Here is a 576716-nt window from a genome sequence, read left to right as displayed (position 1 = left end):
CAAACACCAAGGTCCCCAACAGCGACCCACAGACTGTCAGGCCCCTCCCCCTTCCTCTGCTGGCACCCTCTTGCCTTAGGAGGTCTTGTCATCCTATTTGGGCAGCGGTCTTGTCTTACTTCCCAGCCCCAGTACCGAGTTCACCACGTCATGTGGAGTGGACATCTGTTAAACGCTGACTGACCCATGGACCAGTAGTTACTGGAGGAGCAGAGTGTGGCACCCACCAGCGCATCCATCTGCCAGGGTGCAAATCCTTCCCCATCACTTAGTATCTGTGGGAACCCTGGGACTCTCCACACCTCCACTTCCTCATCTGTAAAATGGGAATAAGAGAGCACCTCCCTTGAAGGTCGCTGAGGGACAAAAGGAGTGGACAACAGATGCAGAGCACCAGAGATGGCATCTGGTGCAAAGATTCCCTAATAAATACAGGGATCATTTGGTACCCACACAAAGCTGGTGAAGAAGCGCACGAAGCTGGTGAAGAAGCGCATGAAGGAACCAGAACTGACAGTTCTGCCAGTCATGGGGCCTCTGTAACAATGCATCCAGTAGGTTGCACTGGACGTGTCCTCCAGTGTCCTCCCCAAACTTCCTAAGTTGATGTCCTAACCCCCAGGACCTCAGAACATGACCTGATTTAGAAATGCAGTCCTTGCAGACACAGTTAATTAGGGTGGGGTCATTAGGGCGGGCCTTAATCTGCTGTGACCAGTGTCCTTATAAAAAGAGGACATTTGAACACAGACACATATAGAAGGAAGACGACGAGACACAGGGGGAAGACGGTCAAGGAGAGAGGCCTGGAACTGACCCTCCCTCACAAGTCTCAGAAGAAATGACCCTGCAGATGCCGTGATCTCGGACTTCCAGGCTCCAGGACTGTTGTTGAGGTCTGTGGTCCTTTGCCAGGGCACTGCAGGAAACCCTTATAGCACTTACCTCTCTATTTGACCAATAGGGAAATCGAGGCATAAAATTAAATGACGTGCAAGGTTCCCGGGGCTCCCAGAGGGCAGGGCCAGGCTCTGGATCCTCCAGGTCGGGGGACTTGGCCCTGCCTGTCTCCATCTGGGAGAACTGCTAATGTCTGGAACAAGAAGCTGATCATCCAGGTGCCAGGCCCCCTCGGAGGGACCATCAGAAGGGGATGGAAGCTCTCCTCTTGGAAGCGAGAACAAGCCACGCGAGAAACACACAAACCATGATGAAACAGACACCGACAGCCAAAGTAAGCCCTTGCCTATAACACTCTCCTAGACAAGCTGCTAGATTGCTAAAAGCCAGAATCAGTGGCTGTCCCATGACATTTTATACTGAAATGGTCCCCGACTTTTGTTCCATGTTTAAAGGGCTCTTGCATTCGTGCTCCAATGGGCTCTTCACTCTGACACACTTAGAAGGCAGAGAGCGCTGCTAGCCCTTCGCCCAGCAGAATCCACAGGGGTTAAAGGCCCCAAGTTCACAGGGTCAGAGATGGCCAGGAACCTAGAGCATCTGAGCCGCAGGCTGAAAGGGGCCTGGACCCACCCGTGGGGCCCCAATGATAAGAGACTCAGACAGTCTGTGGTCCTTTCTCCCTCTCTCCTTGCACTTGATAAATATCTACCAAGCTCCTTCCCATGTCAAGTGCTGTGCTGGAGCTGGGGTTGTGGCAGAAAACAGAGAGGACCCGAAGGATTCTGTGTGTGGGTGGAAGGAAGCAGGGAGGAAAGAAAGGCTGGTGAGAAAGAAGGTGGGGTGGCGATGGGGGCGACACGGGGCACCTCACATGGAGTGGGGGTTGGGTTCTTGCACTTGCGCAACCACAGAGGGTGACATGAGTCCAGGTATGTTTCCATGGGCTGTTACCATGCCAACCTCCCTGCCCAGGGCGGTCTTTCAGGATGACTATGGAAGCAGCCTGAGGACCCTGCCTTCAGCAGCTCACCCTGCGGTTCACGGGCACTTGCTCCAGAGAAGCTGGGCCTGGCACCAAGGATAGTGCATCATCTGGGCCTTCAGCCCAGGTCCCAGGAGGACAGAGGAGGAAACACTACCTGAAGGAGGCCAAGGAGGAGGAGGAGGCAAGGCCGGAGTCATCGCTGGCCGCGTGACAGCATGGTTGTGAGCTGAATTGTGTCGCCTAAAAGTCAAGTTCAAGTCCGAACTGCCCCCCCACCCCCCGCCAGCACCTGTGACTGTGACCTCGTTTGGTAACAGGGTCTCTGCAGATGCCCTAATGACCTCCCTACTAAGGGTGAGGTCATCCTGGAACAGGCCGGGCCTCGCCCACCCCACCTGCCCTTGCAGACTGACCTCCGGCCTCTGAAACCAGGCAGAGGTTCTCAGCCCTTTGGCTGAGAGAACCACACCTGGGGACAGCCCTGCCCGGAAAGCCACCACAGTGCTCTCCGTCTCCCTCGGCCCATGGGCTGCTGTGATGGGGGAGCTGGTGATCACAGGCCCTGCCCACTCCAGGGCCTTGTCAGCCTGAGTTTGCATCAGCATCTCCCGCAGATCGGAGGAGATAAATCACAGTCACATTTAACCGACTCCAGGGCTTCCCAGGGAGAAGGCGATGGCACCCCACTCCAGTACTCTTGCCTAGGAAATCCCATGGACGGAGGAGCCTGCTAGGCTGCAGTCCATGGGGTCTCGAAGAGTCGGACACGACTGAGCGACTTCGCTTTCACTTTTCACTTTTCACTTTCCTGCATTGGAGAAGGAAATGGCAACCCACTCCAGTGTTCTTGCCTGGAGAATCCCAGGGACGGGGGAGCCTGGTGGGCTGCCGTCTATGGGGTCGCACAGAGTCAGACATGACTGAAGTGACTTAGCAGCAGCAGCAGCAGGGCTTCCCAGATGGCGCCCGTGGTAAAGAACCCGCCTGTCAGTGCAGGAAACGTAAGAGATGCAGGTTTGATCCGTAGGTCCGGAAGATCCCCTGAAGAAGGAACTGGCAACTGACTCCAGTATTCTTGCCTGGAGAATCCCATGAGCAGAGAGGCCTGGAAGCCTACAGTCCATGGGATTGCAAAGAGTCGGACACGACTGAAGCGACTTTGCACGCAGTGAAGCCTAAGCTCTTGGGACAAACAAAAAAACAAGAAAGAGGAAACCATGATGTAAGCAGTGTGAGTGATTCCATCCAATCTCCACTGGATGAGACAAGGCCATGAAGACGTGATGGTGAAGATGACGATGGTGACGGTGACAATGATGCGACAATCTAAATCCTACCGGGTACCAGGCTCTGTGCCAGGGCCTTCCCAGCACTTTCTCATTGCATCCTCACAATCACACTAGAAGCAGGTCTCAGTATCGTTCCCATTTCACAGTTGAGAACACTGAGTCACAGAAAGGCTTAGTAACCTGCTGGACTTTATCGCCACTGGTAAGAGAGAGAGCTGAACTGCTCTGTCCACTTGGGGTCCCACCTGCCACTTAAAGCACGAGCCTCGCACCCCAGTGCATGTGGTTCCCACGTTTAAGGATCAGCATTTTCTATTTCACAGGCCCCTGCTCCCTCTGCTACTCATCTGATAATGGGCCAGCTTCTCCCAATGCTAGAGGCAAAAATGGCTGGGGACCACGCTTGATGGGCAATTCAGGGAATTTTTGAGAGACTTTTGACTGGGCACCACAACCTCCAGCAAAGTCTTGAGAGCATGAGCCCCTCGAGAGATGTAGTTCTCCAGTTTCTTGAGATTTTTCAATGATAAGGCCTGAAACATCTAAAAAGTCACAGATGTGTGTCAACAAGGGGCTTATAACTGATGGCACCCAAACTACTGAATGCAGCCACTGACGCTGCACCAAACTGCTCAGGATCCAACTCCGGCCCCAGGGTCCCAAGGTAAGGACAGCATCTTGGAGTCACCGCCCTGATCTGGCCCGTGTCCCCTTGCTGGCCCTGATTCTTTGGAGACCCTCCTGGGTCTCAGTTTCTCCATCTAGTCAGTGGAATTGCACCTGGCTTGCAAGGCTGCTCTAAAGATTAAATGAGAGAATGTAAAACGTACAAAATATTTACTCATCACTAAAACATTTAGGTATTCAGCCTTTCCCTTAGATAAAAGAGAAAGTAGCAGGGCAGAGAGATTGGGAGAATAAAGGATGTAAACTAACAGCCTAAATTAAAGTCTTACATTTAGGAAAATTACAGAAAGGATTCTAAAGGAGAATTTTCATCTCTACACCATTTATTTTCTGAAATTACAACAAGGTGCCAACATCAAAGGTACACTGTTTTCCTTTTATCTGATGAACTTAATGGAGGAAGAACGAACAGGACACGCAGAGGTGACACTGGCAGGATGAAGTACGAAAAAGAGAAACTAAGCACAGACAAACTCATTACTAAAACCATCTAGGCAGGATACATGTCATGATCTTGAGGAAACTCAAGTTCCAGTTAATTTGAAATAGACTGTCCAGGCCAGAAGATAAATGTGATTTTTTTTTTCCCAATAAGCCATCTTCTTTGGGCAAAGGTGGCTTCCTGATTTTTCCTTAAATGCAAATCGAACCACTGGGATCTTGATCTCTTGGAGGGAGCTGACTTAACTCTCCCTTTACAGGCAAGCAGCCTCTTGCGGGAGAAACAGAGCACCCTGGACTCACATGCAGCGTGGATCAAATTCCAGTTCTGCCTCTTCTGAGCTGTGTGACAACAGGCCAGTGCACTGCCTCTCTGAGCCTCAGCCTCCTCTGTGGAGTGCGGACATTCATAGTACCTGCTTCACAGACTTATGAACATTAAATGATGCCTTTGAAAACACCGCAAGGTGCCAAGTACATGGCAGGAGTATTATTAAACACACATTTTGCTCTTCTAATCAGTTAGATGATAACATAAATGTCCAGCCTGCCCTTGGCTCCAGAGCTTAAGAAACTTAATCAGGGTCACACAGCTAGTAAACAGGAGAACTAGAAAGGGGCCCAACCCTGCATATTCTCTCCTGCACCAGCCTTGGGGGTCTCCTGTGTGCTGCTGCTGGGGCTGCGGCTACGGAACCCATCTGACCTGGACCTGCCCTCGACGGGCTCACAGTCTAAACAAGCAGAGATGAAGATGCATATACAGGACCACCAGGCTGGGAACCGTGGTCACCTTCGGAGCTGTGAGGGAGGTGGGAAAGGCTGACTGCTTTCCCAGGGAGAGGGTGGATTGGGGAGGCAGGAGCACAGGACAGTTACTTCACACTACACGTGGAAGAGAGCACCTGGGGCCTGGCACAGGCGGGGACCCATGAACTGTCGGATAAATGGACGTACAGGAGACAGATGATGAAGGATGAAAGGTAGCTGGTTGGCTCCCTGGAGAGTGTTGGATGCAGAGATAGAACAACGAGATGGTCCGGTGAATAAGATGATGGAGGGTGAGTAGAAGAGAGCATGGATGGGTGAACAAGAGATAGGGTGAGTGGATGGAAAGGTGGATGGGTGGCTGAGCAGGTGGACAGATGATGGGGAGGTTGCTGGACTGGTGAACGGGTGAGTGAAGTTGTATGGGTGGACCGGTGACACCAGGTGGGTAGATGGGTGGATGGAATGAAGGAGGGATAGATGGGGATGGTGGTTTGGAGGGGTGAATGAAGAGGAAGACTGGGGAATGAAGGAGTCCATGACTTGACTAAGTGGCTGGGCGAGAAAGTTAAGAGGAAAGTAGAAAATCACTCGCACCCTGGGTTGTGGTCACTTACCAGGCTACGGGGACCAGTGGGGGCCTTGCTGAGCGCTCTCTCCCCGGGCGCCTGGGCTCCCAGTTCCCCCCGCAGGCTCTCGTTGTGCTGGGTGAGCTCCTCCACCTGGGCCTGCAGACCGATCTCCGACAGCTTCAGCCCATAGATGCAGCAGCGCAGCTCTTCCAGCTGCTCGCGGAGCCGCCGCTCGGTGGCGCGCTGCTCCCGCAGCCGGCGGGCCGCCTGGTCCCGCTCGCGCTCGCCGCGCTCGGCCCTGGCCCGCAGCGCGCGCAGCTCCGCAGCCCCTTCGGGGGCGCCCCGGATGTCGCCCGGGCCGGAGAATCGGGGGCCGCCGGGGTTCGGGGTGTCCAGCTCGGCCAGCAGGAGGCCGGCGGCGCGACAGAGGCGCCGCACGTCCAGCTCCAGCCGCTGCACCTGCGCCCGCAGGATGCGCTCCTGCTCGCGCACCAGGCGCAGCTGGCGCCGCTGGATCCGCCTGCCGCGCTCCAGGGCCGAAGCCTGCCGCCCCAGCGCCGCGTCCTTGCGCCGCAGCCGCTCCCGCAGCCGCCGCAGCCGCCACCGCTGCCGCTGGGCCGCGCGCTCGTTCTCTCGAACCTACGGGTTGGCGGTGGAGGAGGGCGTCAGGAAGGCGGCCCGGGGTCTCACCGAGCCTGTCTTTATTTGAAACTTCGATATTTTGTTGTTCAGCGTGCCTTTTCTTTTCGCATTAGTTTTTGCATTAAAATATTGCTTCGAATATTATTTATCTCAATGACGGTTACTGGCGCCCTCTTAAATGTTGCCCAGGACGCAAGTGCCTTCCTTCAGGTCCCCTTGAGCTCCAAGGACAAGGACTCAGGGAAACTTAGTCAGGATGGGGACGGGCTGGTGCACACACAGTGGTTCCAACACGGAGTACCCCCACACCAGTTTGAAAAGAGCTGCCACCTGGAACCCCCTGAGTGTCGCTTCTTCCACGCCAGAACCTCCCAGACTTCTCCGTTGCTCAGTGCCTAAAAGGACCCTGCCTGGTCCAGTAAGGGTCAGCTGAAAACCGTGACTTCTGGCTGAGACAAGATCAACAGTGTCACAGCAGCCATTCCTTACTGTGAATACAACCCTGAGCTACTGAGAAATGACCTGCTGAATGTCAATCAGCTAAAAGTCACTGATCCACCACGTGTCTGTCTCAAGGATTTTTGTTTCTGCATGGCTCCCTGCCTATCCGAGAACACACCTCCCTGTTCTTAAATCTTGACCTCCCAGACCCATGGGCTGTACTCTGGACCAGGGTGACCCACTCACTGCAAAAAACAACAGGGTCCTGGCCTAATAGTCACAATTAATTTATGCACATGGGTAGACTTGCCTTCCTGTTAAGATCTGTTTCAACTGTTAGTGCCTGCACATATATTTCTTAAGAGCTTGCAGAAGACAAAACAAAGAAGAGCAAACGAGAAACAGGAAACCTGAGAACAGCTTGGCAGGCTTTACTTTCAGGGGAAATTAGGGCAGAAGAAACTGGAGTTAGATTCCCTGCGAGGGCTGCCTGATGGTGCGAATCCTGTAGTCAGTGATGCTCAGAGCCCAGAGCTCCGTTACCTAGAGGGGTCTACCTCGACCACCTTTGGGAGTGACCACAGGTCGCCACAGAAATGAGGCGTCTTTGTGTGCAAATAATTACAGCAAATATAGTCAACAGTGGGGCAAATTGTCATTTGGCAGATATCAGGTACACAGGGCAGAGTTCACACGCTCCTGCAAACTTGCTCTGAAATGCAGATAGCTCCAGGCAGAGGGGGAGGGTTAGCATCTGGGCTGGGCTGAAGCTGGGCCGAGTGGTCTCCGAGGGGGCCCTGAGCCAGCCCCCTCACCACCGTGAACGTCTGCCCTTCACCTGGAAACAGTGTTTTGTGACAGGACGTTCCCAGGAGCATCTTGGTGACAGGAGAACAGAATGCAAGGCGTGCGGCCACAGAGCTGCAGGTCCTGCAGTGTCTGGAGCTCACTCCCAGCATTTCTCTGGCTTGTCACCCTCACTTCTGTCTCCCCATCAGAGTATGAACCTCTGGTGATTGCAGAGCTTTGCATATGTTTTTCAAATTTATTTTACTTTTCTGGCCACACCACGAGGCATGAAGGAATCTTATTTCCCCGACTAGGGATTGAACTCATGCCCCCTGCAATGGAAGCACAGATTCTTAACCACTGGACCGCCAGGGAAGTCCCAGGACTGTGTATGCTTACCTGGGAAATCCTACATGTATATAAGGCTTTATTACAGGATTTTCTACAAAGAGATTACATGGTTGATGGCAGGAGCCCACACAACACCACTTTATCGCGGGTTAAAAAGTCCTGGATCTTGATGATGATGGCTTGTACCCAAGAGGATAGACTCAACTTTCTGCACCTAAATTTCAATGTAAAGGGAGAAAGCAGCACTTGCGTGTCTCCCTGGTATCTCAAAGGCTAACATCGATTTAATTGAACTTCTTATCTTCCCTGCTTCACCTCTATTTCCTTTAAAAGCTAATCGATCTGGTGTTTTTCAAACTTTTTGGACTGCCTCCCACAGTAAGAAACATCTTTTAAGAACGTGGCCCGTTACACACGTGGCAGGCGTTGACAACTGAAACAAGCTTCACAAAACAGCACTCCCCTTCACACACATGATGCCCTTTCATATTTCCTAGTCAATTCCATCTTTAAATGCTGGTTGCAACATACAGAACTGATTTCACAACCCACTGGCGGGAGTCAACCTGCAATTTGACAACTGCTGTGCTCGCCTGCGAGTAGCAATTTGCTAAAAGAGGATGCCTCTCAGGATCTCTGGGTCTCTGCCCACCAAGTCTCTGCTCTCCAGCCTTCGTTTTCTCTCCCCTGGAACACTTCAATAAAGACTAGTAATTACAAAAGCAACTAGTGCTATTTAAATGCCTACTGTTTTGAGTGTTTTACACATATTAACTGATGCTGAAGCTGAAGCTGAAGCTGAAGCTCCACTACTTTGACCACCTGATGTGAAGAACTGACTCACTAGAAAAGACCCTGATGCTGGGAAAGACTGAAGGCAGGAGGAGAAGGGGACGGCAGAGGATGAGATGGTTGGATGGCATCACTGACTCGATGGACATGACTTTGAGCAAGCTCCAGGAATTGGTGATGGACAGGGAAGCTGCAGTCCATAGGGTCGCAAAGAGTCGGATACAACTGAGCGACTGGACTGAACTGAGCTCTTTTAAAGTGTGTGTGTGCTTAGCTGCTTAGTTGTGAACGACTCTTTGTAACCCCATGGACTATAGTCCACCAGGCTCCTCTGACCATGGGATCCTCCAGGCAAGAATACTGGAGTGGGTTGCCATTTCCTACTCCAGGGGAATCTTCCCGACCCAAGGATTGAATCCGTGTCCTTTGTATCTCCTCCACTGTCAGGTGGATTCTTTACCACTGCACTACTGGGAAAGCCTAACTCCCTTAAACCAGACAACAAGTTAGGAAGGTTGGTGCTGTATCGTTCCCATTTCACAGATGAGGAAACTGAGGCCTAGAGAGGTTAAGTCACCTGGCCTACATCACAGAGCTTGTGAGTGGCAGACCAGGGTTTGGCGCCAGACATCTGCCTCCAGAGCCAACCTTCCCTTAACCACCCACTTCTCCAGTTATGCTCTAACTTGCCACCTCCCTACACCATCTCTCTTTCCCATTTGATTAGAGTGATATCCCCGAAACCCTGACTTGAGCCTCTCCTGCTCAAAGTCCTGCTCCTCCTTGGCTTCCAGACTTTGGTTCACGCCATGGTTCTGACAACTTGTCCTCCTTGGGACCCTCCTGTCTCAACTCCTGGTCCTGCTATGCTCTTCCGTACCTCCGTGCCTTGCCCAGGCTCTTACCCACCCTCGCATGCTGTTCCCCTAAGGCTCAACTCACAGGGCCCAGAAAGCACACTGTTGCCTGCACGTTTCCTCATGGCTCCATCACCCGGTTTTGGAGTTACTTGTTTCCCATCTGTGTCCCCGCCCACAAGCCAGCTCCTGAAGGCAGAGACCTGGCATCAGTCCTTCTCCTTGTCCTTAGACCAGAGCTGGCTCCCCTGATGTCAGGCACCAAGCCCACAGAAATGAACCTCTGGCCAGAGCTCCTAGTGGGTACACAGCTCCCACAGGCCACCCTGTGAGGGGACAGGGCAGGATGCGAGCCCCATTTTACAGATGGGACAGTTGAGGCCCAGGGAAGTCACGTGACCTTGCCCAGGTCCAGTGGCCCCTACCTGCACTGCTAGAATGAGGACCCCTCTCACTCCTCCTGTCTGGCTCTCCACACCCTCCCCATGGTCTATATTCAGGCGCAGCTGCTGCCACGAAAAAACCCATAGGGTGACTCTGCTGCGACAAGAAAAAAGTGCCAGAAAGAAGGAGGAGGGGCTGTGTACCTGGCTGGCCAGCTCCCCCTGCAGTGCGTCCAGCTGCTCCTGGGCCCGGAGAGAGGCGCTTCGCTCCTGGAACACGCGAGTGCTCAGCTGGTCCACCTTCTGGAGGAGGTTCCTCTCCGACAGCTCCAGTTCCTGAATCCTGTGCATCGAAGCAGCAAGGCGCTTACTCAGTGTTGAGTCCTGCCTTGGCCACAGGTGCGAGGCCTTGCAACAAGGCCACAGCAGCAGTGCCCAGAACCAAGGACGCCTCCGAGGCTAATTGAGCCCCTTTGTAACTAACTGTTGCCAAAAAGCCCCTTGATCATCACTAACAAGCTTCCTGACTCCCAGTTAGGCAAAGATGCCCACTCCAGTAAACACACTATCACGCCCCAACCAGTCACCTAACACCAGCCTTCCAGCAGCAATGGTCTTTGTCTTGAGGCTATAAACATTGGCCATTGACCCATGAAAACTGTCGACTCTCCCTGGCCCATCAGGATTTGTAGGCCCTCTGCACTCACAGTGATCACTTTATACCTGTTCTTTGTTCCTAATAAACTCACTCTTTTCTGCGGTACTCCGTGTCTGGAAATTCTTTTCCAACTTGTGCTCAGACTGCCCCAACATTCAGGATGCAGTAAGCGTGGCCTAAGGTTTTCACAGACACTGGGATCATCTTTTTTTTCCTTCTGTTTTTTGGTCAATTTGATATTCAGACAAAAAAAATGACATTTTATAAAACATTCATACGTATCTTTTTCAAGATAATCTAAAATAGTTTGGAGACATCTTTTGAATAACAAGGCACCAGGAACCTTAACAGTGTTCTCAACCCTTCAACCCTAAACCAGTAATTCCCAGTACAAGTCATACCAATGAAGGACTGAGCCCGAACCAAACATCTGCATTGTCTCAATTAATCCTCATGTGATCAGCCTGAAAGTAGGCTCCTTTTCTCCTATTTTGCACATGAGGAAACAGGATCAGAGAGGCCGGACAATTTGCCCAAGGCAATGGCACCCCACTCCAGTACTCTTGCCTGGAAAATCCCATGGACGGAGGAGCCTGGTAGGCTGCAGTCCATGGGGTCGCTAAGAGTCGGACACAACTGAGCGACTTCACTTTCACTTTTCACTTTCCTGCATTGGAGAAGGAAATGGCAACCCACTCCAGTGTTCTTGCCTGGAGAATCCCAAGGACGGGGGAGCCTAGTAGGCTGCCATCTATGGGGTCGCACAGAGTCAGACATGACTGAAACGACTTAGCAGCAGCAGCAGCAGCAGCACACAGCGTTATAGAGTCCAGGCTGCATGACTCCCAAAGTTAAAAAATCACTCAGTCATGTCCAACTCTTTGGGACCTCATGGAGTGTAGTCCACCAGGGTCCTCTTTCGGAATTCTCCAGGCAAGAATACTGGAGTGGTTGCCATTCCCTTCTCCAGGGCATCTTTCTGACCCAGGGATCAAACTTCAGTCTCCTGCATTATACAGGCAGATTCTTTACCATCTGAGCCATCAGGGAAGCCCATGACTCCCAAACTCAGGCTCTAATCCTGTGCTCTGATGCTTTCCACTTGAGCTACAGTCTTGAAAATCTCTTCTAAGGAAATGATTAAAATGCAGAAAAAGTTTTTTGTGATTACAAAAACTCTGAATTACTTACAGAAGTGAGAAGTTGGAAATGACCTGTGTAATAGTTAGGGATGGCTAAGCCTCTGGAAGTCTTTTTTATTATCCCGAGGAAGTGCTGAAGTTGCATCATATGCAAAGTAATACCCAGGCTGGAAGTGAGCTCTGACCTCAGCTCCATAGACAGAAGAAGCACGTGTGAATGGAGGGAAGCCAAAAGGGAAGATCTGCCTGCTGGTCCCATTGAGAGAGGAGGAGCTACAATGACTCACTTGTCTGTCTCCTGCCTGGTATCCAAGTCCCTTTCATGTGCCAGTCTTACTTCTGGACTAGATCACCATGAAACCTGTGGAAAGTACATCTGCGGCCTATGTGGACAAGCTCTACCCATCCTCATCCTTCACCCAGCTCCACACCACATGACCTGCACCTCCAGGACAGACTCTGCTTCCCCGGGAGAGGACCCAGATTTGCCTGCTGGCTTTCCCACTCACCAGTCATGAGGCCTTAATAGGGCTCATTCACTACTATGACCCCCAGGATCTTCATCTGTAAGAAGTAACTGCACTTTGCTCTGGGAGTTGTTGCGATGATTAAATAAAATGATGCACTGTTATTAATGATCAGGCCAAGAGCCCCCTCTCCTACTCTAGTTTTGAGGCCCTGGGGGAAGGTCTCTAAAGTGACAGAAGGGAGGATGCCGTCTTGTATAGATTAAAATCATGTTCCTTCTAAAATGAACCAGAGGAATAGCGCTCATGCTTAGTCACTCAGTCGTGTCTGACTCTGTGCAACCCCATGGACTGTAGCCCACCAGGCTCCTCTGTCCATGGGATTCTCCATGCAAGAACACTGGAGTGGGTTGCCAGGCCCTTCTCTAGGGGATCTTCCTGACCCAGGGATGGAACTAGCATCTCCTGCATTGGCAGGCAGATTCTTTACCACTGAGCCACCAGGAAAGGTTAATCAGTCAGAGAGTTGGGAGGAGTACCTTCTGATTGATTATAAAATGTGGTGATACCTGAATGAGAAAAGAGAAGCCTAAATTTTTTAGTTTTTGAGACCAACATGAACTATTAAATCTGAGACAATATTTAATCCTGGTATTATCCCATTACTTACATTAAGCAGAAAATGACTAATCTTATTGCATCAGGCTGAATGGCCTCCAAATATAACCAGCATCTATGAATATAACCTTAAGATGCCAAAGAGACTGTAGATGTGATTATGTTAGATATCTTGAGATGGAGAGATTATGCTGGATTATCTGGGTGGGACTAACTGCAATTATAATTGTCCTCATGAGAGAGGGGCAGAAGGTGAGACCACGTGACCACTGAAGCAAGATGCTACACTACTGGCTTGAAGATGGGCAGAGGCCAGAAGCCAAGGAATGCACCTATAAATGCTGGAAAAGGCGGACACAGACTTCCCGCTACCCCGTGACTGTTGGCCAGTGAGGCTACTTTAGAACTTCTTCCTCCAGAACTGAAAGACAATGAATGTGTGTTGTTTGAAGGCAGAACATTTGTACTTATTTGCTTTAGCAGCTGTAGGAAACATTTTTGTTGTTTAGTCACTCATTCATGTCCTACTCTTTGCAATCCCATGGACTGTATGTAGCCCAACAGGTGCCTCTGTCTATGGGATTTTCCAGGCAAGAATACTAGAGTGGGTAGCCATTTCCTTCTCCAGGGGATCTTCCCAACCCAGGGATTGAACCTGCATCTCCTGCATTGGCAGGCAGATTCTCTACCACTGCACCACCAGGGAACCCCCTAGGAAACATAGACACTTAACAAATAAGAACTAGACAATGAAAATACCTTTTTCATTGATTCAATTCAGTCACTCAGTCGAGTCCAACTCTGCGACCCCATGAATCGCAGCACACCAGGCCTCCCTGTCCATCACCAACTCCCGGAGTTGACTCAAACTCATGTCCACTGAGTCAGTGATGCCATCCAGCCATCTCATCCTCTGTCGTCCCCTTCTCCTCCTGCCCCCAATCCCTCCCAGCATCAGAGTCTTTTCCAATGAGTCAACTCTTCGCATGAAGTAGCCAAAGTATTGGAGTTTCAGCTTCAATATCAGTCCTTCCAATGAACACCCAGGACTGATCTCTTTTAGGATGGACTGGTTGGATGTCCTTGCAGTTCAAGGGACTCTCAAGAGTCTTCTCCAACACCACACTTCAAAAGCATCAATTCTTCGGCACTCAGCTTTCTTCACAGTCCAGCTCTCACACCCATACACGACCACTGGAAAAACCATAGCCTTGACTAGACGGACCTTTGTTGGCAAAGTAATGTCTCTGCTTTTGAATACGCTATCTAGGTTGGTCATAACTTTCCTTCCAAGGAGTAAGCGTCTTTTAACTGATTAGTGACAAATTAAAAATATATTATACTATGTAGAGCTGCAAAGAGTGCTATGAAACTGGGAGACTCTATCATGGAACTTCCACCAGGATAAATTGGTGCCTTGTTGCTGCAGGTACCACTGGGCAGGCTGCTTGGGTCCAGGTCCCAGCGACCCCACGTGATGGTCTGTGCGACTGGGGAGAAGTTATTAAATACTTAAGCCAGCACCTTGATTTCCCTACCTAGAAATTGAGGATACCAATATTACTTAGTTTTAAATATTTTTTAAGGATTAAGCCACTCTGCTTATTTAACTTATATGCAGAGTACATCATACAAAATGCCAAGCTGGATGAAGCACAAGCTGGAATCAAGATTGTTAGGAGAAATATCAATAACCTCAGTTATGCAGATGACACCACCCTTATGGCAGAAAGTGAAGAAGAACTAAAGAGCCTCTTGATGAAAGTGAAAGAGGAAAGTGAAAAAGTTGGCTTCAAATTCAACATTCAAAAAGTGAAGATCATGGCATCTGGTCCCATCACTTCATGGCAAATAGATGGGGAAACAATGGAAACGGTGACAGACTTTTTTTGGGGGGCTCCAAAACCATTGCAGATGGTGATTGCAGCCATGAAATTAAAACGCTTGCTCCTTGGAAGAAAAGCTATGACCGACCTAGACAGCATATTAAAAAGCACTGACATTACCTTGCAGACAAAGGTCCATCTAGTCAAAGCTATGGTTTTTCCAGTAGTCATGTATGGATGTGAGAGTTGGACTATAAAGAAAGCTGAGTGCTGAAGAATTGATGCTTTTGAACTGTGGTGTTGGAGAAGACTCTTGAGAGTCCCTTGGACTACAAGGAGATCCAACCAGTCCATCCTAAAGGAAATCAGTCCCAAATATTCATTGAAAGGACTGATGTTAAAGCTGAAACTCCAATAGTTTGGCCACCTGATGTGAAGAACTAACTCACTGGAAAAGACCCTGATGCTGGGAAAGACTGAAGGTAGGAGGAGAAGGGGATGACAGAGGATGAGATGGCTGAATGGCATCACAGATTCGACGGACATGAGTTTGAGTAAACTCTGGGAGTTGGTGATGGACAGGGAGGCCTGGCATGCTGCAGTCCATGGGATCACAAAGAGTTGGACACGACTGAGTAACTGAACTGAACGATTAACCCTGTTAATACTTGTCGAGCATGTAAATAGTGCCTTGTCCAGAGCAAGCACTCAACAAGTATTCAGTTATTATTAATTTTGTTGCATGTAGGTGGGAAGTGAATTTGTAACAATGATGGTGTTATGGGGAGTGGAGTTCTCTTTCTCAAATTTCTAACACTGTGGTTGCATTAGTTTTACCATAAATACTTTTAAATTTTAACTCTTTAATGGAAGTGATATCCAATATACACTATTGATCTTTTACTGTACCTTACCTGGAGGAAATCTATGGTGACATTAGCCTGAAGTCTATGTTCACAATTGTGCGTTCAGACCCTGGCTTCAGCTCTTAGTGACCCTGGGTAATGTATTCCATCCTCTGAGCCTGTTTCCCCATCTGGAAAAGGGGCCCATATCACTTTGTGTATCACAGGGTTCAAGTAACAGCTATCTTCACCCGTGTGTGGGAGGACCTGCACTGTGGCCCATGCCACAGGCTCTTGGTAAGCCTTTTTCTCTGAACCCTTACCACGAATCTTGCTTTCCCTTCCACCCTGCTTCTGTGGGACACAGCCCACATTTGGGGAAGGGAATGGCTACAGAGGACAAGAGAACTGAGGACCCAGCCCACATTTCCCCACAGGTGGGTACAGGATACAGCCTTCCCAGGATGGCCTCATCCCAGCCCCAGCCACAGAGGCCCTTCCCCTCCATCACTCATGGTGCCTCCAGGCTGTCTGTCTCTTCCTCACATGGAAGGGCCTCCTCTGGCAGGGGTTTCCCACCCATCTTCTCCGGGCCTCATGACCTCCTTCTCACTGCCAGGTATAACCAGTTGTGGGTTATCCTTTCCTCTCCAGCGCTGGGGCCCTGCCTCTTCCAGCCGTCAATCCCTAGAACTTGTGTCTGGGACTGTGTGTGTTAGTCGCTCAGTCATGTCCAATTGTTTATGACCCCATGGACTACAGCCTGCCAGGCGCCTCTGTCCATGGAATTTTCCAGGCAAAAATACTGGAGCGGGTAGCCATTCCCTCCTCCAGGAGATCTTCCTGACAACCCAGGGATCAAACCCAAGTCTCCTGCATTGCAGGCAGATTCTTGACTGTCTGAACCACCAGGGAAGCCCCTTTGGACCAAATATATCCCCTGAAATTCATATGTTGAAGTTAGCTAACCCCAGTACCTTAGAATGTGACTGTATTTGGAGACAGAGTTTTTTTTTTAAAGAGGTGATTTAGTTAAAATGAGGTCATTAGGATGAGCTTTGATCCCATATGACTGGTATCCTTATAAGAAGAGGAGACCGACATGCACAGAAGACACAGACAGAAGGCAGACAACGCCAAGCCGTGGAGCGCAGTCTCAGAGAAACCAGCCCTGCCCACACCTTAATCTTTGACTTCCAACCTCCAAGACTAGGTGTCAAACAAGAACATAGGCTTTGGATAAAGACCTGGATTCAAATGCCCCACCTCTGGACCATGTTGCTTCCATTAGAAAATAGAGCCTATGCCAGGAGGTTCAGCTATTTTCATGCTGTGCTGTGCTCAGCTGTGTCCAACTCTTTGGAACCCCATAGACTGTAGCCCAACAGGTTCTTCTGGCCATGGGATTTCAGCAGGCAACAATACTGGAGTGGGTTGCCATTTCCTCCTCCAAGAGACCTTCCTGATCCAGAGATCAAACCTACGTCTCTTGCGTCTCCTGCCCTGGCAGGCAGATTCTTTACCACTGAACCATGTGGGAAGCCAGGAGGCTCAGCAGTGAGAATCAAACAAACACAGGGAATCTGCTACCAAGATGACAGAAAAGATGAAAGGCCAGACAGAGCGGACAGGCAACCCAGAGGTTAGCCACCACTGGGGCCACTTCTGCCCCTGGGGCTGGAAGGACAGACAGAGAGAAGATGGAGACACCAGGGCCCAGGAGCAGGACCACAGAGGATGCCAAAGGCACGACTGAATGGCAACCACTGTGGGAGATGTCACCCAGAGCAGAAGAGAGGTGGGAGAATCCTGGCTTCTCCCTCCGCCTCCTTTCAGCACCTCCCATTGGCTGGATCCACATGAAAACCAATGAGCAAGGGAGCCTGGGAAACAGGCTCAGTGCCTGTGGTACAGAGCAGAGGATGGGAAAGACAGAGGAGCCAGAGGCTGCTGTGGGCAGACGATGGAACACTGACTGCTTTGCCTGCATCCTTAGCCATAGAATGGCTTCCCTGGTGGCTCAGAGGGTAAAGAATCTGCCTGCCAATGCAGGAGACCCAGGAAAAATCCCTCGGTTGGGAAGATCCCCAGAGAAGGGCATGGCAACCCACTCCCGTATTCTATCCTGCCTGGAGAATGCCGTGGGCAGAGGATCCTGGTGGGCTACAGCCCATGGAGTCACAAAGAGTCAGACATGACTGAGCGACTAACACTTCCCTTTCCTTCAGCCATAGAAACGATTCAATACACCCTTCTACCACGATGAGGAGGCCCCAGGATTTGTAACATACACAAAGAAGAGGTCCAAAGGGTATATTTACCTGCTCCTCAGCCCAGACTCCGACATCATGTGCTTGTCCACAGCTGCCAACAGCTTCTGCTCCGAGGATTCCAGCTGCTTCCTGAGTGTTCCCGTGTCCACGTCTGGACTTTCGGCTGCTCCTCCCAGAAAACATCCCTGCTCCTCACCACTCTCCTCTACATCCTGGAAGATCCAGGACGTGTCGATCTTCACATCAACGTTCATTATATCAAACCCATCACTGCTGGGGGCTCTGACAACATAACTGAAACTTTTTTCAGTCCATCCTTTAGCGTTTGGCTCCATCCCGTACATAGTTCATGGGCCAAGACTGAATAAAATTAAGTGAATCTGCAACACTGACTTTCTGGAGATTTCCAGGTGGCTGCGGTGGCTTCAGATTGTGCAAGAAAATATCCTTTGAGAAGGGCAAGAACAGGTGGATTATTTATGAGTGGGAGACTTGGGTTTCACCTGCACAAACATCATACAATATGAATGAAAGCCTTTCGTTTTACAAGCCAGCATGCCCACACTCACCCAAAGCAGAAAGGCCACTTGGAGTTACAAACTGAATAATGTGTACAAAGAGGTAAAATAACATTTCCAGGCAGGACCATGAGAGTGTTATAGATTCTCAAGAGTGAGGCTCAAGTTTTCACCCAGCAATAAATGATGCTCTAAACTTCCTTTCTGAGTCCAGCAAACATTTATCACTGGCTTGGAGTTGACTAGGTGGAGGGGAAGGGTAACTAGCACTGCACTGGGCCATCTCACCTTACTTAGTCCAGTTCTGATAACCTTGTGAGATGGGCATTTTCAGAACCATTTTATAGATGGCATGATGAAACAGAGGCTCTGGAAGGTAGAGGAGCTTATTCAGGCCCCACAGATGGGCAGTGGCAGAGTTAGGATTCAAATCTGAGCCTGGACCAAAGCTTGAGGGACTGGGCTTTGCTGGTGGATCAGTGGTAAAGAATCCAGCTTCCAACGCAGGAGACATGGGTTTGATCCTTGATCTGGGAGGATCCCACATGCCGCAGAGCAACTGAGCCCATGTGTCACAACTACTGAACCTGTGCATTAGAGCCCAGGAGCCGCAACTACTGAGCCCATGTGCTGTAGAGCCTGTGCCTGGCAACAAGAGAATCCACTGCAATGAGAAGCCCACGCACCACTAACTAGAGTGGCCCCTGCTCTCCACAACTAGAGAAAAGCCCGTGCAGCGATGAAGACCCAGAACAGCCAAATAAATATTTAAAAAAAAAAAAAGCTCAAGGGGTGAGGGATGAACCAAGACCCTGAACAGGAGGAAACACATCATGTCGAGTGTGGGGGAGCCTGAAGCTGGAGAGGTAGCCAGAGAATGACCCATCGCAGCTGGCGGAAGTGGGCAAAAGGCTCCTCCATGGAGAGGGAGCATCAGGACCAGAGCCCCAGGACAGAGTCAGGAAGATGAAGGTGATGGGAGCGATTGGGTTTGGCTGGCCCAGTAGACACAATCAAGGGGGAAATGAAGACCCAAGCAGGACAGATGACTTGGGGCCATATACTTGTGGGCCGTGGGTTCCAGGACGTGCACTGTGGCATCTCTGTGTGGCAAGTGGGGATCCCTGGAGTGTTTAGAGGCAAGGGGGCCTGGTGAGATCTTACTTTAAGAATTAGAGCACTGTGAAGGTGTAGGAGGTGAGAACAGAGGCAGCTGGCCATGGAAGAGGAGCCAGTGCCATAAACAGGCCCAGTGGTACAGAAATAAATAGAAATTTAAACTAAGTGGCTTAATTCTCTCTGAAATAATGGACGTCATTAAAGAGATGTGTGTGCATGCTAAGCCACTTCAGTCGTGTCTGACTCTGTGGGACCCTGTGGACTATAGCCCGCCAGGCTCCTCTGTCCAAGGAATCCTCCAGGCAATAAGACTGGAGTGGGTTGCCATGTCCTCCTCCAGGGGATCTTCCCAACCCAGGGATCAAACCCAAGTCTCATGTCTCCTGCATTGGCAGGTGAGTTCTTTACCACTAGTGCCGCCTGGGAAGCCCCATTAAAGACACAATGCGTGCTTAGCCCCTCAGTTGTGTCTGACTCTTTGTGATTCTTTGGACGACAGCCGGCCAGGCTCCTCTGTTCACAGGATTTTCCAGGCAAGGATACTGGAGTGAGCTCCCATTTCCTCCTGCAGGGTAGAGACAGATGTCTCTAAAAATGATGGACGAGACTTCCCCTGCCCTTTTCTGAGAGGATCTACTTTAGAAAACTTATAGTTCTTCATCTATTTGAAATACATGTAAATCCTTTTAAAAGCTAAATAAGCCTTTTGCCAGTTTTATGACCCAGGATATCTTTCTGAAGATCCTGGGAGACCTCTCTTTGGCATGCAAACATTCAAGGAAAATAGGACCTCATCTCCTAGTTCCCGTGGGAGGGTCGGAGCTTACATTAGTGGTCACCTGGCTCCAAGTTGCACAACCATCTCATTCTAAAGATATGAGAAACTCCATTTTCCTTTGTATAAAAAAATTAACATAGAGGGTCACCCCAATATCCAGATGGATTTAGGGTAACATACATGTAATAATTAATGTTGCCAAGTTCTTTTATTTGAGAACAAATTATTGCTTATCCTGAAGATCTATATCTTCAGGGCTGCATCTCCTTGGCTCATAAGATTATGAATTCTTTTCTGCCTTTGAAAATCTCTTAACAGATGGTCTGTGATGCACATCACATTCTGGTTTGGTGCTCATTTGATAACGATCGTTTTCTTTCTTATCTACCTCAGCAGAAAGGTAGTCTGGTGGAAGAAGATTGTGTTTTAAAATGTTTCCCAAACATGATGAGAAAAAATTTAAAATTAGCCCAACAAGGTCCTATTGTATAGCACAGGGAACTATATTCGACATCCTATAATAAATCATAATATAAAAGAAAAAATTTAAAATATTTTCCCCCAACAATGGCCACCGTGCAGGGTGGCTCAGGGGCTTGCAATAAACACGGGGATCTCAGAGGCAGCAGGGTGGGGTATTGGCCGCCAGGGGGCGCTGTGGGGGCCCTTAGATTTCTGGTGTTTCTCTGACGGAACTTTGGACAAATCATTTAACTTCTCATAAAAGGCAGGGGTGGGAGGTAAAAATAGCACCTACATCAAGAGCTCTTGATGCATAAATGGGTTGCTGTAGGCAAAGCACCCCTGTACAGAGCCCGGCACCCAGTGAACACAGCGGGCAGGCTGTCAGGTGGTGGACAGAGGCAGCACCTTGCAGTTACTGCCTGCCTGCCTGGGCTGTGTCCAACTCTGTCTCTTATGTGCCAAGTTCTTAGGCAATTAACTTTGCCTCTTGCAAAACGAGACGAACAGTAGTCTCCTCCCTGCTGCTGCATGAGTCACTTAGCTCTCAAGTGCCTGGTCCTGTGCCTGGCACAGTGAGTACCCAGAGACCCTAGCTGCCAGGAGCCTCCTCAAGCAGGAGGATTGATTGACAGCTGACTGAGGTAGGATGACCACCTAAAAAAAAAATCACAGTGCCAGGCCGGCAAGGAGGAGGGAGCAGGTAGCCGTTTCTTAGGGAAGCAGCTGGAGTAAAGATGCATCTTGTCTCCTCCCTCCAGGACAGGTAAAGGGCGTTTGATGCCCCAAACCTCTGCTTAAGAATGTGTCTTCAGACTCTTTCTGGGTAAATAACTAAGACTGTGGGGTCCATTTGGAATGAACCCTCTGTGTCTGAGGGAGAAGGGCAGGAAGGTGGATTATCACCTCTGTGGGCTTTTCAGAGCTGGAGACCTGGGGGGAGGAGACTGATGGCCACGGGGCAGCTGTTAGGACAGGGTCCTGCATCCTCAGCAGCCTGGGTGAGGCACCCCAAGGCTGAGAGTGGTCATGGGAAGGACACACAGCTTGACCTACAGCAGGGCACAGGGGTTCCCCCTTCAGACCAGACGGCAGCCCCAGAAAGGTTGAGGGGTAGGGGGAGGGTTGAGAGGGAGGTGAGAGGAGGCTGCTGCTGCTGCTGCTGCTAAGTCACTTTAGTCGTGTCTGACTCTGTGCGACCCCACAGACGGCAGCCCACCAGGCTCCCCCATCCCTGGGATTCTCCAGGCAAGAACACTGGAGTGGGTTGCCATGGCCTTCTCCAATGCATGAAAGTGAAAAGTGAAAGGGAAGTTGCTCAGTCGTGTTCGACTCTTCCCGACCCCATGGACTGCAGCCTATCAGGCTCCTCCGCCCATGGGATTTTCCAGGCAAGAGTACTGGAGTGGGGTGCCATTGCCTTGCTAGGGGTCTGGAAACCCACAGCTCTGCCCCTTGAGCTGGAATTGGGGGCACAGTTTGGGGTCTGTAGGAGTCCCCAGGAGAAGGCAATGGCACCCCACTCCAGTACTCTTGCCTGGAAAATCTTATGGACAGAGGAGCCTGGAAGGCTGCAGTCCATGGGGTCGCTGAGGGTCAGACAGGACTGAGCAACTTCGCTTTCACTTTTCACTTTCATGCATTGGAGAAGGAAATGGCAACCCACTCCAGTGTTCTTGCCTGGAAAATCCCAGGGACGGGGGAGCCTGGTGGGCTGCCGTCTGTGGGGTCACACAGAGTCGGACACGACTGAAGCGACTTAGCAGCAGCCGGAGTCCCCAAGGGTTCTTAGACAACTTCGGGGGAGAAGCACCCCAAACTGGCTGTCTGGTATGCCCAGTTTGGCAGGCATCTAGCAGGGTCTGGTTAAATGGAAGAGAAACAAACATACATTTTTGTACTGGAAACATCAGGCAGGATTTCTACTCATCACACACTGAATCTGGAAGGAGATGGGAGAGCAGACCGCCCAGATCCTGAGGCTCAACTGTGTACCTCAAGGATCAAGAAAGAGGGAGGCGGCTGATGGGAGGAGAGAGAATGCAACTGCCAGGAAGGCACCGAGTGAACGCTAAATCATGGAGTCCAGCTCCCCGGGTGACCAGGGCCTCTCAGCAGGGCCCACGCATACGCAGAGTGCCCCCGGGGCTATCCCCCTCCAGCGGCACCTCCCCCCACCCTACCTCCCGGCCCTCAGGGCCGTGGGCAACGAGTCAGTGCATCTGGAATATAGGACTCAGTCAGTGCAACTCAGAACATGCAGTGGAGGGAAGACCGCCCAGTGCACCCAGGACTTTCCTATTTTAGAACTGGAAAGTCCTGACCTGGGTACACCCAATGGCTAGTCACCTGCAGGGCTGATCCCTGGGCCCACATGGCTGCCAGAAGGTGGTGGCGGGGCACATTCTGTCATCTAAACTTCTTCACTGCTCTGCCCCTCACAAGTTTCCACTGCCGAGAACTGAGGGGAGTGGAGGGGGAGGAAGAAAAGGACAGGGGAGGAGAGGAGGAATAAAGTGTGAGTTGTGAGGGGAGGAGTGAAGTGTAAGGGTGTAAGGGGAGGGGTGAGGTGTGAGGAGAGGGGTGAGGTGTAAGGGTGTGAGGGGAGGGGTGAGGTATGAAAGGAGGGGTAAGGTGTGAAAGGAGGGGTGAGGTGGAAAGGTGTAAGAGGAGGGATGAGGCGTGAGGAAGGGGTGAGGTGTGAGGGTGTAAGAGGAGGGGTGAGGCCTGAGGAGAGAGGGGAGGATGAGGAGTGGGATGCTGGGCACTTAATCAGCATGGCATAGCGTGACATTCCTGTATCAGGAACTTGACCTGGGCTCTCTCTTTACCCTGAGTAGATCTGTTAGAAGGCAGGTGGTAAAGGGTGGACCCAAGCCTGCTCCTTTCTGAGTGAGACTGACTTGGGTTCAGTTGACTCTGTAGCTCTTCTGCCCTGGAAACCACACCTGCGCAGAAGATCAGCTGTCTTGCTAGGCGACAACAACACCAGTAGCCCTGAGCCCTGTGCCTCACCTGGGCTCGCGGGGAGCTGTGGATGGCCTCTGAGAACGAGTATGCACCTGGTGGGCCGCCGGAGCTCTGAGGCCTGCTGAGTACAGTGGCTCTTGTGACTGGGCCTGTCCCTGGCAGGAACCTTGGAGGCGATGCCTAGGACTGTCACAAGAAATGCTGGCTCTTGTTGAGTACTTTGGGCTTCTAAGCCTGGGCAGCTCCCATACCTGCCTGTGTAAGTCTCACTCCCTTGCACCTGAACTTTCTCCTGGGGGCCAAAGAGAATGGCCCCTGGTCCCCTGTGGGCCATGAGGTCTCCTTTGAGGATGACTCCCACAAAGGTGTGTTCAATGCTGTCTGCTACAGCTCCTGACAGTGTCTAAGAGTCTTTGGGCCTAACTGTCTAGTTGTACCCAAAGAAAACCTTTTGTGAAGTGCTGTGTGGGAATACCACCCCCATTCCACAGATAGAAAACATTAAGACTGAGGGGCAAGTATTTTGCCAAGTGTTCACTGCAGGGGAGTGGCAGGTCTGGGAGTGGACCCGGATGGGTCTGACATCAAAGCCACCATCGTTCGTATCCTCTTGTCTGAGTGGGAGAGCTGAGTAGACAGAAGTGTGGGGCAGGAGGACAGAAGACCCCACACTCCTGCAGCGGGGAGGCGATGGGTGCTCTGTGCTGCGGGTCCAGCTTCCCAGGGACCCTGCACACCTCCCAGACTTGCGCTGCTAAGTTAGCAAAGCAAGGCTTCTCTGTGCTTCTTTGGCTCCAGAGAAATCATGTGTGCTTTTTCATTTTTGTTCCTTGTGTGATTCTACATTCCCATTGCTACCTGGAGTGCTCAGATGCCTGCTTTTTCCAAGCAGAGACATCAGTTCATTTGCTTTTGGTCATCAGATGCTGGAAAGTCATGGGGCTGGTGTGGCGGTGCTTTGGGTTTAGATTTCAAAAGAGGAATGGTCGCTTCTCAGCTGTCTTGGGTGTCTGTTTGCTTAGAGCCCCCTAATCCTTTGGTTTTGTTTGAACATCCCTCTCTGTCTGGCTGGATGCCCCTTCTGTACTGAGATCCATGTTCTCCATCCTTGGGTCTGTCCTTCTGAGAACTTTCAGCTCTTTTCTTAGATTCTCCTCCCCTCCTTGATTCCTCCAGTGGCCTGAATTTTGGTCATTTAGGTTTTCTCCAAAGGTTATTCTCACTAGAAATTACAGATTGCTCTTGCAGTCCAACAAACACAGAGCAGTGAGTCTTTCCATCCTTGGGATAAAACCATCCTTGCCTTCAGGTGCTTCTTTCAATAAGACGCGGCTATCCTCTCCTTCACAGCCATTACCTTCTATTTCACTTGATTTATTTTGATTCCAAAAGTCTTTCTTCCAAAAGTTTGGGAGGGGGCAGTCATATAAGCGGGTGTCTTCTCCTGGAGATGCTCCCCCACCCACCCACTCACTGCAACAACATCCAAAAGGGACTTCTCTTCTCTGGGATTCCCTCCTAAACTTGACTCCCACCAGCTGGTGTCCTGCCCTCCTGAGCTGCCCCACTCCATCCGTTCTCCTGAGGGGCTTGATGCAGAGGTGGGTCTCCTGAGATCAGGAAGGGCTGCCTCCTTCTCTCCCGTTGTAAGAGAGCAGACTTGGTCTCAGACCACGGCAGAAGGAGCCTCAGTCCTCACAGGCTCTCCAGGGAATCACTTCATAACACAGCATTTCTTCCTTGCCAACACCTTGCAAATGACAACCCAGATGCGAGAAAGCCCAAGGGTGGTCTGAGTGGGGGCTCTATCCACCTCTCAGTCCTTGTTCCACCATGACCCCAGGTGCAGTCAGGCTCTGGGACTTTCACTGTGTCATACGCACAAGATTGATGGAGCCTGTGGCTTCCCCCTTGTAAATCTGAGGTCCTGGCATCCACTGTCCACAGTGGGTGAGGCTCCAGATGTCTCTCTCTGGCCTCCAGCTGCTGAATTCAGCTGCACATGGACCTGGAGGGCTTTGGTGACTGGGTCTTGACTTTGCGTTCAGATCACAGGGACATTTTTGAGTCATTCTGGCTGACAGACTCTGGGATACACAGGGCACAGCTCATGGAGACATATGTATACAGTCAGTGTCTAGCCGGGCACACACACCACGGCTGGGGAGGCATGCCGTGTGGGGACAAGGACACGGGTCTGTCCCCAGACAGTGCAGCGGCTCTCCAATCAACCAGTTTCTAGTAATTGCACTTAGTTTCCTGGTATTCGGGTCTCTGCCCTTCGGGCTCTTGAAGGTGCCATAGCGGGGACTCAGATGTGGCCCTGAGCTTGACAAATTCCCCTTGGTCCCTGCAGAGCTCCTACAGCCCGACCCAGCCAGGACCCAGCCGTAGATCCTAAATGCCTCCCCTCTGGACTGTCATCAAGTATCCACAAATTCTGGTTTCAGTCTCTGGGCTTGGAATAGCTTGTTTTGCTGTTGAATTTTGGTTTGAGTGGGGTCAGGGTTGCCATAGGACTCAGTTTATTCCATAAGCTTTTTTTCTATCCTGGAAAATTAAAAAATAATTGGAAATGACACAAGAACCTAGGGTTAGGATGGCTAGAGAAGTCCCTGCTTATCTGCCTTCGCCTGTCCCCACCACTGTCCTGAACCCTCCAGCCGAGCCCACTGAGGGACGTTCCCCGACAATCCAGGAAAAGAGGAAATGGGGTTCAGATGACCTGTTCTCCTGCACCCACCCCAACCTGCTATAGTGACCCCCACTCTTGTCTGATGAGACCTGGGGTCTTTCTTTTACTTGCCACACAAGCACTGAATGAACATCAACCACATGCCAAGTGCTGTCCTAGGACTGGGCAGAGGACCCGAGGAAAAGTCCTCAGGTGCAAGGGTTGGGCATCGGGCACAGACACAGTGTCTGAGCTCAGTCTGGGGGTCCAGGCAGCTGCTGGGCTATGGGCATCCCCGGAGCTCACAAGGCCCTCACATGAGCTGGACTCAGGGGGCAGAACTCTAGGTTCTAGGGGCCTTGGCAGTCCCCAGTCCATGGTGGGCACTCAGAACAGGGAGAAGGGGGGTAGGCCTGGGTGCCAAAGCAGGAACTCAGTGTGAGACAGGCAGGGTCCAACGATTAGAGAAGGACCAGCTGCTGGGATGGCATCAAAGCCAGATCTGGGGTCAAGGGCAGGGCAGGGGGAGAGGCCAGGGGCTTGGAATCTTTACACAGGTTTCCTGGGCATTTTGTATGCAGGCCATGGACTCCTGCAGACCCCTGACCCCAGAAGCCGACTCTGGTTAATTTTACTGCTCCACAGGAAATAGCCTATAGTGGACTGTATGGTGAATTTACTGGTTCACAGGCGACAGAGAGAACCAAAAACCAAAGCCAAAATAGAGAGGACCTTTGGACAAAACTGTAACCACCTTTTCAAGATGAAATAACAATAGGGTGACAACCAGGTCTCCACTGTCCAACCTTATTCACTGAGAACTCCCCAATCTCCCTCCCAGGGGTGGAACGTGCCAGCAGCCCCTGGATGCCTCTAGCCCAGTGGGCCTGACATTGAGCAATCTATCACAAGGCCACCTTCCACATTGCCTAAAGGAATGTTATGGTCAGAGTCGGGAGGAAATCTCCTTTTTAGAAAATATGAATGAAAATGAAAGGATACCAACCCGAGTTCTTGGCTCACTGAAGTCATCAAGGCCACAGAATGAATGCTAGTGAGAAAAACAAAAAAAGGAACAAAAACTATAAAATAAGACCAAAAGAAAATGAGGAGGGGGAAGAAAAGAAAGAAAGATGTAAGATATGTAGAATGGAATTCAATGACAGCATTTCACAAGAGCTAGGGCCCTGGGGTGGGTTTGGAAAGAGACACAGGAGGTCAGTGGGCTTCAGAAGCTGATTCCGCCTGAGAAACCCATTCTGTGGGATTCCTTGCCCAGGGTGGGTTACCCCACAGTCTGCAAACATCTGGCTAATACAGGCGGGGGAGGGGTCCACCATAGTGGAGGTGTTGGTCGCTCAGTCACGTCTGACTCTTGGTGACCCCGTGGACCGTGTGGCTTGCCAAGCTCCTCTGTCCATGGGGTTCTCCAGGCAAGAAGAAGGGCGTGGACTGACATTCCCAGACCAGGAATTTTTGGTGCTGGGGTGTGACTTTCTTGAAGAATGTGGCAGGATAGTATATATCCAGGAAGAACCCGCTGATGGTCATGGTTGATGGTCCCACCAAAGGCGGGGCATGACATGCATACAGAGATCAAGGAAGACTCCACCCAGGTCCCAGGTCACCCAGTCCCACCAGAAGACAAACAGAACCCCTCCCCCTCCCACATCCCTGCCAGGGCCCACTCTTCCAAGAGAGTCATTGTTTAAAATCTTTTATGCCTCTGGTTTTTCTGCTTTAAAAAGAAAAAAATATCAGGAAAAAAAAGTGGCCCTAAAGGAGTGAAAAATTGTACAGATCAGTTTGAAAATAGAGATCTTCCTTAGCTTATTTACAACTTGATTTATTCAAAAAGAATTGCTGGTGATTCTTTTTGGAGATTAGGTTATGAGAAACATGTCTGAATATTATCTGAGGTGTCTAAAAATAATTCATTGTTTTTTTTCCCAAAACCTCAAGGTAATAGCTCCCCTAAATTGTTACTGAAAAAATGAACATCCAGACAGCCAACAAATTTTAAACACATTTTAGGATCACTGGAAGTTAAAGCTAGAAGGAACATTTAGAATCACCTAGCTCTTGATTTTCTACATAGGGAAACTGAGACCTGAGAATGGCGAGGTCCTTGCCGAGACCACCCTGTGGCATGTGGTGGGGAAAGAGTTCCTGACAGCTGACCACGGTGGCTGGAGTTATTTTTCCACCAGCCCAGGCCAACAGTATCCTTTAAGTATCCTTGAGACCCCCTGGGCTGCTCCAGTCCATGGGGTCACAAAGAGTCCGACAGACTGAGCAGCTAATACTTTCACTTCAACTTATCCTTATGGCTTCCCAGGTGGCACTAGTGGAAAAGAATCTGCCTGCAATGCAGATTCTGGTTCAATCCCTGGGTTGGGAAGATACCCTGGAGATGGGAATGTCAGCCCACTCCAGTATTCTTGCCTGGAGAATGCCATGGACAGAGGAGCCTGGTGGGCTGCAGTCCATGGGGTCGCAAAGAGTCCGACACGACTGAGCGACTAACACTTTTGCTTTCACTGGCTGCTCAAAATAACCGCAGAATTGTGTGGGGGTGGGGGGAGTGGTGAGCAGCTGTCTGATGGGGATTCTGCTGCTGCTTAGTTGCTTCAGTCGTGTCCGACCCTGTGCAACCCCATGGACCGTAGCTGCCAGGCTCCTCTGTCCATGGGGATTCTCCTGGCAAGAATACCAGAGTGGGTTGCCACGCCCTCCTTCAGGGAATCTTCCTGGCTCAGGGATCAAACTCGAGTCTCCTGCATTGCAGGCAGATTCTTTACAGCTGAGCCACTAGGGAAGCCGGATGGGGACTCTAGGGGTCTACTTAAACCAAATTCCTAAGGGGTTTCCAGGGCACTCAGGAAAATGGGCCCAGAGCCTCCAGCCATTACCCTCTGCTGCCCCCGTGAGGACACTGCTGGTTGTGCAGGCTGGGAGGCCCTGGGGCTCCAGGTACAGTAGGGAAGACGCTAGGAAGGTGAGTTAATCTGTGTAAAAGCTGACTTTTAGGAAAGAAAACTGGTGTAGCATCTGAAGAGCTGCACTATCTCTTTGGGCCATTGTGTTTGACTCCCTCTAGAAAGAGTGGGCTGTCATCCCATTTGCAGACAACCGTGAATCTGCCCTCTGGTGGCTTTCGTGACTTTGGCCCTGCTCTGTCCATGGAATGAGTCAGACACCTGAAGCTCAGAAATATCCTTTCTCCATCTTCTTTTCCAGGGTGGCAGCACATCATCCTTAAAGCTTTTTTGACGCATGTTGTCCCCAACAGACACCACCCCCAAAGTTGGGGTCAGAGTCCATCACCTATTCCCAAACATGAGCTTACCTCTACAACATAAAATGTGCAATTGTGGATTTTCTGTGTGAGTGTGTTGTGTGTGTGTGTTAGTCCTTCAGTCACATCCAACTCTTCGTGACCCCATGGACTGTAGCCTGCCAGGCTCTCTGTCCATGGAATTTCCCAAGCAAGAATACTGGAGTGGGTAGCCAGTCCCTTCTCCAGGGGATCTTCCCGACAACCCAGGGATCAACCCAGGTCTCCCATATGGCAGGCAGATTCTTTACTGTCTAAGCCATCAGGGAAGTCTGGGTTTTCTACTCATCTATTACTCATCCTGCAAACATTTGATGATGCCCTACTTCATGGCAAGAACTGTCTTCGATAAAGAGATAAATAAAAGCTGGTCCCTGAACTCAAGGAAGTCCTGGCCACTGGGCAGACGAACAAGAAGTAGTAAGTGCCCTAACAAAGATGCCGCGTATATGGATTCATTTATCTGTCTGGACCAGCAGTATGTGGCGGGGGCGCTGGTAGGGTGACTGTGGAATCCCTGGAGACCCGGGTTATCCCTCCCCAGCTGTGGGATTGTGGACAGGTGTTTGAATCTTTCTCGGGCTCAGTGTCCTCACCCGTAAAGTGGGGACAACCATAGGGGCCAGTGGGACTGGGCATCAGCCTCACTTCCTGCTGGAAGGAAGAGACTTCCCTGAAGGGAAGAACACTCATTGGTTCTAGGCCTAAGTGTCATTTAAGGAGAATGAGTCCATGGAGAAAGTCACCTCACCCTTCCCAGTGAGGTAGTGTCAGAGGGGTTCAGACTTTCTTCCCTAGAAAAGTACTTATTTCTTGGACCGCCAGTACGGGGGACACGGGCAGAGAAGAGAGGGCTGAAGACAGAGCCTGTTCCTTAGGCTTCATGAAACTGACAGAAGAGAATACTCCACGTGAGCGGTTCATGGAAGACGCCAGGGGCTGGCACGAGCTCACACCACCTACCTTTTCCTCCAGTTCTTTTAGGTGTCGCTTCTGGATCTCCAGCTTATCCTCCAGTTCTCGCACTCTCTGCAACACATTAAGTTCTGTATCAGAAAAAGTAAATTTTCCAGGTTCAAATCTCACTCTTCATTGTTTGTCTAGTGTAGTGTGTTTAAGCAGCGACTCATTGGAAATGAGTCGGGAATGACTGAAGGCAAGAGGAGAAGAGGGCGGTAGAGGATGAGATGGTTAGATAGTATCACTGACTCCATGGACATGAGTTTGAGCAAACTCTGGGAGACAGTGGACGACGGGAAAGCCAGGCATGCTGCAGTCCATGGGGTCAAAGAGAGTCGGACACAACTTAGCAACTGAACAACAATAAGCTGCTTAACACACAAACAGTAAGTGGGCAACTCGACTCACTTTTATATGTTGAACAGCCTTGTCTCTCCACCCCCTGAATCAAGACTGAGGGCCTCTTCAGCACTCAGGAGGCTCCCTCAGGCCCCCACGTGACTCTATTCTGACCTCTCACTAAAGGTAGATTTTTGCCTGTTCTTGAAACTCATGGAAACAGATTGCACTCTTAAGGCAGGATCTTTTGAAAACATAAACATCAAGATCAGACCAAGACACGGAGGTGCCTTTTGGGCAGGTCAATAAAGCTCATGGATTTGAAGCAGCACCAAATGACATGTCTAAGATTTATTTAGCTGGAGCCTGGGAGCAGGGGCAGAGGAGATGAGTGTTGATGGGGGCACCCAGGTTCTTAGAAGGTTTAAGGATGACAAACTGTCCCTGTGAGCCTGGGCCATTCCTGGTTTTAGCACTGAACATCCAGAGTCATGAGAAACTCATCAGTCCTGGGCCAACAGGGAGAGATGGCCACCTGCCTGGCTCTGCACCCACCGAATGCTCCCTGGGGTGCACACCCACCGGTGCTTTATCAATCTGTTCCTTCCAGTTCCACGCAGCGTTTCACCAGGAGGCCTGGCAGGTACGACCTCTTCCAGTTTGTCATGTGTCCAATAGCGCTTCATCACCCGACAGGGTTGATACGCCGGGACAGCTACTAGCCTTACCAGTCCTGAATGCAGACGGACACCTCATTCCTTGGGAAAAGGCTGTCGGACTGATGGCCAGGCAATTTACATCAGCCCGAATTAAGCTTGTAGACCCATCCTCAGGCCTGGGGAAACTTTCTGTCCAGATTCCTAAATTCAGATCAGCATCACCTGGAGGCCCTGTGGATCCCAGAGGCCCTGCCCCAGAGTTGCTGACCCATCAGTTCCAGGGTGGGGCCTGAGCTGTGTTCCCCACAGATTCCCAGGTGATGGGGATGCTGCTGGTCTGGAGACCCTACTCTGAGAATCACCACTGTGGGCACATGTGCCCACTCAGCAGGTATGGCTCAATAGGCCCTGTGCCTACTCAGCAGGTATGGCTCAATAGGCCTAGGGCCTCAAGGGGTTTGTGGTCCATCAGGTTCAGACAATGGAACTACGCAAATACATGGATGATGCCCTGGATAAATACAGACATCACAGAGAAAGTCAAGTGGAGTAGGGAAAGGGAAGGGGTGTTATTTTATATGGGGGCTCAGGGAAGGGCAAGCTTGGCAGAGAGGTGAGGAGGGTAAGGAATTGAGGTGTGGGCTGGGGGGCCTGGAGGAGGCATAGAATCCAGCCCATGGTGGTTTTCCAGATGAGGAAAGGAGAAGGAATCCAGGCAGAAGGAATGAGATGTGTGTGCAGGGAGCTGGGGGTGCCAGGGGGCAGAGGGTCTGAATGTTCCAGTGAGAAGCTTTCTGGTGAGGAGCTTGAAGATTTAGGGGTGTCATGGGGAGTTTGTGAAGGGTTTTAAGTAGGGAAATGATGAGATTTTGATTTTGGAAAGATCACACTGGCAGCAAAATAGAGTGAATTGATAAAAAAAAGAAAGTGAAAGTCACTCAGTCATCTCTGACTCTTTGTGATCCCATGGACTGTACAGTCCATGGAATCCTCCAGGCCAGAATACTGGAGTGGGCAGCCTTTCCCTTCTCCAGGGGATCTTCCCAACCCAGGGATCAAAGCCAGGTGTCCTGCATTGCAGGCGGATTCTTTACCAGCTGAGCCACAAGGGAGGCCCGTTCAAAATGCTTAGAGTAAAGTTGGCAGAGTATGTGCTCCATAAAGGAGACCGGATATGTTTCTAACCTTCTTCCGCCTGAGGGAGACAGTGACCGCTCCTCAGAATCCCCTTGCAAGGCGGGGATCGTCTAAGAATGAGCACAAACTCAGCTAGACTCCGGTTTGGATCCCAGGCCCCAAATTTACCAGCTGGTGGACTTTGGGGTGTCATGTAATCAGTTAATCTCTCTGTGGAATCCCTCTTCTGTAATAACCGCACTGTGACCCTGTGACTCTGGGGGTGAAATGGGCACCCAGGGAACAGTGCCTTGGAAATCACAGTGCCACATGGAGGGGGGACAACCTCTTATAGTTTTCGAAGGGTTTGCAAAAATCTCCCAGGAACAACTTCTGGGCTTTGAAAATCAGTCTGAGTTCCTTTGTATCATTTTTTTAGATCCCACATACAAGTGATGTCATGTGGCATTTGTCTTTCTCTGAGTTACTTCAGACAGAGAGATATTACTTCTGTATAATAATCTCCAGGTCCATTCATGCTGCTGCAAATGGCATTATTTCATTCTTTTTAATGGCTGAGTATGAAACTCCAGTACTTTGGCCACCTCATGAGAAGAGTTGACTCATTGGAAAAGACTCTGATGCTGGGAGGGATTGGAGGCAGGAGGAGAAGGGGACGACAGAGGATGAGATGGCTGGATGGCATCACGGACTCGATGGAGTGAACTCCGGGAGTTGGTGATGGACAGGGAGGCCTGGCGTGCTGCAGTGCATGGGGTTGCAAAAAGTCGGACACAACTGAACAACTGAACTGAACTGAATTTGGTGAGCTGATCTGTAAAATAATGCCATTTGCAGCAGCATGGATGAACCTGGGGTCGCAAAGAGTCAGACACGACTGATCGAATGAACTGAACTGAACTGAATATTCCATTATATGTATGTACCACATCTTCTTTATCCATTCCTCTGTTGATGGACACTTAGGTTGCTGCCATGTCCTGGCTATTGTAAATAGTGCTGCCATGAACATTGGGGTGCATGTATCTTTTCAAAGTATGGTTTTCTATGGATACATGTCCAGAATCGGAATTGCTGGGTCATACGGTAATTCTATGTATAGTTTTTGAAGGAACTTCCATACTGTTGTTCATAGTGGCTGTACAATTTACATTCCCACCAACAATGGAGGAGGGTTCCCTTTTCTCCATCTCCTCCCCAGATTTATTGTTTATAGATTTTTTGACAATGGCCATTCTGACAAGTGTGAGGTGATACCTCATTGTAATTCTGATTTGCATGTGAGTCTGGGTGAACTCCGGGAGTTGGTGATGGACAGGGAGGCCTGGCATGCTGCGATTCATGGGGTCGCAAAGAGTCGGACACGACTGAGCGACTGAACTGAACTGAACTGAACTGAATAATTAGTGATGTTGAGCATCTTTTCATGTGCTCTTTGGCCATCTATATGTCTTCTTTGGAGAAATGTCTATTTAGATCATTTGTCCATTTTTTGAACTTACTTACAAAACAGAGACAGACTCATGGACTTTGAAAACAAACTTATGGTTACCAAAGGGAAAAGTTGGGGTGGGAGGGATAAATGAGGAGTTTGAGATTAACATATGCATATGAAATATATTATCAACAAAGACCTACTGTATAGCACAGGGAACTCTATTCGGCATTATGTAATAAATTATATAAGAAAAGAATCTGAAAAAAGTGTAAATATGTATATGTAAAACTGAATCACTTTGCTGTACTCCTGAAACTAATACAACAGTGTAAACCAACTATACCCCCAATATAAAGTAAAAGAAAAAAAAAAGATTAAGTGAAAAAATTATCTTTATCTAAAAAGAAATCAGCCTGAGAAGCTGACTCTCATTCTAGTCTTTCATGACTTTTTAAAAAAAATAACCAGGGTCAGCCTCTCACCTGGTTATGGGAGGCTGGAAGGGGCAGTGTTCAAAAGAGTCTTGCCATCACATCCCAGCTCTGCCACTTCCTGGCTATGTCTTTGGGCAAGTTGCTTACCCTCTTTGAGCCTCACTCATTTCACCTGTGAAACTGCATCAATGGCCCCCATTCAGAGGGTTGGTGTGACCCTCAATGAACCAACATTTATGGAGCCTCCTCTAAGTGCCAGCACTGGTCTGTCTCCCTGCTCTGGAATATAAGCCTCAAGAGGGCAAGCCCTGTGTCCCCAGCCCAGAGAACAGTGCCTGGCATGCAAATGTCAGAAAAGTTACAAATGGAAACAGTGTGACATGGAGCAGGAAAAGCTGGTGAGAAAAGCAGCTGATGCATTTGTAGAGGTGAGCACGGGGCCCAGGGGTGTCAGGATGTCAGGTTATGCAACCTAGGCTTCATCCTCTGGGAACTGGGGAGCCAGGGTGGGTCTTTGGGGAAGGGTGGTGCTACGCTGTGTTAGGAAGCCTTCTGGGGTGCAGTGGATAGATTGGCTGGGACAGAGGTTGTGCGGTTGGGGAGGGATAGGACAAAGCAAGCTGGCATGAGTGGATTAACTCCAATCTGCACTACAGCAGAACATGGTGTAAATGTGCCAAATGAGTCTGTTGGGAAAGGGGCCATGTGCTGATTGATTTTTTGCCCTCTACATCCACTTTTCCCCTTAGTTAACAGTGCTTGAAAAATAAAACGTCCATAGGAGTCACACTGGTGACGTCACTGCATCCCATGGGCTAGATGCAGGCAAGACAGACCGCTGCAGCCCATGGCAAACTCGGATGTGTCCTGGTCAAATCAGGCATCCGGTGCCCCAGGCTGGGTCAGATACGGCCGAGTGCTGCCAGAGGCCCTGACGGTGCTGTGCTGTGTTTTGTCGTGTGTTATATGTGCTATATTGTGTCGTGCTCTGAAAGTTGTGTGTTGTATGTGTTGTGTGTGCTGCAGCTCCAGGTGCTCAGCCAACACCTAGCAGGTGCCAGACATCAGACCGGCTCAGGGGCCACGCCCATCAGAGGCGGGTCCCTCAGGAGCCACGCCCATCAGAGCCGGCTAGCTCAGTAGCTGGCGAGCATATCACAGCAGCACAGGAGCCCAGGGGCTCCTGCAGGGGCTGCCCGGAGTCCCTTCGCCCAAATCAAGAATGGAATGAAGAGCTCGCGTTCATACCTCCAGTTACCCTTTCCCCTTTGGTCACGACCCTTTCACTCCTCAACCAAATGCAGTCAGCTGTGCCTGCCCCGCCCCCGCACCCCTTTTTCTGCACTCAATGGGAATCCTCGCTTCTTAGTCCTAACCGGGGCCTCTGCTGCCTCCGACAGAAGGCACTTCTCCACCGGCTCCTTCTTCCAATTCTCTGTCTCCCTCTCCTTCGGTGCCATCGATTCCCAATGGTTATCTAGATCCTTCCTCACTGGCAGGATTCCTTATGAGCTGTAGAGCCTTCAGGCACATGAGTTAACCTTCCTGAGTCTCAGCTTTCGCATCAGGGAAACGGAAGTAATCGTCCCACCCGCAGGAGTGCCATGGGGTAAGAGATTTAAAGCAGTGAGCCTCCAAGGTCTGCCAGACCCTGGGGCCGCCTCAGCTCCAGCAGCACGACGGGTCCTGGGAACCAGGCCCCCGTGTGCTCAGCAGCACAAGAGGCTCACACAGGACGTCGCACACACTTAGGAATACCAAAGTAAACCGGCCAGCCGGCGCCCCTGGTTACAAGAACCTGAGTTTAAACAGAAGACGGATGCTGGAGGAAGCGGGGACGCCTCGCTTTGGTTTGTGTTATCATTTAGCAGGGTGGGAACCTTGTTCAAATGTATGATTAGAAACAGTGGGCGGTATAGTGTGCCCGTGAGCAACCCCCCCTCCATCACTGAGGGTTCGCCGGGCTATGAGGGCGTCCACGGGAAGACACCCCCACTTCACGGAAACCTGCTTTACGGCCAGCTCTCCAGCGAATGGGCCCTCAGAGGTGTCAGTGTTCCGACAGCGGGCAGGAGGGGTGGAGAAGTGGAGACGATGGACAGTGGTGCCCGGCGGGGCGCCTGCTCCTACCTGCCAGGTCCTTGTCACTACCTGCTGGCCCCTCCCCCTACCTGCCTGCCCCTTCCCTCCCTGCTGGGTCCCTCCCCTTACATGCCCATCCCCACCCCTACCTACTGACCTTTCCCCCTACCTGCTGGCCCCTCCCCCTACCTGCCGGCCCGTCTCCCTACCAACTGGGCCTTCCCCTCCCTGCCGGCCCCTTCCCCTCCCTGCCTGTCTTTTGCCTTACCTGTCGGCCCCTCCCCCATCTGCTGGGCCCCTCCCCCTACCAGTCCTTCCCCCACTTGCCTGCCCCACCTCTACCAGCTAGGCCCCTCCCCCTGCCGGCCCCTCCCCTACCTGCTGGGCCTGCTGCAGCAGCTCCATGCGCTCCCGCAGGATCTGACTGTCGAACTCCCGGCTCTGCCGCAGGATCTGCCGGCGCAGCTTCTCCACGGCGGCCTGCAGGTCCTCCCGCTGGCCCTCGCTCAGCGCCTCGCTGGCCCTCCGCCCCGGCTCCTGTTGCAGCGCATCGTACAGCGTGGCCTCCAGCTCCTGGATTTTCTGAGCGACCCACATGACACAGACAGTGGGAGGTCACAAGGTGGGGGCGGCAGGAAACCCCAGGACACTGCAGCTGAGCGAGGCTGAGCTGGGGGATCTTGGGCGGGGTAGGGAGGCATGCAGCGGGCAGAGAAGAGCGGGGTGGGGTGAGGGAGCCCCTTCCAGTTCCTGCACACAGTTTTGAGAACATGTCTTACTCTATTCAATCAAGATGCTCTGCTCTCCACAGATAAAGAAAAAATAGTCATAATCCCTTCTTAAAATATCTGATTCAAAGAGATGTTTGATTGGACTCGTCTTTATTTTTATCCTTGGCTTCCAATTTACTGTCTCCAGCTTGGGAAACAAATCTCTTTTATCTGGAGTAGCGTGGGAAAATGTGTTCCAAATTGCAGGCACTTGGCATTCAGCTGGCTCATTAGAAAAGCGATTTCAACCCCAAGCAACTGGGGGCAATGTCCTCATTGCTCCCTCCTCCCCGCAAAAAGCAAGACTCCCTTGGTTAGCGAAGCACATAAGAGATTAGTAGCCAATGGAGGGGATCTTTGTGAAAGCTCGGAGTTTTCATCCTGAGAGGAAGTTATTTCTTTTCAACTTCACGGTGAGACACTTAAATACAGTTACCTTATAGGAATACCTAAGGATGAAAGAGAGAAAGCAGTATTTCCTTCTCTTTTCCCCTAAATCCCCACCTGAATCTCTTGCTAGGAGCAGCTCCTTCTTTTCCCAAGATGCTACCGGCCAACAACCAGTTTTAATGGAAACTGCCAGGAAGAGGCAGGAAGTGGTATGAAGCAGGGGGTCAACACAGGTAGCCCTCTGTGCCTGTGGCCATCTACTCCTGTAGCCTCCCCCGTTTCAGCACAGCTGTGCTAACTCTGCAAGGGAATTCCAGGCCCACCAGACCAATTTTAGCCAATAGGCATTGGCTTCCTCTCTCCCAATTCCAGCGATCACCCCAGGAAACTAGAAGGTGGGAATGTGTCCACTGACACAGCCAAGGGGTCCCCATGGAGTGGGAGCTTGCCTGTGCCTGCTGGCTGCCCTCCTTCAGCAGCCGAACTCCTAGGAGACCCCCAAGTGGCCAGTTTCCAGCCAGGATCTCACCATCCAATTCCAGAAGCTTCACTGTGGCCCTGTGCCATCTCACTCTGCACGATGACAAAGGAACACAGGTGTGCGTCTGGCACCTGCTCTCCTCGCTTCTGCCTGGGCACATGGCACTGCCACCCTCGGGAGCATTTTACTTCCCTGACTCTTCAGGTCAGCCTCACACTGATCACAGCTCCAACCTCAACATGTGCCTGAAATCCCACTCGAGGCTTTGGAATAGTCTTTTTCCTTTTTTTTTTTTTTTTTTGATGTGGATCATTTTTAAAGTCTTTATTAAGTTTATCATAATTTTGCCCCCATGGTTTTTCTGGTTTTCTGGCCTTGAGGCATATGGGATCTTAGCCCCCTGACCAGGGATAGAACCCACACCCCCTCCATTAAAAGGCGAAGTCTTAACCACTGGACCACCAGAGAAGCTCTTGGAATGTTCTTCAGGTAAGAATGTTGCTTCTACCCAGCAACAGGATCAGCCTGCCCAGGGGTCTCCTCTGCAGAACCAGGACTCGGGTTCTCAGGGTCCCCCAGGGCCTTTCTGCACACAGCACTTTGACAGCCAAGGGTGGACACCGAGTTTCCCAGAGTGTGCTGGGGAACACCAGCCTTGCAAGATGTCCCTTGAGAAGAGGGCCCAAGAACCTGTGAACTTGACATATGACTTCCTCTGTTCCTCTTGGAGTCTCAGCCCATCCTTAAGCATATTAAGGAGCCAGAGGTCAACAAAATTACTCTCCCTCTTTTTTTCTGGCCACAGGTTTTCTTGTTATCCCCTGAAATAGTATTCCTAGGAACTTACTGGGGAAGCCCAGGGGAGCACAGAGATGGTGTACAATGCAGCAAGAAAGGGTATTTACAAAAGGATGGAATCAAGATAGAATAGATAGATAGAATCAAGGAAAACCCAAAAAAGCGAAAGAGAGGGAGAAAAGAATGAACATGGTCTCATTTTTCAGTTGCTCTGACCACCATTACAACATTGTATGCCCAGAAATGACAATCGAGAGGAAAACACCTTGTCTTGATGAGGCTGAAACCTTCCCGACCTTCAGCATCTGCGGCTCCCTGCCCTGGGGGTTCAAGCCTCCGGAGCCTGGACATGAAGGGTCAAGGGTCAAGAGGAGGCTGACCAGCCTTCACGTCCAGAATGTCCTGCCTGTGCTAAGCCCAGCCTCCTGCTCTCTGTCTTTATGGAAGTGGGGATTGCAAGTTAATGTTTAGTTATTGATTCTGCATTTGTTAGGTGGAAACCCTCTTTGTCAAAAGATTTAGCTACAAATGATCTAGGCAAAGTCTTGCTCCAGATATTGCTATTCACTGCTTCTTCCTGAAAAAGCAGCCTTGAGCTCAGAGTTCTCTCTGATGTGGGGAACATCCGGGAAATGCCCCCTCAAAGCCATATGACCTATGAACCTGAGCGTGGTCCCTCCTCACACTCATCACCTGGAAGCCCACAACTGGTTCTGTGACCCAGGCTTGATGTTGCACAGAACCTCATGACAAATAATTCTTGTTCTGATGATCACCTGCCCTCCACTCACTGCTTTACCTCTGTGTTCTGTTTTTAAAAAGATAGTTTTGCCACGCCATGCAGCATGTGGGATCTTAGTTCCCCAATCAGGGATCGAAATCCATGCCCCTGCAGTGCAAGCGTGAGTCTTAACCACTGAATTGCCTGGCAAGTCCCACTTCTGTGTTTCTTTGTGACCGTCTCTTTTTGCTACTTATGGGAAAACTTGCTCTGGGCTTTAAGCATGTAAATAAATATTAATAAAAATATTAATAAGCAGAAAATTTCTTTTCCTTCATTTCAAATGGTTACTAGAACTGAGTGTGTGTGCTGAGTTGTTCAGTGGTGTCCAACTCTTTGCGACCCAGTGGACTGTAGCCTGCCAGGCTTCTCTGGCCATGGGGATTCTCCAGGCAAGAATACTGGAGTGGGTTGCCATGCCCTCCTCCAGGGGATCTTCCCAACCCAGGGATCGAACCCAGGTCTCCCACATTGCAGGCAGATTCTTTACTGTCTGAGCCGCCAGGGAAGCCCAGAACTGAATAAGTATGAATAAGTATGCCAAGAGAAAATGATCAAGTTAAGTAAATATTTTGGAAAAATCATGACTGACTTGGAAAAAGTGACCATTTATCTGTACAGTTGTTCAGGTTGAAACCGAAACGTGGAGGCAGCATTGGGATCTTGCCCACTCAGCACCGCACGGACCCCACATTCGCCATCAGCCCCCAAGGGAGAGCAGCCTGTAGTGCTAAGTCTAAAGAACCAGAACATCCAACCCACTTCCGGTCCTACCAGGTAAGCCTGGTCGAGGGCCTGCTTCCTGTAGTCCAGCTCCTCCTCCAGGTAGCCCTTCTGCCTGCTGAACAGATCCTGAAAAAGAGAAGGTGCCCAAGGTCAAGATCAGCACAAGGACCCATCACCAGGCAGCTCTTCAGAGCCAGCCTACTCACACTTGCTGGAGAGTGAGTCAGTTCCACTGAGGTGGGGACCCATCAGGTGCTCAGGTGAGAAGGGGTGTCAGGTCTGCCCTGGTCGCTCCTGTGTGAACCCCTAGCAGGAGCCTCCCAGGCCCAGGAACCTCCATCAAACCTCTCCCCACACCCCCAGCTTCCTTCCTCTTGGGTGCCTGGCCTGGTTCCCCAAGCCCAGGTTATAGGAATCCCTCTGAAGACCATCTCAGTAGTTCTCTGATGTGGCTCTTTCTCCCCCAACCAGCAGCATCACCCACCTCCTGGGTACTCTCCCTGCTGGACATGTCCTCCCCACCCTCCATCACTCAGTCCCCCCAAGCATGAGTTCTCCAGAACTGACTGGAGGGTTTCAGGGTTAGAGCTCAGCTGTTGCAGCCACTTGGTTTTGCAGAGGAGGAAACAGAGGGCCAGAGAGGACCAGTGCCTTGTTCTAGATCCCACGGTTCACCGGTGATGGAGGCGGACGAGACACCCAAGCCTGGGGATTCAGCCCAGGGCTCTTCCCATGCCACACGCAGCTTCCGGGCCTCAGGCTCTTCCTTATTCCCCTCACTTCTACTTGGGGAAATTGGTCTTTGAAAGCTCAAGAACTATCTCATCTGGGCAGCCTTCTCCAACATCCCCAGACTGGGTATGACAGATCCTGCTCTATGCCCAGGGGCCCTGGTGAATAGCCACCATCACTGTTAATCAGGTGCCCACAGGTGCCAAGCACTGTGTGATAATGGGCTATGTGTCCAGCATTGCTCATCCCTCCAGCTCATCGAGATGGAAATAGAAAACCCCATTAGCCATAAGAAAAAGGAGGTCCAATGTGTCTCTCCCAAACTCATGTCCAGGAAGGGGCAAGCGAAGACTGGAGCCCCTTCTTTGTGTCTCCAGAACCCCTGGTCCATTTGCTTCCATACCACTGATCTGCCTCTCCTTAGGTTCTCATGCTGCACTGTGGCTGTCCGCTCCCATGCACATGTCCCCATGGGCTTTCGGGCTAGACCCTCAAGGCAGGGACCCTGCTATTCATTACTGAACCCCTAAAACTGTCATAGTTTCCAGGATCACAGAGGCTCCAAAAATATGTATCAAGTGAATAACTGAGTGAATGGATGATGACCACACAGGATAGGGATGAGAGCAAAAGCAAAATTTAGAAATGCATGCATATCAATACAAAATACACATAAATCCTTCCCGGGAAATGACTTATCTGCGCTCTGTCAACCCCCTCTCTCCCAGGGTCGGGGCATGTCCTTTACCTTCTCCTTCTCCAAGTCTAGCATCTTCTGGGTCAGGGCCGCCTCCGTTCCCTCTATTTGCTTCAGCCACTGGAAAACAGCAGGGACAGAGGGCGCAGCTAGTGAGAACCAGTGCCCATCGTCGGGCCGCCCTCCTCGAGGAGGCTCCTGGCCCAGAGGGGTCCCCCCATATGTCCCATGGTGGTCCTTGAAATGGAATTTCATAGTCTGCACAGATGTTTCAGCTTCAACAGATGTTTGCTCAGGAATCATGGGTACACACGTGTGCATATGTACGTGAAGGTGGGTGTGAGGTGTGTGTCCAGGTCAGCCTGTATGTAGAGGAGGTGGTGGGTATGCACGATGGATCCGTGTGGAAGCCTGCAAGTGTGTGCCCTGAGAGCCCTCCAGGTGGGCAAGCAAGCCTCCCTGGGTTCTACCTTGCCGTGTACTGGCAGCTTCCCGCCTGGGACCTCACCCAGCCCCCTCATGACCACCCTGTGGAGAAGGCAGCGTCACTCCATGTTGCAGGTAAGGACACAGCAGCTGAATTAAGTCACTTGTCTAAGGTCACACAGGTGAGAAGTGGGGATTTTGTACCCTGCCCGCAGGTCTGCACCCCCACAGCTGCCCCCTGCAGCCACGTGGGGCATGTCTGAACAGCCAGGGGCACCATGGGGTGCAGGAATGAAGGGGGTTCTGACAAGCAGGCTGTGATGGCTTGAGAGAACCCGTGGGGGCACCTGCATGGGCTGGTAATGGGGGTGTGTCTGCCCCTCCTCAGGTCTGGGCTGGGGGTGAGCGGGCACAGGCAGCTGCCCCTTAAGTGTGGGCATGCAGGTGTCTCTTTACGAGGAGCGCACCTGAGAGCCAGAGGAGAGGTCCAGGTAACTGGGTGACACCCTGTGGAGAATGTTTTAGAGTGTCCAGGAGGGTCGGGTTTGACACCATGTATGAATATTCACCTCCTCGTTGCTAAAGCCCACAGACGAACTCCTTGCCATGGGGCCTGCCTGTTACTCGCCTGTGGACCGGCCCTGTCCCAACGCCTCAGACCCCTTGTCTCCTCGTTACTAAAGCCAACAGACAACCTCCCTGCCGTGGGGCCTGCCGGCCAAGCACCTGGGGACGGGCCCGTCCCGACACCCCAGACCCCTTGTCCTCCTCCTCCTCTGGACATGGCCGCCCCTCCTGGACTCTTGGGGCCCTCAGAGCCCCTGTCCTTGGTCATCCTCTCTCCTCGAGGATGACCTCCTCGAGGGGTCCTCCTTCTGGGGTTCTCACCTCCCTTATGGGTTCTCCCTCTTTGAAATGTCTCTGAAATGCCCCCTTTAGTCCAGACATGTCTCCCAGAGCCCAATGCCTCAAGCCCCAGAAACAGGGCTCACTGGCCCACTTCTATAGGGAAGGGCCCCATCTCACCTTGACCCCGGAAGGAAAAGCTGAAAGCAGCCATAGCTCCTCCCCCTTCACTTCCCGTTGTTGGTTCTACCTCCTCTTGGTTCAAAACCCCGCCCACCACTCTCCATTGCCACCGCCCAAGGCAGGACCCCCTCTCAGCCCCTAAGCTCGCGTCTTATCCCAAATCCCCTTCGGCCAGTGCCTTCCCTCAGAAACACTTAGCATCTACTTGTGGACCTTCCCTGCTCCCACTTAAAGCCCCCCAAGCTCCTGACAACGCTGGGGGAACAGCCCCGCTTTCCCTCACCTCAGGGCCTCTGCCCACCTCCTGTCTCTACCCGGAATGTCACCACTTCTCCCATCCCCAGCCTCCGCCCGGGGTCTTTATAGAGATAACACCTACTTAACCTGTGGACCTGTGTTAGGTGTCGCTTCCTCCAGGAAGGCTTCCCTGGTGGCTCATACGGTAATTTGCCCACAATGCGGGAGACCTGGGTTCGATCCCTGGGTCAGGAAGATCCCCTGGAGAAGGAAACAGCAACCCACTCCAGTGTTCTTGCCTGGAAAATTCCATGGACGGAGGAGCCTGGTGGGCTACGGTCCATGGGATCGCAAAGAGTCAGACACGACTGAGCGACTTCACTTTCTTTCTTTCTTTCCTCCAGGAAGCCTGCCCTGCTTCCTGAGTTTGTGGGGTCCGAGGGCTTCCACAGATTCCGGCACAGCACTCAGCTGACAGATTGCTGCTTCCCTTGTCCCACCACATGGGGTGTTCTCTGTTAAGTTTCCTCACCCAGCTCGGGGTCTGGCCTGAAGCAAGACCCTGACAGTCACTTCCTGAAGGAAGGGGGATACGGGGCTGAGGAGGTGTAGGGCGCATGCTGGCTCCATAGCAGGAACAAGCCTAGATAAAGCTGCACCCACAGAGCCTCCCCCTAGAGTTCACGTTTGCTGGGCCCCCAAGGGTGGCTACAGAGGCAGCCTCGGGAGCAGGTGCCCAACGCAGCATTTCCTTAGACTAGGCTGAGCGGGTGTGCAGTCTTAGAAACTGGGAAACATATTTTTTACAAGGAATGAAAAAGACTTTCTTTGTACTATCCTAAGGCAAGCAGTCATAAAATGAATAAACTAAAATGGAAAAAGAGTCCAGTTTAGAATCCTTACAACAAGCTGCTCTTTGCTTTTATAGAACATGATGTCTAGTTTTTTTCTTATTGCTAAGAAAAAAGATTTGCTATGCACATTATGCATTAAAAAAAAAACTAAAAAATTTTGCTTTGTATATTAGCTGTGCTGTACTTAGTCGTGTCCAACTCTTTCTGACCCCATGGACGTAGCCTGCCAGGTTCCTCTGTCCATGGGGATTTTCCAGGCAAGAATATCGGAGTAGCCATGCTCTCCTCCAGGGGATCTTCCTGACCCAGGGATGGAACCCAAATCTCTCACATTGTAGGCAGATTCTTTACGGTCTGAACCAACAGGGAAGCCCAAGAATACTGGAGTGGGTAGCCTATCTCTTCTCCTGGGGATCTCCCTGACCCAAGAATAAAACCAGGGTCTCCTGCATTGCAGGCAGATTCTTTCCCAGCTGAGCTACTAGGGAAGCCCAAGAATATTGGAGTGGGTAGCCTATCCCTTCTCCAGGGGATATCCCTGACCCAGGAATCAAACCAGGGTCTCCTGCATTGCAGGCGATTCTTTACCAGCTGAGCTACTAGGGAAGCCCAAGAATATTGGAGTGGGTAGCCTATCCCTTCTCCAGGGGATATCCCTGACCCAGGAATCAAACCAGGGTCTCCTGCATTGCAGGCGATTCTTTACCAGCTGAGCTACTAGGGAAGCCCACTCACAACAGGCACACACACAGAAAAACTTGACAGGTCCTTTCCAGCCACTGGGGGAGTAAAGTGAGGACAGAAAGTGCTGGCCCTGGGCACCTGGGCATGTGAGGACACGGACTTCATATCAGAATCCCACCAGATGTCTATGGGGCCTCGCTCTGGGAGGGAACTTGGATGTTCAGGGTTGTGCCATCCTCCAGGAGGAAGAGACATGGGGACAGGGCACCTGCTGCCCCCAAAACCCTGAAGGAGAAGTGAACAGGGCACGAGGAGAGGGCCTCTCATGGGAGGCATGGCCAGTGTACCCCTCACCCAGTGGGTACTTTGCCCACCAGTGCAGGACTCTGGTCCCAGAGCCCAGGGGTGGGGAACTTCCTCCTCTAGGACCCAACCCTCCTTTCAGAGAAGGGTCCCAAGGCCTTGACTCTGGGCCAACTACTAGAAAACTTTCCTGTGGCCTAAGCCACCTTCTCCAGTCGGTTGTTCCCAGTGAGAGCCTGGATTTTTAAAAAGCGTCCATCTTTCTGACGGATTTGACCTGTGTGAGAAGAGGAGTGATTTGTGATTGCTTGTATGCCGCGGACATCCCGTGTTCTCTGCTCAGCCTCTGTGTGGTGGTGGGCGGCAGGCAGCGAGGCAACACCCCTGATCTTGGACTCTGCTGACCAGAGGTGGGTCTGGCGGGTGCTGAGATGGGCCAGACCTTCCAGCAGGAGCAGGGCTTCCCCAGGTGGTGACGGGAGAAGGGCAAGCTGCCCGGGCAGGACCCCATTTGCACACCCAGGTGGCTCTGGTGTCCATCTGCCAATGCAGGGGACATAAGCGATATGGGTTTGATCCCTGTGTTGGGAAGATCCCCTGGAGGAGGAATGGCACCCTACTCCAGTACTGTTGCCTGGAGAATCCCATGGACAGAGGAGCCTGGTGCGCTACAGTCCATGGGGTCGCAAAGAGTCGGACACAACTGAAGTGACTTAGCACCTAGCACCAGCACCCCTAGGAATGCCTGGGGCCGTGCAAACTAGTTTGAGTGGCACTTCGCTCACAGGCTATGAAAGGGATTTCGTGCTGTTAGAGAGAAAACTGAAGTGAACCTCAGTTTGGTCAGATACCAGAATTGAATGGCAATTTTCAAAATGACGTATGACTTGGTTGAGGGGGCTGGCTGAGGATGTCACTGGGGCTCTGGGTCCCACTGCCAGCTTTCCTACAGCACCTGTCAGCTCCAGGGTGTCCAGCTTGTCCCCGTTTCAGCACTGAAATCCCACATCCCGGGCAAACAGGACACTTGGGCACCCTGGCTGACTTGTAGGTGCTTCCAGGGGTCCCACTGACCCATTTTTCCCCTGGCTGTGCGCTCTCAGCACCATTTCTCTCTGAGAGGGAGACACAGCACCTCCCAAGCACTGGGGCTTCAATCACAGACACGTAGCAGAGGAAATGAGAAATGTCCCTGAGAAAATGAGAGGACATCTGTCTCTAAGTCTAGTCTCCACGGACTGTCCCAAATGGGGAGCTGGGCCCCTCTCACTGGCACAGAGTCCAGTGCTGGTGCTTCTAAGCACCAGTCCTGAGTATTGTGCCAACCCTGGGCACCATCACTCCTGCCGCCACCCCTGTGGGATTTCAGGGGGAGCTGCTAGGCAAGGGCGGCTGGCACAGGTCTTTGCATTTAGGAAGCAGAGCATGGCGCTGGCCGTCCAACTTGGGACTCTATGATCAGCGACCAGCAGGGGCTGCTATAGGTGGGCAAGGAGTGGGCGACAGGGTCAAAGTAGATAGCAGCCGCTTGCCAGGCAGGCCCCGTGTTCTTGGTGTACAAGGGATCTATGCCGCTCACCCTGCACAACTGTCGAGGAGCCCCAAGGGTCAGAGGCAGGGCCAAGGCTGTGAGTCTATAAAGACCTCTGTTTGCTGCATGTGGGGAGGAGTTTATTGAGAAGGGTCCGGGTGGGAGAATTTGGTACCTGGCAGAGGCTGTTCTTGGCAGGGCTGGGGACTCCAGACAGCCTGCCACCCTCCAAGAGGCTTGAGGGGGTAGAAGAGAGGGAGACTCCCTCCCCAGGCCCACTGCTCCAGCCCCACCCTGGTCCCTGGTGTTGCCTGCTCTTTGCTCACCATCCTTATACATGGATCAGTCACCTCTCAGTACCCAGCCTGGTCCCAGGTGCTTGGCAGCGGTGCCTGGTCCCAGTTAAAAGTGCCGTGTCCTGGAGTCCTGATGTTCACCAGCAAGGCTCAGGGCTCAGAGAGATGGAGGGGCCGGCCTGCAGCAGTCCCTGCAGTTAGCGGGTGTGGAGCTGAGAGCCAGCCTGGGAGGGGCCCCTGGGGAACCAGAAGGGAGCCCTGGGCACATCCTCCAGGCAAGCTGGGTAGTGCATGTTGGAATGAACATGGTATAAACTGAAAGCGCTTGCCGACTTCTCTCCATGACCCCCAGGAGGCTACACTGTCACATTTGGCCCTCCTGCTGAGAGGATATTTTCGGAATGCACTCCATGTCCCTGTCACCTACCATCACCTGCATCTGAGGGGCCAACAGCCAGCCAGGTGTGAGTCCTCCTCACCCCCGCTCACCTGAGAATGCAGACTCAGCCGGGTGACTGAGACAGTGACGTGGGCATCGCCACTTACCAGCTGTGTGACCTCAGCAAGGCTTTGCCGTAAGTCTGTTGCCAACATTTAGGGCCCTGTGCACAGGGAAGGCTGGACAGGTTCTCAGGGGCAAAAAAAAAAAAAAAAAACTATTTACATTTTAAATGTCCTCCAAGATTCTGGAAGGAATCCTGATTAAAATCATTAAGACTTCATCATTATAAAAATAGCATTTTAAAATTTAACTCACGTTTACAAGAAAAAGATCCACAGACAAGACCACATTGAAAAGTTGGGATGTCTTAAAACACCCTAAATTAATGTAAAAGGCAAATCAGGAATGTATTTTTTTAATAAATATGGCAAAAGTTATTATCTTTAGCATGTAAACCTCACAGAGAAGTCAGTAAGAAAAACCATTATTATGACCAAATTCATATTAAATAAGTGAATAGATGAAGGCATGATTGAATGAAGCTATGAATGGATGATAAACAAACGGAATGGAACATAATTACAATTCTCAAGGAACGAGAAAATGGATAATACACAAAAAATTCATTATCACTAGCACTTGAACAAATGAAAATTAAAATAATGACGTCGTATGATCTTTGCCTATCCTATCAGCAGAATTCTTAGTGGCCACATATGCCTTGCTGAACAAGAAACCGGCAGTGGTAGCGTTCATGTAGAAGGCGACTTGGTACCATTTTTCTGGAAACGACTGAACAGTGTCAAAGCTCTTAAAAACCCTCTTACCCATTGGCCCAGTGATCGCACTTCTAGAATCTATCCTGTGGAAGTGTTTTAAAACATAGATAGAAACTTATGATTAAAGATGCTTGCTCATCGCTGCATGATGATATACAGAAATACTCTAATATGTTAACAGCGGAAGAATATTTAACTGAGGGCGTGGCTGTAGGTAGAATGATGCAGGGCCGTTCGATCTCATGGGGGAAAGCTTATGAAGCAGGATTAAAAGCTAAAGTCAAGTATGAACCCAAAGTTTGTTTGTTTGTTTGTTTAAAAAAAAGGGGGGCATGGGGGGAAAAAACTGGAAATAAAACCAACTGTCGCAGACGGGTTTCCTCGAGGGAAGTTTTGATTTTCTTTCTCCGTCTCTAAGCTTTCTACCGTAAGCATGAGTGACTTTCCCCTGGAAAACGAACAGGCGTGCACGTGCGCATGCAAACGCAGACAGGAAACCAGAACCATGCTTCCAGAACAAAGCGAGACGCCAATGTACAGTTTCTTGTATGGTGCCAGGAAGCTCGGACAAGGTGTATGGACAGAAATGCCGCTGGGCTCTACCTTTTCACACAGGGCAAGCACAGTTCCAGCCTGGATTATTGCAACCTGTTCTTCATTTCTCAAATTCTAAAACACAAAAATGGGCAAGGGCGTTTTACACTGCTCCCACATCCCGTGCAGACAGTCAGCCCTACGCGACTCTGAAAGTGGCCTCCCCAGGGTCAGCCCCAACTCACGGAAGTGACAGGTCTGAGGACCGGCCCTTCGGGGGTGGGGACACCTCACACAGCGTCCCCGAGCCTTTTAGAAACAGGGCCTCGCTCAAGCCCAGTCTTTTAAGAAGGCAAAAGTCTCACTTTGGGATTTCAGAGATCTTGAGTGCTTCCACTTTCTTTCCGGGCATTTATTTTTAGGCCTTTTTAACCCTCATTACTCACACCCTGTCAGGATGACCTAACTTCAGAACCCCACTTCTCACGGATGCGGACCCAGCCACCCACGCAGGAACACGGCCATACAAAAGCCTTACATTGTACTTAGTCGATCTCTTAAATCAGGAAGAAATTAAAACAAAAACGGAAACAAAAGCCACGACAGAGTACACCCGAATCAAAACAAGGACACGAAACCGGAAACCGATCGCTCATAGTTACCCCGTTATCGCCAAGGATATCTAATTTCTTCATAAGGTCAGAAATATTCACATCCTGGAAAAGATGTCCAACGTTCATTTTGTGTGAGCTACAAAGGCCATCCACACCAATCTCTGGGGCCACAGCCCTCACTCCTTGTAAGACACCATTCCCTTCCTTGTCTCTTAGGCCGGGCGGAGAGTTATTCTCGGTGGTCCCTTCAAGCAGAGAGGGCTGCTAACTGCCGTGTATTGGCTGAGTTTTACACCAGCGCAAACACTGCTTTCTAGAAATTCTCATGGGATCCTGTAAGTCGAAAGGACCTCTCTGTGCCCGCGGGCCTAGCAGGATTCCAGGGTCATGGGCAACGGTTGTGAGAACCACCACCAGCTCCCGTCTCTAGAACACTCAGCATGCTCTGAGCACTTCACTGAGTCTTCAGGTTCATTATCTAGTTTAAAAACCGTCACACCCCTTTCACGGTGTGGGTGTTGCCACTCAGATCTCCTAGATAAAGAGACTGACGGTCAGACAGGCTCTGGGCCAGAGCCAGGAAGTGGCCAAGGTGGGGTTTGCTTTCAAGGCTGTATCCCATGCCTCTGCTCTTTTTAACGTGAATACAAATTTAGTGACCCAGCTGGAGTAATAAACTCTGACTTTCAAAACAGAGTGGAGCGACAGGGGGGTATCTTATTAAAATCAATTCTAGTCCTGGCACAGGCACACAATCCCCTTTCCAGCTGAGCCTGGCATTCGGGCGAGCGGGCCATGGCCATAATAGAGTGGGGGCACCCCCCCGGGCACGCTACCTTAACTCCTTCCTGGCGACAGAACAGCTGGAGGGCGCTGCTGTTGTTCTCGGGAAAGGTGGTGATTTGGAGGTTAAATGCTGGCGACCTCCGCTCTCTCTCCTGGGGAAAAGATTTGGTTTAAAAACAGAACTTTATTGTATTATTTCACCACTTGTCATTTTCCCACGTTATTCAGCAAAAAACCAAGGAATTCCAGTTGGCAAAGGTGTTCCTAGTAAGCGCGCACTCAGGCTACGGTCTGGTCGATGGTAGAGATCCTGTCCTGTCTGCCCCGCAGCGGATCCCCTGCGGACACTGGGTTACTTCTTAACCTAGTCAGCTGGGAAGAAATGGTTAGCAGAGTGTCCCGAGTGGACCTGTTGATCAAAGCCCAAGAAGTCACACAATCATCATTAAACACTTGATGAAGAACAATCGTGGGAAATTTCAATAGAAGTCATTGTTAGCTCACTTCATCCTCACATAACCCCAGGAGGCAGCCGTGAATGCTTCCGTTTTGTGGACAGAGAGAAGGAGGCTGTGAGACAGGACCCCTCCGAGGTCCCATGCAATTGAGTGACAAGGCCAGACCCCAGACCCTGGCTTCGTATCTTTTTCAATACGATCTTCTGACTTTGTTCACAAATTTTTTTTCTGATCCGCACTAACCTTCCAATGACCCTTGCCTTAGATTGATAAGTCAAATCTCAACTACTAAAAAAGGAGAGCAAGCATTTCCCCAGAAGTAGTACATTAATCATAGGTAAAGTGACAGATTTTTAAAAAGGAACTGAGTTGCCCAATTACTTACAGAAATAAAGGACAGCAGCAAAACAGTACTCTGGTCTCAACTGCGTTTCCTACACAGAGCCGCCTTTAAACCCCGAGCAATGGATAGGTCAGCCAGCAGCCAAGACCTCACCAAATGATACCTTGAAATCAAACTGCTTTTATTTCCTCAAAATTACAGTCAGTAAGCCTGCTTTGGACCACGGCTGCAGAATCCAGCCACAGAACCAAAGAGTTACTTTTTAGCCGTTAACTAAGAAATGTAGCCAAGGCAGCACTAGATGGCAGGTCCCTAATCAGATCCTCTAAAGGAGAAGGGAAGGGCGGGGCCATTAATTCAATTAATTTCCACGAAGCCCCAATCTGGCTAACCTGGTTTGAAACAGTTTAGATAGAAAACCTTATTTCCCTCATTAGACTCGAACAACCACATTCACAATGTCTATAGATGTCTCTTCTACCTGTAATACTTACTTACAGGGGGTCTCCATAGAAAAGCTGACACAAGAAAGCTCATGTTTTATATGAATGAAAGTCAAAAAACTGATTTCTAATGGCTCCTCCAAAGGATGGTGGAAACACTTGAAAGTTCTAGTAGAGTGATCAATGCTTATGGAATTCTCATGAGAAATGGCGGGTAGCAAAGAGCCGTGAAAGGTTTTCTGACAGGGGTAGAAGTAGTCACCATAATCTTTCTTAACTTCTACTTCTGCTGCCTGAACGAAGGACTCAGTTTATGTTTAGACAAGAGCTGAATCACACGGCCACCCCTGGCTCTGAGACAGGCCACGGTCCATGCTAGCACAACAAAGTATAGGATGAGATGCCCCGGGGAAGTGAGGTGAAGTGAAAGTGGCTCAGTCGGGTCCGACTCTTTGTGGCTCCATGGACTTATTCCATGGACTATTCCATGGAATTCTCCAGGCCAGAATACTGGAGTGGGTAGCCTTTCCCTTCTCCAGGGGATCTTCCCAACCCAGGGATCGAACCCAGGTCTCCCGCATTGCAGGTGGATTCTTTACCAGCTGAGCCATAGGGAAGCCCTGTTCTAGAGAAAGCAGAATTTTAACTGAAGCTGAGAGGAGAAAACGAAATCTGAGAGACACCAACATAGCCAAGGAGCTCACTTTTACCGAGGATTCAGGACATGCAAAGGCTTCAGCTGAGGGAAAGGACAGCCGTATCACCACAGATGCTTAGAGAAAACCAGTCACAAACTCGGGCGATGTGTCACATGTAGATGCGTTTGAAATGGAAACGAACAAACGAAAAAGGATTATGAAGTCAGGTGGTAGCAAGGCAATACAGTAACATATCCGAGGCAGGGCTCCAGTTGGAAGCAATAAAACCATCCATGTCCTCAGCCTGGATCCAGCTCTGTGTATCTGGGATGTCACTGAAGGTTTGCAACAGGATTTCTACCTGTGGACAACAGTCAATCTCCCTTCACGCTAAGGGAATCATTCTGAGTTGCAGTTTGAGTTACAGACATATTTAGTCCAGTACTGCTCGCGTTTGCGTTCACTGCGTCAAGGAGTTGGAGTAATGTTACAAGCTTTCTCAACTACCTATTGCAAATACCTCCTCTTACCCTGTTTACTTACCTTGTGTTTACCTTGGCAAAGAGAAAACAGGCCAAACTAGCAGTAAACACATTATGAGGTCAGCCGCAGGCCAGGTCAGACCCCGCTCTTTCAAAAGGTGAGATTCATGCATGCAAGGTCACTTTAAAAAGGTGTGTTATCAATTGCAACAGTGCTTCTGTCCGCGTTTGCAGAAGGCATACCAGGTGACTATGCATGCAGGAAAGAAGTAGTTATGGAAATGAAACACAAATAAAAAAGGCAAAATATTGCAAAAACAAATTATTTTATTAAGTGCAAAAACAAGCCGTAGGCAATAAATAGATTAGCTCTGGTACATGTCCAAGGACTTCGGTGAGCATTCTCTTCAGAACATATTAAGGCAGTGAAATTATTCTCAATGTACAGATTTAAAAAAAAGAAAAGAAAAGAAAAAGAAAGAAAGAAAAGAAAACAAGTGTCACAGGTCCCCTTACACATGCTTGAAAAACATCTGGGACTTTACATGAATTTCAGTTTGGGCTCAAAGAGAATGTCTGCTCCGTTTGAGAGTTTACAACAGATAGAGTCTCTTACTTCGAGTTCTAGCACTCTGAATTCTAACAGCTCGTTCTGATCCTTTGCATCTTGCATTTCATTCTTCAGCTGGTTCTCTTCCATTTCCAGCCTGTAAATCTAGACCAGAGACACCTGGGGGTTAATGGCGGGAGAAGCACTGTTTCTCATCGGGGGCCGTGAGAACGTGTCCCGTATCACAGACCCCCGGGATGTTGGCCTGGGGACACAGGGGCCATTATCAGGGGTAGGGTGGGAAGGGGAGGGTCTCAGTGGGTGTGCACGGTGGGCCCTTTCTGCTCCAGGGGCTGGGATGGCCCAGATCAGAGGCTGTGCCTGCTTCGTCCCTGCAGCCCAAGCTTGGCCCTGTATGGGGGCCAGGTATTTGCTGAATACACAAATGGTGGAGAAACTAAGGCACAGAGCAGTTGAGTCCCTTCCTAGAGGTCAGTCCTGGGGAAGCAACAATGATCCCCAAGCCTGTCTGAATTCCTTCTATCCCGATCTCCCAGAGTTAGCCCACCCAGGCCTGGCTAGTTGCAGTAGGAAGGTGTCCTGGACTCCACAGAGGGCTCCTATGAATAGGAGATCTGAAAGTCTGGGAAGTCGGGCTGCCTGGGTCCCAAACCCACTGGGAGACTCTGGGCCAGCTATGTAGCTCCTTGGATGACATGGAGGCACACAGCAACCCCCACTTGGTGGCCTGCAGTGAGGACCAAGACAATACATGGAAATGAAGGTCCTGATGGTTCAGTTGGTAAAGAATCCGCCTGCAAAGCAGGAGACCCCAGTTTGATTCCTAGGTCGGGAAGATCGGCTGGAGAAGGGATAGGCTACCCACTCCAGTATTCTTGGGCTACCCGGATGGCTCAGATGGTGAACAATCCGCCCACAATGCGGGAGACCTGGGTTTGATCCCTGGGTTGGGACGATCCCCTGGAGAAGGGAAAGGCTACCCACTCCAATATTCTGGCCTGGAGAATTCCATGGGCTGTATGGTCATGGGGTTGCAAAGAGTCGGACACGACTGAGCGACTTTCACTTTCACTGGTGGGTCATGGTCACCTTTACTCCTGCCTCCCCACCTCTAATGGGGTGGTACTGCCCCCAGGGGGACATCTGGAAACAGCATAAGAGTTTTCCGGGCCTCTCAGAATTTAGCCAGAAGGACCAGGGATCCGAAATCTCTCCCAAAGCCTGGAGCCGCCCCACAGGAAGTGACCAGCTCTGTCCCAATGCCCCAGATGCTGTGGAGGGACATGGGACAATGAACGGCCACACGACAGGTCAGCACAGAGCTGGGACAGGACCCTGCCGCCCCCCAAGGAGGCAAGGCTGGGCTTGTCTGGTTGGGACATTTGAGGATGTTTAGAAGCTAAGGCCTAACACAGTCCACTTCCACCAGGACAGAAGGTGCAGAACAAGCAAATCTGCTGGGACAGAAAGCAGTTTTCCAGGGGCTGAGGGGTGAGAGACAGGGGTGACTAGAAAGGGGCAAGAGGGATCCTTAAGGGAGGCTGAAAATGTTCTAAAAATTGCATGGTGGGGCTGGGTGCACAACTCAGTAAATTTACTAAAAAAAAAAAAAAAAAAATCACTGAATTGTTCACAAATAAGAAAAAGATAAACCTGAGGTCTCGTCCCAAAGCATTAGATTTACCACTCAAGCCGACTCCCTACAAGTTCCATGACCACAAAGGGAAGGACAAGCTCGGCTCTGCCAGCACCACGGGCTCCAGTCGATGAACTGGACCATGACTGTCCGAGGATCTGCCCACCGACCCCTGCCTGGGGAGCAGGTGGTGGGGGTGGGGGGGTTGGGGAGTGGTCTGGAATCCAAGGCAACGGTAGAGGTGTTCTGGAAGCCCAGCATAAGGAGGACTGGCAGGCCTCACCACGTCTGCAAACCAGCTCTGCGGGCCCCGACCCAGAAGACAGAGACAGGACCGGTGGGTAGGAGCCCTCAGGACGGGCGTGGGTGAGACTCCGGTGGCCGGAGCAGGCCTCGGGCTCCATGATCGGCTGGGGCAGGGCTCAGGGTGTTGGTGTCACGTACCTTTTCCAGCAAGTCTTGGTTTGTTCTGATGAGTAGCTGCTTCTCTTCAACCCATTTGGAATCCTAAGGAAAAGTACTAAATATGTTCATACTCATTGAAGCAGACAGCTAAGTAACAAAGCATCAGTGGGAAAGGTGACTTCATATGAACCTTTCTATGAAAAGGCCAGAGAGAAGGAGAGCAGTTAGAATGATCTCATTGTCCCTCTAAACCAGGGGTCCCCAACCTCTGGGCCGGGGAACCAGACCTCTTGTCAGATCAGTGGAAGCTTTAGATTAGAAATCATTCAGTCCAGTCGCTCAGTCGTGTCTGACTCTTTGCAACCCCATGGCAGCACTCCAGGCTTCCCTGTCCATCACCAACTCCCAGAGCTTACTCAAACGTATGTCCATCGAGTCAGTGATGCCATCCAACCATCTCGTTCTCTGTCGTCCCCTTCTCCTCCCACCTTCAATCTTTCCTAGCATCAGGGTCTTTTCTAGTGAGTCAGACTAGAAATAGAGAGCACAATAAATATAAGGTGCTGAATCATCCTGAAACCAACCACCCCCCGCCCCGGTCAGGGTAAAAATTGTCTTCCATAAACTTGGTCCCTGGTGCCAAAAAGACTGGGGACCACTGCTCTAAACGTTTAATTCTGAAAAAGAGAATTGGCAGGTCTGCAGTGCATTCCTCCTCCACTCATGTTCCCTAAATTTCAGGGAGCTCATCTGTATCAAAGCTACTGGTTTTTCCAGTAGTCATGTATGGATGTGAGAGTTGGGCCATAAAGAAAGTCGAGCACCAAAGAACAGATGCTTTTGAACTCTGATGTTGGAGAAGACTCTTGAGAGTCCCTTGGACAGCAAGGAGATCCAACCAGTCCATCCTAAAGGAGATCAGTCCTGAATATTCATTGGAAGGACTGATGCCGAAGCTGAAGCTCCAATACTTTGGCCACCTGATGGGAAGAACCGACTCCTTAGGAAAGACCCTGATGCTGTGAAAGACTGAAGGCAGGAGGAGAAGGGGAAGACAGAGGATGAGATGGTTGGATGGCATCACTGACTCAATGGACATGAGTTTGAGCAAGTTCTAGGAGTTGGTGATGGACAGGGAGGCCTGGCGTGCTGCAGTCCATGGGGTTGCAAAAAGCTGGACACAACTGAGTGACTTAACTGAACATCTGTTATCACCGACAGAAAAGCACCTGGAGCACACCTGAGCTGGTCCTGGCAGCCCTTCCAGGGCTTGCTCTCTTAGGCTCGAGGGCAAGTGTCTGGGCCACGCCCCCATGGATGTGCCCGTTGACCTGGTGTCATCACAGTAACACACTTCTGCTCATCCGAGACCCTCTGCCTAACCACATCTTTGTCTGGACAAGTTCTGTCCAGGAACGTTCCATGAGCCGCGGGGCTAAGTCTGTCTTTATACCAGCATCTCCAGCACCTAACACGGTGCCCAGCACACAGCCGATGCTCAGTAAATGCCAGGGGATGGATGAAGGTATAAACGAGGGAACTTCCTCCCTCCCTTCCTTCTACCCAGCGCGTATCACCCTGTGTCTTCCCAGTATTGACACACGTGTAGGCCCATGAGGCTGAGTCCAGAGCTGGGTCCATTCATCTTTTTTCCTGTGGGAGGTTGTTGGCAGTGGCCCTCCCATGGCTCTGCCCCTTTGCAAGGTGACTCTGCAGCTCCTCCCAAGGAGCAAACTCACCACTGGGTGTGGCTGAAGCATTCTTTGGTGAACGGGATATTAACCAATGTGATGCAGGCAGAGGCATGGCCTATACTTGTGCTTTGGGGGCTTCCCTTTTTTCCTGCTCCAAGACCTTTACTTAAAGGAGCCAGCTTCCTTGAGGACGAGAGACCATGAGAGCCTGGCTAACAGCTGGCACTAATGCGCAGACAGGACACTGAGGTGATCTGGGGCCATCTATCCCCAATCAGCTGCAAAATGAAGCCTCTAGAGTGACCCCAGGGGAGACCAGCAGAAGAACCACCCAAACTGCTGATCCATAGAACTGTAAGCACACAAAATTTCTGTTATTTGTTAACAACTCAGTTTGGGGTGCTTTGTTAGGCGGAAATAGCCAACTGATACATGATCCCACACGCTGAGCACAGAGCCCAGCACAGGGCAAGGGCTCTGGTAAAGTGCTCACTGAATGAATGGCCATGTGCTTTGTCCCAGACTGGCCCCTTTATTTAGCAGGCACTGGGGGCAGAGCACACCCAAAAACAGGGCCTAGCACCTCAGATGGGAGGTTAACTTAATCATAGGCTGTGGTTGGACGGGTTGCAACCTGTGAGCTCAGCCTGAAAGAGGGAAGCTGAGGTCAATGGCAGGTGAGGACAGAAGTGTGAAAACAGCCTCATCTTCACCCTGGACTCCACCCAGGCTGCTGTTGAGTCTCCCTCCTCCCCCATTCCCTATGTGTTAAGTACTATTATTAGCCCCATTTTAAAGATGAGGAAACTGAGACATAAGCGATCACGTAATTTTCCCAGGGCTGTGCAACAGGTCAGGGGCAGGGCTGGCCTGTGGCTTGTTGGCTGTGGTGTATGTTCTGCACTGCTCCCCTGCCTCATGGAGAGTTTTGGACCGGCTCCCACGGCCACCTCTGCCATCACTGAGAGCTAGCTGCAAGTTCATTTGCACAACTGAATCCTCATAGGCAGTGTCAGCTTTTCTTCCAGATTCAAGTCAGAAAAGATTCTGCTGATCACTTTATGTTTGGAGTTGTCTCCTATTCTTGTACATTTGGCAAACAAACAAAGAAAAAGCCAAGTAGACTCTCAGAACATGATGGATTTTTAAAAAATTGGTAAAGAGGCAAATGAGCTGGGACAGTCTCGCCTGAACTCTGCTAACATTCTTTTTTTTTTCTCTCACATCTCCAGAGCAAATGATATAGATCAACAGACCATCCCCCTGGGCACCAAGACCCCAGCGACACCACCAAGGGGATAGAAATGCAAAGAGTTACAGGTCACATGACCGTTTCTGCTCACCTGGCCCTTCTCAACCAGTAACTTCTCCAGATCCTCGATTTTGGCCTGACACCTCAGCAGATCAGCTTGGAGCTGTTCCCGAGTCTGAAATGCAAAAGACCAGGAAGTGAGCAGGTCCCCCCGGATGATGACAGAGAAGGGGAAAGGACAAGGTGGCATCCGGTCCTGAGAAACGGGTCCTTTTTTTAGGAGCACATGTGCCGACTGGCCTGCCTGGTTCCTGTGTCACCCACGGGTGTGACACCTGGAAGAACCGCAAGGCCTTGACAGGCCATCAGCACCACCCCTGTTGAGAGACGAGCGCAGCCTGGAGAAGCGGCCAGCTTCTTCACGAGGGTGAGTGAGGGGCCAGCATGTCAGCTCCCAGCCCAGCTTCCTGATCCCGTGCTGTGGCTGTACCACCACCGCCAGCCGCACTTTCTCCCTTGCTCAGCCCATCTCCTGACAAAGGTATCACCGACAGCGAGGGCTGAAAACCAGATACCCCAAGGACCTGGCGGGTAGTATAAATAAGAGAGACTGACTGGGTGAAGGGTACTAGGGAGTGGTGGCGACTGTGGCAAACCAGGGGCACATGTCTCAACTCAGAGGGGACGCTGCCACTCAGCAGCTGCAGCCAAAGGTGACTACCTGGAATGGGAAGACTGGTGCTACCAGATGCTCTGAGCTCTCAAGAGAAGCCAGGAACCCGGATGTCTACGTGAAATCTCTCAACTTTTGAATGGTGCAAGGAGCTGAAGTTTTTTTAATAAGAAACCCATGCTTCAGTCCAAACCACCTCCAGCGTACACCTCCAGTGTACTTCCTCTGACCTACAGGTTACAGGCTGACACTATTGTAGCCGAGGAGCTTCCCTCCACAGCCTCATTTGCCACCCCTTACCTCATGGGGCTGTTGTGGGAATGAAACGGGTGTGTGCTGGGGTGAAGAGTCACCCCAGCAGGAGCCCTCCCAGGGGTCCCTCTTGCCTTCAGAGGGAAGGGCTGGCCGAGACTGGTCTGTGCGACTCCCGAAGATGGGCTAATGGCCAGTGAGTGGACGTTACTAGATGGTGGAGGTCAGCCCAGCCATGAGGGCTGGTATGGTCCAGACCTGGGTGGCCAGCAGGGACCAGAGAGAGCGCTGGGTGGGCTTTAACTGGGCAGCCCTGCCTGTGTGCCTTAGGAACATTCTTGGGGGTTTCTCAGCCGGGAAAGAGAGATGTCTGTTTCACAGTGAGTCTGATTTCATCACTGAGTCAAACTTCTGAAACCCTTCTTGCCAACGGAAGGGGCACAGGACACTGAGACAGCAGCATTTCTTCTGCAAATGTTGCTCCTGCACTGAGGACGGGCAGGTAGCTCCCGTTGGATTTGCCAAACGCTGGAACATCACCACAGCGGAGGCTGCCAGGCAACCCCCATCCCCTCTCAACAGAATCCGGCTGCTGGGAAGGGCATGCACAGGACATCCAGCCTCTGTCCGACCCCTCAACACCTTCCCGCTGGCACCTACCCGGGCCTCTCGCTCGGCATCCAGTGTCCCGCCCACCTGCTCCTGAAGCAAGGCATAGGCTCGCTGCAGGGCCTGGTACTCCCTGGTCAGCTGGCAGAATCTCAGGTCAGCCTCTTCTCGGGTTGTCGTCTTCACGTCATGGAAGAGAAAAGCATCAGGAAGCCCGTGACTTGACGTGAACGGCAGTGCCAGGGTCAAGTCAGGCAAAGACAACGTGCAGATGTCACGACCGCTGCCAGCTCTTACTTAACAGACTGGCCCGGGCCAGGACCTAACTGGAGGGCTCTGGAGAGAGTGCTGGGGAGAAGATCCCTTCTCTGCCATCTACCCTGGAGCTCCCTGAACCCCAGGAATCACTGAATCGTGTGCAGGGGAACAAGGGTGAGCCAGTCCCGACTGCATGGCGAGTGTCTAGGCTGTAAAAGGCACCCCTCCCACCCCTCAGGTCTCATTCTGGGGATTTCTCCCAAGGAGACAACCACCCAAAGAACATGGCTGCAGTTGTGAAAAACTGGAAGCCCCGTACGCCTCTCATCAGGAGCCCTTAGGCTGGACGCACGTGTGGATCTACGAGGGTCTGCTCGGGACGGAGGATGATGACTAACAGCATCTGGTGCTGAAAGAAGCCTGTTACACATTCTTGGTGAAAAAGGCAAATCAAAAAGCGTGTGTCCGACAAGATCGTATTTGACTGGGGTTTCCTGAATGAATCCCAGCGGGCAGGGTGGGAGGAAGGGGCTGCTCTTTGCTCCTGTGTAACTCAGGCTCTCTGGAGCAGGGGACAGGAAGGTGGATGTGCAGAGACGGAGGGTCAGGAAAGCGTGAGAGAGAGGAGTCGGCTTCCCTCTGCTCTTTTCTGTGCTGCTCGCATCCTCTCCTACAGTGACACACCATCTTTATATACACAGGTGTGTGTGTGTGTGTGTGTGTGTGTGTGTGTACAAGCCTGGGGGGAGGCGAGGGGCAGACTACCACACAGCAGTTTTAATGACAAAGGGCAAGCGGCACCGCCGTGGCTACAGGTCTCCGGTGTGAAATCTGTGCTGGGAAGGGAAAGGGCCCCTCCAGACTGCAGGCACCCCGCCATCGCCATTCTCAGAACCCGTCAAAGTGGGGACCACCCTCCCTGGCCACAGGCTGTGACCACACAGGTCCTGCGAGGTTCGTCTCACAGGGAGGGACCGAGGCTACAGAGCCCAGGTGAGGTGGGAGGCACCCCCTTACAAGCACCCGGGGGTGAGGCCCGCTTACGTCATCCAAGTCCTCCTCGGGTGTGGCCGGAGCCCTGTCCGTCCTGTCCGTGTTGCAGGACGTCTCCGACAGTGTTTCTGAGTCCACGGACTCCTCGTCAAATCCAAAAAATGTCTCCACAACATGCTTCTGTGAAAGGCAATTTGCAAAGCATGAGAGAGGGACTCAAGAGTCGCCTGGATACCCCCACCCCGTCATCCGCAGGGAGACACTGTGCATCAGGGCCACTGGGGCATCCCAGGAGTGGGGTGGGGGGGGCGTGACTGCTGAGGGGGAAAGAAGCAGCCAGAGGTGGTCAGAGGGTGGAGGGTGACCACAGAGGGTGCTGGCCCAACCCTGGCTCAGGCTCACGTGCTGATGACCTTTTGCAAGGAGCCACACAGCCTGTCTGAGAGCCAGCTCCCTTCTCCATCAGAGGGACACAGGACCCCCAGCTCACCCCTGAGCACAAAGTGAGGTCACCGAGCAAGGTGCCCAGCGTGGTAACACACGGTGAGTAGCATCCTTGCTATACTGAGTGGGGGAGGGGAGGGCAGGGGCAGGCCACGTGAGAGGCCGGGCTGTAGGTCAGACACGGAATGGTGAGAGGGCAGAGTGTCCACAGGTGGACCTGGGGTTCTGACTGGCTGGGCAAGTTGGGGAGCGGGGGGCCCAGGTCCCCACCAGACGTGCCCCAAGAGGCAATTTTAGTTTATTTTAACAAGCACAGTTACAAAATTGGAAGGAATGGCGTAATGGACCCATATACACCCAGTACTCAGATTCAGAGGCAGTTTTGAGGCTCTGTGTGCTGGGCTTCCAGCTACCCTGTCCAGCACTTCTCTCACCCCGAATATCACAAGAGATGGGCCTTCATTCACTCACTTATTCATTCATTCCTTAAGTGAACATCTGACTGAGCGCCTTCTATGGGTCAGACCCTGGGTGGGGCCTGGGGGGCCACAACCAATCAAAACCAGGTGTGGTCCCTGCCCCAAAGAGCTTCGGTCCCTTGGGACCACAGACACCAGCCCACAATCACCAGATCAACATCCCTTGTCCAAGAAACACTGGTCTCCCCCCCTCACCGCCCGCCTCAAATAGTCCGTGAGAAGGTTTTTGATTTTACAAATCAGGGATGCTCCTGACCATGAAGAAAGAACCATACCTAAATCCGGAGCCAAGCTCCAGGCTCCCACTCGTCAATCTGAACCAGGCTCTCGCAGGGGTCCCTCCCCACCCATCAACACACAGAGACGCTCCCCACATGCTCAGGCACCTCCCGCCGTCAGAGCCAGTGCTGGTGTACAAGCTCTTGGGTCCAGATGTCAGAAAAACGTGGCTGGTGCACTAACAGGATTACGAACCAATTCAGAACCAGGAAGTGAGGCGAAGGGAGCTCCTTTGTCACCCTGCACAGTTTAGCATCTCTCATGGGGCTTTGAGGGAGGCCCCCGGCCACGGCTGGCGCCCACGACGGCCTTGCAGTGACAACTATGTTTCTGCAAACTGCTTTCGCCTTATGCTTTTTGTTTATTTAACACAGGTGGGACACGTACTGCCCCCTGAACTCCCGGGTCACACGTCAGGCACCTCCTCGACAGTTCCAGGGAGGCTGGAGAACACTGACCTAACACTCCCGAACCTGCTGTTTCCATGTTCGGACTAACCTGTGTTCACCACTGGCAGCTCCACCTCTACAGTTCCTCAGGCCAAAAACCAACTCCTTTCTCCACTCCATGCTCCACGCCTCTGAGAGAAACCCTGCTGGCTCGATCTTCAACCCATGATCCAAGCCTCCACGAACCAGCACCTGCCTCCTGGTCCAAGCCACCATCACCTCTCACTACTGGCCTTCCGGCTTCTGCCTTTGTCCCATAACCTGGTGGCCAGAGTGACTATTTTGTAACAAGAATCCCGTTGTGTTTGTCCTTTGTTCAAAGCCCTGCACTACACTTAAGTGGAAGCCAACATCGACAGCGCGGTCCACAGGCCCTGCGCCTGCCCCCGCTCGCTCCGGCCTCATCCCCTCCTCACCACTGTGCTCCAGCCACACTGCCGAGCACACCTCCGCCCCTTCCACGTGCCTGCCGCAGGGCCTTTGCACTCCCAGATGCTGTCCCCCAGAACCCACGTGACCCTCTCCTTCCCTTCCCTCCAGTTTTTGCACAAACATAACTTATCAAAAGACTTCCCTGATCACCACATCAAAGTCTTAACTAGCCTTTCCCCACCCCCGCCTCTCTGTTCTTCTTCCTTTATTTTTCTCCATAATGCTCATCACTGCCTAACATAAGATACACTGTGCTGATGTCAAGGCCTGACACGCTCAAGAAATACTGGTTGCTCAATAAGTATTTGCAAAGAACTCAACGGTAAACAAACGTTCACCCACGAGTAGTTTTGGGTTTGCACGTGGTGTCCCTTCCTTCGCTCCTGCAGCCCGCATCGGTGGGCAGCCACCTGGCGGTTCACCCCAGGCGAGTCCACCAGGTAGAACATGAGTCCCTACTAGACTCCATCAACGTCAAATGCAATCCTCTCTGAGTGGAGGTTGGAGGAGACATTCCTATGCTCAAAGGCACACTTCCAGCCCCCGGGTTGAGAAATCCCCCTGAGTTTGTGTCAATGATGCTCCAGACGCCACACCTCCAGAGAGCTGTGGCCATGACCTTTGACGGCGGACACATTCATAGCACTCAGTTCCTCTGCACACATGCGGTTCACCCGAGCCCCAGGCTCCTTGTTTTTCTGGGCAGCCACTCAGCTGACCTCATTTCTTGTAAACACTGCTAATTGCAAGGCCTCCAAGGACAGGCCCGTTGTGCTGATCAGCAGTGAGCAGTGACGCAGCGAGGCCCCTGCCCGGCACAAGGATGCAGCCCCAGGAAACATTAAGCCTCACAGTCTCCACACAGCCAAGACACGAGGCCAGGCGGTGGTCACCCACTGCAGGCATTGCGCAGGCGGTGGTCACCCACTGCAGGCATTGCGGGCTGTTCTTGGCGGGGGGGGGGGTGTGATGACTCAGTGCTCCATTACCTAGGGTGACCTGCTTTTTGAAACTTTGTGGGACTGAGAGTTAAATACTCAATTGCGTGCATGCTAAGTCACTTCAGCTGTGTCAGATTCTTTGCAATCCTATGGATGGAAGCCCACCAGACTCCTTTGTCCATAGGGATTCTCCAGGCAAGAATACCGGAGTGGGTTGCCATGCCCTCTTCCAGCGGATCTTCCTGACCCAGTGATCGAACCCACGTCTCTTATGTCTTGTGCATTGGCAGGTGGGTTCTTTACCACTGGCGCCACCTGGGAATTACTGAGCCCTAAAACAGAGTACTGGGCTTCCCAGGTGGCTCAATGGTAAAGAATCCGCCTACAGTGCAAGAGAAGCAGGAGATGTGAGTTTGATCACTGGGCCAGGAAGATTCCTCTGGAGAAGAAAATGGCAATCCACCCCAGTATTCTCACCTGGAAAATTCCATGGACAGAGGAGCCTAGCAGGCTACAGTCCATGGGGTTGCAAAAGAGTCGGATATGATTTAGTGACTAAACAATGACAAATAACAACCAGGGTATTAACTACAGACGCTGCAGCTGTGCATTTAAAATTGACCTGCCTGGATCCCAGTGGAGCGCCTCGAAGTATCATGTGGCTCCAGAGACAGAACCTGAGGAAGTACGCTGGGAGGAAGGAAGGAAGAAACAGCTCCGAAGGCGGGCTCAAACACACAAGGACATTCAAAGTATAATACAGAGAATTGACTTATGGACACCAGAGGGGAAGGAGAGGGTGGCACAAATTGAGAAAGTAGCACTGACCAACATGCACTGTCCTGTGTAAAGTAGATATTTAGTGGGAAGTTGCTGTAAAAGGCAGGGAGACCAGCCTGACACTCTGTGATGACCTAGAGGGGAGGGCTGGGACGGGGGAGGGAGGCTCAAGAGGGAGGGGATATACATACACAATTAGGACTAATTCACGTTGTGGTATGGCAGAAACCAACAGAACATGGTAAAGCAACTTTCCTCTAATTAAAAAATTAAAATATATAATCCTATGACCACAAAGGAGACGATCCATGAATCCACAGCACACACAAATTCCAAGGCAGCAGGGAGGTGACCACGAGTCACCCCCACCGTGTGTGACATACGGGTTGGGTTGGTTTGTTTCCTGAGAGTTAGTTTTTTTAAATTGACTGTATTATATGGGAAGCCAAAATGCACCACATAAATTTATGGCTTTATTAATAAAAAAACAAGCTTTAAAAAAAAAAAAGACAACGTTTCAAGTGAAAATCTGGTGGCTGTCTTCTTTGGAGACCAAGCAACCCTGCCTTCCACTGCATGTTCATATACACGAAATTACATACAAGCCTCCAAGGAATGAAAGGAAAATCACCTGGAAATACTGTTTCTCAAATGCTCAGCTCATAATGGGGTTTTGAAAGAAAGTCAAGCACAATAGAAACTGTCGATTTTTTGGAACCTCCATCATTCAAAAATTCCCTGGGAAATTCCTAAGGAAAAAATAACTTCAGGAACATAAGATTTCCATCTTTGCTCACTCCAAATGCATCCTCTATGGAAAAGGGCCCACCTCTCCAGACTTCTATTTTCTTTGCCACCAAAGCCCTGTCTTGCTGACATCTTTCTATAAACCAACCCAAACGCTTGAAATGCAGTTTGGGCAACTATGAGTGGAAAATAAACATTTCTTCTCCACTGACATGCTGCATATACAGAGGTGCTCATTCTTAGCAGATCACGTGAACAGAGGGGAAAAAGGGAGGCACCCCGTCCCCCAAATAAACAACCTCTTGGCTGAGCCCAGCTTCTCACGGCCTCCTCTCTCCTCCATGTCATTCCCAATAATCCCGGGCACAGGAAGGAGCTTTCCAATCACAGCCGCTGATATTCACACGACTGCAACTGACCCAAAGCTGGCCGCTTACCTTCATGCTTGTAGGTCATCTCCTGGCAGCCAGAAAAGTACAGACACACCAGGGTGCAGAGACAGAGGAAAAAGGAGAAATACAGCACGAAAAGGACGTACTCCATGGTGGGGATGCGGGAGCAGGGAGGGGGCAGGGCAGAGAGTCTGGGGCCCGCTAGCCTGTGTATGTCAGGAGAGCTGGAAGCCACATCACTGCCAGCAGATTCCAGGCCTCTCTCGAGTCCTGGGAGGAAGCACCGATTCTTCTGCAGAGCGCTCTCGTTTCCTCTACCACACTAGGTCCACTGCCTTCCTTCTCGGCTGCACCGTTCTGAGAACAACCAGGATGCTCCAGAAGGTGTGCCTTTGTTAAAAGGGATGCCGGCTCTGGGGCAGATCGTGGGCCGAGAGGAGCCAGTTTCCAGGGGCCGGGCCTGGGTGAATCAGTCACAGCAGACAGCCTTCAGGCTGGCTGATTCTCTGGGGGCTTTCCTCCCAGCCCCAGGCTCCCCGAGTCGCCCTGTTGTCAGGGCCCCTGGGAACAGCCTTAGCAACCGTGATGCCGAGAGAACCTTCTTCAGGACCAGAGCACAAAACAGGGAGGTGCCTCCTGCCTCGTGTACTTAGGAAATTTCTCGGTTCATCCCCTCACCCTGTGCGTGCCCCAAGACTAGCTGAACTCATGGGTTCTTAGCAATTCTTCCATAAGCATTTGTTTTACCATTTATATGAACTGAAGCAAACCACCATCCGATAGAAAAATGGCAGCTAGAATGGCCCTCAGTTCCCACACCCATGTAGCACCTATGAGGGCACCTTCTTGCAGAAGCTTCTCTAGCCACAAGATCAAATGCAAAAACCCTCCTAGCGGGAAAAAAGGGTAGATTTCACCATTAAAAAGTAAACCTTTTTATTTGAAAGGTATTAAAGCAACCCTGGAGGAGGGCATGGCAACCCACTCCAGTATTCTTGCCTGGAGAATCCCCATGGACAGAGGAGCCTGGTGGGCTACAGTCCACAGGGTCGCAGAGTCAGACACGACTGAGCAACTAAGCACAAAGCAACATTAAGAGGCAAAGAATAATTCACAGAAGTGTGTGCTAAGATGCTTTAGTCATGTTCGACTCTTTGCAACCCCATGGACTACAGCCTGCCAGGTTCCTCTGTCCATGGGGTTCTCCAGGCAAGTATACTGGAGTGGGCTGCCATGCCCTCCTCCAGGGAATATTCCCAACCCAGGTACTGATCGAACCCAAGTCTCTTAGTTTCCTGCACTGATAGGCAGGTTGTTTACCACTAGTACCACTTTGGAAGCCCCAATTCACAAGAGAAAAAAATACGTATAGCCAAGTTCATATATATTTCAACTTCAATAATGTTTGATCCTTTCAAAGTAGCCATGATATGAGCTATGTAACCAGGTCACACTATGCAATTTAGTGCTAAGTCTTTAAGTTGTCTTTCCAAATGAGGTGCCTCCAGAGTTGGGACTGGGTCAGGAATGGACCTGTGACCAGGCTGAACCCAGGAGCACCGGTCCCGGGACTTTTGCTGGAACCACTGAGGAGAGAGATCCTCTGACCACAAAGGTTGGTTGTCAGGTATAATGCTAGCTGGAAGCTGCTAAAGCTGTTTGGGCCACCACATGGGAGAGTCTGCTTGAGAAAGAGGCCAGTCCAGAGGAAAGCACACTTGAAAGATGAAGATGGACAAGTCCCTGATAATTGCGCGTGAGCATCTGGATCCAGCTATACCTGAAACCGGACGTCTAGACTTCTTAGCTATATAAATTCATTTATTTGCTTAAACAACTTTGAATTTTTGGCACTAGCAATAGAAAAAAAATCTCAGCTAACAGGGAGGAGGGAGATAATCCTAGAAGTCAAGCCATCTACAAACTGTTGAGTTCTGCAACAAGCCTAAAGACTTGATTTCTCTCTAAGCTGCTCTGCACTTGGACCCTCAAGAAAAACCAAAGACAGCCTCTGCCTGGAAGAAGGATCCCTGGCAGAAGGATTCCTGGCTCTGTGGAAGCCATGACACATGTACAGTGGGCTGCCTCCTGGATCTACTTAGACCCACTTTGCCAGAAATTCCTCAAAAGTGAAAATTCCTCTGTACCCATCACCTGACGCTCTGTTATGCCCAGGGCAACAAGATGCACCAAGACAACGGTGAGAGGGATAGGGGGATGGAGGGGCTGAGAGCTGTTCTGCCTTGGCTGGACACGAGCTGCCACAAGGTCGGGACAAGAGGTGAGCAGGACCAGGTCCTGGAAGGCCCTGAGGGCCCAGCCAAAGAGCCCTAGACTCATCTCCTGAGAAAAGGAGAACCAGTGGAGGGTTTTTTAAGGAAGAAGGTGGCAGGGTAAGACCTCTGCCTTAAAAAGACAGTTCTGGTGGGAGGAAGATACTGGAAGCAGGGGAGCAGCCAGAGAGCTGTGGCAATGGTCCCAGAACAGAAGATGAGGACCCAAAGGAAGGAGGTGGACACAGATGAAGAAGCAAGGGCCTGGAAGGGAGGGTCTGGAATCAGGGAGCCTTTGCCTCAAGCCCCTCCACACTGGATCTAGGGTCCCCTTCTGACTCTAGGCAGGGGGCCAGGAGCTGCAGACCTGCCTTCTAGCGTGGTCCTCTCTGAAGACTGAGTCTCATCCCCAGGCTCACTCCTGGTGTTGGGGTGTCTTGTCCTGCTAGAATATGTTGCCTATGACCACCATTATTTCCTGTCTATCCCAAAGTCTTTGGAAGTGATCTGGATGTCCCCATGGGCATTGCTGTGCTAGATGAGGTACGCTGGGCAGGTGAAATGGCCAAGGCAGGCTCCTAGCTCTGCTCTCCCTCTCTCCATTGCCCAGCAACCTGCTATTTTCCCCCAGGTAGGGCAGTACAGACTGTGTGTGCGGCTGAGCCACTCAGCTGCCTGAGTGTGGCCCTGCACTTTCAAAACCGCGCCCGTGTTCCATCTCCAGTGCCCCAATCGTTTCCAGAGTCCTTTACCGAAGGGCCCACAAAGCCAGCAGGCGGCCCTTGGAGCAGCTCCCTGTGGGGCTTCACGTGCTTCTGATGTGAAGCTTAGCCACCTGCCTGGCCGTTGAAGAGGGAACAAGATGATGGGCTGCTGCCCAGGCTGGAAGGGCCAAGCCCTCATCCCTTCCAGGGACTGAAACATGGAGCGAAAGCCCTTGGCTGCCTGCTGCTCGGGGGGGAACCCTGGCAAGACTGCAAGGATGAACAGCCCCCTTAGTCCATGCGATCGAGCCCCACGGTGAGGGCCAGGCGCTGTGCTAGGGGCTGCTTATAACCCGGCAAACAAGGCAGGAGCCAGCCCTCCCCACGCTGAAAGGCTGAGGACGGAGCCGTGGGGGAAAGGCGGTCTGGGAACAAAGTCAAGTGGAAATGACCAGAGACGGGAAAAAGGGTTTCTTTGGCTACTTAAAAATGGAGAAAGTGTGCACGTGATGGAAAGCACTCAGGCGTGTGGCCAGGCTAAGGCATGGCACCCCGGCTTCTGTCCCAGGGCAGCTTCAGACACTGAGTTCTTCCTCCCACAAGGCTGTGGGCTTGGCCTCGGGGCACAAGGTCAAGTTTGGATAGGTTTCAGGTGTACTGTCAGAGTGAATGCAGGGGCTGCGAACCAGGAGTGACCTTCGAGAAGATCCCCAGGGTGACCTGCGTCCTGGTGACAGCAGAGGCCTGGTCCATTCGGGAGAGGGGACCACAGAGCTGACGCTTGGATCCCAGGAAGGGCCGACTCTCCAGTGGTGCTTTGATGTTTCCCAGCCTCCCTCAAAGGGTGGGGATGTCACCTTGCTGCTACCTGAGACTATTTCTCTCTCTTTAAAAATGCAGTAGTAGCAGTGTTAGTCACTCAGTCATGTCCAACTCTTTGTTATCCCGAGGACTGTAGCCTGCCAGGCTCCTCTGTCCATGGGATTCTCCAGGCAAGAGTGCTGGAGTGGGTTGCCATTTCCTTCTCCAGGGGATCTTCCTGACCCAGGGATTGAACCCAGGTCTCCTACATTGCAGGCAAATTCTTTACCATCTAAGCTATAGGGAAGCCACCTCTTTTAAAAATGGGGGCCATGAGTTAGAGGGGGATGGGGGGCAGGGTGAGGCAAGGCCTCACATCTAACCCCCCCATGCAGGGCCTGCATCTAACAGGCCCTCCAAAGGAAAGCTATCCATTTAAGATGAAGGGAGAAAGAAAAAGGATAATATAATTTACTGATTCCTGTCTACTCTTCAGGCCTGGAGCCAGATGCTTCAATTGATCCCATAGATATGATACGTGTTTTAAGAACCAGGAAACAGGTTCTCAGAGTTCAAGGCTTCACAGCTAGGAGCTGGCCTGACTTCCTGCTGCTCCAGGCCATGGTTTCTGAGCCTCGTCCAAGATCTCAGCTCTACTTTCAAGACAAGTGAGCAAACTGTACTCATTTTAGCCATTCTTCATGGGCCCAGCTCTCTCCTAAGACACATCTCTCCCTTGCTAGGCTGCACGTTCCAATGGCTGACCCACTACCTCCTGCCACTTCAGGGCAGGGGCTCTGTTTCCAGTTAGGTCCTGATCACACCTTCCACAGAGCAAGCCCTGAACCCTGGACAGGGCCCAAAGAACCACTTAAGGTCCTTCTCCTGTAACCCCCACCCAGGGCTGAAAAATCAACGGCAGGTCCCCAGGCAGGGACAGCCAATACCAGTCTTGTCCCCAGGAGCCCAGTGAGACAGGTCAGGAGCTGTTGAGGATATGCTGGCTGCCCTGGAAGATGACTGCTGTGTCCTCAGAGCATCTGCAGCAGCTGGGCTATGGTGTGGAAATGGAGCAGACCCTTGGCAGGGAACTACAGAGTCCAAAGAGGCTTGCAACAGCTGGAGAGCAGGGACGGAAAGTTCTGGAATCTTCGGTGCATTCACCGAGACACTCTGTCACATAAAGACCCGGACAAAGTGATAAAGTGCATGTATGCATGAGGGACAGAGTGCAAGGAAGATTATTTAAGGAGAGAAAAGAAAGTACTGATCCCCACGACATGTGGGAAAGAAGGAAGGGAAGCCGCCCAGGCCTGAGGGCCAAGCCCTGGGGACTAAAAACCTGCCCAGGTCCCGATGAATCCACTCATCCATCCGGCCCTGGACTAGCTAGGATTAAGCAGGAGCATAAGGGAAACAGCTGTACATTGAATCCTGAGAAAAAGGAAAATACTGGTGGGTCACAGTAAGTGGGAAAGACCCCAAGCCGGGTCAGGAAATTCCCCTAGAGGTTCCAAGACTCTGCCTTTAGTGGCGTCAAACTCTTGTAATTACAGTGACCAAACTTCCACATCCTGGAATGATCCAGTGTTAGGTAAATGCGTTTTTTCCAGTAAGAGCAATTTGTTTATTCAGTCAACAACTATTTAGGGACACCCACTCTGTGCCAGGCAATGACCAGGACATAGTGAGCAGGACACAGCTCCTGCCCACCTTGCCTGCAGTACATGCAAGCCTAGCCAATCCTAAGTCCAGGCTAGGCCTTTGTGAAGTTCTCTTCCCATAGACACATTCAGAAACAGGAAAAGGGAAACAATCTCTTATTCTGGATATTCTGACAACATTTGAAAAATATAGTCATGGCACAAAACTGGGTTTCCTGAAACCCTTTCTGGGGTGTATGAGGCCACAACACAGCCAGTTCATGCAACAAACTGAATTCCTTTCGATGGTTACTTTTTAAACATGTCTTGTGGTGAAAATGGCCATCGTGTACATTACTGACAACGGGGCAAAAGGACACAGCCCTTCTATACAGCAGACAGAAGGCTGAATGTTCTTGATCGAAGCCTTCACACCCTCTGACCCACATGTAGACTTCCGGGAATCTATCCATGGGAACGATCCAGACTATGGACACAGTTTTCTGGACAAAAGGAGTTCACTGTGGTTACAGTTACAGAAGCGGGGAGTCCAAGAAGACCGAAAGGGTGGTCACCCAATGAAACGTTCAACACTCAGGGAATCTAGCAGAACTGGCTGGTGAAGAGCAGTCTGCTAAGCACAGACACATTTACTGCAGTATTATTCACAACCATGAGGAGCTGGAAGCAGACACGCTTGGTGGACACAGAACGTTAGACAAATTTATGGCCCATCCACTCAACAGATTATGTAGTCTTGAAAATTCGTATTTATGATGACAGCATCATAACACGGAAAAATGCTTTATAGTATAATGGTAAGTAAAAACCCAGGGTGCAAAAATGTATTCTACAATTACAGCTACAGTATCTAAAAAATGTGAAGCTGAACAAGAATAGGGGGAAAGAGATTGCATTAAAATGCCAACATTGATTGCACCGCGGAGGCACTGCCATGATGGACCACTATGTTCCAGATAGTCTACAATGTGGCTATACTATGTCCATAATAAAAATAGGTATTTAAATATAACCAAGTTCTGCTGAACCGCTTCCCATTTCTGAGATTCTAATGTCAGTGCATAGAGACTTGTACCTCATTCAACTTGACTTGGTGGCATAAGCCTGGGCCTTGGAGCCCAGACTTGAATTTAAATGTCGGTCTGTTACTTTTCCTCTTTCACTCACTTATATATTTTATACCTATATACTTCCTGTAATTTTAAAATAGAAAAAATAACACCAACCTCACAGGGTTGCTATGATGATTAAATGAGATGCTATAAATAAACCTTTATCCGAATGTACAAATTTGGTTCAAGATATATTTTATGTGCCCAGAGTGTACTATAAACAATTTGCACCAACATTCACAATCCTGAGATTTTACATATAAGTGTTATGGGTTGAAATGAGCCCTCCAACCCAAAAAGGTTATATTAAGGCCCTAACCCCCCAGTACTTCAGAGTGTGACCTCACTTGGAAATAGAATCATTGCAATAATCAGTTAAAAGGAGGGCACACTGGATTGGGGTGTGATTAATGTCCTTATGAGAAGATGGCTATGCAAAAACAGAGACACACAGGGAAAACAGCACATGACAACAAAAGTAGAGACTGCAGCTGTGCAGCTTTAAGACAAGGGACAGAGAGGGGTGGACAGGGAGCCTGGCGTGCTGCAGTCCACGGGGTCGCAAAGAGTCAGACACAACTGAGTGACCGAACTGAACTAAAGACAAGGAAAGTCTTGTCAAATAATACCAGTTTTCCAGTAAATCACCAGAAGCAAAGAAGGATCTCCCTAAAGGCTGGGATCATGCTGCCAACACCTTGATTTTAGATCTAGACTCCAAAACCTTGAGCTAATACATTTCTGTGCTAAGACACCCAGTTTGTGGTACCTTGTTACAGAAGTCCTAGGACACTAATGCAGAGATTTCCACGTCTCTTGAATAACTGAATTATCTGACATCACCTGGCTCACTTTCTTACAGCAGCTGATATTCTGGACCCAGTTTTTCACAGTCCCCATCACTCCCTATTGTCCCACTGACACCAAAGCCATATATCCATGGTCATTCAGTAAGACATCTGCATGGCTGTTTTCTTTATAGATGAGAAATATTTCTATATAGCCATATCTCTACCAAAAGATAAACCAGGAGGGGCATCTGGTTTAATAAGAAGGTGACCAGGCCCACATCTTCATGGAAGTGAAAAATGTTTCCAGGTGTTAATGCAAACTAAGGCCTTTTAAAAAATAGCAATTTGCAGGACTTCTGTAGCAGTTCAAAGGTTAAGACTTCACCTTGCAATGCAGGAGTGTGGGTTCTATACCTACCTGGTCTGGGAACTAAGATACCACATGCCCCCTTGTCAAAAAAACAAAACATAAAACAGAAGCAATAGTGTAACAAATTCAATAAAGACTTAAGAAATGGTCCACATCAAAAAAATATTAAAAAAAAAAAAAATTTGTTCTTTTACTTTCCAGCTCGATCCCTGTGGGCATCTGAGTTTTCCAAGACTGCCTCTGCTCACCTCACTGGACATCTGGACAACGTCTCTATATAAAGGGCAAAACCACATTTTCCAGGAAGAATGCATTCTGCATCATTCCAAAAAAGCCTGAAGCCCCTGATTCTTCAAAACAGGATATATAGATGTTATAAACCAAGACCAGGTATCCTTTAAATCCTTCAAAAGGTCTAAGTATTTATGTTTTTAATTTTGGGCGCACATCCCCAGAGGCCTAAATACAGGATACGTCTGTAAATTTTCCATGAATAAATGACAGTAACCAGGTCCATGGCCTAGTTATTTATGTTGCTTTGAGAAGTAGTTATAACAGGTTTTTCTGCATCAAATATACAGAGATATGACGATGCCTGCCTTCAGGGCCCCTCTCTGGGTTGCTCGCTCCCCTCCTCCATCCCTGGACCACCGTCCTGCAGATCCTGGCATGGAGCCAGAGCAGGGCAGCTGTGCCACCGCTGGCTCACCTTGGGTGGCTTCAGGCCCTTCCCGCGATGTCTTCTGGACCGCAAGAGCCGTTCTCTCTCCTAGAAGGAAACACAACCATTTGCATCTTCAGCCAGTCTTCACATCACACCCAGCGACCCACTGGCTCCAAGAGGGCGTAACTCACAAAGTTGCTGCGCCTACCGGTCTGCACCGGGCCTGGGTAGGCCCAGGTTCTGAGCACCCAAGGCACGGCTGCTTCTCAGAACTGACAGCTACAGAGCCACACCGTGAACTGGACTTGGACCCTCCCAGAAAAACAATGCCAAGGTTGGCCAGTACTGTAAAACTCCACCCTGGCTGCCTTTGGGGCTGGAAGCTATAAAACTTGAAAGTGGTGAAAGTGAAAACGAGTCAAGTGGTGTTAACTAGTTACCTACTGTCAGTGACCCCAACAGAAAATAAACTTGTGGCTTCGATCTCACACAGAGCTGCGGCCAAAGCCCCATGGGGCCTCTTCCTGGCCAGATGACACACACCTCGTTTCCCTGATTCTCAGCTTCTTCCTTTGCTATAAATGCTAGAACCTGCCCTGCAAGAGATTCTCTGATTCTCAGCTTCTTCCTTTGCTATAAGTGGTAGAACCTGCCCTGCAAGAGACTGCGATTACCTGTGGCTTCTGTCAGTAGAAATGGCACCTACAGGGGTATTAGCAGGAGTAGCAGCATTCTGCCCCAGAAGAAAGCAGCAAATTCTCTCCTTCCTGATTATCTCCTTTCTGATAGGCTGCTCCTATCCTCTTTGGCTGTCAGGACACCCAGAGACAAATACGGTGCCTGGCAACAACCCTATGGTCCACCCATGTGTCCCTCCTGATCTTGACTGACGCTGCCATCTTCATTTTCTCTCGTCTTATCTGTTTATTATTCCTCTTTCAACCCTGTCATCGTTTTGCTGGGTGTGTTTTTTTCGCCTTATGTGGCATAAAGACTTTTATGTGCAATGAAGCAAAGAAGGTTGAAAGAATAAATGGAGGGGGGTGGAATAAAGGCAGGATGGAGAGAGGAAGGAATGGATGGGAGAGGGGGAGGATGGGAAGGCAGATGGAAGGAGGGGAGGGAGTATAGATGGGTGAGTGGAAGGAGGGAGCAGAGATGGAGAGATAGGCAAGCAAAGTGAATTGGACAACTTACAGTCAAAGCCTTTTCTAGAGCTTTGGTCACTGGCTTTTCTATTTTTTGAAGTAGTACTCTTTGCTTCTAAGATACAACTAAAGCTCACTACAAATGCTCCCTTCATGGTCCCTAAGCTCCTTCCACAGAGAGCAGCAGAAGTCTCTGGATGTCACACTCAGCCGCCTTAAGATATACTCACACTCCCCCCTCCTTGATCTTACAAACACACACACACGTCTTAGCAAGTCCTTCAAATTCCGGTCTGATTATAAGGTTCCGGTTTTCAAATTCACAGTCTGCAATAATAGGCTAAAAAAAAAACATCAGACTTCTCCAGGACAGATCGATCACACCCACTCTGTAAAGGCCAGAGACTCTTTTCAACAGAGGCTGTTGCTGCTTCTTAATGGCAGCAAACTCTGGATAAGAGCTGAGCAAAAAGAGTAACCATGGAAACCGCTCCCAGATACCGGGTGATGTCGTGTAAAGCAAGTGGAGGCTGCTTTCTGGAAGAATGGAGCAGGAAGGCCCCATCACCAGGAGGAGCTCCGTGAGACGCTCCCCCGCCCCCCTGCGCCCCACGTTGCCTGCACCCCTGATGCTATTCTGGAGGCCCATGTCTCCTGGCACCCCACGGAGGGCTTGGCACTGGTGCAGGCGCAGACATACCAGTGAGAGATCGTCAATGACGTGCTGCTGCTCCAGCACCTGCAGCCTCAGGAACTCGATCTCCTGCTCGTCCCGTGTCAGACTAAGGTCGTTCAAGGAAGTGTGCCTCTTCAGGGACGCCTGGGCGGACAGTTTCTCTTTCTGCAGCCAAGGAAAGAGAGGACACTACAGGGCTGCTCATCCACAACCCTTGTCAGGGACCCACCATGCGTCAGGGCATGGAGTGTGGGCTTGGGGATACAGGATGGAAAGATGGAGGGAGGGATGACTGCTCCCTGGTCCCCACGCTGGAGGAGCAGACAGCTGCAGACCAGGGCCAGGCTCGAGGCGGGGCCGACTGTGCCCACTGCTAACAGGAAGGACTAGCAGGCAACAGGGTGGGAGAGGTGGACGTCTGCCCTGAGCCTAGAAAGCTTGGGTGCTGGGGGAAGAGAGCACACCACGTGGTAACAATGCACATTCACACCTGGACGTTCCAGGGAACAGGGAGAAGGGTGTTCCATCTCCCGGAGCCTCAGTCTTCTCAGCTGTACAATAGGCATGCTTGAGGCTACTTTGGACAATAAAGCTCAGAGTATTCCCTGCAAGACACCACTCTGACCACAAAGACCAGTCATTCTTGCTGGAGCAAATGAAAGGCCCTGATTCAAAGCACTTGGAGCAAAACTGTAATTGTCAGCCTACTGAGCTGCCCCAATGTGCCAGGTCTTCTGTGAGAACCTTCTCTGTCATCACTCCATCCTGTCCCTGACCCTATAGCACTGATGTTTTCAATCCCATTTCATGGATGAGGAAGAGGGCTGGGCCCAAGGACCCCAGGTGGAGATGGCAGAGCAGAGGTGCAAACCCGCTGTCAGGCCACCTGGTACACGCTCCTTCGGACACAGATGCCCACAGCACTGTGAATTCTGGGGAACAGAGGCTAGAGGGATGGGGTGGGGTGGGGTGGGGGGTGGGTGGGAGATGGCCTAGGAGAACTTGGACTGCTCGGGTCAGGGGCTGGAGGAGCCCAGGTGGAGACAAGGGCTTCGGGTCCATGACTCACCATCTCCACGTTTTCCCGAGTGAGGTTCTTAATCTTCTCTTCCATCCTCTGGATGCTCTGTAGCAAGTCCTCATTCTTCTTGTTCATCCGCTTGTTCTTCTCCACCAGGGGCTTCAGCTGGACCTCCGTCTCGCGGGAGCGTTTCAGCTGCAATCAGACAGACACAGAGGGCAGCAGCTGTAAGACCCAGCTGTGGAGGCCAGCGGAGATGCCACCTGGCTGAAGCCGCCCCTGCGGGGACCACATCGCCTACGTGATGCAAACACCAGGAAGAGCCCCCAGATACCTGGCTTCCAGACACAGGCTCCCACCTGAGCCTCAGGAGGCCTCGGGCAAGGCAAGAGGAAGGGGTACAGCCCAACACAGAGACTCAGAGATCTGCCTCAGGTCACCCTGCTGGCAAGAGGCCTGAGCTGCATCCACACTTCCCTCATACTATACTACTAAGTCACTCCAGTCGTGTCCGACTCTTAGCGACCCCATGGACTGTAGCCTACCAGGCTCCTCCATCCATGGGATTTTCCAGGCAAGAGTACTGGAGTGGGGTGCCATTGCCTTCTCCGACACTTCCCTTACCTCCAGGCAAAACCCCCAGAGGTCAAGGTTCACATGCATAAAAGTCAGTCCAGCCATCTAGCTCCTCCTGGCCACCATTTCTCCCCAGGCACAGACTTGTGAAAGCTCAGCACTCTTCAGACAACAGAGGATCCCTGGGCCCGGCTCAGTGCTGCGGGTATGAGAAAGATGGGGTAGCACCCGGCCCTGAGCTGCTCCCCGAGTCCTCTGAGCATGGTCCCTGTGACTGGTGGGGTGTCCCTCCAACCTCGCATCTGGTCAGCATCTGGAGGGCCCCTCTTGGGCCCGGGTCCTGTCCTAGGGGCTGCGTCAAAGGGAAGACACAGTCACCTGGGGGTGACCGTCCAAGAGATGGGGGAAGAGAGCAAAGATGGTAGGAGAGGTAGGAACACAGTGAGACAGGTCCTCATGGATGTTCCAGACAGGGCAGGCACACTGTCAGGGGTCAGAAGGGGCAAGAACATGGCGCGTCCAAGGAGCTTCATGGACGGCAGTGGGAACACGCAATGTGGGGGATGGGAAGGGCTGGGCCTGGTGAGGCCTGATTTAGGGAGCTGAGAACTATATCATCGGTTTCCACCCCCAGCTCGCCAGCCCTCCCCGCCCACCCTCCTCTGGCCAAAGGCTTGGAGGCACAAGCATTCTGTGGTCGGGTCTGCCTTCTAGAACAATCCATCACTCTGACTGCTGTGTGCAGGCCAGTCCAGAGAGACAGAGACACGAGAAATGATGCTGGAGGGGGATACGGAGCAGGGACTGGGAGACTGCACAACTGGAAGCATCCTCTCTTCCTCCTTCTGCATACAGTGTCCTCGGCGACACACTAGCTGCAAGACCACAGCCAAACTTTCAGCCTCAGTTTTCTCATCTATAAGATGGGAATAACAGTAGCAAACTCCAGGAGACAGTGAAGGACAGGGAAGCCTGGTGTGCTGCAGTCCATGGGGTTGCAAAGAGCCCAGCACAGCTAAGTGACTGAACAACAATGGTAGTATCTGCCTCAGACACTTGTTGCGAGAATGTGCATGGGTATAGCTTCTGCAGGGTTATTTTAATGGATGAAAATTAGAAACAACTCAAATATTCATCCATATGATGCCAGCTGCAAGACCCACTGCATCCATCAGGTACTCAGGCATCCCCTGAGTGTCCAGGCATCCCCTCTCCTTTAACCCTCACCTCGATCCCAGGAGGGGCTCCTTCCCATCCCCATTTCACAAAGAACCTGGCCACAGAGAGGTGGGGCGATGTGCTCAAGGTCACACAGAAAGTGCCAGAACCAAGAACCAAACACAAGGGACTGACTGCAGACCTCTGCCTTGGGTCACCGGGATGTGAGAGTTAAGATGAAACACTGATGGTAGTCATGAGATGTAAAATGTACCTTGACTCATACATTGTACCGCTAGAAATCTATCCTGCAGAGAGAAAGGTTCCAGGGAGTAAGAACAAAAATGTATCTGCTGTGTGGCTTTGTGTACAATAGCAGAGAAACCTGAAATAGCCTAAATCTTTAACCAGTAGAGGAGTGGTCGAGTAAACCATGGTTTGGCCACACAGACAGAGTTCGACACAGTTGTTACAAAGACAAAGGGAGATCTTCAGGCATCGTTAGGAAATGGGGTAACTGATACATCAAGGGAAAAAAGCAAGTTGCAAAACAATACACAGGGAAACTATCCTGTGTGTAACCATAAAATAACAAAAAAGGCTCTTCCTGAGTGTAAAGACATTCACATAAACACGAAAAGCATGTCAGAACCACTTCAAACTGTTAACAGTAGTAATCTCATGATTTTAAGATCCCAGCACTGTTATTTACAGTATGGAAGCAACCTAGATGTCCTCTGACAGATGAATAAATAAAGAAGCTGTTAGTACACATATGTAAAATGGAATATTACTCAGTCATAAAAAGGAACGAGTTTGAGTCAGTTCTAGTGAGGTGGCTGAACCTAGAGCTTGTTATACAGAGCGAAGTTAAGTCAGAAAGAGAAAAATAAATATTGCATATTAATGAATATATGTTGATTCTAGAAAGATGGTACTGAGGAACCCATTTGTAGTGCAAAAATAGAGACGCTCGCATAGAGAACAGACTCGTGGAAATAGCGGGAGAAAGAGAGGGCGGGACGAGCCGAGAAGGTAGCACTGGCACATATACACTACTACCTGTAAATAGATTAAAAGAAGATTAAAAAGATAGCTAGCAGGAAGTTGCTATGTAACAGGGAGCTCAACCTGTTACTTTGTGACAACCTAGAAGGGTTGAATGCTGAGAGTGGGAAGGAGGTTAAAGGAGGGGACATATGCATACTTATGGCTGATTCACGCTGTGCATACTTATGGCTGATTCACGCTGTTGTACGGCAGAAACCAGCACAACACTGAAAAGCAATTATCCTCCAATTAAAAATAAATTTAAAAAAAATCCCAGTTGTGGCAAGCTTATCAATTCTTTCTTTAAATGCTTCAGGTCTGAATTGTTTCAAGCAATACATTTTTTCTAATCCATTTAGTAAACTATTTTGCCTCTCATGAGGGATTTTTTTTTAGCTCATGAATATTTACCCAATAAGTGGGGACATAATATGAGGTGGAGCATCTGATGAAAGCTATATGAAAATATGCCTTTAAAAATACTGGAAGGAAATGAAATCATTCTGATCCTGTTAAAACCATGAAGAAGTAACACTTAATAACACTTTTTATCTCCATGTGTTTCAAAAATACAGATACACTTACTTTTATAACAAAATTTCGAATAAAGAGAAATACTATGAGGCACTGTCAAGAAGTTTATATATTGACTACCACTCCATGAAAATTAGTTTAACTGTTTAATCCTGCATTTTCAAGAAGTTACTATTTTTACTTGAGATTTTTTTTTAACCAGAAGTTCACATTCACTACCTTTAAAAATAGAACTATGTGAACTTTTACGCAAAAGAAAGTAAACAGATAAGCAAAAAATAAAAATTGTCCATAATCACACCACCTAAAATAACTTCCACTATCCAGGATGATGATAATGTGTTTCTGTTCTGTAAACCGCTTTTATTGTTTAATTTATTGTGGACAAATTTCCATGGCAGTTAAATATGATCTAAAACACCATTCTTAATGACTGCATACAATTCACTGCATAAATGTTCCATAATTATTTTGATCAGTACTTGAGGATCGAACAAGTGGGGTTTGGTTTCGTTTGGGTTCAGTTTTGGTTGCTACTATATAGAGACATCACTGCAATGAACACCCTCTCCTCGGACCCCTCACTGAACTTCTCTGATTGTCAGCTCAGGATAAATTCCCGCAGAAACTAAGGGTACTAACAGGTCTCTTCAACAAGTGTGTGTTTGATTTTTAATCAGGAAGAAATCAGGGGAAAGTAGAGAAAACCAGACAGCCTGGGTATTAACTTCCTGTTTAGAGCCTGGATTGTGGCCCCAGGACTGCTTTCCCGAACCCCGCAGGCTCCATCTGCCTCTGAGGGGGTGGGGGGCTGATTACCAGTTCATTCCTCTCGTCTGCCAAGAGGGTATTTCTGTCTTCCAGCTTCCGTATCACCGAATTCAGTTCAGCAATTTTTAGCTGAAATCGCCGCACGTCTCGCTCATCCATATGTTGATCCTAAAATAGAATCAAGACACGAATGTACTTTGAAAAAGCTTAACTGAGTCAGAGTGCTTCATGGACCCTCTCGGAAAACTCTCAGGACAAAGGTGAGCTCCTCATTAGGGGGACTGTCAGCCGTGCTGGGGCTCCCCCAAGTCAAGCAACATGTGGAAAGGCCAGCTCCAAGGCGATAAGACCGCAAACCCTCTAGCAGCTCCGTAATTTGTGGGGACCTCCCATCTCAGCCCCTGCTCTCCGAGCATCTCTGATGAAGGCATGTTGCTGACGTGCCAGGACGCTCCTCAAGGGCAGGCACTGTGCCCACCTCGCTCACCACTGAGATGCAGGGACCTCACGTGGTGTCTGCACACAGCCTACCTGACAGACACTTCAGTATTTAGTGAATGAATGAATGAGTGAATGAATGAATGCCTGCAGCTTCGGCCTCCTCTTAACTACCAGCTGTGGCCCCAGGTGCCCTGTCTGTTGGCTGAGCTCCCTCTCCTGGGCAGGGGGCTCTGCCTTTAAATCCTGTATTGTCCTCACTGGGTCCCTTTCTGAGCTCTTACTGGATACTCGGCATTCAAGCTTTCATTTCTTTCTTTTCAGTTGAACTCTAAGACCACAAGAGGCAAAAGCAGCCTGCACTCCCTGTGCTGAGCACTGGGCCTGGCCGCAGTGAATGTCTACACATGTAGCGGGATGGGTAAGGGAGAGAAGGAAGGGTATACAGATGGATGGGAAGGAGAGATGGGGGAAGGCAGGCAGGCAAGTTCGCCAGAAGAATGAGCAGTGGGAGCAGTGACGGGTAGGCGGTCGGCTCGATGGCCCCAGTGCTTTGTGAGTCCCTCACCTGGACGCCCATGAGCTCGGCCATGTCCCCTATGCCGGGCGGGAGCTCTCTCTTTGGACTACCATGGTACCGCTCAGCCTCTCTGACCTGAACCAGCTGCTCATCCAAAGCCTCTTTCTGAAGCAGCAGCTTCTGGGTCTGCCCAGTCTGCACGCCGAGCTCCTTCTCCAAGGCCAGAATCACACGATCTTTCCCCTTGATCTCATCCATCTGAAAAGAAAAAGAACAAGCAGCTGACTGTAGGGGCTTGTGACCAAGGAGTGCTCTCCCTTGCTGGCCTCGGGCCCAGGGGAAGGTTCAGCAGCTCCGTGGATCCAGGGTGGCTGGACTCAGCAACACCGGGCAGAGAGACACCGTGGGGCACAGCCCAGGCCCTGCTCCCCTGTCAATCACCGGCCCCAGCACAGAGAAGCACAGAGCTGAGGGTTCAACCTATATCATCAACCAGACACTTACCCCGAAACTGACCTATGTTTCTTTCTCTCTTACCTTCATGACATAAAGTCAAATCCTGACCTTCCAGGGTCACCCAGCCACTCCCCACCCTGCCCCCTGCACCTCAGCTTGGTCGGAGTTGGTTGTCCTCCTGCCTCCCACTCCCATCTGGCTGTGTCTCCTGCTGCTGCTGCTGCTGCTGCTGCTGCTGCTGCTGCTGCTAAGTTGCTGCAGTCGTGTCCGACTCTGTGCGACCCTATGGACAGCAGCCCACCAGGCTCCTCTGTCCACGGGATTCTCAAGGCAAGAGTCCTGGAGTGGGCTGCAGCCTTTCAGCAAACAGCTCTCGCTAAGGTCTCCAACCCTCTCCTGGCCCCCAAACTCACCGGACAATTTTCTGTCCTCTCTCCTCACCCCATCTGACACGCTCACCCACCCCCTGCTTCATCAACTCCCCCAGCCTTCCTGCCCTCCATGGGACTGTCTCCATCTACTTTACAGACTTCTGGTCACCATGGAAGTCTGTAGTTTCCATGTAGTTTCCTCTTCCTATCTGTAGCCTCTTCCCGACCAGCCAAGTCCTCACGCATGACACTATCTCCCTGTATGCGGCTGGCGCTCCATCCTCCTCCCCCTGCTCTGACACCTCTAGGAGTCCCACAGTCAGAGAACTGACTGGCTGCTTCTGGGGGCCCCAGAGTGCCTCGGTCTCCCCATGTGCGTGCCTCAGCGTGAGCCCCAGCTCACTCAGCCTCGTCCCTCATTCCCTACAGGAAACCAAGCAGAACAAAGCTCATAGGAGGAAGCTTCTGCCATATACCATACACTTCAGTTGTTTCTGGCCACAAAAGCCAACAGCTGAGAAACTGCCCCAGGAAGGGCGCTGTGCTGGCGTGCCCCCTCCCCAAATCCATCCCCTTCTTACCACCTGGGAATGTGACTTCATTTGGAAATAGAGTCTTTGCAGATATAACTAGTTAAGGTGAGGTCACAGTGGAGTCGGGCGGCTCTAATGACTGGTGTCCTTATAAGAGGAAAGACACTCAAGCACAGGGAGGAGATGACCGCAGAGACTGGGGTGATGCAGCCACAAGCCAAGGAACACCTGGAGCCACCAGAAGCTGGAAGAATCAGGAAGCACCCTCCCCTAGAGCCTTCAGAGAACAAAGTCCTGCAACACCTTGACTTCAGACTTCTAGCCTCCAAAACTGTGAGTGAATACATTTCTGTTGCTTAAGCCACCCAGTTCGTGGTATTTTGTAACAGCAGTCCTAGGAAACTAATACAGGTGTTAAAAGAGAAAATTTCCCAGTACTACAGTTTCATTAATTGACAAAAATCATAATAGTTTCAACTACAGTGATTATCATCATGGAATTTAGGAATAAATTCTGAGATAAGGCACACAAAAAACTTCTGAAAAGAATACTAACGCTTTAGTAAGAATTGTTTCAACAAACTCTGGATAGAATCTTTATGACACGGTATTATTTAACACATACCTGTGCATGGCCACCATGAGCAAGCCCATATGTAAGGTGACATAACGTGGATATTGCCTGGATTACCCAACTCAAAGGTTAAAGCCATGTGCTATAAAACAGCTTGCCACAGAGGGAAAAGTACTAGGCATGGAGTAAGAAGGTATGAACTGGAGACTAAGCCCCCACTGGTGAACTGTGTGACCTCTAATAAGGCATTTGACCTCTCCAGGCTTCAGGCTCACTTGTAAAATGGGAATGTAAAAAGGGGAACTGTGAGGACAGAAGGGGACAGCAGACAGGCAGGCTGCTTAGGAGCAAGGCCACCGGATTGCTGGGTCCTGGCCCTAAGGCCACCACTCACTGGCTCCATTACCTTGGTTTGGTTACCTGATTTCTTCCTATGCCTCAGTTTTCTTCTCATCTGTGAAATGGGGATAATCATGGGGGATGTTGTGAGGGTGAAATGAATACATGGAAAGTGCCTAACACACGGTAGGCATAAAATAAACAACTCTAATTATAACTGTTGCAGGCACATTTTAGGTCTCTATAAGTAGGAGCTCCTGTCCTTCCTAGACTTTTATCTCCTTTGGTGTGCAAATATGAAGAACACAGCAGTGGTTTGAATTGTGGTCCCTAAAAAGGTATGTTCACATCCTGAATTCAGATACCTGTGAATAGAAACTTGTTTGGGAAAAGGGTCTTTACAGGTGTAATTAAGGACCTTAAGATGAGGAGATCATCCTGGATTAACTGGGTGGATCCTAAATCCAATGACAACCATCCCCACAGGACAAAGAGAAGATGCATAGGAAGAGGAAAAACATAGAGGGGAGCCCTGTAAGAGGCAGAGACTGGAGTGATGCAGGCACAAACCCAGGAACACTTGGAGGCCCCAGAAGCCGGAAGAGCAAGGAAGGGCCCTCCCTGAGAGCCTTCAGTGGGGCATGGCCCTACTGACACTTTGATTTTGGACTTCTGGCGTCCAGAGCAGCAAGGGAACAAACTTCAGTGTGTCTGTGGCCATTTGTTAAGGCAGCCCCAGAAAACAAATACAAATGCCCTTCTCATTAAGCACGCTCAATGGCACCCCACTGCAGTACTCTTGCCTGGAAAATCCCATGGATGGAGGAGCCTGATGGGCTGCAGTCCATGGGGTCGCTGAAGGTCGGACACAACTGAGCGACTTCACTGTCACTTTTCACTTTCATGCATTGGAGAAGGAAATGGCAACCCACTCCGGTGCTCTTGCCTGGAGAATCCCAGGGAAAGGGGAGCCTGGTGGGCTGCCGTCTATGGGGTCGCACAGAGTCCAACACGACTGAAGCGACTTAGCAGTTAGCAGAGGGTACACATTGAAGTTGATTGTAACCCGAATCAGAAGTTGAAACTCCTACCTCTGAATCAGCACCTTGAATCAAGACACAGATCGCTCAAGCAGAGAATACTGATTAAGAGCCCTGTCCTGAGGGCAGACAGAAGTAAGTTCAAATCCCCGCCCCCACCAGCTGTGTGACTCTGGGCAGGCTGGGTCACCTCTATTAGGCTCAGCCTCTGTGAGGTGGAGACAATGATAACACCCTGTTTAACTAGGGGGAGATTCAGATCAACTACAGGAAGAATTTATCACAGAACCTGGCATCTTACAAGCACACAATCAATGTTGGCGGCCATCATTAATCTACTTTAGCTCCTGGCTATCTTATTTAAACAGCAGACCATGAAAAACTGATAAAATATAACTGAGATTTACAAAGGAGGAAAATGGTACCCCTAAAGCTCCAGACTGAGGTTTCCAAGCAAAGTCCCAGAGTTCTGACAAGTTCTTTGAGTGGCCTTTCTTTGAAAAAAAAAAAAAGGCTTTTCCCCTTTCTTCTGCATCCCTCCCTGTCCCCCTAGACAATCTCCTGCAGCTCCCCACTTTGACTAAACCTGATCTGAAGGTGTGGGGAGCAGCTCCCCACTGTAAGGAAGAACTCTTAGTGACGCGGGAAACATTGTTGCCACTGCTGATTTCAACCCAGAAACTGTAAGAACAATATGAAAGGAGTTCATTAATTTAAACCACTTAGGCTTGTTTTCCTGAATTCCAAATACCTAATTGAGTGCCATCAACAGATGCTGGAAACACTGATGAGCAAAACAGATCAGAGTCCCTGCCCTCAGAGCTTTCATTCCAGAGGGGAGGGTAGCTGAAAGCAGAAGTCAATACTGGAGTAGACTAGAGCATGCTTAGTGCTAGGAGAAAAAAATAAAGCCAGGGGAATTAGTGGTGCGAGCTGTTACAAGTTAACAGGTAGGGTTCCAGTCTGTTCCCCTCATCATCCTGGCTGCACACTTCTGGCTTTGCTCTGGGGCCAGGAAGCACTCTCTTCCACCACCCCATTACACTAGTCCCTTCCACAAGAGGGCACAGCATCACAAGCAAGATGTCTCTGGAAATTCTCAGCTTAAAAGAGCATCCGTTTCCTACTTGATTCCAGTAAGTGAGAAAAGGGCTTAAACCCAATCACATGGAACAGGTTCCTAGAAAACAGCCTCCACTAGTGGAGAAGGCATCCAGGAATGGATGGACAATGTGAAATAGATTCTGGAGCCAATATTTTCTAGGTTGTCACATTTCCCCAGACAGAGTCCTGGGGTTCCAGAGGTTAGGAGACCTGCCAGCTCACACGGCTGTGAAGTCACTCTTTATTTGTTGACTCTGGTCTGGCTCCCAGCCTGATCTTAGTGATCCTTCCCCTTGCCCTGAGGACGGTGATGAAGTGTGAGCTTCTGACAGTGACCTTCTTGAGCTTCCCTGAACCCCATCACCTGAGTGTGCGGGACATTCCTGGATTGGTCCCTGCATCCATTTCCCCTTCTCTGACATTCTCACTATCACCACGAAAGGGGGTGGGGCGGCACCACTCCAAATTCCCAGGGCAGGCCCTGATTGGCTCACACCACCTGCATGGCCCCGCCCCTTAATAGTAATTGGTTCAGGGATGGATACATGACCCACTCAGAGCCAACAGCCTGAAGAGGGTGCTGCTAGGACCCTCCTATTTCTTCGTAGGAGTTAAAAAAGAGCTTCTCTCACTTTCTCTGGGCTGTTTCTTCTGAGGACGTTGAGTCTGACACAATGATGGCATCTCACCAGCACAGTGAGAGTCTAAAGTCTGAGAACGATAAAAGACGGGGCAGGGCCTAAGAAATCCAGGTCCTGGGTGACATCATTAGTCCCACTGGGGCTGTGCCAGAGGCTATTCCAGCTACTTTAGCCAAGAAAACTGGTTTGAGGTAGAGTTTCTGTCACTTGCAACCATAAGATTCTAACTGATGGGAAAAAATAACAGTTCTGGATGATGGCTGTCTTACTTACATGCTACTGTGAGCTCAGGACGACATTTGTACTTAAGAGACATGCTCTTTCTCAGTCTTTAAAAGACCCTCAGGAGTCCTACTTGCCTAATCTTACCGGTGGGAGCAAGCGGCTGTTGTAATCCAATTATAGCAGCATAAGCAATTTGTTTTATTTAAAAAAATAAAAAATAAAAAAATAAAAGACCCTCAATGTAGACATTATCCCACTTTACAGATAAGCTTGAGGCCCAGAACAGTGAATGTGCCCACACTCTAGGCAGCAGCAGATCCATGAATCAGACTCAAGCCAGCCTCTCTAGAGTCCTCCCTATGCTGTCTCTCTGCCCCAGAGGCACAGAATCTAGCCACTTCTCAGCAAGCACATCCAACAGCACACACGTCTCAGTAAACACCCCAGTTTAGCCAGCTCCCAACAAATTCATCGATTTGGGGATAATTTCATTAGTGCTTCTTCATTGCAAAGTCTGAGGAATCAAGCTGCTACCCCCAGACCCATTCTCTTCTCCTCCTCGGTACCTGTGGATGAATGGTGTCCCCATCTAATTTCACGTCTACCTGGGAAATCAGAATATGAACCTGTTAGAAATAGGATCTTTACAGATGTAACTAAGTTGTTAAGCTGAGATGAAGTCGTAACACATTGGGGCAGGCCTTCCCTGGTGGCTCAGAAGGTAAAGAATCTGCCTGCAATGCGGGTAGACCTGGGTTTGGGACGATCCCCTGGAGAAGGGAATGACATCCCACTCCAGTATTCTTGCCTGGGAAATCCCATGGACAGGGGAGCCTAGCAAGCTACAGTTCTTGGGGGTCGCAAAGGGTCAGACATGACTGAGCAACTAACACAACACAACTAGATCCACTAACTGGTGTCCTTATAGAAAGAGGACAAGACATAGGCATGTGGAAAAGGAAAGGCCACGTGGTGGCCAAGGCTGGAGTGATACAGCATGAGCGGAGGAAGGCCAAGGATTCCCAGAAACCACCTGAGGGTGGAAGATGACCACACCCTCCTTCATCTGTCCTCCTATTGCCAACCAGGGATAAAGATGTGATGGCTGGCACTCCGTGGCAGGAGGGGCCGTGAGGAACAGGGCCACCTCACAGAGCCCCTTCTGAGGGGAGAGCTGAGAGGCCCTGTGGCCTGCACTACTCTGTGAAGCCCTTTCCAGACTTTGCACATTAACAGAGAAATAAATTCCAGATTTTAAGCCCCTGTGTAACAGGGTTGTCAGACCTAATCCTAACTGATCTAAGGAATGAGTCCAATGGCCCCACACTGACCACAACTGCCTTTTTCTCCTCAATTGTTTCTTAAGAGGCATGTTAAATGTGTAAGCGGAAGCCTGGAAGCCTTCCTGCATTTCTAATCCAATTCAGCTGACAAACAAAATGCAGGCCACCTTCTGAACAGTTTGCCAAGAGGCCTGTTGGAGGAGGGACATTTATCAAGTGGGGGAATAGCGGGAGAAATGGACATTAATTCCTTTCACTCTATTCTCCTAAGTGGCCCCCACACACGGAGACAACCTGAACTGGGGATATTTCTACTTGGCACTGGAATGGAAACAGATACCAAGTCCTGGGGCTTCCCTGATGGCTCAGATGGTAAAGAATTTGCCTGCAATGTGGAAGACCCAGGTTCAATCCCTGGGTTGGGAAGGTCCCCTGGAGAAGGGAATGGCAACCCACTCCAGTAGTCTTGTCTAGAGAATCCCATGGGCAGAGGAGCCTGGAAGACTACGGTCTGTGGAGTCCCAAAGAATTGGACACAACTGAGTGACTAATACAAACACACACACACACACACACACACACACACACACACACACACCAAGTCCTTGGTACGTTTTAAATTAAGCTCAATCCATCTCTTGGGCAAATACATGTTTTCTCCCCATTCTATTTCCCTTAAATATACATTTCCTGGGGCTTCTCTGGAGACTCAGCCAGTAAAGAATCTGCCTGCAATGTGGGAGACCTGGGTTTGATCCCTGGGTTGGGAAGATCCCCTGGAGAAGGGTATGGCAATCTACTCCAGTATTCTTGCCTGGGGGGAGCCTGGCGGGCTATAGTCCATGGCGTTAGATGGGGAAAGTGTCAGATTTTATTTTTGGGGGCTCCAAAATCACTGCAGATGGTGACTGCAGCCATGAAATTAAAAGACATTTACTCCTTGGAAGGAAAGTTATGACCAACCTAGATAGCATATTCAAAAGCAGAGACATTACTTTGCCAACAAAGGTTCGTCTAGTCAAGGCTATGGTTTTTCCAGTGGTCATGTATGGATGTGAGAGTTGGACTGTGAAGAAGGCTGAGCGCCGAAGAATTGATGCTTTTGAAGTGTGGTGTTGGAGAAGACTCTTGAGAGTCCCTTGGACTGCAAGGAGATCCAACCAGTCCATTCTGAAGGAGATCAGTCCTGGGATTTCTTTGGAAGGAATAATGCTAAAGCTGAAACTCCAGTACTTTGGCCACCTCATGCGAAGAGTTGACTCATTGGAAAAGACTCTGATGCTGGGAGGGACTGGGGGCAGGAGGAGAAGGGGACGACAGAGGATGAGATGGCTGGATGGCATCACTGACTCAATGAACATGAGTCTGGGTGAACTCCAGGAGTTGGTGATGGACAGGGAGGCCTGACGTGCTGTGATTCATGGGGTTGCAAAGAGTTGGACTCGACTGAGCGACTGAACTGAACTGACCTAAGCGACTAACACTTTCACTTTTTTTATACATTTCCTATGGCAGAGGAACATATTTTATATGTCTCCTGTTACAGAAACTATAGGCTGTTGATAAAGACGGTTAACTTAATTCTCAGCACGCTGCATGCTGGAACAGATATGTGATCATTCCTCCTTCTGTAGATGAGGCACCAGAGATTTAGTGACTGGATGCAACCTGATTGGGGTCACAGCTGACAAGTAAAGGAGTCTGGATTCACACGCAGAAGAGACCTTCTCCAAAGCCTTCTCTTCCTATTAGGTGACAACACCGCCTCCATACACGGAGGGGAAAGGGGCTGCGGAACACCTCTAAAACCTCAGTCCTGGTATGTGCTTAGATTTTCTATACATTAGAAATTTAAAATCAGTGCGACTCTTCTGCCATTCCAGGTACTGGGTTGTTAAGATGTGAACTGATGCTCTGTCATTGGCTGGTGGCCAGTCTAGAGATGGTCCTTCCACCTCCAGTCCTTCAATTTCTTACGGTGTCTCCCACCGACAGGAGAGCCCTGTCGGAAGCCTCCATTCCGCACCCAGGATGGGAGGGGCTTTGCTGGAACCCTAGGGCCTAGAGCCAGGCCGGGAGCACAGTGGTCCCCTTTACTGCTCCAAGAGGGGAGGATGGGGCACGTGCTTGCAGAGAGGCCACACGCATGAGTCAGGGAAGGATGAGGCGCGTGTGCACAGAAGGACGGTTTGTCTGTGGGCAGGGAGGACAGGGTGCCCGTGTATAAAACAGAAAAGGTGCCTGTGTACAAGAGAGACAGGGTGCGCATGCATGGGGAGTGAGGAGGTGCGTGTACTGCAGGACCGGCGCGCACGCAAGGCGGGGCGGGGTGGCACACGTACCAGCCGGCGGATGTCGCGCTCGCACTCCCGCTTGATGCGGTGCACCTCGTCCTGGTGCGCCTGGTAGGCGGCGCGCAGGTCGGCCGCCTTGGTCTTGTCGGCCTGCATGCAGTTGCTGAGCGCCTCCTCCGCCTGCTTGCGCGCCGCCTTGAGCTCCAGGATCTCCTGCTGCAGGCGCAGGCGCTCGCCGTCAAAGGCCCTGCGCGCCTCGTCGCGCGCGTCGGCCAGCAGCGCCGTCTTGACCTTGTCAGCCGCGCCGTCGCGCAGCACGTTCAGCGTGGCCTGCAGCCGCTGCAGCTCGCCCTCCTTGATCTTGGCCGTGCGCGCTGCCTCCTGCTCATGCTGGCGGATGAGCACCTCGCGCAGTGCCTGCAGCTCCTTGGTCTTCTCCTCGTGCAGCTTGGCCCTGAGCTCCGAGATGTAGGCTGTGTGCCGTCGCTGCTCCTGCTCACGCTCCAGCTTGGCCTCCTGCAGCCGCTCACGCAGCTTACCCACCTGCGGCCAGAGCGGGGAGACTCGGTCAGGGTCAGGGCCAGGACTGGGGGCGCCGGCCAGGCTCACTGCCACCTTCCCAAGTCCCTTTTTGTATGACAGGCCCCTGAGACCCTCTTGGGCCCCCACCCTCCAGTTCCCCCTGCCGCCACCTCCCTCAGCCCCACCCAGACTCTTCCCTACTGTTTTTCTGAGATTTCCCCAGCCCTGGAAAACCATCTGAAGGTGTTGGAGGAGGGTCAGGCTCTGACATCACCTCCGATTTGGAGTTTTTCCAAGGAAGGACAATTTATCAGTCACAAAATATGCCCTGCAGTAATCATCTGTGTCATCGAAGTGTAGACCAGAAATACATTTCCAGTGCTCGTGCCCTGAGCTCTGGAGTTAGAGCAGACGGAGCGGGTGAAGGTAGAAAGGGGTGGGGGTGGGGGAAACAGAGGTGCCCTCACTCCCCTGCCAGGACTGGGGGGCTCCAGAGCCACAGCAGCATGAATCCCTCACCACCTCAGGAAGGGGGCAACTGTTTTGCCATGAGGCAGCCAAGGTTCGGACTTCCCAGGTGGCTCAGTGGTAAAGAATCTGCCTGCCGATCCAGGAGATGTGGGAAACGTGGGTTTGATCCCTGGATAAGAAAATCTCCTGTAGGAGGAAATGGCAACCCACTCCAGTATTCTTACCTGGGGAAATCCCATGGACAGAGGAGCCAGGCGGGCTATAGTCCATAGGGTGACAAAGAGTTGGATATGACTGAGCATGTATGCAACCAAGGCTCAGAGATGTCCCAGTGACCTGCCTGGGGTGAGGGGCTGCCAAGGGGCAGAGCCAGGCTTTACTCCCAGGTCCCTGGCCCCAGAGAAAGTGTTCTGCAGATGCCAGGCTGCCAGCCCCACCAGAATGTATTCATCTGTTCAGCAAACAAAACGTTATTTGTAAAATGTGCCAAGGGAGTGTTTTCTTCAAATACTCCAAAAGGCTTTATTCGATCTTTCCATTTCAAATATCACACAATTACATACATTACACAAGAATCCATTTGTTTTCTAAATGACATCCATCTCTGAAGAACCGAAACAAATGTGTCTCTCATGGACAGGCTGTTTCCATGGAAAATGGCATCATTTCCCCCGACCACACTGTTTATAGCACACCAACATGCTGAAGTTAATTTTAGGTGAGGAGTTTTACAATGTTACTTAGGGTGGACAAATCTTTACTTAAAACAGCAGGGAAAAGGCAAATCAAACCCACCAGGCAAAGACACAAGTCTCCTTACATCAAACACAAGCACGGAAATAAAACATGGACCCAGTCAGAAGGCCCATCTTGCCTGAGAGTTAGAATGGGCCTCTTCCTAAGGGACTAAGGGCCAGGATGCCAGAACTTTAAATACTGAACGTGATTTCCCAGGGAGGGACTAAGTGCTTCCAGCATGCTCCTTCCAAGGGAGCAACTCTGTCCTAACTTCCTGGGTTAACACTGACAGTGACCTGAAGTCAAAAGGATGGGATCTTGTCGGATTCTGAATCTGTGCCGTGAATGCATTTCCCTTGGCAAATTACCTAACCTCAAGATGGTTAATGGTTACGTGTCCACTGGGCAGGGCTGTGGTACCGGGTCATTCAGCCAAACACGAGTCTAGATGCTGCTGAGAAGGTATTTTTAATGATTAATATTTAAATCAGCAGCCCTGGAGTAAAGCAAATGAGCCTCTATACTGTGAGTGGGCCTCACTTAAGGCCTTAAATCAGTTGATGGCCTTAACAGAAAAGACTGAAATGCCCTAATGAGAAAGGAATTCTGCCTCATTACTGTGAGATCCATGCTCCCTGAAATTTCCAGCCTGCCTGCTCTGCAGATTTCAGATTTGTCAGCCTGCATGACCAGGTGAGTCACCTTCTTAAAAACAAAAAATCCCCCTCCATCTCTCTCTCCTATTGGTTCTTTTTCTGTCTGAAGAACCCTGATTATAAAACCTCCCTGATCCTTCTCTATGAAACAAGTCCATCAACAGCTGCCCCTTGAAGACTCTTGGGAGAGAGAAAGCTGAAAGTGAATGAGCAGATGAAGGGAAGTTTGGTCCCCCATAAGTAAAGGAAGGAGGGATGTGGACAGTGTGAACAGAGGTGTGTGCAGGGCAGTCTGAGGGTTGGGGAGGCCGGGCCTGTCCCTGGGAGGGGCAGAGGGGGCCAGCTGAAGCTAACAGTAACAGAGGTGCCAGGGATGCTCACAGTGGATGGGCCGGGGGAGAAGACCCTGCTGGTCCTACCAGCTCTACCTAGAAAAGCCCAGGGTCGAGCCCAGGCAAGGACCCAAGTGTAGCACAGTGAGGCGGGGGCTGCCCCGGTGTGCACAGGGCACCCCCTCCTTACTCTATCCCACTGAGCAGGTTGACAGAAGTCACGTGTCATCTCACTCGCCAGATGCCTCTAAGCCACCCCACCAAGTCCAGAGGGGCAGCAGGAGAGAGGGGACCTTACCAGCCTTGTCTCAGCACCTGGGCTCTAAATGCAACAAGAGCAAAATGAGCGAGACAGGGCATGCATCGAGGCAGGAGGGGCTGGCGGGAAGAACGCTGCCCACCCCACCCCCCAGTGGGCACAGTGAAGTCTGCCTCCGCTTGGCTGTCTCCCCCGCTCCTCAAACCATCCCTGCGACCACCCTGGCTCAAGCTGGCAGCTGCAATCCTCTAAGAGACCGGGGCAGTCACCTCACCAATCGCCCTGCCTCTGCCCCTGTGCACGCGTCCCTATGTCGCCCCCTGGTGGCCAGCACAGGCCTCAGCACTCACGTTAGATGATTTCCCTCCACTGCCCTCTGAATTCTTGGGGTGCGGGTTAACTGTTCTGAAACCGCTGTGTGTGCAGAGTGTTGAGTAACTAAGTGGGTGGTGGGGTCAGGCTGTCTCTTCTGGAGGGAGGACACCATAATCAAGGGAAGGAGGCCAGAGGATCCAAGTGGTACTGGATTAGGCTGGGGGCATCAGTAAGAACTCACCTTTAACTTAATACACATTTAGAGGTTACATTAAGAACTAGCTTGATATGTTTAGATACACAGTTAGTATATATGCATACACTTCCTTGCTCTTCTAGCTAAGCCCAGAAGTAATGGCATGCCAGCAGTGGTGAGCACCCCCAGTGCCCAGATCTTGGTTTTTCACGCCATTTTCCAATAAAAGTGACCAAAGGGCCTTGGTGAGTGGCTCTAGGAATGGGGCAGGGAACATCCAAGATGAACCAGGAGCACCTTACAGGACCAGAAAGTAGGGGTGTGCCGAGAAGAAATTAACAAAGAAAGGCCACAGAGGCGGGGGTGTCAAAGGGACACAGGAGCTGGCTGGAAGAGATCCAGTGGCCAGAGCTGGAACGGTTTGAGCAAAATAAGGTATCGGGTTAGCTAAAAAGTCCACTTGGTTTTAAGTGAAAATAAAAGACATTTTTCATTTTCACCAAGAACTTCATTGAACGATGTATTCATTAACCAAACGAACATTTTGGCCAGCCTAATAGTAGTGGATGACAACCCAAAGTATAAAATGAGAGTTCGTAGTGATATAAAGGACTGAATAGATAACATACAAAAAACACAAAAGTACACAAACAGAAACCCTCGAGAGCTCTGTAGCATGCAACACACAAGCCTGAGTCCTCCCCGGCCTGCAGGACTGACCCTGGCTTATGGCTCTCTGGTCCTCCTCCCTGACTGCCCAGCTCAGGCCACCTCCCTGCCTGCTGCACCTCGAACACACAGGCACTTTCCCACCTGCAGGCCTTCTCCTGAGCTGTTCCCTCTGCCTGGAGGGCTCCCGGCCAGGTCTGTGCAGGGCCTGCCCTCCACCTGCAGTGCCCCTGTGTTGCTGACCACCTCCCAGAAGAGCCACCCCTACTCCAATCCCACTCCACCTGCTTCTCCAGCCTTACTTTCTTGGCATTTTTCACTATGGAACAAATATCACATGTTCACCTCCTGGCCTTTGCTCCCCACCTCCCCCACTAGACACCAGCTCAGGGTGAGGGTCTCCAGGGCAGCGCAGTTTCTGGGACAGAGCATGGCACGCAGTAGATGCTCAATAACCAGCCGTGGACTGAGCGAAAGAAAGAATGAAAGGATGATGGGTCTGGTAGTTTGTAAATAATCAATGACAGCATCCACTCCCCAGGGGGTCCCGGCTCCTAGGCTCACTGGTCCTTCTGCCTGGTGCCTTCCCTCCATTCTCCAAGAGGGTCTGGAAGCCTTCCTCAACTGGGTCAGGGCCTCCTCTGGGTCCCTGGAATGTGATTCCCTCCATCACCGCACAGACCACACCCCAGTTCCAACCCTCTCAGCATACCTGAGCCAGCCCCTGAAGGGCAGGATGGGGCCTGACTTGCTTCTGTAGCTGGATTAGTCCCTGACCCGGGGTAGATCAAGACCACAGTGGGCTGCTCACTGCAAGAATCACCAGCTGTTGAGTGGTGGGCAGCACCTGTCTTGAGCCCATGTGCTGACCATTGCCCTCTCTGCCCCTACCCACCCCAGACTGTGGGCTTCAACAAGTCAGGGACTCTGCCCCCAGTGGCCTGGCACCCCAGGTGACACTGAGGAAGCCCCCAGTTGATGCTGGATACTTGGGATAGTGTGAATCCGGCTCCATTTCTCACCAGCTAGCAAAATCCTTCAGAGCTGGCTCCAGACCACCTCTGGAGAGATAAAGCAAAGCTTTCTCAGGCCCCTATGACCACTGCATGGTTTCCTAAAATCCCTGGTGCCACAAGCCAAGTACTGTCATCTGCCTAGCTCCCTGAGCATCTGAGCACACAGCCTGTCTGTGAATGGGGTCATTTCTGAGTTACCTCCAAATGCCCAGCCCAGGCCTGGGGCACAGGCCCAGGGGGGCTTGAAGAACCAACAGGTGTGTTCCCAACAACCCTTGATTCTATGGGCTCCTCTGCTGAAGTAACAACACTGTAAATGCAACATCAAAACTGGATATCACAAGATCATATAGAAGTAACAGTTACATGCAATTGTAAGGTTTATATGTATGTTTGTCATGATAGCTCAGTTGGTAAAGAATCCACCTACAATGCAGGAAACCCCAGTTCCATTCCTGGGTCTGGAAGATCCCCTGGAGAAGGGAAAGGCTACCCACTCCAGTATTGTGGCCTGGAGAATTCCATGGACTGTATAATCCATGTGGTCACAAAGAGTCGGACACAACTGAGTGACTTTCACAGGTGTCACACCAGCCAGTAAACACATTGCTGAATTCTCCAAGAACAGAAACCCTCTCCGCACACCCTTGGAAGGGCCACGAGGTGGCTGGATTGAGCACACGGCAGCCAGGGCATGTGGTGGCAGGAGGTGCTGGGACAGGGAGGCCCAGGCTGGGGTTCTCGTGGGCCAGGCTTCCAACCACCTGCCAACACCTACGACTGGACTGTCCTGCTGTGATGGGCTGAATCGTGTCCACCAAATTCCTGTGTGGTTGTTCTAACCAACCCCCACCACCCCCTACCAGAACCTCAGAATGTGACTGTATTTGAAGACAGTCTTAAAAGAGGTCACCAAGTTAAATGAGGTCATGAGGGCAGGGTCCTGATCCGATACAACTGGTGCCCTTATAAGAAGAGATTAGAACACAGACCCAAACAGAGAAGACCATCTGAGGACGCAGGAAGAAGACGGCTGTCTACAAGCCAAGGAGAGAGGCCCCAGGAAGAAACTGACTCTTCTGATCTCAGACTCCCAACCTCCAGGACTATGAGGAAATAAATCTCTGTGGTCGAAGCCTCTGAGTCTGTGGTATTTTATTTACGGAAACCCAGCCACTTCTTCTCCCCAATGCTCAGTCTGCTCACCTGTAGAGTGGGGAGAAGGGGGCTTCCCACGTGGCTCAGCAGTAAAGAACCTGCCTGCCAATTCAGGAGGTGTGGGTTTGATCCCTAAATCAGAAAGATCCCCTGGAGAAGGGAATGGCAACCCACTCCAGTATACTTGCCTGGGAAATCCCGTGGCCAGAGAAGCCTGACAGTCTATAGTCCATGAGTCACAAAAAATTAGACACGACTTAGCAACTGAAGGACAACAAAGTGGGGAGAGCCTCATCTAACCTCACAGGTCACTGCGAGGGTCAGGAGGCTCTCCACGGTACCTGGTGTGGCCTGCGTACCAGACACATAAGAAATGTCTGCCAGCCCCTGAGTAACTACAACATGACAGGCAGTGCCCAGGGCCCTGGATGTGACTCTTATTTATTCCTTAAACAACCCAGAGAGGCAGACACATCAGATGTGCCCATTTAACAGATGGGGAAACTGAGGCATAAGGCAGCTACCTGGCTTGCCCCAAGACCTCAAGGCGGGTTAGGTGGTGGAGGTGCAATGGAGACCTGGTCAAAGGACACTGGTCCCACAGACACAGCTGCTGTTGCTCCTTCCTAGCCAGCTGCTCAGGCCCAGCTGGGCAGCGGATAACCCCGGGGGATCCTGGCAGGCGAATCCTTCCTGGGCTGGGCAGGGTGTGGACAGGCTGCACGGCCAGAAGCTGTGCTGAAAGACTGTGGCTGCACTGCCGCTGGAAATCGTGAGAGTCTGGGCACGGGAAGGGGCATACGTGTCCCCAAGCTCTAGAAGCCCAGTCTTCATCGCCCCAGCTCAGGGACTCTGCCTCTGTTCTCCACGCAGCCGTCTTGAGCTGGGCTCAGAGCCAAGGACCAAGCCTCAGCCCCCTCCCCACCCGGAAGCTGGACCCTGCTCAGCACTGCAGCTACTGTCAGAGTCCCAGCTCTCAACCAGACACCTGCAGCTGTTCCCGGGGCAGGCCCTCCCCGCCCTCAGGTCTACGGGCAGGGCGGGAGGGGACCTGTGGGGCTGAGGCTACAACCTCCATGTCCCCAGCCAGACAAGGTCCTCAGATGGGTCCCCCAGGAACAAGCCCGAATCCCATCCTCTTTCTCTTCTCACACAAGTGGCGGCTCCTCTCTGGGCTGGCACAGCACCTCCCACCTTGCCTGCTTTTGCCCTCAAACCACCCGGGTCAGAACTACACCAGCATAAAGGACCATGGCTGTGCAAGGTGGGCTTTCTTTGTTTCCATCACCTGATATCTTTCAGTTCAGGTCAGTTCAGTCTCTCAGTTGTGTCCGACTCTTTGCGACATCATGGACTGCAGAATGCCAGGCTTCCCTGTCCATCACCAACTCATGTCCATGAGCTTACTCAAACTCATGTCCATCGAGTCGGTGATGCCATCAAACCATCTCATCCTCTGGCATCCCCTTTTCCTCCCACCTTCAATCTTTCCCAGCATCAGAGTCTTTTTCAATGAGTCAGTTCTTCCCATCGGGTGGCCAAAGTATTGGCGTTTCAGCTTCAGCATCAGTCCTTCCAATGAATAGTCAGGACTGATTTCCTTTAGGATGGACTGGTTGGATCTCCTTGCAGTCCAAGGGACTCTCAAGAGTCTTCTCCAACACCACAGTTCAAAAGCATCAATTCTTTGGGACTCAAGCTTTCTTTATATATCTTTGGTAGTGGTTTAATCGCTAAGTTGTGTCTGACTCTTGCAAACCCATGGACTGTGGTCCTCCAAGCTCTTCTGTTCATGGGATTCTCCAGGCAAGAATACTGGAGTAGATTGCCATGCCGTCCTCCAGGGGATCTTCCCGACCCAGGAATCGAACCTGGGTCTCTTGCACTACAGGCAAATTCTTTACTGACAGCTACCATGAAAGCCCACGATAACCTTAAGTCAGGCGGTCATTATGATACCATATTACAGATGAGAAAATGGAGGTTCAGAGACTTCAGGTCACTTGTTTAAGATTGTGAAATCAGTCAGGAGCCTAGGTGAGGTCTAAAGCCAGGTCTGCAAGATTAGAAAGCCTGGGCTCCTTCCACTGTCACTGGCTTCCCATCATGCCTGCCCTTTGACTGGCACCCAACTGGGTATTGTACTGACTGGCTCCAAAGCTCATACCTGCCTTACCAGAGCAAAGGCTCCCATCACAGAGCCAGGCTCCATACCGAGCCCTTCATGTATCTGTATTTACACCCTTATTCCTGACCGTTGGCCCATCAGGTGGCCTTATTATGATCCCATCCTGCAGGTGAGGGGGGTTATGGTATGGAGAGTGAAGTGACTGGCCTGAGATCAGAGCCAAAGGTAGGGGATGGGACAGGATTTGCACCCACGTGGCCTCTGTACCCATGTTATACCCATTTTATTGAGGGGCAAGTTGAGGCTTGGAGAGTGGAAGTGCCCACTCTCACCCCAGCCCCGGGACACACCCTTGCGGGGCAGTGTGTCCACCAGGAATTCACAGCCCACCCCTCACCTGAGCCGGGAGACCCGCGCCCTTCCCACCTTGCTCTTTTCCTGCTGGAACTCGATCTGAATGCTGGTCAGCTTGGCCCGCAGCTCCTCGTTGGCCATCTGCACCGGGTCCATCTCCATCTCGGGCTTCTCGCCCTTGCTCCGGCCTTTCTTAGACATGCTTCCTCTCAAGTTGAGACGCTGAGATCTTGCGTTCACTCCCGCCAGCCAGCAGGCACCACTCCCAGCTCCGCCGTGCTAACCAGTCTCGCAGGGCTCAGCTCCTCCTCCGTGTAAACCACCATCACTTGGGATCCTGGGAGAAGAAGGAGGCCAGGTCAGCAGAGGCGGTGGGGGTGGGGGTGGGGTAGTGTGCCTCTTGCCTGGGGCACTCTAACAGGAGTGCAGCCAGCATTCACCGAGGCCTCCCTCCCAGAGCTTGCACTGCTAACCCAAGGATGCCCTGCCATTCAAAACTGACCAAGCACTTCTCCAGCTGCATCTCCGGCTGCATCAGAATCACCTGGAAGCTTATTATGGTCCTGGGATCACCCCCTAGAAAGCCGATTTGCACGTCTCCCATGCTCCCAGCTGAGGTTCCCTGTGACCACTCCTCACTGAGTAACTCTGTCTGGTCCAGTCCTGGCCTCGTCAAGATGAGACTATGGCACCTAAGTGACTGTAAGCCTTGGTCTGCAAATGTCACTGAGCCTCAGTCACCGGATGCCGGTTCCTAAGGCAGGACCCTAGGGGGTCCCGTGGTTTCAAGGTACAGCCCACCTGGTACCACACTGTGCTCCGAGAGCACAAAGCCGGAGCAGGAATAAGGACCACACTCTGAAAACTGGGCTTTCAGACTCCTTTATGGAGTCTAACCTTTATGGTTAGCAGTTCCCTCCACACTCCCAGGACTAGCCCAGCACTAGTTGGCTAGAACAGCCAGCTCTGGGCCCAGCGGCAGTGCCCAAGCCAGCCTGGGGCAAGACAGTACAGGCTCCCAGCTCCCAGTGCTGTGCCCAGCCAACCCCAGGCTGCTCTGCGCTGTGAGCCTGACTCTGGGCCCTCTGCCCCTCGCTCTGCCTTGTTACTGCTTTCCGTGTGACAAACAGACATTCACTTACTTCCTGTCTATTTCCCCTACACCAGGATATGAGTTTCAAGTAAGCAGGGCCTACATCTGTTTGGTTCTCTCAGTGTTCTCCATGCTTAGTACAGAGCCCAGCATGCAGGAAGCACCCCATCAACACTTCCTGAGTGAATGAGAGAATGAATGAGTGACCACAGAAGACAGTTACAAGGTACCTATTATGTGCCGAACCCTGTGATGAGAGAAGGGAAGCATATCATCCTTGCAGGAGAGCCATGATAGAGATGAGACAAGTGAGTTGCAGACAAGCTAAGTAAGCTACCTAAGGCCACACAGCTAGTAAGTGGAAAAGAAAGTTTAGTCACTCAGTCGTGTCTGACTCTCTGCAACACCATGGACTATAGCCTACCAGGCCCCTCTGTCCATGGGATTTTCCAGGCAAGAGTACTGGAGCGGGTTGCCATTTCCTTCTCCAGGGGATCTTCCTGATCCAGGAATCAAACCCGGGTCTCCCACATTGTAGGCAGACGCGTTATTGTCTGAGCCACCAGGGAAGTCTTGGGAGAAAATGGAGAGAGGAAAACAAGAGAGCATTCCAGAGTGGTGGAAGACCAACCTTGGGAGGTCAGGGAGGAGACATGAAATCAGCAAGGAGAACAGTAAACGAGAAGTCTGCAGATTGAAGGAGAAAAATGGAGAACCAGGAAAGCTAAGGGAAGAAAGTGTTTCTAGAAGGAAGGACCCGACAGGGGCAGCTCCTGAGAGGTGAAGAGGAAGACTGGAAAGTGGCCATCGGATTCAGTAACATGGGGTCCGTGGCCTGGGCAGGGGCTGCTTGGTGGGGTGGGAGTTGGGAGGGGGCCAGGGGAAGTGTGGGATGGGGAGTTGTGGGGGGCTCTTGTCAATGCCAGTGGGTCTGGTGGGCTAGGGACGTGCGATGGCCATGAACTCCAGTCCAGCATGACCTGCTAGCCCTGGGGGCCCGGGATGTCCATCCAACTAGGAATCTGGGAAGGCAGTAATGGAGGCCAGTTACACTCTCTTGAACAGGAGACAGAGCTGTCTCTCAGCGTGCCATGGAGGTTTATTTGGGGTAATCAACCTCCACCATCCCCCCCACCCCAGATCGATTCCAGAAAGGTACATTCTGTCTTCAGAGAAGGATGAACTCCATTTGCTCCAACTGGACTTATCAGAGCACAAACCATAATTCATTCCTCTCTCCTCTGACCTGCCTCCTCCTGCAACCACAGCGCTTCTCAGAAATCGGCCTGGGCCTCTGCCGTGTGTCTCCCCTACAGCCCAAGGAGCAGGAAGCATCTTCCAGACCTGGGAAAGGGGAGGTTGCTCCCTCTGTTCCATCCTGTGGCCCCACAATGCCCCTTCTAGGAATGCACTTTAGCTAAGCAGAGATTCAGTCTCTGGACGAACACTCGGATGTTCTTCCCAGCGACGAAACGCTCAGCCACAACAGGCGGGTCAGGTAAATTACATCCAGGCGGTGAGAGCAAATCCCACAGGGAGAAAGGCCAGCATTGTAAAGAGAGGAAAAGGCAGTGTCAAAGGACAAATATGATTTGTGATTGCAGTTTTCTGAACTGTATTTGTTCATCTTTTGCATTTGATCACAACTGTGTGTTGAGCAGCTGCGCGGCGCCAGGCCCTGCGTTGTGGGGACACAGGGGTGAGGAGGAGGTAGGCTCACCTCCCAGGCGTCAGCTGGGACAGCCTAGTGACGATGCGCCAGCAGCTACTTTTTCTCTTTAATACCCTTCCGAGTAGATTGAATTTTCTATTACTGTTTTACAGAAAAAATGATGCCATTTTTCTTAAAGGAAGGTGAAGTGAAGTGAAAGTACCTCAGTTTTCACATCTGTTTAATGGGATCCACAGCACTCATTTCATAGGGACCAGAATTTGAAGTGCTGGCAAGGTGCCTGGCCCAGTGAAGATACTCACTAAACAAAACAAAGCTAAATCTATTAGGAGGAGCAATGCCAGCCTCCAGTTGTCTCCATGAAGGCCAAGGTGATCTGTGCTGAATCTGGGCACTGCTAGAAGCCTTGGTATCAAGGCACAGCCCACCTGGTACCACACTGTCACAGCTTGCCAGTGGCCTGACAAATGGGAAGGCCCCTTTCCTTCCCAGCAGCCCCTCCCATGATCACTGACGATGCTTGGGAAAAAGGAGGTTTCAGATGAGGCTCTGAGCCCAGGGAAGCAAAGCACATGCCCGAGGCAGCACAGCAGGCTGGACACAGGCAGCCAGACTGGACCACCACTCTGTGAGACCCTGGGACGGCAACCCAGCCATGGACAGCAGAGGGAACAGGAATGGAAACCCAAGAGTATCTGGGGGTCATGAGAACAGTGGCTATTAAGTCTCCGGGGCCAGTCCCAGACACCACCTTTTTATCAGACCCTGGACTGGCTGGACCCAAGGCCCCCTTGGTCAGGCTCTCATGACCCCAAGAGCAGAAGAGCCAAAGGGCAGAGACAGGAGGCCATGCCTGGGGATGACCCAGTTTCTTACCCCAACCATAGCACCCCTTGGAAAAGCGCATCATCTCATTAGAAGCTCAGCACACATCCCCCACTTTACAGATGAGAAAACTGAGGCCTCAAAAGGGAAAGTCACAGAGACTCTCCTGCTTAGAAGCCATCTAAGGTTCAGGCCGCCTCTGAAGAGAACCCTGACCCCTGAAGGAGCACAAGCCTTTCAGGGTCTGAGTCACGCCACAGCCCCACCCCACCACCTCTCCCATAGCCACCTCAAACTCCAGGCCCGATACACTCCCCAGAAGGCCATGGTGATGCAGTTCTCTGACAGAGAAAGCCAATTCCCCACCCCTTTTCACGGCCAGCTCCCATTATGCCTTCTTCAGGAAGCCTCCCGTATGCCCTCCACATTGGTCAGGTGCCTCCTCTGAGCCCCCCAACTACAGGCTGAGGGCTGTCCTGTGTGTTTGCTCATTTGTCAGCCCCCCCTGACAATCAACCGCTCAAGGACAGGACTTGACTTCCAGCTTTGTCTGCTTCACCCTGTGCTCAGCCCAAAGCCTGAGCTCAGTATTTCCAGGACAAATGGACTCCAATAAGCTAAGACCAAGCCTACTGCTCTCGACAGCCACCTTCAACATCTGCCAGGCCGGAGCCTTAATAAATGTTGAGATGAATGGGACGAAAGAGGGGAAGGTATCCAGGGTTCTGGGCCCAGTCAAACTTGGCCTTGTGTCAAGAACACACCCAAGGCCAGTCTGGCCCAAGGCTTAGAGTGCCACACAGTGTCACAATGATCAGCCCACAGACAATGACTTCTGCAAAGGCCTTGCCCACCCCCCACCTCCAGGAGCAACTCTGGGCATGCTTCCACCTGAGATGAGCCTGGTGCCCACTCTGTGCCACGGCTTTTCATTTAGAGCTCACGGTGGCCCGCAGAGCCCAGCACAGCCCAGTCCTCACAGAGGAGCCCAAGAGTCTCAGCCAGGAGATGTGATTCCTCGGCACCATGCTGGGAAGGACAGCGGACCTGAGAAGGTACATTCCAGAAATCACGCTAGCCGTGGGGGGCAAAGGAGGACCAGACAGGGTCCCGGCCATCACCGAAGTTTCTAGCCAGGGAGACAACCAGGGAATGAATGCATAAATAACCCTGGATTGTGACTGTGCTAAAATGAAAGAGGAAACAGGGTATTGGAACCTGTAACAAATATCACTCAAGTCATCAGTGGAGGAGACGAGGGGTGCAAATGTGTCAGACCTCCTGGGACCTGCAGATCACAGACCGGGCCAAGACCAGCTTTAGAATGTGCAGCCGAGTGCGAAATGGAAATGCAAGGGTCTGGGTTCAAAAGCTATTCAGACTTTCATGACCATGACACAGAGCATTAAACCAAGAGGTGGGCCCCCGACAGCCTCTATGACCTCGCTGTGCGCCGGTGACGCTGGCCCTGGAAGGAGTTTAAGCGTGATTCTGAGGGTGCTTGGTTGGGCAGCAGGTCCCAAGCAACGTGGGTCAGCTTCTGGCTGATGAGGACTAGAGTGGGCTGAACAGTGGCCCCCAAAAGATATGTTCACATCCTATTCCTGGCAGCTGGGAACACACCCTGGTTTAGAAAAAGGGTCTCTGCAGATGTAATCAAGTTGAAGATCCCAAGATGAGAGCATCCAAGATTAGGGTGACCTTGACCTTGGACTTCTGACCTCTCAAACGTGTAAGAAAACAAACTTCTGTTGTTTTAAGCCACTCCATTTGTGGGAATTCTGGCAGCCACTGGAAAGCAATACATTGGGAAGGAGGGGGAAAAGAGCTCAGGGCACATATTCAGCACTTTGTTTAATGACTTAAGATAACTTAGCTTCTTAGCGCTGAGCTCTGCCGCTTTCCCGGCTGCCTTTCACATCAGTCGTAAGCCAGCACACACCACCCCGCACGCAACTCCCCTGTCCTTCCCACCCTCATAGCCTACCATCTCATGATTTACACACAAGGCTAGCAAGCTGAGGGGTCTGTCCGCCCAGCCCAGAGCAGAAGGGAAACAAATTCGCTTCACTGTGCAGCAGAAACTAATACAACATTGTAAAGCAATCACATTCCAATAAAAAAAAAAAAATTAAAGAGCAAGGACATTAGAAGGGCAGAACACACTACACAACTGGCAGATGGTATTCTGCAAGAGGCAAACAGATAGGAAAATGAAAAGAGAGCAAAGGTTTTTCTAGAGAGCAAAGTTTTTAGGCCACACCCTTCCCCCACCCCCCACCCCCGCAAAAAATAGAGTAAATAATTCCTTTAACACTTAAAAAGCCTTCAAAGTAAAATATTAACACTCTGAGGACATCTCGTTCTCCAGTTATAGCAAATTAATAAGGTGCTCATGCGCACTGTCCACACTCTTTTCTTACTCAACACGGGTGTGAAACAGTCAGTGGAAGTTTCAAAAAATTTTAAGAAGTTATAAGTAAAGTCAACCGAGTCAGGGCTGTCCTGACACGTTTTCAGGGCTCAGGTGTGAAGGGCTGGAAGGGGCACCCAGAACGAGAAGCAGGGCTCAGTCACTCAGCCCAGCCCTGCCACCCACCTCTGTCATTTCCTAGGACTTTCCAGCCACACAGTGGAGCGGGCCACGCATCCAGTGTGTGGGGACTGGCATCACGGCTCCCTCCAGAGCAGACCGTCTGCAGCCAGGATTTCAGGGCCCCTGCTTCCCGTCACACACCCCAGGACCCTGGAGCTGGCGGGCCTCAGAAGTGATGGCAGAACAGCCACCGGCCCCAGCAATCTGGGAGCGCCTGGCCACCTGGGCCTATTCTACACCCTCTGGGTGGCGCTCAGCCTTCACCTTGGCCCCCAGGGCTCCTGACCCTCAAGTGTCCGACCACCAAGCCTTGTTTTCCCCCGTTCTCAGTGGCGTCCCCTCCTGCGATGGCTCTGGCCAGCCCTCACCCCTTCCTGCCTGACCGTGGCTTCCCCTGTCTCCTGGCCTGCACGCGGCCCCCCTCACCCAGGGGCAGTGGGGTGACCCTCCCCCGCCACTCCCTGCTGACCACCTGCAGGGGACAGGGCCCACAGGCACAGAGGGCAGCCCTCCACGCAGCCTGAGCCAGCGGAAGCCACCGTGGGCCACGCCTGCCGTCCCCTCCAGTCCTCAGCACACATTTCCCCCTGCCTGGCAGAGCCACCCCTGGCCACCTCCTAATTGTCCCAGGACTCGGCCTGGGCCAGGCCTCCTCCCTCTTTGGCCCCGCAGGGAAGGTGAGAGTGTCCTTGCAGCCCAAGCCTCATCAGGATGACTCTCAGTCACCACCTGAACTAGGAGGCCAGCGGGGTTGGGGATCACCACAGGAGAACAGACCCATTCTACAGATGAAGAACTGAGGCCCAGACAGGTCAGAGTCACTGGGAGTGGGGGCCCAGCGGGGAGAGGAGAACTCATCACTCCTCCGACCCCACCAGGAGGTCAGCAGAGCTTGCCGGGTGCTTCAGAGGCTGTGGGGTGGGTACCACCCACGTGGTCACCATGGGCGCACTGAGGTGCCCTCAGCTTCCACGGCCCCCACGGCTGGGGGCACCAGTGCTGTCATTCATCACAGCAGCTGGGCGCCCCACTCCCGGACTGGCTGACCCTTCACCTAGGACCCCCTCATTCCAGGGGTCACCAGAGCCAAGATTCCACCCCACCAAGACTCTCCCTACACCCAGGGCCACCCACTCCCCCCGAGCTGGGACTCTCGGCCCTTGCTACCAAGTCTCCCAGCTGTGAACCCTCCCACCACCGGGCCTGCATCAGGCTGACCTCCTTTGCTAGTCCAGGTTATACCTTTTGCATCCAAGGAACCTCTGAGGATCCCTCTAGCGACAGGCAGGGGTGGATTCTGTTGATGTTCTACATATATCACGCACACACACACACCCAGCTCACAATGCACACGTTGTCCTGAAACACACACCCAACACACAAGCCACACATTCATGCAAGGAAACACGCACACCGCATACACACACATACCACATATATACCACAATGCACACACTGTCCTGAAACACACGTGCAATGTACACGTCACACACGTACACCACAGAGGAGTGAGCACACACACACAAGCTAATGAGTGAATGCTTGTGCGTCTCCAGTGTTCATAGGTCGAAATCCTAATGTCTGATGTGATGGTGTATTAGGAAGGGGACCTTTGGGAAATAATTAGGTCACAAGAGTGGAGCCCTCACGAAGAGGACTAGCATCTTTATGAACAAATAAGGTAAACAAAGACCAGGCCCGTGGGCGGGGAGCCTGGGGCCTGTCATTCCTCTGCAGGAGCCCCCACACATGGCCTTCCAGCTTCTCTCCAAAGTCCTTCCAGGGACAGGAAGGCCCCCATGGGGTCGTCTTCTCCCCAGGACAACCTTACTTTAGAAATCACTTAATTTTTCAAGCTACAAACACACAAACCAAAAGGGCCCCCTTCTGCTGTGAGCGCCTCCAGCACCCTCAAGCCGCCTCAAAAGAGCCCACTCCCCCGGACACACAGAAGGCTCTTTAGACGCTGAAGATGCCCATCACACATCCACATCGTCCTGTCCTCCAGGTGATGAGGCATAAGAAGAGCGAGTGCTTACTGATGGAAGAGACAATCCTCAACCCACACCCCTCATCTGGCGCTATGGTCAGCCTTTCACAGGACAAACCCATCGAAGTCTCCCAATGATTATGCTGCAGGTGCTATTATTACCCCATCTTGTGGATCTCTCTTGAGAGGCCCTTGGACTGCAAGGAGATCCAACCAGTCCATCCTAAAGGAAATCAGTCCTGGGTGTTCATTGGAAGGACTGATGTTGAAGCTGAAACTCCAATACTTTGGCCACCTGATGCAAAGAGCTGACTCATTGGAAAAGACCCTGATGCTGGGAAAGATTGAAGGCAGGAGGAGAAGAGGATGACAGAAAATGAGATGGTTGGATGGCATCACCAACTCAATGGATATGAGTTTGGGCAGGCTCCAGGAGCTGGTGATGGACAGGGAGGCCTGGCATGCTGCAGTCCATGGGGTCGCAAACAGTTGGACACGACTGAGCAACTGAACTGAATTGAACTTGTGGATGGAAAAACTGAGCCCAAAGACCCAAAGACAATTAAGTAAGTTGCCAGCAGTCATCACAGTTAGAATAGAGGCAGGCAGATGTGGACGCCAGTCCCAGGTCAGTCCCTCTGGTCTGCAGTCCCTGACCTGGGTTCTTCTGGCCCCAGTTCCCCCATCTGTGAAGCGGAGCCATTCTTCCCACTGTTGAGAAGGTCCTAGACAGCAGGTGCTCAGTGAGTGGCATCTCTCTGTGGGGCTGGGGCCAACCAATGCCAGTTTCCTGTGGGTGTGTTTTTCCAAACATGTGGACATAGTGCTCTGTGTCCCCGAGCTGGGCACCACGGTCGGTGGGGTGGATAGAGCTCAGAGGAATGAGGGTGGAGGAGGGGGTGAAGGGAAGCCTGGGGCCTGGAGTCTGTCCCCATGGCAGGGCACCTAGCTGGCAAATGGGCTTCTTCAAGTGGAGAGAAAAGAATGGATGTTCCCTATGGACAAAGCCCAGCTCAGGGGGACACACACGGGCCCCTCCTCCCACCACTGACTTTGCTGCCCACCCTTCACAGGCAGCACCCAGACCCGTGGTGAAATCTGCCAGATTCCTTCTAGTGTTCTTGCTGTTCCCTGCACCGGCCACCTGCAGCCTGTGTTCAGTTGCTCGGTCATGTCCGATTCTCTGTGACCCCATGGATTGTAGCTCACCAGGCTCCTTGGTCCATGGAATTTTCCAGACAAGAATCCTGGAGAGGGTTGTCATTTCCTTCTGCAGGGGATCTTCCCGACCCAGGGATCGAACCTGGGTCTCTTATGATCTCCTGGCATTGGCAGGCAGATTCTTTACCATCGTGCCACCTGGAACCTGGTGGACTTCAAAGCAGCCTCTCCAGTCCCCCTACTCCAGTCATCCACCCAGGGCCAGAAGAGGAAGCCTCCCGAAACAAAATCAGCCTACTTTACACCTCTATCCAATACTTTGGCCACCTGATGCCAAAGAACTGAATCCTTGGAAAAGATTCTGATGTTGGGAAAGATTGAAGGCAGGAGGAGAAGGGAACGACAGAGGGTGAGATGGTTGGATGGTATCACTGACTTGATGAACATGAGTTTGAGCAGGCTCTGGGAGTTGGTGATGGACAGGGAACCCTAGCATGCTGCAGTTCATGGGATCGCAAAGAGTTGGACACGACTGAGTGACTGAACTAAACAGAACTTGGCCCCTCTACCCAGAAAATAATCAAAACAACAACATTAATTATAACAACATCATGTCAACCTGCTGTGGTCCCACTGCCTCAGAGGAAAGTCTGCACATAGTGAGGGATGCCTTGCGAGATTCCTGCCATCGGGCCCAATAGCTGCGTCTCCTTAGGTCTCCTCTGCGTCTGCTTGCCCGGCTGGATTCTCAACTCCTGTGAAACCATCTTATTTGCTTGACTCTCCAGTACCAAGCAACGTGCCTGCCCAGAGAGGTGTTTAGTGACATCAGGACCCCTTCTGGACGTGTGCTGAACTGTGAAAGCATTACATACATTCCTTTCACATCCAGCCCAGGAGTGGCTTCACAGGTACAAATTTAAGGCAGGACATACCCTTCAAGGGATGCAGGATTCCTGAGTGCTTGGTAAAAATAATCCCCAACCATGAAGCCAAGCAGCACTACGTAAGAACTGACTTCTGTGTGGACAGAGATGCGAGTGCCCGGGATAGCGGGTTGGCTCACTTGCCAGCTGAATCCACACCCCCCACCCCATACTCAGATATGGTTCCCAGCAAAATCACAAGCTCCCAGCATCAAGGACCTTGGTCTTGCCCTTGGGTAACCATGTTGGGTGCTGAGAGTGGCTTGGCAGGTTGAACACGTCACTCCCTCATTTGCTCAGCACAAGCTCTCGGTTTGCCTCCTACATTCAGGCACTGTGCTGGGCATGGGACCACGATACTGAGGATCTGCCCTCCCCTCCCTGCCCTTGGGATGCTGAAGGCCTCTCCAGCCCAAAGCTCCCTCCTGTCAGACCCCCTGATGCCTTCCATATCTCCATATGCAGAATAGGAGGAGACCTGTCCTTTGTACCTTAAAACGGTTGAAAGACGGTTAGAGGGAAACTTCTCCAAGGACCACCACTCTTCAATCCCTAGAAAAATGACAGGAGGTCGGAACGCCCCTCCCTTTTGGTGGCAGCATCACCTGCCACTGTCACTTGTCACTGTCACCCCGGTCACAGAGTCAGCATGATCACCTTAGAAGTCAGGGTCATGGGAATGGTTGCAGCCTTCACAGCAAAGGACACCAGCTTCGACAAGGATAGGAGGGCCTGGGAATCTTCGGACAGCCTCCGTCATCTGGTTCTAACATGTCCATCTTCATATGTCCCAAAGAAGTAAAGTGCAGCCAAGTTCAGGGAAGTTCAGCCTTTCTGAATGTGGGAGACTCTGGAACAGCAGGGCTCATGCTCAGGGACCCACAGAGGGCACATCTAGACTCGTGGGTGCCACCTCCCAAGTACCAGAGAAACTGAATAGTAAGGTAACACTGCAGCTGTTTGCCCCGTGGCCACTTTGGCAAAGTCTTGCCGAAGGAAAAGTGTGTGTGTGGGGGGGACCTCTGTAGGAGAAAGGAAGGGAGGAAAGATGGAAAATAAAAGTATGAGGGGGGAAGGGAAGGAAGGAAGGAAGAACACAGAAACAACGGAATCAGACTTCCAGTTTCTGGTCTGGTGTGTAAGAAACTTGGGAGTCATCACTCTCATTCATATAATAAAAATGCTGAACAAATGGAAAATCAGTCACTTTTCTTTTATCCATCAGAGAACTGAGATCATAGGGCAAATGGCTGTCGATAGGTAAACACAAAGAAAAACAACTTACCAAAACTGTAACCCAGGAACAGAGAACTTTGTGGGAACCAGTTCCGATTCCTTTTACCAAATACTTCCTGTCCAGCTTTCAACAACAACAACAAAACGACAAGGCATACTAAAAGGCAAAATAAATAAATAAATAAATAAACAGTTTGAAAAGACAGAATGAACATCAGAACCAGACTAATATATGGCAGTGATGTTAGAATTGTCAGACTGAGGCTTTAAAATGATTCTAATCAATATGCTAAAGGCACTAATGGAAAAAATAGACAACATGCAAGACTAGATGGCTAATGTCAGCAGAGATGGAAATTCTAAAGAAGCACGCAAAACCCTGGAGATCAAAAACGCTGTAACAGAGATGAAGAATGCCTGTGATGGGCTCCTCAGTAGACAGGTCATGGCCCAGGAGCCAGTGAGTTTGAAGCTACATCAATACAAACTTCCCAAACTGAATGCAAATTTTTAAAAACACTAAAATAAACAGAATAGAATACCCTATAACTGTGGGATAATTGCAAAAGGTACAGCATATGTATAATGGGGGAAGAGAGAAGAAGGAGCAGAAGAAGTATTTGAAGCAATAATGTCTGAGAATTTCTGAAACTTACTGATTCCAATCACAAATGTAGGAAGTTCAGAGAACACCAAACAGAATAAATGACCCAAAACCTACACCTAGGTATATCATAGTGAAGCTGTAGAAAATCAAAGATAAAGAAAAACCTTGAAAGAATCCAGAGGGAAAAAAGTACATAGCAGAGCAAGGATAAGAACTAAATAAAAAAACTTTATTATAAGGTACTCATACTACACATGAAGCAGTATGGTGCCATTTGAAAGTAGACTTGGGTTGGTACATGTACTGCAAACTCGAGTGTGACCACTAAAAAATAATTTTTTTTAAAGAGGTACAATTGACATACTAACAAAGGAAAGGGAAAAAAATGGCAACATATACAATGCTCAATTAAAACTGCAGAAAGCAGAGAGAGGAAGACAAAAACAGAAACAAACAGGGACAAAAATAGAGAACAATAACAAATATGATAGACATTAATCCAACCATATCAATAATCACTCCAAACATCAGCGGTCTAAGGGGCATAACATACAGCAAGGTGACCATGGATAGCATAGTTAATAATATTGCGTTGCATACTTTAAAGTTGCTAATAGAATGGATCTTAAAGTTCTCATCACAAAAACAGTAATTTTTGTAAATTTGCCTGGTGACAGATGAAGACTAGATTTACTGTGGTGATCAGTTTACAATATATATAAATACTGTATCATTTGTTGCCCACCTAAAGCTATTATAATGTCACATGCCAATTATACCTCAATAAAAAATAATCAATGGTCTAAGTACATCAATTAAAAGACAGAAACTGTTAGAAGGGCTCAAAATACAAGACCCAACTATGGGCTATCTACAAGGAAACACTGACCTTGTAGGGCTCGCATGCGAAAAGCCAACTTCTACGCATTCATTGTCAACTAAAGGAAATGAAAGCTCAAATTGACACCTAGTGTTAATCTCTCAATGTTGCCACAATCTCCAAGCTACAACCAAAAAGGTACAACTCACCCCTTTTGAATTAAAGATCTTTGTAATGCATTCAATAGGATTAAAATCGTATTATAAAAATGATACTCAAGAAGCACATTATAAAATAACGTGACCCAAAAGAATACCAGCAATCATGATGGTCTAAATTAAATCACAAAAACAAAGCCCATGCCAATTAGAATCGTGAAGTTACCTATTTAGGAATCTCAGCGTGTGCTCCTGAATATTTTATGAGAAAATTTCACCCCCAGCATCTCCCACCATAAATGGGATTGTAACCCTGCTCACAGTTTCTTTGTAAGGCTTCAGTTCAGTTCAGTCACTCAGTCATGTCTGACTCTTTGTGACCCCACGGACAGCAGCACACCAGGCTTCCCTGTCCATCACCAACTCCCGGAGCTTGCTCAAACTCATGTCCATTGAGTCGGTGATGCCATGCAACCATCTGTCGTCTTATGTAAGGCTTAGGAAACTCATAAATACAAAGATTTTGTTTCCATATGAAAAAGCTTATTTATGTTTTGAGAGGGAGAGAGGGACAGCAAGAGAGAGACGGGGCCAATGTTCCACCCAACTCCTTAAAAAATGTATTGAAAGTCTACCAACAAATTAATCCTTGTATTTGGTAATCAGATTCCCTTTACCTTCTGAACTCTTGTTCTGTCCATGAATCTCTTTTGCAACCATGATATAAATACTCAATATGGGTGGGGGAGGGGGTTAGTTTTATCAAGTTTCTTGCGGAGCTTAAAGCTCTGGGGCTGGAACCACATTCTCTGAGGCCCCAGCACGTCTGGAAGTGGGATTCCTGCATGCTCAGCAAATCCCCATTCACTTCCCTCCATTTCACAGATTCCCCTGCAACATGTGAGGGTCACGTGACTGCCTAGTCAATGATGTGTGAGCAGCAATGACCTCTCTCCCATCTGTGCAAAGGCACGTAAGAGCCCATGTGTTTCCTCTTCTCTCTCTTCCTGCTGCACAGACCTCACAAGTCAAGTGTAGAGCTTGTGGCCTGAGCAGATGGGGAGGGCTGGATCCCTGGATCACTATTGGAAGAGAGCTCCAGTGGACCTGCCCCAGCGCACGGGTGACCTAGAACTGACCTTTCAGGGTTCTTTTGTTACTGCAGCACGGCCTCATAAACCTCGCTGATACTCTCCTCCTGAAATGCCCAACCCCTCCTTCCCACCTGTCCATCTTCAAAATTCAGCGGGGGCATCAACTCCCCCAGGGACCTTCTATGGATGCCACTTCCTACCCGCCCTCCAAAGGGTAGGGGGCTTCCTCTTCACATCCACAGTCCCCTGGGCTTCTCTTCCTCACAGCCCTGACTGCACTGAGTTGGCACCGTCTTCGCCATCAGACTAGGCACTCTGTGGCAGCGAGACCTTGACGTTTGCCTTGGAGCAGCTGGCGAGTGCCTGTGAAAGAGGAGACTGTATGTGCACACAGATGACACTGCAGGGCCCTCCTTCAGTCACACTGCATATGGCCCAGGGATAGAAAGATAAATCTTATCCCTACTCCTACCAGAACTTCAAGTCCAGCAGGGAAGGGGTGATGTGTCCATAAATGATCGCAGCCCCAAACAGAAAATGATAATGAGGGATAACCCTCTGGGGAGACCCAGGGGCAAGAGACGTGGCTTCCAGCTGGGGGCTGGGTGATGGAGGCAACATCTTGAGCTGGCCCTGGTCGGACAGCAGGACCTAGGCAGAGGGAGGTGAAAGATGCAGGTCCACCTGTTTGGAGTCTGGGGGCTCGGGCAGGGTGGCTCAGCCTCCTTGGGAACCACTCCTCCCCATCCCCCAGCTGTGGGAGGTCGCCAGAGCTGACCCACCCCACTCCAGGGATGGGCACTTCCCAGACGCAGCCTGGCCCATCCTTAATAAAAACGCCATCATGAACAAAGCACTATGCAGAGTGAAACACTCTAGTGCCCCTAATATTCACTGCATTAAAACCTTCACAAACCCTCTGGGAAGTCATTTATGGCCCCATTTTACACGGAAGGAGAGATCTGAGACCCATAGCCTGCCTGGATTTAAATCCAAACATTTGACAGCCAAGTTCCTCCCCAAAGCACTACCCAGTAGAACTGCTGGCTCCCACAAAAATGCTTACAAATGTTTTCAAATCATCACCTAACACCTTGATAGAGACTGGTGTCTTGAGGATCAAGAAATAATGGGAGGGGGAGAATTGCATAGTGAATGGACCACTCCTTCAGCACTTATGGAAGTGTTCTGGCTTCCAGCAGGCACCTGTGAATCCATACTTAAGTCTGTTTACACCCAAATAAACAGAATGGGTGAATTTAACTCAGATGACCATTATATCTACTACTGTGGGCAAGAATCCCTTAGAAGAAATGGAGTAGCCATCATCGTCAACAAAAGAGTTCAAAATGCAGTACTTGGGTGCAGTCTCAAAAACGACAGAATGATTTGTTTGTTTCTAAGGAAAACCATTCAATATCACAGTAATCCAAGTCTATGCCCCGACCACTAATGCTGAAGAAGCTGAAGTTGAATGGTTCGATGAAGACCTACAAGACCTTCTAGAACCTACAACCAAAAAACATATCCTCTTCATTATAGGGGACTGGAATGCAAAAGTAGGAGGTCAAGAACTACCTGGAGTAACAGGCAAATTTGGCCTTTGAGTACAAAACAAAGCAGGTCTAAGGCTAACAGAGTTTTGCCAAGAGAACGCACTGGTCACAGCAAACAGCCCCTTCCAACAACACAAGAGAAGACTCTACACATGGACATCACCAGATTGTCACCACCAAAATGAGACTGATTATATTCTTTGCACCCAAAGATGGAGAGGTCAGCAAAAACAAGACCAGGAGCTGACTGTGGCTTAGATCATGAACCCCTTATTGCCAAATTCAGACTTAAATTGAAGAAAGTAGGGAAAACCACCAGACCATTCAGGTATGACCTAAGTCAAATCCCTTACAATTATATGTGGAAGTGAGAAATAGATTCAAGGGATTAGATCTGATAGACAAGAATGCCTGAAGAACTATGGATGGAGGTTCGTGACACTGTACAGAAGGCAAGGATCAAGACCATCCCCAAGAAAAAGAAATGAAAAAAGGCAAAATGGTTGCCTGAGGCGGCCTTACAAATAGCTGAGAAAAGAAGAGAAATGAAAGGCAAAGAAGAAAAGGAAAGACATACCCATTTGAATGCTGAGTTCCCAAGAATAGCAATGAGAGATAAAAAAGCATCCTTAGTGATCAGTGCAAAGAAATAGAGGAAAACAATAAAATGGGAAAGACTAGAGATCTCTTCAACAATATTAGAGATACCAAAGGAACATTTCATGCAAAGATGAGCATGATAAAGGACAGAAATGGTATGGACCTAACAGAAGCAGAAGATATTAAGAAGAGGTGGCAAGAATATACAGAAGAACTATACAAAAAAGATCTTTATGACCCAGATAACAATGATGGTGTGATCACTCATCCTGGAATGTGAAGTCAAGCAGGCCTTAGGAAGCATCACTATAAACAAAGCTAGTGGAGGTGATGGAATTCCAGTTGAGCTATTTCAAATCCTAAAAGATGATGCTGTGAAAGTGCTGCATTCAATATGCCAGCAAATCTGGAAAACTCAGCAGTGTTTTAGACATGACACCCAAATAATCATGAGAATATTTAAGCACTTTTGAAATATCCTATTTCAGCACCTCAGTGATAATCTCTCTTCTGGGAATGAGGGAAGTGCCAATTAGGGACCGAGGAGAATGTGCTAAGTGTGGGCACAGAGTCACCTCATCAAGCCTCACGAGCCCGAGAGGGAGGCTCGTGTGGAATACTTTGTACACGAGACAGCTCAGGTCCAGAGGGGCTCAGCCTCTGCTCATGCTCACACAGCCAGAAATGGCCCCTGCCATCACCACTCCACCTTTTACCCCTTTCTTGCTTGTTTTTCTTCCTTTTGATGGTGTTTAAAACTAGTTAATAGCCAAACTAAGGTAAAGAATCTAGATTTCCAAGAAATGACCAGCCCAGGAAAAAAAAACAAACAAATCAGGTCTGCTTCCCCTCCACTGTGGTCATCTGATTGGAGCCCACAGGGCAGCAGGTCCTGATCACACCCAGAAAGCTCCTTCACCTTCCACCATGCCATCAGCGCCCGCTGCCCTGTTCCACACCCCTATTTAGAGCAGCCCGACAGAGTTGCAACTGAACACAGATGGAAATGGGGGTGCCCCAGAAAGCTGAGTTAAAATGAAAGAGGGAGACACAGAGCAGTGTTAAATGACACAGTAGAAATCCAATACATCGTTCATGCTCCCTACGAATAGACTCTGCCTCACTCTACCTCACCCACACTCCACCAATGCAATATCTCTTTCTAGAACCTCAGGATGGCAGGGGAGTGGAGGGTTCCCAAGGGCTGGCTCTGGCATCAGACTGAGCGAGCTATAGTCCTCATTAGCTGTGTGTCTCTGAGCAGGTTACCTGCCCTCTCTGAGCTTCAGTATCTCCACCCAGGAAAATGAGGAAAGTAACAACACCCACCTCAGGGGGCTGGGTTGTTGTGAGTATGGCATGAGCTGCATTAACTTGTTAATTGAGTCAAAATTTAATTTTTTATTGTGATTAATATTAATGAGTATAAATAGTTAATAAGCATTACATGTTCACTGTGAAAAATGTGAGGACAAAGATAAAATTTAAAATCACTTATTTCCCCACCCCTCTGGGAACAGTGGGGACAATTAATTATTAACTATTAACCGTTTCATCAGTTAATATTAATAATTAATACTCTGACACACACCCGCACATACACACACATGCAGATACACACACACACACACACACAAACACACACTACAGTAGAGGCCAGCCCCACTCACCTCTGGACTCCTCCGAAACCTGGGTACCTCTCTCCCTCCCCAACTTTAGTTAGAGTTTAAGGGTGTCACAGGGACTTCAACACTTCATTGTTAAAAGGGTTCCACTCTAAGTACAAAAACATTTGAAAACCACAATGTCAGAACATTTCATGATACTGAGAAATGTTCTTGATGTATGTTACAGGTTAAACTCCTCACCCTCCTGTAAAAATCTGGATGTTGAAGTCTTAACCCCCCAGCATCTCAGAATGTGACCTTATTGGGGAAAAAAGGTCTTTAACAAAGTAATCAGGTTAAAGTGACATCATCGGGGTGGGCCCTAATCCAATATGACTGGTGCCATACAGAAAAGCAACATTTGCAAAGACAGGCACGCAGGAAGGATCCGTGTGAAGATGAAGGCAGGGATCGGCGGGGTGGAGCTATAAGCCTAGGAACCCCGAGAAGGGCCAGCAAAGCCCCAGGGGCTGGGGAGAGGCCTGCAACAGATCCTCGCTCACAGCCTCAGAGGGAGCAGACTGCAGCCTCCAGACCTGGAAGACAGCAAGCTCGTGTCATCTCAGCCGCCCAGGGTGCGGGCCCTCAGCCAGCAGGAAACTAACGCAGACTATTTACCAAGTAATGGCATCTGCACATAACTACTGTCCCGGTGTTTAAGGGAATGACTTTGTACACACAGGGAGAAAAGACCGGCGTTAGGATAACGGTGAACAATGCTTCTTCAGCTGGACTTTGAGGTTGTCCCCTGCTGTTCCTCTCCTTTGTGGGGGAGGGGCTTGTTGAGAGACAGACAGCCTTCTACACACGCCTCCCCCATGGAGTGGACGGCTCAGCTGTGGGGGTGCAGCGCCCACCCCGCCCGAAAGGCTGTACCGAGGGCTGTCGCTGGAGCGTGTACCGAGGGCCTGCTGCATCAGCATGGGGCCTGACAGACATCCAGCCTCCCCGGGTCAATTTAAGGATGTTCCATGGATACAGATTGGCCTTTCTCAGACTCCTCTCCTGGGTCAGAGACGAGCCCTCCTGCTGCAGTAAGAACGGACTTGACAGTCACTTTGTGGGGAAATCAGTGACTTTTAATCTCTTTGTCTATCCCCTCCAAATTTTCCACATGAACATGCAATGCTTATATATAAAAAGGGGGTTAAAAAATATGTATACCTATGGATGATTCATGTTGAGGTCTGACAGAAAACAACAAAATTCTGTAAAGCAGTTATCCTTCAATAAAACAATTCTTTAAAAGAAAAAAAAAATGCTCAGACGTGTACTTCCCTGGTAGTCCAGGGGTTGGAAATCTGCTTGCCAACGTAGGGGACGTGGGTTCGACCCCTGGTCTGGTAAGATCCCACTTGCGGCAGGGGAAGTAAGCCTCTGTGCCACAACTACTGAAGCCCTTGCACCTAGAGCCCCGGCTCTGCAATGAGAAGCCCGTGCACCGCAACTAGAGAAAGCCCACGTACAGCAAGGAAGACCCAGTGCAGCCAAAAATAAAATTAAGTAGTTAACTTAAAAGGAGTTTACAATGACCAGCCATACCTCCTCCTTTAAAAAAAAAAAATGCTCAGACAACTTGATAGAATGGCATTTCTCAGATCTGGGAAGGTATCCTTTGGGCACCGAGAAAGACGTAATTAAATAAGAGCTGCAATCAAGATAATTAATGTCAACTGAAAACACTTTAGGAGGGGCACCAGTGAGAAGCACTTCAGCGCCTGTGCTGTAGCAGACACTCCAAAACAGTGTCCTTCTTCCTCACCCTTCACAGAATCAGAAACTGAGGGTTCAAAAGGGTGAAGTGCTTTCCCAAGAGCCCAGAGCTGAGCCATGATGGAGCCGGAGGTGTGGAGCCATAATCTCAGCACAGCGTGTGCACGGAGCCCAGGACTCACAGCAAGGTAAACGTTCGTGAATGGAGGGTGCCTCTCCGCCTCGAAAGGTTGATGTTGAACAACGAAAGATGCTGGGATTCTTGGCCTCCGGAGGAGAAGAATTCAATCCAGGGCCAGAGACAAGGCTTGATTGCTCAGAGCTTTTGTGTAGTAAAGTTTTATTAACGTATAAAAGAGAGAAAGCTTCTGACATAGACATCAGAAGGGGCTAGAAGAGTGCCCTGCCCGCCTCACTAGTGTTAGCAAGGGAGTTATATACTTTTTAATTAGTTATTACAATGAATCAAAAGAATGTCTGGAGGTTGTAAAGATCTTACTAGACCCACTCCCATAATCTACATTTTAAGATAACAGGATTCAGTTCAGTTCAGTTCAGTTGCTCAGTCGTGTCCGACTCTTAGTGACCCCACGAATTGCAGAACGCCTGGCCTCCCTGTACATCCCCAACTCCCAGAGTCCACCCAAACCCATGTCCATCGAGTCAGTGATGCCATCCAGCCATCTCATCCTCTGTCATCCCCTTCTCCTCCTACCCCCAATCCCTCCCAGCATCAGAGTCTTTTCCAATGAGTCAACTCTTCGCATGAGGTGGCCAAAGTATTGGAGTTTCAGCTTCAGCATCAGTCCTTCCAAAGAAATCCCAGGGCTGATCTCCTTCAGAATGGACTGGTTGGATCTCCTTGCAGTCCAAGGGACTCTCAAGAATCTTCTCCAACACCACAGTTCAAAACCATCAATTCTTCGATGCTCAGCTTTCTTCACAGTCCAACTTTCACATCCATACGTGACCACTGGAAAAACCATAGCCTTGACTAGACGGACCTTTGTTGGCAAAGTAATGTCTCTGCTTTTCAATATGCTATCTAGGTTGGTCATAATTTTCCTTCCAAGGAATAAGCGTCTTTTAATTTCATGGCTGCAATCACCATCTGCAGTGATTCTGGAGCCCCCAAAAATAAAGTCTGATACTGTTTCCACTGTTTCCCCATCTATTTCCCATGAAGTGATGGGACCAGATGCCATGATCTTCGTTTTCTGAATGTTGAGCTTTAAGCCAACTTTTTCACTCTCCACTTTCACTTTCATCAACAGGCTTTTGAGTTCCTCTTCACTTTCTGCCATAAGGGTGGTGTCATCTGCATATCTGAGGTGATTGATATTTCTCCCGGCAAGCTTGATTCCAGCTTGTGCTTCTTTCAAGCCCAGTGTTTCTCATGATGTACTCTGCATATAAGTTACACAAGCAGGGTGACAATATACAGCCTTGACGTACTCCTTTTCCTATCTGGAACCAGTCTGTTGTTCCATGTCCAGTTCTAAGTGTTGCTTCCTGACCTTCATATAGGTTTCTCAAGAGGCAGGTCAGGTGGTCTTGTATTCCCATCTCTTTCAGAATTTTCCACAGTTTATTGTGATCAACACAGTCAAAGGCTTTGGCATAGTCAATAAAGCAGAAATAGATGTTTTTCTGGAACTCTCTTGCTTTTTCGATGATCCAGCGGATGCTGGCAATTTAACTACTATAATATAATTTCATATATTATAAGGATTACTAATATAATCCTTAGTAGAGTTTAAACTGAGTTGTTTGTTGTGTAATCATCAGTTCCAGGCTTAAAGATAAAAACAGTTTTATGTGACTGAGACTAAGGAATGTAGAGGGGGAAAAAAAGGTTTTCCTTTCCTCCTCCTTGAGAATTCCAGACCCCTATCTCCTCCTCGAGAACGCCAGACCCCTTTCTCCTTGGGGACCCCTGGACTTCTTATCAACCTGTGAAGGAATCAACTCTCTCAGCCTCAGTCTCGACCATCCTAATCACACCACTTAGAATGAGAAACAGCTCCCAGGTCAAACGTGGTATATACACTAAATCCTTCCCAACTGTACACAGAACAAATAATGGTCGTTCCTCACGACCCCTCCACAAGGTCAGTGCCTGGCCTGCGAGTCCCCCCCCTCCCCCGTCCCGCTATTCAGGCATCTCCTTCCTCTTAACTTGCTGGGAGCTATTTGTGCGCCGAATGGAAAGTCCCCCAGGACATGGATGCTGAGGACTGCTACTGACCATCATAGCTCTAGGTGACCTTGGCAACCACTGAGAGGCCTGCCTGATCGGAAACCGCTCCAGGCTCTGAGAGGGAACACCCACCCCTCGAGGTGTCTAGAGTAGTTTAGGCTTTGAAAAGGTGCTGGTCACCTTTTCCCTTCACTTTAAAAGTCCGTCTACTCCACTTAAAAAAGCATGCCCAGGTGGTGCAGTGGTAAAGAATTCACCTGCTAATGCAGGAGACACAGGAGACATGGGTTTGATCCCTGGGTTGGGAAGATTCCCTAGAGGAGAAAAGGGCAACCCACTCCAGTATTCTTGCCTTGAAAATCCCATGGACAGAGGAGCTTGGCAGGCTATGGTCCACGGGGTCGCAAAGAGTCAGACACGACTGAGTGACTGAGCACACTACTCCACTTAAGGGATGTGGGAAAACACAGAGAAAGAAGCAAAGAAATTTCTCTTTATCCCCAAAATCCACCCTGAACACCGGTAGCATTTTGATTTCTTCCTCCCAGTCTGTCTTGTTTTTCTAGATGTAGAGTTCACTATTCACTTATTTTTCAAACTTGTGTCCTCTGATCATTTTCTATCTTGTTTTCACCACTTCACATCATAAAATAAGCATTTGTGTGAGAGTCTGAAAAGTGGCAACACCATAGAGTGTATCCATTCTGATTTTTGGACACCGAGTTATTGCTGATGCTTCTTTGTTGAGAGGAGCTGCACTGAACCTCCCTTTGCAGGCACTTCGTGAATATTTAGAATTATTCCCATCCCAGGAGTGGGTTCTGTAGCCAAATCTTGCAAACTTTCCAGGGGGCTTGAACCCATTTAGACCTGCACAAGCAACGTTAGCCAGCCCAACATGGGAGTCCTATGTTTTCATAATGGTTCAGTTTAATTGCTCAGTCGTGTCTGACTCTTTGCAACCCCATGGACTGCAGCACACCAGCCCTCCCTGTCCATCACCAACTCCTAGAGTTTGCTCAAACTCATGTCCATTGAACAGGTGATGTCATCCAACCACCTCATCCTCTGCTGTCCCCTTCTCCTCCTGCCTTCAATTATTCCCAGAATCAGGGTCTTTTCCAAGGAGTCAGTTCTTCACATCATGTGGCCAAAGTATTGGAGTTTCAGCTTCAGCATCATTCCTTCCGATGAATATTCAGGACTGATTTCCTTTAGGATGGACTGGTTGGATCTCCTTGTCATCCAAGGGACTCTCAAGAGTCTTCTTCAACACCACAGTTCAAAAGCATCAATTCTTCAGCGCTCAGCTTTCTTTATAGTCCAACTCTCACATCCATACATGACTACTGGAAAAATCATAGCTTTGATTAGATAGGCCTTTGTTGGCAAAGTAAAGTCTCTACTTTTTAATATACTGTCTAGGTTGGTCATAGCTTTTCTTCCAAGAAAAGTGAAGTCACTCAGTCATGTCCGACTCTTTGCGACCCCATGGACTGTAGTCCACCAGGCTCCTCTGTCCATGGGATTCTCCAGGCAAGAAAACTGGAGTGGGTTGCCATTTCCTTCTCCAGGGGATCCTCCCAACCCAGGGACTGAACCCGGGTCTCCCGCATTGCAAGTAGACGCTTTAACCTCTGAGCCGAAGCAAGTGTCTTTTAATTTCCTGGCTGCAGTCACCATCTGCAGTGATTTTGGAGCCTCCCAAAATAAAAACTCTCACTGTTTCCATTGTTTCCCCATCTACTTGCCATGAAGTGATGGGACTGGATGCCATGATCTTACTTTTCTGAATACTGAGTTTTAAGCCAACTTTTTCACTATCCTCTTTCACTTTCATCAAGAAGCTCTTTAGATTTTCTTTCCTTTCTGCCATAAGAGTGACGTCATTTGCGTATCTGAAGTTATTGCTATTTCTCCCGGCAATCTTGATTCCAGCTTGTGCTTCACCCAGCCCGGCATGCCATATGATATACTCTGCATATAAGCTAAATAAGCAGGGTGACAATATACAGCCTTGATGTACTCCTTTCCTGATTTGGAACCAGTATGTTGTTCCATGTCCAGTCCTAACTGTTGCTTTTCGACCTGCATACAGATTTCTCAGGAGGTTTCTCAGATTCTACTTTTTCTGAGTCTAGAGCTTTCGGCGTGACATTTTTTTTGCAAATTCAGACAGAGTACTGCACTGATCTGTCACACAATAAAAGTTCCAGGTAGACTTGGTGATACTAAAAAGTTGTATACTTTGATTTTATTTCATATTATTGGTATTTCTTAAACTAACATAGCAAAATGTTGCTATCTGCATTCCAATCTTAAATTCTTAAAATATATCCAGAGTCATTGCCCTCAGACTTAGAAGGCAGCTGGAGTAGAGGTCAAGTTCACGGCTTCTGGACTCTGACTCGAGGGTTCCAGGAGATGACAATGGAAAGCTCCTAGCACAGGGCATGGGCCACAATCAGCATTCAATCTACAGGGGCTGAGATTAACCTATGACTAAACCACCAAGAGACACATTTTTCTAAATACTCCCAGTGCAAAGTTTCTATGAAGTGACAAATGATACCGTGGGAGTGACCCTGGAGATAATAACTCAACCTTGCTGTCCACTGAGGACACTGAGGATGGAGAAGTTAAACGACACAGTGGGAAGTGATAGAGGTCAACCTGGGATCCTGGTTCCCTCGGTCCAGCACTGCGTGTGTGTGTGTGTGTGTGCGCACACACACACGTACACGTGTGGCCTCCTGTCTGAGACCACACTATCAACATGAAGAGAAAAATTACCCTGATGACTTCTAGGGGCTCGGGGAGACTCAGGTTCAGCACACACTCTGGCCGTGTCTGGCTAGGTGACTGTGGGCAAGTTATTTAACCTCTCTGAGCCTTAGTGGCCCACTTGTACAGATGGTGACAGCTCTCTTCTGAAAGGATTAGATGAATCAACACATGTAAGGCACTTTGTACCGCACCCTGACACCTGGTGGAGTTTGCAGACAATGTTAAGTCTTTATTATTCTGTTTCTATTTGCCTTTGGATATGTTCTGAAAGCTTTCTGAACAGACTTAGGGGCTTTGTGGCCTCCCATCTGAATTTGGATCTGGAAGCGGGAGACCTCCTTTTGCCATCACCAAGGCTCGAGGCTCAACTGCCACAGACTCCTTCTGGGGCCCTCTATGAACTCAGGCTGATCAGAGTGAACAGAGCCCCTCAGGGGCCAGCCCTCTCACTCTAAAACAAAGACAAGAGGCAGGCCTGCTGTATCCACCCCAGGTCCCACTTAGCCTCTTACAGTTTCACCTATGGCTGAAGGATAATTTTTTTTTTTAATATTAACTTAGGATGCCTCCCCTAGAAAAGTAGTTCTCAAAGCATGATCCTTGGACCAGTAGCAGCATCAACTGCAAACTTGTTAGGAATAAAAAGCCTTCAACCCCAACTCAGACCTACTGAATTAGAAAGTGGGGGTGGACCCAGCAATGTGAGTTTTAACATGCCCTCCAGAATATTCTAACGCTTGCTGCTCTGAAACAGCAAGCATTGTTTATTATTTTTTATTAAAATGGAAAAGAAAAAGAATACTCTCACAGTGACTCTTTACAGTCATAAGAGGACAACAGAAAGCCTGCGGATGTGGGGCCAGGCTAGCCTGCTCCCTGGCTACTTACTGACTCATGGACTTGGGCCAGTACCTTCCCTTCCATGCAGTCTCCTCATCTGGAACACGGGACCACAGCATCACTTCACACACCCATTAGATTACAGGCGAGATGCTGACCCAGGCTCAGAGGCTGGCGTGGGTAGACAGGCTCGAGAGGAAGGAGCTTTATCATGATGCCAGCAAAGGTCTGATTGGGGCAAAAAATCCACCATTTCTGCCTATGCATTTTTATAAAGCATGCATGCATGCTCAGTCACTCAGCTGCGTCCAACTCTTTGTGACCCCATGGACTGTAGCCTGCCATGAGATTCTCCAGGCAAGAATACTGCAGTGGATAGCCATTCCCTTCTCCAGGCGATCTTTCCGACCCAGAAATCAAACACAGGTCTCTTGCATTACAGGCAGATTCTTTATCATCTGAGCTATCAGGAAAGTGCTAAAGGGTCAAAGTCTGATGTAAACGTACCCTTTAAAGCTCTGGACAGAGAAGTCTGGCAGGCTACAGTCCACGGGGTCGCAAAGAGGCCGATGCGACTGAGCGACTAAAAACAACAACAAAGACGCCCTAGCCGTGTTAGCCATTCCTTCCCAATTCAGGGAAAACCATAATGCCGTGAAAAAGATGAAAACTATTATATATTAAACATAGTTTACACCTAGATACAAAGCAAGCCCAGGCCTAGATGGCTTCATGGGTGAATTCTACCCAACACTAAAGAAGAATCAATACTTTGCGTGCATGCTCAGTCATGCACGACTCTTTGTGATCTGATGGACTGTAGCCGCCTGCCTCCTCTGTCCATGGGAGTTTCCAGGCAAGAACAGTGGAGTAGGTTGCCATTTCCGGCTCCAATACTAAACTCTTCCAAAAAGTAGAAGCGGAATGAACAGTTCCCAATTCATTATATGAGGACAGCATTACCCTGATACCAAAACCAGGCAAAAACATTACAAGAAAACAAGCCATTCCCTTCTCCAGGGGATCTTCCTGACCCAGGGATCAGACGTGGGTCTCCTACATTGTGAGCAAATTACCGTCTGAGCCACCAGGGAAGCCCCACAAGAAAACATTACAACAAACTAATATCCCCTATAAATATAGATGCAAAATTTTTCAACAAAATATTAGAAAAATAAACCCAGCAACATATAAGAACCATATACCATGACTAAGTGAGATTAATCCTAAGAAAGCAAAGTTGGTGTAACATCCAAATGAATCCATTTAATAACTATATTAATAGAATAAAGGACAAAATCCTCATGACCATCTCAATGCATAAAAGGCATGTGGCACAATCTATCACCCTGTCATGATTAAAACACTCAACAAGCCGGGAACAGAAGGGAACTTCCTCAACCAAATAAAAAGCATCCACCATACCCCAAACCCACAGTCTAAATTACACTCAATAGTGAAAGACTAAAAGCTTTGCCTCTAAGTTCAAGGACAAGTCAAGGATGTCTATTCTCATCTCTTCTATTTAACACTGCACTAGAGATTTATCCAGGGCAATAAGGCCAGAAGAAAGAAATAAAAGGCATCCATATTGGAAAAGAAAAAATAAAACTACCCCTACTTGCAAATAACATGAACTTCTGTACAGAAAGTCCTAAGGAATCTACAAAAACCTCCCCACAAAACTCTTAGAACTAACACACAAGCTCAGCAAGGTGGAAGGATACAGGATTAGTATCCAACAATTAATTGCATTTCTACACATTAGCCATGAACCATGAGAAAACACAATTAAGAAAACAGTTACTGTCCAGAAGACACAGGTGTATCTGTGCATCCCACTGCACTGGCACGATTGTTAACAATTAATCGTAAAAGCAGCCACGATAGCACGAGTGCCTGCTCCATCCCAGGCACTAAGCCAGGCTCTTCCCATGCAGAATCTCCTTCCACTCTCACACCCCTGCAAATGGTGTTTTCCTCATTTGACTGATGAGGAACTTGAGGGTCAGAGAGGTGAAGGGACCTGCCCAAAGTCACACAGCTGGGGAGAGGAGGCACCAGGCAGTTTGGCTCTGAAGCTCATGTCTTGTCCCTGTGCTGGGCCCCCACAGCCCTCGTGCCCCAGTGTTTGGCACACAGAGCCCCTGGCATATCAGAATCTCCCAGGACTCAAAAATACCCATCCCTGGGCCCCACCGGAAAGAATCTGATTGAACTGATCTTGGAAAAGACCTTGATGCTGGGAAAGACTGAGGCAGGAGGAGAAGGGGACATCAGAGGATGAGATGGTTGGATGGCATCACTGACGCAATGGACATGAGTTTGAACAAGCTCGGGGAGTTGGTGATGGACAGGGAAGCCTGGCGTGCTGCAGTCCATGGGGTCGCAAAGAGTTGGACAAAACTGAGCGACTGAACTGACTGACTGACTGAATGGGTAGGGCACAGACATGGGCATTTTTCTAAGCTTTAAGGAGATTCCAACATGCAGCTTGGATGCCAGGGTTGAGGCTCTGCTCTGGACATCCACAGAAGTGGAGGCTTCTTCAGGGTCTTCTCGCACTTGAAAGTGAAAAAGTGAAAGTGAAAGTCATGCATTTGTGTCCAACTCTTTGCGACCCCATGGACTATACAGTCCACGCAATTCTCCAGTCCAGGATACTGGAGTGGGTAGCCTTTCCCTTCTCCAGGGGATCTTCCCAACCCAGGGATCGAACCCAGGTCTCCTACATTGCAGGTGGATTCTTTACCAGCTGAGCCACAAGGGAAGCCCCACTTGACCCCACCTGAAAGACACAGGCTGACCCAGGGCAGCAAGTATGCTTCCTCCCAGATGCAACACCTAGAATTCATGTAGGGAGGGAAGCTGGACAAGCTCAACTTAGGCACACATTTGGCACCTTGTAACCTGTAAAAACTTAACTAACAAATCTGTGCACTGACTGTTATAAGCAGTCATTCTTGGCTTTTAAGCATTAGTGTAAATGGAGCATCTAAAAGACACACAGAGAAGGCAATGGCACCCCACTCCAGTCCTCTTGCCTGGAAAACCCCACGGATGGAGGAGCCTGGTAGGCTGCAGTCCATGGGGTCACTAAGAGTCGGACACGACTGAGGGACTTCACTTTCACTTTTCACTTTCATGCATTGGAGAAGGAAATGGCAACCCACTCCAGTGTTCTTGCCTGGAGAATCCCAGGGATGGGGGTGCCTGGTGGGCTGCCGTCTTTGGGGTCGCACAGAGTCGGACACGACTGAAGCGACTTAGCAGCAGTAGCAGCAGCAAAAGACACACAACTGTAATCTCAAAAACCCAGTCCAGGTAAAGAAGGTGGAGGCTGCAAGACCTGGAATCAGAAGACTTCCATCCGGTTCTCAGCTTTGGACTTCTCATCTCTGCCCCGACACTCATGTAATGGAAATTATCAGTATGCCCAGTTCCTAGGCTAAGAAACTAGAAACTCAGGCCCAGAGACATCACACGGCTCATACGTGGCAGCACAGGGATTCAAACACGGGACTGACTCATGCCAAAGCCTGGCCCTGCCCACTAGACCCCGTTGCCCTCTGTGCACATGGCCGTCCAGTACATGTGAAGGAAATGACCTTCAATTACTGGGTAACCTCTTCCCTGAAGCCAACCTTAATTAGAAAAGTCTGATCAATACAGACAACACTGGCTCCATCGGATCAGATGTATCATCTCTGATGAGCGGGGCTTATGGTGGACATGCTCCACGCATTATCCCTTATAACTGTCACCTCACCTGCCACCTCCTGTATCTCACAGCTCAGGACACTGAACCGCAGAAAGGTCAGCAATGCCCCCACCCCCCAACCCAGGTCACACAGCCAGCACATCACAGGAGCAGGATTTGAACCCTGGTCTGAGATCTTCCCAACATAAGCTAGAAGTGATGTGAGAAAATGACACTTTACTTAAATAATGGTGTAGGGGTTCTGCAAGGATCAACTCTTAAAACTCATTCACTGAAGGGGCCTAATTTAGAGTTAAAGTACACATCAGTAAGTCACAAAGAAACACGGACTGGCTGTCCACAGAGAACATATTTGAGCCAGTCACAGAAACGTGAAAGGATGTTTGGGCAATGCCATGGTGAACTGACAGCTGTGGAATGAGGTCTCTGGATGAGGGTCCAGTCTGTTCCCCAGGCTCCGGGGGCCCCAACTGTCCTCCAGGTTCCCATCACGTCATCCCTCTGCCTAGATGGCTTCACAGGGTCCTCCACGTTTGGGGTTCAGCCTAACCCCAACGGTCAAGACTCTAACCCCTGCTCCACTTCCTCTGATGCCACATGGTCAGCTCTCCAAATGCCCACCTTTCCATGCAGTTCACTCCATAGCTCCTAGGTCCCATCAGGCGGGGCTTCTGCCTCCGTGCCTCCCTCTGACCAGGGGTCCTGTCTCAGTCTGGACACTATCTTCTCCTGAACTCACAAGTCTCCTCCCCTAGAAGCTTCTATAATCTGCTTCAGGGCACCCACAGGTCCTGTGCTTCCTTCTGACAGGGCCACTATGGCCATGCTGGGCTAGCATCATCTACTGCTTGTTCCCACGTAATTATTCATCTGGTCAACAAAGGATTATTGAGTCTCTACTCTGAAGGACGAGGTTCTCAGCACTGAGACCATGAAACAGACAGAAATCCCTGCCCTCGCAGAGCTGACCTCCTCTGAACGTCCACTCCTTAGGTGCTAGGGCCTGGTCAGGTCAGCTCTGTGCTCCAGGACTGACCACAGTCCATGTGGGCAGAGGAGGAGCTCAGAGAACAGTGAGTGACAGCAAGAAAGGTCAGGCAGGGTTTCCATTGCAGAACAGCTTTCTGGAACTGCTGTAGGTTGGGTAACACGTACATGCTAACTGAACTCTATGGCATATTCCAAGCTGAATGCAGGCTGGAGTGGAGTGCGATGATGTGATGGCCATGGTGTGGCCGGTGTGTTTCCTGATGAGATACTCCATGCAGCCGACTGACTTACTGTCCCCAGCGCTGGCTCATGCCCAGCAGATGTTTCTGGAGCAGAAGACTGGTGCCCCTTTGCATTTGTTTCTTCCTAAGTAAATGAGGGTTTTCAAGCTTCAGCTCCTGGACTGCAGGAAAGGCATGTGAACACATGGTTCTGCAAAGATGCCTGCATGATCATTCACTCAGTCGTGCCCAACTCTTTGCAACCCCATGGACTGCAGCCCCCAAGCTCCTCCATCCGCGGGATTTTCCAGGCAAGAATACTGGAATGGATTGCCATTTCCTCCTCAGGGTTTGAAACCCAGTCTCCTGCACTGCAGGCAAATTCTTTACCAGTGAGCCACTAGGGAAGGTTTGCAAAGGTATGAGGGTCCAACCAAGTGTCTTCCTTTCTCTGGCTGCCTGGGAAATTTCAAAGCTTTGGAGCGGCACCATGGGCACGGGGCCTCCTGAGTCCCACACCTGCCACCACTGGGCACAGGGCCAGTCTGCAGAGGCAAAGACCCAACTGAGCAGATTGCTTGTTGGGGCTTTTCTTTGTAAGTCATATTCTTAATTATAAAAGCAAAATCATGCTAATTGAAGAAAAAAAATTGAAGGGTTCAGAAAAGAAAACAAAATTAATTTATAATCCCATCCTCTCCACAACACATGGTGTATTTGCAGCTTTTCTTCCCAGAAGGGAGGGACCAGCAGTGAACGGGCACGTCCAGGCCCAGCTCTGTGGGGCCATACCACTTGACCCTCAAGTCTTCTGTTCACAGAATGACTCTCACACTTTACAGACGGGAGAAGAGCGTTTCCGTGAAATTGTGACATGGCCCAAGGCCACCCAGGTAAGAAATGCTGAGTCCAGGATCTGAAACCAGAATTGACTGCGAAGCACTGTTTGTGCTCAGGATGGAAGGAAAGTTCATTTCATCTCTCCTCCAAATTAAAACAATATGGTAAAAAAAAAAAAAAAATCACCTAACTTAAAATTCAATATTTATGTATCTGCTCACAAAGTCCAAATGATATCAAGTTCTCGTTCTACCTGTGGGGTCTTTTTCTCCTGACCAGACTGTAAACTCGGGGAACGGGCAGGGCTGTGCCTCTCAGCTCCCAACCAGCACAGAGCAGGCCTCCATTTGCCACCAGGCCTGGAGAAGATGACGATACACATCTCTTGTTGTTGCTGTTCAGTCACTAAATCATGTCTGACCCCATGGACTGCTGCCCGCCAGGCTCCTCTATCCATGGGATTTCCTAGGCAAGAATACTGGAGTGGGTTGCCATTTGCCCTCCAGGGGATCTTTCCGACCTAGGAATGGAACCCACATCTCCCATATTGACAGGTGGATTCTTTACCGCTGAGCCACCTGGGGAGTCCAAACATCTCTTGTCTGTGTGTGTGTTAGTCGCTCAGTCGTGTCCGACTCTTTGTGACCCCATGAGCTGTAACCTGCCAGGCTTCTCTGTCCATGGAATTCTCTAGGCAAGAATACTGGAGTGGGAAGCCTGTCTCTTCCCCAGGAGATCTTCCAGGCCCGAGACTCTGACCTGCATCTCCTACATTGACAGGTGGATTCTTTACCACTGAGTCAGCTGGGAAGCCCAAACATCTCTTCCTCAGGCTCAAAAGACCAACTCAGAACCTCAGAGAGTATCCAGCTGGTGGTCAAGAGCTGCAGTGCAATCCAGCTGATCTCTCCCACTCCACTCCCAGCTCTCCCTACAGAAGCCTGTTCTCCAGCCAGGCCACTCTCCTCACCCCCTGCCCAGGCCTCGGGTCTCCCAACCCCTGCACCTCTGCCCCCTGCATTCAGAACCCTGCTTGTCCCGAACACACCCCGTCTTCCCAGGTCTCCACTCGCCTAAATGCCAAACTCTCCAAGGCCATAATCACATTCATTCTTTCAATAAACACACCACAAAGTTTGCTGTAAGCCAAGCTCTGGAGGTTAAAAGGTGAGTGAGATGGCGAGGGTCCCCCACCCTGCTTCTACAGTGCAGAACATTCTGGAGAGAGAGAGAGAGGAACAGCTCCCAAGAGCAGGCTCCTGCTACGTGCTCAGTGATCACCATAATTCTTTGAAAGAGATGCTCTCATTCTCCCCACCCCACGCCCCATTTCAGAGAAGGGGAAACTGTGACCCAGAGAAATGAAGCAACCCGCCCAAGATCACGGGCTGGGAAGCCGCATCCACCCATCAGGGTTCTGTCCACCTAAACCTTGACTGTCACGCCCTGAACCTCAAGGGCAGCGTGTGCGCTCACCCACCTCTGCGTCTCTAGGGCCCTGCCCAGCGCCTGATGCAGCAGGGACATGGCCCCGCTTGCTGAATTGAGTGGTTTCCGCGTCCAGGAATAGACACATGCTTCTACTCCTGGCTTCTGAGCAGCGTTCCCCGAAACGGCCTCTCTCTGGTGATGAATAACCCAGGGAGCCGGCAGCGCCTGGATCAGCGTCTGCCTGGCTTCATCCCTGAAACCCGACAGGCTCCATCTGGGCCCCAAAAAATGGCCCTGATGCTGCTGATAAGAAGCAAATCGTTGCAAAGCACCTTTGAAAATGCCGGTCTCTAAAACCAGCTCCCTAGACTGCAACGGTTAGGGAACAGTGACAGGTTCCTGTTTGTCTACACCCCAGTCTCGTGTTCCTCTGTTTCAGCGGGGCAGTCGTGTCTCCAGACAAGACACACATAGCCACCTCAAGCAGGTGGTCCTTTGGCGAGCTCAAGGGGACGCACACCTGGAAGATGGGGTCTTAAAAAACCATACCCAGCTCTCACTGTTGTTGTGAGAAGTAAATGGAATAATATAAGTAAAAGTTTCACACGGCGCTGGGCGCCTGACACACCCTCACAAACATGAGCTGACATGACTGTGATGACACGGTACCCATTATAGTCCTCACCACTCTGGCTGATAGACCGTGAACCACTTTAGAGAGGAAGGGAGGGAAGGAGGAAGGAAGAACGAGACCAATCATTCTACCTGGAATAGAACCACATAACCAACAGACAGTGCCCTAAAGGGCAGCAAAAAAAAGCCAAATTTCTTTGAATTCTGGCCATGACACCCCACAGCTGCTCTGATGAACTATCCCAAGCCTGATGGCTGAGGGTAAAGAATCTGCTTGCAATGCAAGAGACACGAGAGCCGTGGGTTCGATCCCTAGGTCAGGAAGATCTCCTAGAGGAAGAAATGGCAACCCACTCCAGTATTCTTGCCTGGAGAATCCCAGGGACAGAGGAGCCTGGCGGGTTACAGTCCATGGGGTCACACAGAGTCGGACACAACTGAGTGACTAAGCACACACACACAACTTATCCGAGCCTGACTTTCATCCTCCTTGGTGAAAGCTGCATTTCCTGAGCCTGGAGCCTCTGTTCTCAGTGCCCTCCCTCCCCCGGACCCACCCTCCCTCTAACCTGCTGAGGAATCTCACAGCTGCTCTGTGTGCCATGAATGAAAAGATAAGACCAGGCCCCGGAGGAGCTGGGTCAGACCTCAAAACGCAGGAGGTCAACAAGACAGTCATAACATCTGAGACCTGACAGTGTTTACGTGACGTTTTAACTCCCAAGTTAATCTAAATTCTGGTTCTTTGACCTTCACTCTTGCCATGGGGATGTCTTCAGAATCTTCTTCAAGAAGTGGTTATTCCTAAGCAACTCTAATAACCCACGCCACCGACCTGCTCATCTGAGGACCATCTGTTTTGCTGTAACCAGCCACACCCAGGCACATCCACCACTCCCGCCCTCCTTGACAAATAAGCAGGCAAATGCAGCCACCAGGTCTCAAACACGAGCCCCACCCAGAAAGTTGTGCACCTGGCCCAGACACCTGCTCCACGTCCCCAGCACTGAGGTTCCCCCACCAGGGCAGCCTCCACTCCGGACCTTGCTGCACTCCAGCTTCCTGTTACACAGGCCTTGGAGGCAGGGTGGATCTGGGGTGAGAAAGGGCGCCTCTGAGCTGACCGCCATCAGCCCTGGGTTTTGATAACCATTCTTCCCTCATAGGCCTCTGGTGGCTCGGACAGTAAAGAATCTGCCCGCAATGCAGGAAGACCTGGGTTCAGTCCCTAGATTGGGAAGATCCCCTGGAGAAGGGCATGGCAACCCAGTCTGGTATTCTTGCCTGGAGAATTCCACAGACAGAGGAGCCTGGTGAGCTACAGTCCATGGGGCAACAAAGAGTCAGACACAACTGAGCAACTTACACTTCCTTCAAAGTGCTGTGTGACCTTGGGCCATGAATCGCCTCTCTCTGGGCCTCAATTTCATCCTTTGAAAAATGCACATTTGGGCTGGACATTGTTTCAAGTCGTCCAGTTGCAGCTGCTGTAATTTTTGCATAAAACACATACAACATGTACTACTTTTTAAAACTCAGCTTTAAGTGGATAACTCAGAGGGCATTTGCAATTGAGATACAGAATATTTGGAGGAACCTCTGCCAAAATTCCCTCATGCCCCTTTGCAACTTCCCTTTAACTGCTTAATATTTTTCTTTAAAATGACTAACGTTTTAAAAACATAACACTGTTTCAGCTTGATTCTAAGCAATAATATCCACAAAATCACAAGCTTAATGGGCTAGGCATATTTTCTCTTACACACACAAAAATAATTCCTACTAAAATAAAATGCCAGGACTCCCCTGGCAGCCAGGTGGTTAAGACTTCACCTTCCAATACAGGGGCTGCAGGTTCGATCCCTGGTTGGGGAGCTAAGATCCTACCTGTCTCTTGGCCAAAACATACAGCAGAAGCAATACTGTAACAAAGTCAATAAAGACTTTAAAAATGGTCCAGCCAAAAAAAAAATCTTAAAAAAAAAAAATAGTGCTACCTAAAATCTTCTCTCATACCTACGGAGCCATGTGTGTCCCACGGAGAAATACTCAATGAGATGACCACTCCCTCCCAAGGCCTCTTTAGCTCTGAAAGTCTGGATTCCATCTCTTGTCACCAAGTCTGGCCTCGTGTCCTGTATACAGAATGCATGCGTGCATGCATGCTCAGTTGTTCAGTCATGTTCGACTCTTTGCCACTCCATGGACTGGGGGCCACCAGTCTCCTCTGTCCATGGAATTTCCCAGGCAAAAATAGTCGAGTGGGTTGCCATTTCCTTCTCCGGGGGATCTTTCCAACCCAGGATCAAACCCGAGTCTCTTGCGTCTCCTGCATCGGCAGGTGGATTCCTTACCGCTAGCTCCACAGCACGCGTGCATGCATGCTAAGTCACAGCAGGACACTGGACAGGGACAGTGAAGTCGCTCAGTCGTGTCCAACTCTTTGCAACCCCATGGACTGTAGCCCACCAGGCTCCTCCGTCCATGGGATTCTCCAGGCAAGAGTACTGGAGTGGGGTGCCATTTCCTTCTCCAGGGGATCTTCCCAACCCAGGGATTGAACCCAGGTCTCCTGCATTGCAGGCAGACGCTTTAACCTCTGAGCCACCAGAGAGACAAGTCACAGCAAGTGCTTGCTAAACACTGGCTGCTCAACACGAGGGACGATCCACGGCCTATCTCTTTTCCATCTCTGACCGACGTGACCGACATCCACCACCCCCGGTGGGAGGCAGCAGCTGGCATTCCTCAGAACTGATAAACGCTGCATTCAGAGAGATGGCCACCCCAGAGAGAGAGCGGGGCAGATGCAAAGCCAGGCAGGAAACCAGGTGGGTGAGGAAGAGAAGCAGATCAGTGAAAGCGCCAAGGCTGAGTTCGGGGAAGCTGCTCCTAAGTCTCCACCCTCTGCTTGCATGTTTTTAGCCCACGAAGTTATTTTAATAACTCGGTCGCTTTCACGGCAAAACCTTTTGCTAGAAAAGCCCTCCAAGATGTTGCATCTGCATTCCCAGAACGGATTTACCACAAAGAGCGCAAAGAGAGACTGGTCGCCTTCCAAAGCCCCAGTTTCGCGACGAGCTAAATAATTGAAGGGAAGCCTTCTGTGTCCTTAGCAACTGAGCAAGGAGTTTGTCAGATGTTTACAGCCCTTTAAATACTAGAAACGGAAGATGAATGAAGAGGTGAATCGCAGCTCAGAAAAAGGCACTAATGAAAAGGTAGGCAGGGAAACAACATGATTTCAAGAGCCCTGGCATGGCGGGCCCACTGCGTGTAGGAACCATGCCCCAACTCTGCAACCCAGCAACTGGAGCGCCTTCCGATCCAGCTCACAGCTGCAACCTTCTCAATATACTGACTACCCAGCCCCATCCCAACACTCCACACCAGGATGCAATGATCTACTGACATCACCCCAAACATTCAGCTACACCTTTGCATGTGCTGGTTCAGCAGTCAGGATAGCCCTTCTTCCTTTCTCCACCTGGAAAACTCCTATTCATTCCTCAAAGGCCCAGGAATAATGGCCAAGTTCAACCATCACCTCCCACAGGAAGTCTCTCCTCAGAGAGTCTCTCCCTCCACAGAACAGCACAGAGTATATGGGATGGGGTAGGGTGGGGGTGCTCTTTGGGGCTGGGGCCAAGTTCTAAAGGGCCTTCCATCCTTGTCCAGTGTGCAAGGAATTTACAGTTCATTCTCATGCAGGGTGGGAAGTCAGGGAGGAGCCGTGAGCAGAAAAACACATCCAGACCAAAGTGGTAGGAAATTTCTGGTGACAATGTGGGAGACAGAATGAAGTTGGATCCATGATGACAAAGTGAGTCTCTAGCATCAAATCGTAGCTGCTTGGCTGCTGGTATCCAGAGCTCCCTTTCAGAGTCACTGCTGTGCACAGACAGGGGCAGAGAAAGCAGGACCCCTCCCTCACTCCAACGTGGTACCACCACCACCACCATAGCTCACGTGCACATTAACACAGCCTTTCCACTTATCAGCCCTGCTCTAAGCACCTACACTGACTCCTTACAATAGCCCTAAAATGTAGCTACTATTATTGCCCTGTTTTAGGGATGAGAAAATCAGGGGAAGATTCAGGAAGCTGCTCAGAAGTGTCCAGCTAACAAGTGGGACAGGAAGCCAGACAGTCAGGCCAGAGCCAGATATGGTGGCTGGGAGAACTACAGCGGATCCATACCTCACCCTTAGAAAGTCAGCCAAAGTACCCAATGTACCCGAAAGAAACTACGGGGGATTTAGCTGCAAGGACATTCACGGATGTTTTGTTCACCAGAGGAAAACCAAAAACAAAGTATCTGCCAAACATCCAAATATTAGCAAATACCCTGAACTACTGTGGAGCATTTACGCAGTGGGCTGCTATGATGTCCTTAATGTGCTAATAGAGCTGTAAACTCTATTTCTCACATTTCGATTTGAAGTCCTCCTGTTCCTGGATCTCCCAGGGTGCCTCTGAAAATGCAATTCCTGGGTCTCTCCTGGACCTGAGGGCCCCCCGGGTGGCTTAGTAGTAAAGAACCCGCCTGCCAATTCAGGAGACACAAGAGATGTTGAGTTCGATCTCTGGGTCGGGGAAGATCCCCTGGAGAAGGAAATGGCAACCTCCTCCAGCAGATTCTTGCCTGGAAAATCCCCTGGATACAAGAAGCCTGGCAGGCTACAGTCCATGGGGTCACACAGAGCCAGACACAACTGAGTGCACACACACCCTGGACCTCGTGACAGACCATGTCTGGAAGTGGGGCCTGGCAATCAGAATCTTTGTGTGCAGGCTTTTCTGCATGGTAACATTTGAGAACCACTGCTGGAGATGAATATCCACTGCCATGGAAAGGGTCAGCTCCGTGAGCAGTTTTGTTCACCTCAGGGTCTCCGATGGCTAGAACAGTGTCTGGCACACAGCAGATGCTCACGAAATCTTTGGTGACTGAATGAACCCATCAATCAATAAACAATTCTGCCATGAGCTGTTGGCAGATCTAAGTATCTGACCAGTCTGTGTGCCTCAGAGAAGCAGGGCCTGTGCACGTAATTTCACCTTGCTGTACCCAGCACAAAGTCAGCCCTCCGACAGGATCCACAAGCATGTGAACACATGAACACTGCTGTGTGCCTTGCTTCCGAGCTGCATGCTCTCTCACTCTAGACACGGAATGTGTCTTACAACCTAGCCCTGTAGCGGTTTAGCTGGCAGCATTGTTCTTCCCTTTCCTTAGTGGTACAAAAAAACAATAAAACACCTCTCAACTGGTGTCATCTTAGATTTATTCAAATACAGGAACTGAGTACATCATTCTGATTTCAAAAAAAATTCAAGTCATATGCCAATACAGCTAACAGATTGCTGTGCATTCCCTCTCTTATGATTTGCAAAAATCAACCCAATGCCATCTGTCCTGAGCTTTCAGCTGCAGGAGGCCCCATTAGTCCCGGTCATCCAACCCTTTGCTGCTGAGGTTCCAACCCATGATCTGATGTGAATGACAGGCTCTCACCTGTCTTCACCTGGGAAACTTCTGACAGCATCATTTGGAAGGCTTCTCTACATACCTGGAGGCCGCAGGATGTGCCAGAGGATGGTTCTGGCCCATACTTGTGTTCATCCCAGCCCCACCACTCCCCGGAGATTCATCCTGGCACATGGTCTGGTGCAACAGTTACTGGTCCTCTTGTGACTTCTCAGCACTCGAAAGACTGACGCCCCTTGGCCAATGCTCTACAGCCCTGCACGTGCTGTAACTGGTCCCACGGTTAGAAGAGAGCCAGATGCCGTAGGCTGGTGACCCTCATGCGCAAAAAGAGGGATGGGGATGCGAATCTGGCCCATTGCACAGGGTCATTCTGAGAACCAAATGAGGTTCATTTGAAAGTTATCTGGAGAGTAGCAATTTCTATACCAGGTGATTTGTGACATTTAGAAAGATACAAATGTGTAGAACATCTCAAACTTAGAGATGAAACTTTAGCACCTACTTTCCATTGAAACAACTGCCTTCTTTTGACTAAAATCTACCATTATCTAGACCTTTTTAATGAGCCAGTGGCACAAACTGTCAGAGCAGCGAAGGGCCAGGAACTTGAACCAGAATGCCATACTGTCCCCCTGGGCTGCCCTGGACATGTCACTTAAGCTCCCTGAGGCGTCACCTCCTCGTGCATAGACTGGGGCTCACTGTCTGCATTATCCCTTTCCCTGTGCAGTTAGAGCTGTCTCTCTGGAAAGCACCCGGCATGGAGCCTCCCACAGTGCGTCTGCATGAGGGAATCCACTCCCGGGATGTCCTCACTTAAAGCAACAGCACTAGGTTGGCACAGTTTTTCTTCTATGGAGCATTTTATTCCCCCAAAGAACAAAGCTCAGTCGGTAAAGAATCTGCCTGCAATGCAGGAGACCCAGGTTCGATCCCTGGGTCAGGAAGATCCCCTGGAGAAGGAAATGGCAAACCACTCCAGTGTCCTTGCGTGGAAAATCCCATGGACAGAGGAGCCTGGTGGGCTGCAGTCCATGGGTTGCAAAGAGTCAAACACAACTGAGCGACAACACTTTCTTTCAACCCAAAGAACAAGAGCTAACTAAACTTCTACAGCTTCGAAAGTTATTTGGGCCACATTTCCAGGGTTAAGGCAACAGAGAACAGCGCTACGAGGCAGGGCCCCAGTTGGAGGCTGGCTCCACCCCTTTCTCTGTGGGGGACCCTGGCCGGGTTCCTCTGCCCTCACCTCATGGTCTCCAGCCCGCAACCTGGGAAGTGAGGATGATGAGGGTGGAACACCTCCCAGGGATGCTGTCAGGACTGTGGACAGACAAGGGTAGCACAGAGGGAGTGCTCCAGACATCCGGCTTCCCCCAACCTCAAACACGAAGCACTTGAAGGCCAAGAACCTTCCAGCATGGGGACAGCAGTGGAGCGGTGGTGTCTACCTGCCCACCGGCTGCCAGGCAGGAAATGTCACAGGTGCTGCGAGTGAACACAGGTCCACAGAGGCTTTGTGCTGGGTGAAGAAAACAAGCAGGGGCCATGGCTTCGGAAGCCCCTGCTTAATTCATGTGGCTAACCCAGTAAGTGTCTGGCGGAAGAGGTGGCAAGTCAGTGTTTGTAAGTTAAATAAAAATTTACTTTTGGAGCCACTGCTGAGATATGATTAGGCAGAGAGAAGGGATGAGAACATTTCAGAGGATTGGAGGTGTAGGGGTGATCACCCTACAGGGTTTTCTGTGCTCCTCCAGATTGGCTCAGTCAGTAAAGAATCTGCCTGCAGTGCAGGAGACCTGGGTTTGATCCCCGGGTCAGGAAGATCCCCTGGAGAAGGGAATGGCAACTCACTTCAGTAATCTTGCCTGGAGCATTTCATGGACAGAGGAGCCTGGAGGGCTATAGTCCATGGGGTTGCAAAGAGTCGGACACGACTGAGGGACTTTCACACACACATCCACAGAGTTGCCATCTTCAGACAGGAAATCTATCTTTTTTGAGGGAAAGTAAAACTGGTTTGAAAACTTCAAGCTGGGTGTCTGTGCCTCTTTCCTGAGGGATACCATGTGGGCTGATCGACAGATCAGTGAGATGGGAGAGAAAGTTCAAAAAACGGATCCAAGGACAGACACAGGAATTTAACCCACATAAATGGGGAGAGAGAGAATAGCTCATGCCCTACCACTGGACTGGGACAGAGGACAAGCTATTTGGGAACAAATAAAACCAGATATCTATCTAGATCCTTAAACAACTTTCATGTGGATTACACACTGAGATAAAAACAAGGCTTCACTAACAGATGAATGGATGAAGAAGATGTGGTATAAACAGATGTATACATATACATATGTGTATATGCACATCCCCATGTATGTATACCACACCGTATACATGTCTATATATGCACATGCATATATGCATGTATACACAGTGAATACTACTCAGCCATAAAAAAGCATGAAGTAATGTCATTTACAGCAACATGGATGGGCCTAGAGATTATCATACTAAGTGACGTAAGGTGGACAGAGAAAGACAAATATCATATGACATCACTTACATGTGGAATCTAAAAAATTAATACAAATGAACTTATTTACAAAACAGGAACAGACTTACAGACTTAGAAAACAAACTTATGGTTACCAGTGGGGAAAGGTGGAAGGGAGAAGGATAAATTAGGAATTAACAGATATTTACACTACTATGTATAAAATAGATAAACAGCAAGGTCCTATTGTATAGCACAGGAAACTATATTCAGTATCTTATAACAATCTATAATGGAAAAGAATCTGAAAGAATAGATATGTGTGTGTGTGTGTGTGTATGAATCACTTTGTTTCACACTGGAAACATTGTAAATCAACTTTTTTTTTTTTTTTAAAGAAACCACAGAACAAAGAAATCTCCTAAAAACAAGTATTAGAGGAGGCCAACAGTTTAAGCGTCCACAGAGGGCACTAAGGCTAAACTTCTGGTGGGGAAAAGCATCCCAGAGTGAAAACACCAGAGCCCAAGATGGGAAAAAAATTATTGCAACATATTAAAGACCAGGAGTTAATATCCCCTTTAGGTTACGAAGCTTTACAAATCAAATCTGCTTTAAGCGACGTGCCAACAGAGAACTAAGCATAAATAATGAAGAAGCAATTCTCCAAAAAGAAAAGCACGTGGCCAGTACACAGGCGACAAGATGCTCAGCCTCACTGAAATCCAAAAACGAGACTAGGGATGAGAATTCTCACTTGTCACGCTGGCACAGGTCTGCACTGTTGGCAGGGTCCTGGGACATGGCTATTCCCGCTCACTCCTGGTGGGTACAAACCGGCACAGCTCTTCTAGACTGCCATTTGGCAACTCCTGTGAAAAATTTTAAATGCGGATTGCTTTCGCTTAGTAGCTTCACTTCTAGAATCTTTCCTAAGGGAACAATCAGACAGGGAGATAATCCATAAAGATGGGAATAAAAAGGCACTCGTTAAATAAAGCCAAGCAGAGGCCATGGCAAGATTTCTGTGTGTGAAAAGCTGGTCACAAATCGAGTGATCCCTTTTCTCAGGGGAAAAGCCCCAAGTCGAGACACTCACTGGCATCACAGCTCTAATGAGCAGGATAAGCCAAGAAAGTATTTCCATTTAGGGGCAGGGGAAGGCGGCTGTGTGAACAAAGAGGATTCTTAGAAAGAAAAGGTGGAAGGCTGCTGTCAACAGTGGGGAGGGAGAGAAGAACCAGGAAATGGAGTGGGGGTAGGTAGGTTTGGGCCAAGAAAAAGAGAGGGAGAAGAAATTAGGCTGCAGAGAAGAGACAATGGCACCAAGAAGATGAAATATACTAAACATCCAATTGGGACTAAATATACTAATGGGACTTTTAGAATCTCCCAGAGTAGATGAATATGTCTAACTGACAAAAATAATAGCTTTCTTTCCTATATACTAGCAATAACCAATTCGCGGATAAAACTGGAAGATGATTCCGTTTGTAACTGAATCAAAATGAGCTAGGAATGAACAGCACAGACTGTTCAGGAGAGAGGAGAAAATGGTATTTTTCTATAAGGGACAGAGCAAGCTGAACCGAGAAGCGGTTACTCACTCTCAAGCTTGCACTCCCAAAATCAACACCTGCTTCTTCTCTGGCCTTGGAACCCTTCTCATTCCCATCTTCTCTCAAACCTCCCTCCTTTGTCCCAGCTACTGCAGTGTCAGCTCCCTCCAGGGCTCCTCACCGTCAACTTTATCTACTCCAGTCAATTCCATTAAAATAAACAGACTTCTCTCTGTCCCCAACACCCCTAACCTCTGCCTCTCCATCTTTGAGGCTGGCATCTAGGCTGCCTCCTCATTTCCTGCGGGCTATGAGCTTCCTGGGGGCAGGGACTGGGTCTAAGTCACCCCAGTCTCTATCCCTCAGCGCAGAGTGCCATGTGGGATACCCTGGTGGTGGGGTTAAAGAGGCAGGAGGGGGAATGGATGGAAGGACAGATGAACACAGAAATAAAGAAAAACATGACTCCATTCAACTCAGAACTTCAATATAGCCCAAGCAGAGTTTGGTGCCAGGGTCCCTAAGACTCCTTCCAACCTGAGTTTCTAAGACTTTATGGTGCAATCCCCCTGACGCCTGGAGTCTGGACCTCAATTCCTAGGCTCAGCTTAAAAAGAAAATCTTCAGAAGAAACAGCACTCAAAGGAGGGAAACAATCATTTCTCAAACCGGAGGAGTCTCTTCCAGTGGGGAATTTTGTTTTGGGGACAACCTCTAAAAATAAATAATATTTAAAAGAATAAAATGGATCATATGGCAGTTGTAATCCTAGTTTTTAAAGGAATCTCCATACTGCTCTCCATAGTGGCTGTATCAGTGGGAGGCGGGAGGGAGGTTCAAGAGGGAGGGGACCATATGTACACCTACGGCTGATTCATGTTGATGTGTGGCAGAAACCAACACAGTATTGTAAAGAAACTATCCTCCAATTAAAAATGTAACTTAAAAAGAATAAAATGGATTTAGTAAAAGACTGAAAAATATAAAATACTGTGGAGAGAAATTAAAGATGACCTTAATAAATGGAGAGGCATCCTATGTTCATGGATCATAAGACTTAATATAGTTAAGACCAGATTTACCTACTGATTCTACACAATTCCTATCAAAATCCCAGCTGACTTCTTCAAGAAGATAGTCCTGAAATTTCAACATGAATAACCGTTAAAACAAACAACAACCAAAGATTGAGGACACAAATTTCCTGATTTCAAAACTCACCACAAAGCCACAGTGATCAAGACAATGTGATGCTTGTATGAGGACAGACATAGAGATAAACAGAACAGAGCTGAAAATTCAAATACACACCTTTACATGTATGGTCATTTCTATTTTTGACAAGAATATCAAGATAAATTGATAGAAATAACAGCCGTTTTAACTAATGGTGCTGGGACAACTAGATATTCACAAGCAAAGGAGTGAAGCTAATACCCACTTCATGTCATATACAAAAGAAAAAAACCCTTAGAAGCAAACACAGGAATAAATCTTCATGACCTTGAACTGGGCAATGAATTCTTAGATAAGATATGCAAAGCACAAATGGAAAAAAAAAAAGATAAACTGAACTTGACCAGAATTTTAAAATTTGAAGGACACTGCAGTGGTTTGGTTTGAATAGTGTCCTTCAAAAATTCATGTCCACCGGGAACCTCAGAATGTGACCTTATTTGGGAATGGGGTATGTGCAGACATAATAAGTTAAGGATCTTGAGAGGAGATCATTCTGGAACTGGAGTCTATAAGAGACAGCAGAAAGGCACATAGGGAAGAAGACCACGTGAAAACAGTGGTGAAGGTTTGGAGTGATGTGGCCACAAGCCGAGGAATGCTTGGGGCCACCAGAAACTTGGAAGAGGCATGAGACTCACATGGAGTGTGACCCTGCTGACACCCTGACTTCAGACTTCTGGCCTCCAGCACTGGGCAAGGATAGATTTCTGTTGTTTTAGGACCACACCACCCAGTTTGTGGCCATTTGTTATAGCAGCCCCAGGAAACTAACCCAGATGGCACAAAGAAAATGAAAAGAAAATCCACAGGAGAAAATATTTGCAAGTCATATACCCAATAGTGAACTCGCTCAGTCGTGTCCGACTCTTTGTGACCCCATGGACTGTAGCTTACAAGGCTCCTCTATCCAAGGAATTTTCCAGGCAAGAGTACTGGAGTGGGTTACCATTTCCTTCTCCAGGGGATCTTCCCGATCCAGGGATCGAACCTGGGTCTCCTGCATTGCAGACAGACACTTTACCATCTGAGCCACCAGGGAAGCCTCCCATATATCCAATAAGAGGCTGTCAACTACAAATTGGCACTTATCAAGGGCGCTGCCAATGACTGAACAACAAAGGCATTTGCCATCTGCCTCTAAGAAAATCGAACCCCATTCTGCTGACCTTCAACAATCCCTGAGGGAGTTCAAAGTAGGGTGAGGCACTCTGTACTCCAGGGAACCTGGTGGACAGGTCTTTAGATTGTGGATGTTTTTAGGAACAAATTTCATGATCTCAACCCTTGCATCTCCTCATATCTAGAGAAGCACTATATCCCTTCATGGTGACATCAGATCCTCATGACTAACAAAAAATCTTTTGTAAAGTGAGTGCTTCATGGTACTCCCCCTTCACCCAAACCTTATATATTGACTTTCCCCCATTGCCGCTTTGGAGCAGCCTCTCAGAGCTGTCTGAGATGCTGCCTCCCGGGCTGCAGTCCTCATTTTGCCCCATATAAAACTTAACTCTCAATTCTCAAGTTGTACATCTTTTTTTAGTCGACAGGGCCTATATCCAGAATACAGAAAGAACTCTTACAACTCAACAATCGAGACAAACAACCTCATTTTTAAATAGGCAAAGGATTTAAATAGGTATTTTTCCAAGGAAGATATATACCAACAGCCAATAGACAGATGAAAATGTGCTCAACATCACTAGTCATTAATGAAAATCAAAACCACAGTGAGACAGCACTTCACATCCACTAGAGGAAAAAACACCTGTTTTAAGCCTCCCAGCTTGTGGTATTTTGTTATAGCAGCCCTGGGAAACTGTGTGTATGTGCGCACACACATATACATGATTTTTTCTTTTTTTTATATTGAAGTAAAATTGATTTTCAATATTGTGTTAGTTTCAGGTATATAGCAAAGTGATTCACATATACATACATATATATATATTTCAGATTCTTATACAGGTTATTACAACATATTGAATATAGTTCTCTGTGCTATACAGTAAATCCTTGCTGTTTATTTATTTTATATATAGAATATATAGTGTATACTTTATATATTGTATATTATATATATTTTTTATATAGAATATATAGTATCTGTTAATCCTGTACTAATTTATCCCTCCCCCCTTTCCCCTTTAGTAATTGTTTTTTTTTTCTATGTCTGTGAGTCTATTTCTGTCTTATAAATAAATCATTTGTATTGAATATTATTTTTTAGATTCCACATATGAGTGATACCATATAATATCTGCCTTTCCCGTGTGGCTCACCTGGTAAAGAATCCACCTGCAATGCAAGAGACCTGGGTTCGATCCCTGGATTGGGAAGATCCCATGGAGAAGGGAAAGTCTTCCCACTCCAGTATTCTGACCTGGAGAATTCCACGGACTATACAGTCCATGGGGTCGCAAGGAGTCGGACATGACTGAGCAACCTTCACATGACTGAGCAACCGTCACTCACTTCATCTAACTTCACTCAGAATTAACAGTCTTCCATGTTTCTGCAAATGGCAATATTTCATTATTTTTTATGGCAATATTTCATTCTTTTGGGGGAGTGAGTAGTATTCCATTGTTCATATGGACCACATCTTTATGCATTCAGTGAATGGACATACAGGTTGTCTCCATGTCTTGCCTATTGTAAACAGGGCTGCAAAGAACTTTGGGGTGCATGTATCTTTTTGATTCTGGTTTTCTCCAGATATATACCCAAAGGTGGGATTGATGGATAATATGGTAACTTTATTTTTAGTTTTCTAAGGAACCTCCATACTGTTCTTCATAGTGGCAGCATCAATTTATACTCCCATCAACAGTGTAGGAGGGTTTCTTTTCTCCACACCCTCTCCATAATTTATTTGTAGACATTTTGATAATGGCCATTCTGACCAGTGTGAGATGGGACCTCATGGTAGTTTTGATCTGCACTTCTCTAATAATGATCAATGTTGAATATATATGATTTATTTTTAAATTGACTTTTAACCATTAGGCAAGGGAACTAAACAAAACCCTCAAGGCTGAGAGGAGCCATGTCCATGCCCACAACCTACCAATGACAGCTGTAACCAGGCCTGACCCAAGACATTAAACCATTAACTATGGCCTCCAAGAGGCAGCCTCAGAACAGGTGTCAGGAGGGAAAGGCAGAGAAAGTGAGGCAAGGGGTTGACAACACACAGGGGGAGCAATGGTCAAAGTGTTGCCTGAGGGCCAAAGCAGACCATAAGCAAGACCCAGAGCCAGTTCATGGCACACAGCATCCTTCAGATGCTGCAAATGGATCTCACTCACATGATCAGATGTCAATGTCATAGCACAACACAAGAAGCTCTAAGTGCTGAAGAACCAGAGCCTCTCCTCAGAGATGGTGGCAATACAGCCCAGGACTGTCTCGTGTTTCGGACGCATGTCTCCAAGTGCCATCCATACCTTCCTGCTAACCCACAGACATCTCATAATACGCAGCCCAGAACTGGGCTCCCCACTTCCCATCCTTACATCTGTGTTTCTCTCAAGTTCCTCACCCCAGGAAATACCCCATCAGCCCCCTAGGCCAGAAATCTGGGTGTCCTTGGGCTTCCCTGGTGGCTCAGATGGTAAAGAATCTGCCTGACATGCAGGAGACCTGGATTTGACCCCTGGGTCAGGAAGATCCCTTGGAGAAGGACATGGCAACCCACTCTAGTATTCTTGCCTGGAAAAATCCCATGCACAGAGGAGACCGGCAGCCTACAGTCCATGGGGTCACAGAGTCCAAGACCACTGAGTGAGTTCTTCTAAGCTACTAGCTAATAACCACCACCAGATTATTCTAACATCAGTGATTTTCAAACTGCTGTGCACCAGAAGCCCTGGAGCCTAATGAATCTCACAGAAGCCTAAAGTTCCCCCATGATTCTCCTGCTCCTCATGTTTCAGAGCCGTTCCATTTGATTTATCAGTAATAAATAAATAATAAATAAATAAAACGCAGCTACTGATCTTGAGGGGCACTCCTGAGTGTCGGGATGCGGTGCAAGCCATTTATAAACATTATTTCTCAGGCAACTCCTTGGAGCAAATAGTTTATTTCCCTCACTTTATAGATGAAGGCAGAGCTCAGGAAGGTTAACTAAGTTCCAGGAGGTCACACAGCCCAGTGGGGAGCAGCAGAAGCGGAATCTCTTCAGAGTCTCTTTGAGCACAAGGCGCTTCACCTCGCCAAGGGCAGGAATTAGAGGCTTGGAGCACGAGGCCGGTCCTCAGGACCTACGGCCAGCAGCACAGGAGCCTCAAGGGGCCAGGCACAAGCTCTCAGTCCAGGGCAACTGTTCCTAGCCCTGCTGACCACTGGAAAAGCCCAGAGAATTGACTGTTCATACCCGTGCCCAGCTCCACCTGGCCACTGAATCAGAACTCTCCAGGGGCCAAGATGGTATCATATTCTCAACTACCTGGGCAACTAGAGTTAAAAAAAAAAAATTGGCTCCAGCAGCGGTTCTCAACCTTGGCTGAAAATTCCTGATGCCCAGGCCCTGCTCCATCTCAGTGACTCAGCATCCTGGAGTGGGTACAGGTCTCAGTGGTTGTTTAAGGTCCTCAGGTGATTCTAACGTGCAGCCAAAGCTCTAGCCGCTGGTTTCGGGCCTTGCTTGTTCCAGGTGTGGCCTCCAGGTCTGGAGCACTGGCACAGCCAGGGAGCTCGTTAGAAATGCAAGATTTCAGGCCCAACCCAGACCTGCTGAATCGGAAATGTGGGGGTGAGTTCAGCCAGCCGTTCAGGTGCCGCTGATGCAAGTTCAAGGATGAGAATCTCTTGCAACTCAAAAGTGGGTCCACAGACCAGTAGCGTCAGCATCTCCGGGATTGCCTGAGAGATACAGGGTCTCAGGCCCCCATCCCCAGACCCACTGACTCAGAACCTGCATTTTAACTAGATGTCCAGGTGAGTCAAGCACACAGTGAAGAGAGGATCTGCCCTTCTTCCCCTTTCCCTGCTCCCTTCTGCTCTGGATTAGCTCTCATCTCACCAGGAAGGAGGCCACGGTCCTGATGCTCTGGTGCACACAGGCCACTGGAAGGAACAAGGTTAGAGACACGCAAGCCTGGGTTACACGCTGACTAACTGACTCAGCAACTGAGAGCAGGCCTGGGTGACCTTAATGTAGTGCTTCTCAAACTTTAATGCACTTGAGAACGACAAGCTCCTTGAATGCCCCTTAGCTGGCCCATCCCCAGTAATGCTGATCAAATGGGTTGGGCCCATGAGTCAGCATTTCCACAGGTGATGTCATGCCGGAGGTCCCAGGATCACACTTGGCTAACCCTGATTTAGTGTGGATGGAGGAGGCTGGTAGGCTACAGTCCAGGGGGTCACAAAGAGTCAGACACAACTGAGCGACTTCACTTTCTTTCTTTTCTGCAGCCAATCTATCAGGGTTCGAATCCAACTTTAGCATGCACTGACTGCAGCCCTGTGTCCCACCTGGCTAAGGAGCCTAGTGGTGATTCCAACTTCATAACTTGTTATGAAGAGGCAGTAGACTGACAACTAAAGTGCTTACGTGAGTACAAGTGGACCCATAGTTTTAAGTTTTACTACACACACAGGGATTCTCTAGTAGCTCAGCTGGTGAAGAATCTGCCTGCAATATGGGAGACCTGGGTTCAATTCCTGGGTCAGGAAGATCCCCTGGAGAAGGGAACAGCTACCCACTTCAATATTCTGGCCAGGAGAATTTCATGGACCATCTAATATAGTCCATGGGTCGCAAAGAGTCGGACACGACTGAGCGACTTTCACTTTCACACTACCATCAAAACCACAGCCACCACCATCCCTACCATCGGCACCTCCCACCAGCAGCCCTACTACGACATCACCCTCACCACCACCATCCTCACAACCATCATCAATACCATCACCATCACCATCGTCTCCACCACCAACACAATATTACCATCACCTGCAACACCACCACCTCTCTCACCACCACCATCACCACCATCACGTGTAAATCCTGTGCTGCTCCAGCCCTGGCCTGGGCTTCTTCCTCACCCCAAAGACCCCCAGGGGGCCAGCCTGTACTGGGCCTGGGGAAAAAGAGGGGACCCAGCCCCGGCCCCACCCTTGGTCACTCATGACCCATTCCACAAGCCTGTCCCACACAGGGCATTAATGTGAGGACAGCCAGGGTGCATGGGAGCCTCAGGGTGGCCTTGGCCATGTTCTCCAAAGTGACTTTCTGTCCCCGGATGCCCGGGGCCCTGGGACTCTCTTCCTCAGGGCTAGAAGGAATGTGTGAAGGAGGAGGCGTCTCTTCCCTTATCAGTAACCAATACCCATCACCATAACCACCCTCACACCACCACCACCAATACCAGCACCATCACCAATATCATCACCATCACCACTCTCCCCAGTACCCCACCACTCCATCAGCATCATTTCCACCATCACTACCATCACCACCGCCACCAAATTATCATGATCACCAACACCCATCACCAAAACTACCCTCAAACCACCACCAATACCATCACCACCACTACCATCACCACCGCCAGCACCAAAGTCACTTTCACCGCCACCTCCATCATCAGCATCACCATAATTACCACCAGCTCCATCACCCACACCACCACCACCCTTCTTACCACAACACCATCACCATCACCACCCTCCCCACCACCCTCCCAGCACTACCATCATGACCCCCACCACTGGGTATTCACAATACAGCCCCAGTCATCAAAGACTGTTAGCCTAGATGGACAGGCAGACAAGAGTCTGGGGGAGAGAGAGAATACAGAACCTCCTGTCGTGTAGACCAGCGGCCCCCAACCATTTTGGCACCAGGGAGTGGTTTCATGGAAGACAATTTTCCCATGGACCTGCAGGGGGATGGCCTGGGATGATCCGAGCACACTGCATGTACTGTGCACTCTATCTCTATCATTATTACATCAGCTCCACCTCAGATCATCAGGTGTTAGATCCTGGGGGCGGGGGACCCCTGCTTGGTTAGACCAACTCAGTTCAGCGTTTGTTCAGAGACAAATGCCAAGGAAATGAATGCAAAATAGTGATGGGTGTGGGAAGGTGGAAGAGGGATCTTTACATGTCCTGCATGTTGGTGGTCCAATCTCAGAAACCACCTAGACCAGGTGAGACTAGGGCTGTGCTTCTTTCATCTCCAGATGTCAACTCCGGGTACAGGGCCTGGCCATGGAATCAGGAATGAGTCCACAGACTTGACTTTTCAAAGTCACTTTCCTACTCAGTTTATGCTTCCATTAAATAGGGAAAATGCTAATTTCAAAGTTGCTGAAGTATATATTCTTACAGAGCTATGAAGATATCTAATAGTTAAGCATTATTGATATTCATCATTAATAACTGAAACTAACAGAAAAGCTGAACTTCTCACTTCTCCACAGGCTCCTCAATTGACGCTGACCACTCTTCCCAGGACACACACCACACCACTAGAGAATTCTCAGCCCACTCTCTTCCAGTAATGAAAATCCTCTGAAATCTCAGTCCAATGTTCTAGTATCTACAGTCCTGCCTTCAGGCGAGTTGCGACCCCCTCAGCCTGAACCGGCAGGCGAGCTCAGGACAGCTGCCCAGAGCAAGTGATGCTCCTGTCTACACTCCCCAGCACACTAGCTGAGATGCCAGCCCCTCAGCTTTACATCCTGCTGATCTTTCAACTTCCTCCAGCTGGCTATGCCCTGGTCCCTTGGCACCAACCGAGCAATCTGCAGACAAGATTAATAAATCCCAGCTGCAGAAAGCAGTGCCTCTAATGAGGACGGAGCCAGGACAGGGCAAGATAACGAGACCCAGGCCAGTCCCATGTCTAAATCCTGTGCTTCTCCAGCCTTAGCCTGGACTTCTTCCTTGCACCCAAGACCACCAGCGGGCCAGCCTGTACTGGGCCTGGGGGAAAAGAGAGAACCCAGCCCCGGCCCCACCCTTGGTCATTCATGACCCATCCCACCAGCTTGGCCCACACAGGGCATTATTGTTAGGACAGCCAGCCAGGGCACGGGAGCCTCAGGGTGGCAGTGGCCATGTTCCCCAAACTGACTTTCTATCCCAGATGCCCAGGGCCTTAGAACTCTCTTCTTCAGGGCTAGAAGGAATGTTTGAAGGAGGAGGCATCTCTTACCTGCAAGGTTCTGCTCAGGCAGCATCCTTGCCCAGGATGTTGGCCCTGCCCATCTGTTCACTCCACAAACACTGAATGTACATCTCCTGGGCTCCCGGCTTGAGTACAGACGATGAAATGGGAACAGCTGCTGCCCCTGCATTACCCACGATCTGGCAGGGGTGGTGGCTTATAATCAGATGACTGCAATGAAATAAGGTCAGTGCTCAGAGCCTGGAGGGCTTCCTGGAGAAGGGAGCCCTTAAGTCATGTCTTCATGGAGAGGTAGGGATCCCAGATTAGTAAAGGATAAAAAAAACAAAGACACCAAGCCCTACTATGCGTGTGTGAATTTCTATATGTTCCCACAAGCATGGAGAAAATGTAGTTCTTTCTTTATTCTCCTCTTGGTTTGAATAGTTACAATAAAAATAGGATTTTAGTAATTTTAGAAGGCAACACAATAAACATGTAAAGCAAGAAGAGAAATGAAAAATTTAAGGAAAGTTGACCCAAAAGGAAAGATTCTGAAAATGAAATGATTTCTCTAAAGAAGGTAGAATGAATTCTGTCAAAAGTCTGTGTCTCTGATTCAAGACTGGTCCCCAGGAGGCTGATCAGAATGGAACTGTGGAGTAAGTAGTTCTCTCCACCTAGAGGTGATGGAGATGCCGAAGAGGCCAGAGACCCAAGGGTGGATGGTGAACAGAGCCGAGCCTCACCAAGCCTCTCCTGCTAGGAGTACAAATTGAAAAGTACAAACTTTTCAATTTGCAAAGTTTCAAAACTGCAGAAAAGTCCCAAGAATAGTATAGTGAACTCTCCACATCTTCCTTAGACTCACCAATAGTTCACAGTTTCCCTCTGCTACTTTATCGATGTTTCTATACATCGATAGAATCTATACAATCTATAGATCTATAGCGATAGAATTGATACATCTATAAAAGTCTATTTTTATGAACCACTTGAAAATAAATTGCAGACACCACAACAGCTCACCCTCAGTGCTGTGGCTTTCATCTCTTAACATCAAAGACATGATGAGATCACAACACAATTATCAAAACCAGGAGATTTTACCACTGATACGTTTCCCACTCCAATGTATGTCACCAATTGTTGCAGTGATGTCCTACTTAGCAAAATGATTCTTTTTCTTGACCCAGCACTTTAATTAAAGAGCAGTTGTATGCAGGGTGAGGTCATGTCTCTGTCAGAGGTACTCCAAACCACAAACTTCCCCAAATAATCAAGTGGAAAAGTAAAACATAAAGACAATCAGAATAATAAGCCTCATTAGAATAATCTTTGACAAGTAGTAGGACAGGGCAGCTGGAAAGGGTTCTAGGCACCATGATTGAGGATGATGAACCCTCAGGTGATACCAACCTTGGACTTCGGCTCTGTGTCTAAGAAAAACACAAACCACATGCCCACGGGCATGACAGTGGGGTCCTTCTGTCCTTGGGAGCTGGCAGCCGGGTCAGGTGGGCCACAGTGCAGAAGAGCAGGGGATCTGGGCTCCCACCTCGCAACTGCTGAGTCTACCTGGAGAAGTCACATAGACACTGTGGGCCTCGGTTTCCCCATCTGCAGGGATGGAGTCTGGCCACTTCCTCACCCTCTGCCCCCTCATTCATGGCCACCCTGAGCCCTGCTGAGTTCTAATCCAGGGTCCCTGATCTGGGTGTCTACCACTACGTTTCTGAGAATCTGAAACAGTAAAATATATTCACAGACTGTCGCTGGTGCCTCACTGCCCTCAGGGTGAAAACCAAACTCCTTGGCTTGGATAAAGCCCTTCCTCATTTGTCCCCTCCTCCTCCTCCCCATGAATCCCCTGAGACTCTCCTCACCAGTATCCCAACCAATGTCAGAAAGCAGCAGCCCTAACCAGCAGTGGTGTTTTCTCCAGAGCATTGATTGCTAAAGCCATGGAGGCCCAGAGAGGTTGAGGAACTGGCCCAAGTCCAGCAGCTCAGGAGTAACAGAACTGAGGCACCAAGAAATACGCTCCAAACCAGAGCCCTTCAGCCCACATGAGAAGCAAAGTGTTTCATTGACACAGGTCTCGACCTGCATGCTGCCTCTGGACAATGCTGGAAAAGATACTACAACAGTGGTTCAGAAGGTGCTGGGAATAAAGATGAAAGCTGGTGGCTTTTTCTTTATGAAATGCTTTCTTACTTCTGTATAGCTTTAAATTTCACAGTGGAACAATAATAGTAACTAAAATTCCACAAGCACTAAGTGATGAAGAGTCCCACAAACATCTCACTATCACTACATCACTGATACACTATGCACAGGAAACAGAACTGGTGGCCTGATTTCAACTGGGAGCTCATCCCAGCATGGCGGGCATCGGCAGGATTTCCCACTCAGCTCTGCCCAGGCAGGTGGATGCTGCCTTAGACCAGGACCCTGCCCACAACTGGAGCATGCCTACCAATCCTGGACTCCCTCTGCACCTGGAAAAGATTTCCGATTTTTTTCCTTCCAATTGAAGTAACAGATGCCTTATGTGTGTGTGTGTGCTCAGTTGCGTCTGACTCCTTGTGACCCCATGAACTCTAGCCCCCCAGGCTCCTGTGTCCATGGAATTTTCCAGGAAAGAATATTTCAGTGGGTTGTCATTTCCTACTCCAGGGGATCTTCCCAACCCAGGAATCAAACCCACATCTCTTGTGTCTCCTGTATTGGCAGGTGGATTCTTTATCACTGTGTCTCCTGGGAAGCCCCAATAGATGACTCATGGCTCCCTTTAAAGAGCTTAAGAGACTAACTCTATATTTATTTAATGATTATTTTTAATTCTGTCAAGACCCATTATCCTCTCTGAACCCCAGGTTCTTCATCTGTATAAGAAATAGGAACACTGGCATCCAAAGGGCTATAAGAGGAACACTGGCATCCAAAGGGCTATAAGTGAAACTCCTAATAGCAGAGGATGTGTTCTGCTCAGTAGATACAGTGACAGACAGCATCATTACCACTTCCTGACAATCTACTCAGTGTCAGATACCAGGTACTAAAGCTTCATAGATGAAGAAGGCACAGTGCTACCCTGGAGTGATTAGAGGCCTAATGTTGGGGGGTAGGAGGCGGGGGGAGGACAATAAATTCCTAAAGGGCTAGTACTTGACCCTGAGCACAGCAGGAAGCCACTGGAGAGGTTTATGGCCAGGACAAGGTCAAACACCCATGCATTTCTGACTGCTTGCTCAGGGTCAACATGGAGGGCTGCCTGGAGGGGGCCCCCAGGGGCAGAGACAGCGTCCTGAGGCTGTGTGTCTCTCCCTGATAGGGGATAAAGGAGCCTGAGGTGACATTATGGATGTGAATAGTTCAAGAGGCAAAACCATAGGAGTATAGTCCAAGTGAATGACGACAAAGAATTTCTAAAGCTTGAATTGAGCTGTATTTCACATTTTGAAAAGTGAAAAGAAAAGTGAAAGTTGCTCAGTTGTGTCTAACTCTTTGCAACCAACCGACCCCATGGACTGTAGCCCACCAGGCTCCTCTGTCCATGAGATTCTCTAGGCAAGAACACTGGAGTACGTTGCCATTCCCTTCTCCAGGGTATCTTCCTGACCCAGGAATCAAACCTGGGTCACCAGCACTGCAGGCAGATTCTATACCATCTGAGCCACCAAGGAAGCCCTGTATTTTACATTTTAATCTAATTTTAAATCTCTTCAAACATTTACCAAGCTCCTTATCACTCCTACCCCAGGGCTACTTTTCTACAGAAATGGGAAGCAGCACAGTTTCAAGAAAACCAAGAGGATTGGGGCAGGGGTAGGGGGTAGGGGGTGGCAGGTGGGGGTCGGGGGTGGGGAGGTTAGGGGATTAGGTGAGATAACACTTCCCTGTTAAAAAATACAGAAATGGAGGTTCTCTGAGTCAAAGGACTGGCAATGAACATGCAGGAAGACTGGGATCTGAACACAGATCTGTCAGGCCCCAGGGCTTACTCCATAATATCACCCAGTGGGTGACTCTCCTAGCATCACTGACAGCCTGGGTGGCCAGCAAGAGTTAGAGTCTTTCAAAATGGTGGGCACAGTCTTGTCATGAACAGGGACACCTACCTGGACACCCACTGTCAGCCAGCAATCAGGAACGGAGTTCAGGAAGGGAGGCTGTGTTGGCAGTCAGACATCAGTCTTCCTCAAGAGAAAAATATTTAGCAAACACTTATGTAGAGAAGGAGTGAGCCCCACACTCGGACGGGATGTTGAGAAAGGCCACCTGGTCCTACTTCCCCATTGTACTGATGGGGCATGGAGCCCAGAGAGGGTGTGTCTAATGCAAACATACACAAGGAGGCGGGATTTGAACCCAATCCTCTGCTCTCGTTACCCTGGCCTCATGCTTAACCAAGTAAAGGTGTATAAGCGACATTACTGCCTGCTTCAGCAAGTCCTCCATGACTGCCAATGCTCCTGCCCCTGAAAACCTGGGCCTCCCTAAAAAACCCTGGACTTCCCTGTCAGACCCCAGGTTGAATCCTGGCTCCATTTCTTACAGCCTGTAGGACCAACATCAAGTCCTGTTACCTGAGCCAGAGAAAATTCTGTCTCCGGAGAATGCTCCATGGATTACGAGAATTTAGGCCACCCCTGTAGGGTCTGCTAAGAAAAGCAGCCCCTTCCATGGATGGACCCAGAGAGCAGTCAAACAATAACGGCTGCCTTTCCCTGAATGTCAATGCGAAGCCCACTGCTCTCCTCCAATGCCACTACCTACATCAGAGCCACCATCTTATTTTCTCATTGGCTTGGGAAGCACTCGGCTCTGTTCTAACTGAGTGACTCACATGCTGCAGGTCATCCCTCTGTCTAGACTCCTCTGTTCTGCCCCTTTCAAGCCTCCTCAACTCCAAAAGCAAATATGTGCACTAAAGCACTGAAGTTACCCCAAACACCTCAACTCCGACTCACGTCTCCCCAACTTCCAGCCAGTCAGGAATCACTTCCTGCCACTGACTTTTAAAGTTGAGCCTGACTCCTCCCCTTCCGCTTCCATCACCACCCCGCCTCCTTGGCCACGCCCACCACCTGCTTCCTGTCCCTGTTCCAAAGGAACAATATGATGGGGAAATCTTCAGCAGGGATTTCTGCACTTAAAAAGAAGGGCAGGCTACAAAGTTGGTGCAGTATGAACTCCAGTAAAATATAAAGCTAGCACATGTGTTGAGAGGACAAAAAAAAAAATATATATATATATATATATATATATATATAAATAAAGATTAGAGGTGCTTTTCAAATTCTTTTTCCCCCAGGAAATGAAATCTTGTTGTGCAGTCCACATGAATCTGCTCTTGGAAGGACCCACTCCCAAACCTCAGCCTGTTATAATCCCCTTGCTGAGCCCACCCAGAAAGGTGCAGCATGGGTGGAGAGAAGGCAAAGCTCTCCTGCTTAGGGTCCACCGTTCACTAACTCTGACTGTTAAAGACTTATGTAACCTCCTGCAGCACCTGTTTCTTCCTACCTTCTCTGAATAGTGGTTCAGAGACCCAGAGAGGAGCATAAAGCATCCATCCAGGGGTTACTCAATAAATATCACAGTGAAAAGGCAGACTGGATGGATCGGGACAAGATAGTCCAGACCATGTCCGGGGTGGCTGGCTTGGAGACCTCATCCCATCTACCACCACCTGCCTCCTCCACCTTCCAGAAACCCGCAGGTGCCATCAACAGGACAATGCTGCAAAGCCACAAACCCACAGGAAACCAGGCCTCTTGCCCCACACACAGCTACCTCCTCTGGAAAAGGTGACCCTACCCATCCTGCCAGCCAGAGAACAAGAGGAAAGTGGCTGAGGGTGGCCCAGAGTCAGTCTGCATGGGTCTCTTGAGGCCTGACTCCTTTCCCTGAACCCTAAAAGCAGCAGTTAAACCAAGAGCCGCCATATATGAGAGCCTACTCTATGCCAGGCAATGTGTTGGGGATACCCATCTCAATCCATCCTCAAAACCTCCTTGTGAAACAAGTAACAATATTATCCCCATTTGACATAAAAGGAAACTGAGGCTCAAAGAGGTGAAGTCGCCTGCCCAAGGTCCACAGCTTGTTTAAGTGGCAAAGCCAGGACTGAACCCAGGTGTATCTGACTCTAAGGCCACTTTTTAGGTGCCTAAAGAATTGTCAGTTTTGTCTTCTTTCCCCAGGACCCAGCACTATGCCAGGCATGTTCTTTGAAGGCATCCAGGAACATTTTTAGGAAGGAAGAGCAAGGCTCCTTCCTGCAAATTGTGCCATCACCTCCAAGAACAAAGAATACTGACAGGATATATCAAACGTCACCAAATTAACAGCAACGCTTATATAAAACAATACAACTTTTTCAATCATGAGAAACTTTCAATATCATCAGAAAACCACCTACTTCAGTTCCCTACTAAACATAAACACAATTATTGATAAAATTGCTACTCATATTCAGGACCCACGTAACAAAATTCTCATCAACTAGAGGAATGAGAAATAGGAAAAGAAGTTCGTCAAGGCTGTATATTGTCACCCTGTTTATTTAACTTCTATGCAGAGTACATCATGAGCAACGCTGGACTGGAAGAAGCACAAGCTGGAATCATGATTGCCGAGAGAAATATCAATAACCTCAGATATGCAGATGACACCACCCTTATGGCAGAAAGTGAAGAGGAACTAAAAAGCCTCTTGATGAAAGTGAAAGTGGAGAGTGAAAAAGTTGGCTTAAAGCTCAACATTCAGAAAACAAAGACCATGGCATCCGGTCCCATCACTTCATGGGAAATAGATGGGGAAACAGTGGAAACAGTGTCAGACTTTATTTTTCTGGGCTCCAAAATCACTGCAGACGGTGACTGCAGCCATGAAATTAAAAGACGCTTACTCCTTGGAAGGAAAGTTATGACCAACCTAGATAGCATATTGAAAAGCAGAGACATTACTTTGCCAACAAAGGTTCGTCTAGTCAAGCCTATGGTTTTTCCTGTGGTCATGTATGGATGTGAGAGTTGGACTGTGAAGAAGGCTGAGCACCGAAAAATTGATGCTTTTGAACTGTGGTGTTGGAGAAGACTCTTGAGAGTCCCTTGGACTGCAAGGAGACCCAACCAGTCCATTCTGAGGAGATCAGCCCTGGGATTTCTTTGGAAGGAATGATACTGAAGCTGAAACTCCAGTACTTTGGCCACCTGATGTGAAGAGTTGACTCATTGGAAAAGACTCTGATGCTGGGAGGGATTGGGGGCAGGAGGAGAAGGGGACGACAGAGGATGAGATGGCTGGATGGCATCACTGACTCGATGGACGTGAGTCTGAGTGAACTCCGGGAGTTGGTGATGGACAGGGAGGCCTGGCGTGCTGCGATTCATGGGGTCGCAAAGAGTCGGACACGACTGAGTGACTAATCTGATCTGATCTGATGAGAACATGGTGAAACTTCCTTTAGACCATTCTGTGCATATGAGGTTTTGCTTTTTCTTTAGCTTTTCACTGTAAAATCTTACCAGATCCTGAATGAGAGAGAAACTTCGAGGTGGGAAAGAGCAATGGGAACCAATAACTGTGCTGCAAGGGAAATAAAGCATCATGGCAGCACCAACACTCCTCTCCCATCAAATAGAACTTGATACAATTCAACAAATATGCACCCAGTAGTACTAATTGTAACAGTCGCTGATTATGTAACAGTCTATACTAGAAATTCTTCCAAATGCTCCAAATTCTCTATAATTCCACAACCCCATGACATGGGTATTATTAGTGCCCCGATTTAGTGTTCAGGTAGAAAAGACAGAAGTACTTTGACTGGGTGACATAGCTAGCAAGTAGGTGTGGGAGGCTGTGCCCAAGTGGTCTGGTTCCAATGTCCACATTTTTACCGGCTCTGCTATGTAGCTTCCAGGTGTCAGATATTGTGCTAGGTTGTAAAGATAGAGCCACAGGCAAGCCCAGGCACTGCCTCATCCACAAAAAGTCAAAGAAACTATGTTTATAATAAGAAGCCACAGCCATTCTGCATACCTGGGGATAGATGGGTGCCACTCCTTAGGCAGCAAGAAGGCATCAGGTCTTTACATCCATAATCCTGGTTCTCACGAGGTCCTGGAGAAGCACAGGTTGTTTTCCTCATTTAATAGGGACACAATTTCAACTGCATGCAAGTAAAGGACTTGCTCAAATCCTCACCTGAATACAAAGTGTTTGCTCTTTCTGCTGCTATTTCTTGCTGACTCTTCACAAACTCCCTGCACCATTTTGGAATCTCCCCTTTGTTAATGTACAAGGGCCCCTTAACAAGTCCCAGAAAAGGCCCCGGCCATCAGGCCATTTCTCTCTCACCTCTCTTGAAATGAGTCACATAATCACACCGCTGAGAAGAAGCAGGGTGACTGGTGACTTTCAAGCTAAGAACAACTTCTTTTGTGGTTTCCACATCCTTTGTACACCAGCCACTCAATGGGGCTCGATATGCTTAGGGCACTCCTCACCAGACAACTACAGAGCACCTGCTGTGTGCACAGTTGGAGGAGGGGCACACAGAGCTCATCTACATCCTGGCTTCTCTCAAGAGAATGACTCCAGAGCTGCACAGGGCTGAGCTGAAACAAGCGGGGTGAGACCGGGGGTTTGCTACAGGGCTGGGGTGCCTGGACCAAGAAGAACGCATGGCCAGATTACTCACTGCCAGGTTACTACCATCACAGGGAAGGAAGAGGCTTAAGGATGACGTCATCTGGTGCAGACATTTGCCCAGTCCCTTGAATGTGATGGCTCAGGGCTGTGTGTCCCAGTGGTGACCCCACCCGCATGAGGAGTTCAGCTGAGTCAGAGAGGCAGGCGAGGAAATGAATGTAACAAGCCCAGGTGATAACTGCAGACCTGGGGCTGTGGCTCCCAGGAGAGTGTGAAGAAAGAGACATCTGACATGGACCCTGGCAGGAGTGAAATGCAGACATGCAGACAAGGCAGCAGGGGTCTAAAGAAGGTTGAATGGCATTGAGGCAGGAAGAGCAGGAGCATGCACTCAATTCATTCATTAATCCATTTGTTTATTCACTCATTCACTCAACATTCCAGTGGCTGCCCATTTCCAGGCCCTGTCCTGGGCACAGAAGCCTCAGACACAAATCCCACCCAGGTCCTGGACTCCCACCAGTGCGGAAGAAAAACTATGAAAGACAATAGCCTCACAGTTTGGCCAAGTTTGGGACAGAAAGATATGCAGGGCCTAGGGAGTCAGGAAGTACCCGAGGATATGAGCCTGAGCCACCTTTAGAGGGGGCAGAAAGGGTGTGCTATGGCAAGAAAACAGATGTACAGAGACAGGAGGAACGAGGGCAAACTCAAGGAAGACAGATTGTTACATAAGGCAAGGGGCAGTGTTATGGACTGAATGTTTGTGTCCCCCAGAAATTCATATGTTGAAACCCTAATCCCCAATGTGGTGGTATTTGGAGATGAAGCCTTTGGGAAGTGATTAGGCTCACATGACAGGATCAGTGTCCTAATAAGCAGACACACAAGAAAGCTTACTTCCTCTCTCTCTGTCCACTTCACGAATGCACAGTGAGAAGGCGGCCACCTACAAGTCAGAAGAGAACTCTCACCAGAATCAGCCAGCACCTTGATCAGCCCCAGAATTGTGAGAAATAAACTTCTGTTGTTTAAGCTGCCCAGTCAATGGTATTTTTTCTTATAGTAGCCAGAGCAGATGAAGATAAAGGATGAAAGCAAGAGCATCAAGAGATGAGGCCACAGATGTCTTGACAGGGGGTGTGGGCTTCATCCTAGGACACAGGGAGCCCACTGAACAGAGGGGTGACACAGCCAGGTGTATGGTTTCTGAAAGACATCAGCCTTTCTCGGTATGACTGATCATCCTTCCAAACACTCCCAGTAACCCAGTAACCCAAGGTCCGTTTTGAGGAAGAAGTGAGTGGGCAGCATCCTTAGATTATCCTTGGAGAGCACTGGACACTCAAGGTCTGCTCACAGAGACCTGGGAAGTGAGTGTGGTTCTAATGTGGCTCTTCTTCCAGCCTGGGTCAGCTCCATCAATGACATTCCTGGAGGTGCTTCCTTCCCAGAACATGGTCCTAGGGATGTGAGGACATTTGGAGGCTAAGACGGAACAAACAACCCAATGTGATATACTGAGGAGCAGATGGCAACACAGAGACACAGGTGTCTGCGAAGAGATGGCGGCCAGTACTGATGCTTTTGAACTGTGGTGCTGAAAAAGACTCTTGAGAGTCCCTTGGACTTCAAGGAGATCCAACCAGCCCATCCTAAAGGAAATCAGTCCTGAATATTCATGGGAAGGACTGATGCTGAGGCTGAAGCTCAATACTTTGGCCATCTGATGTGAAGAGCTGACTCACTAGAAAAGACCCTGATGCTGAGAAAGAGTAAGGGCCAGAGGAGAAGGGGGTGACAGAGGATGAGATGGTTGGATGGCATCACCGACTCAATGGACATGAGTTTGAGTAAACTCCGGGACCTGGTGATGGACAGGGAGGCCTGGCGTGCTGCAGTCCATGGGGTCACAAAGAATTGGACAGGACTGAGTGACTGAACAACAACAATAAGCACCTAAGAGAGCAGACCATCAGGACTGAGGGGCACTGGGAGAGGGCGACCAGGCCTGGGTTCCAAACCACATTCCATGGAGCCCTGGTCCTCCCTGAAGGTGCTTAGGGATCTTAAAGATCAGGGTGTTGGAGCAACAATGTTTGATTCTATTTTTCTTTTCTGGTGCAATAATTTTAAACTACAGACAGAGCATGCAAACTCAAATGAGATGCACACCAAAAGACTCCAGCACATGGACCTGGCTACTAGGTGAACGCTCAGCTTTGTTTATTTCTTGGTGTTGAGACTTTCCTATCATGTCCAGGAAAATGGATCCCCAAAAGGCAAGACAAGTTGTTGACAAAAACGCTACCATTTGCAAATGTGGTGGGTAAAAGATTCTCAAACCAGAATAGTTTCACACCCACAATAAAGCCCAAGTAACACTCCAAACTTAATTTTGAAAGTTGTATTCATCAGACCAACCTCACTGTTCTCACGGGCTGACTCATAACTTGAAACGCTGTAAGTTTAAAGTCATAAATGTGATGGTAAATTAGTTCCTCCCTGTTTTGTATATTGGGGGAGGAGATCAGCTGTTAAAACAATTAAAAAAAAAAAAAACCCGCTTCATTATTACAGATGGGGAAACAGACCCAGACAGAGGGAAGGGTATTGTGTCATTCTACTTTTATCTTTGATTATCACCCTTGCTCAATGGGCTTCAGGAGAGCAGAAAGCAAGTGTCCAGCACACAGCAGGCACTCCACAAACAACTGTGTAGAGGAAGGACCCCTGCAGAGCATTACAGGCAGGGGGTGGGCAGAACTCAAACCCAAGCCTGTGACTCCTGGCTCAGGGTTGGTTTCACACTCCGCTGCCTTCACTCCTTTCCTAGAAATGATGAAGCAGTCCACGCCCAGCACCCTGAGGGACAGAGTATAGAGTAACAGGGCCAGGCCTCCTTCTGCAGGAAGCCACTGACAGCTGACACACCCTTCACTCTGAGCACCAATTTGAAATGTGTGCTTGCTTAGGTGGTTTGTTATTATTCAGTCGCCAAGTCACCTCTGAACAGACTGCAGCACACCAGGCTTCCCTGTCCTCCACTATCTCTCAGAGTTTTCTCAAACTCACGTGCACTGAGACTGTGATGCCATCCAACTATCTCATCCTGTCACCCCCTTCTCCTCCTGCCATCAATCTTTCTCAGCATCAGAGTCTTTACCAATGAGTTGGCTCTTCCCATCAGGTAAAGTATTGGAACTTTAGCTTCAGCATCAATCCTTCCAATGAGTATTCAGGGTTGATTTCCTTTAGGATAGCTTCCCTAGTAGCTCAGTTAGTACAGAATTCACCTGCAATGCAGGAGACATCAGTTTGATTCCTGGGTTGGCAAGATCCCCGGAGAAGGGATAAGCTACCCACTCCAGTATTCTTGGGCTTCCCTTGTGGCTAAGCTGGTAAAGAATCTGCCTGCAGTGTGGGAGACCTGGGTGCGATCACTGGGTTGGGAAGATTCCCTGGAGAAGGGAAAGGCTACCCACTCCAGTATTCTGGCCTAGAGAATTCCATGGACTGTATAGTCCATGGGGTCACAAGAGACGGACACAACTGAGCGACTTTCATTTCATTTCCTTTAGGATTGACTGGCTTGACCTCCTTGCAGTCCAAGGGACTCTCAAGAGTCTTCTCCAGCACCACAGTTCAAAAGCATCAATTCTTCAGCACTCAACCTTCTTTATGGTCCAACTCTCACATCTGTACATGTTTGGGTGGAGAACTATCCTTTACATGCTATGAATTAAGGTCCCCTAGTCTTACCTACTGGAGAAGGCAATGGCACCCCACTCCAGTACTCTTGCCTGGAAAATCCCATGGACGGAGGAGCCTGGTGGGCTGCAGTCCATGGGGTCGCTAAGAGTCAGACACGACTGAGTGACTTCACTTTCACCTTTCACTTTCATGCATTGGAGAAGGAAATGGCAACCCACTCCAGTGTTCTTGCCTGGAGAATCCCAGGGACAGGGGAGCCTGAATCGACTTAGCAGCAGCAGCAGCAGCAGTCTTACCTACAGATCCAGCAAGATGTTAAATGTGATTCATCCTTATTGGAGGGAATTAACCAGTTGCCAGCTATTTTAGAAACAACCCGACTGTGTAACTACAAGAGAAGTGGGGGACCAGTTCTGCCTACTCTGATTCTGAAACTGGAGGGAGGGCGGGTATCAGAACTCCCCAGACAGATTTAGTTAAAACCCAGACTTCTGACTTTTAACCCAGTGTTTCTGATCCAGCAGCTCAGGGTGGGGCCTGAGACAGCGCATTTCTGAAACGTTCCCAAGCAAGGATGCTACTGCTGGTCCAGGACCCTCCTTGAAGAACCACTGCTGTAATCTATTCATTACAAGATCTCCTTAGTGCGACTCATTAAGGCAGGTCATGGAAGCCTGGACAGGTAGGTCCTCCTAAGACGGGGAGGGTGGAGAAGGCAGAGGACTAGGCATTCTAGGAAGTGAGCAGTGTGAGCAAACACGCTGGAAATGGCAGGTAAGAAAGTCCATAGTTCACTGCGGTCCAAGGGGTAATGAGGAGCAATGGAGGATGAGGAGGGAGAAAAAAGCAGGGGCTGGAGATGACAGCCTGACAAGGGTGAAACTGAGCATCAGCTGTGGACCAGGCCCTGTGTTTGCTGCTATTGATTTCCAATTTCATTGCACTGTGGTCAGGGAACACACTTTGTATTATACCTATCCTTTGAAGTCTATTGAGTTATTTGACAGCAAAGCATATGGTCTATCCTGGAGATTGATCCATGGGCACTTGAGAAGTATATTCTTGGTGAAGAACTGGAGAAAAGGGCAACCGTGTGCACTCTTGGTGGGAATGTAAATTGGTGTAGCCACTATGGACAACAGTATGGAGGCTCCTCAAAACCTTAAAGGTAGAACTATCACATGATCTGGCATTTTCTGCTTCTGGATATTTATCCAGAGAAAATGAAAATACTAACTTGAAAACATATATGCACCTCTATGTTCACCGAGGCATTATTTATAATGCCCAAGAGATTGAAAAATCCTAAGTACCCACTAGGTTGTCCACTGGCGGCTAGTTCCCTGGTTGTTCCCTGGTGGCTCAGATGGTAAAGAATCTGCCTGCAGTGTGGAAGACCCGGGTTTGACCCCTGGGTCAGGAAGATCCCCTGGAGAAAGGGAAAGGCTACCCCCTCCAGTGTTCTTACCTAGAGAATCTCATGGACAGAGGAGCCTGGCGGGCTACAGTCCATGTGGTCGCAAAGAGTTGGACACGACTGAGCGACTAACACTTTGACTTTCAAGTGTCCATTAGTGGATGAATGGATAAATAAAATGTAAAATAGATATAAAATGGAATATTATTCAGCCACAGAAAAGAATGGAATCTTGCCATTTGTGAGACATGGATGGACCTTGAGGGCATTATGCTAAGTGAAATGAGTTACACAGAGAAAGAAAAATACCACATGAACCTCACTTATATGTGGAATCTTAAAATAACAACAACAAAACCAAACTTACAGACACAGAGAACAGACTGGTGGTTGCCAGAGGCTGGGGGTGGGGGGTGGGTAGGAGAGTGGACAAAATGGGCTAAGGAGGTCAGCAAGCACAAAGTTCCAGTTACAAAATACAAAAGTCATGGGGATGTAACATACAGCATGGTGACTACAGTTAATAATACTGTTTTGTATATCTGAAACTTGCTAACTATAGTTCATAATACTGTGTTGCATATTGGAAACTTGCTAAGACAGAATATCTTAAAAGTTCTTGTCACAAGAAAAAAAAATTTAAGTAACTATATATAGTGACAGATGTTCACTAGACATTGCAGTTATCATTCCATAATGTATACAAATATCAAATCATTATGTTATACACCTGAAACTAATGTATTATGCCTCAATTATACCTCAATTAAAAATATGTTATTTACACACACACACACACAGATCTCCCTGGTGGCTCAGATGGTAAAGAATCCGCCTGCAATGTGGGATTGATGAGTTCGATCCCTTGGTTGGGAAGATCCCCTAGAGGGCATGGCAACTCACTCTTGTATTCTTGCTGGGAAAATCCCACAGAGAGGAGCCTGGTGGGCTACAGTCCATAGGGTCGCAAAAAGTTGGACGTGACTGAATGACTGAGCACAACACATATATACACATACATATTCTGATGTTGTTGGTGGAGTATTCTATTGCTATCTGTTAAGTCCGATTGGTTTATAGTGTAGTTTATAGTGTAGTTCAAGTTTTCTACTTCCTTACTGTCTTCCTTACTAGACAGCTAGTTGTTCTATCCATTACTGAAAGTAGGATATTGAAATATCCAACTATTACTGCTGAATTATCTACTTCTCCGTTCTTTTCAATTAGTGTTTGCTCCATATATTTGGGTGTTGTGCTGTTAGGTGCGTATGTGTTTATAATTGTTATATCTTCTTGTTGAATTTACCCTTTTATCATTCAGTATCAGTATCAGTTCAGTCGCTCAGTCGTGTCCAACTCTTTGTGACCCCATGAACTGCAGCACGCCAGGCCTCCCTGTCTATCACCAAATCCCGGAGTCCACCCAAACCCATGTCCATCGAGTCGGTGATGCCATCCAACCATCTCATCCTCTGTCGTCCCCTTCTCCTCCTGCCCTCAATCTTTCCCAGCATCAGGGTCTTTTCAAATGAGTCAGCTCTTTGCATCAGGTGGCCAAAGTATTAGAGTTTCAGCTTCAACATAAGCCCTTCCAATGAATACCCAGGACCGATCTCCTTTCGGATGGACTGGTTGGATCTCCTTGCAGTCCAAGGGACTCTCAAGAGTCTTCTCCAACACCACAGTTCAAAAGCATCAATTCTTCGGCGCTCAGCTTTTTTTGTAGTCCAACTCTCACATCCATACATGACCACTGGAAAAACCATAGCCTTGACGAGACGGACCTTTGTTGGCAAACTTATGTCTCTGTTTTTTAATATGCTGCCTAGGTTGTATAATTAAATGTAAGTATAAAATATCCCTCTTTATCTCTGCTTTTTTATTTTAAATCTATCTGGTATGATAGCAGTGAGTAGGGCATGGCAACTTAATCCAGTATTCTTACCTGGAGAATCCCCATGAACAGAGGAGCCTGGTGGGCAACAGTCCCTGGGGTTGCAAAGAGTTGGACACGACTGAGCGACTAAGCCCACACATGGTACCAGTATAGTCACTGTCGCTTTCGTATAGCTGCTCTTCGAATGGTGTATATTTTCCCATACATTTATTTCCAATCTATTTGTATATCTGAGTCTAAAGAGGTATACACCTGTAGACACCATAAAGTTAAGTCATTTTAATACAGTCTAACAATCTGCCTTTTGATTGGTTTGTTGAATCCATTCACATTTAATGTTATTAATATTACTGATATAGTTGAGTTTACATCCTCCACATTACTTTTTGTTTTCTATATGTCCCATGTCATTTTAGTTTGTCTATTCCTCCTTTACTACGTTATTTTGCATTAGATGAATCAAACCAATGTCACAGCAAGAACTTCAAAGAGCTAACTCTTTTAATTCAGATACAAAATTACCTCTCCCACAATTTTTAGGTTCTTAAATGGTTCACTTTCTAATCCATCCTGATTTTTTCTCTCTGGTTCCGGTAAACAGAAGCAAATCAATTACTCACCCAGTAGTCATGGAACACCAACTATAATAATGTCCATTACCAGCTTCCTGGGGTGGAGAATTTGAGGCTACAGTTTGACCTTCCCACACAGAGGAGAGAGAGAGCCATTCACAACATTTTGAGGATCCTGTTCATGACATGTGATGATGAGAAGTGTTATAACAATTCAGTGCTTCAGACCAAGGTGGAAAAGGATGGTTCCACAGGTATTTTCAAGTGCCATGGCATTGCTTTCACAGACCTAGCACAGATGCTAACAAAGATCTAATGAGCAAGAGACTTTTCTACAGCTGCAACAATGAACAGGTAAGACACCACAAAATGATCAGCGCACATGCCTGCCTGGGAGTGTTAACACCCCTCCCCACCACCTCTTAGTTTACCTACAAAGCCCTCTGCTCCAGAAAGTGAAACTACAATCCAGGAGCTTATGAATTATGAAACCCAAAATTTACAATGTATGTTGTAAACACCTGAGGTTTAGGGCACCCAGAACTCCTCCCCCATCTTCTAGCTGGGGCACTCCCAATTTCTGATATCCTCTCCAGCTACAGGATTATTTATGTATTTTGGTATGAAGTATCTTGCATCCATCTTGCTAGTGGTAAAGAACCCACTTGCCAATGCAGAAAACATAATGAGATGTGGGTGCCATCCCTGGTCAGGAAGACCCCCTTGAGGAGGGCACAGCACCCCACTCTAGTATTCTTGCCTGGAGAATCCCATGGACAGCTATAGTCCATAGGGTCACTAAGAGTGGGGAATCAACTGAATGGACTTAGCATGCATGCATGAATGTCTTGCATGCACCTTTAGCCATGTCTATAGAAAACTCAGGGGATCTGTAATGCCCAAGCCCTCATAAACTGGACTCGTCCTGGGTATCTGGAAAATTTCCAGGGAGAGACAGATCATGCAAGTAAAACACCCATTTGCCCAATAGTTTAAACAGATTAGGCAGAATCCGGGGGGCATCCAGGCCTTTGTTCAAAATAAGGTGTCTGGTGGGCAAAAGAACCTCTTCTGGCCCTGATTCTGAAAGGCTCCAAGACTTGCCACAGAAACTTAATTGCTGCCAGGCTTAATGAGCTCACTTGCCCAGCTGCCCTGGCACACGACGCAGCCCTGCCAATTTCCAAAGAGAGATGTGCCTTCCAGAGCATGTTCTGAGGTGCAGCTTTGGAGAAATGGAAAAATCAGACCACTTTAACAAGAAGTATGACCTGTGAACACAAGAACATGGTTTGGATTCTGAAGAACAGCTTTCCAACATTTTTTTTTCTGCCCTAAAGTAAAAGCAGGCTGCACAGTAAGGCAGTGAAACCCCCCTGTGCAGAAGGAAAACCTTATTAAGTTTCATAGAAGCTTCACTCGTGAAGGTAATGGCAACCCACTCCAGTATTCCTATCTGGGAATTCCCATGGACAGAGGAACCTGGCAGGCTACAGTCCATGGGGTCACAATGAGTCAGACGTAACTTACAGACTAAACAACAACAGAAGATGCCTCACAACTGTCATCTCGGGACTGACGGAACAACCAGGGATGTTTCAGTCGCAAGTACTGAGGCATCCAAGGTTTGGAGAGTTGATGTCACTAGAGGTGGCCGCTGCCATGAAGGAGTGGGGCTTATTAAGGGCAGAATGGACTTGATGCAAACAACAGAGAGAAGAACCAACGGCACTCGGTTAAGGTCCCTCCCAACACTGACATTATAGGCAGATGAAACATACTCATTTTTCATTTCCTGGCTCAGACGTGAAGACAAATCAGTCATCATACTATCAACACCAAACACTGAGGCTAAAGGCCAAAAGCTATTGACCACCCACGGTGGCCCGACCCTGTGCCGGGCTATGGGAGGCCCCCTGTGGACCAGGCAGCATCTCCACTTCCTGGAACCTTCTGTCTAGCAGGAAAGTCCGGCAAATCACTGGCAGCTGGAATACAGAATCCAGGGCAGCAGGAGCCCCAGGGACACATGCAACATGGCCTGCAAATGTGGAAGTACTGTCAAGGAAGGTTTTCTGGAGGAAATAAGGCTGATGATGGACGCTCAGCACATGCAGAGGATGTTCATCAAGTGAATGGGGTAGGGAAGACTAATGGGCAGATCTGCCAGAGGGACCGGCATGTGCAAAGGCTGGACCCCCTCAGGAACGGCAGGCAGACAGTATGGCTGGATGCATGCTCTGGTGAAGGCCTGGGAGGACAGACGCAGGGGCAGGCCCTGACACCCTGCGCAGAGCAGGAGGAAGCCTCTTTAGTCTGTTCCTCTGCCTCCAGGCTCTTCCTGTCTTAATCCAGCCCCACTGACTTCATTCACTGTATCTTCACTTGAAGATCAAGCTGATAGGTCCCTCCTGGGGCCCCACCATCCAAGCTGGGCTTTGGAGCCTGCAGGGTTTCACAAGCGGGGGTGGGTGAGGGAGCTGTTGTGGGCAGAGGCAGCTGGCAAGCAAGGGTCTAGGAGAAGGGACAGTGCTTAGGAGAGGGGCACCATTCACTGGGGGAGATACAGGAATTGAGCTGGAAGCAGGCCACGGGGGCCTTGAACACAGGTGAAGGTGGCTGCATTCTTTTCAGAAGTAATCAGCAACTGTCAGAGTAGCCAGAGATCTGACCCCCCATCCCCACCACTGCGACTTCCACGTGGGCAACCTCAGGTAAGTCACTCGTTCTCCAGCAATAAGTGCGGCCTAATGAGGGCTGGAGAGAAAGACTCACTGTCGCCCGCAATAACCCATTTTCACTTACACGTGTGCAAGGCCCACCCCTAAGCCCCCACCCAGCAGGCGCACAAGGTCAGGCACCTGCTGGCAGGTGTGTGTGTGTGGAAGATGAGAATGCCCCTGACCCGTGAAAAACTGGGACAAAGCCTCCCCGGGCATTTCTCCACGTGAAGCACACGCACCTGGCCGGGGTCCGGGTGTGACCCTCACCCCTAACGCCAGAGCTCCCAACGGTGAAGTGATTTGTCCTCCTCGTGGCTTCTGGCAAGATCAAGAGGAGCTCAATACAGCCTCCCTCCCAAATGCAGAAAGCAGAGAAGATGCGGTCTCCAGCAGTGAAGGTGCACAACACCAGAACACAGGCTTGCCACGACCAGAGCATCAGTGGCCCTCATCCAATCAGCGCTGACCATGGCGCAGCCCCGCCCACGAGATGCTCAGAAGCGAGATCTCCGTATTCCTGGGCGAGTGAAAGTCGCTCAGTCCTGTCGAACTCTTTGCGACCCCATGGACTATACAGTCCATGGAATTCTCCAGGCCAGAATACTGGAGTGGGTAGCCTTTCCCTTCTCCAGGGGATGGTCCCAACCCAGAGATCAAACCCAGGGATCAAACCCAGGTCTCCCGCGCTGCAGGCGGATTCTTTACCAGCAGAGCCACAGGGGAAGCCCACATTCCCTGGGGGGCCTCTGAGAAATGAACTGAAAATTCTTCACAGAACATAAAAATTCTGGTACGGTTATTATATGCAGAGGGATGAAAAACGCCAGAACTGCTGAGTGGAGGCGACTCTGAGTAGAGTGGCCCAATGTTTCAGCGCTCTCAGGTCATCCCAAAGTGTTCATCTTGGCTGCCAGTTACAGAGCTTATCACGCCCCAGGCTGTAGGTGGATTCACCCCAGCTCTCCTCACAGTTCAGTTCAGTTCAGCCACTCAGTCATGTCCGACTCTTTGCGACCCCATGGGCTGCAACACCCCAGGCTTCCCTGTCCATCACCAACTCCCAGAATTTACTCAAACTCATGTCCATTGAGTCGGTGATGCCATCCAACCATCTCATCCTCTGTCGTCCCCTTCTCCTCCCGCCTTCAATCTTTCCCAGCATCAGGGTCTTTTCAAATGAGTCAGTTCTTCGAATCAGGTGGCCAAGGTTTTGAAGTTTCAGCCCTGACCTCTCCGAGCTAGAGACCCAGCCCTCTTCACTCTATCATTATTTGTCAGATATCCTTACTTATACCCTTCAGAGAGTAATCACAGTCTTAGTGACGGGGTTTGTGTTTTATTTGGGTCTCCCCTCTCTCAGACTGAAAGCTGCCATGGGCAGGGACCCAGCCACTCGTGTTCATGGGGCTATGGGTCCTTTCAGGGGCACACAGGAGGCCCTCAAATGTGCAGTGTCATTGTTCGTCATCAGATCGAGCTTCTTGTTTACAGAGGAGGAAACTGAAGCATGGAAGAAATGTGACTCACTTACCCAGGGCCACACACTTCACAAAGGCAAAGCCACCAACCTCTGGAGCAGCACTGTCCCCCCAGATACAATGTGAACCCCAAATGCAATTTTAAATTTCTAGTACCCACGTTAAAAAATGTAAACATAAACCAGTGACACTAATTTTAATAATACATTTCACGTAGCCAATATATCCAAAATGGTTCCGTTGTAACAAGTAATCAATGTTCAAGTTACTACTGAGATCTTCCTCATTCTCTTTTTCCCACAAAGTCTTTGAAATTCAGAGTACATTTTCCACTCTCCAGGGCACACGAGCACATGACTTAGGAGACTCATTCACAAGTATTCTGAGCACTACTTTTGGAACCACCAGCAGCAGCAGTGCTAACTAACATCTACTGTATACCGACAGGCTCTGGGCCATCTACACAGTTATTTCTGACCTCCACACTAACCCCAAAGGCTCGGGACACTGGACTTTCTCCATACTGAACAGAAGAAAAAAGTGAAGCTGGGAAAGATTAAATAACAGGCTCAAGATCATCAAGCTAGCAAGGTGAAGGTAGGAAATTAACTCACATCTGACTCCAAGCGGTAGCAACACATTTCTTGGGCACCTACTGCATGCCTACGTCCTATGCTAGGAGACAGAAAACATGACAGATTAGGTTCCTGCCCTCACGGTGCTTTCAGTCTAGCTTATGAGGACCAGGGCCATGATCACAAATGGGGAAACAAACCCACTTCAGATCTTCATGTCAGAAGCAACAAGGGGACAAAGGGGACAGTAACAGTGGAGGGGGCAGGTGGGCATCTCCCAGGGAAGGGCAGGGAAGACCTCTCCAAAGAGGGGAAATTTAAGCTGATATCAAGGGTGAGAAGAAGCCAGTTCTGGAGCGGGCAGGAGATGAAGAGGCCAGGAAGCAAGGGGCAGACCTAACTGCAAAGCATCTGGCACATTCCAGGAACACACAGAAAGGTGGCTGGGCTCCCTGCCTGTGCCAGCTGCCTCTCTGGGCCACTCGGGTGCCCCGTGCCGGCCCTCCTGCCTCTGGGTACTCCCACACTCTGGCTTGGAAAGTGAGAAATCAATAAACCGTTCTCCAGGTATCAAGAGCAAGTCAAGGCTGGAGGTACCCAGCATAGAACTGGGCAGGGAGGACACATCCACAGCTATCTGATGAGTGTCTGAACAGATGAATTAGTGAGTACTGGGAAGAGAGAGTGGAAACACCAGAACAGAACCTTGGCAGCTAGGGCCCCAGGAAGAAAGTTTTAACACTTTAAGCCATGCTTCAAACAGTCTGCACAATAGCCAAAAGGTGAAAACCTCCTAAGCGTCCATCCTTGAAATGGAAATAATGAATAGGTCACAAAATGTAGCCAATCCTTACAATGGAACATTACTCAGCCTTAAAAAGGACTGAAGTATGGACGCATGCTATGATCTGGATGAATCTTGAGGGCATTATGCTCAGTGAAAGAAGACACAAAAGGCCACACATTATATATGAGTCCGTGTATATGAAATTCCACAACAGGGGAATCACAAAGACAGAAGGCAGGTGGGTGGCTGCCAAAGGCTGGGGGAGGGGGAAGGGGTTTTCCTTGGGGGTGATGAAACTGTTTTTAAACCCAGAGGTATTGGCTGTACAACATTGTGAATATATTAATACTAAATGCCACTAATTTGTATATTTTAAAATGGCTAATCTTGAATTCCAGCTCAGCTTTAAAAAGTACAGGGGAAAGGAGGAAAAAAAAGAATTGTTTCAACAGAAGAGTCAGGTGGTGATTCTGCTAAATAAAATAAAACCCCATGTCTCAGAAAGCAGGTAGGAGGGATCAGCCTCCAGAAGTACCAGAATAGAAATGGAAAAGAGAGAAGATGGACTTTCCAAAGCTAGAAGAAGTAGAAAGCGACTTTACCAGATCACTCTCACCTCCACCATTTGATGCCGTTCAGTCGCTAAGTTGTGTCCGACTCTTCGCGACCCCATGGACGGCAGCACGCCTCCACTGCAGATGCCTGGAATCCTCAGGATCTGTCTCACAAGGGCAGCAGGACACTCCTCGGTGGTGTGTCCCACTCCCCCCAGGCCTGGGGAAGGGGCCAGGGGCCAGTCCAGGGCTCCTGTATCAAAATACAGCCGAGATGGAGGCTCGGGGGCCAGCAGGCCGAGCCAGCGCATCCCCTGACCTGGCACACACAAGGGCATTACTGCCACGATGGGCGGCCCTTGGCAGCCCCAGGATGGCCGCAACAGAACCTCCTTTCATTCCCTAGAGTGGCCCTTCAGCCAAGTCTGGGCTGCAGGGGAGAAAGCGGCATCCACACAGCACACGGGTCCCCTGGGGTCTAGCTGGGGCTTTAGGATACACGACGGGGCCTGTGGATGATTCCAGGACCTGGAAAGGATAAAGGGACACACGAGCCACACAGAGAGGACAGACCGACCTCACAGCTGTTTCAGGTGTGGCTGTTCCAGGGACAGCATCACAGATACTACCTAGCGCACGAGGCTGGGCCTTCCCCTCTGTTCTGCATCTCATCCTCGCACCCACGTGGTCTGCAGGGACAGGGCCTGGGGCTATGCCCATTTCACAAATGAAGCCACTGAGCTCCAGAGGGTTCAAAGGGAACAGACCATCATCCACGGTCAGTATGTTGCAGAACCAGCATCCAGTCCCAAGGCTTCCACCAAAGCCTCCTGTGCTAAATTATAATGCTGCTGATGCTTGCTTTTTTCTACAAAACACCCACAAGGCAGGATGGGGTCATGGTTAAGAATGTGACCTGCCAGTTTGGGAAGACGGAAAAGTGCTGAAGATGGATGCTGATGGTGGTTACACAACACTATGAAATACTCAATGCCACTGAACTATATGTATATATTTAAAAGATATTTTAAGAAGTCATCAGGTACCGGGACATTAAGAAACTGTGGGATCGAAATTTTTAACAATAGGTATCATACGGAACCACATTCTCTGAACATGTATAAGATTCAATTAGAAGCTAACAAAAAATATAAATTCTTCCCCTTCTCAAAAAAAAAAAAAAAATAACATGGGCTGCCAGTTTTGTGACCCCGGGTAGACTTCAGAGCCTCTATGTGCCCACCAATAAAATGAGAAATGCAAGCATCTTCCTCCGGGGTTGTATCCAAGTGAAAATCACTCAGTCGCGTCTGACTGTGTGGCCCCATGGACTATACAGTCCATGGAATTCTCCAGGCCAGAATACTGGAGTGGGTAGCCTTTCCCTTCTCCGGGGGCTCTTTCCAACCCAGGGATGGAACCCAGGTCTCCCGTATTGCAGGCAGATTCTTTACCAGCTTAGCCACAAGGGAAGCCCAAGAATACTGGAGCAGGTAGCCTATCCCTTCTCCAGGGGATCTTCCCCGACCCAGGAATTGAACCAGGGTCTCCTGCATTGCAGGAAGATTCTTTACCAACTGAGCTATCAGGGAAGCCCCTGGGGTTGTGTTCAGGACTGGGTGAACTCAAACCAGGGAGAGAGCACAGACCAGGGGGCAGCAAACTTCTGCAAAGGGCCAGGTAGTAAATGTTTCTGACTTGACAGATGTCTGCGCCAACTGCCCAACTCTGCCAGTACAGGGCAGAAGCAGCCATAGACAGCAGGTACACAAATGGGCATGACTGGGTGCCAATAAAACTTTATTTACAACATCAAGCACCGGGTGGATGAGCCATAGCTTGTAGATAGTCTGGCCTTTGGTATGTACTCAGGCGATGTTTCCATTAAGGAAAACAGCATTTGTCTCAATTCATTTCCATAGATCTCAGTGAGAGGAACAGTATTCCTTGTGGTTCTGAAAATAAATACTATCACCAAAGACAAGAGCAGAGGCCCCCTCCCCACTGGGGAGCTGGCTCCTCCCTCACTCTGAGAACCCCAGTGCCCTCTCTCTGCTGCCCCGTGCAAGCTAAATGGTGTCAGTCGTGTCTGACTCTTTGAAACTCTATGGACCGTAGCCAGTCAGGCTCCTCTGTCCATGCGATCCTCCAGACAAGAATACTGGAGAGGGTTGCCACGCCCTCCTCCAGGGGATCAGGGGATCTTCCCAATTCAGGGATCCAACCCACCTCTATGTCTCCTGCATTGGCAGGCAGGTTCTTTACCACTGGCGCCACCTGGGAAGCCCCACTGCTGGGTACCAGCATGTTAATTACACCCTGGTAATTAAGACCTCCTGGGTCACTCCCTCAAACACTAGTGCCCCTTCCCACTCCCTACAGGTGAGGCTCCTGACCCCTGCCCTTCACACCGTGAGGGCCCCAGGACCCCCTTCCTGGCCCTTGCTCCTCACTGCTGACCCACGGTGCCCGTGCTGTCCCTCTGGCTTTGGAAAGGCATAAGAAAAGAAAACATTTTCCGAAGGCATTCAGGGCTAGAGTGACAAGCCAAGGTCCCTCTGGTGGCCAGCCTGCAGGCCTTTTTCTGAGCCTCAGGCTACAGCAACACCAACAGCTACTACTGGCTTTAAGGTAACATGTTTCTATTAAAAGCACTAAGAAGGCTCTTCTGATTGATTTCTCACACCAGTCCTGCAGGAAAGTTGTCTTTCCGTTACAGGAATCGGCGTGCTTCGTGGAGCAACACCTAAGCTCTGGAGGGAGACCATCCCCCGCCTCCACCACTGCTTAGTTCTTCCAGCTCCATCTCCAGACACAGCCCCTAACAAGGGGGTTCATGCAATCCTTACCCTGCCTGCTGCTAGGCAGTTTAAATTAAGATAATTCATGGCAAGAGTGGGAGTTTAAGCAACCATAGAGAGCTGTTTTCATTCAGTGAACATCACAAGAAAGGAACTGGGCACAGAGAGGTTAAGTGACTTGCCCAAGGTCACACAGCCAGTAGGGTCTGAGCTGGTTCCTCGGCACACGTCCTGTAACCCAGCCCTGTTCCTTCACAGCCCACCTCACCTAGCTGATAGCTTCAGCCTATGATCATTATTTTCATTAAGGGTTTTCCCTAAAACAGGGAACCAACCAACAAGGACTTACTATACAGCACAGAGAACTAGGCTCAATACCTCGTAATAACCTATAATGGAAAAGAATCTGAAATATATATATAACTGAATCATGTTGCTGCACACTTGAAACTAACATAACAATGTAAATCAACTGTATTTCAATAATTTTTTAAAGAGTTTTCCTAAGAAATGGATGGAGATGACTCCAGCAGTGAGCAGGAAAAAGTCCAGACAAAAGAGGCATCAGAGGATCTGCTCTGGGGCCAGTGGACTCTGAGTTCAGGATTCTGGCACCGTTCTCAGCACCTTCTCACACAAGTCTGCACAGTTGGAATTAGTCAACATGGCACCCATCTCTTTCATCTTTCATTCTTGCTTATTGAATATTTAGCTTATTGGCCTGATGATGTTAGCTTGGGAAGGACAAAGAAGGTGAGGGCCTCTAACCTGGGCGTTTACTCTGTGACAAAGCTAAAGGGTTTATTTTTCCAAATCACGTATCACACACTCCTTCATCATCATGTTGTTGCTGTTCAGTCGCTAAGTCGTGTCCAACTCTTTGGGACTGCATGGACTGCAGCATGCCAGGCCTCCCTGTCTCTCACCATCTCCCAGAGTTTGCCCAAGTTCGTGTCCATTGAATCATCATCATCACCACTTATTTAAGTGCCTCAGATGCCCAGAGGCCACACTTCTGATCCCCACACCAATTAAGCCAAAGTCGGACCACTGCCCTTATTTGTACAGGAAATAGAGGCTCAGAGAGGTTAATCCTCTTGCCCAAGATCACACAGCTGTCAAGAACAGGACACCAGTGAGCGCAGCTTCAGGAGCCCTGCAGTTTGGTCCAACCACAGAGGGGAAGGAGGCAGAGAGAGAAGAACCAGGATTCACCCCAGCCTCTTGTCTCCTGCATTGGCAAGAGGGTCCCTTAACACTTAGGGAGATAAACAAACCACAGCACACAGGGGCAACTGCTGTTGGTTAATGCCTTCCTCAGAAACTGTTCTTTCTGCCACTCATCTCCCAGCCTCAACGTGCTCTGTGCACTAAGAAATCGGGCTCCGGGGGCCTCCCTGGTGGCTCAGTGGTAAAGAATCCACCTGCCAATGCCAGAGACATGAGTTCGATCCCTGGCCCTGGAAGATTCCACGTGCAGCGGACCAGCTAGGCCCGGGCGCTACAACTATTGAGCCTGTGCTCTTGAGCCCAGGAAGGAACCACAACTACTGAGCCCTAGTGCTGCAAATACTGAAACCCAAGCACCCTAGAGTCTGTGCTCCACAAATGAAGCCACTACAATGAGAAGCCCATGCACCACAACTCGAGAGTAGTCCCCACTCTCTTCAACTCGAGAAAAGCCCTCACAGCAATGAAGACCCAGCATGGCCAAAAATAAATTTAAAAAGAAAAAAAAGGGAGGGGAGCGCCATCCTGCCTCCTCCTCGTGAAGCCTTCAAGTTGGAGGAAGGGAGCTGTCATGCTCTCTCCCTCTGCACGTGTCTCTCTTATAGCGCTGACAGTACAGGTGCCTCCCCAGGAAGACAGAGCCCCACCAAACACGTGCTGCCTCTCAGATCTCACTGTGCCTCTCATCTCTGGTGGGCAAGGTCTTCTTAAGGAAAAATGACATAAATATTATACAATGTACAGATATAAGGTTCTGCGAGAACTAAGTGTGTGTTAGTCGCTCAGTGGTGTCCGGCTCTTTACAACCCCACGGACTGTAGCCAGCCAGGCTTCTCTGTCCATGAAGTTCTCCAGGCAAGATTACTGGAGTGGGTTGCCATTCCCTTCTCCAGGGGATCTTCCCAACCCAGGGATCGAACCCAGGTCTCCTGCACTGCAGGCGGATTCTTTCACCGTCTGAGCCAGCAGAGACGTGAGAGATAAGAGAACCACACAATCTGTTTGAGCAGAATCAAGGAACACCACAAGACTCTCCACCACAGAATCTCCCACCACGAGAGCTGGGATGTCATATGAATAGGAGTTCTCCAGACACACAAAGGAGGGGAAACTTTTGGGGAGGAAACACAGCCTGTGGGGAACCCCTAAATGTGAAGACAATCTGGGGACACAGGGGTGGCGTGTCTGCCTCAGACTTTGTGGCAGGGAGAGGGAGAGGTGGTCCAGGGAAGCCGGGATGGGAAGAACTTGTGAGGAGGTCATGGAGGCAGGGGGAGCTGTAGGTGATTTGTGAAGGAGAAAAAATGGCAATGAATTCATTTGCTGGAACCATATTCTGACCCTTTTGAGGGGCTTCTCGCTAGGACAAGACTCAAGGCAAGAGTGAACACCTCCACCCCAGACTGAACAGGGATGTTTAGCATTACAAACCACAGGCAGGCGTCTCAACAACAAAAGCTTTGCAATCATCCATTAGCCTCCACCGAGTTGTACAAAACAAAGATTGCTCAGAGCAGCGAGTTAACAAATGTCCTGCTGGACAAGCATCCTAGGGGCAGGAAAGAAGGGGGGCTCCTAACCACCCCATCCCATCTCCAAATCTGCCCCTCCTCCTCATCCATTCCGGCTCATGGGAGAGCCACCCACCTGCTCAAGGCCCTGGAAAAGAAGCGGGCCCCTCCTATAGCCTTGGCCCCCACCAGTGGGTCACCCTGAGATGGGAGGGGGTATACCCTTAGACCAGATATTTACTCTGGGTGACTCCCCCTGTGAAGAGCTGAGGCTACCTGCACCCTACTCCAGGACCTCTTAGTCTGATCAGGGAGGCGGAGGCTATTGGATAGGATGGCAGTGTGTCCAGCTCTGTCATACAGGGACACTCAGGTGGGGGGCAGGGGAGGGTGGCCCGCCGTGCTCTCCCTGCCTTCTTCTAGAAGGAGCTATCCAATTGAAGTAGGGATGTTCCGAGGGGGAACAGCACAAGCAAAGGCCAAGGACAGTGTGCCTGTGAGTGTGCAAGGAAGGGGTGGGGGTGGCGGAGGAGGACCAGGGTTAGATACAGTATCTCTGGAGCTTACAGAGCTGGGCAGAGGCTGGCGCAGAGCCCAGGCCGCCCCAGACGTCCGGAGAAGGGCAGACCAGAGTGTGTGGGGAGGGATGGTGCTGGTGGTGTGTACGCGGGAGGTGGGGGTGGAGGGTGGGTGGTGGCTGCTTTTAGGTAAAAGGCTCCAGCGTGGGAAGCAGCCTCTATCAGGGATGACAAGATCGGATCCTCAGGAGCTGAAGCCAGGAGGGTGGAGTGATGGAGCGAAGGGGCCGGGGGGCGAAGGCGCGGGAGGCCCGAGAGGTGGCTGGCCTGAACGCAGGGCATCCGGCAAGGTGCCGGGCCCCGCGGGAACCAATCCCTGTGCGCCATCTCCGGAGGCCGAGTGCGCCCAGGACGCGCCGGCCAGGCAGGAGGGTGGGTACCAGCCTTTCTTCGCGTTTCTCTAGCCTCCTCCCCGGCGCCCACGTGGGCGGAGCAGCGTGGGGGTGTGCAATGCGTGGGGTGGGGCGGCCTCGCCCTCCCGGCCCCCAGCCTCCAAGGCGCGGCCCTGGGGCTCCATCCTCTGGGCCATCTCGCCCGGCCGAGATCCGGGGGACCCAGACCTACTCAGTGGGTGGGACATCCAGGGAACCGGCCGACCACGCCCCCCCATCCCCCGCGCCACTCCCGGGACGCACCCGGTGGGTCCCCATCCCCCTCCACAGATTGGGGGCGGAATGGGGAGAGGAGTGGAAATGGGGGTGGCGTGAGGAAGAGAGGCGGGGGAAGCGTCTGTAGGGAGGCGACGCAGAGTCCTCCGGACGGGATACGCCGCAGGGGGATTTGGAAGGGAGTGGGGGATGGGAACGGAAGGGTGGGGAACCTCGGAGGTGAGATGCGAAGGTGGCAGCGGTATTAAAGGGGGCGCGAAAGGCTGGAGGAGGGTAGAGGCAGGTGGGCGATGGGGCGGGGCGGCACCGGTCACTGCCTCCCTTGCCACTGTGCCAGCCCCATCGATCGCAGGGTCCGCGGGTTCCCTTTGACCAGCGCGCGCCTCCCGCCCCCCCGCGCACCTGTACCCACCTGCTCGGTGCTCAGGCCCGAGCCGGGCAGCAGCAGCAGCAGCAGCAGCGGGCGTAGCGAGTGCAGCCCCGCACCGCATCCTCCGGCCGCCCCCTCCCCGCCCCGAGCTACGCTGCCACCGCCCCCGCCTTAAAAAGGACAAAACGGAACGGAAGAAGGATTCATGCAAAATTTAAAAAAAAAAAAAATCGAAAGAAGCAAATGAGAAAGACGGGCTGATGCGCGCGTGGCTCGGCTGGGCGAGAGGCGAGGTGCAGCGACGCCGGGTGACCGTGCTCCGGGCAGCCGGCCGGCGCGTGCCGCACACTCCCGGCTGCAGCTCGCTCAGCCGCCCGCCGCCCTGCTCGCAGCGCGGCCCCGCCCCTCACCCGGGGCGCCCCTCCGGTTGGCCCGTCCTCCTGCCAGTCAGAGGGTAGGGCCGGACGCTTGCCCCGCCCCAGCCCGGGGACGTTGCCGGGAGCTGTTCTGCCAGGAGGAGAGTTTCGAGGAGGCCGGAGTTTGCGCAGTGGACCCGGCGACTTGTGCCCAGGAGGAGCTGGGGTCCCGCTGCTGAGCTCCTCCAAGCTAGCAGCTCTGCCGCCGGCTTAGTCGAAGCTGCTGTTGCAGGCAGACGGCCCCACCTAGAGCTAAGGGCCCCAGGAAACTTCACCTCCATTTTGGAGGGGGTGTATATCACCTGGAACTGTGGCTGTCCGGGGCCACCCATGGTCTAGAAGACACAACCAGAGATAGCGATCTGAAGGTCAGGGGTTAAAGGAAAATACTGAATGTGTCACAGCCAGCAGGTGGCACAGACCTGGTGACTAGGCAAAAGAGCGTCACCCAACAGTAGTAAAATGGACCAGGTGATGTCCACCTGAGGCTTGAAGGAAGGGTAGGATTTAGTTAGGCAAAGATTCATTCATTTGCTTTCATTTTATCTCCTTTCGTTTGATCTCCTTGCAGTCCAAGGGACTCTCAAGGGTCTTTTCCAGTACCAGGATTTGAAAGCGTCAGTTCTTCAGTGCTCAGCCTTCTTTATGGTTCAATTCTCACATAATGTTACATATTTGAGAATCCAAAGTGTAAGATGGGAAGATGGGCAGAAGCCAGCACATGCAGGCTACAAGAAAGAATTTGTTTATCCTGAGACTGTCTCACCAGGTAAGGGGGTCTGTAGGACCCCTGTCAGATTTGTCTAAGTGTATACATCAGGATAAGCTATGTGGAGCCCAAGTAACAAATGAACCCAAATATCACCATCTTGTTTTTTGCTCACATCCTACCTGAACCAGCAGGGCGCTCTGCTGGCTCTAGTCAGTCAGGAGCCCAAGCTGAAACCATGTACGCATAATATTTTTGGCACTTTGAATGAAAGGTGGCAAATTTTACCAGCTTTTAAAGTTTCCACTTGGAAGAGACATATCACTTGGCTTTATGGCTCATTGGCTAAAACAAGTCATCGGCCATGCCTGACCTGAATCAGGGCGGGAAGGGCAGACCTCCCATGTTCCCAGTAGACCTGGAATATCTGTGAACAGATCTAAGACTCTCATTAACAGATACACTGGCTGTCTTTGAATCTCAGACTGAAAAGGCAAGTGGAGATCAAAGAGGTGCGTGCGCATAGCTTCGGTGACAAGGGAAGAGGAGCATCAGAGAGGGTCAGGTAGTTGATTTGGCAGGACTTACTCAATGCTTTGTAGAAGGCAATGGCACCCCACTCCACTACTCTTGCCTGGAAAATCCCATGGACAGAGGAACCTGGTAGGCTGCCATCCATGGGGTCGAGAAGAGTCGGACATGACTGAGCAACTTCACTTTCACTTTTCACTTTCATGCATTGGAGAAGGAAATGGCAACCCACTCCAGTGTTCTTGCTTGGAGAATCCCGGGGATGGGGGAGCCTGTTGGACTGTCGTCTATGGGGTCCTACAGAGTCGGACACGACTAAAGCGATTTAGCAGCAGCAGCAGCAGCAGCACTCAATGCTTGGTCAAGAGGCACCCAGAGAATGGAGGCACTGGGGACAGGCCTTGGTGTTACGAGTTGAATTGAGTTCCAAAAAAACCAAACATTGAGGTTCTAACTCCCAGTGTCTCAAAATGTGACCTTTTTTGGAAATAAGGTCATACAGATTAATTAGTTAAAATGAGGTTGTACTGGACTTTCCTGGTTGTCCAGTGGTTTGGGAATCCATCTACCAGTTCAGGCTACACGGGTTCAGTCGCCTGATCCAAGAAGATTCCACATGCCAAGGGGCAATTGAGCCCATGTGCCACAACTGCTGAAGCCTGCACACTCTAGAACCCGTGCTCCACAGCAAGAGAAGCCACTGCAATGAGAAGCCTGTGCATCCGGACCAGGTAAAGAATCTGGCTGCAATGCAGGAGACCCTAGTTCAATTCCTGGGTCAGGAAGATCTGCTGGAGAAGGGATAGGCTACCCACTCCAGTATTCTTGGGCTTCCCTGGTGGCTCAGGTGGTAAAGAATCTGCCTGCAATGCAGGAGACCTGGGTTCGATTCCTGAGTTGGGAAGATCCCCTGGAGAAGGGAATGGCTACCCACTCCAGTATTTTGGCCTGGAGAATTCCATGGTCCTTATAGTCCATGGGGTCGCAAAGAGTCGGACACAACTGAGTGACTTTCACTTTCTTACCTGCTCACTGCAGCTAGAGAAAGCCCGTACACAGCAAAGAAGACCTAGCACAGCCATAAATAAATAAATAATATTTTTTTAATGAGGTTGTATTGAGGTGGGGTGGTCCTTAATCCAATATGACTGGAATCCTTATTAAAAGGAGATTTAGATGCAGCCCTGGGATTTCTTTGGAAGGAATGATGCTAAAGCTGAAACTCCAGTACTTTGGCCACCTCATGCGAAGAGTTGACTCATTGGAAAAGAATCTGATGCTGGGAGGGATTGGGGGCAGGAGGAAAAGGGGACGACAGAGGATGAGATGGCTGGATAGCATCACTGACTCGATGGACGTGACTTTGGGTGAACTCTGGGAGTTGGTGATGGACAGGGAGGCCTGCTGCTGCTGCTGCTGCTAAGTCACTTCAGTTGTTTCCAACTCTGTGCGACCCCATAGACGGCAGCCTACGAGGCTCCCCTGTCCCTGGGATTCTCCAGGCAAGAACACTGGAGTGGGTTGCCATTTCCTTCTCCAGTGCATGAAAGTGAAAAGTGAAAGTGAAGTCACTCAGTCATGTCCGACTCTTCACAACCCCACGGATTGCAGCCCACCAGGCTCCTCTGCCCATGGGATTTTCCAGGCAAGAGTACTGGAGTGGGGTGCCATTGCCTTCTCCAGGGAGGCCTGGCGTGCTGCGATTCGTGGGGTCGCAGAGTCGGACACGACTGAGCGACTGAACTGAACTGGATGCAGAGACACACACAGGGAGAACACCATGTGAATGCGAAGGCCGAAAATGGGGTGATGCATCAGTGCCAAGGAATGCCAAAGATTAACAGCAAGCCCCCAGAGCTAGGAAAGATCCCTGGACTAGACCTTTCCCTGGCACCTCCAGAGGGTGCGTAGCCGTGCTGCCACCTTGATCTCAGACTTCTAGCTTCCAGAACTGAAAAACAATCAATTTCTCTTGTTTAAGCCATTGAGTTGGGGTACACTGATACATGTATATTAGTTAGGGGTTATGTTTGACTGTTGGAGAAGGCAATGGAACCCCACTCCAGTACTCTTGCCTGGAAAATCCCATGGACGGAGGAGCCTGATAGGCTGCAGTCCATGGGGTCGCTAAGAGTCAGACACAATTGAGTGACTTCACTTTCACTTTTCACTTACATGCATTGGAGAAGAAAATGGCAACCCACTCCAGTGTTCTTGCCTGGAGAATCCCAGGGACGGGGGAGCCTGGTGGGCTGCCATCTATGGGGTCGCACAGAGTCGGACACGACTGAAGTGACTTGGCATAAGCAAACTAAGCATTTTTTTCTCATTCAGGAAGAAAGCCAAAGGTAAACCTCCCCGATTTTATCCCCTTTCACTCCTTCATCCTCAACACAGACTTTTCTTCCTCAGAGTATCTTCATGGTGGCAAGATGGACACCCTTCCCCTAGGATCCCAACACTACTCCAGTCAAGATGAAAGGGAAGGGCAAAAGGCATACCTCAGCTGAGTTGGCTCCCTTTAACCACTTTCCTGGAAACTCTTCTCAGAGACTTCTATTCTTTTTTCAATTAATTTTTTAATTGAAGTATAATTGCTTTACAATGTTGTATTAGTTTCTGCTGTACAATAAAGTGAGTCAGTTATATGTATGTATATATATATCCCCTCCCTCTTGGACCTCCCTTCCACCCCTCCAATTCCACCCCTCTAGATTATCACAGAGCACCGAGCTGAGCTCCTTGCACTGTATAGCAACTTTCCACCAGCTATCTATTTTACACTTGTGTGTTAGTTGCTCAGTCATGTCCAACTCTCAGCAACCCCATGGACTGTAGCCTGCCAAATCTCCTCTGCCCGTGGAATTCTCCAGGAAAGAATACTGGAGTGGGTTGCCATTTCCTTCTCCAGGGAATCTTCCCGACCCAGGGATTGAACCCGGGTATCCTGCATTACAGACAAATGCTTTACCGTCTGAGCTACTGCTGCTGCTGCTGCTGCTGCTAAGTCGCTTCAGTCGTGTCCCACTCTGTGCAACCCCATAGACAGCAGCCCACCAGGCTCCCCCATCCCCAGGATTCTCCAGGCAAGAACACTGGGGTGGGTTGCCATTTCCTTCTCCAATGCATGAAAGTGAAAGTGAAATCGCTGAGTCATGTCTGACTCTTCGAGACCCCATGGACTACAGCCTACCAGGCTCCTCCATCCATGGGATTTTCCAGGCAAGAGTACTGGAGTGGGGTACTGCTGCTAAGTCACTTCAGTCGTGTCCGACTCTGTGCGACCCCATAGACGGCAGCCCACCAGGCTCCCCCGTCCCTGGGATTCTCCAGGCAAGAACACTGGAGTGGGTTGCCATTTCCTTCTCCAGTGCATGAAAGTGAAAAGTGAAAGTGAAGTCGCTCAGTCGTGTCTGACTCTTAGCGACCCCATGGACTGCAGCCCACCAGGCTTCTCCATCCATGGGATTTTCCAGGCAAGAGTACTGGAGTGGGGCGCCACTGCCTTCTAATGTCAGTGCTACCCCGTCAATTCATCCCCCTCTCTCCTTCCTCACTGTGTCCACAGTTCACTCTCTATGTCTGCGTCCCTATTCCTATCCTGCAAACAGGTTCATCGGCACCATTTTTCTGGATTCCAAATATATGCAATAATATATTTGTTTTTCTCTTTCTGACTTGCTTCACTCTATAGGACAGACTCTAGGGTCATCCACATCACTACAGTGCCCCAAATTTCATTCCTTTTTATGGCTGAGTAATGTTCCATTGTTTATATGTACCACCAGGTCAGTATCACATGGCCACCTCTGGCTTCTTGAAAATTATTTTTAAAAATTAAAGAGGGTTCATTGTTGCCTGAAACAAAATCAGGGTTCTGTTGGTAAGGAACTGGGGAGAGGATTTTGAGTGGGTAGCTAGCAGTGGTGGGCCAGGTTTCATAGCACCTGGAGCTTTCACAGTTTTGGAGGTTCTCTTTAAGAAAAAGAAATTTTTAAATTATATGACAAAACCAGGTACAAAAGTGAATGTTTGTTTAGAATAATTTAAAAAATCAGAACAAATGTTTAAATGTTTTAAGTTGTCAGCTATCACAAGCAGTATAAAATCCAGGAAATAAGATAATATTTTTTATAAATTTATTTATTTTTAATTGAGGATAGTTGCTTTACATATCGTGTTGCTCTCTGCCACACATCAACATGAATCAGCCATAGGTATACATATGTTCCCTTTTTCTTGAACCTCCTTCCCATCTTCCACCCCTTCCAAACCCTCTAGGTTGTTACAGAGCCCTGGTTTGAGTTCCCTGAGTCATATAGCAAATTCCCATTAACTGTTTTACATATGTTAGTGTATATGTTTCCATGTTACATTCTCCATATGTCCCACCCTCTCCTTCCTCCCCTCTGTAAGTTATAATAATTTTTAATTAACTAATACTGACCTTTATAATCTTTCTCTACATTTTTTTTTCATCCTTTTGGATTGTGTCTCCATAAGACAATTTTGCAATATTTTTTTCTACAGAGAAAAAAGATAATTCAGAGTACTCCTCTGATGATGGATTTTTTTTTTTAAGTGTTAATTAGGAAATTTTCTTTTGGCTTCATAATTCATCACTAGTAGTCATGGACATTTTTAGGATTGTTGTCAAATTTGGGACAACCTTTATCATTCTTTCATAAGTGAACACTAGGATTTGGAAGAATTGCTTCTTCTCTTTTTTTCAGTTTCTCCTTGCGATTTTATTAATTTGGGGGATAAAAGGCAGTTGTCCAAATTCAAATAAATCTTCCAGAAATTGTATAAATCTTCCAGAAGATGACTCTGCCAGTTCTTCCAAAACCTCAGTGCCCCTCACAGGCACACGGGGAAGCGTATAAAACTGCAGATGCCCAGTTCCTGTGCTCCACTCTGAAGTGGGGCCTCGGAATAGCAGGGCCCAGGAATCGGAATTTTATTAAGTGCCTCTGGTGATTCCAGTGTCTGCTGAAGCCTGAGAGGCCCTGGATCAGGTGATTCCAAAGTTGTCTTGTGACTCAAGTTCTGCAAATCCAGGTCACCCCACGGGAAGGACTCCCTTTTAAACTTCATTCCTCCTTTACCCATATTCTCAGGCAAGGTGCCCCTGGGTTGGCACAGCGTAGGGGAGGTCACACTTGGCAGTCATCAGAGTCGCTCAGGGAGCAAGAACTCAACCTACACAGATCAGCTAAGGATATAAACATTGCCCACGAAACACATGTCAAGTCATCCTCCAGTCAACTTCCCTTCAGCTACATCCCCAAAATGCCTTCAGCCACCCCAGCACTTCCCAATAGGAGAAGTATGATGATGCGAAATTGGTGGGAAAGTGGGGGGAGCTGCGGGCTGAACTGGTCTCCCCGCAGATTCAAACGTTGTAGTCCTAGCCCCCAGCACCTCAGACTCTGACTATATTTAAAGATAAGGTCTTTAATGAGCTAATTAAGGTAAATGAGGTCTTTAGGGTGGCTCCTAATCTGTATGACTGGTGTCCTTATAAGAAGAGGAGATTAGAGACACAGACACGCACAACAGGAAGGCCACATGAGGACACAGGGAGAAGATGGCCATGTGCAAACCAAGGGGAGAGGCCTCGGAAGGGACCAACCCTGCGGACACCTTGACCTTGGACTTGTAACCTCCAGAATTGTGAGAAAATGTTTCTGTGCTGTCCGGTCTATGGTACCTTGTTATGGCAGCCCTACAGTGGTCTTGACCAATTGCAGCTAAAATATCTCACTTTTGCAAAATTTCTAAGACTGTGTGACCGCCTGAACCCATAGCTCAGGCCCCTCAGAGCTTGGAGGCACCTGCAACTTCACCATCCTTAGCTTTGCAGTACATCCACGCCCCTCTGCCACCCTGTGCTCACTCCACATCCTCAGGACAAGCCGATGAGGCAGGTATGGTCACTTCCTTCTCACTAGTGCCGAGGGTCCCCGGGACATAGCAAGCAGCTACGGGGGGGCCAGGAACCCATCCTCTCCTCCAAAAAGCGGCCTCCCTGGCACATGGGCTTGTGGTGTGCGACCCAGGCCAGGATGTCACGGGGGTGTAGGTCTCAGCTCAGCATCATGAGGACATCATGCCTATGATGGCCATGAACTTCGGAGAGTGTTGGACAGGGGATTCTGCCAGGGCGAACTTGAAGCTCTTGCTTATCTCTGCAGGAGCCAGGCTGCCTGCCCTGGATCCTGCCTCTGCCCCTTCCTAGCTGATGACCTTAAGCAAGCCATTGCCCTTTGACTTTCCTTGGTTTCCCCATCTGTAAAGTGGAGCTTATAATGGTAATAACCTCCTAGCTTTGAGTGGAGATTAAATCAGTTCAGTTCAGTTCAGTTCACTTGCTCAGTCATGTCCAACTCCTTGTGACCCCATGAATCGCAGCACGCCAGGCCTCCCTGTCCATCACCATCTCGCGGAGTTCACTCAAACTCACATCCATCGAGTCAGTGATGCCATCCAGCCATCTCATCCTCTGTCGTCCCCTTCTCCTCCTGCCCCTAATCCCTCCCAGCATCAGAGTCTTTTCCAATGAGTCAACTCTTCGCATGAGGTGGCCAAAGTACTGGAGTTTCAGCTTTAGCATCAAAGAATACCTTCCTTCCAAAGAACACCCAGGGCTGATCTCCTTTAGAATGGACTGGCTGGATCTCCTTGCAGTCCAAGGGACTCTCAAGAGTCTTTTCCAACACCACAGTTCAAAAGCATCAATTCTTCAGCGCTCAGCTTTCTTCACAGTCCAACTCTCACGTCCATACATGACCACAGGAAAAACCATAGCCTTGAGTAGACGGACCTTTGTTGGTAAAGTAATGTCTCTGCTTTTGAATATGCTATCTAGGTTGGTCATAACTTTTCTTCCAAGGAGTAAGCGTCTTTTAATTTCATGGCTGCAGTCACCATCTGCAGTGATTTTGGAGCCCAAAAAAATAAGTCTGACACTGTTTCCACTGTTTCCCCATTTATTTCCCATGAAGTGGTGGGACCAGATGCCATGATCTTTGTTTTATGAATGTTGAGCTTTAAGCCAACCTTTTCACTCTCCTCTTTCATTTTCATCAAGAGGCTTTTTAGTTCCTCTTCACTTTCTGCCATAAGGGTGGTGTCATCTGCATATCTGAGGTTATTGATATCTCTCCTGGCAACCTTGATTCCAGCTTGTGCTTCTTCCAGCCCAGCGTTTCTCATGATGTACTCTGCCTATAAGTTAAATAAGCAGGGTGACAATATAGAGCCTTGACGTACTCCTTTTCCTATTTGGAACCAGTCTGTTGTTCCATGTCCAGTTCTAATTGTTGCTTCCTGAACTGCATACAGGTTTCTCAAGAGGCAGGTCAGGTGGTCTGGTATTCCCATCTCTTTCAGAATTTTCCACAGTTTATCGTGATCCACACAGTCAAAGGCTTTGGCATAGTCAATAAAGCAGAAATAGATGTTTTTCTGGAACTCTCTTGCTTTTTCCATGATCCAGCAGATGTTGGCAATTTGATCTCTGGTTCTTCTGCCTTTTCTGAAACCAGCTTGAACATCTGGAAGTTCATGGTTCACGTATATAAATCTCTGTTGGTTTCCTAGGGCTGCCATAAAGTGCGGGGGGGGGGACCTTAAAACTGTAGAATTGCCACAAACTGGGAGGCTTAAAACAACAGAAATGATATACATTTCTGTTGTTTTAAGCCTCTCAGTTTATGGTAATTGATTATGGCAGCCCTAGGAAACCAATAGATGTGTAGATGTAGGGGGTAGGGGGAATGGGATGAATCACGAGGTTGGGATTGACATATATATACTACCATACATAAAACAAATAACTAGTGGGAACCTGCTAAATAGCACAGGGGGCTCGGCTCAGTGCTCTGTGATGATCTAAAGGTCATCAGGAGTGGGATGGGGTGGGAGAGAGGGAGGAGATATGTGTATACATAGAGTTGAGTCATTTCGTCATTGTACAACAGAAACTAGCAGCATTCCAAAGCAACTATACCTCAATAAAAAAACAAGTACAAAACAACAGAAATGGGGGCTTCCCAAGTGCCACTAGTGGTAAAGAACCCGCTTGCCAATGCAGGAGATATAAGAGATGCGGTTTCGATCCCTGGGTCAGGAAGATCCCCTGGAGGAGGGCACGACAACCTACTTCAGTATTCTTGCCTGGAGAATCCCATGGACAGAGGAGTCCAGTGGGCTACAGTCCACAGGGTTACAGAAGACCCCGGTTTGATTCAAGGGTCAGAAAGATCTGCTGGAGAAGGGATAGGTTACCCACTCCAGTATTCTTGGGCTTCCCTGATGACTCAGCTGATAAAGAATCCTCCTGCAATGTGGAAAACCTGCGTTTGATCCCTGGGTTGGGAAGATCTCCTGGAGAAAAGAACAGCTACCCACTCCAGTATTCTGGCCTGGAGAATTCCATGCTCTGTATAGTCCATGGGGTCACAAAGAGTCAGACACGAGTGAGTAAACTTCACTTCCATCCCTGCAGGGCAGGTGCTGTGATTCCCATATTCTAGATGAGACAATGGAGACTCAGAGAGGCCAAGTCACTCTAACAAAAAGGATCTGGAAACTACAGCCAGGTCTCTGCAATCCCAAGGTCATGCTCTCCATCAATTCATTTTAAAATCCAAAGGATGGTGATGAGAACTATGCTGAGTGAAAGCAGCTGTATGATTCCATATATATAATTGTATCAAAATAACAAAATTCTAGAAATAGAGAACTGGTTAGTGGTTGCCAGGAGTTGGGGAAGTGGCTGTGACTATAAAGGTTTAGCAATAGGGATCTTTGTCTTGAACTGCTCTGTATCTTGACCGTGGTAGCCGCACATGGAGCTGCATACATAAAATTACATAGAACTAAACATACATACATGAGTTCATATAAACCCAGGGAAATCTGAATAAGGTGCATGGTTGGTACCAAGGTTAATTGTGATACTGTGTTATATGTTGGCGCGATATTACCATGGGGGAAACTAAATGAAAAGTACAGTGAGTTGCTCTGTATTTTTTCTTACAACTGCATGTGAATCTACAATTGTCTCAAAATTAAAAGTTTGCAAAAAAGGACAATGGTGACCATTAAAGTAGCTGATCAAGGCTCTTGCAATGGACAGGGCTCTTCCCTTTGGCAGGCATATGGCGCGGGGTGGGGGGATTCTCCTCCAGAAACAGGGTGGAGCAGCCTTGAGGGAGGCAAGGCAGGAAAGCACCCTAGTTCTCTACCACCGTCAGTGTGGGGGCTCCAGCCTTCTCAGCCACAAGGTCCCTGGGCCAGAACAGGCTTCCTTTATCTCTTTTCCCCTTTCAATGAAAACAGCTTTCTGTGGACTATTTCTGGTTCTATGAATAATACATGCTTATGTAAAAAGTTCAAACAGTACAGGCAGATATAAAGAGGAAAACAAAGTTCACCTTGAATCTCAATGCACAGGGTTACCCTCATGGGCCCCCGGGTGACTGGTCTTCATGCAGCTCCTCCAGTGCAGATACATGTGACTAATTTACATGAACGGACTACTTTTATGCAGCATATTTTATTATGGAGGCTTGTAATTATATGTTATATACCTGCAGATGTACACACAAGCACACACACACGCAGGGATTTGGGGAGTCATTGAACCCATCGTAATTACATTTGTCTGCTTCTAACTTGTCATGCTCATCAACACCTGGTGAAAATCCCTGCCAGCATCCAGAGGGAACGAGACTCACCCTTTTGAAAGGTTGAAAGGATGGCTCCCATGATTGCGGCGTCCTTTTGTCCTCGCCAGCTGAGAACTGTGGACAATAAACACCCTTGCGTGTGCGTCCTCACATAGCTTTCTACAGATGGATTCCCAGGCACGGAATTGCTGGTTTGAGGTTTAAACTTTTAGTAGACGTTGAGAGGTCACCTTACCAAGATTCTGTGACACCTTACCCTTCTATATCAAAGTATTTATTTCCCATCATCAACCAATGCTGATGCTACAGCATACTATAATTGTTGCCATTATGATGAGTGTAAAGTGATATGTCTTTCTTATTTTAGTTTTCATTTCTCTGCCTATTGGGAAATTTGGCAGAATTTGAATATATACATAACTTAGGATTTGCTCTTTTGTGAATTGTCTGTTCAACTCTTTTTAGTTGGGGCTTTTTTCTTTCTTTTTTTTTTTTGAGGGGGGGCGCTTTTTTCTTTTTTCAGTTTTTAACATGACATCTTTGCCTGTCATGACTATTCAGGCACTTTTTCCAAATCCAGTCTTCATTGCTGGATGAACTGTGAATTTTCCTCCACCTGTGGCATCTTTGTCACATAATAACAAACTTTTATATAATCAAGTATATAAATGTTTCTCACTTTATATTTCTTATTAAATATAGTTTCTGAGTTTTATTCATGGTAAGAAAGTCTCCAAGATTTCTAGACTGTACATGCAGCCTCTTAGATTTTCCTGCAAGAAAAAAATTGGTTTCATTAACAGTTATTAGGTAGTGTTTACTCCCAGTATAGCAAATTGAAAAGTGGCTTGACTGGCAAATGTGACCCTATAAAATACTGAAATAGAAGTTTTATATTATTACAAAAATATTTTCAATCTGAAATATTGCAAGAATGCCAAGTAATATATATAAGGTATGTATTCTCCAAAGCTCAATAGAAAATTTCAGGAAAAGTCAGTTGCATTATATACCGCCTTAGAAAGAAAGATTTCTTGAAAGAAAGATTGAGAAGAAAAATGAGGAAAGAAAGAAAAGGGGGAAAGGTACACACAAAATCCGTGATGATATATGTATATGCGTGTATAAAAGAATATATACGCATATAAAAGGAGAAGGAGGCAGCAGAGGATAAGATGGTTAGATAGCATCACATACTCAATGGACATGAATTTGTGTAAACTCTGGGAGGTAGTGGAGGACAGAGGAGCCTGGTGTCCATGGGATCCCAAAGAGTCAGACACAACTTAGCGAGTGAACAACAACATATATATATATACATATATATATGTATATATATTTGGAGAATAGATACCTTATATATATTATTTGGCATTCTTGCAATATTTCAGATTGAAAATATTTTTGTAATAATATAAAACTTCTATTTTAGTATTTTATAGGGTCACATTTGCCAGTCAAGCCACTTTTCAATTTGCTATACTGGGAGTAAACACTACCTAATAACTGTTAATGAAACCAATTTTTTTCTTGCAGGAAAATCTAAGAGGCTGCATGTACAGTCTAGAAATCTTGGAGACTTTCTTATCATATATGTATCATATATATACATATATGTGTGTGTGTATATATATATACATACACACACACACGCAATGTAATATTACTTAGTCATAAAGAAGAACAAATTTTGCCATTTGCAGCAACATGCATGGAATTAGAGGGTACTATGCTAGGTGAAATAAGTCAGGCAGAGAAAGACAAATACCATATAATTTCACTTATATGTGGAATCTAAAAAATAAACTAGTGAAAATAACAAAAAAGGAGCAGACTCAGATCTAGAGAACAAACTTGTGGCTACTGGTGGGGACTGCAATATAGGGGTAAGAGAGTGAGAGATACTAACTTTCGGGTGTAAGACAGGCTGCAGGGATGTATTGAATAACACAGGCAATAGAGCCAATATTTGGTAACAACTGTAAGTGATGTGCAACCTTTAAAAATTATATTGAATTTTTTTATTTAAAAGAAAACTTGCGATTAAAAAAAAAGCAGTGAAATTACACTGCACATAAGCAGTATAGCCCCACAAGGACTTGAGAGAGCTTCAGGTGATCGTAGTCTTTCAAACAGTAAGAAATTTTGATTGCCCCTTCTGGGAATAAAAGATGTACAGAAGATTCAATCCACAACTATTAAGCAGAAACTGGTGTGATCATAGGATTCATTACTCTAAGATTTTACTACAGTCAAGGAATAAAAATATTAAAAAATAATTGTCATTTTACCCACCATTCAACTTAAGAAATAGAATGTCACCATATCACATAAGCCCTTACGCAGTTGGTAACCATTCTTTTATATCAGTATATATATTAATATAGTGTTTCCCAGGTAGCTATAGTGCTAAAGAACCCACCTCCCAGTGGTGGGAGACATAAGAGACTCGGGTTTGATCCCTGGGTCAGGAAGATCCCCTGGAGGGGGCCATGGCAATTCGCTCCAGTATTCTTGCCTGGAGAATCCCATGGACAGTGGAGCCTGATGGGCTACAGTCCATAGGGTTGCAAAGAGTCAACCCTAAGTTGTGCTGAAACAACTTAGCACACATTTATTAATATATATTCTACAAAGTTTTACTTTTTACAGGACACTGAGGTTTTAAAATTCATCCATTTTGACACATGTGAATGAACTGTAAATAGAGAGTCTGGTGATTTTTTTTTCCTATTTAAACAGTACAGCAATGGACACAAGGATTCATATCTCCTGAGGCACAAAGATAGATTTCTAGAGCAGGGTTTCTCAGCTGCAGAACTATTGACATTTGGGGTACGATAATCTTTGGGAGGAGCTGTCCCTGGCCTCTAACCACTAGATGCCAGCAGCATCCTCCCACCTACCTGTGACAACCAAAAATGCCTCCAGATGGTGACAAATGTCCCCCTAGACAGCAAAGTCACCCCAGGTTGAGAAGCGCTATTACAGAGTATGTGCCATAGGAATGGAATTGCTAGATCATGGCCATGAACATCTTCAACTTTACAAGATAACCGCCAAATAGTTTTCCTAAATGTTCATGCCAATTAATTTTCCAACCAACGTTCTCCAAAAAATCCAGTTCCTCCTCATCTTTGCCAACACATACTCTTGGCTAAATGTTAGGTTGTTGCTGATCTGGTGAGAGTACAGTGGTGTCTCAGAGCCATTTAATCGTGAATTTCTCTGACAGCAACTCTTGCTGTGTTTCTGGCTACGCATACTTTGTCTCAGTGAACATGCCTTTCCATGTATCGTGCCTATTGTTCTACGAGGTAGTCTTTTTCATATTATTTCAGGGATTATTTATTCTTTCTATATACTAATGTCTTGTTGAGCATATGTTTTACATATATCTTCTTTCAGTTATGAGTTTGTCATTTCATATTAATATACTTTACTTGGAGTGAATAAAAACATTACTTTTAATACAGTCCATTTTTCAATCTTTTCATTTATGATTTGTGCTTTTTGCATTTTAAGAAGTTCTTCCATATCTTGAAGCACTAAAAATATTCTCCCATATTCCCTTCTAAATGTTTTAAAGTTTTACTTTGTCGTTTTAAGAATTAATGCCCTTGGAATTGGGTTTTGTGTGCACTGTGAGCTAGAGATCCTATTTCAATTTCTTCCCTGATAGGAATAGCCAGTTGTCACATCATCACTTATTTAAAACTCCATCCTTCCTCACAGTGAACTGCAGTGCAACCTGTGATTCATATCAAATTTCCATGTATTCATGGTCTGCTCTTTTTATCCCATTTGTCTACCTCTGTGTCAATATCACACTGTCATAATTACTTTAACATTATAGTAAGTATTAATATCTGTCAAAGTTTATCCCGCCTCATTTGAACATCTTTTAAAGGAGCATTTGAGCTATTTTTAGCCCTTTGCACTTCCATATACATCTTGGAATTAGCTTGGCAAATTTTGCAAAGATCCTTATTTGGATTTTGATCAGAACTGCTTGAAACCACACAATTTGGAGAGCTGCGACACTATATCAAGTCCTTATATTGATAAATACCTCTATTTACTTGGGTCTTCCTAAAAATCTTTCTGTATGAAATTATAATTTTCCATGCTAAAGTCTTACATATCTGTCAGTAAATGTATTTCTCATTTTGTTTTGCTACTGTAAATGGTATTTTTCTTAAAATGAAAAATGTTCTTTATATGATAAGTTTATGTGTTCATTAAATAAAGCTGATTATAAATGTGCTGTTCAGATCTTATTTTTTACCTGCTCTTTTTTCCTCTTTGGCTTACAAATTATCAAGAGGTACATTGACAATTCACACTCATTTTGGATAGCTACTATCAAGAAAGCCCAGAAAACAACAGGTGTTGAGAGGATGTAGAGAAACTGGAATTCTTATGCACTGTTGCTGCGAATGTAAAAATCGCACAGCCACATGGGAAATGGTGATTCCTCAAAATGTTAAATACGGAATTACCACGATGGTGGTTTAGTCACTAAGTCATGTCGGACCCTTGCAACCCCACGTACTGGAGCCTGCCAGGCTCCTCTGTCCATGGAATTTCTTCAGGCAAGAATACTGGAATCGGTTGCCATTTCCTTCTCCAGTGGACATTTGGACCCAGGGACTGAATCTGCGTCTCCTGCATTGTAGGCTGATTCTTTACTGCTGAGCCACAGAATTACCACAAGAACCAGAAACTTCACATTTATACACAAAAGAAGTGAAAGTAGGGCCTTGAACAGATATGGGTACACTCATATTCACACCAGCAGTAATTACTATAGCCAAAAGGGGGTGGTTGTTCAGTCACTCAGTTGTGTCTGACTCTTTGCAACCCCATGGACTACAGCATGCCAGGCTTCCTGTTCATCACCATCTCCTGGAACTTACTCAAACTCATGTCGATCGAGTTGGTGATGCCATCCAACCATCCCATCCTCTGTTGTCCCCTTCTCCTCCTGCCCTCAGTCTTTCTCAGCATCAGGGTCTTTTCCATTGAGTCGGCTCTTTGCATCCGGTGGTCAAAGTATTGGAGCTTCAGCTTCACCATCAGTCCTTCCAATGAATATTCAGGATTGATTTCCTTTAGGATTAACTGGTTGGATCTCCTTGCAGTCCAAGCTACTCTCAAGAGTCTTCTCCAAAACCACAGTTCAAAAGCATCAATTCTTTGGCACTCAGCTTTCTTTATGGTCCAACTCTCACATCCATACATGACTACTGGAAAAACCATAGCTTTGATAGATGGAACCTTTGTTGGCAAAGTAATGTCTCTGCTTTTCAATATGCTGTCTAGGTTGGTCATAGCTTTTCTTCCAAGGAGCAAGTGTCTTTTAATTTCATGGCTTCATTCACCATCTGCAGTGATTTTGGAGCCCCCTCAAAATAAAGTTTGTCACTGTTCTCATTCTTTCCCCATATATTTGCCATGAAGTAATGGGACCAGATGCCATAACCTTATTTTTTGAATGTTGAGTTTAAGCCAGTTTTTTTCACTCTCCTCTTTCACTTTCATCAAGAGGCTCCTCAGTTCCTCTTCAATTTCTGCCATGAGGGTGGTGTCATCTGCATATCTGATATTTCTCCTGGCAATCTTGATTCCAGCTTGTGCTTCTTCCAGCCCAGCGTTTCTCATGATGTACTCTGAATAGAAGTTAAATAAGCAGAGTGACAATATACAGCCTTTTCATGCTCCTTTCCCAATTTTGAACCAGTCAGTCATTCCATGTTTGGTTCTAACTGTTGCTTCTTGACCAGCATACAGGTTTTTCAGGAGGTGGTAAGGTGGTCTGGTATTCCCATCTCAATTTTCCACAGTTTGTAATGAGCCACTCAGTCAAAGGCTTTAGCCTAGTCAATTAAGCAGAAGTAGATGTTTTTCTGGCATTCTCTTGCTTTTTCTATAACCCAATGGATGTTGGCAATTTGATCTCTGGTTCCTCTGCCTTTTCTAAATCCAGCTTGAACATCTGGAAGTTCGTAGTTCATGTACTGTTGAAGCCTAGCTTGGAGAATTTTGAGCATTACTTTGCTACTGTGTGAAATGAGTTCAACTGTGTGGTAGTCTGAACATTCTTTGTCATTGCCCTTCTTTGGGATTGGGATGAAAATGAATCTTTTCCAGTCCTGTGGCCACTGCTGAGTTTTTCAAATTTGCTGGCATATTGAGTGCAGCACTTTCACAGCATCATCTTTTAGAATTTGAAATAGTTCAGCTGAAATTCCATCACCTCCACTAGCTTTGTTCGTAGTGATGCTTCCTAAGGCCCACGTGACTTGCACTCCAGGATGTCTGGCTCTAGGTGAGTGATCACACCATTGTGGTTATCTGGGACATTAAGATCTTTTTTGTACAGTTCTTCTGTGTATTCTTGCCCCCTCTTATTAATATCTTCTGCTTCTGTTAGGTCCATACCATTTCTGTCCTTTATTGTGCCCATCTTTGCATGAACTGTTCCCTTGGGATCTCTAATTTTCTTGAAGAGATCTCTAGTCCTTCCCATTCTATTGTTTTCCTCTATTTCTTTGCATTGTTTACGTAGGAAAGCTTTCTTATCTCTCCCTGCTATTCTTTGGAACTCTGCATTCAGATAGATGTATCTTTCCTTTTCTCCTTTGCCTTTCACTTCTTTCCTTTTCTCAGTTATTTCTAAGGCCTCCTCAGAAAACAATTTTGCCTTTTTGCATTTCATTTTCTTGAGGATGGTTTTGATTGTCACCTCCTGTACAATGTTATGAACCTCCATCCATAGTTCTTCCAGCACTCTGTCAGATCTAATCCCTTGAATCTATTTGTCACTTCCACGGCATAATCATAAGGGATTTGACTTAGGTTATAGCTGAATAGCCTAGTGGTGGTAGCAACCACGTGTTGAGGTCACACCTGAATGGGCAAGTGGTGGCAGCAACCCAAGTATCCATCCACGGACAAATGGATAAATCATATGTGATTAATACACATAGACACACATACCAGGATATTATTCACTCTTAAAAAGGAGGAAAATTTGACACATGTGACAACCTGGATGACATTATGCTCAATGAAATAAGACAATCATGAAAGGAAGAATACTGTGTGATTACATTTATATGTGGTCCCTACAGTAGACTCATTGGAAAAGACGGCTGGGAAAGATTGAAGGAGGCGACAGAGGATGAGTTGGTTGGGTGGCATTACCGATTCAATGAACATGAGTTTGAGCAAACGTCAGGAGATAGTGAGGGACAGGGAAGCCCGGTGTGCTGCAGTCCATGGGGGTGCAAAGAGTCGTACACGACTTAGTGACTGAACAACAACAACAAGCGTAGTCAAATCCATAGACTCAGAAAGTAGAATGGCTCAGGGAGAATGACAAATGGGAAGTTGTTGTTTAATGGGTATAGAGCTTCAGTTTGGGATGATGGAAAAGTTCTGGACATGGATGGTGATGATGGCTGCACAGTGTCAATGTGAATATTCTCAGTACCACTGAACTGTACTCTTAAAATGGTTCAAGTGGTAAACTTTATATTTCACCACAATAAATAAAATTTTAAAAAGAGGTATGGTGAACTGCCCCACTAAGTGGATTTGCCAATTTCCCCTTTAGTTCTCTCCATCTTTGTTTCATATACCATGCATGTAATTCTAGCTTGTGGCCTCCTGCTGCTAAATTCATTATGTGGTAGTAATCTTCTTTATCCTAATGATTGCTTAATTTAAGGTTTATTTTGTTCAATAGTAAAAGCTACCACAGCTTTCTTTTACTTCATACATTTTGTTTCATCCTTTGACTTCCAACCTTCCTGTGTCCTTCTCACACTTCAGGTGCGGCTTGAATACTTACTTGGGTTTTGAATTTTTACAACAATAACACTTCAGCCTAAGCCAATCAGCTTGTTCACCTAAGCAGATCATAAGTGTAGGCCTTTGGAGCTATTTCTACCCATCTGATTTTGTCTTGCTTTTTTCTCCTTCTCCTTTTTCTTCTTTTAGATTACATGAACTTTTTTCTTATTCTATTTTCCTCTCTTTGAAAGGTTTAATTTATTTTCATCTTTTCAGTTATTACCCTGAAAGTTCTACCATATTTATTTTGCAAAGCCTAAATTAATCAAACTCTCAGTTGCCATCTCAAACGACAAGGACTTTAAACTCAATCACTTCCCTTTCAGGTTACATGGTTTTTATCCAGTATTTTAATTATGGCTTCTATTCTTTTAAGCTCAATTAAGTAGCTCACTAATTTTATATACATAATATGTATGATTCAAATTTAAATATTTTGTTTCCCCCTGTTTCCAGTCAATCCCTTAATTTCTTCTTTGACCCACATATCAATTACAAATGTGTTGCTTAATTTCCTAATACTTGGGGGATTTTACATACATCTTCTTGTTATTGAATTCTAATTTAATCCTACCATTGGTGAAGATCATAGTCTGTATAGCTTTGCCCCTTTTAAATTTATTGAGATGTATTTTATGGTCTGGCACAGGATCTATCTTGGTGAATTTTCCATTTCTACTTGAAAAGATGCAATAGCTGCTTTCAGTGGGTAGAGAAGTCTGTGAATGTCGATGAGGTCACGTTGGTTGATAAGGCTGTTCAGATCTTATGAACCTACTGATTTTTGTCAATAACCAAGAGAGTGAGTAGTGTCAAAAAGTCTACAACAATAATTGTGAATGTGTCCATTTCTCCTTTCAGTCCTGTCACGTTCATTCATGTGTTTTGAAGCCTTATTATTACAAATGTATATAACTAAGGCTGTCATGTCTGCTTCACGAACTGATCCTTTTATCATTGTGAAACCTCTCTGGTAACAGTCTTGGCTGTAAAGCCTGTTTTTTTCCTGATATTTGTATAGCATTATGAAATTTCTTATCCTTAATATTGAATGGTCTATTTTTCGAAAGACTTACTTTCAGCCCATCTTTCTTCATATTTAAAGAGGATTTCTTGTAAACAGCATATCATTGGGTCTTCCTGTTTATTCCTCTTCCGTGGAGTGGTAAATCCATCCATTTTTAATGTTATTGTTAATATATGTGGGCTAAAGTCTGCCTTCTTGGTATATGCTTTCTGTTTTTCCCACTTATTTATTCATTTTTCCCCCTTTTACCCTTTTTTAATTTTAAATTAAGTACTTTTAGTATCCCATTTTCTATCCTCTAGTAACTTTTCAGTTATATCTTTATTTCTTTTTACTGGCTGACTTAGGATTCATAATATGCATCTTTTATTTATCACAATCTAGTTCAAATAGCACGTATAACTTCCCATGTAATGTGAACCTTATATTTCAGTCTTCTCCCATCCTTTCCTTTGTGCTAATGTCCATTATTTTACTTCGATATTTCTTACAAACTGAAAAAAATGAAAGTCACTTAGTTGTGTCTGACTCTTTGTGATCCCATGGACTGTAGCCTGCCAGGCTCCTCCGTCCATGGCATTCTCCAGGCCATAGAGAATACTGGAGTGGGTACCTGTTTCCTTCTCCAGGGAATCTTCCCAATCCAGGGATCAAACCCAGGTCTCCCGCATTGCAGGTGTGGTGTAATTATATTTGCTCAAAACTGTCAATTATAATTTTTGTAACAGCTTTATCAAAGGAAAATTAGTAAGGATAAGCTGCACATATATAAAGTGCTGATGAACATTGACACGTGTAGACACCTATGTAGCCATCGCCACAAATCAAGATAATGAACATGTTCATCCTTTGAAGGCTTCCTGGAGCCGTTCTATGAGCCCTCCTTCCTGCCTCTATCCCTTCCCCACACCCACCTCTCATTCCTGGTGTTTTCCTGGTCTTCTTTCACTAGGCAGTTATTCTGAGACCCATCCAGATTGTTGCACCAGTTACTAGTTCACTCCTTGTCTTGCTCAGAAGTATTCTGTTGGATGGATACACCACCATTTGCTTGTCCATTCACATGTTAATATTTGGATTGTTTCCAGTTTTCAGCTGTTACACATAAAGCCGCTGAGAATACTTCTGTGTAAGTTTTTGTGTAAATTATGCCCTCATTTCTTTTGGATATGCATCTAAGAGTGTAAAATCCAGGTCAGGTAACAAATGGGGCTTCCCTGGTGGCTCAGTGGTAAAGAACTCGCCTGCCAAAGCAGGAGACATAGGTTTGATCCTTGGGGTCAGGAAGATCCCCTGGAGAAGGAAATGACAACCCACTCCAGTATTCTTGCCTAGGAAATCCCAAGGGCAGAGGAGCTTGGCCGGCTGTAGTCCACAGGGTCACAAGAGTCAGACATGACTGAGCGGCTGAACAACAACAACAGAAATGAATGTATATTTAACAGTTCTAAGAGCTGACAAACTGTTTTCTAAAGTCGTTGTACTATTTTACATTCCCACCAGCAGTATATGAGAGCTCCAGCCAAAACCTGGCATGGTCTGCCTTTTTAATTTTAGAATTCTCATAAGTGTGTAGTGGTAGGGCATTGTACCTTTAATTTTCATTTTTATTTGCATGATTAATACTGTGACATGATTAATGCTTTTCATGTGCTTACTTGCTGTCTGTATGTCTTCTTATAAAATGTCTATTCAAATCTTTTGATATTTTAAAATGGGTTTGTTTTGCTGCAAGAGTTGATACACATTTATTTATATAATCATACAGTTTCTCCTAGTATATCATTTATCTTTTCCCTATTTTATCAATGTCATATGCATTTGGTATTGGGCTTTCCTGGTGGCTCAGTGGTAAAGAATCCGCCTGCCAATGCAGAAGACTCAAGATGCCGGTTTGATCCCTGGGTTGGGAAGATCCCTTGGGGTACAAAATGGCAACCAACTCCAGAATTCTTGCCTGAAAGACTCCATGGACAGAGGAGCTTGCTGGACTACAGTCCATGGGATCTCACAGAGCCAGACACGACTGAGCACACCACGGCTCATGAATTTGGTGTTGTACCTAAGATCCAGGCCCAAGCCCAAATCACAGCAATTTTCTCTGATGTTTTCTCCTGGAATTTTTATAATGTTTATTTTTACATAAGTCTATGGTCTATTTTGAGGTAATTTGCACATGTGGTTCAAAGTATGGATCACAATTCATTTTTATATAGATATCCAATTGTTCTGGCACCATTTGTTGAAAAACCTGTCTTCTCTACAGAATTTTCTTTGCACCTTTGTCAAAAATCAGTTGACCACATAATGTGTGAGTCTATTTCTGGAGTCTATTCTGTTCCATTGACCTATTTGTCTGTCTTTGATGCCAATACCACAGACTTCACACTGAATCTTGAAAATTCAGGTAGTGTAGATCTTCGACCTTTGCTTTCCTTTTGATGTGATATTTTCTCTGACTGCTTTTAAGATTATCTTTTTTTATTAGTGATTTTCAGCAATGTCAGACATGAATTGGTATGTGTGTGGGGTGTGTGTGTGTGTGTGTGTGGTGTGCACGCTTCTTGACGTTTGTTGATACTTTTGGATCTTTGTGTTTGTAATTTTCATCAAATTTAAATTTTAAAAATTTCTTATTGTTATTTCTTTACATATTATTTCCTGCTGTACTTCTTCCAATACTCTAATTATATAGCCATTTGATAGCTCACAAGTCACTGAGGCATTTTGATTTTTTTCAGCTTAGACTTCTACATTCTATCATGTGTGTCCAGAGAACTCCCTCTCCTATTTGTCACTTCCTTGTCACTTTGAGTGGCATTTGGGTAACATCCTGAAATCTGGCCTTGAGTTAACTAATTGTATCAAGCAACCTGCTTGATCCACCAATTGAGGTTTTTATTCTTGTGATTATACTTCTTGTTTCAAGTTGCTTTAGTTGGTTCTTTTTCAAATGTTCCTGACCACTTTGTTTGATGTTTGTTCTTTGAACTCTTTTTATTTTGTTTTTATTTCTTTTAAATTTTTATGTTTATACTTGATTAATTTTAGTCTGTGATTTAATTGTCCACTCTCAGAAATACTTGAGGATCCTAACTTAATGTTAACTGCAGACTCTCTAAGATCATGGCATCTGGTCCCATCACTTCATGGCAAATAGATGGGGAAACAATGGAAACAGCGAGAGACTTTATTTTCCTCGGTTCCAAAATCGCTGCAGATGATGACTGCAGCTATGAAATTAAAAGATGCTTGCTCCTTGGAAGAAAAGCTATGACCAACCTAGAGACCATATTAAAAAGCAGAGACATTACTTTGCCAACAAAGGTCCATCTAGTCAAAGCTATGGTTTTTCCAGTAGTCATGCACGGATGTGAGAGTTGGACCATAAAGCAAGCTGAGTGCCAAAGAATCGATGCTTTCCAACTACGGTGTCGGAGAAGACACTTGAGAGCCCTTTGGACTGCAAGGAGATCAAACCAGTCAATCCTAAAGGAAATCAGTCCTGAATATTCATTGGAAGGACCAATGGTGAAGCTGAAGCTCCACTACTTTGGCCACCTGATGAGAACTGACTCATTGGGAAAGACCCTGCTGCTGGGAAAGATTGAAGGCAGGAGGAGAAGAGGATAACAGAGAACAAGATGGTTGGATGGCATCAGTGACTCAGTGGACATGAATTTGAGCAAGCTCTGGGAGACTGATAGATAGGGAAGCCTGGCATGCAGCAATCCATGGGGTCGCAAAGAGACAGACATGACTGAGCTGAACTGAACTGCAGACTCTCACTTATACTGCATTATTTTTTTGTGTCTGGTAATTTTTATTATGAGCTCATATATGGTATATGGTGAAGGGCCCGGACTGGAGATGCCTTTTCTCCAGAAAGCATTTGTATCTGCTTGTTTTGTGCTCCAGGGGGTGATGTGTGCTGTGCTAAGTCACTCAGTGGTGTCCGACTCTGCGACCCCACGGACTGTAGCCTTCCAGGCTCATCTGTCCATGGGGTTCTCCAAGCAAGAATACTGGAGTGGGTTGCCATGCCCTCCTTCAGGGGTCATCCCCACCCAGGGATCAAACCTGCATGTCTTACATCTCTTGCATTGTCAGGCGAGTTCTTACCACTAGCGCCACCAAGGGGCAATACTAACTCACAAGTATTTTAATTTAGTTTGATGGGTGTTTACCTTGGGGGCAGGGCAAGTTTGAAACTCAGACACACATGGGAGCTGTCCTCCAGCTTCAAATATCAGGAGAGACTATCATTTGTATCATTTGTGGTTTTTCCTCCCAGACGCAGCAGATATGAGCAGATTTTTTTCATTGGTCCACCGTACCAGCATGAGTCCCTAAAACTTGAAGTTCATGTTGTAGGTGGTTGGACCCAGTGGAGCTCAGACGTCTGTGTTAATAACCACTCTATCCTGGGCTGATTATTCTTTTTTTGTGTGGGAGATGTGGTTCTTGGGTATTTCTCTGTGGGTTCAGCAGAGCCTTTTGTTATAAATAATCCTCCATCTCAGTACTTTCATCTGGGAGGGTGTTCCAGTTGAGCTGTCTAGCTGAGCATGCTATTGGGATCCTAATGTCTTGTATTATTTTTATTGTCACTTTATTAATTTAGGTCTATAATCCATCTCGGAGAAGGCAATGGCACCCCACTCCAGTACTCTTGCCTGGAAAATCCCATGGATGGAGGAGCCTGGTAGGCTGCAGTCCATGGGGTCGCTAAGAGTCGGACACGACTGAGTGACTTCACTTTCACTTTTCACTTTCATGCATTGGAGAAGGAAATGGCAACCCACTCCAGTGTTCTTGCCTGGAGAATCCCAGGGACGGCGGAGCCTGGTGGGCTGCCGTCTATGGGGTCGCACAGAGTCGGACACGACTGAAGCGACTTAGCAGCAGCAGCAGCAGCATAATCCATCTAGAATTTACTTTTGTATTTGAAATTAGATTGAAGTCCATCCTTTTTTCTTCTCAGATAGCTAGCCAATTAATAGTATTGATTAATAATTGTATTTTTCTGAATTAATTATGTTTGTCATAAATTAACCTAACATGTATTCTGGGATTTCATTTTGGTTCTGTCTTCTGTTCCACTCACATATTTAAACCATTCCTTTATCAACACTTTACTGATTAGATTCCAGAAGCTTTATGTAGTCTAATGTATGAAAATATAAATCTCATTTGAATGTTCTTCTGTTTCATAGTTTTCTTAGCTAATCACAAGGATTTAAGAGAATATTCTTAACTCAGTTTTGCAAGGAGGGGAATCTCATCCTGCATTTACTGCATTTAATTAGATTGAATTGAGAAGATGCGTGGGGAGGTGGAAGGACCATCACTTGGGGAAGCCACGTTCCCTGTCCAGGACTAAGCTTCCTCCACTGGTGAAAGAAGGACTGGCACTCTAGATTCCTGGACTCCTGTCCTGCTCTGGAGTCCCAGCCCAGGTTGACTCAGCCCTGGGGCTTCCCTGTGGACATGGACAACACCAGCTAAGAGTAGCTATTTATGTCATTAGCTAGGAAATATACACCAGACTTAGTACTCAGCGAGTCTATATACTCCTCACAGCATCTCATTTAATCCTCAAACATCCCTGTGATGCTATTGATACTATCTTTATTCTCCATAGGAAGAAACTGAGGAACAGAGAGCTTTAGTGGCTTATTTGTTGAAGCCACTGGTTGATTAAAAATAAAAATAAGGGAATGGAGTGGGGAGCTGTGCAGAGTATGAAAAGACCAAATTATGTTTTTACACAGTTATTGCTCATTACCCTTGATACATGCAGAGGAAGGACCTCAGAAACAACTAACACATTCAGTGAGTGCCTCTGATGTACTTTAGGAATATTAACTCATTGATCCCTACAACCATCCTATATAATGGGCACTATTTATTATCCCCATGTCTCAGATGAAGAGAGCGAGGCCCAGAGAGGTGAAGTAACCAGCCCAAGATCACCCAGCCAGAGGTAGGCTGGTGGACACACATCCTCCGACTCCAGGGATCGTGCATTCATATAGGCAACCTCAAAATTACACACAGAGAGTGTGTTGAACTCATGACTGCCTTTAGGTCACCTGCCACAAGCTGGATGGAGACATGTGAATGTGGAAGTGTTGCCACTGAAGGGGTGGAGCAGCTCGTGGCCATCTCTAAATGTTTAGAATTATCTGTGAAAATGTATTTTGATTTTTTTTTTTTTAACGTAAAGGAGGCACTCCAGTGGATTAACAGGTTGTTGGCTTTGAGGGGCAGGATTCAGGGAGAGGGGGCTGGCTGCTTTGAGTTTTCTAATTACGCCACAGTGCTAATACAGTATGTATTCCTGTGTGACTTGAAAATACTCAGAGACGTATAAATAGGGGCACTTATGTAACTGAGGGGGCGGGTGGAGGGACCCGCAGCAACCAAGGTGGGGGTTCGGTAGCGGGGCGGGGCTGCCCACTTCTCCGCCCCGCCCACTCCCCGCCCCTTCCACTCTGGCCCCGCCCAGTCCCCGGCTACTCTGAAACGCCGGAGCCCGGAGCACCCTGCGCAGCTGTAACTCTTGCCCTACGCGCCCGCCCACGTCCAGGCGGCGCGACGCGGTCCAGGGTGGACAAAGCCCGCACCCCGGGCACTCGCAGCGGCTCAGCGAGTGACGCCTCCAGAGGGCCCGCCTACGGCGCACGGGGCGGGGCGGAAACGGAGCCCAGGGCGCGGGGCGGAGCGGCAGGCGCTGGGCGGGCGTACCTGGTGGGCCGAGGCCAGGCGGCGGCCCGGGCGGGCGGGCGACATGCAGCGGGACAGCGGCCAGGCTGCGGGTCAGTGGCTGGACTTGCGGCCCCTCCCCTCGGTCGCGCGAGCCCCGCTCCTTGGGAGTTTGGGGGGTCTTCCCCGGGACGGGGTGGGCGCGTCCCGGTGCAACCCGGCCCCGCGGCGCGGGTGTGGATGCCCGGGGTGGTGCCCAGGGCCTGGCACGTGACTCGGGCCTGCGTCCGGCCGGTCCGCTCCCCGCGCGTCCCTAAGCTCAGGTGCCCATCTGTCAGCCCCCTGCTGCCGCCCCCGTCGGCCCTGCGCCGATGACCTCCTCCCCTCACCAGCGCGGCCCCAGAGCCGGTCCGGCGCTGTCTGCGCCCGCCGGTGCTGATGGAGGGGTGACCCCTGCTCCGGTGACAGCCTGAGATCCCGGGCCCCTGCGCTGGGGCCGGACGCGCGCGCACGTCAGCCGGCGACTCTGCTCATAAGAGCTGTTGCGTTGTGCGGCGTTCGGGCAGCTCTTGGCTCAGCGAATCTGTTCTCACCTGTCCCGCGTAAAGACCTGGCGACCTGGGGGCGGGGACTGTGCTCCACAGTGAAAAATAGAGGACATTCGGTGACTCGAACGCGGCCCCGCGGGTCCTTACGTAACCAGGATTCGAGCCCAGGTGGTGGGTGTCAAAGCTTTGGCGTCTACAGCGCAAATGTTGACACTGATGCTGGAAAGATCCAGGTCTCAGTCCAGAACCTTCCTTTATGCAGAAAAAGCCCTTTCCTGCCCTTCATGATAAGCCCTATGATTTTGCTCCTGGCTAATGTGTTTCTGTCACCTGCGGGCAGGTGGCATTTGAACTTAAAGTTGAACTTGCAGACTGGATTATCATGTTCCAATAAGGACTTTGAGGAGGCTTAGGCTACCAGCAGTTCTTAACGATAGCCTGCTTCCTGGGTGCCAGGCACTATAATAACCAGTGCCTCTTAGTAGCCCAGTCCTGCAACTGAGAAAACTTGAGGAACAAGAGACCATGTGGTTAATAGGTGGCTGAGCTGAGCCTGGGATCAAAAGTTCTAGCTGAGGTATAGGTGTGACCACTGTACTGTCCAGCCAGTGAGGAGGCCAAGGCCCCAGGACAAGCACCACTTGTCTCTGGATTGGAGATCTTGAGCAGGTCACAGAACATTCTAGAGCCTCAGTATTAGGCAAAGCAATCACCATTGCAACCCCTTTGCCCACTTAGGAGCTGGGACTTAATATGGACCTAGAGCTCCCTGAAGTCTGCATTGTCAGCCACTGCTGTTTCTGCAGCTGCTGCCTGTGGCCTGGCAACCCAAGGTTGGGGTGGGGGGCGTCCTATCTGCCCTGCCCTGCTCTGGGCACTTGGGAGAGTCACTGACCTGAACTTCTTTCCCTACCTGTGGGTGTTGCCATGGCAACTAGAGTCATGCTGAAGATTAAATAGGATAACATGAACAAAGGGTCTGATTATCACCCATTTTTATCACCACCTTTTGGAGTCAGTTATATCATTTGGATGGGTGTGAGACTAGTTGAGACATTAGGGCCCAGCTTCCTGGAGCTTTGAATACCAGGCTAAGGGGTCTGGACTTCATGCCAAAGTCAGGGGGAGCCATAAAGAGATGTGAGCAGAGAGGGAGGTGGTGGGATTCTCACCTGTGGGTCCAACGGCAGGGATCCTCGAGAGGAAGTTGAGTCCTTCACTGCTGATGGGTGTAAAATGGATCCAGCCCTGTGGAGGGGTATGTGACATCCAGAGTCTATCTGAATTAGAAACACATATGCCCTTTGACCCAGCAACCCAGTTTTCTAGAGAGCCCACTGCATGCATGAAATGCTATGTGTGCAAGGCCAGGAGGAACATGCATTTCTTACTGGGTCTGCTAACTGCTCTAAGACCCCTCCTCACAGCAGAATTCCAGGCCCCCTTCACCAGAAAATGCAGCAGCTCTAAATGGGCTGGTGCGGAAAGTACTCAAAGACATACTCAACAAAAGAAGTAAAGTTCAGTGTGCCCTCTCGCCATTATGCAGGGTACAGAAGTGTTTGTAAATGCACAGACTAACTCTGGAAGGGCCCATGAAGAGCCCCCTAATGTGGCCTCCAGGGAGGGGACTGGGTGCTGAAGGACCGGGTGCTGAAGGACCAGTGAGGGGTGCTGTCTGCCTTTTACCATAACCCATGGGAGTGCCCCCCTAGTTCTGAGTCATACCCACAAGTTATGATTCAAAACAAAAATACCATTAAAAAAACAAAAATAGTCCTAGTGATGGATTGCAAGACTGGATCAGGCTTGGCCATGTGGATACAAGCCAAGGAAAGTTCCAGAATGCTGGGTTTTGTCATCACTCTTGGCTGTATTTCCCCTTCCCAGGAAGCTGAGAGGGAAGTCAGTGGATACCTTCTTGTCTTTCCTCAACCCCAGACAAGTCAGCATCCAGAACTGTCTGGCAGGATCTGTTTCCTGCATTGTGGTTGTTAAGTAATACTTACCAGGACAGAGGATGAGATGGTTGGATGGCATCACCGAATCAGTGGACATGAGTTTGAGTAAACTCCAAGAGTTGGTGATAGATAGGAAGGCCTGGCATGCTGCAGTCCATTGGGTCGCAAAGAGTCAGACACAACTGAGCGACTGAACTGAACTGAACTGAACCAGGATACCACTTCAGAATGGTAACTTGAAAGTTGTTACCTTCCCCTCCCCATGAGGAAGCACATGGGGTGCAGGTTGAAGGCAGAGGACAGACCTCGGACTGGTAGCCAGGAGGCTTGGGTTCAGTCACACCTGCCTTTCCCACCTGTGTGATTCTAGGCATCCTTCTGGAATCAATCTGCTTCCGGGTACTTCATCTACAGTCACAGCGATAGTTAAGTGTGTGTGGGGGGAGGGGGGATTGTGCATACATCTAACAGATTTGAGCTATTTGTTGTTCAGTTGTTCAGTCTTGTCTGACTCTTTGCGATCCCATGGACTGCAGCACACCAGGCTTCCCTCTCCTTCACCATCTCCCGGAGCTTGCTCAAACTCATGTTCATTGAGTCGGTGATGCCATCCAACCATCTCGTCCTCTGGCGTCCCCTTGTCCTCCTGCCTTCAATCTCTCCCAGCATCAGGGTCTTTTCTAGTGAGTCGGCTCTTCTCATCAGGTGGCCAAAATATTGGAGTTGCAGCCTCAGATCTGAGCTATCAAGTGTCCCATTCCCACCTCCCTCCCATCTGTAAAATGGGATCATAATTACCATTCTGCCTCATTCACAGGAGGTCAGGAGTTTATTTGACTGCAGACAATATCCTCAACATTCTCAGAGGATAGATTTCTGTAAATGCACCAATTTAAAATGTCAGGAAAATAAGTGACATTACTGAGAGCCTACCAAGGACCATGTGGTGCTCTGAGGACTCTGTGTGTTTGGGTTTAACCCCCTACCCTCACAATGTAAACTCCAGGGGGACTGTTTGTCAGTTCTACATGGTTGTCTGCCACACCCAGCATGCACTTGGCATCCTGTAAGTACCTGTGGTGTGAATAGACCTTTCAACAACTCTTGTCAAGTTGGTCTGAAGTTTGCCCTGACTTTGTGAAGAGGAACCCATGGTTCCACAGAGGATTGTGTTGCTGATGGTGTGAAGCTAACTCAAGGGACTTGGGGGCTGAGCCAAGAGAAATGACCGTCAACTCAGGTTGTAGGCATTTGCCATGGATGGAGGAGCCTGGTAGGCTGCAGTCCATGGGGTCGCTAAGAGTCGGATACGACTGAGCGACTTCACTTTCACTTTTCACTTTCATGCATTGGAGGAGGAAATGGCAACCCACTCCAGTGTTCTTGCCTGGAGAATCCCAGGGACGGGGCAGCCTGGTGGGCTGCAGTCTATGGGGTCCCACAGAGTCGGACACGACTGAAGCGACTTAGCAGCAGCAGCAGCAGCAGTGGGCATTTCAAACACAAATGTTCACATCACAGAGTCCCTGTGCTGGACAGACTCTAGGCGGGATGGTGATTTCAGTATCTCAGACCTTATGTGGCTGTTTTTTGCTGTTTTAATGCCCACAGAATTCCTTTTCCCACCTCCAAATGGGACGGGCAGCCTACTACCCGGGAGCTCTGTGATCCAAACCTACTGCCGGGACCTGGCATCTCTGCCCACGCAGCACGTTAGGCTGACTGACCCGGGGGACCCAAAGGAGCAGGACTTAGAGGAACCAAAGGCAAGTGCAGTCCAGGCCAGGCTTGGAGGGCCTCGCATGCTGCAATGTCATGGCGTCATAACACGAGTGATAACACCTGCGTCTTAAACATGTTCTGTGCTCCAGGTTCTGGGCTGGCACTCCTGGGCATTATTTTTTCAAACCTTCATGACACTGCGAAGCACAGAGAAGTCAAGGAACTTGCTCAAGGTCACACAATAATTGGCAGAGCAGGATTTGATCTTAAAGAGTTTGGCTCCTGAGCCTGACTACTCCAGGAAACTTGGGGTTTGGGTGAAAGTTCTGGGGTGAGGTGAGCAGTTCTTAGCTGGGGGATGACCTAGTCCGTTTTCTGTGTGGGAAAGGGAGTTGGTGAGGGCTGGCATGGAGGGCACCGTGGTAGTTGAGTGGTGGCTAAGTGGGAAGAAGGTGGTCTTGGAAGGCAGACAGATGGGTATTGGAAGTGCGGCTCTGCCATCTTCTAGGTGTGACACTTTGCACAAGGTGTGTTAATCTTCAAGACTCAGTTACTTCTTGGTGAAACAGGGATAACATTATTTGTGTGTACTCTCAGTCATGTCTGACTCTTTGCAACCCATGGACTGTAACCTGCCCCTCTGTCCATGGGATTCTCCAGGCAAGAACACTAGAGTGGGTTGCCATGCCCTCTTCCAAGGGATCTTCTTGATCCAGGGATTGAACCCGTATCTCCTGCATTGCAGGTGGATTCTTTACCCCTGAGCCACTGGGAAAGCCTTATAACATTATCTACTGAGAGGGTAACAGGCAGGAAGGCCAGGGGTCTCCAAATAGAGGAAATAGCCTGCAAGTGTCAGACATTTTTATCTCTCTTAAGTGGCAGGAGGAAACAAACTAGCAATATTTTTTCCTTCTCTATACAAATTTAAAGGGAGGTTTCTCTTAAAATATTGTGTTGCCATAATGACACCCGGCTTCGCCTGAAGTTAGCTATTCTCGAGTCTAGAGATAACCAATGCCTTTTTCTTATGGAAATGTTTGTCTTAAGCTATGCTAATGTACTATGCCTTTACCCCAAACTCTGTCTCCAAGTCGGTTCTGCCTCTTGGCCCAGAACCTACTTGACAAACCAGGATGGATATTGTTCCCCTAATCTATGTAAATGAAACTGTTTGTATGGTGGTCTGCCCTTCTTCAAGATTCAAGTTAATCATTTTATGGCCCAGGATAAACCATTTGGTGCCAAGATTATCCCAAAATGCATCTTATGGGTGAGGGGCCTGGTGCCATTCTGAATTTTAAGACACTCCTTTCTTTCATTAACAGACTGCTAGTGACTATATAACATCCAGCTAAAGACTAGCAGAGGGGTACTCTTTCTGCCCCCTTCTGATGCCTATGTCAGAAGCTTTCTCTATCTCCTTTATACTTTAATAAAACTTTATTACACAAAAGCTCTGAGCGATCAAGCCTCGTCTCTGGCTCCGGATTGAATTCTTCTCCTCCGGGGGCCAAGAATCCTGGTGTATTCGCGTGATTCAACAACAACCTTTCACTACTTTAAAGGAATTTCTCAAGACTAAACAAGTCTTGCATACTGAAAGGTCTGGTCCATAATAGGTGCACAAAAACACTTTTTTTCTTTTTACTTTATTATTGTGAAAGTACAGCGAGACATAACCAGGTCTGCTGAGAAATACCAAAAAGAAGCAGTACTCTGCACCAGTTGGGATTAGGCTCAGCTTCACATAACTAAAAACTCCCCAGATAATAGTAATTTGGGCTTTCCAGGTAGCTCAGTAGTAAAGAATCTGCCTGCCAGTTCAGGAGATACAAAAGACATGGGTCCGATCTCTGGGTCAGGAAGATCCCCTGGAGAAGTAAATGGCAACCCCACTCCAGTATTCTTGCCTGGAAAATTCCGTGAACAGAAGAGTCTGGTGGGCAATCCATGGGATTGCAGAGGTGGACATGACTGAGTGACTGAGCACACACACACACACACACACACAAGCACACTGATACCACAGTCAGAAGAGACCCAGACCCAGAGCCACCTCACTGCTCCACTATCCTTAGCATAATGCTTCACCGTCCTTATCATGATGCCTTATGATCCATGGTGGCTGCTTGAGCACTAGCCCTCATGTCTGCATTCCAGCCAGCAGGTAGGAGGAAGAGGTTAAAAAAAAAATAGGTTCCTTCCTTGAATGATATGTTCCAGAAGTTCCATACTATACTTCAGTTTACTTTGAATGGACAGAACTTAGTCACATGGCTGCCAGTTGCATGGGAGGCTTTATTCCAGGTGGTCTTGCCCAGCTGAAAATCAAATTTCAATTCCTAACGGAGGAGGCCAGAATAGATACTAGGAAGATGACTGGCAGTGTCTGTCATGCCCCCAGAGAAATGTGCAATGAGCTTAACTCAGGACCTTTTCATCTCTTAGAGACAAGGCTTAATCCCAAATCATGGCATTGATTTGGGAAAGTACTTTCCTTTGCAGAGATCTTCCCTAATGACCTTCTCAACAAGCCAGTTCCACTTACCAGGTGGAGGGGGACTCAGAAAGGACTAATGACTTTCCTGAGGTAAGAGATGCAGAAGGTGGTAGAGCAGATTTAGAATGCAAGAGGGCTGACTGTAATAACAATAACAGCTACCCTAACAGCTGGGTGCCTGACCCCACGCATTTAATCTTTGAAGATACTGGGGTAGGAGCTGGTATCTCCACTGCACAGAGGAAGATACTGGTGCACAGAGAGGTTAGGTAATGTGCTCAAGATTTCAGGGCCAGCACACGGAGTCACTGGGACTTGAATCTGGACAGTCTTACTCCTGAATTCATGCTTTCACCACTACCCTCCACTGTGCTTAGAATCATTACCTCTCTGGTTTTAGTCTGCAAACCTGGTTAAAACTGAGATAAGAAACTAGGCAACAGGATGCTGTAATGTCTAATAACCCTCCTTTTAGAAAAACAGAGAAGTATTGGGTTGGCCAAAATGTTTACTTGGGTTTTTCCATAAGAACATAAAAAAAAAACAAAAACAAAACAAAAAACCCAAATGAATCTTTTGGTCAGCTCAATATTTCTTTTGCAGTGTGTGTATTTCAGAAACAAATGAACTAGAATTTTGTTTTAAGCTAGGACCATAATATCTAAAGGTGGGAAGCCAGCCTTTGACAGTGTCTAAACATGTGATGCAGATAACATCTTGCAATAAACATCTTCAGTATTCAGGTGGGGGTGGGGGATGGTGCATGCCCCTCAACAAAGCTCTGCCCACATGAAAATCACCAGGACTTTTCTGGGCGAGTTGTAAAACCACTGGAGCCAAGATCCTTTTCCTAACTGTGATTATAATCATCAATCGAGCTTTGGTCTGGTTCCCAAATGGTTGATATGATTGTTACACACAGGAAAATGTTCTTCTCCTTGAGACCTGCTCGATTGCCTTGTAGAATCCTGTTCATTGATACGTTCTGGAGTTTTTTCTCCCTTATCGATAAAAAGAACACATGCACTGAACGCTGCTGTATGCCGAGACGTCCTGGCCCTTTACAAACGTCAGCTCACCTACTGCAGTGCTACCCCTTGTTGTGTCCGTTAGGAGCTGCAGAGGTACAGGGGGCTCAGGTTCATGGTGCGTCGATCCAGGGACTCAGCCCATACCTGTCACTCAAGCCCCCACACTGTACCTTCTGCTACACCCTGCTGACTCCCAGTGGACATTTTCTTTGTAAAAGAAAATTTGGTGTATAAAACCAAATATCAAAAATTCCCTGTCTGTTGCAATCTGAACATGAAAGGTCCGTGCTGGTCAAGAATCCTATTGAGATGGATTTTATTTCCCCCTTGAATTTTGCCCATCCATTGATCTTCTGCACGCCTGCTGATTGCACTTTTTTGCAATGTCTTTCCTTGCTCAGCCATGTTCTACTTCTGCTTTTCCTTTTAAACTAACGTACTCAAGTGTGTGGGAAATATTCTCCATGTAGTAACACCCAGTGCTAATTAATGATCAGCTCACTGTGGACGTGGCTTTATTTAGGGCAGAGTCAATTTGGTTTAAATCCTGTGTGAGAAATTCAGCGAGAACAAAAAAGCTTCAGAGAAAAACATCCCTGCAGCCTTTCCAAGTGTCTTTGTCTCGGTAACTATGGTTTCTGGACAAACGCAGAAAACGCTCAGGAAGGATTTTCTTTGGATAAAGAAGCTGAAACAAAGGGCCAGGGATGGCAGTAAAATGATAAGCACTTTTATTTTGATTTCTGATTTCTAAAACTAGAATATAGAGAAATAACAATAAATATATACAAGTGTTTCCTCCAGTTAAAAACAAGCAACTTTCCCTGTGTGCTTCAGCAGAGGAGCTGAACAGGCAGACGGGAGGAGGCCGCTGTGATGCAGGGCGCAGGTGACCTGGTCTACCTCCATGTGACTCCAGGCAGCTGTGGGGTCTCCCTCAGAAGGCACAGCTCTAACAGAAGCCACGGTGTGCTCTGACTCTCAGCCTGGCCATTCGGTGGCCAAGTCACGTCATCTATCTGAGTGTCTTGCTGTATTGTGGGGTGATTAAAAGAGTTCCTTTGAGCAGGGAATGTGAGACTCAAATTCAGGAACATGTGTGTTGGAAAGTTCTTGGTGAACCGGACTGTAGCGATGGTTTCAGCTTTTATTACCAGAAATCAGAGCTGACCACAGGACCCAGGAGCTCTCCAGGGTCCTGAAAGGCTTGTCATTCCCTTTCTGACTCCGGGAATCAATCACATAGGAGTGAGAAAGAGAGTTGTTTACTGTGCACCTGCTGCATGCCTGGTGCCTTGCTAGATGCTCTGCAGAATTCTCTCTCTAACACGTGTGATTACTAGCCTGGCTTTTTGCCTCTGCATGGCCTGAGCTCTATGTTCTTGTTCCTTAAGTCCCCAGTGCCAGGCGCTGCCCTGACCGCCTCTGTCCTGAGGCCCTCAGCACATGTGGCTTGGCTGTGATGGTATCAGATCCTCTCCCAGCCAGCCTGCTGGGCTGCTGACCAGCTGTGTATCTCCTGGCCTTGGGAAAGCTGAAATGGGCATGTCTTGGAGGGAGTTTTGAAAACTGGAAAACTGGAAAGCTGAAACAGAGGTTTTTAGGCCACATTTGGATTATTTGCCACCATTTTTGGCACCTGTGTGTGTTTGGTTTAGGAAAAATATGAAACTGAGTCCTGAATGCAAGGGTGTCCAGGCTATCATTTTGTAACCCTTAGTCCCTGAAATAAGTTGTTGCCATTATTTATATGCCCCAGACCTCCTCCATTAGACTGAGCCACTTGAGGGCCAAGCCTGCATCTTATTCAGCCCTCTAGGCTCTGAGCATGGCCCAGGATCCCAGTGGCAGCAAGGGTGCAGGCACCATTGATGAACCAAGAAACACACTCAACAGAAGAGAGAGCTGCAGCTTGGGTCTCCTTCCTGAGAACTGGCTGCCACAGGAGGGGGTCTGCATGTGGCCATGGCAGCCTGCATTTAGAGAGCACCTACTGCTTGCCTGGCTCTGTTGTAAGAACCACATGATTGTTTCCACATTTAATCATCATTACAACCCACAAGGTTCAGGCTATTATGATTCCCATTTTACAAGTGGGGAAACAGAGGCACAGGGATGTTACTAATTTGCCTGTGGTCACATGACACAAGTGGAGCTGAGATGGGAACCTAGGCTGAGCTAGTCAAGCTCAGAGGTTAACACCCTGCCTCCAGGACCAAGGCCTGGCCCCATCCCCACCCCCTCACCTTGAACCTAGTCACCCAAATCTCATGTTGCTTTCTTGTTTGTGCCCAATCATATGACCATATGCTTCCTGGTGATTGGGCTTCCCTGGTGGCTCAGATGGTAAAGAATCTGCCTGCAATGTGGGAGACCTGGATTCGATCCCTGGGTTGGAAAGATCCCCCGAAAGAGGGCATGGCAACCCACTCCAGTATTCTTGCCTGGAGAATCCCCATGGGCACAGGAGCGTGGTGGGTCTATGGGGTTGCAAGGAGTTGGGCACGACTGAGTGACTAAGCACATACAGTCATAACACGATGGGAGGGAACATCCCTGGCTCTCGCACCTGCTGGGGACACCCAGGCAATGATTGCATTCCTCCAAGCCTTGGTTCCCTCATCTTCAGGACACGACCATCTCTACTCTGCAGAGCTGCCAGGACGTCAGAGGTCACGTGAGTAGAGTGTGGCGAGGACTCTTTAGTGTGTTGCCTATTATGGACTGTGACTCAAATATGGTCAATCATTGTTGACAATCCTGAGGTCTTCCTGTGTATTACTCTTTCAGAAAAGGAAAGGAGGCTGGCCTAAAGGCAAGAAAAGGAAACCCCCGAGGGATCTTGCTGTTCCCCGTGCTCCTACGACAGGGTAAGATGTACTATGTGCCGAGCCTGGATGGCCTTTGTCCCATCTCAGCCTTTATCTGTTCTTCAGGACCCTTGATTGTTACGGAGTCTCACACCACAGGGAGTGAGAGAGGGTTGTTTAGTTCTTTAAGCTGGAATAAGTTTGTGATACTCAAAGGAGAGCTGGACTTGAGTCACAGACAGGAAAGTGGGTGGCCGTGGGGCCAGTGTGTCTGGTTTCCCTTCCAGGCTTGTGATACCTGGGGCTCCATGGCCTTGGATGATCTAGTGAACCTTCATCAAGACTCAAAATGCAACCCCCGAGGGCCCTGAGACCTGTGCCTCATCCCCTGGCATCTTGGGCTGCAGAAAAGAGGCCCCAGGCCAGTCACTTCCCGCTGCTCTGAGGGTCACCTGATTCTTTTGGAAGCTTGAGTGTTTTTCTCTTTATCCTCAAGGTTCACATGTTTCGAAGGGTGAAGGTCTTTTCTCAGTTTTCCCATAACTCCAGTGCACATGGCCTTTGGTCCAAAGACTGGTTTGTCTCACTCCAACACCTGCAGACTTTCTCCCTGTGCCTTGACACAGATCCCTCATCAGGAGGGTGGGAGGGCTTGTACCTGGAGCATTTGAGCCACAGAACCACCCCATGAACAGGTATATTATGTCCATAACACAGAGGGGGAAACTGAGGCTCAAGTAGGCTTGAGCAAGTTGCCCACCCAGTCTTCATGCCCCTCCTGTGGGAGGGGGCGAAATTCCTCTTAAGTCTTCCATCAGTCTCTGGATAAGCCAGCCATTCATGTATTTCGCCACCTTCAAATAGCCCCCATTTCACCAGTTTGAGTGAAAAATATGGACAAACTCTTGACTGTTGGTTTTCATGAAACCCTGAAAGCGGGAGTGGCTGCGGCAGGCCTCCCCTCCAACAGCAGCTCAGCACTGTTGTGTGTATTCCATTCCCGGCGCAGTTACACGATATTCCTGAATGAACAGAGGAGCCAGCTGAGGGCCCAGCACCCCAGTCTGCCTTTCCCGGAAATCACGAAGATGCTGGCTGCTCAATGGGCTCACTTGCCACAAGAGAAAAAGCAAGTAAGTCTTCTTCTGCGAGGAGTGAACAGAGAACGGGGTCTGGCTGTCTGCAGCCTTGATTAGGGGCTGCTCCCCCCAGGCCATCTTTTCATACTGGAGCGAGAGGGAATGTTCCACAAGACAGGCACGAGGTGCCTCCCACCTCACCCCTTAAAAGCAATTACTGGTCTCTGTGGCTTTGGCATCCACTATCTCCCAAACTGTCAGGCAGAATGCTGAATCTGTGAAAAATGGCAAAATTGTCCAATAAGTTTAGGAAATCCTGGAGCAGACCAAGGGAAATAGATTTTTTTCCTTCTGCGGGGCTTTTTTTGGAGCCTTTTGCTATAATTTGATTCACTTAAAATAGTTCAGATGAAGCCCATGCTCTCCTGGAATGAGGTGTGAAGGGCGAGATGGAGCACAGCACGCTAGGGCACGAGAATCTCTGCCACCTCTCGTGAAAGGCTTCTCAGAGTAATCCACCATGGAACCCCTTATGCACAGAGCTCCTGTTAACCTCCTGTGGAAGTATGTTCTGGGGTCACAGAAGAAGCAGCCCTAAGTTAGAGGATAGTCATGCTTTCATCACGGCATTTATGTCCAATGTCAACTTCTGCCACCTCGTCCCCCACTACTTTCCAGCCTGATCAAGCCATGCCTGCTGTGGCGTCACCTCCTACAAGAAGCCCTCCCAAACTCCTTCTGAGTATGTCTGACCTCAAAGCCCCCATACTCTTCCCAGAAAAGCCTGCTGCCTCCAAAGTGTCATTTCTTTGGGTCAAATGCAAAAACTCTGAGATGAGCTTCTTTAACCCCTGCACTTCCAACTTTTTTTGCCATAGAAAACCTTTGGTTCAAATGAACTATCACAGAGAAATCCTAATTTGAGAGCATCGTGTCAGTTAATAGAGTCCCTCCCTTTGCTACTCAGATCTGCGACCACTCAGGAAGTAGATCCAGTAGCCAGTCAGACAAGTGGACAAACCCTGGTCATCACAGTCAGGGCAGGCCCCTGACTCTGGCCAAGAGCAGCCTGGGACCCTTGCTGTCTGTCTCCATCAGGTCTCAGGGGAGGAAACAGGAGGGGCCTTATGGAGCATGTCTGGTTCTGGCTCCCAATTTACCCTCGATAAGCCCCTCCTCCCACATGGAGGGGAGGGTGATCCTGGAGAGGCCAGCAGGATTAAGCTCCCCCCTTACAGAAGGAAACATCAGGAGTGGGGAAGAAATGTTCCCACCACACACCCTTGCTAACGTGTAAAAGAGATCAAAGCAAAATTACGGTGACTAAGTTGGGTGAAGATGGTTAGGGTTAGTCCCCACCTGTCACAGTAGCTTAGGCTGCCAACATTCCAGTCTGAGCAGCTGAGACAAAAATGACAATTGTCTTTGGAATAAGCATGGTGATTACAAAGCACAGGACAGCTCTTAGGAGTCAGGGAGAGGCAGAACCTCTGATCCAAGATTTTAGGGAGTCTCTGAGCTACTTTCACGATTTCAGAAATCCTTCCCTCTCTCCCTGCCCCAGCTGCTGTGTCTGGAGCGCCTCCAAGTCGTAGTTTCAAAAGCCCTGCTACAGCATTGTCAGCTGTCTCCTTGGTAGAGTCAAGTCCCTGCAGGAATGGGACAGAGGCCATGCACCACGTGCCTGGTGGAAAGAGGCTCCAGAAGCCCAGGGAAAGAGGCCATGCTCAGCTCCATACTTTGTTAGGACCAGTTCAACTCGTGCATGCTAAGTCGCTTCAGTCATGCCCAGCTCTCTGCGACCCTATGGACCATAGCCTCCCAGGCTCTTCTGTGCATGGGGTTCCCCAGACAAGAATATTGCCATGCCCTCCCTGAAGGGATCTTCCAGACCCAGGGATTGAACCCACATCTCTTACATCTCCTGCACTGGCAGGTGGGTTCTTTACCACTAGTGCCACCTGGGAAGCCCCCAGTTCAACACATCAGTGCTTTAAAAGTTTTTTGCTTATCATGATAATTTATTTCAAATTACCAGGTGCATAAAATGGTCACTGTGAATAATAACTACTTGACAAGCATTCTTAGAGCAAATTTTGGCTACACACACACACACACACACACACACACACACACACCCCAGACCCTGGGTTACACCAGTTGGTGCCAGCCTCTGTGACTGAAGGTGAGTCCAAGTCCCTGCTTTCAAGGAGTTCATAGTGTAGGGGGTCGGGACCCCCAAAGTGGACACATACAATCCAGTATGAGGAGTGCCTGGGACAGAGGTTTCTACCAGGTCCGGGGGGTGGTATCCAGGAGGCATCTAATCCAATGTGGGGGTGCCCGAGCCAACCTGGGGGCATCAGAGAAATTCTCCAGGAGGTGAATGTTCTGTGATAGATCTTGAAGGATAAGTAAGATTTGGCCAGGGGAGGAAAGCTGAGACAAGTGTTCCAAATGGAGGGAAAACAATAGCAGATGAGGTAGCCTGGGGCTGGATCTGATTCATCTCTTTATCACCTGTTCTGCATCCAGCGCCCTGCACAAAGTTAAGCGCTGATGTCTTAAGCACTGCCATAATTGAATAGAAGTGTAAGGTCCCAGAGTTGGGGTGGGGGCACTGATAGCGCTACCCTCCTCTGCAGTCATCAGACCACACCTGGCAGTTGTGGTGAAAGCCAGAGGGAGGCAGGTTCTAGTTGATTGGAAGGAAGACCTTTCCTATGGTCTGCATCATTTGAACAATGAGTGAACTTGCTGTTAGGTAGTGAGGTTTCCATCCCTGTAGGTATGTAAGTAGAAGATGAGCAATAGCTTCTTGGTAGCATCCTAGAGAGACAGAGGCAAGTTAGACAAGGGGACCCCACCAGCCCCCTCCAGATGAGGGGAGTCTCACAGGATCTCTGTGCTCCTCCTTCCAGAGGTACGTTTGTGAGGCGGATGAAGACAAGCAGCGCTACATCCGCGAGCTGCAGGCCTACCAGAACTCTGAGGCTTACCGAGCCTTCCTGCGGAGGCGGGCAGCGCTCAAGGTGCAGGCGCGGTGCGGTGAGTGAGCCTGGCCGGGGTGGACTGCAGCTGCTGTCTTCCAGGCTTGGGGCTATGCGATGCTCTACAGCAGATGGAGGGTTTGGAGAGCTCTCTTTTAGTCCTAGCCTCTATCAACATTCACATCTTTATGTATTTGGGGTATTAACCCCTTGTGAGATGTATGGTTTGCAGGTGTCTTCTCCCATTTCGTAGGCTGCCTTTTCATTGTAGTCTGCAGCGCAGAAGCTTTTTAGTTTGATATAGTCCTACTTGTTTATTTTTTGGTTTTGTCACTGAGCTTTTGGTGTGCTATCCAAAACACCACTGCCAAGACTGGTGTCTGGGAGCTTTTTCCTGATGTTTTCTGCTAGGAGTGTTTTTCAGTTTCAGTCTTTAATCCATTTCAAGTTCATTTTTGTGTGTGGTGTAAGATGTGTCCAATTTCATTCTTTTGCATGTGGTTATCCAGTTTTCCCAACATCATTTATTGAAGACACTGTCCTTTCCCCATTGTGTATTGGATTTGCTGAGAGTAGATCGTAAGTACCCACTCAGGAGACACACGTTTGACCCCTGGATCAGGAAGATCCCCTGGAGGAGGAAATGGCAACCCACTCCAGTATTCTTGCCTGGAGAATTCCATGGACAGAGGAGCCTGGTGGGCTACAGTCCATGGGGTCACAAAAGAGACTTGACTTAGTGATTAAACAAGATCACAAGTGCTCTCACCACAGATACAGAAAAGAAGACTATGTGAAATGAAGGATGTGTTAATTAACTTGATTGTGGTAAGGTATACTATACCCAGTCATCTGCTTTGAACACTTGAAGTATACACATTTTTTAATTTGTCAATTATACCTGAGCAAAACTGGAGGAGGGGAAGGAGCCACGCCCCTACACAAAGCAGCTGGCGTAATCCCTTTGTGGCTCTTTTTTTGGGGGTTGAGACACCTTGTACCTGATTACGGAGGAGGCACCCCCTCCCTCCCCCTCCTGGGGAATGTCAGAGTGGTGCTGGGCCACCGATTCCATTTTAATCCTTAGAAGGAGAAAAGGAACTGGCAGTTATGGAACTCAGTTATGCAAAGTGCCCTGGATCACCCCGAAGCCTTTTAAAATGCAGGTTCTGACCCAGCAGGTCTGGGGTCTGCATTTCCAACACACCCCTGATTCAGTCCATGCTGCTGGTGTAGGGACTCCGCCTTGCCCAGCCTGAGTCATGCCTGATGTGCCAGGAAGTTAAGACACGAAACATCCCTAAACCAGTGCACACAAGAAGGGCAACAATGGCGGATAAAGACCTCAAGTCGCCCCTACCCGCCTTGCTGAAGTGTGTCCCATGCGCCCTCTAGAGGCTCCTGATGGGACTGCACCTTGTTGACGGCGGGCTTCTGCTCAGTGAGCGCCAGCTCCACCCCACCCCTGCACTACTGGCTTTCCCCTCTCCCTTGACCCACTTCCCCTCTCCTCTACCAGCATTTCCTGGGATCACTGTGCAAAAAAAAAAAATGCTTGCAACAAAATCCTTGTGGTGTGCCTCTGGGGGCTGCAGGCTTAAGGCAGAGACAGGAACTCCACCCTACTTGTGGCATGTTCCCCACCAAGGGGCACATGACCTAGAACAGCACTGGGCATTCTCACCAGGGCTCATCACTGTCCATCCTAAGGGTTCTTCCTGCATTCCCCATGCTGGGGCTGACCAGCATCCCAACAGAGCCCGTCAGTTCTCCACTTTGGTGCTTCTCTTTCCCACCTGAGCCTGGCAGAGAACCATCTCCATAGTGGTCAGGAAAACCGTCTCCATAGTGATCAGGTGTCGGCTCAGTGGGCCAAATGCCTGGGGTCAAATCCTGGCTCTGTCACCTTGCACAAATCATTAAAACATTCAGGACCTCAGTTTCCTCATATGGAAAGTGGGGCTTTAATAGGACCTCCCTGCATTGGGTCGGACACGACTGAAGCGACTTAGCAGCAGCAGCAGCAGCATTGGGTCTGGTGCTGATCAAGCAAGTTAAACCATAGGAGCTTGGAACTCAGTGCCTGGCATATAGCGAGTTCAGCAAATATTCATACTTTGTACCCTTAGTTCTGGGGCACGAGCCCCTCACCGTAGCTTCATACAGATCAGGGATCTGTAAACTTCGTAAAGGACTAGATAGTAAATGCTTTACTCTTTATGGGTACCGTGGTCTCTGTTGCAACCACTGAACTCTATGGTTGTAGCAGGAAAGCAACCATAGACAATATGTTAACAAATGGTTGAGACTGTGTGCCAATAAAACTTTGTTTATAAAAACAACCAGAGGGACAGGTTGGTCCACAGACAGTTCCACTCTGGTCCATTGTACTTCTTGGGTTTCCACTTAATATTTGTTTTCAGTGAAGTACCTCCAGATAAAAATAATCCTCTGAAAACTACTGGTCTAGCTTATAATTGGCATTAACAAAGTGGAGTGTCAGATGGTTCCGAGGGAGTTGTGAGGCCTCTGGTCCTCATGTGCAAAGTTAAGCAGATCATGCCCTGAGACCTCTGGCTAAGGGTCCCCAGAGAGCAGTTGTCATTTTCTGTTCATGTATTTCTCCCTAAAAATGCCATTTGTCAGACTTAGCAGAGAACACCTCATCTTGTTTAATTCTTCAGCCATGTTGGTCTCCTATTGGCTTCTTATTTTTGTGATTATTTGTAGATTGTCATCACACGACAAGTTGCAGTATTACAAGGAAAGGCTAGTCCAAGAGAACTTGGCTTTTAAACAAGATGTATTTCTGCCTAATTGAAAGCAGTAAATTTAAAAGTTTACTATATAAATATAATCATAATGAATATTTTTTAAAAGACCACCTAGATTCTGCCATGCTAATAAAAACTGAATTGTTTATATTTTTCCTTGTTTCTCTCTAATCTTCATTTCATACCTGGCTAGATGTTTATTATAAATCGAAGTCAGAGGTATCTGGTGTTTCTTCTTGGTTTATAATAAGGGATTTTAAGACCTCTTTTAAAAAATTTATGCATTTTCCCTGAGGTTTTTAATTAATTGATTTTTAATTGAAGGATAATTGCTTTACAATATTGTATTGGTTTCTGCCATATATCAACATGAATCAGCCAGAAATTGAGCAACTGAAGTCAAGACCTGATCCTCCAGCAGGAAACATGGAGACCTCTTAGGATAAGTGTTTTCATCCTCAGAAGGCATCTCTGACCCTTGAATTGATTCTCTCCCGACACGGCTGAGGCCTTTTCTGACACAGGTGCTTTGTAAAGTGATGCCGTTTGTTTGTCTATCAGGAACAGGTGCACCAGGATATGAATTTGAGGGCAAGGGCCTTGACTTCTCAGCAGTGGATGTAAGTACTGGGGGACTGTGGTTTTAAACTAATCAGCCTCATTTGGTGTGGGCACCTGAGAAATGGTGCCTCCCAAAGGATAGCTGCATTCTAATCCCTGGGGCCTGTGAATGTTACCTTATATAACAAAAACCAGGGAAGTCCTTGAAGTTGTGATTAAGTTAAGGATCTTAAGAGAGGGGCATTAGGCAGAAGATAAGATGGATAGATAGCGTCACTGACTCAATGGACATGAATTTGAGCAAACTCTGGAAGATAATGAAGGACAGGGAAGCCTGGCATGCCACAGTGCATGGGGTCACAAAGGGTAGGACATGACTTAGCGACTGAAAAACAATTATGTAATCATAAGTGTCCTTACAAGAAGGAGATGAAGGGAGATTTGACACCAAAGAGGAGGAGGCCACGTGGCCACTGGCAGAGATTGGAGTGATGTGGCCCCAAGGTAAGGAAGGCATCAGCCACCCCAAGAGGCTGGAAGAGGTAAGAACAGCTTCTCCCAGAACCTCCAGAGGGAACTAGGCCCTGCCCACATCATAATGTTGGACCAGTCAGGTTGATTTCAGACTGCTGGCCTCTGAGACTGTGAGAGAGTGAACTTCTGTTATTCTAAGCCACTCATTTGGTGGTACTTGGTTATGGCAGCCCAGGAAATGAAACATCTGGGCGCAGGGGTTCATGCATCGCTGGAGCGTGCCTCACACATCAGTCCCTCATGGAGGCCTTTCTTTGCGGGTTCCTTGGGCAAGTATGTATGAAGTCCAGCTCAGTGGGAGGCAGGGCACCAGATTCCGGTTGCAGAAGTGGGTGAAGTGAAGCGCAGCCCCACGGCTCCTGTCCAGGGCGAACTGGCAAGTGTGCAACCCATGACACTAGGCTCTGCTGTGATAGAGACGCATGCACAGTGAGAGGGACCCCACCCGAGGCTGTCCGGGCCAGTCTCAGGGCAGGTGGTTCTGCGATGATGCTCATGAAGAAGAAATGGGAAATTCCCGGAGAAAATGCTGGCCAGATGGAAATGAAGCAAAGAGGGAGCTCTAGGCTAGGGAACAGGACGTGCAAAGGCCTGGGGGTGGGAAGCAGCACAGGGTGTGTGGGGGCCGTGAACAGTTCTGGACGCCTGGAGCAGACAGTGTGCGTATAGGGTCAAGGACAGGGTGGTGGGGACCTGGGTTGTCAGATGTCCAAGCTAAGTTGTAATTCATAGGCGCTTCCTCTTTGAGTTTTGAGTAATGATGAAATAGATATTTAACAAATGAAGAACACCTGCAAGTAAATCTTAGGGGCCAGACAGATGCATTTATGGGGCTTCCCAGGTAGGGCCATGGTAAATAATCCACCTGCCAATGCAGAAGACGCAAGAGATGTGGGTTCCATCCCTGGGTCAGGAAGATCCCCTGGAGTAGGAATTGGCAACCCACTCCAGTGTTCTTGCCTGGAAAATTCCTTGGACAGGGGAGCCTGGTGGGCTACAGTCCACAGCGTCACAAAGAGTCAGACATGACTGAGTGACTAAGCAGACATACACACACATGTGTTTATACCAAAACTTTCTGGAAGGCTACACAAGAAGCTCTTGCCCACAGTGAGTAGAAACGGGATGTTGGATACCTGTAACTTTTTACGCATCCCTTTTCTATTACTTTCAACATGCATTCATAATAACTTTAAACATTGTTTTAAGTATAACATTCTTTATCATTAGACAATGATTCGAGACTTAGAAGGCAAAGGACTTCCTGAGTTAATTGTCCACCTGGGATGGTCAGCCCCTCTGTGACCCAGGCTGGAGCCACTATGGCAGGGGCCATGTGAGTGGAGTTTGCCCCCCAGCAGCCCCTCCTCCTGGAGGGGCCTGCTCTGTGCATCCAACTGCTCTCCCACCAGCCCAACCATCCTCTCCCTGGAGCCTACACTGGCTCCCAGTGCCTGCCGTGACTTGGTCTCCATCTCCCTGCCGGGCTTATGTCTCCACCAGCAGGGACCATGCTGTTCCAGAACCTCATTTTTTTCCTTCCCCCCTCTATGACCTTAGTCCAGCACCTGGTAGTCTGAGGCTGGCCTTCCTCATAAGCTTATGTAGCTCAAAGCTTGATTATGAGAGGATATTAAGAGCTGACACTTCAGGCCTGTGCTAGGACCCATCTCTTGTCAGATATTGGCAAGTTTTTATATCTCTGAATTAATACATGAAATCAAATATGTATACCTCTTTTAAAGTTATTTTTCTGTTAAAAATAATACATGTGCCTGGTTTTAAAAATGGAAACAGTGCACAAAGGTTACAGTGCGAGGTGGGTTCTGCTCAGCCAGAGACCCAGTCCCTCCCTCACCCACCCTGTCCCTGCATCCCCTGGTGTCCACTATGACCAGTTTCTGGTGCATCTTCCAGAACTGGCCCATGGATAGGCAAGCACCTACAGGTTGGTGCACATGTGTCTGATAAGAAGACACATCTTTGTCATTTAGTCATAGAGTTTGTTCAGCATTGCAAAGCAAACCCTTTGAACATAAGAAAAACTCAGAATTGGTCATGGACTCAGATAATACCACTGTCTCACTAATCGATGAACCCAGGGTAGGCAAGACGTGTGCAGGGAAGCTGGAAGAAAACTCAAGGAACTGTGGGAACTGCAGACAGGCTCTGTTCACTCATGGCTGATGCAGCAGCAAGGGACGTTTTGGGTGGTGCTCATATAAGTATGCATGAACAAAGGCAGTGCGTGGCCAAGCAGTTATATCATGATGCGTGTGCCCAGTGCTGTGGATGGTCTCAGCCGTTATGTAACCCTACAGAGTCATTGTTTACAGGATGTAGGGTGAAAGGGAAAGGACATGGGGCGAGAGAGCCTGGCCACCACTGTCCTGGCTAATTGCTCTCCCTCTATAACCACCAATTCTCAAACACTCCCTGTTGTATCCTCTTTGCCACATTCCTAATATTCTGTCCCACCCTGTGACACAGACCTTGGGATGAATTGAAATTCTCAGCTGTGCTTGGAAAAGCCTCAAACCGGCCAGTGATTTCCAGGTGGAAAAGGGACTAGCTGGACCCGGTTGGACCCACCTAAAGCCCATCTGCCATTTTAAGCTAATTTTATATTCCAAGAGGGGGCTTCCCTTGTGGCTCAGATGATAAAGAGTCTGCCTGCAATGCATGAGACCTGGATTCGATGCCTGGGTTGGGAAGATCCCCTGGGAAGGGATTAGCAACCCACTCCAGTATTCTTGGCTGGAGAATCCCATGGACAGAGGAAGCTGGCGGGCTACTCAGGGTCCCAAAGAGTCAAACACAACTGAGCAACTAACACTTTAACACTTATGTTCGGAGAAGGCGGGATCCCTGTGCCTCCTCCCTGCTCACCAGGAACTATCTCTGTCCACAGGCCGATGAGAACGATGACCTGTACTGTCGGACCTGCAGGCAGTTCTTCAGTTCCCTGCATAACAAGAGGGAGCACCTGCTGGGGAAGCAGCACCTGCAGAACCTCACAGGTAACCAGCTCAGCTGTTGTTGTTTAATTGCTCAGCTGTGTCCCACTCTTTGCCACCCCATGGACTGTAGCCTGGGAGGCTCCTCTGTCCATGGGATTTCCCAGGCAAGAATACTGGAGTGGGTAGCCATTTCTTTGGCCATCTGATGCCAATACTTTGGCCTCCTGATGCGAAGAGCTGACTCATTTAAAAAGACCCTGATGCTGGGAAAGATTGAGGCAGGAGGAGAAGGGGACGGCAGAGGATGAGATAGTTGGATGGCATCATGAGTTTGAGTATGCTCTGGGAGTTGGTGATGGACAGGGAAGCCTGGTGTGCTGCAGTCCATGGTGTCTCAAAGAGTTGGATACGACTGAGCAACTGAACTGAACTGAAGCTATTTTCTTCTCCAGGGGATCTCCCCCACCCAGGGATCAAACCCATACCTCCCGCACTGGCAGGCAGATTCTTTACCGCTGAGTCACTGAGGAAGCTCAACCAGCTTGATGCAGCAAGGCAAACGCACACCTTGACTCCATCTATGCTGGGGTTCACCAACCCACAGCCCAGAGACTCCTTGTCGTTTAAATTTAATTTTAAGGCAGGGTCTATTCAAACACTCTTAATGCTAGGTGGGTATGTGGGAGGGGAGTGGGTCTTCCAAGGAAGCACAAATAGACTTGCCTCTTAGTTGACAAGGGCCCCCCTGCTCTGGCCCCGCCCCTCAGGGGCCTTAGAACCTCCTGGAACCCCGCTGCCTCCTTAATGGCTCCCAGACCTTGCCACCGTCCTGTGCGGCCTCCAGGCCTAAGCACAGCATCCTCTCTTCCCGTAGCACTCAGCCTGTCCCTGCAAGGCTCGCCTCCCCCCTTCACCTTCGTCTTGTTTAACTGACCTCTTCCCCAGGAGGCCAGCCCTGGCCGTGCTGCACAGATCCTGCCCCTCCCAGGGCCCCTCTCCAACTTTATCTCTCTCCCTGCTTTCATCATCTCCTGTTGGCCTCTTTCATTTGTCCATCTTTGTTATTGCTTGCTGTCTCCCACCAGCATACAAGCCCCTCATGTTTGGGGATTAATTGCCCGTTTCAGTCACTGCATTATCCCCTGGATCTAGAGCCATGCCTGATGCTCATAGTCAGTACTCACTGTGTGTCTGTAGAATGAATGAATGAATGTGTTCAACAAATAACTCCTGGGTACTTATTCCTTCCTGGCACTGAGCCAGGTGCTAGGGACACAGCAAGAATAAGGCAGAGCTCTGTCCCAAAGAAACTGAAGTATATGGATTAGTACAACGTCTTTCCATTAAAACATCTTGCACTGAAGTGAAAGGAGACTCACAGAAGACAGAGACCCTGCAATGACTGGAACTGCGTAAGTCAGAGGCGTGCTCTGGGACTAGGGAAGATCCTCAAAGAATGAAAGCCATTGTATCAGGGGCAGAACTAGGGGGTGACATTTTTTCCCACCTATTCCTTAATGTTATTAAAACAGAAATAGATCTGACTTAAGCCTCTCTTCTGCACCCTGCTTGCTGAGTGGCCTGGGGCCAATTACTTAACCTCTCTCTGCTTCCACTACTGCCTCTGTAACATAAGGATGAGCTGCTCGCCTCACAGGGCTCTTCCAAGGATGGACATCAGAGCCTTGTGCCTTCTTGGTGCAGCTGAGATGCCACCTCCCCTAGGAAGGTTGTTCCTGGTCCCAAACTTGGGGGTGGGGGCGCTCCTGAGCCTCCAGCATGTACCCTTCAGTTAGAAATTATCTTCCTCTTCTACTGTTACCATCAGCCTGTGACACATGTGTGCACATGCATGCAGACACAAGACACGCTTACACACAGACATGCCAACAGACACACCCACGTAGACACACACACGTCTACTGTCCTGGAAGGAAGGAGCCATGTGGTTTAGGACATATCTCTTGCTAGATTCTCGATAGACATTTGATGAAGGAATGCACAGATCTACAGGAGGCTGACCTTCGTCTGGGGTTTGTAAGGCAATAAACCGTCTTCAGTAATGTCTTGTTGAAGGTGAGTAATGGCAGTGAAGGTGAGAATGCATCGCATTACTTGCAACTGAGTATAACACGTGAGCTCAGATACCTAGAGTTATACTGTGTAAATTACTCACTGGAGAGGTTTACAGCTCATTTCAAAATCTATAAAATCATGTGCTGGGAGACGTGAGGCTATACATACATGTGGCTCTGATTCCGTGTAACTCTCTGAGGACCTCTAAAGTTATTTAAAGGGAAACGGACGTGGGCACACCTCACTTAGTGTTCCCCCTAAACAGCCTACAAGTTTTATGTTAGCGGTCAAGCTCTTGAGAGCGTTTCCACATCTGCCTTTACTGCTGTGATATTGCTGGAAAGCAGGGCCTCGGGTAGCCGCACTGTGAGTCTCTGGGTCTCTGAGTCTCAGTGCTGATGGGAGGGGGTGTTAGCCATGCGTCCCTTTGGAGCTGGATCTCACGTGGTTCACAGTGCCCTTCGAGGCGAGTGTGAGCCCAGGGATTGCCTGTTCCAGCTCTAGAAGAAGCTGACTCCTGCCCAGCTCTCTGTTTCCGCTCACCAAAATCAGGGCGTGGCACACATGGGAAGCCAGGGCCCAGAGCTCATTGTTTTAACCGTGTTCCTGGGATCTAATTCACACACCATAAAACGCACCCACTGAGAGTGGTTTTCCATATATCCCCAGATATGTGCAACCACTACTGTAGTTCAGTTTAGAACATTTCCATCAGCCCAGACAGCACCGTACCCGTGAGCAGTCACACCCCATTTCTGGGCAACCGCTAGAGTGCCTTCTGCCTCCACAGGGGGCTCTGGGGGTTTAATACTTGGTGTCTCCTTTCTGTGATAACAGTAGGCATCCCCGCCTTTGTGATATCTTAGGTGGGCAGAGCCCTGTCGCCACGAATGACCTGAGTTTGCCTCCCTCCTCCGCCACTTATGGCCTTTATCACCTTAGTTGAATTTTCTACCCACTGCCTTTTCTTTTTTGAGTGCAAAATTGGGGATAATGATAATAATACTGACCTCACCGGGCTGCTGTAAGGAAACAAGATAATTCTGTGATGCTCAGGACACTCTGGGGTCTACTATTATTATTATGAGCTTGGAGGCTGTAGCAGATAAGTGGGCCAGTTCCCTACCCCGCTTACCTTCCAGGAATCTCACACTGCTAATGGTTCCCATAGCTCTGTACTCTGCAGTTCCTTTGTCTGTCCCCTCAAGCTGCTTTTCTCTAGGAATGGCTTTCCCACCTCTGTGCACCTGGTCTCCCTCCTGTTCATCCCCCAAAGTCCTAACAAAAAGGTGAATAATAGTAAGTTTTGGAGAAGATGGAGAGGAATCGTAGCCCTGATTCACTGCCAGTGGGAACGTCAAGTGGGGCAGCCACGTTGGAATGTAGTCTGACAGTTCCTCAAAAGGTTAAGCATAAAGTTACTATTGAGTTGGAAAAAAAGTTTGTTCAGTTTTTTCCATGTTACTGAAAAACCCGAATGGACTTTTGGCGCACCCAATATAGGATCCAGCAATTCCACGCCTAGGTATGTACCTAAGAGAACCGAAAATGTATGTTCACACAACACTATGAATGTGCGTAACAACATTATTCATAGTAGCCCCAAGGGGGAAGCAACCCAAACGTCCATCAACTGATGAATGAATAAAGAAAATGTGGCCCTTCCACCCAGTGGAAAATATCATTCAGCCATGAAAAGGAGTTAGGTATTGATAGGTACCATAATGTAGATGGGCCTTGAAAACATGGTAAGTTAAAAATCCAGTCACAAAGGACCACATGTTGTAGGATTTCCTGAATATGAATTGTCCAGAATAGGGAAATTTGTAGAGGCCTAGGGTTGGGGCTTCCCAGATGATGCTAGTGGTAAAGAACCCGCCTGCCTAATGAAGGAGACAAAAGAGATGCGGATTCGATTCCTGGATTGGGAAGACCCCCCAGAGGAAGGCATGGCAACCCACTCCAGTATTCTTGCCTGGAAAATTCCATGGACAGAGGAGTCTGGCGGGCTACAGTCCATGGGTCACAAAGAGTCAGACACAACTGAAGTGACTTAGCACGCAGGGTTGAGGGAGTGGTGGGGGATGGGAGGTAATGGCTAAAAGGAACCAGGATTTTCTTGGGGTGGTGATGAATATATTCTAAAAATGATTGTTGTGATGATTTCATGTACCAGAATATACTAAAACCCATTGAATTATACCCTTTTAATGGGTAAATTGTATGGTACGTGAATTAGATCTCAAAATTGTTTGGAAAAAAGATACCAATCTCAGTCAAGGACCCCCTCCTCCAGGAAGCCTCCCCTGCTGGCCTCCACTCGGCACCAGTCCCAGTGCATTCTTCTTTTACATCTGGGGACCTGGTATGGGGGCTCAGGGATGGGGGCTCAGGACGGATGGGCTTGCCCACATCTGGAGAGAGGGCCAGGTCCAGAAGAGCTGCTCATCTTGTGCTCAGGGGATGACCTTTGACATGGAGTTTCTTTGCTTTTTTAGGGGAATTTGAAAAAGACTCTGCTGAGTGCTTAAAGCATCTGGAGCTTCTGGAGGGAGAGGAAGGTCAGAATTTGAACAAAGGGGACTCAGAGGAGGAAGCTGAGTATCCTGACCCGCTTCTTCTCGGAGGCCTGATTCCAGAGAAGGGTTTTGCTTCATTTGACTTGTGTTTCTTGCAAGAGTTCATCTTTAAACTTCTGCAAAGTGAGTAATCAAGTTCTACCACTTGCTAGTAACTTTGGTGACCAAAGATTTTATAATCCTAGTAAGAGTAACCTACCTAATAGGTTGTATTATAATATTAAGTGGGAAAAATGAAAGGTTGTTAATAATATTAGGAGAATAACAGTAAATAAAGATAATCATATGGGAAACAGCTGAGGGCTTCCGACGCACCAGGCACAGGTCTAAAAAGTTTATTAAACTACGTTTTAATTGTCATAAAAGTACTGTGAGGTCGGTTATAGTATCACCTCCTTTTAAAGATGAGACAAGTGCAGCACAGAGAGGTTAAGTAACTTCCCATGGTTGCACAGATAGTGAGCTGAGATGTAAACCCAAGTGCTTGGGCTCCAAGACCCATGCTCTTCATAACTTCCTTATGATCTCAACTATATAAAACTACGCATATGTGAATCCATGCAAATGTTAACCATGATTATCTCTGGCAGGCAAGAGGAGGGTGCTTTTCTTTATTCCTTTTTATATCTGCCACATTTCCCTCGATGACTTGATGTCCTTTCTATTATCAAAACACAAAATTAACTCTATTTTAAAGGATTTTGAGGTCACCTGCACATATGAGGGTCCCAAATGTTGCCTATGTGAAGTAAGTGAAAGTCGCTCAGTCGTGGCTGACTCTCTGCGACACCACGGTCTATACAGTCCATGGAATTCTCCAGGCCAGAATACTGGAGTGGGTAGCCTTTCCCTTCTCCAGGGGATCTTCCCAACCCAGGGATTGAACTCAGGTCTCCTGCATTGCAGGCAGATTCTTTATCAGCTGAGCCACAAGGGAAGCCCAAGAACACCAGAGTGGGTAGCCTATCCCTTCTGCAGGGGATCCCCCTGATCCAGGAATCAAAGCAGGGTCTCCCACATTGCAGGCGGATTCTTTACCAACTGAGCTGTCAGGGAAGCCTATGCCTATGTGAGGTGTGGTTCAAAGAGAAGGGGAGGTTTTGGATGGAAAGGAACAGATAAAGACAGCCTTCTCTCCGCCTTCCTTCCAGTCAAAGAATCTGAGCTCAGAGAGCTGAGGAAGACTCTAGAAAGAGCGCAAGCAGAGCAGGAGGCCCTGCAGAGGCAGCTGCTGGAGTTCCAGGTAAGGTGCTCCAGAGGGAAGCAGCCAGTCCCCATCTCTGTAGCCCGCTGCTCAGCTCAGGGCCCGGCCTGGTGGGTCAGGAAGCTGGAGAGGAAGACCACGTGGTCCGATTAAAAGAACACATTGCAATCTGCAGTGCCACTTCCCTCTGCATGGTTCCTGCTAGAGCACACTTGTTGCATATTCTTGTAAAATACGGAGTGTCTGTCTGTAAAATACAGAGTGTTTCCAAGGTACAGAAATCGTGCCATGGGCCTTCTTGTGCTGCCTGCTGGCTTCACTCAAGGCTCCGTGGTCATCTACACTGCCCCGTGGCATTTGGCCTGCTATTTCTGCATGTCCCTGGCCCGCTACCCATGTTGTGGCCTCTAGTTTGCCGCACTCCTTTGAGTGTAGTTTATTAAAGAACAGTGAATGTTAAAAACAAACAAACAAAAAAAAACAAAGGAAACACCCCAGTTATTGTGCAATGGCCCACCTGACACAGGTCCCTGGATGTCAACCCAGCCAGGGCCCCTGGCTTAGCAGCCTGGCTGGTGGAGAGGGTGTGAACCATGGAGCTGGGAGGGGGTATCCTTTACGGTCCAGGACCTTCTTAGCAGAGTGGCTCACTGAGCTCCCAGCCCACATCTTAGAGGAGGACAACCACATCTGCCTCGCCAGGGATGTTGGGAGGGGCCAAGGGCCTGGCACACAGTCACACTTTATCTGCAAATCCTGCCCTCGCCCTGGGGCTGCCCCATCATGGGGCATCCTGGCTGGGGGCCCCGCAGATGGGAGCCCGAGAAGGACCGACTCGGAAATCAGGCCCAGCTGTGGGTCTGGGCTCCTCTCCCTGGCTGTGGGGCTAGGGAAGCTCCCTGACCCTCAGGGAGCTCACTCCCCAGGCCTATTTATATATAGGAGGCAGGGATACCACCTGGGCAGGAGGGCAGGTGAGATACTGAGAGATATAAAGAGTCTAGCACCAAGATATAAAGAGTCTAATACCAAGTAGTATTTTTAACAAGGCGGGGTGGTGGTGCTCTGTCAGTGGGACAGCTGTTTTATTCCTTGGACTCAGGGAGGGGAGATTGACTATGTTCACGGCTTCTGTGTGTGCCCTACAAGAGCAGCTGCAAGACCCTTTTTGTCTAATTGTTTGCTTATTTGATTACTTATTCATTTGGTGCCTATTTATTTACATGTATCCTTACTTCCTTATAATTATGTACTTATTTACTGGTTCATTTATTTACTTCCTCACTTATGTGCATAGTTATGTATTTATTTATTCACTTGCTTATTTACTCATTCATTCAGCTATTCATTCATTTGGAAAGTTTTGGGGCTAGCCACATGAACACCTTGGTGTTCCTTTCAGAACCGACAGCAGTGGCTGGAGGTGGAGCTGGCCAGCCTGAAGACCTATGGGGTCATCCTGGAGAAGGAGTTTGAGAACCTGAACACAGTCATCATGCTGCCCCACTTTGGCCTGCGAGTAATGGACACGGGTGAGTCCCTCTGCCCCTCCTCTGGCCTCACACATGCTTCCTCCAGGTCCTCACTGGTCTGTGAAACTGAGGCCCAGAAATTCCTGTCCATTCACTTAGTCGTGCCTTCATCCCTCACTTCTTCACTTAGCCTACTTCTTGCACGGCCAGTGCATCCAAGCTTGGTGCCCAGTGCAAGGGATGTGGAGATGAATGGTCACCCTAAATCCAGCACCCACTGGCATCAGTCCCTGATCTGGGTGCTGCCAGGGGATGAAGATACGGAGAAGCCCCTGGCCTCAAGCTCTAACTGCCTGGACCCTCGGTCACTAGACTGTTGGGGTGCAATGTGTTCCAGAGGAGAGCTGCCCCCCATGGACAAGATGCTGTGGGCACTCAGGTGCGAGGCAGTTCCCTATCTCTGAGAGGTGGGCTTCTAGAAGGACTTGACAGAGGAAGGACCCAAGAGGACAGTCCCAAACTCCTGAGACAAAGAAGGGCCCAGAGGTCTGCCAGTGGGGAGAGGTGAGCGAGGGCGCAGAGCATGTTCATGCTGCGTCTCACGCAGGCCTGGTGCCAACACCCTTCTCTGAAGAAAATGTCATGAGTACCACTTCATTGTAAATATTTAAACATGACTGCTTGGGGGAATGTAAAATGTGAACATTCCTCTTCACTCCCCACACCCCTGCCCAGTCCCTTCCCTAGAAGTTTTTACTGTTCACATCTTGCCATTTCCTGTTTATGAATGAGGTGGTGGTGAGTGCATGTGTCCTAAGTCACTTTAGTCGTGTCCAGCTCTGCAGCCCCATGGACTGTAGCCCGCCAGGCTCCTCTGTTCATGTGGTTCTCCAGGCAAGAATACTGGAGTGGGTTGCCATGCCCTCCTCCAGGAGATCTTCTGGACCCAGGGATTGAACCTGCATCTCTTATGTCTCCTGCATTGGCAGGTGGGTTCTTTACCACTAGCGCCACCTGGGAAGCCCAAGGTGATGGCCAAAGTCATCAACAAGGGGGAACTTCTCCGGACATGGCTGCCATGTTGCTATATTGAGGCAAGGGGAAGGGGGCAGTTCCTAGGCAGTTAGGGGCCCTAGGACAGTGGGTGTGTACCAATCAGTCTGGCAGATTTCAATACTTTCAAACCTGGTACCGCCTCACTGGTGCATTACTGGCTAACCATCAGCACGGTGCTGGCGAGAAACAGCTGGACTTGTTCATCGACAGCTTATCTGTTTCCTACAGATGGGACGGCACCCCAGTCCCCGGCTAATTCACACTGAGGTGGGGGACCCCTGGGGTTTCACCATCACGGTGGAGCAGTGACTCCAGAACACACCACATCGGGTACAAGGTGTAGCATCCCTGCTCTATAAATAGCTAAGCCTCAAGGCCAAGGGTCCTGGCAATGAGAGGAATGGAGCTTGGAGGCCCCTCCCCTTCTTCCTTCCGTTCTCCTCTCCTCCCCATCCTTGCTTGAGAGCATTTGCCCTGGCCTGCGGAGTCGGACATGACTGAGCGACTGAACAACAACAACACGTTAAGTATCAAAATTCACATGGAATCAGGCCAGGGCAAATGCTCTCAAGCAAGGATAGGGAGGAGAGGAGGAGAGAAGGAAGAAGAGACGGTGCACAGCCACTGTCCAAGAGCCCCTCACTGCCTAGGAACTGCCCCACTCTCCTTGTCCCAAGCCAGCAACCTGGCAGCCATGTCCCAAGAATCAATTAGACAAGTGAGATTTAGGGAGAGGTGCCAGGTGGTGAGTGCTCCTAAGGGAGAAGGGTTACCCAGGCTTGGGTTCCTGTTGGATGAGGGAAGCAGGTGGGAGGCATGTTCTCCAGTCTTGATAAGCCCATGGGCCCCTACTCTTTCTGCCTCCCAGTGGCCTCTTCCTTACCTGGTGAATTGGATCCTTTTACTGCAGTCATGACACTGGCAACTCTGGGGAGCAGACAAAAGATGCTGTGGGGTTTGGTTAATGTCCAGATGTGTTCACGTGGGTGTCCTTCCCAGGGAAGGCATGATGGAAGGCATGGCATGTGGTGCCTGTGTAATGTGTATACAGGATACAGTATAATGTGAAAGGTCAGCTTTCAGAAAGCATTTCTTGATTATTGGCTCCAAATTTGTCAATGCACCTGGTGTCAGGTAATGTCCAGGAAGCAGTTTTGCAGGTTCAGCTGCTTCTCTGCTCCTGCCCCTCACTCTCTGCTTCCTGAAGTTCCCCTCAGCCCACTCAGTTCACTCCATCCCCAGACGTCCTTTGAGCCCAGGGCTCAGTGCTAGGAAGCCAGAAATTCAAGATGTTTTATGACCTCACGGAACTCTGGATCTCAGAGAGTGACACTGGGAAGTAAATCAAGGCTCATGGTGTGACCTGCTTCCCAGGTGGCACAGTGCGAAAGAATCTGCCTGCCAGTACAGGAGACATGGGGGATAGGGGTTCGATCCCTGGGTTGGGATGATCCCCTGGAGAAGGAAATGGCAACCCACTCCAGTGGATTCTTGTTTGGAAAATTCCATGGACAGAGGAGCCTGGCGGGCTAAGTCCATGAGTTCACAAAGAGTTGGACGTGACTGAACACACACGTGCCATGATGTGACTCAGCCATCCTATCTGAACCTGAGCTGTGTGCATGGGGTACCAAGCAGGCCCTCCTCTCAGGGCCCCCTCTTCCAGGACCCTGTCCCACTTCTCTGTCTAGGACACAGTTGTCTCTCCGGGAGCGTCTGGGATAAGCAGAGCAGACGTGGACTGGGCTCCATCTGAAGCAGCCCTTGGGCTCCACAACTTTTTCCTGATACTAAACTGTCTTCTCTCCCTTCCCAACTCTGCAGCATAAAGCAGTGCACACCTTTCACCAGTGGGGACCCCAGGATGCATCCCGGGCGCATAGAGGTCAGCTTCCAAAGGGCCATCTCCCTCGGTGGAAGAAGAGTGGGGATCCCGGGCCCCTGAGGATGGGGTAGCAAAGATGAGTCAGAGAGCTGTCTACTCTACTGATCCAGGAGAAAATAAATCATGCGTGTGTGTATCTTTGCACAACAGACTCAGTCTATCTTTTGTCTTGGGCTTGGCAGTGTCTGCTCCCAGGAACTGTAAGTTGAGCAGCTTTGATCTGGAAAGATGTTGGTGGAGCGTGTCTGCCTCTGCAAGCAGAGAGAGTAAGTGCCGCACACACCTGCTCTTGGAGCCCTTGTGCCCAGCGTCCCTGAGCCTATGCCCGCCTCTCCCTCTCACAGTCAGTCTCCGTGAGTGGTACAGAAGCACTTCGGTTTCCTCTACTGAATTATAAGGTTTCTTTCTGCTTCAGTTTCCTCTACTGAATTATAAGGACACCAGCGCTGCCCACCAACCACAAGAGGTAGGGTGAAGATGAAGTAATACAGCCAGACCCCAGAAGCTGACCTACAGGCAAGCAGGTTGTTTGGGAGGTAACCCCAGGTAGAGGAGTGGGGAAGTGAAACAGGGAGGGGAGGACAGACATGAGAGGGCACATTGTCCAGGCAAGATACTGTGGCTGGGCCCTGGAGAAATTCCGGGAGCCAGGGTGGGACACACACCTGAGAGCATCCCACTCAGTGGCCTGGGAAATGGGGTAGTTATCCACCAACTCCCTTCAGACTCTGCTAGGGGATGACTTCTGGGAGGGGTTAATTCCTTTTTCTTCCTGCTTGCTATGCAGATAACATGGGGAACCCAAGAGACCGGAAGAGCCTTGGGCAGGGAAGGCTAAGGTTGGAAGGCTGGCCAGTGTGCCCCTTGGGGTGGAAAGGACAAGGGATGAGAGTGGGACCCAACAGTGTTTGTTATGGGGCTGCTGTGGGGCTTTATAGGCTATTAATCAAGATACAGCTACAAAATAGGGGAGATCACGGTGGTTCCTGCACACAGGGGTGTAGACATCAGGGATTAGGTCTGCCTCCCTGCAACAAAGATGTGACCACAATGGCCTCACCACATAAGAAATGGTTGAGTGGTGAGCAGTGGGGACTAAGACAGCAGTTCTTGTGTGTACATGCATTGCCCACAAGGTAGCTCCCCAACCTCCAGCACTGGTTCTGTGCTCCAGGCAGGATGAGGGCAAAGGGGAGAGGGTGACAGCTGGTCTGCCTCTTTTCACAAAGAGCTTCCAGAAAGTCCCAATTTCTAGAAAGAATTTCCAGAAAGCAACTTCTATTTGCATCTCAGGGACCAAGGTGGCAGCATTTGGTCAAGATAGCTGCAAGGGAGTCAGAAAAATGTAGTTTTAGCTGAAAACAGGGGTGTCCAGAGCAAAGCTGGGTTGGGTTAGTGAGGAAGAAGCGGGTAGAGAAAAATTGGGGGGCGGGGTGGGACAGAGGGCAGTATCTGCCCCAGTGGACACTGTTTCTAGAGGAGAAAGCCAGCTTGTGACCCTGCAGAGGTCTCTGTGCAGTCTGGCTGGAGTCCTGGCAGAGGATCCCAGCATCTTTCTCTCTGCTCAGCAAACATTGGTGGGGTGTCTCTGAGCATTTTTATGGCAGGTGTTCAGCCAGCGTGATAGCTACTACACTGGTGCTGCTGAAGGCCTGGTCTGTACTTGGTCTTTGTACACACTTGATGCTTGGCAATTCACTCCAGTATTCTTGCCTGGGAAATCCTATGGACAGAGAAGCCTGGTGGGCTACAGTCCATGGGTTTGCAAGAGCCAGACACAACTTGAGAACTAAGCTATCACCACCACACACATCCGATCTCGTTGTGAGGCAGGTCCGCTTGAGCCACTTACAGATGGAAAGAGAGAAGCTCAGTAATTGGCCAGAGATGCCATCAGCAAGGAGATAAGATTTGGTTTCCATGACAACTGTATCCTATGGAGATTCAGCTATTTGCTTTGACCACACGGGCCTACAGGACAGGTAGCTGCTTTGCAGGAAGACAGTCGTCTTTCTCTTTCAAACCAACTCAGCCTCTCCCTCCCTATAGTGACTCTGTCCTGCACTAACCTACAGCCAAGGTTACACTCAACAAAGTTTGCTGAATAAGAATACCTGGATTATCCAAATTAGACCATGAAGAGGACTTCCAGATTTAGCAAATGAAAATACAGAACACTAGTTAAATTTGAATCCAGATAAACAAGAACTTTAGTGTAAGTATGTCCCATGCAGTATTTAAGAAACACTGAAAAATAGTTTAAAAAATTTTAACTGGACACCCCATATTTTATCTGGCAGCCCTAAACACGAATGCCTCAATGGTTGTGTAACTCATCAAACTCAGCCCTTTATTTCATCACAGGAAAACCTGGATTTCTCCTGGAAGGGTGTTCAGCACACTGATAGTGACCCCTGAGCTGTATCCAGGTCCCAGGGTCTCAGGCCCTGGCCTTTGGACCAAACAAACAAGAGAAGCAGGTAGTGGCAGGTTCTGAGTGAGACAGAGTGGGCCCAGGTGTCTCGGAGGTGAGGGCAACTCTTCTTGGGTGCCAGTGGAAGGCTTAACCGTGGATGATGAGCAGGGTTGATCCTCGCCTCAGCTTTGCTTCCCAAAACCTGCAGGGCCTGGAATCCATCCCTTCATCTCTGTTTCCTCACTTGCTGCAAGGGAGCTATACAAGCCTGCGTCTAATAAAGTGAAGTCGCTCAGTCGTGTCCAACACTTTGCGACCCTGTGGACTATGTCCATGGGATTTTCCAGGCAAGAGTACTGGAGTGGGTTGCCATTTTCTGCATCTAATAAGTTGAGTCTGAATGCCCAAACATACCGAGACATGTTATCTCCACTTAGCAGCTGTGGGACTCTGAGCAAGGCACTGCCTCCATGAGCCTCAGTTTTCTGCTCTGTAAAATGGGGATGTTGACACCTAGTGGGGTCACTGTTGGGACTGAGGAGTTGTGCCTTCTAAGTCACCCTGCACAGGACTGCATGCTACAGGGACGCTTGATGTGGGTGTGCCTGTTGTCCCTGACAACCGTCCTGCCAGGATCTGTCCCATGGCGACAATAACACCCGGATCACCCGACAGGTGCTGAGCGGATGCCTGTCTCATGCTCATCCCCACGGCCGAGCCTCTTTGCTGGAGTGACTCCATTCCCCAGGCACCGTGGGGACCAGCTTGGGTTTAGGTTCCTCATGCCCCTCATGGGAGCTGAACCCCATGCCACTGTCCTAGATGGGATGTGGGACTGGGGTGGGAGATGATGCTTTTGGGGCGGTCCTGATGCAAAGAGACCAGGTCTCGGAGCTCAGTGATGCCTCCTTCAAGAAGCCCTGCCCTCCACAGCTGAAGCCTCATCTGTGAAATCTGACTCCCTCCAGATCCAGTTACCTATGCTTCTGGGCAGTGCCTCCACAGCTCCTGGCCCAGCCTTTGCAGGACGCACCCCAGGGAAACCAAATCGCTGGGGGTGCTTGGGCTTGCAAGGGGGCCACGGTGCCCTCAGATGGCAGGAGTGGCCATTGCACTTCTGTAGCATGCCTGGGTGTGCCCGTGGCCAGAGGAGCTGAAACATAATTATCTGAGATGGACTTGTTCAAGGAGGCACAGAAAGAAATAGAATTGCTGTGTGACCCAGCGCATACAAACAATTAAAACCAAACTCATGCCAAGCAATAGTCACCCTACTTCAGAGGTGCACTCTGACACTTTGTCTTCTATTTCATATTTTAAAACTACTGGGCACAGCCCCCTAAATTGATTTCAGGGCTTTCTAATAGGTGATGCCTATCATAGTTCAATAGATGACAATTAATAATTGAATAAATCTCGGGCATCCTCATTACAGACCCCTTACATTTGATTATCAGAGTCTATGACTGAGCAGGTCGGAGTTCTTGCCTGAACTGCTTCCTCTCTTCATGCTGGGAGATAAGAAATCTGGGCATCTAGCTCTGCCTGCCTGCAGAGATGGGCCAAAGTGGGTGAGATGCTGAGGACTCTGAGAGTACAAATGGTGGATAGTCCTCCTGCCCTAGAATGAAGTAGAGTAAACCATACAGCTGGTGTGTTAAGAGCACTGGCTCTGGGGCCAGACTAGGTGCCCGGACACTGCCACTTGCTAGCTCTGTGACCCTGCATAAATCACTTTACTTCTAGGATGCTCAGTTTCCCCATCTGTAAAATGGGGATGATGATAGCAAGACCTCATCAGATTGTTGTGAGAACTACATGGGTTCCTAGACCAGGTCTGGCATGTGGGGAGTTCAGTAAACATCAGCCAGGATGGTCAGCAGGGCTGGCTTCACAGATATGCATCCTCTCAAGTCTCACAGAGCCCTGCTCCCAGAAAGACTGAGTTTAATGCTTTTCGGTCACCATCTTGAAAGTCTTAATCAGTTTTTCTTTGAACCTGTGCTTTATAATTGACGTCTGACAGGGCGACAGAACCTGATCAGGGGATGTGCCGGGTGGCAGTGCTGTGCTCCAAGCAGTTAGCTTGGTTGCTGGGCTACAAACATACACACATGCCTGGCATGGCCTGGGGCACTGTGGGGTCCTGGGGAGCTTGTGACTGGGGCTGGGACCTAAGCTGCTGGTGGTGATCATGGTGGCCAGTAGGAAACCCTGGAAGAGAGGAGGAACTTCCTGCCAGGAGTCTGTCTTGGGGGGACCTATATAAATATCAACTCTCAGGCCTGAGGGCTGGGGTAGGAACTGCTGAAACTCCGGCAGTAAACTTTGTCAGTAAATTATTACAAAATTGTACACATGGACATTGCAATACAGCATGCCAAGAATTATTAGAACTCTTCAGTGAGCTTAGAATCTCTGGCTTTGACAGCTATTGCAATGCTGCAAATGTTCAAGGGCTTATAAATAGAAATTAAGTGTAAAGATTGTCACTTTTGATGGAAAAAAAAAAGCAGTATCTCCATATCAAGCTTTGATGAACCAGTGATTAAAGAGGAAGACAATTTTAAAGTAAATTTTCCTTATAATTAAGATATAGTGAAAGAATGCATAAATAGGTGATCGAACTATATACAAGTCATGAAGTCATTTTTGGTTTCTGTTATAACCTCCACAAATTGGGAAATGAGTATGTCAAGGCTGTATATTGTCACACTGCTTATTTAACTTATATGCGGAGTACATCATGTGAAATGCCGGGCTGGATGAGGCACAAGCTGGAATCAAGATTGCTGGGAGAAATATCAATAATCTCAGATACACAGATGACACCACCCTTATGGCAGAAAGCAAAGAAGAACTAAAGAACCTCTTGATGAGAGTGAAAGAGGAGAGTTGGCTTAAAACTCAACATTCAGAAAACTAAGATCATGGCATCTGGTCCCATCACTTCATGGCAAATAGATAGGGAAACAATGGAAACAGTGAGAGACTTTATTTTCTTGGGCTCCAAAACCACTGCAGATGGTGACTGCAGTCATGAAGTTAAAAGACGCTTACTCCTTGGAAGAAAGGCTATGACCAACCTAGACAGCATATTAAAAAGCAGAGACATTAGTTTGTCAACAAAGGTCTGTCTAGTCAAAGCCATGGTTTTTCCAGTAGTCATGTATGGATGTGAGAGTTGGACTATAAAGAAAGCTGAGCACCGAAGAATTGATGCTTTTTAACTGTGGTGTCAGAGAGGACTCTTCAGAGTCCCTTGGACTGCAAGGAGACCCAACCAGTCAATCCTAAAGGAAATCAGTCTTGAATATTCATTGGAAGGACTGATGGTGAGGTTGAAACTCCAATACTTTGGCCACTTGATGCAAAGAACTGACTCATTTGGGAAAGACCCTGATGCTGGAAAAGATTGAAGGTGGGAAGATAAGGGGATGACAGAGGATGAGATGGCTGGATGGCATCACCGACTCAATGGACATGAGTTTGAGTAAGCTCCAGGAGTTGGTGATGGACAGGGAGGTCTGGCGTGCTGCAGTCCAGGGGGCCACAAAGAATGAGACATGACTGAGTGACTGAACTGAACTGAACTGAAATGAACTCCACAAGTTACAGGAAATGTCAGACAGTAAACATTAAAATACCACTGTATACAATTACATTCAAAACTAGATTCAGGCTTACAACAAACCAATGGATATGGGGCCGCTGGCTTTCCAAGGTCCTCAGTATAAGTCCCACGCTCACCAGCTGTGTGTCCTCAGGGGAATCACATCTCTGCCTCTTCTCTAATATCAGGGTGGTGAGGTAGCACATGGAAGCGCCTCTGTACTCAGAGGTGGGTAAATCAAAGTTCCCCATCTCGTTCCTCCTCAAAACTTTGCCTTAGGTACCAGCTGCATAAACATCACCTGAGAGCTTGTCACAAACACAGAATCTACAGGCATGTGAGAGTCTTAGTGTCACAACCTTAGATAAACTGCTTGGGGAAGTTGTCTGAGTTCTTTGTCTCTTGAGTTTAGTCCTTTTGTTGTTGTTGACTTATACTGAGGACCTTGGAAAGCCAGCAGCCCCCACATCCATAGCAACATGTTAGAAAATACTAACTAAGCACACTACAGTTTATACGGTGCTTTTCACCTGCATTTCCATCACTCGACTAAAAATTTTGGACCCAGTGAAAACTAAAAATATTCCAAAAGCAGGCGGAAAGTGCAGTTGTTGTTGTTTTTGTTGTTCAGTCACTCAGTCATGTCCAGCTCTTTGTGACCCCGTGGACTGCAGCATGCCAGGCTTCCTTGTCCCTCACCCTATCTCGGAGTTTACTCAAACCCATGTCCATTGAGTCGGTGTTTCCATCCAACCATCTCGTCTTCTGTGGTCCCTTTCTCCACCCGCCTTCAATCTTTCCCAACAACAGCTTTTAGGAATATAGTCCTAAACATTGCTATTAAAAGTGTGCCCAGTAGAGGTCACCAGAATCAAGTGGTTAATTGATTTGCCTACCATTTGCTGGGAAAGATTGACGGCAAAAGGAGAAGGGGGCAACAGAGGATGAGATGGTTAGACAGCATCACCAACTCAATAGACATGAATTTGAGCAAACTCCAGGAAATAGTAGGACAAAAGGGCCTGGTGTGCTGCAGTCCATGGGGTCACAAAGAGCTGGACACGACTTCGCAACAGAACAACAACAACCATTTCCTTGGAAAAAGAAAAAAAAATGTCAGTAACAAGGCTGGGAGTAACCAAGAAGAGTCAAATCCTCCTGCACTCCCACCTCCCTCATACAGAAACTTTCTGCCCACCTCCTCAAAGGCAAGTTTAATCAGAAATCTGCATTTGTAGAGAGCCTGCCATCAGAGGTCAGAGCACTGGTCTTCAGGTGAAAACCCTTCAGTAGGGGCTGGCCTGGTGGGATGGTGGGGCCGAGGGCTGCGGTGCTGAGTGCTTATGCTGCCCCCACTGCCATGGGGTGACCTCAGGCAAGTTGCTGCTGCTCTCAGTCCACAGGACTCCATCTATAAAGTGTAGGCAGTCAGACTGTGAGATTCCCAGGGTCCCCTGAGCTTGGATGGTGTGGGTCTTTTCCTGATCCAGCTTTCTATATTGTGCCCCAGAATTTTCCAAGGCTCCAAACTCCTGTGTCTACCCCTAAGCTGCCTTTCTGGCTGTCACAGCTGTGCCATCCAGGTTATCTGGCTGGCCCGGAGGTTTAAGGCACCCAGCACTCTAGAGGTAAAGACACATTCTTCTCTGTGATGAGTGGAGTGGATTCTGAGTGTGGAGAGAGACGTGTAAGATGATGGAGGGACAGAGCTGGAGGCTCCAACCATTTCACAGATGGCGACTCTGAGGTCCAGGGAAGCAAGTGACTCCATCCCAGGTCCCAGGAGCTCAGAGTCAGTGGTGGAGCTGGGACTGGAACACAGGAACTGCTGGTTGAGAGGGCTGGAGGGTGCTTATTTTCATGGCTCACGTCTGTCTTCCTGGTCTTCTCTCAATTACTATAAGCACTCCTTTTGGTTTGTTTTTAGAGGTTTAGTTACTCAAGTGATGTGCTAGTCTGCCCAGGAAAACTCCTATGAGGGCATGTGTAGTCTTGTCTGGCCCAGAGCAGGAAAGTGACAAAGATTTGTTAGGTGACCTGAGAAAGGTATTGGGTTTGGCAGGGGAGGGAGTTGACTTTGATTACGGCTACTTAATGGCTGCCAGGTTTTGTGAAAATCACTTTACATGGTTTAGTAACCTTTTACACTCTTCACAACAACCTCTGAAGACACGTATTACTCCTGTGTCATAACCGAGGCTAGAAGAACAAGAGTTACTTGCGCAAGGCTAGGTGGCCAGCGGAGCAGTAGAATCAGGTTTGTCTGTATGTCAATTAAACAATGCTAACTGCTGCAGCAAATAATCCTCAGACCTCAGTAGTTCAACCAGTAGAAGGTAGTTTTTGTTCTCTGACAGTGCAATCTGGTGACCCTGATTGGTGGACAGCCTTCCTCCACATGGTGATTCAGGGACCCAGGCTCTACCAGTCAGTGACTTCACTGTTTCCCTGGCTTCAGGAACCTCCTGCCTGGCTGGCAGTTGGAGAATAAGTGTGTATAGAAGGCACATGCTTCTTTATACCCACAGCCTGGAAGTGACATCACTTCTCATGCATTTCATTGGTGAGAAGTAGTCATATGACCACACACAGAACCAGGGGTGCTGGGAAATACAGTCCTTGCCTGAGCAGCGGCACTATGGAAAGAGGGGTACATGTTTTTGGAGGATAGTTTATCATTGCTGCCAGAGTGTGACACCAAAGGCCATGCCCCACCCCTGCCTCCCCAGGCCACCATGCACTGGGCTGGAAGAAGCATGAGCACTGCCCTCTGGGTGTGACTGGCCCTGCAGTGTTGGTTGTGATAATAAATCACACAGCCTCAGGATTAGAAAGGCTCTTAGATTCTGCTCATCCATCTGAAGCTCCTCGATAGAGTCCTTGGCAAGATGGTGACACAGCTGTTGCTGGGCACAAGGCACAGATGCCCAGTGACCTGGAGCTCCCTGCTGATGAGGCAGCCACCCATGACCAATGTTCCTGGGACACTCCTGTCCTCTCTCCACCAGCTGAACCGAGGCCTGACTGCCAAGCCCACTGGGTCAGTGAAATGAGGAAATGTGGGAGCACGCTGGCCCCTCTCAGTCACCACTAGTCCTTCCACCTTTTGAGTTGAAATCTTCCTCCTTGACTCTTGCCCCATGTCCTGTCCTCTAGAACATTCCAGAACATATATGCTCACTCTCCATCTGGAGAAAATGGTCATCTGGATAATTAATTGATTGAGTCATTCATTTAACAAATACAGTAGACTGCTTGCCAGGGATAGGGGGTGTAGAGGATTGAATAGCATTGCCCCCTTCAAAATTTATGTCCACTTGGGACCTCAGAATGTGACCTTATTTGGAAACAGAGTCTTTGCAGATGTAATCCAGTTAAGTTGAGGTCATCCTGGAATAGGATGGGCCCTAATCCAAGGATTTATATTCTCTTATAAGGAGGGAGAAATCTGGACACAGACACACAGAAAAGAACACCATGTGAAGATAGAGATACCCGGGGAGAAGGACATGTGGTAACAGAGGTGAGGACTGGTTGATGCCACCATAAGCCATGGTCACTGAGGACTGCAGGCCGCCACCAGAAGCTGGGAGGAGGGGCGGGTGGGTGGACGATGCCTGGAAGGATCCTGCCACTGAGCCCCCAGGAAGACACCTCCCTGCCAATACCTCGATTTTAAACTTCTGGTCTCCAGAACTGTGAAAGAAGAAAATTCTGTGTTTTAAGGCCCCTTGCCCCAGCCTTTTGAGGGACTTTATTAGGCAGATACAGTGGAGTAACTAAAGCTCAGCTCTGACCATCAATCTACCTACAGGCTAGTAAAGAAGAAAGAAATACAAAATACAGTATAAAAATACAGTTCACAAACAAATAAGGGACACTTATAAGACCCTGCAGCAGAGTCAGTAATGGGTGGTGTTGGTGGAAGAAGCATGCTGTGAATAAAATGGTCTGGGAAGAAGGAGGGCATGGGGCAACTGCATGAAGAGTAAGTCAGGGAGGGTAGTGTGGGTGGAGGGAACAGCATGCGCAAAGGCCCTGGGGTGGGAAGAGCTTGGTACCCTCTCAGAACAGAAGAGAAGCCGAGTGGCTGAACAGGTGGGAACAAAGGAGATGGGTGTGAATTCAGTGGGGCAGTATCACCTGGGGGGTGGGCAGGAAAAGGAGTGAGTTTTTTCTTCTAAGTGCAGGGGCAAGGAGGTCTGTGGACAGTTTTTAAGGAAGAGGATGATATGACCAAACATGTCATTTTGACTGCTCTGTGAAGGATTTGAAAACATTTCTCACTCCATTCATTTATTCATTCAATGATTAATAATACAAATAAATAATCTGGAACCATTTCATCCTCAGGCTTGCAGATGAAATGAAACGGCCAAGAGAGTACCCTGGGTGGTCAAGGTGGCCAGAGATTCCCACAATGGTGTAGACTTAAAAAAATATTCACAACCTAAAAGTTGAGAGTGGTGTCTTATTCATTGGGAATTTGGGGGACTTCAAGCGGGACAGGCAGCATCTCAAGTAACTCTGAGAGAACTGCTCCAAGGAAGGGAGGGGAGGAGCCAGGTTATACAGAAGTTTTGTAACAGAGGACACGTAACATGAACATCAAAAGATTACTGTGAATTAAAGGAAAACCAGATATCTCAAGTTAAGGAATTTAGTGCTTTTCTATTATGGGAAGATGCAAATGGGTTCAAAGAAATCATTCCTTTGCTATGCACCTCAGCTACCTAGGGCCAGTATCTGGTGTTTTCACATCCTGAGTTTCCTTAGGGCTCACCGTGTGGAGTGGCTGCAGTCTGATGGCTGCTAGACTGCAGGTGTTATTTTCCTTCCCGAGTTTCCTCCGAGCTCACCGGCTCATATGGAAGGCTGCAATTGTTGATGACTGTGACATTCTTTGTTACTGATATGGCAGGAAAGATTCCATTTCTTGATGGCAAGATGAGCTTCAAGCAGAGACCTGCTCTGCCAGGAGAGGGTCAGGGGATGGTGGCCCTGGCAGCAGGCACAGTGGGTGCAAAGTCTGCACAACCTGCTCTTGCTTCCACAAGCCATCTCTTTTCCAGGCTGGATGTGGCAATTCTTGCAATTATTTCTCATAATACCTTTTTCATGTTGTAATAAATTCCTGAAATGACACTGTCAGCTTGCTATCCAAGAACTCAATTGTTCCACAGGCCTTATTAATCAGAAAGTTTATCATAACAAGTTTTTATAAACACTTTATAATTTGCATAGCTCTTTTGCAATTCTGATCAACACATCCTCCTGTGGCCTAAGATGTGGGGAGAAGGAAGACATGCAAACACATCTTATTTCACCTCCAGAGAAGTCTCATTCCATTCAGTCATGCAAGATAACTGCCTGCAAGCTCCAAGAGAGGCATAGATAAAGACACACATCCAGGGGCTCTAACAGGAGGGTTCAATTGTCTTTGAGTGCTAACAGCCATAGTAACTAGAAGGCAGCAGTCTTTGAAGACCATAAAATCTGGCAGGCTGGATAAAGATCTGGCTCTCAGGGTGTGGACTCAGGCACAGAGCCCCCAGCCAGGAGGAAAAGACAAGATCTGGTCCCTGGCTCAGTGGCTGGGAGCAAGTCTCTTAACCATTCTGAGCCTCTGCTGTAAAAGCAGGATGCCACTTGGATTTCACAGGAGGACCAAGAGGAAAGCACTCAATGGTTGAGAGTGAGTCAGGCTTGCCTCTGCCACCAGGATCTACATGACCCTGGACATATTACTTAAAGACTCTCCTCCTCCGATCATAAAATGGGGGTGGGGGGGGGTGGGGCAGAGAACAGCCCTTGTTCCATGCGGCTGTTGAGAGGATCAAATGAGACAATACATAGTAAGTGCTCAGTGAATGCTAACTAGCACTATCCTGGTTTCGAGATGAGGAAGAGAGGTGAAGTCCCTAAGTTACTTGGGTATTTTTCTTCTCTATTTCCTTGTTGATGATAATGGTGATGAAAGTGGTAATGGTGGTGATGATGGTGATGGTGGTGGTGATGATGGGTTGGTTGTGGAGGTGGTGATGATGGTGGGATGGTGGTGGTGATGGTGGGATGGTTGTGGGGATGATGGGATGGTAGTGGTGATGGGATGGTGGTGGTGATGGTGGGATGGTGGTGGTGATGGTGGAATGGTGGTGACAGTGATAGTGGTGGTAATGTTGATGATGGTGATGGTGGTGATGATAGTGATGGGATGGTGGTGATGATGGGATGGTGGTGGTGATGATAGAATGGTTGTGGAGATGGTGATGATGGTGGGATGGTGGTGGTGATGATGGGATGGTGGTGGTGATGGGATGGTGGTGGTGGTGGTGGTGGTGGTGATTGTGGGATGGTGGTGGTGATGGTGATAGAGATGGTGGTGGTGGTGGTGATGGTGGTGGTGGTGGTGATGATGGTGGTGGTAGTGGGGATGATGATGGTGGGGTAGTGGTGACAGTGGTGATGGTGGTGGTGGTAGTCGTGGTGGTGATAGAGATGGTGGTGATAGTGGTGATGCTGGTGATGGTGGTGGTGATAGTGGTGATGGTGGTAATGATGATAGTGGTGGTGATAGAGATGGTGGTGATGGTGGTGATAGTGGTGATGGTGGTGATGTTGGTGGTGGTAGTGGTGATGACGATGGTTGTGGTACTGGTGATGGTGGTAATAACAGTGATAACAAATGGGTTCCTGTGTGCTGGAATAGTGATATCCTCTGCACTAGGATCCACTACTCCCTGTGATGCCTGGAGCCTTTGGGTCCAGTGAGCTCCCTATAGGAGTAGCCTCACCCCTTTGCTCTAATCTGCACAAGTACCATTTTTCTCTGTGAGCTGTGACTTCAGAAAGGCTGGGAAGCCCTGTTTAATTTGATGCTGTTCATATCATTCTGCCTTATATTTGTTGCTTGGTAACACTGACTCCCACTTCTTTTCTTTTCTTTTTTCTTCTCTAAAGACAAAGGCTTCCCACTTTGCTCTTTTCATTCATTTCTGCAGACTCTTTAAAAGGTCTCTGGACAATTGGTGGAAGGAGAAAATCAAAGCCCTGATCCCAACAGCTTGTCTTTTTAGATGAAATATTTTCCTTTTTTGATAAGTGGCTTTAAAGCCTGTGTGTTGAGGAAAGACCTCTGGCCAGGAGCCAAGGACTTGAACCTGAGTTCTGATTCTCCACTATGTCAGCCTGACACTGAACTGGTTACTTAACTCCCTGGGGGTCCCATGCTGCAGCAGATGTAAAATGGCTGCAAACTCTTCATCACCCATCATGTAGAATGTGGGCTGGCTCCCCTGTGACTCATTTTGAACAATAGCTTGTGAACATATGATGCAAAGAGATGTTCTTCTCTGAGGCTGGGTCTTAAGGGAGGTTCAGCTTTCGTGCCCCTCTTAGACCCTCCCTCATGTAAACCAGCTGCCACATAAGAAGCCTGACTGCCCTCGGCCACCATGCCAGGAGGAAGCCCAAGCAGCCACATGAAGAGACAGAGGCCACGTGCAGGAGCCCAATGTCCACTTTATGCGAGTGAAGCTGAGGTAGGAGATGAATGGGTTCCAGGTTAGACGTTTACAGCTGGGCCTCCTGTTTGCATTTCATGGGGCACGAAGAAGTAGGCTTCAGGCTGGATCCTTAAAATTGTTAGCACTTCCTGAGACAGTGTTCTCCAGTTAAAGCATTTACAATTAGCCTCCTGCTTGCCCTCTGAAACGGAAGTAACAACAGAAACAGGATGAATAGCCAGTCTTTGTCTCTTATAAGTACCTTAAGGTAGTAATCTTGGCAAGGACAAAGAGGGGCAAGATTCTGTTTGAGTAAAGGATTAAGAGACCTCTGCTTCCCCTCTTTTTGAAATAAGGAAGACACTACACATGTGCAGAAAGGCTCCTTGGGGGTCAAAATTTAGTGGATAATGCCAGGCCATAATGAGTCTTGCTCCTCCCAGAAGCCTTCCCTTCGAGATCTGTCTTGGCTGGGGTGTGCAGGCGCAACCAGGGAAGGGTCCCAGGATGGGTCAGGTGTGGAAAAAGAAACCAGATAACTGGCTAAAGGTAAACAAAGACCCGGAAGAACTGACCTATATAAATGACTTAACTGTCTGTTTACCGCTCTCCTCCTCACTAGGGGGGACACCCATACCCTTTCTCTTTGGGTGTGCATCTCTGCCTTCCATCTTAGCTAAGCAAACCATTTCACTGCGTGTTCTCCTACTTCTTGTTGTGCTATATCTCTGATAAACTTTGTATCTGCGTTCACAGTTTCTGCCTCCATGATAAATCCATTTTTCACCAGGGGCAAAGATCCAGGAGAAAAGAGCTTCTAGCCTCTAGCCCTTGCTGGTCGGGTGACTAGGATTCCTGGTTTTCATCCAGGCTCCCCAGGTTCACTTCCTGGGCAGGGAATGAAGATCTTGCTTCACGTCATGGCTCACTACTGCCTCGCCGAGATCAAAGCCTTCTTGGACCTTCCAGCCCTGCTCAGCCGCCAGCAGAATGCTGCCAAATGGAGGACCCCAGCTGACTGCTCACTGCCCCCTGCAATGAAAGAACCACCCAGCTGATTCCTGCCCAAATTCCTGACCCAAAATGAAGGGCAGGTGAACTGGTTGTTTTCAGCCACTGAGTTTGGGCATAGATTCTTACCTAGCAGTAGATAACTGATTATCATGAAACATGCCTTCTTCCTCTCCAGGGGACCACTTTGGAACATTGGGTGTTGGGGATGGGGTTGCTATTCCTTCACCAGTGGGTAATCTGCAAACTCTGAACTCTTCACCATCCAGCCCTCTACGGCCTCCTGGGCTGCTGCTCCCACCCCCTTAGCTCTCATCAGCCCAGATCTCTGCCTGGCTCTGCTCTGTCTCTTCTCCATGCCTTTGCATCCATCCTGACTTCTTCCTGAGGAGTCTTTTCCTCCTCCTCTCCTACAGCACAACTCTGTCCCTCCTTTGGGATCTAGCTCAAATGTCATCCTTTCTCCAGCTGCCCCTAGGCTACCTCTGGACCCCACAGGCCCTCATGAAGTCTGAATCTTATTCTGAAAATAACACTGCTGCCCTTGGTGGGGCACATCCTGGATCCTGGTGTGTCTCCAGGCAGACTGTACATGCTGACATCAGGCCAGACCGTCCCCTTTGGCTCAGGGACCAAGATGGATGTGCTCTGGGATGGCAGCTCATGGTCCCTGCATCGGGGCAACACAAAGACCACCTGAACCGTGGCTAACCACTCTTATTTTCCCCAGGAAAGAAATTTCAGTTCAACACATTCGTGCAGCATTTCGTGTACCACACAGTCTCAAACAGCCAAGAGGATCTCCTGTACCCAGGCTCCTTCTCCTTTCTTGTTCTCAAAGTTCTTTTGCAAGTTACAGAGCAAGTTGCAGCCACAGTCTGACAGCTTCCATTGTGTCAAAAACTTCGGGAAAACAATTATATGCGATCACAGTAAGCTCTCTGGGTAACTTATATTTCTAACAATTGTCAAAAACAATATCTCTTTTTCTAAACTGTCCAAATTGCTCCCACAAATATCAAAAGTGATTTTTTTCTTCCGCCCAGCGTTCTCTGCCAGTCTCTGCATTGACACCCATCTATGGTGTTCCTATCGCTGCTGCTAAGTGGGTGTCTGGAAAGTTTCGGGGAGGATTTTGAATTGGGTAATGTTCAGCACTTCTTGACATTGTTTGAGTGCTGTGTGCCCAAGTTTTCTTCTATTGTTTCATGCTAAAGTGAGCGATAAGTTCCCTCTCCCACTAACTCTGGGTTTTGTAAAGATGACAGCAGGGACTCAGACTGAGAACTTGTCACTTCCAAAGGGAGGGAGGAAAAGCCGCACCCCCTCCCCCGGGAAGGTACACGAGGAAGTTGGGAACTTACAGACTGGGGGTGTTTGTTTAAAAGAGCGCTTTTGGTGACACATTTTATCTTCCCTAAAGCCACCTGACCCTCTGCCCAGGTGAGCTTGTTAGGGTTCAGACAGGGAGTCTGGGGGTGGCGTGGCATCACAGCAGGGACTGGGGACAATCAGACCAAAGAGGTGTCATGGCGTGACCTTGGGCAGGTCCCTCCACCTCTCAGAGCTTCTGACTCTCTGTCTATAGCCTGGGGATAATACAAACTCTCAGGGTCAAGTGTGGACTTAATGAGCCCCCAGGTGTAGTGATCCTTTGCAAGGGGTACTGATCATTTCTGTGATGATGTGCAGGAACCAGAATCCACTGGTCCTGCTGTGCTCTGGCCCTGTACTGGCCACTTCCCGCAAGTTAGTTCATGGACCTTCCCAGCAACCTGTGGGGTAAAGTGTGTGCTGAGCTGATGCTCAGGGAGATCCCTGAATCTCCTGGGCCAGGCTTACCTAAGGACCCTCTCTGCTCTGTTCTCTGATGTCAGGTCTGCACCTCTCAGGAGCAGCCATGATGTCCTTCAGTAGGTGATGGATGGATCAACGGACACATCCCCACCTGGAATACCATACGGTGCTGAAAAGAGATGAGCTATCAGGGGAGGAAGGACATGGAGGGACCTGATGTGCATATTACTAAGTGAAAGAAACCAATCTTATAAAAACCCCCTACTATGCGTTTCCAATTATATGACATTCTGGAAAAGGCAAAACTATGGAAAGTGAAAAATCAGGGATTTCCAGGCTGATGACAGGGGCCAGGGATGAATGGATGGGGTACAGAGGATTCTGAGGGCTGTGAAACTGCTCTGTGTGATGCTATAATCGTGGATACATGTATTTTAAATTTGTCTAAACCCACAGAAGGTATAAGACCAAGAGTGAACCCTCATTAAACTATATGCTTTAAACAATATAATGACGTCATACTACAGGTTCCCATGTGGCACTAGTGGTAAAGAACCCACCTACCAAAGCAGGAGATACTAGAGACATGGGTTGGAGCCCTGGGTTGGGAAAATCCCCTGGAGAAGGACGTGGCTACCCACTCCAGTATTCTTGCCTGGAGAATTCCACGGACAGAGGAGCCTAGGTCGCAAAGGGTTGGACATGACTGAAGTGACTTAGCACAATGCAAGTTCATTGATTATAACAAGTGTACCACTCTGCAGGGTGGGGGTGAGGGGGCTGTTGACAGTGAAGGGGGCTCTGGGTGTTAAGGAGTAGGGGGTATATGTTAAAAGTATCTGTACTTTCCGCTCAGTTTTACTGTGAACCTGAAACTGCTTTAAAAAATAAAGTCTACTTTTTAGAAAAAAGAACAACAAAAAAAGTCAAGTCAGCACCTCCTCCAGGGAGGCCTTCTCTGACTGCTGCAGCTGGTGGCAATTTCTTTGCATGCTGGGAATCTGTAAGCCAGCACCACTTCTTCCTAGTTATCTCCTCATTTCTGTTCTCTAACAGGTGGCTGGTATTTTCCAGCTTCTGGACCAAACCAGTCCATAAGCCCCTCCAGAACGAGGAAGTGGATACACCTTAGACTCTTCCATCTCATGCCGCAGTGCTCAGGAAGGGAATAAGCAGGAGGTTCTTGGCAGATGTGGCCGCTGTTGCTGGTGACACAGAGCCCTGTGGCTTGTTCTTGTTGACTGAACCACCAGTGGCCCCTGAGCTGCCCTCAGTGATGCCACGGGCAGGCCCCACGTTGGTGGCTTTTGCGGTCACCTCTCCCCACCCATCCCAGGGCAGCAGGCTGGGCCCATTTCTCAGGTGAAGGAGCCAACGCTGGGGGAGTGGGTGCCCCCCCAACCCCGGCGCTGCAGTGGCTGTGACTGGTTAAGTTTATGTGCCTACCTGCCTGGACCAAGGGGTGTGCAGAGAGCTGGTTAGGCCTTCTTTCTGAGTTTGTACATGAGAGTGCTTGAGTTGGGACTGAGAAGGCAGATCACCCTCCCCAGTGTGGGTGGACACCCTCCATCTGTTCAGGGCCTGGATAGAACAGAAAAGGCAGAGGAAGGGTGGATCCACACTGCCTGAGCTGGGCCGTCCACCTTCTGTCCTTGGACCTTGGCTCAGGTGCTCTGACTTGGGTTGGAACTACCACCAGCCTTCCTGGGCCTCCAGCTTTACAAAAGGCAAATGGTAAGCTTCCGTAATTGCATGAGAATCTCTCTAAGGCATTTCTCTCTATATATCCATATAGGTCCTGTTGGTTCCGTCCCTCTAGAGAACCCACCTAATGACCTAGTGGGGTGACGGGGACCTGGGGGGATGCCTGGGCCTTGCTTCTCCCCTGAGCAGGCATTTGTCTGTCTTCTGCCCCAAAGCTGCCTTGGCATGTTGGGAGGTCTTTTTTCCAGTATGAAACTTCTTGATGTGTTCGGTGACTCATCCATCGGAAGGCCCTTAAGAGTGGCAGTCACACTGCCTTCAGAGATGAGTAAATCACGACTCAGACTCGTGGGGGCTCAGAGTTCCCCAGCAACAATGCAGTGTAGGGGGGTGGAAGTGCAGGTCAGCGTGGGTAGGTGAGGTGTGTGGGGGGCGGCCCTCATGTAGCACCCGGCGCTGGTGACACAGAGCCATGTGACTGGTGCCAGGCCCTCTGTCACAACTCTGGACACTTCTGTTGCAGTTTTAAGGATTCTGCAGAGTGGACTGTGAGCTTGGGTTGATAAAGGCACATAGGGAAGGAGGGTATTGGGGGACGGTTAGAGAAGTGGGGATAGAGGAAGCGGAGCTTGGGAGCCCAGAGATTCTGCCACTGACCCGCCCTGTGATGTGTGATCCTGGGGAGTCTCCACTTCCTTGGGGACAGAGGGAGGCCACCCGGTCATGGTGTCAGGAAGATCCATGGAGATGTAACACTAAGAGGGTTTCCTGTCTAAGACGTGGTCAAGGGCAGGGAGAATGGCCTCCAGCAGGGAGGCTGGGAAGGGGTTGGAGGGAGCACGGCTGGAGTGCGCTCCTGAACTTGCTGAATGACGAGCACGGCCCCTCTGCTTCCAGCTATCCAGGACTCCCCATAAATCCAAATTTCTGACTCCTTTGGCCTGGGCAAGTTAGGCTTTCCAGGTGGTTCTTAGACGCATGCAACCTGGTCTGGGAAGCTGCAGCCCAAAGCAGGGCACCTCCTACTTTACCATCCACACAAATCACAGGCGTCTCTCTCTGAAATGAAGACTCTGACTCAGGAGGTCTCAGGTGGAGTGGGTTTCTTCATCTCTAACAGGTGCCCAGGTGAAGGACAAAGATCACACTTTCAATGACGCACCTTTACAGTCATGGGTCTCAAATTTCCCTGCACATCAGAATCCCTCATGGGAGTCTGTGAAGCAGGGCACTCAAAGCCGGTGCTCTGGGGCAACCCAGAGGGATGGAGTGGGGAGGAAGGTGGGAGGTGGGTTCAGGATGTGGGGACACATGTGCACCCGTGGCCGATTCATGTCAATGTATGGCAAAAACCACCACAATTATTAATAAAGGAATTATCCTCCAATTAAAATAAATTAATTAATTAAAAGAAATGTGGATACATGAGTGGTCCTAGGGTCTCACAGTCCTGGACACCCAGTGCATGTCTGACATGCCCAAATGTTGTTCTGGTCTCACTAGCCCAGGGGGCTACACACTCAGGACCTAGGTCACTGTGTCTGTGGAATTCTCAGCCTGGTCATTCAAAGGCACTACCCAGCTCTCATTATGGCTTCTTTAGTTTCCTGGTCCCTTGATTCCTTGATTTTGATGAGTACGGATTTGAATGCCAAGGGGTTGGTTCAGTGCTCTGGTTATGTTTATCCCAAGGCTGTGCTTGCAAAGGTTGGAATCTCCATGCCTCACTCCAGTTCATCTGCAGGACCCTGGTGGACAGCAGGTGACAGCAAGACCATAGAAACAACATAATGTTAGGATTATCTTAGTTTCCTGAGGCTGCTGTGAAAAACTGCCACAAACTCAGTGCCTTTAAACAACAGTTCTGGAGCCAAAGGCCTGAAATTAGTGTCACTGCACTGAAATCAAGGAGGATCCATTTCTTGCTTCTTCCAGCATCAGTGGCTGCTGGCATTCCTTGGCTTGTGGCTGCATCACTCCGATCTCTGTCTGCTCCATCTGCGCATCACTTTCTCTGTGTGGCTGTGTGTGTGTGATCTCCCTTTACCTCTCTCCTTCAAGGGTATCTGCGACAGTCTTTGGTGCCTACCTGGACAATCCAGGATAATCACCCCATCTCATGTAATGACATTACATGTCATTTGGTCACATCTACAAAGACATTTTTTTCCAGATAAGGTAATATTCACAGATTCCAGGAGGTAGGGCCTGATATCTAGGGGACCATTTATGGCCTAATAATAATCTAAAACAGGCCCCAACTCTGTTATCCTTCAGATGATAACTCAAGGCCTGGAGCTGGTGGGACATCGCTGAATGCTTGTGGAGTAAACTGAAGTGGTCTTCCCTGGTGACTCATCAGTAAAGAATCTGCCTGCAATGCAGGAAAACCAAGTTCGCTCCCTGGGTCAATAAGATCCCCTGGAGAAGGGAATGGAAACCCACTCTAGTATTCTTGCCTGGAAAATTTCACGGACAGAGGAGCCTGGCAGGCTACAGTCCACGGGGTCTCAAAGAGTCAGACATGACTGAACAACTAACAATATCTCAATATCTTAAATAGGAAGGAAGTGGGCAAGCACATGAATTCAGAATCTGAAAACAGTGAGGCATCAGAGAACTGCAGTGGGAAAGTAAGAATGAAGTGTGGGAGGCATTTTTTTTTTTTTGGCCACACCGTGTGGCATGTGGGATCTTAGTTACCTAACCAGGGATCAAACCCACGCCCCATGAGGCCGAAGCATGGAGTCTTAACCACTGGATCACCAGGGAAGCCTGTGGGAGACTTTTTTAGATGTTCCATTAAAGAGTCTGGACACTGACCTGAATGCAAGAAAGAGCTCCTTATGAAGCCATTCATTCATTTAATACTCAACAATAAAGCACAGGGTTATTTCAACTTTGTGCGGAAGTGAAGACAGGCCTCCTAGAGAGATGGCATTGAATTAGGACAGGAGCTGTGTTTCAGTAGGTTCTCTTAGTAGGTCTAAGTTAGTGCCCTATGAGTTTGGGTGCTGCATCAGTCAGGGTTCACTAGAAAAACAGAACCAATGGGAGATATCTATACCTATATCTGTATCAACATCTGCATCTGTGTCTAATATATGTATGTTGTTTAGTCACTAAGTCTTGTCTGACTCTTTGTGACCCATGGACTACAGTACACCAGGCCTCCCTGTCCCTTACCATCTCCTGGAATTTGCTCAAATGTATGTCCATTGAATGGTGATGCCATCCAACCATCTCATCCTTTGCCACCCTCTTCTCTTTTTGCCTTCAATCTTTTCCAGCACCAAGTTCATTTCCGGTGAATTGGCCGTTTGCATCAGGTGGTCAAAGCATTGGAGCTTCACTTCAGCGTCGATCCTTCCAATGAGTATTCAGGGTTGATTTCCTTTAGGATTGACTGGTTTGATCTCCTTACTGTCCAAGAGACTCTCAAGAGTCTTCTCCAGCACCACAATTCGAAAGCATATTATATATATATATATATATATATATGAGAGAGAGAGACAGACAGAAAGACAGAGAGAGACAGATATAGAGATTTCAAGGAATTGGCTTATGTGATTGTGGGGGCTGACAGGTCCAAAATAAGTAGGGGAAACTGGAGACCCAATGAAAGGTTGATGTTGCAACTCAAATCTGAAGGCAATCTGATGACAGAGTTCGCTTTTCCTCAGGGGACCTCAGTCATTACCTCTTAAGATCTTCAACTGATTGGGTGAGGCCCACCCACATTACAGAGGGTCATCTTCTTTCCTCAGAGTCTACTGGTATAAAATGTTACTCTCATCTAAAAAATATCTTCACAGCAACACCTAGACTGATGTTTGACCAAATCTTGGCCCTGTCAAATTGATGCATAAAAGTAACCATCACAGCTGCTATATTTTCTGGTGAATTAAGATTTATAACTATTGAATCTCAGCAGATTGTATCTTGCTCCATTACATAATAGCCCTCTTTGTTCCTGTGAATGCTTTATGCCTTGAGTTCTTTATGCAACATTAATTTGTCACTCTTGTTACATTTTAAATTTCAGTTTTCAAATGTAGTCCCCTTTGGACCTCTGTTTGTTAGCATTTTGGGTGCAGTTCTTGGAAACAGCACTTAAACTGGATTTGTATTTATCTCCCTGGTCTAATGGACTTTAGATAGGAAATGCAGCCCATTCATATTTCTTATGAAAGTTGATGTCCATGGTTTTAAATTTTTCATCCTTTATTATGTTTTGTTGTTCCTGCTGTTTCTTTTTTCCCCTTTCTTTTTGTCTCTTATGCATAATCTCCCAATCCTCCCAACTTCCACACTACTCAGCTCCTTGAACTTTTCCACTCCACCCCTTGCTCCCTCTTCTCCTGGGTTTTGCTAAGATCAATTCTATTTTTTCACTTCCAGGCTACACAGGTTTCCCTTACAGTATGTGGCTTATGTTTCAAGAATCCCTACTTAGCAATTATGGTACAGAATCCCAGGTATATTTAGATTAAACCATCAATTTTGCAAAGGTCACTGCTCACCACCATTTTCTGAGTTCTATCTTGGGTTATCGACTCTGACTGAACTGTGTTGGTGAGAAAGAAACTTCTGTGGGTAAAAGGAAACTTCTCTGTGTCTGGCCATGTCAGATATTTCCCTTCTTTTGCCCTGACATGTGAATTTCATCACAGGAGGGGAAAGTCTCAGTGTCTGACATTCAGAATCCCTATATATTATCCCAAAGTCACCAAGGAATATGACTCTGCTCTGAGTCTCCTTCTCTTGGATGTGACTGGCTTTTTCTGGAATTCTGCAAGACTTTCTCCTTATCCTTGGAGTTGGGGACTTTATGGCATAGCTTCAGCCCCCGAGACATTTTCTATTAGCATTTCTTTCATTTCTGCTTCCCTTCAAGCTCCTTTTGGAGTGCCTGTTCTTTAAATGCTGTACCTCTTAGAACTGCCTGCAAGCCTCCCATTTTCTCCCTGATGATTTTCATGTTTTCCCTCCACATTATCTCCCAGTTTTTTTTTTCCTTTTATTTCCACCTTGACTGTTTTCTTTCTGAATTTACCTATGACTTTTAAAGTTTTTTCATTCCATGCGCTGTGCTGTGCTTAGTTGCTCAGTCGTGTCCAACTCTTTGCGACCCCATAGACTGTAGCCTGCCAGACTCTTCTGTCCATGGGGACCCCCACGCCAGAATGCTAGAGTGGGTTGCCATGCCTTTCTCCAGGAAATCTTCCCAACCCAGGGATTGAACCCAGGTCTCCCGCATTACAGGGGGATCCTTTACCGTCTGAGCCACTAGGGAAGCCCACGGCATATGTTAAATGTTTCTGTGCTCTGACTGTGATTCATTTTCTCTCTTTCTTTCCCAGGAGGAACTGTTTACCCTGTCTTCTTCCCTCTATTTATTGGGTCCTTTCAAAGGTTTTGTCCTCTACTTGATGGTGGTCTCCTAGGCAGTGGCCAGCCAGTGGGAGTGGATGACAAGCCTCTTATGTTCTTGTGGACAGTGACGAATGAATTGGAAAAGTCCTGTCGAGATGCTGGAGGAGGCGTCTCTGCTCCCAGGCTTGCAGGTACAAGGAGGGCTGCTGGTTCTCAACGGTGGGCTGCAGGAGCCATTCGGGTCAGCCTCCAGCCCTCTGAGCTGAAGGAGAGGGTGGGCAGTAAGGACGAGGGCACGTGTATGCGCGCGCTCAGTCATTTCCAACTCTTTACAACCCCACAGGAAGCAGCCCGCCAGGCTCCTCTGTCCATGGCATTTTCCCAGCAAGAATTCCAAAGCAGTTTGCCTTTTCCTCCTTCAAAGATACCCATCTTTGGGTTAGAAATAAAAGAAACTCATCTGATTCATTTTCAAAGAGCCTCTAAGCTCCCAATAGATAAATGAGAGAGTGAATTCTTCTCAAAATTAAGAAATATATAATGTCCAGCCTCTGAGTTACCATGGAAATGCAGATTGCAATTGCAAAGAAACTATTTCCCACTTACCATATTAGGCAAGAGTAAAAAATAAATAATTCCCCAAGCTAGTGTGTGCCCCTTGGAGATACACTGGAAGTAACTTTGAGAAGCCTGTTTCAGAAAAAATGTATCTATAGATGTGAAGAATCCTCTCAGAATCTAGGGATTCTGCTTCTAGGGCTTTGCCCTAGTGCCTTGGCCCCCAGCCTTTTTGGAACCAGGGACCAGTTTCTTAGAAGACAATTTTTCCACGGATGGGTGGTTGGGGGGATGGTTTAGGCAGTGACACGAATGATGGGGAGCAATGATAGGTGGTAGATGAAGCTTTGCTTGGTCGCCCACCACTCACCTCCTGTTGTGCAACCTGATTCCTAACGGGCCATTGACCGGTATTGGTCCTCTGAGGGTTGGGGACCCCTGCCCGGGGTTGGGGACCCCTGCCCTAAGGCACACACACATGCACCAACACGCGCAGTGTAATCACAGTGATTTCTGGAAACCCTTCCTTAAATATGCATAAACCATTACAAAATGTGAACAGTAACAGCCTGTGGTTCTTTTCTTTTTTCTATTTTGTGTGATCCTCCAAGTTTTCTGTAATTAGTATACTGTATGGGGGAAAGAATTCTGTATGACTCTGGACAAATAAACCTTCTATGCCTGAGCCTCAATCTTCTCATCAAGAAAGATGAACCCAAAGCTACCTGCCTCACAGGGTTATTGGGGGTGAAATGAAAAACATGTGAAAGCCCCCCAAACTGAGCCTGGAGCAAAGCTAGTGCTGCTGGATGCCTGGCTCCTTCGTTCTTCTGTGGGCCTCACAGGGTCACACAAGAAGATAGCGATGGGACAGAGGTGGGGCACCTGGGAATAAAGTGAGGGAACTGATATGAATCACAAGGCTTTAAAAATTCCCTGAGCTAGTGTGTTCAGCAGATAGACCTTATCTCCGGAACCATCTGGAATCTTTGCTCCCAACCTGTTGGTAACATGTTTCCAGCGGCCATTCTGAGCCGCAGTCTGCAATGATAACCCAGGACAGGCATCTCAGGTTGGCTGTGAGGATCAGACATAGAGCAGACACAGCCCAAGAGGTGCCCCTGCTGCCAACCCGGGCCTCTCAGCCCCAAGGCCTGGCTTAAGAATAGACCTTTGCCCTCATCTCCAAACCACCCCTCTCAGACCCCAGAGGTAGTGTTAGTCGCTCAGTCCTGTCCATCTCTTTGCTATCCCAGAGACTGTAGCTCACCAGGCTCCTTTGTCCACGGAATTCTCCTGGCAAGAATACTGAAGTGGGTTATCATTTCCTTCTTCAGGCTCAGACCCCAGAGAAGGACCCAAAGAAGAGGGTTTCCAGACTGCCTCATCCTTGCCCCACTCCCTGGGTTGGTAATAGATATTTTTAAACGAATTTCACAATTACTCTGTGAACGCATGCTATATTGCATTTGATCTTGTGCTTTTAAAGCAGTCCTTGGTTAAATGAGTCACATTAAATGGGATTTCCAATTCGTGCTCCATTAGGGCAGCCCTCTCCATCTTTGATGGGGCCGAAAATTAAGGCGTCTGGTGCATAGTAGGCACTCACCGTGTCAGTTAATATTGCAAGAGCAGTGATAATAAATCTGAAGTTGGGGAGCCTGGGGCCAGAGTAGTGGGTGAAAGGTCGTCTTGAGCCTCGCCCGTGGGCTTGCAGCCGGGCACAGCAACCCGGACGCCTTGTGGGTGTGCCGTGGCGTGCAAGGGTTCAGTCTGGGCAGCACGGCCCGAGTTAGCTCGGAAACTTTCGCAGTGGGCGGGCCAGACCCGCCCTCCCGGCGTCCTCAAGCTTGGCAGCGCCATGGGCCCGTAGGCTGTAGCCGCCGAGGCGCTCTGTGATTGGCGGAGGTGCGGCGTGATTGGCAGGCAGACCGGCCGCTCAGCGGGCCGAGTCGGCGCCGCGTCCTCCGGGCCGCGTCGGGAGTGGAGGACGGCCTGGGGCCCCGCCCCGGCCCCGCCCAGGCCCCGCCCCTCCCCGCGCTGCCAGTTGCGCTCATCGGCTTCCACAGAAACCAGTACAGCCCGCTTGGTCCCGGCTGCTTTCCTTCGGCCCTGGTCCCTCCAGCTGCTGCCGATCAACTTTGTGGCGAGCTCGGAGGCCCAAGGGCGTCGCAGCGCCGCGTGAGGCCCTCTCGCGGGCCGGTGAGTACTTCGGGGCGAGGGGCGGTCGCAGCGGCACCTGGAAAGCGAACCGAGAGCGCCTGGACTGGCCGCCCGCCTCGGCCTCAGTTTCCCCATCTGAGCGGTGGGCGGCTGGTACCAGTGTCCCCTGCAAGTTCCCCAGAAGTTGGAGGGCCAGGGTCCCGTCCTCTCCGCGACACTCAGGGCTCCCCCTGCCCGGGCCTGTATCGCGGCTTCCTCCCGGGGATGCGCGCCCCCTCAACCCTAAGCCTGGGCTCCCCGGGCATCGTGGGGGCACCGCGCGCTCTGAGCACCGTCACGTCCGCGAGTCTGGCTTCGAACCCGCCCTCCTCCCCAGCCCCACCGCCAGCGGGAAAACCGGCCTCAGAGGAAGGCGGCTCTTGGCGCTGGGGACCCGGTGGGTGGAAGGGGGCGCCCCTGTCCCCTGCGCCCCACAGCATGGGTCTCGAGTTGCCCCGTCATGCTCGGTGAGACCCTGAGCTGCCCTCAGTGCCCCTGGGGCCGCTGGAAGGCGCATGTCACCCCCCACCCCCTCATGAGGGCTGCTGGTTGTGTGTGTGTGTGTGTGTGTGTGTGTGTGTGTGTGTGTGTGTGTGTGTGTGTGTGTGTGTGTGTGTGTGTTGCTGGTTGTGTGTGTGTGTGTGTGTGTGTGTGTTGCTGGTTGTGTGTGTGTGTGTGTGTGTGTGTGTGTGTGTGTGTTGCTGGTTGTGTGTGTGTGTGTGTGTGTGTGTGTGTGTGTGTGTGTTGAGGGTCCAGGTGTGTGTGTGTGTGTGTGTTGAGGGTCCAGGTGATCCCAGGGGAACATCAGTTTCTGCTTTGACAGATGGAAACTTTCTGGGAAATCTGACCCACCTCCTCACACCAGTGGTTGTAGTTGATGTTAAGAAATTCTGAGGAGCTAACACTTCCACAGTATTTGACTGTCCAGTAGTCTTAGGGGTATGGGATTATTGGCCCATTTGACAAATGAGGAAACCAAGGCTCATTAGGGCTTGATGACCCGCCCAGGACCCTACAGTGGATCGGGCAGAGCCTGGTGGAAACCTGTGCCCCTCCTGGGCAGTCGCTGAGAACAAATGCCTGCCTCTCGTCACCTTGGACAGTGACCCCTGGCACAGGGCCCATTTGTAAAGGGCTTTCCCTTCTTCTGGGATCCATCACTCAGGGAGCAGTGCCCCGGGTACCTGGTGTGCGGGCTGCCTCTCTCACTGCAGCCCCAGTGAGGAAGCCACGCCGAGAAGCCCAGAGGTCATTCTTCCCCACTGCCTGTCTCCAAGGGGCTGTGATTCTCACCGGTGCCCCCTTGGCATCTGACGGGGATTTGGAGGAAGATTCCTTTATATTCTTGCTCCCCCCAGCAGCTGGGCCTTGACTAGACACAGGAAAGGTTGCCCGGAGACCACATCTCATCTTCTTTCCCAGGATAGAAGGAATCTGGAGGGCTCCCCACTCAGGCCACCCCTGCCCCTCCCAGGCCAAGGCTGGATAGGCCTTTGGGGGCTGGTTGCCAAGGGGGACCTAGTTCAGTCCCCAAAGTGCCTGGACAGAGACCAAACCCTGGCCCATGATGCTGGTGATGAGAGGGGTCTGGTAGAGAGGTTGCTCCATTCTTCAGACGACTCCGTCCCCTCCCTCAGGTCCCCTCCCCAGAAAGTGGCACCACCACCATGGCCTGCACCACCAGTCAGACCACATCCTGCTTCCACACCCTCTCGTTCAGCTGGGGATGCTCTTGTCTCTCCTGGTCCAGGAGTTGTCCTCAGATGCCTGCCCCGGGCCAGGCCTCCTCACTTTCCCTGGAAGGCTGCCCGGCTCCCTCCTTGGTCTCCCTGGCCTGTCTCCGCACAGCCTGGATGGGTCTCAAACTGCCGCTGCCCTGCAGCCCGGCCCTCAATTCTCCTTCTGCCCAGGGCTCAACCCCAGCACCAAGCCTGGCACTTGTTTTAGGGCCTGCCCCAGCTTCCCGGCTGTCCACTCAGCCTCTTTTCTCCTTCCCGTGTCCTCTGCCCAGACTCAGTTCTGCGCCACGTACGCCTTCCCCACCGTGTTGCCAGCTCCTTCTCTGTCCACTGCCTTTTCTCCTGGGCAGTCCCCCACTGAAATGCCTACACACCGCTGTTCCTCCCCCTCCTTCACCCTTGCCTGGCTTGTACTGGCTTGTCCTGAAGGCTTGGTCTGGGCCTCTCGTGGAGAATCCCTGCCCTGCTCCTTTCCCGGGCTGAGGGTGGCCCCCTTCTGTGCATGCTGCCCCCCGCAAGTGCGCCATCCTGGTGGCTGTTTGTTTGGGTGTCATCCTTCCCATCCGGACGAGTTTGCGAGTTTGCAAAGGCTGGCCCTGTGGGATCCTCAGTGGGGTGGGGAGGCCCAGCACAGGCCGGGCACAGAATCAGCCCACAGTCCATGCCCACTGACCCACCCTGGCCAGGCGGGAGCATCCCCAGCCTGATTCCCCCTTAGTCCTGTGAACTTGGCACATTGGTAGAGCTGGAATGTTCCTTGGTTTGGCCCTTAAGACTCTGGGACAAAAATAGGTACCTGGGAGTCTCCAAGGGCTTTGTGCCCTTGTCTTGAGCAGCCTCGTGCCAGGCGGCTGGGCTGTCCAGGCCAGAGCAGACATCCCAGACCCTGAGAACCCCTGGACCCTCTAGCTTTGGGCTCAGTCACAGATGGGTTTCAGAATTAACATTTTGTTGTAATTCCAGAAACCTTCACATTCATTATAGAAAATTAGGGGAGCATATTTAGAAAAAAAAATAAAATAAAAACTACTTCAGTGGCTCAGTGGTATAAAGAATCTGCCTGCCAATGCAGGAGACACAGGAGACAGGTTCGATCCCTGGATTGGGAAGATCTCCCGGAGGAGGAAATGACAACCCACTCCAGTATTCTTGCCTGGGATATCCCATGGACAAAGGAGCGTGGCAAGCTGCAGTCCGTGAGGTCACAAAGAGCCGGACGTGACTGAACGCCTGAGCACACACCTACCCTCTTCACCCAGACGTAGACACTATTGCTGTCTGTTGGAGGGGGGGCATTTTCTTCCATCTTTTTCTGCAGATGCATTTTGTTTTCATCTAAATAGACTCAGGGCAGTATCTCAATGTTGCTATAAATCCTGCTCAACAGAGTTATACAAACACGTCCTTACCTTTAAATATTCTTACACAAGTTGTGGCTAATGGCTGTGTAGTGTAGCAGCATCTAGAGGGGCTGTGAGTTTCACACCTGCCCTCTCTGGATGGCGCTGGAATGTATGATGGACACACCTGAGAGGCGTCCTGTAGGAGCAGAGACATGGAGGTCCGCAGATGGGTGTGGATGTGGGGTGGGTGTGAAACAGTGGGCATCCCAGGTTATTCCCCTGTAGCTGGCATCAGAGCACGTGAATGTCTTTGAGTCTTCCCCTGAGGGCTTGTTTCAGAGGTGGGTGGTCCCCTGGGGGTCGAGAGCCAAGTGGGCTTGGCCCTTATAAGCAAGGGTTAGAGAGCTTGGGAGAGGGCAATGGCAACCCACTCCCCGTACTCTTGCCTGGAGAATCCCATGGACGGAGGAGCCTGGTGGGCTGCCGTCTATGGGATCGCACAGAGCCAGACACGACTGAAGCGACTTAGCAGCAGCAGCAGAGAGCTTGGGCTGAAGTCCACATGCTGCCATTCTCCACCTGTCAGTAGTTATGTGGTCCCAGCAGCCCCCTTGCAGGGGTGGCAGACCCTCAACCGAGCTCTGTGGTTGCTGGCGTTTTTGTGTTTTGCTGGGGTAAAATTATGCCTGGGTGCTCATGTGGAAAGAATGCCAGCCACTCTGGATCTGACACAATGACAGGTTCCAAGCCTCCGCTCTGCTCTGACCGTGGGGTGGCGGTCGGGATTGACCGCCCCTCCTTGTAGGCATTGGAGGAGCCTTGGAGGCGGGGCGGAGTGCAATGCTGATGCTCTGTTCTGTGGTTGAGATTCAGGATGCCGGGCTGGGCCGGAGGGAGGGACCTGCTTTCTTTGGTCACAGAGCGAGATGGGGCCAGCTCTTCTCCAGCCAGGGCTCCTTCCCCCAGGCCAGACTGCCTCAGATGTACCTTGCAAAGCACGGAAGCAGGGATTCTGAGTGAATGAGATGCCGGAAAGAAGACTGTCAGAGAAGGAAGGACCAGACACCACTGTGGGTCCCTCCACCAGGAGAGCATCTGTAGTCTTCTCTGTGACCCATCCATGGCAATGGGTCATTTTGTTTGTTTTTAAGTAACAAGGCCTTTGATCCATAAAGGGTTTGGCCGACTCTCAGGAAATCTGAAAATTAATCCTCCTCTGTTCGTCCATTCTCACTAACTAGAGATTTCACTTTAAAAGTTTCGTTGTGATTGTAATGTGACATGCATGATACTTAGCCCAAGAGGCCAGCCAGAAGCTACCTGTTCTGAAATTTCTATTATAAGGTGTCTTTCAACTGAATGTGCCTTTGTTTTGCACTTGAGAGAAATGGCTTTTTTTTTTTTTTAATGATTGATAGTTTGCAGACTGCTTTCTCTTTCTTCACACCCTTACACCCCAGAGCACCCCTTCACTGGAGGCATTATTCCCTCTTTACAGATGGGGAAACTGAGGCCTTGTGAGGTTACGTGCTCAGTCGCTCAGTTGTCCGCCTCTCTTCAACCCCATACACTGTAGCCCGCTAAGCTCCTCTTTTCTATCAGATTTTTCAGGCAAGAATACTGGAGTGGGTTTTCATTTTCTCTTCTAGGGGATCTTCCCAAACCAGGGATTGAACCCGCATCTCTTGGGTCTCTCGCATTGGCAGGTGGGTTCTTTACCACTAAGCCACCAGGGAAGCCCTGCTGCTGCTGCTAAGTCACTTCAGTCATGCCCGACTCTGTGTGACCCCATAGATGGCAGCCCACCAGGCTCCCCCGTCCCTGGGATTCTCCAGGCAAGAGTACTGGAGTGGGGTGCCATTGCCTTCTCTGAGGGAAGCCCTAAGTAGCTACTAAAGAAAGGTAGAACGGACATTCACTCCCTGGGTTGGCTTTTGGTGGAAAAATTGTGTCCTGCTGGTGAGGGATGGTACTGTCCCTCCTGACCCATCCTTCCTCATAGATGGGGAGACAGACAGGTGTGAGTCCTTCTTGTCCACCTGGCAGAGAGGGCTCTCCAGGAGACATGCCTTGGGTGCTGTGTGGTTCCCTGAGAGCAGGTGATGGAGACAGGACTTGGGGCAGAGGCAGCTGGGAAACTCCCAGAAGGGGGCGAGTTGGGCCCTTGACTTGAACGACATGTTGGATTGGTCCTGGCGGAGAGGGCACTTCCAGGTCTTGGGGGCACTTTGAGAGCTAAGGCGTGGGGGTCACAGAACTGCAGGTTTGGGAGTGAGTGACAGAGGAAGAGAAAGCATGGTGGGGATTGGATAGCAGAGGCAGGTGGACAGATTTTGAGAGGCCTCTTTTTCAGAAACAAGGTCTTTCTGAATGAGAGGCTCTGTGGTTTTGAATTCTAGCTCCAAGACTCTGAGCTACGAGGCCTTGGGTAGGGATCTCACCTTTCTGGAGCCGAGGTTGCTGTCTGTGAAAGCGGGTGAGCATGGAAGGACAGGTTATCTCACCATCCACCACAGCCGGGTAACACCAGGACGCTCCTCCCGGGCCAGCCACCCCCACCCGCACCCCTAGGAGAAATCGGTGGAAATTGCTGAGAAGGGCACGTTCCAGACATGCTTGTTGCGTTGTTAGTAGTGACAGAGGATCCCTGGTATAAGTCAGCTCTCCGAAGGCCAGCTGCCCTCTGCCACTCCAGGAAGGTAGCACTTGATTCCTGGGCAGTGGGAGCCACAGGAGATGGTGAGGTCAGACGTGACTCCTGTGGTTTGTCTCGGATCAGCCGGGGACCTGCACAGCTGGGTTCTGTCTGCCGAATCCGCGGCTGACTTTCCCCGCGCCCCCCCCACCCCAGCTGGCCGCCCGCCCACGGGGCCTGCCTGCCCGTCTACCCAGATGATGGATTTCACAAAAGTTGCCTCTTTGTTTGGTTCCCGGAAGCCTGGCGTTTGGGAACAGCATTGAGCACTGCGTTGGTTTCCAAGCAGAGATCTGTGTGGCTTGACAAGCTTTTGGTTCACAGCCAAGGGGATGTTTTAAAATAAGGGCTCGGTCCCTCCAAGGGAGTCGTGCCCACATTGAAATCTCCAGGGTCCTTTGGCGAATGCAGGTCTGATCTCTGGAGCCTCCTCTGACTCTTCTGGTGACGGCGGTCTCCAGGCACGCTTCAGGTACCCACTCCTGCAGGCTCGGGGGAGCCGGAGCTGGACACTTTGGATACCTGGGAGCCTGGCCCTTTTGGTCTCTGATCTCATGTAGTCCTCACAGTACCCCCATTTACAGTCGAGGAAACTGAGGGGCAGAGAGGAATGTGACCCGCTCAGGACCCCAGAACTGGCAGCACAGTGGCTGTGGTGGGTTAGTCTGGGAGCCGGATTCCTCACCCCCGGCCTTTCCCTGCTCTGCTCTCATTTCCTCATCTCAATGAAGAGGGTGGACGTGGCATTGAGCCTGGGGTGGGGGCCGTGGGATCCTTGGGGACAGCCCGCTCGGTGCACGCGGTCCTATCTGCTTCAGTGTCTGTGTCCACGGAAGCCCGTCCCTGCTCCCCAGGGCCCCGGCCTGGGGTCCCGGGGCTGGGGAAGGCCTGGAGCTCTCGGCCCCGCAGTCTGGGGCTCGTGGTCTCCCTCAGTTGTGTCAGTGGTGATTTTCGCCTTGTTGCTAAACAACAGTATTGACTAATCGAGCCCTTTGCCCCTGTTGGTCATCGGATCTCTTTGCTTGCCAGTCTGTTCCAGTCATCGGTTCCGACACACCAGCCCCCCGGTTTCCATCACCCACGTCTAGCGTGGGCTCATATCCGGTGCCATCAGGCTCGCCGAGTTGTGTCCTGGGGTTCAAGCCTGGTGTGGGGGCTTTGGAGTTGGCCAGGCCTGACCACATCCTGCTCCAGGGGCTGTGTTCCCCCCACACCTGTCTTCCACCCCTCTTCCTCTCCCCCTTTCCCTCCCTCCCTCTGCTTCTCATGTTTATTTTTTTTTAATATTTTATTATTCATTTATTTAGCTGTACCAGGTCTTCACTGAGGCATGCAGGATAATTTCGTTGCAGAATGTAGGATCGAATTCTCTGACCAGGGATCGAACCTGGACCCCCTGCATTGGGAGCTCACAGTTTTAGCCACTGGACCACCAGGGAAGCCCCTCTCAAGTTTATTTTAAACTTCCACTTTGTGCCAGTGTATTCGTTTCCTAGGGCTCTAAGGAGAAATTGACAGAAACTTGGTGGCTTTAAACAGCAGAAACTTTGTCTCACAGCTCTGGAGGCACAGGTCCACGATCAGGATGTTGGCGGGGTTGGTTGTCCTGGGGGGCTCTGCGGGAGAGTTCTTCCTTGTCTTTCCTGACTTCGGGTGTTGTTGGTGTCTCTGGGCCTGCAGCCACATCTCCCATCTCTGCCCCCTCCTCTACGTGGCATCCTCTTCTCTGTCTGTGTGTTACCCTCTTATAAGGACCCCAGTCCTTGATTAGGGCCCACCCTAAGCCAGGATGCTCTCTTGTCAAGATTCTTGATTACATCTGCAAAGTACCCTGTCTTCCAAATAAGGTCCCCTGCACAGATTTTGGGTGGACAGACTGGGAGACCATCTTCATTCCAATGCAGCCAGATGCTGTCCCCAGGGCTCCATGTGGACCATCTCACTGAATCCTCCCGACCTGCCGCATCTCCATTTCTCAGATGAGCACACCCGAGGCCCGGGACTCAAGTCCTGGAGACTGAGGGTCCAGCTCATGGCTGCTGTGGGACTTGCCAGGCCAGCAGGCCTTGAGCAAGTTTCCTCCCTCAACTTCCTCATCTGTAAAATGGGAGTGTCTTTGCGGGGGCTGTCGTGAGATTGAGTGAGATCACGTGGAATGCTGGGCAGCGCCCTTCCATTTCCCTTTGCCGTCCCGTCTCTCAACCAAAAGCTAGGGGCCAGGGCAGCCTGGGCCTGGCTGGCCTCGTGTATTTGACCCCCTGGTTTTTCTCGCATCAGGATGGCTTCCAGCGCCTCTCCTCCGAGCTCCTCTGGCCCCCAGCTTCCGCCGCCACCGCAGTCCCAAGCCCGCTCACGGCTCAACGCCACCACCTCGGTGGAGCAGGAGTTCAGTGGGGCGCCCCCCGCTCCTGGACCCCAAGTTGGACCTGGATCAGATGTGAGAGACCCAGCTGCCCCGGCCATGCCCCAGGCCTCGCGGGCCAGGAGCCGAGAGAGGATGGATGGAACAGGTAAGGGGCGGGCCCGGGATGCCGGACTGTCCTCCCCGGGGGGTGTTCTGTGGGCAGCGTGGACACCCAGGTCTTGGCATGTGGGCCACATGCCCCTGCAAGGTTCCTTCCACGGGCGGCTGTCTCCTGAAGTCGGGCCCAACCACTCCACCCAGGCCTGTCGACTCCCACCTCCCAGCAGGATCTGCTCCCAAGTTCATAGACTTGGGCTGCAGCAGATGTCATGTTTCCTTCCATTATTTATCATCGAATGCACTAGCTCCCACCTGCTCAGGGACTTGGCAGGTGGTCTGCACCAGGCGCTGTGTGGTGGGAGGTGGCGGGAAGCAGGCTCCCCTCTGGTCCCCCCCAGCACTCGGGGCGCCCACGTCATCATCCCTTGTCCACCATGGCCACTCCTCAAGTGGCCATTTGGTCAGGTTGCTGTGCCTGGTCTGGGGGCCCCCCGTGGCCACTCCCCTTGGAGGCCAGCTGACACCCTGGAATTCACCTGGGCCCCTGGCCCAGGTCCCCACTGCCCTCTGGACCACCATCCTCCATGCCCAGGCCCGGCGGCCAAGGATGGCCCCAAACTCCAGTCCACTCTTGGGCCCCCCTCAGGTTTCCAGTCTGTCCCAGGAAGCACTTCTCAGGGGCCGAGATGAGACAGTGTGAGGCCCCGAGTGGGCTGGGACCACTGGTTGTTGTGCCATTGACATTGGGGGAGGGTCACCAGGGTTTGGTCAGTCCACCTGCTGCTCACTGAGCACGGCCTGGTGCCAGCCCTGAGTGGCCATCAGTGGCATAGGTGAGCCCTGCCTCTGAAGAGTCCACAATCTCCTGGAAACACGGGACCTGGGGAGCACAGAGGTGGCCCTGGTACTGGGCTGGGGAGGGAGCTGGAGGCCTGCCTTGGGAAGAGAGGATGCCTGAGCAAGTTGGAGCCTGTAGGGGGAGAGAGCACAGCACGGGCAAGGGCCAGAGGGAAGAACTGACCTCGCCTTGGGTGGGCTTGGCCTGGAGAGAGCCTTGGACCTCCCAGGTGGTGGGGTGGAAGGAAGGATGGAAGGATCGGAGTGGTTATGCTTGTGTGTCAGGCTTGTGATTGAGCTACAGCAGGAGTGAGCAGGACCGGGCAGCGGGCCGTAACAGGAGCTGCCATGAAAGGCTCCTTTGCGCTTCGGGGGCTGTTGTAGGTGAAAAAAGCCTCAAGCCTTGCTGTGAGTTTCATAAAAGCAAGGATCCCTGGGTCTCCGGCTGTGATGTTTGGGGAGAACATAGCTGGCATCAATGTTGCTTTTTCTAATAACTCACGCGGTGCTTCTCAGTATGTCTGTCTTATACTCACAGTGACCAACCCTGTGAAATAGGGGCCTTGGCTTTCACTGTAGGTACAGCGATCAAAACAGAGCCCACTGGGGACACGAGCTCCAGGGGTGGTGAAAGCCCCGCGGCTTCTCTTCGTGGCTCACCGCCTGTTGGGCTTTCTGACCTCTGCCCACAGTAAGAAATACATGTACCGTAGTCATAACCTGGCCCACGCCCACGTGCCTGCATGCACACACACACGCACACGCACACGCAGTGGGGATGGAAATTTCCAAAACAATACTTGCCTTTACAGTGTGCCTGGCTGTCTGTTAAGTCTCCATGCTCTTGCTTTTATGTGCAAACAAATGCTGCTTTGGGCAGGTCAGTTGGTTCTGTGACCTTCTGGGTCGACGTCTGCAGTTTGAAAACCGCTGTCTGGTTTGGCGCCAGTGCTGATTTCCTGCCCACCCCGGCTGGGACGCCAGAGCATGCGTCTCTCCATACGAGCTGTTTATGTATGGAGCATCCGGAGCACGAGGTGGTACAGGAAGGGCCGAGACAGCCGGGGTGGGATGCTTGGCTGGGCTATTGACCTTGAGCTGTGTGCCCTCTCCAGGGAGTCGGGAGGCCTCTCTGAGACTGTTTCTGTGAAGTCAGAGCAGCCACGTGGAGCCTGCGTGCTGGGACCTCGTGCTCATCAGCCCGGCACGTGGGATGTGGTGCTGAGTCAAGGCCCCTGGTCCCTTAGGTACCTGTGTGGTGCTGTGGGGGAAGGGGTACGTGCCCTGAGCTACAGAAGCCGATGTGCTGCGTGGGTGTCATCAAGCCTCCTCCCCTCCGCCCCTTCCTCTTCAGGACCCTCCTGGGGCGTCGCCATGTGCGTTGAGGCATCCGTCCAGTTTTAGGGCCCCACCCAGTCCCTCTTGGGTGACCGGCCTTAACCTCGGCTTCGGGCCCCGTGTGTCCATGTGCAGCGACTTCGTGTGAGTGTCAGGCTCTTTTCTCCTCCTGGGAGGCTTGTGCTGCAGACTGTGCGTGTGTGTGTGTGTGCACATGTGTGTGTGCACACGTGTGCATGTGCTTTCTCGCGTCTTGCACCACCACAAGGCAAGATGCCGTGACTTTTGTGGTCACAGGGTCCTCTCCCCCAGGTGCTCCGTATGAGTTAAGGGGGTCTCAGCCCCCACCCCACCCTTCTCCTGCTCACCCAGCCTTGTTGTTTTGTTTTCCCCTTGAGAAGCTGGCTGCCTGAGGTGACCACCCCCAGCTCAGCACCACCCCTACTCTGTGCAGAGGCCCCTGCCAGGTGCCCTGTGGACCCAGAGGCTTTACGTGACCCCTTACGGCAGCCCGAGAGAAAGGCTCTGTCCCTGTCTCCATTTAGAGACCAGGAAACCAAGCCCCTGACTTGCCAGAGTGGCCAGCACTGAGTGATGATGGGTGCAGGGGTGACCCCAGTCTCCTGTCCCATTAAGGCCCCCTGCCCCCAGCAGAGCTGCAGGGATCTCCCCCAGTCTCCTGTCCCATAAGGCCTCCTGCCCCCAGCAGAGCTGCAGGGATCTCCGGACTCTGGAGGGTGAACCAAGCCTGTGCTCCCCTGTGTAATCGTGCTGGACTAATGCCTACCTTACCCCAGAAACACACCCACTGGGCCCTTCTGAGCTCCACATCTCCTTCAGAGATCTCTGCTTTGTCTCCAAGGCCTTTGGGCAGACCCAGGCCTGATCCGGAATCTTGGTCCAGCCACAAACACCACCCCGCAGCCACAGGGCGCGGAGACCAGGGCTGGAAACATGCTTGGTTTCAATCTGGGTGAAGCGAAACAGCCTCCGGGGACAGACCGAGTCAAGACTGCCAGTTTCAGATAAGGAGAGTCGGGAAACAGATGTGGTCTCCATTGGCTTCTGTCCCCGAGGGGAGGGGCGGAGAGTACTGAGCAAGTTCTGGGCAGGTTGGCGGCCTCGGGCTCCCAACCCCACATGTCTGGGCTGTGCTGCGTCCCTTTCCTTTGTGCTGTCACCATTGCTGAATGGAACACAGCAGACCCCGCCCTGCCAGCCCTGCACAGCTCAGAGATCATCCACCCAGGGAGGGACTGGGGTTAGTTTTCATTAACTCCCCTGTCCATCTAGCAAAGTTCTGCTGAGCATCAGTCAAGTACCAGTAAGTACTTCCAAGAGGAAGATGGCATAGCACCTTCCAGGCTAGGCCTCACTTGTGGTCCTTGTCTATGTTAACTCACTTCTCCAGCCACGTCCAGTTCAGTTCAGTTCAGTCGCTCAGTTGCGTCCGACTCTTTGTGACCCCACAGGCTGCAGCACGCCAGGCCTCCCTGTCCATCACCAACTCCTGGAGTCTACTCATGTCCATTGAGTCAGTGATGCCATCCAACCATCTCATCCTCTGTCGTCCCCTTCTCCTCTGGCCTTCAATCTTTCCCAGCATCAGGGTCTTTTCAAATGAGTCAGTTCTTCGCATCAGATGGCCGAAGTATTGGAGTTTCAGATTCATCATCAGTCCTTCCGATGAATATTTGGGACTGATTCCCTTTAGGATGGACTGGTTGGATCTCCTTGCAGTCCAAGAGACTCTCAGGAGTCTTCTCCCAACACCACAGTTCAAAAGCATCAATTCTTCAGCGCTTAGTTTTCTTTATAGTCCAACTCTCACATTCATACATGACTACTTGAAAAAATATAGCCTTGACTAGATGGACTTTTGTTGACAAAGTAATGTCTCTGCTTTTTAATATGCTGTCTAGGTTGGTCATAGCTTTTCTTCCAAGGAGCATGCATCAGGGGTTAAGTAGAGGACCCCAGGCCACCAGCTGGTGAGAGGTCAAGTTGAGATGGAACACAGTCTGCGAGTCTGTGCTCAGCCACCGTGATGGCCTCTGGTGGCAGCGGTGACCACAGATGGAGCTCTGGAGTGCCCCAGGGCCCTGGGCCTGCCTCCTGCATTGCGGCTCAGAGCAGCGCCCTGTGTACCAGCACAGCAGGGATGGCCCAGGCTGGTCTTCAGACTCGGGGGGGTGAAGGCTCAAGGGAAGGGAGAGACAGAAGAACCAAGTAACTCTGCCTCTGTGGGGGGCACCAGGCAGGGGCCATGGAGGACGAGGCGCCCTCTCTGCTAACCTCGCAGGGTTCACAGGCCCTCAGGAGTGTGCCAAGTCCACAAGGCCTCCAGTTCTGAGTGTGGGGCTGGCACTCGCTTAGGTGGCCACAGGGCTGCAGACAGGAATGGTGTCTGGAACCCCTGGTGGGTTCCGTTTGCCAGGAGGCATTCACCCTGGTGTTATCTGAGGGCCTGCCCAGTGGGTGCAGGAGATGGTGGGCAGGGCAGGCAGGGCCCACCTCTAGGAGGGAGACCCCGGGTCAGTGAGGGGAAGCCCAAACAGTGCAAGACACACAGGGCATGAGGGGCTCCAAGGGTGATGGCTCTGGGCAGCGGTTGGATGTGGGGTCAAGAGGTCAGACAGTCTCAAGTAGGGCCTCGAGGGTCAGGGTATGGAGAATGGGTGTTCTGGGGAGCATTAAAGCCTTTAAATGAGATGAGCAGCGTGATTTCTGTTACATGGAGATGACCTTGGACAACCATGGGAGCTGAGGCCAGCGTGATGAAGGGCGGTGGGTGGACTGGGCTTCAGGAGAGCTAGACTGACTCCAGGCCTCTGGCTGGAGTCATCAGGTGGGCCTGGGGGGTGGGCAGGCAGTTTCACAGTGGGATTCAGAGCTGGACAGAGGGAATGGGCCCCGAGGAAGGCCGGGAGGTGAGAGGAAGGCCGGGATGTGATGGGGTGAGGGGGTGGATGCAAAGCGCTGAGTCCCTGCTGCCCTGGGGACAAGTCACAGCCATAAACACTCAGTTTCTCCTTGTCCAGTGGAGGTGCTGGCTCGACGATCTCAGGAGCTCTGTACCGGATTATTTATCCTGACTCTGATGGAAGCCCTGATCTGTCTGGTTGCTGTAGCATCCCTGTGACCCCCTCACTCTAGGATGACCTGTTGTGAGGACAGATGGCTGGGGCAGTGAGGCTCTCTCAGGTCTGGTGGCTTCCTCAGATCTCAGGAAACTCGACAATATGCCCTTCATCCCTCACCTTTCCCCTCCTCTTTGCATTCCAAGTCTTGGGTGTCACCTCCTCCAAAAAGCCTCTCCCATCAGGATTGATGACTCCTGGCACCTCCATAGATTCCACTTGTGGACTGTGGCTGTCATCGCTGGCACCCTGGGTGGGTAGAGAGAGCTGGGGTTCCTACCTCTTTCTGCTCAGTGCCCTTGGTTCCCAGCACCCAGACCGGTCCAGGGCGGGTGCTCGGTAAATGTCTGCTGGGTGAGTGATGAGGGGCAAGGTCCATGACCCCCGCTCGGGCCTGTGGGAAGCTGGGACCTCCTGGCTGGGACCCCCGCCTTAGAGCTCAGCCAGGCCCCTGGAAGAGGCGGAGTCACAAGGCTTGTCCTTCCTGTGTATTCATGAGAACCAGGGTTAGCATCTCGAAGGCTGATGGGGCACCCCTGGCGCAGGGTGACCCAGCTACCCACAGTGATGAGAAGGACACACGGGATGCCCTTGGGTTCTTGTCACCTTTCCCTCAGCTCAGCCCACGCGGCGGGCATCAGGAGAGGACCAGGGACTCTGGGAGGCCAAGGCTTTGCCCCAGGGCCAGTGATGTAGAAGGGCAGCAGCCCCGAGAGACGGGAGCAACAAAGTTGCTCACTGCGTGTTTCAGATTGTGCTCTTCTTCTCAGAGCCTTTGGCGTGCATTCAGCAATTTAAACAATGCGCTCCAGCCAATCTAGATTGCAGCGGCCGGGTGAAACTGGAAGCCAGCTTCTCTCTCTTGCTCCCAGCCGGCTCCAGGAGAACTTGGTAGGGATCAAGGGGCTGGCAGAGCCCTCAGGGCTGCTGGGAGGAGATGCCTGAGGCTCCCCAGCCCAGGGACCCAGGGTGGTCCTGAAGAATGGGAGCATTTGACTTGCTCAGTACTCATCCTTGTCCATTTCTACTTAGAACCTGTTCAGATCAGGAAGGTGAGCTTGGCAGTTCAATCTCTGGGCCACACGTGTTCCAGGCGCCATGCTAGTATTTGGGGAGACAGAGCTGGAGACCCTTCCTTGTCGGTCCCACATCCATTCATCCCCCTGTCTGTTCAGCATTTGCTGATTTGTGTCCTGCCCAGGGCATGGAGATGGGCCAGACCTGCTGGACACAGATTGTCTCCATTAAAGGCCTGTGGGACCGTGAGAGATGCAGGAACACGGAGATGGGCTGTGCCGGGGGAGGGGACAATTTCCAGGGCCCTCCTTTCATTTCATGACAAAATGTTAGGCCATGAATAACTTCTGTGGAAAATTAATCATGGACAGAATAATCTTTTTAGCCAATAGATCTACACTTGAATCTTCCATGACCTTGGACTTGCAAATTCAGTTGGTCAGGAAAAGAGCTGTGAACTCACAGGAGGTACCTGGTGTTGAACTAGGACACGTGGCCTCAGTGAGCCAGGGAGGCCCTGGGGTCAGCAGAGAGAGGTAGGGCATGGAGAGGGGAAGCAGACGCACCTTGAGAACACCCAACTCTGGACCAGGCATCTAATCTCAAGTGTCCCATTCTTCATTAACAGTCCTACTGGCTGGATATTGACGATGGGATTGGACATGAGTCTCGCACAGTCACACAGCACTTTGATGCTGTCAACTGAAGAAAAAAAAAAAAAGGCACAACCTAAAAGTTGAGAATTACATTTTATTTGGTGGACAAAATTGAAGACTTAACCCTGGAACACAGCCTCTCAGATCTCAGATTGCTCTGAAATACTGCTCCCAAGAGACAGGGGAGGAGCCAGGATACACAGGGGTTTTTGCAACAAAGACCAGGTAGTCAGAACATTAGTAGATTACTGTTAAAGAAAACCAGATATCTTGAGTCAGGGAATTTAGTGCTTTTCTGTGTATGGGGTAGATGCAAGAGTCTGGGCTCACGGAAATCATTCCTTTGATCTGCCCCTCAGCTCTCTGAGGTCAGTATCCTGTGCTTTCTCATCCTGTGTCTCCCCAGAGTGCATGGTAGGAGGGTCTGCCACATCCTTTGTTTACTGATAGATGCTCCATCACTCAGTTGTATCTGACTGTGACCCCATGGACTGTAGTCCGCCGGGCTCCTCTGTCCATGGAATTTTCCAGGCAAGAATGCTAAAGTGATTTCCCATTCCCTTCTCCAGTTTACCGATAGGGTAGCAATGTTCTTTCACTCCTGAGGCTCAGAGTGCTAAAGATTCACACTCGGGTCGGATTTCTCTAACCCCGCACACCCTCCTTCCCTGCCCTTCTCTTTGTTCTCTTAGCCTGAGCCCTTGGCTGGAGAGTACATTCCAGGGCCGGCAGAGAGCGTGACAGCAGCCAGAAGGGAGAGCTGACCTTGATGACTTAAGAAGCACTGAGGTCCGGGGCCAGGGCTGGGGTGGATGTCCTGGGCCCAGGCCAAGTGAGGTCCCAGGACCTCGGTGAAGAAGCTCAGCAGGGGGAACTCCACAGTGGGACGGGTATCATCATGTTTGCAAGCCATCCACCAAGAGGGGTGCAGCACAGGGGCCTGTGAGTCTCAGGAAGAATCTTCCCCTTTGAGCCATCCCCAGCCACCTGCTTCCCCTTTGAGCCATCCCCAGCCACCTGCTCCCACTCCTGTGTGCCCCAAACTGGACGCGGCCACTCTGCCTTTGAACTTCAGAGCTGTGTCACTGTAGGCCCCTGCCCTGCTGCCTCCCGACCGGGCACCCTGCACACAGGGGCTAACTCTGAGCCTGGTGGATGGAGCTGGTCCTGGGAAAGGTCTGGAGAGATGGGTTGGGATAGCTAGATATCCAGCACTGTTCCTAGGGACTGCTCTTATGTCCCTGAATTAAAGATCAAGAGTCTGTTAACCCCAGATAAGCACCTGCTAAGATGGGAGGTGACCATGGGTGGCGGCCAGGTGTGGTGTCGGGCAGAGGCCCCCTGTATTGGTTGCTTAAACTGGAAAAAGGGACTGGTGAAAAGTGATTAAAAAAAAACACAACTTTTTGTTATGCTACACACTGCAGGAGAGGTTATAGTGAAATCAGTGAAGTTACATGATGCTTTTATAACTTAAGATAACGTTTTATGAAGTAAATATTGCACGAGGTATGTGATATTTGGACCCTTGGATCAAGTAATTCACCTGAAGAACCCACGCCAGGAAAATGCCCCCCAAATAAAAATACACGCACAGACTGGTTTGTGGCATTGTTTTATAAAATTAGGGAGTCTGGGCATAATCTAAAGGTCCGATGGAGAGGAGAGGCCCAGAGGCCCTGAGTGTCCCCGTAGTGGGATTTCTGAGCCACTGAAGTGGTACATTTCACTGCAGAGCCACATGCAAAGTTGGTTGTGCAAATATATATGTGTATATTTCAAAATGTATGTACTGTGATTATGACCTCCCAAAGTCAATCGTGTGTAGATGACTGTCTTGGAAAACATAGATTTGGTTTGTTTATTGGGATGCTTGGCATTGGGGTGCAGGTTCTTTAAATCATTAAATAAAGAACCTCAGGGGCTTTCATTCCATCTCTTGCATCTTTCTAGAGCCCTGTTCAAGCCTGAGATCAGCTGCTCTGGCTGCAGTGAACCCCAGGGGCGAAAGTGGTTATTGGTCTGTGCCCCGCTCTGTCCTTGTGCCTGGAACAGGGGTTCCTTCCTGGAACCCCTCAGCAGCTTTGCGGTCCCTGTTCCCTGGCTGTGCAGCAACGGAAGGAGCATCCTGGCGGGCCCTCTCCACACCTGCTCTCATGCTCCTGACTCGGGGCTGAAACCCGTTTCTGCCAGCCCCTCTCGTCCTCCAACAAGCGATAAGGACCAGCATGGTGACAGTCCATCTGCTTGCTTTCCTGTGTTAAAGGACCTGCAAAGGGAGATGTGGACACGCCCTTTGAGGAAGTCCTGGAGAAGGCCAAGGCTGGGGACCCCAAGGCACAGACGGAGGTAAGGACCAGTGTCCGCGGGGAGCTCGGGCTGCGCCCAGGACAAGCTAGTGCTGAACCTGCTATCTGGGCTTGGGTACAGCCTGCCTGTACCTGCCATGCGTGGGCCCCCATGTGTGGGGTTTCCATGTTTGTGGCATGTTGCTTTTCTTCCCACCACTCTTCGGGGAGCATGTACGTGCTCACCTCTGTCCAGCTCACACCTGAACTTGGGCATCACCTCCTCTGATGCCAGCCCTGCCTCCTGCCTGTCCACATGACCCCACCCCCTCTCTCATTTCATCAGTGGAAGGGTGGGGTCCCCACACCCCGCTCTGGCTTGGGAGCACCGGGTGGACAGGGTGAGGGAGCCCAAGGTTGCCTGGTTTGGGGGCGGGGCAAGGCAGGACGTGGACTGGGGGCCCGGGCGCTGCACGGGGAGGCTGCCGCGGTGTGTGGTGTGACCAGATCCCGCTTGCAGGTGGGGAAGCATTACCTGCAGCTGGCCGGCGACGGGGATGAAGAGCTCAACAACTGCACCGCCGTGGACTGGCTGACCCTCGCCGCCAAGCAGGGCCGGCGCGAGGCCGTCAAGCTTCTCCGCCGATGCCTGGCGGACAGGAGAGGTAGGTGAGGCGGCTCGGAGGGACCCACGAGGGATGCTGTACTACTCTGCTAAATTAACCAACCGAAATAGCAACAGGGAAACCTGGTGCTGGCGACACTGTTGGGAAAAATGAGTGTGGTTTCTGCTGTACTCGTGGCTTTGCCTCATAGATGGTTTGGGAGTATAACATGGGATGTTTAGGGAACAAAGCCATTTTCATCCTCTTTAACTTGTGGTGGGGTCTACAATGAGATATACCATCTGGGTTCTCATCCAAATTGAGGAGTAGACCATGGAGCCAAGTTGGAGGGCATGACAGGCCTGAGGTATGAGTAGCACTTTCTGAACTGACTTTCCATCCGGTCTGAGCGGAGCAGCTACGGACTGGGGGCCAGAGAAGGGCCCACCCAGGCTAGCACTCGGAGCCAGGACGGGCGTGGGTGTTGGGGGGCAGTGATGTGTAGCCTAGCCACTTGGGGACACTTACTATGTTATCCTGCCCAAGGGAAATGGTTCATTCCTGGTGTCAGGGTAAAGTGCTTCCTGAAGCTTCAAACCTCAGAAGAAAGATGAAAGTGTGTGTGTCTTAAAGGGGACCTCCTTTTTCCCGCTCAGATTGCAGAAGTGTTTATGGTTGTTATAGAAAACTTGAACTATATAGAAAACATAAAGATAGAAATTATCTCTAAAAATTATCTATAAACCCAGAGAGAAGTGCTCCGTAGTTTACTGTTTTTCCTTCTGGTTTTATATTGGAATTTTTTTTTTAAACGTTAGGGTTATCATACAGATATATATAAAACAAAATTTGTATACGGTATTTTTATGTATATATATTATGTATGTATATATATATAAGATATATAGAAATGATATTTATTAACATTATTTATTATTGTATAGAGTCTCCTTTCTTTGGACATTAGGCTGATATCTTTAATGATTTAGAACTGTCATGTTCTGCTGGCCAGAATTTCTTACCAAGCCAGCCTCCCTTGCTCCAGGGCAGGTGGGATGGTCTTGCCCTGGCCAGTCGAGTCAGTGTGGCCCCCAGCGTTCACAGTTGGAGCCAGTGGCCTTCCCAGAGGCCCTGAGGGGGGTGGCCAGGGCAGGCCTGAGGACTGGCTGGCGTGTGAGGGAGGGGGCCAGGTCTCACGTAGCCCACACCCTCCACCTTCTCACTGAACGCGTCCTGATCATAAAAGGAACGTGGGCTCCGGTGGAAGGTTAGGGAGATGCTCCAAAGGAGAAAATAATATCAGTCCGCCACCCGCATTCTCACTGTCCCCTGGGGTGGGGGTGGCCGGGCTGATGCTCCTGGTAGTCCGTGTGCAGGGGGAGAGGCGGCCACTAAACGGCCCATGAAACCTGCTCCCCATCTTTCTGTGGGCGAGTCTTTCCCCCAGGGACAGGGCCGCCTACGTGGGGACACTGCTCCCGGCTGCCCTCGGGAAGGGCTGATGCTGTGAGTGTAGGGGTGCCCCCCGTCTTGCAGCCTGGCTGCTCACTGCAGTGAGACTGACCGGGGTTTGAGACCAGCTCAGCCTCTCTGACTCTGTGGCCTTGGCACCAAGTCCAGGCCACCACCCCTGGGTGCCTCAGTTTCTCCATCTGTAAGATGAGAAGAGTAGTACCCCACCAGAGGGGTCCTTGTGAGGCGGAACCTGGGAGGGGAAGGAGCCAGGAAGGTGGGGAGGCCTTGCCCAGCGCCAGCCCTCCGTGGCCACTCGGCGAGCGTCTGCTGAAAGGCCAGGCCGAGCCTCCCACCCTTGGGGACTCAGGCCAGACACTTGTCTGGCTGGACCTTCGTTTCTGCCCTGGTGATGAAGATGCCTGCAAAGCCGCTCATGGGAATCTCTTCCCAAGCCCCTTCAGGCGGTGCTGGCCGGGGCTGGGGCGTCCCTGCCAGCTTCCAGGTGGGCAAGCGGGCGGCCCCAGGCCTCTGACGCCTCCCTCTCTCAGGCATCACCTCCGAGAACGAGCAGGAGGTAAGGCAGCTGTCCTCTGAGACCGACCTGGAGCGGGCTGTGCGCAAGGCGGCCCTCGTCATGTACTGGAAGCTCAACCCCAAGAAGAAAAAGCAGGTAGCCGTGGCGGAGCTGCTGGAGAACGTGGGGCAGGTCAACGAGCACGGTACGCGCTCTGTCTGTGGGGCCTCCTGGGCTTCTGTGCCGGGATCCTGGGGGCTCCTTTATGGGAGCTGGCATGGGGGGCTCCAGGGAGCTTCTTGCAGGTGTCCTGTAAGGCTGCAGAGTGTCCTTCCTGGGTGTCCTGTTCCTGGCACCCCTCAGGGCCCCCCCAGCTCTGGTTCTACCTGACCCGCTCCACCCCTAGGGTTGTCTCACCTGCTGCCCACGGGCGGAGCTGCAGGCCTTGGCATGTCCAGGGTGTCCTCCTCCTCCTGAAGGGGACAGGGAGTGGGGAGGGTGAGAGATGCCAGCAGTGACCTGGGTCCCCGAATCCCTGAGAGCCTCTCCAGGGCTGGCCCCTTTGCCAGCCTCTTCAGTGCCCCCACCTCCTTCTAACCCGGCTTTCCGAGAAGGGCACGGGCAGCTGGAAGGACAGATGGACCAGGAGAGTGGGCGTTACTGACTGGGTGTGGTCTCTCCATTTCCAGGGTCTGGGCTGACTTCTGTCTCTTGGTAACCTTGATAAGCACCTGGCCAGGGCTCCATCCAGCTCCCTCCTGCCCCGAGGGGGAGATGGTGGGGGTGGGGCTGGGGCCACCTGCCGACACATCAGAGAAAATGAGTGGGTGGGCACCTCTGCCCCTTCTCCGGGCCGGACTCTTTTCTGATCTCTGATCCTCTAGGGTCTGACAGAGGCGGCCGTGAGGCTTGGGGCTCCAGTCGCAGGACCCCCGAGAGGCGTGCTTGACCTGACAGGTCCGGCCGCCCCTCGTGGAGCCCCAGTGACCCTGCGGGACCATGGCCCCGCCCTGTCCTGCTGCCCCCTCACCCACTCTGGGCTCCTGTGGCCCCTCCCAGTCACGGTGCCCCTCCCCATGTGTTGTCTCACCCTGTGGTCCAGCCCCTACCTGACCCGACCCTGCAAAGACCACTTGGAGCCTGACATGGGAGAGCCCAGTGAACGCCTGCCTGGGTGTGGGCGTTGTGGGGGGAAGGTGTCGACAGAGGGCAGGATATCTCAGTCCTGGCTCTGTGTTCACCCACTGAACCGACTTTTGCACCAGGGCTGGGGACACAGGAAGGCCTGCCCAGTGGCCCTGGGGAGCTTGGTTTCTTCCAGGGGAAGATCACACCAAGGGACAATGTCAGCAAAGGTGTCCGGGGGCCGGCTGTGCTGATCAGAGAGTGTGGTGTGTCCAGGGCTTGGACTGTGCCCAGCGGGGCCCACGTCACCTTGTAATGGAGACTGAGCAGTGGTGGTCCCAAGGGTTGACCTTGCACAGCCCTCCAGGGCTGCATGGGGGACACTGGCAAGTTTCTGGGGGCTTGCAGGGGATGGGGGCTTCCCTCATAGCTCAGTTGGTAAAGAATCCGCCTGCAATGCAGGAGACCCCAGTTCAATTCCTGGGTCGGGAATATCCGTTGGAGAAAGGATAGGCTACGCACTCCAGTATTCATGGTCTTCCCTGGTAGCTCAGCTGGTAAAGAATCTGCCTGCAATGCAGGAGACCTGGGTTCCATCCCTGAGTTGGGAAGATCTCCTGGAGAAAGGAAAAGGCTACCCACTCCAGTATTCTGGCCTGGAGAATTCCATGAACTGTGTAGTCTGTGGGGTCGCAAAGAGTCAGACATGACTGAGCGACTTTCATTCACTCACTGCAGGGGATGGGGCAGTCAGCCGGCCTTGACTCTCCCCCGCTCTGTCCCTGCAGATGGCGGGGTGCAGCCCGGGCCCGTCCCCAAGTCCCTGCAGAAGCAGAGGCGGGTGCTGGAACGCTTGGTCAGCAGTGAATGTGAGTACGGCCGCCAGTCCTGTGCTAGTGACACCTTTGGCCATGCTGTCGCCCCCACCACCCCGGGCTTCATGTCTGCGCCCCCCGACTCCCCATCAGTCCAGGCCCGGCCCCCAGGGTCTCAGAGGCTGACAGATCTTCCTTCCAGTCCCTTCAGGGCTATTGGTTGGGTGTTGGTGTTCTGGGCTCTGGGATTTGGACCCCACCCACTGGGAGCACATACACACTGGAGGGACGAGAGGGCAGTGTAACTGTCCCTGATGGAGAAGGATGCTGGGGCCTATGATGGCTGTGAGCCAGCAATGGTGGGGAGGTGGGTAGCCCGCGAGGGGCAAGGAGGTGGATGCTCCAGACTGAGTGAGCGAACCTCATTGGCAAAGGCCTGGGAGCACCCAGCTGGGAGTGGGGGCTGCTGCCAGCATGGGCTGTGGGGAGGTGGGGATATCGGGCTGAACTTGGGGGTGGGGGGTAATGAAGATTTGGGCACGTGCCTGGCACATAGTAGGACCTTGGAGGATGCGTATTGGCTGGAGGGGCTAGTAGGTGGCTGGGCTGCAGGGGTCAGGGCCGAGGGAGTACAGGGGTCCGAGCAGCACGGGCGGAAAATGTTCTGAAGAAGGGTCCGCATGGAGCCTGGCTCAGGCAGCCCCCCAGGACTTGAAGGGTTGGGGGACACTTCTGGGGAGGGACGGTGGGTCCGCAAGGCCAGGAGGCCTTGGCAGGCTGGCCTGCCTTTCTCTCCTCTCATTGTCCGGGCCCGAGAGCGGTCGCCCGTCTCCAGCCTGACCCCAACACAGCTGCTGCCCACCATGTGCCCATCTCCACGGGGCGGCAGTGCTCACGGTCTCACCGACCTCGCGTGTGTCCTCTCCTGTGCTTCAGCCAAGAGCTACATAGCCCTGGATGACTTTGTGGAGATCACCAAGAAGTACGCCAAGGGCATCATCCCCACCGACCTGTTCCTGCAGGACGACGATGATGACGAGGTGGCGGGCAAGAGTCCCGAGGACCTACCCCTGCGCCTGAAGGTGAGCCCTTGGCCCGGGCCACCTGCCTGCCCGGGTGCCCCCCAGGAAGCTGTAGGTGGGAGACCTCGCCCAGCAGGGAACCTCCAGGGCTGTGTCGCTTGTCCTGGGGAGGCCTGTGCCGCCAGGTCGTCCACATAGCTGCATAAGGATGCGTCCTCGTGAAAGGAGGCCTCCTGCACACGCTCAGGCTCTGGAGGCAGGGGCGCTGTTGGGGTTGGGCGGGCCCAGTGGTTGCTGGACGTGCACGGGCATCTTTGCATCTTTCCCTGCAAAACGCCGTGTGGGGAGCAGGATGCTGTGCGCTGGAGACCACCTTTCACTTAGACTCCATCCTTTGGAAAAATTGTCTATTTATGGCCCAGAGGAGAGGTCAGTTCCTCAAAGGTGCCTCCCCCCAGAAGCAAAGTGCGGTCTTGTGTTCAGGAGGGCTCTGCGGTGGTGCCTGTTTATCTGGATCTGCAGGGGTTCGAGGAGTGAGCAGGTGTGGAGAGGGTGGGAGGGGAGGTGACCGAGGGCAACCTGAAGGTGGACGGGGGTGGGGAGGAAGCTCGTGTTCACCACCGCCTCCCACCAGCGAGCAGCCGTGATTACAAGGGATGAGCACGGAGCGTCTGGATCTGTGCCGACAGCCAGGAGTGGCTGCTCATGCTCCTGGAGTCACAGCTTTTGTTTTCCTGGCCATGTGGTTTGTGACTAAAGGGGACAGATATAAGCCTTGGTGAAGTGTGACCATGCCCCCCTTCACCAGTTTCCCCAAGTTCAGCTCAGGGGGTTGAATTCGTCTTCTGTATCTCCCTTTGCTGAGAGCACCAAGATTTTTAGAAGTCTGGCCACCTGGCCCCAGACAGGTCCATCCCCACTCGTGGCCAAGGGGACCCGGCCAGCACAGGGGGCCTCTGGGCAGGCAAACATCGCAGAGCCCCTGGCATTGGTCCCCCAAGAGTCTGTAGGGTTCTGTGCTTCCCCAGCTCCTGGGCTCGTGTAACCTGCCCACAGTATGGTTGGAGTGTGAGCAGGGTTGGGGCCGGTGATGGGACGTGTGCTGGTGTGTCCTCATCCCAGACACGGCCTCAGTGTAAGCCCCGTGCTAGGAGCTGAATATGAGGGCTCAGAAAGCCGCCCTTGTGGGTTGAGAGGCCACCTCTGGGAAGCAAGTTCCTCAGAGAAGCTGTAGCCCAGAGGGTGGGTGTGAAGGCCACGCTCCGGACCAGCAAGCTTGCTGAGAGCCCCTGAGGGCAGGTAGGGCGTCGGGGTGAAGGTTCTGAGGCGCAGGGTCAGGACGGCCCAGAAGCTGGGCCGGGGAGGTCACCGCTTTTATTGAGGGCCCACCTGGGGGCAGGCCTGGGCTAAGTGTGTTCCAAATGCCATGAGAGAGGCATGTTCTCACTAACATGAGAGAGGAAAGGTGGAGCGTTTGCCATGGTTCTTGGCTAAAGAGGAGGTGCTCCCCAAATGCCAGTGAGGGTCAAAGGTGAGGGAAGAAGACCCGTGGGCCAGGCGGTCCCAGCCTGGACAGCCTAGTTTGCGTTGTCCTGGCATACTTACTAATAATGCCTGCTTTCAAAAGCATCTCAGTGTGGACAGCAAGTTATGTCACATTCCTTACCGGCGACAAACTCGGTGCTGTAAGATGTCTGAAGCTCCTTTTTGTGAGAAAGAGATTTAAAGTATCCTGACAAGAAACAAGGCTATTTTTAAATTTTTTTCATTTTTTGCAATTGTTGTCAGAGCACTTTCATTGCTTTACAATTTATCTCATTAAAAGTGTTCTGGAAGGCTTCCCTGGTGGCTCAGTGGTAAAGAATCTGCTTGGCAATGCAGAGGACACAGGTTCGATCTCTGATCCGGGAAGATCCCACATGCTGTGGAGCAACTTAACCCGCAAGTACAAGTACTGAAGCTCGTGCACTTAAAAGCCTGTGTTTCACGACAAGAGAGGCCACTGCAGTGAGAAGCCCACGAACTGCATCGAAGAGTAGCCCCTGCTGTCTGCGACTAGAGGAAAGAGCCCACGCGGAAACAAAAGACCCATCTCAGCCAAAAAAAAAGTGTTTTGGAAAAGAGAGAATGAATTGGAGCAGAATGAATTTCCTGGAGCTCAAAGCTGTCCCGGCCTTTATTAACCACCCCCTGGGGACAGAGAAGGGGCATGTGCCTGAGGAGGGCCCGGCACCCCCAGTGGAAAGTGCCAGACACCCCTCTGCAAGCTGACGTGACCCCCAGGGACGTTCCAGGCTCCAGGCTTCTCCAGCCTTTGTGACAAATGAAACCTTCTTAAAGATGGATTCAGAAATGTCTTAAAATCCTAACAGTGTTCGCATCACATTATTGAAAGTCCAGCACTTGGACGTTCGCTCAGGTCTGAGCAGGGTCTCAGTGAACCAGCCCGGACCCTCTGGGCGAGCAGTGGCCTCCTTGGTTGGCTGCCCAGGTCAGTACCGGGCAGTTCTCTTCGGTTTTTCCCGTCAGCCAGGCGTGTCCGTGCTGAAGGCTGCTGGTGACTGCAGCCTGGGTCAGGGTGCCCTTTCCCGTCCTGTCATGAACTGACTCCCTACTCGTTTTTTAAAAACTTCTTTCCTGCTCAAAGTGAAGTTCATTTTAATTTGGACTGCCTCTACAGAAAAGGTTTCTAGTCTCACAATTTGGTGGGGTCCCAAGTAGTAGGGCTTGGGTAGAAGCGACAGGGGACAGAACAGGGACCTTAAAGGACAGCTGTGGTCACGGCGGCCACAGGGGCTCACTGTGCCAGCAGAGGCCAGCACTGTTGGACTTCAGGTTCTAGAAGCTTCGTTGTCTTTTAAATGTCCTCTCAACCGTGTGATTGTGTGGTCTCAATAGGCAAAAAAAAAAAACAAACAAACAAACAATAAATAATGTGAATGGTTTTGAGCATTAGGAGTTGTTTCAGGTTAATTTTAAGGTGCCAGCTACTTGGATGCCTCCAGGCCAGCTCCCTCAAGGCTGCTCAGCACTGACTGTGCAGAGAGAGAATGGAGGCGAGAACAGGAGCACTGGGTGCCTTTGGTCTGTCTGGTTAGAGAGGCCCCATCGACAGGAGTTAGCAGAGCAGACATCGGCTGACGCACGCATGGGCTCTTTCTGTTGCTGGTGTTTCTGGCTTTTGGTCGAAGGGGCTCCTGCAGAGCTGGAGCAGATTCTGGAGACACTGGTTTGCTGTCTGGCAAGTGTCAGATATGTGGGTGATACCACTCTAATGGCAGAAAGCGAAAATAAACTAAAGAGCCTCTTAATGAAGGTGGAAGAGGAGAGTGAAAAAGCTGGGTTGAAACTCATTATTTAAAAAACAGGGGATCATGGCATTTGGTCCCATCATTTCATGGCAAATAGAAGAAAAAGTGGAAGGAGTGACAGATTTTACTTCTTGGGCTCCAAAATCATTGCGGATGGTGACTGCAGCCATGAAATTAAAAGATGCTTGCTCCTTGGAAAGAAAACTATGACAAACCTTGACAGTGTATTAAAATCCAGATGCATCACTTTGCTGACAAAGGTCTGGATAGTCAAATCTAAGGTTTTTCCAGTAGTCACGTGTAGGCGTGAGAGTTGGATCATAAAGAAGGCTGAGAGGTGAAGAATTGATGCTTTCGAATTGTGGTGTTAGAGAAGAGTCTTGAGAGTCCCTTGGACTGCAAGATCAAACCAGTCCATCCTAAAGGAAATCAACCCTGAATATTCATCAGAAGGACTGTTGCTGAAGCTCTAATACTTTGACTACCTGATGCGAAGAGCTGACTCATTGGAAAAGACCTTGATGCTGGGAAAGACTGAGGGCAAAAGGAGAAGGGAACCACAGAGGATGAGACGGTTGGATGGCATCACTGACTCAGTGGACATGAATTTGAGCAAACTCCAGGAGATAGTGGAGGACAGGGGAGCCTGGTGTGCTGCAGTCCATGGGGTCGCAAAGAGTCAGACCTGACTTAGCAGCTGACCAACAACAAGTGTCAGAAATCCCCACCAAGGCTGACTTTATGGTATTCGAAGTTCCTTGGTACCCTACTCCAGACACGGTGAGCACTGGGTCTCCTCCTGGGGAAGCTGGCCCATGAGCTGGGGGAGCCCTGAGCTGGTTTGTTGGTTTCATCATTTTCTTACTTGTTCTGAAACAGAGGGTAAGTGGACTGTTAGTTGAATGAGGAATGCAGCTCTTTGAACATATACAAGTGGGGTTTCCCAGGTGGCTCAGTGGTAAAAGAACCCGCCTGCCAATGCAAGAGACTCGAGAGATACTGATTCGATCCCTGGGTCAGGAAGATCCCCTGGAGCAACCCCCTCCAGTGTTCTTGCCTAGAGAATCCCATGGACAGAGGAGCCCTGCAGGCTACAGTCCATGGGGTCGCACAGAGTCACACACAGCTGAGCATGCACGCACTACCCCATGTGGGTGTCTATAGAAGTGCACATACACACACACACGTGGGTGTCTATAGAAGTGCGCACACACACACACTCACGTGGGTGTCTATAGAAGTGCACACACACACACACACACATTGTTAAACACTCCTGTTTCCCCTGTAAGCCCAGGTCCCTCTTACCTGGAAAACTCACTCTGCCAGCTACTCCCGGGAGTCCTGGTCATCCAGAGTTGACACCCCCGCCTCTTGGGCAGATGACAGCCACACCCCAATGTTGCCACTCAGTGTGGTCCCCCAGGATCCCAGCTCCTCCTTTGCCCTTATGTTCATGGGGCAGAAAGAGCGTGTCCCCAGGACGTAGATGGAGGCGGGGCTGCCCACCTCACCCGGCTACTGACCGGGCTTCCATCACATTGCCCCTCAAATGGGCTGTGGGCTCAGCTGGGCTTCCCTGCCCCGACATGGGTGTTCCTCACAAGGACCGCCCCTCTTCAGCATGGTCCAGTCCACGCCCCTGACCTCCTTGCGTGAGCCCTAGCACGGTCATGGACACGTTCTCTTCTCAGCTCCTTCAGCTTCTCTCCTGTCTCCCCGGAGCCCTGGTGGAGCTGAGAGCTTCAGGACCAGGCAGGAGTGGGGGCCGCCCTGGATGGCAGGAGCATCCCTGCCTCCTGCCCGAGGCTGGTCCCCCACTCGCCTCCCTGCCAGCCCCTCATTCCTCTTCTCTTGTGGGAATGGACGAGTGTTTCCGCTGCCCTTGCCTCTGTGTACAGTCTGTGGGGGGCGGTGGGACGTGAGGCAGGGAGCACCCCCCGGGGGCTGTGTGTATGTTCTGAGCACACGGGTGTGCAGGGGTGGGTGGTACAGGCAGCGGGTGTCGGGGCTCCTGCTGCAGTGAAAATGTCACATCAGCCCTGTTACAGCTGAATCATTTCCATTCACGTGGCGTGAACTCTCCTTTCTGGAGTCCCCACTCCTGGGACGGGCAGGGCCCAGGGTAGGCTGGTAAAGCAGCACTTCCTCTCCCCCTTGGTGGGTCACCTCCCCACCCCCATCCACCAGAGACAGAGGCTCAGGAGGTGAAGTCCTCATCACAGGGGTGGCTGAGATGCAAGTAGCCTGGTCCTCTGTTGTCTTTGCAAGTGTGAGGCCCCATGGGGAGGGAAGAGGGGGCCAGGTGGGCTCCCCGAGGCACCCAAGATCCCACAGGGGAGACCGGCACTCATGAGCCTGGAGACCCTTGTGGACAGTCGGGTACAGTCAGGGACTAGGGATGGGCAGGAGGTAGAGGGCAGACCCTGCGGGACTGGGTAGAATCAAGGGCAGGTTTGTGGGGGCCATGTGCAGCATGAGCACCTAGAGAGAGAGCTACAGGTGGAAGGACTTTGCAGACCGAGGGACCCGCCGTTGGTTGAAACAGCGGGTGAGTTCACTTTGCCCAGGGCCAGGCCCCGGCTTCAGGGAGACTGGAAGGGTTAACCAGGGAGCAGTGACGTGGCACAGAGCGGTCCAGGTTCTAACGCCCCTCCTTTGTCTCCACCCCTCCTCCCAGGTGGTCAAGTACCCCTTGCACGTCATCATGGAGCTCAAGGAATACCTGATTGACCTGGCGTCCCGAGCGGGCGTGCACTGGCTGTCCACCCTCGTGCCCACCCACCACATCAATGCCCTGGTCTTCTTTTTCATCATCAGCAACCTCACCATCGACTTCTTCGCCTTCTTTGTGCCCCTGGTCGTCTTCTACCTGTCCTTCATCTCCATGGTCATCTGCACCCTCAAGGTTTTCCAGGACAGCAAGGCCTGGGAGAGCTTCCGAGCGCTCACCAGCCTGCTCCTGCGCTTCGAGCCCAACCTGGACGTGGAGCAGGCCGAGGGGAACTTCGGCTGGAACCACCTGGAGCCCTACGTCCACTTCCTGCTGTCCGTCTTCTTCGTCATCATCTCCTTCCCCATCGCCAGCAAGGACTGCATGCCCTGCTCGGAGCTGGCCGTCGTGTCGGTCTTCTTCACGGCCACCAGCTACATGAGCCTGAGCACCTCGGCTGAGCCCTACACTCGGAGGGCCCTGGTGACCGAGGTGGCGGCCGGCCTGCTCTCCCTGCTGCCCACCATGCCCGTCAACTGGCGCTACCTGAAGCTCCTGGGCCAGACCTTCTTCACGGTGCCCGTGGGCCACTTGGTCGTGCTGAACGTAAGCGTGCCCTGCCTGCTGTACGTCTACCTGCTCTATCTGTTCTTCCGCATGGCCCAGCTGAGGAACTTCAAAGGCACCTACTGCTATCTGGTCCCCTACCTGGTCTGCTTCATGTGGTGCGAGCTGTCGGTGGTCATCCTGCTCGAGTCCACCGGCCTGGGGCTGGTGCGGGCGTCGGTGGGCTACTTCCTCTTCCTCTTCGCTCTCCCCATCCTGGTGTTCGCCCTGGCGCTGATGGGCGTGGTGCAGCTGGCCCGCTGGTTCGTGTCCCTGGAGCTCACCAAGATCGCCGTCACCCTGGTGCTCTGCAGCGTCCCCCTGCTGGTCCGCTGGTGGACCAAGGCCAACTTCTCGGTGGTGGGGATGGTCAAGTCCCTGACGCGGAGCTCCATCGTCAAGCTCATCCTGGTGTGGCTCACGGCCATCGTGCTCTTCTGCTGGTTCTACCTGTACCGCTCGGAGGGCATGAAGGTCTACAACTCCACACTGACCTGGCCGCAGTACGGCTTCCTGTGCGGGCCGCGGGCCTGGAAGGAGACCAACATGGCCCGCACCCAGATCCTGTGCAGCCACCTGGAGGGCCACCGGGTCACGTGGACCGGCCGCTTCAAGTACGTGCGCGTGACCGAGATCGACAACAGCGCCGAGTCGGCCGTCCACATGCTGCCGCTCTTCCTGGGCGACTGGCTGCGCTGCCTCTACGGCGAGGCCTACCCGTCCTGCAGCCCCGGCAACGTCTCCACGGCCGAGGAGGAGCTCTGCCGCCTCAAGCTCCTGGCCAAGCACCCGTGCCACATGAAGAGGTTCGACCGCTACAAGTTCGAGATCACAGTGGGCATGCCCTACAGCGGTGCCAACGGCAGCCGCGGGCCGGAGGAGGACGACGTCACCAAGGACATCGTGCTGCGGGCCAGCAGCGAGTTCAAGGACGTGCTCCTTCACTTGCGCCAGGGCAGCGTCATCGAGTTCAGCACCGTCCTGGAGGGCCGCCTGGGCAGCAAGTGGCCCGTCTTCGAGCTCAAGGCCATCAGCTGCCTCAACTGCATGGCGCACCTCGTGCCCGCCCGGCGGCACGTGAAGGTAGAGCGGGACTGGCGGAGTGCCGTGCACGGTGCCGTCAAGTTCGCCTTCGACTTCTTCTTCTTCCCCTTCCTGTCGGCGGCCTGAAGACGCGCCCCCTGCAGGAGCGGCGGTTGCGCGTGGCTGCCAGGACCTCCCCCGTGTGCACCCCGGCCTCCCCCCGACCCAGCTGGATGGCGCCACACTCATCTGTGTGTGTGTGTGTGTGGGTGGGTGGGTGGGTGGGTGTGCAAATGCAGGGCTTCGGAGATCCTCAGTCGCTCGCAGCCGGCTCCCACCTCCGTGAACAGGCTGACCGCTGTAGCTCTGTCCACCCTGAGCGCCCGGCGTGGTTGGAAATTGCATGCACGGCCTCCACCCGTAGCCCCGACCTCTCCGTGTGCAGCTGGTGTGCCAGCCAGACTAGGATTCTGGCGCCCGGAAAGCACTTTACAGACACTTGTTCTCCTCCTGCACCTCCTCCACGCACGACCCCCGACCCCCACCCCCTCATTTACTTCCGTTTGAGTTTGTTCTTTGAATAACTAGTAGTCCTGCCGTGTAAATTTGATAGCCTTTCTTATTTATTTGATCGCTGCTCAGCCTTGACAGCTGTTTGCCAAGCCCAGGGGTGGGGGAGTGGGCCTGCAGAGCTGCTCTGTTACCTGCCAGGGGCCCCGCCTGATTCTGAGATGGAGGCCACGTGGGCAGAAGCCCTGAGCTCTGCATGCAGCAGCCTACCCGCCTGGAGGCTCTCCTGCCTGGTGGGTTGTGGGTGAGTTTGCCAGGGTCTTGTCTGAATCCACAGGGACCATCCCTGGGTAGATGCAGGTTTGATCCCTGGGCCAGGAAGAGCCCCTGGAGAAGGAAATGGCTACCCACTCCAGTATTCTTGCCTGGAGAATCCCATGGACAGAGGACCCTGGCAGGCTACAGTCCATGGGGTCGCAAAGAGTTGGACATCATGGAATCTGGATTGCAAACCCTTCCCAGTGCTCAGAAAAGCTAGACCGTGTTCAGAACCAGAAAGCAGAAAGTCAAGGTCCTGAAGCAGCTGAAATAAAAACCTTCGATGAAATTTGCTGTCCTTTAAGTCATTTTTTTTAAAAGCACATGCTAGAGAATCAACAGGTGTCTACACTTGCACTGAATTACGCACAAGTACAGTTTGAGTGACAAAGAGCAGAATACTCAATAAGCAACCCCAGCCCCACTGGGCTAGGGACCCCACCACCCAGCTGTCCACTCAGGCCTTACTAGGTGTGAAATGCACAGGGTTACAATGATTTGAGAAACTCAGCGCTGCTGAGAGGATTCAATACGTGGTTGTTCGTGACTCAGTAGCTGCCGCCTTGTTCAGGAGTGTGTTTTTTGAAACCATATCCTGTGTTCAGAAATGAACGATGATAATCCCATAGCATAATCATCACAACTTGAGCCATGTTGGGGGGCTCGAGCAGCTTGAGGTCCCTCAGAAACCTTAGCACCCTGGGTGGGGGTACCTGTCTGTCCGGGTCCCTTGGGCAGGAGGACATGTCCGCCTGGGTCCCCCTCGTCCCTGGCAACCTCTCCTGCCCCCTAGTGGGCCGTGCCCCCACCCAGTGAGCAGGAAGTCCAGTTCATTGTGTGGTTAGGAAACCTGGAGTTGTTCACACATTCGTCTGTGGTCGGGACTTGGTTCAGGGAGCGGCTGCCTCCTTTTTGAAGACTCACCTCAGCGTGGTGGCCGGCAGCTGCCTGTGTCCCTGTACAGCTGACCCTTCCTGTTTTGTCCTCCAGCCTGGTCAGGTCTGCCTGACATCCCACGTGTTGGGAGGTGCTCAGGAGGGCAGTGGCCTCAGAGCTGTGTGTTTGCTCCTAGGTTTCTTCCCAGGCAGTGAGATGAGGTTAAAGGTCAGCCCCACCCCTCTTCTGATCTGGAGGTTTATGAGGCCCTGAAATGCGTTCATAGTTCAGCTCTGCCTCCCAGACTCCCCACGGATGGTCCAGTCGGGGAGAGCGGGGCAGGCGGAGTTGCCTGGTTTTCTGAGTGAATGCAGATGACCTCATCTCATCCTTCCAGGCCTGGGGGAGGTGCCGTGACAACACTGATCTGCAGAAAACAGGTTCGGGAGAGGAGGTCACACTGAACAATGGGGCCAGAATTAGACCGTGGTTCCCTGGGCCACACTGTTACTCTGTTCCCCACAGAGCTGCCCCCTGAAGGAACAGAAGGTGGGGTCGTCTCATGGGGGGATTGCCCTGGATCGGCCGTTCAGCCCCTGTCCCCAGGTTTCAGCATCCTGATCTATAAAATGGTGAGTCTGGGTTAGATCAGTGGTTTGCAAAAACTACTGGGTTGGCCAAAATATTCACTTGGGTTTTTCCATAGGAGGGGACAGAAAAACCCAAACAGACTTTTTGGCCAACCTAATACCTAGCAATGAAACCCTTTTTTAAAAGATGTACAGAACTCCAAGTGAAAACAGTGTTATTTGTAAGTTTCGATGTAACCTCAACAGCAGACGAGAATGGAGGCCACCTGGCTGGTTAGAACCCCTTGTCCCAGCTGTGTGACCTCAGACAACTTCACCCTTTCCAGGCCTCCGGTGCCTCTTCTATGACTTGGGAATGTAAGAGGGCTGACCTCATTGGTTGTTTTTAGGGACTAGACTAGTTAATTTTATTGCAGGGTGGTCCCAATAGTGTCAGGCACTAGTAAAATACTGATTTGTGAATGTTTTAAACATAGTTAAACATTCATGGAACTTCAGAACTGATTAAGAACCTTATACAGGCCCTTGGGCTTCCCAGGTGGCTCAGAGGTAAAGAATCCATCTGCAATGCAGGAGATGGAGGGTCAATCCTGGAGATGTGGGTTCAATCCCGGGTTGATCCCCTGGAGAAGGAAATGGCAGCCGACTCCAGTATTCTTGCCTGGAAAGTTCCATGGACAGAGGATCCTGGCAGGCTACAGTCCATGGGGTTGCAAAGAGTCAGGTATGACTGAGCACACACATAACACACATATAAGCCCTCCCAGAAGAATGTCCCTTCTAGCTTTTTAAAAACTTAACCTTTGTGAAAATAATTCATGTTTAGCTGAACAGAACTTACTGGAGTGGCTGAATCCCAACAGGAGCCTGGTGTTGGATGGTGCTCTGTCTATACCCTCTCCCCCAACACCACACCCCCCGGGACCCACCGTCTTGCCTTTCTCTCTGCATCACGACTTTAATTCCTCATGGCTACACATCCAGAAAAGGTTGGCTGGTATGTGTGGCTTATGATCTCAAACATTCCTTATTTAACCTAACTAATGAGCTTTGGATGCATCGCTGCCGCCCTCGAGCAAATATTTATGGCACTGTGATGCTGAGCAGATGCTGTAATTCCACGGTTTGAGTCAAACCCAAGTCCCACCCTCGGGAAAATCACCCAAGTCAGATGTGAGTGGGCCCTGATTCAGTCAGAAGTGCCTCCCTGCCTTCACACACAGGAAGTGCTGTGGGGGCCCAGAGAGGGTGGAACCCAGCCTGGGGTGGGAGACAGGGCCGGAAGGCTCCTGGGAGGTTATGGGGTCTGCCCTGTTTTGATAACAAGGGGAAGGGTGGGATTTGGCGAGGTCAGAGGAAGACTTTTCAACCTTCAGGGCACCCATCGGAGCCTCAGGCATCACCCAGAACAACGGGGGTCCCAGAGGATAGAGCCTGGGGTCCAAGGGCCAGGGTGGGATTGAGTCTTGGTCCTGCAGGCTGCTGCAGCCCCTCTCTTGGCTCTGAAGCCAGGGCCCTGGTAAGGTCAGGAAAATGGACCTGAGGGCACTTTAAGGCACAGTGTGGAGGAGGAAAGGGACAGTGGAAAGACCACCCCCGCTTTCCCAGCAGACCTGGCCAGCTGGCCCTTCAGAGGCAGATGCTGCTTCTTTGAACAGTTTCCACGGGACCGTAAACATCAGAAGGCCCTTGGTCCCTGTGGTCCTGAGGATCCCTGGCCTGTTCGCCGTCCTCCTTTCCTGTTGATAAACAGGCCGCTGCCTGCAGGGCCCAGGACCAGATGGTAGACGCATGGAGGGATTTACAGAGGTCAGGCTGTTGGGAGCAAAGGCCCCTGCTTCCGGGAGCTGATCCCCACTCCCTGCGAGGAGGGGAGGGGACCCAGGTCTCTGAGCATCACTATGGGCCTGGCACTTTGTGAGGCCGTTTGGTCCTGATGACTAGGTCCCATGACCTGCCACTGCCCTCCCAAACATACACACGTGAGGATTAAAGGTTCATGTTTGTGTTGTGTGGACTTGGCCAAAGCCACACGGCCAGGAGGTGGCAGAGCTGGACAGAAGCAAAGCCTGCTCTTTTACAGAGCCGTGAAGAAACCACCATTTACCTGGGCCACAAAATCCCTCTTCAGAACAGAGGTGTCGCCCTCGGACCTGCCAGGAAAGAACAGTGCTGACCGCAGGAGCCACCAGCAGCTTACCCCATGTCTGAGCAGTCACGGGGGCCTTCACCCTCTCTGGGTCTGCAATGTTGTTGGGTGGGGAGAGGGGTCTCACGATGCTACCATGAAACCATCACAGCCTTTGCACTGCGCAGGGAAGACTCTGTTTGAGACCTAGAGAGGGTTTGGTACCAGTTTCCCATACACTGCAGTGAGACCACCAAATGCCAGGACTCAGAGGGGCATCTTTCACGGAACCTTCCCTGTCCATCTTCTCTGGGGGTGGAGAGCAGTATATCAGAAAGACTGCTCTCAAAAAAATAAAAATTAAAAAGAAATAAAAATTTTTAAAAAAGAAAGAAAGACTGCCCTCCCCTTGTGGACATGCCTCTGAAGACCGATTCTTCAGGACTTCCCAGGTGGTCCAGTGGTTAAGAATTCGCCTTCCAATGCAGGGGAACATGGGTTTGATCCCTGGTCAGGAGACTAAAATCCCACCTGAAAAAGTTAAAGAAGTAGTGAAAGTCCTTAATCGTGTCGGACTCTGCAACCCCATGGACAGTAGCCCACCAGACTCCTCTGTCCATGGGGATTCTCCAGGCAAGAATACTGTGCTGTGGTGCAAATTAAGCCTGTGCCCCGAAGTACTGAGCCTGTGTGCTCTAGAGCCCATGCACCCCAGCATGGAAAGCCTGTGCTCCACAGCGAAGACCCAGTGCAGCCAAAAAAAAAAAAAAGATCAATTTTTCAACATTCACTTATTCAAATGCTCTTTTCCTTTTTTTTTTTTTTTTCATTTCCATTCCTGTATCCCAATCACACCTCATGTAACTGCAAAAACTCAAATTTCTCCAAGTACCTATTTCAAAGTTGTCCATAAAGCAGGACCTTGTCGTTCCTGAACATGCTGTGAGACCACAGAACCCTTTAACCCTCCCAGTTCCTGATCTGCACGTCTGGGTATCAGGGTTGAATCCACACCGGCCTGCTGTGCGCACATGAACCTCACTGTGAAGCTCTGGGAGAGTGCACTTCGGCTGGCTGGGTCTCCACCTGGGGACCAATGCCACTCGGTCATCATGAAAAAGAAAGAGTGTTCATTTGTTCCCCAAATTGGTGAAGAGCAGTTTGAGGTTCTTCTGTCATTGAAGCTGAAGCACACACTAGAGGCATGCTGATGGAGGAGGACAGTGGCTTCCTCCTGTTACACAGAGGACAGAGAGGCTCGGTGTTATGACCACAGTGCCCTTGACAGGCGGAAATTCCCAGGGGCCTCAAACCCTTACTGCAGATAGGGGAAGAAGGGGTTATAAATCGTGTATGAAATGGATGGATGAAAAAATAAAATATACACAGTAGCTACTTTTAGAAAGTAGCAAGAGGAAGAGATTAGGATAGTCTTCAAAGGGTCTGTAGTTAACCTCTTTATAATAAAATGTTGGGATAAAAAGTTCCCCCATGATCTAACTATTTGTGCACCCAACCACTCGTATTTTGATGTGTTCTTGGGAACTCGCTTATGTCACGTTCTTAAAAGTGGTGTGAGGAACTTCCCAGATGGTCCAGTGGTTGCGACTTCACCTTCCAATGCAGGGGGTGTGGGGGTTCCATCCCTGGTCGGGAGTTAAGATCCCACGTGCCTCACAGCCAAAAGAGAAAAAAAAAACCCAAAACATAAAGCAGAAGCAACAAATTCAACAAAAGCTTTAAAAATGGCCCACGTTAAAAAAAATCTGTAAAAAAAAAAAAAAAAGTGATATGAACCTAAAATTCTCCACCATTAATGTGGGAAAGATCTCTAGGTGGGTCTGAAGACCCCATTCTATACCCTTCTTCACTTCGGTTGGCCTCCTTTGCCGAGTTTTCTTGGGGGACTTCTATCCCCTCATGCTCTGGCCCAAGCCTGGATCAAAACTCTCCCCCTGGGTTCCCCGTCACTCACGTGAGCCTGGACCAGGGTGGCACACAGCATCGTGAGTCCGGCTGGCTTACGAGGAGGTGACACTCTCCCCGGGCCCCTGCATGGCTCGCTCTGCAGGGTCCTGGGAGGAGAGGGCTCGCCCCAGCACCGCTTGCCGGTTTCCCACCACGCGCTGTCCTGTATATCCCTGCTGGGCAGGAGCACCTTCCTCGACACCCAGAGGAGATCTCAGGCTCCTTCCTGTTCCACATCTCTTCCTTCTTGGCTCCTTCCCATCCAGCTTCCAGGTAGAAGCCCTTATCTACTCCCTAAGAGCTAAACACCCTAAAGTCGCTACCCCTGGGTAAGCCCAGCATTTATATTCTGCTCAGTCTCAGCCCTGCCTCTCCCGGCCTCTCTGTGGCCCTGGTCCCAGCACTGAGCTTCCCGCCAGCCCCACTGCAGGGCTGCAGACCACCCCCTGAAGCCAGGGCTTGAGGACAGGTGACGCCATGGATGGGGTCTAGCTCCTGGGCTTGGGACCCTTCTCAGGCCTGGGACACTGTCTCAGTCTCTGTGTTTCTCCCTAAGTCCGGGACCTGGGTACATGCTCTCCTTTTCACTTCCTGGCTGCCTTCCCCATTCCGCCCTTGGGGATTCCGCTTCCCAAGCTGGTGCCTGCTTGCCCCAGATCCCCCCTTGAATGCTGCTCTGGGGAGGACTGGACAGGCCCTTTGATGATGACCAGTCCCCCCAGGCAGGAGTGACAGGGACTTGCATGTGGGCCAGTGGTAGGGTCCAAGTCCCTAGATCCCAGCACCAGCACCCACAGGCCCTTGGCATGGCTCCTGGGACTCCACTCTCACCCGGAGATGCCTCCCTGGAAACTCTTGGATTCCTGCTGTCTGCCTGTTATCCCCTAAAGTGAGGGTTTTTTTGTTTGTTTTGTTTTGATTAAAACTCCCCATCTCCCTGCTTGGCCTCCTTGAGGGTCTCTGTCCCCACCATGGGGTCTGAAGGCCCCGCCCAGGCAAGTAATTGACACCCATGGGACCTAGAAACTCTCAGAGGTTCTCAGCGCTCTGGCTAAAGCTGGATCCCTGTACGACCCGCTCCACCCAGGGGAGTCTTCACCTCTCCTGGCAGACTCACCTGTCTGCCTGCCCTCAGGCTGGATCCTCACCCCAGCTGCCCCTTCTCCTGAGTTTCCTATCCTTTTCTGGACTTGCCTCACTGCGTTCATTGTAGGTACCTTTGTCGAGTCATTTCCTGTCCTGAGTGTGTGGATGTTTGAGGGCGACGAGTCATTGCCACCACCACAGAATCAGACCCTGATCCCGTTGTAACGGGCACGCTGAGTGGGCATCTATCTTTTCCATCATTAGGACTGTTTTCTGGCAGCTCACAGAAATGAACTGGCTGACTCTGGCTGAAAAGTCCTACTGGAACTGAAAACAAGGGCTTCTCTGAGAGTTGTCCGATCACAAGCATTGCTATTGAACTTAGGTCTGGCTGCTTGCTGCTCAAAATCAAAACATGAGCAGCAAATATTGGTAGAAATGGAAAACCCTGCTTTTAATCAGAAAGCCAACAATTTGGGGAGATAAGGCTCAGTGTCCACAGAAAATCAACTCTGAAGGTTTTCTTGGTGATCAAAGTTTTCAAAAGATAAAAAGGGATGTAATCTTAGTTAATCATTGAGATGGGAGAGGGGTAGGGTCATCACCATCTCCCCCTGTTACAGGCTTCTTTGCAGCCTTGTTGAGTCCTTGTGATCTTTCTTTAGATACTGTCTTTCTTGTTCACACAGTTTGTGAGATCACTGAAGGAGAAGCCAGGGAAGAGATCTGGTCATCTGTTAATTATTTATTCTTTATTTCTACTCTTTGGAACTATGGAAGGAACCAACGCATTAGGCAAGGTATTCTGTGATTAAAAGATTTGAAAGGTGCATTTGGGCCGGAGGTGAGTAGACCATGATGGGGAGGGGGGTGGTAGCCTGGTTTAAAAATTAGTCTCAATGTAGCTTTGCTAAAGTGACAAGAGAAAAGGGGTTTCCTGCTGAGGGCTGTTTCCTGTAAAGAGCTGCTTACAAATCCCCCTCCATCAGATAATCATTTCATTTCTAGGGGATTACGGATGAAGGTCCATCTTCTGTAACCGCGTCATGCTGAGATTGGGGGCCAAGGTCTCAGCTGAAAGATATTAACGAGTTTGAAGCATCTCTCTGCGGACAGTTTTAGTTGCCCATTTATGTATACAGGCAGAACAAGCACCTACAATTATTTTGATGCTCATAAAGATACAGATGATGAGCAATAGTGTTCGTCTCATTCTCTTGAGGCCAGTTCTTGGAATTGTTTTAGCCCGAGATTCAGTGCTGCTCAGGATGGAGCATCTTAGGTCATGGCTACAGCCTGGTCATCATGCAGTTAGCTGTTCCCTCTGCTGGCAGCTATAGCATCTGTAAAACGACTCAGGAATGTACATCAGATACTGAATCTGTGACTGTAGGGTCCTAATCTTTGACTGATTGAGCCTGCACGAGCCTGCTCTTCTGTGACTCAGGGAGGCCTGAGAGACTTCAGTATCTCTGTGAACAAGAGGCATGGGACACAGAGAGGCCTTAGTACTTGGGAGGGCCCACAGGGTTCTGCTCATTTCCAGCATTAGAAGGAAGAAGCATCACTCTGTTTTCCTTTATCCCTCGGAGGTCCCCTTCTTCTCTGGCAGTAAAGCCCTGATCTTGAGCTGGACTTTTGGAACAGCCCTGTTTCCAGCCTCCCCTTCCATGTTCCTAATTTCTGGCTACTGGGAGCAATTAGAAGGCATACAACATTCTCTTCCTAGCCTGAGAGTCAGGGGAGAGGTTGGGTTGGCCTTGCTTGGGTCATCCACTGACCCCATGACTTAACAGGGCAAGACACCTGGGCCAACACTGCACCCAGCCTGCACACATGAGGGAACAGAAGTTTCTCCCAAGCCAGTTCATAGCCCAGTTACCAGTAGAAGGGAAAGTGGCTGGTGCTGGTGATGAACAGCACCGTTGCCTTGCCTTCCCAGGTTGCAGGGAACCCAGGCTCTGGCCAGCAGTGCCAGGGGTCCCAGGGATGCATGCAGACCTAAGACCATCCTCCTGGGGGATGTTGGTGGTCCTGCTCAGCCTCCTGCAGCAGCCTCTCTTCCTCCCCCACCTCTGCCTCCCCCAGCCCCTTCCTCCCTCCTACAGGCTGTCCTCCCATCCTTCTCACAAGGTCTCTTCCTTCTCAGCACAGACACATGCTACCCTGATTTCCCCCAGGGGACCGAGCTGCAGGGTTTAGCAAGACTTCCCTAAAGCTTGGTCCCAGTTTGAGGGAAGAGCGATGATGTCATTAAACAGGCTTACAGGGGGTCCAGGTTCTGTGCTGACCACTTGTGCCAGGATCTTCTTGTTTAATCTGCACTACCCCATGAGATAGGTACTAACATTCTCTGTGCTTTGCGGATGAGAAAACTGAGGTGTGGCAAGGATTGGTAACATCCCCAAGATCCAGAACTGCCATCAGGGCCAGGATTTGAATCCCTGAGCTGGACACCAGTGTCCCCACCCTGAACCACTTAGCCTCTGCGCCGCTCACCTACTGGGTGCCCAGAAAACGTTTGTTGAACGAACAAATGAGTGATTAAGCAAAGACAAATGGTGAAGTCAGTTCTTATTTGGCACATCTATAAAAAATGCAGTCATTTGCACCTCTCACAGGCATTATACGTGTATGAAATGAATAAGTCACTTCTCCAAATGTCCATCTCCATTTTGCATGTTTGGACGTCTTTTTGCTTAATTTTGCTAATGGATTCCTTTCCATTTTTATTTTCACTTCTACCCTTCCAATATTGCTGCTTTTTGTGGATGTCAGTTCTTCTTTGAAATCCATCATGTCACTTGACTGTGTGGGCCTGATGTGGAAATCTAACAGCATCCAGGTAGAGACAATGGGGCTTTGTTTTTTAAAAAGGACATGGCTGTTTGAAATGAATCACTCACAAGTGGGGCAATTATCTGGAGCTCTGAAAGCTTCTCGGTTGCTAGGAAACCACCTTCCCAAGCTCTTAAGCCTTTGCTAAACTTTTCATCAAGCGGTTGAACTTCTGCAGGTCCTGACCCAGTCTGCCATTCTAAGCTGTGTTCCTGGCAGATGACAAGCAGGAATAGTGGCCTGAAAACATCCGTCAGACACCACCCGTGGTACAATGGTTCAGGACCCAAAGTGGTTCAGTCCAGGACAGAGTTTGGAGACACACTGCCTGGGGTCGGATCCTGGCTCCAGCACCCACAGGTTTGTGGTCTTGTGAAAGGTACCCTTTCTCCTCTTGCTGCCTCAGTTTCCATCTCTGTAAGATGAACATCCTCTTTCACGGTGAGTTGCTGATGAAATGAAATGATGCATACGGTGCTCTCAGCACAGTGCCTGGAGCAGCCCACAGCTCAGAAGTATCTGCTATTAATACAGTAATGACTAATGACCTGACCTGTGCTGTGTAAGAAAGCTGACAGGGCAGCTGGGCAGATCACTGAGAGGCCCGCATTACAGATCAAGCCTCAAAGAGTGGCCAGTGGGCATCAGGAGCCTCAGAGCCTTCAGGGCTCAGGGAAGACAGGGCCTAGAGTTTAGGCCTTATTCCATGCACCTTTGAAGAAAAGTTATGACTAACCTAGAGAGTATATTAAAAAGATGACTCATTTGAAAAGACCCCGATGCTAGGAAAGATTGAAGGCTGGAGGAGAAGGGGGTGACAGAGGATGAGATGGTTCCATGGCATAACCGACTCAATGGACATGAGTTTGAGTAAGCTCCAGGAGTTGGTGATGGACAGGGAGGCCTGGCATGCTGCAGTCCATGGGGTTGCCAAGAGTCTGACATGACTGAGCGACTGAACTGAACTGACCTGAACTGGATTGCTCACCCTGTGGCCCGCCCACAGCTCAGCCCAGGGCCTGGCTTGGAGGAGGGGGCCTATCCACGCATGTAGCTCTCCACAGGTACCTGGCCTTCTAGGAGCCCCACTCACCCCTCTGTGCCACCATCTGGCTGCCAGCCCCCAAGGTGCCTAGAACACCTTGACAGGGCCCTCCACCCTGGCTGCCCTCAAGAAAGACAGTGTGGAGGCTGGTCCCACCTTTACTGCTGGGGTTTAGGCAGGTGTTTGGATCTTTCTGGGATCCTCATCTTGAAAGTGGGCAGGAATCCACTGAAAAGGTTGACTGTGAGATCAGAATGAAGGTACCTGAGTGTGTTCATTTCCCAGGGCCACTGTGACAAAGGGCCACAAAGTGAGTGGTTTAAAACAACACACGTCTTCTCCTACAGTTGGGGGCTCAGAAGTCCCACGTGGTCTTATGAAATGAAAATGTCTCCTGCCATATTAATAAGTAAGAAATGTCACAGCCACCTGCGATCACTGGCCTCCAAACGTGAATGAGGGCTCCCAAAACTGCAATCCAACGGATGCTGCCCCTCCCCAACGGTGATGGCTGAGGAGCTAGGGGAATGAATGCAAGAAGCAGCCACCTGCCACTCCTTAAGGTGAGCAAGGAAACAGGATGAGCCCCAGACAGCTGAGGTGCACAGGAAACGAATGAATTCAGTGAGCGCAGAGGCTTGCATCTCTGCATACATAGAATGCTTAATTCCTTGATACCTGATCTTTGATGTTTAGACTGCCTGCTCCCTCTGTTGGAAACCTGAGTCTGATTTCCCCTCCTACCTCGTTGGAGCAGTTTTCTCAGAGATAACTGAGATGCTGTCTTCTGGGTTTGGAGTCCTAAACATTCCCACCAAACGAAATAACTGTCAACTTTCAGGTTGTGACTATGTTTTTTAGTCGACAGTCTCACTGGGCTAAAATCCAGGTGTCGGCAGGACTGTGCTCCTTCTGGACGTTTTAGGGGAGAATCCATTTTCTTGTCTTTTCTGGCTTCCAGAGGCCACTCACATTCCTTGGCCTGTGGCCCCTTCTTCCATCTTCAGAGCCAGCAGTGGAAGGGGGAGTCCTCATTGCTTGCTGCATCTCCCTATGAGTACAGTCAACAGAGGTTCTCTACCTTCTGGAACTCATAGGAGAGACTGTTCTCCACTGGATAACCAAGGATACGCTCCCCACTGTGGAGCCCTGTACCAAGGTCACAGGTGTGGAGCCCTATACCAAGGTCACAGGATAAGAATCTCTGAAACTGACCAAGCTGCATGGCAACTGTTGCCATGAGCTTCCAGATCTAGATCGGCCAGTTCCCTGACCCCATATTATGTAAAATACCCACCCTACTATCCACCTTATAGCATCCTAACCAATCACCTAATGCCACCATTCCAGTGGGAATTTTCTCTGTCTTGAGGCTATAACAATTGGCTGCTAGCCTGAGAAACGGTTCAGCTCTCTCTTGAGCCGGCCTGCTGTGTCTCCCATTCTAATTAACTTTATTCTCCTCTCATTCTGCCTCATGTCTGGAAATTCTTTTCCAACCCACGCACGGACCACGACACCCAGCTCAGGTCCATAACCTTAATCACACCTGTGAAGTCCCAGAGCGGGTGCTCAAGTCAGTGCTGGGTGGGGCTGAGATCACGGTGTCATCACTATTGTCTAGGCATCCACTCGTGCTTTCTTCATCTGAGTTTGAATCCAAGATCCTCCACTTATGTTCAAGTTCTATGAATTTCGGCACAAGTTAAATCTCAATCTCTCTAAGCCTTAGTTTTTTCACGTATAAAATGGGTTTAACAATAGTACTGCCCCTTCTGCCACAAAAGGCCTAACATGAAACCTAAACGAGATACTATGTGTAAAACCCCCATACGGTGGGGCCACTGAGCTCAACAAGGCATTTGTTCATTACCTCAGTAGTTTTCCCTCAAGAAGAAATGGCATCACCCTCTATTTTTAATCTTCCCTAGCTGCTCAGATGGTAAAGAATTGCCCTCAGTGTGGGTCAAGAAGATCCCCTGGAGGAGGAAGTGGCAACCCACTCCAATATTCTTGCCTGGGAAATCCCATGGACAGAGGAGGCTGGCGGGCTACAGTCCGTGGGGTTGCAAAGAGTCAGACATGATTCAGAGACTAACACACACACACACACACACACATATACACACACCTATTTACACATGGGGTTCAGAGAGGTTAGCCCCGTGTCCAAGGTCACACAGCCCAGAAGTGGCTTTTCCTCTTTTTTCCTCTGTCCTGGAGTGGAGGAGAGGTTGATGGAGAACTAAGTCAATCAAAGTCCTGCCAGCAGACCCCCAGGGCAGCTGCTGACTTCTTCGTGCTGGGCCTGAAGTTAAAACCTCCTCTTGAAAGTGAAGAGGTGAGGCCTGGGCTCCCAGAAGGGGTGCAGAGGAACCATGGGGGATGTGAAGGGCTTCCCCACGCATCCTCCGGCTTATCTCAGCCATCGCAGCAGGCGGGGCTGGGCCTCTCTGGCTTCCAGAACTAATTTAGATGCCCTATAGCCTGGCTCCTCCCAGCTCTTGTTCCTTGGGACACGGAGGCACGTGTGTAGTGGTACCACTGGGTGAGCACTATATTAGGAGTTAACTGGGCCAAACTAGAAACTTGCTCCAGCATCTCCTAGCTGTATGATTCTGAGCCTGTTCCCCAACTTCTCTGAACCCCAATTTCCTCATCTGTACCATATTCTCAAGTTGGATATAAGGGTTAAAAATGATCATGGGAGAATCTGGGAATATTTGGAAATCACGGTAGGCTATGCTCACTTGCTTCAAAACATAACAAAACAAAACAAAACAAAAAACAAAATAAAACAATTGTCATTTATTGAGCGTTTATGTGCCTGGCACTGTGGTTTGCAGGCCGTTGTCCAATTTAATCTTGCCCTTCCGCCCACAACCCCCAAACCACAAGGTTGGTATTATTATTAGCTCCATTTCCTTGGTGATGAAATCAGAGCTGAGGAAGGTTAAAAGTTGCATTGGGAGCTGGAGGCAGGAAAGCCTGGAGGTGAACCCCACTTTTCACGTGTGTCCCCACCTGCCATGTGCCTCTTGCTGGGAGCCCATTAAAAACAAACAGCATTCCGAGCCTCATTTTCGATGTAACATTTGTTATTTTATTGGAAAAAGCTGGTATTAACATATTTATAATTTTATTCAACAGGTGGATAGTTTGTGAGACACCCAAGAAAACGAGAATGCACCTGTGAGTTACAGAGTCCAAAATGGTCAGGCCCGTCTAATCTACCACCACATGTCCGAAGCCACCGAGCAATCAGTCCTCAGAGAGTACTGAAATGAAAACAAAAACAACCCAACAACTCCACAATGACTATGTGAACGCTCGTACATTCAAAAAGAGCAGGAAATTTAAACAGGAAGGAAGCAAAGTTTGTGACTGTGTTACTGGCCTTTCTGCCACGTCTAGTTTTACCTCTTCCCTCGTCAACATCTTTTCTCAACACACATTTTACTCACAATGCTTTTGTTCATTACGCTTTGGACATCATTATTTTCCAGGGATCCAAAGACATGCTTTTTCTTCTGAGAAGATCTTTTCCTTTCTTCTCCCTTTTCGGTTTGGTGTCCACAGTTTAAAACAGAGTAAGGAACCAGGAACTGTATTGAGACCTCCTCCTGAATGCAGTGTAAGCTTTGCGCTTTGTAGAAATGGTCCGTGTTAAATCTATGATCTGATCAGTAACCTCCATCTGCAAATGCAAATTGCCTCTCAGCATCTGAATCACAAAGGGAAATGATCATGCCAAATATCCGAATAATTGTATAAGGCCCTCAGAGCTGGATTTTGGCTTCAACAAGATTTCTATACAATTTATCACATTCTTGAACCTCTTTACAAAGGGAAAAAAAGGAATCCAATCCTGTGATTGTTAGTTTTAATTAGAATAGATATGTACATATAATACTGTCCAGGTCACCTGGATTTTACAGTGATATATAAACAAACATTCTTCATTCATGTTGATTAAAAAAAAAATCAATGGACCCATTTCCTTGTGTAATTATTGTATGGCTGGAAGTGAGTGCACATGCGTTCTGTGCTTTGACACACACAAAAGTAGACCATTTATCCGCTGAGAAAAATCTTGAGTTGGGTCTATTTCCTGGGTTAGGTTACATCTTGTTAAAAAAAAAAAAAAAGTCAGATTCAGTCGGGCCTCTGCTTTCTGAATCAAAATGCAAGCCACGTGGTTCCGCTGGGAGTTCCAAGGGCAAAGACAAGCTGGCGTGGTTGGCGGGTGGGCCAAACCGATCCTGACAAAGTAGGAGGGAAGCATCCTGGAAACACCGCATTCTCACTGGCCCGCGAGGGGTCAGAAAAGAAAAGGTATCTTAAAATGGTCATAACATGCAATTTTCTTTTGGAGACAGTTCAGTGCATCTGGAAAAGGAGCTGGGGTCCACATCTGGGGTGGAGAGAGGGCAGAGTTCCTTATCACCAAACAGGCGAGGAGACCCGAGGGTGTCTTCTCCTTTCTGCGTCTCAGTTCTCCCCGACCCTCATCATCATCCTACCTGCTCTGTCCTGCTTCACAAGATGAAGAGATGTTTCCAGAACCTTCCAGGTTGGAATGTTGCTTTAACATGAGCCACCAACATGGTGGGAGGGAAAGGGTCTTGTGGGAAGGCCTGGACGGAATTCCTGGCCCCTCCTTGGTTGATACAGGCCTTGGGCCTCAGTTTTCCCATGCACACAGTGGGGAATGACAAGTTATTCACCTTTAATTCCTGGCATGGAGCCTGGCACTCAGTGTGCAGTTGGCATGTATGGAAGAAATGAATGGGCCCCCGCTTCTCAGGGTCATAATGAATATTCAGGAAGATCACAGAGGGAGCCAGGACGAGTTCCTGGATCTCCTGTGTCCAGGAGATGCGGAGGACAGCTGCAGAATGACAGGCGAGCCGGCACAGAGGCCATGGAGGGTACACCCGCGGGCCTGGAGGGCCGGCACCACGCCTACCACTGGGCAAGTGCTCTGAGAAGGGTGGTTAAGTGGTGAAGAAAACACGCCCCCACTGCAGGTGGGTTCCGCTCCCCTTCCTCTCGAGAAACTGTAAGGAACCTGCGATATTCTGAAAGACATTAAAATAACCTAAAAGAGGACCTCCCAAATTCTCAGCATGAATTCACGATCCAAAATGCCAAAAGGTGAGACTCTCGGCTCTGAGACAGTGGCAACTGCTCCATTTAGCATCAAAAGAATCCCTGGCTGGCTTGTTTGACTTCATTATCTGTCCCCGGAGCCCTGAACTGGGGCTAGTGAGGCGCGCGAGACACACCACTCCAGGGCTCCCGAGGCCCCCAGGAAAGGAAACCGCTGGCATGAAAAATGAACGCGCAGACGAAAACATCCTAAGCAGGTGGGAAAGACTGCACGCGATTAAAGTAAGGGATGCAAGAAGTGAACTTCCAGGCCGGCGATCCCGTCGGTTTACTGTGACTCCTTTGTCCTGTGTTCCAGTAGAAATCATCCGCAAAGGTGGGTCCGGTCCTGGGATGCTTGGAGGGACGCGGCCCGGCACACCCCCTGCCCCGCCGCCCGCAGTGGCAGCTCCAGCGCGGCCACCGGTTCACCTAGTGCATGTCGGAGTTCACCTTGTCCTGGAAGATGTACAGGTTGTTGGTGGCCGCGATGGCGATGATGTTCTCGGCCGGGTGCCAGGCCGTGTGCAGGATCTTCTTGGTGAAGTCCAAGCTGTCCACGCTGATGTCGTCCCGTCGCCGCTTGCCGCCCACGCACACCCGCCGCGGCTTGAGCACTGCCCGGGGCTTGCTGCTCTCCCGCGACGCCTCCAGCGTCACATCCCGCTTGGTGTTCCGGTCAAACATGCGGAAGAAGTTGTTGTAGGCTCCGGTCATGATGACGCTGGCGGGAGGACAGGCAGGCGTCAGGTGGGGCCCCGGAGGAGGAGGAAGGAAGCCTGCTGCTCCTTCCCGGGGCTTCAGAGCTATCACCCCCGGAATGGGGACCCTGTGGGAGCAGACGGGACAGGCCTGCCTCCTCCCACCTTCTCTGGAGTGGGGGATCCTCTTGTCCCCACCCCATATCTGGGCTGCATCAGCACACAGACTTAGAGCCCGGAGCTGAGGCCGTTGAAGGCTCGCCCCAAGCATCATAAAAACATTCCTTTGTACTTTGCCCTGTATCCCAGGCGAGAGAGCCCTAGACTTTCAATGAGACTAGCCAACAGCAGAAGGAGGGCAAAGGAAAACAAACACAGTAGACACAGGGCCATAAACTCAGCACCAAAAAAGGGCAGGCCCCCACTGAATCAGCCAGACATATCCTTCTGGTAGAAACCTAGGACCCTCCTGCTGTCTGAGCAGTTGAGTGACTAACCGATCACTCCGCACACCATCCATGTGCAGGCGTTCACAGACCCCGCCCCCACGTCCAGCTAAAGCGCATTCTCCATTTGTCTATCCACTGTCCACCTCTTCTCCCCCACCTCCCCTAAGGAGAGGCATTCCTGTTGAATCAGAGAAAGGATGTTAATCTACACAGTAAGAGCTGGGAGAGAAAGAAGAGCAGCTACATGGATCTGGGCCTGGAGAAAGAAGGGGGTTAAGGATTTGGAGCATCTGGGGGCAGAGCATACAAAGTCACTGGGGAGGTGGGAATAGATTCCAGAAAGCAATACTGAGGGTACAGAAGTGATCCCCTTCAGTGTTCAGGAGAGATGCGGGTCTATTAAACCCCTCCTCCTTTTGGAGATGAACTGTGCTTCCCGATGGTGTCATTGCTCCCAGAGGAGCCACAAGGACCCCTAGGTTTACAAGGGTTATGCACGCAAGCCATGGCTTCAGTATCACCCGAGCTACAGGAATAATCCCATGTGGAGGAGACGCAAGAGGGCAGGGGTCCATCTGGGTGGACCAGGAGAGTGCGGGAGCTGAGGCCCCGGCCTGTAGCATCTTTATGGGAGGCCTGGGGAGCCCATCTCCCTGGGGCCAACCTGAGAATGGACAAGTTGTGATTACAAGTCACCTCGCCAAGGCTATGGTTTTTCCAGTGGTCATGTATGGATGTGAGAGTTGGACTATAAAGAAAGCTGAATGCCAAAGAATTGATGCTTTTGAACTGTGGTGCTGGAGAAGACTCTTGAGAGTCCCTTGGACTGCAAGGAGCTCCAACCAGTACATCCTAAAGGAGATTAGTCCTGGGTGTTCATTGGAAGGACTGATGTTGAAGCTGAAACTCCAATACTTTGGCCACCTGATGCGAAGAGCTGACTCATTAGAAAAGACCCTGATGCTGGGAAAGATTGAAGGCAGGAGGCGAAGGGGACAACAGAGGATGAGATGGTTGGATGGCATCACCAACTCAATGGACATGAATGTGGGTAAACTCCGGGAGTTGGTCATGGACAGGGAGGCCTGGCGTGCTGTAGTTCATGGGTTCACAAAGAATCGGACACGACTGAGTGACTGAACTGAACTGAACTGAACTCACATGTGGACTATCTCTTACCATCACCCCCATCATCTGCTGGATGGGGGTGGCCTGGATGTGGGTTGGGGAGGGAGGCCCCTGCATGGTCAGTAACGCTGCTCAGGGAGAGGGGTCCCCCTGGCAGAGGGCCAAGGGGAGGGTGACAACTGTCTCCCCGTATGAGAACACAGCACTGTGTCTCCTTTCTCACCGATCAGTCTGTCCCTCTGAGTTCTGATTCTTCACAGAAAGGACATTTTCCTTGGCTTGGGGCCTGGCGTGTCTGGGCCAGGAGCTCTCTTTTGGTCCTAGTCCACGAGTGGCTCCCTGCCCAGGCTGTGTTTCCTGGAGACACCGTGCCCCATGACCTTCTGCCAGAGCCACAACTACAGTGTTAGTGATCGGCGCCACCTCCTCTTGACACCCAAACTCTCTCTGACCTCGTGTTCAGAGACGGGTGGGTGGGTGTTTGGGGGCCATGAGGATGCAACACCTCTTACATAAAGTGGCTCTTCCAAGGCTGTTCGGGGGGCATCCAGGCAGAAGGGGGCGAGGCTCACTACGGCCCCAGTAGGGAGCAGAGGGCACATGCCAACTGGGTGGTTGGAGAGGAGCTCCATAAAAGGACTGTTCACACATGTTCTGGAAGGTTCTAAGGGAATCTAGGGAAAGTGACTTGCCCGGGGACTGGTACATTTGTAGGTTTTGAAACCTGCCCCCGCCCCCACCCCTCCAGGCCTGAGACATGAGGGGAGGGAGGAGTCATAGGAAAGAGAGAGGGAAAGAACCAGAGGCAAAGAAATCTGTGTGAAGGGGGCTGTCCTCTGAAGGAAGCTGTGCCCTAAGGGACACAGTTAGCCAAGACGATAGGGAACAGAGGGGGATGAATGTTCCAGCCGCTCTCGCCACCCTCAGGCTCCTTCTAGTGTGCCCCATGGTTAAACCCAGCCAGAGGCCAGCGGGCATGCAGGCCTGTGGATGCCCCACAGGGTCAATATCCAGGCACAGTCTCTTAGGAGGAGGAGGGTGGAGACGGGAGCTGGAGGGGTTGGGGGTGGGGGACACCTCTGGGCTCACCTCGAAACACTAATTCATCATCCATAGGCAAGCATCCACCTGTGCCTCTGTCTCCACACCAGGCGGGGGCTCCGGGGGCACGTGTGTCTTGTTTGAGTCCCCAGGACCTGACTTGGCCCTCCTAGGGGTAGGTGGTCCTTGAAGGAAAGATAACCCCCAGCAACAGCCAACAGGAGCTGACCAAGCACAGGGCAACGCCCTCCTCCCAACCCATGAAGATTAAGGATGCAGTAAATGCTTTGTAAACCAAATGGACTGAAGGGCCAGAAGCTTCTCTTAGTCACGGCCAGACCTGCAGGTTCAGAAGGTGCCTGCCCCTCGTACGTGTTAGTGCGATGAGCATCTGCCGAATGCATGAATGAATGAACAAATGACTGACCGAATGAATAAGCGAATACCATGGAAGGGTCACCCACAGTTACAGCCACACTTGGAAGAAAAGCTATAACCAACCTAGACAGCATTAAAAAGCAGAGACATTACTTTGCCAACAAAGGTCAGGCTAGTCAAAGTTCTGGTTTTTCCAGGAGTCATGTATGGATGTGAGAGTTGGACCATAAAGAAAGCTGAGTGCTGAAGAACTGATACTTTTAAACTGTGGTGTCGGAGAAGACTCTTGAGAGTCCCTTGGACTGCAAGGAGATCCAACCAGTCCATTCTAAAGGAGATCAGTCCTCAATACTCATTGGAAGGACTGATGCTGAAGCTGAAACTCTAATACTTTGGCCACCTGATGCGAAGAGCTGACTCATTTGAAAAGACCCTGATGCTGGGAAAGATTGAAGGCAGGAGGAGAAGGGGATGACAAGAGGATGAGATGGTTGGATGCTGTCACCGACTCAATGGACATGAATTTGAGTAAACTCCAGGAGTTGGTGATGGACAGGGAAGTCTGGTGTGCTGCAGTCCACGGGGTTGCAAAGAGTCGAACACAACTGAGCAACTGAACTGAAGTCTTAGAAAGGCATGAAATGCCCTGCTCAGTCCCCCTCCTCCCCCCTACCCACCACGGTCAGGGGACAGACCACGGGTGGGTGGGGCGGTTTCTCTGACACTATGTGGGGGAGCGATGGGGGTGGGATGGGGCTGGCAGTCAAATGGTTCTCCTTTTAAAGAGACTCATCTAATCCCTGGAGGTGACGGGAGGGTGGGTGGAGAATTCCAATGTACTTTCTGGCTCTATTCTTTTCTGTTTTAAAATCTTAATTGGTGTGAATAGATCTGAGTGTTGTTGAGACAATGAAATGACAAGCCCCTGGAGGTGCTGGGTAGGCATGAGGAACCCACCTCTTCCAGGCCCGCTGGCTGCTGGTCGGTTGGTAGAGAGGGTGCCCTCGGCGCCCTCCTTCCCAAAATGGCCCCTCTTCTCTCCCCTGATGTCAGCTCACCCCAGGGAAGGCTGGGTGGGCTCCTATGTCACCTAAGTTATGACCCATGAGGCTTCCCGACAGTGTGACCCCCCCTCCCCAGTGTGGGACAGGGAGTGGGTTGAGCCTGAAAGTGAAAGTGAAGTCGCTCAGTCGTGTCCGACTCTTTGTGACCCCATGGACTGTAGCCTACCAGGCTTCTCCGTCCATGGGATTCTCCAGGCAATAATACTGGAGTGGGTTACCATTTCCTTCTCCAGGGGATCTTCCTGACTCAGGGATCAAACCCAGGTCTCCTGCATTGCAGGCAGACGCTTTAACCTCTGAGCCATCAAGACGCCCCCAAATCAGAGAGGATCTGGCACCTGAAAGTCACTGAAGCCGAAGTCCAGGTTTCTGGGGCTGACCTAGGGATCCTGGGTGTGCCAGCGGCTGCCCCTTGGGGTCCAGGCATGTGACCCTTGGCCAGGTCATCACCAAGTGTTGTTGCTGTTCAAGTCGCTAAATTGTGTCCGACTCTTTGTGACACCATGGACTGTAGCCCAAAAGGCTCCTCTGTCCTCCACTATCTCCCACAGTTTGTTCAGATCCCTGTCCATTGCGTCGGCGATGCCATCTAACCAGCTCATCCTGTGCTGCTGAAATGCATTCATCCCACAGTGCCTACCCCTTAACCAGTGGCTCTGCCAGCCGTGGCGCACCCGTGTTCAGGCTGGAGGACAGGGAGGAGGGTGGGGTGAAGTCAGCAGAGGGGCCATCCTACCATCCAGCGCCCAAGCGTCCCAAGGCCAGAGGATGGGATGGGGGAGCAGGGAGGGTGCATGGACAGGTTGACCCTGGCCACCACAAGCAGACACTCAGGGATGACCCCACAGAGCTGGGGAGGTGACACTGGGGACCGCTGCCCAAGTTGCACCCTCTGTTGCCCCTTCTTCCCGCCTTTCAGACACAGCAGGGCTGTGAATGAGGAGAGGTGGGCAGGGGAGCGGGTGGCAGTGATCTGGGGACCCTGTGGGTATGAGGAAGCCAGGCCAGAGTCTCCATGTGCAGGACAGACAGCAGGGTAGTAAACATGGCCAGGAGGGCTTGTAGGGCTGGGGAGAGACCTGGACCCCCACCCAGGCAGTGCCTTCTGCCAGGTGAGCAAGGTGAGCAAGCAGGAGGCAGAGGCAGGGAGGAGAGAGGGCGAGGCAGGCGAGATGCCAATGTGTGAGTGTCTGTGTGCGCGTGCGCGCGCGTGTGTGTGTGTGCGTGTGCATGTGTGTGCGTGTGTGTGTGTGCACGCGTGTGTGCATGTGTGTGGGGGGGGGGATGGGGGATGGATATGCTTGTGCACCCCTGCAGAGAGAATCCTCAGGCCTAGGGGTCACCAGCCAGGATGAACTCTGACCTCCAGACCCCAGGGCAGTAATCCCACCAGGCCTCTCTGGCTCTGCAGACGAGAGGGGGCCTGCCCGAGACCCTGGCAGACGCCCTGTCACTGCCCCAGCTGGTGTGCACTGGTGTAGGGCTCTGCAGGCTGGGTCACAGGACTGGCCCATGCAGTTTTCCCATCCATAAAATGGGGTAACGAGGGACCCCAGCCCCTGGTGAGAATAGCCCCAGGAATGGATTAGATAATGTGCTAAAACGCTTAGAACAGTGCTGGGCTCAGGAAATTCCACTTCCTCTTATGTATTAAATGCCAGCAGGTATTCATGGTGCTAGAGGAGACTCTTGAGAGTCCCTAGGGCAGCAAGGAGATCAAACCAGTCAATCCTTAAGGAAATCAACCCTGAATATTCATTGGAAGGGCTGATGTTGAAGTCACAGAGGATGAGATGATCAGATGGCATCGCTGACTCAATGGACATGGGTTTGAGCCAACTCCAGGAGATAGCGAAGGACAGGGAAGCCCGGTGTGCTGCCATCCATGGGATCACAAAGAGTTGGACATGAATTAGTGGCGGAACGATGAACAACATTTATGGATTCTAACCATCCCTGTGGCCCACCTGTCTGACTAGTGCCCAAGACTATGGAAGTAGAAGGAGGGAGTGGGTGATGGATTCCCAGAGAAGGGTGCTACCGGCCGAGGGGCTGGACTTGGGGCCTCACCCTTCCCTCTGTGCCTGCAGGGGCAAGAGAAGGGAGAAGACAGCCCCTTGGTTCCAGGGAACATTTCACGAAACCCAGTGGGCACTGTCACACCACACCCACCCTTCCCCTGAGCCACCAGGGAAGGGAGAGTGAGATCATTAAAGTCATTTGCAACCCACACAGCTGCTAATCCTCCTTCCATTCAGATGCGGGATCCAGAGGACACCCCTGGGGAGGAGGGAGACCCCCACACACACACCTGCAGAGGGAGGGGTCTCTTCCACCTCAGAACACCAGGTCCCAGCATCCTGCAAACCACGCCAGGTCAGACTGACCCATTAAGCCCCTTCTTAGGTGTGCTCTAACACCCCAGAAGGTTCTTTTAATAGGGAAAAGGGGAGTCCCTGCCCTGGCTTGCATCTAAGCAAGTTGCTTCACCTTTGCCAGTCTCGTTTTCCTCGTCTGCACCTGAAGATCACAGCCTTGGCTGCCCTGGTCCTCAGCCTCTCTTCTTTCCACTGGGAAAGACTCCTGCCCCATCCCTGTGGGGCTGGAGGGTCTGTCAATCATGATGCTCTACTGCCCCCTTCTGGCCAATTGTGGCATGCAACAGATCCTGTCCATGCTAAACTGGTGCAAAAGTGAGCATGTGACCCCAACAAAGCCAATCAGATTCTTCTCTGAGAATTTTTCCACATACCTAGAAGGGGAATTCGGAGAAGGCAATGGCACCCCACTCCAGTACTCTTGCCTGCAAAATCCATGGACGGAGGAGCCTGGTGGGCTGTAGTCCATGGGGTCACTAAGAGTTGGACACGACTGAGTGACTTCACTTTCACTTTTCTCTTTCATGCATTGGAGAAGGAAATGGCAACCCACTCCAGTGTTCTTGCCTGGAGAATCCCAGGGATGGCGGAGCCTGGTGGGCTGCCGTCTATGGGGTCGCACAGAGTCGGACACGACTGAAGTGACTTAGCAGCAGCAGTAGAAGGGGAATTGTGGTCCAGAAGGACAAAGGAAGGGGGACTATTTGGGGTCACCATCCCTAACTGCAAGGGGGAGCCAGCCATAGTCAGGGAGGAAGAACCTAGTGTGTAAGAAGCAGGGAAGCTCTGAGATGGGCGTGGACAAAGAAGAAATGGCCCCAAAGGTACAGCATGGGCTCTGAGATAGTCTTGCTGGAACTTATCAGAACAAACTTAGGCTTGCTTGTCTGATTCCTATAATTGGAAGATGCTTAAAGTGTTAGTTGCTCAGTCATGTCCAACTCTTTGAGACTCTGTGGACTATAGCCTGCCAGGCTCCTCTCTCCATGGGATTCTCCAGGCAAGAATACTGGAGTGGGTTGCCATTCTCTTCTCCAGGGGGTTTTCCCAGCCCAGGAATTGAACCTGGGTCTCCTGGATTGCAAGGAGATTCTTTACCGTCTGAGTCACCAGGGAAGCTGGAAGATACTTAGTTGACACAAATCCCTTTTCCCCAGGCAGAACGAATCAAGGAGAACTTCCTAGAAGAGATGGCATTTGTGGTGGGTCTTGAAGGCTCAGCAGGGTTCTTCAAGACAAGACAGACAAGAGACCCATGTGTGCCAATCATTGGACCACCCACTGCCAGTACACAGCATGGCCTTGCCAGGAGCATCACACACAAGGTCTCATCCTCAAAGCAGCCCTTGAAAGACATGGTTTATTTGAACTACTTTCCATGTGAGCAGACTCAGAGAGATCAGACTGCTTGGGAAAGATTGAAGGCAGGAGGAGAAGGAGGTGAAAGAGGATAAGACAGTTGGATGGCATCATCGACTCAGTGGACATGAGTTTGTGCAAACTCCGGGAGATAGCGAAGGACAGGGAAGCCTGGAGTACTGCAGTCTATAGGGTTGCAAAAGTCGGACACGACTAAGCGACTGAACAACAGCAACAATTAAGCAAGTAGCTGGAGACTGGTCGACTGTGGTCTGGAAATCCAGGGTGTCGGATCCAAAAACCTCCACTCTTTCCTCTCCCCCAGGCTGCCCATTCGAGTCTTGCTGGAGTTGGGTAAGAGGCACTGTGAGCATTATCAGATGTCCACTAGCTCTTTGCTGCCACGTATACAATTGGGATGCTGGAAGTTTCCCATTAACATAAGAAGGACAGGAAATGCTGAGCTATGGGATTCAGAAGGTTGGCTTTGGTCTGCTAGGATGGGGGCCCTGAGGGGCAGTACTTGCTTCTCCCCTTAGCCTCTGAGCTCTTGGAAGGCAGGGATCGGGCTTTATTTATCTTGGGATCCTCCTCTATGGGCTTTCCTGGAGGCTCAGAGAGTAAAGAATCTGCCTGCAATGCAAGAGACCCAGGTTCAATCCCTGGGTCAGGGAGATCCCCTGGAGAAGGGAATGGCAACCCACTCCAGTATTCTTGCCTGGAGAATTCCATGGACAAAGGAGCCTGATGAGCTACAGTCCATGGGTCAAAAAGAGTCAGATACAACGGAGTGACTAACACACACACACCTCCTCTACGGGGCTTGCTGGGCTCATAGGATGGTGGTGATGAAGTGGAAGGAAGTGGCACATCCCTTTGCCTTCCAGGACGTCAACAGTCGTTGACTGGACACTTTTGAGGCTTCAACTCAGGGGCTTAGAATGGGCTGAGCTACAGTCCCACTTCCAGGGGCACTCCAACCAGTGGGAAAGAGGCAAGGTGAAAATGTGTAATAAATGCAAAGACACAGAAGGAAAACCCAGGAGGCTGGGGGTGTCGAGATGGAGAGGAACATCCTGAGGGCTTCCTGGAGGAGGTGGACTTGGGTTGAGTAAGTCATTTGAAGTGACAGCAGGAGTGAGCCAGGTACAATGCAGTCAGGGTTCCAGGGGGGTGGGAGCAGAGTGGGCTGTGGAGGTGGGTGGCAGGGACTGCCAGGGCTGGGGTGGCTGGCATGGCAGGAAGAGGTGGGTGAGAGGCAGGACAGCTGAGCTGCGGGCTGGGCCGGGGAAAGACAGGAAGAGAAGGCGGCTCCCGTCGTAGCTGGAAGCCCAGAATTCACTGTTCATGGCTGCCCTCTGGTGGTGATGTGGAGGAAGGGCGGGCAATGGTCACAACCAGTAGGGAGCCCAACACTGACAGACAGACACACACGCACTGAGCAGTGTTGGGATCCCCCTTTTCCAGCACTGAGTCTGTCTTCTGAGACTCTAATAGACTCCCAGACCTGCTGCCGGTGTTCGCTGGGGGACCCCCAATGTGTCAGCCTGGGTGCAGGCTCCCGGAGGGAGCACTGTGTCCCTGAGACCCAGCAGCATCAGTCCCGTCCCAGGCCAGGGCCTCCACCTGCTTTTCTAAGCATCCTTCAGTGGACCCCCTGTGCCCACCATTCCAGTCCCTATGAGAGCACTGTCCACGTGGAGATCCCTCAGCCAGGTGAGCCCCAGGATGTTGGCAGCAGCTCTAGGGGCTCCTCCACCCCTGGATATAGCAGGTTGGTCCCACTTGGGGCCAGCCTGCTCCCAGGGGTGCCCTTCAGGTCTTGTCCCTGTGGTTCTGCCAGTCCCCCCACCCACCTTCCCTGACGGTCCCAGGGGGCCTGTGCTCATAGCCATGCAGCATCGAAGCATGAAGGTTCTCACAGGACCACGGCAATGCCAGCCACACTTAGAGCCCAGCCTTCTTATGGCCAGAAGCTTGGGACTGATGGAGTCCACACCCCTGGATGCACCCGAATGGGGGCTGCCGGCTTGCACCCTGTCCCTTCTCACCCATCACAGCCCTGCTCCAGTTGTGAAGTGTGACGGGTGACGTGCTGATGTCCCGGCCCAATGTGGTTTTCATCTCCGTGTGGTCTGTTACCCAAGTCCTTGCCCTGGACCTTCCCTGTCCACACTCGCCCTGGGCTGAGCCGGGTGATGGGGGAACAGGAACTCAAGTCGGGCTCAGGTCCATTTCCCAGGTGGGCAGGGCTGTGAGGGGCGGGTGCACCTGTGGAAGCCCCCTTGTCCCGGAAGATGCAGGAGCTGGAAGCGCTCTCTGGAGCCCCTGTGGGCCGGAAGCAGAAGCCATAATAGCTGCAGGCGGGTGTGGAACAGTGGCTAAAGCCTTCTGCCCCACGGGGGACCTGGCACTGATATACCCGTCACCCTTGACAACCTGGGGAAGGGGCTGCGTGGTGAGGTACCCAGAATTGGCTAAAGATGCTCCCACTACCGCTCAGGAGAATGGGGCTCCAAATGGATGTAGTTTCAGAATGTGAAGTTTCATTTCCATCCTTGAACTTGAGAGCTGAGAGCTTGAGCCTGCTTACCAGAAAGGCCGGGGCTCCTTGGAACACCTTGATTCCTTTGGCTGGATAACAGGGAACTCTGGCCCCGCCTAACCCCCCCCCCCCCCACGCCATGTCAGCAACTGGGCCCGCAGGGCGAAGGTCCAAGGTCTGAGGTTACCTGTCACTCCCATTCCAGGCGCATTCGAACTTGTCAAAAATGCAGTCGTTCTCGTACAGGGAACAGAGTTTGCTCCGAAGATAATCATGGACCTGGCGGGAGAAGGGGACGATGGGGTGAGTCAAGGGGGTGCCTGGAGAGTCCTGGTCCCCTCTCCATGGCGAGGGCCTCACTGAGCAGGGCTGTGCCCTCCGGGGTCTGGATGGCACTCCTGACTCAGCCCTGACCACTGGGAAGGGTCCACAGCTTGGCACATGGCCAACCCCTGAGCTGTGGCCAGACAGGGGACAGTCACAGTGACGAGGGGAACAACACCGAAGGGAACCACTTCCTGGCTCTGCCCCTCCCTGGCTGTGTGACCCTAGACAGTGACTTCACCTCTCTGAGCCGTGGTCTGTGCCTCCTTAAAGTGATAAGAGCACACACCTCATGGGCTGTTCTGGGATCAAATGTAAGTGATGGGTATAGGGTCTTGTCCTTTGGGGACAATAGTCACCCTGAGCACACTGGTGACCATCATGGAGAAAAGAGGACGTTCATACAGGTCTCTCAAGTGTAACCTCAGTAGGTGCTATCTGTCTTGTTTATAGATGAGGCACTGAAGCTCAGAGAGGTTAAGTAACTGGCCTGAAGTCACACAGCTTACAAGTGGAAGACCACGATCCTTTCCCAGGGTAGCCTGGCATCACAGGAGAACTGGTGACCCGATCCTGAAAGCTCTGTGCCCACAGGGCCTCCTGCATGCCAGCTCTCTTCAGGGACATGGCCCTGGCCTCTGGGTGGTGGGAGTGCATGCGTGCTCAGTTGTGTCCAATTCTTGAAGACCCCATAGACTATGGCCTGCCAGGCTCCTCTGTCCATGGAATTTTCCAGGCAGGAATACTGGAGTGGGTTAGATTTCCTACTGCAGGGGATCTTCCTGATCCAGGGATCGAACCCACATCTCTTGAGTCCCCTACATTGGCAGGCGGGTTCTTTTACCACTGAGTCACCTGGGTGGGGGAGGGGCAGGTAAATGAATAACATGAAGCCTAAACTCCTGGCTCTGTGTGTCTTCATGACCCAGGAGAGCCACTTAGCTGCCTGGAGCCTCAGGTTTCCTGTCTGAAAAGGGGGTCATGAGACACCTGCCCTGGAGAAGAGTGTGAGGATTCCAGGAGACGGATGCAGGGCAAAGCACCGGGGAGCTATCTGTGACCCCAGTTACCTACAGAGGGATGGAGAGAAAGAAATGTCCAACTCCTGCTAGGCAGTGATGGTGGAGGGAGAAGGAAAAAGCAGGTTTTCATCCTCTTCTGTCTGGGAATCTCTTATTCATCTTTAAAAACTCAGCTTTAGAGGAGGTCCCCTCCTCTAGCAGGGCTTCCCAGGTGGCGCTAGTGGTAAAGAACCCCCCCGCCAATGCAGGAGACGCTAGAGGCATGGGTTCAATCCCTGGGTCTTAGAAGATCCCCTGGAGAAGAGAATGGCTACCCACTCCAGTTATTCTTGCCTGGAGAATCCCATGGACAGAGAAGCTGGGTGGGCTACAAACCATGGGGCTGCAGAGAGTTGGACACGACTGAGCGGCTGAGCACACCGAACGCCTCCTCTGACAGCCTCCCTGGATTTCCCCAGACTACACATCTCTCTCTGACTCTTTCCTTGGGGCACCTGAGGCTCTTGCCCTGACTTTGTGTTTATGTTGACCCCACAGCCTGGAAGTTTCTTTCTTTTTGTCTCAGAATCAATTTTAATTATTTTTATTTTTTCACGATTGTGATTTTGCTGTTGTTGTTATTGTTTTCAGGCAGCTTTTCTTTATTTTTAACTGAAGGATAATTGCTTTACAATATTGGCTTGATTTCTGCCAGACTGGAAGGTTCTTAACCCAGGATGTCCTCTGGCCTTGGCCAACACACCCCTCCCCAGAGAAGGTTCCCTGCCCACCCTGCCCACAAAGCTTGCTCTCCCGCCCTTCTCTTCCCACCTGACCTGTGCTCTTGTTTTAAATTCTGTGCATAGGCTGACATCACCCAGATGTTTCTCTCCAGCCAGGACCTCTCTCCCAGAAGCCCACACTGAACTGTCTAGCTGTCTACAAGGATGAGCACGGCTGAGCCCTGGTCGCCCTTCTATCCCGCATTCTTCCACTGGTACAAAGAGTACAAATGACCTGTTTTTCCTCATCTCTCACACCTACATTCAACTTGCCCAGAATTCAAAGTGATCTGGAGCCAGTCCCTTCTCACCACATCCGTCCTACTGCCAGCCTGCTCCAAGCACCCCCACCCAGCTTATTGCAAAAGCCCTCCTGGTAGCTCTGTGTCTGCTCCCCATATCCTCCAACACTGGTCTATCTTATAGGCAGCGAGAGAGATTCCTTGGAAACTAAGCTGGACCATGCCATGCCTCTACTCAGAACCCTCCAGGGCAAACAAGTCCCCCTGGTCACCTCTCTGACCTCAGGCTTTTCTTCCCTCCCACAGGCTAACTCTGCTCCAGCCGGCTCCTCACCATTCCTTTCGAGCACTAACCATGTTCCTGCCTCAGGGCCTTGGCACCTGCCGTTCCCACCTCTGGGAACACCTCCCTGCAGAGGGCTCATGCCCTTACTTCTCCTAGGCTTCAGCACCTCTGTTTCCTCTGCCTCAGCCTCTGGTTTAGTTGTCATCCTTTGGGAAGCCTGTGATTATTTCACCTGTTTGCTTGGTTTCTGGCCATCTTCCCTGCTGGAATGGATGCCCCTCCAGCTAGATCTATTTGTCTCGTTCCCCAACAACTTCCCAGTGCAGTGCAGAGGGCCTGGCACATCACAGGACCTCAATACAGTTTTAAAAAATAAACGAGTGGTATTAGAGGCAACTGGAGATGGTGTGGCTGGGCTTCCCAGGTGGGCCACTTGTCTGAAAGAAAGAGCGGGGTCCCTCCCCCAGCCATTCCCCTTTCTCTACTCTGCTTCCGTAACAGTCCTCGGTGACTCTCCTGTGGTGTGTGTCTGTGGCCTGGGGTCTCCTGACCCACGGCCACACTAAGCTCAGGCTCATTGTGTTCCTGTCGTCTGGGACCCTGGAGGGTGAGGCGGGGGCTCCTACCCTCCCTCTGAGCCCAGGGTCTATCGGGGCACGGCACGCCGGCCCAGGGTGTGGAGTGACTAAGGTGAACGGGATAAACGGTGCCTGGCCTCATCCCCGGCCGCAGACTGTGAGGTGCTCACGTTCACCCTCCAGGCTGGCATGTGCGTGTGCTCCGTGCAGTCAAGGCAGCTTCACTGATGCACTCGTCCAAACACACGTGCTCTTGTCTCCTGCGCACTGAGTGCCTCCTGCCCTCTGGTGGCAGGGTAAGGAAGGGCGTGGGCTCTCGTGTAAGGAAGATGTGAGCACTGATCTAAGGTCCGTTGCTTGCTACTCCACCACCACAGATATGCCATTTAACTCAGTTTTCTCCAAATAAAATGGGATCAAGAGGACACTGTCCCCACCTCCCAGGGCAGCAGGGAGGCTTAGAAGAGGAAAATGTGCCAAGGTCTTAGATCAATGCAGCACGTGCCAAGGGCCAGCTGACTCAACACCCCTTTCTCCCTGCCTTCTTCAACCACAGAGGCCAAAAAACTAATTTTCCCAGTGTGTTCATGGGCTCATCCTAGCCAACGAGTTGAAAGAGGTCTTCTGAGGAGTGTTCTGGGAAAGCTTTTGTGTTCCTAATAAAATATGCCACAGATCCAACCAGCACAGCCTTTCACATGTCCTCTTATTTCCTGCCTGGAAGGTTGGCATCGTTCCTGGAGTTGTGGCAGCCATTTTCCCACCATGAGGTATCACTGAGGGAGGTAGAAAACCAACATGCAAATGATGGGGAACTAAATCACCAAAGTCACTGTTGCAACACTGAATGCGTCGGGAAGCCACTCACTCTTCTGGGACACTCCAGCCTCTCGTAAAGAGAGAAAAGCTCTTACCTATTCAGCACTGCAAGTCAGCCAAACACAAATCTGCAATACACAATTTCTAGTGCATAACAACTAAAGACATCAGGTGCTACGTTGGTTTTATGTAGCTATTACTATTTTAGAATCAAGAGGTCAGTGGGGCCATGCCAGGAGCCGGCATATTGCATTTTGAGTGCATATTGCATATTTCATATTGAGTGCAGCACTTTCCACAGCATCATCTTTCAGGATCTGGAATAGTTCAACTGGAATTCTATCACTGCCGGGAGCCAGCGTGAGGAACTCCGCCCATGACAAAGGTCATGAGGAAGGAGGCTCAGCATATGCAAAGGCGGGATCGAGCCTCAGGAGTCCACCTGGAAATTCTCGAGCATCTACCCCCAAAACCAGAGTCTGCCTACTTTCTGCTTTGTGCTTTCACCTACACCTCTGACTTTACAGGGGGCTGTCCCCCACTACCTCTCTCTGAAAAAAGAGTTAGCTTACAGCTCCAGTTAATAATTCCTGGGTGTGACAGTGTTTCAACCTACAAACTCCTTTGGAAATCCTCTAGCCTACCTGAATAGGTTTTTCCGGCCACATGTGATTGTTCAGAGCCTCCCAACTGTGAGAGGCAGATGTTCTAAACTGTCTAAACACAGATTCTTTTGAGTAGGTAAAAGATTGATTAGAAATTGTATTGGTGAAGGGTTTTTCACTTATTGGGCCAATGTTTGCTGCTAAGTCTCCATACCCCTTACCTACTGTGTCCTTGGCAGTGTATTGATTGATATAATGGGTGTATAGAAAGGTAAGTAGTAGCCTCAATGTTTGTAACCTTGGACCCTTGAGTTAATTCTTTTCTTGATTGAGCCCACCACACCTGTGCCCTTTAGGAATGCAACTTTATCTAATGCTTTTGGAGGGTGGCTCCTGACTTTGGAATAATCACCTTTAGAGAAAAATAAGTTTCTTACAATGTTAACAGGCCTCCTGGCCAGAAGATGATGTAATTCACCTGAACTTTTGCATATAAGTTTGAAAGCCTGGCTTCGATTTGAACCAGGAACTGCTGTCCTTGTATGACTCTACCCCTTTCCCCATTATCCTCTATGCATAACTTAAGGTATAAAAACTACTTTGGAAAATAAAGTGCGGGCCTTGTTCACCGAAACTTGGTCTCCCCATGTCGCTCTCTCTCTCACTCTGGCTGAGTCTCCATCTGGAGCGTGGAACCCACCATGCTTACTAATTATGCCTGAGCTTCTAAGATCCGACCGGAGAGGCCTAAGTGTCTCCTCTCCTTCGGGAGAATGGAAGGACGCCTGTGGCCTACGTAAGTGGTGCAAACTTCTTGCCTTGAAGTTTTATTGGTCTTCTGCGTAAACCAAGGTACTCAGCCTCTTTTCTCCACTGAATTTCCTCACTGAGCTATTCTCATTCTATTACTCTTTATATCTTTGATAAATATTTAAATAAATAGGTCGCCTATGCCCTCTCTCCTTCAAATACCCTGGATCAGCTGGGGCTGGACCCCAGCAGGGCCAGAAGCCAAGCAACCAGCTTTGGGCCTTGTCCTCTAGAGCAGTGATTCTCCTGCTTTATTGGGTTCTCATGTGCTTTGTGGAGAAAGCAATGGCACCCCACTCCAGTACTCTTGCCTGGAAAATCCTATGGATGGAGGAGCCTGGTAGGCTGCAGTCCACAGAGTCATGAAGAGTTGGACATGACTGAGCAACTTCACTTTCACTTTTCACTTTCATGCATTGGAGAAGGAAATGGCAACCCACTCCAGTGTTCTTGCCTGGAGAATCCCAGGGACGGGGGAGCCTGGTGGGCTGCCGTCTCTGGGGTCGCACAGAGTCGGACACGACTGAAGCGACTTAGCAGCAGCAGCATGTGCTTTGAGAATCTGAAGGCTCTGGACCCTCCCCCCCACAAAATGCTCATATTCAACATCTAGTTTCAGGGTCTGTGGGCCGTTGCTAACTCTAGGGACATGAAAGGCTGGTGGGGGGCCTACTAAGGGGGTTGGAACACTCATGTCCCTGGACAGCCTCTAGGAAGGCATCAGAACAGTCCTCCCCACAGGCCTGAGCAGGGTTATGTCATTCCTGCCCCAGTCTCTGACCCCTGCCACTCCTGAGGGTCGAGAAGGAGCTGATCCAGTCACTCCACAGGCCTGAGCAGGGGCCATGTCATTCCTGCCCCAGTCTCTGACCCCTGCCACTCCTGAGGGTCGAGGAGGAGCTGATCCATTCCTGGGTTGTGCCATGGGAGCAGGAGGCCTGCCTGGGTCAGAACTGGAGGGAGTGGCAGGACTTCTGGTAAACACACGTGGCTAACAAAGGAGTCCTTTCATGAATCCATTGTCCTGCAGAAGCTGGGGTGGGGGTTGGGGTGGGGGTGTGTGCCAGAACCTTCTGAGACATCGTTGTGGGCATGGGGCTGCCAGGAGCATACATGTCCAAGGTCAGACTCTGAACCCCAATCCTCTGCTCTCAGCTCTGTGCCCCTCTCCTGGGACATGCTGTACTCCAGGCCTTGGCAGGACGGAGGACAGGGAAGGGGGCTGTAGGGCTCCCATCTGGGCTCCGAGTCTGTCACTGCCCAGCTGTGAGGCAGCTCCCCATATCATCACCTCTTAGTAACCCCAGGTTCCTTCCTGCCAAACGGGGCCCATGGTGCCCTCTTCACAGGAGCAGTAAGGAATAGAGGTCACAAGTGTATGTGGCACCCTGTGTACACCTGATGCTCGGTGACACTATAAGAATTTGGCTGGGTCTTCTGATGAGGTCTTTTCCCACTCTTATCTGCATGACTGATTCCTACAAGGTTCAGAACAAATGTCACCTCCTCCAAGAAGCCTTCCAGATTGTCCCAGTTAGAAACATAACTGGAGCAGCTATAAAGCAGCTTTAAAACAGTCCTATATTTTTACCAAATTGTAACATCACATGAATTTTGTCTTTCATTCCCTCATATATATGGATGAATCATAGCAGAAAAATAATAAACACCTTCCCAGGCAGGTGTCCCAGGCTTCATCCTATAGGCCTGGCTGAAAAGCCTGCCCTGAAGATTTAGAAATGTACCAAGCTCCCATTTCACCACTGCATCACCAGCTAAGGATGCTCCCTGGGAAAGGGCAGTGCTTAACCTGCCTTAATGGTGGAACTGCAGACATTGGCTCCAGGGGAGGGAAGCCGTCATCTGCACCCTCAAATTGAGCCCAGTGTGAGGCTCATCTTTGTCCCCTGGGGCCTGAACTGAAGGCCTAATCACAGCCCTGGCTCCGAGCAGAAGCCAGCAAGCAGAGGACCCGCAGTACCCCGTGAGGAGAGGCTGAGCTACATGAGATGAGCTGCCTGATTTCTTGAGCCTCAGTGTCTTCACCTGCAAAATGGGCTGATGAAAGCCACTGAGCTGGGAAAGCCCCTCCATGCAAAAGCACAGGGAAGGGCTGGGGGTCTCCCACCCACAGAAGGGCTCCCAGGTTTTCCAGGTCGCAGCGCCCACCTGGTAGGTCTCTATGGGCCGCGCCTCCATGTTCAGGTCCCAGACCTTGACCGTGAGGTAATCGCGGGTGAGCATGTACCGGCCGCTGTGACTGAACTTCACGTCTGACACGGAGGAAATGATTTCCGAGAAGAAGGAGCGGTTACTGGGGTCCTCGGGCTCTTCAAATACTGCGGAGACAGAAACAACCAGGTCACTGGGCTGCTCCCGCCTGTGAGGTTAGAACAGACAGCTCCGTTTCTGCCCTGCGCTCATGCAGTCGCTTATTCATTCATCAAACCTATAACTAATACTGGCAAGCACACGCCCAAATGAATCCTCCAAGTGGGGAAGAACTAGCTCTTGGAACAATATTTATGGAGCATTTACTCTGAGCCAGATTCTGCGCTGAACTTTCCCGAACATGACCTTATCAATCCCCCAACACTCTGGCCACCTGATGCGAAGAACTGACTCATTGGAAAAGGTCCTGATGCTGGGAAAGATTGAAGGCAGGAGGAGAAGGGGACGACAGAGGATGAGATGGTTGGATGGCATCACTGACTCGAGGGACATGAATTTGAGTAAACTACAGGAGTTGGTGATGGACAGGAAAGCCTGGCGTGCTGCAGTCCGTGGGGTCGCAAAGAGTCACACACGACTGAACGACTGAACTGAACTGAATCCCCCAGTAGAAATTTCAGGTCGGTACCAGTAATATTCCCTTCTTATAGCCAAAGAAACTGAAGCATGGATGGTTAAAAGCCATGCCGGCGGTCTCAGAGCTGGAAGTGGTGGAGTAGCGGTGCTCACCGTGCTGCTCTCTGCTGCCTCCTGCTGGCGATTCTGAACTCCAGGACCGTGAGGCGTCCGAGCATCCTGGAAGGTGCTGGACCACGCTCTGGACCAGGCGGGGCACCCTGTGCGGTTCTAACTGGCTCAGGGGCCTCTGTTCCTGGTGTGCTGGGCACACATGGCCAAATCCCACTCTGAGGTGTGTTGTTTGGCTGCCACAGGGGTTGCAGCAAAACCAGATCTCGCCTCCACAAGTACAACCTGTGAGGCCCGTTGGCCTCCCACCTCCCATTACTGCAGGCCCACTGCTCCACACAGGACTCTGCTTTCCTGGCCCCTGAAGATGAGCGCTTCCTGCCCCTACCAGACATCCCAGAGCGGGGTCCCCAAGCAGTGTCCCCTCCCTGCCGCCTCTGTAACCAGGCCTTCCTGACACACAGAGGTCCCTGTGCAGCGGGACGAGCTCTTCCAGGCTCAGGTCTGTTGCTGGCTGTCCCACCAGTTTGCCGACCAACACCCTCACTGGCCAATCAGACCCTATAGTGGCCCTGGTCCTGCAGCAGGATAGACGTTATGGTCCCTGATGACCAATTAGGACCTGGGCCATGGATGGCCCTGGGCTCAGGGAAGAGGATGGGGTGGTGGGTGGGCAGCCATATCCAGCCAGTCTAGAAGGACTCAAACGTTTGATGACCTGTCCAGCTGTCCCCACGGGGCACCAACTGGGTGACTGTTCTGCCTGCTGGCCTGCTATGAGCCTCCAGGCTTCAAAGGGAGCACAAAGCTGACCACGTGTCCCCAGAGGCTCACCAGAGTGCCCCATCTACTGGTGCCTCTTCTATGGGGATGTCCCATACGCCACTTGCCAGGTTCGTCCCAGCCCTTTATACCCCATCTGGGAACCCAGTTTCCCACTTGTCCAAGGTCCTGCCTTTCCCAGAAATACAGCCCCTGCCCAGATTCCCCTCTGCAGGGTGGCAGGGAACATTTCAAGGCCAATCTGATGGTCTCACATGCTCACGTCTGCAGGCATGCATTCGTTCTCTCAGTTAGCCAGTCCATGCTGAGCACCCACCATAGCCAGGCACTGTTTGAGGGCCTGGGATGCTGCATTGAACAAGGCCCCCACTCTACTGGGGCCCCCATTCTCCTTCCAAAAACAGACAGTGAAGCTCAGTGACATGCAATACTGTGGGGGCAGTGGTGGGTGCTGGGAAGAAAGACAAAGCAAGTGAGGAGACAGGGAGAATGAGGGGCTGGTGATTTGGACGGATGGGGCCTCTATGGGAGAGAACATCTGAGCAGAGATGTGAATGAGGTGAGATACCAGGGAGGAGAACTCCAGGCAGAAGTCTTATCACGTGCAAAGGCCCTGGGGCAGCGATGAACTGAAGGCCATGGGACTGAGAAAGGCGTGAGCCTGGAACTGTAAACCAGGGGAAGGGCATCACCCCACGGGCAATGGGAAGACATAGCAGGGCTTGGAGAGAGGGCGGGCAAGGCGAGCTGTGGGCTTCTCCAGGATTTTGCTCCCTGTGGTGGTGAGGAGACCTCCTGGTGGGTCACCTTTAGCCTCTAAAACCTCTGAATTTTGACTGGTCATCTCACATAATTGTGTTTTGTACCTGGTAATAGTAATTAAACTGACACCTTTATTTCTGCAGACATCAACATTCATGTTTCTTTGTTAAGCCCCAAATTAAATCAACAACATTTCCCTCTTCTCTCAGATGCCTGGAGTAAAGAAAAAAAAAAAAAATTCAATACTGATTCCCTACTTAAACTAAAGCATTGAGATTCTGTATAGTCTTTAAGTGAACAGGGATATGGGCCTAATATTTGGGGGAAAGGGGGCAGATGGATTGAAAGAAGTGCACCCCACACTCTTGGCAGGGACCTGGGCGGGGCCCTGTACGTCCCCAGGTATGTGGCAGGAATTCTCTCCCGATGGAATCAGCATCTCTGCTGCTAGGGGTCAGACAGAAGGTAAGATATAAAAGCACAGTGAGTAGAACTGAAACATAGTCACTGGGCTTCCCAGGTGGTGCTAGTGGTAAAGAACCCACTGGCCAGTGCAGGAGACATAAAGAGACCCGGGTTTGATCCCTGGGTCAAGAAGATCCCCTGGAGGAGGAAATGGCAACCCACTCCAGTATTCCTGCCTGGAGAATCCCTTGGACAGAGGAGCCTGGCAGGCTATGTGCATAGGGTTTCAAAGAGTCAACGTGACTGAGGCGACTTGGCATGTATGCTACCATATGTAAAATAGATAGCCGGCGGAAGTTTGCTGTGTGATGCCAGGAGCCCAAAGCCAGTGCTCTGTGACAACCTAGAGGGGTGGAATGGGGAGGGAGGTGAGAGGGAGGTTTAAGAAGAGGACGCGTATGTATGCCTGTGGTTCGTTCACATTGATGTATGACAGGAGCCATTACAATATTGTAAAGTAATTATCATTATCCTCCAATTAAAAATAAAATAAAATAAATTTTTAAAATATAAAAAGCATAAAGTGGGGTCTGTCTCTTGCACCCCGACTTTGTACCCCTTGCCTGCCTCAGTGGTTCCCTCTGGCCTCCACCCAAACCACTAGGTCTGGTCCAACTCACTGCACTCTGCACCTTACAGAGCTCCCAGCATGCCTTGTGGGAGTTCAGTAGACCTACGGGGGCCAGAATCACAGAGGAGCATCTGTACGGGATGTCACAGAGCCATAGCTGTGTCTTCTGCCAGCTTTAAGGAGCAGGAAGCCACAAAGGTCAAAGGCTGAGAGGATGATGGAATCCATAGTTGAAAACAGAAGCACCCAACAGCCCACGGCAACTTCAGTTCTGGCTATCCGTGGGCATTTCTGATGGTTTGTTTTAAGCACAAAAGCACCAGAACTGAAAAAGATTAGTGGGAAGGGACATTAACAAGCCTGAAAAAAGTTATACGGAGAAGTTCTCAGCTTTCTTTTCAAATGTTTCTATGACATTGTTTTGTTGCTGTTATTTTAATGTGTTTTTAAAATTCATTCTTCTTGGAGTACGGTTGCTTTACAATGCTGTGTGAGTTTCTACTGTGCAGCAATGTGAATCAGCTATACGTATACACATAGCCCCTCTGTTTTGGATTTCCTTCCCATTTACGTCACCACAGGGCACCGAGTAGGGTTGAAATTTTCAATACAACTTTTTAAAAAAATTTTTGTCGAAAGACTGCAGAATCTTCTGTATCAATCCCCACCCCTGCCCCCACAGCCTGAACATCTCCAGGGCATTAATAAGAGAAAAGGGGATCTCCCTTCTGATTGACAGAATCACTAAGGACATTTTACAGTAATTATTGCCAACAAGAGTTTAAAGAAGGGCATCCCAGAAAAGTCGAGAGGCTCTGGAACAGCAGCCCATCTTTTTTTAAAAACTAGTGTTGCATAATGAAGGCTCCTGTGGCCCTAGCTGGCTCCCTGACAACCACGCCCTCCCCTCTGGGTGTTGCTGCTGTCACACAGTGGAGAGGCTGAGGAGCCCCCTCCCTGTCACGCTTGCCTGAGTGAAGAAAGGGACCCCGGGGAGGTTCTGAAGCACCTGGGATGCAAGAAAAGGGAAGTGAAACCTGAGGTGGGGCCCGCCTCATGCACAACTCCGATGTGTCCTTCTTCTGCTTAAAGCCCTCTGTGGCTCCCAGTGCCCATAGGTCCAGGGTTCAAGCTCCCACATGTAGCCGACAAAGCTCCTTCCTAATTGGGCCCTGCTGCTCCAGCCTCATAAACCCAAATTCCCCTCCTGCAGCCACATGCCGACCCCCTTTCCCACCAGGGTCCCAGGGCCTCGAATAGGGTGAGGCAAGCAGACCCCAAGGGCAGGCGCCACATTGAACAGCTCACTCTTGGGGTCGCCTTAAATGAATGTCTCCTTCCATGGCATGACTTAGGCATCTCACTCGCCTTATCCTAGCCCTTGCCCTGCCATATACCAGGCAGCAGAGCGCAGCCAAGCTCTGTGTGACTTCAGGCAAGCCCCTTAACCTCTCTGAGCCCAAGTTTCCTCACCTGAGGGGCAAGCATGGTGAGACCTCCAGAGGTAACACCTGGAAGCACCTGGCCTAGTGAGGCACTTGAGTGGCTGCTCAATAAAAGAGTTGTTTTTCCCATTGTTTTTGCTCCTTTTTTCTTTCCTGTCTTTCCTACCAACTCCTATACATCCTTCAGAACCCCAACTCAAATATCCTGTTCTCTGTGCAGCTTGTCCAGCTGTTCGCCAAAGAAATCAAATGCTCCCCCTTGTTGCCTGCATAGCCCAGGGGTGCCCTCTTGTATGGCATCAGTGAGGATAACCTGGTTACCCCGTGGGGCTGTGAGCTCTTGTCAGCCTGTGGATGGTCTTCTCTGGGCATGGATGGGGAGGTGGGGGGTTAACTGAGCAGGTAGAACTGACCAAGTGGGACTGGGAGGACGGGAGGTTCAGGGCTGATGGAAGAATGGCCCTGGCTTGAGCCCCACGCTTAGGGACAATGGTGCAGGGCAGTGAGACCCTGGAAAGAAACACGGACGGACAGAGGTGGGGCTGTGGGGCTGAGGAGGTGGAGAGCTGAGGAGGAGACCAGCCTGAAGGAACAGATGGGTCCTGCCTGGTCCATGCTCCTGGCTGCCCTAGCAACGGGCCCCTCCTCTGCTCTGACATTATGAGAACATCCACTTGAAAGATGAACACATGTGTCCAGGCGAGTCCCACCTTGGGCTCCAGGATTAGCAAGGGGGTGGCCATGGATCCTGTTAAAACACAGCCAGGCCAAAGCACCCCGTGGTTCCTGTGCTTTCAGAGTAAACCCAGAGCACCCCACCAAGGTCTGTAAAGCCCTCTTCACGTGGGTCCTCCTCTCTCCATGCACTTCTGACCTCACCCCCCACCTTCCCTGACTCCGCTCCTGCCGCATGGGCCTCAGGAGCCAGCTGCAGGGCCTTTGCACTGGCTGTGCCCTTGGTTGGGGGCTCTGCCCTGACTCACCCCTAGACATCAGGAGCCTCCCCAGCAGAGAGAGGGCTGGGTCTGGTCTTCCCACCCCAGATCCATTAGCAGGGGTGAGCTCTGAGAATCTACCCCATCCCGCCCCTATAAATGAACCTGGTTCACCCCTAACTCCCATGAGCATTCTTTGTTCTCAAGGTTTCTGTAAAGAGTAAGTGAGAAAGAGCACAGGCTGATAGGCATGAGACTTCTGGAGCCTTTAATAGTCTCTGCTTAGCTGTGTGACCTTAGGGGGATGTCTTAACCTCTCTGGGCCTCTGTGTGATAAACAATAACAGCCCCCAAAGATGGCCACATCCTCATCCCTGGGACCTGTGCGTGTGTTACTTAACATGACAGAAGGCTTTGCATATGCAAGTTTAGGATCTTGAGCTGCAGAGATTACCCTGGACTCTCTCGGGTGGGCTGGCCCACTGGTAATCATGAGGAAAGGAGGACAGTCAAAGGCAGAAGAAGAGACGACAGCATGGAAGTGGGGGTTGGAGAGATGCACTTTGAAGACAGAAGAGGCCACAAGCCAAGGACCACAGGTGACCTCTAGAAGCTGGAAAAGATAGAGACCGATTCTCCCCTGAAGCCTCTGGAAGGAATGCAGGCCTGACAACACTGAATTTTGGACCTCTGCCCTCTAGAACTGTCAAAGAATATATTCATGTTGTTTTAAGCCACTGAGTTCATGGCAATTCGTTACAGCAGCCACGGGAAAACAATACACTCGGTTTCCTCATCTATAAAATGAATAATCGAGGACTTGCATCATAGCACAGCTCTCAGGACTTAATGAGATGTAAACTTTGAGCAGCACCTGGTGTGTAGCAAGCCCTGGACCAACGTCACCTGTGGTTTCTGCTTCGCCCAGCACGGGGCTGGCACGGAGTAGGGGGCCCATCACGGGGAGCAACTGTCATTACCACCTATTCTAGGGAATCTTCATGTCTCTTGGCACGGCCCTTGCTTTTGGCAGACTCTGTGCTGTGAAAAGCAGAAGTGTCTGTCTATTTTGAGGATTCAAGCACAGTCGTTTCCATGGTTACGCTGTCATTACGACTAGCAGACAAAAGACTCAGCTTTCTACTGCTTTGGAGGACAGGAATCTGTGGGTTGGGCAGCAGCCTGTGCCCCTTGGCTCTGCCCCTGATGATGGGGAGGGGCCTGGGGAAGCCACTGTTTCTCTGAGCCTCGGTTTCCTCATCTGCCCAATGATAGAAGTCAACACGTGATCCACTTGTGATCTGGGATGCCCTTCCTTCAGTGAACAGAAAATCACAGTCTTACCCATTGGGAAAATGGTGCCTGGACCATTCATCTCTGGGATGTCACTATCAGCCGTCCCCTGAGTTCTGAGTAGTAACTAAATGGGTAGAAGTGAGATGAAAAGACCAGATCCTAGCCTCCAAGTCTCTTTAAAACAAGATCTGGCTCCAATAACAGCCATTTGTTCTGATTAAAAATAACAGCCTAATTGGCAATCGTCTGCTTGCTTAATTTCTCAGGAGAACTAAGAACAAACGCCATCTGGAGAATGCAGACAGTAGGGCAGGTATTTCCTCTACTCACGACTTGTGGCAAATGAGATGAAGAGAGGAAAACAGAAGATGCAAAGTATTTTGCAGAGCCTGGTGAACAATCCTGTCACTGGCATTAATGAGAAACTTTCTGTGCAGAATATTGAGTTTGAGAGTGAAAAGAAAATTCTAGAAAAATGCATTTTAATACAAAATTAATTCCTTTAGAAAACCCATATAAACCAATAATCAAAAAGGATCTACATGTGAGTTTTACTAAGACTTCAAGGAGCAGATATATTATACTAACTGTTCTAGGGAAAAAAAGAGAGAAAGCGGCCAGCTCATTTTACAAGAGAACAATCCTCTTAATAAAACTGGACAAAGATTGCAGGCAAAGAAAATTAAAGGCCAACTTCATCTCTGATCATTTATGCCTAAAGCAGAATTTTTGCATCCATGCAAAAATGTCCTCAGCAGGGAAATTTCCTGCCCTCAGTGTCACCAGGCACTGAAAAAGCCCCTGGGGATCAGGAGGTGCCATGTCCCTCCCTTCATACCTTGGCCCTGTCAAAGCCTTCCAGAACCTGCTGAAGATGCAGAATCCTCCGCGGCCCTAATGAATGCTCACTGCAGCCTCTGGAGAGCGTGTAAGAAATTCAATGGAGCTGAGTCACTGAAATAAAGTTATAGCTCTTGCACTTGACTTTGCGGGCTGAGTCACATGCAAATCTACACCGCCAGGCGTGTGACAATGACGCGCCCAGAATCTCTGTGTGTGTGCCTAGGCTCAGGAAACGGATGAGTGATGGCTGTCCTGGTGGGCGGCTGCTTGTTCAGATCCCAGGGAACCAGCTGATACAGTTCCAGAAGCCAAGACGGTCTCTGACTCCCACGTCCAGCCCACAGAGACCATCGTTCAAGCAGCGTGGGGAGCACAAAACCATCCCCATTCTCCCTAAATTCCTGAACCCACATTTAGAAACAATTTCTGGGCGTATTTCTTTCCATGATTTTCTGTTTCCATTCTTTTGCTGAAGTAGTCATTATCCTGCTTTTCGCCCCCATAGAATCTTCCAACATAATCACTTCCCCATGTTATTATACCCCTCCTAAGTCAGTTTTTTAAATGTCTGAATAGTATTCTACTATACAGACGGCATCATCTGGCCACACAGGTGCCTTCCCATCTCAAAGCCTTTGCCCCTGCTGTGTCCTTCTAGAAGATTCTGCATGGTGCACCCCCTCAGCGCCTCATACTGTTCCATTGTAACTGCCTCTAGCAGTGCAGCTGACATGACCCTCCCTGCACTCTGCTTTTCTGGCGGCTGTTTATACCACTCACCACCTCTCAGCATCATATCGCCTAGTTAGGAGTTTACTGTCGGTCCATTGGTTCCTGCTGCACCCCAGGGACAGTGTTTAGAGCATGGCAGCTCACCGTGTGACACATGAGTGTCCTGGTGGCCCCGGCTCCACCCAGAGAGGGAGATCTGCCCTCCCCACCCTGAGTGCCAACAGCTCAGCCCTCAGAAGGCTTGGTGCCCAGGGAGGGGGCTTTCTCAGGACCACACATGAGCTCTGCTAGAGGAGCCCTGGGGCTTGTGGATGGGGGTCAGTGGCTCCAGTACTAAGTACAGACCCAGATAGTGGACATCCCGCCCAGCTGTGAATGTAAGGAAGGCTGGGAGAGTGTGTGCAGTGTGGATGAACCCGGAGAAGGGTGACGGGGTGAGATGAGGGGACAGAACTTGGCCAAGGAGGGAGGAGGAGCTGGCGGCTACAGAGAGTCCTGAGTCTGAGTCCCTGGGAGCTGGGGCAGCACCGTCCTCTCTGGCTGCCCGGGGAAACCAGGCCCCCGGGGGAAGACAGCAACCCTGTCCCTCCCAACAGCCCTCTGCCTCCTTAACCGAGACACTGATAAAGCCCTCCAGTGGCCAACTGGTCACCACTCATTCATTGTTTGTTTGTTCATTCATTCAACATTTCCAGATCCTGCTGGAGGCACTGGGATGGATACAGAGATGAACTAGATTCCCTGCCCTCTCGACTGAGGCCACGTCTGCTTCCGCCCCGCCTGCTGCTCCTGCAAGGTCATCCAGGGAGGATGTCGTGGGCTGACCCTCTGCCTTCGGTGCCTCTGGGGAGCACCGCGTTGGTGGACAGCCGCCAGATCAATCCAGCACCAAGCAGCCCAGACCTGGGGTGAGGCGCACCAGTCAGGGTATCTCAGGGCCCCAGGTTCAAGTCCCACCCTGCCAGTTTTTCAGTGTGAGTGACCTTGAGCCCATCTCTGGAGCCCGTTTCACCTTCTGTGCAGGGCTCCGGGACAGCTCATGTGACAAAGACATGAGCTAATGCCAGTAGACAGCGTGGCTGGGCGCCTGGCTCAGCGTCCAGTGTGAGCTATTCTGTGGTGGTTGGTTATCATATGAAGTTCGCTTGGACCTCGTCCATCCCTGAATCCTCTGACACCTCTGTGGCAACCCCAAGGCTGCTCTCTGGGGCGTTCCAGTATGAGGTGACCCAGCCTGCTGGGGGAGGTGGAACAGCACAGAAGTTCTGCGTGGTGTATAGTCGTGAGCAGAAAGCTTTGGGGGTTCTGGGAGGTACAGAAGAGGGACCTGGCCCAATATGGGGATCAAGGAAGGCTTCCTGGAGGAGGTGACAGTTGGGTGTGGTCCCTCTTTGGCTTCCAGTGCCCAGCTCACTCCCTGGTCCTCATCTCTGCTGGGACTCGGGGTGGGGGGCAGTGGGTGGCAGGACCTGGTGTCCCCTGCCAACAGCGGTAAAGAAGCACTGAGTCCACCCCACTCCCCCGCCACCCCCACCGCCAGCCCATTCAGAACACCTCCATGCCCCGTCCACCCACACCCAGGAGGCCCCGCCCACATCAATGGCTGATGGGGCGCTGGCGGGCATGCGCACTTACATTTGGAGTGCTTGTCACACAGGGCGGCCGCACGCATGTCACAGAGGCGCAGGGAGCCCTTGCTGCTGCTGTAGACGAAGAGGTTGCAGTGATGCGGGTGGAACTCGGACGCGGTGATCACCTCCGTGAGGTCCTCCATGTTAGCTGGTTTGATGTCCACGATGTCTGGGCAGCCGGGTCAAGGAAGGGGTGGCAAAGGGAGGGTGTCCTCGCAGCTCTGCCTTCCCCTGCTCGGAGACCCTCGGGTAACCGAGACACCTCCCCTGGGCACATCCGCTTACCCCGAGTCTGAGCTGTCTCCCCATTACCGAGACTCCTGGACAAATAGCTGACCCCAGAGAGTCCCCAGGCTGCAGACCTGCCTGTCCAACACCCCTTGTGGGTGCCCACCCACTGTCCCCATAAGGCGGGACCTCTGCCTCCTTCCTGACTGGTACTCTGTCGCCAGCTGGTGCCCATCAGCTGCCCAGCCTCCACACAGGGCAACCCGTGAGGCGTTTCCCCTCTGCCCCTCCTCTTCCAGTTGCCAACCCAGAAGGCCAGGAGCCTTTACTGAGTTCAGGACCATGGACACAATAGGTGGAGAACTGCAGTTCTCTCCCATCACTCTGTGCATTGTGTCTGATCTGAGTGGATGGGTTATGACTTGGCTCCCCTCCACAGCTCCCAGACCCAGGCCCTTGAGCCCACAACATCAAGACTCTGCTCTGGGGAGGAGGTTCTCTGCCCTTCTGGATTTTTAGCTCTGACCTGCGTCTTCCATTCCCACTCACGTCACCATGAAGGATGAGCATAAGGCACCAGATGTGCCAGTAGAGGACTCCAGACTCGAATACTGGGAATGCTGGATGCAGTTCTGTCATCTCTGCAGGGCTGGGTGGTGTGGCGAGGAAGTAATTGTGTCTGCTGCCGTGACAAGGGGAAGCCGAGCCTGGGGGTGGAGCAGACAACCCCAAAGACAGAGTGGATGGAAAGAGAGATCTGCAGTGTCTTTAGAATCCTAGATCAGGATCCACCTGAAGCCTTGACCCCTGTATGGTTAAATATGTGAGCCAATAAATACATTCTCTGTTTTGTTGTTCAGTTGCTCAGTCGTGTCCAACTCTTTGCGACCCCTGGAGTGCAGCATGCCAGGCTTCCCTGTCGTTCAGCATCTCCTGGAGCTTGCTCAAACTCATGTCCATTGAGTCAGTGATGCCATCCAACCATCTCTTCCTCTGTCGTTCCCTTCTCCTCCTGCCTTCAGTCTTTCCCAGCATCCAGGGTCTTTTCCAGTCAGCTCTTCGCACCAGGTAGTCAAAATATTGGAGCTTAAGTTTCAGCATGAGTCTTTCCAATGAATATTTAGGACTGATTTCCTTTAGGATTGACTGGTTGGGTTTCCTTGCAGTCCAAGGGACTCTCAAGAGTCTTCTCCAACACCACAGTTCAAAAGCATCAGTTCTTCTGCAGTCAGCCTTTTTATGGTCCAACTCTCACATTCATACATGACTACTGGAAAACCATAGCTTTGACTATATGGACCTTTGTCAGAAGTAATGTCTCTGCTTTTTAATATGCTGTCTAGGTAGGTCATAGCTCTGTTATTATAGGGCATACACAATGGCCTGCCTCAGGGAGCCCTGTGTGGCCCCCTCCGCCTGACTCTTGGGCTAGGGTGCCTTTGTTTGGCTCACAGGGAGATAGCCTGGCCCTGCTTCCCTGTGAAGGGCTGTAAGGAAGTGAAACTAGCATTTTCTATTTAGGGCCAAGAATTTTGTTGCTTGGAAAGGAAGAATCCTTGGCTGATACTTCTGGAGCCCAGAGAGGGTAAACAACCAGTCCATGGTGACTCAGCAGTAAGTGGTGAGGCTGGATTCCTGTCCATCCCCCATTGCCTACGACAGCAAATTGGAACCCCTGGGTGTATCATCCAAGGCCTAGCATACCCAGGCCTCTTTCTATCTTTCCTGCTTCAGATCTATTAGTCACTGTGCCCCAAAGGCACTTTCCTCTCAGACAGTGAAACTCTTGGTCTCTGTTCTCCCCAGCCCTGTGGGAGCTCTGCAGCCCCTTCTGAAAAGCCCTCTGAAAAGCTGCCTCCTCCCTCTTCTTTACATGTGGGCTCTGGATTCAGAGAATTCCAACTCTGCCGCCTCCTGGCTGCGTGATCCTGGGTGAGTTTCTCAGCTCCTGATGCCTCAGTTTCCTCATCTGTAAAATGGGCTAACAGTTCTAACATCATAGATTTGCTGTGAAGATGAGAAGAGGCAAAGCCCTTGACAACTGCCTGACACATTGTCAGTTGCTCTTATTATTTTTATTATCTGGAAAATACCAACTGAAACTCTGAGATTCATCTGCTGTCAGCCCTGCCTCTTCCACCTGCCCCAGACTGCTTCCTCTCTGAGTAAGAAAGGTATTTTCTGACTTCTGTAAACAGAGTTTATAAAACATCAGAAAATATGGTTGAATCTGTTGCAATCAGAGGCACCAAGGAGGGTCTCTGTGCAAATGCTCAAATCTTGCCTGCTAGAAGCACACCATTAACCAGAAACTTAGAATCACATCAAAACAGAGGGAAAAAAGGAGGCATGCTGTCAGTGCCTGGATTGGTTTCCCAGGAAACTGTGGTTTCTGGTTCAATAAGAAGCAGAGGTTAAATCATGAAAAAGTGAGACTAAAGTTTCACAGAGAAAAAGAGCCAATACATATAGGATGCGAATTCCATCAACCTGCAGCCCTGTCCTTACGGGTCTGAGCACCCACTGACGACTTTCCACCGGACTGTGCCTCCTCCCAACCGCTTTAATTCCCTACTGAACTTCAAGTGGTGTCTGGAGAAAAAGTGCTGTTGTTGACGAAATGTCATGCGCATCAGTACAGCACCCGTCAGATGTTCTGTGAATAGGGAGCAGATTCTCCCGCAGGACTGGGGACAGAAAGCCAGAGAGGGGCTGGGAGAAACAAATGCAGTCCTCAGGGCACGCAGGCTGCGTTGGAGTCCTGGTTGTGTCAGTTGTCAAGGGACACGGGTTTCACCGTGTTTCCCAGGGTTACACCCTCCTCGGGAATTGAGGATGCTTGCCTTGCACGTGGTCCTCTGAGCATCCCAGGGAGAGCTGTCCCCCCGCCCGAGGGGACTCAGGTCATCATGACTGTTGCTTTCGTCAATGAATGGAGGACAGAAGTGACAAGTGACACATATCACTTCCAGGCCGAAGCTCCGAGAGCCAGCACGTGCTGTGCCGTGAGCCTCAGGTCACCTGCGGTGGGCTTGTAGCATGAGGGGGCTGCTGTCATTTCTGAGACTTTCTGATTGTTACTTCAGGGTCACCTGACCCCCTTGATTGAATCAGCATCCAAATTCGCTCTCCTTTCCAGATGTCCTAGATGTTCTAAAACTGAGCTTGACAGAGAAGGAGCAGAGATATGATGTCTGAAGTCTCTGGCTCATGGAGAAAGTTTATGAACCACTTTCTAGCCTGGGAGGCTGTGGACGCTGGTGGCCAGAGGGAAGGCAGTGTAGTATGTTGAAGTCTCCTCTCCCAGGTTCCCAGATCCTGGCCCCAGACTCACACAGGGGCCAAGACCAAGCAAAGGAGTGTGGCCTTTCGCCTGATCACAGAGTCCCTGCTCCCTGCTTTCTGTTTCCCATGACCCACCTCTCTAACAGCCCTCTGACAGCCTCATGACAACCATGTTCAGCTTTGGCCAGCCTCCTGAGGACACTCACTAGAACTTTGATCAAGGCCATGATGGCTTGAGTCCACAGGGCTTGATCAGGTCTGCAGGCTCTACAGTGAATATGCCTGAACCAGTGCTACCTAGAGCTGACTGAGGGGGAACCCACATGGACCGGGGCCCTGTGGGCTGAAGAGGTGGAGTCCCTGATGCCTGGGTCCCACCAACAGTCCTGAAGCACGGCTCTTATGACTCATGCGTCATTCTGGGAATCGCTTGTTGTTTCAAACAAAGGCCTGGATGCAGTGGGTGCCAGGGAAAGATGATGTGAAGCACAGGACCCGTTTCCACATGATGCTGGTGGAGGAAGACAAGAACATGGTCACGGCCAACCTGTGCTTCTGAATCCTAGGGGCCATACCCACCCCCGCCACCTCGGACAGCACAGTGTCCTTCAGGGCATGGCCATCCAGTTGGGTCCACCATCACCTGGTCTCAGGACGGCTTCTCCACCACCTCTGGCTCTGCTCGAGGACAAGGCTCTCCCTGTGGGTGTCCAGCTCCTTGCTGGCCATCGGGTGTGTGAGGGGCGAATGACTGAGTAGGTCTGTCCCTGCTAAATCTGTGTGGTCACATCACTGAGCAGGCACCTGGAGATGGACTCCTGACTAGGGAAGTAGGTGAGGAGAAGCCTCTGTGTGTATACTTAGTCACTCAGTCGTGTCCGACTCTGTGACCCCGTGGACTGTAGCCCACCAGGCTCCTCTGTCCATGGGATTCTCCAGGCAGGAATACTGGAGAGGTTTGCCATTTTCCTCCTCCAGGGGATCTTCCCAACCCAGGGATTGAACCTGCATCTCTTTTGTCTCCTGCACTGAACGTGGATCCTTTACCACTGTGCCACCTGGGAAGCCCTGGGGAGGCCTCTATAGCTCAGTAATTAACGTCCCAAACAGACACCCCAAACACTCCTTTGGGACTCCCACCCGAGTGGCCACATGCCTGTGGACTTTGAGACACTTGACCATACACGGTGGCCTTGACATTGGCAAGACCAGTGTTGGGTTGGAAGTTGGGGGTCTTGGACCAGGTGTCTGGGGTCTTGGCTCTCTCTAGAATGTTCAGTTCCATATGCAATAATCATTTCCATCCGTAAACCTTGTTTTCCCCTATTTGCAAAATGAGGGGTTGAGTATGACCCTGGAACACCATTTCTTTTTGAGGATTAACCCCCAAGGTGCTGCCCCCAGGCCCATTTTGGAATCAGCTGCAAGAATCCCAGGTGTAGGCAGAGCTTCTTCCATGGCAGGACTGACCTCTCTTGGGAAGATGTATAATTAGACTCATTTACGAGCCCCCTCCCCCTGGCAAAGCTGGATGAATTATTCATGTTCTGTTTTTCCATTTAATTGTACTCCAAGTGTCTGATGGCTTTTGTTTCACTTTCAATCACACTTTGGCAGCTAAGAATGATTTTTCCCTACAAGGGAAGTTTGTCAGACACAGGTAGGTGGAGAGAGGAGCAGGTCACGCAGAGAGGATAAGGGCAGAAGGTAGACTAGTTCTGGTCCCCACCCTTTGGCTGAGTGCAAGGTAATTTTCTCCAGTGCAGGAAGTTGAATGGTTCCCCTCCCCACCAATACATATCCATGTCCTAACCCCCAGAGATTGTGAATGTGAAATTATTTGGAAAAAGGGGTTTTGTACACATGATCAAGTTCAGGATCTCAAAATGCGGGGTGGGGGATCTTCCTAGATTACCTGGGTGGGCCCTAAATCTGATCACAAGTTCCTTATAAGAGGCACAGAAGGAGAAGCAGACACACCCAGAGGAGAAGGCCATCTCAGAGGCAGACGAAGGAGCAATGCCTGGGGCTACAGGAGCTGGGAGAAGCATGGAAGGACACTCCCCAGGAGCCCTCAGAGGAACACAGCCCTGACAACACCTTAATTTTGCAAACTTCAGACCTCTGGAACTGTGAGCCAATAGATTTTTATTGTTTTGAACCAAATGGTATGTGAAAAGTTATACCATCTATAGGAAACTCAGACACCCAGGTTGCTTCCCGGAAGCTGGGAAATAAAGTCTTGGGCTTCATGCCGGGATCATAGACATCTTCCTCGACATCCATTCCAGACTGCTTCTTTCCCTGCAGGTCCCTATTGTAGCAGCTCCAGCCCTGAAATGCTGAGCCAGAAATCAGGGCAGCTTTGGAATCCCCTGCTGCATTCCTTCCTTAATCACCTCCAGCCTGCCTCCATGTCCGGGCTCCTCCATTTGGAGGTCCCTCTGTTCTGGCCCTCAGCCCAGGCTGCCTCTGCCTCAGGGGGGCTCCCTGCCCCTGATCAGCGCCCCAACCTCAGCCAGAGTACAGCAACAGAATTGAGCTCCAGAATCTACAATATGCAATATGCTGTGACTTGGGAGACAGAGGAATGGGGTGAGAACAACCTGACAACCTGGGGCTGAATCCAGGCTCTCTCTGCTTGCTAGCTGTGTGTGCAAGTTTCTAGACCTCTCTGTGCTTCAGTTTCCCCAAGTTCAAAATGACAATGGCATACCTTACCCCTGTCTTCTGTCCATGAGATTCCCCAGGCAAGGAGACTGGAGTGGGTTGCCATTTCCTTCTTCAGGGGATCTTCCCGACCTAGGGATTGACCCTTCTCCTGCATTGCAGGCAGATTCTTTATTGACTGAGCCACCAGGAAAACCATCACCACCACACCTTACCTCCTAGGGTAGTGTGTGTGCTTAGTCATTCAGTCATGTCTGACTCTCTGTGGTCCCATGGACTGTAGTCTGCCAGGCTCCTCTGTGCATGGAATTTTCCAGGCGAGAATACTGGAGTGGGTTGCCATTTCCTACTCCAGGGGATCTTCCTGACTCAGGGATTGAACCCACGTCTCCTGCATTGGCAGGTGGATTCTTTACCACTGAGCCACCACGGAAGCCAATTATTCAGTTACAAGGTTTCTTATGATAAATCATTGTCTCTCCTTGTAAATCCTCAGTCCGCCTCCTATAATTAAGATGATGCATGTGATGACGTGCTGAGGACAGGGCCTGTTGTGGAGAAGGTGGTTTGTAAGTGAACTAGTAAGAAGGAACATGCCCTAACACTGCAGGCAAGTGTGGAACTGGCTGCTAGGGAGCCTGGATTCCACGCTCAAATCTGCCTTTAATCCATGTGGAGACTCCCTTGGGCCAGTCACACAGCTTCTCTGGACCAGTGTGGGCGGAGGCTCCAGGAGCAGAAGAGGAAAGGCCCAGCCGTGGGAGTGTGGGCGGGTGGGCAGGAGGGGGCCTGCGAAGTTGGTACTGCTGCTAGCAGCTGCCTGGCTCCAGCCCCTTTTCCTTCGGTGCTTGTGTGAACAAGCACAAGTCAACCCTCCACACCACAGTCAGCAGACAATTTCTGTAAAGGGCCAGAAAGGAAATATTTCAGGCTCAGCAGGCCACAAGATCTCCTTCTGCTACCCAACTCTGCTTCTGTGATGCAAAAACAGCCACAGATAATATGTAAATGAATGGGCATGGCAGTGTTCCCATCAAGCTTTATAAAATTCTTGAGCCCACCTCTCCTTGCTGGGCTACTCTTTGCTGACCCTGGGGTTCAGAAGAGGAGTTGCAATCTTGCTGTTGTAACAGAAGCCTCTCTTTACTGCCAGTCTGTAAAATGCCTGGAGGTCAGTAAAGCTCAGAAACAAGGGTTTATTCCATCCCAGAGTGAAGTCTGTGTTTCTTCTTGCCAAGGACACAGGAATGTAATTCAGCTGGGTCTTCTGCAGAGTCATCAAGTTTGAGGGGATTTTTATAGAAACGCCTTCATCTCCTGCTGCCAAGGGCATCTTCTGATGTCCTGAAACCCGCGGCTGGACACAGGCACCTGGCACCTTGGCCGATCATTGGTCTGAAGCCACACCACTGTGTGGGATCTCACTTGGAGGGTCCTGAAACATCGGAGAGAAGGTGGCTGCACTTCTGTGGCCCTCGATTCTCTGAGCTGCAGCTCTTTCAACCTCGGTCTCCCTTCCCCATCCCAGGATCACAGGCACAAGCTCTGTCACTCATTCCCCGGGCAGATCTCCACTCACCATAAAATGAGTCTGGCACATGAAATGAATAAATGTCATGGGTTCGTTTCAGGGAGGAGCTCCAATGAGAAACGGGTATGGAAAGCACTCCACGGACACCCAGGAATCACACGAGTATCAACTAATGTCGTGACGGGCTTGAGTGGCTATGCTGTGACAAGTGACTCTGAAGATACAGCAAGTAACTAAGCCTGGAGACACTATCAGACACTTGGAGAGTTGGTGAGGGCAGCCCCCTGCAGGCCTGGCACCTGGGCATCCCTGCAGAAAGGGACCACCCACCCTCCAATCCCATGAAGGAGGAGAGGGAAGCAAGGGCAGGGAGGTGACTGGCCCAGGGCCAGAGGCAGAAGCAGAGCAAGGATGAACCTTGGCTTCCTAACGTCCAGCCTTCTTAACTGTTGCTCCCACTGTCCGCTCTGTTCCAGAGTGATTGTACCTCCACTTACCATGGAGTTCTGCCATGGGGCCAACACCCCCAAAGACCCTGCTGTTGGGGCTTGCTGGACTGGCTCTGTCCTGGGCAAGCTGGATGTTGAGAGTGGGCAAGGGCTCCATGATGAGAAGGATGCAGCTTTGGGCTCCACTGACTGAACACAGCAAAGCGTGGTTTATCCAGATGTCCTCGTAGGAGCACGCTCTTAGGAAGGGGAGGCTGTTACCATGGTGACCAAGCAGGAGTAAGGATGGAGGCAGCTCTGCCAAAGGTCACACAACAAAAGACCTCCCACACACGCTCCCCAAGGACGCTGGTATGGAGGGGCCTGGAAGGCCTCCTGCATGTGGAGGCAGTTTCACTGGGGCATGGCCAGCAAAGCTGCTTTTTTTCAGCAAATTTTCTCCAAAAGATGACCTGGCTACAAGAATGAGGTATGGGCACTCCACTAACCGAGCAAGATTCTATAGGAGGTTTCTGGCGACCTGTGTCTCTTTATCAGTTTGCTTGGGTCACCACAGTAAAATGGCACAATTGGGTGACTTAAACAATAGAAAATTATTCTCATGGTGTGGAGGCTGGAAGTCCAAGATTAAGGTGTTGGCAGGGTTGGTTCCTTCTGAGGCCTCTGTCCTGGGCTTGCAGATCTTCTCCCTGTGTCCTCATGTGATCATCCCCTCTGGGTATGTCTGTGTGCCAGGCTCCTCCTCTTATAAATACACCAGTCACACTGGATTGGGACCCACCCTAGTGACCTCATTTTACCTTAACCACCTCTTTAAAGACCCATTTCCAGATATAGTCATATCCTGAGGCACTGGGGGGTAGAGCTTCAATATACAGCTTTTTTTTTGTTTTGGCGGGGGAGACAAAATTCAGCCCATAACAGCCTCCTTCTCTTCTCTGCTCAGAATCTTATGAACTATGATGGAGCAATCTCACTCTGAGAAAATGCTGGGGCCACACACGTCCATTAAAGAGGAGCCATTCTGAGTAACTGCTCACTGCGCAAGCTCACTGAAACCCTGGAGTATATTCTCTTTGTGATGAGTAGTTTGCGCACCTCTACCATGGGCCAGCTTATGTGATACCCAAATGCTTAGGCAAGAAAGCTCTGACTTCTGAGTCACAAAAACCAGGGCTGGACAGACCAGACCCCATTAAATAACAGCTGTGTGACCTCTGGAAAACTTCTCAGCCTCTCTGTGACCTGCTTGTTTGCAAAACTCTGTAGAATGAGTGGATACCATCTGCTTTGCATGGCTGTAGTGAAGAGTTTAAGGAGATGACATCTCCTTCATCAAGGAGATAAGGACCTAGCACATGGCTGGTACTTTGAGCAACAATTAAAGGTAGTTAAAATCAGTGGAGTTCTCTTCTTCTGAAACAGACATGAAATTAAGCGGGTTGCAAATGGTATAATGTTTGTTGCACCCTAGATGGACAGTGAGGGTTTGCACTGGATTACATGCCTGGGTTTGCATCCAACTCAGGGTTGGGAGGGGAAACCCACGGTGGGCACAGCTGGGATGCACACCTAGGTGGCTCCCTTCCATGGCATCGAGAAGGGGCAAACTAGATCCTGTCTTGACCTTTCAGGGCTCCTAGCCCAGCAGTGAAATGAGATGCTAGCCCCATGATGGATGCTTCAGGAGACACATAAAGGGCACCTGTGATGAGATTTGTAACAACGCCCTGAGCTGGTCTGGAGAGTCAGGGAAGGGTCCTCTGAGGCAAAGGCATTCAGCTGAGGCCAGAGTGTAAGTAGGAGTTATCCAGGCAGAGGGTCGGGCTGGCAGAAGTGTTCCAGGTGAGGGGGAAGTATAAGGGTGAGGAGTTGAGAGAGAGCAGGTTGCTTGAGCCCTAAGAGGGAGACAGAGGGGGTGGGTGGCAGGGTTCTAGCCTGGAGTCAAAGTGGAGGTTAATCAGGAGTGTGTTACACAAATGCCATGGAGGCCTTTCAGGAAGGGACAGGAAGCACGATAGAGTTGTATGTCCCACCACCCAGAGGACATGTTAGAAACATCATACAGCTGCCAAAGCCCATGCATCTGGTCACCCATGTAATGAATTAATCCCCACTCTGTCTTGCAACAGTGTGAAGAGCACCTTAGGATCTAAAACGAGAGCCTGAAACTACTGCATGGATGGAAATGGAAAGGCAATCTGAGTAACCAGGGCCAGGAGGGGCCACAGGGAAGTGCACTCACTTCTCAGAACTCATCTCCACAGCTGCGTAGTGGAATGACAGCACCACCTGCGTGAGCTGCCATGAGGATTAAGGGTAGCAAGTGCAGTGCGTTCAGCTCAGTGCCTGCAAGAAAAATGTGCAATAACACGGCTGTCATGGGGACTGTTAATATCATGACCGAGAAGCAGTGTGGCATGATGGTGACGTGCACAGTTCTGTGTTCAGATGCCCCAAGTCTGAATCCCACCCACTTGCCAGCTGGGTGACTCTGGGTAGATTGCCTAACTTTTCTGTGGCTTAGTTGTTCTTGTTCAGTGGCTAAGTCATGTCTGACTCTGCAACCCCATGGACTGTAGCCCACCAGGCTCCTCTGTCCATGGCAATTACCTCCCCTGTAAAGGGGGGATGTTAATCATGCCTACTCCACAGTGACGTGGGAGAATTAAGTAGGTGAATATGTGCACAGTGATTGAGCACTGCCTGGCACAGAGTAAGTCCTCAGTAAGAGGTGAAGGTGGTGTGCGGGGTGGTGAGGGTGATGATGAGAGGCAGCACGGGCTCCTATGGAGTCAGCACCATGGACAGTGTGCATGCACCATCCCCTGGCGTGGAAACTGACAAACCTGAGCCCCTAAAGCAGTGGTGCTGATAACAGTTTAACAGTGTGTTTTCTGGGTGGAAAGCCAACCTGGGGGATTCAGACTTGGGGCATTTCTGTGTGGACACACCCCACTTTCCTTTTCTGTGGCAGGGTGAGAAGAGGCAGCCTGTAAGGTTCTTAACAGTGGTCATGGGCCTATGTGGATCCTGCCTACAGCACATCAGGCTCTATATTCACCAGCCATTCTGCTATCACAGCCCCCAGCACAGGAGGCACACCCTATCAAATGGAAAAGAAAAGCGAGGCTCAGAAAGCCTGAGTGACAGGCAGTGTCACTGGGCAAGGGAGTGTCGAAGGCAGGGTTGAACCCCAGGTTTTAGGGTTTCGGCATGGGGAGGAGCCTTGGTCAGTCTCCTCTCTGGCTCTCTGTGCAGAGAACAAGCCCAGCCCACAGGTGGCTGGGTGCTGACTAAGAATTTGGATTTGCTTCACCATCCAGCCGAGCTTCAGCACCTGCTCCATACATGAGAATTAGAAATTTGTTCCAGGCTGTGGCTTGGTGTGGTGCCAGCTTCCACCATGAAAGATCGCTCAGGGGAGAGAAAAATCAATTGAACCATCTATACAAGTCTCTGGGTGCTAAAAATAAAGGTGGGGTCCACAGGCCTGTGCAATCTGTTACCTCTAAGATTTTCAGACTCAAGAAAAATCACCCAGCACTGCCTCAGAGCCTCAAAATGTTGGTATTAAAGGACATGAGAGGTTGATTAAACAGATGTGGTGATGGCACTGGGGAAAAGGGGCTTCAACTATTCCAGAAGATGCAGGGATTTTATGAAAAGCAGCCTTAAGTATTTGAGGAGCCTAAGGAGTGGTCTAAGGGGGCTTTAATGCCAGCCAACTGCCAGACCCCTTTATGCGAATGATCCCTTTATTCCTTACAAATATCCACATGATAAGAAAATTGGTCCATTTTGCAATAACTGAAATTGAATCTGAGCCCAATTCTGCCAGACTCCAGAGCCCAGCTGCTTCTCTTTAGTGTCTGGGGTCCCAGAGCCCTCATGCTGGAGCCCAGACGTACAAGGAGGCATCTACATCTGAAGACCTGTGAACTGTGGAAACTGGGAACTTCCTCCAAAATTACCACCTGCAACTATTCATAAGCCCCCACCATGTGCCAGGCCCTCCATGTGTGGGGACACAGAGAGGCCTCAGTCCGGGTTCCTCATCACAGCGGTTTCATCAGAAAACTGACGAGATGTTCCTACTAACAGGTGACAAAATCCCAGTGTGACCCGGGAGTGTGGGCCCAGAGGGGCTCGGAGCAGCCTGAGAGGGGCCCAGAGTGGACAGAGGAGAAGTGACCGGGCAAAGGGGGCTGTGAGTGATGCTTGTGGGCAAACAGGAGCCAACCAGGTGACTGGAAGGAGAAAGGATGATCCAGGGAAGGCTGAGCACTGCCCTCATCCACCAGCATGAGGGGAAACCCAATGACCCAGGTGTGGGGAAGCCTGATACACGAGACCAGGGGAGGTGAGTGAGGGGTGGAGGGCGGGTGAGGGTAACCAAGAGCTGCAGCTCTCTGTGGAGGGATTTGGACATTCTCCAGAAGCTGATGGCTTTACCACGAGATGGCTTTGCCACTGAGAGCTTTACCAAGAGGACTGATGTGGTCAGACCAGAGGTGGTGATGAACCATTCTCCCAGCTTCTGTGGAGGGCTGACTGCTGAGCAAAGCAGGCAAGGTGGAATTCAGGCAACAGTCCAGGAAGGAAGGGTGCAGCCTGAGCTGAGCCTTGGCCAGGGTGAGGAGGGCAGGATTCCAGAGCCATCGGGGGAGGATGGAAAGGGCTTGGCATTTCTTTCCATGTTGTGGGTGAAAGAGGGCAAGGAGGCTGGGGACTTGCTGACAGACGAAGGCACAGCACCTGTTTGTGCCTGGCACATGGTGGAGGCTCAGGAAGTACCAGTCTCCCCTCCTCTGTTCAGAGCAGCCAATTCTAGAATTATAAGAGGAAAGGTCCTCTGAATCCACTCTATCACTATTCTTACTGGTCAAAATAATGCCCACTTTTTCTTCTTTATTAAAAAGATTTCCTTTTCTCTTAAAACCTTTGCTGAAAATCAATTCTACCCAAGTAGAAAGTGTTACGACCCAGACTCCCAGTGCAGGAGACATGAGATGTGGGTTCGATCTCAAGGTCAGGAAGATCCCCTGGAGGAGGAAATAGCAACCCCCTCCAGTATTCTGGCTTGGAGAATCCCATGGACAGAGGAGCCTGGCAGGGTATAGTCCATGGGGTCACAAACAGTCAGATGTGACTGAAGTGCCTTAGCACGTGTGCACAGAAAGTGTTACTGTTTGGACACAAGGAGATGGAAACACAGCAGAAAGCTCCCAGGGGCCTGGGGGACTGAACAGCAGCACCAGAGCAAATCAAGACACTGAAGAGTAAGAGTTAAAGGAATGTGAGCCCCCAGGTCCCGAGTCCACCAGGAAGTACTTGCTCAAAAGGTATTTCAAAATTCAGAGCAATTCCCCAGCTCAGCGTGGAGTCACATCAGCTTTTCTGGCCTCCTCCTAGGTTGGAAATGAAACGCCTTTTCTAATTACCCAGCTACTATCAGACTCGTCATCACACCTACAAGCCACAGTTCTGACACCTTTCTTGCCAGGGGGAGGCTGGATGCCATGGGACGGTGCCAGGCCTCTCTGCTCTGGGTCCCTGTGTCTTGTCACTCTGGTAGCGAAGCAGCAGCAGGCCATGGGGAGTGCCTCATGCAACCCGGGTCCCTGATGAGCTGATCTAATCAAGGGACGTCTCCACAGCCACCACATGCCCTGGAGATTCCACTCAGCCCCTTCTGTCTGCCTAATTGGTATTTAGGTCCTACAGACAAGGGTTGCTGTGAGCCCGGCCCTGGCATCACCAGCATGCTATAATGCTCATACTCCCCTACGGGCCAAAACACTTGTGTATTTGGATCAACTAACAATTCATTTTCACAAAATTAGGGTCTATACACAGGTCTAACAGAGTCACATAGCAGGATCTGCAGGCAAGGAAGCCTCTCTGGGTGCCCATGGGGACTCCCCAATCTACTGATGCTCCAGCCCTCACTTCCTCTGCTGGCTGAGATTCTGGGACCAGTCACTATTTTTACTCCCTTGCATATACCATCAGCCCCATGTCTGCATCCTCATTTTGCAAACCCACCACCCTGGCTCCCTCTCCATCCCCTGGGCATCTGCAGACATGAAAGAAAATGGGGCTGGAGAAAAACTCACACGGCCATGCTCTCTGGTCCCTCTCATTCCTCATAGCACTTATCACCTGCTCATGTACTGGATATTTGCTTGTTTATTGTATTAATGGTTTATCAACATTAAATTATATGTCCATTCCAAGAGGACATGGATCTTTATCTCTCTAATTTAAGCAATGGGAACAGAGCCTAGCCTGTACCTTTATTTTGGGGGGCTCCAAAATCACAGCAGATTGCGGCTGCAGCCAGGAAATTAAAAGACCCTTGCTTCTTGGAAGAAAAGCTATGACAAACCTAGACAGCATATTAAAAAGCAGAGACATCACTTTGCCAACAACGGTCCGTCTAGTCAAAGCTACGGTTTTTCTAGTAGTCATGTATGGATGTTGGACCATAAAGAAGGCTGAGTGCTGAAGAATTGATGCTTTCAAACTGTGGTGCTGGAGAAGACTCTTGAGAGTCCTTTGGACTGTAAGGAGATCAAACCATCAATCCAAAAGGAAATAAACCCTGAATATTCACTGGAAGGACTGATGCTGAAGCTAAAGTTCCAATACTTTGACCACCTGATGGGAAGAGCCAAGTCATTGGAAAAGACCCTGATGCTAGGAAAGATTGAGGGCAGGAGGAGATGGGGACAAAAGAGGATGACATGGTTGGATGGCATCACTGACTCAGTGGACATAAATTTGAGCAAACTCCAGGAGCTGGTGAAGGACAGGGAAGCCTGGTGTGCTGCAGATTCATGGGGTCGCAAAGAGCCAGACACGACTGAGCGGCTGAACAACAACAACACAGGGCCTAGCACACAGTAGGGGCTCAATAAGTATACTAGTGAATGGCATGCTCTCCACTGAGTGGATATGGCACACGAAGCTGACAGTAATGACTGGCAGATTTGCCTGCAGTCCTGGGATGGATCAGTCCTCTTCTTAATAACAACTAACCTGTTCCAATGTCCTGTGGCCACCATGGTCTAAAAGACAGTTCTGATACAGGCCCATATCTACAAATATCATTTTAACTATCCATCTATCTCACGGCTTCCTGCCCATGGCCGCACTCTACCCTACCCAGGTCCGTGTCTCCCTGGTCTACTCAGTTACCTGGATTTCAGAATTATCTGCTAGAATCCAGTCCATCCACAACATACATCCACAGCCTGAGGGACCCCTCTGCAAGCTGACCAGTACTAATGCCCTGCTTGAAGTGAAAAGTGATGTGAAAGTCAGTCACTCAGTTGTGTCTGACTCTTTGCAACCCCATGGACTGTAGACCACCAGGTCCTCTATCCATGGGATTTCCCAGGCAAGAATACTGCAGTGGGTTACCATTCCCTTCTGCAGGGGATCTTTCTGACCCAGGGATCAAACCCAGGTCTCCTGCATTGCAGGTGGATTCTTTACCATCTGAGCCACCAGGGAAGCCCATTCCTCTCCTTAGGGTACATCAGTAGCTTCTTATCACCTGACAGCAGTTAGGAGGTAAACAGTTTTCAGAACACAGATCCAGATACCAAGCAAGGCTTTCAATTACTTTCCAGTCTTTTTACTGAATGAGGGAGAAGGTATCTATTTGTGCAATCATATCTCTAACACCTGAATCCCTTCTTCATCCCCAGGTCCGACAGAAAGAAGCAGCCTCGTCTAACACACATTTATAAAGTCTGCACATGTGACTATTTAACTCAAAGTGAGAAGGCAATGGCAACCCACTCCAGTACTCTTGCCTGGAAAATCCCATGGACAGAGGAGCCTGGTAGGCTGCAGTCCATGGGGTTGTGAAGGATTGGACACAACTGAAGTGACTTAGCAGCAGCAGCAGCATGAATTCTTTCAAACTAAATTAAATGAGAAATTCTGCTCCTCAGTCACCCTAGCCACGTTTTAGGTACTCCACAGGCACACGTGACTTGCAGCTACCATCCTACAAATGCAAATAGAGAATTTTTCCATCATCACGGAAAGATCTACCAGACAGGGTGGAGGATGGATTTTATTCCCCTTGTTTTGTTTTCATGGCATTTATCTCTATGACTCCCTCCTACTTATGTGTGTTGATACATTTTATTTCCATTTGTGGTAGTAAAATTAATGTTCCTTTCCAAATGCACTGATTTAGGTAAAATTAAAGCCACTTAATTTAAAGAAAATTAATAAAAATGAGAAAAATTAGAAAAGAAAATGAAATAATGCACCGTGTACAGACAGAGTCATAGTTGCAAAAGGGGTTTGCGAATGACCAATGTTTGGAGACGGTGGTCCCCAGGAGGATGTCCCCTACTCACACTGTCAACCAGGCCTGCTGCAGCTGTCCTGACCTCCCACTTTTCTGTTTCATCATGCGCACCCACAACCCCTCACCCACCCTGGAACCCTCAGCAGCCTCCTCAAGACACTGGAAGCATCCTAACCCTGCCCACTCCTCAGTCCTCCCTGGTAGCCCAGGAAGAGAGTGCAGACCTGAGTTACAAGCAAGGCTTGCATCTCTGATACCACCCAGGTCAGCGTTGTGTCCCTCCAGAGGTGCCCTAGAGGAAGAAACTGAGTTTCTTTCATTCGCCCTTGTGTCCCTGGACCTCAGCATGGGGCCTGGGACAGAAGAGGAATTGATGGTTAAATGAATGAAATGAAACATAACCCCTTACACAGCTGCAGGGCTTTGTAATTTTTAAAGAGCCTTGGCATTCACGGTCCTTACAACAGCGCAGGAAGATGGATCGGGCAGAGGTTACCATCCCCACCCTAGTCCTAGGATAAGGAAATCCGGGCTCTAGGAGGTGGGAGTCACTGTCCCAACACCACAGCCCGAGGGCACGGCAAAGAGCACTGGGCCAGGCCAAGGGACTCTGTCCCTGCTGGGGGATGGGGGGGGTGTCTTTCTGAGCATGCATTTCTTCATGTATAAAATAGGCTATGATATCACTGCCACTGCTTTGCAGCTTTTATGTCCACCATGAACACCAAGTGAGGCTGTGAATGACAAGCCACTTTGTAAACTGTAGAGTGCTGTGCAGAGAGCTGAGGATGGCCAGCTGCAGTCCTGTGAGTCCCACACCTGCCCCATTTGCAGACCTGGAGCTCCTGTGTGGCACCTCACCTTTTTCTGCTGGGAAGCAGGTCAGGCATGGCAGTGGCCTTCTGTCCAAGCCACCTATCTCAGGGGCCCCCAGTTCCTGGAACAGTGCCTGTTTTTCCTCAGGAGACCACCCCTTCCCACATTCAGACACCGTCCTGGGGTGGAGCTGACCCCTCCAGCACCAGGGAGGGGCCTGGCCAAGCAGAGCATTGCATCCCCAACAGTAATGGGTTCAGGGGTGTCCCTGAGGCCCAATCAGAGCCTGTGGGGTGCCAGCTGGGAGCTTGGTGGGACAGTTCAGGGACAGCCAGTCTCTTTTCTCCTGGACTTTATTCTGAGCATGCAAGGCCTGATGGGCTGGTGGTTCAGCTCACCACCACTGTGGAGGTCTACCCAGGTCTCCATCTCCTTCTCGGTCCCCTGTGAGTCCCCCAGATGATGGGGGTCACCCCTGGAGGAGGTGAAGGGTCAAAGGTAACCCTCAGCAGCCTCAGTTTTAAAGTTTTCATAAATAAACTCATCATGATTCCAAACCTGGGCCTCGCTCACATTGTGAGCCAGGAGGCACCCCCCTGAAGAGGCGGAACAACGCGGCAGCCCCCCGAGCCAGCCCCTTACAACAGGCCAACTGATGCCTGACCCGGGTGCGCCCAGCCCATGGAGTCGGCGGCGGGGCTGCGGCAGGAAAGGATACTGAAGCTCCGGTCGGTGATGGCCAGGTGCCAGAGGTTGATGCGCAGGTCGTCCGCGGACATGTACGTCTCGCAGTCGCTGTTGACGGAGATGGAGTTGATGTGGTAGGTGTGGCCATTGGCGAAGACCCTCCGTGGGCTCACCTCCACCATCAGGTCCATGGGCTTCAGCACGGGCACCTGTGGGAGACGAGGGGCGGTCAGAGCTGGGGGCGGGGAGGCGGGGTTGGGGGGAGGGGAAGGCGATGGGGGAGGGGTGCTGGCAGGAAACATCCAGGGCTGCGTGATCAAAACGCCGGGAGTGTGGCCAGTGGCTGTCCATCCTGCGTGCGTCAGAAGTAAGCAGTGCCACGTGGCTATGTCCAACGTGCCAGCCTTGCAGGAATGCCTACCTCCTTTGCACTGCCTCCTGGGACTGGTTCTGACCCTGCTGTGTGACTTTGAATGAATGGTTAAACCCTCCTGCACCCCCAATTTCCTCATTTCTAAAAGGGAAGGAGAAGACCCTGTGGCAGAGCCAGATTGTCCACCAAACATTTGTGTTCCCTTATTTTTGGCGGGGGGAGGGGGTTGGTGCTCCAAAATCACTGCAGATGGTGACTGCAGCCATGAAATTAAAAGACGCTTGCTCCTTGGAAGAAAAGTTATGACCAACCTAGAAAGTTTATTAAAAGGCAGAGACATTACTTTTCCAACAAAGGTTCATCTAGTCAAAGCTATGATTTTTCCAGTAGTCATGTATGGATGTGAGAGTTGGATTATAAAGAAAGCTGAGTGCCAAAGAATTGATGCTTTTGAACTGTGGTGTTGGAGAAGACTCTTGAGAGTCCCTTGGACTGCAAGGAATCCAACCAGTCCATCCTAAAGGAAATCAGTCCTGAATACTCATTGGAAGGACTGATGCTGAAGCTGAAACTCCAATACTTGGGTCACCTGATGCAAAGAACTGACTCATTGGAAAAGACCCTGATGCTGGGAAAGACTGAAGGCAGGAGAAGGGGATGGCAGAGGATGAGATGGTTGGATGGCATCACCGACTCAATGGACATGAGTTTGAGTAAACTCTAGGAGTTGGTGATGGACAGGGAAGCTTGGTATGCTGTAGTCCATGGGGTTGCAAAGAGTTGGACATGACTGAGCAACTGAACTGATATTGAACTGATCATAGGGAACTGGCTGCCCAGACAGGGACTACATTTCCCAGCTGCCCTTGCAGCTGGGTGTGGCTACATGACTGTTCTGACCAATGGGGTGTGAATACAGTGATGCCCCGCACTTGAGGGCCAAGGCAGTTAAGAGGCAGCCGTACCTTCTCTCAAAGAAGGCGATGGCACCCTACTCCAGTACTTTTGCCTAGAAAATCCCATGGAAGGAGGAGCCTGGTAGGCTGCAGTCCATGGGGTCGCTAGAGTCGGACACGACTGAGCGACTTCACTTTCACTTTTCATTTTCATGCATTGGAGAAGGAAATGGCAACCCACTCCAGTGTTCTTGCCTGGAGATCCCAGGGACGGGGAGGCCTGGTGGGCTGCCGTCTGTGGGGTCGCACAGAGTCGGACATGGCTGAAGTGACTTAGCAGCAGCAGTACCTTCTCTGCCCCTTTCCCCGTCCACAGCCGGAAGGTGAGGATCCAAGCTTTAGGGATGGAGGCACAGAGGATGGAAGGAGCCTGTGTCCCTGTAGGAAAGCGGTGTGCCATCCAGCATGCCCAGCCAGAGCTTTCCATGAGTGAGAAACACATTTCTGTGTGCTCTGCCCTGGAATGCTGAGGCTGTGATAGCCGCCAGTGTTAGCTGAACAGGTACGAACTCCCGGAGACACTGTCAGATAGCATGCCTTTGCTTCCCTCCATGCCCTTTGCCTGGAATGTTCACCCCTTTGGGACACCTGTGCGTGCTAAGTCACTTCAGTGGTGTCTGACTCTTTGCGACCCTATGGACTTTAGCCCACCAGGCTCCCCTGTCCATGGGATTCTCATAGTGAACCCCAAATCCTCCTGCAAGATCTGGAGTTTATAGCCCCTTGGATGTGCAGCCTGCCTGCTTGGGTGTCACACCCTTGCTCACCCCTAGCACGCTGCACACACTGCACCATTCTTAGGGCTCTCAGCATGCACTGCGGGGTGTGTTGGGCAGGACCTCCAGTTCCAGTAAACCGTGAGGTCTTCAAAGGTGCAGACAGACAGGCACGGCCTCGTTGATGTCTCCCAGTCCTGGCCCAGACCCGATGTCCAGGAATTGGACATTGCCATCCCCACATCACCAATAAGAAAACTAGATGCCAAGATGAACCAGACTTCCTAAGATGCGGAGGAAGAAAATGACAGAGCCAGGGCCAGAAGTCAGGTGTGACTGCCCCCGAGGGTATCACCGTGCAAAGGTGTAGACCTGAAACCTGACTGCCGCTTCAACCCTGCCCGGCCGCTTACTGGTGTCACCTCCACTGCAGATTTCACTTCTCTGGGCCTCACTTTCCTTATCTGTAACCAGGGTGATGCCAGTGCCTGCTCAGGGCATCCAGGAGTTAATGCAGGTCAAGTGTGCCTGGAACATCCCTCGGTACACAGTACCCTCCTCCCCCTTCCTTGGGGTGTGGCCAGGGGTGGCCAGGCCAGGGCTCACACGGCCACAGTTTCCAGAGTGGGTCCTGGGCAGTCGGGGGGGGTGGGGGGCGCTGCTGTAGGGGTAATGGAAATTGTGTCCGAGAGAGAGGCAGCGAGGCCAGGCTTGGAGTGAGGAATACAGCAGATTTCAGTGAAGGGCAATGCAGACCTTTGGCAGCTAACTGCAGGGCTCCTGAGCTCCAGGAGCAAGCACTAGGTGTTAATAGAAAGGCATGATGACTCCCATCAGAAGTGGGAGGGGTCAGGTGATCAGGGGTCCGCTTCTTACACTCATGTGGGAGAAAAGACAATAGACTGAGTATGTGTGTGTGTGTGTGGGGAGGGGGTGGTTTCAGGTAGTGGTATGTGCTCCAAAGAAAAATAAAACAGCTGAGGGGGCAGGATGACAGAGTAGAAGGGGCTGAGCTAGGTTGGAAGGGTGACCAGGAAGTGATGTATGGGATCGGGTTGAGACATGCTGTGGGGATTGAACCTGAGCTCATGTGGGACCCAAGAGAATCTCCTTGGCCCAGGGGACCTTCGCTGACCCCGCCTACCCTTGAACCAGGCCTGGGGCTCCCTGGGACTCCCACAGCCAGTAATCCCTCATCCCAGCAACAGTGTTTCCCCCTGACAACCTCAGAACAGGTCACCCAGTGCTCCAGCCAGACACTACCGCCCTCAGACCAAATTTCAAAGTTGTTAAGTAAAGAAAGGAGAAGAAGAAGGAAGAGATAACTGCTGTGAAGGCCTGAAAGTTTCATGAATAAAACTTTCTCCCGTACCCCTACCCTGTCAGAGGGACAGTCTAGTCAAGATGAGGGGCAGGAAGACAGACACATGATCAGTAAGGACAAAGTAGTGTGGGACACAAAAGGCCAGAGTGGACAGAGAAGGATAAGGATTTATCTGGCTTGTGTAGAAAAGGCTTTACAGAGGTGGAGGCTAATAGGGTTTTAAAGGATGAATAGGAGTTCACCAAATAGGGTAGAGAAAGGCCTATCTGTGTGTCCCTGTGTCACAGAGCTGACTTCCAGCTTGGGGGTGACTACATGTCTATTTCCTTGGAAGGCTGGGTACATTTAGAGGATAGGAACTCAGTCTCACCTTGCCCAGCTCTGGGACCCCGGAGCACAGGGCTTAGCACAGAGCAGGCTCTCAGTAAATAATAGCTGCCTCCAGCATGAATGGGCCAGGTTAGGTGGAGGGCTGTACAGGGTTGGGGAGACTTGGGTGAAATGGGGAGGAGAGAAGGTGAGAGGCTGGATAAGGAGAGACCCAGGCAATCAGGTTCTTTCCCTCTTTCTTCTCCTCCAGCCTTAGTTTAGAGTCGACTGCCAGCTTGGGATATGTGTGACATGCAGAGAAAAATCTCAGACGGTGGGAGAGAAATAAACAAGATTCCCGTGGGCCACTGGCTTCGCGCAAATGCCAGGCCAATCAAGAGGTGATAATTGCATCCTCCCTCCAGATGAAGCCCTCATAAACTTTCTTGGGGTTGGGAGGTGAGGGGGGCAGGGGGCACCCTCACTTCTGTTATTCAGCATCAAAGCTAATTGGCTTCCCCTCTTTCTCAGAATTTATGTGTGCAATTTTCCAATCATTTAGAGACCAGCGTGTTTAAGCATTTATTCCTCCTTCTGGGGACAACATTGATTACCATTTCATATTTATGAATACACTGGGCAGGCGGCTGCTAAGTCGTGGCAGAAAAAATGGGCCAGCATCTCCAGTTTGCTGGTGAGGAAACTGAGTCACAGAGCAGGGGAGTGCCCGTGGCCACTGGAGCAGCAGTGGGTAGCACCACCTGGTGCCAGGCTGTACCACTGCTTCTCGGAGTGTCACACACGCAGAGGGAAGGTAAGAACCCAGGGATAAAGCATTCTGTGAGATGCAAACTTAGCACATCTCAAATAGGCCGAGGAGAGCAGTCACCTCTTGATGCTGAACCTCACCCCGTCTTGGGGCTCCGAGGTCCCCTCCCTGAGCAGGACCTGCCCCAAACTTAGACCAGATCCGAACTCAGGTCCTTCACTGCATGGCCAGGCACACAGCAGGTGCTCAATAAGTATGATCGAATGAATGCATCTGGGATCACTTCCAGCAAACACATGGGTGACTGAAAGCACCCACTCTCGTCCTGGCATGGTTCTGGAAGTCAGGGAGGGACAAGGTGGCCTCCGTGTACTTCCCGCAGGAAGCCGATAACCGTGCCTGTGACTCCGCCATGAGGCAGGGACCTAACTTCCCTTTCACGAAGGAGACTGCGATGCTGACTCTGGAGCCAGACTTCCCTAGGTTTGGATCCAGCTCTCAGTTTGCTCGTCTGTAAAATGGGGATGACAATCATGTACCCACTCTACAGGAGTTTGCTGAGAACTGTATGGGTTTTTATAGCCAGAGTGCCTGGGAGACACACGCTCTCCACGAAGTGTTTGTTCTTGTTCCAGATGGGGAATCAGAGGCCCGTGGAGGCTGAGAGCCCTGCCCAGGGTCACCCCAGCAGGAGGCGGTGGAGGCAGGACTTGAACCCAGGTCCTGCGACTCCAGAACTCCTTCATATCTCACAGCCTCTCCGCTGAGAAAGATGAGTCCTTTTGCTTTTAGTCGAGTTGGGAGCAAGAGTTTGCCTTCGCATGGCTCTACCACCTGACCTTCCTGGCTGCTCTCACGTCAACAGCAATCTTTGCAGCTGATCCTTTGTAAAGGCGGCAAATATCGCAGGTTCCAGGTGCCACTCTGCCCCTTGGCAAAGGGCTTGGAACCCACAAAGCTCTGCTCATGGGTTCTCTCGGCTCTGCCCCTTGCTCTGCTGAGTGGCTTTGGGTGAGTCACTGCCTGTCTCTGGGCCTCTGTTTCCCTCTCTGGTTAATAAGGAGTTAGAGGACGTGCTCTCCACCTCGGGTGAAACTGAGAGTACTTCCTGGAGACGCATCACCTCCCCTATCGTCACATGACTTCTAGAAGGAAGACGATCTTTGCTGGGGAGGAAACCAAGGACACCCAGCTAGTGAGCAGCCCAGCTGAGGTTTGGGATAGGAACCCGACAGTGATTCAGATCTCAAAGGCCCTTCCCGTTCTGAGATCCTCGCTGTGTAATAAACAAAGCACAGACTGCTCCCTGCTGCGGGAACCCACCCTGTGCGACGTCTTACCTGCAGTGACGTCACCGTGGACAGGTCCTTAAGCTTCCCCTCCTCGTCTTTCAGGTTATAACCCTCGGGCCTCTTATCACGTTCGGTAATCTTCCATAGTTTGATAGTTTTATCTTTAAAGCCAGAACAAAGTGAAACAGGACACATGATGAGCACCGGCATGGAAAATGAAGGACCTGCTGAGCCCACTAGATAAGGATGCATCTACCCACAAGTGGCTTAACCTTATCCTGTTCTTGGATGTACCGTTGTTTTTGTTTAGTGGCTAAGTTCAGTTTGACTCTTTGGTGACCCCATGGATTGCAGCTCACCAGGCTTCTCTGTCCATGGGACTGTCCTGGCTAGAACACTGGAATGGGTTGTCATTTTCTTCTCCAGGGGATCTTCCTGACTCAGGGGTCAAACTTGAGTCTCCTGCATTAGCAGATGGATTCTTTACTGCTGAGCCACCTGGGAAGCCCTCTTGTATGTGTAGGTTCTTTCTAATTTAATTCCTTCTCTAAACTGATGTGCCCATCTTTGCTAAGGGAACATCTGTAACCATGCTCTGCTGCTGCTGCTGCTAAGTCACTTCAGTCGTGTCCGACTCTGTGCGACCCCAGAGACGGCAGCCCATCAGGCTCGCCTGTCTCTGGGATTCTCCAGGCAAGAACACTGGAGTGGGTAGTTCCTCACAACTGATCACAAAGGTGATACTGCTGCGTCAAAGGGCATGGCCCTTTCAAGGGCAGTTATCAGTCTCTCAACTGATTTCCACAAAGACCATCCTAACGAAGCTTCCTGCTCTTCACCCTTCATGGGCAGACCAAAGAGGGTAAGTGAAGTGAAGTGAAGTCGCTCAGTCGTGTCCGACTCTTTGCGACCCAATGGTCTGTAGCCTACCAGGCTCCTCAGTCCATGGGATTTTCCAGGCAAGAATACTGGAGTGGGCTGCCATTTCCTTCTCCAGGGGATCTTCCCCACCCAGGGATCAAACTCGGGTCTCCCACATTGCAGGCAGACGCTTTACCCTCTGAGCCACCAGGGAAGCCCTATGTGGTTTCCTATTTCTGAGAAGCACCTCACCCATCCAGAAACTCAGCTCTCCCGAAGCCTCACTTTTCTGGAATCCTGCCAAGAACATCAACTTCACCAGCTGTGATGGTTCACAGTAGGCATCAACGTGGCTAAGCCACGCTACCCAGATATGTGGTCAAACGTGTGGCTGTTGCCCTGAAGGTATTTTTAAGATGACGTTAACATTTAAATCCATAGAGTAAATTATCCTCCACAGTGTGGGTGGGTCTCCTCCAATCAGCTGAAGGCTTTAGCAGAAAACAAAACAAAACAAACCAAGGTCCTGGGAGGAAGAGGAAGCTCTGCCAGCAGACGGCCTTCAGATTTGAGCTGCAGTATCAGCTCTACCCTGGTCTCCAGCCCACCTGGCAGACTGGGCACCTGCCCGCCCCCACAGTCGTGTGCACCAATTCCTGAAGATAAACGTCTCCTTGTATATATATGGGCTTCCCTGGTGGCTCAGACGGTAAAGAATCTGCCTGCAATGCAGGACACCCAGGTTTGATCCCTGCGTTGGGAAGATCCCCTGGAGAAGGAAATGGCAACCCACTCCAGTATTCTTGCCTGGAGAATTCCATGGACGAGGAGCCTGGCAGCTACAGTTCATGGACTCGCAGAGTTGGGCACAACTGAGCAAATAACACTATGTATCTATATCTGTATCTACATCTATATCCATATCTCTGTCTACATTCATACACAAACACACACACACATACACACACACACATTCATCCTGTTGGTTCTGTTTCTCCAAGAACCCTGACAAGTATGGCAGCCCAAACCATCACTGCCATGTTGATGAGAAGCAAGGGGAGAAAACTGGTATCAATTAAACACTTGACAGGTACCCAGGGATGGGCTAGGGAGGAAAGGATGAAGCTGGGATTCAGAACCCGGGGCGAGGCGCTTGCAGGGCGGAGGTGTGAGGGAATTCCTGGAGCCGACCTTTCCTCCAAAGAGGCGGGAAGAGAATGCCACTCACTGTTATATGATGTAAAAGAAAAAAGCAGCACCTGAAGGAAGCTCTGTTGCCTGCCCAGGTCGAAGCTTGTTATGATCTGATTTCCTTTTATTCTCCCAATAACCCCACGAATCAAGAACAGCCATTGACTTTAGAAGGGGAAGCGGCAGGGCCAGGGTGTGAACCACATTAGGGGCCCCTGCCCCGGGTGACCTGTCCCGGGGGTGGGGGACCTCCCACTACCTCTGTTCCAGCACCTGGGAAGGGCCCCTCTGGCTCAGAGACAGGGGTTTGCTGAACTTGACCCCATGCCAGGCACCCCTCAGGGGACACAGACAATCAGAATGGCAGGAGCCCCAGAGAGCAAGCCCTGGGGGGTCTGCAGGAGTGGGAAAGCCCATGAGAGGGACACCTGGCTTGGCTGAGAGGTCATGGAAGGCTCAGTGGGAGGCGACACCCAGCAGAGGCCTGAGGGATGAGAAGGGGATGGGCTGGGGGGTGCGGAGAGGACCAGCGTTTGAGCGCAGAGGTGGGCCAGTGGCTTGAGATTGATGGGTTTCAGGGAGGCTGTAAATGCTGCCCCAAGGAGTCTGACTCCTTCGGGGAAGCAGATGACATCATCCTGCAAGACTCACCCACTCTGGAGCAGTACTGGCTGGTCTTGGGGTGCTGGGTGGGCGACACCTCCTTCCACCCTCATTGTAACCCCAGAGGGAGTCCAGCTGAGCAAACAGGATCAGAGAAGTGAGGCCACTCTGCAACGTCCCCAGGCTGGGACAGAGTCAGGCCTGTCTTAACCCCCACCCCAGGCAACTTTGAGCATGGTGAGGTAAAGGAAGATGAACAGGGGGATGTGAATGTGGGAAGGGGCGCCTCTGGCCCCAGGTCCACCACTGGGCAAGGCAAGATGGCACCAGGAGCCACACCTCCGAGTGGACGGCCGTGAAGCAGCGGTCTGGCCTGGAGCCTCCTCAGGGGCCTGGCGGGGGCACGGGCCGTCTCCCAGAGGTGGATGGCGAGTGGCCAGGACACCAGTGCTCCTCCTGCACCAAGTGAGGACCCCCACCATCTAGTGAGACCCCCTGCTCTGGGGTGATCTGGGATTCTGGGCGGGGGGGGTGGGAAACAAAGAGGTAATTTTGTATCAAGTGTTTATTCTTTATCCTGACCTGGCCTCCTTCGTCCACCCCCAGATTATTCACAGAGATGTTCAAGGCGCTACTATTTACAGCTGCAGAAATAAGCCCATGTCCAACCTCTTCCACGGGAAGAGGCTGAGCAACCATATTCACTGCATGAAACTTACCCGCTGCTCAAAATATTATTTTTTTTAGGAGTTCTAAAGACATAGGAAAATGCTCACAATATAAAGTGAGGTGAAAAGTGACCCTTGATGGTCAAGGGCAGGCATGCATACACACACGCGTACACAAGCACACACACACATGCACACATACAAGCCCAGACCACAATATAAGTGAGGTGAAAAATGGCATTTGATGACAAGAGCAGGCATACATACACACGCGCACACACACACACACACATGTACACAAATGCACGCGCACACACACACACATACATGTACACAAATGCACGCACACACACATACACATACATGCACACAAATGCACACGCACACACTCAGACCGGCCCGGCCGCCTCACCGTTGGTGGACAGCAGGGAATGGGCTGCATTCTGCTGCGGGAGCCACTTGATCTTGTTGATTTTCTCCTCTATCTCCAGACTCTTGAGATAGTCGAACTCTGGCTCGTGGCTCTGGAAAGTGCTGTAGACGTCATACTCGCCCTGGCTGTGTGGCGCATTTTTGCTCTGCAAGGAAACCAGACCCTGAGCTCCAGGATGGCAGGGTGGGTGGGAGCTGGCCAAACCCGCACAGGGCCCGGCACAGCCATGGCCAAGGCCAAGGCAACTCCGTTTTTAAAATGTCCAATACCTTGCTGTGCAGCCCTGGCCCAGCCCCGTTGCCCGCTAAGGGCAACAAGTAAGAAGAAGGGCAACCAAGGGAGCCCACGTTTACTGAGCACCTACTATGCACAGGACACTAAGTGCTTCTCATGCCTCCTCTTGTTCTATCCTTGATGCCCCTCCATGATGGGCACAACTCCTCCCACTTTATAGATGAGCAAGTGGAGGCTCAGAGGTGAATTGACCCTCTCCCCCAAGGCCAGGTGTCCACAAAGTGGTGTCACTCACTCCACTGAGGTCTGTCTGGCTGAGGTCTGACCTGGTCCTTACATCCTTGGGTCTAACTCAGGCCTGGCTTGAGGAATGAATGAATTTTGGAGCAGAATCAACATTAGGGCAGAACATCCTGCAATGTCAGGCATAGGGATAGACTGGGATAAGGTATTCTCTCCCCCAGGCACACACATCAACTTTCCTGAGTGGGTCCCCTCCCGGTTTAGGCAGCCAAACTTATTAGAATAAGGACCAAATAGTGAGCTGGTGAGTCCATCGCAGGCACTAGGGACCACTTCTTGGTAGATGATTCAGGCTTATATGACAACATGAAACTACGACTACTTGGGAGCAAAGTAAAGAAATTCAACCAAGCACAACTTCAAGTTTCCTGCTGGCCTTTTGGGAGTATCTATTTATATTTCTTTTCCTCTTTTACTTTTGGAACGCTTTAGTGTTCTTGCCTAGAGGATCCCAGGGACGGGGGAGCCTGGTGGGCTGCCGTGTATGGGGTCGCACAGAGTCGGACACGACTGACGTGACTTAGCAGCAGCAGCAGCGTTCTTCAATATTTTTGCCTCTCATTCACTTCATCTCCTATCAGCACTGGCTATGGCAAAGGCCAGTGGGACCAGAATTAAGAAAAAAATTAAAGGAGAAATATTCAAAACTGAGAAACCTGCCTCTGCCAGTTTAATTTCTTTCTGCAGTTTGGCATAAACAAGATGACTTCGCAATCCCCAGTGGGGGCCTCTGATCCTTCTCATGAATCAAAAGTGCTCGAGCCATAACCAAGTCCCTGCTACCTGCCTTCTGGCTATGCGTCCTTGATAAGATGCTGCAAACCCTCTGAGCTCCAGTCTCCCCATCTGTAAACTGAGGATGGTAACAGCACCGAATGGCACCTCTAGGGTGGTGGTGAGGGAGGGTTATGGGAATGAACGTGGGTGAAGGCAGACTTCAGGGCACCTCGGCGTGGGGACAGCGTGGGGACAACGCTGAGGGACTGGAGGGAGGACAGTGATCCTTCAGCCCCTCTGCCATCACCTCTTCATCCTTCCCTCCAGCCCCCTGGTCCCCTTCTCCTTCTTGTCTGGCGTCTCCTCTCCCCCTCCCCCTCCCCCTCTCCTCACTGCCTTGGTGTTGGACTATCCTGTCTTCAGCATCTAATCCCAACCCTCTCTGGGAAGCAGGGTGCTGTGTGTGACCGACAGACCACACCCAGTCTTGCTTTCTACTCCTGGACTTTGCTTACTGGCTGGGTGACTCTGCAAAGGTTCTCATTTATGAAATGGGGTTTCGGTCCTCACCCTTGGAGGTGAGCAGTGAAGAGTAAATGGGAGAAGCATCTGTAGTGTCTGCACGTAGTAGGTGCTCAACAAATACGGCCTCTGAACCACCAGGTTCTTCCAGTGGTTCAAAAACATGCCTCCAGGCAGGCTGTTCCAGACAACAGAACTCACTAGGGCAAGGCCCCGCACTGAGTCAAATCATCAGCCCTAGACGGGGGGGCCGGCCCACAGCTGTGGAAGGTCCCTCCTCCACTCCACCCAGCTCTGGGTGAGACAGCTCCAGCTCACACAGGCAGTGCTGTAATTATTCGCTCAGGCATGTCTCACTCTTTGCAATCCCGTGGACTGCAGCCCGCCAGGCTCCTCTGTCCATGGCGATTTCTCCAGGCAAGAATACTAGAGTGGGTTGCCATGCCCTCCTCCAGGGGATCTTCCCAACCCAGGGATCGAACCCAGGTCTCCCACATTGCAGGTGAATTCTTTACTGTCTGAGGCACCAGAGAAGCCCACACAGGCAGAGGGCAGTTTACTCAGGAGTCTGTTTCTCCAGGGTCTAGGACGCAGTGACCACGCAGCACAGGGGGCTCAGAATATGGTGCTCTGAGCGGACCAGGTGGATTCCCTCCCTGAGACCTGCCGGGTCCCATCCCTGCATGCCAGGACACCCTTTCCTTCCAGCCCAGGCACCCCGGTGGAGTGCTGCGTGTGGCACCCTGTGGGTTAAAGCCCAGGCTGAGTAGCCCTCCCTCCCACCAGGCCCCGCCGCACCTCTGGTTCCCGCTGGAAGATGACAACTCGGCCACCCTTGTCGCCTGTGGCCAGCAGCTCCCCAGTGTGGTTGAACTCGACGGTAGAGATGATATCGGCTGTGGGGGTGGAGGGTGGGGGCAGAGACAGGAGGGCGTGGCTCATTAGGACCCAGTGATGTGCAGGTGGATGAAACTGCTCCCTGCCGCCCCCCAGGGCCCCCATTGGGCAGTAAGAGCCCTGCCTGGGGCCCCCTCCCCCTCCCCAATGGCTGTAGGGCCGAGACCTGTTCATGGGAGACTTTATTTCCTTCCTCCTCCCCTTCCTTTCAGAAACAGTTGAAAGGGGGCGCTGTATGTGCAGCCAGGTGACCCGGATGCAAATCTGAAACTCACTAGCCCGACTCTGGGGGCCACAGAGACTAACTGTAGCCCTCCCTGCTCCCCACTGAGGTTCCCAGGAATGGGACTCCCATCATCATCACATTCTTGGCCTGGACTCTGCATGCACCCAAAGCCTTGGTCAGGCTTCGGCACAGTGGATCTGCTTTCAAACAAACTGCAGAACTGACCGCTCCTCCTGGCGGTGGCCCCAGGTGGGCACTCGGCCGGTCCCTTGGCTGGTATCCCTCCTCCCCTCCTCTCGCCCATGTTGTGTTCTCCTTAGAGCGGCTGGGGAGAGGGCCAGCCTTAAGGCTCGAAAATCATGAGGTGCTTCTGCTCAAACCCCCTCCTTGCATCATTTCCTACTCCAGCGATAGCAGTTCCATTCTCCCTCTGGCTTGGGCCTGAGCCTTGGGATCGCCCTGACTCCTCTCTCTCACCCTCCATGTCCAATCCTATTGGCTCAGCCTTCAAGATACACCCATATTCCATCATTTCTCCTGCCTCTTGCCTCGAGGACCGTGACAGTCTCCTATTGGGGCTCCTCTATTTCTCCCAGCCGGACACAAGTTGGCCCTGACAGAGCAGCCAGAGGGAGCCTTCTCAGAACTTTCTAGAGGCTCCCCACTGACAGAAGACAAAAGTATCAGAATGTCTAAAGCCTTGAGTGGCCTGCAGCCCCCAGAGGCAGGCCATATCAGGAGCCCAAACCTTCACCCTGTCCTGTACCTAATCCTGGCACTTGACAGGGTACCACCCACTGTGACTGGCTTTGGCCTGTGGGATGCCAGCAGACAAGCAATTGTTCTGAGTCTCTGCTGCTTCCTGGAGCAGGACCTGCCCAGGCCTGCAGCACAGCCGTCCTGCTCACCCAGCCCAACTAAGCCTGGGGGACTGGAGGGCCTGGTGGTCAGGACTCCCAGGTCTGCACAGTGAGGTTGAATCTCACCTTTATCTGGCACATTTCTGAACTAGCCACTGTGATTTCTGTGGAGGCCAGAAGCAAAGACAAGAAAGAACTTTAACTTCCTGCGTAAATTTTGATCATTCATCATTCCTTCATGTTACAGTCCCAAACCCTTGGCAGATGTGTGATAACCAGTGTTTGTTGTTGAATGCTCCATGTTTTAACTCAGCACAAGGTAAGGAACCCCCTCATCCTCCACTACTCTCAGCCAAGCTCTTCCATCCCAACTCTGGGTTCCTTGCCGATTCTCAAAATACCAGTTACCTTTTGTCTCAAGACCTGCTCTCTAACCTCTAGTGGTTTTCCCACTCCTATTTCCAATTCCGTACACACCTTTTCCTTTTCCAATCAAGTGCCTGACCCACACTGGCCTCTGAGCCACAGGGAAAGGCCAGCTCTGATGGCGAAAGGACATCACAGTGGGGACACAGGGAAGGTGGTTCAGAGGCAGAATGCTGGGCTGGGTGTACTCTCTGATTGGGATAAGAGCACATGTCATTCAACTTAAAGACGTGCGTGCATGTGCTAAGTCGCTTCAGTTGTGTCTGACTTTTTGCGACCCTATGGACTGCAGCCTGCCAGGCTCCTCTGTCCATGGGATTTCCCAGGCATGAATACTGGAATGGGTTGTGATGCAACTTAAAGGGAGATAAAAAGCGAGGAGACCAGCTTTGGGGGATCACGGAGATGCTTGTTGAATGTGGAACCGGGAAGGGCATCAGGCCCGAGCTGCCCAGGACTGTCCCCGCATGGACAGCCTGCCTGGCCCAGGGACACAGGAAGGCAACAGCTGGAGCCACAGCCCAGCAGGCCCGGTTCCCACATGTGGTGCTGGTTCTCACTATTTCATGTCAACACCCCCTTAGGGGGAAAGAGCAGGATATAGAACTGTGTATAAAATGTTTTTAATTATATAGCCCAGTGATCACAGCCATGTTAGATAGCAAACAGAGGGCAAACAAGCTGGAAGAGAATTTTCTACCACCCTGAACAGAGGCTGCTTTAGGGTAGCTGCAAGGATTTTTTTTCCCTCTTCTTTCTGTGTTTCCATGTTTTCTAAATTTTCTGTAATGAATGAATATATTTTTAATAGCTTTTGAAAGTCACTCAGTTGTGTCTGACTCTACGATCCCATGGACTATACAGTCCATGGAATTCTCCAGGCCAGAATACTGGAGTGGGTAGCCATTCCCTTCTCCAGGGGATCTTCCCAACCTAGGGATCAAGCCCAGGTCTCCCACATTGCAGGTGGATTCTTTACCAGCTGAGCTGCCACGTTAAACAGAGGCTGCTTTAGGGTGCTGAAAGAAAAATTTTTTTCTTCTTCTTTCTACATTTCTATGTTTTCTAGATTTTCTGAAATGAAAGTATATTTTTAAGAGATTTACTGAGATTGTAATTGATATACACAAAATGCATATTGTTTAATGTATGCAATTTAATGAGCTAGGACACATGCATAATATATATTATTTTTATGATGGAAAAATAACAATGCTATTAAACTAAAATGCCAGTGTAACCACTGGTATCCAGAGCAAATGTGGTCATATAAATGCTGGGCAGTTACCACAGTAACAGACACTAACGTCTGCAGGAAATTTACAATTTATATGTCAGTTTTATATCCGCTGCCTCCTTTGAACCTCACGCCAGCCCCTGAGGGAGATATGACTATTATTTCTGTTGGCAGCCGAGGAGATGGATGGGGGCCCATTGACAGTGACAACCCCCTGAGCTGTTCATGGACCAGTCAGAAGTCCTGGGTTGGAGTCCTGGCTTCAATACATGGGCTATGTGGCTTGGGTGGGCTACATCACTTCTCGGAGACTCAGTTTTGTCATCTGTAGCATGGCTATAGCAGAGTCTGCCCAGGATTAGAAACTCAGGAGGGACGGTGGAGATGAGAGCCTTTGGAAAGGAGGAAGAACTATGAAGAACCTCTTGATGAAGGTGAAAGAAAAGAGTAAAAGAGCTGGCTTGAAACTCAACATTAGAAAACCAAGATCCTGGCATCTGGTCCCATCATTCCATGGCAAATAAAAGGGGGAAAAGTGGAAGCAGTGACAGATTTTATTTTCTTGGGCTCCAAAATCACTGCAGACAGTCACTGCAGCCAGGAAGTTCAAAGATGTTTGCTCCTTGGAAGGAAAGCTATGATAAAGACAAACCTAGACAGCGTAGGAAAAAGCAGAGACATCACTTTGCCATCAAAGGTTCATATAGTCAAAGCTATGGTTTTTCCAGTAGTCATGTGTGGATGTGAGAGTTGGTCCATGAGGAATGCTGAGCACCAAAGAATTGATGCTTTCAAACTGTGTTGCTGGAGAAGACTCTTGAGAGTCCCTTGGACTGCAAGGAAATCAAGCCAGTCAATCCTAAAGGAAATCAACCTTGAGTATTCATTGGAAGGCCTGATGCTGAAGCTGAAGTGCCAATACTTTGGCCACCTGATTTGAAGAGTTGCCTCATTGGAAAAGATCCTGATGCTGGGAAAGATTGAAAGCAAAAGGAGAAGGGGGTGACAGAGGATTAGATGGTTAGACAGCATCACTGATTCAATGGACATGAATTTGAGCAAACTTTGGGAGACAGTGGAGGACAGAGAAGCCTGATGTGCTATGGTCCACGGGGTCACAAAGAGTCTCACATGACTTAGCCACTGAACAACAAAGGACTGTAACCCCAAGGAATGATGAATGACCAAAATTTACTGGACAGAAAGTCAAAGCTCTCTCTTATCTTTGCTTCTGGCCTCCACAGAAATCACAGTGGCTAGTTCAGAAATCTGCTGATAAAGGTGAGAGTCAACCTCACTGTGCAGACCTGGGAGTCCTGACAGCGGGACATGCCCTCCAGTCCCCTTCTGCAAATATTTACAGAACAGCTACAGACCTCAGGCCAGGGCAGTGCCTCCTCAGGCCCAGGAAGGGGCTGGTGGGTGTTTAACATCTACTCATTGTTACAGTTAAGTGTCTTCTAGAGTTTGCCTTTGGAAAAGTTGCCTCCCCTGAGAGGAGGAGGTTCTCCCCCTCTTTTACATCAGTAAAACCTTGTAATCAGAAAGTCCATCCTTTCATCTTGGAATGTTTGACACATCTCCAGCCTCGATACCACCTCCCCCAGGAAGGCTTCCTGCAGAGCCCTCCTGTTCCCCTGTATAGTGGTCCCTCCTACATCCATGGTCTCAGGACCACTGTGTGCCCCTCCCTGGATGGCAGACCCTGCAGAGGAGATAGCAATTGGAGTAAGAGGCAGCACTGGGTGAGTTTCTTATTTTTGTGGTCTTTGGCTACTGAAACTCAGATAGAAAGTCATACTCATTGACTCAATAAGACAGAATCTGGGGAAAACCTAGTAGCTGGAAAATGAGGTACTTAATCCTGGAAAACAGGTCTACAGAGGAGTCCCCAAATGCAACACATAAACTCTGCTCCAGTGTTTAGCTGGTTGCAAACTGCACACATACAACAGACTGCATGCAGAGATATTAAGTCTAAAAGAAGTGAACTGCGATTTGTGCTGGGACCGAGTTTCGAGTTGAGTTCAACCAAGTTGTGTGTGTGTGTGTGTGTGTGTGTGTGTGTGTGTGTGTGTGTGCATGCGCGCGCATGTTCGTCAATCAGTCGTGTCCAACTCTTTGCAGTTCTAAGGACTGTAGCTCACACCAGGCTCCTTTGTCCATGGAATTCTCCAGGCAAGAATACTGGAGTGGGTAGCCATTTCCTTCTCCAAGGGATCTTCCTAACCCAGGGATCCAATCTGGGTCTCCTGCATTATGGGCAGATTCTTTACCATCTGAGCCACCCAGAAAGTCCTCAACCAAATTAACTGTTTGCAAATGCAAAACAAAACAAAAATGCTCTTTGGAGGGACATACCAAACATCGAGTATCTCTATAGTATCATCACTCTCAACACCGAGGATATTCTCCTAAGTTATATGAAGAAATACAAAGAAATAGGAAAATATCACCCAAACTGAATGTAAAGACAACCAAGGAAACAGACCCTGAAGTTCCCTGGGTATCAGAATTAGCAAATGAAATAGTTATTATAACTATGTCCAAGGATATAAAGGAAAATTTGCTCTCACTGCATGAAAAGAAAGATAATTTCAACAGAGAAATACAAACTATTTTAAAAGGAACTAAACAAATAATCGATAACTGAAAATGCCGTATAGGAAAATCCCTGAATTGCCTAACAGGAAATTTGAGATGACAGAAGGTAGTGAACTCGGAGATGTATTGATAGAAATCACCCAATCTGAAGAACAGAGAGAAAATAAATTAAAAAGGAAAAAAACATAGAGTCTCAGGAATCTGTGGGACAACATCAATAAGTCTTTGTACATATATTTGGAGTTCCAGAAGGAGAGGAGAGAATAGAGTAGACGACTTGAAATAGTGACTGAAAAATGCCTCAATATGTTGAATGTCTTTCATTTACAAATATAGGAAGCTCAGCTAACTCCACATAGGATAAATACCAATAAATCACAACTAACCTTCAAACTGCTGTAAACCAAAACAAAGATGAAATTTTGTTAGAAACAAGAACAAAAATCACATATTATATTCAGAGGCACCAAGAATCAGATAACTTCCCATCAGCTGACTTCTCATCAGAAATAATGGAGTCCAGAGGCTTTTAGGAAAATATGAAAACCTATAAATCCAGGCTTCTGTATCCATGGAAATACTTTTCAAGGATAAAGCGAAAATAAAGACACTTTGGTGAGAGCTCTCCATGGACCAATGATTTAATCTCAGGATAAGCCCACTGACCTATTACCACTCTCTCTTTAGAGATAAGAAAACTTGATCGAGAGGCGACACACTTGCCTGAAGTCCCATATGGTGCAGAGCTTTTGCCGTGTATTCCCCTGGCAGGAACCTGTCCCCACACTGTAGGGCCCAGGTGCCAACAGCTGATGCCTCAGGCTCAAGGTGCCAACTCAGCCTCTGGGAGAGGTCTGCCAAGCCCACCCATGACTGGCAGGTGCTCCAAGCCTCCCTGCTGTGAGTGATGACAGCCACATGAAAACCCATGGTGCCCTTCTACTTGTGCGGTCCCCTCTTCCTTCTGCTGCAGCTCTGGGAGTCCCCCAGATGGCAAAGGAGAAGGGAAAGGGGCAGCTTGGACCGCTGGACAAAGAGCCATCAGTCAATCCTCTGGGACTAGGTGGAACGCAGCCCTATAGGTGCAAGCCCAGACACCTGGTCTGGGAGCCAGAAAGCCACCCTGTGGTCCAGAATGGGCTCAGAGAGATGTCATGGGTGGTGTCCCAAGTAACCAGGTCCATACGGAGAGCCAGAGCCAGAGATGGGCAGTCAAAGACCGTGCTGTGGGTTGAATTGGGTCCCCAAAACATATGTAGATGTCCTAACCCCTGGTACCTGTGAAAGTGTTATTCACTCAGTCATGTCCAACTCTTTGTGACCCCATGGACTGTAGCCCACTGGGCTCCTCTGTCCTTGGGATTTCCCAGGCAAGAATACTGGAGTGGGTTGCCATTCCTTTCTCTAGGGGATCTTCCCAACTCAGGGATGGAACCCAGGTCTCCCATATTGCAGGCAGATATTTTATCGTCTGAGCCACCAGGGAACTGTGAACTTATTTGAAAATAGAGTCTTTGCACATGACTCAGTTAAGATAAGGTCCTACTGGATGATGTGGGCCCTACACCACTGACAGGTGTCGTGAGAAGAAGGCCATGTAGAGACACACACAGACCGGGGGAAGGCTATGTGACAACACAGGCAGGGGCTGCAGTATGGCCTCTACTAGCTGAGGAATTCTGGCCCCACTAGGAGCTGGAAGAGGCCTGCGCCAGATTCTTCCCTGGAGCCTTCAGAGCAAGCACGACCCTACGGGTACCCTGACTTCAGTCTTGCAGCCTCCCGAATTGTGAGGAAAGAAGCCTGTTGTTTCAAGCCCCCGAGTGTGTCACAGAAGCTCCAACCAACATGCAGAGAGAACAAAGAGGAAGCAGGAGGCTGTGTCGGCAACGGCCTGGAGCACCCAGGCCCTGCCCTGGGCTTCGGTTTCTCCTGGCACCATGTGGGGGAAGATCAGCCCTTGGAGCTCAAAGATAATCGCTGTGACCTTTTCATCAAGAGGAAGGTATTCTAGTCCCAGCCTCAGTACACACCATGCGTGTGTGCTAAGTCACTTCAGTCGTGTCCGACTCTTTGCAACCCTATGGACTACCCACCAGGCTCCTCTGTCCATGGGATTTCCCAGGCAAGAGTACTGGAGTGGGCTGTCATTTCCTCCTCCAGGGGATCTCCCGGACCCAGGGATGGAACCTGCATCTCTTACATCTCCTGCATTGGCAGGCGGGTTCCTTACCGCTAGTGCCACCTGGGAAGCCTCACCCAAATCACGCCCTCTCTGAGACCTGACTGTCTCCTCCATAAAACAAGAGCTGTCATCCTCGCCTGGTCACAGTTCTTCTAGGGTTTCTGTGAAATTCACACCGCTCTGTGGACCGGAAAGCTCCCTGGAAACCCTGGCCGAGGGCTGCAAACGGGAGGAGGAGATTAAGCTGCTCCTCAGGGGAACTCCTCCCCCGTTCGTCCCTCACCATCCATCAGGGTAAGTGCTGTCGACACTATTAATGATCCATCAGCGTCAGAGCTCACGGCAGAGAGGGGGCCCTTGGTAAGCCCAGCTTGATCTTTCTGATGGGATTGCTGCATTTAATTAGTATTGTCGGAGTTATCAGGGCTGCTGCAGGGGGAGACGGGTGGGAGAGGAAACAGGTTCTGTCCGCTATTGATGAGAGTGTTTGGTGAGAGGAAGGAGGCTCCGTGTGTCCGGCGTCAGTCAAGGATGGGACTCCATGAGCACAGCTTACCCAGCATCTTCGTATGGGTTTGCATGGAAGGAGGGGCCAGGCTAAACCCTGGGGATTAGGACCCAGAGAGAAGCCCAGCGGGTTCTCAAGGGCTGCTCCAGATCCAGGGAGATGTGTGGGAGGTGAAGAGGTGGCCAGGGGAAGTGACGACTTCAGGATGGCGAGGGGTAGGATGCAGGAACGCCTCGTGGAACAGTAGTCACACAGGAGTGGTGTCTTGAAGAACAGAAGGGTGGCAGACTAATGATGTCAACGCCCCCTCAGCGGCTTCCTCTATTCACATCCTCTACAATGTGATTTCTGGGCTCCTCCTATCAGAGGTGGGGACCGTTCCTCCATCCTGGACTCTGGCCTGTGACTTGCTTTGGCCAACAGAATGCAGAGGAAGGTAGGGGGTGCTGGTCCAAGCCTGGCCCTCTAGCAGTTTTGGTTTCTGCTCTCTCTGGAGCCTCTGCTACACCTCGGAAACAACCCAGGCTATCGTGCTGGATGATGGCGAGAGACCACATGGACGAGCTGGTGCAGCTGAAGCCATCCATCCTAGGCCAGCCCACAGCTGGTCCATCACCGAACACGGCAGCAAGCCCAGCAGGGACAGCAGAGACACCTCCTGACTTGCAGCTACAGTCCACATGAGAATGCATGCTTGTGTGTGCTCAGTTGTGTCCGACTCTGCAAATCCATGGACTGTGGCCCACCGGCTCCTCTTTCTGTGGAAGTCTCCAGGCAAGAATACTGGAGTGGGGTGCCATGCCCTCCTCCAGGGGATCCTCCCAACCCAGGGATCTAACCCATGTCTCCTGCATTGGCAGGCAGATTCTTTACCAGTGAGCTACCAGGGAAGCCCACAAAAGAGAATGAGCACCACCAATATTCGAGGAGACACCCAGCTGACCCATAGACTCAGGGGCGAAAGTGCAGGCTTACAGTTTGAAGCCACAGAGCTGTGTCTGTTACGCAGCAGCAGCTGACTGAGACGAAAGGGCTGCTGGCAGAGTATGGCCATCCCTCCTGCCCCCGGTCTGCTTTGGAGATCACTTTTATTTTTAGAGGTGGGGAAATCATTCAAAAGGAAAGACTTGCCTGATCAGCAAAAGCTCTTAGCTGTAGCCTACTTTTCCAGTAGGACTTGCACCCACCAGCCCACACCATCCCCACCCCCCCAGGGTGCCTGTTTCCTCTGTGCTCTGATGGCCAAGCTGCCCCTTCACAGCTCAGCCAACAACCCTACTCACTCCCCTGGTCTCAGCTCATGTTGCTAAAGCCACCTGAGTCCTGTGTGCTGCCCTCTGGGTCCCTTTGTTCATATCACAGCCTCTCACGGAAGCCCTGTGACCGCCCCGGGGGTGGGGGTGGTGTGAGGCCACAGGAGGACAGAAGCCTGAAACCAGCTCCAGCTCAAGGTCTCACTTCCTGCTCACTGGGTGTGTAGCCTGGAGCGAGTCTCACCTCTCTCCACCTGTAAGATGGGGTGCTCTCACTGACTCCTGCAGGTGGGAACAGGATGCTGACACGGGGCTGCTCCTACCTCAGCTCCAGCAGAGGCACCAGCCAGATGGGCATCAGGATTGCAGAGCAAGGTGAGTCCTGAGAACCTGCTCCATGGTGCTGGGCCCCAGCGGACCAGAAGGGATTATACAAACACTAACCCCCGTGCTACATCCTGGAACTGTTCCAGCATGTTACATGTGTCATGAATGATCTTTCCTCCATGAAGTTGCTGGAGAGATACTCTTGTTCCCATTGTACAGATGAAGAAACTGAGGAACAGAGAGGATTAATAAGTGGCTAAAAGCTGCCCAGCTGGTGGGATTGATGCCAAGGCTGGCTCTAGAACTTGACTCTCTGACCTGGTGCTTTCCAAGACATTTAAAGGGATCAGAGATGGTGGGCAGGGAGATCGGTGAAGACATTTCTTGGGAGATAGCAGGTCCCAAGGGGTGAGTCCTCACCCACACCTCCCCTCCCTAAGCCTAGGGAGATTCCCATAGAGCTCTAAAGTATGCTTCCTGAAGGTAGGAGACTCTGGCCTAAGACTCTGAGAGCAAAAGGGATCTGGGGTCTGGACTCTGATTCTGCTGTGGGTGTGGAAGACCAATGGCTTTCACCCGTGTGCTTCCTGGGGACAGAAGACAGCTGGCATGGGTCCTCTTAGCCCTGCCTGCTCGCTCCCTAGGGATCAAGGAGAATGCAGCAGAGGGAGACCAGTGTGTCCAGGAGGTGAGGAAAACCACTAGACGTATAGCTGTGACTGTCCGGTCCAGGGCTCTGCAAAAGGTTTCTTGGCAGAAAACTTCCAGACCACCAGCGCAGGACCCATGAGAGAAGCGGGCAGCTGTGTCTACCCGCCAGGCCCACCCAGAGTAGGCAAAAGCACCAGCAGTCTCACAGCCAGTGGGGGGTTATGGGCAGAAGCTGGAGGACCCCAGCCCTTTTCCCACTGCACCAACAGGCCCTGCTGTGGGGACGCAGGAGAAATGCCATGTCTGGACCATCAGCTGGGACTGGACATTCATTCCTGGGTGAGGGATGAGAGGTCACTCAGCCCTCCGAGGGTGATCAGGAAGGTGTGGATCTGCCCGGGCCCCCACTTCACAAGCAGGTCTGGTGAGAAGATCCCCCCTGCACCCTGAGCTTGGTGGAGGGTGAGGGCTGGGGTCAGAGGTGGGGTGGAAAGAGCTGGGATGCCATGCCTGGGCCAAGGCAGGCCTTCCTGGACAGGTCACCTGCATGGAGATAGATGGGAAGGGGCTTGTGGGAGGTTTGGGGGGTGGTTTGTGTGGAGTGGGTACCTGCTCCCATTTCCCACCTGTGCAGCTGGAGGCCCAGGACCTCGGCTCTGTCCGTGAGGGGCTGGCCCTCTCATGTTAGGGCAGGAAGGAGGCATTCCTCCCCAGGGGTGCACAGGTGGGAGTCACTCGGGAGCCATGGTCCCAGCCCACAGCTGGGACATCCACCCTGCACCCGGGATCTAGTTCCTCTTTCACTTCTTTTTGTCTGGTGACCCTGGGCAGGTCAGCGCCTCTCTAAAATTGCAGCCCCTCCTTTTCTCCGTGTCCCGAACGAGGCCATGTGGGTGAGTCCTGGACCAAACACACCTCCATCAAGCTAGCTTTGTAAAAGGAAAGCACACCCAAATAGAAGACCCAGAGTGAACATTTAAACTGGGCCTAGTGTTAATTAAGGCAGTGGCACCCCATTCCAGTACTCTTGCCTGGAGAATCCCAAAGGCTGCAGTTCATGGGGTCACAAAGAGTCGGACATGACTGAGCAACTTCACTTTCACTTTTCACTTTCATGCATTGGAGAAGGAAATGGCAACCCACTCCAGTGTTCTTGCCTGGAGAATCCCAGGGACGGGGGAGCCTGGTGGGCTGCCGTCTCTGGGGTCGCACAGAGTCGGACACGACTGAATCGACTTAGCAGCAGCAGCAGTGTTAATTAATTTTAAAGGCTAAAATAATAAAAATAATTCAATTATCTCAAGACCTGCTCAGAGAGCTCCAGGTGAAATGGAAGGTTGAAACCTCGAACAATGATCCCCAAATGTGCCTACTGGTCATCAGCCAATCAGAGCTGAGGATGGTGGGGATATTTGGTTCAGATAATGGCCTTTGGAGACAGGGGCTGCAGAGGGAAGCCTGGGTGAGGAGAAGCTGGATGGCCTGTGGCTGGCTGATGTTATTATGTCCTTAAAGTGTAGTTATGCCATGGTGCTGGTAACCGCCTGGTACAGGGGAAGATCTGTGTTCAAATCCCACTCTTAATGGCCGTGTGACCTTGGATAAGGCACGTCACCTCTCTGTATTGATTTGGTTGTCTGTGAAACACAGATGGCCTTCCACATCCTCCAAGGCTGCTGAAAGGTTTACCTTTCATGTGGCAGGCACCCAGAAATTCTGCCCATTGCTAACTGACTCAAAAGAAGATTAATGGGGAGTCGTGGTTTCAATCATCCTTTAAAGGGAATTGTTGGCTAAAGTTTGATGTTTTTAATGTGGATTGTTGGATAAAAGACTAAAAGAAAAAAAAAAACAGAGTTTCTGTTTGGGATAATGAAAAAGTTCTGGGAATGGACAGTGGTGATGGTTGCATAGCACTGTGGATGGAATTAACGCCGCTAAACTGTATCCTTGGAAATAATGTGGTAAACTTTATCTTCTGTATACGTTATCACAGGAAGTTAAAAAAATTGAGTACTTACTGTATCCCAAGCAATGTTGTAAACACTGGGAACCCAGAGTGTTCATGCCCCACGAAAAGCTCACTCTCTAGTGGAGAAAACAGACACTAGGCACATTTTCATGAACATAGGATTTTCTTGTGGAGGAGATAAGAGCTGGACATGCGACAACAGACTGGTTCCAAAGAGGAAAAGTAGTACATTGAGGCTGTATATTGTCACCCTGCTTATTTAACTTCTATGCAGAGTACATCATGAGAAACGCTGGGCTGGAAGAAGCACAAGCTGGAATCAAGATTGCTGGGAGAAATATCAATAACCTCAGATATGCAGATGACATCACCCTTATGGCAGAAAGTGAAGAGGAACTAAAAAGCCTCTTGATGAAAGTGAAAGAGGAGAGTGAAAAAGTTGGCTTAAAGCTCAACATTCAGAAAACGAAGATCATAGCGTCTGGTCTCATCACTTCATGGGAAATAGATGGGGAAACAGTGGAAACAGTGTCAGACTTTATTTTTCTGGGCTCCAAAATCACTGCAGATGGTGATTGCAGCCATGAAATTAAAAGACGCTTACTCCTTGGAAGGAAAGTTATGACCAACCTAGATAGCATATTGGAAAGCAGAGACATTACTTTACTAACAAGGGTCCGTCTAGTCAAGGCTATGGTTTTTCCAGTGGTCGTGTATGGATGTGAGAGTTGGGCTGTGAAGAAAGCTGAGCACTGAAGAATTTATGCTTTTGAACTGTGGTGTTAGAGAAGACTCTTGATACTCCCTTGGACTGCAAGGAGATCCAGCCAGTCCATTCTAAAGGAGATCAGTCCTGGTTGTTCTTTGGAAGGAATGATGCTAAAGCTGAAACTCCAGTACTTTGGCCACCTCATGTGAAGAGTTGACTCATTGGAAAAGACTCTGATGCTGGGAGGGATTGGGGGCAGGAGGAGAAGGGGACGACAGAGGATGAGATGGCTGGATGGCATCACTGACTCGATGGACGTGAGTTTGAGTGAACTCTAGGAGTTGGTGATGGACAGGGAGGCCTGGCGTGCTGCAGTTCATGGGGTCTCAAAGAGTCGGACACGACTGAGCGACTGAACTGAACTGAACTGAACTAAGAGCTAAGATAAAAACTAAAGTCTGATAAGGAATGGGAGGGTTGGACGTACTGTTTTAGTTAGGAAAGTCAGGGGAGACTTCCTGGAGGAGGGGGCATTTAAACAGACCCCCTACCTGAAGGAAGCAAGAGAGGGAGCCCCATGGATATCTCGGGGCATGGCACATGCAAAGGCCCTGAGGTAGCAGAGAGCTTGGTGTGCTGCAGGTCAGCAAGGAGGGTCATGTGTGAAGGTGACAGGGGCAGAACATGAGCTCAGAGATCTGGGATGACTCCCAGATCCGACTGCAGCACGGCTCTCCAGGCCCTTGGGCCTTGCAAAGAAGGACTCGGGACTTTACTTAAGTGACAGAAAAACCACAGAGCACTTTGAGCCAGGAAGTCATGATCTGACTTGGGTTTAACAACACTCCTGTCCTCATGTGTGTCTCTTGCTAACATAGGTGGGGTCTTCTCTTCTGTGCCCTGTCCAGGGTCTGGCACGTCGGCATCTGTCGGGAAGGGTTTTTTAAGTAAATGCCACAGAAGCAGAAGCTCATCAGGGAGGTGGGGTGTGGGAGGGGCCTCTGTCTCGTCCCTGTCACTCACTTCTCACTTGCCTGACACAGTTCCCCTCGTGGGTCCTCACTCTGGTTCCTCATCTCTTAGGAAAGGCACTGGCAACACTATGCTTTTTATTATTGTTGCTTTAATTTTAGCAATTAAAATTAAAATGCTTTTAATTAAAAAGCAATTTAGCTTTTTAATTTTAGCATTAAAAAAAGTTGAGATGCAATTCAGGTAACACAAAATTCACCATTTCAAAAAGTATACCTAGGGGGTTCTTAGTATATTCACTGTGTTATGCAGCCATCACCACTATCCATTCCAGAACATTCCCAGCACCCCAAACAGAAACCCCATACCTCTTAGCAGCAGTCTTTCCCCATTCCCTCCTCCCCCTCCCCTGGCGACCACTCATTGGCTTTCTGTCTCTACGGATTTGCCACCCAGGATATTTACATAAATGGAGTCATACAGTGTACGGCCTTTTGTGTCTGGCTTCTTTCACTCAGCATCGTGTTTTAAAGGTCCATCTGTATTGCAGCACCAATCAGGACGTCAGGCCTTTTCATGGCTGAGTAATATTCCATCACGGTCATGATAGTTTTAAAGGCAGGTCCTATTCTCTTCAATCAGAAAACAAGGCCACAGAAGAGGGCTTGGAGGGAGCTGAGAAATTATGGATGGCCTTGTATCCTTGGATCCCAGACCCCAGTTTGCTCCCAGCTCTATAGGCTGAGGGGCTGTTATGGGAGCCAGAGTCAGGATGGGACAGCTCTGTCCCTATGGTGAGTGTTCCAGGAGAGTCAGCGTATGAGGGAGGCCGTGAGCTGTGGCTGCCAGCTCCTCCCTGCCAGCCCAGATGGGCCCCTGCTGAGTAGCTGTTGGCTTGGCTGGTGCAGAGGCAGATGGGCTTGGTGCAGGGGGGATGGGGCAGCTGTGGACTGGCCTGTGGTCAGCAGACCCGGTCAGCCTGTTGGGTTTGACATGAGGCCAAGTCAGACGGGCTCACAGCATGGACAACTCCCAGATGTCTCTGCAGCATGGCCCTCCAGGCATCATCCCTTAATCAGAGCCCCGTGGGCCCTTACCTTGGTCAGGTGGCCTCAGGCACAAGAGAAGACTTGTGCTTGCAGCACAAGCTCCTGAAAGTCCCACAGTGCAATGACCTGGGTTTCCCTCCTAAAGATGAATATTTCCAGGGCCCTGCTCAGACTCACTGGATCAGAACCGCTGGTACCTAGAATGTGCATTTTGACAGGTTCTTCAGTGACGCACTGTTTGAGAGCCACTGGTAATGTTGTAAGTGTTTTGGGAGTGAGACTGCTCCACTTTAGTTGGGCTGCCTGGTTCTCAGCAAGTTACAGACATTCTCTGAGCCTCAGTTTTCTGATCTCTGACCTCTACAATGGGTATTGTACAATCATCTCAGGATTGACTGAGAGGATTTAGTGAGGCAACAAGAAACTGCTCAGAAACTGTTAACTGCAATTGCGTGCATGCTCAGGTCGTGTCTGACTCTTTGCAACCCTATCAGCTCTAGCCTACCAGGTTCCTCGGTACATGGGATTCTCCAGGAAAGAATACTGGAGTGGGTTGTCATGCCCTCTTCCAGGGGATCTTCCCAACCCATGGATCAAACCTGTGTCTCCTGCACTGCAGGCAGATTCTTTACCCACTGAGCCACAGAGGAAGCCCCTAGCGGCAATTAGTAGTATACTATTATTACACATGAAAACCAAGTCAGAGGTCTGTCTGGATATTAAAAGAAAATGGGGCAGGGAGAATTAATAAACAAGAGAGAGAAAGACAGAGGGTTTGTGATATGGAGAATTTGCTTCTGGGGGACTTGGCTCTGGCTCCCACCCTGTTCTGGCTATCGTTTCGTGCCTCAATTTCCCCGTTTGTGTAACGGTGATGGTAAGAGCGACCCTTGCTGGAGGGCTCTGCAGACTGCAGTGTGTTATCTGGTGCCAGGCAAGGAGCCCATCATGAGGACAAGAACGGAGGCCTGGTGCTGATCCAGACTGACTGCTTGAGTCTGGGCCAGGCCAACTGGCTGAGGCTGGCTCCCGTCCTCCCAGGGCCTGGCTCCTGAAAACCCCATCCTCTCTGGGGCTATCTCAGTTCCTCAGGCCCCAGCCAGCAGGCAGGCAAGTGTGGCCAAATGGCCCTGTGACAAGAACACCCTTCAGGCCCCATCACATCAGTGTGTCTATTTGACCTCTTGCCAGACCTGTGTCTGTACTGGGTAGGAGGAAGGGACTCGGGCACTGAGCTGGGTGTTGAGGTCACGCTTGGCAGAGCTGCTGGGCCCTCTGACTGTGTCTCCAGCCTCTGCCATGGCCTAGCCTATCGTGCCTTTTCTCCTGGATAACTATGCTACCTCCCCTTGGGGTTTCCTGCCTTCATCCTGGCCTGAGCCACCCGGTGGCTGGAGGGACGTTGCCATCATACACAACCCTCCCTAGAGCCTCTGTGGCGCTCCATGGCCATCGCCAGCCCTCTGTCCGCTCACAAAACAGCCCTCACCTTTCAGGCACCCCGATGGGGCCGTTTATTTATTTGAGAAGTATTTACTGAGCCCTAATGCTACTTGCCTGGTGGCTCAGATGGTAAAGCGTCTGCTACAATGCGGGAGACCCAGGTTCAATCTCTGGGTTGGGAAGATCTCCTGGAGAAGGAAATGGCAACCCACTCCAGTATTCTTGCCTGGAAAATCCCACGGACAGAAGAGTCTAGTAGGCTACAGTCCATGGGGTCACAAAGAGTCGGACACGACTTCACTTTCACTTTACTTTCAATGCTGCTGCTGCTGCTGCTGCTAAGTCGCTTCAGTTGTGTCCGACTCTGTGAGACCCCATAGACGGCAGCCCACCAGGCTCCACCGCCCCTGGGATTCTCCAGGCAAGAACACTGGAGTGGGTTGCCATTTCCTTCTCCAATGCATGAAAGTGAAAAGTGAAAGTGAAGTCGCTCAGTCGTGTCCGACCCTCAGCGATCCCATGGACTGCAGCCTTCTAGGCTCCTCCATCAGGAATTGAGAGGTGGGCCAAATGGGCACCTTGAAGCCCCTCCCACTCCCACCAGGCTGTCCCGTGGGGGAGAGCAAATGCAGAGCCAGTCTACTCTCCCTTCCCCTCCCTTTTTATAAAAAATCGTTGAAATAGAGTTGATTTACAATGTTGTGTTAGTTTCAGGTGTACAGCAATATGATTCAGTTATCAGTTCAGTTCAGTTGTTCAGTCGTGTCTGATTCTTTGCGACCCCATGGACTGCAGCATGCCATGCTTCCCTGTCCATCACACTGCCAGAGTTTGTTCAAACTCATGTCCATTGAGTCAGTGATTCCATCCAGCCATCTCATCCTCTGTCATCCCCTTCTCCTCCTGCCCTCAATCTTTCCCAGCATCAGGGTCTTTTCCAATGAGTCAGCTCTTTGCCTCAAGTGGCCAAAGTATTGGACTTTCAGCTTCAACATCAGATCTTCCAATGAACACCCAGGACTGATCTCCTTTAGGATGGACTGGTTGGATCTCCTTGCAGTCCAAGGGACTCTCAAGAGTCTTCTCCAACACCACAGTTCAAAAGCATCAATTCTTTGGCGCTCAGCTTTCTTTATAGTCCAACTCTCACATCCATACATGACCACAGGAAAAACCATAGCCTTGACTAGACAAACCTTTGTTGGCAAAGTAATGTCTCTGCTTTTTAATATGCTGTTTAGGTTGGTCATAACTTTCCTTCCAAGGAGTAAGCATCCTTTAATTTCATGGCTGCAATCACCCTCTGCAGTGATTTTGGAGCCCCCCAAAATAAAGTCTCTCACTGTTTCCACTGTTTCCCCATCTATTTCCCATGAAGTGATGGGACCAGATGCCATGATCTTCGTTTTCTGAATGTTGTGCTTTAAGCCAACTTTTTCACTCCACTCTTTCACTTTCATCAAGAGGCTTTTTAGTTCTTCACTTTCTGCCATAAGGGTGGTGTCATCTGCATATCTGAGATTATTGATATTTCTCCCGGCAATCTTGATTCCAGCTTGTGCTTCTTCCAGCCCAGCATTTCTCATGATGTACTCTGCATATAAGTTAAATAAACAGGGTGACAATATACAGCTTTGACATACTCCTTTTCCTATTTGGAACCAGTCTGTTGTTCCATGTCCAGTTCTAACTGTTGCTTCCTGACCTGCATATGGGTTTCTCAAGAGGCAGGTCAGGTTCTTTGGTATTCCCATCTCTTTCAGAATTTTCCACAGTTTATTGTGATCCACACAGTCAAAGGCTTTGGCATAGTCAATAAAGCAGAAATAGATGTTTTTCTGGAACTCTCTTGCTTTTTTGATGATCCAGCGGATGTTGGCAATTTGATCTCTGGTTCCTCTGCCTTTTCTAAAACCAGCTTCAACATCTGGAAGTTCACAGTTCATGTATTGCTGAAGCCTGGCTTGGAAAATTTTGAGCATTACTTTACTAGCATGTGAGATGAGTGCAATTGTGTGGTAGTTTGAACATTCTTTGGCATTGCCTTTCTTTGAGATTGGAATGAAAACTGACCTTTTCCAATCTTATGGTCACTGCTGAGTTTTCCAAATTTGCCAACGTATTGAGTGCAACACTTTCACAGCATCATCTTTTAGGATTTGAGATGGATATATCTTTCCTTTTCTCCTTTCCCTTCTGCTTCTCTTTTCTTAGCTATTTTTAAGGCCTCCTCAGACAACCATTTTGCCTTTTTGCATTTCTTTTTCTTGGCAGATGGTTTTGATCGCCACCTCCTCTACAATGTTATGAACCTCCGTCCATAGTTTTTCAGGCACTCTGTCTATCAGATCTAATTCCTTGAATCTATTTGTTACTTCCACTATATAAGCGTAAGGGATTTGATTTAGGTCATACCTGATTGGTCTAGTGGTTTTCCCTACTTTCTTCAATTCAAGTCTGAATTTTGCAATGAGGATTTCATGATCTGAGCCACAATAAGCTCCTGGTCTTATTTTTGCTGACTAAATAGAGCTTCTCCATCTTCAGCTGCAAAGAATATAATCAGTCTGATTTCAGTATTGACCATCTGGTGATGTCCATGTGTAGAGTTGTCTCTTTGATATCACAGTCCAAGTCTATGACCCACCACTAATGCTGAAGATGCTGAAGTTGAACAATTCTATGAAGACCTACAAGACATTCTAGAACACCAAAAAAAGATGTCCTTTTCTTCATAGGGGTGCTGTGCTTAGTCACTCAGTTCAACTCTTTGCGACACCATGGATTGTACCCCACCAGGCTCCTCCGTCCATGGGTATTCTTCAGGTAAGAATACTGGTGTGGGTTGCCATGCCTTCCTCCAGGGGATCTTCCCAACCCAGGGATCGAACCTAGGTCTCCTGCATTGCAGGTGGATTCTCTACCATCTGAGACACCAGGGAAGCCCTCATCATAGGGGACTGGAATGCAAAAGGAGGAAGTCAAGAGATACCTGGAGTAACAGGCAGGTTTGGCCTTGGAGTACAAAATGATTCAGCTATACATATATATGAAGATATATACATATATATATATATATATATGTACATTTATAAATACATCTAAAGAATCCATATTTATCTATTCTTTCTTTTTACATTCTCTTCCATTATAGGTTATTACAAGATATTGAATATAGTTCCCTGTGCCACACAGTGGGCTTCCCAGGTGGCGCAGTGGGAAAGAATCTGCCTGCTAATGCAGGAGACCCAGGAGACTCGGGTTCAACCCTTGGGTCAGGAAGGTCCCCTGGAGGAGGAAATGGCAACCCACTCCAGTATTCTCTCCTGGAGAATTCCAAGGACAGAGCAGGCTGGTGGGCTACAGTCCATTGGGTTGCACAGAGTTAGACACGACTTAGCGCACATACATGCAGCCTAATTGTAGTGCCACACAGAAGGACCTTGTCATTTATCTCTTTGATATGGAGTAGTTTGTACCTGCTAATTCTAAATTCCTAATTTATCCTCCTACCCTCATTCCCCTTAGGTAGCCATAAGTTTGTTTTCTGTGTCTGTGAGTCTTTTTTTGTTTTATAAACAGGTTCATTTTTATCTTTTTTTTTTTTAGTTCCACATATAAGTGATGTCATATGATACTTTTCTTTCTCTGTCTGACTTACTTAGTATGCTAATCTCTAGGTCTATCCATAGCATGGTAAACCCTCCCTCTTCATCTTGAAAGGCCCAGTGTCCCAGCCCTGGGTGACATTCTGGTACAGATGACAGTCCATCCTGTTAAGGTGTCCTGGGGCACCCCCTGAGAGGGGCTGAAACACTGGGATGGATTTGGGAGGCAGAGGGGTGGGGTCGCTCCAGCTCTGCACTGGCTGCAGACCATTATCAGCTCAACCTCTGGAGGCTCAGTTTGCTCACCTGTGAAATGGGCACTATGGTACCTGTGAGATGAGATGCTGTGTGAGTGGAGGCTCAGAATGGAGCCGGCACACAACAGGCCCATTTGTTTTCTTGTTGCTGTCTCATGCGTGTGTGCTCAGTCGCCTCAGTCGTGTCTGACTCTGCGATCCTATGGATCGTAGCCCACCAGGTTCCTCTGTCCATGGGATTCTCCAAGCAAGAATACTAGAGTGGGTTGCCATGCCCTCTTCCAGGGGATCTTCCTGGCCCAGGGATCAAACCACATCTACCCGCATTGCAGGTAGATTCTTTACCACTGAGTCACCATCTCAGGGCACCCACTTTGCTGGCAGAAGCTCCTTGGGCCACTGGGATCGCTGGCAGAATGAGACCCGACTGCCCTGTGGCTCCCTTTGCCAGCCTTGAGGCTGCTGGCACAGCCGCTCCACTTGGATCCCAGGGCAGTGGACAAGGAGTGGCTTTGGAGGTGGTCCCCAGCCTGGTTGCACACTGACCGCCCAGGTGGGAGCCGGGTCCTGGGGACTCACGCTCACTGGCACTGCCTAGGACCCTGCTAGGACCCCCACCCATATCTCCTGCTTGGCAGGTGGATTCTTTACCACTGAACCACCTGGGAAGCCCTAAAGGGGTTTAATACCCATCAAATAATACTACTTCAGAGAGTTGTAAGGATTAAGTGAGCGAATATGTGTGCATACTTGACCAGGATATAGATTAGCCAAAACAATTTTACAGGAAAAAAACACCAAAGTTGGAGGCCTTAGCCAACCCAATTCAAAGATTTCCTATGAAGCTATATGAATCAAGTCAGTGTTTATGGTTGAAAGGATAGACACACAGATCAGTATAACATAGAATCTAGAAATAGATCCCCCCAGCCATGGTCAGCCAGTTTCTGTTAAAAGCACCAGGCAATTCAATGAGGAAAGGATGGTATTTCCAATAAATAAATTAACTTATGAGAAAAAATTTAATATCAACCTTTCCCTTACATCATATACAAAATTATGCTGAAAAGGATCACAATATAAATGTTGAAATAAGACCTAAATGTAGAAAAGCTAAAGCAAAAAAAACTTCTAGAAAAATATATCTAAGAAAATCTTTGTAACTTCAATTTCTCAGATAAGACATAAAGAGCATGAACAACAAAAGAAAAATGGATAAACTGAACTGTATAAAAATGTAAAGCTCTTGCTCACTGAAACTATTGTGAAAGTAAAAAGACACAGCACAGAATGAGACAATATTTGTAATCCATACAACTGACAGAGCATTTGTATCCAGACCTCATACAACTCAATCATAAGAACATAACCATCCAGTTAAAAATGGGCAAGAGAGGGGGGTTCAGGATGGGGAACACGTGTACACCTGTGGCGGATGCATGTTGATGTATAGCAAAACCAATACAGTATTGTAAAGTAAAAAAATAATAATAATAATAAAAAATGGGCAAGAGATTTGAACAGACGACTCTCAAAGCAAAATATATGAATGACCAAGAGGCACATGAAAAGATGCTCAACATCATCAGTTACCAGGGAAACCCAAATTAAAATCGCAATGAGATACCAATGTACACCCATCGAAATGGCTAAAAATTAAAAGACTGATACCAAGTGGTGATGTGGCACAATCAGAAATCTCCACTGCTGCTGGGAGCATGCAACCGTATCATCCCTTTGGGAAGCAGCCTGGCAGCTTCTTACAGAGTTAAGCATGCTGTGCTGCACTTAGTTGCTCATTCGTGTCCGACTCTTTGTGACCCCATGGATTGTAGCCCGCCAGGCTCCTCTGTATATGGGATTCTCCAGGCAAGAATACTAGAATGGGTTGCAGTGCCCTCTTCCAGGGGATCTTCCCAACCCAGGGATTGAACCCAGTCTCCCACACTACAGGCGGATTCTTTATCATCTGAGCCACCAGGGAAACCCAAGAATACTGGAACAGGTAGCCTATGCCTTCTCCAGGGGATCTTCCCGAGCCAGGAATCGAACTGGGGTCTCCTGCATTGCAGGCAGATTCTTTACCAGCTGAGCTACCAGGGAAGCCCCAGAGTTAAGCATATGCCTATCATATATCGCAGCCATTTCTCCTTACCGAGAGTAACAAGAGCCCATGAACACAAAAAGACTTGTACACACCTGTTCCCAGCAGCTTTACCCACAGTAGCTCAAAACTGAAAACCATCCAAATATCCATCAACAGGGGAATGGACAAATTGTTACAGGTCCATACAGTGGAAGACTACTCAGGAATAAAAATGAACAAACTATTGATAGATACAACAACTGGATGAATGTCAAAATGATTCCATGGAGTAAAAGAAGCCAGAAGAGTGTGTCCTGTACTGTTCCATTTACATGAAATTCTAGAGAATGCAAACTAATATATACTGTCAGACAGCAAATCAGTGGTCACCATGACACAGAACAGTCAGGAGTACACCACACAATAGAACGAGGAAATTTGGGGGTGATGGAAATGCTTTAATTCTTAATTCTGGTGGTGGCCTCATAAGCATACACAGCTGTCAAAACTACAGGACTCTACACTTGAAGTAGATGCAGTTTATTGTACATAATAACATTTTTTTTTAAAGTCTTTGTTTGCAGTAAAAGGGAAAAGCCCCAGCAGCAGGCACCTACCCTCTTCTGAAGCCTCCAGCAAACTGCTGATTTAACACCCTGAAGACTCCACAGGCGAGCCGACCACCCGAGTAATTACATTAAGGGAAACAATCAGTTGGTGCATTTTTCATCAACTGAGATCATTCATATTTATCAAACTGCTAATTCATCTCGATTTGTCCCAGGAGATCTGATCCACCCTGGCCTGGGCATGAGAAATGGGTTATGCCAGGCACATGGAAGAACCTCATTAATTGCATGCTGAATGAATTAATAACGGCCCCATCTTCCCGGGTACACTCAGCTTTTATCAGTGGCCAATGGGAAGCCAGAAGTCAGTGTGGGCAGCCTGAGCTGACCCTGGGAGAAGCCCAAGGCTACTCTCCTGTACCAACAAAGCTCTTTCCAGGACACTCTCAGATGCCAAGGCTCGGAAAAGTGAGAAAAGGCAAACTCAGGACCATCTTGGTATGGCATTAAGGATGGGCAACACAGCAGAGAAGCTTGAAAACCAATGGCAGCTGATATCAGGTCAGATGAAGGCTTCTTCCAGAAACGTCTAGCCCACCAGGATGATAGAAGTTTGAAGCGGGATAAAACTGCTGCAGACAGTTAGCCAAATGGTCTTGGCTGGGGGTTTGTAAAGTCAAGACATTTAAAAGAGATTTAAAGAGATTTACAAAAGTGCCACTCTTCTCAGTAATTTTTATAGTTATTTTTCAGAAAAATATTATTTATGTTAATATGTGATGGATTTGCTATTTCTATTTTTAATGGATGAATATATACATACAGGCTTCCTAGGTGGTACTAGTGGTAAAGAACCCTCCTGCTGGTGCAGGAGACAGAAGAGACGTGGATTCAATCCCTGGGCCGGGAAGATCCCCTGGAGGAGGGCATGACAGCCCACTCTTACTATTCTTGCCTGGAGAATCCCATGGACAGAGTAGCCTGGTAGGCTACAGTCCATAGGGTCACAAAGAGTTGGACACGACTGAAGTGACTTAGCATGCATATACCTATATCTAAATGTTTCAGTTTTAATTTCTTTTTTTTTCATTTTGTTTATTAAAAATATATTTGAGTATAATAGATATATAATATTGTGTCATTAATAGTTTCAGGTGTACAGTAAGTGAATCAGTTATACATATATCCACTCTTTTTAAGATTATTTTCCTATTTAGGCCACTACAGAGTACTGAGTAGAGTTCCCTGTGCTGTACTATTGACTGTCCTTATTAGTTATTTGTTTTATATACAGCAGTGTGTATATGTCAATCCCAGTCTCCCAATTTATCCCTCTTCCCCTCACCCCCTGGTAATCATGTTTGTTTTTTACATCTGAAATCCTATTTCTGTTTTGTAAATAAGTTCAAATGAATCATTTTTTTAAGATATGAATGGAATCATAGGATAGTCATCTTTTTCTGTTTTACTTTACTCAGTATGAGAATTTCAAGGGCCATCCATGTTGCTGCAAATAAACACTGACAGACACAGCCCACACATGCAGAAGCTCTTTGGGATAAGAAATCATTTTTAAGAGTGGAAGAGGGTCTTAACATCAAAACATTTGATAAACACTGCCCTGAAGTATTAATAGCTGGGTAATTTGGGTGTTCGATGTATTAATGTATCTACTGATCCAAGCAGTGTTCCTTACTTCTTAGAGCTCCTGGCCCATGGGGGACTCTTCCGAGTTCCTAGGCTGGTGCCATTTGTTACAAGACGCCCAGAGCTTAAAGGAGAAGTTAAGGTGAGTCAGTGAGACGTGATGATGAGCAAACGTTCCATTGGTGGCCTGTGGCTCCCAAGTCTTGGATAAGGGATGGGGTTTTTACAGTCAAGGGGATGTGGGAAGGAGGCTGAGCTGGGAGGGGCCGAGAGAACATTTCAAGGGGAAAAAGGATCTCAACGCACACAGACACTCTGTCAAAAGTAGAAGCATGTCCAATGCACATTTCGGCCAAATGGTGCATGACCGGTTTGGAGATCAATACTTGGCCAAAGATAAATATCACCACCACAACTTCTGCATTATGGGAATAAGTGTGAAATTGTACTCAGCATTTGAATTACTAACCCTGTTAGGGGTTATTCAGCTCGCCTGCCCTTCTAGAAAACTGACCCATGATGAAGTCTTTTTTTCTCCATCTCCTGGACTTAGGTGATGGTGAGGATGCAGTTTTGTGAAGCAGCCCTACGAATGGATACTGTGGCAATGCTTAACAAAGGTGCTTCTGAGCCCCTCCAGGAGTGGAATTAGTCTGCCTCCCTCAAGTTTACGTTTGTTTTAAGTATTTTTACTTATCCTGTAAATTGGGCTTCCCCAGGCGGCTCTAGAGGTAAAGAACCTGCCTCCCAAAGCAGGAGACATAAGAGATGCGGGTTCACTCCCTGGGTTGGAAAGATTCCCTGGAGGCGTGCATGGCAACCCACTCCTGTATTCTTGCCTAGAAAATCCTATGGACAGAGGAGCCTGGCAGGCTACAGTCCATAGGGTCGCAAAGAGTAGGAGATGACTGAAGCAACTTAGCATGCGCACACACATCCTGTAAGTTGTCTCACGCATTGGCTACGAGAGTGATCTTCATAAACCTAGGATCTCGATCCCAGACAGCTCAAGGATGAAAAGATGCAGGTACCTGACCTCTCAGAGACCAAGAGCAAGGTCAAAGTGTGGACCAGCAAGCGTGGGACTCAACACGTGCCAGGCCCTAAGGTCCCCTTGGAGCTGGACTCAAGGACTTCCATCTTCCTCTTCAGGATCATGAACCTGGGAACCCTCCACCATCCGCACTTTACCCAAGTGGCTCTGGGGGCAACAACCATGGAGCCATGACCACAGATCAGCTCCAAGTGCCCTGGCTGCAAACTCACAGCAGAAAGTCAAAAGCTCAAATAGCAGAATCTATGGCGGGGGTGGGGGGGGGGCGCATCTCCCATCTGGACACCATGCTAGTGCTGAAGGGTGATGACAGCTGGCTGCCACTTACATACCTACTGGACACCCAACGTGGTACTAGACGCTTGGGTGGACCAGCCCATCAGGCAGTGGAGCAGAACAGTCACTGGCACCAATATCAGAGCCTAGGGACCCAGCTTCCAAGCCTGGCTCTGACACTCACTAGCTGTGTGATTTGGGGCTGGTTACTTAATCTTTCTGTGCTTGGCGTCCTCCTCCACACATTGGGATTCATGATATGAGGGTATCAGACACACACAAGGCTGCTGGAGGGTAAACAGTAACACGTGAGAAGCAGATGCTGCTGCTTTTATCCTGTCCTCTGGTCCACCCAGCAGCCAGGGAGGTGAGGCTTGTGGTCTTTACTTTATGGCTGAGGAGACCCATGCTGGGAGCTTTGTATCTACACCTGCCTCACTTTAAGCCTCTGCACTTTCTGCTTTACCTGTGGCTCCTCATAAAAGCTGTTCCTGTTTCACCAAATGAAAAAGAAGCTCATCTTTGCTACTTTAAACCCAAGATGGAAGGCATGATAAGCTAGCAGGTGGGGTGCCTGATTCTGCCACTTCCTGGTCACACGTCCTTAGTCTTCTCTTCTGCAGAATGGGCACAGTGCAGCCTGCCCTCCTTCCCTTCCTTCTTTCTCTCCTTTTCTTATCCTTGTTTCCTTCCTCCCTCCTTCCATCTCAGCAGACATGTGCTGTGCCACCACACCAGGCCAAGGGTGAATCAGACAAGAAAGCCCCTGCCCTCAAGAGCTCCTAGTCTTGTAGGAAAGTTAGAGCTATAAAGAAGCACCATGTGGCATGGCTGGTGCGTCCATGGAGGGAGACGCAGGGACTATGGGGATCCAGCCAGGGGATCAGGGGGTGGCTTCCTAGGGGAGGAAGCACCAAAGCTGAATCCTATAAGGTCACTGCTGATGGGGAGGCATGTGGGTGGGAACGGGCCTGCATGAGCATGGCTGGAGTGCCCATCCCATGGAGGATGGTAGTAGAGCAGAGGGAGGCAGACGGGGCCTCAAACACACCCGTCTGCAAGGCCTTGAAGGACCCACTGAGAAAGACTGGTCCATCATGGAAATCTGTGTGTCCTCTTGCTGTCTATTGACTAACGCGCGTTTTTAAGGACCAGCTGGTAAATCAGGAGGTGGAGGCGCTGTAAATCCTACCGAGGCCAGAAGGAGCCACTTTGGGCTAATTAGAACCACAGAGCAGTTTGAGGACTTCAATTACCGCTCTCGGCAGGAAGGCGCATCCCCACATCTGTGGGGATGATTAAATCCACCGGGATATCGCTCATGGTGCGAGGTATTAAAACGAGGTGGGGTCCCGGAGCACACGCCTGTCTTCCTGATGCAAGATTGTTCATCTCAGGGGTCAGAGCGCATGTCAGGAAACGGCTTGGAGACAAGAAAAAATAAGAACTTCCATCCTTCCTCCTTCTCTGCTTCCTTACCCGTCCCCAATGTTTTATTTGATTTAAAAGGAAGAAGGAAACGAGATTGCACTTAAGTCATAACTCTGTTGCCAAGTGTGTGAAGTTTATGGGAAACGCCGGACCAGGGTGAGGCTGTTGGAGGCCCACTTGGAAAAGCCACAGTCATCACTTAACCAGCAGCTGATGCTCTCTCAGAATCTTTTCCTCTGGTTCCAGGGGCTTAAAAATATATAAGCACCTTGTTGGTTATCTATTTTAAATATAGCAGTGATCTACTGTATAGCACAGGGAGCACTGCTCAGTATTTTATGATAACATAAATGGGAAAAGAATTTGAAAAAGGATAGATACACGAATATGTATACCTGAATCACTTTGCTGTAGACCTGAAACTAACATGATACTGGTAATCAACTACGCTTCAATATAAAAATAAAATACATTTAAAAAAACTTTAAAAATATATTATTTGAGGGGCTATACTCTGCCACTCAACCTTGATCACTCCCACAGGGAGAGGAGCACTGGGGTGGGAGTCAGGGACACAGCTCCCTCCTAGCTGGCTGCCAACTCGCTCTTTGACCCTGGCTCCGGTGCTTGGTCATCTGTAAAGGGGACAGTGGTGGCTGGATCAGGAAAGCAGAAATTCTGCAGTTCTACAGCTTCCTCGTGTATTTAGGGACTCGAGTTGCCAGAAAAGGTCAGGACACCCAGTTAAAATTGAATTTTAGGTAATCATTTTTCAGTATAATCTTATCTCACATATTGTATGGGACATACTTATCCTAAAGGATCATTGCCTGAAATAAAATTTAAGTGGGGTGCCTGTCTTTTCTTTTCGGCCATGTTGTCACCTGGCATATGGACTCTTAGTTCCCCACCAAGGATCGAACCCAAGGCCCCTGCATTGGATGCACTGAGTCTTAAGCACTGGACTACCAGGGAAGTCCCAGGCAACCTGTCTTTTTATTTGCTGAATCTGGCGTCCCTATCAGGGATACAACCTATTCTAAATAAGATTTAGATTCCAAATGGGTAGGAAGGGAGATAGGAGAAGGGGGTGAGGATGGGTTCCATTGGAATCTGTCCTGATCAGTTAGTCCTCTTTGTTGAGCATCACTGAGCCTGGAAGAGCAGAACTCAGAATTCACAGGTGGAAACTGCACTTACTGGGGGGGCACCCTGCACCCAGAGAGACTCAAGTATGTGCCCCACCCCCAACCATGTGTTTCTCATGACAGCCTGAGAAGGGATGGTCGGGGCGGGGGGCGGCACCGAGGCTTCTATTGTAAAGATGAGGAAAGGGAGACCCAGAGTGTGGAGGGACTTGCCCAGGTTCACACAGCTGGTCCAAGGTCAGAGATGCCCACCCCTCAGATCAAGTGTCCAGTGCAGACCCTGGTCTGAGCTTCAGCTTCTGCAGCTGATCCCACCCAGTGCTCACAGGGCTTCCCTTCCAACCTGCCCATCCTCATCCCTTTCAGCAGAGTTCTGGTCAGCGATGGGCACTGACTACCGCTATATACACCGGAAGTGGGGCGGGCCTGCTGCTGCCTTCCCGGAAGTTAGTCTCATTTCTCACAGCTGTTCATTCTCTCAGTTAACATGGCTACTAAAGTTAATCAGCTCTCAATGCATGCAGGCATTGCCTCACTGACCCTCCCACACCTCCTATAAGGCAGATTATTATTATACCCATTTCTCAGATGGGGAAGCTGGGGCTCAGAGAAGTGAAGTAACTCATACGTGGTGGAGCAGGGACTAGAAACCACCTGAGGTGTCCTGGGTCCTGCTGCCTTCCAAAGGCCGTCAGAGTTTGCCCACTCTGCGGAATTAGTGTCCTTGAGGGGACCTGTGGGATTTCCTTCTCTAACCAAGAGGTCGACTTGCTAGCGGGGAAGGGCTGAGCACCATAATGAGCCTCTGTAAGGCTCCTGAGGGACTTTGATGGGTGGGGGGAGGGGTTCCCATCCAAGAGATGGTTGAAGGTGCCTTGATCTCCCAGAAGTTCAAGTTCTTCCAGGGCATCAAGGCCTCCCAGGCCCAGCGAGGAGCTGGCACACAGAAGGCGCCCTGTAAGTGCATGTGGAACTTGTTCTTCCACAACCAGGAAAGCAGCTACGTATGGATCCTTCCGCCACATCCTACTAGAGCCGCCAGCCCATGGAAAGCGGATGCCTCTGACCTTGACCTTCCGCACTTTGCAGATTCAAGGTGCATTCATATCCAACACACGGTTGAATACATGGGACATCAACTGAGACAACCAAGCTGCTGGCTTGTTATCCGTAGAGACGAAGGAGTTGAGACTTGGAGGGATGGAGAACTTTCTGAGATGGAGCAGGGACTGGGATAGAGCCCAGGAATCAGGATTTAACAGGCTTCCTGGAGAAGGCAGGAGCCCTCTGGGGGCAGGGGTCTGCTGCAGGCACAAAGGCAGGGAATATGGAAAAGCAAGGTGGATTCAGAGCACTGGCCAATTGCAATGGAGGTTCTGATGTGCAGTGAGTAGCCTAGATGAAAGGGGTCCTATGCAAGCTGAGAGACGAACAGAAAAGTGCTGCTTGGAAAATGAGATGAGTTCATAGATGAAAAGGGCTTCCCTGGTGGATCAGTGGTAAAGAATCCCCCTGCCAATTCCTGGGTCTGGAAGATCCTCTGGAGAACAAAATGGCAATCCACTCCAGTACGCTTGCTTGGGAAAACCTATGGACAGAGGAGCCTGGCAGTCTACAGTCCTTGGGGTTGCAAAAGAATTGGACGTGACTTAGTGACTAACCAACAGCAATGGATGAAAAGTGCTCAGAAGAGTGGCACAGAATCAGCCTTATGTGATTGTTAGGGATTCTTCTGGCTGTCACTGCCCTGTGCCAGTCAGCACATCACAGCCACTACCTCTATAACCCTCTCAACAATAGCTAGCTAGGTGAGTTAGCTAGTATTACACTAGCCTTTCTAGTTTAAGGATGAGGAAGTCAAGAAAGAAGGGTTAAAGGGATTCCCCATGGTCACGGAGAAGGCAACGGCACCCCACTCCAGTACTCTTGCCTGGAAAATCCCATGGATGGAGGAGCCTGGTAGGCTGCAGTCCATGGGGTCGCTAAGAGTCGGACACACTGAGCGACTTCACTTTCACTTCTCACTTTCATGCATTGGAGAAGGAAATGGCAACCCACTCCAGTGTTCTTGCCTGGAGAATCCCAGGGACGGGGGAGCCTGGTGGGCTACCGTCTATGGGGTTGCACAGAGTCAGACATGACTGAAGCGACTTAGCATGGTCACGGGGCTCCTGAGTAGAAGAACTGGGTCAGGGCACCCCCACAACCCACCTTGCCTCCTCTTGCCGCAGCCTGGCCACCTCCCACCCTGCCTCTGGGGAATGGGAGCACAGCGCTCCAAACTGGCTCTAAACAGGCACTCGACAGTGATTTTCTGAACAAATGAGTGGATGAACACATGAATGAACAAATGAAGGGGCAGCGAAGGGGAATGAAAAGATGAATGAATGCCACAGGGAAGATAAACGTCTTCGAGCTCAGATATAAAAGGAGGATTCCCAGCTTAACGATGAGGAAGGAACCGCCAGAGCAACCCCATGCCAGCAGCCAAACCAACACTTTCATTACCGTTTATGGCTTCCTGGGTCCATTAGCAAATCCTCCAGGCTCCTTTGGCGGGGGCGGTGATTAGAAAAGAGGAGGGGCTGGGCTTGCTCCGGGGGCCACACCAGAGGGTCCGGGTCTGAGAAGCAGCCCATCTTGAATCCAGATGCTGACATGACAACATCAAGAAAACCTCATTTGCAAACCCCAATTACTGCCATCCTGATGATCGTATAAAAGAAGGATGGGCGTATAAAGCAAGCCATGAACAAGCACGGTCACGGGTAGCAGCGGCGTCAGTGAGGAGGTGGGAGAGCTCGTCAACAAAGGTTTTTGTCATCAACACCCATTTAGTGACAAGGATTCAATTTAATTCGTTGTTTTGCATGCTGGCAGGGGTCTCTTCCCCCACTTATTTCACCTATTGTCAGCCTCATTAATAATATAAATGTATATGATATGGAGATAAATATACAGCAATGATAATTACAGTTACGATGATGACCTTGAGCATTTATAAAGTGCTGATGCTGAGCGTGGCCCTATTCAGAGCATGTTACAAGCATCACTGTATCTACTTTCGAATGATTTAAGACATTCTTGCTTTTCTGCTGTCTTTCCATTCGCCTTCCTGAATGCATACGACATACGTGTTCATCAAATTAACCCCTGTCCAATCCTGGCTAAAGTGATCTAAACCCCAGACGGTGTGGACCAGCACATCCTGTTACATGGGAAATAATGCCAAGTAGGGCTGGCCTTTCATAACCCACTATGACAGCATGTATTTCATGGCTTAGAAAATAAAATGCTGTCTTGTTCTCCTTGCTTCTTCATTCTCACTGTCACACGTGAGGTTTCACTTTCGTGGGCTGGAAGGTGGCACCACAAAAGACGTGTCCATGTTTTAATCCCTAGAACCTGTCAGTGTGACCTTATTTGTCACAGTCTTAGCAGATGTAATAAAGAATTTCAAAATGAGATCATCCAGGACCACCCGAATGGACCCTAACACTGGTGACAAGTGTCCTTACGAGAGACCCACAGAGGAGAGACACACTGAGAGAAGGGGAGGGGTGCACGTGATAAGGGAAGCAGAAATTGGAGCAACGTGGCCATAAGCTGAGTTATGCGGGTGGACTCCAGAAGCTGGAGAAGCAAGAAAGTTTTCTTCCCTAGAGGGTAGGAAAGAATACAGCCCTCCCAACACCCTGATCTCAGACTTCCGATCTGCTGAACTGTGAAAAATGAATTCTTGGTGTTTTAAGCCCCTGAGTTTGTGGCAGCCCCAGAAAACAAATACACTCGCTGGTCAGAAATGGACATTGATGATGGGCTACCTGACTGGGTCCAGAAGGACTCAGCAAAAACAGGACACAGTGAGTCAGGATGAATGGACTCAATCCTCTAAAATCTAGCAGATTTTATGAGCATGTATTGTTGGCAAGCCAATATTTTAAAGTCAAATACTCTTAACCAATGGGCTGTAAAGTCCCTAAACTATTTTTAACTGTTCAAAAGTGGGTGAAAATACAGTCAAAAGGATACAGAGCAAGGTCGCCATTCAGAGTTGCACTGCCCTGCACCGTAGCCACCAGCCACATGTGGTCACTGAGTCCTTGAAATGTGTCCAGCCTAAACTGAGATGTGATGTCAGTGTAAAATACACACCAGATTTCAAAGATTTAGTGTGAAAAACAATGTGAAATATCTCATTAACAATGTCTATGTTGATTACATATTGGCCGTATTTTGGATATGTAGGTAAATTATTAAAACTAATTGCACCTATTCGTTTTTACTTGTATAATGTGGCTACTAGAAAATTTAAAATTACACATGTGGCTCACATTACATTTCTATTGCTCAGTGTTGATTTAGAGAGTGCTGAAAATTTAATAGTTATTGGCAATTTAAGAGATGGGTGTGCCATTAGGTTGGTTACAAGAAAATACTTGAATGGCAGAAAAGACTAGGCATCCCCGAAGGGTTAAATGTTAGATAAACTGCGGCGGGGTCTTATTATTGCCCTTAAACCACTGTTGCCCAACCGGCATCAGCAGCAACAGAGTTCTTTATCATATGACCACGCCCCCATGCTTCCCTCAGCTGATTGGATCAAGAGGTAGACACCCTCCTTTAGAGGCAGCCAATCACTAGGCTGCCCAGAGAGCTGAGCCAATCAGATCCAGAGCGGGATGGAGACCAGGTCTGAGTAGTGAGCTCCGAAACTGTGAAGGATTTCTAGGGGTTGCGGGCCTGCAGGCTGAGGCTACAGAGAAACACAAATAAAACTGATCTTCCACATCATTGGGTTCTGCATACTCGAATCAAAGGTATTTGAAAAAAAATTCCAGAAAGTTCCCAAAGCAAGACTTGAATTTTCCCCAAGCCTGGGAACTATTTACATAGCATTTACACTGTATTTACAACTATTTACATAGCATTTACATTCTATTAGGTATTCAAGTAATCTAGACATGTTTAAAGTATACAGGAGAATGTGCACAGATTATAAGCAAATATTATGCCATTTTATATAAGCGACCATCAGCGGAGTTTGGACCTTGGAGGTCCTGGAACAACAACCCTCCGCCCTCCCCCGCTCCCACCCCTGCCCCGCAGATACCAAGGGATGGCTATAATCCAGAGAAGGGCATGGCAATTACAGCAGTGCTGAAGAATTCAGATTTCCTGGTCTTGCCCCAGAAAGTCTGAGGGGGGCCTGGGGATCTGTGTTTTACACAAGCCTCTGAGTGCACCTGCTAAAGAGGTCTGTGGGTTCACACTGTGAGATCCGACCCCCTCGCCCCCCAAGGACAGAGCTTTTGGACGCCAGTGAGTAGAGGCGGAGGATGGAGCATGAGAAGCAGACCAGAGGCCGCTGCCTTGAGTCCAGTTCTGGGGGCCAGAACCAGCCAGGGGCATCACTGACTCAGAGACCCCAAGAGGATCCCCAGGGCATCCTCACTAGGGCCCCCATCCAACATGGCCTCAGTGACCTCCCTGGAAAACTGGCCAGTGGGTACCAGGCACTCGGTCCACTAGCTTGGAGCAGATGGACCTAGAATGCCCTCCCTGTCTTCCATTTGACAGGTGTCTGATGAAAACTCTGTTTTCATCACTACCTGAAGCCTTCCCTGGTTTCAGAGTTTGGGGACATCTCTCAGGAAGCAGAGTTTATCGTATGAGCCAGCCTTGCATCACCATCAAAACACGTGTCCCTTGAGTGCCCTAAATAAACAGAGGGCCCCAGCTTCGCACCACTAGCAAGCTGGCAAGAGATAGACACACCTGCTTAGAATTCAGCTGCTGAGCCTCAGGGCCACTTTCCTTGGGACCCAAAAGCAGGGAACCCCCCACCGGCAGCCTCGAGTTGCTAGTGAAGCCGTGTATAAGCTGTAATTACAGCTGCTCATGAGCCGGGAGTGGGCTGGGCGTGCTTGATCACGCAGAGCCTAATGAAGCATCCTGTGTTCTACAAACCTCGCTGCATGATTTAATTAACCCTCTGTGCCCTCACCACCCACTGTGAAGGAGGAGACCCCCACCCCAACTCGAGAAGCAGTGACTGAGTAATTGGGGGTGTTCACTAGAGGGACATTTGGTGGGGGAGACAGCTCACTTGGCGAATGGGGGGTTTGGGATTTGAGTTCAGATTTAGGTGGAAGATAAAATACCAAAAAGATAATGCAGGGTGGGGGGGCATGCTGGTGACACGCACCCTGTGGTGCAGTGGCAAGAAATGTCTGGTATGGGAAGGAGGGACCATGGAATGGGCCATTCTGGCTGGCGTGTGCACGGGTGAAGATGAAACCTGGCCCTGCCACTTAGTTAGGCTGGACAAGTTGTTCTTTTTCAGAAACATTTATGCAGGATCAGAGTCATTTACATATGCTGATTATTTCATCCTCATCATGGTCCTCTGGAGTTGGTACTATTACTTGTTGTTGCTGTTGTTTAGTTGCTCCACTGTGTCTGACTCTTTTGCCACCCAATGCACTGTAGTCCGCCAGGCTCCTCTGTCCATGGGATTCTCCAGGCAAGAATACTGGAGTGGGTTGCCATTTCCTTCTCCAGGGGATCTTTCTGACCCAGCGATCAAACCTTCGTCTCTTGCATTGGCAGGGGGATTCTTTACCACTGAGCTACTAGCAAAGCCCATGGGACTATTATTATTCCCATTTTAATGATGAGGCAGAAAGTGAAGAAGAACTAAAGAGCCACTTGATGAAAGTGAAAGAGGGGAGTGAAAAAGTTGACTTAAAACTCAACATTCAGAAAACTAAGATCATGGCATCTTGTCCCATCACTTCAAGGCAAATAGATGAGGAAACAGTGGAAACAGTGAGAGACTTCATTTTTGGGGGCTCTAAAATCACTGCAGATGGTGACTGCAGCCATGAAATTAAAAGACGCTTGCTCCTTGGAAGAAAAGCTAGGGACCAACCTAGACAGTATATTAAAAAGCAGAGACATTACTTTGCCAACAAAGTCTGTCTAGTCAAAGCTCTGGTTTTTCCAGTAGTCATGTATGGATGTGAGAGTTGGACTATAAAGAAAGCTGAGTGCCAAAGAATTTATGCTTTTGAACTGTGGTGTTGGCGAAGACTCTTGAGAGTCTCATGGACTGCAAGGAGATCCAACCAATCCATGCTAAAGGAAATCAGTCCTGAATATTCATTGGAAGGACTGATGCTGAGGCTGAAACTCCAATACATCCAGCCTGATGTGAAGAACTGACTCATTGGAAAAGACCCTGATGCTGGGAAAGATTGAAGGCCAGAGGAGAAGGGGACAACAGAGGATGAGGTGGTTGGATAGCATCACCGACACAATGGACATGAGTTTGAGTAAGCTCCGGGAGTTAGTGATGGACAGGGAGGCCTGGTGTGCTGCAGTCCATGGGGTCGCAAGGAGTCGGATATGACCGAGCGACTGAACCTAACTGAATGATGAGGAGACTGAGGGTCAGAGAGGGCAAGTAAGGTGACCACAGCACACAGCCAGAAAGTGGTGAGGCCAGGATTCCAGCCTGGCTGCCTGTGCCGACCTCCAGTGCTGGTATGAAGATTAGTGCTGGGGATGTGATGCTCTGGGCCTGGCATGCAGCAAGGAGGAGCAGGAAGGAGGTTTCCTTCTCCTGCCCCTTTCAACTTTCCTCCCATCATTCCTCCTTAGGCTCCCCCTGCTCCACACAAACAGTGTTTCTCCCCAAACCAACCACACTCTTGTAACTTTTAAAATTTAGATCTCTTCTCCATCTGGACTCTTCCATCAGCCTTTCAACCTGCTGGCTCTGCTACCCACTGTGATTACTTACTATTCATGTGCCTCAGCTTCTTCATCTGGGAAATGGGCATAATAATCCCTCAAGGATTATTTTGAGGATTAAATGAGTCAGGAGTTGAAAATGACTTACTGCCTGGCAAACAGTAAGGGCTATTTATTTATTTTTAAAAATTTTACTTAAGTATAGTTGATTTACAAAGTTGTATTCATTTCTGCTATACAGCAAAGTGATTGAGTTATTATATACATATATAAAAGTGAAAGAGGAGAGAGAAAAAGGCTATGGTTTTTCCAGTAGTCATGTACGGATGTGAGAGTTGGACTATAAAGAAAGATGAGGGCAGAAGAATTGATGCTTTTGAACTGTGGTGTTGGAGAAGACTCTTGAGAGTCCCTTGGACTCCAAGGAGATCCAACCAGTCCATCCTAAAGGACATCAGTCCTGAATATTCATTGGAAGGACTGATGCTGAAGCTGAAACTCCAATACTTTGGCCACCTGATGCGAAGAGCTGACTCATTTGAAAAGACCCTGATGCTGGGAAAGATTGAAGTCAGGAGGAGAAGGGGACGACAGAGGATGAGATGAGATGGTTGGATGGCATCACTAACTCAATGGACATGAGTTTGAGTAAACTCCGGGAGTTGGTGATGGACAAGGAGGCCTGGTGTACTGCAGTCCATGGGATCGCAAAGAGTCGGACACAACTGAGCGACTGAACTGAACTGATATATTCTTTTCCTTTATGGTTTATAACAGGATATTGAATATAGTTCCCTGTGCTATAACAGTAGGGCCTTGTTGTTTATCCATCATATATATATATATATATATATATATTTTTTTTTTTTTTTTTGACTGTGCTAGCACCCCACTCCAGTACTCTTGCCTGGAAAATCCCATGGATGGAGGAGCCTGGTAGGCTGCAGTCCATGGGGTCGCTAAGAGTCGAACACGACTGGGCGACTTCACTTTCACTTTTCACTTTCATGCATTGGAGGAGGAAATGGCAACCCACTCCAGTGTTCTTGCCTGGAGAATCCCAGGGACGGGGGAGCCTGGTGGGCTGCCGTCTATGGGGTCACACAGAGTTGGTCACGACTGAAGCGACTTAACAGCAGCAGCAGGTTTTCATTGCTGCACAGGCTTTTCTCTAGTTTCGGGGAGCATGGGCTACTCTCCAGCTGCAGCGCGTGGGCTTCTCATTGCAGTGGCTTCTCTTGTGGAGCACGGGCCCTAGGGCACAGGCTCAGTAGTTGTGGCACACAGACCTCATTGCTTTGCAGCATGTGAGATCCTCCTGGACCAAGGATCGAACCTGTGTCTCCTGCATTGGCTGGCAGATTCTTTACCACTAAGCCACCAGGGAAGCCCCCATCCTATGTATAATAGTTTGCATCTCCTAATCCTAAACTCCTGATCCTACCCTTCTCCACTCCCTCCCCCTTGGCAGCCACAGACTGTTCTCCAGTAACGGCTCTTTAAGTGTTAAATATGAAGTCAGTTGCTGGTTCCCACTTTTCCCTTAGCCCTTCTTGCTGGTGGGAGTGGGTGTGATAGGCCCTTCCTCCATCAGAGTGATGAGAAGAGACTTGGGGTTGGGCCACATCCGCCAGCCCAGCTCAGTAAAGGAGCTCTCCAGGGGTCCAGGCCAATAATAAATAAATGATGATCACGGCAGTCACAGGGATGGAGCATCTCCAACGCACTGCACACCTGCTGTTCCTCTTGCAATCACCATGGCAACACCAGGAAGTGTTTGCTGGATTCGAATTGTAGAGATGAAGAAACTGAGGTGCAGGGCGTTCGAGTGACATTTGCAGTGTTACTTTGGACAGTGCCATGAGGACCGGGGCAGAGGTGGTCTGAGCTGCTGTGTGCTGGGGAGCTGGATTCGATCACAGCCAAGCTGCTTTGGGGGAACAGAGACAAACCGAAGTGCATTCTGAGCCGAGCCCTCAGGGGGCACAAGGAGTCCAAACCCCATTCTGAAAGGTGCCCTTGAAGAAATGTGGGATGTTTAGCCAGGAGAAGACAAAACTCAGGAAGACAAGGCTTGCTGTGAAGTCTCCAGGGGGTTCTCATGGTAAAGAGTGAGATGGCTTGGTTTGTGGGGCCCGAGGGACAACCTAAGTCCCATGAGTGGAAACTCAGGGAGATAAACTCAACTCAGTTTATGGATGAACTTATCAATTGAAGCTGAAAGTAGAATGATAGAGAGGTGGTAAGCTCCCCATCACTGGCGGTGTGCAAACAGAAGGCGCAGGTTCCCTTGTAGAAAATGCTGTGGAGGGAAACTGAAGCATCCTTTGGACACTGGGTTTCCTCTGGCCCTGACTCTGACCCCAAGGAGCTGAATAAACAGGGTGGCCGGAATCCACCCTGGAAGGGAGCTCCTCAGAGCAGTTGCCAACACTTCCCAGTGATGGCTCACCCTGGGCCTTCATCCAGGGAGGAGCACACAGAGTAAGCCCTCACTGGATGACTTTAAAAAGCTACCTGGGATAAAAGGTTGGTTTTGATTATGAAAGTGAAAATGTCAGTCGCTCAGTCGTGTCCGACTCTTTGCGACCCCATGGAGCCCGCCAGGCTCCTCTGTCCATGGAATTCTTCAGGCAAGAATACTGGAGTGGGTTGCCATTCCTTCCTCCAGGGGATCTTCCTGACCCAGGGATCAAACCTGGGTCTCCTGCATTGCAGGCAGATTCTTTACTGTCTGAGAGTTATTTTTAAAAAGTCATTCTGTTAATGACTTCAGAAATTGACAATTATTTGCCAGTCAAAAGCAGAGAGGCAGAGGACACAATATTTATTTGTAAACAATGTGCTGGGTATCGAGCTAGATGTTGCCATTGTTCATCTTACTGTTCCCTCAAAATAACCCTCATGGTGGGTGGTGGTATTTATTACCCATTTTACAGGTGAGGAAGATGAGGCTTAGGGAGGCTAAGTCCCTGACAAATATAATGATGATTTGCACCTTTATTTTTACATCCCAGACACACAGCAGGTGCTCCTTGCATGATGGCTGTGTGCTTGAACAAAAAATGAAGAAACACCCAAGCAGCACAACTTCTGAGCAGAGTCAGGATCGAACCCCCACCTGAGTGCCTCAGAAGACTGCACCGAGTGCTTTTGTGCCCCTGGAACTTAACAGTTTTATCTTCTCTCCAAGTCTGACAGCATTTTCATCTAAAGTCCTGCGCCAGAAAGGTGAGCCAAGTACCAAAGATGAGTCTAACGGAGTCACAGACCTACCCGCTCCACTCATGGGACTGATACACAGTCATTTCTGAAAGATTTCCTGCTCTTTCCTCTGAGAACAAACAGCGAACACACACACACACACACACACACACACACACACACTCACTGACACTCAGACACACTCCCCCCGAGCTGAAGCTGAACCCTGTTTATTCAACTACTTAGGGTCAAAATCAGAGTCTTCACACTTGGCCCGATTCTATCGCTGATGAAGCACCATTGGTGACGCCAGCCCAACCCAACTCAACCCAGAATTAAATTTGCCAGGAGGGTGGGGCTGGGTACCCGTCTGGGAGGCCATAACTCTGTCTTGGGGAGGTCATTGGAGTCAGGGTCTGATCCCTGCTGGGTGAGAAGACCCTGGCTGCCTTCTCTGCCTACACAAGAGCACGTGCCTCGTTTTCTGTGATGGTAGCAGTGAAAGCAGGCTCAGATCCTCACTGCAAGCTGGTGCATGAGCCCCGTTTTTATATTTCAACACCCCCAACAACCCTCTTATTGGAAAGCAGAAAAACTGAGACCCTGAGAAGTGGAGTGACTAGCCCGGGATCATAGCTGTTAAGTGGCAGAGCTGGAGACCCCACCCAGGACCAGCCAGCTCCCACCACCTCGCCATCCCCTGAAACCCCTGCTCACTCCCTCCTCTTCCCGCTGGGGCTTCATCCTCCGTCTCCAGCCCTGGCCCCAGTGTCAGTCCCTTCATTACACTCACTTCCTCAGAATCAGTGGCTTTGAGATCAACACCATGCTGCCAGTCAGTTGCCAAACAAGAAGCCCAAACCCACCAGTGCCAGAGGGGCCACCATGACAGCCCACACGGGGGCTCAGAGCCCCTCTGAAATCACCAATGACACGTCTCAAGGCGAGGTTTCCAGCTGTTTAAATCCATTAGACTTCGGCAGATGCTCAGCATCTTATTTTAAAGGCAAATCTGCACCTGTTTTACTGTTTCTGCCCAGCCCAGTGTGTCTGGTGTGTGTCTGGGCCCTGGTGACAGTGACACTTCCCAAACGCTTCTCTATGTCTCAAATGCTGTGCAGAGGCCGGGCAGGGGCCAATGGCCTTGAAGAGCTGCAGATGCTCAGGCAGGGCCCTGAAGGTCATCCAGTCTTTGCTCTCTGGTGTCCTCTCTCCATGGGCCCCCAAGGAGATCTCCAGCCAAGACTTTCATACCTCCCTTGATGGGAAACTCACTACCTCCCTACACAGCCCATTCCAGTTTAAGGCAGCTGTGGTGGTGAGAACACAACCCTCCAAGTCTGCCTTACTAGTTTCCCTCTTTGTTCCAGGTCTGCCAGCTGTGCCCACACAGAGCATTCAAGCCCAGCATCCACGGGATAAGGACCAGGTCCAACTTTTAGTTCCCATCCTTGCTTGTCAAACTGGGTCTTTCTATTTGGATTCTCACCAGCAATTTAAACACAAGATGTCTAGAACTGAACCTGCATGCTAACTCACTTCAGTCGTGTCTGACTCTTCTGTGACCTCCCACCAGGCTTCTCTGTCCATGGGACTCTCCAGGCAAGAATACTGGAGGGGGTTGCTGTACCTGCCTCCAGGGATCTTCCCCACCCAGGGATAGAACCTGCATCTCCTATGTCTCCGGCATTGGCAGGCAGGTTCTTTACCACTAGTGCCGCCTGGGAAGCCCCAGAACTGAGTCCATCATCTTCCAAACAAATCCACTCCTCCACTTCTCCACCCATCAGCCCACTTTAAAGCTGGCATCAGCTTAACGCCCCTCCCACTGCCTTCTCCATAAAATGTCCTTCCTGCAGAACACTGGGAAGAGCTCCAGGCTTATAGAATCTCAAGGGTAACTCAACTGGGCTCATCTCCAGGGCCCAGCCTGACTGGTTCCCTCTGGATGCTGCTCTAGCTTCGGGGTAAACACATTCTCCTGCAGTGGCTCTCAGATGTGTGGGGGGTGCCCAGAGACCCCAGTCCACGGCCTCAGCCTTGCAGCAATAACTCGAAGATGCCTCCTAGTCAAGGGCAAGCAACAAGGTTTCTCAGGACTGAGTCTGATTAAGGCAGGAGAATCTAATTATGGATGGGATCTGGGCTGTGTGTGCATACACAGGGAGGGAAGGACTAGTGTTGGGGTAGCCACCATGCGGTGCTCAGTGGGGTCACCATGCCTCAAATGGCAGCCTTCCTGGCAGATTTCTGCCATTCAATCCAATGATCTCAGATGATGGAGGTTTCCCTTGGCTCCAGCCCATGTGCCTGATAAAGCCCTGAGCAGGTAGCCCAGGAGAGGGGGGAGAGGGCGGCAGGAAGGCTGGACTGGGTCCCCATCCTGCCACTTGTCTTGCCTTGTAGCCTTGGGTCAGGCACCTCCCTCGCTGAGCCTCTGTTGCTTCATTTGTAAATGAGGTGACCATGGTAACCCCTGGACAGAGCCAGGATGGGAAAGAACCAAAGGGGTAGGGGACACAGACCCACTCTGGAGGGACAGCGGGCTGGACAAAACTGTGAGGTTTTGCCATTCAGAGCCACCTAACACGGAGCTGTTAGTAAGAGCACACACCCTGTGTTCCAGGCTCCTTTTGCTGGCCACACCTCACTGTGTCCTCGGGCTGGACGTGACAGGGAGGGCCTACTGGGCTCTCCTGCAGAGGAAGCTGAAGCCCAGCAATGTTAAGGCATTCACTGAGGGTCACAGCTGCCAGACAGCAGAGCTAGCATCCAAATTCGGGTCTGCCTGACTCCAAACTCTGAACTCCCAACACTAGCATTGTTCGGCTTTTAGAGATCATTGCCCTCTTCTCTAGATTCTGCATTTCCAGGACCGAACTTCTTGCTGCACTAGGGTTGTTATGTTAGATGCTCAGCTGTGTCTGACTCTTGACGACCCCATGGACTGTAGCCCACCAAGCTCCTTTATCCATGGAATTCTCCAGGCCAGAATACTGGAGTGGATAGCCTTTCCCTTCTCCAGGGGATCTTCCCAAGCCAGGGATTGGGCCTGGGTCTGGGCAGGGCTCAAATCACGCCACTGGCCTGGATACCCATCAGATGTCCCTCACGTTGGCTGACTTTTACCCTCTGTCATCAAACACTATACAGAAGTGACTCAGCCAGAGCACCTGCCCTCCCAAAGGGACAATGACACCGGGAAGTTGCTGTCATGGAAGTGGGAACTCAGATGAGGGCCCAGATCAGAGAGGGCTTCCAGAAGTTTCCTTCAAACGAATCTCCCCTGAGCTCTTAGTGAGCCAGGCTCTGTGCTCAGCACCAGGGAGCGGAGTTGAACAGAGAGACAAGCCCTGGGATGGACACAGGATGTGCCGGTCCCCTGCGGCCTTCCTTTGGGAAAACCAGTCATCATTCCCATTGACAGTTCTGAAAACTAACCCCTGGGGACTCCAGACTGGCTCCTCCATCAGCACGTGGCACAAGAGCAGAATATGACCATGTGGCCTGATGACAAACTGGGTCTCCCTACAAATGGAATTAAAGCCTTGAGTCCAGGCTGGCAAACTGCCGCCGGTGGAGCAAACCCAGCCCAGGATCAAGGATGAGTTTTGCATTTTTAAAAGACTGTAAAACAAACAATGACAACAAAGCAAAGAAAAAATACACAACAGACACTGTATTTTAGGGATGCAAAGTCTTAAAATATTTACTCTGACCGTTTATAGAAAATGTGCATTGCTTCTGCTTTCAGTCCAACACCCCACTCAGCAAGAAGAAAATTGGGGTCAGAAACTTAGGGGCTGGCTTCGTGCCTTCGTTTCCTTTCCCACTACAAACAGGGAAACCAGAAATGCATTGTCTCCCAGTCTGGAGGCCAGAAGCTCAAGGTCAAGATGTCAGTGGGGCTGCCTCACTCTGGAGGCTCTGAGGGAAAGCCACGCTTTGCCTCTCCCAGCTTTCGGTGCTTGCCAGCAACACTTGGTATTCCTTGGTTTATAGATGCACTCTCCAGACTCTTCCTCTGTCTTCACGTGACATTCTCCTTGTGTGTCTCTCTTCACACAAAGACACCAGACACTGGATTTACTGCTGGTGGATCAGTGGTAGAAGAATCCGCCTGCCAATGCAGGAGATGCAGGTTTGATCCCTGGGTTGGAAAAATCCCCTGGAGAAGGGAATGGCAACCCACTCCAGTATTCTTGCCAGGAAAATTCCATGGACAGAGGAGCTTGGCGGGCTATTGTCCATACGGTCACAAAGAGTCTGACCCAACTGAGCATGAACACATGCACACATGCTATTCCAGTATGATCTCATCTTAAGTAGTTATGTCTGCAAAGATTATTTCCAAGTAAGGTCATATTCTGAGATTCTAGGTGACCATGAACTTGGGGGGATAATATGCAACCTCCCATAGTCTGGAGCCTCTAATTTTTTCCACCCATTAATGCTGCCTCCTCTGGGGAATGTATCATCAGAGGTGAGGACACTTTTCTCTTACACACACACACACACACACACACACACACACGCATGCACACAGATGCTCTACTCCACATGACAAGAGAGCAAGACTTCCCAAGGACAGGCTGTGGGACAACATGCAGGCTGGCACACGGCCATGACAAATGGCTTGTTTCTTGCCAAGTCCCACTGCCAATGTCTCCTTCCATGAAAACTAACCACCGGCAATAAAGGTGAGGATAAGCTCATTCGTTGTGCGTGAATCAAAAGCAGCCCCTCTCTCCCATCCACCTAGCACACAGCAAGCCTCTCACAAGGGCCAGCCAGGATTTGGAACTGCCCGTGCGGCTTCTGGTCCCAGGGACCCTGTGCACTTTTTCTACAAAGCATCAGCCACATCTCCTGCTTGTGAGCCCCAGGGGCAGGCCCCTCACTGCTTCCCAAGGCCCACCTCTTGCTCCCACCTGCTCAGGTCTGGAAAGGGACCTGCTGCTGGCTGGTGACCTGCTGGGGACACTGTCACCCTTGCCTGCTTCACTGTGCTCTTCAGTCTACTGCAGAGCATGCTGGCAGAAGCAATGGATTCTGGGGACTTGCATGTGGTATTAAACAGAGTAAACACAGAAACTTAATGCCCAAGCCAAAAAAAAGAGTTGGTAAATGTGAGATGGCATGGCCATACAGTGCAAACCCTGACAATGAAGGCCCAGATGAGCATCTGACATAAAAAGATGGTCAAGACACTCCTGGTGCCAGGACTGTGCTTGCATTCTAAATGCTCACCAATAAGTGCTGAATGTTACTCACAGGATGGATATTTGAAGAGGATACTGCGGCCCTCAGTGAGGGGGACAGTCGGTTCTCTTTGGTGGGCGTGGGGAGGGCTTCTGGGAGGATGGGTGCAGGGGCTGGGCTCCCAGATGGGTGAAGAGTCTTCAGGCAGAGGGATCACTGCGATCAAAGGCAGGAGGCACAACCCCATATGGGAAGCATGTAACAGCACAGCTCTGACCTCCTCCTGTCTCCTTCACCTCGAGGGCACTGGTTGGGGGCACACAGAGGGAGCAGTGGGCTTCTATTGTCCTTTGACTGATCCATGGGAATCCCCTTCTTATTTGGGGTGAACCTTCACTGCAGACAGTCCACAGAAGTGGAGTGGCCAGACCATTCTCTCTGCCCCGCTTCCTTTTGGGGCATGTGACCTTGGATCAGCCAATCACACGTGTCCTGACTAACACGGGCCAATCAGATGCTCCCCTGGAGTCAGGCAGGGGGGCTGCCCAAGGAGCATCTTGGTCTCAGTGGCCCTGGAGGCAACCCTGGGGTTAGACAGCTGATCGGCTCCACAGAAAGGCAAGCCATGTGCTTCCTGCTTCTTCGCTTCCCAGGCTGCCATTTAAAATCCTGGCTTTCCAGTTCTCGAGAATCTGCAAGGCCCTGATGGAGCCCAGGCGGGACTCATTCCTGGCAGTTCAGAGCACCCTGATTGGCACGTAAGTGCTTAGTAAGTGTTGGTGCATCACCTTGACAAACAGCTCAGGGTAGTGTCACCGTCTCTGTGCCAGGTCCCCACGGGCTGCCCCAGACCTGCCTGTCATGGCTTACAGGAGATGGTCCGCAAACTGCAAACCAGTGAGGGGACTTCCAAGATGAGGGCACTGAGTATACAGAGGAGAGGGCACAGGGCTGCCCAGGGAGGGAGCCTCCTGGCTCAAGTCAGGACACATCTGCTGAGACTTGGATGATGAGAAATTACAGCCCTGCCCCGCCCACTTACAGGGATCATGGCATCAAATGAAAGATGGGGGTGTAAAAGGGTGTGGTGAACAGGCCAGGCACAGACAGTCTACAAAAGGACCATCACTTTACTTCTCATCATCAAATGCCTTTTATGTGCTGAGCAGAATACAAGGTGCTGAGTCAACTTGAAGGAAAAAAACCCCAGAATTCCTCATAATGTGTCACAACAGCTTCAGGCTGCATAATTGAGTCTTGCCTTTGAGCCTGCAGCCCCAATGGGACATAGCTGGATTTTTTTTTTTTTTAACTAAGTAGAGTCTTGAGTGGTTAAATCTTGTGTCTCACAAGTATTCTACAACCCTAAAGAGGCACAGGCCCAAAGCGGAGGCTGAAACCCAAGTCTGGGAGGTTGATGGGGCTCCTACACACATTGTTGTGAATTTGCAACCAGCCAGTAATAATGCTGAAATTTCAACAGCCGCCTCTGAGCTTAGCACCCACTTGGCCTGAATCAGACTTGGAGAAAGACAAGAGGACCAGGGTTCAAATATCAGCACCTACCAGCATATAGCATGACCTCTTTGAGCTTAAGCATACTTTTCGTTAAAAAAAAAAAAAAAAAATTACTCCCCTCACAGGGGCGTCCCTGATGGCTTAGTAAAGAATCAGCCCACAATGCAGGAGACCAGGGTTCGATCCCTGGGTTGGGAAGATTCCCTGGAGAAGGGAATGTCAACCCACCTCAGGATTCTTCCCTGGAGAATTCCATGGACAGAGGAGCCTGGCAGGCTATAGTCCATGGGGTCACAAAGAGTCATGATTAAGCGACTAACACTCCTCCTCCTCCCCTCATAGAAGCTAGAGAATTAAATGAGGGCCTTCTCCTCTCACAGGTCTAGATGTTAGAAATCCAACATGAAAGTGTCAGCAAGGCTGATTTCTCCTGAGGCCTCTCTCCTCGGCTGGTAGGAAACTACCTTCTCCCTCTGTCCTTACAGGGTGGTCACTCCGTGTGTGTGTGTGTGTGTGAGATAATCTCTTCGTATAAGGATCCAAGTCAGACTGGATGAGGGCCCACCCTAGTGACCTCATTCGACCTTAATCACCTCTTTAAAGGGCCATCTCCAAATGCAGTCACTTTCTGAGGTGCTGGGGGTTAGGGCTTTGTCATGTGAATTTGGGAGAACACAATGCTGTTTTAACACAGTAACAGATGCAAAAACTCCACCACACAGTAGGACCTCAAGAAATGTCACAGCTGCTTGACTGCAGTTTTTCAAATAGTAACTATGACTGACAGAGGACCTACTAAGTGCCAGCCACACAGCGTGCATTTTACATGCAACATCTCTAACCCAGGGAACAACCCGAGCGAGACGGGTTCATCATCTATCCTAGGCCGCCCTCCCGCCCTGCCACATCCCCACATGGAAGGGATAGCCACCCCCTCACCCCGCACTGACTCAGTCCTTCCACAGATATCCATGGAGCCCCACTGAGTGCCAGGCCCTGTGCTATCCCCTGGGGGTAGTTTAGTAAGCATGTAACACGCAGTCCCTGCCCTCAGGAGGTTTCACTCTAGTGAGGGAGACAGACCCTGAACAGGTAGATGGCATTGGTGAGGTGCACCAGCACGAGACCAGGGAAGACCTTCTCAGGCCCTGGTGTGGGTTCCTCACTGTTGATGGGGTTTGACAGTGCGGATAAAGGGCACACTCAACAGAGGGGATGGATGTGCAAAGGTGTGGGGTTGGGACCACGTCCCTGTGTTTGGAACTATTGGGAGCATCTCCCACACTTCCCAGAGACCGGGCACAAGAACCTCCCCTGGAGAGTCTATTTCTTTACCTCTAAACAGCTAACTTCACACCTTGGAGCCAGACTTTCAGATTCAGATCCAGACTCCACCACTGCCTAGCTGTGTGGCTATGGGAAAGTCAGGTGGCCTCTCTATGTCCCAGTTCCCTCCTCTATAAACTGTGGATAACAGAGTCTCCACCTTTAGGATTGTCTTGAGGAATAAATGGTTTATATGGACAAAGGATTCAGCCTGAGTCTGGTACCCAAAACTACCAAGAAAGCATTGTGATTCGTATTCTCATTTGTGCAGGGTTATTGTAGGGATGGGAGCAAGAAAGTGGCAGCTAAGCGCCCTGTGGCAGAGGCTGCCTGAGGGTCAAGGGCCTTCTCTGCTGGGTCCCTGCAGCAGCCCGAGTTGCTCCCTAAATGACAGCTTCACCATCTGCCTCTCCCAGCAGACAGTGAGTCCCCCGGGCTGGTGCTCAGCGACATCCATCCCACACATTAAGAACAGGCTCAGGAGCTTGGTGCTGGCCACACTTCCCCTGGTATGTGCTGGCCATAAGCTTCCCTGGTGGCTCAGTTGGTAAGAAGTCTGCCTGCAATGTGGAAGACCTAGGTTTGATCCCTGGGTGGGGAAGATCCCCTGGAGAAGGAAATGGCAACCCACTCCAGTATTCTTGCCTGGAGAATCCCATGGACAGAGGCGCCTGGTGGGCTGCAGTTCATGGGATCACAAAGAGTTGGACACGACTGAGTGACTAACACTTTTTCACTTTCAGGAGCTTGGTGCTGGCCACACTTAGCTCTTTGTGTTACTGTGTGTCCTGGACACAAGCATAACCTCTCTGATCTAAACTACCTGGGGGCAGTGGCATCACCTGGAGATCGAGTCATGCCAGCGCCCACCCGCCCCCCCCTGCCCCGGAGAGTCCAGTGAGGGTCTGGGGTCAGCCAGTTCGGATGTGTGGTGCAGCCTGAAGCCCAAGGGTCCCCACCATCTCTCCATGAAGCATCCAGCTCTCGGCTCCCTGGGGCTCAGAGCACGTGTGCAGAAGCAAAGACTCAGGAGTGCTGTTCACCTCTGCACCTGCCCAATGGCAACATGTGGCTCTTGGTTACTGAGCAAAAGTGAACCCATCTGCCTTTCTGCAGGAGCAGAGAACCGGGCAGCCTGAGTAGTTGTGATTTCCCACTCAGCACACACAGAACCCTTGAGAAAGTGTGCCCTGGCCCATCCCCAGCACAGCAGCACAACCCGAGTGTTTGTGAATCCATCCCACCTTTGGAGCCCAGGGATTGTGGACTGAATGTCCGTGTCCCCCTCAATTCATATATTGAAGCTCTAGCCTCTAACAGGATGGTATTCAGAGGCAGGGCTTTGGGAGGTGACTAGGTCATGGAGGTGGAGCCCTCATGAGGGATTAGTGCCCTTCTAAAAAGAGATGGCAGAGCTGGCTTCCCCTCTCCCCCTTGTCCATATGAGGACACAGGGAGAAGGCAGCTGTCTGCAAGCCAGGAAGTGGATTCTCACCAGGAATTGGATCTGCTGGCACCTCGATCTCGGCCTTCCGGCCTCTGGCACTGTAAGAAATTAATGTCTGTTGTTCAGCTGCCCAGGCCATGGTACTTTGTTAGAGCAACCCTAGTGGACTGAGGTGGTGGGGAGGGGCGTCGTCTCAGGCAGATTGGTGGCCCAGAGAACAGGGCCCCGGAATCCATACTCAAGCCTGCCTGGGAAGCTCGGGAATCCATCAGAATCGGGTCAGGGTTGGGGTGCCGTGGGCTGTTTCTGAGAGGTCACCCCTGTTTCCCTTGCAGCTCAGATCCAAGGGCCCAGTCAGCACCCAGTCCTTGCTATGATGCCCATCGAACCACACCAATTGCCTCCCTGCCTGGCTGACTCAGTCTTAGGGACCAGTTGGGTCTCTTTGCCCAGCCTTGGGAGTGTCAGGAGAGGGCAACTGGGCTCAGACAGTGGCCGGAAGCCTGCGGCCCTTGCAACACACTAAGCGCCTGGCAGCACTGCAGCGGGAGGGATGGGTGGGGGCGGGGGCGGCCTTGCGGTCCAGCTTATTTCATGGTCAGCTGCAATAAATCCCCACCGTGAAAATCCTTCCAGTCTCATACGTGTTTGCTCCGCAGGCACCTCCCACTCACCAACCGCACGCTGGGCTCCAGGCTGAGGACTGGGATAAAGAGGCATGAGAGGGGGCCCTGCTCTCGTACTTGTGACCTCAGGCCAGGCCAGGATGTCCTCAAAGGGTTTGTGATCCAGACTGGCGTGGCCTGCTCAGTATGCTCGGGGAAGCGTGCAAATGTCTCCTGCAGCCATTTATACCTCCGTGACGAGGGTGGGCCTTATGTTTCAGACGCGAGGACAGCATCATTTCAGCAAAGCCCACAGCACACCCACTTTATTCCATGCACCCTGCCAGCATTCCGAAACACTCAGTGCCAGGGTTAGAAGAGGGCAGAACAGACTATAGCAGAACAGACTATAGGACTATATAGAACAGCTTAGGAATAGCATCCTGGAAAGTGGATGCTGGAAGGTGCCATTGAGAAATCACATTCAGACGCCTCATTTTATTTTATTTATTTATTTATTTTATTTTACTTATTTATTTTATTTTTTGGCTGTGCTGGGTCTTTGTTGCTGTGCAGGCTTTTCTCTAGTTGCAGCAAGCGGGGGACTACTCTCTAGTTGCGATGCCCAGGCTTCTCACTGTAGTGGCTTCTCTTGTTCTGAAGCACTCACTCTAGAGTGGGTGGGCTTCAGTAGCTGTGGCATGTGGCTTCAGTAGCTGTGGCTCCTGGGCTCTAAAGCACAGGCTCAATAGTTATGGCGCCCAGGCTTAGTTGCTCCATGGCATGTGGGAACTTCCTGGACCAGGGATCGAACCCATGTCTTCTCATTAGCAGGCAGATTCTTTACCACTGCAGGCTCCTCATTTTATATAGAGAGGGACAAGCCCCCAAAAGTTGGGTCAGCTGTCCATGGCCACCTAGCAGTCACCAGGCAGAGCAGGATTCTTGCTCAACTCTGACCTCAAACCTGCATTTTCCCCACCTCACGGCAAGCCACCCTCACTCCCCTCTTTGGCCCAGAGCCCTGCTCTTTGCTCATGAGACCCACACCGCTGGGTTGAGCCTGGTTTTGGCTCACCAGCACCTACTAGGCAGAACACTTGAATGATGCCTGCTCGCCCAGCTTTGCAGGCTGCACTGTTCCTGAGAAACCGAATGGGGAAGAACCAGTTTTAAAATGTAATTTTAAGAATCTTTCCCACAGGCCTGAAAGTGAGCTGGAACTTGGCACACAGCACAGAGGGTATACAGGTATAAGAGGGTGGGCAGTGATGGTTCCAGGCTAAGCTGCTGTCCCAGGGAGATGACTCCTGGGGTGGAGTTCACACTGGTAGGTCTGCCTCACCTGACCTGTGCCTTCACCTCCAGCAGGGACACAGCAGAGCTGCAGCCCAAGAAGAGAAAATCTGACTTGGAAACAGCCTGTGTCAATGTGTGCCAAAGAGGGTGAGGGTAACACTCTAAGCCCTGGTACTTATGCTTTGCACCCATGCACTTATGCTTTGCAGCCTGGAGGGCCAAGCTGGTGGGCCTTTTCTGTGTGCTTGGTACCTAGAACAGTGTCTGGTACACAGTAAGTACTCAATAAATGTTTGTTGAATGAATAAAAGAACTAAACTGGAGGATAAAGTGTCACAGTTCAGCACCTTGGTGGTCAAATGAAGCCTGGAAAATCCTAGCAGGAAAATTCCTTCCAATTCACTCAACCACTGCATCCTTGGTGCTGCCATTCGCAACCAAGCCAGAGGTTCCCACTGGGCCTGGGTGACCACACAGCCCAGACTTCTTTGGTTCTGTTGACGGGGGTGGAGGACAGGGCAGACACCAGTGTCACAAAGCCACCTGTGACTCCACTATCAAGAGTCAGGGCCACCATTTTTCTGGTTCAGAAACCACATCTTGTCAGGGCAGCTGGGGCTTAGCGGGCCTGAAGGGCTGACTCATCTGGACCAAACACACAAGAAACTGATGAATAAGCCCAACAATTCATTCACAGTCCTTGCCAGTGACCGGAAAGAGGGGCCCAGCAGGTGCCGGGCGCCTTGTGAAGTGTGTCAGTCATGAACAACAGCCCCAGTTTTTAGTTGCAATTTACAGATTTAGGAATAGAGCCCTGAGAGGTGCAGAGATCAGCTCGAAGTCCCAACCAGGAAGTGGCAGAGGTGGGATTCAAACCCAGGTCTGTCTGACTCCCAGGCCCTGTGTAGCCCTTCACTGCAGACCATCTGACCTCGAGTATTGGGTGTATTGGGTCTCCCAGGTGCCTCAGTGGCAATGAATCTGCCTGCCCATGCAGGAGACACGAGTTGGATCCCTGAGTGGGGAAGCTCCCCTGGAGAAGGAAATGGCAATCCACTCCAGGATTCTGGCCTGGGAAATGCCATGGACAGAGGAGCCTGGCGGGCTACAGTCCATGGGTTGCAAAGAGTTGGATGTGTCTTATCGACCAAACAACAGCAACGTTGGTATATTAGTCAGAAAAAACAAAACCGATGTTTCTATTTTTGTTTCTCCAAAGAAACAGAATCAATGGGATGTTTATATGGAGAGAGCAATTTATTTTAAGGAATTAGCTCACATGACTAAGAGGCTGAAGAGTCCAAGCAGGGTCACCCAGCAGACTGAACACCCAGAAAGAGTTAAGGCTCTGGTCTGAGCCCAAATGCATTTGTTACAGAGCTCCTTTCTGCCTGGAGGAGAGCAACTGATTGGATGAGGTCAACTGATTCGATGAGGCCACAATATGAAGGATAATTTGCTTTACTAAAAGTAAGGGAACCCTCTTACACTGTTGGTGGGAATGCAAACTAGTACAGCCACTATGGAGAACAGTGTGGAGATTCCTTAAAAAACTGGAAATAGAACTGCCTTATGATCCAGCAATCCCACTGCTGGGCATACACACTGAGGAAACCAGAAGGGAAAGAGACACGTGTACCCCACTGTTCATCGAAGCACTGTTTATAATAGCCAGGACATGGAAACAACCTAGATGTCCATCAGCAGATGAATGGATAAGAAAGCGGTGGTACATATACACAATGGAGTATTACTCAACCATTAAAAAGAATACATTTGAATCAGTTCTAATGAGGTGGATGAAACTGGAGCCTATTATACAGAGTGAAGTAAGCCAGAAAGAAAAACACCAATACAGTATACTAATGCATATATATGGAATTTAGAAAGATGGTAACAATAACCCTGGGTATGAGACAGCAAAAGAGACACTGATGTATAGAACAGTCTAATGGACTCTGGGAGAGGGAGAGGGTGGGAAGATTTGGGAGAATGGCATTGAAGCATGTATAATATCATGTATGAAATGAGTCGCCAGTCCAGGTTTGATGCACAATACTGGAAGCTGGGGGCTGGTGCACTGGGACGACCCAGAGGGATGGTATGGGGAGGGAGGAGGGAGGAGGGTTCAGGATGGGGAACACATGTATACCTGTGGTGGATTCATTTCGATATTTGGCAAAACTAACACAATATTGTAAAGTTTAAAAATAAAATAAAAATAATAAATAAATAAAAGTCTACTGATTTAAATGATACGCTCATCCAAAAACACTCTCACAGAAATATCCAGAATAATGTTTCGGCACATATCTGGACACTACAGCCTGGCCAAGTTGACAGATAAAATTAACCATCACAGTTGGCAAAGTCTTTCTACAAAGGCCAGGGGTGGATGTGTAAGGTTTGCAGGCCACACAGCCTCTGTTGCAACTTCTCAGCCCTGCTCTTGTAATGAAAAAACAGCCGCAGACAGTATTTAAAAACAGGCACGTCTGCATTTCAATAAAACTTTATTTACAAAAACAGGCAGTGGGCCTGATGTGGTTCATGGGCTGCTGCTGCCACACCCTTGTTTTAAACCACAGGACAGTGCAGAAGCAGCCTTAAATTTCTGACCACATCACTGCCTTTTTCTAACTTAAACACCCATTTTAATTTTCTTTTCTAAGCTAATTTTTCACATCCCTTAAAATAATTAATGTATGGCTCAGACCAGATAGTCAATAATCAATTAACAGTAAATTGCAGGCCCTAGTACCTGAGAAGACAAGAACAAAAGATCGAAAGCCTCACTAAGATGTGTTTTCACTGAAGACAGCAAAGAAGAAAAACCATTAAAGAAATCAACGACACATTTTCAAAAGAAGCTTAAAAGTAATCGGCTGAGCACGATGATAAGTTCGCGAACCATCGATCAGAGTTACAGCTGAGAGTCCGCGGTGCAAACAGCCAGAGGTGCCCAGCAGGCCTGACCACTGCTCTAAATCAAACAGACTGCAGAATACACCTCCCTGCTCCCTCTGGCTTCTCACTCTCTGTAATAAGAAAGCTCTGAAGGGATGAAAAGCCAAATTTATGACCCGCCTCATACTGTTTAACCAGCTCCTTGAAGCTTTATTGTGTGCTAACACCACAGACATTAATTCTTGATCGAACGGAGTTCGCTGTCGGGGGATAAACAGATGCCCAGTCACATCCGAGAAGAAAGCGTCTGTGTGCAGGCCAGGGTGGAATGAGGGCCAGCTGTGCCCCCTACTGCATCCAACAATGTCTGAGGACCCTACATGGAGGTGGCCTGCTCCACCTGGAGGCTCAGAGAGGTCACATGCCTTGCCCAGGGCACATCCACAGGGACCTGATCCCTGCCTGTAGGCTCCAATTTCATAATCTTAGGATGCTACCCAGGGTTTAAGTGGTTGTAGAGCCACGTATATGGGCCAAGAGCAAACCTGGCCATGTGGATTTCCATTTAAGAAGTGGTCATGGGCTTCCCTCATAGCTCAGCTAGTAAAGAATCCGCCTGCAATGAAGGAGACCCTGGTTCGATTCCTGGGTTGGGAAGATCCTCTAGAGAAGGGATAGGCTACAGACTCCAGTATTCTTGGGCTTCCCCTATGGCTCAGCTGGTAAAGAATCCACCTGCAATGGGGGAGACCTGGGTTCAATCCCTGTGTTGGGAAGATCCCCTGGAGAAGGTAAAGGCTACCCACTCCAGTATTCTGGCCTGGACAATTCCATGGACTGTACAGTCCATGGGGTCGCAAAGAGTCAGACAGGACTGAGCGACTTTCACTTTCACTTCATGTGAATCTATGTCCTTTTCCATGATGAGCTACATTCTCCCCAGTACCAAAATCAGTGAAAGTTGCCACAACTGCATCCATGATGGGTATGGTGCTTCATGGCAGCCAATTACACCGTCTCCCCTGACCCTTTAGGGGTCCTAAAGGGGTCCATGAAGATCATCCAGACTTCCCAGAAGGAAACCAAAGCCCAGAGAGGTGAAGCAAGTTCCCTGAGGTCACACAGCCTGCACCAGTGCTCTGGCTCCTAATGCTTTCTCTGCTCCACCCCTACTGCCTCGTAACGGAGAAATTCCAAAGGGGCCACAGGTCCAGGAAGAGACAGGTGACTCCTCTATGTGAAAACTCCTCCCGCCAGGGTGCTGGGGCGAATTGGTTTTCAGAGTTTCAGTGTGAGAAAAGGCCCAAAGCCAGAGGTTCCCCATTGTACCGAACACTCTCAACTTCACAGTAAACCTCCTGCAGGTAGGGATAGAAAAAAGTGACCATTGGTCATTATAAAATGTCTTTGATATGTTCATTTAGAAAGTTCAGGTCAATTTTGTGATCTATTCCTTCTTTTGTCAAATTATAATTTCACAGATATTTATCACTTTTTTTAAAATGTAAATATTAGAAGAGGAGGATGCTATAGCCGGGCACCCAGCCATTTTCCCCTCTTTGAGAAGCCTGGCCTTAAGGGAACTCACTCTTGGGAGGAGAGTGCCTGAGATCCTAGATGACAGATACCATTGGGTTTTCAAGGCCCAGGAATCAGCATAACCCAGGAAAGGGGGAGAGGAATTCCGAGGGAGGGGAAGGTCTGAAAGGCAGCTGGCAGTTGTTGGCAAATGTTTAACAACTGGCTGGACCCGAATTGTAGCATCTGCCCACATCCACGGTGTGAATACTCCTATCACGACCAATTCTAAACTACCCACAAGATAATGACCAGCTCACAGATCCAAAATGAAGATTGCAGTTGACTCTCACCAACCAGTGTGAGCCGCCCAGAACGAGGCCTGCCTCCTGGGTAAAATAAGGCAGGGCCTCAGGGGTTTGCAGAGGCCTCCACACCCCAGGCCCACAGCAGTGTGGCCGCCTGAACCCCAGTGTGGACAAGCTCAGGGCACATCTTCAGGGATCAGGCTGAAACTTTCTTCTCCTGCAGCCACACCTTCCCCCATCCTGCCTTCCCTGCTCCCAGCGTGATGGCCACTGGGGACACTTCCTTAGCAAATAACTTGCACTCCTTTCCTCATCTCAGCTTTGGGGGAGCTGCTGAGAGGGCCTGGAGCCCCACAATCTCAAGCTCGTCCCTGACACTGTCCAGCTGTGCCGTTCTGGGGTGGAGGCTGGGCCAGTGCTTAACCAACTCTTCTGGCCTCCTGGCTCTCTTTCCATACTTGTCTGCTTTGAGCCATCCCCGGGGAACCTGCCCAGCACAAGTCAGACCAGGTCCCAGCCCTGCCTTCTGTATACCCCGTATCATCCCCAGGAGGATCTGGGGCGTGCCAACACCCCCTACTCAAACATACTGCTATTTCTGTAGCAAAACATATGAAAATTTACACTAAACAGATAAATAAAAACTCTAAATCAATTTAAGGCATCCATTGAAGTCAGGTTTTACTGCCAGGCAAGTTATAAAATATCTTTTGGCGCTTTTTGGATTTTAGAAGAGTGTTGAATGGATTTCTATGTGTGTAGATGCAAGAGTTTTTCTATCCTATTTACTCAGAAAAGCAATAGCTGGGCTGTCAGCCTGGGACGTCATTCACATTTCTCCAAGTTGGCAAACTCCTTTCCAGGTGGTTTGCTCTCATTTGGAAATGGCAACCCACTCCAGTATTCTTGCCTGGGAAAATCCCAAGGACAGAGGAGTCTGGCAGGCTACAGTCCACAGGGCTGCAAAGAGTTAGACACAACTGAGCATGCATGCAGTGCAAAAAAGAAGAAAAAGTGCTTCTTATGGTGGTGGGCCTGAGAGAGGTGTGCTTGTGTGTTTCTCCACCACATCCAACACCTGGGATCACGAGACTTCAAGATCTCTTTGTGGATCTGTGGGGTGTAATATGGTGCTGTCCCCTTTCCCCAATCATTCATTAAGAACTCAGCAAGAGGGCCTCCCTGAGCCCCAGGATGAGCTGGTTGTCCCGTCCCTAGCAACCCATTCCAGACCTCTTGTTGCCTGACTGTGGCTGGGCTGTCGCCAGGTTAGCCACCCCCACTGGGCCAAGAAGCATACAGGCTCCGAATCCAGACCCTGGGTTCAACCACAGACACAGTAATTATAGTAGCTAATTTGACTAGTAGTGCCAGGCTCTGTCCTGATTATATCATTTGAATAAACTCAGTTGCTTTCAAATTGTGGTGCTGGAGAAGACTCTTGAGAGTCCCTTGGACTGCAAGGAGATCAAACCAATCAATCCTAAAGGAAATCAATGCTGAGTACTCATTGGAAGGACTGATGCTGAAGCTGAAGCTCCAATACTTTGGCCACCTGATGCAAAAAGCTGACTCATTGGAAAAAACCCTGATGCTGGGAAAGATTGAAGGCAGGAGAAGGGGACGACAGAGGGTAATATGGTAGGATAGCATCACCAACTTAATGGACATGAATTTGAGCAAACTTCAGGAAATAGAGGAGGACGGAAGAGCCTGGTGTGCCACAGTCCACGGGGTCGCAAAGAGTCAGACACATCTAAGTGACTAAACAACAATCCTCAAAAACCTGATGAGGTAGTGCCTTGGCCCTCTTGGGATGCTATAACAAAAATAACTTAGACCGAGTGGCTTCTAAACAACAAACATTTATTTCTTTCATTTCTAAAGGCTAGGAGATCCAAGACCATGGTGCCAGCACATTCAACATGTGATGAGGACCCATATCCTGAGAGACAGTTGTCTTTTCACTAGAACCTGACCCAGCAGGAAGGACAAGCTGGCTCTGTGGGGGCTCTTGGATAAGACACTGTTTCCAACCATCAGGGTTCTATGCCCACATGACCTCACCACCCCCCAAAGAGCCTACCGCCTAATATCATCACTATAGGGGTTAGGATCCAACATATGTATTTTGGGGGGACACAAACATTCAGCCCATAGCGGTAGGTACCATCAGTAACTCCAATACATGCCTGAGATTCTCAGATGGGAGGTAACTTGCTCAGGGTCACATCTAGTACGTGGAAACTGAAAATGAAAGTCACTCAGTAGTGTCTGACTCTTTGTAACCCCATGGACTATATAGTCCATGTAACTCTCCAGGCCAGAATGCTGGAGTGGGTAGCCTTTCCCTTCTTCAGGGGATTTTCCCAACCCAGGGATTGAGCCCAGGTCTCCTGCATTGCAAGCAGATTCTTTACTAGTTGAGCCACCAGGGAAGCCCAAGAATACTGGAATCGGTAGCCTATCCCTTTTCCAGCAGATCTTCCTGACCTAGGAATCAGACAAGGGTCTCCTGCATTGTAGGCAGATTCTTTACCTACTGAGCTCCCAGGAAAGCCCTAGAATTTGGACCAGCCAGCAACTGGACTCAAACAGCTTAGGTTCAGAATATCTCTAAGCTGTGTAGCCTTTGGTTATGCAAAGGGCACAACAAACTCTGGAGCAAACTGCAGGAGACAGTGGAGGACAGGGAAGCCTGGCGTGCTGCAGTCCATGGGGTCACAAAGAGTTGGACACGACTGACTGACGGGACAACAACAACAACATAACAAAACCAATAGTGAAACGAGTCCCCCTAGCACCCTTCTCCCTCTGCACCCAGCTCTCCCACTTACTGGCAACCTCCGTTGGCAACCTCTCTCAACTGTGGCAAACCGCAGTTTCAAATGTGTTGTACTATTAGGAATACTCCATGAATAAGCAATCAGAAGACAGCTTATTTAATCATAAACAGTGTCACAAATCACCCACATTTCTGCACCTTGCCCAACTCACCTAAAAAGTCTCAAACGTTGTTCTAGATGAGCATACATCAAGCTCCCTCATTCTTTTCATTCCTGTACATTATCATCAGTTCAGTTCAGTCGCTCTGTCGTGTCCGACTCTTTGCGACCCCATGAACCACAGCACGCCAGGCCTCCCTGTCCATCACCAACTCCTGGAGTCCACCCAAACCCATGTCCACCAAGTCGGTGATGCCATCTCATACTCTGTCTTGCCCTTCTCCTCCTGCCTTCAATCTTTCCCAGCATCAGGGTCTTTTCTAATGAGTCAGCTCTTTGCATCAGGTGGCCAAAGTATTGGAGTTTCAGCTTCAGCATCAGTCCTTCCAATGAATATTGAGGACCGATCTCCTTTAGGATGGATTGGTTGGATCTCCTTGCAGTCCAAGGGACTCTCAAGAGTCTTCTCCAACACCACAGTTCAAAAGCATCAATTCTTTGGCACTCAGCTTTCTTTATAGTCCAACTCTCACATCCATACGTGACTACTGGAAAAACCAGAGCTTTGACTACACGGACTTTGTTGGCAAAGTAATGTCTCTGCTTTTTAATATGCTGTCTAGGTTGGTCATAGCTTTTCTTCCAAGGAGCAAGCATCTTTTAATTTCCTGGCCACAGTTACCATCTGCAGTGATTTTGGAGCTCCCCCAAAAATAAAGTCTCTGACTGTTTCCATTGTTTCCCCATATATTTGATAATAGAGTAGCTATGAACTCTTTTAAAATATTTACTCATTTTTGGCTGTGTTGGGTCTTAGTTGTGGCATGCAGGATCTTTTGCTGCTGCATGTGAGATCTTTAGCTGTGGCGTACGGACTTAGTCACCCTGCAGCACGTGGGATCTTAGTCCCCCCATTAGGGACTAAACCTGTGTCTCCTGCACTGGAAGGTGGATTATTAGCCACTGGATCACCAGGGAAATCCCTAGAAGTGAAATTTTTGAGTCAAGAGTTCCTGCTTCACTTATATCCTCACCACCGTGGTGTATTAGCAGACATCTTGAATCTTGTCTATATGCTAGATGAAACTGGCATCTCATTTTAACTTGCCACTTGCTTATGATGTGTGAGACTGACTACACCTTTTCATATATGTAAAAGATATCTATATTTCTTTTTGTTTGAATTGTCATCTCATGTTACTTTTCTATTGAATTCTTGAGAGGCGTTCTTTTTGAATTATAAGAAAGTTAGCCCTTTTTCTGTGACGTGTCTTTGTGTTAACCTTACCATACCAACATTTCCTTGGTCACTCACTATATATTTTTTTCAATCCATAAATTCAAATTTTACATTTGGGTAATGTTATGTGGCCATAGAAAACAATGGAATATTGCTATTTGCTGCAACATGGATGAAATTAGAGATGATCATTCTGAGTGAAGTAAGTCAGACAGAGAAAGACAAATATTGTATGATATCACTTATACATGGAATCTAAAATATAATACAAAAGAACTTATTTATGAAACTGAAACAGTCTCATAAACAGAAAACAGACTTATGGTGACCAAAGGAGAAAGAAAGAAGAGAGGGATAAATCAGGAATACGAGATTAACAGATACACACCACTATATATAAAATAGAGAGACAATGAGGATTTACTGTATAGCCCAGGGAACCAACTATATTCAATATCTTATAATAACCTATAATGGAAAAGAATCTGTGAAAGAATATATGTAGGGATAAAGAAAATGTGATATATGTCTATATGTGTGTGCGTGTGTGTGTGCACGCGTGCGTGCTCACTCACTCAGTCGTGTCTAACTCTTTGCAGCACCAGGGTAGCCCAGGACTGTAGCCCACGGTAGCCCTGGCTCCTCTGTCCATGGAATTTTCCAGGCAAGAATACTAGAGTGAGCTGCCATGTCCTACTCCAGGGGATCTTTGCGACCCAGGGGTCGAACCCACGTTTCTCGTGTGTCTCCTGCACTGGCAGGTGCTTTCTTTACCAATAGCACCACCTGGGGTATATACACCTATGTACATACATAGGGCAGAGAGAGATGATGGAATACTCAGCCATAAAAAGAAGGAAATCTGGTCATTTTTGACAACATGGACAGACTTTAAGGGTGCTAAGCTAAGTGAAATAAATCAGACAAAGACAAATACCTTATCATCTCACTTACATGTGGGATCTAAAAGCAAACAAAAAACAGCCGCGAGAACAGATTGGTGGTTGCTAGAGACAGAGGGCTGCTGCTGCTGCTAAGTCGCTTCAGTCGTGTCCGACTCTGTGCGACCCCATAGATGGCAGCCCACCAGGCTCCCCCCCTGGGATTCTCCAGGCAAGAACACTGGAGTGGGTTGCCATTTCCTTCTCCAATGCATGAGAGTGAAAAGTGAAAGGGAAGTCGCTTCGTCGTGTCCGACTCTTAGTGACCCCATGGACTGCAGCCCACCAGGCTCCTCCGTCCATGGGAGTCTCCAGGCAAGAGTACTGGAGTGGGGTGCCGTTGCCTTCTCCGAGACAGAGGGTTGGGGGTGGGCAAAATGAATGAAGTGGCTCAAAGGCACAAAGCTCTGGCTATAAAATAAATAAGTCACAGGGATGCAACGTACAGCACGATGACGACACTTCATACGTAATACCATATTGTATACTTGAAAGTTGCTATGAGAGTAGTTCTTAAAAGTTCTCATCACAAGAAACAATCCTTGTAATTGTGTGTGGTGATGGGTGGTGACTAAACTTACTATGGTGATCATTTCCTAATGTATACAAATACTGAATTATTGTGTTATACACATGAAACTAACATAACACTGTATATCAATTATATCTCAATTAGAAACAAAACCCTAGAGCTGGGGGGCTCCCACACCAGTGGATGCACTTGGTCCCGCTCCACAAAACAGGCTGCAGGTCTTGCCCTCTGCACGCACCACATGGGGTGCCGAGTTTGGCTCTCCTGCTCCCTCTGAGCTCTTCTTTTGTAGCCTCAAATTTTCTCTTTCCCCGGTTCCCTCCTGTGTATATTTTTGACCTTTACTGGACTTTCCCATGTGCGAGGCTCCAAATGCTCTGCTTTCATCAAAGATAGCATTTGCCTTCCCTTGCCCCACAATGACTCCAAAGGCAAATAATTTCCAGGAAATTATCTTGAAAATTGCTTCAGGATAATTTCCAAATGGAAAAAGGAGGAAAGCTGTCTTTCCTCTGTCATTTTGTAACTGGTATTCTCTGAGCCAGGCTTTGAACTTGGGTCATGTAGGCATCAAATCCAGAATGTTTCCCTTGCCCCACAATGACTTCATAATATAGACAAGGGTCAGTACATGTTTTCTATGAAGGACCAGACAGTAAAGATTTTAGGCTTTGCAGACCTTACTATCTGTCACAGCTACTCAGTTTGGCTGCTACAGCATGAAAGCGCCAAGGACAATCCCCAAACCAATCAGTGTGGCTGTGTTCCATTCAAGCTTCACTTACAGAAATAGGAGCCAGTCCAGTGGACCACAGTTCATCAACCCCTACACAGGCAACTCAGCCCACAGCTGAGCTCTAGCCCAGATGTTTAAAAAACTTCTTGAGGAACATTTAAAAACGAAAAGATTTGATATACAAACCCAAATATCTTATTTCTTTTTAGAATTGTAAGAGCTTGTCACTCTAGACTCCCACAAGGCTGTGCTCACCCCTTATGCCACAGTCCCCCTCACTCCCAAGGCCTGGATATCTTGCTACTCCCAGCATCACACTGCGCTGTTTTCCTTAAACATTTTTCTGTTGCCATTCAGTTTCTTAGTTGTATCTGACTCTTTGCAACCCCATGAACAGTGGCATACCAGGCTCTTTTGTCCTCCACTATCTCCTGGAGTTTGCTCAAAGTCATGCCCATTGAGTCAATGATGTTATTTCTAACCATCTCATCCTCTGACAGTTCCTTCTCCTTTTGCCTTCAACCATTCCCAGTATCAGGGTCTTTTCCAGTGAGTCAGCTCTTCGCATCCAGTGGCCAAAGTACTGGAGCTTCAGCCTCAGCATCAATCCTTGCAATGAATATTTAGGGCTGATTTCATTTACAGTGACTAGTTTGATCTCCTTGCTGTCCAAGGGACTCTCAAGAGTTTTCTCCAGCACCATAAATCAGAAACATCAATTTTTTGGTGCTTAACCTTCTTTATGGCCCAACTCCCACGGGCATACAGGACTAGTGGAAAAATCATAGTTTTGACTATACAGACTTTGTTGGCCAAGTGATATCTCTGCTTTTTAATATGCTGTCTAGCTTTGTCATAGCTTTTCTTCCAAGGAGCAAGTGTCTTTTAATTTCATGGCTGCAGTCACCATCCACAGAGATTTTGTACTTTGCTCATTGACACGTCCTGTGTGATTTCTTTGGGCATCCCAGTTTAACAGTCACCAAGGTAAGGACAAGCATCTTGCCCCATTTCCTCAAGAAAGCCAGTCAAGTGTTAGGCTTAGCTGTCAAGAAATACAACTGGAATTGCTTAGAAATAAATTACATCTCTAGCTTAAGCCATCCATCTACTCTGCTGGCAACAGGAGAGCTGAGACATAAGGCCTGAGAAAACCTCTTGTGCCTATCTGGCACAACCCCTTCCTTTTACTGATGCAGATCTGGGGCTCAGAGAGGAGTAGGGCTTGATCAGAGCCAGAGGAAGCTGGGAACAGAGCTCTCATCAAATGCCTCCTCAACCAGGTCTCTGTCATTTATAAATTCTCCGGGCTCCTTTTTTTCAAAACTGAACTCAATTGCACCAAAGAGGAGAAGCAGAAGGAGTTGTGTCCCTGCCATCTGTCTTCTGTGTTTACTGAAATGTACTTGTAAAGACTCATAAATAAGCCCTGTTACTTAACGCACAGAGAAAGGCATGGTGGCCAGTGATGTGTGCCTTTTCCCAACTCCTATGGAAATGACAGGTGGTGTCAGCCAAGTCATCTGAGAGCATCTCCTTTATCACCTCAATGCCATCCCCACCTCCACTGTCTGCTCCTTCACACCGTGTTCACTGAATCCTCACAACAACCCCATGCAGATAAACTGCCTTCACTTTTGTGTAAGTGAACCAGGGTCTCCTACTCTATAAGTAAGTTTTCCCATCATAACAGAACCATGGACCCTTGGCAGGGAGGAGATAGAAGTATTTTGGCTCATTTTTCAAACTTCTGAACCAAATAGTCCTGCTGTTGGCTTAGCTGCAGTTTCACTAGGTTTCCTGAAAGGCAAACAGACTGCATTTCTTAAGTCTGCGCTGGAATTCTCATAAAACCTCTTTCCTACCCTTTTTCATCCTAGGCAACTGGATTAACAGTCCTGAGTCACAGCCCTGTCACAGCCCTCCCTCTCCTGCATTTAATCATGCTGCTTGCCACTGTATGGCCAGTACTGCTACAACCACTGCTTTTGCAAAGCAAATTAGGTCTTACACGATTTGCAAGCAGGAGAACGATGTTGGTTTAATGTGAAAGTTGGATTGGTTCAAACACAATTTGTCTTGGTGTGTTAACGTTTTACGCCAGCCAGTAAAGCAGCTGAACATGAAATACACAGGGGCTGAGCCCAGCAGCTGCAGAGGAGCCCAGGACAGGAAATCATGCCCTTTACTGTACTTCTTTCTCATGGTTCAGTCTGAAGGTGTTTGGTGGACAATTGTGAACTTGGGGCTTGTTTCCATCTATACTTCAGCTCCCTTTTCATCAAATGACCTTTGCCTTTTTTTTTTCCCAAGATAAACTTGTATAATTGCTGGAATATTTATTTATTAGGAATTTAATGTGTTTTTATTTTTTAGAACTGTGCTAGATGTTTATGGGCTTCCCAGGTGTTGCTACTGGTAAAGAACCTACCTGCCAATGCAGGAGACATCAGAGATGCTGGTTCGATCCCTGGGTCTGGAAGAGCCCCTGAAGGAGGGCATGCCAACCCACTCCAGTATTCTTGCCTGGAGAATCCCATGGACAGAAGAGCCTGGTGTGCTACAGTCCATAAAGTCACAAAGAGTGGGACATGGCTGAGGTAACTTAGCATGCACACACGCACAGATGTTTATAGGACTGCTACTATTTTGTTAGTGTTCTGGTTAGAAGCTACATGAGTTTCCAGTGGTCTGCCCCAGCCTTATTCTGTCCATCAGCTTGGATATTGGTAAGCATGCAATTTTGCAGATTAAAAGGATTCTCAGGGATGTATATATATCCTTCTTGAGCAGGAACACCCACACGTATCTTCATAGTTACTTCTTGCTTTTGCCCTGATTTTCTGGTTTCCATGTATGAGAGAGGGTCAGTTTTAAAGAAGAATATTAAGTGAATATATGAGTGGTATGTGGGCTTCCCTGGTCGCTCAGGCGGTGAAGAATCTGCCTGTAAAGCAAGACACCCAGGTTCAATCCCTGGGTGGGGAAGATCCCCTGGAGAAGGGAGTGGCTACCCACTCCAGTATTCTTGCCTGGAGAATTCCATGGCCAAAGCAACCTGGCAGGCTATAGTCCATAGGGTTGCAAAGAGTTGGACATGACTGAGCGACAAGCACACATGAATGATATGCAGGTGGTCCCTGACTAACTACTGTTTAGGGTGTAGAAGTCCGCCATAGTGTGGTGGGCACAGAGAAAACGTAGTATGTGATGAGCTCAGTCAGAGGACCTCAGAACACATAAGACAGATCACACGCGAGCAAGGGAGGCATTCACATTGAACCCTTGAACAGTCTCAGAGATGTGGTAAGAACTCGATACATGGTATTTGCTACTATGATCACCAAACCAATTTCTAGGAAAAGCAAGAATGAAATGAACAGGATGCTTTCTCTCTAGAAACAGGCAGAAGAGCCCATGGTGCCATTCACGGCAACAGCAAAAGCAGTTCAAACAAATTTGCTTTCCATTAACCCTGCATAAGCGTTGGTTTGCCAGGATCAACAGAAATGACTAATTACTCTAGTCCAAGGCTTTAAAAAGATAAAGAATTAGATTTATTATAAATGCAAGGATGCTCACTCTTGTCGAAATGACTTGTTCTGCAGTTTGTGACGAGCACTGATTTATGGTATTACATTCATACAGGGCTGCTTTTCTAGTTTCTAATGCTCTAAATGAGACATGGATTAAAAGGAAAATTAGAAATCTAACTTTAGCATGGTTCAAAATAGCTCATTTTCATCCCAGAAGAGCAGAGATGAAAAGTATCTTTCCTCTTATTTTTGTCTAAGTTAGGGAGACATGATTTGGGCTGATGGGCTCTTCTGGTCACAACTAGTCCTTGGGTCCACTCCCTTCCCCTGGAAAATCTGTAAGTCTTCCCACTGCCCCCTTGCCTCCAGGCTCCCCTATCTTGTCCCTTCTTCCCTCCAGGTCCAGAGAGATCTGCCTAAAATGAAAATCTGACTCTTACACTCCAGCTCCAATATCTCTTTAGGATGGCTATACCTTCATGGTCAGGTGTCCAGGCTTACTTCTCAGAATCTTTACTGTCCATATCCACACTTCTAGCCCCATCCTCTAACCTGAGCTAAACCACACCTTGCTATCTGCCATTCCTGTGCCATCTCACACTTTTTAGTGGCCAACACCTCCATCCAGCCTGCCCTCTGTTTTCAATTCACTGACTGGAAAATTATCTGGAGACTAGTTGAAAGACCACTACCCATTATTATCCATCCCTCCATCACTATCCAGAGGTCTCAGAGCCCAATGGCCCCTCTTTCCTAGAAATTTCCAAAGTGACAATGTAGTTATCTCTTTGTCCAATGTCCTTCCCTCCACAGACACTTCACCAGGGCATGGCCATGGGGACCTAGCCATCTCTAAGTCCCCAGTGCCTAGCAGGGGGTCAGTGAACAACTGGAAAGCAACACAGGTCAGATGGTGGACAGATGGACCGGTGAGCAAATGCCCCACGGATTCATTTTCTGGGAAGATCTCAGAAAAGGGTATCTACCTTCAGAGCTTCATGCCTAAACAATTAGTCCTATGTCCTGGCAAGGTCAAGCCAGAATCCTAATCCTATAAAGCAGGAAAGCAGAAACAGGGAAACACAGAGTCCTGTTAGATCCTGTCCTCTGGGTCAAGGATTTGCAGCATAGGTGTCAGAGGGTTGAAGCTGAAGCTCCAATACTTTGGCCACCTGATGCGAAGAGCTGACTCATTTGAAAAGACCCTGATGCTGGGAAAGATTGAAGGCAGGAGGAGAAGGGGATGACAGAGGATGAGATGGTTGGATGGCATCACCAACTCAATGGAGATGAATTTGAGTAGACTCCAGGAGTTGGTGATGGACAGGGAGGCCTGGTGTGCTGTGGTCCATGGGGTTGTGAAGAGTTAGACACAACGGAGTGACTGAACTGAACTTAACTGTCAGAGGGTGGATCAGCAACTCCCTAAGGGAGGCCCAAGGTCCTGGGGACCCTGGTACTGACCAGATGATGACCTGGCTTTCAGGGGTGGGAAAGCAAGCAGGGTGTAATATGCTGGGGAAGACCCAAGGTAGCACCCAGGGGGCTTCCCCCCACCCCCCCCACCGCCCCCACCCCCACCACCCCGGCGCTGTCCATGGTGCTGAGAAACATCAAGATGCTTTCCTGGCACTGACCACGGTGCTGACTCCCAGCCTCAGGTTCAGCCCATGGCCTCAACACTTCCTCCCCCTCTGTCATTGCCTCAGAGCCTCCTGGCACAGCCATTTCCTGGGTCCTATCCTTGGTACTTCACTGAATTTCTTTCTGAATGAGTGCTTTGGTCTCTTCCTGTATTAGCTTGGGTCTAGAAGCAGACCTTGAGGCAAGAATTTGAGAGCAAGTGATTAGGAAGTGTTTCTGGGAAAAGCCAGGAAGGGTGTGGAAGTGTGACATGAATGGAAAGGAGACCAAGAGTGGAGTGATATAATGAAAAGTCCCAAGGAGTGTGATTTTCTCTCAATCTATTGGGGTGGGTAGGTTCTGGGGACTGTGTAGGTCACTCATCAGAGTGTCCCCATCAGGAGTGAGGAAGCTGGGGTATTTGTGCCACCACCCCTATCAGGCAATGGGTGAGGGCTGCCCCTTAGAGGCCAGAGGTCCCCAAAACCTTCTGGCTCCCCAGTGCATAGGCAAAGGGGGCTCCAGCAGCCTGAGGGAGACTGGGTGCAGGCTCTTGGAAGAGAAAGCACTTTGGAGGCCCTTTGCACAAAAACAGCACAGGGGTCTGAGGGAACGTGGGCAGAGTCTGGACACTCTCGGCCACAATCCCACCTCCAGTCTCCTAGACTTCAAGCCCCTCTCCACACTCATCACTGCAGGGGTCCTTCTCAACCCAACTCTAGTAGTCTCTTGCTCAGCTCAAAGTCCTGCCTGAACTGCCCCCACCCTTCCTGGCTGTAGAGGAAATCCAGTTTCCTCAGCCTGCCCCTCAAGGTTTCTATATCCTGCACCCCAACTCCCACCCCGCACTTTATAGCCCTGCTTACCGAATGGTCTTCAGTCCCCGCACACACTCTTTCTCACTGCCTGGACTTTGTTCAGGTTGTGACCTTCTGCTGGAGAGCCCTCCCAGGTGTACCTTCCTAGCTCATGGTCCAGGCATCACCTTCCACTCTGCAGCTGCGTTACCCACTCAGCATCCCCGGGTCCCTGCCCCTCGCCCTTGCCTAGACCTCCATGCCTCAGCCTGAGCCTCTGCTCCCCTTGTTACCATCCCAGAGAGAAGGAAAGGGACCTCAGAGGTGAGCTGGATATGTATACAAGATATGTAATAAAGGGTGGTGTTGTGAAAAGAGAGGGGATGGGACCCCCACATCCACAAGAGATCATGACACCTCCTGGCATCATGTGTCTGTGCAAGGATCCCGCCCCTGAGTCTCAGGACCTTTAACTTGGGAACACAGACCCACCAGGCACTGCCCAAAATAAATGCCTGGTGCTCACAGCTCTCAGCCAAATGTGGTTCTTTCCCACTCCACCCTGCTTTCACTCTGCACATCTCACAGGCCATGGCAGAAGCCGCCTGACCACCTGGTCAGACCCAGCACACAGTCCATCTAAGCCAAACCTTGACTGTGGGTGGGAGAAGCCAGTTGGCCAAGGTGACCACCTCCCTCCCAGACCCATCCTGTTCCTCGAGCTGCTGAGCTCAGGCTGTCACATTCTGATTTAACTCAGAAGCCTGTGACATGTGGCATCTTGGCAAGTGATGAAACTTGCCAGAGGCTTGGGTGGACCCAGGGCAAGGAGACCACCAGACTGTCTAGCGTGCCGTCTCCCTTGCTGGTTTCCAGCACCTGGCCTGCCCCTCCCAGCCATCTGCCCCCCTCCTGCCCCCAGCAGAAGGCTTGCACTCCCCTCCGAGTCTCACACTGCAGATGATTCTCCTGCCTGGGGAGGGGGTGGCAGTGGGAGGGGGAAGCATTAGCTCCTGCCTGCTCTTGCCAGGAAGCAGGGCAGGGTGGGGGCAAGTGGGCAGTGACTGAGGCTCAGGACCAGCCCACTTGGACTCTCTGGGACCCCCACCAGGAAGCCAAAACTGCCCTCGGCCACCTGCTTCAGCCTCTGGGACCCCCAATCCATGATCGTGATGCTCTGCTGACCATGCAGTTCAATTTGATTGAGGCGGCATTAGGCCCCCCTGGGCACCACAAACAGCATGACCCTGATGGGCCAGGGAGAGGACGCAAGGACAACGACGATGATCAGAGCTGCCCAGATAAACTAAGCACTGCCATGTCCCAGGCACTCACTAAGTATCTCATATGAATTAGCTCCTTTGAGCTTCCAGTGCCCAAGAACCTGGTACAGTTTTAGTATCTGCATTTTACAGATGAAGAAATGAAGGCACAGAGAGCTTCAGGGCTCACCCCAGGCCACACAGCTGCAAGAGGGTGGGGCTTCAACTGCATGCAGTCTGTCTAACCCGTGTCTAGGCTCTGACTACTGTCCTGGCACGGAGCAGCTGCTGGCTGCACAGCTGGGTCCAGTTCTCTTTCAGTCATGTGTTCTGGGTCCCCAGAACTCACCCACGGGAGGCACTTGTATTATTTCTACCACAGCGAGGAGACTGAGGCTCAGAGAATTTGCCTGACTTGCCCAGAGCTACGCTGAAGATTTGACCTTGAGTCTTCTGAGCCCTGAAAGGCTACATCCTGAATTGCACTGTGCTCCCTGCTTGGTGGCCATCGGCCACCATCTCCAACATTGTGGGAGGCTCTGTTCGCCCCACCACCGTCACCCTCCGGCCCAGGGATCCTGGAGAACAAAGCCCTGCAGAGGCTCCAACTTTTTAAACTTCTAGGAGAGATGAGGGCCCTCCCTCTCTCCTCCTCAGCCCCGCTCTCACGAGGATCCCAGTACATACCTGGCAGCCGCCAGGTCTAAATCTGTACTCCAGCCTGATCAACCTTAACAGAACCATGTGCTAAGTCACTTCAGTCATGTCTGACTCTTTGCAACCCCATGGACCATAGCCCACCAGGCTCCTCTGTCCATGGGGTTCTCCAGGCAAGAATACTGGAGTGGGTTGCCATGCCCTCCTCCAGGGGATCTTCTCGACCCAGGGATCGAACCCACATCTCTTACATTTCCTGTATTGGCAGGTGGGTTCTTTACCACGAGTGCCACCTGGGAAACCCATGCCATCTCTCAAAACTGAGTTTTGCTTCTCCATCTTCTACTAATTTTATTACAAAGTTTTTGATAGGCAAAGACGTCCTGTGGCATACATGGGGTGCCCTTCAGATCAAACCTGCCCTCTGGCTGTCCAATACTGCTGCAGGAAGCAGTCTACCCTGGCGTGCAAAAACCCCAGGACACCCTGGGGACCTGGGGGTCACCAGGCACCTTGAGTGGAGCCACCTTACTCCTGTGTGAGTCATCCCTACTTATCGATATTTCCCACGAGTCACCACCACAGCACTTAGCTGGAACAGTAATCGCAAGCCTTAGCAGCCTGGTGGAAAGAACATGAGCGAAAAGGTCAGGAAGCCCTGAGTTCATATCCCACCCGGCCACCTCCTAGCTGTGTGACCTTCACCAGTGACTCAACCACTCTGGGCCTCATGTTCCTGATCTGTATTAACAGCATGGCAATGCTTGTTTTGGAGGAGTATAAAGAGGCTTTGGAAGATGCTGGGTGCTCAGTAAATGTATTCCCTCCCTACTCCACCCCCCTCCCCAGGAGTCCTTGCAGACCATCTGGTCCAAGGGCTGCAAACAGATGGCTCCTGGGTGCATCCTACCCGGCAGCCTAGCTCAGCCCACGCAGGCTTGACAGCAGCATGACGAGGCTGGTATTGAGTTGGCCCAATCCAACAGCAGCTCAAGCCACTGTTCCTGGTCACATATTTCAACTGCCTGTGCCCTATGCCAATGATGGGGTTTGGGATCCAAACACCTGATCAGAAAAGACAGTGATTCTGCATTTCAGAGTCTACTAACAGGGGTGGAGGCTCAGTTGCCTAATTTCTTTGACTACAAGGAAGCTTCAACCCCTTGGAAGGGCTGAAGCTGAAGCTCTAATACTTGGCCACCTGATGCGGAGAGCTGACTCATTGGAAAACACCCTGATGCTGGGAAAGACTGAAGGCAAAAGGAGAAGGAGCTGGCAGAGGATGAGATGGTTAGATAGTGTTACCAACTCAATGGAGATGAATTTGAGCAAACTCCGGGAGACAGTGAAGGACAGGGAAGCCTGGCATGCTGCAGTCCATGGGTCACAAAGAGTGGAACTCGACTGAGAGACTGAACATCAACAACAAAGCTGCAGGCTTCCTTGGTGGCTCAGCTGTAAAGAGCCCACCTGCCGGTGCAGGAGTTGTGGGTTTGATCCCTGGGCCGGGAAGATGCCCTGGAGAAGACAATGGCAACCCACTCCAGTATTCTTGCCTGGGAAATCCCACGGACAGAGGATTTTGACACGCTACTCTGGGGTCACAAAGAGTCGGACACGACTTAGAGACTGAGCATGCATGCACACATATAAAAGGAGAATCACAGTGCAAATAGACAAAACATTTCCATGTTTCCGAGCAATGACAAGATGGTTTTGCACTCAGCAGTTTCTACTGTGACATAGACAACAGTCCTACATAGGTCAGAAAACATCCACCAAGTGGATAAGTAGGCTGCAAGGGTCATTTCTGGGCAGCAACCTCACATCCATTGCCCAAAAGTATCAAAAACTTCTCCCCAAGCCTTTTCAGGGTGACTTCTAGTAATCTCTCTGCAACACCTAAGAATATTCCAGAAATATTCTTGTGTCTGTTCCCCAGGTAAGACAGGACACACCAGGATCATGTGCATGTCTGCATCAGCAACCGTGCACTTAATTAGTCCGACTGGAACCAATTTAGGGGAATTTAATTAACTAAGTTCTCAAAAGGACAGACTGTCAGAGGAAGTTCAGCCTGTTCACTTGTTAACCAGATATTCAAAGAACAAGCGAAGAGACTGCTCTCATCTCTCACAAAAGCAGAGCTTTGTAAATAGGCTGGGGGTGGGAGATTGTAAAGTTTTAGAAAAACAGAGTTCTAAACATCGCTAATCCAAATGGCAAAAGAGGTCTTTCTAAGCACATGTTGAGACTCATATTTCTGCCACATGTGTGCATGCTAAGTCACTTCATTCATGTCCAACTCCTTGCGACGCTATGGAGCCCACCAGACTCCTCTGTCCATGGGACTGTCCAGGCAAGAACACTGGAGGAGTTGCCATGCCCTCCTCCAGGGGATCTTCTCGACCCAGGGATCAAACCCACACCTCCGAGGTCTCCTGCACTGGCAGGCAAGTTCTTTACTACTAGGACCACCTGGGAAGCCCCGTGTTCCCTGCACTGCGGCCTTCACCCATCTGCACTACAGGCCTGGCGACCAGGCCTTTGGGCAGCAGCTGGACCCCTGAAAAGAGCACTGGAGTTGGAGTCAGGCCTGAGCTTGCATCCCAGCTCTGCCTGTTTCCAGGTGTGAGCAAAGATCATGCTGCCTCCCTGAGGCTCAGTTTCCTCATCTGTAAAATGGAAATTAACACTCCCCATCTCACAAGACTGGTGTAAGAGTCCACACAAACTACAGGCAGGAAGCCTGATACACACTCTGTCCACTCAAGGACTTCTGAGAGGTGGTGAGTCTCACCATTCTGAGGGCTCTTCTGCAAGTATCTGAGACCCCGAGGCAGTTCCCAGGGGTCTACCTGCCTCTAGGAGCTTGTCCATCATGAGCCCCATGGCCATGGAAATAGCGATGACACCCATTACAGCATTCCCTACCTACAGCCAACCTTTTCACTGCCCCTCACCAACCATCTATGAGGCAAGCAGGGCAGGCACCTGTGTTTCCATTGATCAGATGAGAAAAGTGAGGCTCAAAGAGGTCATGCAGCCCACATTGACACTCCTTCACTGAGCAAGGCATTCTCTGGTGACAAAACAAATCTGCTGGATAAAGGAGTGAGTGGATGAATGCATGAGGGCTGCAGGAGAAAACTAAGGAGTGGATGGACTTCTCCAGGCAACGGCTGGTTAACGGGTTTGAAGCACACAGGCCCTGCCAAGAGAACGCTGGGTAGCTGCTGGCTGCAGCTCAAGACCTGCTGGAGAAAAGGGGGCTGCAGGCGAGGGCGGTCCTGAAGTCCCTGGGAGCCAGCCAGGGTCTCACATGAAGGAGTCTTGGGGGCCTGGGTGGGCAGTGCCGGATAGGCTTACACTCAGTGGCAGAGGAGAGGGGGGAGCCGGAAACCCCCAGCCTGAGACCCACGAGGTGCAGAAAAGGTCCCAGAAGAGGCCTCCACACCCTCCAGTGGGGGGGACACGCCACCGAGGCAACTCCCACTACATTAGCACTCAGAGGAGCCTCCCACTCTCCGTTTCCATGGGAATCCCCTTGAAATAACCCCATCACGGCTGCTGTTTCCTTTGCAGAGGATGCGCTCAGGATAAATGTAATGGAGGGAGGCAGGCACCCAGGATGCCATGGAAATGTCAGGGTCCAGCCCCGCACCACCCACACACTCTCAGCAATGGAGATGATCAGGTCCGCAGGGCAGACTTAGCCTTCACTCCCGCATCTACGGGGTCAACAAGACCCCTCCCTTGGCAACTGAATGACAAGAGGGAACCTGGCAAGGGCATCTAAAACAACACCCATCTGTCTCCCTTTGAGAAGGCTCATTTCAGCCCCGGGGAAGCCCAGGTTTGCAGGGACACAGCCTGGGGTCAAACCCAGCAGCAGGATGGGAATAAGCCCGTGAATTGAGAGCCCCCTTTTTTCAAGTGTCTTGGGTCAGAATGGAGGAACACAGAAAGCACCACACGCCCCAGAGCTCTGATGTCACTGGTTCTGCCTCCCCACCATGGAATCAGTGTGTGTCTGCCTGTGTGTGTTTATAATCCTAAAATATGGAAAAAGCTCTCTGGTTCACACAGCAAATATCCCTTAAGCCCTCCTGGAGGCAGGAGAGTGGCTGGCCCCCTGCTCGCCCTCCTGGGATGCAGTGGCCAGGTCGCCCACAGTCACATGAGAAGAGTACGCTCGGCTCCCTGGGCTCTCTGAAGACCCCTGGCTCCTGAGAAGTCATTCCTGCAAATGCTTACCTGGGTGCTTTGTTCCAGGCACCTCGGAAGGCCCTTCCTGTTTCCCTTGTAGTTCTCACAGTCACCCTCTGCTGTGAGGCCTGCTACCCCTGCTTTGGTGATAGGAACATTGAGGCCCAGAGGTCACAGTGAAAGGGGTGGCTGGCCAGGAGCCAGGCCCATGTCTCCCCTTTTTTAAAAATTAATTAATTTTTTAATTGGAGGGCAATTGATTGACAATGTTGTGTTGGTTTCTGCCCTACAACAACTCAAATCGGCCATAACTATATATCTATATCAATATCTATATATATCTAGATATATCTCCTCCCTCTTGAGCCTCTCTTCCACCCCACTCCCATCCCACCCCTCTAGGTTGTCACAGAGCACCTGGCTGGGCTTGCAGACAGCACTCTTAACAGCCACACTGGTTTGGTCCGCAGGGCCTAGCACACCTAGCTCCAAGCTGTAGCCAAAGGCTCAGGCTCAAGTCCTGGTGGACCCTCAGGGTGAGGTCCTCAGAGCCTGCTGCCCCATGTCCCTGTCCCCTCGTGTCTTGGGAGGGAGCCCTTCCCTCCCACTGGTCCCAGGGCCCACTCCTCCCTCCAAGCTGGAGCCCTGGTTGCCAAGTCCTCTCCAGACCATCTACTCCTGGAGCAGGTCTCTTGGAGAACCTACCACTTCCAAGCTTCCTACATTGGTGCCTGGCTGGCCCCTCGCCCCAGATGAGCAAAGGACCACAAAGCAATGGCCGTGACCCAAAAGGGCTGTGCTTTCCCCCAGAGAGGCACCTGCATGAAGGTCCAGTAAACCTGGGATGGGCTGGGGGCAGTGCTGATCCTGGCAGACAGTGAAACATCCTCAACGATGACCCGTCCAGCAGACAGCCCCCACGGGTCCCCCCACACTCAGCCTTCGTGACCAACCAGCCAGCCTCTGTCCCTAGAAGATGTCCCTGAAGAACTCCTGGCCAGCTCTCTTGACCACGGGCACCTGAGGGCGGGGACAAGGGCACAACGTTCCGCTCGCATCTTCCCACGTGGGCTGCCGGGGGCACAGAGGAGGGCCTGAGACTGCTGCAGAAAGAAAGACTTTGTGCAGGTGACGAGAGGGGAAATAGGCACCGCTAAACTTGGCTACATTAATCAGAATAAAAATGCACACACCCCTTGACCCTCCAAGTATCCACTTGTGAGAGTTAATCCTTCAGTTGTGTGCAACTCTGTGTGACCCTATGGACTGTAGCCTGCCAGGCTCCTCTGTCCATGGGATTCTCCAGGCAAGAATACTGGAGTGAGTTGCCATGCCCTCCTTCAGGGGATCATCCTGATCAAGGGATCGAACCCACATCTCTTATGTCTCCTGCATTGGCAGGCAGGGCTGCCCACTCCCAGTATTCTAGCCTGGAGAATTCCATCGACTGCATAGTCCATGGGGTCGCAAAGAGTTGGACATGACTGAGCAACTTACTTTCACTTTCTTCACCACTAGCGCCACCTGGGAAGCCCCTTTTACTAGATGCCTGATGCGACTCATCGGAAAAGACCCAGATGCTGGGGAAGATTGAGAGCAGGAGGAGAAGGGGATGACAGAGGATGAGATGGTTGGATGGCATCACCGACTCAACGGACATGAGTTTGAGCAAGCTCCGGGAGATGGTGAAGGACAGGGAAGCATGGCGTGCTGCAGTCCATGGGGTCACAAAGAATTGGAACCGACTAAACGACTGAACAACAATGACAAATGCTGGTGAGCTATGATTTCCAGAGAAATGGCCAGTCCTGGATGTGGCTCTGAGGCTCCTGGGGCCAGCGAGGACTGAAAAGAGGCTGACCCCAATCCGTCCACAGAGGCTGCCGGGAAGCTTCCAAGTCCAGGTTCTGTGGCATTCCCTCCTAATTTTCTCTCATCACACCGCCTGTCCTAGATAGCTCTGGGGTGGGGGTGGGGTGGGTGGGGGGCGGGTAGGGGGAGCTTCCTGTAGAGCAAAATGAGCTCTGGGAGGTGCAGGGTGTGGTGGAAATGGCATTTGCTTTACAGTCAGTCAAAGCTGAGGCTAAATCCTAATTCTGCCATCCACTCAGCTGTGCAACCCTGGCTAAGAAGCCTGACTCTTCTGAGCCTCAGTTTTCTTATCTACTGGATGGAGGTGGGTGGTACCAGCACCAACTGCAGAGGGCTGTTGAGATAAGCATCAGGGTTCTGCTGGCCAGTCAGTTCAGTCGCTCAGTTGTGTCTGATTCTTTACAACCCCATGGACTTCAGCAATCCAGACTTCCCTGTCCATCACCTCCCCTGAAGCTTGCTCAAACTCGTGTCCATTGAGTCAGTGATGCCATCCAACCATCTCATCCTCTGTTGTCCTCTTCTCCTCCTGCCTTTAATCTTTCCTAGCATCAGGGTCTTTTCCAGTGAGTCAGTTCTTTGCATCAGGTGGCCAAAGTATTGGAGTTTCAGCTTCAGCATCAGTCCTTCTAATGAATATTCAGGACTGATTTCCTTTAGGATTGACTGGTTGGATCTCCTTGCAGTCCAAGGGACTCTCAAGAGTCTTCTCCAACACCACAGTTCAAAAATGTCAATTCTCTGGTTCTCTGCTCTCTTTATGGTCCAACTCTCACATCCATACATGACTACTGGAAAAACCATAGCTTTAACTAGACAGACCTTTGTTGGCAAAGTAATGTCTCTGCTGTTTAATGTCTATGCTGTCTAGGTTGGTCATAACTTTTTTTCCAAGGAGCAAGCATCTTTTAATTTTCTGGCTGCAGTCACCATCTGCAGTGATTTTGGGGCCCAAGAAAATAAGATCTGTCACTGTTTCCATTGTTTCCCCATCTATTTGCCATGAAGTGATGGGAGATGCCATGATCTTCATTTTTTGAATGTTGAGTTTCTTTTTTTAATTTTATTTAATTTTTAAACTTTACATAATTGTATTAGTTTTGCCAAATATCAAAATGAATCCCCCACAGGTATACATGTGTTCCCCATTCTGAACCCTCCTCCCTCCTCCTTCCCCATACCATCCCTCTGGGTCATCCCAGTGCACTAGCCCCAAGCATCCAGTATCGTGCATCGAACCTGGACTGGCATCTCATTTCATACATGATTTTTTACATGTTTCAATGCCCTTCTCCCAAATCTTCCCACCCTCTCCCTCTCCCATAGAGTCCATAAGACTGTTCTATACATCAGTGTCTCTTTTGCTGTCTCGTACACAGGGTTATTGTTACCATCTTTCTAAATTCCATATATATGTGTTATTATACTGTAGTGGTGTTTTTCCTTCTGGCTTACTTCACTCTGTATAATAGGCTCCAGTTTCATCCACCTCATTAGAACTGATTCAAATGTTTTCTTTTTAATGGCTGAGTAATACTCCATTGTGTATATGTACCATAGCTTTCTTATCCATTCATCTCCTGATGGACATCTAGGTTGCTTCCATGTCCTGGCTATTATAAACAGTGCTGCGATGAACATTGGGGTACACGTGTCTCTTTCCCTTCTGGTTTCCTCAGTGTGTATGCCCAGCAGTGGGATTGCTGGATCATAAGGCAGTTCTATTTCCAGTTTTTTAAGGAATCTCCACACTGTTCTCCATAGTGGCTGTACTAGTTTGCATTCCCACCAACAGTGTAAGAGGGTTCCCTTTTCTCCACACCCTCTCCAGCATTTATTATTTGTAGACTTTTGGATCGCAGCCATTCTGACTGGTGTGAAATGGTACCTCATAGTGGTTTTGATTTGCATTTCTCTGATAATGAGTGATGCTGAGCATCTTTTCATGTGTTTGTTAGCCCTCTGTATGTCTTCTTTGGAGAAATGTCTATTTAGTTCTTTGGCCCATTTTTTGATTGGGTCATTTATTTTTCTGGAGTTGAGCTGTAGGAGTTGCTTGTATGTTTTTGAGATTAGTTGTTTGTCAGTTGCTTCATTTGCTATTATTTTCTCCCATTCTGAAGGCTGCCTTTTCACCTTGCTAATAGTTTCCATTGATGTGCAGAAGCTTTTAAGGTTAATTAGGTCCCATTTGTTTATTTTTGCTTTTATTTCCAATATTCTGGGAGGTGGGTCATAGAGGATCCTGCTGTGATGTATGTCAGAGAGTGTTTTGCCTATGTTCTCCTCTAGGAGTTTTATAGTTTCTGGTCTTACGTTTAGATCTTTAATCCATTTTGAGTTTATTTTTGTGTATGGTGTTAGAAAGTGTTCTAGTTTCATTCTTTTACAAGTGGTTGACCAGATTTCCCAGCACCACTTGTTAAAGAGATTGTCTTTAATCCATTGTATATTCTTGCCTCCTTTGTCAAAGATAAGGTGTCCATATGTGCGTGGATTTATCTCTGGGCTTTCTATTTTGTTCCATTGATCTATATTTCTGTCTTTGTGCCAGTACCATACTGTCTTGATAACTGTGGCTTTGTAGTAGAGCCTGAAGTCAGGTAGGTTGATTCCTCCAGTTCCATTCTTCTTTCTCAAGATCGCTTTGGCTATTTGAGGTTTTTTGTATTTCAAAGCCAGCTTTTTCACTCTCCTCTTTCACCCTCATCAAGAGACTCTTTAGTTCCTCTTCGCTTTCTGCCATAAGGGTGGTGTCATCTGCATATCTGAGGTTATTGATATTTCTCCTGGCAATGTTGATTCCAGCTTGTGTTTATCCAGCCCGGCATTTTGCATGATGTACTCTGCATATAAGTTAAATAAGCAGGGTGACAATATATAGCCTTGATGTACTCCTTTCCCAATTTGGAACCAGTCTGTTGTTCCATGTCCGGTTCTAACTGTTGCTTCCTGACCTGCATACAGATTTCTCAAGAGGCAGGTAAGGTGGTCTGGTATCCCCATCTCTTGAAGAATTTTCCACAGTTTGTTGTAATCCGCACAGTCAAAGGCTTTGGCACAGTCAATAAAGCAGAAGTAGATGTTTTTCTGGAACTCTCTTGCTTTTTCCTATGATCCAACGTATGTTGCACTGGCCGGTATCCAGCACCTGTTCCACAATCACTGGCTTCCCCTTTCCCGTGTTGACACCCCCATTTTAAACCTGAACAAAGGATAGGTGAATGGCTACCCAGTTCTTCATCTGGGTCAGAGAAAGATTGAGCAATGGGTCAGCTGCACTCTCAACGCTCGCCAAGGGCTGGAAGAAACGCCAGATGATTCGCACAGTGGGTCAGCTCGGGGGGACTCCCGCCCTTCAGCAGCCCAGCCAACGATGACGGAAGGTGGTGACAGAGACAGCCAATGAACATATGCACCATTCTGGACATGCTACTGGTTCCTGGGTATAAGGAGCTTTGTGCACACCTGAGTGAAGGCATTTTGGCATCTGCAGATCTGGGGTTCAAATCCCAGCCCACTCACTTAGGAGCTGTGACATCCCTGCCTCCATTTCCTTGTCTGTCAATTAGAGGTAATAATTCTACATCCAGGGGGTCTTGAACCAGGCGTGTAGCTGCCTCCCCTTCATTTGACTGACCCCTACTCACCCCTGGAACCCTCTTCTCCTCTCAGCCTGCTCCTGCTTCCCCCCTTAGATCCTAGAACTTGTTCAGAGTCTTGTCTCTCCCATACCCTCAACATCAGTCTCAATGCTGGTGCAAAACAGGTGCTGATAAATACATGGTGAGTGAAATCACTTCTTCCAGGAAGCCTTCCCTGACTTCCCACCACCTCAGCCCCACTTGGGGCACCCCAGCCTCTAGGCTCCTCCCTGCCACCATCCCATCACTGTCCCCTTGTCCATCCGGTCTGTTCTCGGGACTTCTCAGGGCATGAACCTTATCAATCATGTCCACGGCCATATTCCCCACTCCCAGCAAAATGCCTGATACACAGTCTGTTCTCAGTAAACTGCGGGCTGTCTGGGTGAATCCATCCACCAAGATTCCTGCACATTTGTAAATTCTCTCAAATCTGTCAGCCTCTTTCTCTTCCTATAGGGCTAGGCTTCTCAGCATGCTTAAATTTTCCTGTTCTGGATTTATTCTCTCCTAAACATCCAATGCTTTCCCACTAAATCCAGCTTCTTATTGTGAAGAATTCCACCTAAAAACATTAATGGCGAATATGCCTTCCCTTCCATTTCCTAGATTTCTTGTGCTGTTTGCAATGGACAGTATGCGATCTCTGAGCAATTGAGGGGAGGGCCAGGGAGGGGGGCGGCAGGCCAGCTAGGGGGTGGGGTGGGGGGTCTTTTGTTCCTTCCCCGTGCACAGCCCTGGAGAAGCAGCCTCGGGTTATAAATCCAGCCGAGCCTGTTTTATGGAGAAGGTGCTCCACTGCTGATAGGTTTTTATAGCTGCCTGTTTACAAAGCCGAAGCATAATTAAATCTCGCCCTCCTCTCCATAGTGCCAGCTGTCCCATGCAGCCAGGTTTGGGGTGGCCAGGCAGACAGAAGAGAAAGGAAGATCTCTCTGCTGTGCCCTCCCCGACTGTATTAAGTACCCTTCACCCTCCACCGCCCCCTCCGGCCCCAGTCCTCCGATGGACTTGGTTGGATTACTTTGGAGACCCAGTGAAATGGGCACCCCTGTTCCTGTCCAAGCCTGATACCCCCGCACGTGGGAGAAGGGGCTTCCCCAGTGACTCAGTGGTAAAGAATCCACCTGAAGTGCAGGAGATGCAGGATATGTGGATTAGATCCCTGAATCGGGAAGATCCCCTGGAGACTAAAATGGCAACCTACTCCAGTATTCTTGCCTGGAAACTCCCATGGACAGAGGAGCCTGGTGGGCTACAGTCCATGGGGTCACAAAGAGTCAGAGGCGACTGGGCACATATGAACGCTATGCATAAGGGGGAGAAGAGAGTCAGGTATGTTACAGTCAGGCTCAGGGGAATCCTAGCTCCAGAGAAGGGCCCAGGGGAGCATGGGGTACACGTGGTAACACCAGTGGGACTCGCTCTCCCACTCTCTCCACTTGCTCTCCCAGAAACGCCCCCCAACTCCCACCACCTGCAACAGGTGCAGGCAGCACCATCCCAACCCAGGCCTGGACTTTATGCAGGTGGATTCTTTACCAGCTGAGCCACAAGGGAAGCCCACTTTATGTCACAACTTGTCACAAACCCACAAGTCAGAGTACACTTCCCTCCCCACTACTCAGCAGTGGCCAATGAAGAGGAAAAGAGGGTCAGGAAGACCCTTCCTCTAGAATGAGGGCTGGGGAGCAAGGGCCACCAAAAGCCTGGATGGGAGACAGGAGGGAGCAACATTGCTGAAAACACAGACTTGTGCCTTTCTTAGCGACAAAAATGGATCCAGCCACCTCCTGCTGGCCCGCGGGCTGCCTGTCCCTTCAGAATGACTTGCACGTCCCCAGACTGGATTCCTGATGTGTGAACATGGGCGTTTAACCCTCAGGGTGCAGCTGGCTTTTCCTCACTTCCCAGTTCCTGGGGCGCACCCCGTTTCACCCTCATCCCATCTACGTCTCCTGGATTATTTTCCTGGGTCATCTGGGGACACTGCTCCTGAGCACGTGGGCCTCATTCCTATGTGCCACCTTCTTGGGCCCATGCCCTTGCTTCAGGGAACACACTGGCCTATGTGCCCTCAAGGCAGGGTCTTCATCCCACAAATGAGGAAACTGAGGCCCAGCGAGGCCAGGTATCTTTCCCAGGGTCACAGAGCCAGCCACCAGCAGAGTCTGGGCCGCACAGTGGTCACCAGGCCCAGCATCATCACTTGTCACCACGCCACACAGCCCCTTACCAGGATACAGGTCCAATCTTGTACTTTTCAGCCACTGCCCCAATTTCTCACCTGCCTGGCGCTCCGTCCCCATATGGACATGCACATGTAGCCAGACAAGCGTCCCAGTTTGGACTAAGGAAAACTGGGTCACTCACAGGGGAGGGGCCAGAACAAGGCATGCCTGAGATTCACAGGCTCCGAGCTCCAACAAACCCTCCCAAGCCTGGGGCTGGGGAGTTGCCTGGAAGCAAAGTGATCAATCAAGTCCTTAGCTCAAGGCCATGTGGGTCCTTGGTGCCTTGCTGAGCTGCGGGATGTTCAAGCACAACACTCTCCTGAAATACAATTCACCCTCTGGGCCAGCACAGATCAGGGTTTGCTCAGAACATCACGGGATTGCAGGAGACCTTGGGGCTGAGTTGGCCATGCTGCCCCCTGGCGGGCTTGCACTCACTGCCTGATGGGCTGCCCCCAGTGCCTGGCTCCAGATCCTGACAGCTGCACCACAGGACACCCTCAGTTGGTCAAAAGGTAGGACTGGGATCATGGTGGGTCAGAGCCGAGAGTCAAGGCCTTTGGAGACCCCCTGGGGGATCCTTTCCAGGGATGCAGATAAGCATGGATGGGTTGGGTGTGGCTCTTTCCATCTGGGGTTCCACTGCTCAGCAGAAAGATGAATATCTGATGAGACCTTTCTGTGTATCAGAAGCACGTAGTGTGTTATCTCAGTCCGCCCTTCAAGAGACCCCCAAGAGTCCTCTGGCCCTGATCTTAGAGCTGAAATTATAGAAGTATGAGGGGGACCAAGGCAGGTCAACTGCACACAGGCCGTGGGGGCAGAAAAAGGCTGACCCCAGGGTGACCTAAGTCCCCCGGTGCCAATTACTCTGCAGATAAAAACACTCTGGGGACAAAGCATGCGGGGAGGGGCCCCCAAAGGGAACGCGTGGAGTCAGAAGTCATCGGAAGTGCCCATGGCAACAGGAACCAGCCCCAGGGCACCCCTGCACTACCTACTCCTGGCTGAAGGAGGTCTTAACTTCTGGGATCCTCAGTTTTCTCAGCTGTAAAATGCACAGAACCACCCCCACCTCCCAGGTCTTCACAACTCAGTGAGATGGGGGACAGAAAAATGATGCAGGGTTGGCAGGAGTGGATGGTGGATCTGCCCACCCTGTGCCCCCTGGCTGGGGTAGAGGAGGGCTTTGGGAAGCTGTCCTCTCAGGAGGATGCTGCGAGTGACGAGCCTGCAGTTGACACAGGCAGGGTCCCTCCCGCAGAACAAGCCATCTCGTTGAATGAGTTTTCTCCCCAGCAAACCTCAGGCTTTCAAAGATCTACCCTCCTTCCCGACTGCACAACATGGATGAATCTAGAAGACATTCTGCTCAGTGGATCAAGCCAGACACACAGGATAGTGTATGACTGCCTTGTTGTTATATGAATCCTTGTTGCTGTTCTGTTACTAAGTCATGTCCGACTCTTTGCAACTCCATGAACTATAGGCCACAAGGCTCCTCTGTCCATGGGATTTCCTAGGCAAGAAGAAAACTGGAGAGGGTTGCCATTTCCTTCTCCATGGGATCTTCCCGACCCAGGGATTGAACCCACATTTCCTGCTTTGGCAGGTGGATTCTTTACCACTGAGCCACCTGGAAAGCCCATATGAATCCTGCTGCTACTGCTAAGTTGCTTCAGTCGTGTCCGACTCTGTGCGACCCCATAGACGGCAGCCCACCAGGCTCCCCTGTCCCTGGGACTCTCCAGGCAAGAGTACTGGAATGGGTTGCCATTTCCTTCTACAATGCATGAAAGTGAAAAATGAAAGTGAAGTCGCTCAGTCGTGTCCGACTCTTTTCGATCACATGGACCGCAGCCTACCAGGCTCCTCCGCCCATGGGATTTTCCAGGCAAGAGTACTGGAGTGGGTTGCCATTGCCTTCTCTGTATGAATCCTAGAGGACAAAAATTAATGGACAGAGAACAGCTTAGAGGTTACTGGGGTGGAGGGAAAAGGGCCACTGTTTAATGGGGCAGAGTTTCTGTTTGAGTAACCAAAGCATTTTGGAGACAGATAGTGGTGATGGTTGCATGACATTGTGGATGTAATTAGTGCCACTGGATTGTACACTTAAAATGGTTAAAATGGCAAATTTTATACTATGTATCAGTTCAGTTCAGTTGCTCAGTCCTGTCCGACTCTGCAACCCCATGGACTGCAGCACGCCAGGCCTCCCTGTCCATCACCAACTCCCGGAGTTTACTTAAACTCATGTCCACTGAGTCAATGATGCTATCCAACCATCTCATCCTCCGTCATCCCCTTCTCTTCCCACCTTCAATCTTACCCAGCATCAGGGTCTTTTCAGATGAGTCAGTTCTTCGCATCATGTGGCCAAAGTATTGGAGCTTCAGCTTCAACATCAGTCCTTCCAATAAATATTCAGCACTGATTTCCTTATATTTTACCACGATTTTTAAAAAAATTGAGTAATATACAAAAAACCTATTGAGTTGTACACTTTAAATGGGTGAATGGCATGGTATGTGAATTATATCTTAATAAACCTTTTGTTTTTTTAAATTAAAGATGTGAATCTTGGCTCCTGGGTCTCTGACTGGCCGGGGTCCAAGGTGGGAGCCTGAGCCCATCGACAGAAGCCAAACCAAGGTGCTCACCTGGCCTATGACCTAGACCCTGGTGGACAGAGACTCTTTTCATCAATTTTGTTGATGCTGAGAGGAAAAGGTGACCCCCCTCCTCCCCAACACACACACACACACACACACTTAATCTGAGGCTGGAGGGCTGGGGGAGCCTCTAACATGGCCCAATGTCCTCTCCCCACTCCCAGAGGAGAAGGGCTTGGAGGGGCAAGGTCACTGCCTGGGACACACATGGATGATTTTAAGATGATGCTAGCCCACCTCTCGTTCAGAACAAGACTGGAAGACAGGCCGAGTCTCAGCATGTCCCTTTTTCTCCCTAGGCTCCTGGCTCCCCATCTGTTGAATGCAGACAATGGCAGGGGCTGCCCTGGACAACGCCTGGACATGGCTCGCCCAGCCTGGCTCACTGGCACGAAATGGTGGGCAGCTTCCTTCCCTTCCATCACATGAACTCAGACAATGGTCCCCTATCACCCAATGGGTGGATGCCATGTAGGCTGTGTCTGGGACAGGCCACCAGGCTATAACGGTTTCCAATAAAACTGCTTCCTCAAAGCCAGGCATAGATGATCTGGGAGGTCGGGGTGTCCTTAGAGTCAAGCGGAGAAGGAAAACCAGCCAGCTCACCTGTTCCTTTCTGCAGTCATCACCGCCCCCACCACCACAGGGGGCTGCCAAGAAAGAAAGCACAGCTTCACCTAAGGCCACCATTCCAGATGTGGGCATCACACAGCACAGCCCACCTGCAGTGGGAGAGGGCTGGGGGGAGCGACTGACAGGCTGCATCCCAACCTGACCCCCATTTGTATTAATAACTTCAGCTTGATGGACAGAGGGAGGCAGGTCTGCGAGAATTGAGTCTACCTCCAAAAAAAGAACTTTTATTCACCTCTTATTTTCCATATTTTCTCTAGCTTTATTGAGATATAGGGCTTCCCTTGTGGCTTAGCTGGTAAAGAATATGCCTGCAATGCGGGAGACCTGGCTTTGATCCCTGGGTTGGGAAGATCCCCTGGAGAAAGGAAAAGCTACCCACTCCAGTATTCTGGCCTGGAGAATTCCATGGACAGTATAGTGCATGGGGTCACAAAGAGTCAGGCATGACTGAGTGACTTTCACACATACACATTGAGATATGACTGACATATAACACTAAGTTTAAGGTATACAACATGTTGGCTTGATACACTTATAGGTTATAAAATGATGACCACCATGGCCTTAGCTAGCATCTCCATCTCATCAAGTTATTATCATTTTTTTGTGTTGAGAACTATTTCAGATCTACTTTCTCAGCAACTTTCTAATATATAATACAGTATTACTAACTATAATCATTACACTATAGATATTTCATGCAAAGATGGGCTCGAAAAAGGACGGAAATGGTATGGACCTAACAGAAGCAGAAGATATTAAGAAGAGTTGGCAAGAATACACAGAACTGTACAAAAAAGATCTTCATGACCCAGATAATCATGACGGTGTGATCACTGACCTAGAGCCAGATATCCTGGAATGTGAAGTCAAGTGGGCCTTAGAAAGCATCACTACGAACAAAGCTAGTGGAGGTGATGGAATTCCCATTGAGCTATTTCAAATCCTGAAAGATGATGCTGTGAAAGTGCTGCACTCAATATGCCAGCAAATTTGGAAAACTCAGCAGTGGCCACAGGACTGGAAAAGGTCAGTTTTCATTCCAATCCCAAAGAAAGGCAATGCCAAAGAATGCTTAAACTACCGCACAATTGCACTCATCTCACACGCTAGTAAAGTAATGCTCAAAAATCTCCAAGCCAGGCTTCAGCAATATGTGAACTGTGAACTTCCTGATGTTCAAGCTGGTTTTAGAAAAGGCAGAGGAACCAGAGATCAAATTGCCAACATCTGCTGGATCATGGAAAAAGCAAGAGAGTTCCAGAAAAACATCTATTTCTGCTTTATTGACTATGCCAAAGCCTTTGATTGTGTGGATCACAATAAGCTGTGAAAATTCTGAAAGAGATGGGAATACCAGAGCACCTGACCTGCCTCTTGAGAAACCTATATGCAGGTCAGGAAGCAACAGTTAGAACTGGACATGGAACAACAGACTGGTTCCAAATAAGAAAAGGAGTACGTCAAGGCTGTATATTGTCACCCTGCTTATTTAACTTATATGCAGAGTACATCATGAGAAATGCTGGACTGGAAGAAAGCACAAGCTGGAATCAAGACTGCCGGGAGAAATATCAATAACCTCAGATATGCAGATGACACCACCCTTATGGCAGAAAGTGAAGAGGAACTCAAAAGCCTCTTGATGAAAGTGAAAGTGGAGAGTGAAAAAGTTGGCTTAAAGCTCAACATTCAGAAAACGAAGATCATGGCATCCGGTCCCATCACTTCATGGGAAATAGATGGGGAAACAGTGGAAACAGTGTCAGACTTTATTTTTGGGGGCTCCAAAATCACTGCAGATGGTGACTGCAGTCATGAAATTAAAAGACGCTTACTCCTTGGTAGGAAAATTATGACCGACCTAGATAGCATATTCAAAAGCAGAGACATTACTTTGCCAACAAAGGTTCGTCTAGTCAAGGCTATGGTTTTTCCTGTGGTCATGTATGGATGTGAGAGTTGGACTGTGAAGAAGGCTGAGTGCCGAAGAATTGATGCTTTTGAACTGTGGTGTTGGAGAAGACTCTTGAGAGTCCCTTGGACTGCAAGGAGATCTAACCAGTCCATTCTGAAGGAGATCAGCCCTGGGATTTCTTTGGAGGGAATGATGCAAAGCTGAAACTCCAGTACTTCGGCCACCTCGTGCGAAGAGTTGACTCATTGGAAAAGACTCTGATGCTGGGAGGGATTGGGGGCAGGAGGAGAAGGGGATGACAGAGGATGAGATGGCTGGATGGCATCACCGACTCGATGGAAGTGAGTCTGGGTGAACTCCGGGAGTTGGTGATGGACAGGGAGGCCTGGCGTGCTGCTATTCATGGGGTCACAAAGAGTCGGACACGACTGAGTGACTGGACTGAACTGAACTGAACTGAACTGAATGTGCCGTACTATGTGCTATGTTGCTTCAGTCTTGTTCGGTTCTCTGAGACCCTATGGACTGTATCCAACCAGGCTCTTCTGTCCACCAGATTCTCCAGCAAGAATACTGGAGTGGGTTGCCACACCCTCCTCCCGGGGATCTTCCCAACCCAGGGATTGAACCTGCATCTCTTATGACTCCTGTGTTGGCAGGTGGGTTCTTTATCACTAGTGCCACCTGGGAAGATTATACATTATATTATATAATGTATAGATTATATATTAGATCTCTAGAATTTATCAGAATATACCTGGACCTTTTGACCAACATCTCATTTCCTCCAGTCCCAGCCCCGGCAACCACCATTCTAGACTCTGTTTCTCTAAGCTTGGTATTTTTAGATTCCACATTGAAGTGAGATGGTATGGTATGACTTCACTTAGCGTAATGACCTCAAGGTTCATCCACATTGTCACAAACTCTGTATTTAAACAGGCAACAGTACGGAATGCTTTTCGTATTCAAACAGAGAAAGGGTTTTGGGGCAAGGCCTCTGCTTCCTCTGAATGGTCAAGAAGACAGAAGGCAGAGCAGCACCTCCAGGGTCAGACACTCTGGCCGGCTCCTGGCTCAGCCAGCCACCTGCAGCAGACCACAGTTCTCAAAGGGGGCCCCAAACCTGTCTCCCATCCCATCTGTTCTCCACAGTGTGACCTGGCTTTTCCTGAACCCAAAGGTAGAACTTCACTCCCCTTCAACCTGGGCCAGCTTGTGACTTGACTGAAGTCACACAACGGTGATGTGAGACCCTGAGCAGGTCAGCAAGCCAGGTCTCCCACCTCGTTCCTGGGGCACTTGACTTGGGAAAGCCAGTCCCTCCCCGCCCCACTCCCCCAGGAGTCTGGGTGCCCTGAGACCATCGTGCTGGAGAGAACAGTTCTACAGTCCCCAGGGAACCAGCCCCACCACACACAGAACATGTGAGCAAAACCATCTGGGGCCCTCCAGACCAGCCTACACACCAATTTAGAAGGGAGACACAGCATTGCCATGTACAACAGATTAGCCCAAATTCCTGACCCACAGAATTCTGGGGACATAATAAAATGGCTGTTATCTTCAGGCACTACAGTTTAGAGTGGTTTGTTATGTAATAATAGTGATCATGGGCTTCCCAGGTGGCACCAGTGGTAAAGAACCCACCTGCCAATGCAGGAGACATAAGAGACATGGGTTCAATCCCTGGGTTGGGAAGATCCCCTGGAGGAGGAAATGGCAATCCACTCCAGTATTCTTGCCTGGAGAATCCTATGGACAGAGGAGTCTGGTGGACTATGGTCCATATGGTCGAAATGGGTTGGACACGACTGAAGCAACTTAGTACGCGTGTATGCACACAGTACTGACCATAACACCACTGTGTGACTTCAGGTGTATGACCTGACCTCTCTGGGACTTTGTTTCCTGTTATACAAAAGGGGGTCATGGTGGTTCAGACGGTAAAGAATTCATCTGCAATCCAGGAGACTTGGGTTTGATTCCTAGGTCAGGCAGATCCCCTGGAGAAATGAATGGCAACCCATTCCAATATTCTTGCCTGGAGAATCCCAAGGACAGAACTCGATTGAGCTACTAACACTTTTCTCACTTTTTTTTTTTCATTCCCACCACCTCCTAGAGCAGGTGTAAAGTTCCATTGAGATGATGAACATACATCTCATGATATCGTAGGAGTCAAGAAATGGAAGCTTCCCTTGTCATCACCACACCATTATTATTTTACCACGAAGACAATATAGTCGCACACATGGAGAAAGGTTCACGGCATGATTCCTCTCCTGCACAGGCAGAGTCCACCACCCAACAGACACACATCAAGAGATAATGAACACAGCCATAAGTCACGATGTGCTGGAGGTGAATTGATCTTTTTTTTTTAAGCAAGAGACAGAGACTGATGGGTTTGCTGTAATCTGCAGATTACTCCACAGCTGCATTATATATGTGGACTTACTCTTTTAAAGATCACCCACATGCAAAATTTTGCTAAATCTGATTTTTAGTTCAGCAGGCATGATATTCAAATCTTTATTCAAGCCCTTTAAAGACACTCCTACATTTTCACCCAGAAACTGCATTCCCAGATATCCAGAGACAGGAATAACCTGACATACAGAAAAAGATGTAAATTTCAAGGATGTGTCACATCTTTAAACACCCAAAGTTGGGATATAAGTGTGCAAGAGTGGGAGGTCTCTCAACCCTCCACCACTGTCATCCGCACCTATATCATTTTTAGGAACATGCTTCTGTTGACCCAAGACTACGAGAGGAGGCTCAACTCTTCCTTCTCCACTACGCTTACCACTCCAACCTGGCCTGGACAAACTCTCTTTCCCACGACTTTTGCCTCCACCCTCTTCCACTGCTGACTCTGGGCATCTCCCTGGGGTCTTCTCGCCTCTCTTCAAAGTGTTCACAACCCCATCTGGACTTCACTCCCCCACGTCACTCTCCAAACTCCCAGAGACCTCTGGTCACTCTCGGTTCTCTCTTCCTTCTCTGCCTGGAGAGGTGGCCATGCCCCCTGTCTCACCAGAGGCCTGTTTGGTGTGTTCATCTGCCACAGCTGTCCAGGAGCGCCAAGACCAAACGTTACCAGTCCAGCAACCCTAAGAGTCTCACTGCATCTCACTGCTGAGCTTCTCCCCATAACATCCTTACTGCCTGGGACGTCTTCTCCCCGACACCCTACTCTCCTGCTGGACCAGCTCCTCATCTGCTCTGACCTCAGCCTCTCTGCTCCCAGGCTACACCCTAGCTCCGTGTTATGATCATCTGTTTATGTCTCCTTGGTTCCAGAGGTTCTCAAGGGAGGGGCTGTACCCTATTCCTCCTCTTTCCTGCATCCTTCTTCCTCACACCCATACCCTCACTGCAGAGGATCGACCTCAGTCTGATGGATAAATCCATAGGTAGTTATTGAATAAATAACTATATCTGTATGATGGACTATTCAGTTCAGTTCAGTTGCTCAGTCATGTTCGGCTGTTTGTGACACCATGGACTGCAGCACACCAGGCTTCCCTGTCCATCACCAACTCCCGGAGTTTACTCAAACTCATGTCCATTGCAGTGGTGATGCCATCCAACCATCTCATCCTCTGTCATCCCATTCTCCCACCTTCAATCTTTCCCAGCATCAGGGTATTTTCCAATGAGTCAGTTCTTCGCATCAGGTGGCCAAAGTATCAGAGCTTCAGCTTCAACATCAGTCCTTCCAGTGAATATTCAGGACTGATTTCCTTTAGGATTGACTGGTTTGATGGACTGTTAGGCAGCCATTAAAAATTTGTTCAGGACTCCCTGGTGGCTCAGCGGTAAAGAATCCACCTACAGCGCAGGAGATGCAGGTTCCATCACTTGGTTGGGAAGATCCCCTGGAGGAGGGCATGGCAACCCACTCCAGTATTCTTACCTGGAGAATATATATAGTCCACAGAGTTGCAAAAAGTCAAACACAACTAAAGCCACTGAGCATGCATATACCCCAAAATTGTTCACTTGGAGTATATGATAATATACAGGAATGATCCAGCATGTTAAATATTTTAAAGAAACAAAACTGTATTTATACTACAATCTACAGGGGGCAGTTAAGAGAGAAATACAACAATATTGGGACGTTTGTAGGCCATTGGAATCAAAGACACTATTTTTTTCCCCTCTTTATTCTACTTTCTGCATTTTCAAACATTTCTGCAATGAGATAAAATAAACAGAGGAAGAAAATTAAAACCTTGCAAGGAGCATCTTAGCATACATGTACCTTAGCTCCTGGAGTATGACAACATGGGGCACATTATGATGATGGATTGTATTTTCACAGCTTCAATAAAGAGCATTACCTCTCCTTGGGGAAAATATGCAGGGTTGGTTTTTATTTTTTTTATTTTTTTATCACCTTCGCACTGAGAGCTGGCATAGGAACCCCTATTATTCAGCCCTTGACTCCTTCAGCCAGTTCATTCCATGATGGATTATTCCTGAAGCAGACAGGCTGGCTAGGAGGTCTGCACAGTGAACGGTGCGGACAGGAGGCGTATGCCCCTCTCCTAGTGACCCATCAGCTGTCTAACCATATCGGCAGTGAGCAATTTGAGTTATTTAATATTTTCCAGTTTCCACTTGCAACAAAGAGGATGCTGGCTCCAGTTCTCGACCCATGGTTCACCATCACCATGCCCTGGACATGTGGAAGGGCCATGCAGGATAGACACTGCCCATCTGGCATGAGTTTAGGGAGACCCCACTTTGCACAACTGTGTGGAACCTTAAAATGACGATGCAAGCCAAAATCACTCAGAGTGATCTTAATAATCAAGGTGAAAACTTAGAAAAGTTTCATAATCTTTGAAAAACTTTTAAAAAACCTTAAAAACTCTCTTATTGATGGTTATAAACGTATAGGGAAGTAGAAGAGTAAAACTAGTCTTTTATTTAGTACCCAGTCATGTAAAACACTGTATACACTGAGAATTCCTGCTGGTTTTTTGTTTTTTTGTTTTTTTTTTTTGTAAAAATTGCATCTAGGCTAGTGTCAACAGTGCTGGCTCCCTCTGCTTGTTGGATAACTTAGGATGCTGGGCAAGCATCTTTCTATGCCTTGGAGAATTGCCTTTCTAAGTTTAGATCAGCTTCCAAGATTCTATTCTCTGCACCTTCAATGTTGTGAAATATCTTTAAGAGTTCAACATGAAATATGTTACCAGTGTCACCTCCCCTGAGACATCTTAATTTTTTTTTTTTTTTGGTCACAGGCACTTCCCTCATTTATGTCAATTAGTTCAGCTTGACTTAGTTTCCCTGGCTACACAGAATTTCAAATGGTTGCACCTTCAGCATTCCCAGAGTGGGAGATTTCCTCTATAACTGCATTTTACATTCAATCCAAATTCTTCTTCCAGCATTATCGCTTTTCTTTTTTTTCTCTCTCTCTTTTCTGAACAGCATCTTTGTGAGCCAAGTTCCCTCTTTTGACTACCCATTTTTGGAAAATGTCATGTGGGTTTATCACCTGGAAACAAGGAGGCACCATCTCTATATGCTTTACTGTCTGTGTGTGAATTCACAGACCCACAGGGACCAACCAGCGACAGACACGGAAAGAAACGACTCAGTCACAGATCACGATGCTCGTATGTTATTTACTTAGTGATCCTTGGGCTGGAGGGCAACGGGCAAGGTTTGTACTCAGGGTTACCATTCAGGGGCAGCTGAAATCTGGGTTGTGTGGTTGGGGGGCTGGCATTACTGAACTAAACTGTGGTGCTGAAATCTGTACACGTTAGGACAGTGCAAAGTTAAGACTGCCTATACCCAGAGAGTGTGGCCAGGGGGAAGTGTGGCATTTGGGGAAAAAAAAAAAATTGGACTGCTCTGGGATCGGATTTGCAGATATGCCATTTGTTCACTCAGTCATTCAAATGCACAAATACCCGACACCTAGGAAGTACGGGTGGGTGCCAGGTGTTGAGCTGTGTACAGACGAAGCACGTGTGTCTGAGATACATGTCTGCTGATGCTGCACGAGACGGGACTCCAGGTCCTCTGTTTCAGGAAGGCCAGGTTCCTGTCCTGTCTTACGATCTGAGCTCAGTCATCCCTTCTGGCTGGGACTGGGAACTAAAGTTCTTTAGTTATAAGGAACAGAAATTGACGGAGGTCAACATAAGCAGGAAGGAAGTTATTGGAAGGTCCTGAGGGAGTCACAGAATCTAGGAGACACAGAAGCTGGACAAGGGGCCTCAGAAGGAGCTGGGCAGGACTGGGAACTCAATTTCGGGGATCTATGACCATTCCAGCCACTTATCGCTGTGCAAACTGTCTCAAAACTCAATGTCTTCACCGAATGAAATGAGCATGAATTCCTTTCAATCTAAATTCTGGTCCATGTCTTCAAACAGAAACCATTTATTTTGCTCATGGGTCTGTAATGTGAGTAGCTCTTGGTGCTGATGGCGTCACCGCTGAACAACCTGCCCAGGATCTCTCAGCTGATGAGTGGTGAGGAGGGATCCTGGAATCAGAAGCGGGCACGCCTGGGGATTCCCACCACCCAGGCGACCACCTGTCAGCATCCAGTCCTGTCACAATACTGGGGTCCAGACAGGGATTATGGACAACAGGGTTTAAACTGTAATTCTTTACAAAATAGTAACGACTGTCTTCAGCAAGTCAGGGTGGAGGACTGATCTCCATCAGAAAAGACTCAGGACACAGAATAACCAAAAGTAAATGCAGGACTTTAGAACCTGGGTCAAACCAACCAGCTATAAAAAAAAAAAAAAAACATTTTTGAGATACCTGGAGACATTGCTAAAATGAGCCAGAATTAATCAATGTTTGTTTATGTTGCACTGAAGTAGAGCTGATTCACTAACATGGACCAGAATTTAAATTGAAAGGAATTAGTACCCATTCTGTTCAGTGAGATAGTGATACTTGGTTATGCAAAAAAAATGCCCTCACCTTTCAGAGGTGCCTGCTGATGTAGGGGTAAAATAACAGTAGTCTTGAATTCACTTAAAAAAATAATTTTTTTTTAGCCTTACCACGCAGCATGCAGAACTTCCCAGACCAGGGATTGAACCCATACTCCCTGGATGCACAGAGTCTTCACCACTGGACCACCATAGAAATCCAGTACTTAAAAATTCTTAAGCCAAGGGACTTCCCTGATGGTCCCGTGGCTAAGGATCCATGCTCCCAAGGCAGGGGTTCGACTCCTGGTCAGGGAGTTAGATCTCCCATGATGCAACCAAGTTTGCATGCCACAACTAAAAGCATTCCATGTGCTGCAACTAAGACACAATGCAGCCAAATGAATCAATAAATATATATTTTTAAAAATTCTTAAGCCAAAAGAATGGGAAGGTAAATGAAGAAAGTACAGCAAAATCTTGAGAGCAGCTGAAAGGCGAGGGGATGGGTGAAGAACAGTCGATATAAAATTTTCTCTACTTTGGTACATATTTGAAAGGTTTTGTTAAGACTTTAGTGAAATTGTGAAAAGAAACTCAGAAGCTGATAAGGACAGTACAAGTAGCTCCCTTTTACTGAGACGTAAGCACAATATGCACATGATTGCACATAATACAAAAAGCCTGGGTGGCAGGCACTTCTCCCCCTGCTTCAGGGATGGGGAAACTGGATCAGAGGCTGAAGAACCTGCCAAAGGTGCCCAGCTGTGCCAGGAGCGGAGCCCAGGCCTGGCAGCCCCTGGGCCCATGGCTGCAACCTCAGCAGGGCGTGGGGGCAGGAGGATGCAGGAGGCCAGGCTGGTCCAGAGGAGGCCCAACGGCTGCAGTTGGAGATCCCATCTCTGCTTGGGGCAGCCGGAGCCTCTGAACAGCCTTTGTTCTGCCTCAATGTGCCATTCAGCCCAGGGTTCTTAAGGACAATGGGTCCCACTGTTCAAAGGGGCAATGCCCATCCTGGGCAGCACAGGAGTCCCAGGTGGGTCCTGGTCCCCAGGCAGGCTGGCAACTACAATTGAGGTTCAGGCAGAGAAGTCCAGATTCTGTCAGGCGACAAGCACATGTCACTCTGCACATGCTGTTCCTTCTGCTTGGAATACACTAGAATGTATCTCCATACACCACCACTCCTGACCCAGGAAAGGCTGCTCCCTTCGGTACCAAAGCACCTGTTCTTCACAGAGCTGTGATTACCCCCCACCACTCACCCTGCGGTGGAGGGGACCCCTTCTCTCACTGACCCATCTGGATTAATTTCACCCCCACGTGGCTGGGACAAGTGCAGTTCTAGCTGCGTGTCCAGCATGAGCACTGTGCCAGGCAGTCCTGGGTTCAAGTCAAGAGACCCTTTGAAGCTGGGTGCAGAACCAGAACGGAATGGGCCACCTGTCACTACTCAGTCAGTCTGACTAAGCAGTGTGGAGATCAGGAGAGTGGGTTCTACAGGCAGATGGCCAGCATTCAAACCCCAGCTTGGCTCTTTACAAACCAAGTGATGCTGGGCAAGTGCCCAAGCCTCACCTTTCTCCTTTGTAAAATGCAGACAACACACACACATACACACATACATTGGGGTTTGTGGGGATCCAATAAGATGAAGCATTTAGCATTGCATTTGACATACAGTATGTGCCCAATAAATGGTCGATCATAATAATGGCTCAAAATCCTTCAAGCTAGGCTTCAGCAGTATGTGAACCAAGAACTTCCAGCTGTGCAAGCTGGGTTTTGAAGAGGCAGAGGAACCAGAGATCAAATTGCCAACATTCACTGGATCATGGAGAAAGCAAGGAAATTCTAGAAAAACATCTGCTTCATTGACTATGCTAAAGGCTTTGACTGTGTGGATCACAACAAACTGTGGACAATTCTTAAAGAGATGGGGGTACCAGACCATCTTACCTGTCTCTTGAGAAACCTGTATGCAGGTCAAGAAGCAACAGTTAGAACCAGACATGGAACAACAGACTGGTTCAAAATTTGGAAAGGAATATGATAAAGTATATATTGTCACCCTGCTTATTTAACTTTTATGCAGAGTACATCATGCAAAATGCCTGGCTGGATGAATCACAAGCTGAAATCAAGATTGCCGGGAGAAATATCAACAACTTCAGATATGCAGAAGGCACTCTAAAGGCAGAAAGTGAGGAGGAACCAAAGAGCCTCCTCATGACGGTGAAAGAGGAGAGTGAAAAAGCTGGCTTAAAACTCAGCATTCAAAAAACTAAGATCATGGCATCTGGTCCCATCACTACATGGCAAATAGAAGGGAAAAAGTGGAAGCAGTGATAGATTTTATTTTCTTGGGCTCCAAAATCATGGTGGATGGTCACTGAAGCCAGGAAATTAAAAGATGCTTGCTCCTTGGAAGGAAAGCCATGACTAATCTAGACAGTGTAATAAAAAGCAGAGACATCACTTTGCTGACAAAAGTCCATGTACTCAAAGCTATGGTTTTTCCAGTAATCATGTATGGATGTGAGAGTCAGACCATAAAGAAGGCTGAACACTGAAGAATTGTTGCTTTCAAACTGTGGTACTGGAGAAGACTCTTGAGAGTCCCTTCAACTGCAAGGAGATCAAACCAGTCAATCCTAAAGGAAATCAACCCTGAATATTCATTGAAGAACTGTTGCTGAGGCTGAAGTGCCAGTACTTCGGCCACCTGATGCGAAGAGCCGACTCATTGGAAAAGACCCTGATGCTGGGAAAGATTGAAGACAGGAGAAGAGGGAGCAGAGGATGAGATGGTGAGGCAACCTCACTGACTCAATATACATGAACTGGGAGATAGTGGAGGAGAGTAGTCTGGTGTGCTGCAGTCCGAGGGGTCACAAAGAGTCCGACTTAGCGACTGAACAACAATAATGGCTATTATGTTTGTTTCATTATTGTTTAATGATGAAGACCAGGTGAGTAATTCTGCATGAGGGCTAAATGTGCTAAGTAAGAGGACTCCCTAGGGCACCATGGGGCTAGTGGGAAGCAAACTATTCTGCAAGCCAATGGGGAGAACTAGGGGTGCGGAGTATAGAGTCTTGTGGAAATATGACATCACCAAATAAAGAGGACCAGGTGCCAGGTGTGTGTAAGCACCTGAGTGATGCTTACCGATACTGTTCTGACCGCTTGGCAGTGTTCAAGCCTGGCTGATCCACCCTTCTTCCTGCCAGCCCTCTCTCTCCCTTCCCTTCCAGGATTCTCCTGCGTCTGTGACTCCAGAGCCTTCTCGTTTTATCTTCTAGCTGGGTGGCCAACAAGAATTCTCATTCTCTGTCCCTTAGACGTTGGTGCTCAGCTCTCTTTCTTTGTTCCTCTCACCCCCGCCTCACTCTCCCTGCCCAGAGATATGGGTATCTTCTGCGCCTAGCACATAGTGGGCATTCCAGAAATATTTTGTTGAATGAACGAATGGGTGAATGACCTTGTTCTTCAATGTTATATATCTGGCATCTCACCTCCCTCTGGCATGTAAGAGGATCAGTAAATGCCAGTTGTTGAACACAAGGGGAAAAGTGTTCAACCTCATTGGCATTCAGACATGCATTAAAACAAATATTTTTTTCATCTATGATATCTGCAAAGGTCCAACAAATTAGAATACCCAATTCTGATCAGCATGAGATAAAGTAGAGAAACTTTCTGCAGAATAATTGGGCAGTGAGTGTCGAGAACATTAAGCACATTCATAATTTCTACATAAAGTTGCACGTGCAGGACTCTCTCTGAGCAAAATTATTTCAGATTTAGGGGGAAGAATGGGATTAGGGTGTCTTCTTACATACATAGCATTCCTTCCCTCAGTGTTAGTTATAAAAGAAAATAGGCAGCCTAATTATCCAGCAGTTGGAGGTGATGAGTTGAACTATGACATCTCTCAGGGGAGAGTGTGCAGCCGATAAAAGGATGGTATTTGGAGGCAGGGCTGAGGGAACCAGTTACACACCCTTCATCCCTGCTAGGACTTCAAAACACACAAGGAAGATGGACCAAAGGTTAAAACATATCTTTCTTAATGGTAAATTTGGGGGGGAAATGAGCTAGGGACCCCTGCTCCACTGCCCCACCTCCTGGGCCTGCGGGGAGAGACAGATCTAAAGGCTCGTCTCTGAAATGAGGGAGACATAGGCTTCTTCTTGGTGGAGCAGAGACCTTAATACTATAGCTCCGCTCAGCAGAGAAAAATGGTCCAGTGAGTGACAGGTTCTCACTAGTTCCACCAATCACAAAAGCCAAGGGAGGCGGGATCAAGGATTCCACCCTCCTCACTACAGCACAACAGGACTATCCATAGCATCTGCAGAGGAGCCTGGTGGGCTGCAGTCCACGGGATTGCAAAGAGTCACACGTGACTTAACAACTAAACGACAACAACTCATAGGGTATCGAATAGTTGATGGTTTGAGATTTTCCCCACCCAGGTGGCGCAGTGGTAAAGAACCCACCTGCCAATGCAGGGGACACAGGTTCGATCCCCGTGTCAAGAAGATCCTCTGGAGTAGGAAATGGCAACCCACTCCAGTATTCTTGCCTGGAAAATTCCATCGACAGAGGAGCCTGGCGAGTGGACTACAGTCCATGGGCTTGCAGAGTCAGACATGACTGAGCGTCTGAACATATTGCATTTGTGGGGTCTAGTGCAAAGTGAAAATGCAGAGGATAAAAAGCAGGGAGAAGTATCACTAAAGGTACAAAAATATAAAGCTTTCTATTCTTACCCATGACTGGTCTTAGTTATTTGCTATTTAATGACAGTTGAAAAAAAAAAGTTTATTAACATGGATTTTATCGCCCAGTCTATTGTGTAATTACAGCTTTAAATGCAAACAGAAGAGCACTGAACTAGAATGCAGAATCACTGAATTACACAATTTGTATCTGGGAGCTCCTGCAGGTACACGTAGCTTGTTCGTATAAGAACAGTAAGAACACTGCACGTTTTTATTTCACTCTTTGACGCTTGAGTGTTTTAGACACAAATCTCCACTCGCAGTGATGAATGAGGGTTGACGGGAACAGGAGCTATGGTCCGCCTTTCCCTTTCTTTTGACGTCATCGTTTTCAGAAGTAATGACTAGCTAGACCAGGGATGTCTCACGAGTAACAAAGGGGTTATGTTAGGGTTCCTTGGGCTGTGTGCTTCTTAGAATGTCACTGCCTCCTTCCAGCATTCAAAACAAGTTTTCTGGTTCAAAAAGAAAGCATGGCCTCTCCGGGCTGTCAGTGCCTCTGTTTACACCATCACGGACATGCTGACTGGTGCCAACTCACAGAATTCTGGTGGCTCAGGATGCTCAGAAGCTCAGTGATATTCCAAATGACCCCAGGTAAGTGTGAACAGTGGAGCTGCTTGTTGCACGTGTCACTTCTGTTCCCCGTCGTGCTCCACTACCCTATCAAAGGTAACTCACAAAACACGGGTTTAAGGACACAATGGTGTCCTTAAAGGTGGGGACAGTGGAGAATTAAACCAAGAACAGGGTTCTTGGTCCTTCTGAGCATGTGAGCATGGGGCCTACCTGGATTGCATGCCCAGAAAACCAGCCCTTCAGCAAAGGGACTGGAAAATTCTTATAACCTCATGCTTAATGAGAAAAGTACCCTTCAAAATGGTTTATATGGAAAGGTTAAGCTTTTATTAAAAACAGACATGGGCATTTGCAAAAGATGGGAAGGAGTTATGGCAAGTGGCTAACAATGTTCATCTAGAGGCCATTCTTTTCTCTTTATCTGCATTGTTACTCTATAATCCTTCCCATTAAGCACCAGCCTTTCACACAGCCATGCTTCGGGTCTTAAGACCTAAAACACCTCTCAGGGAAACATCCCTTAGCTATGCTGACTTTAAGGATAAAGACCAAAAGCTGCAGCAGGTAAAAACAACCAGGAGATGATGTGGAAGCATTGTATTAGCATTTGATTTCCATCTTGCAGAAAGAAAATGAGAAAACCCCTACTTCGTTGACCGCACCAACCTTTAAGTGAGGGCTGGCCTCCACGACAGTTTGAGGAAACCGATAACAATAATAGCCCCTGCCCAGAGTGAACTGTTGGGAGTCCATGTGGCCTTGAGGAATCCCAGGGCAGGAAGCAGTGCAGGGAAACTGCAGCTCAGAGAGATGATGTGACTTTACAGGGGACAGCCACCGGTGTCCCATTTCAGCCTCCCACCCTGCCCCCACGCCAGAAGTGGAAACAACATCAGCTCATGAAACCCCATGAAAGCTTATGAAAGGGACAGTTCTAAGTGGAAGCAAAAGGAACCAAGATTTCAAAAATCAAAGGCCGGCTCTCCCGCTTTCCCTCTGGGCTGGCTCAGGTCACTGTCAGACATAACCTCCCCTCTCAGCTCAATTTCCCTAAGGCTGGAGATGAAGTTGGGTCAGCCAGTCTGACATTTCTATGGGCTGTGGGTGTATTAGTCATTCAGTTGTGTCCGATTCTTTGCAACCCCATGTACTACAAAGCCTGTCAGGCTTCTCTGTCCATGGAATTCTCCAGGCAAGAATACTGGAGTGGACTGCCATCCCCTTCTCCAGAGATCTTTCCAACCCAGGGATCAAACTCCATCTCCCACATGGCAGGCAGAGTCTTTACCATCTGAGCCATCAGGGAATATGCAGCTAAGAGCTAGTCTGACTCCAACTCCTAAAGAACAGACATTGTTATTTATGGACAATATTTATTAAGTCCTGACTGTGCCCCAGGCCCTGGGCTGGGTACGATCACATGCAGCAAGCCATTTAATGCCATAAGTCCACTGAATGTATTCCATTCACAAAGCATGGTGGGGGAGTCCACAGAGAAGATGCAACAACATCAAACATTTGCACATCCCTCATTTCAAGTGATCTGCAGAAAAACCTGGAACAGAAACTAAGGCTCCTGCCCAAGATTACAGACCCAGAGCAGACTTCACCAGGAATGCAGGTCTCCAGACCCCACCAGGTCTCCAGTCCCCACCAGGAACCTAGGTCTCCTGACAGCAGATCTTGGGATCCCTCATGTGGCTGGAAGTACCAGGAGGGGAAATCAAAACTCTGCAGCTTTGACTTGAGTGCGTTAAAGAGACCAAAGAGGATTTCCAAAACAGAACGCAAAATAAAAAAAAACAAAAACCCAGCTACCTACTGGCTTTAAGTATCTTGTGTTTTGGTCGTGAGTGACAGGGCAGCTTTTCTGTTTTCGCGACAATCACTAAAGGCTATATGAGTAGGGGTGCTGCTGGCTGCAAGTAACAGAGACTTGGTTTCAAGTTTGAAGCAATGAGTAAATATAGAAGCTTATGGAACTGGAAGCCCAGAGGTAGGGTGGACATTAGGCCTGGTTAATCCAGGAGTCACCAACATCTCACTCACTGTTGATGGCTTAAGACCGGCTTCACCATGGTCTCAAGGCGGCTGCTGGGGGGGCTTCTGTGTTCCATCACAAGAAAGGGAGCAGCTTCCTGCAGCTCTCTCTACTCTCCACTCAACCTCCACAGAGGACTCCCATGTTCATTTTTGAACCAATCACTGGAAGTACTCTGGTTCATCCCTGCCTGCCCAGACCCAGATGCAGAAAAGCATGTGCTTGGTAAATGCTACTGCATGGAAGAGGATGAACGTATTTCTCAGATCCAGTCTAGCCTAGACATGTCTATTTAACTCACCCTAAAGCTGAGTCCAGGTTTCCCTGGGGGCTCAGTGGTAAAGAATCCAACTGCTAATGCAGGAGACTTGGGTTCAGTCTCTGAGTCAGGAAGATCCCTGGAGAAGGAAATGGCAACCCACTCCAGTATTCTTTCCTGGGAAATCCCATGGACACAGGAGCCTGGCAGGCTATAGACTATGGGGTTGCAAAAAGAGTTGGACATGACTTCAAGACTAATCAAACAAATGAAAACCTGAGTTCTAGGACTGCAGCAAGAGAACATAGCCAGGAAGAGTCCTTCTTGAAGTCATATTTGGCTCTTGAGAAAAGTCTAAACAGAGACTCCTTGGCATTCTCTGATCCCTGGGACCCCTTTCTCTAGGGCTCAGGTCCTTCCACTGTCCTGAGAACCTTAACTGTACTGCTCTCCCCCAACACACATCCATTTTGCAAATTTCTCTGTGCTCCATGGTGACACATGTCCATGCCTAGTGACCAGAAGGTGTGAATTACTAACAAAACCTAAACTCTTCCCAAGGTATTTGGGATTTTACAAGAGGAAACTGAGGAAGCGGGCTCCCACTGGTGAAGATGACATTTAACTCAAGACCTAAAGGATGAGAAGGAAGAGCAGGACGTGGGTGTTCCAGGTAGTAGACACAGCCAGTGCAAATACCTTGAGAGAAAGGAAAAAATGCCCTGCTTAAGGAACAGGAAGGAGATCACAGCCACTGGGGTGTTGTGTTTGCGGCCAAATGACCAGCTGGAACAGGGATTTGTACACCTGGCACTTTTACAAACTCCCAGCATCCATTATTTGCTTGTGAAGCTCCTCCAGGAACAAGACTTTTAAATTCTAACAGTACCATGTATAAAATGCTTCCAATAGGCCAAAAGCACTGTGCCAGATGCTGTCTATATTAGCATAACCACTGATATCCCCAACAATCCTTTAAGACAAGTCATTATTACTTCTCTGTTTAGAGGGGGAAAGTGAAAATCAGAAAGGTTTAGTAACTTGTGCCTGTTGCACAGCACATGAAGATTCAGAAGTAGGACTTGAACCCAAGTCTGTCTGACATCTGAGGCTTCCCCAGTGGCTCAAGTGGTAAAAGAATCCACTTGCAATGCAAGAGCCACAGGAGACATGGGTTTGATACCTGGGTCGGGAAGATTTCCTGAAGGAGGGCATGGCAACCCACTCCAGTGTTCTTGCCTGGAGAATCCTCATGGACAGAAGAGCCTGGCAGGCAACAGTCCATGGGGTCACAAAGAGTCAACACGGACTCAACCGAGCATGCACATGTGCTATCTGACACCCAAATCCGTGACCTACTCTGTGCTCTGAGCACAAAATATGGGCAAGATGCAATAGCAGGAAGGTCTGTTTCCACACAGGGTGGCCAGAAATCTCATATAATTCTAATAATTATTGTTATTGCTTTCTTGACTAGACCCTGTTCTCTGAAGGCAGGAACTCTGAATCCTGTTTCTTGCTGCATTCCTAGGAACAGAGTCCTATGCCCTGCACACAGTGGTACTCAGTCTGGGATGTGGACAAAGGCTAAGCCTCAGTTTCTTCATCTATAAAATGGGCATGTGGGGTATGTGGAGCTCCTGTGAGGCCTCAACACATAATGGGTTCTCCATAAATGTAGGCTGCTAGTTCACATTTTGTAGTTCTGGGGTCAGTTCATCTACCATCTCACCTATGCTGTGCAGTATTTAGTCATTCAGTCGTGTCCAACTCTTTGCAACCCCACAGACTGTAACCTGCCAGGCCCCTCTGTCCATGGGAATTCTCGAGGCAAGAACACTGGAGTGGGTTGCCATGCCCTCCTCCAGGGGATCTTCCAACCCAGGGATCGAACTCAGGTCTCTCACATTGCAGGTGGTTTCCTTACCATCTGAGCCACCAGGGAAGCCCACCATATCACCTAACCCCCCACATAAACCCTAAAACTTGTAGACAGGGTGGTATTATTCAGTCCCATTTCACAGATGGGGAAAGAGATTTGTCCCCATAATGGGGCTCCCTTCTAGAATTCAGGCTGCCCGGGGGGGCAGGACCTGTGTCCAGTCCCCAGGGCTAAAACACTAATAGATGGTCAGTAAATATTTGTTGCATGAATGAAGAATTAACAGTCATCACCTCCTACTCTGATAACTATGCACGTCTCCCTTGTTCCTCCCTTCTAAGAGCTGGTGAATTCATGAGAAAAACGGGGAGAGACAGGATAAAGAAGGAATTAAGGTTTGCCAATGTCCACTATGAGTCAGGCAGTGCTTTTTACTTTAAGTCACAGAGTCCAGCGCCTTGTTCCAGCATCCTCCATGCACAGATGAGAAACTAGAGGCTCCTCCAGAAAGCCAGATCAGGATGACCTGCCAAGATCCCCTCTCCTGGCTCCAGCCAGACCACTGGGGCACCTGCCAGCAACTCAGCAGCCTTTCACCTCTGCCTCTCAGCAGGCTGCCAGCAAAAAGAACACCCAGGAAACACATTGATCCTTCCTCGGCCTCTCCAAGGCCAGCGACAAAGGACCCTTTTCAGATGCCCTGGACCCCCGCTTCCCCAGGAAACCCCTAACTTGAGGCAGAGCCCTCAGCTAGCCCGAGCAGCCCTGCCCCCTCTCCCTACACACACCTATCAGCAAAGCGTGACTCAGCGCTTCTCCTCTGGGGAGTGGGGAGCGCCACTCTACAGCCTATACTCCGCCCAGGTCACACACCCAGCCTCAGCATCCCTGGGTCGGGACGCCTGGGAGCCCACCCCGCGCTGGTCCGGCGCTCTCCAGGCCTCCGCAGGGCTCCGACCGGCTCCTCGGCCTCATTTCCGGCGGAGCCTGGAATCGGCGCTGGCTGGACAGCGCCCGGAGTCGAGTCACCACCGCTCGGAGCCCACACGGGTTCCTGACCCGGGCTCCCACGCGGCCCAACCCCGCGGCACGCAAAGCCCTGGGCCCCTCCCACAGAAGCACCCACCAGGGAACCTCTTGCTAAAACCCACCAACACCTCTGCAACCAGTCCGGCAGCCCCTAGGGAAGACGCAGTCAAGCCTCTTAACCCGGGAAGGTCTCCGGGCACAAGGGGTCCCCACCAATGCATGCCAACACCCCGCGCGGCCGGCCCTTCCACATCCGCAATGGAGGCTCCAATCCGCGGGCGCCTGGCTAAGGCCTGGGAGCTTCCCCACCGTTCCCTGGGCAGGGTGGAGCCGGGGTACACTTTAAGTTACTACTGGCTTATAAGAAGGGGTCGCTGACCCTCTAGATCCCACCAGCCTCGGAGTGGGGAGTAAGGCCAATTTAGGGGATTTCCAATGCAGGGCCCGTTTGGGGTAGCAGGTCCCACTTTGGGGTTCAGACAGTGTAGGGTCAGCTCTTCCTGTCTCATTTTATTTACCAGGAAGAAAAGATCCACCCCAAACTAGCCACCTTCTCTCACCCCGCTAAGGGACCTTGCTTCTGGCCACAGGGAGGGGCCGAAAACCTCGAGCCTCTGGGGCAATCTGGCCACGGAATTTTTTTTTTTCTCCTCCTGGGTCGCTCTTAGTCTCCGGGGAGTGGGCAACCTAGAAAATTCTGCCGGGCTCTGGACTGGGATGAAAGGGCAAACCCAGGATTTGAAGCCACTAAATTCGCCCGGGATGTCTTCACCAGAGTAGACGCAGAGGTGGCCTTTACAAAAAATGAGGGCCGGGGCCGATTCAGGGTGCCACCAGGCCTGGAGGCAGAAAGCTGCCCGCCGGAGGGCGGCGCGGAGGAGGGCGCTGCCCTGTCAGGCTACGGAGCAGCAGGAGACCGGCGCCCTCCGGCTCCCTCCCTCCCGGACCGGGGCGTGGGGGGTGGGGTGGGGTGGGGTGGGGGGACACGACACACAGCGCGCGGTCCAAACCTTCGGAGGGCATTCGGTGCGACGGCATCCCCACGCCGCGGCCGGCCGGAAGGGGCCTCAGACAACACGTACGTTACCTTCAGTCACATAGCTGTGGTCCCGCAGGAAGCTGTGGTTAATTTTCCGCGTGTCCGTGTCCTCGCCCATTGAAGGCCGTGCCCGGTGCCCTGGGCATGCCCCGCCGCCGCACACCGATGCAATCCGCAGAGGTCGCGCCGGGCGCGCGGGCCATGCCGCCGCAGCCTAGCAAGGGCGCGGGCCGCCGGGGCCCCGGAGGACGGGCATCGCGCGACCAGGGGGCGGCCGGGGAACGGGCGAGGGCTGCCGAGGCGGGCGCCGCGGTCAGGCTTGAGCGCGGCGGGCGGGCGGCGGCCGCGGGTGGGGACGGGCCGGGTCCCGGGCGCGCATTCCGGCCGGCGGTGCGCGCTGCGTCCGTGCGCCCCGGCGGCGGCGGCGGCGGCTGGGTGCCGGTGCGCCTGGCTGCGGCGGCGGCGGCGACGGGAGGGGACGCGCGCGGCGCTGCGCCGACCGAGCCGGGGCCGAGCCGGGCTGCGCGGACTGGGGCCGCCGCCGCCGCCGCTGTCGCAGGCCCCTCCCTCGCGCCGCCCGCTCCTCCGCCCCCGCGGCCCGCGCCTCCCGCCTAGCGCCCGCCGCCCAGCACCCTGCAGGTGGAGCCGCGCTCCCCCGGCAGAAGCTGCCCCTCTGCGCTCTCAGTCTCACGGATGGACACCTTTGGTTCCTGGGTATGCCAGCGGGCGAGGGAGGAAGGAGATGACCAGCGGGCGGGAGGCACTGGGCAGCTGAGCATGTGGGGGCCACTTTGCGTGCCCGGTGGCTCAGACGGTAAAGCGTCTGCCTGCAATGCGGGAGCCCCGGGTTCAATCCCTGGGTCGGGAAGATCCCCTGGAGAAGCAAATGGCAACCCATTCCAGTACTCTTGCCTGGAAAATCCCATGGACCGGGGAGCCTGGCGCTCTATAGTCCATGGGGTCGCAAAGAGTCGGACACGACCGAGCGACTTCACTTTTTTTGCGTGCCCAGGTACTCCTGGTGGGTGGAGAGCTTAGAAGAGAGGAGGACCTTCAGAGGTGTTGGGGGCGGATCAGTGGATCCACTTCTGCCCAACCGCACAGACACCAGCAGTCCTTCTTAGGTGTTCAGCAACACCTCTTTGGAAAGGGAGAGATGGAAAGGTGCAAACTGCCCCCCGACGGGAACCAGAGCTGAAGGGGCCCTTGGCCTGAAATAGGGGTCCAAAACCGAGGTGGAGGTGCAGCTGGTCTCTCGAACTCCTGCAGTTTTGTGATGCTCTCTTCCTCTCAACCGTTGGGTGGGTGGGTGGGGGGGGGGTACTCCAGGCATTCCCCAAACTGCAGTGGAGGCAGAAGAGTCCAGAAGGGGCTAAGGCAGGAGGCTGGGGTTATGGGAAAGGCTGGAGAAGGTGGAAGCCCCCTGAGGTTTCTGGCTGGGGAGTGAGAGGGAGTTTCTGAAGCTACAGCTGGGGTTTTATTCCTTAGAAACACCCAGAATAAAGTTCCTCCCCACCCCCACAAGCACCCTACAGGGCATAATTGAAAGGGCAGGACCCAGGAGGGGCTTGGGGCTCTGCCAACATCCCCTGGATGCTGAGTGACCCAGGGCAGGTCCCCTACCTGTCCCCTACCTCAGCTTCCTCAACCACGCCCACCTCTTAGCACAGGTATGCAGATTCAGTGCAAGGACCAGAAAATGCAGGGACCCTCCGGATGTGAAAATGAAAGTGAAGTCGCTCAGTCATGTCCCACTCTTTGCGACCCCATGGACTGTAACCTTCCAGACTCCTCCGTCCATGGGATTTCCCAGGCAAGGATACTGGAGTGGGTTGCCATTTTCTCCTCTAGGGGATCTTCCCGACCCAGGGATCGAACCCGGGTCTCCCACATTGCAGGCAGTCACTTTATCATTTGAGCCACCAGGGAAGTGAAATAGGCTGATAGGCACACCCTCTCTTCCCACCAGCCTGGGCCGCTCTGATCCCTTGAGCCTAACCCCGGAGTCCCACTCTCTGTCCATTCCCCTCTCCACTCTAACTCAGTACAGAAAGTGGCTGTGACCTCAGACACTGGAAGACGGACAGACTGAGTTCAAGCCCTAACAGCGAGGGAGCCCTGGGCAAGCACAACCTCACCTGTTTAATGGATGTGATCAGAGGGCTAGTGTGGCCAGTCCATGCTTAGTAGGGGCCTGGCCTCACGGGTGCTCTGGAATGTTAGTCGCTATCATCAGGCTGAGCCTCACTTCTCTGAACTTGGAAAGACCCCTTACCCCATCTGTGAGTCCTGAAACATCCACCCCATCTTCTAGGATACCCTGGATCACCATGAAAAGGGGCTTGACCTGGCCCAACACAGTGATCCACCCCTTTCATCAGCCTCTGAGCCAGGGTGGGGACCTGGGAGTTTATGGTCTTGAACCTTGCTGGGCCCCAAGGCTCAGTTTCAGCCACTTGCACCCCCGTGAATTCTCCTCTGACTCCCTCAGGGTTCCTGAGAACTGTCTCCTCCATTCTGAAGCCCTCCCACACCAGCACCAAGGCTCCTCCCTCAACATCCTGCTCACTCCCACCCCAACACTGCTCAACCTGACACCATCCATTGTTTCCTCTCTTAAATCTGGAGGCATCTCTGGTTCTTGGCACAAAGCTGAGTTCCGCATCCTACTGCCTGTCCGTCCTCCTGACTCCATCCTCTCTCTCTCTCTGTGGCCTCCTCCTTATTCTTTCATTTGTGATGAATGTTTGTTGAGCATCTACTCTGTGAGGGCACATTTCCAGGACAGTGGTAATGAGAACAGAACAGACCAAACTCTCTGCTCTTATGGGATTGACCTATTAGTAGAGCAAGATCAGCAAGACAATATGCATATATAACATGGAGGTCATGATGAGTGAGAAGTGAAAGTGGGGTGCAGAGATGGAGATGGATGGGGGTCTATGTTATAAAGAGAGAGTGGAGAGGACCTTTCTGAGAAGATGTAATTGGGTAACTGCCGTCACCTACATCAGGAAAAGAGACCACAGCTGTCCTCACAAGATCTTTCTCATCACCCACTCTCTGCCCAAAAGATAACCTTCACCTCGACTTCTAACACTGTAATTTTGCTGGTGGGGGTGGGAGTCTTTCTGTAAATAGAATCATAGAATATGAAGGTTTTTCTACCTGGTTTCTTCTGCTCAACATTGTTTCTGAGCTTCACTCAATTTTTCATATATTGTTTATATATGTGGTTTGTTCATTTTTCACTGTTGTATAGTATTCCGTTATACAGATACACTGTATAAGGTACCCTCCTGGTGATGGACACTTAGTTTGCTTTCTGTTGGAGGTTAAGTTCTTTTATTCTCCTCCTGACTTAGGGCCTTGGAAAAGTAAATGTCAAGATAAAGCCTCTATAAGCCAGAGTCCATGCATGATTACAAAGAACATGGACCCCATTAGATGTATAAAATGAGTGAGAAATAAACATGTGCTGTGTTTGGGCACTGAGATTGGTGGATTGTTTTTTCACTGCAACATAACCTCTCCTGTGGAGACCACTACATCCCTGTGTTCCGGCTGGTGGTGGCTAGACACTTCACATGGCTTATCTTGTACTGTCCTCAAACACGTGAGGACTCTTGTCTCAGCCATAATGAAAACTAGGCTGTATTGAAACAATTGATGACCTTTCAAAATTCTGTGCCTTATAGAATCTATTTCTCACTTGTCACATGCCCTTCACAAGTTGGCTGCAACTCTGACCCTTGTCATATTTATTCTGGGATCCAGGCTGATGGTGCAGCCCTACATTGGGCATTGCTGGGGTCATGGTAGAGGTGAAAGAGAGATCCGGGGCATAAGCTCACTCTTAGAACTTATTGGCCCAAGTAAGTTCACATAACCACCAGTCATGAGTTCAAAGGTCAGGGAGGAACGCTATAGGTCATATGGCCATTAATGACCTTATGACCTACGACCTTAATGACACAAACAAGTACAATCCTCCACCAAGAAGGGAGGATATAGTACAAATGTTTTGCTCTATGACACAACCCACTACAGTACTCATTTTATAAATAAATAAACAAACACCAAGTCACTTCCTAAGTCACCCAGCTAGTAAGTGGCAGAGCTGAGATTTACCCAGGTCTGTGAGACTCCAGTACTCTTGCCTGGAAAATCCCATGGATGGAGGAGCCTGGTAGGCTGCAGTCCATGGGGTCGCTAAGAGTCGGACACGACTGAGCGACTTCACTTTCACTTTTCCCTTTCATGCATTGGAGAAGGAAATGGCAACCCACTGCAGTGTTCTTGCCTGGAGAATCCCAGGGACGGGGGAGCCTGGTGGGCCGCCGTCTATGGGGTCGCACAGAGTCGGACAGGACTGAAGCGACTTAGCAGCAGCAGCAGTGAGACTCCAGAGCTTGCACAGTCTGCCCATACAAGCTGATGCTGATGCAACTCTCTTTCTGCCACCTTCCCCTCTGTGACTACCCAGAGGGAGTTCCCACAGGGAGTTCAAGGTGGTCTCTCTTCATTTCGGGGAACCATCTGCCTTGCCCTGGAGTAAGCTGCCTGAAGCAGTACTCGGATGGATCTTTTCTCCAGTGAAAGGCTAGACAGAAACCCGCCCACCCACGCGCAGCCTAGGTCACAGTGCCTCTGGATGGAGACTTATCTAACAACACTGAGATGCGCCGAGACCCATCAGATAGCAGCGTCATCAGGGAAGGACCCAGGGCTGTCATCTGGTCCCACACTCACAATTTTAGTCATTTTCTGCCACTGCAAAAGTGGCACATAATAGAAAATGTGTATATAAAGGAAAATAGACAAGGGATGCTCTTGAATTCATTGTACCAGAAACCTTTTGGAGTGTCCCATTCCTGGGCCTTTCAAGGTAAATTTTTGTTTTTACACAACCATGATCCATGCTTTATATTCTGTATATATTTTAATGTGTGTGTGAGCATGCTAAATCACTTAGTCGTGTTCAACTCTTTGTGACCCTATGGACCATAGCCTGCCAGGCTTCTCTGTCCATGGGATTCTCCAGGCAAGAATACTGGAGTAGGTTGCCATGGCCTGATCCAGGGGAATCTTCCCAACCTAGGAATCCAACCTGCATCTCTTATGTCTTCTGCATTGCCAGGCGGGTTCTTTACCACTAGTGTCACTTGGGAAGCCCCATTTATTTTAATGAGATAGTTCAAATAAACAAGAGACTGGAGTATATTATTACAATCCCCCCTTTTGAATATTGATTCAAAAGGAATCAATATTAAGATTCTAACATGTTAGCTTCCAATCTTTTAATGTAAGAAATAGAATCAGAGACATTGAAGCTTTTTTGCATCCCTTTCTAGCCCTAATCCTCCCACTGTCTTTCCAAACGTGAACACTGTCCCTAAATTTGTTTTCTTCTCATTCACGTTCTATTCTTTAACACATGTACATGCATTATATCATTTCATGTAATTTAAAAATGTATACAAACATTATCATATTGATTGTACCATATTGCAAATTGCTTTTTTTCTACGCCTTGTTTTTCAGCTCTGCCTAGTGTCTTCATTGATCTCGAATGCGGGAGAAAACAATCAATGATGTGCTGGAGCCTGCCCCAAGAACCTTCTTGCTGATTGTGTTTCTCCTCCAGACTCTGTGTTCAGTGATATCATGGTAATAACTAGAAATCAGCCCTATTGGGAGTATTTATAGCACAGAAACCAGCAAATGCTACAGATTCTGGCTTTTCCACCTTGTTGCATGCATGTGTGCTCAGTTGCTTCAGTCTTATTGGACTCTTTGAGACCCTATGGACTGTAGCCCACACTGTAGCCCGCCAGGATCCTCTGTCCATGGGATTCTCCAGGCAAGGATACTGGAGTGTGTTGCCATGCCCTTCTCCAGGGGATCTTCCCAACCCAGGGACTGAACCCACATCTCCTACATCTCCTGCATTTCGGGCAGATACTTTACCCACTGAGTCCTCTGGGAAGCCCTTCTCTCTTGATAGGGGTAGCTAAACATTGACAAGCATATCAGTGACTACAATTAATTTATTATTTCTCTCATCCTCTCCACCCACTTGGATGGATGTCTAGGTTGTTTCCAACCTGTTGGCGTTTCAAACAACAATTCAGTGACATCATTTTACCTGATTCCTCACACCCAAGTGTAATGGTTCTCCAGGAGGGACACCTGGAGGCAGGGTTACAGTATATGTACATATTTCACTTCCTATATGTTGCCACATCAAGAAACAATTTGTACTCCTGTATGGACTTCCCTGGTGGCTCAGACGGTAAAGAATCTGTTCGAAATGCGTGAGACCTGGATTCGATCCCTGGGTTGAGAGGATCCCCTGAAGAAGGGCATGGCAACCCACTCCAGTATTCTTGCCTGGAGAATCCCCATGGACAGAGGAGCCTGGAGGGCTACAGTCCATAGGGTCACAGAGAGCCGGACACGACTGAGTCACTAAGCACAGCACACACTGAATTGAGTGGCACTGGAAGCTGATGTAAATGCACCTCAAGTTGGTGGGTCAGCTGATAGCCGGTAGTAGTTTAATTTGCATTTCCTGATTGCTAGTGAGGTTGAGAATCTCCGTTTTCTCTTCTAAGAATTGCCTGTTGTTCCCTTTCGGCTTTTTTCTTACTGATTTTCTGGAGCTTCTTATATAGTTTTACTACCTGTTCTCTGTTCATGTGTGTTATGAAACATTCTCTGCTAATTTGTTGTTCATCTCTTAACTTTGTAGTACTGTTTTCCTTCAGAAGTTGCTAATTTTGATGTAGTGAAATTTATCACTATTTCCTTTGAAGTATTTTGCCTTTTTGTCTCTTTTTGATTTTCACTAAATCTCTATCTTGTAAGTATGAAGGTAAGCTATAGAATGGCTTTATATTTACATTTTGCCCCTCTAGAGCATAATGTTCTATTTGGAGGAAAGTAGAGATCTAACTATATACTTTTTCCATATGAAGAACCCAGTATCCAAATCAATGATTGACTAGCCTATCTTTCCCTCTCTAATTATAAAGCCAATTCTCTCTATACCAAGTTCTTTTATATATGTGGGCATGTTTCTGGACTCTCTATTCTATTCCATTGGTCTTTTTTATCTGGCCCATGTGTCTTAGATAGTATGAGTGAGTGAGTGAAGTCGCTCAGTCGTGTCCGACTCTTTGTGACACCATGGACTGCAGCTTACCAGGCTCCTTAGATAGTATAGTTTTTTAATAAGGCAATATCAAGTAGATCAAATGCTATAGTCTTTACTTTTCTTCAAAATTGTCTTGACTATTCATGGATGTTTGCATTTCTATATAAAATTTCAGCTTATCAGATCCCTGTTGTCACTTTTCTTGAAACAGCAAAGAATTTATAAATTTAAACTTATAGATCAAATGGAAAATGGTATGTTCCTCTTGGGAAATGATATTTTTCTAATGCTAAGTTGTCCCATTCATGGGCATGATCTGTCTCTATATTGATTCAGTTGATCATTCATGTTCTTCCATGAAGTGCTCTAATTTTCTTCCCAACAATAACAGCAAACATTTATATATTTGTATGTGCCAACTACTGTTCTAAACACTTTATATTTAACTCAGATGAATCTTCCCAACTTCCCAAAGATGTAAATACTGTTACTGTCTCCCTTTTACAAATGGGGGAACCGGCAGAGTGGTCAGGTAATTTGCCCACACCAGCCAGAAGTAGAGCTGCGATGCAGCACCAGGCATTGAGGGTTGGAGGCCCTGCTTTGACCCCCACTGCAGTACTGCTTCCATATGGAGCTTGTACATCTGTTCTTAGATTTCATCTTAAGTACCCTATAGGTTTTACTGCCTTTGTGAATGGAGTTTGCCTCTCTTATACGTTCTAAATGGTATTGCTCTTCAGGAGAAGTGTTACTGACTTTTGTGTGCTGTCTTGTACCCAGCAGTTGTGTTGAGCTATCATATGGTTTAAATAGTTTGAGAGCTGATTATCTTGGATTTTCCATGTAGACCACGATGTCTGCAGTTAAAGACAGTTTGGGCTTTTTCTTGCCATTCTTTCCCCATTTGCTATCTGGCTCAGTTGGTTCCACTATGAAGTAGAGTTGAATAGCACTGGTGACAGAAGGCGTTTTTGTCTTTGGTCTAGTAAAGCTTTTAAAGTTCCATGTGAAAAAAAAAAAAGTGTTTGCTGTTGGGTTTTCTCATCCTTCCTAATTTTCTGGGAGAATTTATCAAAAATGAATATCAAAATTTGTCTAATGTGGGTGTGTTTTTTTTTGGCTAGTTGCTTTGTTTTGCTGTATCTATCCATATGATCATTTGGCTTTTTGCCTTTGATCTGTTAAAGCAGTGAATTAAATTAATAGTTTATCTTTAAACCATTCTTGCATTCCCAGGATAGACTAGACATAGTCATAAAGTTTTATTGACACAGAGCCATACTCATTCATTTATGCATTTTCTAGGGCCACTTTCACACTATAATTGCAGAGTTGTGTAGTTGCAGCAGAGACCATATGTCCGCAAGCCTAAAATATTTACAATCTGGTTTTTTAAGGAAAGTCTGTTAACTTTTTCTAGAAGTTTTATAATTTTGGATTTTCCATTTTGGTCTATGATCCATTTTGAATTAATTCTTGTATGTATGTGAGACATGGTTCTTTTTTTTTAAAGTTGTTTTAGCACCAATTGTCTGTTTATTCTCCACTGAACTACCTTTTTATTTTTGCTCAAAATCAGCCGTATCAGCTGCCATAAATGTGTGGGTCTTTGTCTGGGTTCTCTATTCTGTTCCATTGATATACTTATTTACTTTGACACAATACTATCAATACTGATGTCAATTACTGAAGCTTTATATTAAGTTCTTGAGATTAGATCATATTAGCCCTCTCAACAAACTACAGATAAAGATGAGATTCCTTAATTTGACAAAGGACATTTCTGAAAAACCTATAGATTTAATGGTCTTAAATATGAAATAGTTTCCCCCATAACAGGGGACAAGGCAAGGATAGCCATTTATACCATGACTATTCAGCATTGTACTAGAGGTTACAGCCAGTGCAATAAAGCAAGAAAGAGAAATAAAAGACATTCAAATTAGAAGGAAGGAAGTAAAACTTGTCTTTATTCACAGAAGACATGATTGTCTATATAAAAATCCAATGGGAGCTATAAAAAACTGCCAGAATTAATAATAAATTTAATGTTTTCAGGACATAAGATCAATCAAAATCTAAATTTTAAAGATATCATTTACAATATGAGATATGGAGAAATAAATCTAAAAACAGATGTGAAAAACCAATGCACTGGAAATTAGAAAACATGAGATAAATTAAAAAAGACCTAAATAAGTGGAAAGTGTCCTATATGTTGGAAGACTCAATATTGTTAACATGTCATTCAATTCAGTTCAGTTCAGTCGCTCAGTCGTGTCCGACTCTTTGCAACCCTGTGAATCGCAGCACGCCAGGCCTCCCTGTCCATCACCAGCTCCCGGAGTTCACTCAGACTCACGTTCATTGAAGTCAGTGATGCCATCCAGCCATCTCATCCTCTGCCATCCCCTTCTCCTCCTGCCCCCAATCCTTCCCAGCATCAGAGTCTTTTCCAATGAGCCAACTCTTCGCATGAGGTGGCCAAAGTACAGGAGTTTCAGCTTTAGCATCATTCCTTCCAAAGAAATCCCAGGGCTGATCTCCTTCAGAATGGACTGGTTGGATCTCCTTGCAGCCCAAGGGACTCTCAAGAGTCTTCTCCAACACCACAGTTCAAAAGCATCAATTCTTCGGCTCTCAGCCTTCTTCACAGTCCAACTCTCACATCCATACATGACCACAGGAAAAACCATAGCCTTGACTAGATGGACCTTTGTTGGCAAAGTAATGTCTCTGCTTTTCAATATGCCATCTAGGTTGGTCATAACTTTCCTTCCAAGGAGTAAGCATGTAACATGTAAGTTAACATGTCAGTTCTCCTCAAATTGATCTATGAACTTGACACAGTCCAAATTAAAATCTCAATATGCCTTTTTTAAACTGACAACTGTTTCTAAAATTCATACAGAAACAGAAAAAAAAAAAATATATATATATATTTTTAAAGATTCTTTTCTATTATAAGTAATTTTGGGGGGGCCAGGAAACTGTTGTTTATTTCACATTCTCTGGACCAAAGTAAAAACATCACAACAACTCCCAGCACTGCCTCTAAAAGAGGGCATCTCATTTCAGTAAAAACAAATGCACTTCAACAGTCAGGATGAGGAAGCAACCTAAATGTTCATCAATAGATGGCAGGGAATATTAGTCAGCTTTAAAAAAAGAACAAAATAATGCCATTTGCAGCAACATGGATGGATCTAGAGACTATCACACTAAGGGAAGTAAGTCAGACAAAGACAAATACTACATGAATTACTTTTATGTGGAAATCTAAAAAAAGTATGGTACAAAGAACCTATTTACAAAACAGAAATAGACTCACAGATTGGGAGATTGGGATTGACATAGACACATTACTATATATAAAATAAATAATAAGGAGACATAGACACATTACTATATATAAAATAAATAATAAGGACCTACTGGGTCGCACAGGGAGCTCTACACAATACTCTAATGCCTATACAGGAAAGGAATCCAAAAAAGAACTGATACATGTGTAGCTGATTCATTTTGCTGAACACCTAAAACTAACACAAACACTGTAAATCAACTATATCCCAATAAAAATTAATTTAAAACAACAGAAACAAAAGTAAAGTCACCTCCCCATCTCCACTGCAAACCTGGAAGTACTTTGAAGGTGCGTAGTGCAGTTTTTGTAATGGTTCTCATCCACAAAGATACAACACCCATTTGGTACAACACTGTGCAATCCAGGGGCCCGCAACACTAGGGTATTTTAATACTCATTTAAAACTTACTCCTTTCCAAAAAAACCATATGGGATATTCAGTTCAGGCACTCAGTCGTGTCCAACTGACCCCAGCTGTGTGACCCCAGGGGCTGCAGCAGGCCAGGCTTCCGTGTCCATCACCAACGCCCAGAGCTTGCTCAGACTCATGTCCATCCAGTCGTGATGCCATCCAACCATTTCATCCTCTCTTGTCTCCTTCTCCTCCTGCACTCAATCTTTCCCAGCATCAGGGTCTTTTCCAGTGAGTCAGTTCTTCACATCAGGTGGCCAAAGTATTGGAGCTTCAGCTTCAGCCATCAGTCCATCCAATGAATATTTAGGACTGATTTCCTTTAGGATGGAATTGTTTCATCTCCTTGCAGTCAAAGGGATTCTCAAGCACCTTCTCTAACATCACAGTTCAAAAGCATCAATTCTTTGGCACTCAACTTTCTTTATGGTCCAAATCTCACATCCATACATGACTACAAAACTAATACAATTATGTAAAGTTTAAAAATAAAATAAAATTAAAAAAAGAAAAACAATAGCTTTGACTAGATGGACGTTTGTTGGCAAAGTAATCTCTCTGCTTTTTAATATGCTGTCTAGGTTGGTCATAGCTTTTTTTCCAAGGAGCAAGTGTCTTTTAATTTCATGGCTGCAGTCACCATCTGCAGTGATTTTGGAGCCCAAGAAAATAAAGTTTCCATTGTTTCTCCATCTATTTTCCATTGAGTGATGGGACCGGATGCCATGATCTTAGTTTAATTAATAATTAACAGCAAAAAAAAGGGATGGAAACAAGAATTTATTGATCAAGCCATGTTGTATAGACCTTTGATTATTTGATCTTCACAATGTACCTTAAATACAATGGAGGGTTTCATCGAGCACTGAGGTACACACCGGTTTCCATGTCTTAGTTTCCAACAGTTCGCACTTCTTCCCCCTATTAGAAGTAATTGTTTTACTGGATGTCAGACTTCTTTTACCTTGTGGGCCAAAGATGCTGGATATGTTTATAGCTCTAGAGGTATTCTTGAGCTTAACTCACAAGCAGTTTGATTCTTTCAAGTCTTACTTTGGTGATTTGCTAGGGACATTTGAACCAATTCTCAATCTCGGACATATTATCTTCTGCTACTGAGGCAAGGCTTACCTGAGCAGGCTGCCCAATGCCCCCGAGGAATGTGAATTTTTCCAGCAGGCACTATTCCCGACTCTCTGTGTGCTCGAAACACCGTGCCCTCTGGAACATCTGGAAGTCCACGGTTCATGTACTGCTGAAGCCTGGCTTGGAGAATTTTGAGCATTACTTTACTAGCGTGTGAGATGAGTCCAATTGTGCAGTACTTTGAGCATTCTTTGGCATTGCCTTTCTTTGGGATTGGAATGAAAACTGACCTTTGCCAGTCCTGTGGCCACTGCTAAGTTTTCCAAATTTGCTGGCATATTGAGTGCAGCACATTCACAGCATCATCTTTCAGGATTTGAAATAGCTCAACTGGAATTCCATCAGGTTTTAGAAAAGGCAGAGGAACCAGAGATCAAATTGCCAACATCTGCTGGATCATTGAAAAAGCAAGAGAGTTCCAGAAAAACATCTATTTCTGCTTTATTGACTATGCCAAAGCCTTTGACTGTGTGGATCACAATAAACTGTGGAAAATTCTGAAAGAGATGGGAATACCAGACCACCTGACTTGCCTCTTGAGAAACCTATATGCAGGTCAGGAAGCAACAGTTAGAACTGGACATGGAACAACAGACTGGTTCCAAATAGGAAAAGGAGTATGTCAAGGCTGTATATTGTCACCCTGCTTATTTAACTTATATGCAGAGTACATGATGAGAAATTCTGGGCTGGAAGAAGCACAAGCTGGAATTAAGACTGCCGGGAGAAATATCAATAACCTCAGATATGCAGATGACACCACCCTTATGGCAGAAAGTGAAGAGGAACTAAAGAGCCTCTTGATGAAAGTGAAAGAGGAGAGTGAAAAAGTTGGCTTAAAGCTCAACATTCAGAAAATGAAGATCATGGCATCTGGTCCCATCACTTCATGGGAAATAGATGGGGAAACAGTGGAAACAGTGTCAGACTTTATTTTGGGGGGCTCCAAAATCACTGCAGATGGTGACTGCAGCCATAAAATTAAAAGACGCGTACTCCTTGGAAGAAAAGTTATGACCAACTTGGATAGCATATTGAAAAGCAGAGACATTACTTTGCCAACAGTGTCCACCTAGTCAAGGCTATGGTTTTTCCAGTGGTCATGTATGGATGCGAGAGTTGGACTATAAAGAAAGCTGAGTGCCGAATAATTGATGCTTTTGAACTGTGGTGTTGGAGAAGACTCTTGAGAGCCCCTTGGACTGCAAGGAGATCCAACCAATCCATCCTAAAGGAGATCAGCCCTGGGTGTTCTTTGGAGGGGATGATGCTAAAGCTGAAACTCCAGTACTTTGGCCACCTCATGAGAAGAGTTGGCTCATTGGAAAAGACTCTGATGCTGGGAGGGATTGGGGGCAGGAGGAAAAGGGGATGACAGAGGATGAGATGGCTGGATGGCATCACTGACTCGATGGACGTGAGTTTGAGTGAACTCCGGGAGCTGGTGATGGACAGGGAGGCCTGGCATGCTGTGATTCATGGGGTTGCAAAGAGTCGGACACAACTGAGAGACTGCACTGAACTGGACTGAACTGCTCTAACTTAGGGCAATTTCCTCCTATGATCATTTCTGAGTTGAGTGCTCACGCTCAACCTCTCCCTACCTCTGGAACTTTCTCTTTCTCTTTGGGGCTCTCTCCTCTTCATTATCCTGCCCCATGAGCCCCTAGCTTCCTTGATTTCCCCAGAATCTCAGCTCCGTTTCCTCAGCTTGAGGATTTATCAGACTCAGCTTGGACAACGTCTCCCTGAAACTTGGACAGGAAACTCTCAAGGCATCAGCTGGAGCAATCCTGGGCTGTCCTTGTGTTTTTGTTTCTTGCTGATCACTGTCCCCTTTACGGCCTATTGTCCAGCATCTTGAAAACCACTGTTTCACATATTTTGTCTTGATCTTCACTTGTTTTGAGTGGGAAGGTAAATCTGATTCCTGTTGTTATTTCCTGGCTGGAAAGCCATCAGGTACATTTTAAGCTTTGAGTCATCCATCCACGCTTGACTACAGAGGAGGGGTGGGTACTTTCTCTTCCTCCTGCTTAACAGTACTTTAGAGCCCCAGCACGGCCCCCTCCAGAGCAACACTCCCCATGACTTCCCATCATTACCCACCACCCTACCCTGTCAGGAAGGGGTGGAAGAATCCTTGCAAACTGCTCTTAACAATTTTCTTTAGAATGGATTTCATCTTGTCCCCCACATCATATTACTTGGCCGCCTGATGTGAAGAGCTGACTCACAGGAAAAGACCCTACTGCTGGGAAAGATTGGAGGTTAAAGAAGAAGAAGACAGCAGAGGATGTGATGGTTAGATAGCATCATTGACTCAATGGACATGAATCTGAGCACACTCTGGGAGATAGAGAAGGGCAGGGAAGCCTGGCGTGCTGCAGTCCATGGGGTCACAAAGAGTTGGACACAACATAGCGACTGAACAACAGCAACATTTGTTTTATTTGGATGTCTCAGTGAGAATTTAAGGAGATGATATACACAGAGCCTGGTACATCACATGTGCTCAGGGAGTATAGATTGCCCCTCATTTCTCCAATTTTGCCAGTCCACCACTCAAACAGGTCAAGACTTGAGGAGATGGGGTACTTAGAGCAATACCTCTCTGCAGTACCAGGTAGGGGAAGAGTCTCTCTCCTCCATTTAACCCCTGAATTAATCGCATCCACAGTGGTCAGACTTAATAACAAAGAGGAATGCATCACATCCTGTTGTACGCTGTAGACTAGATTCAAGCAAAATAAATAGTCTCAGAATTAATCCCCATCCCCAGGCCAGCCCTAGGGAAATTTGGAAAGCAGGCAATTCAGCATGATGTAACAGTTTGACTTAAGGAGGGAAATGACCTTTCCTATACGTTACTCTCCGGTGATCAATAATTCACAATGTTGTCGGCTGGGTGCACGGCCTCCATGCATCTACGCCTCCAACCAGCCCTAGCAAGAGGGCCCTGAAGGCCCCATGCTCATCCCCATGTCCCACCTGGACCTGGTGGTGTCAGGGAAAGAAGACTCCAAGTGTCCTGCAGGTAGGCTCCTGGGAGCTTGGTGCAGCTTCCCAGAACCAGACTCTCATCTGGGGACACACATTCATCTTTCAAGGGGAGACTCGTTTGTGTTTCTTACCAGCAACTCCAAGCCACCCTTCTCATGACACTTCCTCCATGAAGCCCTCCTTGATTACTTCAGTGCTTGAAGTCATCACTGAGTCCTTAGAGCGTTTATTCACCATCCATTAATTAAATTAGAAATTACTGATCACTATTAGGTATCACACCTACAAGGGACATTGGAGTAGAAGCCAATGAATAACATACATTCCTGACTTCAAGAGAAACTTCCCTGGTGGCTCAGATGGTAAAGAATCTGCCTGCAATGTGGGAAACCTGGGTTTGATCCCTGGGTCAGGGAAGATCCCCTGTAGAAAGAAATGGCAACCCACTCCAGTATTCTTGCCTGGAGAATCCCATGGACAGATGAGCCCGGTGGGCTACCGTGCATGGGGTCACAAAGAGTTGGACACCACTGAGCGACTAACAACAACCACTGACTTCAAGATCTCAAGGAAACCTGAGGGACAGATTCATGCAGAACCAGATGGGATGAATGGACGAAAGCCATCGAGAGGACCACAAGCCATATTAGCACTAACTCTCAAAAATGAGGTCATGCATCTCCAAACAGAGTCTGAGGAAACCTACACATCTCAGGCCCAAGAAGGAATATTAGCCACAGAGAGAAGCTAAGGTTGAGGAACCACTCACATGCCACACTGTTGTTCAGTCGCCCAGTCTCTGCCACCCCATGGACTGCAGCACGCCAGGCCTCCCTATCCCCCACCATCTCCCAGAGTTTGCCCAAGTTCATGACTATTGCATCAGTGATGCCATCCAGCCATCTCACCATCTGATGCCCTCTTCTCCTTCTGCCCTCAATCTTTCTTAGCATCAGGGACTTTTCCAATGAGTCAGCTGTTTGCATCAGATGACCTCTGTCTCCCCCTCCCCCATGGCCCCCGGTGCCTGGCAGGCAGTAGGAGCTCATTTAGTACTTGTTGGATGAATGAATGAATGAATGAAGCCTATCAGAAACTCGGGTGACCAGCCCTTCTCCTTCCCTCCCAGCACAGTGCTTCCCATCAGGAGTGGTGCAGGCTGCCCAACAGAGTTTCTGCACTGGGCAGATGGTACAGGGCTGGCTCAAGTGGGTGTCTTGGTGGGTCAGCCCAAGGGCCATGCTGGGTAGCAGGACCATCCAAGCTTCCCTCGGGGAACCAGAGAGGGAAGTCCAGTGGGGCTGTCAGAACCATGAGGACCTTGGAGAGCCAGGGAAAGAGGCAACTGGTTCATACAGGAGGGCAGCTGGGTCTGTCATGGAAAAAGGTTGGAGGGGGTGGGCTGTCCCTGTGGCTGGGCTCTACCTACCAGTCTTGCTGCAGGGCTTGAGAGCTAGTGTCCTTGAGGGCCCGATGTTACCAGGGGACGATGGGGAATGTTGATCAGCACCCTCGAGTTGCAAGTGACAGAAAGGCAACTCAGAAATGGGGCACAAGCCCAAGTCTCAGAAAGCAGACCCAGCCTCGGGGACACACGGCCCTGGAGCTTGAACTTCACTGGACCCTATCTGCCCCTCCTCTCTGTTTCTCCAGGGGCTGGCCTAGTCTTGCCCATCTGTGGCTTCCCTCATAGCTCAGTTGGTGAAGAATCCGCCCGCAATGCAGGAGACCCTGGTTCGATTTCTGGGTCGGGAAGATCCACTGGAGGAGGGATGGGCTACCTACTCCAGTATTTGTGGGCTTCCCTTGTGGCTCAGCTGGTAAAGAATCCACCGGCAATGAGGGAGACCTGGGTTCGATCCCTGGTTGGGAAGATCCCCTGGAGAAGGGAAGGGTTATCCACTCCAGTATTCTGGCCTGGAGAATTCCATGGACTGTATAGTCCATGCAGCCTGGAGTGGGGGGAGTCAGTGTCACCTGGGCACTCCTGACTTATTTGGAAGAAGCATCCTGGGAGGATTGCTGATGCTCCTCTCTTTCAGGGATCAGTTCCAGAACCTTCAGTCTATGTCTCAGTGGACGGGAATCCCATATTCCCACAGCAGAGACGGAGTGGTGACTCCAGAGATCCCCTCCCAAATAGACTGCCTGCACGCACATGCTTCTCAGGCTCTGACTGCCATTACCCCACACTCACCACAGAGAGGGCCCTGCTGAGTTGGGAGAGTCGGGAACACAGACGCAAGGAGCAAGACGGCCCTCAGCGGCATAAAGGCCTGTGTGCAAGGCATGGATCCGGGGATCAAACCCATGTCTTTTACGCCTCCTGCATTGGCAGGTGGGCCCTTTACCACTCGCGCCACCTCGGAAGCCCACAGGACACGCACAGGCCTGCAAAGAGCATGTGTGTGGGAGAGACGCAGCCTACATCGGCCTTCCTCCCAGCTCCTCACCCTCTGTTCCCCACATCACTCATCTCTCTCTCACAGGCTGCTCTGCACATACCCACCTTCCCTACTTATTCCCTCCCTCCCCATCACCTTCCTTCCCATTCACTTGTTCAGTAGCCGCTTCCAGAGTGAGCTCTGGGGACCAGGTGTGAATCAGGCCGGGGACAGGACCCGAAGGGTCCATGGTCCAGAGGATAAACCCAAAGCCCTACTGCAAGGAGGGGGAGGGCCTGGGGCTGTGGGCCACCAAGCGTAAGGAGTACCGATGAAGTCAGAGGGAGGGGATATTTGAGCTGGGCCTTGCAGGATAAGTAGGAGTTTGTGGGAGGAAAAGGCAGGTAAGGCACCCGCAGGTAAAGGCCCGAATCCAGGCTCGGTCACTCAGCAGCTGTTGGATCTCCTGCCGGCCCTTTCCCAGCGGCCTCAGCCTGCTTGTCCCATGAGCTAGACAGGGGAGTCTCACCCCTGTCTGGTGCCCAAGCCCACAGGAGAAGACCTGGCATGGGACAGCCAGGTGAACTGCAGTCCCCCCCCCAGGGTCCCCTCTTCCTACCATGATGTCCCCCCTGTGGAGGACCTGAGTGGACTTGGGGACCCCCACATGATCTGCTTCCCTCTGCCCCTCACCTCCCCCCTCCCTCCGTTCTAGACACACTGGCCTCCCCGCTGTTTCTCCAACCTGCCTCAGGACCTTTGCACCTGCTCCACTATCCCTTTGCTTGGATTGTTCTTCCTTCATCTCTAAGGCTTAGTCCCTCACTTCCTGTAAGACTTTGCTCAGATGAGACTATCCCCCAGTTTATAATTGCAACCAGCACCGCCCCCGCCCCCTGCAGGACACTCACCCCTGTTCCTGGACCTTTTTGGTTGGCTTTGCTTTTTTTCTTTGTAGCATAAAATATACTTGGCTTGTTCAACATGACTATTATTTAGTGACTGTTTGCACACCCCCTCCACACACACACACTCTGAATGTCAGTTTCACCAGGTGGGGGACTTCTGTCTCGTTCGCCTTGGAACCCCAGCAGGGCACCCAGAGGTATCAGTGTGTGCCCAGCCAGTGAACGGTCCTTATGAGAGGTTGGAGCCCTTGGTAACCTAAGCAAAGACAATAAACCCTGACCATCAAGATGACACACTTCATACGCTTTGCGCACCAGCAGTGCTATGTTAGAAAGCGGATGGCTACTAAATCGATTTACTGCAAAATAAAAGATAAATTCTCATTGGTGTCTTTCTGAAGGAGAAGCCATGTCAGCAGCTGGCTTTCCATCCTCGCAGCTGAGCACACACGTGAAAGATTACAGACACGGAGGGGCTGGATCCCCTTGGCTTTACTCTAATTGCTGCTAACTGTTCCGTCCTCTGGGTTGCATTTACACCCTCCTCCAGCCCCCCAGCCCGATTAATGGTTTCTTTCCTTTGGTCAGAAGCCACAGCTTTAAAATCACACCCACTTCAGTGTACTCTGTTACCTAGCAACAGTCATAAATCAACAGAACGTGCCAGAATGTTAAAGCAAACCTCCCTGACTGTTAGATGTTTTTTTTTTTTTTAATCCAAACATGTTCATTGACCCTCATGCCTCTTCTGCACCCACCTTTCCACCCCTGGCTTCACAGAGCACCTGGGTGTGTGCATTTTAAAACTGTCTTATGGCCTGTCTGATTTTGGAGCAAGAATCTTTTGTGCTTTCTCCAAACTCTGGCCAGTGCCCAGGAACAGGAGCAGGCCTGTCTGTCCAGTCTGCATGCCCCCACTTCAGCCCTGCAGCTGGGAGACCTGGGTCAGCCCTGCAGGGTGTCTGGACACATGGGGACCTTGGTTCTTACCACAGCTCCCCAAATAGCCCATCAACGTGGTACCCTGGGTGGGCAGTATGGATGGAAAGTCCATACCTGGGTGCCGTCACAATAGAGTCTATTCTGCATTCGCTCACTCGTCTGTTCAATCACTCAATCATTCCACAAAGAGTTACAGAGCACCCCCTGCATGCCAGGCTCCTACAAGCAGAGAGAAATAAATCCTGCCTTCCTCGTTCCACTGGGGAGGAGCCGACCAGAACACAGCAATGCAGAAGCAACACCATTCGCCAGGCTGAGGCCAGACTCGGTGCAGGCACCCAGGCTATGGGAGGCAACAAGACAAACCCAGTCCTGAAAACTTGGGATGCCTGCTCCCACAGAGCATGCCAGTGCAGCAAGTGGCACTGTGCACAGAAGTAAACGGGTGAGCCCAGCAGGCTGGAGAAGGGTCACGTGACCAGGCAGGCCAGAGGCCTTCCAGGAGAAGGGGCTGCCCACCCTGAGGCCAAAGGAGCAGGAAAGCCTCCACTGGGGCTCCGGGTGCAGGAGACAGAGGAGGATGGCGCAATAGGCCCCTTCCTAGCTGTCCGCCTCCCAGCATGGCGGGAGAACCAGGAGCTGAGCTTGCAGTGTGGACTCCAGCCAAAGAGCTGTGCTGAGCTGCTGCTGCGAGGGTTTGAAGTAAGGGAGAGACAGAGCAGACAGATTTCATCCAGAGAAGGGGCTCCCACAATGCCGGGGGGCGGGGCAGGTGGTGAAGACAGGGGCAGGTTGCTGACGTGGAAAGTGACAGTGTTACTTGGTCAGTCATATCTGACGCTTTGCGACCCTGTGGACTGTAGCCCCCCAGGCTTCTCTGTCTATGGGATTCTCCAGGCAAGAACACTGGAGTGGGTTGTCATGCCTTCCTCCAGGAGATCTTCCTTCCCAACCCAGGGATGGAACCCAAGTTGCAGGCGGATTCTTTACCATCTGAGCCCCCAGGGAAGTCCAGCTTGCTGTCAGGGATGAGGACATTGGGGGGCCGGCGTGGTGGCAGCCTGGCTTGGCGACACACTGCAGGGAGGAGAAGGGGAGAGACTGAAAGTCCCTGGAGGGAGACTGGATAGGTGCAGGGGCCTAGGGAGGGGCTGGGGAGGAAGGAAGGGAAGACCCTATGCCTGTATGACCAGGGAAGCTGGGCGAGGACCCTGACTCCAGCTGTTCAGCCAGCCTGCTGAGTGGACTCCATGGCCAGGAGAGAGTCCTCAAGCCCAGGCCACAGTGCTGGTGAGCAGTTAGCCTCCCCTCTGAGAGCCTGGAGGCTCTGGACAGGCCACTACTTAGCCCATCCCTCTGCCATTGGCATGGTTGCATCCCCGGAGGGCCCCCCCCCCCGCCCCCGAGGGACTGCAGATCAGTGTCAGCGAAGCAAATGCCAGACCAACCATCGAAGAGGCTGGGCCCGGGGACATGGGCAGCAGGGGCAACAAGGCAGTCGATGGGCTGGATATGAGATCCACTAGCTGGGGCCCTAGAGAATGGAGGGTGCTGGGTGTGCTGCTAGCATGCAGCGGAGGCTAGAGGTCTGGTGCGGAGAGATGACTGATTTCATATGGGCTGAGTGACATTTCTGCCTGCCCCTGATATCCTCCCAGGAAGAGGACAGACTCGAGATCCCATCTGGGCTCATCGCAGGCTCTGGTGGTGACTCAGAAGAAAAGTAATGCTGAGAGGCAGAGGAGGGGGCGAGGAGACTGCCTCTGCCTAGAAAATAGAGGCAGAGATCCCTGAACCCTTCTTTTTGGACTGCAGTGAACATCAGCTTCAAGAGAGCAGGTCAAAGACTTTGGAAGAGCAGTGCTGTCCAGGATGGAGGGAAGGTTCTGGACCAGTTTTCCCCAGCTCTCTCCTGCTGGGTGTGCGAAGATGAAGCAAGTCAGGGGCAGTGGGAGGCAAGAGGGAGGGAGCGAATGTTAAGTAGCAAGCAAGGGTGACTCAGTGCAGGAGGAGGGTGATACCCAAAGAACAAGCACTTAGATCTGCTTGCAGGGCGGTTCCAGAACCCCAGAAGGTGATGAGGCTTGATCTGAATCTATGATCCAGTGGGAGTTATTCAGAGGAAAGAGGGAAAAAAGAAATGAAACAACATTGGTGCGAAAGCAAGATGACAAAGAGCTGAGTGTGTTCATGAACGCAGCATTAAGATTACGGTAGCTAGTAGTTACTCATCTTTATAAGAGGAAGGCATTTAGGAGGAGGAGAACTTGCTCTATCTGAGAGCAGATTTATGATAAAGCTGGGGTCCTTTTTTAAAAGGCTTTTTTAGATGTGAACCATTTTTAAAGATTTTGTTCAATGTATTACAATATTGTTTCTGTTTTATGTTTTGGCTTTTCAGCTATGAGGCATGTGGGATCTTCATTCCCAGACCAGGGACTGAACTCATGCCCTCTCCCCTGGAAGGTGAAGGCTTAACCACTTCACAGCCAGGGACGTCCCAAAGCTTTGATTCTTAAGGCAGTGTGCTATTGGCGCAAGGGGAGATGATCAGACACAGAAGAGAATCCAGACAATGCGAATAAGGAAACTAAATGTAACAGAGCAGGATGTTATCGGTCAGTGGGAACTCACGGAAGGTGCTGGAAGATTTGTTGTCCCTTTGGAAAAAAACTACTTTATACCTCTACTTCAAGCCCTACCTCAGCAAACTGAATATTTAAATGTGAAAAGCATTTCGAATTTGAGACTTTTATAAGACGTTATAGAAGAATATCCATATGACCCTGGGATAGGACGGAATTTCTTAAGTCAAAAGAGGAAGAGATTTTACCACACTAAATCGAGAGCTTAAGACACAATAAACAAAGACAAGTCACATGCAGGGAGAATGCATCTGCCACATATGAAATGAATGAGTAATTAATGAAGAAAACATGCAAAGAACTTCAACAAGTAAACAGGAAGTCAAAGAACAAGATAAAAATGCTTGCCCAAACCAGGAACAGATATCTCATAGAAGGGACCATGAGAAGTGCCTGGAAACATATGAAAAGATCTCCAGAGAAGATTTAATTTAATTTAATTCGTGGGCAAGACCATTAACACCCACCAGATTGGCAAAATCTAGAAAGTTTGTGAATATGGAGAGTGGGTGAGGTCTTTCGCTGCTGGCGATGGTCAAATTGGCACAATGGATTTAGAGCACTGTCAGAGTTCCATCAGTAAAGCTGGTGACATGACACCCCAAATCCAACAATCTCTCTCTAGTCAACTCCCTAGAGAAACTCTTACAGCCCATATCCTGGGAGACTACAGTGATGGCCACAGGGCATCAACCTGAAAACTAAGTATGGGCAACAACCCAAATGTCTACTCACAACAGGATGGATAACGTCTGCACATTCATATAGAGAAATGGTGCACAGCAGGAGAAGGGAACACAGAACGCTACCTATATCAACACATAACCTTGAGTGAAAAAGGCAACTACCTGAAGGATACTCACAGAATGTTCTATTTATATAAAGTTCAAAAGCCAGGAGGGGGATTCGGGATGGGGGACACATGTACACCCATGGCTGATTCAAGTCAATGTATGGCAAAACCCACCACAATATTGTAAAGTGATTAGCCTCTAATTAAAATAAATAAATAATTTTTTTTTTTTTTAAAGAGCCAGGCTCAGCTAAGTGCTAGATGGTTTAGGGTTATAGCATGTAAAAGTGAAGCTGCTCAGTCATGTCCGACTCTTTGCGACCCCATGAACTCTAGCCTACCAGGCTCCTCCGTCCATGAAATTTTCCAGGCAGGAGTTCTGGAGTGGGTTGCCATTTCCTTCTCCAAGGGATCTTCCTGACCCAGGGATCGAACCTGGATATTATTCAGGAGAGTGGTTACTTTCTTGAAGGGGTAGGGGGAGGGTTTGGGCAGGAAAGAACACATTGAATAGTATGTTCTAGGCTCAGGGCAGACTTCACAGCTATTTTCATTTATCAGTCTGCTCTGTGATCCACACGCACACATATTACGAATTACCTTTCTGTATGTATCAAATAATTAATAACTTTAAAATAGAAAGTCAACGTGCCAAAGGTTTAAAGAAGAAGTGAGGTGGAAATGATTCACTGGGAGTGCACTGGAATATTAACGAGGGACAGCAGTTTGCCAAGGGGGCTGTAAGAGGTGACACCCTCAGGGTGCGTTCCCAAGTGGAGGAGCAGATGATGGTGCAGAGCCCTGGGAAACCGGGCCAGCAGGAGCCACCCAAGCAGATGGCTCGTCCTCTCATGCAGGAGACACCTGTGGAGCCCACGATGCTCCTCAGTTGTGTGAGGGCCGTTGAGGGGGGGGAAGGAGACACAGGGTAACCCCAACAGTCCCCAACAGGGGAAAGGTCTCTTCTGCAAGTCTTCCCTTGGTTACTTTCGTCATCTTCCCCCATCCTGGGAGGGACTTCACCATCTGACTTCAGGAGGCTGGTACCAAAACTGGTGCCCATAAGTCTGTGTCCTGTGATGAGGTTGGTCCTTTGGGTGACAGGTAACCAGACGTTCTCTCTCTCTTCCCCTCCATCTCCCTTCCCTTGACAATTCAGGGCAAAGCGAACCAATGGGGAGTACCTGGCAGGTAGAGGCAGCCGGACTTGGGGGTGGGGAAGGGGAAAGAGAAGGGCGGTGCTCACCGTGCTTTTCAAGCTCCTGCCCTAGACCCTGGAAAATCCTTTGAACCCTTGCTCAGGGCTCCATGATGTGTGTCCACTGGACGGACAAAAGAAAAAATGGAAAACCATGAGCGGCTCAGGGAAAGGACTAACTCTCTAATTTCCCAATCATCCAAATCATCTGGCTCATGAAACACCAGAAAGGATGAAAGAGATGTGAAGTACACTTAGAATGATCCTGAGTCCTTCCTCGGCTTCCTGCCCACCCCACCAGCCTCGTGTTCCCCCTTCCTCCTCTGCTTCAGCCACAACACGCCCAAGTCCCACCTCAGGGCCTTTGCACGTGCCATTCCCTCCCCCTGGAAGCTCCTACCCAGTGCTGCCCGGCTCCCGCCCTGGCTTCACTCAGGTCTCTGCCCAAAGGTCCCTTCTCTCTCTGACCACTCTAAGCAAGGAATGACCCCCTCCCCACCAGCTAGTCTCCCCCTGCCCTGGCCAGGCTTTCTTTCCTCCGAGTCCTTCCACCCCTAGTCAGTATATATAGGCTTACCTGTCCATCCATGCCTTGCGTGTCCCCTCCCATCAGGAGTGAGCTTCATGAAGGAGAAAACGGCTGGCTTTCCCCAGGAAGAACTGTGCCTAGACATGCTGGGTCCCTGAAAACATTCAATAAGTGAGTTACAGCTGCACATGAAGGGATTCTAGGACTTCCCTTCAGTAGAAGAAAGGAGACAGGAAGAGGGGAGTTGCTCTGACTCCATCTGACCCGGCCCATCTCGGGCAGAGGCCTTGGACTGACCATCACTGGGAAGGAGTCCTGTGTATCCAGGGGAGCCTCTGACACTAGGCCCCTCACCCTGGCCTCTGTTGTCCCCAGAGGGGACAGAGCCTGTTGCCAGAGCCTGGTCTTAAGGTTCTGTGTGACCAACAGGGAAGTTTCCTTTGAACTGAGTCTGGGGGTATGTTGGGACCCTGCCCTGAATGACTACTAGTCCCAGGTCCTGCTGGTGCATAGCTCTGGGCACCTCTGGGTGAGTGATTCAATAGCCCCGGTGGGGGACACACCTCTGTCATTCAAGGATTATCTGGAACCCTCAGGGGTCTGAGGGAGCTGGCTGTTAAGGGTAATACAAGCTGACACGGGAACAACCGTCACTTTAGTTCTGGGCCTTGGTTTTCTCAGCTGTAATGTAAAGCACTTGGCCTGGCTGATGCTGGGGCCCTTCCTATCTCTGACCATCAGCAACTTTAGGACACCAAAGTGAAAGTGAAGTCGCTCAGTCGTGTCCGACTCTTTGCAACCCCATGGACTGTGTAGGAAACTAAGGTCTGGGGCAAATGTTGATGCTGTAGAGATTTCACAGGAAGGCTGAATTTCGTTCTACTAACGGCTGCTGTGTTCATTGCTCTGAGCTTGCCTTCTCTGGGATTGACCTCCAAGGCTGCCTGCTTGTTTTAGCTACAGAATGTTTTGGAAGAGCACTCCCATCCTGCATGCCCTGTTGTTCTGTGGCTTTGCCATTCCTTCCACCAGATGCATATTTGAGAAAATCCCAGAGCTTATCCTAATTTCCTCATCTAGAAAAATTGAGGCTATATTTGTGTCTATTTTATGGGTTGTATGTGAGGATTACCTGAAAAACACTTGTTAAATATACAGACCAGTGGCTGACATAGAGGAAGTGCTCGATAGATGTTAGTTGTTATGGTTATAATGATGATGGTGGTGATGGTAGTGATGATGGTGATGATGATGGTGGTGGAGGTGGTGGTGGGGGTGCTGCAATGGGGGTGCAGCTTCTGAGGATGGAGATGATGGTAATGGTATGATGTTGATGGTGATGGCAATGACTGGCGAGGAAAACGTTGAGGATGAAGCATCACCTGGGCCCAGCATTTTGTACAATGATGGAACGTATATAAAAAAGCCCAGCATGGCGCTTGACAAAGTGCCTATGAACTGTTGATTTCAGTTCTGTTCCTCTCACTTCAAAACAAATGTATCATCTTATGGTAAGTATTGATGAAGTCAGATCCAGGAAAACCACGCTTATAAAATTCTGATTTAACAGCCTTAGCTGGTCATATCAGGATTATAGAAAAGACTTCACTGCACTTTATGGCATCTTGGGGAATTTTATAAATGATATAATTAAATTTGCTCTCGTGGTGAGGTTTTAAAAAAGACTTACCGTTAATATGATTACATCTTAGAGCTAGAAAATCTTACCAAGGAGAACACTTGATTCAGTCACCCACTCACTACTAATTCATTCATTCATTCACACACACTTAACCAACTCCCACTCAAAAATATATTCAGTTTTGAGGACCTCAGATATTAATGAATAAACTGCATTCCTGGAGGCCTTGTTTTTCAATTCAGTAGGACAAACAGACCCTGGGATGGGATGGGGTCTGTTGGAACAGTTTTTGTCTTTCGGGAACTGTGGAGCAGACAGGAGGAGGGGAGGATGGGTGAGCTCAGAGCAGCCTTCACCGGTTGGGAAGGAGGGGTGTGCCTGCGTGCTGAGTCTTCAGTCCGATCCGACTCTTCGAAATCCCATGGACTGTAGACCCCCAGGCTCCTCTGTCCAGGGGATTCTCCAGGCGAGAAATACTGGAGTGGGTTGCCATGCCTTCCTCCAGGGGACCTTCCCACCCCGAGAATGAGGGTGAGGAGAGAGCAAATGAACGACTTCCTAGGAAATGGGAGGCTCCACAGGAACTTGGAGGCAGGGGCTTTGATAAAGGGGCTGTGCAGACTGATGCCTGTTCGGCGGCTCTGAGCCACTGGGTGGCGGGCTGGAGTGAAGCAGCTGAGAATGAAGAGTCGAAGTGTTGGTCGCTCAGTGGCGTCTGACTCTTTGCAACCACATGGACCACGCTTGGCTCCGCTGTCCATGGGATTTTATAGGCAAGAATACTGGAGTGGGTTGCCATTTCCCACGCCAGGGGACCGTTCCCACCCAGGGGTCGAACCGTGTCTCCTGCATCTCCTGCACTGGCAGGCAGATTCTTTACCACTGCACCACCTGGGAAGGGGGCTTCCCTTGTAGCTCAGCGGGTAAAGAATCTACCTGCAATGCAGAAGACGTCGGTTCAATTCCTGGGTCGGGAAGATCCGCTGGCGAAGAGATAGGCTACCCACCCCAGGATTCTTAGGCTTCCCTGATGGCTCAGCTGGTAAAGAATCCACCTACAATGTGGGACACCTGGGTTCGATCCCTGGTTTGGGAAGATCCCTTGGAGAAGGGAATGGCTATCCATTCCACTATTCTGGCCTGGAGAATTCCATGGACTGTATATCAATGGGGTCACAAAGAGTAGGACTCGACTGAGTGACTTTCACCTGGGAAGCCCCAGAGGAGACAGGTGCTCTGTGAGGGTGACGAGACTGGATCAGTTCACAGAGGGCATCCCAGCTGAGCCAAGGAGCTTCAGCTTTCCTCTCTGGGCAGTGCGGACGCAGGAAACACTTGCACACAGGAGGAGCCCCTGGCAGTGTGGAAAGGGTGCCCCTGGAAGTGGGGAGGATGGGGAGGGGTCCCCGCAAGCCCCGTCTCCTTCTCGTTTGCTCAGTTTTGTGCATTAGGGAGCACCCACTTTGCAGACAACACCTTTTCTCTCCCTGAATGAATCACCGACAGTTCAAAATAACTTAGGCAAATATTTTGCAAATCTCTGGTGAAAATAAATTAAATCAACACTAATTCTGAGGCACTCTAAAAATGTTCAAATACAGATGGGGTGTGCTTATATTTAGGAAGCTGAAGACTACAAAAGGAGAACCATGTTAATGAGCAGCGAATTAATTTTATGTAAGGAAAAAATAACTTACCTCCCTTTGACTTTTTTTTTTTCATTTTAGAAAGTACAAAACCATGTGTAATTGAGTAAGTCTTTTTCCCATGGATCTAAATAGCAGGTGAAAATATTGTGCAATTAATCTTTTCAATTTTGTGAGCCTATGATATTAACCGAAACTTAATTTCATCTATTGAATGAACCATCCTCTGGATTGAAGCCAGGAGGAGAAGCAGGTGACAGAGGATGAAATGGTTGGATGACTCAATGGGCATGAGCAAGAGCAAACTCCGGGAGTTAGTGAAGGACAGGGAAGTCTGGCGTGCTGCAGTCCATGAGGTCACAAAGAGTTGGACACGACTGAGTGACTGAACAACAACAGCAATTGAATGAACCACCCACTGGGAGATTTGTCATTGTATTCAGTTAAATTCAAGAAGCATTTATGGAAGACCAGGTACAATCAGGTACTGTCCAGGTGTTTGCACCTCTGTCCTACTTAATCCTCATCCCTCTTAAGGCAGTGCCATTGTGGTCACTTTTATGGAAGAGGTGGCTTGAGAGGTTGCCTGGTGGGCCCAAGTTCTTAGTGCGTATAAGTGACAGAGCTGAGCATTTACTTAACCCACTATTGGCAGATTTCAGAGCTCTAGATTATTCTAGAAGTGCACCTCCCTGCCCTGCACACACAGGGATGTAACGTACTGCAATGCACAGAGGGGAGAATGTTCACATCATCTGAACTATTGAATCGAGGACAGTCAGATACCTGAGTTCTAGAATATTCTGAAAGGATGGGGGATGGAGTTTAGAACAGGATGAACACAGTCAGCTTGCAACAAAGCCTGGAGTATATATTCATTTCCTGGGGCTGCTATAACAAAGCACCACAAACCAGGTGACTTCAAACAACAGAAATATATCCTTTCTTAGTTCTGAAGCCAGAAGTCTGAAATCAAGATGAGCACTGGACTACTCTCTGCCTGGAGGCTCAGGGAAATTCTCTTCTAGGACTCCATCTCAGCTGTGGTGGTTACCGGCAAGCCTTGGCATTCCTTGGCTCTTAAATGCATCACTATAATCTCTGCCTCCTTCATCACATGGTATTTTCCTTGTGTGTTTCCGTGCCTCTTCTTATAAAGACGCCCATCATGTTGACTGAGGGCCCACCTTCATCTACCATGACCAGTGGCTTTTCTGGTGGCTCAGATGTTAAAGAATGCCTGCAATGCAGGAGACCTGGGTTCAATCTCTGGGTCCGGAAGATCCCCTAGAGAAGGGATTGGCAACCCATTCCAGTACTCTTGCCTGGAGACATCCCATGGACAGAGGAACCTGGCGGGCTACAGTCCATGAGACTGCAAAAGTTGGACATGACTGTGCGACTAACACATTCACTTAATCTTAATTTGTTTCCATCTGCAAAGACCCTATTTCCAAATTAGGTCATATTCACAGATACTAGAGTTTATGACAGAGAAGGCAATGGCACCCCACTCCAGTACTCTTGCCTGGAAAATCCCATGGATGGAGGAGTCTGGTGGGCTGCAGTCCATGGGGTCGCTAAGAGTTGGACACGACTGAGCGACTTCACTTTCACTTTTCACTTTCATGCATTGGAGAAGGAAATGGCAACCCACTCCAGTGTTCTTGCCTGGAGAATCCCAGGGATGGGGGAGCCTGGTAGGCTGCCGTCTATGGCATCACACAGAGTCAGACACGACTGAAGTAACTTAGCAGCAGCAGCAGCAGAGTTTATGACCTTAACATATCTTTTGCCAGGACATAATTCAATCTACAGCAGGATGCTAATACAGATGAGGGCTGATCACAAAAGACCTCTTGGAAGAAGTGGCAGTTTTAAAGGTATAATCAAATCAGCTCTTACTTGGTGAATCTCAATGAGCAAACCAGACATCCTGGAAGCCTAAGGTGGGAAAGAAAATTCTTCTTTTGCTTGAAAACCAAACAGTGGTGTAGCATCCCAGAACCTTCACAGCATAACTGGGGAAAAGTAGATAACATGCATGGGGCAGTCAGCATTTATTGAACACCTGCTGTGTACTGTGCAACCAGCTGGGAGGCACTATTACACTGCTGGGCGGCCAGGGCTCTGGACTTAGAGCTGCTTATGTGACCCTGGTTAGAGGCTTGTCCCTCTGTGTCTTGGTTTTCTCCTGCATGAAATGAGAACACACGGGAAAGTTCAGCTCTCATCAGATCCTCAGCCCAGTGCCTGTTATACAGTGTCACGCCCACAGATCAGCACATGTGTGCTCAGTCACCCAGTTGAGTGTGACTCATTGTGACCCCATGGACTATCGCCTGCGAGACTCCTCTGTCCATGGGATTCTCCAGGCAAGAATACTGGAGTGGGTTGCCATTTCCTTCTCCAATGGATCTCCCGACCCAGGGATTGAACCCAGCTCTCCTGCGTCTCCTGCAGGTGGATTCTTTACCACTGAGCCACCTGGGAAGTCCTCTTACATAACAGGCACTTGATAAACATCATCCCTTCAGCAGACATTTATCAAGTTCTTACTGGGTACCCAACCTGCATTAGGCATTAGCATCAGTTTCCAAGGCTGTTGTAACCATGTGTTGTCACAAAACTCTGGAGGCCAGAAGTCTGAAGTTGAGGTGTTGGAGGATCCTTCCTGGCCTGCCCCTCGGCACCCTTGGCTTTCTTGACTTGTAGCTGCAGCACTGAGATCGAGTCCTGCCTTGTCACGTGGCCTTCTACGTGGGTGGCTTTTGTTACCAGGACACCAGTCATATTGGATTGGGGCTCACCTAATCCGGTATGACTGCATCTTAACTAACTATATATGCCATGACCCAATATCAAAGTGAGGTCATGTTCCGAAGCACCAGGCGTGAGCACTTCCTTCAACTTATATTTCGAGGGAGCACCATTCAAGTCATATCAATGTTGATGATTGCTGTTTATGGCAGGCATCCTCAGGAGACGCGTCTGCGTGCTCCCAGCTGCCCACCATTTCCACTGCAACTCCAGAACCCTGACACGGCAGCTCCAGGGGCCCTGGGACCACGCTCACTGCGCAGCCTGCAAAGTGGACCACGGAGAGCACTCCTTGTCTGCACAGCAGAGCTCCAGCAAATTCTCATTACTGCCTTGTTTGGCCTCCGCACCATCCTGCGAGGTGGGGATCACCATCCCTGTTTGCAGGGAAGCAAGTTGCATCTCAGAGAGCGGCTGGTTCTCCTTTCAGCCCCACACCCACAGGGCCCAGCATGATGTCCAGCCTCCCAGCTTTGTCCATCTGTCCATCTGTCCACCCTTCCCCCTCTCCAGGTGTGCTCAGCACCTCAAAACTTCGGGCTCTGGGACTCCCCACCAACAGGCCCCCAGAGGCTTGTGTTGTCCATCACTGTTTTCATCAGATTCTGGAAGAATTAGAATAGCTAAGGCCCTGTGCTGAATTTTCCATTAAAAAAATATATTCCACTTACTGACCTGCCTTTCATTCCAAGATTATGCAATTTCTACTTTTCTGGCATTAACACAGTATTTGTTTTATGACATGATCATGGTGATAAGTGATGCTGTTTGGAGAAGTTCTTACTTGGCAAAAGGAACAGCTGACAACATCATCACCGTTAAGTTTCCGTGGGAGATGTCGCTGCCTCCTGAAGTCCTGACCCAGCTGGCCCCGACTCCTTTCCACTCTGCAATCACCCGACAGTCACGGTGAGCAGGGTGCAGCAGGGTGCTACCCACTGCCATCCCAGAAATGTCAGGAGCTCAGAAGCGTCAGGCGCTATTTATAGACAAGCACAGTTTTCTTTAAAAAGCTCTGCTGCAGTTGGCTCCCCCACAGCTCTTCACACTCCCAGAAAGAGACCTGGTACAGCCTTCCCCTTCCCCAGGTCCCAGTGGCCAGAAAGAGAGCCCAGTGTGGACCCCCACGCTCCTCCCCAGCGAGGCCACCAGGTGGCTGACCCGGCAAAGGTAAGCAGGCCCTGGGTCAGGGGTAGGATTGGCCTTCCCTGATGATGTCCAGGGCTTCCCTTGGTGGCTCAGCTGGTAAAGAATCTGCCGGCAACGTGGGAGACCCCGGTTCGATTCCTGGGTCGGGAAGATCCGCTGGAGAAGCGATAGGCTACCCGCTCCAGTATTCCAACCCCAGGGACCACGGCGGGACAGCCGCCCTGTGTGACAGACACCATGCTGGATCTCAGCACAGAAGGGTGCCCTCGGAGCAGCCACATTGTCCAAAGCCAGGCTAAACAACTTGGTAGCTGGGCGAGCTCAGGCAACTTACTTAACCTTTCTGAACCTCGTTGTCTCCTCCATGCAACAGTCATAAGAATGACTATTTCTCAGGGATCATATGAAGAGTATGTGTGACCAGGGAAAGTGCTGGCAGGTAGATTCCTTATGTGGTAGGCACTGTTATTATGATCAGTGGGCTCCCTGGTGGCTCAGATGGTAAAGAAATCTCCTGCCATGCAGGAAACCTGGATTTGATCCCTGGCTTGGGAACATCCTCTGGAGAAGGGAAGGGTTACCCATTCCAGTACTCTTGCCTGGAGAATTCCATGGACAGAGGAGTCTGGTGGGCAACAGCCCAGGGGTCACCAAGAGTCCGACACCATTGAGTGACTTTCACTCACCCACTCTGAGTATTTATTCATCACCCCCATTTTGTAAACGAGGAAACAGGTTCTAAGAGCTTCTGTGTTGCTAGGAAGCAGGAGAGAGATGGTGCTATCTCACGGGCTGTCTGGGAAGCCCTCCTAGAGACACATCCCCTCTCCATGGTCCTCCTTTCTACATTCAGCATTTCAGCCAACAACCCTGGTTTGGGAAGGTGGAAAAATACGTGGGTTTGGAAGCTGGGCAGACAGCCTTCAGATCCCAGCTCCTGTGCTCCCGGAGGGCTGAGCATATGCTTCTCCCTGCCTGGGTGTCATGGAATGGGGTGGTCTGCGCTCCAGGGCTGCCTGGGTTCAGGGTGACTCTGGCTGATTCTGGGGCTCAACCTGGGGAGCCCTTTGTCCCCAAACTTAAACTGTATTTTCCACTATCAGCTTCCTTGGTCACAAGGCTGCTATTTTTGATGTCCCTTCTGCCCCTGTTTGGATCTGCCTTTTCATTAGCTCCAAGTCTGGCAAAGAGGTGATGTGTGGGCCTCTTGTATTCCACTCCCTCCTAAACGTACACCCAAGAGGCACTGAGCAGGCCGCTGGACTTCACCTGCCCCAGGACAAATCTGGGCCCCCCGAGCCTGCCTTTCCTCCCTCCCTCCCTCCCTAGAGGGCGACTCAGCTGCTCACCTCACCAAGACCCTGGAGTTCAGCCCTGCCTCCTTCTCCCCAACCCCACCCTAGTCGCTTTCGCCTGCTTTAGTGCCAGTTCTGGGTTGGAATCTGAAGAAGTAGGAGAGCTGCTGGTGTAACTCAGTTCAAGGCCAAAGGTCTGGGAATTGGCGGGTGATGGTGTTAAGTCCTGATCTGAGTCCAAAATTCTGAGAAGCAGGAACAGGGATGTCTGAGGATAGGAGAGGCTGGAGAGCTCCAGGGGACAGAGAATTACCCACCCCACCAACACACACACACACCTCTTGGTCCTATTGGGCCCTCAACAGATTGCATGAGGCCCACCCCCACGGGGAGGGCATCTACTGCACTGACGTCTCTGACTCAGATGCTAATCTCATAGAAAACTCCAGGCAGGAATGGGTGGATACACATAAATAAACGTACAGGATCCCAGCAGAGAAAATGAGACCTCAAACCCTACCTGCTGATTCCAAGGAATTGTTACTTTTTTCAGGTGAGATAATGTCATTACACTGACGTGAAGAGGTGATTTCACTTGGCGGATTCATGTTGATGTATGGCAAAACCAATACAATATTGTAAAGTAATTAGCCTCCAATAAAAAAACAACAACAACAAAACCCTCCAGTCACGGGAGAAGAACAAAAGGAAGAAGGTAAGGATGTAGCCAGTGCAGCAAAATCTTGATAGTTTTTTAATCTGAGTGATGCCATGGCTGAATATGAGCAGGTATCTTAATAATCTGAGGGCTAGGTCCCCCACCCAGATTCTCAGATGAAATTGGGACGTTAGAAACATTTAGAATGACTGCTTTCCCGGATTTCCTTGGTGGCTCAGATGGTAGAGAATCTGCTTGCAATTCAGGAAACCTGGGTTTGATCCCTGGGTCAGGAAGATCCCTTGGAGGAGGTCATGGCAACCCACTCCAATATTCTTGCCTGGATAATTCCATGGACAGAGGAGGTCATGGCAACCCGTTCCAATATTCTTGCCTGGAGAATTCCATGGACAGAGGAGACTGGCGGGCTATGGTCCATCCACTTGCAGAGTCAGACACGACTGAAGCGACTTAGCACACAGCACACACACTTTTCTCTGATGGGGGTCATTGTCATCCCGTTCTGCCATCTTTCCTTCTCCCCCTTCCTATGCCAACCCACCCTTTTCCAGGAAGATACTGACCAGTTTGAGAACCCCTCTCATGCCCTGCTCTTTTTCATAATGGCCATTAGAGGGCGCAGTGGCCTAAGGCAGCTGCTGTTCTTGGTCCTGCAATTATGACACCAGGTGGAGCTCCTTTAGTATTGAATCCCCATGGACAGAGGAGCCTGGCGGGCTACAGTCCATAGAGTCGCAAACAGTCAGACACGACTGAAGCAACTTAGCATACACACAAGAAAATTATTTAATGGGGCTTCCCTGGTGGCTCAGACAGTAAAAGAGCTCTTTAAGTCTCCATAAATCTTGGTGACTGCAGGCATGTTAAAGACATCCATATTTAGGTTTAGTAAACATATGACTTAAGCTTTCCACACTTTGATCATTGGCTCAGATGGTAAAGAGTCTGCCTGCAACGTGGGAGATCCAGGTTCGATCCCTGGGTTGGGAAGATCTCCTGGAGAAGACAGTGGCAACCCACTCCAGTATTCTTGCCTGGAAATTTTCATGAACGCAAGAGCCTGGAGGGCTACAGTCCATGGGGTCACAAAGAGTCAGACACGACTGAGCGACTAACACACACACACTTTGATACTTGGACATTTGCATCTTCCAGGTTGCAAAAGGAAGGGACCATGGAAATCCGCAGTGATCACCATGGCTGCTTCCACCTTTGGGGACCCACACTGACCCTACCTCCTTCCCCACCATTCCTGGATCCTTACCTCACTGGATTCTGAGTCAATGTCTGAGGCAGTGCAAGGGACAGGCAGAGCCTAGGTTGCCACAGCAACACCAGGAGGAAGGATGTCCATCATTTTCTCCTCCATTTGCATAGTGGGAGGAGAGCTCTGCTTCATAAAGTCAAGGGTTTTTCCCAATGAGAGGGTTAGATGTGGGTCACTCACAGGAGTGACAACTACCTCCTCTGCCCAGAGGAGGCACAGGAGTATCGATGCCACAGAAGAGCCATAGATACTGCTGGGGGTGTGGCAGCAAAGGGAACATTGTTAATTACTGACTTTTGATGGTGATGGTCGTTCCCTGGCCTCATGGAATCCTCAAAGCCATCAAGGGAGGTGGGAATTATCTTCATTTCACACATTAGGACCTGAGGCAATGAATCTGCAGGATCTGAGATGCAGGCTAAGGAACAGGTTAGAATGCATGGCAAATATTTTCTGACTCATGGCAGCATCAGTCAGTCTTGCCAAACAACTTCAACAACTTCATGGCTTATTATCTTCAAAGCTTCTGACTCTTTTTCTTCCCCAAACACTCTTTCAGGATTACTGCAGTCTGCATCTCCAGAACTGTGAGGTTCCGAAGACCACAAATAACATTCTTATTTGCAGCCACCTGCATTAATTTTCTTAGTTAATATGAGGATGGGAGAGAAAAGGGAAGAAGGAAAATGGGTACGTGGGAGAGGGGTGAGAGGCAGGAAGGACCCCAGAGGATAAGCCTGGACTAGGTGTTGAAGAGCGTGAGGCCCCCTCCGTGGGTGCTGCTGAAATGGGCCTTGGACCTTGTGCGCCTCTGAGGGCAGCTTATGGAGTCTTCCCAGCTCATTGTGATTTGGAGTCAAAATCCTTCCAGTGACCTACCGGGCTTATTGTGGCCCATAGAGCATAACAGGCTTCTCTGCCTCAGGACTGTGGCACTGGCCAGGCCTCTCCCTAGACTCCTGCTGCTGCCGCTAAGTCACTTCACTCGTGTCCGACTCTGTGCGACCCCATAGACGGCAGCCCACCAGGCTCCCCCATCCCTGGGATTCTCCAGGCAAGAACACTGGAGTAGGTTGCCATTTCCTTCTCCCCCTAGACTCCTACTCTCCCCTTATGTCTCTACACGGCTCACCCCTCATGGCCCTCAGAGCTTTTCAGTTCAGTTCAGTTCAGTCACTCAGTCGTGTCTGACTCTTTTGACCCCATGAACTGCAGCACACCAGGCCTCCCTGTCCATCATCAACTCCCAGAGTTTACTCAAACCCATGTCCATTGAGTCGGTGATGCCATCCAACCATCTCATCCTCTGTCATCCTCTTCTCCTCCCACCTTCAATCTTTCCCAGCATCAGGATCTTTTCCATGAGTCAGTTCTTCCCATCAGATGGCCAAAATATTAGAGTTTCAGCTTCAACATCAGTCCTTCCAATGAACACCCAGGACTGATCTCTTTTAGGATGGACTGGTTGGATATCCTGGCAGTCCAAGGGACTCTCAAGAGTCTTCTCCAACACCACAGTTCAAAAGCATCAGTTCTTGGGCCCTCAGCTTTCTTTATAGTTTTGATCCGGTAATTCATAGCACAGGGTGCCACCCCCCAGACCACACATCCCCTTTCCAGATCTGTGCTCTCCACCACCCCATCACCATCCAGGCTGATAATCGTTCACCGATTTATTCTGTTTATTGTCTAACTCGCCCCATCAGATGGAAGCTCTATGAGGCAGGGGTCCAGGTCTCCTTATTCACTGTGGAGACCTCCATGGTGGGCACAGTGCTGTCCACAGGGAGCTCCCTAAACTGTGTGCCAAATGAATAAATGAGCTTACAACTCAGTTTGCAGCTCCGCTGCCTCACCAAGTGAGACATGGCCCAAACGCAGCAGAGAGGGAGGGTGCATGGTAAGATCATGCAGGAGAGAGGGGGGCGCTGGGTGGGGTCACGCCAGGCAACCCAGACTGCTGGGCTTTCTGAGGCTGAGCAGGAGGGGGAGAACTCTAGGTGGGTTCCACAGGAAGACAGGAGGAAGTGGACCTGAGGAGGAAGGTGAAGCAGATCGATGCCCACACAGGGGGCTCAGTATCCGCCAGGCAGACTGGAGTGGGTCTGCTCCTTCCAGAAACTGAGACCAGCAGCTCTGGTCCCTGAACATGAAGGCCGCTATTTAATGGGTATAGAGCTTCTGTTCTGCATGATAAATGTCCAGAAATAGGTACAGGTGAGGGCTCATATCTTTGCAAATGTATTCAATGCCACTGAGTTGCTCACTTAAAAAGTTAAATAAGTTTCATGTCCTATATGTTGTTGTTGTTATTCAGTCACCCAGTCGTGTCCAACTCTTTGCACCCCATGGACTTCAGCATGCCAGGCTTCCCTGTCCTTCAACATCTCCCGAAGTTTGCCCAAGTTCATGTCCGTTGCATCAGTGATGCCATCCAGCCATCTCATCCTCTGACGCTCTCTTCTCCTTCTGCCCTCAATCTTTCTCAGCATCAGGGACTTTTCCAATGAGTCAGCTGTTCACATCAGATGGCCAAAATACTGGAGATTCAGCTTCAGCATCAGTCCTTCCAACGAGTATTCAGGGTTCATTTCCCTTAAGATTGACTGGTTTGATCTCCTTGCTATCCAAAGGACTTTCAGGAGTTTTCTCCAGTACCACATTTGAAAGGCATCAATTCTTTGATGTTCTGCTTTTTTTTCCCCCCAGTTCAGTTCTCACAACCACAGGTGACCACTGGAAAGACCCTAGTCTTAACTATACGGACCTTTGTCGACAGAGAAATGTCTCTGCTTTTCGACACACTGTCGAGGTTTGTCATAGCTTTCCTGCCAAACAGCAATTGTCTTCTGATTTCATGGCTGCAGTCACCATCCACAGTGATTTTAGAGCCCAAGAAGAGGAAATCTGTCACTACTTCCACCTGTATGTTTTATATATTTCACCTATATATTTTACCACAATTAAAAGAAGACAGTTTCAAATCCATCATCCAGCTGAATCCCTGAGGGTCCATGGAGTTGACGGCCATGACCACACTTTACAGAGAGGACCGTAAGCCAACAGAAGTGAAAGAGCTTAACCCAAGTCCCAACACGGGGACATCAGATTTGGCAATCCATCCCAGATTTCCCTGCTACTAAAAAGAGAGTGATCAGTTAGGTGTATTACACTGGTCACCTCTCACTGTCAGCTTGCTTTAACTGTTACCACAAAAGACTTGCGCATCCTCCAAATATTACTTAGATTACACAGTAAGATGTTTGCTGATTAAACAACAGTAAGTTGTTTTTTAGGAGCTCGGAGTCCGCGGTGTCCAGTGCATGCTCCAGCCAGTTAAGACTGGTTAGGACAATCAACCCCCTACCTGTGGATGTGAGAATGTCCACTCAATGACCTTTTGACATCAAGGGGCCAAAAACTCCACCTTTAGAGCATGCTGACCCTGCCGGTTTCTGAACATGGAGAAATTGTAGCTTTGCTGTGCCTGCTTAGAATGACAAGTATCTCATCTTTTTCATATTTATGATCACCACTTCCATGCTCCCCACTGGTCAGACCAGCCTGCTTCTTTATCCCATAAATCCCCTGAGCCCCTGCCTGCAGGGAAGTGGATTAGAGATTTGTTTCCATTTCCTCCCTTAGCTGCCTAATGAATAAGCCCTTCCTCTGCTTCAAACCTCAGTGTCTCAGCATTTGTCTTGCTCTGAGTTGGGCAAACTGGCTAGATTCTATAACACTCCCACCTCTTCTCCCAACCACGTCTGCCCTCCGGGGCAGAGATACTTGCATAGAGAGGTCCTGTTACTGAACCAAAGCTTGGGTCTGTTAACAGGATGAACAGAAAAGCCAATCTACTAACACTGGGTTGTGATGAAGGAAAGCACATTTTTAAGTGCTACACTAAGTGAGAAGAGGCAGCTCCTGCTGAAAAGACGACCTCACTTGCTCATGGCTCTCAAGGAAGAGCTTTTATAAGACAACTGTAGGAGTGAGGGATGAAGGGTGTGTGATCTGCTTAGGCACCACTCTCTGATTGGTTGATGTTTTGGGAATCTCAAGAATCATGATGATAGCTTATGGTGAACGGTGTCAGATTCGTGATCTCTGAAGGAGAAAATTTCACTTCGGGACCAAAAACACAGCTTCAGTCACTCAGAGCGAAGTCACTCAGTGGTGTCCGACTCTTTGCGACCTCGTGGACTGTAGCCCACCAGGCTCCTCCGTCCATGGGATTCTCTAGGCAAGAACACTGGAGTGGGTTGCCACTTCCTTCTCCAATGCAGGAAAGTGAAAAGTGAAGTCACTCAGTCGTGTCCGACCTTCAGTGACCCCAGGGACTGCAGCCTTCCAGGCTCCTCCATCCATGGGATTTTCCAGGCAGGAGCACTGCAGTGGGGTTCCATTGCCTTCTCCCTAACATACTAGACTATTTATATAAACATTAAATAGTTTGGACATATGGACATTCATATAAACATAATTGGACAGTATGTGTTCTTTTGTATCTGCGTACTTCACTACATATAATGATTACAAGATTCTCTGCTCCTTTTTATAACTGAGGAGTATTCTACTGTGTACATGTGGCAGGTTTGGTGTATCCAAGTATTACGGATGGACACTTGAGCTGTGTCCAGCTTTTGGCGACTGTGAACAATGCTTCCTTTAATTTGCCTGGGATAGTTTCTGGTCAGCATGTGTTTTTAATTCTTTGGCCACAGCCCTGAGAGTGGATATTACAGTTTTCTTGTCATTAATACTTTTTCTATTAAATGTCCCCTGTTTTATGTGGTGTGTGGTTTTTTCTTTCCTCCCTTGGTGCCTGAGCTGGGAGGCCTTCTTGCTTGGCAGGTGCCTCCCTGGTACAGGTGAGGAGCCTGGGGTTGGACGCTCAGCTTGGCCTCATGCACAGAGCTCGGTGCTGAAGCTCCCGCACGTGGACCACAGGTAGACACATGGTGCCGGTGTCACCAGCCTGGGTCCACCCTGGGAGGGCAGCCGCACACAGTAGGGCCATGTTTAGCATTGGTCCTGATGGGAACCGACAGGGCCTGCAGGCCGATGAATTTTGGCACCACTGTGGGCATTCCTGCTGTTTTTAGAGGAACTTCCTGTCTTGCCTCTTGGAATGGAGGAGGAAGTGTGAGCGTGTATGTATCATTCATGAGAGGAGGGGAGGGGAGAGAGAAGGCTGGCTCTAGTGTGCAGGGGAAGAAACAGATCCTTCACGCAAGTTTTTATTTGAGAAACAAAAACACCCCACGTCCATCCATTTCCTGCCTTCACCCACCAGATTGGCAGCTGTTCCTGCTCAGCACTCCACTTGGCTATTCTTCCTGGGGCCACAGGATCTGCCAAGGGCTCATCTCTCTTTAAAGTAAATGAAGAACGTCCGGATTTCCTTTGGATGGATGGTGATGGTGAAACTCCCTGGGTGCAGTGAAGGATGGCTGGAATTGCCTGCAAGGACAGAGATGATCTGTCCAGTGTTGCCCCTTGGAGCCACCAGCTTTCCCAGGTCACCTCTTTCCAGCATCTGCCCACAACACTGTTCCCTATTACACCCTCGCTTTCATGCTTCACCCTTGGGATGAAACCTATTTATCCATTCATCCACCCATCCTTCAGTCCAACCATTCATCCATCTCTTGGTCTAATCATACATACATTCATTCTCATTCACCTACCCAACCTCCATCCATTCATCCATCGTCCATCCACCCAACCATCCATCTATCCTCCACCAATACATCCTCCTTACATCCATCCATTCATCCATCACATTTCCATCCATACATCCATGCTGCTCTCCATCTTTCTTACTTCTATCCATCCATCCAAATTCTACCCACTCAACAGTCCATCTTTCATCCTTTCTCCTTCCTTCCACTTCCTTCTATCCATTCATAAATTGCTCATTCATCTTCCTTACTTCCTGTCATCTGTCAATCCATCCATCATCCATCCATCACCCATAATCCACCCATCCAGCATCCATCTACCTACCTTCCTTTCTTACAGCCTTTTTTCCTATCAACCGTCCTTCCATTCATCCATTTACCAAATAGTGACTATGTACCCAGACTATGTTATGTGCAGTAGACAAAGAAGAGATAAAGAATCAGATCAAAATGAGGGGAAAGACAGAGCAAAGGAGGCAGCTGACCCAAACCTGAACCTGGGGGAGCTTGATTAGGAGCCGTCCAGATGTCCAAGGGCATTCCAAGAAGAAACAGCACAAGTATAGACTGAGAGGCACGAATCAGGCTGAAGCGGTTTCCAAGAGCTAACTGTGGGGTGTGCGATGTGATGCACTGCACGGGAGACGTCAGAACTTGCTGAGGGTACACTTGCATTCTGGGCAGGATAGTAATCTTGGACATATCTGTAGGCGTGTGTGCATGCGCGTATGTGTGCACGCATGTGTGTATGTGTGCGCACACGCGCGAACACACACGCACACACACACACACACACATTCTGTGTGGAGTCCTGGCAAGTGGAGATTGAACTGAACCCTTCGTTAACCTACTGTGGTAGATTCAAGAAGGCTTAGACTCAGAGAAGGAGAGCGGCTTGTTCAGGGTCACACAGGTCTTAGGGGGCAGAGTTGGGATCTGAGCCAGGTCTGTCCAGCTCCTGAGCCCAGGCGAGGGGCAGGCAGGGAATCCCGGGCTGGGGGGCAGCCTGAACCGGGGGTGCACAAACCTCTGAGGTGGCCAGGTTCCTGAGTTGGCCAGCGCCAGCGGTGCAGTGTGCTCACGTCCCAGGTCCCTGTGAGTGAGCGCTCCTCCACGGACACCACGGAGCCCAGACCCTGCAGCACAGACTGCAGGACAGAAGCACAGAGAGGGGTGAGCACCCAGCCCCAGAGCAGAGGACAAAACAGCGGCAGGCATGGAAACACCCAGGCCCAGGGCATGACATCTTCCTGCATGTCATTCTCAGAGTAAATCTCCATGTAAAGAACAGCAGTCCCATTATATAGATGAAGAAACTGAGGCCAGGGAGGCACATTCTCCCCAGTGGGGCTGAGCTGGATGGGCATGCCAGGAGGTGGCAGGCACTTAGAACTGCTCTCATCACTGAGTCCCTCCTCCTGGAGATGCTCAGATGGTGCCCTGTATGCCCCTGGGATGAAGTCAGTCTTGGGTATCCATCCTGTTTTCCCCAAAATGCACTGACTGTGCAAAGAGGGAAGGCAGGACAGTCATTCTGGCCCTGCCCTGGAGAGGACAGTCTGCTGACCAGACGGCTGGGGATTGTTCTGCAGGAGCTCCCTGTGCTGATGGCAAGAGAAAGCGTGGAGGGTGAGGCTCCGCTGCTGCTACCATCCCCACTCCATTCCCCGCTGCCCCACCCCCACCACCTCTACATCTGCTTCTGAGGCTGGTACCAGCTCGTGAGCAAGAGGTGGCAAGTAGGAAGAAACAAGGCCAGCACACTGATAAGGTCAGGTGGGAAGATGAAGTTGGCCTTGACTCTGATGAAAGTGAGGCAAGGAAAGAGATCATTCCCCGACCCCTGTCTCCATGGTAAGAGCTGTGAAAGGGGGACATTGGGAAGATACCATAACGTTGGCTCCAGGTGGGGTTGTTGGGATTCTCCCAGATTGGGTTGAGACCACAGGTATCAGTGAAACCAAGGCAACAACAGAGAGATTTACAGAAATTCCCTGTGAGCAGGAGATGACTAAAGAGCTCAGAGCTCCATAAAGAGTGCAGACTGGAAAGAAATGAGGTGTCTTCACATATCTTCTGGGGAAAGGATGTGGCTGGGCTGTGCAGAAACAGCCTTACCTGGTGGTGGGGGTCAGAGGGTCATGTTGGGGTCAGGAGGGGAAGGAGGACCGAGGTTGGGCACAGAGATATCCATCAGCCCCCAGGGTGCCAGGCACCTGCGTGTACACCATCACCCAAAACCTCTCAGCATCCCTTTGGACAAAGACTCTGACCTCCCCATTTACAGATGAGGAGACTGAGGCTCAGAGCCCAGAGGCCTAGACACCCAGCAGAGATGCCTGGACTTTTACCTTGGGCTGTGTGACTCTGATCACTTACCAGGAAGTCTGTTCAAAATTTCCCTCATTTTTTTTTTTTTTTTGGATAACTCAAATGCTATTTGTGTTGTATAAAAAGATTTAGTGTCCCCTGGTGGCTCAGATGGTAAAGAATCTGCCTGTAATTCAGGAGTCCCAGGTTCAATCCCTGGGTTGGGAAGATCCCCTGGAGGAGAGCATGGCAACCCACTCCTGTATTCTTGCCTGGAGAATCCCATGGACAGAGTAGCCTGGCAGGCTATAGTCCGAGGGGTCCCAGAGTCAGACACGACTGAGCGATGAACACTTTCACTTCTCATAAAGATTTACCGTGAGAAAAAAGGAGAAAACAAACAAAACACATGCATGTTGGAATCACTGAAAAATCAAGACCAGGAAGAGAGAGGAAGTGGGGTAGGGGTGCCCTGATGCCCCCCGACACCGACCCTCACTCCCTTTCATGATGGTCTTGATGCATGTCTTTGCCAAGGTGGCATCTGAGTCAGGATCATCACACTTGGGCTTTGCCTGCCTTGCGTTCATCTGCTCATGGGTCCTGACTCTGATCCAGGAGCGGGATGTGGGGCGGGACAGGTTACCTGAAGATTCACCGTCACAGGCTGAGACCGGACAGGGTCCTCGTCCACCTCATACAGATGGTGGAGCCGCAGCAGGACTCGGCGGAACTCTGCCTTGGCTTCTCCTTTATTGTCTTGGGGGCAGAAGGCAGGTGGCAATGAGGACTCCTGACCATGCCTGGTACTTTACACACTCACCTCCTTTTCACATCTTCAACCTCCCTAAGCAGCAGCAAACATGGTGCCCACTTGACACCAAAGAAACCAGAGCTCAGAGAGGGGTGGGCACTTGTCCAAGGCCACACAGCTGGCATGGAAGGAAGAAGGAGAAGGGAGAATTCCAACCCAGACTCAGGCAATGTTAAGGCTTCCCACCACCCACACAGGGATAGATGCCAATGTCTGGAAAGTCTTCATCCTCATTCACTTTATGATCATCGTTGTTCCTGTCCTGAAATCTTCCAGATCTCTGGAACATACTCTCTGCCTTGGCCCCTGTGAAGGGTCTCCTAACCCCAAGGATGACCCAACCATGAGCAAGGCTTTTTCCTGCCTCTGAGATGAGGAAGCATGTGTTGTAATGCTGCATCCATCTGCTGGGTCCCTGGTGACCACACGAGAAGAACTTCCCTGCTGACCGCCTCCCCCCACCCCTGGATATGTGGGGTAAGGGCAAAATAACCTTGTGTTGTGTTTGGACCATGAGAATTTGGGTTCTTTGTTACTGCAGCATAGGAGGCTTGCAAAACCTCTTCTCTGCCTTCCTAGTTGAGGTGCTTACAGACTGCAGCTCTAGACACAGACAAGGTCTTCTGGCTCCCGAAAAGGATGATGCGATGACGGTGGTGGTGGTGGTGATTATGGTGTTGATGGTGATGATGATGAAGATATGGTTGTGATGAAGATGGTGATTGAGATTTGGGATTCTAATGGTCTAGGGAGGCAGGGGACCCTCACACCATCCACTGATGCTCCCCAGAGTTGGCCCCAACTCACTTCTCTTTAGAAGAAATAATCTGCTTGGTCCAGCCCCTTTTCCTCCTCTTAGGTACAACTGCCTCCATGAGGCATGCTCTCAGCGGGCTTGGCAACACACACAGGTCTATAGGGAAGGCTCTACCATGCCAGGGGGTTCCCCCTTTCTCTTCTGTGACACATGGAGCAATGCCCCAGAGGTCAGTGTTAGGAAGTCACCTGGCTGCAGGATAGAGCCACAGCCTCCAATGCCCACTTTATTAGCCACAAAGGTGGCATTTGGCCTCTGCCTCTTCCTTTCCCTCCTGCTTCTCATCCTGCAGACCTTACACTGGAGTGTGCCAGCCCTTGGAGGGTCTCTGGAAATAGGGGGTTGGCTGAGGCACAGTCAGCCCCCCGTTTGAGATGCTCAGAGTGTAAATAGTAGTTCAGTTGCTCAGTTGTGTCCAACTCTTTGCAACTCCATGGACTGCAGCACACCAGGCCTCCCTGTCCATCACCAACTCCCAGAGTTTACTCAAACTCTTTGAGTCAGTGATGCCATCCAACCATCTCATCCTCTGTCATCCCCTTCTCCTCCCGCCCTCAATCTTTCCCAGCATCAGGGTCTTTTCCAATGAGTCAGTTCTTCGCATCAGGTGGCCAAAGTATTGGAGTTCCAGCTTCAGCATCAGTCTTTCCAATGAACATTCAGGACTGATTTCCTTTAGGATGGACTGGTTGGATCTCCTTGGATTTCCCTTGGACTCTCAAGAGTCTTCTCCAACACCACAGTTCAAAAGCGTCAATTCTTCGGCACTCAGCTTTCTTTATAGTCCAATTCTCACATCCATACATGACTGCTGGAAAAACCATAGCTTTCACTAGACGGACCTTTGTTGGCAAGCGTGTAAAGGGGCAGATAAGGTGCACCAGGGGCTTTGGCAATATGATGCATTGCTTTCTGGTGGTTGTTTCCTCCACCAGGAGGTCCTCCCGGATGCCCTGCTGGGGGCTCCCCTCTGTATACGATCATTGCGTTCTAGATGGTATCCAGGCCCACCTGTCCCCAGCTTGCTGAGTGACCTGCCTCTCAGTGGGCCTCTGTCTCCCCATATGGCAGATAAGGGAACCGGGTGACCTCACAGAGCCTGGATGACTCTGGGGAGAGCGCCTTTGTCTGGTGATGGGCTTGGGGACCTGGTTGACACGTGAAGACAGGAGTGAGTCTGGACATCTGAACACCTGCCTCACCTTTCCGAAGATTCTTCACGTGCTTTGTGTGGTTCGAGTTGTAAGTCCAGCCTGGGATGCTGAGGATCTGCAGGTGGATGCTTGGGGGCAGTGTCACAGCCTCTTGATGCTGGGGGTGTGGGTGAATCCTGGCAGTCTCTGCAAGGCAGATGGATGCAAGGAGAGGGTTTGGGCCAAACGTTTCCTCTGGGCATTCAGAGTTCTCCCACCAAGTCACCCATTTCATTCAATCTCACACCCCTCCCACCTGTGGCCCACACCACAGGCAGCCTGAAGCATCTATTGTTGAAAATGCCTCAAACCACCTTGAATCTCTAGTGCAGCCATTTTTAAATTATAAACGAAGAGACAAGGCCCAGAGAGGGAACTTCATTTCTTCGAGATCACATAGGAAGTTAGCATAGATTTCTCTTTGCTGTTCAAGGTCTGGGATGTCAGCTCCCCTTTTTGTCATCTATTGCTATCTCTGCTCAGAGGGACCTCAGCTCTTCTCCTTCTAGGAAACATTCTGTTCAACTCTGGGCTCTGGCTGAAGATGCTGGTGCCTCACAACACCTCAGGCCACAGTGATTGGTCAGGCTTGGATCATGTGATTTGATCAGGACCAATTAGATTCCAGATGTTCAAGCTGGTTATAGAAAAGGCAGGGGAACCAGAGATCAAATTGCCAACATCTGCTGGATCATCAAAAAAGCAACAGAGTTCCAGAAAAACATCTATTTCTGCTTTATTGACTATGCCAAAGCCTTTGACTGTGTGGATCACAATAAACTGTGGAAAATTCTGAAAGAGATGGGAATACCAGACCACCTGACCTGCCTCTTGAGAAACCTATATGCAGGTCAGGAAGCAACAGAAATGGACATGGAACAACAGACTGGTTCCAAAGAGGAAAAGGAGTACGTCAAGGCTGTATATTGTCACCCTGCTTATTTAATTTATATGCAGAGTACATCATGAGAAACGCTGGGCTAGAGTAAGCACAAGCTGGAATCAAGATTGCCGGGAGAAATATCAATAACCTCAGATATGCAGATGACACCACCCTTATGGCAGAAAGTGTAAAAGAACTAAAGAGCCTCTTGATGAAAGTGAAAGAGGAAAGTGAAAAAGTTGGCTTAAAGCTCAACATTCAGAAAACTAAGATCATGGCATCCAGTCCCATCACTTCAAGGCAAATAGATGGGGAAACAATGGAAATAATGAGAAACTTTATTTTGGGGGGCTCCAAAATCACTGCAGATGGTGACCGCAGCCATGAAATTAAAAGACGCTTACTCCTTGGAAGGAAAGTTATGACCAACCTAGACAGCATATTGAAAAGCAGAGACATTACTTTGTCCACAAAGGTCCATCTAGTCAAGGCTATGGTTTTTAAAGTGGTCATGTATGGATGTGAGAGTTGGACTGTGAAGAAGGCTGAGCGCCGAAGAATTGATGCTTTTGAACTGTGTTGTTGGAGAAGACTCTTGAGAGTCCAAGGGAAATCCAAGGAGATCCAACCAGTCCATTCTAAAGGAAATCAGTCCTGAATATTCATTGGAAGGACTGATGCTGAAGCTGAAGCTCCAATTCTGTGGCCACTTGATTCAAAGAACCAACTCACTGGAAAAGATCCTGATGCTGAGAAAGATTGAAGGCAGGAGGAGAAGAGGACAACAGAGGATGTGATGGTTGGATGGCATCAACAACTGTATGGACATGAGTTTGAGTAAGCTCCGGGAGTTGGTGATGTACAGGGAGGCCTGGCGTGCTGCAGTACATGGGGTCGCAAGGAGTCAGACACGACTGAGTGACTGAACTGAACTGACTGAAAAAGATAATATCTCCTTTGAGCCTTCTTTGGGCTGTAATCTTTTCACAATAACAGTATCGAAGGTTATTAATTCCAGGTCCCCATAATAAATTTAATAATGATGAAAAAGTTTAAGATATTGTAAGAATTATAAAAATGTGACACATGGATGTGAACTTAGCAAATACTATTGGAAGAATAATGCAGATAGACTTGCTCCATGCACAGTTGTCACAAAGCTTCAATTGTTAAAAATAAAAAAGCAATATCTTCAAAGCTCAGTAAAGGGAAGCATATAAATTGAGGTATGCCTGTAGTGAAAATGAGCAACCCCACATATTGGATTTAGGTCTTTAATTTTTTAAGACTTCTCCATAGCAGCATCTTTAAATGGAATCATTGTTTAATGCATTTTATGTTCACCTATTTCAATAAAGATATCACACTGTAAGGATGTTTATCTACAGAAGTCTCAGTGGAGACAACTCATATATGTTGCAGATCAGAACATGGAATTAGAATCACCCTCACCTGTTGACAGAATATCTGGATTTAGATAAAACTCTTCTTTTCAATAAAGAAGACTTGAAATAACTTGGTGAGAAACGTCATATTAAGAAAGAGAAAGATACATTAGGGGAGAAAAAGGAGGAGAATCAGGGAAAAGATGTACAGGGGGATATGGATGAGTCCCAAATCTACCCTTACTAGCTGTATGATCTTAAATCATTGACCCTCTTTGAACCTCAGTTTGTCCATATTTAACATGAAAGAGTTGAATCTGAGGTCCCTGAGGTCCCTTCCTGCCCCAAAGGAGCTCAGACTCCTGGGGGCACCAGCTCATTTCCATCACTCACCCCCACGCAGGGATGACAGCTGCACTGAAAGGCGGCCCTCTTACCGCTCAGCTCTCGAATCAGCACTACGGGTCTGTGCTGCAGCGCCACCCCACTCCTCTGGCCAAGGTCCCTGGTGAGGGTCGAGGGTCCCAGCAGGAGCCAGAGCACCGAGTGGACAACCGAGGTGTCGTTCAGCGTGACGTTGACGGACAGGGCCCACAGCCGCCGATGGAGCATGACCTGCAGGGAAGAGTCATCCGACAGGCCCTGCCTGGCCCCTGGCAGGCCCGTGGTGACCAGAGGGGCCTCCTCCTACCTCCATCTGCCCGCTCCCTTGGCTGGAGACGCCGTGCGCCTGCTCCGACAGCAGCACCAGCCTGCTCTGTCTGTCCTGGATGAAGGCCGACTGAGTCATGGGGTAGTAATTCTGTGGACAGAAATATTGCCGGAGTGGTGGTCATGGTCATGGGCCAAGGGGGCCACCTGATCAGGCATCTCCGTCGGGCCCCCACCAGCCTCCCCCACAGGCACAGCGGCAGCTCAGGGCGACACTGGTAGTGGGGGGGAGGGGCTCTGACTTGTGAGGTGGACGCCCTGGGATTCAAATCCAGCTCCACTGCTTCCTGACCTTACGAGCTGGGGGACTCAGGCTGCCCAAGCCTCAGTTTCCCCACCTGTAAAAGGGGCTCCAAAACCATTCCTGAAAAACTGTGGCAGGAAGGGAATGAAGGCTTGTGTGTCCGTCCAGTCTGAGATAGGCTAATGGTTGCCCGATAGTAAAGGGCTCAAGCCTGGGCTGGAAAGCGGTCACACAGTCCACACCCTTTGCTCTGTTGGAGCAAGATGTCCTGGGCTGAGGGCCTTGGACTCTCTGGAGCCCAGGCCACAGCGGGTGAGAACCAGCCAACAGGGATGAGAGGGACCAGAAACTCAACAGAGCAGGGAGGGGCACATTCCCCACTGGAAGGAGAAAGAACTCACATGGATTGAGGCTCAGGAGGTGCCCAGCCTGGCACTGCTCCTGGATCATCCCTGCTGATCACACAGCACTGGGTGGAGGTTACCCCCTTTCCCAGGAGAGCACCGAGGCCCAGGGAAGCCAGGAGACTTGCCCCAGGTCACGCTGCTGGGGGCAAAGCATCTCAGAGCTGAACTGATTTCAGAAATCAGCCTGTGCGGTTTCCCAGGCAACCAAGCAGTGGCTCGACTAAGAGCAGCAAAGGAGGGTCACACCTGCTCAGGCCTGGACAGGCACCATCTGCTTCATCCTCAGAGCAATCCCAGCAGGTCAGTCCTCTGACAGAGGAGGGCACGCGGTGCCCACAGTGGACCTCAGGGACTTGCCTTATATGTGGGGGCACCAGAGCTCTGACCTCAGGTCTGAACAAGCTGGGTCTCAGCCCCTAACAGCACACATGGGCGACAAAGATTCTGGGAGATGCTCTGGAGGCTTCTGCCGCTGGAGCTAAAGGGGGTCCCTCCAGTCTTCTGGCAAAGTGCCATCAGAACTGCTTCTGTGGACCCTGTGACCACGGGGCACCACAGAGCATACCCGGGCGATGTTGTTTTCATGGTGCTTGTAGGCTCTGCGCTGCATCTGGTACCCATTGTTGTCGGAGTAGAGGACCCGGGCGGTGTTGAGATTGGTGCTGGTCCTCCAGATGGCCTCGCGGTTCAGCTCCAAGGGGCCCACCCTGTACTCCTGCTCTATGCGATGACACAGCAGCTCCCCGTCAGCGCCCGGGGGCCCTCGGGCCAGCCGGGAGTAGACGGTGTACGTAGGGTCCCTATCATTCACCGTCCTGGAGGAGGAGCAGAAGAGATACGTCAAGCTGGGGGAGACTTCCGGACGCCTGTCCCTGCTTCTTTCCTACCTTCATCTCCTCCTGTTTCCCCCCTCCCTCCTTCCTGCAGGGCCATGTGGGCAGAGGGGCTTCTTGGGCAATAAACAGGAGGAGCCCCCCTTCCCTGAAGGCCTGGAGCATCTGGCCAGGCCTGGGTGGTTTATTTCTCTTCTGTTAATGAAAACACAAGAACTGCTTTGGTGTGTAATGTCATTTCCACCATGGGCTACTGGCCCACCTCTGGACTTATTGCCACCAAGGTGACAGCACAGGCAGAGACAGCCGGGACTGCAGAGGCTGGACCAACTCATGTCTGCACCGGGCTTTCTTCGAGATAGGACCGTGTGTGCACACAGGTGCAGGAGCTGGGGGTCAGGAGCAGACACATTTCACCATCCACCTGCCCATGAGCACTCACCTGTGCTGGGCACAACCAGAGGGGCCGACCTCACCTGTAGAAGTATTGCCGGATCTCGGTCACGAGCTCCCCCTCGACGATCTCCATTCCCACAGTCTCCCACGCTGGCTTCGCGGTTTCACTGGACGTGAACACATAGTTATTGGAAATGGGTCCCTGATCCTCATCACCGTTCGCCTCGTACTCCATGAACTGCTGGGTCACTTGTATGGTTTGGTTACTCTGCCTGCAGTGGTGGGAAAGAGAAAAGAGCGTTATCCTCTTGTTGATGTCCCATCCCTCTGATGGGAACCAGGCTCACAAGCCTCTATACAGACACCAGCCTGGAACCAGGAGTGAACAGAAGTGGCCTCTGTAGTGGCCACCTGGGTGGCATATCTGTCAATGGAATATTACTGAGCCCTCAAGAGGAATGAGGTTCTCATCCTTGCTGCCATGTGGATGAATCTTGGATCCTATGTGAAAGAAACCAGTCTCCAAAGGATCCCAGGTGGTGTGATTCCATTGCAGGAAATGCCCACAGAGGCAAATCCAGAGAGACAGAAAGGAGATTCCAGTAGCCAGGGCCCTGGGGCAGGTGAAAATGGGGAACATGAGGATTCTTTTTGGAGGTGATGGAAATATCTGAAAACTGTGGAGTTTCCTGCACACCTCTGTGAACACAGGAAACAGCACAGACATGTACGATGTAATGTGGTGACTTGTATGGTATGTGAAATATATCAACACGCTTGTCATATATGGAAGAACAAAGGCCCTCCTCCAGCAAACTGGCCCTGGGGTGGTCTGCGCACATGGTGGCTGCCCCCCTCAGGCCTCTGCACAGGCAGGTCCTTCTAAGGAACCACTGTCCGCTCGTCTGACCCACGGATTCCCTGCAGACTGCAAGGCCTCAGGCCTGGCTCTGGGTGTCTCGTCCCTGCCAAGCCTCCTCTGAGCCGCCCTTTCTCTCTCTATTCCAACAGGCTTCCCTCTCTGTGTGGCAGGTGCTGGCTGTGCCCCTACTGGGAGGTGAGGGAGCCGGGTGAGAAGCACAGCTTCCCTCACCTGAGCCCAAAGCACCTGAAGACACACAGACACCAGGCAGATGGACAGCAGGACACTCCTGGGAAGGGCTGGGCGGGGGTGGGGCTTGGCTGTGGGGCACCCGTGGGTGGGCAGAAAGGGATGGCGAGCTGGAGTCGGCCCTTCAGGGGCATCCCAGAAGGGGCGTGGGGCTTGAGTGATGATGGAGCCCAAAGCCAGCCTGCAGGCTTCAGCTTTCCCTGCCTGACCAGGGAGGCTTACATGTGCTGGGGTTGTACCCCATTTCTGCTGCCCCCATACCCTCTGCTGACCTCCCTGCTGGATCCTGTGGGTCCTGGTTGCTTTTGTGGCCTAGCCTAGACTCACACAACCTAGAAATGAGGCTGGCTACACAGCAAGGGTCTTCACGAGCATCACGTCCCTGCCATGCCAGTGAGGAAGTGAAGAGGCAGGTGGGGCGTTACCTGCCCAGGTCCCGGGACCCTCCTGGGCTTGAGGCAGCAATGGCTGCACCTCACCTCTCCCAGATGCTCTGCATCAGGTTGGTGTCCTTGTCCAGGGACACGGTGTAGCAGTCATTCTCCACGTGCACCAGGCGCCTGCCCACACTTGAGTCATGTCTCCTGGGTCTGCGGCCAAACTGCTTGGTGTTGGCCATCGTGGCCTCAGTCACCTGAGTGTCCCCCTTGGCCCTCCTGCTGGGCTTGATGACATAATACTGGTAACTGAGTCCTGGGATCGTGGTCAGCACAAGCAGGTCATAGACAGATGGCATCTCCTTTGAGTTCTGAACCTGCAAGGCCAGAGGGACAGGATCACAGGACGGATGTCACGGGGGGAAGACATCTCAGTCTCCTTAGCAACCCTGGGCTTACACATCTCTTGGATGGAGTGCTTGCTCCCCAGGGGGGCAGCAGGGTCATCCATCTTTGGGCTGAGCTGGGCTCCCCTCCTGCATCCTCTCTGCTCAACAGGGTCCTAGCCCAGCCCCTTCTCCCTCCTCCTTCCCTTCTCCTTCGGGGCTGAAAAACCAACGTCCCTCCTTCCCAACTCTCCCTGCTGTTTCCTGCCTCTCTTACGCTGTTCCCTCGACCCAGAGGGCCTCCTCTTTGGAGGGAGCTCTCTTGTCTCTTCATCCTCCAATTTCCCAGAGGAGGGAGGTTTTCAGGTCATCCCTCCAGGATTTTCCTTATCTCCAAGTTATCTGATTTAGGGACAGGATGAGGACTCTGGGTCCATGCAGGGAGCCCCCTGACTCTTTAGGGAACAGGTGCCATCTCTGGGCTTCTGATGGGGGTTTTGTGGTAGGGTGGGGGCTATTAGCAAATTTATGTGGCTCCTTATAAGATGGACTGGGACCTGGGCCTCCTTGCTGCAGTTCTGCAATGCTTGGACACACTTCTCCTCTAGCAACAAAACACAAAGAAATTGTATGGGACCAAAAATAACCACGTACATGCCCAGCTGGGGGCAAATTCTGGACAAAAGATACAAAAAAAACCCAAAAAACTTAACTGTCACTTTTAAAGAAAAAAAAGTCTGGAGGGAAAGCAGGGGTCAGAGCAAAAACATGGGCCCTGCACACACCACCACCTAAGGGGTGGACAAACACCTCAGCCACCCCTCCGACCCAACTCCTGAGCACACCCCTACCCTCACCCCATAGAAAGAGCCAGCTCCCCTTTTGGAGAACAAGCAAGCAAGGGAAGCTGTTGTTTGTTTTCGCCCTGCCTCCATGCTGCCGCAGGGGCCCCAATAAATCTTGCCTGAATTTCTTGGTCTGGCCTCTGATCAACTTCTTTTAATTAAAAATGTCAAGTACCCTGGTCAGTGGGGCTTCCTTGGTGGCTCAGATGGTAAAGAATCTGCCTGCAATGTTGGAGACCTGGGTTCAATCCCTGGGTCAGGAAGATTCCCCTGGAGAAGGAAATGACAACCCACTCCAGTATTCTTGCCTGGAGAACCCCATGGCTAGAGGATCCTGGCAGGCTGAAGTCCATGGACTCGCAAAGAGTCAGACACAACTGAGCAACTAACACATTCACCCTGGTCAGTAATAGACCCTCCAATTCGGCCTTTCTGTGAACAAAAGCAGGCATCTTGCCCCACCCATACCCCCAAACGTGTCCTGAAGCTTTTTCTCCACTACAGTTATCCTGGGCCACATTCTCTGCCTTCTTATTTTGTTCCTGTCTGGATCCCCCTGCTAGAATATGAGCCCCCAGGGGGCACGGACTTTTGTTGGCTTGGTAATTTTCTCCAGCACCTAGATTAAGGCCTGACACATAGTAGGTGTTCAATCATCTTTAAGAGCGTTTACTCTTAGTGGGTATCGCTTTTTGTTGGGGAGGGGGATGTTATGTGTTCAGTCTGCTCAAACCAACACCCATCAATGTCAGAGGAACCCTTCCTCTCGGTCTCAGTTAAGGACTACTGCCTGGACTGCTAGGTCCTCACTCCATGCCTTAACTGTCCAGTTCTGTGTCTGATTCCTGAATCCATGGGGCCTCCAGTGTCCAGGGGCCCAGAGTGGGCGTTCAGGAGTGTTTGCTGAAAGGTTGCTGATGGCAGAACCTTCTCCACCTCCCCAAGGAAGAGTCAGCTGGGTGACAAGTAGGGTGTTGTCTGGGACCACATCCAGTTCCAGGTCTTGGGAGGAGGTGGGGCGGGACCACCCACTCATACTGGATGCGGGTGTTGCCAAGACAGGAATTTGCCCCCAGCCCCTAACAAAGCACTTCCATAAAGACCAGCTTGTAAGACTCTGCATGGATTTTCCTATACAAAGTGGGAATTTTGATAATATTACGAAAGTGAAAGTGTTAGTTGCTCAGTTGTGTCTGACTGTAGCCCACCAGCTTCCTCTGTCCATGGGATTTTCCAGGCAAGAATGCTGGAGTGGGTTGCCATTTCCTTCTCCAGGGGATCTTCCTGACCCAGGGGGAATCAAACCCATGTCTCCAGCACAGAAAGCACATTCTTTACCATATGAGCCACGAGGGAAGCCCTTATAATATTGTATGGGCAGATGTCACCCATGCAGCCCACACCAGGAGACCTCCCAGGTTGGGGATGGTAGAAGGGATTTCGGGCCAAATCAGATGCCAAAGCCTAGGATCAGTGCCCTGGGTGGATCCCACTGACCCTGAGGACAATGTCCTCATAGTGGGGTTGTCATTGCTCACTAAAATGGCCCTCACTTCTCAGGGGTCCCTGCCTAGAACAGAGACAGCAATCGCGAGTGCAACCGAGGCAGGATTCCTGCCCATACCTGTGCAGGCACGGGGTGGCCTGACTCATCTGTGACGCTGACCTTGGGGAAGTCCACAGTCAGGGTGACGATGGTGGTGACTGTCCAGGCCAGGGGGTTGTAGATCACAGCAACGTATCCCCCAGGCTCAAGGCCTGCACACACACAAGAGGTTTACTTGCTGCCGTGTGAGACACTCCACACACCTGGGTGCCCCTTGGAACAAGGGAAACTGAGGCAGGTGAGACCAACCCTGCAGACTCCAGGAAGAGGGACAGACAGACACGGGACCTCAGACATGCAGCCACACTCTGTTCATGGCGCTGTCCCGGTTCCCAAATGTGGGGTGGGGGTGTCCCTCCAGAAGCTGAGGGTCCATGTACTCCTCACCCATCTCTCCCTGTCAGCCCAATTTCCTGGTGAGTACACTGAGGTCCAGAGAGGTAGAATCACCTGCACAAGGCCTGGTGACTCATCTGGATGGAGACTCAGAGTCTGAAGCTCAGGGGATCAGGCCCCCTCCCTGGTCCCAGAAGCTCTCTTCTCAGAAAGGGGCCTAGACTCTGCCAGACTGCAGGGGCTCCCAGCAAGGGCCTTGCTTACCTGTGTGGGCTGGGAACCTGTCCTGGACGATGGCGGACATCAGTTTCTGCACCCCATGCATCCCGTTGTTCAGGCGCCCCACAAACATGTCACTCACCTTGGGGGTGTGAGCCCCGGTGATGGCTTCGTGGTGCTGGACCTGTGTCCCCACCCCGAGCAGGACAAGAGTGCGGTCAGGACCTGCTCCTGCTCAGCACCTGCCCTCCTGGGGTCCACTGGGCATGGGCTCTCTTTCCCTCTTAGCAGGTGCTAGTGGAGAAGGTGGGGGTTCCCCCCACTTTACAGAAGGGGAAACTGAGGTCAGAGAGGCTGATGGACTTGCCCAACTTTGAAGACCTTGTGAAAACCTATACCTGACTCCCTGACCTGGGACAGAAAACAGACTTTCAGAGGCACCCTCCCCAGCTTGATCCCTGAGGAAGGCTTTCTTATCTCTCCCTGCTATTCTTTGGAACTCTGCATTCAAATGGGTATATCTTTTCTTTCTCCTTTGCCTTTCGCTTATCTTCTTTTCATAGGTATTTGTAAGGCCTCCTCAGACAACCATTTTGCCTTTTTGCATTTCTTCTCTTGGGGATGGTCTTGATCACTGCCTCCTGTACAATGTCATGAACCTCTGTCCATAGTTCTTCAGGCGCTCTGTCTATCAGATCTAATCCCTTGAATCTATTTGTCACTTCCACTGTATAATCATAAGGAATTTGATTTAGGTCATACCTGAATGGTCTAGTGGTTTTCCCTACTTTCTTAAATTTAAGTCTCAATTTGGCAATAAGGAGTTCATGATCTGAGCCACAGTCAGCTCCCGGTCTTGTTTTTGCTGATTGTATAGAGCTTCTCCATCTTTGGCTGCAAAGAATACAATCAATCTGATTTCGGTATTGACCATCTTGTGATGTCCATGTGTAGAGTCTTCTCTTGTGTTGTTGGAAGAGGGTGTTTGCTATGACCAGTGTGTTCTTTTGGCAAAACTCTATTAGCCTTTCCCCTGCTTCATTCCATATTCCAAGGCCAAATTTGCCTGTTACTCCAGGTGTTTCTGACTTCCTACTTTTGCATTCCAGTCCTCTCCCTATAATGAAAAGGACATCTTTTTGGGGTGTTAGTTCTAGAAGGTCTTGTAGGTCTTCATAGAACTGTTCAACTTCAGCTTCTTCAGCATTATTGGTTAGGGCATAGACTTGGATTACTGTGATATTGAATGGTTTGCCTTGGAAACAAACAGAGATCATTCTGTCGTTTTTGAGATTGCATCCAAGTACTGCATTTCGGACTCTTTTGCTGACTATGATGGCTACTCCATTTCTTCTAAAGGATTCTTGCCCACAGTAGTAGACATAATGGTCATCTGAGTTAAATTCACCCATTCCAGTCCATCTTAGTTCGCTGATTCCTAAAATGTCAATGTTCACTCTTGCCATCTCCTGTCAAACAGGAGAATTTACCTTGATTCATGAACCTAATATTACAGGTTCCTATGAAATATTGTTCCTTAGCATCGGACTTTACTTCCATCACCAGTCACATCCACAGCTGGGTGTTGTTTTTGCTTTGGCTCCATCTCTTCATTCTTTCTGGGTTATTTCTCCACTGATCTTCAGTAGCATATTGGGCACCTACCGACCTTGGGAGTTCATCTTTCAGTGTCCTATCTTTTTGTCTTTTCATACTGTTCATGGGGTACTCAAGAAAATTAGAGATACCAAGGGAGCATTTCATGCAAGTTTGGGCACAATAAAGGACAGAAATGGTATGGACCTAACAGAAGCAGAAGATATTAAGAAGAGTTGGCAAGAATACACAGAAGAACTGTACAAAAAAGATCTTCATGACCCAGATAATCACAATGGTGTGATCACTCACCTAGAGCCAGACATCCTGGAATGTGAAGTTAAGTGGGCCTTAGGAAGCATCACTATGAAAAAAGCTAGTGGAGGTGATGGAATTCCTTCCAGTTGAGCTCATTCAAAAACTAAAAGATGATGCTGTGAAAGTGCTGCACTCAAGATGCCAGCAAATTTGGAAAACTCAGCAGTGGCCACAGGACTGGAAAAGGTCAATTTTCATTCCACTCCCAAAGAAAGGCAATGCCAAAGAATGCTCAAACTACTGCACAATTATACTCATCTCACACACTAGTAAAGTAATGCTCAAAATTCTCCAATACAGGCTTCAACAGTATGTGAACAAGTGAACTTCCAGATGTTCAAGCTGGATTTGGAAGAGGAACCAGAGATCAAATTGCCAACATCTGTTGGATCATAGAAAAAAGTGAGAGAGTTTCAGAAAAACATCTATTTCTTCTTTATTGACTATGCCAAAGCCTTTGATTTTGTGGATTACAACAAACTGTAAAATTCTGAAAGAGATGGGAGTACCAGACCACCTTATCTGCCTCCCAAGACATCTGTATGCAGGTCAAGAAGCAACAGTTAGAACTGGACATGGAACAACAGACTGCTTCCAAATCGGGAAAGGAGTATGTCAAAGCTGTATATAGTCACCCTGCTTATTTAACTTATATGCAGAGTACATCACGAGAAATGCTGGACTGGATGAAGCACAAGCTGGAATCAAGATTGCTGGGAGAAATATCAATAACCTCAGATATGCAGATGACACCACCCCAATGGCAGAAAGAGAAGAGGAACTAAAAAGCCTCTTGATGAACGTGAAAGAGGAGAGTGAAAATGTTGGCTTAAAACTTAACATTTAGAAAACTAAGATCATGGCATCCGGTCCCATTACTTCATGGCAAATAGATGGGGAAACAGTGACAGACTTTATTTTGGGGGGCTCCAAAATCACTGCAGATGGTGACTGCAGCCATGAAATTAAAAGACACTTTCTCCTTGGAAGAAAAGCTATGACCAACCTAGACAGCATATTAAAAAGCAGAGACGTTACTTTGCCAACAAAGGTTCATCTAGTCAAAGCTATGGTTTTTCCAGTAGTCATGTATGGATGTGATAGTTGGACTATAAAGAAAGCTGAGCACAGAAGAACTGATGCTTTTGAACTGTGGTGTTGGAGAAGACTCTTGAGAGTCCCTTGGACGGCAAGGAGTTCCAACCAGCCCATCCTAAAGGAAATCAGTCCTGAATATTCATTGGAATAACTGATGCTAAAGCTGAAACTCCAATACTTGGCTATCTGATGCGAAGAACTGATTCATTAGACGAGACCGTGATGCTGGGAAAGATTGAAGGAGGAGGAGAAGGGGGTGACAGAGGATGAGATGGTTAGATGGCATCACCTACTTGATGGACATAAGTTTGAGTAGGCTCCAGGAGTTGGTGATGGACAGGGAGGCCGGCATGCTGCAGTCCATGGGGTCGCAAAGAGTTGGACATGACTAAGCGACTGAACTGAGCTGAACTCCCCAGCTTCACCTCCATGGCCCAGTCATCCCATAAGTTTCTAACCTGCTCCAGACATGCTCTGTACATGACCTTGACACTCGTCTGCATCCTACAGGGGCAATATTACCTCTTCCTCACAGAAGAGAGTTGAGTCTCCATCTCCATGGGGTGAAGCCACGTTTGTCCCCGCTCTGATGGTTGGGAAAGTCAATCCGTTTCCCCACCCACCCCACTCCCACATGCACAACAACTAGTCCTGCCAACAGTTCTCTTTATGAATGTCATGGCCAGTGTGGCACATTTCTGACTGGAGACAAGTTTTAGCACTTCTTGGTTCTCATCAGTATAGTGGGGGACAAGTGGAGATGGAAATTTGTGGACATCTTCTTTTGTGGCAGCCACTGAGATCAGCAGTTTATATGTATCATCATATTCAACTGCCTGCCACCTGTCTAGGTGGACAGGGGCTTCTGATTATCCAGGGAGAGAATCAGGCTCAGAGAGGGAAAGTCACTTGCCTGAGGCCACACAGCTCAAATGAGATTTGAACCTGCACAGGACGGTTGGGCACCAATACTGCTCCACTTTGCCCTTTACCCTCTGGGTGAACCTGGTTCTAAAGCTCACTGAAGCCACAGGTGGAAGTCTGGGGACCTAGCCTTGATGCAGCTTCATCATGCACAGGTCCTGGGACCCAAGGTGACCTCAGTGTTCTCATCTGTCAAGTGGACCTGTAGTGACCGGGGACCGGGAGGATCTGGCGGCCTAGGGAGGGGGAAGCACACACCCAGGAGGGTCCCATCCTGTTCCTGCCACTGAGAGGTGTGGTGTTACCTCGGAGACCGCCCAGCGGAGCTTCTGGAGCTGCTGCAGGCCCCAGGCCCGGTCCAGGAACCGGTGTGGAGCCAACATGAAGCGTGTGAACATGGACTCCCCGGCGTAGAGCAGAGCACTGGCTCGCCGCGCCAGCCCCTTGAGCCCACTTCGGGAGGCATAGAACCCAGTCCAGGAATGAAACATATCTAGGAGAAAAAGGCCAGTAGTGGCTAGGATGTCCTGGAGCCCCCTAAGCCTCAATCCTGGAAGACAGAGGAAGATGGTGTTAGTGAAGGGTAGACTCCTACCAGGTTACCTGGGGAGGCAACCTGGGTTGGGGGTGATATCAGGGCTCCTGCTCCAACCAGGCAAGCAACTGCCCAGGAGCCCTTGAGGAGCTAAGCAGGTGGCAAGGTCAGGCTGGGCTGGGCCAAGCCTGGAGAGGCCTGGGTACTGAAGGACTGTGATGGGGACAAGACAGCCCAGTGAGCGTGGGACCCTGGGAAAGCCTGTGAGCAAAGGTCTTGGAGGACTTCAGGGGAGGAGGGAGTGGGATGAGGGCCAGGAGGACAGGACCCAGAGGGGAGAGGCCTGGAGTGCTGGCAGCCCCTGTGTGTCAGGATCCTGGAGAAGCCTGCATTTCAGTGGGGTCCCTCTGGCTGCCTGCAGGGAGGGATGGGAGGGATGAGAGAGCCCAGGAACTACTGTCCTGACCCTGGACTGAGAGGACAAGGGTGGTGGGGGAAGGACAAAGGCTGAGCGCCTTGGGGACAGGCTGTGTCTCAGCAGGTGGCTCACTGTTCCCTATTATTTCTGCTTCCTGCCTCCTCCCCAGGCTGGGCTGTGCTCCCATTCCCTGTTCTTCCCTCAAAGGACCTGGCTCAGACCAGGAGGGGTAGCCATGTGGCCTGGGGAAGGATCGCCGCTGTGGGGCCAGATGCAAGGGTCCTCCACACAGGGCCTCCCCCACGCTGAGTGTGGACAGGTCAGGCACAGCCCCTCCATAGCCTCAGCTCTAAGCTCAGCACCAACCCGCCAAGGCTGTCAAGATCCCACTGTCCTCCAATCAGGACCCAAGCCTCCTCTCTGATGTCCAGTCTCTGATTAAATGGCACCTCCTCCAGGAATCACCAATGTAGCCACGCCCACTCCACCACCCACAGGACTTATCTGTGTCCTTTCCACCAGGATGCAGCCACTTCCATAGACTTCCTCCCCCCTCGCCCCCTACCCCAGCCTCAACATAACCCCACATACATCCTTGTATCCCCTCCCACCTCAAGTGTAACCAGGCCTACATAGAGGTATCCACTTCCACCTGGGCTGGAGTCCCACCCACATCCATGTAGCCCCTCCTACTTCCCATTAGGGGAGGAGAAGCCAGTCCTACCCTAATCATAGGTTCCCAGGAGGTGTCCTGAGAGCTAAACAGCTTCCCCTTCTCACCACTCAGATGAGAGACCAAAGCCCAAGAGGTACGACCAACTCAGGTCTGGGGGAATCAGGGCAGTGCCCAGACTGGAACCAACCCCTCTCAGTGGGGACCCATCCTGGTGTCTCTTTGCAAGGGAAGGAAATGAGAAAAGAAGTATTTACAATTGAACTGCCATGTGGGTTCAGTCCTCCGGGAACCCACTTCACTGATAATGAGGACCTCTCCAGCTGAGTGATCCCAGCATGGACCTGGGGCTGGGCAAAGCTGGCTGGAGGCAGGGCCTGATTTCGTGTCCCTGGGATGTCCTGGCTCATGGGAACCTGGGCCCTTTCCAACCTTGATACCTTCTTCAGCCTCTTGGTTTCTCGTTCTGTGCAAAGACGGAGCAGGAGGACAAGGCTCCTTGAAGGACTCCGGGGTTTTATGCAATCAAGGTTGCAGAGGATTCGACCATTTGGCCAAAAACATTCCCTACTGATGTCCTGATCAGGCCCTGGGCTGGGGTGTGGAGGGTGGTTCTGTCTCCCCAGCTGTCAGTGGGAGGCTGTGTGTGGAAAAGTCCTTCCTGGCTTGTAGATAGGGGAGCCAAGTCTGCAAGGAGCTCAGCACAGGGGACAGTGGGGTTGGGCCTGAGAGTGGTGCTGATTCTGGGCAGGCCCTGAACTAAGATTCCTTAGGAGGGACTGCCCAGATCATGTCACAAGTGGGACCTTACCCCACGTGACTGAGATGCTATCATAAACTATTAACGGCAACATCTGCTGTGCCCTCTCTTTGGGTCAGGCACTAGGCTAAGGGCTCTCCTCCTTCTCACTTCATTTTTACCTTTGAGGCACTAAGCACCACTAACATCCTTATCTTCCTGACAGAGGACAGATCCCAGGGTATGCATGTATCCAGGCAGAAGGCTCACCCCAAGACCTTTCACCCCTTAGACCAAAACCATCCCAGACTCCAGGACACAGGCTTGAGGAAGACAAGGTTCCCCAATAAGGACTATGTGGTAATCAGTGAAAACCGGGGCCCTGGGGGCAAAGAGGGGCCAAGGGATCTAGCCTTAAAGTCAGGAAGGCTTCCTGGAGGAGGTGACTCTACAAGGCAATGAGGACTTTCCAGGAAGAGAGGGTGGGAGGAGAGCACTCCCACAGGGAGCACTGTAGTGAAGGGCATAGAGACAGGAACCTGCTGAGTGTGGACCCTGGTGAGAGGTTCAACGTGCTGGGACCAGGCTGTGTACCTTGGTGGGTCAGGTAGGTGCGAGCAGCGCCCATATCTCCCCCAGTCCCCCTAGTAGGCTCCAAGCTCAGGGCTGAGCAGACACTGCGTTTGGAGACATTTTAACTCCCTGGATCACCACCTCTACCCCCAGAGGCTCATACCTGAAGAATACGGCAGGAAGTCACGGTGGTCTCGGACCTGCACTGGCTCATGTTCAGAGTGCAGAGTTTGGAAGTATTCGCTCAGCGTGGCGTACACCATCAGGACACCAAACTGGGATACATGCTTGTTGATGTAGCCCATTAGATAGTCCATGTTGGCAAACTGCACCGAGGCATTGAAGAACTGCCTGTCGCACCCCTGCAGGCCAGAGAACAGAAGCAGCGCCTTGCATTTCTGGGAGCAGAGCCCAAACTAAACAGGGTGAATTCCCCTTCAACCCCCAAAGCCACCCTCCTACTCCCCATGGGGGCCAATAACCTTCCAAGTCAGCTGGCAAGCTCAATGCCCTGAGTGCTTCCTTCTCTCTCCCACTCTCTTTATCATGTTATAACATACACCCCTAGTACTGGTTTATCATATAGCTGGATATTTGTACTTTTCCAGCACCTTTCCCCAACTCGTCTTCACCTTAACCTCACCTCTGGAAACCACGAATCACCTCTTTTTTCTATAAGTTTGTTTTTTTTTTTTCCAAGAATTCACATATAAGTGAGATCATGCAGTCTTCCTCTTTCTAACTGATTTCACTCCCTGAACATTTGTTAGACTCCATCAGGATTACTACTTACTAATGTCATTAATAGTAACAACATACTAAGTATAAATAACAATGGTAATAGGTTGCTCATGTTTATTGCCATTAATTTCATCTTTAAAAAGGTTGTCAAAATTTAATTAAGTTGGTAAATTCCTATATATCTACCAAGACTGACTCATGAATAAGTAAGAAATCTGAACAGACTGATTACCAGTTACAAAATTGAGTCAAAGTCAAAAAACATCCCAAAAAACAAGTTCAGAAACAGTCAGTTTCATTGGTGATTTCTACCAAAAATTTAAGAGAAAATAATACCAGTGCTGCTCAAACTCTTCCAAAAAATGAAAGAGGAGGGATTGTTTCCAACCTTATTCTGTGAGGCCAACATTACCCTGACAGCAAACAAACAAAAAAAGAATCCTGCAGAAAAGAATGTACAGGTTGATATTCTCGATGAACATAGGTGAAAATATCCTCAAAAAAAAAAAGAAAAGAAAAGAAAAGCGTTAGCAAGCCAAAGTCAGCAATACATGCAAAAAACACTACACCATGGGGTTTATTCCAGGGATCCAAGCATATTTCAACATCCACAAATCAATGTTGCACACCACACTGAGAAAATGAAAGAATCACACATTCAACTCAAGAGACGCATAAAAAGCATTTGACGAAATTCAACATTCTATTATGATAAAGCTCAACAAAGTAGGTAGGGAAGGAACATGCCTCAACTTAAAAAGGCCATATGTGACAAGCTCACAGCTAACATCATGCACATTGATGAAAAGCTAAAAGCTTTTCTTCTGTGATAGCCAGTGGGAGTTTGATGTATGACACAGGGAACTCAAAGCCGGTGCTCTGTAACAACCTGAGGGATGGGGTGGGAGGGAATAAGGAGGGGAATTCAGGAAGGAGGGGACACATGTATACCTGTGGTCAATTCATGTTGGTATATGGCAGATACCATCACAATATTGTAAAGGAATTATCCTCCAGTTAATATAAATACATTTTTTAAAGCCTTTCTTCTAAGATCAGGAAAAAGTCACAGATGTTCACTGTTACCACTTTTATCTAACATATTATTGGAAATCCTTGCCATGGCGATTAGGCAAGGGAAAAAAAGGCAACCAAATTGGAACAGAAGAAGTAAAACTTTTGGCAGATGTAATGATATATGTATAAAAACCCTAAAGACAAAATCTGTTACCAGTAATAAATCCAGTAAAGATACAAGGTACAAAATCAATATACAAAAATCACTTGCCTATTAGTGTTTCTGTGCGCTAATAACAGACTCTCAGAAAGAAACAAGGAAACAATTCCACTTTGCATCAGACTGATTAAAATACCTAGGAATAAATTTGACCAAGTAGGTGAAATATCTGTACACTGAAAACTATAAGACATTGATGATTGAAATTTAAGAAGACACAGATAAATGGAATGATATTTTCTGTTCACAACTGAAAGAATTTATATTGTTAAAATACCTGTATTACACAAAGTAATCCACAGTTTCAATGCACTCCCTATGAAAATCCCAATGATGTTCATCACAGACACAGAACAAACTATCCTAATATTTGTGTGGAACCACATAAGACCCTGAACATCAAAGGAAATTTTGAGAAAGAAGGATGAAACTGGAGAAATCACCTGCCCTATTTTCAAACTGTACTCTAAAGCTACAGTAATCAAAAAAGTCTGGTACTGGAATGAAAAGAGACATGTAGATCAATGGAAGAGAGCAGAGTGCTCAGAAATAAGCCCAGGCATATATGACCAACTACTTTATGGCAAAAGAGCCAAGAATATAAAATGAGGAAAGGAGAGTTTCTACAATAAATGATGTTGGGAAAACTGGATGCCATGTGAAAGAATGAAACTGGACCACTGTCTAACACCATGCACAAGAACTAACTCAGAACGGATTAAAGAATTGAACACAAAACTTGAAACTATGAAACTCCTAGAAGAAAACATAGGTGGTAATCTCCTTGCTGAGGTCTTTGTTGCTGGACCAAACTCCAGTTCACTCATGCCATGCTAAGCAAAGCCAAACTACTGATAACTGGGTTTGGTCAATGTATATATATATATGTATACATACATATCTATATCTATCTATCTATGTATCTATGGATAGAGAGTTTATTTGCAGTGCACCAAGAAAGGAGAATGGCAGCTCATGCTCAAACAATCCAAACTCCCAAATGGCTTTCAAAGGAGAGTTTTCAAAGGCAACATTAGATGTGAGGGTTGTAGCATGCGTTATTAGCTCATGGAATTTCTTTTTCTTGGTTGGTGGTGTTATGGTATTTCTGGCTCCAGTTAACCTGAGGTCTACATACTGGTGGTCAGCACACAGTCAACTTCCTTCACCTAGTGTGGGTTTTTGTGTCTGCAGAACGACGCAAGTACATGGCTCTCGATAGTGCCCGTAGTCCTTGGAGGATCTGCAGGTCCTAAGCTAGTCTTACTTCCTTTTGTTACTGCATTCCTTTGTCTCTTCATTTTCTCTTTTCTTTGACTGAATTTGCTCCTGGGAACTCAGGGAAGATCTAGGAAGCTAAAGCTTTTCTACAAACAAGAAGTGAGGGACAGGGAGGGTGTGGGAGTCTGCCCCTGAGAAGGGTCCTGCTGGGTTTCATTTTGATGATATTTCTCTTTTGTATTTGACACCAAAAGCAAGGGAAACAGAAGAAATAATGAATAAGTTGAATGACATCAAACTAAAGAGTTTTTGTGCAGCATAGGAAACTTCAAGAAAATGAAAGGACAACCTACCAAACAGGCGAAAATATTTGCAAATTATATATCAGATAAAAGATTAATACCCCAATTACATAAGGAACTCATACAACTCAGTAACAAACAACTGGTTAAAAATTGAACCAAAGACCTGAATAGATATTTTCCCAAAAAAGACATACAGATGGCCGATAGACACACGGAAAAATGCTCAACATCACTGATCGTCAGGGACATGCAAATCAAAACCGCAAGGAGACACACCTCACACCTGTCAGAATGGGTTTCCTGTCACATAGAAGAAGCAACAAGTGCTGGTGAGGGTGAGGAGAAAGGGGAACCCTCTTACACTGTTGGTGGGAGGATCAGCTGGTGGGGTGAAGCCACTGTGGAAAACAGACTGGCAGTTCCTCAAAAAATTTAAAGTAGAGCTACATATGAGAGCATCTGGATATTTATCCGAAGAAAACAAAATTACTAAAGATATCTGCACCACCATGTTCATTGCAACATTATTTAAAATAGCCAAGATATGAAATCACCTAAGTGTCCATCAGGGCTTCCCTGATAGCTCAGTTGGTAAACAATCCCCTGCAATGCAGGAGACCCCGGTTCGATTCCTGGGTCGGGAAGATCCACTGGAGAAGGGATAGGCTACCCACTCCAGTATTCTTGGGCTTCCCTTGTGACTCAGCTGGTAAAGAATCCACCTGCAATGCGGAAGACCTAGGTTTGATCCCTGGGTTGGGAAGATTCCCTGGAGAAGGGAAAGGCTACCCACTCTAGGATTCTGGCCTAGAGAATTCCAAGGACTGAATAGTCCTTGGGATTGCAAAGAGTTGGACATGACTGAGTCACTTCACTTCACTTCACTTCACTTCACTTCTAAGCATCCATAAAGAGAGGAACAGATAAAGAAAATGTGATATATATACAGAATGATTTATAAAACGCCTTTCTTCTAAGATCAGGAAAAAGTCACAGATGTTCACTGTTATCACTTTTATCTAACATATTATTGGAAATCCTTGCCATGGCAATTAGGCAAGGGGAAAAAAGGCATCCAAATTGGAACAGAGAAAGTAAAACTTTTGGCAGATGTAATGATATTATATGTATAAAAACCCTAAAGACAAAATCTGGTATAAGTGATGAATCCAGAATGAATGGTTATTCAGCCGTTAAAAAAAAACACACACAAGGAAATCCTTCCATTCGCAACAACGTGGATTGGAACTTGAGGGCGTTGTGCTAAGTGAAAGAGCTCAAAGAGAGGAAGATGAATGCCACATGACGTCATTTATATGTGAATTTTTAAAAAATAACATGAAAAATAAGCTCATATACAGAGATAAACTGGTGAACGCCAGGAGTGAGGGCTGGAGGGTGAGGGAAATGCATGATGCGGGTCAAAAGGTACAGACTTCCAGAAGCAAAATAAATGAGTCATGGGGATAAGCGTATAGCATGGTGACTGTCGCTAATAATGCTGTGTTCTATTTCTGAAAGTTGCTAAAAGAGTAGATATTAACCTTCTCATTACAAGGAAATATTTTATACTTACGTGTGGTGACAGATGGTTAACTAGATCTATTGCAGTCATTTTGCAATATTTACATGTGTGGAATCATTTGGAACTAAAATTATGTTATATGTTAATTATATCTCAGTAAGAAAAGAAAAAAGAAAGAAAGAAAGAAAGCGAAGTCACTCAGTCGTATCTGACTCTTTGAGACCCCATGGACTGTAGTCTACCATGCTCCTCCATCCATGGGATTTTCCAGGCAAGAGTACTGGAGTGGGTTGCCATTTCCTTCTCCAGGGGATCTTCCAGACCCAGGGATGGAACCTGGGTCTCCCGCATCGTAGGCAGATGCTTAAGAGAAAGCAGCAGTATAAAAAAGTTCCCCCTAAGAGTCACAGTATTCTAAATTATCATTGTTGAAGTTTGACATAAAATGTAATTATAGTGAGAATGTATGTAAGAGGCAGGGCTCGCAGGAGGCAAAGTCTTACTTTGAGATGAAATTATGCAATGCATACAGTTGTTCAAATGCATTGCATGTGTATCTCAAATCTTAGACTCAATCTAATATCTATCATCTCTGATTCCATACATTAAAGTTTGTAGCTCCTGGCTCACAGAAGTTTTGCAGAGGAGACCTCTGTCCAACTCTAAAGGGCACAAGGAAATAGGAGCATAGAAAGTTCTCTTTAGGCGTTGACAGGTGAGCCCAGGCAAAATTAGTCCTAGAAGTGGCCAGTGTGAAGAGACCATCAGAGTTTATTGGTTCTCAGGATGGCTACCCTGGAGCTCAGACAGTAAACAATCTGCCTGCAATACAGGAGACCTGGGTTCTATCCCTGGGTCAGGAAGATCCCCTGGAGAAGGGAATGGCAACCCACTCTGATATCTCTGCCTGGAGAATTCTATGGACAAAGGAGCCTGGCAGTCGCGTCTGACTCTTTGAGACCCTGTGGACTGTAGCGCGCAAGGCTCCTCTGTCCATGGGATTCTCCAAGCAAGAATACTGGAGTGGGTTGCTGTACCCTCCCTCAAGCTGGCTAAAGAGATAAATTCACGAGATCTATATGTGTCATCTTTCTTCTGAATTTTGTTATGAGCTCACCACAAAAACTGATGAGGGTGGATAACATGATAAACAACTTAACTTCCCTGTCACAGGTAGACAGACCCCTGAGACAGGGCCAAGCAGCCCCAGAGATCCTGCCTGGATCCAATCAAAGGCTTTGGTCAGAGGGCAGAGACGCTCATGACTGGACATACAAGGTTGTTCCAGGGGTGCTCAGAGCCATCTCCACAAGGAAGTATTGGAGTAACATGTTGCTGAGGCAAGCCTAGATTTATAAAACCTACCAACCTAGATAGCATATTCAAAAGCAGAGACATTACTTTGCCAACAAAGGTTCGTCTAGTCAAGCCTATGGTTTTTCCTGTGGTCATGTATGGATGTGAGAGTTGGACTGTGAAGAAGGCTGAGTGCTGAAGAATTGATGCTTTTGAACTGTGGTGTTGGAGAAGACTCTTGAGAGTCCCTTGAACTGCAAGGAGATCCAACCAGTCCATTCTGAAGGAGATCAGCCCTGGGATTTCTTTGGAAGGAATGATGCTAAAGCTGAAACTCCAGTACTTTGGCCACCTCATGCGAAGAGTTGACTCATTGGAAAAGACTCTGATGCTGGGAGGGATTGGGGGCAGGAGGAGAAGGGGACAACAGAGGATGAGATGGCTGGATGGCATCACTGACTCGATGGATGTGAGTCTGAGTGAACTCGGGGAGTTGGTGATGGACAGGGAGGCCTGGCATGCTGCGATTCATGGGGTCGCAAAGAGTCGGACACGACTGAGTGACTGATCTGATCTGATAGGACCCCAATTTGACAGTCTTCATAATCGATTGGGTATAGGAGAGCACACAATGATATAAAATCTTGCAATCTGGACCCAAGTTATTTTAGGTGTGCATGCGTGCAAAGTCAATTCATTCATGTCCAACTCTGTGACGCTATGGACTGTAGCCCACCAGGCTCCTCTGTCCATGGGATTCTCCAGGGAAGAATACTGGAGTGGGTTTGCTGAGCCTTCCTCCAGGGGATCTTCCCAACTTAGGGATCAAACCCATGTCTCTTACATTTCCTGCATTGGCAGGCAGGTTCTTAACCATTAGCACCCCCAGGGAAGCCCTTTATTTTAGGCAGATGTTTTTATTTTCCTTTTGTAAACCTCAAATTCTATTTTGAATTGTTGAGAAAGTAAATATTTCATTATTCTGTTTCTTTACTTCCTGCAGATATTTTCAGTTATGCTTCAAGCTGCAGCTAAGTCATATGTATTTATATATTTTGACTTTGTCATACCAATTGGCCTATTGATATAATGTATAGAATTTTGTTTGTTAAAAATTTTTTACTAATATATGCACGTATATAAAAATGTAGTAAATAAAAATAGCAAAGAAAGTAAATAGCATTTAAAATGGTAGTCAAATGCTAAAAAGCAGGCTGTGGGACTTATCTGATTGAGTCTGAACACAAATTTCACCTTCCCAACTCCCCTGCTAAGTAGCTGTGTGGCCTTAGAGAGATTTCTTAACCTCTCTGACTCTCAGTTCCCTCATCGGCAAATGGGATACCATGCTGCCTGCCCCCTAGGCCCAGTGAGGCAGATTAAATGTATAAGAAGAGTGTATCCCATAGAACAGTGCTTGGGGCACAGTAAGTGAAAGTGAAACTGAAAGTCACTCAGTCGTGTCCAACTCTTTGCGACCCCATGGACTATACTGTCCATGGAATTCTCCAGGCCAGAATACTGGAGTGGGTGTCTGCTCCCCTCTCCAGGGGATCTTCCCAACCCAGGGATCCAACCCAGGTCTCCCACATTGCAAGTGGATTCTTTACCATCTGAGTCACAAGCGAAGCCCAAGAATACTGGAGTGGGTAGCCTATCCCTTCTCCAGTGGATCTTCCCAACCCAGGAATCGAACCATGGTCTCCTGCATTGCAGGCAGATTCTTTACCAACTGAGCACCTCTCTCAGTAGGTGCTCCATAAAGTTTAGCTGTGATGACAATAAGGAAGTAGGGTTGGGCACTGTCTCCTGGGCATACTTTTGGCCCTTGACCCCAAATTGAACCTACGAAGCAGGTCTTGTCATCATCCCTATTTTACAGATGAGAAAACTGAGGCTTAAGGGTCCTAAGTCTCACAGCAGCTGAGTAAGCAGCCAGGATTCAGGCCCCCAGCCCTGCAAAGGGAAAAGGAGGAGACGGCTGGGTAGAAGTAGGAGGCCCACCTGGGTGAGGGGCTACATTTCAGATGGGAGAGCCTGGGGTGATCCAGCACAGGGGAAAGAGCTGGTAGAGTGGGTGAGGACTCGAGGGTCGGGGGCTGCAGGGAAGGAGGCCTGAGCCAGGGCTGGGACAGCTGCCTGGCCCACTGCCTGGATGGAGACTGATCTGGTTAGAGGTGGACCAGAGTCCAGGGTGGACCTATCACAGCAGTCCTTGGGAAGAGTTGGGGAACCAGGGCCTGGGGCCCCGACTTACCCAGGGCCAGAGGATGTGTGGTGTCAAAAACCAGGGGGCTCGTTTCCTCACATTGTAGGACAGGGTGTTAGCATAGCGTTGGATATTGCTCAGGGTGACAGGTACAGTCTGGTTGGGGTACATTCCATCCCAGGGTGGATCTGGGAAGACAGCTTTTTCATTCCAGTAAAACCCTTTACTGAGAAGCAGAGAAATGTTAGAGGAGACACCCTGCTGGGAGGGCAGGCCTGCTCGAGGCCTCTGTCTCCCATCAGTTGGACAGACAGGCAAGTGGTGGGCAGATGAGAGCCTTGTGGACAAGAGTCACCACATCTCAGCCCTGTGGGATCTTGGGCATGTCACCCTGCAGGGCGCCCAGAGCATGGTAGTGAGTCCCTCTCCTCCCACCAGGTCTTTTCTCCCAGCTGCCCTTCATCCCGCTGACAATCTCCCCTCTTCAAACAGGGGTTCACCCACTGCCTGCAGCCTCACAGGCTCAAAGGGACAGAAGGGGACTGAACCCAGGTCTTCCAACCAGACAGCCCACAGGAGGGCTGCTCCCATGACTTGGATCCTTGGAGCCGCCTCCTGAGCCCAATGTTGCTGCCCTCACGGCTGCTACCGTGGGACCTTGGGTGGGTGTCTAGACCTCAGTTGTTCTTTCTGTAAGATGGGTGCTAGGTGAGTCCCCTCAGGGCTGGCCGTGAGGGTGGGGGCTGACGTGCTTCAGGGAGAGGGTTGGGAACAGGGTCTGGCCCAAGGCAAGAGCTCACGAGCAGTAGCCATTCTCATCCAGGACGTGCGTGAACATTTCCTGCTGCGCCAGCAGGGACCTGGATCCTCTCCACACGAACTGCATCTCCTGCAAACCCAGAGGGAACAGTGAGGGCCCAGGGGCAACAGGATGCCCGGCTCCCCTCCCCAGAGCCCGCCTGAGTCTCATGGCTGCCTGCACCCCCTCCTCTCAGTGGCTCACGGCCAACGTCTCCCTCTGCTGCCTCCTCCTCAAGATTCCTCCTGACCTCCTAAAGCCACAGAGGGTGGAGGAATTTGCCCTTCAGAAGGTGCCTGCCTGCACGTTCATCCCACCCCTCCTCAGGGCAGGACATGCTGTCAGAACCTGCCAGCCATACTCTTTCTAAATCTGCTTGAATCCCTCCCACACGGGGAGCTCATCACCTCTCATTAAGGGCATGGTCCATTTTCACGTTCTGATGCTTAGAAAGTGCTCAGGGCTATGAAGCAGGGATAAAATCCTGCTTCCAGGAGAATTACCTCGGAGCCATACAGTTCCTGACGCCTCTGTGATTTGGTTTCTGCACACGAATCTCTGGGAATCACACCCAGCTCACACACTTACCTGAATCGAGCTGCTATAGGAAGTGTGTGCAGTGTAAGGCGTGGCGCTTGGTGGGGTCACTAAAAACCTTACTTCTCTAGCCTGCTGGGAGCCCAGAGCCTCTTTGATAACTCCACGTTACCACTGCTCTGCAAAACTTTATTATTGGAGTGATCTGCATGGAATCCTTACATTTTTGGCCTTAATTTCTCCATCTAGGATAATTTTACACTACCTGTTTTGGGTTGAATAGTGTCCCCCCAAAAAACACATGCTGAATTCCTAATCCCGTTAGCTCATATGACCTAATTGGAGATAAGGCCTTTACGGAAGTTATTGAGAAAAAATTATCATGAGGGCGGACAGTTATCCATTACAAGTAGGGATAAAAGGAGAAATTGGATCCAGACAGACACAGTGGAAGATAACACAGGGAGAAGTCATCTGCCTCCAGGCCAAGGACACCTGAGGCCCCCAGAAGCAGAGAGAAGCCTGGAGCTGACCCTTCCTTGACATCGTCAGAAGACGCATGGCCCTGTCCGGGGTTGGTCTTGGAGTTCTGGCCTCCAGACCTGTGAACAACATTTTCTGTTGTTGGGAGCCCCCAGTTTCTAGTACCTTCTTAATTCAGCCTCAGTAAATGAGAAACTACATCATAGGCTGCTGTGAGGATTAAAGGAAACCCAGAGGGCGGTGGCTCCCACCAGGCCTGGCACTTTGTAGATGGCAAAGGCAGTGTCTGGGTGGTTGTTGAGTGTTACATTCACTCATGCTCGCTGCCCACCCATCAGAAGAGTTATTATGTCCCAGATACACTGAACCCCCAACCGCCTCCTCTCTGCATTGAGCATGGTTTACTGAGTGCAGGTCTGTGCCAGTCCCTTTGGAGACTCAAAGAAGAAGGCAGCACCAGCCCAGCTGCAGGGGGAAGGGGACTCAGGGCTGCAGGCATCCGAGCTGGTCCTGCAGCTCAGCCAGGAGCTAGATCTGCAGGAGGAGAGAACCATTCATGCCGGAGGGCACAGCAGGGCAAAGATGGGCCTGGGACATCCCATGGCCTGTGTAGCCGCCAGCATCCCAAATGCTCAGGAGAATAGCAGGGGCAGTACTCTTGCCTGGAAAATCCCATGGACGGAGGAGCCTGGTGGGCCGCAGTCCATGGGGTCGCTAAGAGTCAGACACGACTGAGCGACTTCACTTTCACTTTTCACTTTCATGCATTGGAGAAGGAAATGGCAACCCACTCCAGTGTTCTTGCCTGGAGAATCCCAGGGATGGGGGAGCCTGGTGTGCTGCCGTCTATGGGGTCGCACAGAGTCGGACACAACTGAAGTGACTTAGCAGTAGCAATGAGATGCAGGAAGGAATAGAGGGGGAAGAAGCAGAGGCGGGTTGGTAGCAGTGCATGCAGCTCATGGCTCACCTGGTCCTGCTGCATGGTCTCCTTCAGGTCATAGTCTATCCGGGAGATGATGTGGCCATTGAAGCCCGCCAGGGCAAACAGGGTGGGAGTCGTGGCAGATGCGCCAAATGAGTCCACCTGCCAGGAGAACTGCGGCCGGATCCCAAACGTTTCATAGAGAAACCTGTGTCCTTCTGCAAAGAGATCAGCCTTGGGGATAAAAGTGTGGTGGCCCCTTGCCCCCTAACTCCCTCAGAGCCCTTGACTTCTCAGGGCTAGAGTGCCTTCTATTTGGCAAGGAGGGTCTTGCTGCTATAGATACTAACACAGAGGTCAGATCCCAGAATCATCTAAACATTCTCTTCTTTATTCATGATTTATGAGCCACCACAAGTGAACCAAAGATCAGGGTGACTGCAGAAGTCTCCCAGACTTGATAAACCATTAATTAGCATTCACCAAGGATTCCCCCAAACATTATTTATCACCTGGGAGTTACAGCCTGCATTTTATGGCGAGGAAAGGAAGACCCAGAGAGCTCAAATCACTGTGTGTGTGTCTGTGTCTGTGTGTCTGTGTGTGTGTGTGTTAGTCGCTCAGCCGAGTCCAATTCTTTGCAATCCCATGGACTGTAGCCCGCCAGGCTCCTCTGTCCATGGCATATTCCAGACAAAAGTACTGGAGTGGGTAACCATTCCCTTCTCCAGGGGATCTTCTCAACCCAGGAATCGAATCCTGGATTGAATCCAGGTCTCCTGCATTGCAGGAAGATTCTTTACCATCTGAGCCACAAGGGAAGCCCTCAAGTCACTGGTGTTAAGTCAAACTGCCCTTCATTGATGAGTTGCCCAGGCTGGGACATTGCCTGTGGCCCTGAAGATGATTCCAGGGTCATGGGACAGAGCTGTAATCAGATCCATACACAAGGCTCATCCAGGAAGAAGGTGACCGCTGGGAGGCTAGGGAGGACCTGAGGAAGATTCGTGGTCTAGTGCACAGAGGTGGTGATGAGGGTCAGTTAGGCTGTTGGACTTGGGGTGGGGCTCTGAGCCCTCAGGACCACTGGGAGCAGCAGAGGGGGAGCAGGAAGCAGAGGAGACCAAGAAGGAGCTGCTGGAGGGGAAGGGGAAGACTGCGGGGTGGAGGGTCCAGGTTGAGGGAGGGTGGGTCAGCATCATCACACTGGGGGGCAGTAAGCTGTGGAGGGCATACCCTCTCCCCAGAGGGGCAGCCTGAGGAGGGCAGGCCTGAGGGCTGCAGACTCCATGGCCCAGAATTCATCACTCACAGGATTCTCTCTTTGCTTACTGGACACCGACCCAAAGCCAAGGGATGGCGTTTCACTGGTCTGATCAGTCATGGCAAGATCATTTTGTTGTGTCAGATTTTTGTTTTCACAGACTGTGGAATGGAGAAGTGGGCACAGACTGGTCATATCAAAAAAGATGTATGGGTTTCACCTGCTTGGGTTTCAGGACAAGAATTTCTACCTTTTTAATAAAAAAAAAAGAGGAGGTAAGCCTCCCTTGTACCCCTTTTATTCCTTGAATGTGCAAATATGGCTTTATGATGACTGGAGAAGCAGCAGCATTCTCTGATTATGTGGGAAGTGAAGTGAGAGTCACTCAGTCGTGTCCGACTCTTTGCGACCCCATAGACAGTCCATGGAATTCTCCAGGCCAGAACACTGGAGTGAGTTGCCGTTTCCTTCTCCAGATTATGTGGGAGAGGATGTGAAAATATAAGAAACATCAATGGGCTGCAGAATCAGTTCTAAACCTCCTCCTGACCGCTTCTTTGATAGTAAATAGTAAATATCTTAAACACTCAAGTCATTGTTAATACAGGTTTTCTAGACTCCAGGAAAAAAACATTCCTGAGATTCTGATGAACAAGTGAATATTGAATGAAACAGCTAATAATCACCCAAGATTTATTTTTCTCTCTGCCGTTTAATAACAGAACCACATAATCCTGCTTAGGGAAGGACAATAGAATTCTAGCTGGAGACTGCATTTCTCAGCTTCCCATGGAAGATAGACCATGTGACTAGGTTCTGAACAATGGATATGAGCAGAAGTGATGAGGGTAAATTCTGGGTCACCTTCACAAGGTTGCAGCCCGCCGCCATCCCCTTTCCCCCTTCCCTGAGAGGATGGCACTTCAGTGAGGTGAGCCACCTGCAGCCAGGCAAGGAGAGCAGAGACACGCTAGGGGATTCAGAGCAAAAGACGCAAATAACTTGGATGCCTGGATTTCTCTGTGACGCAGCGCCCCCTAGTGGCCCGAAAGAGCCTGCAATCATAAACTTTTCCCCCGCAGAGAAGTAACCTTCCATCTTGCTTGAGCCACAGCCACTCAGTCACCCTTATGCAGCTGAACATGCGTCCTAATCAGCACAATGACCAGGTCAAGACCTACCTGGACAGTATGTGGCAGGCAGAGCCAGAGTTCAGGGACTGAGGTGACAGAAAGGACAAGGGGACATAGGAAATGTGTCTGCCACCTCAGCTGGAGAAACCTGCTTCCCTCCTTCTCAGGAGAGTGCTAAGCATATTAGATTAAGACTCCCTCAAAACCATGATGAGGTGCCATCTCACGCTGATCAGAATGGCTGCTATCAAAAAGTCTACTAACAATAAATGCTGGAGAGGGGGTGCAGAAAAGGGAACCCTCTTACACTGTTGGTGGGAATGCAAACTAGTACAGCCACTGTGGAGAACAGTATGGAGATTCCTTAAAAAACTGGAAATAGAACTGCATACGACCCAGAAATCCCACTGCTGGGCATGCACACCAAGGAAACCAGAATTGAAAGAGACATGTGTACCCCAATGTTCATCATAGCACTGTTTACAATAGCCAGGACATGGAAGCAACCTAGATGTCCATCAGCAGATGAATGGATAAGAAAGCTGTGGTACATATACACAATGGAATATTACTCAGCTGTTAAAAAGAATGCATTTGAATCAGTTCTATTGAAGTGGATGAAACTGGAGCCTATTATACAGAGTGAAGTAAGTCAGAAAGAAAAACACCAGTACAGTATATTAATGTATATATACAGAATTCAGAAAGATGATAACAATGACTCTATATGCGAGATAGCAGAAGAGACAGATGTAAGGAACAGATTTTTGAACTTTGTGGGAGATGGCGAGGGTGGGATAATTTGAGAGAATAGCATTGAAACATGCATATTATCCTGTGTGAAATAGATCGCCAGTCCAGGTTTGATGCATGAGACAGGGCGCTCAGGGCCAGTGCACTGGGATGACCCTGAGGGATGGGATGAGGAGGGAGGTGGGAGGGGGGTTCAGGATGGGGAACACATGTACACCCATGGCTGATTCATGTGAATGTATGGCAAAAACCACTACAATATTGTAAAGTAATTAGCCTCCAAAAAAAAAAAAAAAGACTCTCCGTCTCCTGAACTGCCCTGGAGACTGAAGTCAGTGGGTGTACATCTTGTTCTTAGAACCAGGAGGTTATTGTGGGAGGAAATCAGTGTCCATCCTCTAGGAGTCCTAGGAGCTTGGCTGGTCTTCAGAATATTATAGAGCCTCACAGAGTCCCCTGGGGAGGAGCCACACAGGGTTCCACGTTCCTTCCCACACCAGTGATGAGAACCCACACTTGCTAAGATGCTGGATGCCATGCTGGAGTGCAGGCCTGCAGGATCAGCTCTGGGGAGTTCAGCATGGTGGGCGTGGTGGGCTGAGACCACAGGTGAGGGCTGTCCCCATGTGGTCACCCCCAAGGAGGGTGGGTCAGCACCCACTCCCTCCCTCTGTGCTCCCACCATTGTCAGACCAGACCCTGTGCTGAGTCCTGGGGACCCGGAAGAGAATCAGATGGTGGGCACTGCCAGAGACCACCTATAGTTCCAGGAGCAAGAGGGGGAGGTGATAAGGTACTGGGGCCCAGTGGAGGCACCTGGACCATGAGACCCCTCAGCTGAGTCCAAGGTGAGCTGTTCAAGCGGAAAGAATAGGAAACCTCGTGACTGAAAGCACAGGAGACATGTCATTGGAGCAGGGCAGGGCAGCAGGAAGGAGACAGATGGGAAGGAGGCCAGGGGATGAGACCTGAGGCTGCACTAAGGAGACTGGCGAGTCTGTATGAGGACAGCTAAAGGGTCGCCACCCCGTTCGCATTTACCTTGCTACGGCTTCAAACCGAAAGACCTTTAACAGGAGAAATGAGACAGTCACGGACTTTGGAGTCAGAGAACCAGGTTCAGCACTGGCCCTGCAGACCTGCCTGGTGGGGGAGGCTCAGTATCTCGGCTTCGGCACCTTCACAGGCACGGGGGAGTGACAGCCCTCCTCCTAGGGTGTGAGCATGCACGGGGGCACAGAGGCAGCTCCTGGCACGCAGGAGGACTCTGTGGCTGGCATCATGGTCAAACATAAAGACAGTAGCATGCAAACACACACTACCATATGCAGAATAGACAGCCAGTGGGAATCTGCTGTATGAGAGAGAGGTTCAGAGGGAGGGGACGTATGCATGCCTGTGGCTGATTCATGCTGATGTGCGGCAGAAACCAACACAATATGGTAAAGCAATTATCCTTCAACTAAAAATAAATTTAAAAAAAAAGAAAGGGATGTGAGGGTCTGAGAAGGAAGGGTTCTGTTGGCAGGACCACCTTCGGGATGGAAGTGGCAAATCTTGAGGTTGAATGAGGTCTAGAAGCAGGACAGTAGAAGCTCAGATGAGGGGGGGACCCCAGATTAAAGCGGGAAAAGGGAAGATAATGCTAAGCAGGTCTTTAGACAATCTCCAATGCTATTTCGATGTTTGTCACAGGGGGTAACTGGGGTTCCTCTTTCGTGGAGTGATGGCGGAGCTAGAGCTTCAGCCATGCCCTGGAGGAAACCTTAGCTGGTCCACTGAATTTTGCTCTTTTTGTCATCAGTGTCTCTTTTGCAAAACGAGACTGAAAATCCTGATGCCTGCCTGTAGGGCTGGGTGAAGTGTTGCTCGTGAACGGCATTGGGAAGTGGGAGAGGACTGCGTCCCAGTGCAACTGTGCGTGGTGGACAGTGTCAGTGGAGGTGACTGCTGTTATTGTTGCTGTTATTCATGGTAGTAGGGGTGTTGATAGCGGTGGTGGTGCTGGAGGTCTTGGTGTTCATGGTGGGGGTTGCGACCGCGGTGGTTGTGGAGATGGTGGTTGTGGTGTTGAAGGTGGTGATGACGATGGGGGTGGAAGGGGTGGTGAAATGGTGTTGGTGGTGCTGATGGTGACAGTGGAGTGGTTGATACTGTTTAGGCTGTAGTAACAGGGGTGGTGGTGTGATGGTGAGGGTATAATGGTTGAGATTATGGAGGAGGTGGTGTTATTTCTAGTGATGGTGGTGGAGGTGATGGCTGAGGAGGTAGTGTTGGAGGTGTGGGATGGAGGAGCTTCGGGATGGACAAGGTCGTGGTATTTAGAGTTGTGTTGGTGACGGCTGAAGTGGTGGTGTTGGAGGTGATGCTGATGGTGGTGGTACTGGTGTTGCTGTTGGAGTTGGAGGCATTGATTTTGGAGGTGGTATTGGTGGAGTAGGTGTGGGTGGAGTGATGACAGAGATGGGATCTAATCTTTACCTAGCATTTACTAGGGACCCACACATTGTACTCAATGTGCTCTATTTGAATTATCCCAATTTAATTTTGATACCAACCCTTTAAGGGAGGTTTTACTTCCTTATCAGACTCATTCATGGAGAAGGAAACTGAGGCTTCAAGAGGTTACATCACTTGCTCTGGATCACAGGTGGTAACTCGCAGAGTCGGGATACAGCCAGTCAGCCCGTCTGGTGTAAACTCACACTCTTAGCACCTGCACTCAAGGGCATGAGCACGGACGCGGCACCAGCAGTCACAGTGCTTGCTGGTCACAGTCTCCTGTTTAGAGGGGAAGATGAAGCCCAACACCCAGCCCCAGCCTAGCAGGAGACCCAAGGGACCCCAGGCCTGGGGAGGGGTAATCAAACCCGTGAGCTGGAGGATCTGGTCATCGACGTGGGTCACGGCCTCATCGTGCATGACCTGGCCTCCGAGGACAAACTCCAGGCGTCCTTGGTCCACAAGCTGGCGGACCTTGGCATTGTGGGCAGAGAGAAAAAGCCACGTTACAGCCCCCGAGCTGTGCCTGGTTGTGTTTGTTGGGGACATGCCTGTAGCATATCAGGGTCCTTCCTTCAAACTCCTTACCTTCATGTATTCTGCAAAAGCAGGACCCTGTCGGTCCTGGTCAGCACTGTGTCCAGTACCTAGACCAGCATCTGGCCCATGGCTGCTGCTTCATCAAATGTATATATATAAGCACATGTGTTTAATATTTTGCTTTTGAAATCATGTCAGTCTTCTGGAAACTTGGGCTTCCCAGTGGTAAAAGAATCCCCCTGCCAATGCAGGAGACTCAAGAGATGCAGGTATGATCCCTGGGTTGGGAAGACCCCCTGGAGAAGGGAATGGCAACCCTCTCCAGTATTCTTGCCTGGAGAATTCCATGGACAGAGGAACCTGGCGGGCTACAGTCCATGGGGTCACAAAGAGTTGGACTCGACTGAATGACTAACACTTTCACTTTTCATATAATTATCCATATCAGGAAGTTTACCATTAATAATGCTGCTATCAAATTCATAGACTTTACTCAAATTTTGCCATTTGTTCCATTGATGTCCTTTCTTTGGTGTAAGAGTCAATCTAGGATCATGAATTGCTTTTAATGTCATTTCTCTTTATTATCCTTCAGTTCACAATGCTTCCTGAACCTTGCTTTTTCTTTCATGGGATTAATAATTTTGAAGATTATCAGCTAGCTATTTTGTATGTGTGTGTGTGTGTGTGCTCAGTCATATCTTGCTCTTTGCGATCCCAAGGTCTGTAGCCAGCCAGGCTCCTCTTTTCATGCAATTTTCCAGGCAAGAATATTGGAGTGCGTTGCCATTTCCAATCCAGGGGATCTTCCTGACCCAAGGATCGAACCCATGGGTCTTGCTTCTCCTGCAAGTGGATTCTTTACCACTGTACCATCTGGGATATTTTGTATAAAGTCCTTCCAATTGCATTTGTCACGATTGGAGACAAATGTTTTAAAATACCTAAATTAAGGGAGGAATGGAAATATAAATAAGGCCAAAGACTGTGGCAGTGAGGCCACCACGCTGTTTATAGACTGTACTTTGATTGCTGAAGGTGCAGTATTAGTAGTGCATTCACTCGAGGAATTTTGAACAACACCTGCTGTTACTGTTTTAAATGAGCACTGTGAAATGCAAATGTCTCCTTCCACATTAATCAATAAGAAATGCCACAGCCATCAGCGATTTCTGGCCTTCAAATATGAATGAGAGCTCCCAAAACTGCGATCCAAAGCCGCTGTCCCCCCTCCAAGGTGACTGCTGAGGAGCTGGGGGAACGCAAAAAGCAAGGTGAGCAGGGAAACTGGCTTGGCCCCAGATAGCTGAGGAGCATGTGAAAGGAATGGATTCAATGACCCAGAGGCTTGCATCTTCCCCTACAAAGAACGCTTAATTCCTTAACTTGATACCTGACCTTTGATGTTCAGACTGCCTGCTTTCTTTACTGCAAAGTTGTATGTAACCTGACTTCTCCCCTTCCTCTTAGAGCAGTTTTCTCAGAGCTACTGAGATGCTGTTTCCTGGGCTCAGAGTTCTAAACATTCCCACTTAATAAAGTAACTCTCTACTTTCAGGTCGTGACTGTCTTTTTTAGTTGACAGCACCTATTGCCCACCAGTCACTGCCCACCCAGTGAGGATTCAGCCAAAACAAAGCAGGGAAAAACACTGGCTTCCAGGGCTACACCGTGGAGTTGCCTGCCCAGGTCATAGCCAGACCACGTGTTTAACCAGGGGTAAGAGACAGACAATTGATTTGGGGGTATCCATGAAAAGGAGTGAGGACTGCCCACTGGAGACCCTAAAGAGTTATGCTTCGAGTCAGGATACCTGACCCAGAATCCCACCTGGCTGGTATAAGCTGTGTGACCATGAGCCTGTTGCCTGCCTTCTCTGAACCTGGACCAGCTCTGTACAGCATGGTTAGTATTCCAACCATACTGGCTGTTGGAAGGAGTCAATGCAATAATGTGTACAAAATCCTGGCAAGCACCTGGCATATGGGAGAGCCTGTGTACTGGCCTCTCAGCTCCACAGGCTGCAGGTTCCCATCCCTCTCAGGGTGGCGGGGCAAACTGGTGGACACCCTCTTTCACCATCTGAGCTTTGCTACCTTGAGCAAGACTCTGGGCCTCTGGGTCTCACCATCAGTGACTGTTCTGCAGAAAGGTGAAGCCTGGGGGCACCAAGCAAGCACCAAAGAGGCATCCCAGGTGCTTCCATCATGCAGGTACTCTGAGTACAGCCTCTCTGGGGAGGGAGGTCACTCCCACTGTAGATGCGGCTGACAGAGGCCACTGGCCACCTGTGATCACCCAGGGAGGTGGGGGAGCAGGACCTGGTCCCAGGCTGCCCTCCATGGAGCGGGGCTTCTCACTCCCTGTGATGAGTGAAGCCAATCTGCCTCCAGCCTTGAAACCACAGGGACTGTGGCACCCCCTGGCTGGGTGATCAGCTCCCATCCCCATGGGGGCCACACAGATATGTAAATAAAGGAAGAGAGTGTGGACACAGGCCCCCCTGGAGTGCCCAGCATCAGAGGTGACCCCGTTCATGCCAGCTGAGTGCCAGCGGGGTTGCCACAGCTGCAATGAGTAGCCAGAAAGGCGGGATTAAACACAAACCTATCTCCGGGGCATGGGGCTGACCACAACTCTCATCTAAACTCTGAGAGCAGCCCCAGAGAGTTTAGGGCCTCCTGGTTTACACAGCACAGCCCTGGCCACAGAGAGCACTGTCCCAGGAGCTTCCTGGAGGGTCATCACTGGGACCCCCAGGCCACTCCTCTCTCAGTTCCCTGGTGAGGACCATCCTGGAGGGCAGCGTTACCTGGACTTTCTGCTTGGCTGACGCGACGCCATCCCACCACAGCCGGAAGAACTCCTGGTCCACGATGATGAACCTGTGCTGCTTATTACGGGTCAGGTCCTCCACCACCGAGGTGTAGACTGTGGTGACATAAGCCTGCGTGCTGCCCTAGACCAGGGGGAAGGGGAATGGGGACACCATCACACCAGCTCCATCGGGAATCCCGGAGGCCAAGGAGTAAAATCCAGGGACCCACAGTGTCGGAGGGCCCCTGGCACTCACACCATCTGCCCAGGGCCCTGCCCTCTGCTCTCACTGCTGTTCCAGCAAGGGAGCCTCTGTGCCCACTCTGTGCCAGAGGCACAATACACAGTACGCTGGGGGAAGGACATGGGCAGGCACTCCTTGATGGGAAGGAAGGTGCTCTCCTGGGGAGACATGTGTGGAAACAGATCATGGCACTGTGACAGAGGGACATGCTGGCCAGGCCCAGGGTCAGGGACAGCCTCCCAGAAGGACATGCTGGGTGGCCCTGGGGCTGCCATGGTGGGATAGACCAGTCAAACCCAGGGGCCCCAGGGGAGAGGTCCAGGGACTCAGAAGGGCTTCCTTGGGCTGGAATGAGGAGTGTGGGTGCTGAGAGATGGAGCTGAGAGGAGCAGACCCCCGGGTTGTCCCTGTGGATCTACCTGCCTCCCCCCAGGCAGGGAGGCCCCAGTATGGAGCCACGCCTGCTTCCCATCTAGGTCAGCCTGGCTCACTGTGCAGCCTGGAGATGCTGGTAAAGGAATGCAGAGAGTACCGGGTAGGGAGTCAGCAGGCATGCGGCTATTTCTGGTGACCTTGAGCAGTCCCGATCCTCCCTAGGCCTGTTTCCCCTTCTGTAAACTGGGAGTGGCAATCATGCTTCCCCACAAGTCAGCACTCCACACACCTATGGGTGCCCCCCCCAACAGAGGCTGCCCAATGGGCTCAGGACCAGATTCAACACAGCCTCAAGGCTCTTGCTGCCCCTGTCTCTTTAAAATGAGCTACTCTCTTATATCCACTGTCACAGAGCGATTTTGTTCATTTATTCATGTATTTACTTTCTCCTTCCAAAAAACAGCTCTAGGAGGTTGGTGTATGCATGCATGGGAAGTCACTCCAGTCGTGTCTGACTCTTTGTGACTCCATGGACTGTAGCCCACCAGACTCCTCTGTGCATGGGATTCTCTAGGCAAGAATACTGGAGTGGGTTGCCAGGCCCTCCTCCAGGTCATCTTCCTGACCCAGGGATGGAACCTACGTCTCTTATGTCTCCTGAATTGGCAGGCGGGTTCTTTACCACTAGCACCGCCTGGAAAGCCCAAGGAGGTAGGTAATAATACCCAACCACTTGCCCCAGAAACCTAAAGAAATCAGAGTCTTTTTATCTTTTTTTTTTTCTGCCCTCGTTCATTCATTCCTTCAACAAATTTTCATGGAGTGTCTATCCCATCCATGAGGCAGCTTGAGGATACATCCATAGCCATATTCAATGGATGAAGCCTCTTCCCCACGGAACTGAGCCTCTTGTGGGGAAAACAGACATTCAATAAGCCAGTAAGTAAAATGTACTAAAGGGAAGTGTTTAAAAACTGATTAATGGAGACAATACAGGCGAAACACACCTACTTTATTTAATACTTCCCTAAGCAGTCTCCTTGAGCAGAATTCAGAATGGAGTGTGTGGCAGAAAGGTTTTAAAAGATAAAGAATATTCTCTAAGGGGAAGGAAGGACAAGGAAGAGGAAAGCTGAAAAACCTAGCTGGGGCCACATACTCCGTCTTGTTGGACAAAACGTACAGGGAAATAAGATTCACTCTTGAGATTAACTTGGCCACTGGGATTTCACTGCTCCACAGACTTTCTGGAACATTTACAGGGACAAGAAAGCTACCCAAGATTCGGTTTACTGATGTGACCTCCCAGGCAAGAGAGTGCTTACATATTGGGCCTAGAAAATGCTCTCAATGTTCTCAACGGAAGGACTGGGGAAATGGAATAGGGGAATAGATAGGAACGTCAGGAAGACCTCACCAAGAAAGTACTTTTAAGGAACAACCAGGAGGAGGAGAGAGACTGGGTCTTCCAGGCCTCTGGGAGGAAAGCCTTTGGGGCAGGGGGAACAGCCAGTGTGAAGACCCCCTACCTCCCATCAGAAGTGGACATCAGGGCACAGAGAGGGTCCCCTGGACGAGGAACGTGACCGTGGCCTGACACATGGCTGTGCACACTCCATCTAACCTTTGCAACCCCCGCTTCAGTACTCTTGCCTGGAAAACCCCATGGATGGAGGAGCCTGGTAGGCTGCAGTCCATGGGGTCGCTAAGAGTCGAACACAACTGAGCGACTTCACTTTCACTTTTCACTTTCATGCATTGGAGAAGGAAATGGCAACCCACTCCAGTGCTCTTGCCTGGAGAATCCCAGGGACGGGGGAGCCTGGTGGGCTGCCGTCTATGGGCTCGCACAGAGTCGGACAGAACTGAAGCAACTTAGCAGCAGCAGCAGCAGCACACATCAGGAAAGTGAGGTTCAGAGACAGGAAGTGACCAGTGCAAAGTCTGCTACTCAGCCAGTCTGTAGCAGGTCAGGACTTGAATCCAAGCTGATTCCAGATACTCTAAGTCGACCCCAGGCTGCAAACCCAGCACAGGATCCCGAATGGAGAAGGAAGCTACAGCTTCAGAGGTGGCAAGGGGAGTGCTACCAGGCACCTACCTGGACGGTATGCAGCCAGCCCACATCCAGGTGACTGTGGGGTACCACGAAGACCCTGATCGTGGCCTCAGGCTGGGTTCCCAGAAGCCACAGTAACAGCAGCTGCGTGAGCACTGACCCCATTCTAGAGGCCTGCGGACTGGGGCTGGGTCTGGCAGTTTCAAAGACCTCTGGTTTAGCAATGGGCGGCCTCAGCTCTCTGCCCCTTGGGGGAGGGATCGCCCCTTGGGGGAGGGATCGGGGAGGAATGGGAGGCAGGGGCCCAGGTGATGCGGCTGGCACTGGCTGACTGCCTTTCAGCACTCCACCCCACCTCCAATTTCCTGTCCCTCCCTTTCCAACTTTAAGCCAGATTCCAGATGCCACCTCCCTTTCAGATTCCCTCTTTCTGGCCATAGTTCCTGTCACTCCAATGTGTAACCTTCTGCCTTGGACCACTGGCAGCCTTTCCCACGAGGCATCCCAGCCCCTCCCTACCCCAAGCCCTCTGTCCTGCAAAACTCAACACTGAGTAAGGGCCACCACCAGAATCCCGCCCTGATAGTTGTTCCTACTGGGGGCCTTGCAAAAGGGATTGTTACCTCTGTTTTAAGGAGGAAAGCTGGGTTTCCCAAATTGTATCTGATTTACCTAAGATAGTAGAAACAGAGGAACAAGACTGCTTAAAACTTTCAGAATTAGATCTGGATCACCAATAGTGCCCTTGGCAATATGCCTAATCTCTCAGGGTCTCAGCATCCCATCCATAAGATGGGATGGCCATAGAGGAGCCGGGGGTCGGTGACAGAATGCACAGGAGGTGACAACCTCAGGGACTCCTTCCTGGAGGACGGCTGATCACAAAGGTACAAACTGCAGGGGCCAGAGTGCTGCTTAGGACTGTCTCTGTTCCCCCTGACCTGGGGGCCAGGGATCCATGCAGTGGGCTCTTCTGCCTGAGATCCAAACGTCTTATTGGCATTTTCTATCATGATCAGAGCTAAGACTCATTCTCCCTTCTGGCCGCCTTGTCCACCCATTCATCAAATACAACTGGAGAATATGGTCTCCAAGCAAGTCTTCATCCTCTCTGTCCCATCTCCCTTCCTTGGCCCACATCTGACATGATTTGACCTTGACTTTCCTCCTGTTGAGAACAGGGTCTAGTTTCTTCTCCCTTTGTAGCTGGTGGGCGTGGGACTCACTAGTAACCAACAGAATGTGGATAAGATGCCCTGTGTGACTTGGAGGCTTTCAGAAGTGGCAAGGCAGACGTTGCCTTGGTCCCTGGGGCACTCACGTGTGGAGGCGGGGCTGCCATGCAGTGAGGAAGCCCAAACCAGGCCACGAGGGAAGGAGATGTAGAGAAGCCCTGAGAGCCCTTCGAGAGGGAGAGGCAGGCCAGCCCCGCTGCTCCAGCCCCACCTGACTGCACGTGTCACACACGTGTCCGTTCTTGTCCTTTCCTCCAGGCCTGTGCATTAGCTGTTCTTGTTGTAGCTCGCTCAGGGTTGTATCTGATACTCATACCCCCACCTACCCATCTACCACCCATCCATGCCTCTCACCTCCAGCGAGCACCTGGGCTGGAAATGATGGCTGACCTCATGGGGGATACCCAGAGCCTCGTTCCCGAGGGGCCTGACCCTTGGTCAGCCTGCCTTCCTGAGTCACAGCACTCACCTGTCCGTTCACCTTCCCCATCAGGAAAAGATGGCCAGAGACGCACACATCTGTTACCATCTGAGCCTTCCCTGCCTCCCTGTGTTCAGCCCGCCTGACCTACCTCTTCCTGTGGTCTCCATCAGTGATCTCCACTAGACTGCTGGCCCTTCCCCTCCCTCATCTGCTGGTCTCTTGGCACAAGCAGTGCAAAGGTACCAGGGCCACCAGTAGGTGGTGGCGGATGTATCCACCTGGTGGATACATCCCTCCTTTGGATGCCAAACCTTTGGATGCCGAGTCCAGAGTCGTGCGTGTGAGAGTCCAGTTCCCAAGTAGGTCGCTGGGACTGATGATACATGAGACCCTCCTGTTTCCATCTCACATATTCTACCCACTGGGGACCCTGTGCCCTGGCCACGGATTTGGGGTGTACATGCCTCCTAGAGGACGGCGCCCCAGAGTCACAGGTGCCGTCTCCAGGCTCCGGCTCGCCTGAACCTTCACCTGGCCACTCCATTCCTCACTCAGGCCTGCAGCTTCTGGAAACTGGGCTCACAGTGGGAGCAGAGACCCCATGGTCATGTGTCCCCCATCACATATCCTCACTAAAATGTATGCCTTGCCTAGTGTCACTATGTCCTCTCTTTGAGACTCACTCTGGACAAATCCAGCAGCAAAGTCACGGCACATTCAAGCAGCCTGTGGAGTGGCCACATAGGGATCTGCTGAGGCATCCTGCCCACAGACAGAACTGTGTCCCCAGCCAGGAGGGTCAGCTGCCGATCTTCCAGGACAGCTCCAGCTCCAGGACTCCCAACCGTCTTGACCTCAACCACATGAAAGACCAGGAGCCAGAAATTCCCAGCTAAGCTGCTCCTGAATTCTTCACCCCGGAGACTCGCATGATGATAGTGCTTTACTGTAGTTAAGCCACAGTCCTCTAAATATAAATCAGTATTACCCTCACCCAGGTGTCCAGTCCTGTGTGTGAATAAGCACCTAGAGAAAGGCTGGGAAGTCATCACCATATGCCCTTCTCGGGGTCTTACAGAGTCCTTCCTCCCAGGGACACACATGGTCTCTCCTCCAGTCAATGGATTTTGGATTTGAAAACTGGCTTTGGTCTGGTGGGCTTCCCTGGTGGCTCAGACCACCAACAGGTAAAGAATCCGCCTGTAATGCAGGAGACCCAGGTTCAGTCCCTGGGTCAGGAAGATTCCCTGGAGAAGGGAATGGCAACCCACTCCAGTATTCTTGCCTGGAGACTCCCAAGAACAGAGGAGCCTTGTGTACTACAGCCTATGGGGTCTCAGAGTTGGACATGACTAAATGACCAAGGATGCACATACGTCTACTCTGGAACCTAGAAAGCAGTTGGGACTTTCAGTAGAAGTCTGCCTTTGGCCTTCTAAACCATTGATCCTCAATTGCTTCTCAGAGGACATGCTGACGGTCACCCATGTCATCTGTCCATCTGTTTTGCCCTTAGGTATCCCGTTTCCTTGTAACCATCCCCATGGTCAGAAATGGGTCTTGCTGCCATTTTGACCTTGAAGTTTGTCACAATAATTGCACTGACCTTGCTTCTGACAGCTACATGCAGGCACCTGGCCTCTCCTTTCCACATCATGTTACTGGCAGTGCCACCAGGAAGACCATTCTGCAGAGGCTTGTCTCCCATTAGCCCCAGCCTATAGGGGCAGCCCCCACTCTGAGCTTGTTGAGGATGTCAGTGCCTGGTAGACCAAGGGTCCCGGGCCTCCTGGGGAACACTGAGCTCACCCACCACCTTCACTGCAGCCCCTTCCTACATCTCTGCGTCTTTAACCCCTTCCCCCTCCGTCCGCCCTGTAGAGCTGGCATCTCTTCTTCACGCATGTGGACCAACACTGACCAGCTTCAGAGCATCTCTGCAGCCTATTAGCCTGACTCCTGCTGTTAAGTCCTTTCTGGCTGGCATTTACTCTACTTGGCTGTCACAACAGGTAACACAGAGGGGGCTTAAAAAGCAGACATGTATTTTCTCACAGCTCTGGAGGCTACAAGATCCTTGGGGAGGGTTGGGGTAGGGGCAGCTTTTACAACGGCCTCAGAGGCTCTCTGTACTTCACTAAGGGGGTGACATTTCCCTTTGGGGACAAACTATGGCATAGGAGTAGCTCTTTCTAGAACAGGCTCTGCCATGCCCTGCCCAGAAGAGACTACTTGAGGTTGCACATTCTTTTTTTGTTTGTTTGTTTTTTTAAAAATAATTTATTTTTTAATTGAAGGATAATTGCTTTACAAAATTTTATTGTTTTTTGTCAAACTTCAACACTAATCAACCATAAGTACACATATACCCCTCACCTCCCTCCCATCTGCTTGCAGGTAGCGAACTGTTGTCAAGCAAAAGAGTTGATGTCACATGTTTTGGTGAATCCAATGAAATGCACCACAAAATCCACATTGAACCCAAGGACCATGAGAAAAACACAGGGTGCTAGCACCCTCCCACAGCAAGGCCAGCTTGTTCCCAGCGTTACACGTGGGTGCTGGCCTGTGACCCCGTCTTGCCCTGGGCCGTAGCTGCACATGAGCGTGTGAAGCGTGACCTGCTCTGGATGATCTAGAGAAAGAACAGCCCGACTCTTCTTTGTGCTGCGTGGGAGTTCGTGAGATGAGCACACTGGCACCATTTCCATTTCATCCTTGAGACATCAGTGTTCTCTGTTCTCTAGGGCGAGTGACCAGCCTGGGGACTCACAGTTCCCTTGATGGGCAGACTCCCCTTGGCTACCCCCAGTGCCAAGAATGTCCCCACAGCAGGGTGGACCCAGCATCCTCTTGCTTTCAACCCTCCATCACTCCCAGCGTCTGCCCTCCAGGTGGCTGGCCCTCAGCGTGCATCTCAGACCCTCCAGGACTTGCCCTACCTGCCTTTTGGGCATTTCCCACACCCTCTTCTGCTCCATTTCAACCAGAAGCTGCTGTAAGCACTGCCCACCATCATGACGAACCTTTCCCACTGTTTTCTGTCTGTTGTGCCTACTCCACCTGGAAGGTGACTTCTACCCGACAGTGCGGTTGCATGGCCACAACCTCTTTACAAGGTCAAGCCCTTTGCAGCCTCAGGCCCTTTGCACGTGCTGTTCTCTATACTGGGAAGCATCTTCCTCCACTTTCTGTTGGGCAGGTTGCTATTCTTTCCTTCTCCCCACTCTGAGACACCTTCCATGGACCTTCCACCGCCTCCTCCATAGCATTTACTGATGAGCACAATCGTGTATTAATTTTTTTTTTAGTTAACACTCTCTTCACCCACTAGACTACAGGCTTCAACAGCCTCCATTCTGTTCTCATCTGTATCAGCCCCTGGGACAAAGCAGGAGCCCTTTATCTTTCGTGTGGAAAGAACACATGAATGTCACGGTCGTGGACATGGCTGACCCCTTCTCCCCTGGATGACATGTGTGATACTCACGGTGCAGCGCATAAAGCTCAGCTTAGCTCAGCAGCTCATCCCAACTCCACTTCTCCCTGCTGTGTGAACAGGACACTGAACCCTGGAGCAGGGTGGCACACAGCTCCTGGCAATCTGACTCAGAGCCCTGGGCTACTGGTCTGTACAATGGGGATATGTAGGTCTGCCCATAGGGTTGTTTAGATATTAAGCTGTTGGGGCTATAATGTTGCTGCCCAGTGCCTGACCACAGAGAGCACTCTGCTCACACATAGCAGATCCCTACCCCCACCCTGGGCTGCAAGGCTGTCCTGGGTCATCTTCTCAACTTTTCATCAGTAAATGACCACTGAACCCTGACTCTGTGCTGGAGGTGAGAGAACAGATGTGTTGCTTCCAGGATGTCCTTGCCAGGGAGTGAGGCCTTGGCCCTGATGGACTCTGCCCAGAGGAGAAACTGCTCTGATGATTTGGGGGCTCCTGGAGAATCCTGGAAGCCTTTCTGGAAGAGGGGATAGCGTGCTGAGGAGTTGGCTGTCAGCCACTAGTCCCGGGTCATGTTGTGGATGAAGAGGCATGGGGAGGTTGGGAGCTTGCAGGCTCTCTCTGTCTCTGTGCTCCTTCTCCTTTCAAAGCTCAAGCTGGCCCTTCTCCCTGGCCCTCTCACCTCCCTCCTTTGCTGGGGCTGAGGGTGGTTCAGGGAAGGCACAGCATTCAAGTCCATCGACCCTTGCACCTTGGGAACATTAGCACCCCGAGAGGGATTTTTTGGCCCTTGTTGAGGGAGGTGGCTGGGACCAGATCACCACCAGTCCTTCAGGATCTGGTCTGGGGCACCTCTGTTCTCCTCCTTGGAACTGGCTTCAGAGCACCCCCCCACCCTATAGGGCATTCTTGGGGAGCAGGAGATAGCAGTCCTCCCCGCTCCCAGCAGAGTGCGGGTTGGAGAATGGGGAGACAGAAAAGGGTTTTGGGACACAGTGGAACAGTCCAGAGTTTGAGATTCCCACCCCCACCCCCAGCTTCAATTTCTCCTCTGTAAGGTGGGCTTCACAGAACAGACGAGGCTGCTGCCCAGGGTCCGCACCTTGCATCCTGAGAGTGTAGTCCCCACTCTGAACTTGCACGCCTCACCCAAACCTGGGAGACACAGGCTGGGAGAGAGAGGGGAGGAGGAGAGAGGGGAGGATGGAGAAGCAGGAGGGAGGAGCTGGTGCCGGGCCTGACCCCCACCCCGCCTCCGGGAACACCAGAAAGGGTCACGCCTCCAGGAGCCGCATGTCCAGCACCTGCTTAGACTTCATCCTGGCCAAAGGCCCTACCTTCAGGCCTGGATCCTTGAAGTTTTTCCCGGCTCCTGGGTCCCAGCCATGCCTGCCCTGTGTTGTCCAGGAGGCAAAGAAGCCTCTTGAAACCTACGTGCACTCCATCAGGACCTCTGACCTCAGTTTCCCAAAATCATCTTGATTCGAGGGTACGCAGAGTCTGCTGCTCCTGGCGGCCCCCTGGTGGCTCCCCACTGTCCCCAGGCCCTGAACCCATCCAGACTCCCTGGTTATGTGGTCCACTCGCTTATCAGAGGCCGTGTGGAGCCCAGCACTGGACCAGGTGTGGATAAAAGGGAGTTCAGTTCAGTTCAGTTGCTTAGTCGTGTTTCACTCTTTGCAACCCCATGGACTGCAGCACACCAGGCTTCCCTGTTCATCACCAACTCCCGGAGCTTGTTCAAACTCATGTCCATCAAGTCGATGTTGCCATCCAACCATCTCATCCTCTGTTGTCCACTTCTCCTTCTGCCTTCAGTCTTTCTCAGCAACAGGGTCTTTTCTAACGAATCAGTTCTTTGCATCAGGTAGCCAAAGTATTGGAGCTTCAGCATCAGTCCTTCCAATGAATTTTCAGGACTGATTTCCTTTAGGATTGACTAGCTGGATCTCTTTGCAGTCCAAGGGTCTCTTGAGAGTCTTCTTCAACACCACAGTTCAAAAGCATCGATTCTTTGGCATTCAACTTTCTTTATGGTCCAACTCTCACATCTATACATGACTACTGGAAAACCATAGCTTTGACTAGACAGACCTTTGTTAGCAAAGTAATGTCTCTGCTTTTTAATATGCTGTCTAGGTTGGTCATAGCTTTTCTTCCAAGGAGCAAGCGTCTTTTAATTTCATGGCTACAGTCATCATCTGCAGGGATTTTGGAGTCCAAGAAAATAAAATCTCTCACTGCTTCCATTGTTTACCCATCTATTTGCCATGAAATGATGGGACCAGATGCCATGATCTTCATTTTCTGAATGTTGAGTTTTAAGCCAACTTTTTCATTCTCCTCTTTCACTTTCATCAAGAGGCTCTGTAGTTCCTCTTCGCTTTCTGCCATAAGGGTGGTGTCATCTGCATATCTGAGGTTATTGATATAAAGGATAAATGGCATCCAGTCCCATCACTTCATGGCAAATAGATGGAGAAACAGTGGAAACAGTGTCTGACTTTATTTTTCTGGGCTCCAAAATCACTGCAGATGGTGATTGCAGACAGGAAATTAAAAGATGCTTATTCCTTGGAAGGAAAGTTATGACCAACCTAGACAGCATATTAAAAATATTCATTTTGATATTTGGCAAAACCAATACAATATTGTAAAGTTTAAAAATACAATAAAATTTTAAAAAATAAAAAGCAGAGACATTACTTTGCTAACAAAGGTCCATCTAGTCAAGGCTATGGTTTTTCCAGTGGTCATGTATGGATGTGAGATTTGGACTATAAAGAAAGCTGAGTGCCGAAGAATTGATGCTTTTGAACTGTGGTGTTGGAGAAGACTCTTGAGAGTCCCTTGGACTCCAAGGAGATCCAAACAGTCCATCCTAAAGGACATCAGTCCTGGGCATTCATTGGTAGGACTGATGTTGAAGCTGAAACTCCAGTACTTTGACCACCTGATGTGAAGAGCTGACTCATTTGAAAAGACCCTGATGCTGGGAAAGACTGAGGGCGGCAGGAGAAGGGGACAACAGAGGATGAGATGGTTGGATGGCATCACTGACTCAGTGGACATGGGTTTGGGTAGACTCTGGGAATTGGTGATGGACAGGGAGGCCTAGCGTGCTGCAGTCCATGGGGTCGCAAAGAGTCGGACACGACTGAGCAACTGAGCTGAACTTAACCTCAACTCAGTTTAGAAATACTTCCAGGCTACTTCAGAGCCCCTGCTCTCCAGATCAGGATGGGACCCTGCCAGCTGTGGAACCTGGGCACACCTTCCACCTCTCTGAGCCCCAGTGTCACTTCCTGAGAGCAGTCAGGGAGCCCAGTTCTCAGAATGACCTCACATGCTGCCTAATGAGCTTAGTGAACACAGGTGGGGTCCCCATCCAGCTTGTCTCCAGGGCTCACACAGAAGCCAGCACCATGGGGGCAGAGTCCATCCCACTGCTGATCCTGGTGGGGAAAGATTTCACCGGCAATGACAGCCTCTTGGCAATGCCAGGGCCAGAGGGGCCTGAGTGCGTATCCAAGGGATGTGCCCTCAGAGACCAACAGGGCCATAATCATAGATGCTGGCCTTTCTACTAAGGATCCCCAGAGCCACAGGCCTCTGTGTGGCTGGAGCCACTGATGGATGTCTTTCCAGCTAGAATAAGAGCAACAAGTGGCCAGACCTGCCCCCTGCCCGGAGTCCTGGCTTCACTCTGACTGGCCCCTTGGCCATAGGCAAGTCACTGGCAGGTTATCTCTGTACAATGATGTAATGTTACCTGGCTGGCAGGTGGGGCAGAGACGGATGGAGGTGCCCACCAGGCTCATGTTAGGTACCCAGGCCTTTGTTTCTCTTCCCTTTCCTTTCTGTCTCCCAGCAGTCTAGTGAGGTGAGTGACCCAAAGTACAGGGGCCACTTGGACACAGCCCAGCCAGGTGGGGGTGGCCTCTGTCACTGTAACAAACTCACCTGGCCCTGTGAGTTCCCTCTCCTTGAGTCTTCATCATTGCCGGCCAGTAAACACCAGCACTTCCCTACGTGCACAGAAGGAAACTGAGGCTCAGAGAAGTTCAGTAACTGTCTGAGGCCACACAGCTGTCAGCGGCAGAGCCCCAGAGGTCTTTGTCCTTCTCAGACAGCCTCCAGTTCCCCTGGATTTGCTCCGTCCAGGCAGACAGTTCTGCAGAGGCAGAGGTGGTCAGGGGACAGGCTCCCTGGGGGCTTCAGGTGGGTTCTCAGAGCCCCGATTGGCCCGGCCGCCTCTGTCTCCCCGTGGCTCCCTCCAGCCTCACAGCCCCCGCAGGTTCCTGCCCTGTCCTCTCCTGCTCACACTGCGCTCCCTCCTGGTCCCTGGACTCATCTGTCTGTGTCTCATCTCCCTGCCCTGGCCTCAAGGTTTGCTCCCACCTGGAATCCCTTCCTTTGCTTCTCCATCCCAGGAGTCCCCCTCACCCCTAGAAACCCTCCTGACCCTCCCCTCCAGGGGCAGGACTGCACCCATCATGTCTGCAGGACCAGGACAAAGCTTCCAGGAGTGACTGTGCCTTCTCAGTACAGAATTGCTGACTGAATATTGACGAGTGGGTGCGGAGTGAGCGAATCAGTGAACAACACGTTGTCTTTCTCTGCTTTCCATAAAAGGGGTGGGCAGGCTAGTTGCCCAGCTTGCCCCATCACTCTCTGAAGCCCCTGCAGAGCCTCTGTGGGCAGGCAGGAGGTCGCGGAAGGTCCTCAGCCTGGGAGTCAGACACGGGATCTGAACCCCAGAGTGTGGGTGTGAGTATGAGTGTGAACCCGATGTGGACATATTGGAAAAACACTAAACCCCAGGATGGCAATCATTCTAGTGCATGTACAAGTCTAGGACAGGGACGTGTCCTCTCCTAATTTCGTCCAGCCCAGCTCCAGCAACTATTTGGAAGTGCACGCGGTACTCTGGTTTGGGGGTGACCCAAGTACAGGGGTTTTCTCCTTTTCAGGGACGTTCTCCCATGTGGAGTCTAAGTCAGCAGGTGAGACCTCAGAGGTCTTGAATTCTTTGGGAGAGAAAAGGACTCCTTTCAAATCATGGGAAAGGACTCTGCTTGGCTGAGCTAGGGCCATCTTCCCACTGGTGGTCATTTCTGTCCCCATGGACAGACTCACTGATGGGCCAGCATGTGAGGGTCAGTGATTCTTCCCCAGCCTCTGGGGGTTGCTGGCAAACTTTTTCCTTCTATAGCTGGTAGATACATCTTCCCAGGTTTGCCCTTCATCTTCACATAGCTTTCTACCTAGGTCTGTGCATTCAAAAATTGTTTGTCACTCAGTCATGTCCGACTCTTTGCAACCCTATGGACAGTAGCCTGCCAGGCTCCTCTGTTCATGGAATTCTCCAAGAGTGGGTTGCCATTCCCTTCTCCAAATTACCTGTCTTACAGGGACATGATTCTTATAAGAGCAGGGTCTACCTGAATAATCTCATTCAGAATTTATTATCTTGCTAAGGACCCTCTTTCCAAAAAGGTTACATTCTGAGGATGAGGGGTTGTCACGTCAACTTAGGGAATCGGGGGAACATAGTTCAACCCATAATGCTCATCCTCATAATTACTCCCAGAAGGCTTTTGCTCCCCATCTTCTGAGCTCAGTGCACCTGCCTGATTTGGCACCAGAACTCTGGGTTGTAATCTGAAGAGGTAGGAGAGCTGGTGATGTAACTCAGTCCAAGACCAAAGGTCTAGGAATTGGTGGGTGATGGTGTAAGTTCTTATCTGAGTCCAAAAGCCCAAAAAGCAGGAACAAGGGTGTCTGAGGGCAGGAAAGTTTGGAGAGCTCCAGGGGACAGAGATTTCACCCTCCCCCACATTTGTTCTGAGCTTCCCTGATAGCTCAGTTGGTAAAGAATCCACCTGCAATGCAGAAAACCTCAGTTAAATTCCTGGGTCGGGAAATCTGTTGGAGAAGGGATAGGCTACCTGCTCCAGTATTCTTGGGCTTCCCTTGTGGTTCAGCTGGTAAAGAATCTGCCAGAAGTGTGGGAGACCTGGGTTCGATTTCTGGGTTGGGAAGATCCCCTGGAGAAGGGAAAGACTACCGACTCCAGTATTCTGGCCTGGAGAATTCCATGAACTGCATAGTCCATGGGGTTGCAAAGAGTCGGACACAACTGAATGACTTGACTTCATTTCATTTCATACTTGTTCTATTAGGCCCTCAACAGATTGCATGAAGCCCACCCATACTGGGAGGGCATCTACTGCATTGATGTCTCTGACTCTGATGATAATCTCATCGGAAACTCCAACCAGGAATGGGTGGATACACATAAATGTACAGGATCCCAGCAGAGGAAATTAGACCTTGAACTCTACAGCTGATTCCAAGGAATTGCTGCTTTGTCAAGTGTGATAACAGAATTGTATGTGTAAGAAACACACATGATGTAGCGAAGGGATGATTCCACTGAAAACCCTCCAGGCAAGAAATATGAGCAATAGAAAGAAGGGAGAGATGAAACCAGTGAAGCAAAATCTTGATAATTTTTAAATGTGAGTGATGCTGTGGTTAAGTATGAGCCAGTGTTTTCATAATGCACGTTCTAGGTCCCCCGTCCAGATTCTCAGATGAAGCGAGTCCTCGGGAACATTTGGAGTGACCGCTTTCCTATGGTGATGGCTGTTGTCATTCCCTCCTGCCATCTCTTCCTTTCCTCCTTTCTATGCCAACCCACTCTTTTCTAGGAGGGGCTGACCAACTTGAGAGCCTGTCTCATGGCCTGCTGGTTTTTATAATGGCCACCAGAGGGCTCAGTGGCCTAAGCCAGCTGCTGGAGTTAGCCTGAAATTTATACCAGGTGGAACTGCTTAAGTGTCCATGAGTCTTGGGGGCAGAAGCCATGTCAGCTGTTCCTTTGAAAGACATGTATTTAGGTCCAGTCAACAAAGCAGTTTTGGCTTCTCTGGTGGCTCAATGGCTAAGAATATGCCTGCAATGCAAGAGATGTGGGTTGAATCCTTGGGTCTGGAAGATCCCTGGGAGAATGAAATGGCAACCCACTCCAGTATTCTTGCCTGGGAAATCTCATGGACAGAGGAGCCTGGTGGGCTACAGTTAGTGGGGCTGCAAAGAGTCAGACATGACTTAGTGGCTAAATGACATTAAAAAAAAAAAAAAACCTAAACATAGGAATTTAGCTTCCTATCCTTTGGTCTTTGACCTTTGCATCTTTGAGGCTGGGAAAGGAAGGACAGTGTAAATCCACAGTGATTACCATGGCTGCCTCCACAGCTGGTCACCTACTGTGACCCCCACCTCCCACCCCACCATCCCTGGTCCCTTACCTCACTGGATTCTGAGTCAGTGTCTGAGGCAGGCACATGGGAGAGGCAGAGCCTAGGTCATGTGCCTGCACCATAGCAGCACTGGGAAAAAGGATGTCCAGCATCCTTCTGCTTCATTAGTATGGCAGTAAGACAGCTTGGATACATAAGGTGGAGAATTTCCCAAAGAAAGACAGTTAACTTATAGGAGGCAGAGGAGAATAGATAACTCGAAGAGGCATAGATAGTGCCCTGGGGTGGGGCAGCAAAAGGAACTTTCTCAATTGCTGACTCTGGAT

General features: G+C 49.8%; 6 protein-coding genes across 7 annotated transcripts in view; 2 read left to right on the top strand and 4 right to left on the bottom strand.

Moving 5' to 3' along the window:
* C6H4orf50 (chromosome 6 C4orf50 homolog) overlaps window positions 1-26090 on the bottom strand; it is a 71261-nt gene extending 45171 nt beyond the window's left edge. The window contains 4 exon segments of the mRNA XM_027544996.1: window positions 5691-6284; window positions 10105-10243; window positions 17778-18176; window positions 23622-26090. Of these exon segments, the coding sequence (XP_027400797.1) occupies window positions 5691-6284; window positions 10105-10243; window positions 17778-18073 (1029 nt within the window). The 5' untranslated portion in view covers window positions 18074-18176; window positions 23622-26090.
* Window positions 26091-27255: 1165 nt separating this feature from the next.
* JAKMIP1 (janus kinase and microtubule interacting protein 1) lies at window positions 27256-182268 on the bottom strand. Its single transcript, XM_027544995.1, has 21 exons — window positions 181941-182268; window positions 100194-100458; window positions 91356-91850; window positions 82496-82705; window positions 81538-81657; window positions 77449-77595; window positions 76404-76544; window positions 74601-74660; window positions 61285-61413; window positions 60034-60162; window positions 58540-58623; window positions 55542-55604; window positions 53507-53605; window positions 50577-50678; window positions 49789-49842; window positions 49196-49261; window positions 42063-42131; window positions 40631-40708; window positions 37015-37218; window positions 30551-30616; window positions 27256-27332 (listed from the first exon to the last, which is right to left on the bottom strand). Exons 2-21 carry the CDS (start codon window positions 100320-100322, stop codon window positions 27282-27284), a joined length of 2496 nt encoding a protein of 831 aa, XP_027400796.1. The 5' UTR covers window positions 100323-100458; window positions 181941-182268; the 3' UTR covers window positions 27256-27281.
* A 26434-nt stretch (window positions 182269-208702) lies between these two features.
* LOC113894499 (high mobility group protein 20A-like) lies at window positions 208703-240741 on the top strand. The gene is made up of 11 exons (XM_027544994.1): window positions 208703-208960; window positions 212968-213122; window positions 219403-219482; window positions 220432-220555; window positions 223423-223549; window positions 226827-226885; window positions 230272-230380; window positions 234895-235098; window positions 236127-236218; window positions 237582-237711; window positions 240532-240741. The coding sequence occupies exons 1-11, from the start codon at window positions 208933-208935 to the stop codon at window positions 240534-240536; spliced, it is 1113 nt and encodes a 370-aa protein (XP_027400795.1). The 5' UTR covers window positions 208703-208932; the 3' UTR covers window positions 240537-240741.
* Window positions 240742-266611: 25870 nt separating this feature from the next.
* Window positions 266612-298597, top strand: WFS1 (wolframin ER transmembrane glycoprotein). Its single transcript, XM_027544993.1, has 8 exons — window positions 266612-266774; window positions 274829-275061; window positions 284270-284352; window positions 284812-284956; window positions 286900-287070; window positions 288779-288859; window positions 289742-289887; window positions 295819-298597. The coding sequence occupies exons 2-8, from the start codon at window positions 274830-274832 to the stop codon at window positions 297625-297627; spliced, it is 2667 nt and encodes an 888-aa protein (XP_027400794.1). The 5' UTR covers window positions 266612-266774; window position 274829; the 3' UTR covers window positions 297628-298597.
* Window positions 298598-311919: 13322 nt separating this feature from the next.
* PPP2R2C (protein phosphatase 2 regulatory subunit Bgamma) lies at window positions 311920-478968 on the bottom strand. 2 transcript variants are annotated; one of them, XM_027544990.1, is made up of 9 exons: window positions 478675-478968; window positions 372933-373030; window positions 370338-370503; window positions 366651-366763; window positions 360895-361072; window positions 342867-343031; window positions 332650-332819; window positions 325221-325312; window positions 311920-314714 (listed from the first exon to the last, which is right to left on the bottom strand). In XM_027544990.1, the coding sequence occupies exons 1-9, from the start codon at window positions 478742-478744 to the stop codon at window positions 314423-314425; spliced, it is 1344 nt and encodes a 447-aa protein (XP_027400791.1). In that variant the 5' UTR covers window positions 478745-478968; the 3' UTR covers window positions 311920-314422. The 2 variants fall into 2 exon arrangements, with proteins under 2 accessions (XP_027400791.1, XP_027400792.1); XM_027544991.1 differs by lacking the exon at window positions 478675-478968 and adding an exon at window positions 478598-478668.
* Window positions 478969-518452: 39484 nt separating this feature from the next.
* LOC113894655 (epididymis-specific alpha-mannosidase-like) lies at window positions 518453-565639 on the bottom strand. Its single transcript, XM_027545315.1, has 20 exons — window positions 565599-565639; window positions 564052-564202; window positions 561327-561473; window positions 558343-558448; window positions 552368-552540; window positions 550379-550467; window positions 549627-549804; window positions 541208-541406; window positions 538412-538599; window positions 534216-534354; window positions 533634-533767; window positions 530881-531155; window positions 529371-529562; window positions 528627-528876; window positions 527391-527501; window positions 527137-527314; window positions 524441-524578; window positions 522254-522366; window positions 520325-520445; window positions 518453-519076 (listed from the first exon to the last, which is right to left on the bottom strand). The coding sequence occupies exons 1-20, from the start codon at window positions 565637-565639 to the stop codon at window positions 518979-518981; spliced, it is 3021 nt and encodes a 1006-aa protein (XP_027401116.1). The 3' UTR covers window positions 518453-518978.
* Between the last annotated feature and the right edge of the window lie 11077 nt (window positions 565640-576716).

Source organism: Bos indicus x Bos taurus, chromosome 6 (assembly GCF_003369695.1).
Source record: "Bos indicus x Bos taurus breed Angus x Brahman F1 hybrid chromosome 6, Bos_hybrid_MaternalHap_v2.0, whole genome shotgun sequence".
Taxonomy (NCBI): Eukaryota; Metazoa; Chordata; class Mammalia; order Artiodactyla; family Bovidae; genus Bos; species Bos indicus x Bos taurus.
This window is presented reverse-complemented; position numbering and strand designations above follow the sequence as displayed.

Excerpts from the sequence above, each read along its gene's own strand:
- JAKMIP1 (XM_027544995.1), bottom strand. The coding sequence starts at position 100,322 with ATGTCTAAGAAAGGCCGGAGCAAGGGCGAGAAGCCCGAGATGGAGATG. Across the intron at positions 61,414-74,600 it reads AGGGCCTGAAGCCACCCAAG|AAGCATGTTGTGGAGACATT; the intron begins GTGAGCCAGCGG and ends TGCCTTTCACAG. Across the intron at positions 58,624-60,033 it reads ATGCCGAGCGAGAGGCCCGG|ACTCGGGAACAGCTCCAAGC; the intron begins GTAGGTGCCAGC and ends TTTGCATTTCAG.
- LOC113894499 (XM_027544994.1), top strand. The coding sequence starts at position 208,933 with ATGCAGCGGGACAGCGGCCAGGCTGCGG. Across the intron at positions 213,123-219,402 it reads AGGACTTAGAGGAACCAAAG|AAAAGGAAAGGAGGCTGGCC; the intron begins GCAAGTGCAGTC and ends TTACTCTTTCAG. Across the intron at positions 219,483-220,431 it reads CCCCGTGCTCCTACGACAGG|TTACACGATATTCCTGAATG; the intron begins GTAAGATGTACT and ends TTCCCGGCGCAG.
- WFS1 (XM_027544993.1), top strand. The coding sequence starts at position 274,830 with ATGGCTTCCAGCGCCTCTCCTCCGAGCTCCTCTGGCCCCCAGCTTCCG. Across the intron at positions 288,860-289,741 it reads ACGCTTGGTCAGCAGTGAAT|CCAAGAGCTACATAGCCCTG; the intron begins GTGAGTACGGCC and ends CCTGTGCTTCAG. Across the intron at positions 289,888-295,818 it reads ACCTACCCCTGCGCCTGAAG|GTGGTCAAGTACCCCTTGCA; the intron begins GTGAGCCCTTGG and ends CCCTCCTCCCAG.
- PPP2R2C (XM_027544990.1), bottom strand. The coding sequence starts at position 478,744 with ATGGGCGAGGACACGGACACGCGGAAAATTAACCACAGCTTCCTGCGG. Across the intron at positions 332,820-342,866 it reads GTGTGACAAGCACTCCAAAT|TATTTGAAGAGCCCGAGGAC; the intron begins GTAAGTGCGCAT and ends CTGTCTCCGCAG. Across the intron at positions 314,715-325,220 it reads GCCTGGAATGGGAGTGACAG|CGTCATCATGACCGGAGCCT; the intron begins GTAACCTCAGAC and ends TCCTCCCGCCAG.
- LOC113894655 (XM_027545315.1), bottom strand. The coding sequence starts at position 565,639 with ATGAGGTCAGCCATCATTTCCAGCCCAGGTGCTCGCTGGAG. Across the intron at positions 564,203-565,598 it reads AGCCCAGGTGCTCGCTGGAG|ACCCAGCCCCAGTCCGCAGG; the intron begins GTGAGAGGCATG and ends TGAAACTGCCAG. Across the intron at positions 561,474-564,051 it reads GCTGGCTGCATACCGTCCAG|GGCAGCACGCAGGCTTATGT; the intron begins GTAGGTGCCTGG and ends CCCCTGGTCTAG.